At 33.1% G+C, this 559,805-nt stretch overlaps 19 protein-coding genes and 7 non-coding genes across 37 annotated transcripts; 13 read left to right on the top strand and 13 right to left on the bottom strand.

Annotated features, from left to right (window-relative positions):
* Nucleotides 1-2,780: 2,780 nt before the first annotated feature.
* LOC113395409 (cytoplasmic dynein 1 light intermediate chain 2) lies at nucleotides 2,781-21,779 on the bottom strand. Its single transcript, XM_026633009.2, has 9 exons — nucleotides 21,601-21,779; nucleotides 21,182-21,372; nucleotides 19,851-20,054; nucleotides 9,273-9,484; nucleotides 8,489-8,718; nucleotides 7,685-7,796; nucleotides 5,646-5,786; nucleotides 4,910-5,147; nucleotides 2,781-4,565 (listed from the first exon to the last, which is right to left on the bottom strand). The coding sequence occupies exons 1-8, from the start codon at nucleotides 21,672-21,674 to the stop codon at nucleotides 4,917-4,919; spliced, it is 1,395 nt and encodes a 464-aa protein (XP_026488794.1). The 5' UTR covers nucleotides 21,675-21,779; the 3' UTR covers nucleotides 2,781-4,565; nucleotides 4,910-4,916.
* Nucleotides 21,780-22,146: 367 nt separating this feature from the next.
* On the top strand, nucleotides 22,147-34,981 carry L(2)gd1 (lethal (2) giant discs 1). Of its 2 annotated transcripts, none has more exons than XM_026632990.2 (14): nucleotides 22,147-22,541; nucleotides 23,092-23,299; nucleotides 23,878-24,094; nucleotides 24,447-24,775; nucleotides 25,033-25,254; nucleotides 27,196-27,287; nucleotides 27,574-27,741; nucleotides 28,050-28,239; nucleotides 28,602-28,740; nucleotides 29,373-29,603; nucleotides 30,029-30,206; nucleotides 30,932-31,083; nucleotides 34,079-34,199; nucleotides 34,842-34,981. In XM_026632990.2, exons 1-14 carry the CDS (start codon nucleotides 22,497-22,499, stop codon nucleotides 34,959-34,961), a joined length of 2,412 nt encoding a protein of 803 aa, XP_026488775.2. In that variant the 5' UTR covers nucleotides 22,147-22,496; the 3' UTR covers nucleotides 34,962-34,981. The 2 variants fall into 2 exon arrangements, with proteins under 2 accessions (XP_026488775.2, XP_026488777.2); XM_026632992.2 differs by having other exon boundaries at nucleotides 34,109-34,199; nucleotides 34,842-34,980.
* Nucleotides 34,982-37,904: 2,923 nt separating this feature from the next.
* Trnai-aau (transfer RNA isoleucine (anticodon AAU)) lies at nucleotides 37,905-37,978 on the bottom strand. The gene has a single exon. It is a non-coding gene; the product is annotated as a tRNA-Ile (tRNA).
* Nucleotides 37,979-58,133: 20,155 nt separating this feature from the next.
* Trnai-aau (transfer RNA isoleucine (anticodon AAU)) lies at nucleotides 58,134-58,207 on the bottom strand. The gene has a single exon. It is a non-coding gene; the product is annotated as a tRNA-Ile (tRNA).
* Nucleotides 58,208-94,607: 36,400 nt separating this feature from the next.
* On the bottom strand, nucleotides 94,608-96,118 carry LOC113395394 (Krueppel-like factor 16). Its single transcript, XM_026632988.2, has 2 exons — nucleotides 95,891-96,118; nucleotides 94,608-95,678 (listed from the first exon to the last, which is right to left on the bottom strand). Exons 1-2 carry the CDS (start codon nucleotides 95,957-95,959, stop codon nucleotides 94,767-94,769), a joined length of 981 nt encoding a protein of 326 aa, XP_026488773.1. The 5' UTR covers nucleotides 95,960-96,118; the 3' UTR covers nucleotides 94,608-94,766.
* Nucleotides 96,119-108,569: 12,451 nt separating this feature from the next.
* Nucleotides 108,570-332,454, top strand: LOC113396660 (zinc finger protein ush). Of its 4 annotated transcripts, none has more exons than XM_026634692.2 (3): nucleotides 108,570-108,738; nucleotides 327,883-329,777; nucleotides 329,976-332,454. In XM_026634692.2, the coding sequence occupies exons 1-3, from the start codon at nucleotides 108,699-108,701 to the stop codon at nucleotides 330,360-330,362; spliced, it is 2,322 nt and encodes a 773-aa protein (XP_026490477.1). In that variant the 5' UTR covers nucleotides 108,570-108,698; the 3' UTR covers nucleotides 330,363-332,454. The 4 variants fall into 4 exon arrangements, with proteins under 4 accessions (XP_026490477.1, XP_026490476.1, XP_026490479.1 ...); XM_026634691.2 differs by lacking the exon at nucleotides 108,570-108,738 and adding an exon at nucleotides 220,159-220,346; XM_026634694.2 differs by lacking the exon at nucleotides 108,570-108,738 and adding an exon at nucleotides 257,085-257,237.
* Trnai-aau (transfer RNA isoleucine (anticodon AAU)) lies at nucleotides 291,651-291,724 on the bottom strand. The gene has a single exon. It is a non-coding gene; the product is annotated as a tRNA-Ile (tRNA).
* Nucleotides 332,455-333,692: 1,238 nt separating the features above from the next.
* Nucleotides 333,693-336,297, bottom strand: LOC113396680 (probable RNA polymerase II nuclear localization protein SLC7A6OS). Its single transcript, XM_026634725.2, has 4 exons — nucleotides 336,054-336,297; nucleotides 335,639-335,928; nucleotides 334,445-334,629; nucleotides 333,693-334,029 (listed from the first exon to the last, which is right to left on the bottom strand). The coding sequence occupies exons 1-4, from the start codon at nucleotides 336,198-336,200 to the stop codon at nucleotides 333,743-333,745; spliced, it is 909 nt and encodes a 302-aa protein (XP_026490510.1). The 5' UTR covers nucleotides 336,201-336,297; the 3' UTR covers nucleotides 333,693-333,742.
* Nucleotides 336,298-336,573: 276 nt separating this feature from the next.
* On the top strand, nucleotides 336,574-342,134 carry LOC113396679 (mediator of RNA polymerase II transcription subunit 15). Of its 3 annotated transcripts, none has more exons than XM_026634724.2 (11): nucleotides 336,574-336,785; nucleotides 337,007-337,146; nucleotides 337,403-338,050; nucleotides 338,366-338,557; nucleotides 339,067-339,145; nucleotides 339,506-339,699; nucleotides 339,841-340,001; nucleotides 340,174-340,295; nucleotides 340,594-340,699; nucleotides 340,775-340,998; nucleotides 341,230-342,131. In XM_026634724.2, the coding sequence occupies exons 1-11, from the start codon at nucleotides 336,700-336,702 to the stop codon at nucleotides 341,342-341,344; spliced, it is 2,067 nt and encodes a 688-aa protein (XP_026490509.1). In that variant the 5' UTR covers nucleotides 336,574-336,699; the 3' UTR covers nucleotides 341,345-342,131. The 3 variants fall into 3 exon arrangements, with proteins under 3 accessions (XP_026490509.1, XP_064076710.1, XP_064076711.1); XM_064220640.1 differs by having other exon boundaries at nucleotides 339,019-339,145; XM_064220641.1 differs by lacking the exon at nucleotides 337,403-338,050 and having other exon boundaries at nucleotides 339,019-339,145; nucleotides 341,230-342,134.
* A 3,641-nt stretch (nucleotides 342,135-345,775) lies between these two features.
* Nucleotides 345,776-361,377, bottom strand: LOC113396673 (E3 ubiquitin-protein ligase TRIM45). Of its 2 annotated transcripts, none has more exons than XM_064220730.1 (12): nucleotides 361,152-361,377; nucleotides 358,975-359,306; nucleotides 351,473-351,603; nucleotides 350,324-350,494; nucleotides 348,825-348,998; nucleotides 348,386-348,562; nucleotides 348,104-348,301; nucleotides 347,476-347,689; nucleotides 347,241-347,332; nucleotides 346,713-346,865; nucleotides 346,426-346,561; nucleotides 345,776-345,903 (listed from the first exon to the last, which is right to left on the bottom strand). In XM_064220730.1, the coding sequence occupies exons 2-12, from the start codon at nucleotides 359,291-359,293 to the stop codon at nucleotides 345,776-345,778; spliced, it is 1,893 nt and encodes a 630-aa protein (XP_064076800.1). In that variant the 5' UTR covers nucleotides 359,294-359,306; nucleotides 361,152-361,377. The 2 variants fall into 2 exon arrangements, with proteins under 2 accessions (XP_064076800.1, XP_064076801.1); XM_064220731.1 differs by having other exon boundaries at nucleotides 358,975-359,258.
* A 1,496-nt stretch (nucleotides 361,378-362,873) lies between these two features.
* LOC113396678 (heparin sulfate O-sulfotransferase) lies at nucleotides 362,874-368,302 on the top strand. Its single transcript, XM_026634720.2, has 5 exons — nucleotides 362,874-363,186; nucleotides 363,262-363,565; nucleotides 364,610-364,748; nucleotides 365,088-365,185; nucleotides 365,936-368,302. The coding sequence occupies exons 1-5, from the start codon at nucleotides 363,075-363,077 to the stop codon at nucleotides 366,303-366,305; spliced, it is 1,023 nt and encodes a 340-aa protein (XP_026490505.1). The 5' UTR covers nucleotides 362,874-363,074; the 3' UTR covers nucleotides 366,306-368,302.
* Nucleotides 368,303-372,899: 4,597 nt separating this feature from the next.
* Nucleotides 372,900-404,475, top strand: LOC113396690 (uncharacterized). Its single transcript, XM_064220602.1, has 13 exons — nucleotides 372,900-373,281; nucleotides 373,749-373,898; nucleotides 374,233-374,343; nucleotides 377,635-377,777; nucleotides 382,745-382,927; nucleotides 400,104-400,218; nucleotides 400,363-400,598; nucleotides 400,718-400,848; nucleotides 401,426-401,645; nucleotides 402,658-402,822; nucleotides 402,935-403,082; nucleotides 403,549-403,697; nucleotides 404,299-404,475. The coding sequence occupies exons 1-13, from the start codon at nucleotides 373,260-373,262 to the stop codon at nucleotides 404,416-404,418; spliced, it is 1,893 nt and encodes a 630-aa protein (XP_064076672.1). The 5' UTR covers nucleotides 372,900-373,259; the 3' UTR covers nucleotides 404,419-404,475.
* Trnai-aau (transfer RNA isoleucine (anticodon AAU)) lies at nucleotides 384,332-384,405 on the top strand. Its single transcript has one exon. It is a non-coding gene; the product is annotated as a tRNA-Ile (tRNA).
* Nucleotides 385,199-385,272, top strand: Trnai-aau (transfer RNA isoleucine (anticodon AAU)). Its single transcript has one exon. It is a non-coding gene; the product is annotated as a tRNA-Ile (tRNA).
* Trnai-aau (transfer RNA isoleucine (anticodon AAU)) lies at nucleotides 385,853-385,926 on the bottom strand. The gene has a single exon. It is a non-coding gene; the product is annotated as a tRNA-Ile (tRNA).
* Trnai-aau (transfer RNA isoleucine (anticodon AAU)) lies at nucleotides 392,127-392,200 on the top strand. Its single transcript has one exon. It is a non-coding gene; the product is annotated as a tRNA-Ile (tRNA).
* Nucleotides 404,476-411,263: 6,788 nt separating the features above from the next.
* LOC113396684 (adenylate kinase isoenzyme 1) lies at nucleotides 411,264-422,514 on the top strand. 2 transcript variants are annotated; one of them, XM_026634729.2, is made up of 5 exons: nucleotides 411,264-411,411; nucleotides 420,436-420,625; nucleotides 421,127-421,275; nucleotides 421,699-421,869; nucleotides 422,342-422,514. In XM_026634729.2, exons 1-5 carry the CDS (start codon nucleotides 411,409-411,411, stop codon nucleotides 422,411-422,413), a joined length of 585 nt encoding a protein of 194 aa, XP_026490514.2. In that variant the 5' UTR covers nucleotides 411,264-411,408; the 3' UTR covers nucleotides 422,414-422,514. The 2 variants fall into 2 exon arrangements, with proteins under 2 accessions (XP_026490514.2, XP_026490513.2); XM_026634728.2 differs by lacking the exon at nucleotides 411,264-411,411 and adding an exon at nucleotides 415,481-415,607.
* A 2,355-nt stretch (nucleotides 422,515-424,869) lies between these two features.
* On the bottom strand, nucleotides 424,870-427,528 carry LOC113396683 (uncharacterized). Its single transcript, XM_064220559.1, has 5 exons — nucleotides 427,513-427,528; nucleotides 427,186-427,451; nucleotides 426,616-426,852; nucleotides 425,991-426,187; nucleotides 424,870-425,206 (listed from the first exon to the last, which is right to left on the bottom strand). Exons 1-5 carry the CDS (start codon nucleotides 427,526-427,528, stop codon nucleotides 425,044-425,046), a joined length of 879 nt encoding a protein of 292 aa, XP_064076629.1. The 3' UTR covers nucleotides 424,870-425,043.
* A 1,034-nt stretch (nucleotides 427,529-428,562) lies between these two features.
* Nucleotides 428,563-432,439, bottom strand: LOC113396672 (adenylate kinase isoenzyme 1-like). Its single transcript, XM_026634712.2, has 5 exons — nucleotides 432,317-432,439; nucleotides 431,912-432,133; nucleotides 430,108-430,266; nucleotides 429,346-429,486; nucleotides 428,563-428,821 (listed from the first exon to the last, which is right to left on the bottom strand). Exons 1-5 carry the CDS (start codon nucleotides 432,347-432,349, stop codon nucleotides 428,603-428,605), a joined length of 774 nt encoding a protein of 257 aa, XP_026490497.2. The 5' UTR covers nucleotides 432,350-432,439; the 3' UTR covers nucleotides 428,563-428,602.
* Nucleotides 432,440-433,371: 932 nt separating this feature from the next.
* On the top strand, nucleotides 433,372-435,612 carry LOC113396671 (uncharacterized). Its single transcript, XM_026634711.2, has 3 exons — nucleotides 433,372-433,723; nucleotides 433,809-434,039; nucleotides 435,350-435,612. Exons 1-3 carry the CDS (start codon nucleotides 433,372-433,374, stop codon nucleotides 435,610-435,612), a joined length of 846 nt encoding a protein of 281 aa, XP_026490496.2.
* Nucleotides 435,613-436,556: 944 nt separating this feature from the next.
* On the top strand, nucleotides 436,557-438,657 carry LOC113396687 (calcium and integrin-binding protein 1-like). Its single transcript, XM_026634735.2, has 5 exons — nucleotides 436,557-436,742; nucleotides 436,831-436,865; nucleotides 436,993-437,240; nucleotides 437,453-437,654; nucleotides 438,313-438,657. Exons 1-5 carry the CDS (start codon nucleotides 436,692-436,694, stop codon nucleotides 438,332-438,334), a joined length of 558 nt encoding a protein of 185 aa, XP_026490520.1. The 5' UTR covers nucleotides 436,557-436,691; the 3' UTR covers nucleotides 438,335-438,657.
* Nucleotides 438,658-439,350: 693 nt separating this feature from the next.
* On the bottom strand, nucleotides 439,351-440,034 carry LOC113396681 (oligosaccharyltransferase complex subunit ostc-A). Its single transcript, XM_026634726.2, has 2 exons — nucleotides 439,790-440,034; nucleotides 439,351-439,714 (listed from the first exon to the last, which is right to left on the bottom strand). Exons 1-2 carry the CDS (start codon nucleotides 439,926-439,928, stop codon nucleotides 439,404-439,406), a joined length of 450 nt encoding a protein of 149 aa, XP_026490511.1. The 5' UTR covers nucleotides 439,929-440,034; the 3' UTR covers nucleotides 439,351-439,403.
* A 423-nt stretch (nucleotides 440,035-440,457) lies between these two features.
* LOC113396641 (SUN domain-containing ossification factor) lies at nucleotides 440,458-517,280 on the top strand. Of its 4 annotated transcripts, none has more exons than XM_026634657.2 (4): nucleotides 440,458-440,765; nucleotides 440,838-441,083; nucleotides 513,673-515,740; nucleotides 515,957-517,280. In XM_026634657.2, the coding sequence occupies exons 1-4, from the start codon at nucleotides 440,707-440,709 to the stop codon at nucleotides 516,983-516,985; spliced, it is 3,402 nt and encodes a 1,133-aa protein (XP_026490442.2). In that variant the 5' UTR covers nucleotides 440,458-440,706; the 3' UTR covers nucleotides 516,986-517,280. The 4 variants fall into 4 exon arrangements, with proteins under 4 accessions (XP_026490442.2, XP_026490446.2, XP_026490443.2 ...); XM_026634661.2 differs by lacking the exons at nucleotides 440,458-440,765; nucleotides 440,838-441,083 and adding exons at nucleotides 494,424-494,597; nucleotides 507,139-507,429; XM_026634658.2 differs by lacking the exons at nucleotides 440,458-440,765; nucleotides 440,838-441,083 and adding exons at nucleotides 494,424-494,597; nucleotides 506,967-507,429.
* On the bottom strand, nucleotides 517,263-537,027 carry LOC113396643 (eEF1A lysine and N-terminal methyltransferase homolog). The gene is made up of 9 exons (XM_026634663.2): nucleotides 536,857-537,027; nucleotides 536,226-536,784; nucleotides 535,658-535,798; nucleotides 534,384-534,502; nucleotides 522,656-522,836; nucleotides 522,135-522,312; nucleotides 519,268-519,567; nucleotides 518,490-518,618; nucleotides 517,263-517,714 (listed from the first exon to the last, which is right to left on the bottom strand). Exons 1-9 carry the CDS (start codon nucleotides 536,946-536,948, stop codon nucleotides 517,440-517,442), a joined length of 1,974 nt encoding a protein of 657 aa, XP_026490448.2. The 5' UTR covers nucleotides 536,949-537,027; the 3' UTR covers nucleotides 517,263-517,439.
* Nucleotides 537,028-537,479: 452 nt separating this feature from the next.
* LOC113396644 (eukaryotic translation initiation factor 2-alpha kinase 1-like) lies at nucleotides 537,480-543,719 on the top strand. Its single transcript, XM_026634664.2, has 3 exons — nucleotides 537,480-537,770; nucleotides 540,785-542,115; nucleotides 542,956-543,719. Exons 1-3 carry the CDS (start codon nucleotides 537,710-537,712, stop codon nucleotides 543,286-543,288), a joined length of 1,725 nt encoding a protein of 574 aa, XP_026490449.1. The 5' UTR covers nucleotides 537,480-537,709; the 3' UTR covers nucleotides 543,289-543,719.
* A 54-nt stretch (nucleotides 543,720-543,773) lies between these two features.
* Nucleotides 543,774-559,187, bottom strand: LOC113396642 (uncharacterized protein). Its single transcript, XM_026634662.2, has 6 exons — nucleotides 558,897-559,187; nucleotides 545,673-548,000; nucleotides 545,262-545,459; nucleotides 544,986-545,127; nucleotides 544,544-544,756; nucleotides 543,774-544,205 (listed from the first exon to the last, which is right to left on the bottom strand). The coding sequence occupies exons 1-6, from the start codon at nucleotides 558,960-558,962 to the stop codon at nucleotides 544,117-544,119; spliced, it is 3,036 nt and encodes a 1,011-aa protein (XP_026490447.2). The 5' UTR covers nucleotides 558,963-559,187; the 3' UTR covers nucleotides 543,774-544,116.
* Between the last annotated feature and the right edge of the window lie 618 nt (nucleotides 559,188-559,805).

Raw genomic sequence — 559,805 nt, 5'->3', positions numbered from 1 at the left:
ATTATACTTTAAAAAAAATTATGATTCTACATTATATATAAGAAATTTCAATGTTATTAGAGATATATATTATTAAGGTAAATTTTAACATAATATAAAAATAAAATGTACGAAATTCGAACATAAGAAAACCGGTAACAATAAAAACACAGGATAAACAGATTTCGTGCTATTTTATTTATTTAAAATATTTATAATTATAACTTGTACAACAGCCGCCAGTAAGCTTAAATATACAGATTTTAAATACATAACACTTCGTCACCTCTGTACAAGTAAAATACAGAGTTGAGTGTACACAGAAGTCCTAAGCAACTGGTAAAAAAGACCCACAAGTTTTGGAGAAACATGATAGAAATGTTACCACACTACAGATCTTTTTGATTTAGTATTGTTTCATCAAAATTATAGGATTATTTAATTTATTGGTTTTAAGTTAAGCGGAAATATCTAATACAAAATGGAAGCAACATGGCGACGTATTGATTTCTATTACATTTAGTTTTCAATTTGCGTATTGCTATATATTTTTATACACTCAAACAATTTTATTTTTAGTATGAAGTCTTATTAATAGTAATATAATTGTATCCATTATAATTATAGAATAAACAACCAAAAGTGATGGCTATAAATATTATGACCTAAACAATTGAAAGTTGCGTCTCCACAAAAGAATCAACTACCTCATTGTAAACAGAAGTGTTAGTGACAAAAGATTCTATAATTACCTTTAGTTATGTTGACAACTTATAATTATCATATTGAGTAATTAGCTTGACTTCCTGTTGCAAACATAAATAACGCCAACTCTTTCAGTGGAAACGCATCATAATTACTATCGAATGAGAATCTAATAGTAAATCACTATGCCTTTGATTTATTAATAAATAATAATATAAAATAAAACAATTATGCCATTTTAATTTTATACGAGTGTTTGCAGCTATATGCTTCTAACGTTATAATGTTTAATTCTATAATGTTTATTTTATTTGCAAATACTGCTATGTGCAAACGTCAGACGAATTTATAATGCACTAATGTTCTAAGTATCAAATTTGAAATTGAAACTTATTTATATAAATTTATATATAAAAAAAAATATTTAATTTATTATTCATTTTAGCATATAATGATTTCGCTTCATGAGGATGTTACGTGGCTAATTAAATAGTGCTGATAAGAAATATTGTTCTAGATAAAATCATATCACAGAATATGGATGTTATAAAAATTAAACATCTACATATAATTGAACTGTTTTTTGACTAGTTCATAAAAGAAAGAATAATCTAAATGAGCAAAAAATAATATGCAGTTTACACTGTTTCGATATTTAGTGACGCGATAATCGATATTACAATACTGAATATGGCAAACATAAACAATTAATTTTTTTTAAAATTAAATTAAATGTCGCTAAAACAAACGATCATTTGTAAATAATCCAAATTAATAAAAAAAAATCTGTTAAAATACCTCCGCTGACATGCGTATCTCTTTTTATATTTTAACTTCAAATTAAATGTAAGTTAACAACAATGAAATGTGTTTTTATGTTGATATTTGTCTATTAGCTTTTATTTGGTACTCTGTAACAAAATGGACGCGTTTTCAACTTGTACTTATGGTTTTCATAAAGGCTTGCCATAAACAGTATTTAAAGTCTTAATATAACGATAGGATTGATGACGGTGTTTAGTATTACATACTTTGTAACTGAAACATAATATATTACTTATTATTAAGGAAAGAAAGCACACATTAGCGTTACTTTTTTCCATGTTAACTATGAGACAGAGAGAAAATATTCTATTATAATAAATAATTTTCGAGTCTCGACAACCGTTGTATTTAAAGAATAACTTACAATGAATAAATAGAATAATCTAAGTTGCTACTAAAGCACTATTTAAGCCATATTTATTCTAGATACATTTTACTTGAAATGTTATAATATAGTTTTTATCCATTTCATTACAATTTGTAGAAAATATAAACGAATGCAAAGTAATACTGAATATAAAAAGCCCCGAATAATTATTTTTTATCATATAACTGTCAAATAAACTTATCATTATTATTAAAAAATATATTGAAAGTTAATATTCCAAAACTATGAATGTAATTTGTTATGACATCGGTACTTGTTTATATTTTGTTAAATTTCTAATGAAATGGACGATATGCACTTTAGCCACCTAACATTAAGTCCTCTTTATAAAAATATACTTTTCTTATAAGGAATTTTAACCTCCCTGCCCAATCCTTACGTTTATACAATCCAAAGATTACATATTATTTTTAATTAATAATGATAATTTTTACTCTCTTGTCACAAAGAAATATCAAATAATTTATGTAACATAAAAGCTGCCCTCCAAATTATCTAATATCATAAATATGTAAAACATATTATTCTTTCAATTAAGCTTTTGTTAACCAAAGAAAGAAGATAATTATTCTATATTAAATTAAATTACACAGTTATTCATTAATGTGTAAGTTAATACTTAAAAAGGAATTATTGGAAACTAAAAAGCCACGCCTTATACATACATGTACATACTCAAATTTTGCTTGTTTTTTTTTTCATATATCGAAATTTAAGTACTATTGTAACGTTTATTTATATTTAAAGACTTTTAAGTGTTAGTTTCAGATAACGTATAGTACTTAAGTATAAATTCGAATGTTAATAGTGACCTTCGATGCTTAAATAAAACGACCAGTTACAAAAGAGAGCATTGGGCAAGAAAAGTAAATGAAACTCCAAATGTTATTCGATAATTTTACTATAATAATAAGCACCAAACCACGTTTGGAATGTTCTGTATTGCACCAAATGTGAACATACTCCAATATTAAAAAAAAAAAAACAAATTACAGGCTTCATATAAATAATATTACAAAAACCTCACGAGTCGATTACACCGAGTTTGTTGATTTATTTTAAACAAATAAATTTCATCACACAAAAGACACAGAAAGGTCACTATTACAATTCAATGATAGAGCTCGTTCCACTCAAATGCAACAGAAATAAATCATAAGCTAACTTTTTTTCAGTCACATTAAATATAAACGTATTCACTATGTTCGCAATAAGTACCTATAGGTTTTTTTGTTATATCGCCTATGAATTTGTGTTGCACGCAAGTGTACAGAACCCAGCGCTGTGTTAAATGAGTGTTAAAACATTTTGAAAATGAAATTATGAGAAAAATAATAAATACACACTGATCTGCGATTTACCTGCTACACTGTATATGCGTGTATATCAGTTTTAAATTAAAAGAAATGTGCAGACATATGAAAACTGTTTCCCCTAAGTCGTGAAGGAATTTTGACTGTCTGTAATTATATGCAAGGTACAAAATTTGCATGATTAAGACGTTTGTTCTATTTAGTTAGCAGGTAAAATCATGTAGTATGCAATAATAATTGAACTTCAAAATCTGTCACGGCAATTTGATTCCAAACATTTTGTAAATATGAGCGATATTCCATTGCAGAACAATGAAGTTTCCTGTCATTATTGCCACTACTCACGGATGATTTGTACAAATATCGACTTTATTGTGCATAACATACTCTCCTATGACTTCCAGTCTTCATAGAAGATCACAATTTGATACGAGTTCTTTATATAGAATCGAAATATCATAGATATAAATATTTCATTTTTCAAATAATTGCATGCTATTTGATTCTATATAAAGCGCTCGATAATCTCAAAACGATTGCTGACATTTACCAACTTATGACAAAAACGAACCGCCGCGGCGTCTATCGGAGACGTCTTCCGACAATTGACGCGGGCGATTTCCTTTATTCATATCAAAGTTCAAACATAAGCTAAATAAATACTTAATATCATAGAACAAATTACATGTAAAAAATTACTGAATAGGAAATTATTACAACTTTCGTTTCATTCACTGTAGCATATGGAAATGTATTATAAATCGTTTCTATTCGTTGTCGAGGCATTTTTAGCTTTCGAGGGCTGCCGGTATTGTCAATGAAACGACCACAGATTAAAGAGTAAACTGAAAATGGGTTCAAGTGATAAGCAATATTTTGCTGACATTCATTTTGCATACCGTGATAAAGCTTTATTTAGTCTTTTTTGTTTTTATGCCTGAAAGTTAATGAAATTAAACTACGACATTTCTACAGTACTCTTTGCTCTGAGTTTTTTTTTCCTTTGCACGTATAAAAATGCCTCGTAAACGTTACCTTAACATACAATACATTATACCTTTATAAAGTACATCACACTGCCGTTAGCCTTACCGTAAACATTTGACAATGCTGGAATATCTATAAAAAACGTCGGTCCCGAGTCGAACCGACCGATCACGATCCCGCTGCCGTGAGTGACGTCACGAAGGGGAGAATCTCGAAGGTTCCGCGAACCGAAAGCGAAGTATCACTCGGAATAAATAATACGGGGTCCGTCGCCGTCGGGGCGGCGCGTACAAGCCAGCGTGTGTAATGATAGAGGAGGTCGGAGCCGCGGGGCGCAAGCGTCGGGGACGCCCGCTAAACTAGTGTACCTGGAATCACAGATATTTGGTATTTTAAAGTATATTTCATATTTTACATATATAGTAAAAAGTAAATTTTGTCAGTTGCGGTTGCATTAACCGTAGTTTTTACTAAAATTAAAATAAAAAAAAATTAAATTCAAATTAACGCAAATGGTACATTAGTTACTGCTCAATGCAGATTTGAGCTGGTGGAACATAACCAAACGGGTTTTGAAAATGCTTTAGCGGGCACCGATAGTCAAATTATTGACCGTATCGCCGAGTTTAAGAAATGATTTTTATTTCTTATCTTGCTCTTATGTTAATGAGGTCAATTGTCATTTAAGAGCGTAGTAAGCGAGGCTCGCAACCTGCGCGCTAGCAGTCGGACGAGTTGAGGTCGAGCGGCGGCGGCGCGCGCTTGGCGCGCGTGAGGCGGTCGAGCTCGGCGGCGGCGTCGGAGCGCGCGGCGGCGGCGGCGGGCGACGCGTCGGGCGCGCGCGCGCCGGGCGAGCCCGTCTTCTTGTACAGCAGCGAGTTGAAGAAGTTGGCCAGCACGCCCTCGTTGCCCGGCGTGCCGGGGCCCATGCCGATCTTCGCGCCGTCCAGCTGGACACCACGACGGGTTACGTTTACGCTTTCATTGTGAAAATATACTATGGATACTTTTGTATATGTATAGTTTTTTAAATGTTAACGTCGAGTTCGAGAAAACCGTTTCATTTACTTGCCAGTTTTATCTTTAACGTCATAGACAGATTGAAATAGTTATTTTTTTGTTTTGTGTGCATCTCATAGAATAAACTATAGTATCGAATAAATATAGCAATATGTTCTCAAAGAAAAAAAATATAGTCTATCTAATTAGGAAGTTAATTTAAATGCAAATCTTACGACGGACAGCTTAATATTATCCATAGAGAGAAAGAGAGTACTCGTTCTTTGATAGTCACTATCGATGACTGGTGACAGGGGCTCGTGCAACATCATACGCCGAAATCGGATCACAAGTTATCAGTCGGCAATGAAACGAGGGAGCTTATTGAGTAGTATTCCCACGAAGACGAAACGGTCTCGTGTCGTAAGGTAGCGCGGTGCGCAGCCGACCTGCGCCGTGGTGCGCTGCGCGGTCCGCAGCGGGGAGTCGGCGCGCGGGGCGGGCGCGCCGGCCTGCAGCGCCGCCAGCTGCCGCTGCAGGAACGCCTGCTCGTCCTCCGCGGACACCTCCGCCTCCCGGTGGCCGCCGCTCTGGAATAGCGCGTGCGATTGTTAGTTGAGCGATAGTACCCACTGAGCATGTCATGGAAATATTAATTTAATTCTCCTTCATCGGTCTCCTGACGATGTAAAATAGCTAAATATAAAGATTCGGTCATTGTCGTACTGTCGTAGCCACTCCTACCAAAGCTTCAAGTTCAATCGGAGGGGTAAATAGGAATATTAGTAATTCCTTAAAATGAGACATTGCTATTTTTTTTTTTTTTTAAAGTGTAAATTGACTACAATTTATGCATTTTGACTGCAATATGGCAATGTTGTGATACAACTATAGGGATACTATACTTGATGTCATATTAACTCCCTCAATCCACACGACCAGGCTGGAACTAATAAGAAAACAAGAGCACGCTCTGAATTGGACATTAATTTTTCATTTTGGGCTCGGACAGTGAGGTAAATTGGCGCAACTTTTTTTTAAATCAATTTCACTTATGGATGCTAAATATATAGTAAATTTATATTTAATCATAAATCTTAATGAATAACTGTACAAAAGTTTTATTATTATACGTAGGTCACTAGGAAAGTTTTGAGATTCAATAACTAAACTTTATTTTTTTTTTCAAAATAATTTCCATCGGCTGCAATACACTTCTCCATACGACGAAACCAGTCTACAAAAATCTTCTTCCACGTTTCTTCAGACACTTCCTCACATGCCAAATCCCATGCTCGAATTAACTGCTCATCATTGGAATACCGGTGACCTTTCAATTTATCCTTGATCATTGGGAAGAGACCAAAGTCACAGGGTGCAGGGTCAGGGCTGTAGGTAGGGTGCTCTAATAGAATTAATCCAGACTGACTTAGAAAACCTCGAGTTAATTGAGCGCGATGTGCAGGTGCGTTATCGTGATGAAGCCACCAAGTGTCAGTGCGTGAGTTTGGCCGAAGATTTTTGAGAGATTCTATCAGTTGAGGCAAACAAATTTCTGTGTACCATTAAGCGGTAACAGTCTTCTGTTCATCAAGAGTTATTCGCTTGATTATACCCCTTTTGCCAAAGAAGACCACGACCATTTTATTTTTTACAGATCGAGACTGTTTGACAGTTGTCGGCTGTTCTTCGTCTTCAAAGACATATATTTTGTTTTTAGATTTAGATTTTACGTCGTAATAATACAGCCAAGATTCGTCACCTGTTACTATTGAATTCACGTTAGGTGATCTTCCACCATCAAACATAGTGAGCATTTTTGACACCATTTCTTGCGACATTCCATTTGGGCCGCTGTTAACAAATGGGGTACCCATAACGTGCAAAATTTTCTTACTTGAAGATGATCGTGTAAACTAGTATGAATTGATGGTGCACTAATCTTCAAGAGCTGCTCTATTTGTTTGTAAGTAATATGTCTATCTATCTCAAGTAGTTTTTCAACAGCAGCCACGTTTTCTGAGGTCACCGTTTCAACAGGCCGCCCAGATCGAGAATCGTCAGAAAAGTTAAAATCTCCTCTTTGGAACTGTTTGTACCACCAATATACTGAGCTACGGGATGGTGCTTTCTCATTCAATACAAATTTCAGTTCACTGACACAATCATCAACACTCAAACCTCGCTTGAAATTATAGAATATAATTGGTCGAAAATCGCGACGCGTTAAATCTTGTCACAATTAAAAATTCATAAAAAAATAACGGAGGAGGGTTGTTTTTTTTTTTTTAGTTGTTATCTATTACTATATAAGACGCGCTATCATTGGTAATAGTTTGACGTTTAAGAATTTGGTAGTTAAACGATATCTCAAAACTTTCCTAGTGACCTACGTATTTAGAATTCAAACAAAATCGAATACCATTTTTTTATATAAAACATTTTTAAGTAATGTCATTTTTATCTATGATAGTTGTCTATGACTAACCTTCCTCGTGGCCGGCTGCACGATAACGTCTCTGTAATAATCGTCCGGCTTACAAGTTTGCATATTTTCATACAATATACTAATTTTTTTCATACTATCCCATCCAGCAGGTCTGAAACAAACAGATACTTATTACTGGTGATATTTAATTACTTCATACACTGGCTGAAATGTTTTTTATGGAGATGGATCTCTGGTTTGTATTTACAGCTCTACTATAGGGTTGATTAGAAAAAATAAGGTCTAAGAAAGGCCATCTCTATTACAAAACTATTTATTTTACCAATTGAAGTTTGAATACAGCCTATGTTCAAAGCCTGGCTGCTTCGGTCAATGTTGCCATATAAATGGGATAAACTTACTCTGTTGTTTTGTTAGTTTATATATATTGTTTTTAATTTATTTAAAATGAAATCTTAAGGTGTATTTGTAAGTGATCGCCACGGTCCATAGACATCGACACTGTTAGAATTAATAACAATTCATTACATCGCCATCGAGCCAATGACCTTGGGAACTAAGATGATATGTCCCTTGTGTCTAAAACAATAATACTAGCATTGCTTTTGGCGGTAGAATATATGATGAGTGGGTAGTATAGTACCTATGCAGAGGAGCTTCCGCAAAGCCTTACCGTCAAGTAGGTAGTAATATATATTTTTTTATTATTATTAAGGTAATAAAGAGTTAACAAAATATCATCAAATACTATGAATCAATCATTCTTTAAAGCCGAACGTTGAGACACAAGTGTTGCTGTTTTGGGTGGTAGTGGTAGACCTACGCAGTGGAGTCGCAACTCACATCAAGACGGCGTCCTTCTCGACGATGAGCGCGGGCGTCCGGAAGGGCAGGCCGTATATCCGGTGCGTGAGGTACTTGTAGAGCAGATCGCAGTTCTTGTCCTCCTTAGCGCTCGTGTAGAACAGCGCGGCGCCGTACCGCAGGCAGAACCTTCGGATCCACTGCTGCATGAAGTCGAAGTGCTCGTCGCGGTAATCGTGTTCCTTCTCCAGAGTCGTCATGTAGTCAGTCTGTGGAGGTGAATATATAGTCTCATTCGAGATAAGAGCAATGGGAACGATTACTACGTGTAAGTACAGTTCAATGAAATTAGTGATATTGACAAATACTAGCACATTAGAAAATAAATGAAAAACTATGTGATTTTACGTATTTGTTCGGTAGGTACATTCTATTGTCAGCTTATAAGCACCATTTTCATTTGTGAATTTTGTGAAATTGTCATAGTATGGGGTAGCACAAGGAAAAACTTATTCAAAAATGTACATTTCGAACCATTGTTAATAATCATCAAAGCAAACGTTAGTATTCTAATGAGGACGCAATGTAATGTAATCTAAATAGCTATCGAGCTGAGCATAAGATATTGTAGAGCATAAATGGCAACCCTACACAATCGAGATCAGACACAAGACACAGTGTAACACTACCAACTCACAAGCTGCTCTTGAATTGTTCTTGACAGAAAGCTCAATAACTTACCTTGAACTTTGGGTTCTGCTATAAAAACCTGCCATTAGTGACTAGAGCTACGAGGCAGTGAGTATTCGTATCGTAATATAACCTTTGTAGCAACAACGACGATGTCCAGTCCGAGGTTGGTGGTGAGCACGGCCTCCGGCAGCGGGTTGTCCTCATCGTCACTCTCCAATTCGTCGGAGAGATTACGCGACGAACGTTTCATGGGCGACGAAGCGGTCGGTTCGAGTTCGTCGCCCGGTTCCGTATACCTCTGCCACTTTTGAACTTGCTGTTTTTTACTTTGTAAACTTTGTTCTGAAATAATAAATAACAATTGATTTGATTTGGTTAAGTCTTGGTACTGAAATATTATCTATGTACTATTTCATAAAGGATGTAATAGAGCTGTAATTAATATGTATAAAAAGAAAGTAACGCAGTCCTGCAGTCTCTATAGGATTAAATAAATATAACTAAACAATGACATTACATACAACATATATTTTTTTCTTAAACGTTGATATATAATTTATTGTGGACAAGTATTTTATCGAGTCCCCCTGCACGAAATTATTATTTGGAACGCACTTGACTGAACGCACCCGTAAACGTCAAACATGGCCGCCCGTTGAACTGTCATGTTATTGAATTTTATGAATTTACTATAGAAATATCTCGATTATACGAATTTTGTGGATATATGTTGCCAACTAAAAAAAAATATATATTTTTTTTACGATCTATAATTGTGGATAGGGTTTGATCGGGTCTATCGCAGACCTGCACAAAATTATTAATATAGATAATCAGAATAATTTAGATCCTTCCGCCTTCGCAAAGTTAATACAAGCTTCGTGGGGCAAGGTATTCGTTTCTATAATAAGATTCCACAGTTCTTATTTATATGGCCTATTAAAAAAATTTAAAAACTAAATTAAAAACACTGATAAATAAGGCATTGCTCAATACAGAAAACAGTAACTACTGAAATTCTTGTTGGTTCGTCTCAATATAACCAGTAGTCTTACTTTTAATTCATTACTGCAACATGACGATTCAAAAGTGCTTATATGAGCCTACTTGAATAAAGAACATTTTGGTTTTTTTTTTAAATGCAAACATCAGTAATTTCTTAAATACAAATTATTCAGTACAGTGTTCTTTACTAAACATGTTAAGCTCAATGTATTTGCGCTATTCCGTCTGGGTAGAAGGTACTACTCACTCATCACATAATCGAACGCGAAATACAACTTAGTACAGTATTGTTTGTTCCGGTTTTAAGAGTGAGTGAGCCAGTTACTATAGACACAAGGTAATTCACATCTTAGTGTCCAAAGATTTTGATGCCTTTACGATACAGTTACAAAGTTTATGGACGGTGGTGACCACATGCCACCAGGTAGTCTACCATAATATAAAATCTAATAAAATAAATAAAGCGGAGTATGAAGATATAGATCATGAGGAAACCGCTACATATATCATTGGCAGGAAGTTAAAAGAATCTAACTTAAGCAGATTTTGTTCATATAGCTCATAGTGATGAGTTTTAAAATTCTAACAAATAATAAGGTGCACATTTAAGATGGAACTCGCATTCATACAATTTTATATAAAATCAATATGCACGTCTCTGTGTAGACCCGTTGGCGTCCGACTTATGAGGTAAGATTTTCCGGGGTAATGAAATTTAACAGGCAAATTACCGACCAGAGAAGAGTTATTTACAAAGTGTTGTCGTGTCAAATTTCATAATTGTTAACGACCTACACTAATATTATAAATGCGAAAGTAACTCTGTCTGTCTGTCTATTGCTCTTTTACCAAGCCACTGAATTTGATGATATTTGGTATGAAGCAAGCTTGAATATCAAAGGACCTAGGCAACTTTTATGTCTAACACCTGACCACCAACCCTAAAAACACAGGAGACGACTAGTTTTCAATATAATAAAGAAAAAATCAGAAGGCGATCGTTTCTTTCCATCCAAGGCATGTTATTTCGGGGCACAATCATACCTTTACATTTAAAATAAAAATGCATCAGAGAGTTAGACCGTTTTTGGAGATCCTTTTGAAAAACGATTAAAATTGGTAATACTATGTTCCTTTGGTTTGGACTTTAGTATTAGTAGTTATCTGAAGTTATGGTAATGATTTTATTTATTTATTCATTTAACATGATACAAAATAGCAACAAATTATTATAGTACAGCATAAGTTTTATAAACTTTACCGTGTAATACAGTCACCGTAGATTCTTTATATAAAAAAAAAAATTTAAAAAAATTTGGGTAGGCAAAGAAAATTATACAACACAAATATATTACAAGTGACACACACTCTCATCATCCAATCATTATGACGCAATACGAAACCAATACGAACCGGTCGCCTCGCCTAATGCATTATACAGGCTGTAACAAACAATCCAAATTTACTTTACGATTGAAAGTTATACAAAATTAATATTGGCAGCGTTATTTCAATTACACTGCTTTAACGAAACATGCATCACGGTTAAGTAAACTTTGAAAATAACATGTAATCTAACAATACCATTCATACGATTTTAAAACTTAACGACGCTGAAAATATCGAATGGAAAAATCTATACTGCACGGGAAGCCCCGCCCCGCCTTTCATAGAACGCCTCCGCGAGAACTTTAATATATTTGCATCTATATAAATATTATAAACGCGATAGGTCTGTTTGTCTGTCCGTCTGCTATGCTTTCACAGCTATCACTGAACCGAATTTGATGAAATTCTGTACGAAGCAAGTTTGAACCACAAGGAAGGACAGGCTTAGTTTTTATACCTATAACGTATTGCCGCCTCCTAAAGGTAGGCCGGTGAAAAATAATTACACATAAATCTTCTGTACGTGTGTACGTAACCGAACTCGTCCTCTAAGAAAATCGGTTTAAATTAATTTTATTGTGTTTTTGTGTAGGTCTATGGATGATTTTGGATGGACTCGGCAGCGCCACAATGCGAACGGCAAGTAAATGATTTTATTATGTCACCCGGACGAAGTCAGAAAGGGCAGCTAGTATGTTTTATATTAGGAATCGTTCTGATCTATTTTTAATACATAGGGAAATTGATGGCAAATGGTCGTCTAGGTAGGTACAACCCACCCATCAGATATTCTACCACCAAACAGCTGTACCTACTCAGTATTGTTGTGTTCTGGTTTGAAGGGTGTGTAAGCCAGTGTAACTACGGGCACAAGGGACATAACATCTCAGTTTCCAAAGCTGATGGCGCATTGGCGATGTAAGGAATGGTGACTATTACAGTGGCATTGTCTATTGGCGGTGGTGACCACTTACCATCAGGTGGTCCATTTCGTCCGCCTACTTATATCGTGAAAGAGTTGGTTACCCTTAATATTGAAACAAAACCTAACTCGTAACGGAAAAAATTACTCGTCTAGATGTTGAGGAGGTAACCCGATTTTCAGGGGCAGTTTGTTAGTTATTCAAGTAAGGTAGAGATTCTGATAAAATTTATATATGTAAGTATGTATAATATTATTTATCAAGTATAAACATTCAATACTCTGATTTAAACAGATTACGATTAATTCAATTGGATTAATATGTAGCAGAATTTTATCTGAGAGGGGTAGTGGAGCTATCCAGTATATATTTCTAAATCAGCCAAGCGAAGCCAAGATGTTATCCAGTATATTTTACTAAAGGATATAACTTTTTCAATTGAATAGTTCTGAATAATTGCTAAAAATAATCACGTTGTTTACGCCAATTACACAAATTTACATAATAAATAATATAACTATTAAATACACTTGATTACACATAACAAATAGACTAATAACTTTTGCCATAACAATGTAAAGTCATTTATATACAAGATGTAATTATTTAACAACAAAAAAAAAAACGACTCATTCGCAAACTAGCTGTAAAGTTCTCTGAGAAAATTTGAAACAAAATTATGATAGCGCGAACTGAAATTGACACACTTTACAATTTTTAGAGATAGGTGTAAGAATTTTTACAGTCTACTGCACTTTCACGAATAAAATTACACGAATAGCATCGCGTGGTGTCATTGTGCGGTGCATAAAGAATTTACTTACCTATACATTTAAAATAAATAAGCTTGATGTGATCAAAATCTTTACAAATAGATGAGATCTACACAAATCTTCGAAAGTCAACTCTAATCCAAGGATTTGTTGATTGGAGATTTATTTTTTACAATTTGTATAGAATAATAAGTTTCGTGACTTGGGCTTATTTTGATAAAAGTCAATTCTAGGTTTTGGAAAGACACGGAGGTTAAATCATTAACGAATAAATCTATACTGATATTATAACTGCTAAAATAACGTTGTGGGTCTGTTACTACATATTCTTAAAGTCTCTTTTTATTAACTTTCCCACCACACACACGAATGCGCTGAATGAGCATCTTTATTTAGAACTGTCGCCTGCAGCTTTGGTTCCATTTTAGTGGTTGGTCGTCAGGGGCTAGGCATAACATATAGCCAAAAGTTAAAAGTCAAACAAACAAAAACAAAACAGACAGAGAGATACTTGATTTTTTGTTGTCTGTAGCCCTACTTTTTTATGGCTAACGTCTAATGACAAAGCTCTTAAACACGAATAAAGCCGCGAACGACAACTTGCAAATAATAAATGATAAATAATTTTGCAAGTAATTGATAGAGCGAATGTCTCGCCGCGACCAATGGATAAAAAGGAGCACACAGGCGATACAGCTTCCCCAAATACTACTAAATGAATAATGAAAACAAAAAAAGCAGTCAAAAACACAGTGACGCTTGCCTGGTCTTAAATCTACCTTTGATCCACATGGCATCTTGGATTTAAGGAACAAAGCTTTTAAATAGTTATATCTGATATTACTATATGTATTAGCAAGTTATAGAATAATCCAAAAAATAAAGACATACTTAAAAACATAATAAGTATACCGCAAATTTAGCACGTTTTTTGAGGAGAGGGTACGGCCAACAAGTTGAGATATGTAATCGAATTATCTTTAGAAGCCTTACAGTTAAGACGGCTTAATTTAACACAGAATTCAGATCGGCAAGTAATATGTTGGACTAATGATATCTATACGAATAATTATTCTATAAGAAAAATCTCGAAAATCAACGCAGAATACGAGCGCGAATACGATTTTGACTATAATAATTATAAATATACACATATCAAAATTCCATATCATCGTAACTCGGTTCTTAACATTTCACGAATGAGATACGAAGTGAATTCTTACAGAATCGCCGAATGAGGAAGTTTCATGATGTTGTTAATATTATATTCAACGTAATGGTATTAAAATATAGATCAAAACTAATCCATCACTGAAAGAATTTTTGAAATCCATCAATAAATGACTTAGAAATAGATTATTAAAGTTTACGTATTTTAGTACGGAACGTCTATAGTTTACGATTCGCCTGTGACGTCATTTGACCTGTTCGGTATCACCGCACCACGAAACGAATCATTCAAGTATTTTTCGTGTTTTTTAACGTAAAGTCGTTTTATTATTTTTTATTTATTAGTGTTTAGTTTTTATTTTACTATAATGGAAGAAGGTTTTGTCAAAGGACAAAGTGATAATTTGCCTAATATTGATATGACACTTGATATACACAGTGATGGACTTTTTTTCTTCAAATCCGTTTTATGTTAGTGCTGAAATAAAAGGAGTTAAACTTTTTAAGTAAGTACATCCTTTTAAGTTTATTTAACCAACCACATGGTATAACTTACAAATATGATTTATAAATAAAAAACCTAATTATAAGTAAAAAACTGATTCTAGTTTAGTACTGGTTGTTGGTTGTTTACTTGAACTCTTTTGTTTCTCTTTTTATTTGGATGATTCGAATCGATTGATTCTTGAAATGTAATGTTCTCTGGTAGCGGATCCTCTGTTTCATCTGACTCCATGGCATCACACTCAATAATTTCGAAACATTGAATAGAAGACGATTGACTTTAAGTCGACGGTGCTTCTTTTGTTAAGACTCTCATAAAATTCAATCCGACATCTTTTTTCATATGCTCCTCGTTCTTTTTGAGGTTTCACTGCCTTTTGACAGTCAAATTTATGAGAATATATTTCGGGTTTTAACTTTAATGTTCCCCCAACCAGTCGATGTTTTACTAAATTTTCTGTGTCATTTTCAACCTGTAAATAAATTATATTTTCACAGCACTTAAATAAATTTACATAAAATATATAAGTAGTTATTTTTACTGAATCAGTTATTCCAAACTTACTCACGACTCAAAAGATATGTTAATAGTTACTTACATCAAAATGATCTTCACACACATATTTGGTGCTTTTAGGGCCAATTAAATCACGCTTCATTACTTTGCACCATTTTTTCCTTATTGTTATATTATTTGGTACACGAAAAAATATTTTATTGGGATTTTTAAATGTTGTGCTTTGACACATAGGAACAATATAATATTTGTAAGCATTTTTTTTAACTTCTGCCATCGGGTAATAAACAAAATACGAATCGAATGGCGTGAGCAACTACACAACAATACATTCGTATTTCGTACGTACTCGGCGAACACCCGATGTGTCGTCTAGGTCAAATGACGTCACACGACCGAACGCCACGTATAACAAAATTATTCTTAAAACCCCAACTTCAAAGTCCCATAACTTTCTTATTTCTTAAGATATTTTATCGATTCTTTCACGTGTTTGTTTTATTTTATCTAAATTTTTATAATGTATCAAAAAAAAAATTATGTAAACTTCTTCATTCCACCGGAATATATTCAAAATATGGTATACAGTATACGGGTGGAATTAGTTTCAAGATATGAACTGCTCAGATGAACTTGATTTACGTTTGTTATGATATAAATTGGATACATTACACTACAGCATCATAACAATACGATTTACATCGACTGTATTGGTTATCTAAGTCTTGTTATACGAATTGCTCGTAATAAGTATCCATATCAAGTTAACTACTAATATTTTCTTTATTACCAGAATAGGTAAGAAACGGGGACGTTTGTTCGCAGATATTATCAAAGCGCTTCGTCCCGGAACACTTAAATTATCTAGTCCCTGTAATTACACTGGCTCACTGCGACTTCGTACCGGAACAGAAATATTGTCATTTGTCGGTAGCGTAAGCGATAAGCCCTGTATACAACATGTAGAAAAAAAAAACTAGACAAATTTTCCTATGCTCTCAAAAAAATACTTATATTACGTTTTTTAATTGTGATCTACAATAGTTTTAATTCGAAGTCAGCTGCTTTATTTCCCTAATTATAATTATGAAAATAATTTATCATTAGTTACTTATGGCTTGTCATAAGCCTATAAGTAAGATTTTCAAGTGCACTAATGATCAATATTTTAGTAGGATTATGTTTACACAATGCTGTATCCGTAAGATGATTCATAAATCGGAACATTTTAAACGTGTTATGAAGTAAGATCTCAGAAGAACCGGGTCCGGTCCGGTTTTTTATTATCATAATTACTGGTACTAAAGTAATTTTTTTTATTTATCATAGCATTACACTAACTTATAGAATACCAAAAAATATCACCCACCTACTCGAATGTGAATCTACAGAATTCTGAATTCCATTTTTGAAAATATTATCTCGACGGTTATAAAACGGTTCACAGATTTTATTCACGTTGGTTGCATACATAGTGTTTCTTTAACAAAACATATTCACACCAGTCCCCCGCGGCGTCGTTCGCGTTTTAGGGGTTGGTCCTCAGGTGTAAGGTATAAAAAATATACCATGTCCTTCCTTGGGATTCAAGTTTGCTTTATAGTAAATTTCATCAAATTCGAATCAGTGGTTTGACCGTCATAGCGTAACAAACAGACAGAGTTACTTTCGCATCCACTAGAACCTGACTGCATTCGTAAACTTCATTCACAATAAGCTAACATAATATATAAATTCTATTATATTCAATGGAACGTAATAAAAACATCAATACTCATTCAATTTGATCTCCGTTCGTCTCGAAGAAATTACTACAGCTATTGTTAGTGTGGTGAAACTCTTTTTATCTCATAAACAGCCTATTTATCACTTTTATATTTTTAATGAAAATAAATTATCATCAGATATTCTCGGAAATATTTTATACTAGTTGTCGCCCGCGGTTTCGTTCGCGTTTTAGGATTTAGCCGTCATTTGTTACGCATAAAAAGTATGTCTATGCCCTTCCTTTTTAGTTTAATTTTACTTCATATCAAATTTCATCAAATTCACTTCATTGATTTGGCCGTGAGAGAGCAATGGACAGATAGACAGACAGGCAGGCTTACTTTCGCATTTATAACATTAATAAAAATTATACACACACATATAATGTATTTCTGAGCGATTTCGACAACGCCGGCCAATCTCAAGACACACCAGTCGCACTACTAGTTTTGTACCGACGGGACCGCAAATAGCTGTTAGTGAAAATGTACCGACGGAAATCAATATATTTTTTCGCCCCGACCCTCTTAAACCCTTTCTAAACATATATTTATCCAATAGACCAACGAGGCACACATAGGTATATCAAAATAACATCGCGAGGACCACTACGAGAATTTAAAATAACACCTGTATCAAGACAGGTGCTGATTCTTATCATCCCCTCTCTTTCTTGCATCCTTGTTACAAAATTTAATAATCAGTGATGTTCTAAAGTTGATCACAGTGCTAGTAATATTATAATTTTCTTACTAATAATCCTGTAAGAATCACAGACTGCGTAAGCGTAAAATATACAGATTTTTTCATTAGCAGTAAACTGTTTAATCATTTTTACCTTAATGAAAATATTTATTTTGAAAAGATAATGATATTAATACCGTTGCCGATAAATTTATGTTGATCTCATCTGATGCCTGACATCGACACACAATTAATTTTATTATATCAACAATAATAATTGTCTCGTGCCTCACCTTCATTCATAAATTATCAAAACAAAAATTAGGAACGCGGTTATAACATTTATAAGAGAAATAAACTAACGGGGTCGTATAGTAAAACCAGTTACATTTGATCATCCGCATTGATTAAATATTACGCGACACTGACGTAACACGTGAGTCACGTCAAGAAATAAACACAACTTTGAACTTAAAATTCCGTACGTTATGTCAAAGCTTTACGCATTTGTTGTTTCAACACAGTGCATCTCAAATTAAAAAAAAAAGTTGAAAAGACTTTTACAGTATATTTATATAACGTTTTGTACGATTATTACCATAGTTTTTAATTTGATTATGGCAAATGCACAAACCCTAATAAACCCTAAAGTTAAAGAAAAAATTGACACGACTTTTTTTCTCCACAGTATCTTTTATATGTTTTAATAAACGTTTTGTATTTACGTTCATTATTACTGATTTTAATTTGATTTGAAACCAATTATGCGCAGTTTTTTTACGTAGATTTAAAATACGACCGGAATATTGGAATACATATTTTTTTGTAAAGTCATTGACCCAGATTTACTTTAATTTATATATCATCTGTTCTATTGAGATTTCAAATTCAAATTGATTTTTTTTTCGTATATGCCTGCAAGAAACTTCATATATACACTAGCTTGTATCATAAAAGTACAACAACTAGAATCCAATTAGAATTCATCGTTGACTCTTGTCGTGCATACACTATACAGGCAATGATAACACTGCCATATTATTAGAATATATATAAATGTAAGTTGTATTCAAGTATTTTTCAACATTTATCACACGCATTTTGTTTTAACAACACAAACTTATTGAATGGCTTTATGTTTATTTATTTGCTACGTATGCGTCACCTACACTAGCCAACACATTTAGTTGAAATTTTATACAGACCGTTTTTAAATTCGCGTGCAGATTTCAGGCATAGTACTATCTACGTAGGAAAATCGTACAGTGTTAATAAAAGCTAAAAAGGCATTGCAATGCATGCTGGGCTTATATTTTTTTATTTAACATTGAGAATTAAAATATCCTCAGCTTTCTTTAATAAGTTTTAATTAAAATGTCTTTGATAAATTTAAAATTAATATAATTGAAAGCCTCTTTTCAATTTAAATATAAAAGAAATGTTATGATTTTTTTTTTATACAGTACTAATATAATAGATTCCTCTTATTTTGTACGCGAAGTTTTTTCAGTGTCAGTTATGATAGTTTAAAGATAAAAATAAAATTAATACATTTTACAGAAAAGTAAAAAAAATTTTATTTTATTTTTAAGCTGAACTGAGTTACATAAAATGTTTGTTTGCTATGAGTAAAATTTTACCGTACCAACACTAGATTATCCACCAAGTTGAATAGAGCTTTTATCATTGATCTTATTGCATGATATTAACTGATGTAATACAATGAAACCAACAATTTCAAATAATTTAACTTAATTTGCAAATTAAAATAAATTTGCAATAAACCATGTTCCGACTTAATGGCATTCAATGAATAATAATAAATGCACATAAAAAAAAATTATACAGTAAATTTTATCATAAGACATTATTTGTATGTATTTCTCTTTAGAAAATGATTTAAATCTGTTATAAAAAACACAAGTTACTTATTTACAAAAGACAAAATTTTAAGTTTAAGTATCTGAATAACTTACCAGGTGTGAGATCCAATTTGTCTATATGATCACCGAGTACTGATGCCCAGCTTTGTAATTGGTCGAGGACACCCCATGGTGTTGTCATGGCCACTGTTAATAGGACCAGTGTGTGTGGGAATGTCTCCTCGTTCAAGGCGAATTTGAGGAGATTTGTATGTCCTGGATCCCCATCGAGTACCCATACACTGAGCCGTGTGTGGTCTGCAAGGAGATACTTTTACAATGGACAATACATTAGTTTAATCATTAAACATACTGTTAAAAATAAGATGATCAAAATGTATGTATTTCATATAAAAGTACTTTGACATCTTTATGCATAAATATATTTCATAATCTCAGTAAAATATAGAGAGAACTCAAAATTTTAAAAATTATGTTTATTGTAAATTAATAGCTCAAATCTAAAGGAGAACAATTCTATAGCAAATTCAAAAACATTGTATTTACATCAAAAAAATATAACATCAATTACATAAGTGATTTATATTTGGTATTTAATTAAGAGTGTGACTTAATTACTTTTTTATAAAGTTATCTATATTGTGATCTGATCTAGTTAGTTTTCTATATAATCATTTGAAATTAAATTGAAGATTCATGAATTGAATTTCAATTATTTAATAGATATTGCTATAAATTAAACTTTATATTACATAGTAAACATACTATTTGTATATGCACTACAGTATGTCACTATATATTTGGTTAATATAATAAGTGAGGATGAAAGTAAATGAGTAATACTTGAAAAATAGTTTTTTCACACTAAAATGATAATGCTAAGATGTATTAAATCTTAATGAAAAACATATAGAAGTTTCAGATTAATTTAGAGTTTCTTCTAGTTTCATATTTTTGTTAATGAACTTAAAATATTAAACAGGTAAAAGACACAGATATAAAAATAAAATATATAGTATATAGACTTAAATATATTATAACATAAAATGAGCTAGTATTAAAGGTATTAAACAAGAATGCCAATAAGATTATACTTAATCCGATTGGTTGATATTTTTATATTAAAGTTATAAACATTAAAAATTTTATAAATATGCATTTGAAAACATTTATTTATATACAAAATAAAATTATTCAAAGAATAGTGACTATGACTCATCAATAGATAAAAATCAATGATATAATTATCATAACTTAGTATATATTACAGCTTTAATTAATTATTCATTCTAGACTCAGAGAGCCAAATGTGATTGTTATCAAATAACTGAAGTTTGGTGCAAATTAAACACAGTTAAAGTAAATAATTGAGAAAAGTATATATTTGTCCTTAATATATCGAGCTTAGTGTCAATTTAACTTACCATCACGGTATTCATCTCTAACATCTATATAAGCATATTCGAGAGCTGATCCCTTCTTGGGATCCTCTACTCCTTGTAATTTAGCTATGAGTGTGGTTTTACCAGTCTCATTGTCGCCCAGAACTAGCACATTCTTGTTCGAGGGCAGCTTCGTGTTACCTTGGTTCTGAACTTCCTCTAATATAGCTGACCTGTAAACAGAATTCGTATGTGGCGAAATATCTCAGACATGGTCAAGTCTCTTGCATCGGCAAGTGAAATGAAGTTTCATTCTACTACTTTATCACAAACAAAGGCAAGACGTCGCAGCTAAGTCACATATTTCTCAGGTACAAGTCTTTGACATCACGTAGGTGTGACACATTGGATACCCTATATGGATGCTGTATGTAATCCGTAAATGAACAGTGAACAATTACCACAAGTTATCTTTCCCATCGCCGTTCTCTTTCTTTTTAGATTTAACCCCATTAGCCTGGCCGTTTGTCTCCATTCTTCAGAAACGATAGAAGATAACAACGGCACAAGAGGCTTTTCTTTCGTTTTCGTTTCGGCTGTTCATACGTCACTCTCACAGACAGAGCACAGACTGAGAAAACTCGTGTTCAATAATTGTTGTCATATGAAAATACAAATTAGAAAGTAAAATTTACACGTATGTATTTATAATTAATATATAACCAATTAAATGTTTTAGTATTTTATATGTATTTAACTTTTTATATTTGCGTTTTTGTATCTTTTAGATTAGCAACATAATGAATATTTGATTTCGTTGTAACCTGTAACCTATTTTTAATTATGTAATGTTTGATAGGTAATAAAACAATGAATTTAAAAGAAAAATAATAATACAATTTCTGTACATACACGTCAAATTGACAAAAAAATATATACAAATAAGTTTCCTCAATACTATACAGATTAGTAAGTACATAGTGAGTACAGACCAGACATTAGACAATCAGACATTGACATTTGACAATGGCAGTTCAACGGAATATTGTTATTTGTGAATAATTTTCCATTTTCCGTTAACTTTTCTGAAATGCGACATTACAATTTACAATATAATCTTGCAAATATAAGATTTTTTTATATACAACGTACATGAATATTATTTTTCTGTTATAATATTGGGGTTTATTCGTTATCTTAAACTCTTTGTTGTGAATACATTACCTAAAACAAACAAGTCACTTGTTTATGTCATTGGTTTTAATATTAAATCCAATATTAAGTATACAGACCTTCTTATTATCGGCTATAACGTTTAAAAACCTTATATTATTACGTATACGTCTTCGAACGAAAAATGTTTAAAAAACCAACTTCAGGCAAGCGAACCAATCTATCTCAGGTGAGTCATTGTGATTGTTGATTAGTAATGTTAGTTCAAAAGATTTCATCCGGTTTCATTTCATAATGGCCTATTTATAGAAGATGAGATGTTTAAATTAAAAATTACAGTATCAATGTTGTTATAAATATCAGATATTAAATTATGTGATAAGCTTAACAGCTGATTTGTATGTAAACAGAACCTGCTGAAACAGAACCTTAACATTTTTTTTGTGCACAAATTTAATTAAAAAAATATGGGTATATACAATAAACAAACAAAATTATTTAAAAAAATTAGCAGTATCTTAAATATTTAGAAAAGCATTTAAAAAAATAATGAATAATGATGCTTATTTTAATAATTTATATAAATGTCTAGATAGACTTTCAAAGCTGAGAATGTGTCAAAAAAAGTGGTCAACTGTTGGTCCCTAAGTACCTGGAAACTATAAAAGTTTTAGTTATTTTATAGAGTGACATTCTATCTAGATATGTAAATAAAAAAGGCTATTTACTATTTTTGGAGTTAAAATGATAGAATATCATGCTAAAGTGTTCCTTTTCAGTTTGGTCTCTTAGATATACCAGATGTGGATGATGCAGATGAACCAATGGATCTATCAGATGATGATGTAGATCTTGAAGCAGAATTGGCAGCTATCAGCGGTGGTAAAAAACCCCGACCCAGAAAACCTGCTCCTACAGCTCCTGCTGACCTAGATGCTATGATAGCAGCTAGTTTGAAAGACATCCCTTCTGATGAAGATGTTTCAGGTTTTCATCTTATTTCGTTATATCATATATAAATATAATTTTCCATTTCATCTTGATCTCCCCCATAGACTTAAAAATAGAGAAGAAAAAAGATTTTCATAAAACATGCTAACATGTTACATATTAAATGTTTAAAAATAATATTACTGTATGAAAAATATAAAATAGTGTTAGGTAATATATAACTAGAATACTAAGAGATTTTTTTTTAGGTTTTATAGAATTTATTTGAATTTGTTCTTTTTGTTCTTCATTCTTTTTTTTTTTTATAAAGGGACCTTTAAAAGTGAATGTTGCTTTAATGTACATATATTGTGTGTTTTTATGTCCTTTTTATTAGATGCAATTATTATGATGATAAACCATTATTACAAAATGGAGTCTTACACAAACTACAAAGTTTGTAATTACATAAAACATGTGATATATCTAATATTTAAAGAATTTTTATTAATTTTTGTGTTTTCTATCAATTTATTCAACAGTCAATATTTAACAGGTTCATTCTCATTAGTTACAACCAGTTTATATCAATTAAAGTAACTAATCTTAAATTATAACCATATTGCTATTTTTAGGTGACGAAGATGACCCAGACCTACTCAATGAATTGCAAGAACTAGCTATAGATGATGAAGAAACTCCTGTGGAGCATCCACGCACTATTCGCCCTGCACCTCCACCGCCTTCCGGCAGTGAGAACAGCACAGTAACACTGCTACAAGAAAGACTATCTAACTATACACTAGCTGAAAAAACGGCCAAGGCAAATGGGGAAAGCAGCCGAGCTAGAAGGTAACTTCCATTTTTATTTGTTTTGCACACTTAAGCACTTATACTAGGTTATAAGTTAAAGTTATTTTATATTGATGTGATTATGTTCATATAATATAATAAGAAACAATGCTACTTCACACAGAGTTCTTGTTTATCGTGTGACAAGTGTGTGATTAAAAGAGCATGCTCTATATTTAATTTCTGTTAAAAGTAAGATTATTAACAAATATTGTAGTTTCATAATTAGTTTCTCTATAAAACATTTTTCATTCGTGCATCTTCATATGGAGGTTTAGAAATAAGTGAGCGTGTGCTACTTACATAGCATGTGCATTTTATGCTTAAATTTGTGTCAAATTTTATTCCTCAGATTCAATCGAGGTATCAAAACTCTGAACGATCTTCTGAAGCAGGCAAAGGCCGGAAGAGCTATCAAGGACGAGGATATACCTCCTCCCGTCAGCATCGGCAAGTCCTCGGACTCTCAACCAGCACCCAGCGCGCCAGCCCCCGCGAGTGACCCCGACCCCGCGCCGCTGCCCCCCCCGCGCTCGTCGTCCGCGCGGCCCGCGCCCCCCGCGCCGCCCGCGCCCTCCGGGCGCGCCCCCTCGCCGCCCGAGCCCAGGGAGCCGCCGCCGCCCCCACCCGTGCTCGATGAGATGGATCCCGCGAAATCTGAAGGGTTACAATTCATTTTGAGTGAGTGTTTCGCCATTATTTGTATACTTGATTTGCTATACAATTATCAAAATAATTCAGATTATAGAGATCATTTGTAGTTAGGTTCTAACTGTGATTTTTATGAATGTCCTGAATTAGGTACCTAAAAATATAGACTACCGAATCTGGTGTACTTGTAAAAAAAAAACAAACAATAACAAAAAGTGTGGAAAACAACAAAATACAAAGACCTGCCTTCAGTTAGGTTATTAAATGATATCAATTTCTGTTTATAGAGCGGCAGGAAGAATTCAAAGCTGCCGCGCTGGCAAGTAAACACGCTGGCGAGAAAACGATGGCGTTAGAATACTTGAAGGTGGTGAAACAGTTCGACATCGTGATCGAGGCATACAAGTCCGGTCAAGATATGGATCTAAACGAACTGCCCACACCGGAGACCATCGCCTCAGCGTTCAGAGACCAGCAGAAGGAAGAGGACCAGACTCAACATTCTGCGGGTGAATAATTTAACTTGTTATAACTGATGGAGATGAAATTCTTAAGTTGTTTTGTTTAAATCTATAAACTAAAGTTTTATTTGTTATAAACATCACTAACAAAAAACGAATACATATATTTACATGATTACATACAATATATAGAAACTATTAATATATAAATATCGATAGGTGTTAATAATAATAATGTTCATCCTACTTTTACATTTAAAGCCTCGATCGATCGTGGTGAATATTCATAACAATTATAGAGCTTGTGAATATCACAGGCCTTTCATTTATCTAATACTAGATTCGCTAAATACGAAGACTACTGTCAATATAATTGCAGAGCATTTTAAACGGTCTTATTAATAAACTTAAGATGATACGATTATTATGTCATAATGACATAATAATAATTAATAATGTATTTGAATGTAACAGTTGAGTGATAGATTAACAAGTGCGAAGGTATTTTATTAAATTAAAAGATTATACAGATTATGTAAAAAAAAAATTCTATGGATTAAAATTGTCATTGAACTTTTTATAAAAATATAGATTATTTATTAAAATGACAATTCACAGGATTTAATAAAAATATATTTATTGACATAATATATGTTGAATTATAATCATATATGTATATATAGGTATGTTAGAGTTTATAAAATCCGTATCAAACGAATGAAAATTACAAGTGAATTATGACAAAATTAATAAATGTGACAACAAAAGAATTTACATGGCAACACATCTCAGTGAGTCATAAGTTTCACATAAATATAATTATTCCAAGATATTAAAGTTTACTTCTTTTACGACCACCTAAACACTATTTTTAAAATATACATTAAAGCGGCAACTTTCGAAGTTAGTATATTTTACTCCAAGTAAAAATTATAGATTGTTACAATCGAATGGTGTTGCCTGTAAATATAATGCTTATTTCAGTTTCGCAATATTAGTATACATTATTTGTCGGCTGATCTATGCCTATAGCCTATTTTTGGGACGCATGACTTTGGTGATTATATGTATTTTAAGTGGTATATAACTATATAATTACTTGTATGTATTTATAACTGTACTCTGAAATGTTTAAAGTATTATATTAGGTTTCAGTTATATTTATAAATAATAAAAAAGAGGGGGAAGAGGGAATATAGTACACAGTAAACAGTAGCACTTTTTAAGTTAAAACAATTTTGCAAGTAATAAAATATTTGTTGAAATACTATATGCTTATGTACTTGAACAGCATAGAATTATAATTACGAAATTATCGCAAGAACGCACGACTTACTGTTTTGCACAGAGAACCAATAGGCTTTGTGAAATCGATTCAATTATGCCAAATGCATTTTATACAAGCTGCTTAATTCGATTAAATTTTAAGATGAAAAATATCAAATCACGGACAACCGCAATCTGTTTGTCCTTATAGAAGAAAATTAATAGCGTAACTAAATATTGCACAATCCACTCACGAGATCCCTCCTACCTGGCCCTTCTCTATCCGATGCTGCAATGTATCTTCATTCGACCTTTTGTGTGACTTCACTTCCCCCCGGGGAACCCCCCCACCAATAGCAACAGTTCCTCTACACGATTCAACTATGTACTGTCATTCGTGTTTTTTTATTCGTGTGATGTTTTATGTAATTGGTGTGTTAAATAAATAAATAATAACAATTTGTGTTTTTTACTTTATACTAATTACATAAGTAAGTTGCTATCTGCTTATATGACTTTTTCAATCTATTATATCTATGTCAGTGCCTTATGGGACTTAAAAGAGACGTAACATTTTCTATTTGATTTATTGACAATGAAAGAAAAAGCTCACATTTTAAATTACTAAGCACTGCTTCAGGTGGCTCAATCCACCTGTCTTCTTGGTAAATAATTCTTTGTCAAATTTTGGTGATAAGAAAATCGTGGCTATATATATTACAGAACCAGCACCAGAGCCAGTCCCTGAACCAGCTGGATTGATAACGGCTTCCACTGTTGATGAGGCTCTGCGACAGAGGCTTGCATGTTTCCAGGTAGACAATTTTACATAGAATATTTGAATCTTTAATGAGTGAACGAATTTGATACTTAATAATAAATAATTATTACATTGAATACTTGTGTAGCAATGAAAAAAAAAGTACTTCAGGTACGTTTGACAAAACAAATTTTTAAATGACATATAAATGATTGGTTTTTTTTTTTTTTGAAATTTCAAACGAACGAGATTAGCAAAGGTAGTTAGTGAAAACACCAGGCTCATAATAAATATATAATCATAAACTGAGTTTGTTTAATACTCTCTCTTCTAAACGAAAGCAACAAGAATCGAAAGCGAAGGAAGACGGGAACACTTCAAAAGCTCGTCGAATGGGAAGAATCGTGAAGCAATACCAGGACGCTATCAAACTTCATAATGCAGGGAGACCCATACCCGTGGATGAACTCCCTACTCCCAATGGGTACGCACCCATACCGACGGAGGGGGTAAGTACTTATATTATCATAGCAGTCCATTATTCATGACTCACTGATACGTGTTGCCATCAGCGTTGCAGAACTATCGATAGTTTGACTATCGATAGTGTCGATAGTTTTGGACTATCGATATGCAACACTAGTTTCCATGTAAAATATGATTTTATTGACTACCAACTGGTATATATAATCTTAGACAATTATAAAAAAAAAACGTGTTTCAATTAATTCAAAATAAATAGACGTTGACTTAGGAGGCTGTTGGGTATATAAATAAAATAAATAATATATAATTTACAAGGTGTATATTATTACAGTCTCACGCATCGCCGAGTAAACCGGCACCGGCAGCTCCGGCTCCATCGCCAGCTCCGGCATCAGTGCCGGCGTCTCCGGCCGCCGAGGCTCGTCCGTCTGGGCAGTCGACCCGCTATCAGAAGCAGCTGGCCCTGTTGCTGCATCGACAGAAGCAATTCAAGGAGGCTGCTATAATGGCAAAGAAGGATGGTCAGTGATGAAGTTTTACTTCTTCGATGTAATTAAAAATAGATTTTAATTGTATACAAATAATTACAATGTATTAGCATTCACTGATAAATTAAACAATCACAATTTAAATTTGTAATAAAATATATATTATAAAATAAGTTAAGATCGTAATTGCCGGCTTAGCGAGCAACTTCATCATGTAATTTTCTTGTCATGTAATGTTTTCACGTCATGTGTGCGCGCATAGGTTTTTTTTTTCATAACCCGCCAAAAATCGCCAACAGGCAATATCATTCGTTTTACATACAGATAGAAGAAAAAATAACAATGAATATATTATTAAGACATCTTAAGAGATATTACATGGAATATGTCAACAGGCGACATAGAGCAGGCGAAGGAGTACTTGCGAACCGCGAAGGGCTTCGACTCCGTCATAGAGGCCGCTCGCGGAGGCCTCGCCGTGGACTTCAAGTCGCTGCCCTTGCCGCCCACCGACAAGAAACGGATCGAGGACACGTGAGTCAAATTCTACCTTCAATCCTATACAAGCTGATGGTGAGTTGTCTTTTCTAACCACGAAACTGACATTTTGGATGTACTTGCAAATATTTCATATATTGATCTTCGAAACTGCATCGGCATATTCGCAAACTATTTTAGAAGCAGTTCATAATAAGAAACCTAACTGAACATTACACTCATAATTTAAATTAAAAAAAAAAGAACATGAACAATGAGATAAAAGAACCTTAACTAATTTCATTCATTCAAAGCTCTTTGAGTTACCATTCCAATATTTATAGTATAATACTAGCTGTGCCCGCGACTTCGTGCGCGTTTGAATTTAATAAAAAAACGTGACTTTATTATTATTTTACATATAATTCTAAAATAAAAGTACCCTAAGTTACTCCTCATTACATCAGCTATCTGCCAGTGAAAGTCCCGTCAAAATCGGTCCAGCCGTTCCAGAGATGCCGGAACAAACAGACAGACAGACAAAAAATGTAAAAAATGTTATTTAGGTATATGTACCGTGTCTACATACATATGCATTTAGTAAAACGCGGTTATTTTAATATTACAAACAGACACACCAATTTTATTATGTGTATAGATATATTTAGTGAGATAATCAAAATTTCCAGCTTCGACGTGATATCAAACGAAGATTGCGGTCCACCAGACGACTCTGCCATCAGCTTCGACGATGAAGATGTAATGACTCGCCTCCACCAGCAGCTAACGAGCCAGCTAAAGCTCTGCCTGACCAACAGAGACCACTACAAGGCGATGGGAAATATCGCTGAGAGCAATCGCTTCGAGCATCTCGCTGTCACTGTCAAACAGGACTTAGACGTCGTGAAAGTGGCCAAGAGGTATGGGATAATCGACTCTATGGTTCTTGGGTTAAAATTTATTTTAACTTTTCTGTACCGTTGGATATATGTGTGTAAGAATGTGGCACTAAAATACTTTTAAATATATGCCCTATTCCCATCTAAGTAGGAGTCAAGATAAACAAACCTTATATTTACGTGTTCCATGTGATTTGCTAATAACTCATCAATGTTTGTGAACTACTAATAGTTCTTGATTAATATATCTTTATTTATAATCCAATATTTATTTATTTTAATTTATTTAGTTCCAAATTTCAAGGTTATTCAGGTTCTCGACCAAACATATCGCGGTAATTCGATGACCAGTGTTTCATATTTTGCCTTTGTGCTTTAATTGTTTAAATAGACTATAGATCATACTTTTAATTTTAATATAATAATTTGATATATCAATATTTCAGCCTAGGTGAAAACCCGCCGAAATTCCATTACGAGAACCGTAAGTTTTCGGTAATACAATGCAATACAGACCTTAACGAGAACGATTTAGAGCTGACAATCGTGCGCGGGATAGCGTACAACGTTCCCAACCCTAAAGAGGTGGACACATATGTGAAGTTCGAATTTCCATATCCGCAAGTAAGTTATATTCCAGTGGTTTTTCATGTACTTAATTTGTGTTTATAATTCATCTCGTGCTCGGCGGTGAAGCAAATCATCGTGAGGAAACCTGCATGTGTCTAATTTCAACGAAGTTCTGCCATATGTGTATCTACCAAACGTGGTGCGAGCAGAGTGGTGGAATATGTTCCAAACCTTCTCCTCAAAAGGAGAGGGGAGTCCTTAGCTCAGCAGTGGGAAATTTATAGGCTGTTAATGTTGTTAATTGACATGTGTTCGTATGGAAAAATGTGAAAAGATTATAAGATTGGTATGATAGGCAGACTGGCAAATGGGCCTCGTGATGGTAAGTTGTAACTACTGCCCATGGAGACTGACGCTATCAGAAATATTAAATATTAAAATAAATCTTGGGTAGTGACCCTTGCGCACGGGCATCGTGTACCTACAGAGGTACACTATCTCACTCGTCCTTTAAACCGGAACTGACAATACTTAATATTACCGTTTGACATTAGAATAATAATAGACGAGTGGATGGTGCCTACCTAAGCGAGCTTGAAACAATTACCGAAACTTAGGTACACAAGGCACTACGCTTAAGCTAGTAATTAGTACAAAGGGCTTGTTAATCGTCTGATGGTTCCTTGGCTTGGCTTAGTAAAAAAATACTAGTTGTAACTTTTTGTTACATCAAATTGGATTGTATGAATGTTACTCATAAAACGCCTAACAATTTCCAGGAAACTCCAGTATCGGATAGGACACAGCTGATCAAGGACACAAACAGCCCGCAGTACTCAGCTGTCTTCAATTTGGCCATACAGCGGAGTGCGAGGTCCTGCTTGAGGGTGTTCAAGCGACATGGCATTAAATTTGAAGTTTACTCCAGGGGGTAAGATAACTTCTAATTCATTTAAACTAGCACACACGGACCATGCTCAAAAGTATACACTCAAAATGTAAGTTAATTTTTAAATAAGTGTTTGGAATATATCATAGTAAAAAGTAAATTTTGTCTATGTCAAAATGTCATTGTTTTTCATTGGATAGTATTATGTATACTATACTGGCTATGCTAGAGTAGACTACGCCGGGAACTCTGTCACTAACAATCGGTATATAGTATAAAAAGTAACTAAACATGTGGATCATAAAAAAATAAGCCCCAGCGAATCGTCATATTACTGGAATGTGTAGAACCGGACAGAGAGTCAGTAGTTACTCTAGAATATATAATAATTTCGGTTAATGTTTTATTATGTTATTTAGTTATGATTTGACTGTTTTGTCATTTCTATTTATAATAAAAATACATATTATATACCTGTTACTGCGACCCTACATTCATGTACTGATAGAAAAATAAAAAAATACGGTAGTAAACGACGATTTCGAGATTTGACCTGATATTGCAGTCACGTTTTGAATTTTATGTTTACATAGAAAGATTAATATTTGTTTTACTAGCGCTTTAGGATCACTAATCATTGTTTATAAGAGCCTAAGAATTGTTGACGTGTTAACTTGAAAATAGTTTGTGTAAACAGTCATTTTTCTCATACATCAAATCTCTATGTTTTAATTGTACGTTGAAATGTTGTATAAATGTTTGAATGCTCTTCTAGGAAGGATGTCGTATTGATAGCTCATCGAATTCCAGTCTGAATATTTAAAGGGATAACTTTGAAATGTATAAAAATATATATTAATTATGTCTTTAGTTGTGCATCTTATGTATGAGTATTTATATAAATCTATCAAATATGTCTTTATGATGATGGGGATGTCGTCCGGCCGGTTTCGGTCACGGCGTCCAAACTCTAAGACCAGCCAGCTATGCAGGACATATTGTGCACGAGTGTATACGCAAACACAGGGACTCTCTGTTCCCTCACAGTCATGATCCGATGGGACGGCAAATCCGACACGACTGGAAAGAGTTCAGATGCAGATCTTCCTGAGGCACAGATATGAGGGAGTGTACATTCTTCCAATTTCCAGACCTCTGTTATTGAGAATTTTTCGATAGAAATACTCAATAACTTTCTATCGGCCCGACCTGGAGCTTAAATCCAGAACCTCGGGTTCTTCGGTCTTATAACAATTTACTAAACTAACGAGGTGGTCAACTATAAAATGTTTTGTCCAACCAAGTTGAGGGAATATCTTTTTGGAATTTGCAAGAGATTAATTTAATTCTGATTTCAAATTAACTGGTAAAAGTAAAAAAACAAAAGTTTTATAATTATGTCTAGACTACTATTTTTGTTGTAAAAATTCGTATCATTTATTCGAATCTACTATTTCTCTACTGCGGGATTAGGGTGACGAAAAAAACATAAAATATTCTACTAACTAATTGTATATAAGTCGACAATTTTAAGTTTTGGTTTGTACTAATTTGTACTATGATTTCAAAATTACATATTGTTGTAGATGTATAACGTTAGAGCATGAAACCTGGCATGGAATAATCACTCCCTTTTTAACTATATTTGTATAGACTATAAATGTTTCCGCTTAAAATTGTTTCTGAATTTTGTTGTTTTTTTATCTTTAGTAGAATTTAACTTGTAGAAGTCAACATATTTAAGTAATATAGAAGGAAAACATATTCTCTAGGCAGTTTCAACTTTGTGTTCTTAATGATATGGGTACATGATATGGGCCATATTACTCGCCTATGTAGCCCACACCAGATATTTAGAGAAGGCTAGATACCGCATGTTCTTTAGATAGTATAAAAACCGAGCGTGTCCTCTTTTATACGTACGGTGACGTCACCCCAGCGATACTTGAACATCGTTTAAAATCAATTACAGCTATTTGAGCAACAAAATTGCTTACCAATTGCAGGTAACTCGATTTACTAACTTAGAAGAGTTTTTACAGTTTATAACGGTACGAATACACGCACACATCTAGCTTATTCTAAATCTGTGAGACTACAGACCACAGGCCTGTGACGCCTAGGTTCTATGACAGATCTCTCGTCTGTTATGGTTAACTCTGATAAATTATTTATTCGTAATAAATCATTTTGTGGATTAAAATCTAGCGTTATACGACTAAATTGAAAATAGCTTGTCAAATATGGGCAAGCATAATCGTCTAAAGTCATCTCACGTTCGGTTGTGAAATATCTTCCATGTAATCGCTATTAAAAAGTGTTGTACAAACTCCATATTTTTTCTACTACTTTGGAACTCTCTGCGGAGCAGTTAAAAAAGTTCAAGTTATTCGTTGGTCTGCTTTTTGGTATAAATGTCTATGGATGTTATCATACAATGTTATCAACTGTATTTTTTCCAGTGTCTATGTATGTAATTTTTATTTAGTCTGTATTATAAATGTGCCGTGCATTAGATAGCCAGAGGGTAGAAATAAATACAAAATCTGTACATTTTATGCATATTTACAATGGAGATGCTTATGTGCTATCTGGAATGTTCGCAACTTTGTATATAACTTTAACGTCTAGTATCAGTCTAGTGTTATGGGATTCTCCGTTTTTTTAATTATATAATAAATGATATTATAATTGGATTGGTCATTTTACACCAAACAATTCGTTATCATTATAAAATTTATGAATTAAATATCATAAACATTTCTATTGTTATTAAATAATCTTGAGATTATTACAATTATGGCAAATATATAATAAGTGTCATATGGCCAATCCTTTTAAAAATCATACGTCGGCGCCACACATTCCAAGTCCAGCCCAGATAAAATTTTAAGAAATGTCTAGCGCCGGTCTATTTTTTCACATTACATTTCACTCACATTTCCTAGTACCTCATAGATCACGTAGCGCGTATGTTAATGCATGTGGCGTGTCGTATGTGGTATTTGTGGGTGGTAGCTTGGGTGGTGTGTGGCAGGTGTTGCAGCTCTAGCTCGTTGTGTTGCAGCGGATGGTTCAGCAAAGACACGCTGCTGGGGACCGTCACCGTCAAGTTGGCACCGCTGGAGACGCAGGTCACCATTCACGAGGCGTTCCCAGTGAGATGTTTTTTTAATTATATGTTATTAATTTTACCAAGATATTGCCTAATATTGTTGGAAATTAACAAGATGTCAAAAATGTGTTATAATTTAAGCAACATTAAAAGGTATAAAATTACAAATGGTAAGGGAAAACTAAATTATGTTTAAATGGTACTTACTTGGACTAAATCGGAATACTGTAGTACTGAGTATGTATATGTTCTGGAGCTCAGAATCCTATCCTGTCGATAGAAAAAGTATGCTTTCCTTCTCATATATTATACTTAAGAAGATAATACGTCTATGAACATAATTTTGTACTGCTTAATTATTTGCTTAGTTTTCTCCTCTCCAGTTAACACTTAGTATAACAAGATGGCGGAAGTCACTATACGGTTTTCATCGATAAACAGAGTGATTCGAGAGGAAAGTTAATATGTATTATACATGCGTATCATACAAGAGAAAAGTTTTAACTTTCCTAGTCAGAAAATCTTTTTTTGTATGGTAGTTCTTCGATCTAAAAGTCGGGCCCTTACTGGAGCCGCGCGAAGACGAAACGAATAGGTAGCACCATATAAATGTAGTTTAGTCATAGCTTAATACACAATTTTGGTCGAACGAAGAGCCTCTAAGCGTGTGTGCCCGCGCCCGCAGCTGATGGACGGGCGGCGCGCGGCGGGCGGCGCGCTGGAGCTGCGCCTGCGCGTGCGCGCGCCGCTGCTGCAGCAGCTCGTGCTGCACTCCGCCCACCGCTGGCTCGTCGTCGACGCCTGAGCCTCGCCGCCGCTGTCCTATATCTAGTATGGGTGTGTTCATTTATATTTGTCACTTGTAAATATGTATTTAAAATTATTAAAAAATGTATATATATAAAATTTGAAGCAATTGGTGATATGAAAAACATATTATTTTTATATTTGTAATGGATCTGTGTATGTATAAATACCCTTATAATTAAGTTTTTTTTTTTAAATAATTTGATAATTGTTTTTAAGTCTAATATTTTTATTGCATTTCTTCAAATTATAGTAACTTAATATATAAGTTAGAGACAGCTATGTAAAAATTAGGATCAACATGTTTTTAATTTAAATTATAAAAAGATAAAAATAATTCGGTGGCCCCGTTCTATAAGAATTAAAGGACAATTTTGAGTACAATGCAAACCTAATTTTGAAATTTGCTAAATCATTTAAAAAATAATAGCTCTATTTACGCTAAAACGGCATTAGTAGTGAATCTAATCTCGCATTAAAATTGCGTAGTTTTCTTTATAAAATATGAAATATAACAAGGAAATTAATAAATATATATTATTAAATATATTTTCTCGAATCGCAAGCACGACGCGACGCTGGATCCCCCATTTTCGGAATTAGTTTCCCTAGTATAAGCTTAACATTACTATTAATAATAATATTACATATAAAGATGCATATGTTATATGTTCATTTAGTATGTTGTTTTTATTGTGATTACCAAAGTATTTATTGATATAGGCCCTTTTAACACTAGGCCACTAAATTGAGCTTGAGTTATCTTTGTAAAATATGCAGTTTCATTTAAAATATGAGATACATATACATATTATAATATATTTAACATAACATGGGTATGGTTATGTTTGATTAAATAACAATTTAAATCAAATTAAATTTCATTTCACGAATATTGTGTTATGAAACTTTTAAAAATAAGAATTACAAAAAGTGATTTAGAGTTTATATATTAAGAGAGTAATGGTTTATGGAGTAAAAAAAACGCAGATTCGATTCTGACCCCCTGGGTTATTGTCCCCTAGAACAAACTTTAAGCTTAGTCATTATGCCCCCCCCCCCTCGCACAAGCTTTAAGCTTAATTCATTAATGTGAGGTGTTGCTACTAATTTAAAAAATGCCCAGTCATATTTCTTTTATATGTTAGTATTTTATAACTCATAAGTTTGAATAATTAGGTAGAATTAATTACAGATTGAATAAATGAAGATGCAAATTATAACGGATTTTTCGTTTTAATTCAAATTCTCATAATTTTTAATTGCAAAATATCCACACTGTTTGTAAATCATTATAATAATAGTTTATTAGCTTAAAGTGCCTATTTGCTTATGTTGTGGTTGTAGATATTGTTAATTTAATTACCAAATATAAAATATATGTATGTTGAGAATGAAAAGTTGAAGTTTTATTACATCCCTCTCTATCTATTGTATTAAAAGACGAAATAATAACATCAGTCTCTCTCTTTCTTGCTTTATCTCTCGTATATATATACTTTAATTAAATACAAAAAAATATTTATTATAAACTAAAAATCATTAATAGAAATTGACAAGAGTTTACAGTTCGTGCAAAATAATTTAAAATTGATTCTTAAAAGTATGTATTGATATTAGCTTGGATTATCCCTTTCATTAGAAGGTTTGAAGCATATTCCATCACGCTGCTCCAATGTGGGTTGGTGGAATACACATGTGGCAGAATTTCGTTGAAATTAGACAAATGCAGGTTTCCTCACGATGTTTTCCTTCAGCACCGAGCACGAGAGGAATTATAAACACAAATTAAGCTCATGAAAATTCAGTGGTGCTTGCCTGGGTTTGAACCCGAAATCATCGGTTAAGATGTACGCAATCTAACCACTGGGCCCTCTCGGATCAATAAACAATATTTGATTGGCATATTGTATTTTTCAATCAATCGTTACCATCGGCTTGAATGCATTTTACTTTATCCTATTGATAAGACCTAGCACTATATATTGTACGTTAAAAAAAAAAAAAGTTTAATTCTTTACCCTGGGTTGTGTCAATGATATATGTGAAGGCACATTTTAATTTATTTATAAATGAAGAAAATATATATAATTTTAGATCAAAGATTTTACAGAACATAAACATGAAAATAAAAATCATGTCATTAATAGTTATCTGTGAACTAAATTTAATCTGTATGTCCTTTTTTCCAGTAGGAACTTATATAACAAGCGACAGCAAATTTGACTTTGGTTGGAAATATAAATTCTACTAAGTATAACCAAAGCTAATTAATACATACACTAAAGTTTAAAAGGTAAATTAATAATAACACAATCAGTCTAATGTTTGTCTAACGTGTCGCGCTGATAACAATAAACAATTATTTATCTGCCTAATTCATTTCTATCGTGTCACCTATGCTAGAGGTGCTGTCCTTCAAAGAGTTAATATATATATTTTTTTTAAACGTGCGTGAGCAAAGGCGTTACTCACCAAGCGTTAATTAAAAAAGATTGGTAAATTAATGTTGATACACAAAAATGTAGCTAAAAAATATTTTCATGAGGTCATTGGTTCATAGTAACGAATTAATATAATACATACAGAACAAGTTTCATTTAAAAACTTATTAAGTTCGCCTTGACATTGACACATTACCGGTAGTTATTTTAATGAGGAAATTAATTTGAATTTTGATAATTTAGAGGCCAATGGCGCGAAAAACAGTTAGTGTCGTGACATTTTATAGATTTTTTCTTATTATGACGTTGAATTATTATATTTTAATATTGTGATAAATAATATCAAAAATATTGATCAAAATTATGAGATCGTCTTTGATTTCACAAATTACTGTATTTCGTTTTCCGTTCTACAAAATTAATATAAGTTTTTAAAATATATTGTACGAAGCAAAAAAAAAATTGAAATTACATTAAAAAAATCGAAAAAAGCAGCGTGGCCCATGAGGGGATCGAACCCGCGACCTTCGCGTTATTAGCACGACGCTCTAACCAACTGAGCTAATGGGCCATTGGAAAAGTTTTCGAAAATGTCAATCGTGTGTATCTTAATAATGAAAACCTCATTTAATTTTATTTATCTTGTAACCCTATAATTTATATTTGTTAATTGTCGTGAGCTGTAAAGATGTACAAGAAAATAGATTCCTTAATTTTAAATAAGTTGTCATTGCATAATTATAGGTACATTTTTATTGGCGAAAAACTTGTGTCTGTTATTTTATAACTGATAAATACCAGCTACATATATAGTCTAGTTAATGTAAGTATGGGAACAAAGGAGGTGTTATGTCTTATTCACCAAACCATTGGAGCATCGCGATGGAGTAAGTTCTTACATTGCCTTCAAAAGTAAGAAGGGCCTTAAGCTTTGCAGTGGGATACTTACAGGTGTTACTTAAATTTTCACGGCTTATTTTATTCTAAATACGAAGCATTAACTATATTACTTTTTAAAATTGACGTAATTGAAAAATAATACCTTAATAAGGTTTTATGAAAATTCCAAAAATACTGGCATGTAACATTCACGCAAAAAATAAACGTATTTTTTTATGTTACTAGATAAATATGTTTATACTAAGTACTTCAAAAACTTAAAAAAAAAATGATCAATAAAAATTTTGTTTTGTGAAATGAGTAATTTAATAAAATAAGATTTTTCAAAATATGTTGCATATCCGCCATTGCTAAAATATTTCATTTTTGATGTAGTTTGTAATAATGAAATTTGTAGACGATAAAAACAACTACAACGACTGGGTATTTGACTAAAATTTTATTATCTACAGTCCAAACCCAATAAGTACCTAACTGTATATATTTATTATTACAAAATCTTTTCTAAATCCATCTTACATCAACATCTCCAACGAGGTACTTTACACAAGCGAAATAGCTTGAGATACCAAGTGATTACGATGAATTGTTTGAAATTAATTCAGATGTTGACGTCAGAGTCACGCGACGACACCGACACGGGACGACTGCCTGTGGCACGTCGCACGTGGGCTTCGCGAAATATAATATTATGCATTATCCAACTAATATTACGAGAAGGTATTTTTCTTTTGTTGGTTTGCTTAAATTCTTATAAAAACTTTGTACTTTATAACAATACAAGTTGTTACCCGCGGCTTTGCCCGCGTATAATATGAATATATATATTTACTAAAAAAATAAACTTAAAATGTTACGTTAATGAAATACTTTTTTGTATCCCACATTAGTGTGTATTTCAACCCTTAGGGTAGAATATCCAGAAATGCTTAAATACGTATCAAATCATTTTTAATCGGTAGCCCATAAACAAAATTTCATGCTTCTAACTTCAAAATGACGGGATGAGAAAAAAATGTTTATTGTGGGTTATCTTTAAGAGATAGACACATACCAACGCGGACTTTTTTGTAGACATTTTTGAGGTGCACAATTCTGTAGTACATTAGAAATTTTTAAAATTATCAGTGTTACTTAACTATATTGTCTATGTTTTATATACAAAAACCTTCCTCCCGAATCACTCTATCTATTAAAAAAAAACCGCATCAAAATCCGTTGCGTAGTTTTAAAAGATTTAAGCGTACAAAGGGACATAGGGACAGAGAAAGCGACTCTGTTTTATACTATGTAAAGACTAACATATTTTTCAAATTTTATTATTTTAGATCAGAAGTACTGTACTTTTTTCGTATTAAATATTATATATGTTTTATGTAAAGTTTTGACGTCATGGAAGTCACGCGACGAGACGGATGCGAGACGACTGCTAGTGACGGGCTACACATGCGTGCGACATTCGCTATAATCGAACATGTGAAGCTTACACATTTTCGATTACATACTTCGTTTATAGATATGTAGATACCTATATTATATTATAACAGTTATGTATTCGTGCTACGATTAAGATTATATTTAAATTATAACGAGTTTTAAATACGTCTAAAATTTTTTTTTTTTTTTCATTTTGTTTATTTTTAAACACTTAACATCAAGTTGTCCACCTAAATATACTGTAATAACAAGTCTCATTTATGTAGAAACTCAGTCGAAGACTTTACACTCGTCATTAGCAGGGTGTCTAAGATTTTGTGAACCTTCAGATTACACTGACGTAATCACCCTTCTAACTGAAGATCTACAAAGTAGGTATTGATATTTAGCGGCCGTATAACTGATAAGTAGTAGGCATCCTTCTACCATCGGTAAACATTACATTTTGTAAGTATGCGGACACTCATTGTTAAACATTATCTGGTCAATTTTGGAAGCAATTTTTCAACAAACGACGGACGAGCATATGTGCCACCTGATGATAAGTGGTCACCACCGCCCAGAGACATTAGCGCTATAAGAAATATTAACCACACCTTACATAGTAATCTGCTACCAACCTTACGAGCTAAGATGTTATGTCCCTTGTGTCTGTAGTTACATTATCTCAATCACCCTTCAAATCAGAACACAATAATACTAAGTATTGCTGTTTAGCGATAGAATATTTATGATGAGTGGTTGGTACCTACCCAGATTTGCAAAAAGCAATACCTTCAAATTTAGATTATGTTCTTCGTGTTATAGTTGTTTTGACTAAATGTAAGGCATTTTTAGACATTTATTTTATCTCTACGGTACAAAGATTAGACAGTACACATGGATATAGAATTTTCTGGCGCCACCCAAAACAGTAGCGGACAAAGTCCAGATCGAAATAGATGTTAATATTGTCTGCCAAGAACACGTCTAATTTAATCTGCTACGTTTATAAAAATAAACAAACATTTTTGTCTAGAAATCTTGTGACAACATTTAAATGATGTCACATATTACTCTTTGCCTGTGTCATTTAGGAAGAAGTGTGACGTATTCAGTGGTAGTGCAAAGGTAATTTTGCTTCGTAAATATGTGACAGATTCAAGCAAGGTTACACAGAAGGTTATTAAATAACCTTATTGAATTTAAAGATTCACGTGCGATATTCGATACAATTATTAAAATTTCAATTCCAGCTTTGTTATAATGGAATACTATCGAGCGTAGTATTTTATTAATTTGTAAAGATAAAGTAATTAACCAAGGCGTTACATAAAATATTAAATTTAATCAAAGTATTTTTGAACACAAAAATACTACCTATCCATTGAAATTAATTTATATTATCTAATATAGGAGAGTATAATCATAAGACTTGTGACTACCTTAAAGGTAAGAAAAAAATGCAGATGAATATTCCATTAAATATAAAGTTAAAGTAACAATATTTCAAAGCTAAGCACATAACGCTACAAATCATTGTTGCCATAATAGAAACACTGCGGCATGACGCCTTAAAAAGTAGTCGTTATGACGTATCAAGGGTTAAGGAACTTGGAACAACGTGTTCAACGATACTAAAGAAATATACTAATGCAAATATATTATTTTACATATATTGTGCATGTAGAACCGGCGGAAACCGGTTTCGTTGGCGCGTCGCCGACCCCGCCTTACTCGAGGATTTAGCAATGTTTTGAATTCGTATATTACGAAAATTATGCCAAGTTTTTATACGTTGCCTAAATGGTTGTTGTAATCATTTAATAAAAATGTATTTGATTGTAGTGATACTTTGTGTTATTTTTGAATGTGTTTTTTGTTAAATAATTTGTATGTTAAACATGTAGTCGTTATTTTATTAGGTTGTTTTATTTTAAGCTTGGCGAGTTTTTAATAACTCCCATTGATAGTCTCGGGACCCATCTGACTTTTCCCGAATGCGACGAAGAAAAAAAATTAAGTAAACAAATAGACTTAAGAGATTACTGAACTTTTTTGTTTACAGAAAAAAAACATCCCTCTTATATTAGACACTATTCGGTCAATAATTTTCAATTTTTTTTTCATAACCTACTCTATAGCACAAAACAAATACATTTCTAGCCATTCGATGTAGGCTGTGTGTTGCCATATTAGAATTTAATTAATTACTCAATAAAAATTTAAATATTACAAATTTATATTTACACTATTGTTACATTATATATGAACTAAGTACTTACAATATACTATGATAAATCAATTAAAAAAATCAAGTTTTAGGTATTGCCATACCTAAATCTTTTTGTGTCTGTCTGGGTTATGATAGATAGAATCACACTGAAACTGAACAAAAAAAAGTTTAGAATATATATAGTTGAAAGTTAACGCAGGTTCAATTAACAAAACAAAGGTGTCACATTTATTTTTATCAACGATCTAGGGTCCAGGAATGAGGGTCTTTCATTGGCTAATATTCCAGACGCGAAGCGACCGACTGACGTCACAGGAGCCGAGGTCAAAGTCGAGAAAGGTTATTAGGGATATAAAGTGTACTAGAAAACTATACATTTAGTGGTAAAAAAAGATTACTATATGTAAAATATTTTATTTATAATAGGATTATTGGCGAGTTTGTAGATACTAAAGTAATAATAGTATAGAATATATAGCATAGTGTATGACGACCAATGCTATATATTATATTGCGTCTGTGGCCCCGCAGTGGACTTATAATATAACAGTTTACTTTTTGTAATAAAATATATAGGAATATAGGACAGAATGACAATTGTCAAGGAATATACTAATATTTGCCCTTCCGGATAGAGCTTTTGTTCGGAGCGCAGACGACAATAGTAGAAAGGGTGAGAATCAAACCGGCACTCGCACTGCTAAGCCCATATACCGTTGAACTAGTGACACTTGAAATTAATTACAAGTATAGATACATTGTATAATTTCAAATGTGTTTATATTTTAGCCCTCTTGTGTAAATGCCACCCACCCATTCATCATAAATTCTACTGCACAGCAGCATTACGGATTAAGGGGTGAGTGAGCCCATGTGACTACAGGCAAAAGGGACATAACATTTTAGTTTCCAAAGTTGAAAGTTTAATATTTCATAATGTGTGTTAACCGCTTATCATTGGCCTCTAAGCCCGTCCGCCTACCTATGTAATAAAAAAAATTAAAAATAATAATGACGTCACCATATTCGACCGATCGATCAGTGGCGCATTGGCGAATGATTATTATTTACTCTGTCTATGGGCGGTGATGACTACTTACCATCAGGTGACCTATTTGCCCTAACCTAACCATATTATAAAAAAAAAACTTAAAGGACATGTTTATAAGTAGAAGAGCTCATGATCCAGCTGTGGGTATTTATGGCGGTAACTACCTTTCTGTGTTACAAATGTGTGGAAATTGTAAAATTTACAGTATGCACGCCATACGTTTTATTTTTATTAACATTCATACAAAAGTCATAAAAACTAAACATAATCTTCATATATATTAATAGCGTAGGTCGAATTTTGTTTTGACGATAACTGCACTTAAAAAATCGGTTATGGTCTCATTTTGAACAGCTCTAGCCGTAGTTGTGCAGAAATTTAAAGAGGATACTTGATTGAAATTTACTAAATTCTTACAATTTAACAAATAATTAATTTTAGATAACGGAAAAAAGTTACTGGCCAGTTAGAGAGTACCACGGCTGTATAAAAAAAAATGGAAAACGTAAATATAATTAAAATAAATTGTTTTCGACAAACTCCAATTCTAACGGAACTGATGTATAATATTCGACATTAAAAAAATCATTTAAAAAATTTCATAATTTTGGCGCCAAATGTGATTTGCAGTTTACAATGAAAGGAAATCTAAATAAAAACTGTCATAGGTTTTGTAATTTATAAAAAATCTTTTAAATTAATCGCGTTAATTAATTAATTTATTTATTTAGTTTCGTGGAAGACCCACTAGTGTAAATAAACATCGCTACAGGCATTTTAAAAAAAGAGCAACGTACCATACGTTACTATTAAATTGTAAAGAAAGATAAAAATATTTTTTAATTATATTTTTTACAATTTATAATTTAAATCGTATTTAATAACAATATACTTCTTTGACAGTATGTGAAGTAAGCTCGCCCGCTGAAGGCGTTGACGTCACGGGTCGACGAATAGAGGCAAAGGTCGGAAAAGGTCACGGTAGGGGTTACTACATGCTACGTTTGAACTCTCAGTTAAAGTTAACTATTACCTTGTGTTTTTTAATGTAAATACTATAAACTCAGTTAAAATTTAAACATGTTATTAATATTTTCTATGAAACGTCTAAGAATCGCATCGACATTAAAACATACAATATCCTTTGTTTGCATTTCATAAATATTTTCCAATCATCATGATAATTGTGTTCGTTCATTATCAATGTATCAACGGTTTAGGTACTGAATTCTACGAAAGTAATCTGAAAAATAAACTCAAAAATAATTTACTACTACTGCTACTACAACTACAACAACAACAACAACAACTACTACTACTACTACTACTAAAATCTAGGTAGTATGTATCTTCTATATCAATATCAAAGCTGCAAGAAAGTAGTTTTAAAAAGGCATTTTTAGGCTTTAGTTTTTACGTCAAGGAATTTCAGTAAAAATTAAACGTAAGAGTAATTATCTACTGAGTTTAAACAATAATAAAAATTCAAAATACTCCGGTCAATTTAAATTGTCACTGTCCTTTATTTTTTATAATTCTCAGTATTCCTTCAATATTAATTATCTGTTGTAATGCCAAAGTATACTGAAACAATATAAATTTAGATTAGGCGAATCCAAATAAAATTTTATTTATTATCCTCAAAATATTGTCATGAAATAAAAAAGTGGGAGGAGGCGACCCAATTCTCTTGTCACAAGACGTGGGTGTTGAAGAAAATACCATTTAAAAAGTCGCGGATGAGGAGACGTGTAAAAGACACTTAAATTTGTCCTTTACAATTTTATTTAAATACAAAATATCTATATAATTTATATATAACTATCATACACATCAATTAGTGAAATTGCCTAAATAATGGTGAAAACCGCATCAAAATCCATAGTATTGTTTAGAAGAAGTTAGCGAACAAACTGATAGACGTGAAAGCGACTTCACGTTATAATATTTGCATATTGAAGTTGAATCACAATTAGTAATCAAGGTAGAAGATGCTCTTATACTGACAAATTTGACTGGATTTTATATACATTGGTTGGGTTATATGCGTTGGGATTTTTTTCTGAGAAGCGGTTGGCTCTACAAGAAAATTGTATTGAACTTCTCAAGGACTACAGTTTCTGTAGGAAATAATTCCTTTAAGATCAGTATTTGTTACAATAAACTTGAGAAACATAAAATATTTGTTTTCAGATTTGACATTAAAAATGAAATTTACGCGGATTCGAAATTTCAAGGAAAAATGCCGTATATGGCCTTTTCTGAATTACAGCTACTACAATAATATTAATTCGCCTTACAGAAAGCGGCATTGCGATTAGCTGTGAACCCCTTCAAGGCCGTGAACTCTATTCAACCTGAAAAATACAAAAAAGTATTATTTTAAGTTTTGGAAAGGGAACACTACTGATCTTCGTTTGTTTGTCTCGTATGTGTCGAGTTTAAGATCTTTCGGTCCAAAAATACCTTTATCGTTTATTGATTTACCTAGTCATTATTACGGTTATGCTATAAATTTAAACAGCATCAATTATAAACGATTTGAAATATCATTATGTGTATCAAGTCCAGTGATAAAATCTGTATCAATTGGATCTCGACAATGTTCCATTCAAGCTCTAGCTCACTGTAAACACGGCGAGGAGCGATCAATACGAACGAATGTCAAGTTGAATGACGTCAGACGCCTACGCGGGCATACGAGGGGTGGGGGTAGGGGTGATATGCGGGTCGGTCAGCGAAATGAGAGGATATGCGAGTGAAAAGAATTTTCGCTATTTGTTGAAGGGAAAGATGAAATGAAAAGTTCTAGGTGTGTGTATTTTAAGTTCGAATTTCATTGGAACATTAATATAACGTTTTAAAACGAAACATTCCTGAAGAAAGTAGAGTTGCAGCGCTTTTTTTAAAATGACAAGAACTAGATAAAGTTCGAAATTACTGGGTCAGCGCGGAGGAGTTTAGTTTTAGTTGAATTGTTTTAAAAATAAATAATTTAATTAAATGTAGCATAAAAATTATTTAAGATAAAACAACATGTTTTTGTAATATTGTGTTATTTTAGAAAATAATATTAAATATCTATTAAGATGGAATGTTTCTTTGAACTTGGCTTTATTTGTACAATTTTGATTAGAGACAAAGAAATTGTATATTCATCTTTTTCGACACAGATATTGTCTTAGTTGATCGCTTATGTACCCAGTCTTGTTGCCTTTCCTTTCTGTTGCAATTTTTCTTTGTCTCCATTTTTATGGAGACTTATCTTATATAGATATTTATCATTTTTGAGATTATTTTGTGATTGTAAAAATTGGGCTGAATACAAAATACTACAAAAATGTCACGCTGAATGTACGAAATATATGAAATATTGAAAATGAATTAATGATTTATATTTAAATAATAATCAATGATTTTGTTTTTTTGTTATTTCATTTTACCAAAAAATTTATAACATATAAATATTTAAATCTTTTTTGACGAATATTAAAACATCGATATGACAAGACGTTTCAAATCAATCAAAAGATCTTTATTTTGTGTGAAAAGCAATTTCACGTTTGTGTGAAAAGTCAAAAATAGCGAAAATCATTTTTGATCACTTTTTTTTTCGTGTCTAAGCAAATCCCTCCTCAGCATTGGTACTTCACACTTTGTGCTCATATAGTGGCCCAAGTTCGAAGCGAAGTCCATATTTCTTAATTTCGAGAGAGATTCGTTTTTTTGAATTTTATTGTTTGTAAGCTTAATTATTATTTTAGACATATATAGTTTATGCTTACTTCGTATATATAGGCAATCACATATATAAGACTGATTCAAAATCTTAACTTATCAAACATTGAAACTGTATTTCAATGTTTGATAAGTTAAGATAAGTTTAGTATTTGAGCTGAAAATAACATACTCCAGAATAAATCAGGGAATAAAAATATATTCAAAATAATAATCTTTATTGAATATAGATGTGTCATACTTTTTTATTGATCGTAAATAATCTACCACCGGCTCACAAAGGAATACTTCAGACCTGAGAAGAAGCATTATTTTACATTAAGTTAAATAGCATGTCTTCTAAATATTCCGTTTTTTAATTATATATCGATGGTTTTACTATTTATAGCTTGATTGTAAATATATAGTGGGTGTGAAAGACGCTAGATTCCCGTAACATGATCGCTCGACATTGAACGAGGACGCGGGCCTGTGGGGGCGAAGGCGCGGTATCGAGCGCGCGGGACCCATGAATGGCTGACGTCATAGGACGGCGCGCGCATCACCCTTGAACTTGGATCGATCCCCTGATCTTGCACTTGAATCTACTGCGTTTCATGGAACCGGCTCGGCTTTGTTGTTATTTGTACGTAGTAAATGCTATTTTAATTGGTCAATGGTATCATGTTTTCAGGGTATTTTAGCCTATTTTAAACATTTTTGTTTTCTTTTTAACTATAACAGTGCCAGTTTAAAATCTTATTAGTAGTACTAAGAACGCATTGTACACATGTGCCGTGTTTATCTCTGTATTGTTATAATATGTTTAATCTACTGTTACGAAGCTATCGGTATGTATGTGTAGGTAAAAATAAATACAACTACCAACCTGATTTAACTCAAATGCTGCCGAGAAGAAATCGTTAGTAAGCGAGACGAGATGATGTAGTCCTTTGTGTTGCTCATATATTTTTTTTTGGCTTATTTTAAGACTATTTTACCACCAAGGAGTACACAATGAGGACAAGAACAAGACAAGACATTTTGTCGTTCGATTTCAATATTATAAACATTTTTTGTTTTACTGAAAATTGAGCATGGAATGATTGACAAAAAAAAAGCAAACTGCCTAAACGATACTCCATTTCATTAGTGACATAATGTTCGGTTTTATATAAAGATTTTCTTTGACTAGGAAAAAACGGTTATCCAAATTAAATGAAACAAATAGTTTTCATTAAGATTGATTAGACCATTATTTATATTAAGTACATTATATTGTGTTTGAAGGATAAAGTCAGAAATTAGTTAATCCGAAGAAGAACCGCTGTTACCGACATAGCTTGCATTACTTCAGTCTTCAGTCACATATGTCGAATAACCGATGACCCTTTGAGCAGACGAGTCCTAGGGTGGCCACGGGAAACTGCGAGAAACGTAGTGTAGGACGCCCCCAGCCAAGTGACCCGACCAGACTGCCGGGATATTTGGCGCACTCTAGGAGATATCTATGTCCAGCAGTTGATGTTTTTGGTTAGAGATGATGATTAAAATAAAGCATGCATGCCAATGCATTACGCTGACTTAAAATTACTTTGCAGTTATTATATATTTTTAAGAATTACGTTTAACATGAGACCCTATCCTAGCCAAAAAATTTAGATATGAGATTGTGACATGTAATTTTTTTTAAGGCAATGAGTCAAAATTATTTAGCCAATATAATATATTTTGAAATAAATCATACACGTTTAATAATACGTGTTATTCTGTCGGTACTTATTAATTCTTACATTATTTGTTTACTTTAAAAAAATAGAATATTATTTAATCTTATTTGTATTACAATTAAAAATTAATGATCTGAGTTATTTACACAGTTTACAGCAGAATAGATATGTGTTATCACTAACGTAAATACCTAATGGAGTTACCATGTTCGTTAAAATTTTACAGTTTTATTTCTAACGTCGCTGAGATAACAGTGCGCATACTATTTGATGAGGGATGGTTCAGAGGACACATCCTTAAGACATGCGTATCAATCAGGGGGATAATTCGACTAATTTATAACTTTATTGATGTTGTTTACACCTTTAATGACGTATCAGTTTGAATGTTACCCACATATATTAATTTTAAATGCTTAGTGATAATTTGATGGTGTAACTTTTTCAATAAATGAATAAAATAAATATTGACGCGCCCTATTCTATCCCTATAGAACTTCGACTGTTCTTTACAATAATTAACCTCAGCTTAGGACCAATTTTACTTATTTATATCGTTTACGATACGATCCCGACTATATAAAGATCACATTTTAACCGAACCTCAACAAAATCGTTGCGTTTGTAGAATAGGAATACGGCTCAACAGCAACGATTATGTTTCGATTCGAATACGAAAAACTGTCAATTTGTTATTAGGATTGGGGCCCAGCTAGTTCTTAGGACAAATAAGTGAATTAAGTTTTGATACTCGCTCTCTAAATACCGTAATACGTACAAAAGCTGTGAGACCAAAAAATTAATAACAGTCATGATTGTTATTATTTAAAAAAAATATATACTTATATTAAGAGTATCTTTGAAAAATTGCTTATGTTATTCAGACATGCACACTATGGAATACGCCCAATCGGAGGTCATCGATATGACCGGAGAGAGATTGGGCGCAGGCACACCTGTACGTGATACTTGATGTGATGTTGGTGGTCGGTCGGGTGGTCGGTGGTGAGCACTTACCATCAGTTGATATACCATAAAAAAGTGCTGTCCGAAACACATAATGTGTGAAAAGAAGGAGCGAAACTATTTACAATTTTAAGTCCTTGTTAATAAGATTAGGTTTTTGTGTCTATCCATTGCGACATAGTTAAGTACGTTAATGTGTTTAAGTAATTAGTAATTCGTTTGTTTTTACGTATGTAACCAAAATCTATGGCCCAGTGGCCATAATACTTAAAGACGATGGTTGAGCTCAGGAAAAGCTACCACTAAGCTCACCAAGTTAAAGTCTATTCGAAAACGACGTTTTCATCCCGGTGTCCCGGAACTAAAGCATACTTTTCAACGTGATAGGTGTTTCAACATATATTAAAGTATAATATGCCAAAATTATTTATCTAAGCAAACCGTACCTCTCATAGTAACAAGTGGCCTTTCATAGTTATAAAAGCAATCTTGTAAAAGTGTTTCGTATCTTAAACATTACACGATCATAACACTGTGACGTTATGTCGACGTTATTGTGATGTTATGAATTGTGATAAGATATAATTGATAAGATTGTTAGGAATGAAAACGATTGTTGATGGAAATTAATATTAAATCAAATGCGTACATTCTGTTCAAATTCGAGATGACAATACAGTTTTTAACTTGTAACTAACTTCAGGTTGTGGAATGAAATCAATACCATATGTTTTATTCAAGAAGGTGTTTTTTTCTAATGTTATCTATAGGTGGACGAGCAAATGTGCCACCTGTTGGTAAGTAGTCACCACCGCCCACAGACGCTGGGGGAGAGCGCTGTAAGAAATATTAACTATTCCTTGCATCACCAATGCGCCAAAACCTTGGGGACTAAGATGTTATGTCCCTTGTGCCTGTAGTTACACTGGCGCAATCACCCTTCAAACCGGAACACAACAATACTGAGTACTGCTGTTTGGCTGTAGACTACCTGATGAGTGGGTGGTACTTATCCAGAAGGGCTTGCACAAAGCCCTGCCACCAAGTAAAAACAAAAAATAACATTGCAAGATTACTTTGTATAGCTACGACCGGTTCGAAATGTAGATTCTGCCGAGAACTCATTTGTTACTCTTTTCCCCAATTAACATAGCTACGTTAATTCACTACATTGAAATTATTTCTTGTTTTGTATGAACGCATACTAACTGCACGCTTCTTTATTATTTACAATCTACAGAATTCGGTTCAACGTAATTGATTAACGGTTAACACGCATTATAATTAACATACATAAAGGTATTGTGGAGACATCATACCATTTAATTGAAACTAAAGAAACGAAATGAATAAAAAATTACTTTTTTTCAAATGTATTGTTCTCTAGAGATTAGAGACATAACTTATAAAGCGTTGGCGTTTGGCCAAGACAAGTAGAGTTAGAGAGTCAACAGAATCGGTTTTTGCACCCAAAAATGAGATTCTGACCCAATTCTACGCTATGAATTGGTTGATGTCATTGAGACGCTGGTTGAAAAGCCCGTTTAGAACTTTGTCTTTTTTGTTTTTTGTTATTGTTACCGGTACCGAAGGGCTAATGATCGCACCGCGTACGTGACATGCGCAACGTCCGCACTTATTTATTATCTCAACGGTTATCCCGCGAGAATCCCGCGGCCTTTGATAAAAACAACTGAAACAAACACTGAAGACACAGAAAACTCGGGTCTAAATAAATCCGTTTAAAATAAATGACATCATCGCTTGTACTACATGCATACTAATTACATAATAATTAGATCTATCTTGTACTATTTTTCAAGTAGTGTACGACAAAATTTAAATCAACTAAAAAAAAAAAAAACTCAGATTTTGTTACTCTAGTCGTAGGACTTGAAAAAAGCAAATGAAAACTCCTTGATGGCAATTAATATAATACGGCACTAGATTATGTCGTACAGAGTCCCTTAGACAATGCATCCTTTTTAGATAGGTTAGTAGATAAAATATTTTTATTTTGGTGCTAATCATGTAGCCTTAATAAAATAAACACAAGAGAAAAGACTTAATTATTTATTTTAATTTTCTCTTCGAGGATCGTAGCGTCTACTCGTACTTGGCTCATACGTGACGTCAGCTATCGTTGCTAATATAAGCAACGTAAGCTATATCCATATGGATAATCCAGGATTGTATCGTGATAAAAAAATTATTTACTCTGTATTTCACAATCTTTGTAATACTAAAAATGAATAACACAAAGCAATGTTGTTTGAAATGCTTGTAATAAGCTAGTCGTGTCGAGTTCTATTTCAGCCCTACGTCAAGAAATATTTAATTTGTCCTTGAAATACAATATTGTAATGCTTTGAGTGCCTGCAATATCACGAAAGGTTACAGAAGAGCTCTATTCATACGAGATAAGATTAACTTAAGCTCTTAGAACACGATATGATATATATTGTATTTGAGTTGCGAGAAAAATAACACAAGATAGCTTGTTATGCAACGCACTCGTGAAATAACATAATATTTATGAATAATTTCAGTTAAACACTCCCCCGAAACTATGATTGACAATCGGTTAATTCGAAATTGCGTTTGTTTTGTCGTCTGTTTTTGTACAGAGACATAAATAATTACTCGATTCACTTAATACTATATTCGTTACTAGACTTGTCTGATCTTATATGTTATTGTCTGCACGATATGGAAACGTTGATCCAGTCATCGGGCTGACGACAAAAGCGGACTAACAATTACAGATAGATAATAACAACTAGATAAACATCGATTGCGAGTTTCTTTGTCTTCGAATATCAGTTATAAATAAATATTATTTAAAAAAAATAAACGAATACATCCTACACGACGTTAAGCGAAACTTATATAATCGTTAGCCCGTACTAAGTTTAATAAGTCCAGAAACCAGATTATTATTTACTGTCCGGCTCGGAATATAGATTTTTCTGACAAGAATCTTAACAATTACATCTTGAATTAATCTTAAGAATTAACAATTAAACTTATATATCCCATGTGGGAACTATCAAATACTAACTCTGAGCTTTTTTATAACCATGCCTGCATTCGTCTTTATACAAGATACTCCATAAGATAATTCTACAACCGATTCCTAATGCAGATTACATAGAAAAGAACCGGCAAGTAATTCTAGTACGAGTATAACGTAAACGTTACAACATTCACGAAACATAAAGTTTGTGACAAACTTCGGTAAAATCTCATCAAAAATTCAGTCTTAATAAGATATCTTCTACTTTTTTTATTATAGAGGTAGGCGGACGGACAAATGGGCCACCTCATGGTAAGTAATCACCGGCCATAGACATTGGCGCTGTTAGATATTGTAATATGTAATATTGACCGTTACTTAAGTCGCCAATGCGCCAACCTTGGGCACAAAGATGTTATGTCCCTTGTGCCTTTAATTACACTGGCTCTCTCACTCTGTAAATCGAAACACACCAACTCTAAGTATTGCTGTTTTGCGGTAGTATATCTAACGAGTGTGTGGTACAGAAGCGTAACATGCCTTGGCGGGGCCTCGTATAAAAAATTGTTTGGGCGCCCTTAGAAAGGGTAAAGATATCTCACAAAAGAAAAAGAAATGCGTAAAATTAAAAGAAATACTTATTCATCATAATTATCAATCACTTTTTCCAAAATTTTGGGCACTTTTAAGAAATTCCTTTTTTTTTTAATTTTGTCATTTGTGAGATAAAAAAAAATGGGATGTTTTTATTAATGTTTGCCTACGCACGTTGGGCGCCCCGTATAATTGATACGGCTTTCGCCGGCGGTTTTTCCGAATGAATACGTCTTGGGAACGTTCAAGAAAAGAGCTCCTTCCTTAAAGGCGGGCAACGCACCTGCAAGCCCCCCGGTGTTGCGGATGTCCGTGGGTGGTGGTGGTCACTTTCCATTAATTGTGTATTGTGTAATTGTAAATTAGTTGTTCAGGATAGGTTTTGTCAGTGAGTCAAAAGTTGCATTAAATAGTCTTGAAATGTATCGTGTATGCTTCTAGATAGTATTCAATATCCATGCGATTATTATTTAAAAGTATTCCATCATGCGTGTCAGTCGTGACTCGTGTTAGCTTGATTATTTAGTGACTGCTATCACATGCGATAATTCAGATAATGTTGTTATTAATATTGATTGCGTCCTCGATAACGTTCACACCTGTAACATAAAATAAATTATTATAACAATGCCCTTATATTGCCTTGAATTTAATCATTGTTTACCTTTTAATATGTAGCCGTTTTGACTCAGTGGTTCGAACGCGTAATTCGAAAATTCAAACCCAGATAAGTACTGTTTTTTCATGTGCTTAAGTTGTGTTTATAATTTGTTTCATGCTCACCTTTAAAATTGGCATGTGTCGGATGAAAATCTGCGACATGAATCATTTCAGAAAGATCTTTGGTTATTAAAGATATACTTAATGATTATAAATATTGTAAATATCGGACAACATCACATACATTACTCTAATCCCAATGTAAGTAGCTAAAGCACTTGTGTTATGAAAATCAGAAGTAACGACGGTACCACAAACACCCAGACCCAAGACAACATAGAAAAATAATGAACTTTTTCTACATCGACTCGGCCGGGAATCGAACCCGGGACCTCGGAGTGGCGTACCCATGGAAACCGGTGTACACACTACTCGACTACGGAGGTCGTCAGATAATTGTTTATTAATTACATTTAATTGTCATACATATATATTATTATACATAGAAACCATTATAAACCAAAGATTAACATTATTTTATATAGTATCGAGTAAAAAAATACGAATTATCGTGGGTTCATTTTGGTGTTTGTGGTTTTTGCGTAACCTAACATGACAAGTTGCTATTGAATTCTTTTAAAGTTGTAGTTCCTAGTTAATATGTATTTCTGTGTTCCGGTTTAACGAGTGAGTGTGTGAGAAGTGTCCTGTTATTACAGGACGTTATATATTTCTATACTGGATTAAATTAAATTATTAATATTTTTACATGGCTTTTGGGCATTGCCTATGATCGTGACCGTTAATATCTTATGCGGAGCTATTCTGTAACAAATTCGACACTCACCGCAGAATACCGTGAAGTGTCACAAACGTATGTTTCATGTTAACTACAATAATTATTATGTAAAGGACACACGTATCAAAATAGTATATCACTTTAAGTCCATGACTAACATTTCATGAGTGAATTACAGATTACCGCTGCAGATCGGAGCGTTTATCTGTATTCTTTAATAATAAAAAGTGTGTGTTTACTCGGTGGTAGGGCTTTGTGCATGCCCGTCTGGGTAGGTACCACCCACTCATCAGATATTCTACCGCCAAACAGCAGTACTCAGTATTGTTGTGTTCCGGTCTGAAGGGTGAGTGAGCCAGTGTAACTACAGGCACAAGGGCCATACCATCTTAGTTCCCAAGGATGGTGGCATATTGGTGATGTAAGGAATGGTTAATATTCCTTATAACGCCATTGTCTATGAGCGGTGGAGACCACTTACCATCAGGTGGCTCATTTGTTCGTCCACCTACCGATATCATAGAATCCAAATTTTAATAAATTGTTGTTGATTATTTTACACGTTTTCGGTTATTTTATACTTAAAATAATATTATCACATATGTCCAAATTTTACATAAGCTATCCAAATATAGCTGTTATTATGTAAGCAAATAAGTTCATTTACTACATTCGTGATCGTGAGTTGTGTGGCAGTAGTAACAGTCTGTAAATGTCCTACTGCTGGGTTAAGGCCTGCTCTCTCTCCGAGGAGAAGGCTCTTCCTCACGATGTATCCCTTCACAGCCGCGCACGAGATGAATTATAAACACAAATTATGCACGTGAAAATTTAGCAGTGCTTGCCCTAGGTTTGAACGGTTAAGATGCACGCGTCCTAAGCACTGGGCCATCTCGGTTCTGAGTTTTGTCACTATTTTTTTAATAAAATTTTGGTTTATGTGAATACTATTCAACTTCAGGTAACACTTTATCTTCGCTAAGCTTTAACGGAGATAAATAATAATGTTATCTGTGTTGCCCTAGGTATGTCTGTTTATTTAAGACATTTAAGATTATTTATGCTGAGATATTATATACTGAGACTAGATAGTGTCAGAGACCTCATAATGCACGTGCGCTTTAGGTATTTATGTAAATGAAATCGGTGATATATTTACGCTTAGGGCCTCACGGGCGGCAAAACTTGGCTGGTGAGCTTTATTAGTAGTCGCGCTTCTATCAACAACTACTCAAAAAATAAATGACTTAATATGATTCTTAAATCTCATACATCCTTCAAATGTTCATGCTTTACATGGAGTAGTAAGCGGGAAAGGCCTATGGAAGACCTAGTGCAGAAGACCTAATCCGCCACCGAATGAAGTTAATACTAGTTTAATATGTCGTTTGTTTGTTGTTAGGATTTTTCAAAAAAATGTCTTCGACTTCTGTTTAAAATTCTTTGAAGCACTTGGAAGGCTTGGGTAAGCCCGTCTCGGTAGATACCATCCAATCTTCATATATTCAACCACTAAGCAGCAATATTTTGTATTGCTGTATTTGTGTTTCCAGTTTGAAAAAGCCAGAGTAACTACGGGCACCATGTTGGTGGCGCATTGGAAATGTAAGATATTATTAAAATTTCTTACGGCGCGAATGTCTATAGGCGGTGGTCACCACTTACCGTCAAGTGGCCCATATGCTCGTCCGCCTACCTATTTCATAAAAATGCAGTTTTTAAAAGGGCCGTCAGAGATGCCTATTAAAAACAATCTTCAATACACAAGATATACCTAAATATTAGGTTTTTTGGATTTTAGTGTATAATAAAGTTAACTGATATAAATTAGATAGGATTCATACCGTACGACCATTGTCGTGGTAATAATATTCAGTTGAGAAGTATTGTTATGGCCAAAACTATTTGTTTTTTATTCAGATTTAATCAAGTCGAGTTAGATAAACTGCCTTATGGTTAGTACATTTGCAATATTATCTGGTTATGAGAGGACCTGTTCGACCTCTGCGTGATTATCACAACGATGACAGTTCGCGTGACATTTTATTATTTATTTGGTCCTGTAACAATGTGTATAGGTAGCTGGAATTATGTTACACAAATGTATAATCAAATAACGCGCTTCCCTAGCTTCACGTTACGCACTTCCGTTCTTTTTTTTTAAAGAGAAGATTTTAATTAATCTGCATACATATAATAATATTGGAGTGTCTGTTTGTAATATTAAAATAACAATTTTTTTTCAATTTTTGTCTGTCTGTCTGTCTGTTTGTTCCGGCCAATCTCTGGAACGGCTGGACCGATTTTGGCGGGACTTTCTACAGATAGCTAATGTAATAAGGAGTAACATAGACTACAACAATAACGTTTTTGTTAAATTCAAACGCGCACGAAGTCGCGTGCCCAGCTGGTTATATTATATATGACATACATTCTCAACCAAACAATAGCTAACGTCGTACTTGATACTACATCTTAATGATAGTACGGTTTAGGTACAAGTATGTTGTCTAATGTCTTATCAAAAGTTTTAAGGTTATTATTTTTATATTCTTAATAATTAATGATCTTAATTCAATTGATTTCCTTCCAATTATAGCTTGCTCGCTTATAAAATTTGGCAATTGGCTTGGGGTACCGAAATGTTAAAGACAGTTACGGAAATATAATTTAGTCGGCATCTTACAGAGGTATCACAGGTTTACATATAAAAAATCAGGCTAAGGGCAGTTGCCATAGGATAACGCCAATAGGGAACAAAGGGTCACTAGGCTATGGAGTGCTGAAGACAGGTAATTATTTGATGAGATCGCTTTGTATCGCACAAGTGAACCCTTAATAGAGATCATATTCGGACAATCTCCTCTCGTCACCCGGTAAATTTCATGTGATCCACTTTTTTTAATTATTTCATCAATATAATAGTCATAGGCACAATTTATTACACATCAATCTTATCAACGACCACTTATGGCGTGCAGTGGGCGGAGAGCACAGGTCACGACATCTGACACCAGATAACTAACTGGTTTAAACTGGTTTCTTGTACTGTAAGCACTAAAGTTACAACATGTTATATTTTACACTTACTTGTTGTAAGTATGTTTTGTTATAAACTTTTCATCGTAAGGATGATTATGTTATGTTATGTTATCACATTTTAACTAATAAATAATGATAATGTTTGTATTCATCAATATTGTGTAAATAATTTGAAATATGTTATCAAAGACAGTTTTATTTGTTGAGTGGAAATGTTGCTAGCGTCGTTGCAATTATTCCACGCGGTCATGGTTTCTACAGCAGCTATTTTGATTGGTACATACTTATTTATATCGTGAATGTAAATTGTTATTTAGATAAATGTTTTATAATATCAGATTACAGTATATCAGTCTATATAACATTTTATCTTTTACCAGTTCAGTTTGGTTTTTAATAGGATGTAGAATTATCACCAGTTTGATAAAAAGCGATGTTATCAAATCAATTTCTTTTATCCGATAATAGTCAATTGAAAACAACGTAAAATCTTGTCTTGTTTCCATGGAAAAAATAGATTCTATTATTTATACAAATACTGTATTTTATTGAACCTCGTTTTTTATGTTGTAAAAATAAAAAACAATAAAATAAATATGTGGCCCATGAGGGGATCGAACCCGCGACCTTCGCGTTATTAGCACGACGCTCTAACCAACTGAGCTAATGGGCCGTTGTAAAATATGTTGAAAATAATAATCTCTTTCTAAATACGATACGTAATACTGTTAATGATGTAGTAAATTAAGTATTATTTCACAACTATTCTGTTTATTGCTACTTCAAGTTTCTTTAAGTAATTTTATCAACAATTGCGTTTTGCTTTACCGACACAATTATTCGATAAAAAGTTAATGTTAATTCATGTTTGTGATCCACTTCTTATTAACTCAGTTAAATGTGTTAAAATTATTTTGATAAGTAGTGTAGCTTGCGTTTTAGTTCGTATTATATAAACAAATTAATCTTGTTTTTTTAAAGCTTGATCATATAAAAAAATCACATTCAATACTTTCAGGGTTTAACTGTTCGATTGATATTTTACGTGTAAAAATAATTTCAAATCCTTTTTAAACGAATAAAGTTTTGATCCTTCGTAATATCACTCGAGGGCGATTTACTGAATATGTTTATTTTCATCATGTTATAGAGGGTATTTTTATCTTTTATTTATTAGGTTTCTAATTGCAATATATCTAAAAATACTTGAAATAATATCTACTAAATTTATTTTATTACACAAAACGGTACCAAAACAGTTTGGTTATCAATCACTTTAGGCAGTTAGGCTTTCCAAGTTTCCAATAGATATGTATGTTGTATTTAAAATAAAAAACCGCTGTGAATATTGCTATAAAATGACAATATTATCGTCATATTCCAGCACTCATTATAGGCAGCCCAACTGAGAGTTGGAATTCGGAAATGTCAATAAAAACCTTATTTTTTTTTTGCGTTTTTACTTTTTGAAAAGGCAAAGGTATATTAAGTTTCAGTTTTTAAATGTGTTTGTTTATGTTTTACTTTTTTCAAAGACTAATTCTTGTTTAGTATTTTATTAAGCTTAGTTTATTTTTAATCTGATTAAATTGTAATTATTTTCAATTTTTCTGATCTATTTTAATACTCCTCTCTTCCCTTGGAAAAGGCAGAGGTATTTATGGCAATGACAGTGTTGTTGTCAAAAGGAGAACGTAGAAATTTAACTCTAACCTTACATGCGTGAGGTTTGAGTTAATTTGTTAATTTAATTTAATAAGAATTTAATAAGTAAAACCCATAAGTGTAATTATTCTATTTAATACTTAAAATCTATGCTGTAAAAAAGACACCAATACACGAGATATATCTTTTTATTATTTGTATTTTAATAGCTTTAAAATTTCGGAGTCGAATATCATTTTCACAAAAATTTAATTTTACAATAGTTTGGTGACATTAACTCAACGTCTGATAGGCCTTATTTAAGCGCGGGAAAATATTTTCCCTCGATCCCCAACAACGTTCTAAAATCGATTATATTTTATTAAATCTGATACAATATATATTTTTTTAAATATATTAATTTTAGATAAATTAACAAGTATTTCCGAATTGATCGTAGTGTTTTCTGTAACTCGCAATTAATATTCATAGGTATGTTCTGGAATTGAACCTAAGCACAGATAAGATTGGCAACATTGTTTGCATTGCATAAAATTTTAATGTTTGTTAAATCACTTACATATATTATGTTACTAAGTTTGTAAGGACTTTTTAAAATATTTACTATAGAATATTGTTTTGATGCCTTTTATGTAGAGAATAAAATGTATTTTTTTTTTTTTGAGTTTTATTATTATTGTCTAACTAAAATAAGTATTCCTGATAGTATTATAAAAAAAAATATAAGATTGAAAGGTAAAAAAATGCATCGAAGTTAGAGATTAAAAAAAAAAGGAAAATACATTTAAATCTGTGCATTTCGTATAATAAACATGTACCTAACATTCATACGTCACAATGTAGGTAATCTTTAGTTTTGCGCAGTTAATAAATACTATCTAAGTATTTATACCTCGTTATCGCTTTTAAGGGACATGGAGTTAATTTTTTATGTTTATTCAAATATATAATTATTATTAAGTATAAAAAAAACTTCAGTCCTTAGAAATATACCACAAACAAAATAAAGCAAATATTTGATTAACGATTGAATATACATTTAAACGTTTAAATAATTTCAATTTGAATGTTATAATTTAAGAAACATCAAACTTAACACTATTTTTAAGTAATATAATTATTATAAAATCAACATTTCTAAAAAAATAAATATATTTTTTGATACAATAGTACAATTGCAGATTATATAATTAAAATGTTAACAAGGTTAACATAATTTTCTTTGGATGCGTGTGTTGTTTTTCTCTGAGCAATTAAAAAAAACGTAGCACGAAAATATAATTATTTACATTTACCGAATGAGTACCAAACAAACAGTGGCCTGACCCTTGTTTCAATATAGACACGTTATCTCATGTTGACATTCGCCAATCTCTATGCCATAAGGCATTTGCGTAAGCGCATGTCTAATCTATCACCACCTAGCGATGATCGCTCTACTTCTATGAAACGACTCCGCTAATATCACAGCTGTACTGGGTGGGAAGAATGTGGGAGGTCAATGCGACTGGTCGGTGTTATCATCGTAGTAGTCGTCGTGGGAGCTTGGTAGTACTCTAGGCCTCAGTCGGCGGTGGATCGTCGTCGGCTCAACACCTTACAGGAGGGTTTCGCACATTTATTTAAAGAAAATTCAATAAATTAGTCCTAATTAATTGAAAAAAAATATATACATATAATACACATGAAACTTTACCCGAATCATTAAAAAACACAGGTATATAAAGCATAATTATTTATAAAGTTCTGTTGGGATTAATATATGTATCTGTAAACGAAATTAAATAAATACTATAAAATCTTGATAATATCAAATTAAAATAAGTTAGTTTTAAATAAACGAAAGGCACATTATGTATATCATTAACAACAAAAATATACTTAGTTTATTTTTTTATCGCTATCGCCGAGCACAAGTTCAATTAATGTATCTATCAGACTTACTCTAATTAACGTAAGTATTTATTAATGATAAAATGACTCTCGTCACAACACTTAGTTACAGGACAGATAATGTAAGAGTACGACGAAATTGTTCACGACGCATGCGTGTGAGACTGTTATCCAACATGGCGTCTGAGCAAAACAAAGCCACGCGAGGCGCGCGTGGACGCGGCACGGTTTAAAAATAGAACGCACTGCGCTAAAAGTAAACGACCAGATTAACAAAAACTACCACTCCCGTCTTGTTTTGTAAAAAAAAATTATCGAAGCGGAGGACAAGTATGAGTCCATGGGGGTCAAGGCTGGTTGGTTGATTTTCGCGCCTCGACAAAGGACCACGCCCTACTGTTTTCAATGCGTCCGGCGTTCCATATACAAAATAGTTGGCAGTGTTTTGATCGTGAATATTTTTTAAACAGTTGCTGCGCAATTAATAACGATAATTGGTTTAGTTTAACAGATACATATTTATTAAAAAGTTTTTTTTTTTAAATTCGTTTCTATTACCTGTGTTATTACCTGTTCTATTATCAGTGTGTAGCAAAGTCAAAGGAAAAAAAAGCGACGAAAATGTTTGAACATGACTATGTTTATTCTGCCTAATTTGAGATAAATGTTTAAACAGGAAGTTATAAAGTTAAATCTGATACAATTTTCAAATTTTATTACATTATATTTAGACTCTTTGTTGCATCACGTTGTGTTTGTTTACCATTAAGGGTTACATGCCTAATAGTAACAAACATTATGTTTACAAGTTACTTGTATACATTGCGTATTTACTAACTGTAAAACAAGAATAATAATAAAAAAAACATTTATAGTATTTTAGAAGCTTAAGGGTGTTGTAGGACTTAAAAGCAAATGTTTTTGATCATCCAAATCCTTATATGTCTTCTTTCAAAGTTGAGTTCACCACTGATTGTCATCAAGCCAATGCTGTATCTGACCTACTAAAGTGACGACTGCTTAGCACAGGGGTCAATTTAATTGGTTGCTCTCTCGACCATTAATACCAAATATATGTAGGTGATCTGCGAGTTTCCGGCCCCCTAACAGAGATTTCCTAGTAGGCCATAGAGGCCGTCGAATATATTTACAAAACACAATTACCTAAATATCCAATAGTAATTCTTAAAAAAGGAAACCTTACAATGTTTTTCTTTTCGTCAAAAAATTCAACAGTATTCGACCTATCATGACAGAATCATCACACAACCAATCACTCATTAAAATCCAACTTCTGTTCTTTGGACCATCTAAGTTATAATTTTATACTTACGTATTTATTAACAAAAGAAATATTGATATCAAGGATGAATCAAAAATACACACTGATCAAAATTAAAAATATCTGATGTACAAGTAATGAGCTTATCTTTCCAGGTGGTGAGTCTAACATTATTAGCATCTCTTCTAAATCCCAATAATCGTCTTGGTCATAAATTAGATCGTTAACAATTTATACGCCGATTCATATCTTATGTTCTGTCAGTTAAAAGTATTACTCAAATGTTTATATTATTCGTCCGTAGCACGTGAATGATAAGTTTATTTTTTTAATAATAAATACTGAGTTGTATTTGAACTGGGGTCACGCTGGTCGAACTCATATCACGTTAACTGTCACCCGGATATCACGACCATCTTATTAAAATGAGAGTGGGATCACGACGGGGGGGAGGTTTAGCGATGAGCGAATTACTGTCTCGATAGATAAATGACATCGTCTTTGATATGATTGAATTATTCATTCATTTATTTTGTCATCAAATTTTTTATTTAAGTCAACTAGGTAGGTACCACATATCAGTAATTCCATCGCCAAACAGCGATACATAGTATTATTGTATTGCGGCTTGAAGAGTGAGTGCGCCAGTGTGCCACTTGTACATTTACCAGTCCCATTAACTATTTTTTATGCACAGTGAAATCTAGTGTCGATGACCCAGTGCTTAAAGTCCGTGACTGTCATCCGAATATTGCGTGAATGAGACCCCTCTGAAATTTTAGCTGTACCGAATCTTCATTTTAATACCAATAGGAATTTCAAGAACGATTAAATAAAAAGTTTTAATTTAATTAACTGCCATTATCGATAATTCATGCTCACTCTTTGACGAAAAATATGCGCATTAAATTTTTATTTTTTATCATATGAGAATAAAATGTAGATATAATATTACAGTTCTGTTCAACACTGAAATACAAAGGGCCACAGTTATTGAATTATTTAAAGCAGATGACTCAACAGTTAAATATAACCGATCGAGATTCAATGATACGTTCCCCGTGGCTGAAAGTTGCATTATACGCAGTATTCTTATCGCCCTAATATTATTAACTTATATTATATTATATAATGTAATTATAGTTTTGATTTTAAATTAAAAATTTTAAAGTTAATGGAATATTTCGATAGCCTATTCAAATATATTGTAAAGATAAACAAATCTAAAATTAACGTATTCCATGCGATTTGTTAATAGCTACGCTATATTGCGAACTACAAGCGGTCCTTAATTTTACTTGAAAAACATACAAAACGCAATATTTTGCGTGTCCACAATGAATATCATAGATTATTCAAGCCTTCGATTGATGATAAACCGTTAATTCAATATCAATTGGTGTTTATTTGTCTTTACTCATCTTGTGGTAGTAAACTATAAATAAAAGTAGGGGACGTTTCACTTAATATAGTTTGTTAAATGACTGAATAATGAAATGATTCAAAAGTGCTTCTCGAAGCCTACTTGAATAAAGTATATTTTTCTGGCTGGACTTACAAAATATTTGATAGTAATTTTACTTAAATCTTTCTAATCTGCATTTAAGTAAGATATTTTTTCTGCATTTTATTTCCTTTTCCCATTTTTACCACTCGTCAGTGGATATCAAGAAAAAAATGAGAGGTGTACCGAATTATGTCTCCGTCTATTTATCATACAAAATAAACAAATGGTTTGTATAGTTTTGTAGTACGTCTGTGTTGAGTTTGAAGCTCGGTAAATTAGTATTTTTCTAGTAGTTTTCAGCGATGAAAAACATAGGAGGAGGCTTGAGTTGAAGCTAGTTCTGACTCCTATTTATCAAGTATCGAGCAGAGTTGTAAGCCTCATTAACAAGAGGGCTTTGCCCAACACTGGGCAGCTATTCAATTAAATATTTTAATATTAATTCCTTTCCTTTTACGTAATAATAATCAGTTTAGGATATATTAAGTAATTTTAAGAATTTTAACCCAGCTTTGACCAATAGTCTTTGAGATCGTTCCTTTGTCTATTCTCCCTGAAAAGCCTTTGTTCATGGTCTAGATTAAATTAGCCGAGGTATGTATGTTATAGCTGAAAATTCTAAGTAAAAATATATTAATTTTTCTAAGGAATATGTGATAGAATATATATAATAAATATAAATATTTATTATAATTTCGGTGAATAGAGAACATTAATATTTAAAAAAAAAATCTCTTTTCTATTATTAATGATGTGTTTTTATATTATGCCAAAGTGTTCATTATTTATTAGAAGACCTTTTTTATTTAAAAATAATTCGAAAATTGGGTTGAAATTCTTAATCACGTCAATTCAAATTAACTGACAGTTCCATTATTAAACAGAAATAAATATTTCAATTTGTTAAATAAAAACAAAATAACAATATTTATACAAACATGATCGTTTGTATGTTTAACTGTAAATGTGTGTGTATGAATAGTATTTTGATTAGCAGAACTGAAACGGGTGTTACTCGTTTAACAAAATACATATGTACTGGTAAATAACAGCGCGAAGACGTCTCATTTGTTTAGGCTTCCTCTCTGGAGAAGGTAGAGCTTATCGATCACGCTACTGTAATGCGGTTGGTGGGTACATATAATATGGCAGAATTTCATCCGATCCATTGTAACATTGTTAAGAACATTATTATAAGAATAAGAAATCTTTATTTGTAAAACTCAGCCTTGTGAAATTCATTGGACTCCTAAAAAATCCTTTGATCCTTAAACTAGAAAAGCCTGTTTCTGATGGGCCAGTGCCGTCCCGAACTTTGTTTCATTATATTGGAGCTCTTATAGAACTTTAAAAGTAAGTTTGCTGTTAAAAGTGAGTTTTTAGTAAGTGAGTTCATCTGTACACATATAATTTAAAAAGTTAAGAAGCGACGACATTGACGACCTCCGTGTTCGAGTACACCGAGTTTCATAGGTACGCCACTCCGAGGTCCCGGGTTCGATGTAGAAAAAAGTTCATTAGTTTTCTATGTTGTCTTGGGTCTGGGTGGTTGTGGTACCGTCGTTACTTCTGATTTTCCATAACACAAGTGCTTTAGCTACTTACATTGGGATCAGAGTAATGTATGTGATGTTGTCCAATATTTATTATTTATTTATTATTATTAAAAAAAAAGAAGCTGACTTGATTATCAGAGCCGTCTCGGTCCAGGTGTAAAATCCCGGGCGTCGCGCACCGGAAGGCTCGCGTTTTTGTCAAGTCTTGGACCATCAATGGCGCCTCAGAAAGATTCTTAATTTATTTTCTGAGGAGGGGGAGATCGTCAAAACACTGAGTGCATCCCGGCACTTGTTGTCCTTAAGACGAGGCTGCTGATGCGGGTGCTGATTCTTATTATATTTTATAATTTAAATTGTGAAAATATTCAATTTGTGACTGAGTATAAAAGATAATAGTAATTTTATCATTAATAAGTAGAGTATTATTATTTTTTAGAACAATTATTTGCATGCAACTAATACGAAGAAGTAGAACTTCTCACGTGCGTAAATAAGAACACGAACGTTGTTTTTATAACATATCTTTGTGTGTTTCTGATTTTCCTGGATGACGCTCACGGTCTGCGACTGTTATGAGTTAAGCCTCGATTATAGGTAGGAAGAGATTGTTAATATATTGTTTACACATTGCGGAGGTCAAATGGAAGCTGACTTTTTTAAATTGTAATGAGTAAAATAAAAACTCGAGGAATTTACTTTTGGCGTAAAACGTTAAACGCAATTAAATAATTTTTTTGATGTGACGCAATCAAATATTTGGAAAGAGCTAATGATTTACATTCAATCCGATTTTGATTCAGTTACACGGTCTAGTGCTCTTTCTAAGGTCTGTAAAAAATCTACTATCATATGAAGGTCTGTGTTGAAGGTCTGAGTTCTTTGAAGCTGTTTACTTGCTACAGCTTGCTTCACTAAAACCATGGATTGAGAGAACACCTGTTATCTTCTATCTAACGAATATGATATAGTAGAATTCATGAAAATTAAAAGTGTAAAAAAATTACCCAGAAATTTAACCAGACGAAATTCCAAGCATCGACCATAACATCTTTTAATGATCTAAAGATGAGGAGTATGCTGTTTTTTTAAATATCGTAAACATCTCGTCCGTCCAACGGTAGCGGTATGATGTATAAACACACCAACTCTCCAAACAAATTACATAGTTACTAAGAAGTGAGCGGATGTATGAATAACACGAAGCGGTGGGCGCGTCAGCCGATCACGCCGTGCCCGCGTGTAGCCTGACGTCACCAGACGTCACCGCCATCGGCCAAGCTAATAAAAACCTTAATCTGACACAATAGGACCATCGCTTCTTCCTCGTTGTGCAATGTTCACCGTACTTTTCCATTCACTTTGCGTAAGTGCAACGGTGTTTCACATCTCGCACGACGACACGAATTCGAATTTCGAATTGCACGTGCTAGGTGAATGACATTCACCTCATTGTCACTCGTTGCATCTTGCGTCAAACGTGAACCAATTAAAGGAAGTTATAATTTGCGCGAACGATAATTCGATCGATTGACAGTGAGTTTGTTTTAAAATTAGAAGCCATGCTTTGTTTATCTGCTTGTACAGGAACGTATGCCGAGTGCAAATGTCGGGCCATTATCATAAAGTAAATATATCATGCTGTGAGTCCGACCGAGGCTATATAAGAGAACGGAACGCGGCGTCCGCGCCCAGTGCGGATCGCACGGGCACACTAAAAACAACTGATAAAAACAAACAAACGACTACTGACTAGTATAAATACTGGTCTGTATTTCTTATCCATTAACCGAACAGACAATTAAATTAACTTCTCGTGTTGTAACTTTACGTTAATGACGTCGAAATGAATCATTATAACATATTTAAAAGCAATTACAGTTCAAGTAGCAATTACCATTACCTCACCTTTCAATTGAGTACCTAAATCATATTATCGTTGATAGTTAAAGCCGTCGACCTAAGAATGAATCATCTAAGTGAGGGAACGCCCTCAAGAATGCAATGATAAATTAAAAGAACCTTAGTAACAGATAAGAAAGTAAATAAATAATAAATTGCATAATATGAAGTTAATTATTTCCGTAAGAATCATTCATGTAACCTAACCTTGAAATGGTGATGACCACGTTTGAAATCGAAGGACACAATATTTGTATATCAACATTTAAAAGATAATAATAGATAGAGAACAGGTAGTTCTACCGTGTAGGTCATGGATGAATAATCGACGTAAATTTGTAAAGTTAACCTTCTAGCCTTTATCTATTTAAATAAAAAGGCAAAAAGGTATCAGATAGGACCATGGCACCTCATCAACCAAGCAAAATTCTGGTTTGATTTTTCAATTAAAACAAAGATCAATAAAACATTTACCACACCTGGTTAAAAAATCTTTTTTTCCTCGTTTCCGCCATTCTGTATTTGTAAGTTTTGGGGGTGTATTTCAAAACTTATTATCTGATTTCAATAATTATATCACCAGTATTAAGAATGAACCCTCACACATCGACGTATGCTATGATGAATAGACTTCAATCGATATTATTATTCGATACAAGATTATTTTTATTTTATTTTATTATAGGATAGATGATAAAAAAGCGTGGAGTTAATGCTCGTTGACTTCCAGGCAGGAGACATAACATACATATATAATTGTATTTAATATGACTGTATTTTTAGATGTTGAAAAGGAGTAACTACTGAGTTTCTTGCCGGTTCTTCTCGGTAGAATCTACACTCCGAACCGGTGGTAGCTTTACTTAAAATAGTTTGTTAAATGACGATTCAAAAGTGCTTGTAAAATACCTACTTGAATAGTAAAAAAAAAACAATAATGATATTTATTTATATAATTGAATAATTTTAATGAAGCGGGTATTTCGTGGAGACCAATTGCAATTTTGCAACGTCAATGAAAAAAACGATCAAGTGAATGCAATACAAATGTTGCCTCAATGTTATGTTTTCCATAGAAACGTTGTTGCAGTCGCCCGCGGCTTCGCTCGCGGTTTAGGGTTGGTTGTCATATGTTAGGCAAAAAAGTAGCCAATGTCCATCCTCGGAGTTAAAGTTTGCTTCATACCAAATTTCGTTGGTTGGTTGGTTGGTTGGTTGGTTGGTTTGGCCGTGAAAGAGCGAAAGACAGACAGACAGACAGAGTTACTTTTAAATTTATATTGGTATAGATTAAAAATCAATTTAAATATATTTTTAGTAGGACCATATCGGTTTCGCTAAAAATGTCTGTCACGAAAGGTTTAGTTAAACTTACGTCTCGTTATACGAATTGAATTACAATGAACGTTTAATTAAACAAAAAGACTATTGTTTTGAAACACGATAAGTTATTAAACGGATACTTTATATAAAGTTAAAATATACCTATTATCACCGAAGCCGACGCGACGGTGTCTCACGTGATATTCACGTGATGTCATTATGATCAAACGAGTTTCTCTCCACTGAGATAATATGTATATATCTATTGTATTGTTTAAATAAAACTGAAATCGATCGTTTGCTTTCATCGAGCAAAAACTACTGTAATGTTCGTTATATTGAAAAGTGAGTGAATTGCTTTTTCAAGTATAGTCCTTTATTAACGAAGGTCAGCATAAACTGACTAATGATCTAAATTAAATCACATAGTCATGAATTTATACCAAATGTATGGAAATGACATTTGTGTTCACCTGGTTCGAAATCACTTCGACAAATGTCGAACGCACTTTGATGAGACTCCCTGTTATTTATACTAATATTATAAACGTGAAAGTAACTCTGTCTGTCTGTTTGTATGTTGCTCTTTAACGGTCAAACATTTGAACCGAATCAATTGAAATTTGGTACGAAGCAAGGTTGAACACCAAGGAAGGACACATGTATTTTTTGCCTAACGTCTCATGACCAACCTTTAAAACGCGAGCGAACTCTATTCTCTACTGGATAGTTATATTTGAAAAACAACTAGTTTTAATTTTAAATCTGATCATCTGGTGGCGTTAATCGGGGCGTGTCCACAGTGAAAATTGAAACGTGAATCTGGCAACTGTAATGGCAGTATGTGACTCCTACTATTCAGTTTTTATCTTTAATCCATTAAGGCATATGATATCCTGGTCGTCGTTTAAGGAATTTGTCGCTACCAAGGCCCAATGTCGTATTACATCACTGACTCTCATCTTATAGTCAACGATTAAGTGAGATTCCTGTTTTCTATTACAAAATGTTAAATATTATAAGTACTATTATTGGCGCAGTGAAAACTTACCACGGCCCGTATAACTCAGGAAAGGACCAGCTGGCAACTAAAAACAAAACTCTTCGATTTGCCTAAACAATGTAAAAGAGATTCAATGTTTACAGCAATACGGCTTAAGTTCGGTTGAAGTAATTTAACTGGTATTCGATGTCTTTCCAACAAACGTCACACTGTAAGCAATAATGTTCCCTATATATTGAACGTAAGGTGTAATTTTACATGAGAAGGCGATTGTAATTTTAAAGCGGTGTGTTCATTTGTGTGTCAATGTTGCAGTACGGGCGCGGCGATGACGTCACGCGCACGCAGCCAGCGCGTGGTACACACCCACCGGCGCTCGCGCAACCGCAACGTTTGTGTATCGATGCCAAAGTATGTGAATTAGCGAAACATGTATTGAGTACGGACTAAAGGTTGATCTTGCGTATTCAAATACAATAGTTTACATCGATTTGATATGAAATTTCACAATTATCTGGTTTATACAGGTTGTCGTACCTACAAATAATTTTGAAATACACAACACGACACGTAAAGTACATAGTAAAAAAACTATTACAAACAAGTTTTTCACGATAAAGTAACAAAACCATTGGCTTGTGGTGGAATACCTTGAATAATAATTTACAAATAAATAAATATTTATGTCTCTAACCCTAAGTAGACAGTAAAAATTACATTAAGAAACAATTCAATTCAATTCCACGTGGTCACGGGTTGTACAGTAGCTACTTTTTTTTTTGTATATATTTAAGTTTTCACACACTGAATTTTATGCAGTAGGTCTTCGTAGGTCTTCATTGGGTCAGTGATTCATTTGCCGAGCAATATACCGTTCACGGCAGAATCACAAAAAATGTCCAAAATTACACCGTTGTTAAAAAAAATCAGATATTTGTGTGCTAACCGTTATTTTTGATACTTTTGATTGAGTGAGTTTATGACATTATAGTAAATGAGAGCACACCTTGGAAGTGAAACGGATCTTAAGGTCTTTCGCTAGTTCTTTTTAGAACTTGTTGTAATATTTAGCAGATCAAAAATTCTTTTATATAAAATAGGTTGGCGGGGATATTAATTGGGCACATTTGCTCCTTAAAAAACGTTAATCATTCCTTACGACACCAAGGCCCCATCAATCTTGGGAACTAAGATGTTATGTCTCTTGTGCCTATAAGGACACCGGATACGCCTTTAAAACCGAAACACAACAGTAATGAGTATTGATATTTGGCGGCAAAATATGTGTTCAGGGGATTCGAATTACCCAGACAGGTTGACACAGTGGCCATACATTACTTAGGCTGTGGGTAATACAAATATTTTGTTGCAAAAGTAAAATATTATTAATGAATTCTGTAACCGTATTTTCCCGGTTTTAACAAAAACAGGTTATGCCTGACGCATCGAAGTACGAATGCTTTTTGTAGCACGCGCGCGACGTGTGATATTCAAGGTTTGAATCTCTAGAAGACAGTTCCATTATTTGTTATGATCAGAAAATATGTTGGCCTGGTTATTTTTATGCGTATTGTGTAAACATAATGTATTTATTTAATTAAATTGATTAATCATTTAATGAAGTTGTTTTATTGAGCCATTGAGATAGGCACAAGGGATGATAATATCTTAGTGCCCAAGGTTGGTGGCGTATTGGCAATGTAGGGAATGACTAATATTTCTTAAAGTGCCAATGTCTATGGCCACTTCCCATCCGGTGGTCCACTTACCCGTCCGTCTACCTATGTCATAAAAAAGTAGTACCAACTCTAATTCAAAAGTGTTTACAAAGTCTCGAATTAAGAATATTTTGGTTTTGAGTAACGACAAATGCTCCCCACAGCTGGACAAAAGCCTTCCCTCTTTTTGGGAGGAAGGTTTAGAGTGTGTTCCACACGCTCCCATGTGAGTTACAATACGAAACGACTAAATTTGTTTTAATGTTTTTTGTTATATGGGTTAAGACTAGTTTTATATATATATATATATATAAAAGCTAAATATCATCTACTGATAAATCACGAAATCTCAGAAACAATACCACCTAGACACTTGAAATTTGGCAGGTAGGTTCATTATAAGGTAGACATATGCTAAGAATGGATTTTACGAGAACTCCACCCATAACGGGGTAAAACGGGTGTTGAAAGTTTGTGGTCGACAGACATTTTATGTGAGTTTCGTATAACTCACATATAAAAAGATATAAATCAGAATGTCTATCGACTGTCGTTGTATGATTTTTTCACAAAGGTTTGATACCTACTATCCGTTTTAACTTTGTTGTAACTTTGCTGTTAAATGTCACTGTAGCACGTCTTCTATACCGTTCAACCGATCGCCATGACATTTGGTACGTAAATGTTAAATTCATTGTAACGATCGTTAGCTTATAATAAATCGGATCAAATTAACTATCGAAAAATTATGAAAACAAACACTATGAGAGCCCCAAAGGATCGCTTGCCATGAATCTTACCTCCCAGGAAGGGTGACCAGTCTAGACAAATTTGTTGTTTATAAGCCAAACCAAGGCGTGCGTACTAATGGTACTATTACGTACGCCTTAGGTTAGCGAGCTACGGCCATTATGTAGCCGGCTGTAGGTATCAACTTACAAACATAAGAATTTCAATTGTCACGACTTGTACATACTGAACAACATCGCTTTGAGATTGAGACATTGAGTAATTGTTTAAACTCTTGAATTTATTAAAAAAAAAATGTATTCTGCTTCAAGATCGTAAATGTTCGACCAAAATTAGGGTTTCAGATTTTCTACAAAAGTCTTATAATTATTAAAAATGAAAACAGTAACTTATCTTTAGTTTTATATGTAATATTTTTTTACGCGACACGAGAATTTTTAAAGTCGATTTGTCTTGGATCACAACAACCTTAATGACGATACGTTTGATAAAAAATATGACATTGACGTCCTTGCGTAATATCTTAGGGTATTTTCCTTTTACGAATCGGTAGTATATATTGAAAAAACTATATAATTAATGATTGGCATCCTTAGTAATTGAATTACTATTGTTTGTTTGGGGATCTAAAAAACCTCATGTAATATGTTAGATTAAATTTTATCGGAGTTCAAAAATGTAATACTGTTTATTAGAAAAATCGATTTGTTTCGAAGATCTGGCACACGGTTACAATTATTTTAAAAAACTCATTTGTATGTTTGAATATGTTACCATCGGACTGATTTTGATGAAATTGTTTTGTTGTGGTATGTATTTCGCTGCACTGATATTTGAACATAGATTTCTACGTATTTCTGTTCTTCGAGGCTGTTTATGCGGCATTGTCAGTTTCTGTTTCACGGATATTGACGACGTCGGTGGAGGCAGCAGCTAGGCAATGAAGAAATATCTGTCCTGTACTCGATGGAGCATATCCCTCAAAATTACAGCAGCTTATCATCACGCGGCTGAAGTTCAGCTAACTAATCATCATTTTTGCAAGCATTTATGTCCTATCGCAAATTAGGTGCTTTCAAATTAGTTAACTCTCAAATCTTCGTCTATTTACAGCAGACTATGTATTAAGATAGAACCTTGGTAGAACGTGAGTATGGTTCATTAAAATATAACGTCGTAAATACTTGCGTCATGGTTCAAGATCATTTTGAAAAACGTTTTTTACTTAAGAATTTCCTCAATAATAACAATTTCTCAGAAATCATAACTAACAAGAATATAAAGATAAAATATAATTAGTAGATTATAATTTAATTTGTCAATTTACAAGTAAAAACTTATGCCAATGTTTCATATATATATATGTTTAATGTGAGTGTGTGTTTTTTTTAAATGCTATGTCTTCTTCTTTTGAACGACAAAAGAAGTAGGACAGAAAGAGAAAAAGTATTCAACTAAAGATGTACTATATGCTGAATAATGTTTTCGATACAATTTCGTTTAAATAAAACTAAAGAAATGGCCCATAAATGTACCACTTTTGGGCAAAGGGCTCATAATTTCTCTTATCATTGTCATCTTAGTTGATATTTATGTTTACTTCTACGCTCGCTAGGGTAGGTTGAAGTTTTAAAGCACCTTCGTGTAACCTTCCTCTAACAAATACCTATAAACACAAATTAGGCAAATGAACGTTCTGTACCTAGCACTCATCTCGATTTGAACTTTCGATCTTCGGTTAGGCTCTGGGTTTATCAATGAGACCATCGCGGCTCTATTTTGTTAGGTGTATCTGTAATAAATTTGCGTTATATTGTAATGAGTTTGTGAATTGTCGCTTATGTTCAATGTAATTTTTAATACAGCTTATTCGCTATACTTAAATATAAACATAGACCCCGAGGAAGCTCTTGCTGATCGATATGTTTTGAAGATACGATGGTGTTGCTGGTGTGACCGATGACTATAGATGATATACGACATTGGCTGTAAAACATCAAACCAACGTCTATAATATATAACTTTAGGCTATAGCCCTAAAAAAAGATGCAGTAACCGTGAACGTAACTGTAGAGCTACTGTTGTAAGAACAATCTCGAAACTTACCAAAGAATGATAATTACAACATTTAAAGGATAAACGTATAAAATGGTGTAATAATAAGTTAATTTGCTATATATTCTTCGGATGACGGCTTTTGAGAAGTGTATTCAGGTAGGAGATTTTATCTCTACCAATTACGGGACAAGCAGGCATTAAAAACTCAGAGCTGTTATTTCAAGTCTCTGTCCTATAATTTAATACATCGACATCTGCAGTTTAGCCAAGAAGGCGTTTTAAAGCTTATGATCAAATAATCTACGTTAAAATTGTGTACATTTAAGTTTTTTACTATACGTTCAAGTCGGATCACAATGTAATCAAAGGTCTTTCAACGAACGAACACGAACTTCGAGAATGTTAACATGTTGCGTCGTTGATTTACAAATGAGCTGTGAAATAAAATTAATCGTAGCGTTGAATTACATTCGTTTGTTTAACAGAAACGTCTTCGTGTTTTTATTTTTAAATGTGATTATAATGAAACGATACTGTACTGGTCATCCAGCACCAAGACTGCTTTGCGGAAAATTATCTTGTGTTATCCATTCTGTTCATCATTTTGCGGAATTAGTAAACGGAGCGTTCATTTACTACGAAATTTCCCAAGATTTTCCGGACGATTTTTTTTAAGAAAAATATAGTGATATTCTTGTCGATTGTTCTTGGTATAATCTAGATTCGGAAATGGTGGTAAATTAACATTAAATATAAAATTGTAACATGCTTGCAGGAATTTTTTGAAAAAAGAAATACTTTTTATGTTTGGACTTGAAGTTGCCACTGTATAAAATATTAACCATCCCTTACATCGCCAATGTTACCTTAAGAACCCATTGTTATGTCCCCAGTGTATGTAATGATACTAGCTCATTCAACCCTTCAAACCAGTACCAGTAAATTCATTCTTGGCGCTTAGGATTAGATTTAGGTGTCAGCCCAGTTCTTAGTCGGGCAAGTTTGGCCATAAACAAAACTTCGGCTATAAATATGTGTAATTTAATAGTTTATTATGTCATTTGGCATCGATACAAGTTTTGTCTTCGATAATTAATCTTTAATCTCTTTCTTGATGCTAATTGTAACTAACTGTTCAGTTATATTTACTGCGAATATTCAAGGTATGTTTTATCTATAGTTTTTAGAGCGATAGATATATTGTTATGTAATGTATACAATATACTTAAAACATATGGTTTGTTTATATGGATATTATTCCAAAAAAAACACTCTCAACAATTATGGAGACACTCCACCACGCTGCTCCTCCATTGACTTATATGGAAATGGGAGAAAGCGATCAAGAAATTTTCCAATTTTTTTTTAAGTATTTAATTGTATTATTTATTAAGAAGTAGATATTATGTTTTATTAACTTCATTATCAATTTTAATATGATATAAAATTATTCTAAAAATATTATACCTTTAAAAAAATAGGTATTTGAATTGTTAGATAGAATATAATTTTACAGGAATCAGCCGACTTTTAAAAAGAGTGGCGTTATCACTTTCGTTTTCTTTGTGATATGAAAATAACTATTATTATAATATCATTAGTATATCTGTGGCGACGTTACGATACAAAGTTACCTCTGACTAATGTTAATAGTCTATAATGACTCTTTGATATTTACATTTGCGTAGCAGGTCTTTTTATCTATCGAAGTAATTTGTCTACGTGACGCGAGTCTGGTCTATCATAAAATATTATTTTTAAAATTTTCAAAAATAGAATTCTGTTATTTAGGTTACATTTGTTATTTAGACCTACGCTTGAAGATCAACATCTGAAGTTATTTTTTTAGGTTTATATGAGTACAGATTTTTTTTTATAATCAATCATCAATCAATAACAATCATATACTTCTTAATTTGGTCAATCGTGGTCGACTACTGCATGACATGGGCCCGTCCCACGGTGTACCTCGCACAAAGATTTACCGCCATCTTTTACTTACTGATAGGGCTTTGTGCTCATCAAATATTGTATCGCCAAACAGCAATGCTTTGTATTGTTGTGTTCCGGTTTGAAGGGTGAATCAGTCAGTGCAACTTACAGGCACAAGCGACACTCAGCTCCCAAGGTTGGTGGCGTATTGGCGATGTATGCAATAGTATATATTTGTTTCTTACAGCGCCAACATGTATGGGCAACTAAGAGCTGGCCCATTTGCTCACCCGCCTACCAATATTATATTTAAAAAACCTAACTAGTATGTAAGCTACGATCGCTGATCTGCGGTGTCCTTTGGGACTCGACTGCTCCAACGGCCATGGGTCCAGTGAAAGCATCTTAGCTTTAATCTCGTCTCGGCTTTCAATTAATAAGTTCCTTATTCGTAAAGGTGATCGAATTGACATTTAAAATTTTGTGGATTAATGATAATATATAAATTATGTATTGTATATACATATCAATATAAAGTTAACAAGTTTTTAATTATATTGAGAACTAAAAAACTGTAGTATTTGAAAAAAATTGGTCAAACGAGAAATTTTGGGTGTTTTTCTAAAAAATCTATGATCAATAATGAGATCAATTCGTATTGTGGAAATAATATTCTCAAAGTTGCATACAATTTTTGCAGTCAGCGATCATTATCTCTGGAGAAATAATTCATTCAATCCACGGACATGGTCACGACCCTCGGCGATGAGGAACACGAGGCGAGACGGAAATTGTCTATAAATAACGAAAGTTTAACAGGAGGGCCATATCTGTACACGGTATATATTTTAAATAGAATTAGTTGCTACAAGATATAAAGGTATGTATTTCCATTATTGAAGGTATTAATATTGATTAGTATTAATTTTTCCATCGTGAGGAAACCTGCATGTGTCTAATTTCAACGAAATTCTGCCACATGTGGATTCCACCAACCCGCATTGGTGCAGCGTGGTGGAATATGCTCCAAAACTTCTCCTCAAAAGGAGAGGAGGCCTTAACCCAGCTGTGGGAAATTTACAGGCTGCTAATGTAGTATTAATTTTTTATTAGAACTACAGTCGAACGTCTCTTGTTCCTTCTCGAACGTTCGCGCGTGCTTGAGTGTGTGTGTATATCTCTGGACAGGTGCATGACTATGTGTGTAGGTTCGCAGATTTCTATGGCCCCACGGTCCAGGAATGAGGTAGCAATAAATTGCCTAGCGTGTTTACCATCTTCGTTCATAATTATTATAATATATTTATCTAAAATTAAAAATATGTAATTATACACAGATTTTATTAAGTTTAAAAACACAGCCCGGAGAAACCCGCCATGAATCGATGCGCTAGCGCATGTACGTGTATCGAGAATAACTGGTGACGTCATTCGCACGCATCCTGCGCGTGCGATTGACGCTGCGTGGAGACTACCTGGACCTGTTTACATGTGAGTAAGCGAGTTCATTTATGCATGGACTAATAGCTCATTAAAATATTACAAGTAAAACTATAATTTAGAAAAATTACTTATCTGTCGCTCTGAATTGAAATTGTACATTTTGCGAGCTTTGAAAACAATATTGCCAAGCACCAATATCTAGTATTGTTGTATCCTGGTTTGAAGGGTGAGGAAGCCAGTGTAATAGGCACAAGGGAAATAATATCTCAAATACCAAGATTGGTGGCGCATTGATGATGGATGGTTAATATTTCGTACAACGCCAATATTTATTCGTGATGGTGACCACTAACCATTAGGTGGCCCATTTGCCAGCGTGTCTACCTATTTTTAACTGAAAAAAATAATAATAGAAAATTTTCATTAATAAAATAATGTACTTAGCTGAAATCTGTCTGTGATGGGTGGAATCTGCGGAAGCCAGTTAAATACGCATCACATAATATGGCGCACACGTGTAAATGCAAACACGTGTAGCAAAATGACATCGGGCACAATAAAATCAAAGCGCAAACTACCTACTACCTACCCAGGCGAAGTTCGAATTCAGTTCCGTACTTTCCGAAGCAGGGGTGTACAGCATAGACAACTTCTCAAGTGCGCTGCTTCTTACGATTTCTGGACATAGAAAATCAATTATATTGATATAATTATCGTCAAGATTTTAAATAACCATGGTTATTTTTATTACTTATGTATTTGAAACGGGATATTCGCCGAGTTGAACATCTACCCTCAAACTCTCTCGTGAACAAGATATTCGTAGATAAAAAAATATAAAAAACATGGTAAATATCCCGTTTCAAATACTTAAAATAATTATCGTCGAATCAATCAATAAATGAATGTAACAATATGATGATTATTTAACTCGCTAATGTTTATAACGCGTTATTAAATCACTTGGTATAAAACCTAGCTGATACGATATCGACATAACTCGTTAGGCGTTCATGATATAATGATAATGATGATGATGATGATGTTCTCCTAACTAATTCCTAAGGGATAGTCAGCTACGCAGGACATATAATAAATAGTGCATAAGTATGTGCACAAGAACAGATGCACTCTCCATTCCCTCGCTCTGACAATGAAATAGGCCGGCAAATTCGACACGACCGGACTTCAGATGCAGGACCAAGACTCCAGAATTTTCGATAGAAAAACTTGATAACTATTTGTCGGCCGGACTTGCAGCCTTAATATAGCCAATAGACCAACGATGCAGTTGATGGTACAAGATGAAACCTTCACGCCGGTACTAATAACAGAATTACAAAGTTTCATCTCAATGATTCGCGACCGTAATATGTACATTATCTAGCATTACTTTTTATATAACGAACTGTAAAGTGTAATACAATGTAAAACTTAATATTAAGATAATTTATATGAATATTTTTAGAATATTTTGTAAAAATGAAGACTTCTAAATCTGGTAGTATTATAAAAATGTTTAGTATAATACTATCAGATTTAGAAGTCGTAGAAGTAGACGAACAGATTTTAGTCACACAAAACAAAATCCCAATAAGTGTTGTCGATACCTTTAAATTTTCGTATAATATATATTTATATCTTTAATGGGAACAAAACTTGCTTTACCAACGTGTTAATTGTGAAGAAAAAATATTTGTGTAAATGAATACAAAAATAGACGGTTATAAAAGTATGCAAAACACATTGTGTGTATAATTTTATGAGTGAAGTGTATAACTGTTGTTTCTCTATTCAACCTTTATTAAAACGACGTGTTAAAAATGTTTTTGTTTCAAGATCCGAAAAACATCTGGTTTTGTGAGAATAGATCACGAATATCCGGGAAAACCGTAATTCTATCAACATTCTATGTTTAAAATGTTGATTGACTGTTTGTTTATGTAATTATATTATTTTTTATGTGACTGATATGGTTTATTTTCTATACCACCGTTTTTTTTTAATTAATTTAATCGTGGATTTATAGACTTGTATCGGTGCCTTGTAAGTTTTTTTACGGAATGACGTGTACTTTGATTTTCTATTCTAAGTTTGAATTTTATTTAATATCTATTAAATTTAATGAACTCATATATAACTTTTTATTAAGTAGGCCTTGATTTGAATTATATTATTGTTTAATAGCAAGGGTCGTGTAAGCCACTTTTCTTAAGGAGAAGATTCCACCACACGTGGTTTCAATCTTACCTTACGTGGGATATACTCGCATTATAATATCCAACTGTGTGCGCAAAAACAGATTCACTTTATACAATCATTATGATCATACAGCACTAATAATATAAACTTTTTGCCTAAAAGTCAAAATAACCAATTCTTAATTCTTAAACTTCAAAGTATTAAATATCTAGGTCAAAAATCCTGTCGAATATGTATGTATGAACTATGAAGGTTAATTAATGATTAGTCGCGTCACAGAACGCTGGCCTTTGTAGAGCTGTGATTAGTTTAATTGTCTCCCACAGGACTAATTCTGGACACCCACGTTAGACTTGCTTACTCATTTGGTATCTTTTAATTAAAAGTCTTTTAAACACCGATTACTGAGAGCGTCAAGTTTACCATATTTTTTCTTGATGTTAAAAATCCTTAATTGCAATAAATACTCGAATTTGCACGCAATATTTTGTAAAGAATTATGTCCTATTAACCGTTTTTGGTGAAGATGGCTCTCTACGGAGGCTAGCAAACAACAACGCCGAATATAGATAGGCAGGCTAGCTTTCATTCTCATAAACAGAGGACGGCGATCCCACTCGACAAATAGTTGCACGTGCTGTTCAAGGCACGTCAGGACGAGTGTCAATGATGACAATATTGAGACTTCCAACTGCTGCTGAGAATTTATTTACAGAGAAACTTAATTACTTTTTGGGTGCTGATCCAGGCTAAGACGCCAGCACTTCGCACCTAGAAGCTGCTACCAGTCAGTCGTGTCAGACAAAACGTCTACATGTTGCAATTATAAAATATATAAATAAATATAATATCACAATCAAACCAAGCGATCTATGTAGCTGATTAACATAAATTGACAACTTAGTACGACAACAAAAAAAAGTACCGAATAACGTAAGACAATTTGTACGCGACGCGCGATTATGAATGAAGTAAGAGTGACGTTTGTTTTAAAGAATTATCAGAAAACGTTTGTCCTGTTTAGACTAAGTCACTGTTTTCGGGTTAAGCCAACGAATAAGTCCGTAAATGTTGCTGTATCATGTAAAAGTTTCGGGGAAACCCTCGCTAAAACATCGACGGTATAAAAATAAAGCTGTGGGCGTGACGCTGGACTTCGTACCGAGTTATTTCTGAATAATTGTACGAACGTCTATAAAGGTTCCGCGTTATATTACGTTGTACGCTTTGGAAAGTTTGTAGAATTGCCTCATCGTCATGTGTTTTGAACGTGAAATATTAGAAATAATGTTAGCACTAAAGTGGAATGAAAATATACTCAGATCATTTACCCGTGTCGTGGTCGGACTTTGTGCAAGTCTTTCTACGTATACCGACCTATGTTACCTCATTAGTTATGCTACCGTACGCACGAATATATGTTCTGGCTTAAGGATTTTCAGACCTGGTGAACCAAGGAACATCATAGATACTGTGGTTGTCGGTGTATTGACGGCTTATGCTTCTTTTGCCATACACCATTATTCGAGAAATTTAAATGTACATTATGAGTAAATATATTTTTTTAATATTATTTGTGTATCTCCATAGACGTGTCTGTGTCGTTGTTTTATCTTATTTATGTTATTTTAATTTTATTTTATTATGATTTTTTATTTTGATTTGTGTTTGTAAATACTTATATAAACGTATATGTAGTCTCCAATATAAATGCACTATTATACGCTTAAATACGTTAAATTACACGAATACCAGTAAGTGTATAAGGTTCGCCTTGACCGACATTTATTGCAGGCTTTATTCGAATATAACTTCATGTATATACGACTTTATACACGCAGACTTTTGTACCTATAGCGTTAGTTAGCCTTTGTTTTTGTTTACGTCAACGAAATAGTTGTTTATGAAAGGGAAATTTAGACTGAGGCCGCACTGCAGACACATCGTGCGGTCTTTATTTTTGGGATTTAAATACGCACCGACACAATTCATCAAGAGTATTAGGCTACAGATTTTAATTGTCCACAGTATGGAATAACCCTTAATTTTCACTACGGCGGAATGTCCTGTCCGTTCATATAAAAAAATATTAACGTAATAGTTAAAGATTCAACCTCACCCTTAACGATAAATAATTTTATTAAAATGTACAGAAAGGCTTATTAATTCTTTAAGGTAGCCGCTATACAATACAGACAGGTACATTTGATATTATTATAGTACATATCGAGCCCTGGGAAGAGGGATTAGATACATTATTAGGTTTAAATACCACAGCCAAAAACCAGATCAGCGTAAATAACGTCAGGATGTTTATTTCGGTAAAATATTCTAAGGTGACTCCTCCACATAGTTGTGATACGCTGCTTAACATTAAAATTATAACCAATTGAATTTATAAGAGCGGAAAAATGGATGCGTTTTCGATTTTATTCCGATTCAACTTTGATTATTCCTCACAAAAACAAACCTCAGCTTAATCGTAACTAAGGACTGATTCTTTTTGTTTATATCAGTTGCGATACGATCCCCGATTATAATGAGTTCGACTGAACCGCAACTGGATTGTTGTTAGAAGAATAGGACATGGACTGAATGGCAACGATTACGATACAATAAAGTGAGAATTTGTTTCTAGAATTAGCGCCCAGGTCCAACTACAGTTTGCAATGAATCAATCTGGCCCTTGTTGTATTAGTATACAAAATAATAATAGATTTAAAATTATTTATATTAATACTAGCCAATCGGAAAAATATTCTTTAATTCTTAGTAACCAGTCAACGACTTCGGACCTCTTTTGTTTTCCCAACTCTTTCCGTTGCTATGGTTACCATGGCAGTCATCTGTCAGTGTGATCCATGTGTGATCTGTAAATGTTTGTTATCACTTAGCTAATTTAAATCTTTCGTGTGTTGATACAATGTAATTAAATTAGTAAAATTATGATAAAGTATTATTGGAACGAAGTTCGTATACGCAGATTACAGTGGAGAGAATAGACAGAAATCGTCACGTAAGGAAAGTGTTATGCTCTCTCTAGACGATCTTTCAATCTCTTTCTCGCTTTTTTGTTTCTTTTGTCTATGGTTTTATATAAAAAAAAATTCTTATTGTTTGTATTTTTAATACCAATTTGGTCTTTGTCAAAAATTTATATTGTTAATATATATTTATTGTTTCTGTCATTTAATATGCATAGTGAAAACAACTTCGTTTGAACTCTCTGTTTCAACGACCTCTCGGTTTTTAATTGATATTTCACTTCAGCCCTAACAACATAATGTTGTTATAAATCCGAGATATAATCTTTGCTAATTTCTTTATAATCTTTTCTAATCTTTGAGTTCCGGGGAAGGACATAGGCTACTTTTTTCATCCCTGGAAACGGTGAAATGGCCGTGATGGTTCGTGTGCTACTGGTAAAGTTTTATAAATTTCAAGAGGGAAAGCTCCAAGTTCAGCTAGTATTGTTATGAATTGATATGCGTATGAATACTTCTTATTCTATTTATGAAATGTTAATATTTTTTATTTAAACTAAATTCTAACCAAACTCGCCAACAACTTTCATTGTTGTAAGAAATTTGACTAAAATAAGATCGCTTATACTGAAATGTATAAATTTATTATTATTAATTTATTTTAAGTTAATTACCAGTTAATTTAAGGTAATCCAGTATTTATTATAAATATTGGTTATGTATGCTGAGTGATCATTAAACGAGATCGTTGGTTGAAGGTTTGGCTAAATATATTTTGGCTCAAATATTTAACGTCGATGTCATTTCACATTGTATAAAATAATAATCAATGTAGACCTTTTAATTCTTGTCTCTCTTGTGTCAGAATTTTAAGAATTTCTCATAGCAATATCACGATATATCTATGGTAAACGATGTACGCATATATCATGACTCTATGTTACACAATTTCTAATTAAAAAATACTATTTATATTGAACATGTTAATTATACAAAATAAACATTTACTCTCACGTAAATAATACTTTAAAAGAACAATGACAGTTAATATTTTTTAATGAAAATATAATTCATATACTGTGTGGTAGGTCTTTTTGCAAGCTCGTCGGGTAGGTACCACCCACTCATCAGATATTCTACCGCCAAACAGCAGTACCCAGTATTGTGTATGTTTCGGTTTTAAGGATGAGTGAGCCAGTTTAAGTGCAAGCACAAAGGACATAACATCTCAGTTCCCAAGGTTGGTGGTACATTGGCGATGTAAGGCATGGTTAATATTTCTTCCAGCGCCATTGTCTATGGGCGGTGATGATCACTTACCATAAGGTAAGTGTATGCCTACTTATATAATAAAAAAATAACATTCTGCCACTTGAAGAAAAAAGTTAAGTAAAGTTTTTTTTATTTCTACGACATAACATTGCGATACAACAATTTAACTCATGTATAAGCACAGGTCACTTACTACTACAGGTTAATGGGATTTAAAAAAAAACGCAACAAACGCCCATAAAGCTCCGTGTATTTTTAGCAATGAGTTATCCAAAAGGTGACTGAAAACAAGAATAATCTAGATATATTTAACATATTCGTTTATTTAATCACGATATCAAACAGATGAAGCCAGACATAAGTGGATCAATCGTCAGATCGTGATCACTCCTATTAGGCAACAAGTTAACACATTTATCAGATTCAACATACCAGACCATATTTGCATTTGTAATCTACACTAATATTATAAATGCCAAAGTAACTTCTGTCTGTCTGTCTGCCTGTTGCTCTTTGATGTCAAGTGAAGGTCAACCGACTTTGATGAAATTTGGTTTGAACGCTTGAACTCCAAGGAAGGACATATTCATAGGACATTTTATACGTAACACGTGTCAAAAAAATCCTATAACCTGAATGATGTCGCGGACCGCAACTAACTTAAAATATATGTACTAATAATGGAGCTGTCTGTAAATGTACTGTTGGGCTATCTTTCCTTTTAAGGAAATAGTTCTCTGTGTATTCCAGGGCAATGTTGCTTCGCGGTCGATACACGTGTGGCGAAATTATCCACACATGCATTCCTACGAAGCTTTCCACCACCAAGACGAGATTATTATTAAACGCAAATTAAGCATATGTTAATTCAGTGATTCTTGTAACTTGATACCGCAAATTCGGTTTGATATGATTTGTATCCTTATAGTAAGGTAAATTCTTGATATTTTTTAAGTGAGTTTGATTTCAAAGGCTTTTTCGTCCGGTTTACACGCTCATGCGTTGCTCTATCGTAGATTAGTATATATATAAACCTGCTGATCATAAGTATAGAGGGTAGAAATACCATTAGACGAATGATTTATACAAATTTAGAATATGAAGTATAATATGATTAAATTTTATTTGTTAAAGTATTACGTCTGCGTTTCTGTTTATTGAATTCCATGCTCACACGACGTGTCGGAATATTTAGATATTCTAATGTATCTGTCACTCTAATTACTATATAATATGTTGTGTACATATGTTTGTATATACCTTTATTAGGTAATAATATTTAGTTGTTAATTTTGACTTCAATGTAAAAAAATAACGAAAATCATATATATTTTTTTAATATTATTATTAATGTAAGAATTTATAATCTTAACTAATCTGGTTTCATTTACGTTATTTTTATATAATTTTGTAAATATTCTTTAAACAAAAAGTTTTTATTAACTCTTTTTTAAATTTAATAAAATAGTTAATTAGAAAATAATTCGAGTTTAAAAAAAAATCGAACATAAATAGGTAAATTTTTGGTTTTGAAAGCATTATTTCAACCAATGATTGAAATCGTTGAGTATCTTCCCCAGCACGGAAATAACTTTGATCCCCAGCTGTTAGGAATGCGTGACGGGTTTCGGAAAGACTGATGCCACGATCATTATGGAGCGGACGCGTCTTTATCACGTCAGTGACTTAAAACTGAAAATATTTAAAATACTTTATAAACATTCCTTAAATATGCTAGGCAAATGCCTCTCAAGGAAAAGTTTTGGCGTTCATCCATCACCTCGTTGCAGTGAGTCACTTCCACATTCATGTGTCGCATTTTCATGCAGGTTACCTTACGATGTTTTCCTTAACTGCCAAGCACGAATTTACCATAAAAACATGTAAGCTCATCGTCGTGGTGGTGTCTGGATTAAAACTGTTATCTTAGAACAAGTACTGACCACTTCGGCTCTTTATATTGTTTAAAAACTTCAGAGGTTGATTGAGAACACCACGGCATTGAGGATGTTTTTATATGTCTTATAAATCTATGAATGTGATGTTCAATATGATGAAAGATCATGAAATCTTGGTTTCGATATTTAGGCAAAGCAAATTGGATTTTGTCGTCAAAAAATTCACAGTAACTACTACTAGTAAGACTATGAGAGTTCAAGAAGTTTTGACACTGACTTGACGTTGACAATGACTGCTGTGATCGAGTTCTCGTGAGGTGTGGTGATGCATATTAAAATGCTTCTTAAGGCAGTCGATCACAATGCTCTATTAAATATTTAGACGGGCCGAACCGATTTCAACAAAAACTCGAAACCAGAAATTTTTAATCTGTTCATATAGTTGATTTTTTTAATTTATATTATCAAATTTCAACAGATATGTACAAATTTTTCTCTATTCCAAGCAACGCCAAAAATTTAGTTTAATTTAGATTTGGAAGTTGATCTGTTTAAATTTTTCAAGATACCCTCGATAACGTTTTAATCTAATTCATGACATATATAATTACAAGATTTACAAACAAATATTAAAGATAAAGGTAGAGATATAGATAACGTATCAGGTTGTTGTTTTGTTTAAATAGTAATTACTCTTTATACTAATTATAATTACAGAGTCCTCTGGCATATACCCTACTCACGCATAGACTGCTTGTGTACTGTCAAATATTATAGATACTCAAGTCTCACCTAATCAAAGACAATAAAATTTAGACATAGACAATTTCACTACTTTTACTAAATTGACATATATTATATGTAAGTAAATACTTATCTGGTTTTAAAATAACAATCAAATATAGCAAAAAAAAATTTAAATGAATAATAATTAATAATAAAAACCAATTAAAATGGCAAATTTTCTATGACTCAGATATAGTACGACCGAAACATCCAAACTTCGCGCCAAAAATTAACAATGCCGATAGCGCGCTCTCTTTTTTTAAATGTATTCCGCTACAAGGTATTGATGCATTCGGCTGTAAGAATATATTAAATTGTAACATATGTGAGTTAAGAAATGGGAGAATATCGAAATAAAAAAACAACAACTCATGTTTAGACATTTATAAGCTTGTGTGCGTATACCCTTGAATGTGTGTATTTGTAATTAATTTAGCATTAGCAATCGATATAAAATATTTATTATTCGATGATATTTAAATAAAAATAATAATATACTGGATCTAAATATTTACCCACAGGTGAATAATAAACTGTTTGATATTAGAATACAAAAAAAAGTTAAAATAAAATAGTAAGTACAATAAAAATTTACTATGGCTCAGAGACATTAAGTTTTAGGTACTTACGATTTTTGGCAAATCTAATTTTTGTAGTAAGTTTTGAGTTTTTTTTTCTAAATGCATGCATCATTTTATTCATTCTAATTAAATTTTTGAAAGTTATTCACTTTGTGAATTCAGCCTTAATATCAAATATGACTTTATTCAAATGAAAACGGGAAATATCATTGAATATGGAAAAAAAGATGTGTTAATAATATTCCGCAGATTATCATAGCGATAAAATTTCAATACAATTCAATTGTGTAAATATTATTTTCGCAAGACGTTACCAGTTCGCATCGCTAAATTTAAGCGTAAATTTAATATGGTATTTTATATACCTATATATTATAAACATGAACATTACGAAAAAATTATAATGTTCACTCGGTGGTAGGACTTTGTGCTAGCCCGTCTCAGTAAATAGTGTTACTTAGTTTGTTGTGTTCCGGTTTGAAGGTTGAGTGACTTTGTGTAACTACATGTACAAGGGATATAACATCTCAAATTCCAAGGTTGGTGGCGCATTGGCGATGTTCAAAAATGTTCAAAATTTCTTATCCATCGCCAATGTCTGCTGGACGTATATAATTTCGGGTACATAATATATATATACTCTTATTGACCAATGGAATTGCAATCCAAGATAGGCAGAAAGTCCAGGCGTCGGTGTTACGTACTCTTTGAGGCACGGGAATGCGAAATTCCTTACTCCGATTTGCTATTAATGACATGATTTGAAAAATATAACTCTTCTGACTCGAAACTGAAATTGAACCGGTCCGAGGTTTTTCAGTTATTAAATTAACAATAACAAAAAAATTGTTAAAATAAAATCGCATTTAAAAGAAAGAGACAGAGATCACATGAAAGAAAGGGATAGTTCGTCCAGAGGGCACAACGCTTTTTCCTTCAAGACGATTTCTGCTACTTACTCGTAACTCTACTGTCAGCCGCGCAAAAGAACTTCGTTCCAATAACAAAGATCGACATACAAAACCATTCACCTATCTATAAGCACTTATTATAATGTTAAATGTGAGGCCAAATGTGGTACAACATTAAAATATTAATTCCAAATACGATACCGAAGCAATAAAAACCTTGCGAATTGTTTTCGAATCGAGCTTAAAAATTAATTCGATCTAGAACGCCTTCGTACGACTACATTTTTAATTACGACCTTTAATTTCAATAACATCCAAATATATCGATTTTATTGAATTATTTAAGAATGGGGTTCGAGCGCTTTAAAGATGTAATAATATTAGGGATGCACCCGATACCGATACCGATTCCGATATCGATATATCGGCGATATTTTTCTGGCCGATACAACGATACTGTTCAAATTACATGTTTTAAAAAAGTAATGTAAACGCGCCTCTTGTTTTGTCATTTTTGTTGCCAACGAGATAATACTTTGTTTTTTGAACAAAAATTTGATTAATGTTTTTTTTCATTACTAACTCTTATTAATGAACCTTAATTACTGAGCTTAATTACCAATATTTACATTCCAAGTCTGTAACGTTTTATTTTAGTATTATTTTTTTTTAAATAAAAACAATCAATCAACATGTCTACTTACATTTATTTTAACTTTATTTAAATTGGATAAATGCATCGGTATCGGTATCGCGGATACTTCTCTAAGAGTATCGGTAGCGGTATCGTGTCGGCAAAAAGGCGTATCGATGCATCCCTGAATAATATAATATAAAAAGTTTTTTTTTTTTTTAATAAACGTTAAGACCTCTTTGTAATTAATTAGCTAATTGAAAAAACTACTTAACTAATGTAAAAGTAATACCAGAAGCAGGCTTACAAGGGTTGATTGTATTATGATACTAGCTAAGCCCGCGGCTTCAACCGAGTGGAAATAAAATTGTTAAAAAAAGCCTATGTCCTTCGGGTTTAAGCTTATTTCGTACTAAAATTCATTAAAATCGTGGTTTGTGGACAGATAGAATCACTTTTGCATTCACATGACATGTTTTTTTTCTCTTTTTTCGTTGACGTTCTAGTAAAATGGTTATCTGATGGTACGTGGTCACCACTGTCAATAATAATTGGTACTGATGAAATACTGATCATTTCTCATATTAACAATGCACCAACCATGGGAACTAAGACGTTACGTCCGTTTGCCTGTAGTTACGCTGGCTCACTTACTCTTCAAAGCGAAACACAATAATACCAAGGATTGCTTTTTAAGGATTTTCATGTTTTTCGCAAATAGCGTTTGCCATCAGCGGTACTATTCTGTAGGAACTCTAGAACTGTTCTAAACCAACTTAAGGTGTACGTGGACGTTATATGAATACGTATTTCTTTTAAATATTATAAGTATTATGCTAAATATCGCTCATTATCACATTCTGTCGTGTTCTGCGGTGAGTTTCGAATTTATTTTACAGAATAGAGTCTACATACTATGCCGGATTTCCTCATCTACGAATGCAAGAACAATGACAAACATTGTAATAGTAATTATTGCATTAAAAATAAGTATTGATCATTATAACACGCAATGATATCTATGCGTCAGATATATATATTGCATCACGTTTGTGCTGTTAAAATATTACGTCCCTTTGTGTTCTGCAATTACATTGACTCACTTAAGTATAATTCAATGAAATACAACGAGAATGAGTGATCTGGTAACACAGGTATATGAATACCTTCTGTAAGCAAAATGTAATGGTAAACAACTGTTCCAATCGGTTTTGTGACACATTTAACGTAGCTCCACCGTTTCTTTACAATACGGTAAGCCAATATAGTTTACAGATACTAAAGATTTTCTACAGCCTATTTCAATCGATACAGATTATCAAATGTTATATTTACGTATTCTTGATTCGTATACCTTTATTTATAATACAACACTATTACTTTACTTATATACACTTTAATTTTGTTTCCAAATTTCTGGTAACAGCTTTGTCGATATTCAAAACGCCACCTTTTGCGAATACATCACAGATTTTTCGTCAATTCGATGTGAAATTATGTTGATTTGTATTTATTCCTGTAGTGGTTGAAAAGTATATGTATATGTTAATTAAAATAATATATTCGTTTTATATATATGTATATTTCGTCTCCATACGATTATCTGACTATTAGCTTCATTATTCGTAGCGTTGTAACCGTTACACCAAGCCATTGTTAGTTTCTGAAAAACGTCTCGTCGACAATTCAAGTATTCGTAAACGAAACAAATCATTTTTTTAATATAAACCGAACATTAGTCTATAAGTGCATAAAATTGCTTCTTTGTCTGTACCGTTACATGTATAAAAATAACCTTTCATAAACTTGATACAGCTGTAAGACTGCCTCTTAAAAACACCAACCTTTTTACTTGGTGGCAAGGCTCTGTATAAGAAAGCAAGCCCGTATAGTTACCACCCAATGTTAATACTAATAAATAAAAAATAATTCTTAGTATTGTTGTGTTCCGGTTTGAAGGATGAGTAAGCTAGTGTAGGTACTGGCACAAAGGACACAACATTTTAGCTCCCAAGGTTGGTGGCGCATGGGATATAAGAAATGTTTAATATTTCTTACCAGGCAATGGTGACCACTTCTCGAATGAAGTCCCAGCTAATGGACATCAATGGTTTGTTAAAATAATCATTAGATTACACTACGTCAGTGGAAAGGAAGAAACAGTAAAGCGCCATAAAATTAATAATGTAATTTTGAACAATGAGGTCTAAATTTAAAGTCAGTAAACCTCATCTCATAAAAGTACACGCTTTACCGATTCGTCCTTTCCACCTAAGACACGCATATGCACATACTAGCTACTCTGCGCGTTTGGACACACACAAAACGTTCCTGTTCCAGGTTGTGGTTTTTTATTTTATTTTATGAAGATTTGGCCAACGTTGACGCTCGCTTTATATCAGCTCCCATAGACATCTTTAACATCGGGAACAGCAGGTGCGTTGCCAGCCTTTACGGAATGAGGATGCTCTTTTTTTTAAGTTTACGACTTGGGAACTTCGGGTTCGAAAACCCCGCTGGCGAAAGTTTGTTGCACAGAGTCGTTGTGCGAGGGTGACAATGCCTTAAAATAAAAATCTTGTTGTTGTGCATTTTCGGACATGGTGTGGATGAAACTTTGAATAGATTGTTATTTGGGCTTTGATTTTAATTAGGCTATTAAATGCAAAAAACAAAAAATCCGACCTGATCGGATGTTTTTACGTTATATTGACCTTTTATTGAGGAAAGTTATATAATATATAACATCATACAACGACCCACTGAGGTGGAGTAGTAACGGCAAATCTTGATGAACTTAAGCAGGCAGTTATTAATACATTTTAAAATTCGAATGTCTTCATAAACAAATGTATCCTATTTTCTTGTCTACTTTTATCTATGAATAAATCATATTAAAATATACGTGTTGAATATAATTTAAGTACGATATCTGAAGTAAATCAAAGTTAGGATAATATAGCTTTGAAGTTTGCAATGTTGCAAAAACAAACGCTATCTATGGCACCGCCTTACTGCTATCAGAGTAATTTTCATTATGACGTCGTTGTCACGCCTCCTTCTAGTGGCCTGCGCGTGGGCAGTCCGTGTTACAATTTTGTGCTAACAAGAGACAATAATATTTTGATCATAATTTCGAAGGATTTTTTAGTATTTATTTAGTTGATAAAAACATTATTAATCGCACAAAGTGACGCTGTGTGATTTGTACAGACCGCGTCGCAGTCACCATTAAAGATTATCGTTTTTTTTTTTTTAATAATGATTGTTAATTGACTTCAACGCATAACATCAAAAATATTTATGTTATATCTATTTCTTTATTTCTCGCGCATATTTATTTTATGTTGAGATGATCTATATATGTATTTACGGGTTAGTTTTTAGCTAATACCTAATATACATAGGCACTATTCGTAGTACATTATTAAATATAATAATATATAGTACTAATATATATATTTATAGTTTGAGATAATAATCGTCAGCTTGAGGTGTTATATTTATAAATCATACAACACAGTTCAATTGAATATATATAATTGGCGGATTTGTATTAATACTTATTTATCAAGGAATGTCCGACATGTACTTCCATAGTCAAGGAAAAGACGCGTCAAAAATATTATCACCCAATTTAAAAGCTAAAAGTATTCGCAAATAATATCGCACATACCTTGAAAATTAACTTCATAAAAACTGTACCCTCCCCAGACCATTTAAAACCAATATTATGATAATTCACAACTGATTCAACAGACAAATCGTATTTTAGTATTTTGTAATTGTTAATTATTATAATATATTTTATCGGCTCATATCTAAATGAGTCCTTTGAGTATGTAAATATGTTATACAAATATACTTTTTAAACAAACAGCTATATAAAAAAACACTGCAATGGAAACTGGAATGGTTATGAAAAATATATTTATATAAGTTGAAATCTGAAAATTAAAAAAATTGCACCTTTGATGATATATTATGTCCGTCGTAGAGATTGGCACTTTAAGAAAAAAAAAAGTTACATCGCCAATGCGCCACTAAACTTGGGTCTTAAGAAGTTATGTCCCTTGTGCCTGTAATTAAACTGGTTCACTCACCCTTGAAACCAGAACATAACAATAATTTTCTACTACTATAGTATTAGTGTAGGATTAAGCGATGACCTTGCACTAAACTCTACCACCAAGTAAACATTATTGATAAGTAACATTTGATTGTATGATTGTAGGTTACACACTAGTTTACTCGGTGGTAGGGCTTTGTGCAAGCCCGTCTGGGTAGGTACCACCCACTCATCAGATATTCTACCGCCAAACAGCAGTACTCAGTATTGTTGTGTTCCGGTTTGAAGGTTAAGTGAGTCAGTGTAACTACAGGCACAGGGGACATAACATCATAGTTCCCAAGGTTGGTGGCGCATTGGTGATGTAAGGAATGGTTAACATTTTTTATGTGACCACTTACCATCAGATGGCCCATTTGCTCGTCCGCCTACCGATATCATAAAAAAGTGTGCATAAGAGGACTTACGAATTAATAAAAAAAATCAATGTTACGTAAAAGAGATTACATTTGTTCTGTGTAATGTCAAACAATTATACCGATATACGGATAAATCTAATAAGGTTTTTGCTACATCGTTCTGAATAGAATATAAAATAAAGTGTATATTTCATTATATGAATAAAAATAAATAAATTCGCTTTTTAATCTTCTGAACACTTCATTCAAAATCGCTGCAACAGTCTACTGCAAAACAAAATAATTTATAAATAAAAGGGAATAGGTATACTGAGTATCTAGTTGAATGTTCGATTGGAACGTTATTACTGACATAGTAATCCTACGGAACCATATTTTGGCGTGACGCGTTATCGCCGTCACGTGACCCGGTGGTGGCGGTGACACTCGGGAAACGAGTGATCGGAATACTAGTTGAATTCTTTGTTCGTGGCTGATCATACATTTCTATAAAAAAACTACACATTCGCGTTAAGTGTGGATTATTTGATTTTGAGTATTATTGTGCAATATTCGAATATATTCGAGAACATTTGAGAAAGATAATTTTTAAGTGTTCATTCGGACGTTTTTTGTTATACTACTTATAATTATTTGATAAAAATTGCCAAAGATTTGATTTGAATTGATTCGATTTGAAATTGGTATTGAGTCCAATAACTGTTTTTTATGTATTAATTCCGTTCTAGAAATGTTCCGCAAATAGATAAAAGATTATTGATCGACTTGTTAGGCTGAATTTGTGATTTAAATTCAAAATTATATATTTTTATAAGACTTTAGCAATGATTATAATTAAGCACATTGCGAAAATTGAAATAAGTAGGTAATTAGTTCAGAATTTCAAATCGATCTGTTTAACTAAATATATATTGCAAAACCATTTTTTTTATCATTTTTAGTAGGATATTGGAATTAGTTGTAGTATGTGAAATGAGATTTTTTTTTTTAAACTTTGATAAGCGTTTGGTATTTTCTTGATATTTAATTGTGAGATATCGCCATGCGATAAGAAAAGTCACAAGTCGTTATCAGTTTGCGCCGCGGAGTCGAGTGCGGTTCGACGCCAGTCGCCCGCCGGCCTCCTTTGCTGGGCTTTCGTGGTCGAACTGTTACCGACCGACCACGGCGCTCTTGGATTTTGGAAACCAGATTTTACTACGATATACTACAATAGGCTTGTAAGTGAATCTGTGTATCGTGATCGTGAGTGTTGTGTAAGTGAAGTGAGAAAGGAAACGACATATTTTATAAATCAATCTTTTATATTCTTTGAAGCTTACCATCATCTAAATAATAACATAGACTTAAAACTAGCAACTACTTAAGTAGTCAGATAGGACAGTCTTAATTGAGTACTAAAACTAGGTAACGATCATGAGATCTGAATCACAGTCGGTAGCGCTCACTGCACTACGGTGGGGTTGTGGACCGGAATAGCGAGGGGAGGCGAGGGCAGGAGTCGGAGTACGGGCGCGGGAGGGGCTCGCTCTTTCGCGTGCCTCTTGACGTGCTTCGCGAGGTGGTCGGAGCGCATAAAACGGCGGTTACAAACTCTGCAGCCAAACTTCTTCTCGCCAGTATGGGTCCGCTTATGCCGAGAGAGCTCGTCAGAGCGGGAGAATCGTCGCTCACAGCCCGGCCAAGTGCATTTGAAGGGACGCTCGCCTGTGTGTGTGCGGGCGTGCGCTTTAAGATGTGACGATTTGAAGTAATTTTTCCCGCAACCGGGGTAAGTGCACTCGTATAGGCGACGTCTTGCGGCCGGCGCGGGCGCGACCAACCACAGTGCTGTAGTCGGAAGGAGGGCACCCGGCACTATCACAGCTGGAGCCGGTCTGGGAGCGAGCGGAACCCACCCAGGTGTCGAGGCTACTTGAGGCACTCTGTGTTCGTCTTGTTTGGGCTGACATTCTGGGTGAGGTGACGGGACTCGCGCCTCTTCCACTTTAGCTTTAGGACTGGGCGGGGCTGGCGGCGGAGTCTGCGCCTGGCTAGCGATGTATTTGGCTTGTGAGTAGCTGTGGCCTCGGTTCATTTTGAATTTTAAGGTCTTCAGGATGTTCATATTTGACGGTGGCATCGGGAGAGGCTCAGGACTGCAGGTGCCGTCTTTGTGTGCTCGCATGATGACGGAAGGCCGAGGGCAGGGCTCGGGCGGGGGCGTGGTGAGTAAGAGCCTCGCAAGCTCATACCGAGATCGCTTGCTGAATTCATCCTCGCCTTCAGAGTCCGAGGGCTGGGGTGTGACCAGCCCAGTCGGAGGTGATGATTCTCGTGCACGCTTTACTGCAGCTTTCTTTAGAGGTAACTCGACCTGTGAGACAAAGACAGACATACATTAATGATTGCTCACTAGCCCGGAGCACGCGCACGCTGCGTGATCGCGCGCTGCACTCCTGCCATACTTTCGATTGCACTAGATACGGTTTTATTCTACAAGGTTTCAATAATTTATTTTTTTATTTAAACAAAAAAAAAAAACAAAACAAAAGTTTCGGTTAACAACAAAACAATGTCAACACTCACTTTTATGTCCATCAACGGCGGCGTTGAAGGCGGGGAGAGGGGTCCGCAAACATCTAGTATAGTGGACATTCTGACTAAGATATCATTCAACGGTGAGAAACTTTCTTTTTAATTCACAGAATTCGCGGGCTTGTACCGCTAGTACTTCCAAGAGAGCCGTGTATTTTCGTCGGCGATCCGCAGACGAATAAACCGCTTCGCGAGCGCTCGAGGTACGAGGCACGAACCGACGCGGGGAGCGGGCGGCGGGCGACCAATAGGAAAGGACGGCGCGGCACGGTCGGCCAATGGGAGCGAAGTGATCACGCAGCCAGCGCGTGCCGGCTCGTGGTGTTCACGTGCACGTCGAGTGACGGGTAGCGAGGTCGTGGTGTGACGTCACCGGCGCGCCCCCGCATGACGTCGTGCGAGGGGCGCGGGCGCGACAAGGTCGCCCCAGCTATACACAGTGCAGCGCGTCGTAGTCGACGCCTGCGGCCGCGCGGCCGGACCGTCATAAGTCTACGGCTTGCACCTCTTCTGCAATTTTGACAAGTGTCAACGACCTCCGCTTCGTTTCCGAGAGAAAATGTAGCACGGTATTGAAGAAAGCAAACAAAACGTTTCGTAGTAGTTGTAATAAGCACGTTATCATTATTCGGAACGTAAATGGGAATATTCTAGATAGTAAACACACGACTATCAGGGACATTGTAATCAGATATGCACGGTGCGTTTCTCAGTTGTTTGGATTCGCGCTGGTTCTGTCGAGATATCAATGAGCGTTGTTTACTTTTGTTTTTAGTTACAAGTAAATATAATTATAAATTAAAAAATATATATAAATGTATGTTAAAGTGATAAAACTATCGCCAGTAAATTTTTGAATTGCGATATTGAGTCTTAGTAGCTAAAACATAAAGGAGTATATATGTATAATTTATTATTCCCACGATCTATCTAATCAGGAGGTCGGCAACTTGATAACATATTAAAGATGAAGCGTGTGTTCAGATTGTGGTAAAAAATACTCGTATTTACAAAATTTTCAACGTCCCTAGCTCAGACGAAACAGTAAAAATATAAATTAATGTAAAACAATTTAAAAACCCGATGAAATTCTTTATTATACCTTACTTCCTAAACTTTACGATACAATAATGTTTGAATATAGACAAGTTGTCTATTGTTGTGTTTGTCACGGATTTTCCTCAATGTTGACTTACGAGACCAGCGATGTGACGTCACGCGCCGCGTCGTGAAAGTAGCATGCGGCCAACGAGTGATCGGGTGGAGTAAGTTATGACCGCATACATTTTTTTCATGTATTTCTATGACTATTATTATGTGTGGTTAAATATTGGCGACCGACCGAGATGAGTGGCGTCACGTTCCGAGTCACAACGGAAAAGTGTTACACGAGGTCATTGCGTGATCGTTAAAAGGCAGGAGCGATTCGTTTTTTTTTTTTTTGATAATATGTATTACAAATTTAAAAAATATTCACCACTATACTTTATTTCAATCGTCCAGTAGCGTGTACACCGGTTTTCATGGGTATGCCACTCATGGGGATGGGTCAGGTCTGGGTGTTCTGTCTGATTTTCCATAACACAAGTGCTTTAGCTACTTACATTGGGATCAGAGTAATGTATGTGATGTTGTCCAATATTTATTTATTTATTCCTATCCCCGTTTTACCTCCTTAGGGGGGAGTTTCGTAAAATCCGTGCTTAGCGGATGTCTATATCTATATATATATATGTCAAATTTCAATTTATATGTGTTATAGTTTCAGAGATTTCGCGATTAATCAAGGAGCGGTATTCGCTTCGGTATTATATAGATATATGTACATAGAGATTAAATGATTATGTACAAATGTTTATTTTATGACTTTTTTTTACGATATATGTATGTTATAGGTTGAAGAATATATACAACCTTGATATTACATTACTAATCTAAAGTGGAATATTTTTAGTATTATAAAGATATTGATCAAGAACTGATTGTAGGGTATGTTATATGTAAATCCAAGGTCGGTTAACTGTCTGTCATTTAAGTATGCTATTATTATTCGCCATTATCTTTTAAACGTTTAGAATATATTTAAAGATCTGAAGTGCTACATGAGTCAATGCATCACATCACATAACGCATATTTATAACAAAAACGTTGCTTCGAAGATCACTTAAGCGATCACGTTTCTCGTTGCAAAAACAATACACATTCGTATAAAAATATAATACATGCAAAGTCTATATATAAAAAAAATACTATTTTATAAAATTCCTGATACAACGTAACAACACTTTAATGTTTAGTTTTTTTTTTTTTTTAAATATATTTTAATTAAAGCAAACGCCTATCACTTAGACCACACGCCGGCCAGTGCACGCGTGTGTGTAATCGTGTTTTGTTTTGATTGTAATTGTGACGCGTCAGACCGTCAGCGATTGGTGAATCACCAGCGCGCTACGTTGTACTTGTTTTCTGATGAAATTGTCAAATCCTTGTATAATCCGATGCCTCTGGCCTGGTTAGAAAATAAAATCTCATGAAGTAACAATAACATCGTTCAACAATAACAAGCAAGAGAGAACTAATTTTGACATGTCTACAATCTACATACGATTTGGTAAGTAGCTCAGATTATTTTTATATATAAATAATAAATAAATATTGGACAACATCACATACATTACTCTGATCCCAATGTAAGTAGCTAAAGCACTTGTGTTATGTAAAATCAGAAGTAACGACGGTACCAAAAAAACCCAGACCGAAAACAACATAGAAAACTAATGAATTTTTTCTACATCGACTCGGCCGGGGATCGATCCCCGAGACCTCGGAGTGGCGTACCCGTGACAACCGGTGTACACACTACTCGAACACGGAGGTCGTCATAGAGTGTCGCACTACAAAAGAACTAAAACAAACGAGCCAACTTTATTATCTTGGTGTGCGTGACAGCTACGCTTGACTCTGTATACTTAGTAGCCAACCGTTGGCTACTATTTTTTATCTACGCTTTCTCAGCTATGACACGTTATATAGACATATCAAAAATAAATGGTAACTAAAGTCTTCATATTTTTTATCTACGTTTATTTTCCAGGTGAACTTATTGACAGAGAACCAGGTGTATAATTTTGTTATACTACGTTATTGTACATACCTTATTATTAGTGTAACATGTAACTACATATGTAGGTATATTGATTTAATTTCGATCATAGAACAATCATTTTTGAGATGAGAATTTAGAAATTAATCTCACGAAAACCATGCCAAACACAAATAGCCATAAACGGAAACCCTCTGAAATACACAAAAATCCATATATATTTAGGAAATACCATAAGTTTTGATTAAACATAATAATAATAAATAGACAGAAGAGTGCAGTTAACATGGAATAAGCACGGGTTTAAAATAAATATTTAAAAGTCTCTTACATGACAATGCAAGTAATGAAATGGCGAGGCCCACAAGGGAAAAGGTGACCGGGAAGACCGCGAACTAGATGGGAAGATGAAATAATCAGGACCGCCGGTTCCAACTGGAGCCAAGTAGCACATGACCAAGATAAATGGTCATCTTTGGAGGAGGCCTCCACCCAAATCGGGGTTATTGCAGAAGAAACGCCCAATGAATATATATAAAACTTAGAATTATTAACTATTAATAAATTTATAAGTACACTTATTAACTAACATAGTTTTATAGTTTTATAAACATGTAAAATGTAAGAAATAAATAAAGGATTTGTTATTATTATTCCTAGGTAGGATGAAATCAATGACGTTCTAGTAAATACTTCTACTACTACTAGTTTATTAGAATATCATTGGATGAAATAGAATAATATTATTTAATTTATAGGTTAAATCGGGTAAGTAAATAATCAGAAAACAATTGATGTAATTACAGATTGTAATTAATTAAATTTTATCTGAAATATGAACATATCATCATCCTCCTGCCCTTATCCCAATTTTACTCGGGGTCGGCGCAGCATGTCTTCTTCCATACTTCTCTGTCGGACGTCATCTCACTAGTAGCATTCTTTCTAACCATATTGTCTTTCACACAATCCATCCATCGTTTCTTGGGTCGTCCCCTACTGCTATATCCATCCACATCCATTTTCAAAACCTTTCTCACAACATGGTCCTCATTCCTCCGCATAACATGCCCATACCAAGACAGCCGGTTTCCAGATAGCTTCTCGGTTACCGGTGCCACTTTCAAACTTCCTCTTATGTACTCATTCCTTGCTCTATCCATTCGCGTAACACCACACATTCCTCTCAGCATTCTCATCTCCGCCACATGCAATTGTGTTTTAGTCATCCCTTTTATAGTCCAACACTCTGATCCATATAGAACAGCAGGTCTGACCATGGTCTTATAGATCTTCCCCTTAAGTTTAAGGGGAATACGGGGATCACAAATTATAAACAAATTACAAATATGAACATATATTAGGATGTATTACTTTGTGTTTACTATTGTTAGTTCATACTTAAAGTAAATTGACGTTACAACATAGCTACCTGTTCATGGTTACTTCTTTTTTGTAAATTGGCTTCGTGATGGTAAATGAGCACCATTTACCGTCGCTAGATATTGTTACTGGAAAATATTAAACAACCTTGCATCGCCAATCCAACACCAACCTTAAACTAAGTGTCAGCATTCAAACCGGAACACAACGGATATACAAGGCCCTAATACCAAAGGAAAATTAAAGTATGTATCAATGTTTATTGAACAATACAGAATATGACTTAACTCTGGTACTTCTTAAGTTGTTAAAAGTACCATAGTTAAGTCATATTCTAATTATAGAACTAGTTGATTGTGTTTGACTTCGTTTTTTTTGTGTTTAGGCAGCGTACGCAAAATAAGTAACTTTTCTGGTTGATTTTTTACACCTTGTGTCCGAAAAACCCAAATATCTTACGGAACCCTATTGTTTCCAAAATAAAATTTAGCCTATGTTACTCGTGGGTAATGTAGCTTTCGAATAGTGAAAGATTTTTTTAAGTAGGTCCAGTAGTTTTTGAGCCAATTCATTACAAACAAACAAAGTTTTCCTCTTTATAATATTAGTATAGATGGACAGGGGACAAACTACAATAACTGTACCCTTTAATAAGAAACGTTATATTGGTATAGTAGCGACATCTATTATAATTGTTTTAAAACAGGTACTGGAGAGGGCGCTATTGAACATTACAAAACGTTTTGAAAAGTTTTTATTGAAAAATATTTTTAGTTTACTTTAAATAATTAAAAAAATATATAAATTTAATTTTCAATTAATTATTCTTGTATACAATATTAATAAAATAATATTACAATATTTTGGTGCAATTAAAGAGTGACAACGCCATCTAGTTGTGATAAGTTAAACTACGTTGTTTCTGTAAGGAATCAAAATGACATTACATTGACAAGTAAGTTGATCAATGTTCTGTATAGATGGCGATAAGATATACTCTTTTTCACATGCAATTGAATTAAACTATAAATCCTATGGTTGATTTCAGTTTCTGAAGCTTTTATGACACTTCTTTTATTAAAATCCTAAATTTTATCAGAAAATAGAGGATATGTCAAGATTTATCATTATATAATATTTATTTACAATTTATAATAATTTCATAGTTATGGTATTGTAAGTTTTAAAATATTTTACAATACGCAAGTAAGATTTCTTCAAGGTTTATATTTTAACGCTAGTACCATTTCTGGAATACTGACATCTTTTGCTCCATAAATATAGATGGCGTTAGTAGTTTTTTAATATTTAAATGAGGCAGATAGCTTTACATTATACGATAAATTATGTACAACTATTTGCCGTTCGCGGCTTTGCTCGCGTTTTAGAGATTGGTTGACAGGTTTTAGGCATAAAAAGGCGTAAATGCAAAGTTCCTCGGGACTTGTTACCAAATTTAAACATATTCGGATCAGTGATATGATTACCGGAACATCAAGTATTGCTGCTTGACTGCAGAATATCTGATGAGTTGGTGGTAACTACCCAGATGGGCTCATACAAAGCCCTACCACCAAGAAGGACTTCAAAAACAACGAAATTTCATTCAAACTATTTCTTCCCTATTTTACCCCCAAATGGGATATATATTTTAAACAACTGTGACGTTAACTGAAACTGAGAAACTGTAAGGAGTCCAAATACCATTGTCAATATTTGTTACATCAGAAATTAGGAAATTACAAATTTTCGTCTAATATTAAACCCTCTTTGGTGATGAATTTTGAAAAATCCTTTCTTAATGGTCACTACGTTATAAAGCTATAAAAGCTGTACTTTGTATGTTAGTTAGCCTCTTTAAAATGTTATTCAGTAAATACTTATTATTAATTATTTAAATTTATATTTATGTAAAATTTTATGATACTTAAGTTTATTTTAAAATATACGTCGTCACAATCACAAGCCCCCTGGAATTTACTCCTGGCTAGTTTTGTGTGAAGTGGTCGGTAGCTATTTAGTTAGGTATATATTTGACAGTCATATTGCACAATCACAAGCTTAATTAATCAGCGAATGAGTTTGCTATGGTTCACGTTTGAGGCGTTAACGCATATATACACTGATTACGTAATCTCAGAAACTGTAACACCAACAAACTTAAAATTTTGGCGGTAGGTTCCTTATAGGGTGTAAACATCCGCTATATGAACATATTTTACGAAATTTCACCTCTAATGGGGTTAAACGGGTAAAAGTTTGTGTTTTATATATTTCGCGCGGTCAAAGCCGCAGTTTCAGCTAGTATTTATATAAGTATGTCGAATCATCAGAAGGGCCTTTAAATGTTCTTGGCTGTTATCCTCCATGGTGTGCGTGATAATGGCGGAATATCAGAAATAAAGGTGCGTTGTAATTGTTCAGTACACTATTGTTTAATTTCCCAATTTGTGTATTTGTAATACACAAAATATAATACGGTTAGGTTGATTAACTTAGATTGAGAGTCAATAGGTTAGCACGTGTCTGCTTCGTGCGACGGCGACAAGTCGAATGAATCAGCTCGTTTTATGACACCCTACCCTATTCGGGACTATCCGCTCTAAACATAAATATTCGATTACAAATAAACAGTTTGTTATCACAAAAATCAAGGCGCCGTCATGTTTTTTCTTCTACATTTATATCTTGGTGAACTTCTCCTGAACGACTCGACTAATTTTGACGACCTCCGTGGTCGAGTGATGTGTACACCGGTTTTCATGGGTACGCCACTCCGAGGTCCCGGGTTCGATTCCCGGCCGAGTCGATGTAGAAAAAGTTCATTAGTTTTCTATGTCGTCTCGGGTCTGGGTATTTGTGGTACCGTCGTTACTTCTGATTTTCCATAACACAAGTGCTTTAGCTACTTACATTGGGATCAGAGTAATGTATGTGATGTTGTCCAATATTAATTAATTAATATTAATTTTGTGCGTAATAGAATTGATGGCTTAGTTTGGACCCGGTATTCTAGGATATTTACCTGTAAGAAATCAGGATGGGCCGGTAATGCATATATGGACTGTGTTTTGATGTTGATAATGATTTTTTAATGGCATCGGTAGGTGGACTTGTAGATAAGCCATCTGGTCATAAGGGATCATCACTGTCCATTGACGTATGAAATTTTAATCACTTCTCTCATGACCAAAGCACCAGTAATTTTGGGAATTAAGACATTACATCCTTTGTCCCAATAGTAAAACTGGCTCACATGTATGCAGGTTTCAGACGATGTCTCAGTGTAAATTATATCACAGATTTTTTAGGAATTGTCTTTGTATTTAAAAATTTGGTCGGTATTCTCATTCGTCATCTCCTCCAGATAGATCTATTTCAACAGCATATGTGGTTTGAAAAGTTTGACAACTAATGGACTTGATACTCTTTGATCGCAATCGAATCGAAATGTAATCGTTGCCCTTCAGCCGTTTTCCTATTCTACTAATGCAACGATCCAGTTCCGTTTCGATCAAAGTTAGATTGAAATAAAATCGGCATCGTATCTTGCTCGTCGGTTAAGGAAAAGATCGTGACGAAACCTGTATATGTCTAATTTGAATGAAATTCTGCCATATGTGCTTCCTCCAGCTCTCATTGAAGCAGCGTGGTACTGATGGAATAAGCTCCACGTCCCCGAAGGAAAAGCGATGCTTCAGTCCTCCTCTCTCATTTACAGGCTGTTAATTTCCTTTTTTGTGAGAATTGAGCTGAGGTTAATTTTGGTTAGGAATAGTCAAAGTTGGATCGAAATAGAACCGAGAAGATGCCGTTACCGTTGTAAATTAGTAGAATTGGTTATTTCCTACCCAATATGTTCTGGTTATTTTCTTAATAATTATAATGTGTACTTTGAGGTAACGTATCAAGCATAAAATCGGTATTTATTCTTAAAGAAAGAGCTTTTCAGACTATTTGTAATCTCATTACTAGTGATTCTATTCGGGATGTTTTTTTGTCAAAGTAAAATTGTAACACGTCACGACGTGTTTACGAAAATACATCATTTTTTGGATCATTTCTGTTGTGTGAAGTTAAGATAAATTCTAACACCAGTATCAATTAAAAAGCTTAAAGCTAAATTTATTAATTGGTTATTGAAAAGCAATCTATCAAGCAGGCAGTAGACAGTCAGTAGAGTCACTTTTTAGGCCTTTCATTCTAATTTATCCAGTTGACTGCGACATATGTATGGTAAAAATGTGTGGTCAGTATTCGTTGATTTTTAAGCAAGAAATATATTTCAAATTATGGTGAAACATGGTCGACGCGAACATGTAATTTGATAAAAGTTGATTAATAAATATGTACTTGGTTGTAGGCTTTTGAGCAAGGCTGTCTGGGTAGTTACAACCGACTCATTGTGTTCCGGTTTGAAGGTTGAGTTAGTCAGTGTAACTACAGGCACAAGGGACATAACATCTTAGTTTCTGATGATATGAGAAATGATTAATATTTGTTATAGTACCATAGTAATGTCTATGGGCACTAATGCTTACTATCGGTGGGCCCATTTGCCAGTTCACGTAATAACTGTGCTATAATTTAAGAACATGTTTTCATTTTGAGCAGCAATGCGATACTGTAAGAATTGATTTCCGACAAAACGGTTGAAATGTTGATTTCCGACAAAACGGTGACGCGTCATTTTGAAACGTGTAACTTATAAATGTTTAAATTATGTTATTCTTACATATCTGTGGTAAGTTTCGAGTTTCTTCTTACGGACTACATCCAAAGGTTCCTCTTTAGATTCTAGTTGATTCTTTTGCTTATTGCTTGCAAGCCTCTTTAAAAAAGGTTCATATTTTATAGCTGTAGGTGGTAATCGATCGAAATGTCCAACTGAGCCAATATCCACCTAAGGTGAGTTGCTTGTGTTTGCACCTTGGTGTTTCAAAACTCCCTTATTATAGGGCATCGGGAAATCCTCACAGGGCAGATCTTTCCACCATCTGCACGTGCGTGGGAAGAATGATCTTGACGCACGCACGTTGGCGAGATGCCCAGCATTGACGTGGTATGGATAACATTCGCTCAGCGGCGAAGGGATCTAGTTAAATATTTCGCCTCTAATATGTCAATAAAATATGTAAATATTTTTTGCTACATAACTAATCTATAACATGAAAATGAATCAATGAATGTGTTGCTGAGCGCAAATCTCGAGGGCAGCTGCACCGATTTCGCTAATTCTTTTTTTAGAATATTCCTTAAAGTACGAGGCTTATAAAAAGTCTAAAAACAAAACTTTTCTATACTTCCATACAAACGATTTGTAATAATACTTTGCTACTATTTCAATTAGTAAGTCACACACAAACTTTAATAACATATCATAAAGTTCAAGTGTTAGTGGAGAGGTTCCAGGAAGGCAAAACAATTGTTTGACATTGGTATCGTATGAATATTGACATTAGACAAACACAAATTGTCTGTGGTAAAATGTCACTTGAAATGTAAACGTCTCCTTGATGTGCATCTATAATATTGCTAAATCTAAAAGCCAGAAAATTAAAAAAGTATTGTGTGTTTGTGACTCATTTATACTCGACATGACCCCTCCCCCCCTATTTTTTATTATAATGATGACAGAATAACAAATTAATTTATTTAGTAGGTGATATAGTAGGTAACATAACATCTTATAAACCAATATTTCAATCACCTGTAATGGGATTAACATCTTGATTGAGAAATCGTAGCCATCTTCGCCTTGCCATAATATAATGAGATATAATTTGTATATAACATTTTAAATTTTCATGTTACTTTGACTTTATGCGCCAGGTAATCAGACAAAAAATATCGTGTACCATAAAGTACTAGAATATAAATAAAACTTAATTTAGAATAAGTAAAAATAAAATGAAGTATAATAAGTAGGTAACATAATAAAAAATTTAAAATTGTGATTTTGTATAGACTATTAAAATAATTTTGGGTGTTTTATAATATTTATTTTTTGACAGAATGTAATTGTTAGCTTATTAACTTTATTTTTTCTTTTTTTATCTTACTAACCGACCCGGCGTCCCGATAAGCATATTAATATTTAATACTTTAAAAAATTAAAGAATCGACTGTTCTTCTAATCTGAATCGTAGACCTTTTAAAAGTGTAAAAGTGTTATTTACATTGTTTGGGTGTCTTACAATATTTTTAATACAGTTGTAAGAACTTTAATTTATAAAGTCACCGATACCGGCAATTGGGCATGAACCTCGAGAGGACGGTTCTTTGTAGGAATTTAATTTGCAATGGATTCCTATAATTCTAGTTCAAAATCGGTTATCAGAGATTTTTTATAAAAATTAAAGCGATTTAAAGAAAAGATGGAAGTTGTTAATTCGTAATATTTCTTTATGTTTGCGATATCAGACCTTAGATATTCGACGTTTATGAAATATGCTATATTCCAGACTCTGTCATACAGGGTTTTGGTCATAACGTAATGATATAGCTTTCCTCGATAAATGGATTATGTTTTTTTTCAAATCGGATCAGTACTTCCTGAGACTGGCGCGTACAACCAAACGAACGAACCAACTCCCCTACTTCATAATATCAGTATAGGTGTGGAAGATTGTTATTTTTAACTATGAGGTTATAATTCTCGCTTTGTCTTATTCAAATTTGGAATAAAAATTACACTACTGAGGTTAAAAAAATACGGAACGAAATTTATAATATCGAATTATAAATAATTAATTTTCTCATCTGAAGTAGTTTTCTTGTTATCTTTTTTATTATCTTAGATGAGTCGAAAACTGTAAACAAATATATGATTAAATTATTGCTAAATCGCATCAGGCAAGCAATTAACGCAATTAATAAGTAAGGCATTCTTGAATGACTCGAATTTTCGGAATATGCCTCTCCGATCGTTTCAGTACTGGTTAAAGCGGTGTAGGTTGGTCAGGTCGTGTGCTGATTACTGAGTGACTGTTATTAAACAATCACTTGTAGAAATTACCGTCTTTACCATAACACGGGGCACGTGCCCAGGGCCCCCATCCTGAAGGGGGCCCGAAGAAACAACAATTTCTCTCACACGTTTGTGTACACGTTGACAGCTATGTATATTTTCGAAATTGCCATATTTGTAAGAAATCTTTATTAAAAGTTGAAAGCTATAGACGTGCTCTTCATGATAGAAATAGATATGCTATGGCTATAAGATTTATACAATCTTCCCATCAGATTCTTAAGAATTTACGAAAATTACAGCACCGTTTATTTGAAACTTAACTTAAAACTATTAGGCAAATTATTTCTACACGGTAGACGATTTCAAAATTTATTTTTTATAATAATTTCATTTTTATTTTGTTAGATGTTTAATTTTAGTAAATATCTAGCAGACGGGCCCCACATTCATGTGTGCCCAAGGGCCCCAGCACAGCTCGAGACAGCTCTGCTTGTAGAATAATATTCACTTCCAACGATAAATATATATATTTTTATATAGTTAGGCAAACTTGTAAATATGTCATCTGATGCTTAGGTCACCACTGACCATAGTCATTGGCCTTGTCCGATATATTAATCATCCCTTATGTAGCGCATCGAGCTACCAATCCTGGGAACTCAGATGTTATGTCTCGTGTTCCTGTAGCCACAATGGCTCACTCTTCAAGCTCGAGCACAACAATACGAGTTGATTGGCGGTAGAATCTGCAACAACTTAATACATATGAATGGGTAGTTCCCACCCAGACTGGCCTGACCAAAAACTCCTGTTACCAATGCAAATAAAGCCAAATGTTTGTTTGCTATTTTTTTTTAATTTCTCAATTATTACTAAGCTTTGTTGGAAAAATCTAAGTCAATATAAATTCACCTTTTCAAATATTTCACACTACCAACTTTGAGAAACTTATTCCCTGGCCACATATCGTACAGAACTGTACAAAATGCTTTAAAAATGTCCGTTCGTTATTGAGCCTCTGTTACATAATTTTTAATACAGATTGAAAAATTTTTTTGTTTTGTAAAACCCTTTTTTCTAAAACCTAAGTCTACGACGCTACGCCTCTACGCGCTACGAGAGGGGCGGAGGGGGGTCCAAAGTGGGCGGAGCCAGACCCAGCCCTCATCTGCTTCACGAATTGGTACCGCAGAGGAAAATACGCCTCTAGACGCCAGTGTCGCTCCGACCGCCGAACGAGTCGGGTGTGTGTAACCTTAGTGCTAAGTTTACAAGGATTTTTATCGTGTTTAGTGCTGTGTGTGACATGTTGGGAGGGACGGGTGCACCGTGCTAGGACATGTCGCGAAGGAAACAGAGCAATCCCAAGCCTTTAAAACGTAAGCAAACTTCTATTCAAACGTTTAAAAAAAGTAGAGTTAGTAACTATTCATAGAAATGCCGTTCAGAAATATTTTTAAAACTAAGTTTTTAAACTTACAAAAGTACGCTAAATTACTAAGAATTGCTCATAAATAACCATATTGAATGATGAATTGACATAATTAAAATGAAACATATGTTCGGTTTAACTTTGCCGGTAAAGTTTTCCAGTCGACTACACATTATCTTAAATTGCGGTTTGAATTAATGATACATTCATGTTGATCAATAAGCAATTATACAAATATAATACGTATTACAATAGCAATATGGTATAAATTGAAATATTTGGATGACGATCAGAAAAAATAATATTATACAATATTTGCGTAATTTTAATGTATAACGCACTACTCGTACAGTTCATATAGGGATCAATAATGACAAGAATACATTATATATACATTTAACTATGCATATATATATATACTTTGCTATATAATAATAATATATTTTTTTTATTAATAATTTATTAGACACAATGTGAATGTGTTGTATTGTTGTGCTTGCGTCGTTTATATATTTCGTGAATTTCTGTTCGATGGCTGCGCAGGAGATATTACAGAGATCAAGCATGCGCACAAACACGTCCACTCTACGCTCTCTCATAATAATTCTGCTATAGAAATTAGTGTTATTACTAACTGAGACAGCCTTATTTTAAATAGTCTCGATATTCAAACTAACGATTTGAACTCGGGACCACGGAATCGCAGCCTTATAAATCTAAGCCTACGAGGTAATAAGCGAATAAAATGAGCTATAGCGCTCAAATTATATCAATCCAGTGTCCACACTAATGATGCTGTTACTATTTGATCGCCTTTATATAAAGTATTTTATATGTAAAGTATTGTATGACTTGCTTGATAATCTGTCATTTTCACCTGAACGGAACATGTTAAATTTTGACATACGTCAAAAATGTCGTCACTCTTAAAAAAAAATTTAAAAGGCAAGAGAATATGGTCATACATGCTTAACCGTTCCAATTATATATGATTAATTTATTAGTTTGTTAGTACTCATATCTCACACAAATTATTATTTTACACATAACGATAAGACATTATTAAATAAATAAGTTTTCTTATATATTAAAACACTAATACAATACTGGCAAGTGTACCAGTGTGTGATTTTTCAACTACATTTAATAATTAACATAAAAGGTAAATTTTAATATTTTGTGTAGTAGTTCAAAATTGAATGAATCTTTGAGTTTTGTTTTGATAAATTTCAAAAGTCAATATGCTTTTTGCATTTGATCATTGAGGGTTCCGTACTAATGGACATTGTTTATTGTTATTATCATTTATATGATAGCAGTCATGGTTACAAGTATTATGTAAAAATAATAGACTAACTATTACGTGTCAAAAATATCGAATGTCAGACAGACGGCGATGGCTTAAGAATAGGGTTCCATAGTTTTTTACACATAGAATTTGGAATAAGGAGTAACTGTAATAAAGAACGGTACATGTCTCTCAATTGTATTGTTTATATATGTATATATATAAAACTAAATCATTAATTTACTAGACATTTAAGGGGTATTTATTATGGATTTATAGAGGGCTGATTTTAATTCTTAGTTGTTAGATTTCATAATTATTAGTCGCATGTTCGACTCTGACCTTGCTATCGTCCTGATTCCAAATCAATTTACCTAAAAAAAGTTCAAGAATTAAATACATTCAAGCATTACCCTTGAAATCGTATAATTGTAAAAATATATTAATACACAGATATTCTACCGCCAATAAGAGATACTTAGTATTATTATTGTGTTCCGGCTTGAGGGATGAGTGAGCCATTTTAACTAAAAACATATTAGTTCCCAAGGTTGGTGGTGCGTTGGCGACGTAAGGAATGGTTAATATGTCTGTAGACAATGATACCGTCCGTTTACCTACATCATAAAAAATACACGGTTTCAATCATGTCAAATAAAAATTGGATTTGATGAATTATAAACATAAGTTTAAGTATTATATATATTTATAGTTTGGTATTTGGCTCAGATTTAAACCTATAATCTCCTTACGGAATTCAATGAGCTATCTCGACTATGTCACCGGTGACGATGGAAAAATATATAATTAATATTGTTTATGTTAAAACTGGTTTTAATCGTTTTTTTTTCTAGAAATTTAGTTTGTGGTAGTGACTAATTATTTATTGTGAATACAATATAATAGTAGGTACAATTTTTGTTATCTTCTATACTAATAATATTATAAAAACGAAAGTGAGTCCGTCTGTTTGTAACTCTTTCACGGCCTAGCCAAATCAATTCAAATCAAATCAAAATATACTTTATTCATGTTTTACAAGCACTTTTGAATCGTCATTTAACAGACTTTATTAAGTGAAGCTACCAGCGGTTCGGAATGTACATTCTACCGAGAAGAAACGGCAAGAAACTCTTTTTCAACATCTAAAAATACAGTCATGTTATTTTAGTATGCAGCAAAGAGCCGGATTTGATTAAATTTTGGTATGAAGCAAGCTTGAATCCCAAGAAAGGACATGAGCTACTTTTTTATGCCTAACTCCTGACGACTAACATCGAAAACTCTAGCGAATCCGCAGGCATATCGTGGAGGTAGTGTATTGAAATGTTGAACACCAGTCATAAGTATTAAGATTTTTTTAACGTATATAATAAATTTCGTAACTACAGATTATTAATTAATTATTTGATAATTATAAAACAAACAAACACCCGATTACCTTTTTTTTTGAGAATTAGTAGCAACGATATTAATAGATAAAAAAATTGGTTCATGTTACGAAAACTATTTTGTGAATAGGTAAAAATGTTATAAATAAACATTTAAATATTTTATTTCAAATAATTCGTCTTTTATATTTTTGGCTTAATAGGTTAAAAATTAAGATAACAGGTCATTGCTCCTTCCTCAACATCTGTAGAACGATTTTTCCTTGAATACATGAGTCAAGGTATCGATAGATTCGGTTTTATAATGACTCGTACGAATTAATTGAATAACAAAAGTCCCCGATTCACGTATAATTCCTAAACGCATAAAATATAGGAAAACAAATTTAATGAACTTGTACGAAATTAGTTGTTTTCAGTTAAATGTATTTTTAATCTTTATATGTATTTGTAAGTCTTCCTTTTTTGTAGGATTGAATGTAAACACTAAACTCCTAAAAGGCTAGAGCGTTTTCGATTAGATGCAGTAGATGGCGCTACTGACGTACTTTCGGTGGTTTAAAAAAAAAAACTTATATTAAAACTAAATCGACACATCTTATATCGTAACGAAGTCGGGACTTGCAGTCTGTGTATGCTAAAATTTGTAAACTTAGAATATAAATTTGAATGACAAATATATAAAACTTCGTTTGTATGTTACATTAACCGTACCATATAGTAGAAATTTTGCACAGTCACATATAAATTCTTGGGTATCATGCACGAGGGATGCGCTTTCGAATCTCGCAATTTAAAATAATTAATTATTGATAATTATTTATCTCGTTCGTGTAAGCAAAATATAACTCGAATGTTGCTGCTATCAATATGTTATTAAAGAGAAAGTTCATAAGATAATGATTTCGTTGGTAACAACGTAATGTCAAGGTGACAAAGAATACAAGGTATATTCATACAAGTTGTACTCCCGACATCGGTCGTACTGACGTTATTTTTTAATCAAAGAATTATCGACACAACTAACTATACTTTAATACATGTAGTAACCAATGATGATCAAAATAATTAACTGCTCCTTTAATTACCTATCGGTAAGCCTAATATTTCAATATCAAAGATCAAAGATGTTCAATCAAATATATTTAATTTTTAGCTGCGTTTATGTACTTATATTATAAATTAAATTAATATTATAATAATATTTAATTAAAAAAAAGTATAACATTCCTTCAAATTAACTTCTAATTAAGTTTAAATGTTATAAGCATAAATTATAATTAATTGATGACTATATCAAAACTATTATTATATTAAGTTATATCAAAATCGGTAAAGTGTTAATTCAGTTCAATAGATGGTCAATTTTTCCGTTTACAAAATAAGGTCCGTTTACAAATAATGTTTTTTTTAAATGTCACATGGTACTTTTATTTATTCTCATGTAAGTATCCGAATGAACTGCGGGCCATATTTCGGTCATAGCTCTGCAAAAGTGTATACGCAAACACGCATGATACGATGGGGTCCTACATTCACGAAGACACATAATACCTAAACTATCGGTTTAAATACACGACTTCTTAACTCCGAACTATGAGCTATATAGATAAAAAAAAAACATTTATTATATAAGTCAAATCACATTTGAATTTAGAACTTTTGACAAGTTTGTCCGAATAAATATCAAATCAAGTAACTTGTTTTCGTACTAAAACAAACAAACGAATTATACAACTTAACACTATTAGTATGATTGATGTAGATATTTTTTTTTATTTATACGAACGATTCAAAGTGCGGGTTCAATACACGCTTATCTATCTATTCACGTATTCTTTGATTGTTTATTTATTAAGCTGTGGCGATAGCTCGGTTATTATATCGTGGAAAAGACCAGGGGGCGAATTCTACTAACAAATTTAGACTTTATCGCAATGGAATCGAAACGCAATCGTTGCAGTTTAAGCGAACTATTCTGAAAACGTAACGAAGGTCGAAGTTGAATCGGAAACGTATCGTTATTGTTATGGATAAATTAGCAGAATTAGTCCCCGATTAAGAATCAATTGAGGTTTATTTTTGTGAGAAATAGACGTTCAATCGAAATAGAATTTGGAATGTGTTATTTATGTATTTATTACTTATTTATTGAAAACGTTACACCGTCAACTTATTAATAAATACTTAAAATTAATATCTGTTGGTAACATTCAAAGTGATACGTCTTTAAAGGTATAAATAAGTAGAATTTCCCCCAGTTTTGAGACCAAGATTTCGATATTGTTTTTGTTATTGGATTTATAATTGATAATTGTTTGGTAATTTAACCTCAATGGCTCTTGTCGGGTAGTGTTGAATAAGTCGCAACTTCGTTTCTAGCTTCTGGCAATAGCATAATACCTACTCCTGGTAAGTTTTCTCGCATAACTGTTGGGCACAGAGAAATCAGGGATTAATAAGCTAGTGTTCCTTGAAAATATTTATTATCATTAGTTTGCGTGTGTATCGTAATTGGAAAGGAAGAAACGCTTAAGCGCCAAAACGGTGCTTTCGGGAAATGAGGTTTAAATTGATTACTTTAAATCCTATTTTCCATTGTAGATATGTATTTTATTTCTGTATTTGGATCAACAAAAGTTGTTTATAACATTTATTCAATTTGCACTGTCAATTACAGAAGAACGCATAATTATTGACTTTAATAAGGCAAAAATTTGCTTAAAATAATTAATTAATTTGTTAATCATTTGTAGGGACGCCTATAAGCAAAAATATATATAATAATTATTTGTACTATATAAAAATAGAATAAACGAAAATTCAATTTTTTAAAGTACATCATCACACAACCAATGTCCAGTGTGTGTTTGTTATTTTCTTATGGAGATGGTTTTTATTATCTGTGTTAAACCGTGAAAATTTATTAAATCTTTATACTGAAAATTTGTATGAAAGGCATGGTTCCTGAATCGCGCTAGCGTTTGGTTCGCCCCAATATATATATATAGGCTTCCGACAGTGAAACTATAATGTTGGCGTTATTCAAACTTTGAGTGTTATTGCCACTACCACGTGGTGATAACAATTGTCAACCGGAACTACAGGAATGGTTTTTTGGATTGTATGTGTTCAACTGTGTTAAATCTCACCGCTAGATGGCTCTGTAGCCGATTCATTTATTTCTAATTCTACTGATTGACTTAATAATTTATTACATACAGTACCCTGCAGGTCGGCATGATGGCATGCAGATCGAAGTCTGCTGGGTTCTGTAGTATAATGAACCGTATCCTAGATAATTTTAGTATTTGATTACTATGACATGAGTTCATAGATTAATAAATGAAATACTTATGTATATTAAATATTTTTTTATATCATATACACAGATCGTAAAAACTTGGTTCGCTTGGTAGGACTTTTTGTAAACCCGTCTGTGTACTGCTAAAAAATCTAGGTAATTAGTATTGTTGGTTACGGCTACGTTTGATTGAGCCAGAGTACTTTTAACAGTCGGTGGCGCATGACAGAGTGTTCAATACTTCTTACAGCGCCAATGTCTATGGACGGTGGGGACTAAGCCAGCCAGTTCGCTTACATATAACAGGTGTTTTGATTATGGTATAATAGTGACCTTACTATCAAGCTTCGATACAGTGGCCAATCTCAACAGAGTCGGAACTGTACTAGAAATATTATTGTTTAAAATGTGTACGCAAACATTATTGCAGCATGTAATCTGGACACTAGAAAGTGTTCCTTGATGTTTGAGTTAATCCAGATATGACGTCACGGAAGCAATATATATCTACAGATTTGAAGGTACCTTTCTCAGTAGTCTACCAGGGCAAAGGAACATCAAGTAGATTGACATAAATAAAATGTAATTGATCATTATATTTATTTTTCTTATAATCCCAATTATGTTTTGTGTGTTCATCCCTTAATATTCGACTTATTTTTGATTAAGTTCTATTAACGTTCTCTATTGTAGTCACTGTAATGATACTGTTTGTTTCCAAAATAAATTACTTCAACACGGATTCAAAGGTGATCAGCGTTCTGTGATAAATCGAGAAAAATAATATGGACTTGTCATTTAATTTAGACGATAAACGGACAAACACGCGGTATCAGCTAAGTTGATAGCCGGTCGCTTATCAAGTTTGCTTTCACTACGATTTAAAAATACGAATACTTAGCTGAGTGATAGCATCGGAAACTTATGACCGTTTCTTATCGGTGAATTCATATTTAATGGAATCATACGTTATTATTAAGCGTTTACAAGTTTAAATTTTACTTAATCAACTACTAGTACGATGGTTGTATACTTTGTATTTGGCTTAAAAATGGCTGCATGGTAGGATTCCTTTGCCAGTTTAAAATAAATTTAAAAAAAACAAATGTCAAAATGAAATTAACATTCACCTTTAAAATATGGCGACTCACAGTCGTGTTAAAAGTAATTGTATATCTAAACCCGACAACGTTAAAATCGCGCTGGGACAAGTTATAAAATATTCTTGTCGGAGGTCTTATGTAGCAACAATTCTATTATTTACCATTTAATAGGTAGACGATATATATATATATATATATATATTTTTTTTTTTTTAATTTAACATTTGATATAGTGTTGTAAAGAGGATGGCTGTGTTCGTGGTCGTGGTCACGTGCCCTCATTAAAAATAGGTGATATTTAACACGATGACGTGTGGCCCAGTGATTAGCAGACTTGAATATTCTTCTTCTTACCTCTGAGTTCAAACTTGGAGCAAACACAACTGAATTAATTTGTCTTTATTATTAATCTCGGGCTGAGCTGGGAAGGGTCATCTTGAGGAAATCTGCACGTGGTGTATGAGAATATTCCATGTGTCCAACCCACATTTGAGCGGCGTAGTGGAGTAAGCTCCAAACAAAAGGGAGGAGGAGACTCATAGGATATTTACATGAAGTTACTTTTTTACGCTACATGTATGTTTTTGACTATTATGTATGTAACAGACTAACTACGACTCGGCTGTTTTCTCAAAATCATTTAGAAAACAGTTTCAGTTAGTTCCTTGATGTTATTAGCCACATTGTTAATATCAACAAAAAATAAGGAATGTATTCAAAAAATCGTAGTTTTTATTTCAATAAAGTCTCTATTTGACCATTTGCGTCAAAAATCACAAATAAAATGTCTATCAAAGTTTCGTTATGTTGGGTCAAATTTTTGGATAAAATTATAAATTTGATCTAAACCTGGCTTTCACTTCGAATTGAGATAGAACTAATATAAAAACTCACCAAACCACATTACGAATAACTTGCTTGTGTATAGATAACTAACAAAATAAGACTGCAACGAAAACAATGATTTGAAGTGCTTATAAATCTCGTAAAGTACATTCTGAATTAGAATTTGGTTGAATTTAACAAGCGATTGAAAACGAAAACAAACCTTGAAGACGTTAAGAGGCCGATAACATGATGTAATGGTTGCTATAACAGATTTCGTTCAATTCAGATAGTGCGTACACTCGGCCGTAATGGAGCTCAGATAACGCGATTCCCATGCGCGCGCACTATACAGTATTTTATTGACTCATCAATAGCTTGTCAGAGATTAATTGGATTTTTAACATTTTTTTTTTTAATGCGGTCTGGCAAATATGTAACCTCATGGTAAGCGATCTCCACCGCTCATAAAGCGCTATTTGCGCTGTAAAGATATTAACTACTCCTTATGTCGGCAATGTGCCGCTAATCTTGGAAGCTAAGATGATGCTAACCCCTCCAATGTCAACACAACAAAATAAGTATTGCTGTTTGATAGAATATTTGATGAGTGTGTGGTACCTACGCAGACGGGCCTGTAGAAAGCTCTACCACCATCTGAATACCACATATTAACACGTGTATATGCCTTTATAAACGAGTGCGAAAATACATAACTTTTTCTAACCTCTTAAATGCCAAATACTTTGTCAACGAGATATTCTTACAAAAAAAAAAACGGTTCAGTTTTTCTGTTTTAGTTACACAAAGGTAAATAAAAATGATTATTGCAGTGGCTGTTGTAAACATTCAATAAATAATGATGTTTTCCGTGCCTAATCGTATATCCGTTGCCCCTCAAAGAAGTTTCGCGAGCCTGGACATCCTGCGTAAATCTCGACACCTGGTGACACAGCCGAGGTATCTGCTTATTGAGTAAAAGCGGCGACATCAAAGGGGTATTGTGCGCGTACGCAAATAACGACGACGGCTGCACTATTGTGCCACAAAATTATGCTTTCCATGGAAGATTGTGCGTTTCCTGGTCATTTTGTTTCTGTATATCCTTAAAGAGGATTAATTATTGAAACGGTGAGCCTTTGCGGGTTTGTTTATGAACTGATGATCGTTACTATCTTTGGACATTCGTGTCTCGTGTAATTGAACACCGTATTGTAGGGATTCAATGAATTGCTGGGTGGTTTATGATTTAAACCAATGGAATATAGATGTTGAAACTATTGTCAGGCTATGGAATGTGAGTATTTTTAAATTGTTAGTGTATTAACTAATAATATAGACGAGATGTGAATCTTAAGCAAAGATTCGGAGTTCAAACCTGGGCATGCAATATTGAATTTCCATCTGCTTATGATTTATCTTGTGCTCGGCGTTGAAGAAAAATTTTCTGATATATATGCATATTGATAATAGTTTTTTGGATTAAAGGTGTGGTCATAGACCAGAGATGCGAATACGAATATTGCATATGAAATAACCTAAAAAGTCGTTTATGACTTTTACTGTTACACATCCGTAACGTCTTGCAAAGCCAATTTCAGGCCGGTCAATATATATTGTAGCCTTCAAAACAGTCTTAAGTACAACAAACATACCGATGCTTTCCGAAACGGTTGTAGTATTTTAATATTGACGATCCAAAAACGCTTCGTTGTGAAGTTTACTTGAACAAAATTGATTTGATTTGATTTGATGCAAGCAGGGTTCTGGCAAGCCTCCCAGAAAATATTTTTAACAGACCTGCTATGGTGTCTAACTGGTGGTCTTGACCATATCGGAGAGTGGTGACCGGGTTTTTTGAAGCCCTTGCTTGGCTTAAGACGAGTCCGGTTTAAAATATAATACAATTAAAATGTAAGTCTGATAACGTACTAATGCTGAACAAAGGTTTTTTAAGTGCCAGTATTACCACAGAAGCTTTCTTCTTTCTGATTGAGTAAATCATGTTCTAAATTAAAAAAAAAAAACACAAGAAATATATCTAGAGTATTTAGAAATAATTGATAAGAAGTTGTAATGAGGCAGATAAGCTATTTTGCAATAATTTTAAGAACACACTGTAATGATGTGTAACAACGATTGCTTATCGTTATCAGATGTTACAAGTGATGTACCGTCTATCGATATGTTTAACACACAATTTTATTATAAAAATGAATTTCGATAATAGTTATGATAAAACACAATTTATGTCATTCATTGAATCGTTTTATTGGTATTTATTTAAACATTACATAATGACCTCGTTGATCTAGTGGTTGCGGAACCCGAAGTCCTGGTTTTAATCCCCAGGTCACTAAAAAGTTATTATATTGTTTTACCGGAGTCTTGAAAGTTTACTCCCAAGATTTTAATCTATTCTAATATTATAAATGAGAAAGTAACTCTGTCTGTCTGTCGATCTTTCGAGACCATGTTCGGATCGAATTTTATATAAGGCAAGCTTGAACTCCAGGCCACAGGCATCTGTTTGGCTAATACCTAACGACGAAACCCTAAAACGCAATGCCGCGGCGACAAATAGTAAGATACTTAAACTTGTGAGAAATTTCGCTTAAAGTCTATTAAAGATTTTTTTTTTGGAATTGGAGATGCACGCCTCCGACACACGAGCACTTTTATTTGTTTAATTACTCTTTTATGTATTTTTTATCTCGTTTTAAGTGAATTATAAAATTCCTACGAGAAATAAAGCTCTTAACCTATAACATACCCGAAGCAAGTGATCGTAAAACAACTTCATCTTTAAACCTGTTACGATATCTGTGCAAGCCTTACGAAGCTACGAACTAGTCGCTAAATATATGATTGTATCACTAACGCTTAGCATGGTCACGCAGGTGGGTCTGAAGCTTAACGATACGACACCGTTGCGCATGTGTGACCGTCCATTAAGCTGAATCAAGTTTGAACGCACAGATGTGATCTTAGCTTAAAAAGTATGTTTTTCTGTTGGACGCGTGGATGTGTTAATTTCTAATACTTAAATGCAATATTGGAAGCACGCGACCGTGGGAATGAGGGTGTCACTAAAGGAGGGTTGACACCCCACGACAATACGGTTGAAATGACCCGTTACGCGTTGAGACTTGGAATTTACAAGTTATAAGTGTTAAAATGGATTTAAGTCTATGAGTAATATTTTATATGTTTTATTTTTCATTATATTATTTAAATAAAAGCATACAGATTATTCTTATGATTTAGGTAACTTGTATTTTATTTTATTCTTAGACGAGTTACTTCGACCAACCAACTTCGACCCAGAGTTAAACAAGTGGCGTCATTTTGAGATCTGTCTGAAATCTGAAAGGGTTTTCAGCGACTATTTCTTCTTTTTTCGAAAATAGAATGTAGGGGAAAAGTCGAAACGTCGAAACGTAATTTAATTAAATATATTTACTATCCCAAATATGTGAGGCAATTGTAAAGCTATTTATTATCCTTTGTAATCTAGGGAAAGGAGGAGAAAATAAATTGTATGACTACTTCATTGTTTTCTCCTCCAAAATAGTCTTGAAAAGTTTTATACGTTTTCAATCATTTCCACAGGCGACTCTAAACCGCTGATCTGTTCAGACTCGGTATATCTTTATATGTATGTGGATGAAGCTTTATTTCTGTATAAATTATCTCGTGACCATAGATCATTTGGCTGATTCTATAACTCATTCATTCCTGATGCAAGGAAACGTTGTATCAGATCGAATTCAGTCTCACATATATGAAGCACTAAGGGGGATTGGTGGAATAACCTCCAAACCGTATCTGTAATAGGAAACATTAGCCCAGTGATTAATTTATAAAAACTACTAATATTTGGTTTTTAAGGTAACAGTAAGTTAATTTTCCACCAAAAGTATATACACTTTTCGAAATTTAAATAGTATAATTTACGTGTATTATACGAATAAAGAACTCCTCTAGAATCTCTCTGTTTATTGACGAAAACCGCATTAAAATCCGTTGCGTAGTTTAAAAGATTCAAGCCTACAGACGGCGGGAAGCGACTTTGTTTTATGCTATGTAAAGATAATACATTAAAAATAAACTTTATACAATTTAAACTTATTGAACCTTGTTACTCATTGATTTCTCGATAAAATAATTACTCATAATTTAGTCAGACTAAAATATGTAGTTGACAAAGGATTTTGCAGACTAATTACCGCTAAATAATATATAACCGTCTCTATTATTTAAAATTATTTGAGAGAGACAGATATAACATTTTTTTTTGTTTTTGTCAAACGTGTGTGTCATAATCAATGTTTTCTAAATGTAACAGCATAACAGTAACAGCCTGTAATTGTCCCACTACTGGGCTAAGTCAATTCCACTATGCTCTTCCAATGCAGCTTGGGTATCTCACGATGTTGTTTTTCACTGCCGATCACGATATGAATTATCAACACAAATTAATCACATGAAAATTCAGTAGTGCCTGGGTTTGAAACCGCAATCATCGGTTAATATTCACGCGTTCTAACCACTCGGCCTTTACGGCTCGTATGGTCCTAATTCGACCATATTAGTAACTATTCATTGTAATTTCGATTTTGTGTCTAACTGTAAATTATCTGTGTGTTATTCCTTTCGGTGACTTTCCTTCATTTTTGTGTGTGCTGGGAGAAATCTCTTCAGGCATAAGCTGTGACTAGTTCTCTTAGACATGTATATGCTTTTATTTTTCTAGGACGTACAATAAAGTGTTAAATAAAAAAAATTAAATTGTAAGTTTGATCTCTGTTTCTCTCTTATTTCAAATTTATTTTTTATACCAAATACAAGCAATAAAACTGTCAAAGGTTTATTCATAGGTCAATCGCATGATGTTTAATTAGTGCCCAAAGCCAACTCTTGTATATTGAAACAGGACACGTTTTTATTAAAAACTTAATTACGAGTAACAAATTAAAATGCACGAATTTTGTATATTTAATAAATATTTGAACAATTAAAATCTAGACGATCAAGGCCTCGATTAATTCGATATTCGACGTATACCACAAATAAATACATTCAAATCTGACCCTTATCGTCTGCTTAATACGAGTGACAATACGTTGATATGTATTGACATCTATGAAACAGATATCGCGATGTATTCCCATCTAGATAAAAGTTTTAGCGAATAGATAACATTTATCGGGTGGATTAAAATCGTTCGGATATCCAACTGATTATGATCTAGATAACCTAACGTTGATAGTCAAAGCCCGATTTAAAACACTAAATAGTACAGGCGCAGGTGGTGATTATTTAATTATATTTGTGCTCGTTTCTAGGTGATCACTCATTTATACCAATTATTCTGCCATTCAACAGCAATACTTTGTAGTTTCTTATGGTTTCGGTTCAATATGCAAGCCCTACCCAGGTAGGTACTACCCACTCATTAGATATTGTACCGCCAAACAGCAGTACTCAGTAATGTTGTGTTGCGGTTTGAAAGGTGAGTGAGCCAGTGTAACTACAGGCACAAGGGACATAACGTCTTAGTTTCCAAAGTTTGTGTCGCATCGCGTAAGGAATGAATAACATTTCTTAAAGCATTATTGTCTTTGGGCGGTAGTGACCACCTTCAGGTCGCCCATTTGATCGTCCGCTTATTTATATTATATATTTGGTTACAAATGTGTGAAATCGAGTGAGCCAGTGTAATTATAGTTACCACACAGCATCTTGTTCGCGTGGGCGGTGCATCGATGATGTTAAAAGTAACAATGAGATACTTCTTGTATACTAATAATTTGCAAATCTAATATAAAAAAATAGGGTTGTCTATCATACTCTGCTCTGTCAGATTTTTTAAGGCTTTTAATACAGTCGACCATCGTTCTTTACTACGAATTTTGTTCTCTTATATTTTATTTCTAAATTGTTTTTACATTTGATATGACAGTAAGTCATACTAGCCATATAAGCATAGATGTTTAGACTTCGAATCGGTTGCTGTTTGCTGGCGTTTTCCAAGGAGGTATTATATCTCCATTTTTATTCTTACTCTTTTTTATATTTATAAATGTCACTAATTCAATCTGAATCAATATAAACACCTGTTTGCAGACGATATTCATCTGTATGCTCAGGCTGAGCTAAATGGATTAGGAGAAACAATTGCTGAGCTGAAAAATGTTTTATGTCTCAGGACTAGACTGATCTAATAGATTTGGTGTTCCTATCACCTCAGTCGATCATCATCATGAATATTAGAATTGTAATATGTATACGAAGACAATTAATTCGCCTGTAGGTGTACGTAATTTAATCTTAGAAAAACACGCCACAGGCTTGTAATTTGATCAATATCCACTCCTAAAATTGCGCCAGAAGGGATTTTGTGATAGCGTCCGTGATCGATGCTTTCACATATCTACATATGTAGATAACAAACTTTATCTTTGAAAAGATTACGTTTTCGCTAACGACGTTTAAAAACCGAACCAACGGATTTGTGTTACGTCCTTGAGTGATCCATTCCTAAATATACCTAGATAAAATTGGATAACTCAAATATTTTTGGATTAGATTTTTGATAAATAGAATTAGTTTAATTATTGAAGAAACGATAACACCGTCCCTATATAGCAAAGTGATAGTTATCAATACACGGAACCTGTAAAGGTACGACAACAACTGCGATCTTTACAAATACAACAAAAAACTTTCACTCTTAAGGTCGCAGAGATGTGGCATTAACCCTGAGCTATAAAACCTCTTCGAACGATTAAAATGAACTGGTGAGTTAAAAAGAACGATTTTTTAATGGATTTTTAGTTAACAGTATTCTAAGGAATATCAAAAAGAAATCTCAGGGTGTTTTAAAATTTCCTTATAATAAAGACGTTATCCTTCAAGCTTAGATATACATTGGTGTATATAGATGGATAGATCTTGGTCTCTTAGAATTCTTGCATATTCTTGAAAGATTCTAGAATCTTGATCTAAATCCGTATGTCAAATACGGACAAGCTCCACTTGCAGGTGTTTTTTTCCTTTATATTTCATCGCCTTCTCAGCGGTGAGCAAAATGAAATTTTACCACAGTGTTGGTGGTATAAGTTGTGGAGGAGAGGACGTTAGCCCAGCAGTGGGATATTCACACTCTGTTACTTTATTTACACAAATAAATATCGTCAATTGAAACGAAGAAGAGCTAAAACGCCAAATGGTGCTATAGGAATATGAGGTTTAAAGATTTTACTTTAAATCTTACAACCCTAAATCATAATTTTGGCGCTTTTGCTCTTCTTCCTTTCCACTGACGTAATGTATAAAGGCATAGCGTTTGTTTTAATGTATATTTTTTAAATTCGAAATCGTTAGCGACAATGATCATGCAATCCCAATTAGAATATCGTGATTTGACCGCGATACACTTGATTTATTTGTGCTGACTGATAAACGTTTGATGCTATCGGGAAGGGCGGATTTATGTACCGTCTGGATGGAGATGTTCGTGTACCTTTCGAGGTTTTGGATCACGAGATTGATCTGTTTAAAGATAAAGTAATTTTACTTTTCAGTGAATTAAGCTTACCTACAGTTTTAAATAAAATACAAATTCATTAAAAATATATTGCAATTTTGTTGTTTTTTTTTGTTCGTAGTAAGTATTTTACATACATAGTTGACAAGTTTCATATGATTGGCGTTCGAGTAACGAATGAGTTCTGAATGAGTCTGCAACATACATGGTACCCTCGACGTACATATATAGTCGAAAACAAAGACAATAAATCAGCAGAATGGAACCTTAGTCATGAACCGAAGTCAGAATCTATTTTGCGAGCATTGTTGAATCTTTTTACATAATTTGATAAACTCTTAATTAGTGTCTTACTACGAATTATAAATATAAATAACATTTACGTTAGAAATATTTTCTAAAAATGTTCTTGAAGTGTTTCTTTGAGGGCGAGGATAAGTTCTAAGGTTTTTTATCAATAAAGGATATATATATACTTTTTTAAATGAATTTTTTATCGAGATACAAACTGATAAAAAAAAACATGTAATTATTTGTTCGATACGCGGCTATGATCTTTATCGGTATTACTTGCTACCGTTCTCTTGATAAAATGCTTACAATTTACACGATTGATAACCGTATCAAATTATCAATATTGAATTGTTGGAGAGAGTTGTCTTTGAAAAATATATCGATGTTTTTTTTTTTTACGATCTGCGAAAATATTCTATAATGCCAAAAGAAATAAGGAAGATATTGAACTGTTGTTTTTTTGTTGAGTTTGATTAATTTATATTTGGTACGTAGATTCAAACACGGAGAGTTCGGCAAAAACATCAGTAGTACTTTTTCCAACAATTAATATTAATACTATATCGAAACACCAAAATACTCTCTCGAGAATTCGAATTCGCGTGGTGCAATTAGCTCCAAACCTTTTTCTCAAAAGGGAGAAGAGGCCTTTGCCCAGTAGTCGGACGTTAACTGGCTGTTACTGTTACTTTTATCAAACTTCAAACAAAAAGCGTCAAATCAAATTGTATACCAAATAATAAAAAAAAATTTCGTTACTTGAATAAGATTTTTTTTAAGAAAATTCGTTATAAATGTACAGTTGTCTTATATAAGCAGGCCCGTGTTAACCCAGGGCGAAATCTTGGACCATCGGTAAGGCGCCTCACGTTTTCTAATAACCTCATTTTTGGGGATCGGAGCGTTTGTAGTCCTTAAGATGGGGCTGGGTCTTATGTAAATAAATAAGTAAATTATTTTTTTTATTCAATAGTAGAAGTATCTAATTATTTATTGGTATATATTATATATGTCAGACGAGTGTAATCATTTGTTGATCAAAGACGACCTCCGTGGTCGAGTAGTGTGTACACCGGTTTTCATGGGTACGCCACTCCGAGGTTCCGGGTTCGATTCCCGGCCGAGTCGATGTAGAAAAATTTCATTAGTTTTCTATGTTGTCTAGGGTCTGGGTGTTTGTGGTACCGTCATTACTTCTGATTTTCCATAATACAAGTGCTTTAGCTACTTACATTGGGATCAGAGTAATGTATGTGATGTTGTCCAATATTTATATATTTATATTTGGTAGCCATAACTTGTATTCCACGTAACTATCACGTCTTTGCACATTTTTATTTACGTTTTTTTTTAATGACATATCTTGTGTAACGGGCAATATGGACCACCTGATACGTAACACACCACTGCCCCTAGACATTAAAGCCGTAGGAATTTTTAACCATTTTTTTACAAACTTAAATATTGTGCAACCTTGACAACTGATATGTTAAGTCATGGTGCCGGTAGTTACACTGGCTTACTCACCTTTCAAACCGGAACACGACAATACTAAGTATTGCTGCTATAAATTAATTAATTTTATTTAATACTTATTTTATTTGTTTAATTAAATCTAAGGTAAAATAATTTATAGGTGATCAAAGGTCTACTACCGGTTGAGGATATATTTAATTTTATAGTACAGCATATTTACCTGGAGGATATTTTTTTTCAATTTTAATAAATCATTATATTCTCTTGACTATGTAAATTTATGGAAAGAGTACCTACTGAGTATTACTGAGGATTACAGGTTATAGTCGATAGTATTTATCGAGACTAGGTGGCAGTTTTACATTTAATTCAATGTTGTCAGCGTACTCGAATGATTTAAATTTTTGATATTATATTGGCTAAAGGTGGTCGTAACATTACAACATCATTAACAGCCCTTTGAGGAGAAGGTTTGGAGCATATTCCACCACGCTGCTCCAATGCTGGTTAGTGGAATACATATGTAGCAGAATTTCGTTGAAATGCATGCCGATTTCCTCACGATGTTTTCCTTCACCCCCGAGCACGAGATGAATTATAAACACAAATTAAGCACATGAAAATTCAGTGGTGTTTTCCTGGGTTTGAACCCGAAATCATCGGTTAAGATGCACGCGTTCTAACCACTGGTCCATTACGGCTCAGTGGTCGTAACGTCGAAGTACATTTCTATGAAGCTATTGCTTTGATTGTCGCTGTAATTAATCATAAATAGAGTCGAAATAATACAAATTCTTATTATCAGCTTACAAACGGAGTCTGCACAATTATCGACAATCATTGTGTTGATAACACCATGCGCCCATCACGCTATCCCCATCTCCCTCCCTAGTATCGCAAATAAATCTTCTATCTCTTTCACACGGATAGTTACCAGTAAAAATATATATATAAAAAAAAATACTAATGAATATATCGGTATCGCGCATGCGTATCGCGCAGCATCCGCTAACTTATCACACGAGATAACAGGCCATCTGTCAACGGTCGATTTGAAGTACGTTAGATTAATTAGAGTTTTGAGAATTGCTATCATTTTTTTTTTTTTCGCATTCAATGCTGTAAACGTCAATAGTGCATGCCGTGCTAGTTCAAATGTTAAGATCAACAAATTCTTCTGTGACGTTCTTCTATAGGAACCTGGGCAACTGGGCCACCTCAAGGTATTGACGCTGTCAGAATAGGCTATTAGACTGGTTTTTAAAATCCATTTTATATTATTTAGTAGAGGTTAAGGAAACCAGTAAGTTGTTTTTTTAATTCTAGTACATATTTGCTGAAAAATATCAAATTAAAATTTCCATATTTAAACAGCGCGCGAAAACGCTACTTTGACAATATGGCGCAGCAATGGGGTCGGTGACGTCACTTGCCTGTATTGTAATCTGTGGCACATATAATCCACATTCAGTAGGCAAACGAGGTTAACAAGCAAGTGACGTCATCATAAACCCGACAACTCGGGAGCGTTTTGTGTCACGTGACAAACGTTTAAAATAATGCATTTTAATTTATAGTTTTTTGAATGAATTAATGATTATGTTCAACTTTCATTAGTAAATAACCATTTTTAAACTGATTACAATAATTGACACTTTATTTTTCGCATTGTCAAATAACCTATTATTAACTACTAGGAGCTTAGATGTTATCTCCTTTGCTTCAGTAGATACATTAGCTCACTCAAAATTCAAACCGGAACTAAAAAATACTAACTATTGCTGTTTGGCGGTACCCAGGTTTGAACTCGGAAACGTCCGTTAAGATTCACGTCTTCTAACAATCACAGCTCGCATAAATTATGTTATAATAATTATAAAACTATTCGTAATTACAAACATATAATTAGAACGGTCACAAAAAGAGTACGTGTCTTATCGCCCCTCCAGACAAAGACGACTGGTAATACTTATCTTGAAATTATCGTTAAAATATTACATTAAATAGTTTGTGAGTTATATTGTAATCGGTTAGTCAAGAATATTGTAATAATGTTTCGTATATAAATTTGGTTATATCTATGATTTCTACTTGTATTAATAAGTGTTTTGTTTCTGAATTGATTTGTGAAGAATTCGTAAGAGGTTATAAATTGGTTCGAAGACGGGGCTCAGAGTTTTTTAGCACAGGCAAATAATATATTACATGTAATAAGTTTTCTTATAAAATATAAGGACTTACATATGTATGAATCCAAATTTATAATATTTACTGTTCATACCAAAGAAGCTTTTCGGATTGAATCGTAAATACCGATGTTCTTAGATTAAAAATGCCAAATTTCAACCAATGGAGGCCGAGACTGCATGCTTTGTGATTAGAAATGATTTCGTAATACCTAAATAACGTCAACTTGAATCTCTTTAAAGAGTCTTATTCTCGCAGATAACGTATCAATATAAATTATTAAATTCATGTGTATACATCTCACTTCTATCTAAAGTCTGTCTGGTTATCAGATTATCAGTCGAAGTGTTATCAAAGTGTAAAGGTTATCAAAAATACTCGCGGTATCGAGAAAATTTCGTTACAGTACACATCACTGTGTAGAAAAAGATTCCAATTATAATCTGTATTTTTCTATCTTATATAATTTTCGAATGTTCATATTTCGAAATATCTATCATCATCCATCCAGCCTTCACTTTGTCTGTTTGTATGTAGAAAAGTCCAGAACAAGTAATTTTAAATTCGAAAAATATTAAGAGGGTATTAACATCATATAAATTTCGAGCCGAGATGGCCCAGTTGTTAGAACGCGTGCATCTTAACCGATGATTTCGGATTCAAACCCAGGCAGGCATCACTTAATTTTCATGTGCTTAATTTGTGTTTATAATTCATCTCGTGCTCGGTGGTGAAGAAAAACATCGTGAGGAAACCTAAAAGGCATGTGTCTAATTTCAATGAAATTCTGCCACATGTGTATTCTACCAACCCGCATTGGAGCAGCGTGGTGGAATATGCTCCAAACCTTCTCCTCAAAGGGAGAGGAGGCCTTAGCCCAGCAGTGGGAAATTCACAGGCTGTTAATGTAAAAAAAAAAAAATTTCGAACGTGCGAAGTTCGCTAGAGTCTCAAATATATCTATAATTATAATTGACCTCCTTTTATAGGAGATATATTTTTTAATTTAGTTTCAAATTTTGTTGTTTAATTAAGTAATAACGTCTTATATATCACACAGTAAACATTAACTAATTATTATTCTTGTCTGATGTAAATAAATTGCAATCTGAGTAAACATGGACCAATAAATTTATTTGATTATGATTTAATTCATTAATCAATAAATAATACTACTTACCTTATTGGGGATTTGAAGTATTTAAAAGAGCATACGTGAAGATCAGGCGTATCTGGTTGAGTTGACTCTCTTGAGGCAAAGATAAAAGATGTTTAATTTACTGGGCTAAGTGTTTCGCTGTCAGAACTCGTCATTTTTTTTATTAACTAATTAAAAAAATAAAAAATAAAAATAAAAATTAAATAAAAATATTTGTCTAAAGTAGTTTGGAGTATACTTTACCATGCTGTTCCAATGCGGTTTCCGGTTGTTTCCTTCATCGCCGAACCCGCAATGAATTTTAAACACAAATTGAGCACATGATAATTCTGTGATAAAGATTCACGTGTGCTAACCGCTGGGGCATCACAAAAATAATTCTGGGCTTTTAATATAGTTATATATAAAGAGAATGTTACTTATAAATAAAGACAGAACTTTTACAAAAACTAGATCTCAAGTAGATAATTCCTTAGTAAAGTTAGATAAATATTATCCGAATATTGGGGAGAGTTGCCTCCCATCAAGAAGAATATAAAGCATTTATTCCACCACGCGCCTCCAATACGAGTTGGAAGACTTTTATACGACATGCAGGACTTACTCATCGAGATAACAGAAGATTGCAGAGCAAATCACAGTCATCGGATATAGAATCATTATTAATTAAATTCGTCAATAGATGGCGTTGTGTTCTATGTAAAGATTTAAACGTAATCTAAAAAAAAATCTATTCTTCTCTTTCCATTACAATATACTAGTTAGAAAAGGATAGAAGATATACACTTCATAGTAAATTTGTTGTATCTGTATCGGATCGCGTCTATTATAACTATAACATTTTCTGATAACTGATAACAATTCCGTGTACAACATCCATTATATATTGTAAATTCAATTAATGTTCAAAATGTCTGGCTTCGCTTAGACTAAGATTGATTTGTATAGAATAAGATAATACAATAAAATGCTTGTTTGTATGACGCGATATGGTACGCGAGTTGCTCCCTTGTTCGTGCAATAAAGGTCAAAATCGATTGAATTGTATTCTATTCAAATCGTACGTTCTGTTGTTCTATCTCATATAAATATTTTTAGATATACTTCGTCATTATCATTAGCTGGACTCTCATTTGCTTGTACGAGTGATTTATGTATTTACGTGCTAGAAAAAGGCGCTAAACAAAAATAATCCTCAGTGATCTCTTAATAGTATTTATTAATCCTTTTTGCTGTTATTTTTGTTTATAAAATGATGAGCAGTGGGATTCTATAAGAATTCACTTCGTTTTTCAGTCGTAAAATATTGACTGGATTTGGGTGTTACGCCATTTTGATGTATCGTCGCATATCACATTTTGACATTACACGCTCGTGTTCTGCGGTGAGATTCGAGTTTCTTCTTACTATATTAGTAAACATGCTTATATTTAATTATATTCAGTATTTTCTTTTACTCTCTGTGCTAATGGGACGACCCTGTGTAACCGCCAACTGTTTTCTATTGCACAGTGTGCAATAGAAAACAAAAAAAAAAAAAAAAATAAATCATTTATCATGTGATTTTTTAGTCAATCCCAAGGATGCTCCACTTTACTAATGTTTTACTAATAAAACTATTAGGTGCCACTGGTAACCATATTTATTCGAAAAATTCCCAAATGCTATATGCAAACAATTAGCGAATCTTGCCATCGCGATTTAGAAATATCTACAATTTGACATAACGCCATCTAGTATTTATAAGTTGAAATATGTACATTAATTACGTATACATACATCGCCCCCCAAGGGCAAAGTGCAACTTTGTCCTTTAACATAACATATATTAATAATAATATTTAATAATAAAACAAACAGAACTAATAAAAATGATAATGTTAGAATTTTAGTTCTTTGTTACAGGCAAGAAACACAACTTAGATATTGGTCTTTTTAATATTCCATTTTTAGTTTTAAGCCTAACTACTCTGACAATATTGTCTGCACCAGAATGAGTAGCTATGACTCTACCATAGAGCCAGCGACATGGAGGTAAATTATCCTCCTTTATTATAACGATGTCCCCGATATTAGTTTGAGGATTGTTATTAACAGCCCATTTATAGCGTTGTAAGAACCGATTTAAATACTCTTTTGACCACTTTCGCCAAAAGGTTTGCAACATTCTTTGAGTGTGTTGCCATCTTCTCAGACTGCTTATAGATAGTTCTTCGAAATTGTAATCCGGTGCAGTCAATAAAGGTTCTCCGATTAGGAAATGTCCAGGTGTTAGCACTTCAAAATCATTAACATCGTCGCTGATACTTGACATTGGTCGAGAATTAAGACACGCCTCCACTTGTGTTAACACTGTTATCATTTCTTCAAAAGTTAATGTTGAGTTCCCAATAACTCGTTTTAGGTGATATTTTACCGATTTAATACCGGCCTCCCACAGTCCTCCAAAGTTAGGTGAGTGAGGCGGTATAAAATGCCATTCGCAGTTATTGTGTGCTAATGATTCAGCGACTTCTCCCATATGTTTTTTCTCAAATATGCCACATTTCTTTAACTCGATTGACGCTCCAGTAAAGTTCGTTCCGTTATCACTCCATAGATGCGTACACTGGCCACGTCTTGCCACGAATCTCTTGAATGCTTGTAGAAACGCTTCGGATGTAAGATCACTTACTAACTCTAAATGTATAGCCCGTGTTGCCATACAAACGAATAAACAAATATATCCTTTGCGCGATTTATGACCTCTACCCTTGTTCGTTCTTATTAGGATCGGACCTGCGTAATCTACGCCGCAATTTTTGAAAGGTCGAGTTGGTGTTACTCGCGCTGCTGGTACCTGACCCATTAAAGGCTGTTTGGTAACGGCTGAGTTTTTAACACATATTACACATTTGCGATAATACGATTTTACAAGCTGTTTGACTCCTAATATCCAGTATTTTGACTGTATATAACTTAATGTTATTTGTGGCCCACCATGCAGCGTCTGTCTATGAGCGTCTGCTATTATAAGTTGCGCCAAATGAGACTCCTTTTGAATTAAGATAGGGTGTTTCCTGTCGAAAGTTAACGACGAAAATTTCAGCCTTCCTCCCACTCTTAATATGCCCTCGTTGTCCAGAAATGGGTTCAACATTCGGATTTTGCAGTTCTTAGGTAAGTTCTTTTTCTCTCTTATAATGCTTATTTCTTTATTAAAATTGCTGATTTGACATGTTATAATGCATATTTTTAAAGCTTCTTTTAGTTCTTTAGCTGTCAGATACGACGTATTTAATTTATAATTTGATGCCTTGGAGTTATTTATAAATCGCCTACAATAAGCGACTACTCTGATTGTTCTGGTAAGGGACGAAAACTTAGTCCAGCCCAAGTTCTCTTCAGTAGCATGATGCACTTTTACAGTTTCTAATTCAGTTTCAAAATCTTTTGGTTTATGATAAATAATGGGTTCACAAGAAATGAATTTCGGCCCATGAAACCATAACTCATTATTCACCAGATCAGATGGTTTAATTCCTCGAGATGCATAATCAGCTGGATTTTCCTTCGAAGTCACATGACACCACGTCTGCGGATCTAAGCTACTTAATATTTCCGACACTCGATTTGCTACAAAAACATTCCATCTGCTTGGGTGACTATTTAGCCACGCAAGTACAATTGTGGAGTCAGTCCACGCATGAAGATTGTGGTTTTCAATTTTCATGACTCTTGCAACTTCGATTATCAATCTTGTAAGCAAAACAGCTCCACATAATTCTAAACGAGGTATTGAGACCTGCTTTACTGGTGCCACCTTTGTTTTAGCAGTAACCAAAGACGTGTTGACCTTTCCTTCAGAGTCAATTACACGGATATACACTGCTGCTGCATATGCTGTTTTGGATGCGTCGCAAAATCCGTGTAATTCAACTAGATTATCATTTGACTTTATCCCCACCCATCTTGGTAAGCGAATATTGCCTAATAAAATCTGTTCTTCACGGTAAGTTAACCATTCTTGTAATAAATTTTCTGGAATTTCCTCATCCCAATCCAATCCTGCCAACCACAGCTTTTGTATCATTACCTTTGCTATGATAATGCTTGGCCCTACCCACCCAAGTGGATCGTAGAGTCGTGAAATATCAGATATAATTTTTCTTTTCGTTACAGGTTGCTGCAAATGAGGAAGGCTTACTGCGTAGCGGAAGATGTCATCACTGCGGTTCCAAGTAAGTCCCAAAATTTTTGTTATTTCATTTTCTTTTATTTTTATTTCTTCCTTTATATCCTTTTCCCTATTTTCCTTTTGATTCATCTCCATTACTAGGCTATCATCATTGCTATTCCACTTTTGTAATGAAAACCCTGCTTTTCCCAATAGTTCGTTCATTTCCAAAAATACTTGTTTACCTTCTTCGCAGGTTTGAACTCCTGTCATAAAATCATCTACATAAAAATCGTTGAACACTCTTTCAACTGCCAATGGATAATCAGTACTATGATCACGAGCAACTTATTGAAGAGCCTTTACTGCTAGATATGGAGCAGAAGATGTGCCAAAAGTAACTCGAGTATGCCTATAATATTTTATAGGCTCGTTTTTATTATTTCTCCACAGTATTCTCTGACAATCTGCATCTTGCCTTTCCACTTTAACCTGCCGATACATCTTTACGATGTCAGCTGACATACAAATTGGTGAACACCTCCACTGCATGATTATATGCCGCAACTCTGGCTGCAAGGTAGGTCCAACCAACAACTGATCATTGAGTGATAGGTTGTTTTTGCCTTTGCAGGATGCATCATAAACAATTCTGACCTTCGTAGTTTCTTTATCATTTCTGATAACGGCGTGATGTGGTAAGTATATAGCCTTAGGATTATTTATATCTTCTGGTGGTACTTCTTCCATGTGATCCAGCTTAAGATATTCACTTATTACCTCCTGATATTTTGTTTTCAGAATCGGGTCCTTGCTGAACTTGACTTCTAGCGATTTAAGACGTTTTTCGGCTATGTCTCTAGATCCTGTGACTTCGGGATATCCATTTTTGAAAGGCAGCCGAACTATATACCGCCCATTGGGATCTCTTTTGGTGGTCTGAGTGAAAAGTTCTTCGCAAAGCCTTTCTTCCTCTGTAAACATGCTGGATTTTTGTTTCGGAACATCTGATTCAAGTTCCCAAAATTTCTTCAATAAATCCTCACTTTCGCAGCAATGCATTACGCTTATACGAGATGAGGGCTTGATGTTGCAGCTTACAGTACCGGACAGAATCCAGCCGAGACTGGTTGCTTGTGCTATCAGCGTTCCTTCTGGATTTTTCTTCATACCCTCCTGCAGAATTGTTCCATATACGTCCGCACCCAAGAGAAGATCGATATGATTTGAATTAAAGTACTCCGGATCAGCTAGCATTAAACCTTCAAGTTCCTGCCATTCTTTGGCTTCCACTCTTCTAGTTGACAAGAGAGAGGTTATATTCTTTAACACGTGTGCTTTTATTAAAATTTTAAAATCTGGTTTGTACCGAGACTTTATTTCCATTGTGACCATAGTCTTAGAAACTATTGCCTTATTTCCTCCCAGCCCTGCTATCTGACTGGTGAAAACAGTTTTCTTTAAACCCAAATATTGTACCGTAGATTCGGTTACAAATGAAGCCTGCGACCCCTGGTCTAGGAGCGCCCGAATGCTGTACTCATTACCATTCCTACAAATAGCCTTGACTAAAGCCGTGGCAAGTAGCACTTGTTGTTGTTTCTTACCGGCTGCAACACAAGACACCATAAAGGATGATGGAGAGGCATTCGAAGATGAGGTTGTGGTACCTTCTGAAGAATTAACAACACACTCAGTCTTGTTTAACTCAGATGAATTAGCACCCTTAGGATGCAATAGCGAATGATGAGTCCGCTTGCAAATACTACACCTAACAGGTGTCCGACACTCCTTGGCAGAGTGATTGCTTCCCAAACAATTGAAGCAAACATTATTGTCATAAACAAATTTTCGACGAGATTCAACAGTTTCTTTATGGAACATTTTACATTTACTTAATTTATGACCTTCCGAACAGAACGGACATGTTACAGAATTTGCAACATGAAGTGTTTTTACTTTACAATTATTTTGAAATTTGTTTTCTGGTTTTGAAACCGGGCCCAAAAACTCGATAGCGCGAAATCTATTTGTTAAAAATTCTTTAAATTGGGTATAAGTGGGAAGTTCGTCTGACGAAATATTTGATGATACACTAAACTCCCACTGACGTCGAGACTCTGGGTCCAATTTCAAAGTAAGGATATGAATTATTAAAACATCCCAGCTATTTACATTTATGCCCAGATTTTTGAGAGTAACTAGGCAATCATTAGTGGTGTTAACTAAATCTTTTAATGCATTCGCCGACTCGAATGACAAATTCTTTTGGCTAAAGAGTCGTTTCAAAACATGGTGGCAGATGTATTTTTTATTGTTATACCTTTCCTCTAGTAACTGCCAGCACCTTTCAAAATTAGACTCTTGAATTGGCATATGCCTCAAGAGTTGCTCCGCTTCACCCGCAAGATGTCCCTTCAAATAATGTAACTTTTGTACATTATCTAAGGATACATTTTGAGTTATTAATGATTTGAAAAGATCTTTAAAAGAGGCCCATTCTGAGTAAACTCCTGAAAAGGTAGGAATATTAATTTTGGGTAATTTCACCTGAGCAGCTCTTGTGCTTACATTGTCAGCTCCACTTCCACATTGTGTCATATTAAACTCCACCAACTTAGACTTTAATTCACATTTGTATTCCAAATAAATTTCCTCAGTTTCATTATATTTATCAGACGTTACATAATTTGAAGAATTTAAAATTTTAGGTTCGTAATTTCTCATTAAATCCTTATGACCACATAAGAATTCAAGCCACAATTGATCAATAGCCTCTAACTTTCCTTCTATATAAGCCTTTGTTAACCGGTCTTTAGGGCTTTTCTTAAAATTCAACCTTGATTTACACATACGCGAACATAAATCATATTGAAAGTTGATTAGAGATTCCATTTTAATAAACTAAAAATAAATTATTTCTAAGTGTTTTAGTATTACAATATCTCAAACTGAAATCGAACATGGATTCCTAGTACTATATATTTTTGTAAAATTATTCTAAGTAAAATATACAATTTTTTCTAAATTTATTAAATACTAAGAATACTAAGTAAATTCATAAAATATTTCTGAGTTTATATCTTCTTTTTTCAAATTAATGTAATTTTAAATGTACTCACAGTTTCACTTTTTATATTTACTTCACTCATCCACAATATATTGGTGTGAATTCCAAACTTCCTGCTTCCCTTTGGAGTAGTAGGGCTCCGATGACCACCACTCACTCCCGGTAGCTCGTAGCGCGTTGACTTCACTGGGTCTCAGTAAGGTCCTGGGCAACTACGTCGATGTATTCTTGACAGTACCGCTCCTAGGTACTCGCCAGCAGCAGCAAAGGTTCAGCCGTCACACTTGCGGTTGTAGCGGCGATCCACCTTGCTCCGTAACCGAAGACTTGCACTTTCCTCCTGGTTAGGTCTGATGAGACACTATCCGGCTCGAAGGACCATGAACATCTAGCTCAGTCAATCCCAAGGATGCTCCACTTTACTAATGTTTTACTAATAAAACTATTAGGTGCCACTGGTAACCATATTTATTCGAAAAATTCCCAAATGCTATATGCAAACAATTAGCGAATCTTGCCATCGCGATTTAGAAATATCTACAATTTGACATAACGCCATCTAGTATTTATAAGTTGAAATATGTACATTAATTACGTATACAGTTTTCGAAGGCAAGACTCCCATTATTTAGTATTAAGAAGTATTTGTATATGCAAATGCAAAATGCACTTAGTTCTAAAATATTAAAAACATAAATGGTATTCCTTTCTAACAGATTTCGTTATGGGTAGCCATTCTCTATTGATAACAGACCAACTGCATGGAAGATAATACAATTCTCAAGTGTGTGCACACACACAGCTGCACTCTCTACACCCTGTCATGGGATGGTCTCTACACAATGTCACTGTCTCGGACGGGAGAACAACCCGACACGACTGGGGAGTTCAGTCGAATGTCAAATGATTTTTCCTGGTTTCTACGGGACGAGAGTGTTTTGCATTCGGTTAAAACATATGTTAACATTCGGGATGCTACTGTGATATGTTTGCTATAAAAAGCTAATAACTTCAATGGTGATAAAGAACCACTACCCAATAGAACAACAGCGTAAGTTATAAAATAGGAGCACGTGGTTGCAACATTATCATAATATTTCAGACGGTCGTGATGAATTTCAAACATTCGACCCACGTGTAACTTGAATTTATTTATGCAAGCGTTACTGATCCGCTTCTGAGTATTGCTTTGCTGTGTCAGAAATTCGTAAATTATTGAGATAACATTACGATACTTATTAGATACTCAGATGATATACATTTTAATCTAAATAAATTTAAGGTAATTTTAGTTACCTTTTGAACTTTGAAAATAATTAATTTATCTTGTTATGTTATATAAATATTATAGATTATTGACTGTTACAACTCCTTGTAGAGGTGACCCCCCATGATAGAATAAACTATTGTGTATCCTATGCCAATTGAAGAAGGAATAAATATAAACAAACCATAGATTTGCCTAGCTGTACTCTATTTAAAAAAATATATTTCAATGTTCCGATAGCTGCTACGTTGACATTCAGAACGCAATTTTGGCGAATCCATATTGAATAACTTACATTATTCAAGTTTTCGACCAATAGTTTAGCGTCAATTCGAATGTTGTTTATTTGTGTGTCTCTAGTGTCAGTGAAAACAAACTTGAATTTACCAGAATTTACACAGTAAAAACGGTTAGCATAGTCGAAAGTAGTTTATGACATTATTAGAATTAAAAATAACCTAATCTATGGCCAGACAAAATAAGTTTTGACGTGAACAGAACTCTGACTGTAACACAAACAATTTATGAAATCTGTATATGTAGTTATCTCTTGGCTGCTTTATAATCTGATAGAACATTTTTAATAACATGTAGAACTATTTCAAATATATACTATATAACAGTCTCGTTATATTCAGCGAACGCCGTCAAGATAAAAGTCTATCGCTTAAAACAAAAGACGGTAAACGGGAAAATATACACAGAACGTCATTAAAATAATGATTTTTTAAATAAATACAGTAAGTTTTCGTACGTCATTCGTTCCAAATGGCGGAACGATACACTGTCTCGCTCATCTCGCAGTGATAAAACGTGATAAGGCGAGATAGCACGCCTAATGGAGACCGTTTTAAGAGATAAGATAAAGCTAATGAATCTCTGTTTTAAAATTATCCGACTATTGATAAATAGATCTGGTTTCGTTCGAGAGAAACATTGGATGTTTGTGTTCAAATTTTGTTGTTTGCAATCAATATTGTTACAGAATAAAGAAGGTGGGGAACACTTGTAATTATATACCTTTAATGAATTCACATTATTAATTTTAATCTAGTTAATATTATAATATGTATAAAAGCGGTTGCCTAGACTGACCATGAAACGGTGAAATTCGAAATATACAGTCAAAATCTGCTATAACGACATTGAAGGGACTACTCATATTTAGTCGTAAAAACCGATAGTCGTAACCACCGGTGATGCTTATTTTTTTTTTAAGTGTTATTATTGAATGTGTAGGTCATAGGTATTAATAGGCAAAATATATTAATGTATGAAATTAAATTATATTTCGTTTATTTCAATCGAAACGTATGCATATTAAGAAAGAACAATGTCGTTTTCCTGTATGCATAAAATCTGTAATTTTAGTTCGTTTGGAACACTTCTGTCTTGTATACACATTTTGTAATTCACTTTGGAGTTTAATCAGCGTATCGTTATAATGCATGTGAAACTGTTCATTAAAAAGAACAATCTTGCGTAATACACTAACAGTATTGAGACCATCATTCAAAGTTGTCACTGTAAATTGTTCATCAGTTCGTCATTTTCTTCTTGAACTTCTTGAACTTCTCGTACAATATCATCTTTGGTAGCCGGTGCACAAATCGCAATAGACCTATCTACATCAATGCACTCGTCTGCTTCAGTAGTAATTGTTTACAATACGGCTCGGCTGGTTGTTCTACAGATATAATTCTCCAAAAACAATAGCCTAATGTGGTCGTTTAATGCGGTATTTCGTAGTAAGCAATGTCGTACAAAGAAATATTTTTGATAAGACAGTTATATAGCATTCAGCCGGGACCTTTGATTTTGGTCAATATAACCGATATTTTGTTCTAAACGATGTCGTCATAAACGGTTTTGACTGTATGTTTATTTCATAACGTAAGAATCTATCCACTAAGAAATGAAGGCGTGAAGAAATAAAGGCGTGCTGTCAAATGATAATTTTATGTAAGATTTTTACCAGAAAGAAGATGTTTTTAGCATTACACTTATTTTTTTTTATGGCATTGGTTGGCGGACGAGCATATGGGCCACCTGATGGTAAGTGGTCACCACCGCCCATATACAAAGGCGCTGTTTAATATTTCTTATTAACCATTCCTTACATCACCTATGCGCCACCAACCTTGGGAACTAAGATGTTATGTCCCTTGTGCCTGTGATTACACTGGCTCACCCAAAATTTATTGATAGTCGATGAAAAACTACCACCGGTCTTACAGTAAGAACGGCTCAAGACAAGACAAGTTAAGGCAAGACTCCATCACTTTTGGGCACTTGCTTAAGAATATCAAGCCTAATGAGTAAGCCTTGCCTTAAACTAATGAGTAAATAAATGTTTTACTGCATTGCATTGAAAAATCGAAATAAAATATAACGACGAAGTGTTGTTCATAAAAATTAAATAAATAATTACTAAGTGAATTTTAGTCTAATAAAAAAATTAAATAGTACTAACACTTACACTTCACGGAATTTGTAATGTAAATTGCTACACAAGCAACGAAATATTAGCCGTTAGATGCAGCCGCAGATAGTATCAAGACTATTAGCGGCCGTGATTAAACAATGGGGCTGTAATCGAAAAAATAATGCCCATACTATATCTGGTTACGGTCGACTTCTGTACAGTCGGCTACAGAAAATATTTATGGTCCTTTTTTATTTATCCTGCAAGAAACAAAATAGCTTTACAGTAATAGCGAGACGAAAATAGCTTGTGATGAGTATGAGTTTATATTAATACATAGATTTATTTGTCATTTTTTTTTTTTAATTTACTCTATTTGGAAGATGCAAAGGTCAGTGATTATACATCCTAGTATATTTGTGTTAAGTAAAGGTAATTTAATTATTATACAATAAAATTATTAAACTTAAATTTGTTCACATAAATGGTTTAATAGCGATTATATTATAGCCATCTATCGTTGTGTAAGAATCTTTTTTGTTTCGTTTTACGTAAATATAACAGGTGTTTTGTTAAACTTTAAATCACTGTAAGCTATGAAGTTTGAAAAATAAATGTCAAGACGGATTCGAGTTTTCATGATATTTTGTATAAATTCAGACATTATAAATAAATAATATATAATTTGCAATAAATTATATTTATTGTTGGCATAACAAACATCAGCCTTTGTGCTCGCAAATCTAGCACAAAAGAAAAAACACAAATTTCATCTATGGCTGTTTATCTCATTACTATTCATATGCGTTATAATTTGTTAACTTAAGTTATCTCCGTCTTACTGTACAATCAATTTGTCTATAAGATTGAAGTTTGTTAATTGCGCGTCTAAAGTAATTAGGGTTATTTGTTTTATTTGTTATCGAGGTCCCACATCGCCTTAACAATGGGGAGAGGCGAGTTTTGGTAATGATTCGATTAAGACGCGGCACTAGATTTATTCGTTAGTTTTTATTAAATACTAGTTGTCGCCCGCGGTTTCGCGTTTTAATAGTTGATCGTCAGCTGCTACATTTCATTCCATCTTCATGCTTCCTTCATAGCAAATTTCATCAATTTCGGTTCAGTGTTTTCGCCGTGAAAGAGCAACAGATCGACAGATAGACAGAGTTACTTTTACTTAGAGTTTCATTGATAATATTAGTATAGATAAAACTCTTAACTATAATATATCAATTGTAATATACTTAATTTTTGATCAAATCGGACTCGCAAAGTTATTAGAGACAATTTTATAAACTTTAAGGAGATTCTGAATTTGAATTCTGCATTTTCTGCTTGAATGTTAAATTATTAGATTTGCCAGAAAAATATATTGCTCCCTTTTTTGATTGCGTTCGCCTAACCATTTAATGGCGTATCCAGTCATTCTCTTTTGTAGGGTTATTGTTATACAAGTGGACCAACTATAACAGAGCCAATTTTTATTCCAAATCTCGGTACTAAATAGTATTCATAGTAAATTATAATTCAGTAGATTCAGAGAGCCGAGATGAATCAGCGGTTAGGAGCATCTTAACGGAAGATTGCGGGTTCAAACCCAGGCTAGCACCAATGAAATTTTATATACATAATTTATGTTTATAATTCATCTCGCGATCAGTGGTGAAGGAAAATGTTGTGAGGCTACCTTGTATTCTCCAACAAGCATTGGAGCGTGGTGGAATGAGATTCAAACCTTCTCTTCAAGTGGAGAGGAGAGCTTAGCCTAGCAGTGCTACTTTACTTTTTTCTACCTGTTATATATATATATATATATAATATTTCTGTGCTCTCTATAACTGTAACTAATTCGAATGCACTCTCAGTATATATCGCGTTACTAAGTTAATGTTGATGGCCCACCGGCGTGCTACTGGGAATTGGAACGAAGGTGAGATAAACAGGAATGACTGACCAGTGAGCACACGTGTCATTTTTATAATACTTTCAAGGCTGTGTGATTTATATATAAATAACGTATTCATTTTTTATCACTAGCACTTGTTTTCAAACGTCATTCATTGTTATAGGTTATATAACGAAATAAGTTGTTCTTAATTTGAATTAGTTACTATTCGTTGTTTTATTATTTTTTACATGGCTTGTAGTTGTAATCTGTGCCTCAATAAAAGCGTTAGTCTGTCTTAAAACACTTTTGAATTGAGTTCGAGTTAGAATATTTTTTTAAGCTATGGATTATGAGACATTATGTAACTTTCAATCAGTGAAATCTTCGTATTTGTCATAGAAGTCATTAAAGAACAGGCGCAAGACCTCACGACCTTTCAGAGGCACAGGAGTGTGAGCACTATTACAGGCAGACAAGGTGCTACTGGGAGCGTCTCAGCAGAAAAACTAAACTATTCTTTATCGGACATCCGTAAATGTAAACTAGCCACTACACTAACGAGCTAGGTCATAATATGATTTTTATTGAACGCTTAAATTCCCTTTTTTTTAGCTCCTTACATAGTTGAATATGTGAGTTAAAGATTAATGGTATTATATATACAAGTCAATGTCAAAGTGTTTGAGAGAAAATGAATAAGATCTCGTTCCTTTTTTAAATTAGAATTAATTAAGTTTTTTTTTTAATACTTTGGACAAAGCAAAGACTCGCATCTGTGGTCCCACAGAAAAGTTGAATAATCGAATAATATTGAGGGGTAGCTTCAGACGCTACTGGCGAGAGTCTGTGTTTGTTTCCACAAAAGAACAGTATTACTATAATTCGGTATTATATGTTAATGCAATTCAGAACTTAGGTTCTATGATTGACAGCGTATCCTCAATATAAAGAATGTATGAAATGCAATCGTACCATAAACGCAATGGTTCACTTCCCTTCTATTTATCAATTTAAAAAAGACTTACAATGATTTTATTGTAAGATTTATTTGTAAATTAACTTTTAACAATTTATCAGCAATAAAATATATTTGAAATAAAGCACGAAGAAATAATTTATTTGTTCAGTGTGTAAGAAATAATTCACACCTCTAACGCACATAAAATACATTGCTCCACGACTATTATCTAAACGAATATCGTTCTAAAGAGACTCTACAATGTACATCGAACTTTGTTAATGTACACTTTTGATTTAATGCAGTACAACCCCTGTCTAAGGTACGATGTACGTAACCCAATCACCTGTCCCATCTCGTTCAGCGCATTGTGAGTAGTCGTTAAATAAATTTCAACCCTAACTTCTTCGTGAAAGAGTCAAAAATCCAATAAAGTGACATTTCGTCTCGACCTACGGCCTCGCGATCCATTTCATCTCAAACATAAACTACAGAACAGGCGTCAATTGTTAACAAGTTTAACAACTCTCGATTCTCGTGAATCGATACAATCGATTTCGTTTATTTTCTCGCACTAAACTCGATTGTTCCACTCGATACATTACGCTCGCGGCGCGTATGGTGTGTCAAATTCAAACAGACATTGCATTCGAATTTATTCTCTAATTGTCGATGGTTTGAGATCAGTTTCGTGGTTTTGATTTTGACACTTCAATTGATTCATCTATGATATCCAGTTTAATCGATTCTGCACTTTATTTATTCGATAATATGAATTATTTTTGATTGCACATGTAAGAAATATGTTATTTTTTGTATGGGTATTGTGTTGGGACAGTCATTTGTTTTGACAGACTGTGTATGGCCACGGTGACTAAGATCGTGCGATTGTAGAGCGTTTTAGATCGGGAGATAATGGGAACTGACACACGGACATACGGACGCGAGTTTTCGGGAGCCGGTATCCTAATTTATTTTATTTGTTGATAGAAAGTTGACACATTTATTTTTTAATTTTAAAATAAGAACGAAGAACTATAACGACACCATTGCACTTAAACGAAAGCTTCTAGATCATTCTTACATATTCATCTACTACAAAATAAAATAAAACGAATATTAATGGTTATAAAATGACAGCTGACTTCGCTCTTTTCGAAATAAGAACTGACTGACTTCGCTCTTTAAGAACGCTTAATAATATCAATTCACTACTTTCATTCATATAAAAAAAAATGTATATGATTTTTATTACTTAACTTGGCTAGTATTTCAGTTAGAATATGAAGTTAAATGTTTCCAGAACGAAACAACCGTGTGTCAATAGATTTACATAACGTTGTTTTATTTGGATTATAATGTATGTTTGTGTGTTTTTTGTGAGCTACGTTAATGGTCCGATGGAAAGATAAGATACTTGCTACAAGCTGTTTCAGTTTAATTATACGTATGTGTAATACACACTTTCTACTTGAAGCATCTAACTGTAATAGTTGTTATAATGACTGATTATATTCTTTTAATAATATAGTAAATTAAAATAATTATATGTAGTCTGTATTGATTATAAAATTGTTGGAGAAAGTTCAAAAAGGTGCCATTGATTTTTTTTTTGTCTACGTCTTACCTCTTTGGAAAGGCAACGGTATTGCACTATACAGCCACTATGTATTAGCCATAAATACTTTTTTGTAAATTAAAAAAATACATTGTATGAAAGTTATAAGTTACGAAGTTATCTATGTGTGGAATTTAAACCAAAACTAACCTTAACCCAAAATTAACTTTAAAAGCAAAATTCCATATTCATAGCCCTATATTAAAAAAATATGACTGAATTTCAAAAACAATCGAATATGCTTGAAAAAATACATAATTAATAACAATCAAAATTAAAAACACGGCCTTTTTCTCTTTTACCAAATTTTAAGCCTATCTAGAAAACGCATTCCCTAACAAGATACGTTTAAGCTCCTACGCACTATTGTTTAAAGCGTGCTCATTTTGTATGCTAGATAGAATCGCTTGTAACAAAAAGCAGTAGGACTATATAAGGTCTACACAGTTCTTGCTGATACGACACAGTTTAACATTAGTGAAATATGGCGTGGCTGTTTATTATCTTAGAAATTCGTGTGCCAATTGTTAACGATACAAATATGAGCGTACAATTACATATGGAACCTGCTTCGTTATAAGTTTTTTTTTTTTTTAATTATCTTTATTAGACAATTAACTACCCCGATAGGAACTTGGAGAAAACTATCAAAAGTGATATTATATCATAAATACTGAGGAAATTTATAATAAACGATTTCCGTTATTAGTCTTTGATTGTTATATTGAATCAAGTGTTGCACTATAAAAGAACTAAAACACACGTGCCAATTTTATTATCTTGGTGTGCGTGACAGCTAAGGTTGATACTCGCCTCATGTCATACTACATTACTAGTGTGTGTGTACTTACTGGCCATCATTTTCGACGCGTTCTCAGCCTTGACAGTCTATCTAGACATATAAATATTCAAAGCCTTTAATAATATGTTCCCAAGAATATTATTAATACACAGAAATAACCGAAAACAAGGTGTAAATATTAACATCATTTCTATTTTTAATCTATGTCATTTTTTATCTGTTAAAAACGTGTCAAGTACTTTACTATACATCGATTCAAACGTTAATAGCTCATTTATTAACTTATCCTTTCCATCAAAACTCCATCATAATGTTTTTAGTCACATTTCGAAACCCATCATGTGTTTATAAACGACTTGTGTTGTCAAAAATGATATTATCTAGGAAAATTATCGAGTAATCGACGTTACGGTGCGCGCGCGCCGGATGTCAAACTAATGTTCCAATTTTGTAAACGATTGTTTTATAATGTACTCTATAGTCTATGTTTTAAGGTACATTTTTTGTTAATTATTGTTTTAAATGCATGATGGTAACATTGTGTATTTAAAATAACAGTAGCCTGTTACAGTGTCACAGTTTTAGGGATCCTTTGTTGGATATAAAAACTTTTAACTGTCTTAGGTTTCTGTGTTTCGGTATTTAAGTGTCATGCTATAAATTAAAAAAAAAAACACAGTGATTCAGTTTGAAGTTATCATAAGAAATTCTGAGATGCAGGTATATGCACTCTCAGTAGTAGAGCAAACTTCGTGGTAGATTACACTTCTCACTCTTTTCTATCGTAGACCGTGGAACTTTTACCTCCATATCATAATATGATTTTATTTATATACTCACATCTTATATAAACATATATATAATTAACAATTATTTTATTCGCCAATTAAAACCTACATTAAGAGTTACCACTGCAAATCCGAACACACTAAATATTTCTCTTAGGCGATGAAATATCTCATGACTTGGTGGTAACTTAGTCGGCTACATACGGAACACTTAAAATTATGAACGCATCACATAGTTACGTTTCCGATAGATTTCAGAGATCAGAACGACCGTCCAAATGGATGTCCGATGTTACACGAGATAGGAAGATTTATGTTATTTTAATAACATATTATTTTTTTCTCAACAAACGGACAGGCGAGAATTTTTACGTTATCTCATTTTAATATCTATGTCGTTAGTGCTTTTATCTACATCTAGTGGACAATTAAATATGAAATTCTTAATAGCTTATGTCGATATGGAAACGTTTTGGAACTATGTTACATTCAGTTCTATTATGAAATTCCATGTATCATTAACAAGCAGACCAAGCATTGCTGTGCCGACGTTATACGTTGAATTATTATATATATTTAGCCAAATAACTTCTTCGAAACATAAAATATCCAGCGGTTATTGAGTTATGAACGTTAAAAAAAAATTACTTTTTATAAATATATTCGTATTCTAAAAGTTTATACACGATAAATGCGGCTACTGTAATTCTGGTCATTTTTGAAGATTCACATACAGTAGATACCAGCAATCTATCAGAAAATTCATATGTAGGAATATGTCTGACAGATTGCGATAGGATGAACGGAATAGATAATTCCCTAGTGTCATCTAGCGGCGTAATACGAAGTTAATTGTATAAAAAAATTGTCTCTATAAAATAAATATAGTGTGCACATGCGTGTGGGTGTGTGCGTGCGTGCGTGTGCGCGTGTGTCTGTGTGGGTGTGTGTGTAATATTCACGGTAATGAGTCAAACGGTGTCGAACACCATTTGGTATCAACCACACGCATAACTACTAATTTACTTATTTTGAATAAAAAATTATGATTTTTATTGATTTTAGGCAGAATACTTTCGCCATAGTTTTAATGTTCGGACTTTTTAGTATTTTAATTTCAGTTAACTATGAAGTCTATAAATTTTATAAATAATAAAAAAAACATATAAAGTCTATAGTTTTGCTCGTATATAAACACGTAAAAATCCAACGAATAAAAGTCACGTCTTCCTGTCTTAATTCTCTCGGAAATTTAACGAGCATAAGTCGAATTAAACCAGAACAAACAAACAAACAAACTCGCTTTCACATTTGTAATATTAGGTGGGAAGTCGGGATCGTTCCGAGGTGATGGGAGTAACGTCTGAGTTATGTGATTGTTGAGCCCTCGATCAGTTTCCTATGATTTGCTAGCGAAAAGGTCGTGTCGATGCGCCCGCGCAGATAGACGCGCTCGTAATTAATTTTATTCTATTCTATAGCTGTTTGTTTTACAGTCGTGACCTGGCGTGTAAATACGATTAAATTTATTGGCTGTTTTGGTGGGTTTATGAGTGGAGTATTTTGGTCATGTTTCAGATATATCTTGTAATTTATTTATTGATTACAGGGTCGCAAATTATATTTAGCTTATTTTTTACGTTTTTTTATTTTCCTCACATTTCATTTTAAGTACCTGATGCTATCGTCACGTACTCCCTTCGGAAAAAAATGATCCCAGATCATTATTCGGCCATAAAACATAATTTGCCAAAATTTTTAATCTCTAAAGGGCTCCACGATCTTGCTCCGAAACCGTAAAACAAATAGGGATTGAAATGAGATTCCGAACGAAGACCGCGCCGACGCTTCACGCGAGTGTTGGAATTTCTGAACTGAACAAAATAAGACAATTACCTGTTGGCAAATGTTTCCGATACGGGCCGCCACAATCGCCTCACGGTCCGCAATCTCACCATCGGTAATTTGGTAATAAAATGAAAATACGCTCGCCTCTTATCTATAATCCTCTATATATCCTTTGCTATATAAACATGGCGGGTCCAGGACCATAAGGTTTCAAGTGCAAATAAATTTGCAAGCTAGTTATAACGAGATCACTGAACACTTCACTTCACAATCGTAACAGTGTTCGAAGCGTTAAGGATTAATTTCCCTTGATCGAAGCTCTCGGTGTTCTTCTGCATTCGCGGTTTCGTGTCGATTTCGCGTGGCTGCAAATTTAATTTTCTTTAATAAGCTGCTTGAGTTTTTGTTATTGGAATGTTGACTTTATTGCTTGAACGGTTCGATCGGAAGTCGCTTGTTGTATCGCAGTCTCGTTGGAGGCATGTATCTCGATAGGGAGCTTGTTTCATCGGGGGAGATGCAAGGCACGATTACAGCCCCGCCCATGCTTTTTTCGTGGCTCTCCTAAGTAACAATGGGTGATCTGTTAACTAAATAACGAGTCCGATATATCAGTGGGAACGTTGTCGATGCGAAGGTTTATTTTGAGCTGGTTCGCGTCGGAGTTTTGATGGAATGACTTCAGACGAAATCGTTACAATTTATGATGGTGATGTCTTCATGTTGTATGAAGACATTGTAAAATTTGAAGTTGTTAACGACACAATACAATGTTATTAAAAATACAACACGACAAGGCATTCGTATCTGATGTCGGCGCCTTAATATTTATTAGTGATTTATTTTATTGTAATTAATGTTTCTTCGCACTGCTCTAATTGTCATTGCTCTAATTAAGTATCAACCACAATCACAACCAATTGATAAACAGCATATCAATATCTCGACGTACCTCAAAGATTATTTGAACTTGTATATCATAATCTAATGTTAGCGAAATAAGCAATTAAATATTTATATGATATATGTTAAATGGTCGAATACATTATCACTGCAATTAATTAGCTTGTATTATCACGAGCTCGTGATAATGTTTATGATAATCACGACTTTTTTAATACTATAATAATAATAATGTTTCTATTATTAGCTCAAGAATCAAGGGTGTATTGAGGCCAACGTTCGACGTGGTCATTATTATTTTTATTTTTCTAATGTCATATTTAAATTTAGAATGATCAAGAGTGATACGATATGAATTGCCAAAAGGAAACTCTTTAGTCTTAACCGACGACTGCGACTTCAAATCCGGGTGGTCCGATTCTTAACCATAAACCAATACATCAATACTTTCGAACTGGCAACACAATTTTTTATGTATTATATGTTCCTAAACATACAAAAAGTAGAAGAAAGGTGGTCTAAGGCTATTCCAAACTTATGACTTTCCCTAGGTGTAATCCCTTATCTCACGTATGCGTGAGATAAGGGATTACGCCATCAAATTGCCAATACATGGCAGACTGGACCGTGATGGAAACGCTTGCTGGAACCGAGAGCAAATTCGAACAGTAAAGGTTCTTGAATAACGGTATTGCAGCGACATTGGCATTCTTCAAACGTTTTTGAAGATTGGCTAAATTATTAAGATTTTTTGTTAATGCTTGTTACATCCCTAAATTTAGGTATTTTTGTTTCTTTTTGAGGTTACTTACTTTTGTGTCCGTACAACACTGGAGTCTGTGGAGATTCTATAATATATAAAAATCTTTTAAAAAACATTTTTTTATTAAGCTATTTATTAAATCGTAGATAAGAGCACAATAACATCCAAGTTGTGTTAAGTTGATGTGAAGTACGTACCACCTAATCGCCGCATCATGAGACCACCTTCATTGTAACAAATTATTACATAACACCGAAGTTACATACATATATATTTCCAGCTCAATTTATTGGTAGGATATAGAGTAAAATTCATTTACATGATTCAAATTCTTACTAACAGATCTTAAATTACAACACAGACTAAAAATTTAAGTTGCTGTCACTTTAATTGTCAAATTCAAAAATAAATGTCGTTTCCCACTACCGGGAATTTGTATTCTCTTTGAATTTTGTATTCACTTTGGTTGCTTCGCTATAGTGTTTCACTCGCTCCATCTGCCTTATGTTTTTTGTTTTAAATCTTAGTAACAGATTTAACGAAAGTTTGTAAAAATAAGTAAGTTATTATAAATTAAGTTATAAATAATTTATGCTATATAAGTTATATATATTTGAAATTATTTTGATTTGTCTGTTTGATGTTTTCCTCAATATATCTGTTTCATTTAAATGATTTCAACATTACAATGATATCTAAATAACTCGTGTTTCCTTGTTACAAAACAATCGATATTATTTTAATTATAGTTCGTTGAAAGTTAGTTATTGGATCGCGTTTTCGTTTGTTTGTAAAATACACAGTTTTTATTTATATGTGTCTTGTAGGTATTTTATCATTACCTTTTTTTTCCAATATACATAACAATACGGCCAGAATTATATTTATTATTCATTTCATACTCTGCCAAAAGATGCTCAAGGCAATACATTAAATAAATATTAAGAAATTACGGCATCACATTCAGTTCTTAAAAGTAAATTTAAAATTGAAGTATATAAATATTTAAGTAATCGATCTTGTTCTTCAACTATGTTGACATACTATTATTTAAAAAAATAACCAACAATTATACATATAAACGATAGACAATCATAATCTTTAAAACGTAATCTTACAACGTGATTTTTAACGTATTCAAAACATCTGAAAAACTTGAAAATTGGTACACGTATCCGATCACAAAATTATTAGTGTTTGACTTATATAATAAAGTAAAGGAGAAAGCGTATACATCCAGGCCAGTACGACAAAAAAAAAAAATCTGTTATTATTGGTAACTTGCGTAATGCGTACCGTGTGCTCCTAATGTCGGTAATTGTTAATTTTTGCGTGTGTTTTTTTGATTTTTTAAACTATTATTTTGTTCTTAATGCTAATATATATATAATCATAATATTTCTTTATGATTAGTGTAATTATTCAGACAGCTTACTTGTGAATTCACTCAAACATATAAAACTTATAAAAGCTTTGCACATACAAACTAACTAACAACGTATATTAATATTAGTATAGATATAGATTATAATTTTCCGGATTTAGCCATTGTTTGCTTTAATTAAGTTTGTATTTTCCTCTTTTTATCGTCACTGCTTCGAGTTATTTGTGAAATACAGTTCGTTGTGGCTTTTTCGATTTCGAAATCATTTATAATTCTCGTTGAATAAATCAAAATTAAAATTTGATCCATCGAAATTGTTTTATCTTCATCCAGCATTGAGTGCTACTGCTCTCTAACAATGTCATTAGTCCTCACTACCATAAATATCAAAGACGTAAATTTAAAACGTACGTCCTAACCTAACCTCGCGAATTCCTCAAAACAGATTAAAAATTAAGTTGAATTTATACCAGTAATCTTGATTTTAAAATTAAACATGTATATTCGTATTTGTTAAATGAAAATTTATTTGCAATTTGTTTCTGTTGTTATGATGGCATAATCAAATTACACTTGTGCTCTTCAGTCTTGCTGAATAAAAAAAAAAAGAAAACGTTCACATACATTCCAAATTCTCATATTCTATATTTAAATAATGACTATTTGAACTTGTAATTATACATTTAAAAGGTAACACAAACTGTTTTGTTTTTTTAAACTATACACTTTATTTTAATATAACAGCAATTAATAAAAAAGGTAATTAACATTCAATGGACTTAGTGGATTCACATGTTACAATATGGTTGGAACTAGCCAAGCTTGTCTTCAGAACGAGTTGTCGACGTCATCGGAGGCGGACCGATCCGCCTCTCGCCTCTATAGACATTGACACTGTACAACTTAGCTCGATTATACAATTCAATATAAAATGTATATTTTTAGGTCTAGTGTATAATTTAAATTATAAGTATGACTAGAGTTCGTCCTTTGTTCGGAATTTGAATAAAATCATTCAATAATTATTGCTCTTAACTATTTTATAAGTCTAGTATATAAGTTTGTAATTATTGTATAATATTTTGGATATCAATTTATGGGTTAGTGTAATAAAAACTTGCGAGATAACTACAATGAATAGGCAATTTTATCTATCGAAATAACCTTAGCAAAAGTAATACTATTATCCTTGCCTATAATAAATAAATAAAAAAAATGTCAAAATATTTAAAATTGGAACATTATAATTTAATATTTTAAGAATTCACACGATTTTCGTTTCCATAGATACAACTACTTTGTGTACTTTTTGTTTTTCTTTTTTTTTTAAACATTACGAGGCTTGTTCAGCATATGAATAGCCGAAGTTGGATTGCAAAAGAACCCTAAGTAAACTTGTATCATTGACGTAGATATGACGTTTAGATACTCAATTGGGGTACAAAATTGTTATTAATAAAAAAAAACAAAAATTAAAATTTTCGCAAGAAAGTTTTATATCTTAAATAGTTTTAATCTGTGAACCTGCTTTATATTAATACTTGGGTGATGGATTTTTTTCTATACAGGACTTCGATTATAGATTTCTAGTACAAACAAATTATCCCCGTACCGACGGAAGCGCTATTAAGCAATAATGGTGTGCGGTGGAATAGGGCTGGCAAGCTTATATATAGGTACCTTAGCTACGTAATTTATTTAAAAAAAAAAACAAGAACCTATTTTTTAAAATCCGATTTTCAAAATCTTCTGGACTGCACGTAGTTGTTTTCTACAATTTGTATCGTCTCTTTGGTAACATTTTTTTTTTTTTCTATTGTATGAGTCATTTGTGTATCTCAATTTTCTATTTGAATATTTAAAAACTGAATTAAAATAGCATATTGTCAATTAGATTGTCAAATGTGAAGTTTATTTTTTATAACTTAAAAAGAAAAATTAGCGGGAATATTTTTTAGGACAACGAATAAAATAAAGTGATATTTTATGTCAATTATGTAAACTAGATTATTGGGTGTTTCTCGCTTTCGTGAGATTATATACTCGGTGATCTTTACCGATGGTCAGTGTAGAGGTAGCATTAAAATGATAACAAATAGCATCTCATAAATATGATGGAGTATTTTGTGGAAAATTGTATTCAACTAGTCTCCGAATGCAGCTTTCCAATTCTTGTCGTTAGATGCTCTGTATCCCTGATGACGTGAAAATTACATGATGATTAGTTCGATTATTAAGCGTAACAAATGAACAAACTCACATTGGCATCCGAAATATTAGGATATAATAGTGAGCATTTACTAGTGTCAGGTTTGAGTGTAAGTAAAGTAAACTTTAATTTTTACTATGACCCGTACTGGTGACATGAATGCTAGCATTATTTTCCCTTTAAATTAAATTCCGACTCTGTGGGGAAAAATTAAACTGTCAACAGTCAATGTAACGTCGAATTGGGAATTGCATTAAATTTATTCATTAGTGTGAGTGTAAAAATATACACACACATGTATATTTTGTCTTTTTTACGTCTTTAAGTTTTAATAATGATGCAATATAACACGCAATTATATTTGTTATAAGCACATAAGTACAATACTAAGTGAAATTAATACTGATAAATTAGCGTTAAATATTTTATTTTACCGATTCTGGAACATCACTAGTGTGATGACACTAATGATGTTCCAGAATCGGTTTATAGAAAGCAATTGCAAGGTTTTTTTTTAAAACTCAGTCTATATTATATAATGTTCAAATTGGCTCGCTACTTATCAATAAGGGAGATTCATTGTATAAACAAATTAACGCCGGGACGAGACGAACAAGGGTTGCTATTAAGAAATAAATTAGGTTCAAATCACTAGGGTTGTCACTATTTTATTAGATATTGTGACATTATAATAACGCAGAATATATATTAAATAAATTTAAATTATAAGTTTAATCTTGTAATTAAATCTTTTAAGCCTTACATATGTAGCATATAATAGAGTTTTATATACTTTGAGTTTCTTTTATTATTATTTACCGCTATATTATTTCGTTTAAATGGGCAATAAAATTGATTTACATAGTTATTCCAGTGACTCGATATTACCTGTAACTGTTTCAGTTGCACTCATGAAACTCGTTTTTTTTCTTTTTTTATAAAGTGTTTAGGCGGACGTGGAAATGACCCACCTGATGGTAAATAGTGACCATTGACCATTGACACTCGCTCCGTAATAAATTTTGGTCATTGTTTACATCTCCAATACGCCATGAACCTGGTGCCTGTAGGCATTCTGGCTCACTCACCGGAATACAACATTACAAAGTATTGCTTGGCGGTAGAATATCTAACAAGTGGGTACCTACCCAGGCTGGCTTGCATAAAGCCCTACTACCAAGTTTGCCGCTTTATTTTATATATAAAAAAGAAATATCGAAATTATTAGTGTATAGACAATTTTAATCATATCAAATTTTTTAAATTGATTTTCATTATATAATGTGTCAATTATCTACTATCATTTCCTTCCTAACAGAATTAAAAAAAATACAATTGAGGTACGTTTTTTTATCTAATGTCTTTTTATACGTCATAAAATTGACAACCCTGATCGAAGCGTGGGTTCAGCCCGCGGCAACGCATATAAATTACAGATTTACACATAATCTTTCATTTTTCACTCTTTTGCAGTCGAACCGATTGACGGCGTCGAAAATAATTGACAGATGATTTATATTACGATGGATATTGTGTGCGAAAATACCTTATATTTTTTTTTTAGAAGATTTAATAGATGTAGAACACAATAGTCGAAAAAAAAACAAAATAAAAAAATAAATTCAGTTATTCGGTAAGATGTGGTAAAAGAAAATGTGGTCAGATATTTGTTATCTGTAAATATGTCATAATTATTTTTCTTTATTAACATGTTATATATAATTATGTAAGATTTCGTAGTTATGTTATTATCTTTCTTATCGTATTATACTATATGTATTTACATAAATCATAATTATGAAAAATTTATTATGAAATAAGTATCATGTCTCAACGATATAATTATGATGAAATTTAAATGTAATTCTTGTAAATCAGACACACGTATCATTTGAAAAGTATAGCGGATTCACAACATCGCGACTTAAGATCTTTTTCGATTAAGTAGCGTAAAACAAACGTCTGTTTTTCATTAATTAAATAAATAAAATATATTTCATTTATCGCATAAATGAATTTATCCCCATTAGCTATTGTTATCCCCACCCCTAACACAAACTTAAGGAAGTAGTAATTCTTTATTATTTAAAAAATATATATTATGTTTATTGAAATCGTACAAATAAACCTCTTGAATCACTCTGTTTGTTGATGAAAAACGCATTTAAATCCTTTGCGTAGTATAAACGATCTAAGCGTACAGAGACGGCGGGAAGCGACTTTGTTTGGGACATAGTATACTATGTAGAGATGACATACATTAATACTATATGTATATAGTCTTTATTCGTATAAGTTTAATACTATTGGATAATTTTAAATAAATCACATTAAATAAACGAAACACATTTTCGTTTCATCATTTATTTATTTTGAAATCTCATCAAATAACTTGTTGTTTTCACATCGTATATAATCTCGGAGCCCTCCAGAAAGACGGGCATCGAATTTCCGCCGTGGCCTTACCGGAAGCGACGCCATGTTTACAAATCGCGCGGGAAACGTCACAGAGAATTTTAAGCAGCTGTGTTATGTTGACAGAAAAAGGCTTAAAGATGCGGATAATGTTTAATTGTAATCGAATTTAATTAAAAATAATCTTTATTTATTAATATATATGTTTTAAATATTATTAGAAATTGTGTATATATAAGTTTCCGTTCCGTTTTCGACGACCTCCGTGGTCGAGTAGCGTACACCTGTTTTCATGGGTACACCACTCCGAGGTCCCGGTTCGATTCCCGGCCGAGTCGATGTAGAAAAAGTTCATTGGTTTTCTATTTTGTCTTGGGTCTGGGTGTTCGTGGTACCGTCGTTACTTCTGATGTTCCATAACACAAGTGCTTTAGCTACTTACATTGGGATCAGAGTAATGTATGTGATGTTGTCCAATATTTATTTATTATTATTTATTAAGTTTTATATATGACTCCTATAGATTTTTGTATGAATGAAAGCGTGACATTCAAAAGTCGGAGATATCTCGTAAGTGAAATATAAACTATTTACACAGTATTTTTAATTTCTCTTCCAGTGTTCGTGTTATTATATATTGTAATACGGGAGTTATATTTATTCTATGGTTTCGAAATATGTTGATATTTTAACATATTTAGTACACTATCGACAATCCAATTTTTACATATAATATCTAAGACAATGATATAATATAAATATATACACCTTATAGTACTCAGGAATAATGTAGCTTTTTATGAGTGAAATTTTCGAATTGGATTATTAGTTCTGAAGATTACCCCTTACATACAAACATACAAAATTTAACTTTTTACAATATCAGTATATACATTAATAAATATTGTCATCACTGCTACGAACTCAACTCCGGCCTACTGATAATAATTGATCAACGGAAGAACCTAATAACTGTTTATTTTATGTCACAATCGGCCCTTTAATAACTAATCAGAGAGATTATTGTTATTATATATTTTTGAGATGGGCCTCGATGTATAATTTTTGAATCAAATGGATTTTAACCTCAGTGTAGAGTCAGGTATAAGCCGAGATGGCCCAGTATAAGCCGAGATGGCCCAGTGGTTAGAACGCGTGCATCTTAACCGATGATTTCGGGTTCAAACCCAGGCAGGCACCACTGCATTTTCATGTGCTTAATTTGTGTTTATAATTCATCTCGTGCTCGGCGGTGAAGGAAAACATCGTGAGGAAACCTGCATGTGTCTAATTTCAACGAAATTCTGCCACATGTGTATTCCACCAACCCGCATTGGAGCAGCGTGGTGGAATATGCTCCATACCTTCTCCTCAACGGGAGAGGAGGCCTTAGCCCAACAGTGGGAAATTTACAGGCTGATTATGTAGAGTCAGGTAAGACAGCAAACAGATTGAAAAGTATCATTACAAGTACAAATGCATGGATTCACTGAAACAGTCCCGAAAAATAAAAATTACCTCCATAAATATCAATAAGTGGGGCGAAGAGAAAAAATAACATTAAGTTAATTGAAAAAAATGTCACCCGAAGTAAAAATAATTCATTCCTTAATGGTTGTGCATTTTCGTTAATGTTTCGCGTAATTAAAGGTTAAATGTTGTAATTAGCATTTTTCTTTAAAATAACCGGTCTGATCTTGTAAGACGAAATTTGAAAAAAAAAACACGGTGTTTATATAAATTAAGTTTAAGTACTTCTAAATATATCGCTGGCCTAAGGCTTTCCTCTCTAAGGGCGTCTTGGTGGCATGCGAAAATAATCATATGGGGTGCGCCGAAAAGACGGAGATGTTACCGCTGGTTTTCTTAGGGGGTATTCCGGTGTACTGGGCACCGGCGAGTCTCACATACCCTCCACTTCAAGTAGGGGAAAACCGTAATGCGTTTTTAAAGCGACTTTCCTCTCTCGGAGATGGTTTAGAGATTATTCCACCACTCTGGAATGTCCAATGCAAATGTATCAGAATATTTTTCGGTTGAATTTTAATGAATACTTGAGCCATTTTTTTTAAAGTAAGTAATAAGCATGTTTTTCGCGAACATTAAATGCGTTCATATTTCTTAGAATATGACTATTAGTCGGAGGTGAGTTTGGTCGTCTTCTGAGCAAAAAAATAAACAAAAAACGATCAATTCATAAGAATATAATTTATCAAGATTTTTTGGTCTATATACGTTTACTTTTGTGATAGCTATGTGCAAGTCGGTTTGTGTACGTACCACCCACTCATCACATTTTCTGCCGACCAACAGCAACACTCTGTATTGTTTTGTTCCGCTTTGTGTGAGTGAGTGAGCCAGTGTAACTACAGGAACAAGGGACATAACATCTTAATTACCAAGTTGATGGCACATTGATGTTTTCAGGAATGGTAATATTTCTTACAGACCAATAGCTATGAGCCAAGGTGACGACTCACCATCGGGTGCCCCATTTGCCGGTCCATTTATATTTCATAACAAAACACCCAAATTTTAAATTTGTTAAGTTTAATCATCTATGTATATAAAATTAATAAATATATGCATTGATTTTATTAATATATATATATATATATTTACAGGTAAGTGCAGACTATAAATCAGAGCAGTGGTTACGTATAAATTGTGAGTTAAACAAAGAATTCGTTGTGCCTTTTTTATATGCTGACCTTTTTTCAATAATATATTACGAGTAAATAGAACAAATGTCGATTCGTCCTTGAACCGTCTACTTTGACTATTAATTAAAAATCTACGCAACGATAAAAGTTTTCCATAAACGACACGACATACGGCTCTATAAAAAATCCCCACAACTTTACTGAGCGCGCTGAAAGGTTGAGATAGCCCACTTGGCGCGTTTAAACGCTTAGTCATTGTTCGAATTCGAAACTCGCATAATGCGCCATTTCAATTGTCTGAATAGATTAAAAGTTGGTATATCCGTGTATGGCGCTCTTTAACGCTTATTGATTCACCACAGACAATACATAAATACAGAATGCAAATAGGTTAAAGGAGGTTTTGTTTTTTTTTTTTAATGTTCAAATATAGCTCGACTAAGAAATGCTTTGAATTATTTCATATTTAACTATGAAACCTTTTTTTAAGTTTGTATTTTTATTTTAACTTTATTCGTATTTGGTTTCTAGCGCTAAGCATGAGTTATTATTCGGATCGACTTGTATTTATACAAGGCTATTTTGCATTAGCTAATGTTTGTCGTAATTATATCGTGGAAAGGAAGAAAGACTGAAGCGCCAAATTTTATTTTTGGAAATTGAGTCTTAAAATAAAGCCAGTTAACTTCATAATAATTTGGAGCTTAGCATTTGTTCCTTTATATCGGTGATATATGTTTGTTTCATGTGTGTGTAGATCCGAATTAGTAAAGTCTGTTTACATCGATTAGGTGGTTGACATTTAATCTACATAATGAATATTTATTTAAGAGTACACCTTGATACTATTTAAAGTAAAAAAATATATATTTATAAGAGAACAAATTTAGCGTTGAATTTTTTTTTTCATATGTCATCTCGTATCTTGAACACGAAAATGTAACAAAAAGAGACAGCATCAGTTCCACGAAATCTTACCATTCGTTTACAATTGCGAACGGTACTCGATACCGTAATATAGAGCCACGTTAATTACATTCATGAATTTTTTTAATTAATATTTTTTACAATTACACGTGAACTCGCTTACATCTGCGTCTCATTTTATCAGTATCGCGATAAAAACATAAAATACATACGAACTTCCACGAACTATAATACGCTTTATATAAAATGTTTATTATTTAAACGAGCTGAGAAGTATTCAATATCAATGCGAATGTTCCTTTCAAGCTGTATTTTTAATTTACTACTGTTTAAAAAATATAAGTATTTACAGTTTATTTAAATTGTACATTACAGGAATAAGTGTCGTGGATTTTTAAGTGTTATTGTTATTTCAAGAGATGAAAGTGATGTGAACAGGTACACACACACACACACAGAACACTCGTGTGGCGTAGCTATATCGATATATCGATATCTGCAGTTTGACAAAATAGTCACGTCCTTGATCTGTTTAGCGGTTATTTATTTAAAAAACCGATTCCTTTTTCTGATAGCATCGATTTGCCTTTCGATAGATGAAGACAAATGTTAAAAATCATATTCATAATCATGATATTCTTTATTCAAATAGGTTCATAAAAGCACTTTTACCTTATCTGACAGTGTAAAGTTACCATCGGTTCAGAAAATAAGATTCTACCGAGAAGAACCGGCAGGAAACTCAGTGGTTACTCTTTGCCACCATTTTAATCATCGTATTGAGTAATATGCTTTATTGTCAATGTTGATTGGGCTTTAACTTTTTTAATAGGTCAAGTTAAAAATAACTGTGTAATGTTTAATTAATAAACGTCAATTTTATGTAAAGGCGTCAGTCTATTCGCATATGATAACGATACATACGTAATAAATTTTAAATCGAAATAATATGCCATCAAAATACAATAATATATATTTACAACTGACGTTATGTTATTTAAAGGTAACCACGCTAGCGCCATCTGTTAGCGAGGCGCACAAGCGTACCGGTGACGAGCCTATTTCGGAAATTAAAATCGCCACGTGACCCGCACAACGATATGAACTTTGTTTTTCCTCATTTTGTTTTATAATAACGTTGATATTTGTTGCAATTATTTATTTGTTCCATCGTTAGTCGTTTATTGAAGTTCTAGTACTTTTTACACGATGAAGTTACCCTAAGCCGCCAATTAAATGACAACCAGCTCGAAACATACAAGTTCACACCTTATATTATTTTACAAATTTAACTGTGGACGTTTAAATCGGTAGTGATGGAAAAATAAGTAGATATCAAATATATTATTATTATTTTAGTGTAAATAATAATTAGCATGAATTTGAATACTATTTTTAATTTCGCCGAAGAAGTAGAGAACGTTTCATGCGAGTATACACATATTTTTATTGTAAGTATTATTAGTATTTATATTAACTATCTTTTGATCGAAAATCAATGACCTATGACAATGTTAAATACTGGTCACCCAGTGGTTCTTCTTTTATAAATTATTGATCATTTTATAACAAACTTTACACTGTATGAATTTGTATTTTTTTAATAAAAAAATCATTTTCGAACGTTTTTTATTTCAAAAGAATTATCGAAGGCGGTTACTGAACTGTTTTATCCTTACACATTAGTATACATAGTTATCACGATTTCGCTCCGTTGTTGGGATCGTCAGGTGCTAGGCTTAAAAATCTGCCAAATTTCATCAAATTCGCTTGATTGCTTTTGTCGTAAAATAGCAAAAGACAGACATATATAGTTACTTTTGTTATTATAATTTAATTTTAAAATAAATCATTATTAAAAATATATTTAAGAACATTGTAATCGATATAGACTCAATAATTAATCGTAATTATAATTGAGTATTTCCGGATTTATTTTTATTTCGATAGATTTTAATAAATTTTACAATGTCAACTTATATTTTTCAAATCAAATAATTCAATGTAACTGGAGGCTCAAAAGACATAGAATCTTAGCTCAGGAGGTTGGTGGCGTAATGGTGTGACGTGACGTAAGGGATGGTTAATATTTCTTACAGCGCTAAAGTCTATTATGGTGGTGATCACTAAGCATCACGGAACCCACTTGCCATCCGAAAAATACTTGAAAAAATTATCTATATTTCCAGAGTCTTAGTCGATTAGATTATTGTATACGAAATAAGTCAGTCATTTTAATTCATCGAATATAGAAGCAATCAACATCAAGATAACGGCCGTCTAGATATTATAACACACGACCTTTGCACATAGTTTATTTCCAATAATTTATTTATAACTGCCACAGACATCGTTACATTCCGTTTATTGATAAAAATGTCTGTGCGTCTGATACATCCGTTACGGTGAAGTATTGTTCAATAGACCTAGATATTTAACAAATAAATTATTAATAATTGATTAATAATATAATCACTATAAGCGTACGACCCAGTATTCAAACTCAGACAACCGAATTTTCATGTCTCGTGGCTCGGCTGTGAAAATAAAATATCGCGAGGAAACTCATATGTGGACTAACTTGTCGGATAACCTGCTCTTCAAAAATAACATACAGTTTAGTCCAGTTTAGCAGTGGGATGTTAACAGTCTTTTACTTTAATGATCCGTAAATAACTTGTAAAATAACTACTGAATTATTTTTCAACAACATTAAAGCAGAAATTTATATTATCCATGTCTTAAACATATTGTAAGTTTTATGTAAATTGTCTATTATTAATAAAAAATCGGTTTTAATAATTTTTATATATTTTATACAAACAAGATTTTAGTAATATTATATAACTTTAGTACTATAATGTGTAAGAGCCGAGATGGTCCAATGGTTAGAACACGTGCATCTTAACCGATGATTTCGGGTTCAAACCCAGGCAGGCACCACTGAATTTTGATGTGCTTAATTTGTGTTTATAATTCATCTCGTGCTCGGCGGTGAACGAAAACATGGGTGTACATAGGATACCTGCATGTGTTTAATTTCGACGAAATTCTGCCACATGTGTATTCCACCAACCGGCATTGGAGCAGCGTGGTGGAGTATGCTCCAAACCTTCTCCTCAAAGGGAGAGGAGGCCTTAGTCCAGCAGTGGGAAATTTACAGGCTGTTTATGTATGTATGCTATAATGTCCGTCCAGCCATTCATGCGTGATTGTATTTTGTAACCATTGTGTCGCGTGAGTCTAACGAACACACGAACCAACGTGCGTATTCATAATATATAAGTTACACGAGTATATTATATTTCGTAAGACTAAATTGTAAAAAATATTATATAAAAATTAAATCGTAACACATCAAAAAAAAAAATGGCCAATTCAAAAAAATCATAAGACTTGTATATCGTAATGATGACATTTCGATAAACGCGTCGGTCGATTCACCCTCGGTACTAATTAACATATGGGTAAACAGTGATAGCTACTTTCTCCTTATCATTAAATAACAAGTTTATCAGGACAATGCACTATCGGCTATAGGTTGTATTGACTGCAGTCAGGGTTGTGTAAACTTAAAAGTTTCGCACGAAATAATTACATATTTATTCCAAGATTCGGTAGAATCCTGTCCATAATTTGTAATTAATTATTCAAAAAAGGAATTGACAACTATTTATTATCAAGCATACTTATTTAGCTCCTGAAACTGTATCCGAGGTATGTAACGTACATACACGTGTATATTGACTTTGTGGTTAGAACACTGTTTATCTAAGAGGACACGGCTTCAAGTTTCACCTCGAAAGAAGAGGATAACCTGAACTGGCCTCTTAAGCACAATAAGCGCGTATTGTTACAAATGGTGTTCTGGCGATATTTGACCCGCAAAAAAAATTTTTAAGTAACTTTCTGAAGCTCACCGGTTGTCCAAGACTTGACCATCATTGGCGAGGCGACTCCCAATGCGCAACGCCTGGATTTTTTGCACCTGCACCTTGAATTAAAACGAGCCTACATACTGTTTCATTACATTTTGTACAATACTTTGTCTATTTTTTTTGCGTTATAGGTATTCTGTAAGCGGAAAGTCGAAATTCACCGCGGAAAATGTTCGTGAAATATTAAAATGCAAGAATGTCACATGTGAAATTATAAAATTTATAGGATACACGTATTAAAATGAAGTATAATCATATATCGGTTGTCAACATTTCACGAGTGAGATACGAAATTAATTCTTACAGAGACGTGCTGCTTTAAGAAGTTCACAAATTATCTTAATTTTGTTTTTCTATATTTGAGTTCTTCATGTAGAATATTTAAATCATGTAGGTACTGAAATTAGTATCAAGACCAATTCTAGCTGTTTTTTTCTTTTTAAAATCAAAATTTCTTAATACATGGTAAATTCAATTATTCAAAGACATATATTTAATACACATATTTATTTACATATGAATTATTAACATTAAGTACCTTAAATATATGCAAATATGCAAATTTAATTCATTAATAGTCATACTTATTTTGTAAACTCATATATATGAATTATTTTTGTACTATTTACTTTTTGCACCAATAAATTAATTACGTACATTTAAGTATTATTTTATTTAAATCGTGTAACTTATATTTGGAGCAACTCTATTAGATGTAATTGTCAAAAAACATCATGATCCAATATGATTTTGTTTGTTGTGTTGAATGTGGCTTTAATATATTTTTGTACGTTTTTGATAACTTCAAGGGATTGTAAATCGATTTGAATTATTCTTCTATAATCAATACGACATTAAAAGAGGTTGGTAAACGTAGAAGAGTAGAACAGTTTATAAAAAAGAAACAATGTTTTTGAATGTTTACAAGTTATATTAATTTTGTTTCCACGCAGGAAAAATTGTATTAAAAAATTATATTAAACCTAAAGTTTATAAATATATTATACACAGTACTCCGCCCGCGGCTTCGCCTATGTGTTATAAGGGATGTTAAGATAGACAGATGTTAAGTATGCCTCAAAGCTAAATATTTAAAATTTCATCCAAATCTGTCCAGCTATTTTGTGCGATTGACGAATTTACAGAAAAAAAATGTCATATAACACTGATTGATATGTTCATTGTCATATTATAATATGTCTATATTATAATGAGTTATTCTATATATCTTTGAGTATACTATTAAATAGCATCTACGTATGTTTGTACAGTCACTAACCTGCGTGTGTATGCAAAGAAGCTAACACGTGCAGTTAGCTTAATTTTGTATTGAAACAAATAATTCACTAAAATCAACAACTGAGCTGAATTACACCAAGCGCAAAGTGTTATTCCGCCATCCGACTGCCTCGTCGGTCTGGTGGCTAGATAGAAACCACAGAACCCCAGATCTCTGTAAATGAAAAATTCTCAGTAACAGCCCGGAACTGTTACTGAGAAACTGAACTCTGGGTATTTGAACTGTGTACACATCCTTGCCTCGGCAAGCATGTAAGGCCGTTGTCATACGGCTGAACTCTTTCCAGTTGTTATGGGTTTGCCGTCCCATAGGATTATGAGTGGGAAAAGGGCATACAGCTTTATTTGCGCACAGACTTATGCTCTATATTATGTGGTGTCTGGTCTCTCTTGATATCGTCCGCCGTTCCCGAAGTTGGTCAGGACATCAGGACGTCAAATAAACGCCGCGGTGTGTTAATGCTTCTATCATTTGTGTACCTTCTTGAAATTGTTTTACACCTTAAACTATAATCGAATCGGTCTAACAAATACGTCATCAGTTTTAAATAGATATTTGTAGATGTACAATTTTATATTAAATTACCAAAAAAATTGTACGTTTATTTGTTCATTTTATTATTTAACACAATAAGGTTGACTGGGTAAGAATGGCGTTAGTATTATGTATAGGTATGTTATATAGGTACCTCTTCATAATATGCGCAATTAAAATTAATTAAATATTTATATAGGTAACGAGGTAACAACCCTACGTATCAAATGAAAGTGCATAACTCGATATCGAACAATGTGACACAGGCGATAGTGTAACGTGATCGCCGCGTTATCGCGACGACACCGTGACGACATCGCGACGACGCCGCGCCGCAACAGACGCTACTCCTTCTTTTGTTTTAGTTGAGACCAAGGAAATGGGACATTTAGTTATATACATAGTTTAGATGCGTAAACATTATACAGGGTTATTGCTAATTCGACCCGATAATTTTAACCCCCATATGCATGATGCAAAAGTGAACCATTTTTGAGTTATCGCGTTTTTTAGATTTTTTCAAAATAAGTCAAAAATGCAACTTCAGAAATTTATTTAAAAAAAATTATCGCAAATAGTCACCCCTATCACCTCCTAACGGGAATACGTCGAATTACCAATAACCCTGTATATCGCTGTTATTTTAGTAAATTGAAAAATTGAAATTCTGTTGTTTTTTGTTACACACTTCCTCCCAAACCACTAAAGTAAGTCGATTATTGGAATAACGAAAATACCTATTACGTTTCTTTATGTAAGTTCACTTGTTACTAGGTAAAGTCAAAACTTGCTACTAAAATTTAAACCTGTTCCCCTCAACCGCCTGACTTTATGTTCTGCAGCCCTTTTATTATAGGATACGAAAGACTGTAATTTGTTCAATATTGCCACGAAATAAAAATAAAATAAAACGTATACAAAAACGAAGCTGCTTTCGCCGTGTTAAATTAAATTACGAGGAATAAAAATGTTTTTAAAAATTTTTTTTTTTTTTACATAATCTTTACTAATATAATAAATCCGAAAGGAACTCCGTCTTTCTGTCTGTCTGTTTTACGACCGAACCGCTGAAACGATTTTGATGAAATTTGTTATAAAGTAAACTTGAATCCATATGGACATATATTACTCAGGTGTTAGGCATTTATATAGCTGACAAATAACCCATAAAGCGCGAGCAAAGCCGCGGGCGACAACTAGTGTGTAATAGAAAGAGACAGAGAATATGGAAAGAGAGGGAAAGGTGGCATAAAGCTTTCCTTACGTGTCGATTTCTGTCAGTTAACTCTGCACAATAGTTACCTACTTGGTATAGTTGTAAATATATTAAAATGTAGAGTCATCAAAACATATTTTTTTTATGGTTTCGGTTTGCGGACGAGGATATTGGCCACCTGATGGTAGCTGGTCATCACTGCCCATAGACAATGGCGCTGTAAGAAATATTAACCATTCCTTACATCGCCAATGCGCCACCAACATCAGGAACTAAGATGTTTTGACCCTTGTGCCTATAGTAATTCTGGCTCACTCACCCTTCAAACCGGATCAAAGAATACTGAGTACTGTTGTTTGGCGATACAATATTTGATGAGTGGGTGGTACCTACCCAGACGGGCTTGCACAAAACCCTACGACGGTAGCCTGGTAGGTAGGAAACGTTTAAGTACTATATAAAATAACTATCAATCGAACTACACATATAAAAAAATATAATACAGGTAAAATTTGTTTGTTTGTTTGTAGAGGGTTATCTCCGGAACTAATGATCGAATTAAAAAAAAAATCACATGTAGAAATCGACATTATTATTGAGTGCTACAGGGTATAAATTATATTAATATCAGATCATTTTCTTTATTATAAATTACACACGTGCGAAGCCGTTGCCAGTTATAATTAAAAAAAAAAAAAATTATCTGTCATCTAAAAGAATTAAGCCATTAAAACAGTGACGTTTCTAATTTTAATATATTATCTGTAAACAAGTAGTCTGTCTGTACGTCTGTGTCTGTAAGTACGTCTGAAAACTTTTAATACCCTCGAATAATAAAATCAGCGTTTATTACCGCTTAGGTTTCACGAGATTTAAAATTTTAATATCGTTTCGATCAGTTAAGGCTGGGTTTAAGTGTAATGGTGTATAAATCAAGCCGTATCAATGTTATACCGCCTCTGTCAATAGCTGTGAGGTAGGCTGCCCGTGAGGTGACAGAGGATACGCCGATTGAGCTAAATAATAATTTAATGATTTATATTTAACAATGAATAATATAACAATACTAAATTACTTGTGATTTTTTTAACTTAAAGTAGTTCGTTGGTTTAAAAAAACAGTTGTTTTTTCGTTGGTTGTTTTTAAGGAGACTTTGCCTTTGCATGCATACTAGTAAAGTAGTTAGACGTTTGTTAAGTGTCAAGTGTGTGGTAAGTGATCTCCACGAGATATAGACATCGGTACTGTGAGAGATATTAATCGTTCCTCATATTTATTCAATACCAAACTTTGGAACTAAGATGTTTTATAATATGTCCCTCGAGCCTATAGTTGCACTGCCTCACTCGCCCTCCAAAGTGGAATGCAGCAATACGAAATATTAATGTTTGAAGTCAGAATATTTGATGAGTGGATGGTACCTACCCGGGCTTGCCCAATGCCCTACCACTAAGTAAACTTTCAAGCTTCGGGTTTGCTCTGAGAATTTCTTGACAGAAAAACCAGATAACATTGTATTGATCCGACCCGGGACTTGCAGCCAGGACTTCCAAATCTGTAGCCTCACTAATGAACCACTAGACTAGCAAGACTAGTTATAAAATATTGAATAAAATAAAATAAGTCTTCTATGACATTCCATACTAATCTAACGTCCATATGAAGTCCATTATCGAGAGCTCGAGATGGGGTGGATAGCGACCATAATTTGCAATAAATATAAGGGCGGAGGTGTCAGATAGAGCCTTTGTTATCCGTTCGATTCCCGTTCGCGACAAATTTTGCGATAGCAAAATACGTTAAATGGAGAATACGTTCATTACTTGTAAAAAAATATGTCGTTGAAACGTTTGCAAATGTTTTTTTTTTATATCTATCTGGTCTATTGGATGCTTGGTCATAAAAAGAAATACAGACAGTATTTTAGTTAGATTACCGAAATATCCGTTAATATTTTGTACATATTATACGATCTTTATATATTGCAATACCTAGTATTTATGTGTTCCGGTTCGAAGTATGAGTGAGCACAGTATAGGCACAAGTGACATAATATCTTTGCTCCCAAGATTAGTGGCGTATTGGCGATGTAAGAAATAGTTAATAATTCTTACAGCGTCTATGTCTAAGGGCGATGGTGTCTACTAATCAGGTTGTCTATTTGCCCGTCCACTAATATTATAAAAAAGAAGTTTTTTTATATAGTATTTATAAGAAGTTAAAACTTTTTTTGTACGCACACAAGAAGTTTTACTTATTCGAAAATTTTATTAATAAAAGTAATATAAATAATTATCATGATAAACGTAATTACTTATTTTTCACTTGAAATTTAAATTTGTAATAAAGAAACATTGCAAAATAAGATAAGCTGTGAAGTCGGCTATTTCGAACTTCTTGATATTCAATTAGCAATTAAAAGAGCAACTTCATTACGTAGTTTTCGTATCACCCTGTGCGAGCGCATCACAGAATATCACACTCACCAATCTTTCAAAAAGCGCCAAAAGATGTACAGTCAAGAACAAAACAAGCCATAAATTAAGACACATCAGTCTATCGATTTCATAGATATCGGTAACGCATAAACAAACATGTTACGAACAACTGTAATACCCATTCGTATAAATAAATATTAATGTGATCCGTCTAGCATTTCCCGGTATGATATTAAAGTAAGTTTTTATCTGTCTCAATTCGACGTGTTTTTACGAGATGATATCTCTGAAATCTTAATCTCTGTATCGGATCGCAGACACATTTGATGTGAGTCATCTCCCATCCAGGGTTAACGGTCCACTATGGAAGATGATCTGGGTTAGACGCTGTATTTATTCACTTGAATTTATACTATGTTTATATTGTAAATAAAAATAGATAGAATAGCTATGTTTCTTTTGTCGGTTCTTCTCATATTGGTGTATTGGGTGTTAAGGACGTATGTTCATCCTGCGCCTGGATTCCTTCCGGACATGTCTGATTGCCGTTTTGATTCCGGACAAGTCAGCATTATATGGATCAAATTCTGACCCTTGTATATCCATATAGTCGAATGGGATTTCTTCGTTGAATAAACTAAATTAATCAATATCAATTAATATATTATTAATATATCGTTAGAGAGATGACGTCGACAACCGTACTTGAGTTAACACAGAGTCAAAGTTGACAGCGTCTTTCGCCCAGAATTATACTAAATAAACTCCCAAAGGAATTTCCCCTCAATCATAAAGCTATTTCCCGTAAGCTGTTTAAACTTCAATTTTATTTTCAGTAAAAATATTCAAAGTCAACGAGCATGAAGATAAAAATAATCATAATTCAATTCATTACAAACGAAATCATTAAACATATAAGAAATGGTAAAGCCATTACTAAGACCGAACATACCCACGACATCTTCACATTTAAATCTATTAAACGACTTTACAAATTGACGTGGTCGGCTTGAACCCGTGTTCATAGTGTACGGGATCATTTCGACACGATCGTTAGAGCCTCGCTATTTACCTGTTACTGGCGATAAGAACCGGTTACAACTTGATATAACTGGATATAACTCGATTTCTATCTAAGGGATTTTGAAGTGCAGATACATGGTGATTTGATGTAGGCTTTATTAACGGCGAGTTATTTTTATTAAATGGTAAATGGGATATTTTACAATGTGTTAATATCATTTTATTATTATTAATAATTTCGATTTTAGAGTATGTTTTTTTTTTGTATTTACTTGTACAATGTTGCGTGATATTTGTGGACTGGAATTTAAAAAAAATGAACGTTATATGAAAAATAGTGGTTGTAATTGTCTCTTTAAACATCGTGGTACCGCAATCTATCTTCTATTAGCATTACGTGTGTCTTGCGACTTGAAAAGTGAGTTAGCCAATTCAGGTACGAGATATATTAAATATTTACAACGTCCTTGGTATTATCGTTAAATGATATATCTTTCTGACTGTTGTAATATCTAAGTGCAAAATTAAACACTTACCACGAGGTGGTCCACAACATAAATTAAAAAAAAAACGAGTGAGCAAATCCAACACGACCGGAATGAGTTCAGGACCAACGCCTTTACTTGCTTTCTAACTTCCAGACTCCGGGCTATTTATGAGAGTTTTTCGATAGAAAGACCCAATAACTTTTAATCAGCCCGACCTGGGGTTAGAACCCAGGACCCTGGGATTTGCGACCGTATATCTAGCCAGTAGACCAACGAGTCACGTATGTGTTTATATATACGTTACACAATGTTAGTTGCGGGTAAACAGGTGTTAATACATCAGCAACAAAGTGTCGCTGATCGCAGCCGATGTTTGGATGATAGAGCACGTTTTATTGCTTCTAAATTGTTTAAACAAGATATATTTGTTATCGGTTACGCTATCGGTTGCACACTTGTGATAAAAATTAAGAAAGTCCGTCGTAATTTACAATATTGTTGCAAACAAATACAAACGTTAACGTATTTCCAATGTTAAATAAGAAATAATATTTATTGATAAATTACCTATTTCTGAGTGTTAAAGTGACGTAAAGGGTACGCTTAGTTGATATATGAATCTATGATAGAGTACACATTTATTTTTTTAAGGGATAGGCAAGTAAACGGGCCTATATAAGTGGTCGCCAAAGTTCATAGACCTTGACAGCTTAAAAGAAAATAGCATTCCTCATCTGGCCAATGCACCACCAACCTTGGCAACTGAGATGTTACTTGTACCTGTAGTTATACTGGCTCAGTCGCTCTTTAAACTGCAACACAACAATGCTAACTATTGCTGCTTGGCGTAGTAGAATCTTGGTGTAGTATTGCTGCAGTAGAATCTATATACGAAACGGTTGTAAGTTTACTTTAAAGATAATCTTCTAAAGCGACAAAAGTTAATGAGCTTTCAAGGGTATGTATTTTAATTTAAATGATTTAATTATTAAAAAGCGTGTTATTAAAATTATGATCATTGTCTTATATATTTATATATGTAATGTAAAATATCACCCTGTAAACTTCCTATCGCTGGGAAAACGGCTTATTGTTTAAAGTAGATTTGAAACTTAATTCCATTTCAACAAAGCTGCTCTACTGGGTTGGATGTGGCAGAGTCGTGTAAAATCGTCCTGCAGGTCTTAAATTTTGTAAACATAGAAATTATGTAGGCATTGTATTATTGTAAATCTATTATAATACCAATTATACCACATTGTCAAAATATTTTCACTTACATACATAATACATACATAATCAGCCTGTAAATTTCCCACTGCTGGGCTAAGGCCTCCTCTCCCGTCGAGGAGAAGGTATGGAGCATATTCCACCACGCTGCTCCAATGCGGGTTGGTGGAATACACATGTGGCAGAATTTCGTTGAAATTAGACACATGCAGGTTTCCTCACGATGTTTTCCTTCACCGCCGAGCACGAGATGAATTATAAACACAAATTAAGCACATGAAAATTCAGTGGTGCCTGCCTGGGTTTGAACCCGAAATCATCGGTTAAGATGCACGCGTTCTAACCACTGGGCCATCTGGGTCATTTTCACTTAGAGAGTTACTATTTATCGCGTCTTTGCTTGCGGGGTCGCTCGTAGCGGGGTTGCTTGCTTTGTAGGGGTTATACGTCAGCTACTAAGCATAAAAAGTAGCTTACTTCATACCAAGCTTCATCAAATGCATTTCAGTGATTTGACTGTGAAAGAACAACAAAAACACAGCAGAGCTACTTTCGTATTTATACTATTAACATAGATATTATTTTATAAAGAGAGGAGAATTAGAATTATGACAAGTAAAGAAAAATGTCGGATTGCTAATCGATTTCTTAATGAGTTGAGGAGATTTGGAACTTCTCCAATGTTGGTTGGCTAATATACATATGTCAGACTTTCATCCAATTCTCTCACGATGTTTCTCTTGACCGACGAGCAAAAGATGATGCTTTCAAAGGTGAGTGCCTGAACCGTATCTTTTAACGGTTGATTCACGTACTATAATCACTCCGGCCATCTGAAGCCATTATTAAGATATCATAAATTCTGAAACATCATCACAGCATCCTTCGTTATTTAAATCACACGCCTTTATTAATAACACGTTGATAGTACTTAGCGTGTTTTAAAACTTATGAATATTAATTGCACTATCTTACGCTATTAAATAACTCATATTTCATAATAAATAAATCAGTTTAATGAATGTATCGAGATATTGAAGCGATTAAATACGTGTACCTTAACCAAAGATTACGGCTTCAAGACCGGGTAAGAAAACGGAGTTTTCATGTGCTTAATTCGCGCTTAATACTTCTTGTTCGGTGATGAAGGAAAACTGAGATTAGGTGGCATGTGCATGCATCTCAAGAAAATAGAAGGCACTTTTATAGGAGAATGATATGTAAAGGATTTTATTTTATTTGAGAGAGTAAGTTCTGCCTCGCACAACCACTCTGTGGAACCAGCTTTCGCCGACGGTTTTTCCGAACCGATACGACTTGGGAACCTTCAAGAAAAGAGCGTACTCTTTCCTGAAAGGCCGGCAACGCACCTGCAAGCCCCCCGGTGTTGCAGATGTCCATGGGCGGTGGTAGTCACTTTCCATCAGGTGAGCCTCCTGCTCGTTTGCCATATATGACATAAAAAAAAAAAATTGGGGTTTTGTGTGAGCTTGTCTAGGTAGGTAGGCTCATTGTATACTCTACCGCCAAGCAGTTATATATAGTATTTTTGCGTTCGGGTTTTAAATGTGAGTGAGCAGAGCAGTGTAACTACAGACACAAAGGACATAACATCTAAGATCCCAAGGTTGGTGGCGCATTGGCGACGTTAGGAATCGTAAATATGTTACATTGCCAATGTCTATGGGAGATGTACACCGCTTGTCTTGTCCACATATGCTATAAAAAAGGCAAACAAAAAACGGTAACAAACTTCGGGCAAGTTGATTTCAATATTGATTTTAATCCTCAATAAAAAATCAATTCGATTTGTTAATTATATAATAAATAAAATGTTTTTATTTATGATATACACATATAAATATTTTATTGTTTTTGAAAACTACGGCTTTACCTATAAATATTATTAAGATGGTGAAAAGTTTTATAACGCTGTCTTCTTCTATGGAATGTCACAACAATGATGTCAGTAAGAGAAGTCAATGTTTAACCAACCTCTAAAATACGTTAACATTGTCCTGCCGCATATATAGAAATTGTATCTTTAATCGTTTACGTAAAATGGAACACAGAAAAAACAGTGTTACTTGTAAATTTAAAAAAAGAACATTCCCGCCACGAAGACCTTTCCGTAACTGACATTTAGCACTTCTTATAGCCGCGTTTATGTCAACTCACCTGTTTCAATTAGGTGTACTCTACATGGAGTGGCTGTATCGGGTTAATGGCGCGAGAACAGATAACGCACCTACCCCGCCACCTCCACCACCCTGCCACCCCGCCCGCTAGTATATCAGAAACTTGCAGATCGCATCGGGGTAATTGTGTGGTAATAGATAATACATTTTGTCTTCTTCGCGCTTTCTGATAACGCCTTGTGAATTATTTATCTTTACCGTTTTCATCATTTAATTTATTGTTAAATCTTAGTAGTTAGTTTCAATGTTTATTAAACTTTTTTTATAAAGAAATTAAATTATATTTCTTGACATAGTGATCCCATGATCGTTGAAGCATTTTTTTATTATGGGTAAAGGTATTATCAAAACAGCCTTAAAATAATTGAATATTAAATTAATTATACCAAATCTACATTTGATTTTTTTCTTGAATTAATTTAATTTATTTATAATAATAGCATTAAATAATAAGCTACCTTTAAAACTTTATTGTATACAAAAGAAACGCAAATTCTTTTTTCTAAGTGTAGCCGTTACTTACAATTTATGTAATGTTGTGTATCCGAACGGAATTAAGAAAAATAAAATCATCTATTGATGTAAAACTAAGCCCTTATATAATAACGTAATTAAATTCATCACATTTATCTATCCTTTTATTTAGTAAGCGGTCGTACACACCGCTACCGAATTTCGAAAAACGTCGGTGATCCATCAAGAGCTATCGGCAGTAGACGTTTAATGTATAACATTTTCATAATTGATTCACTGAGCACGCGTTTTGCTCTCCCTTCGTGTTGAGACTGTTTCCATTGTATTGTTTTTGATTAAAAAAAAAAAACCCTATATAGAAAGGCAAAGACCAAACACTAATATGCCTTTTTTCTTCTGTAGCCAAAATATATTATATTATTTTGTTTGGTGGATAAAGAAAATCGCAATTGATATAATTATGTTTTCATCAAATTTTCAAAATTCAATAACTTGTTTCATAGAACTGATTTGGTTAGTATAGTATTTTCTTTAGTTTTTGTGATTAATATACGTTATATACAACTGTTTTATTTGGGTTCTCCGTACACAATATTTAACTTAAATATATTAAATAGCATCGAGGATACCGTTCGACACCTAACAAAATGTTAAAAGGTTAGAGATCAATTAAAATTTGTACAGTAATTTACAGTTTCTCGATTTGTGTAAATTTGATGTGCCTACGTTTTCAGGAATTACAAAATAAGTTTTATATAACATAATATAATTGAAGTCTAGTGATTTGATTAATTGGCAAAAAAAAAATTAGAATCGATTAGTAATCCTTAATTTGAAATTGCCTTAATATTATGAACAAACCATAAATATCGATTTGTGTGCTATAATATAATTTTATTGTTTAATTTTATATCCGTCATTGGTTTATAAGACATTGGAAACGTTTGAAGGGTCATAGGGCTACGCTGTCGCTCTTTTGTTACGAGATGTGATATCTCACCGTACGCGGCTTATCCTAAATTATTAACAATCTTGATGCAGACCGTGTTACTGCAAATAAACTGACGCAAGTTAACACTACCACGTGATCTCGTGACGTCATATTGTAAAGAAAATGGCTGAGAGTGGTACCACGATATCAAGATAAGGAGTATGTCATTAATAATAAAATAATCAGGACGTATCAATGGATATCTATCTATAACTAAATTATGTCATGTTTCGTACAGTAACTATATTCGTACAGTCAATTATTGGATTTGTGAATAAATGGTTTTTATATATGTAGGGAAAATTGTACACCTGATGGTATGTCGTGGTGTCATTACAACAGCAATGCGTCACCAACTCTGGTTACTAAGATGTTATTTCTCTTGTGTCTGTAGTTACAATGGCTCGCTCACCCTTCAAACTAAAACTCAATAATACTGAGTATTATTGTTAGGCGATAATTAAATACCATATCAATGTTAATATGATACATCATTTATATTTGGTTCGACACTCTGGTGCGTGTTGCGTTCTCTAGTAACGAGGGGTTGATGTATTTAAATATTCCATAGTATATGTGTATATTTGAATTTTAATATATAGTTCTGTTGGAGTTTCTTATAATTAAATAAAAACTTTTATAAGTAGATATTATGCATAGTTTAAAATACATTTAAATTTACATTAATTATGTAATTGTTACGAGACAACATTTCCTTGCGACACATCGGACCAGACAATTTACGCAATATAATTACATAACATAGATTAAAAATAACTCTATCCCACGCCATCGTGAGGATTTATGGCGTCCCGCTATCTCCGTACCAGGTGAAATGCGAAATATTTTATATGAGATTAAAGTGAGAAGGGGCAGATTGATCATGTGGGCAGACGTTATCGGCTCTGATACTTGACGGGCGACGTTCGCCTATTCCTTACGAAACTTACACGTTCAATGAGAATTTTGATCAAACACCCGAATGTAGGAGATTGATGGAATCTATGTAGATTCAATGTTATTTTTTAAATATGTTTATCTACTTCGATTGTCATGAACCGAGTTCTGTTGATGTCTTGCGATTGGTCAAATTTAAGTTGGTTAGTAAATATTTTTTAGAATAATACGATGGGATTGGTCAATTTCAGGTTGGTCGGTTTTATAAAAGAAAACGGCAAAATCGAAATATACTCTTTACAATCTATTATTGGCGTTTGTAAATCGGAATATTAACAAGATTAAATTAAATTAACCGATTTACCGGTGATTTCGGTTGGTAATCACGTTACTAATTACAGCCGGGAAGTGTCTTAGTAGTTATAATATTAATTAATTACGTATTAGCACAAAGATTAAGTTCATAAAACAATGAATACAAAATTACACGCTTTTATATCGTCTATATAATCTTGCATGGTTTGTCTGTTACGAGTTTATACTTTTTATCTTTGTCATCAACTGTCGAACGAAATGCTTTCGCGTAAAAAACGTTTCTTCTGATCTCATTACCTTATTAACATAACTCAAGATTACTGAACTCCCACGCCATAATCTATAACACTTCATAACACAATCCGTCGTATCTGCGTAGATGTCGTTAGTTCGATCGCTCGAGCCAGGCCAAATTGCGCGTGACGATAACATTATCAGTCTCCTGAATGGGACATTTTTAAAATCGCCGGACTGGGTTTCAATGGTGTAGACGTTGGATTAAAGCTTTGTTCAGAATACACGCGGAAAGATTGGCACATCCACGTTCTAACTTTGTACGAGTATCATACGTCGTTTTATCGATATATTAGTGACATTATTTATAAATTCTTGTATCTAAAACTAGCTGCTACGAGCGTTTTCACACGCGTTAAACGTTTTCTTTCGCTTCCAAGGGACAAAACGTGATATTATATGGTTTTCTTATTAATAAACGCGCTAACTAACGGGCAACACTTATGATAATTACGAGTTTTTTTTGCGAATATTAAGTATATATTAGTTCAAAAGTAATTATAGTTCTAAGTGAAATTAAATTATTATGACTTGTATAATGGTGATCAAAAGAAGAAATGAAATACAATTAATTACACGAATCAGCTGTTCTACGAAAGACAAACAGTGATGTCAAGTAGTGTGTGCTTCGAAACTGCTGATAAGATAGTACGCCGTCAGCACTTGTATGGGTTCATACGAAATTTTAATATAAGTTCTTAATTATATTACGTAACATATTTTACCTTTTTATAGACAAATAGTCATTTAAATATTTTGTATCGTTTTGTATCTGAAATAGCTTTGTATTTCAAATATTGGCAAAGAGTAACTACTGAGTTTCTTGCCGATTTATGGGGCCATTGATTGAATCTTATAGTGTCAATTTAAATCATCAAGTCATCTGACCAGTTTATACGTATGTACTGTTTTTTCGATTTTGGTTTTCAATTCGTTTATTTCTTTGAACTCATATTGATTGTAATCCTTTGACATTAAAATAATTATAAAATCAATCAGCTTTTATAAACCAATATTTCCGAATAAAACTATTGTTGATTTTCATATATTAATGCGAATCAAATTGACCACAATAAAGCGGTCGTGATAGTTAACTCCCAATATGATACAGTGGTCAATGTAATACGCTTACGTGGTCAGTTTGGAATACTGGAACGGGTTTGGGGGGGATGGTTAATGGTTTAGCCGCGTTTGCATTGCACAATAGTGAGTATGCACAAACGGAATGAAATCTGGAATTATTTATTGTATAATGTTCTGTTTTTTTTTTGGTGTTAAAATATAAAAAAATAATACATTAAAAAGAATTACAAAAGATTACATTTCAATAAAAACTTTTTGTAGTCCCTTACAATAGAATTTATTATGTAAAATGCAGGTAATTTTTATGTCAATAAGTAAATAGTACACTATTCATTAATGTATATAAAAATGTAAATAAAAATTAACTTAATCTAGATTAGACTACGACTTGTGACACGTTGCCTCGACTAAAACATATAAATATCGTACCGATATAAATAATAATTATGATAAGTGCAAAATTGCCACCACATACAGTATGTTTTATTATTATATATTAAGTTTTATTGGTTATGGAAAACATTTCGAGATTCATACATCGGATGAAATTCTAGTGCATGTATACCGACCGACTCTGATAAGAGCAGTGGGTGGAATAATCTCAAAAGTCCCAAACTTTAGTGCCCAGCAATTGGACTACCGGCTGTATTAATGTAAATAGAAACACACTTATTTCTAATTTAATGCCTAATACTGATGAAATAATTACAATATTAATCGATGGTAATTATCTTTATGGCTTTATTTAAGTCATACATATTAAAGTGCGGGTAATCTTATCATTATTTTCTATAATCTATTAATTAATATTCAAGATCAATAATTAATTGTAATTATAACATTTTTTTTTAAAATCTAATTATACTATTTATTGGTTAAACAAAAATATCTCGCATTTACTGAATAGAAGTAACTAGATCGATTATGAACTTTATTCCGTTAGACTTAAAGTATCATATCACTTTACGGATATTTTATTTAAACACTCCACAGTCGATTATGTGTCTTATTTTATCTGTGTTAAGGTTTCAATTCAATAATTGTGTGTGGCTCGCCTGTTGCTCCGGATATTACCGCTCGAAGCGCCCTCTGTCGGGAATAGCTTGTAATTCGCCAAATTACACTCAGATCTTTGCGTAATTAAATCTTTTTGTACAAATAAAAGGTTTTTTTCTGTATTTTATTAACTGTTTTCGTTTAATTTTACAGTTACGTACAATTGTGTTATTCGTAAAGGATTATTTTTGTTAAATAACTGTTTTTTTAGTTTTTTTTTGTATAATTCGTATTATAAGTTTTAATTTAATATTTTTTATTATTGTTATTTTACAATCTGGATTCATTTGTGTTATTTATGGAGAAAAGCTTAATGAATACGAAGGCTACAGTTGCTTTTATCATGGGGCGGATTCTTCGAAGTCCCGTCGATAGCTAAATATACAATAACTATTTTTCGCCCTCGGCTTTGCCTGCGTGTTGTCAGGTGTCAGCAGGACCCCATGTCCATTTTTATACGCTTGACAACATGACAATCTCATGAAGATCAGCTGAGAGTTTAAAACGTGAAACCGTAACAGATTATCAATTGATCTTCATGAGAACTTCCACTGTTAAATGTATTAAATAAAATATTTAAAAAAATATACAAAAGTACTTTTACTTCCTGTATAATTAATACAAATTGAAATAATTATTTTGTGTAGGTATATAGGTAGGATATCTAGGAGGATTTTATAACGATTAAAAACCCCTTGAAATAAATACTTCTCGTCCGAAGAAATGCAAGTCGTTTCCGGTGAATTAAAAACGATCCGTATCATGTATGTGTTACCACAATTGCAGGTGGTGGGTTTTAAGTAGGTGCCAACCACTGATCAGTTATGCTACCCCGAAAGATAATACCTTATCTTAGTAGCGACCCATACTGAGTGGTGTATAATATTAGACAAAATTAACCTACGGGTGGGAGTGCTTCGTGCAGGCTTACTTCCTAACGTACACTAAGGTAGGAATAATAGATATAATCTGTGTTAATATATCTATTATATCTATTATAGAACGTAAAGCCGTTGATCCTGCATCTAAAATATTTCCGATCGTGTTGGATTTCAAGACCCATCGGATTATGAGTGTGCAGGAATACAAAGTGCACCCGCGGCTGCGTTTGCGCACAAATTTTTACACTATATATGTCCTGCGTAGTTGACTGGTCACCCTTATGATTGGAAGCCGTTACCGAAATCGATCATGACGCCATTTTGTGTTGATAATATGGACACGTCATTGAGTATCTAAAGCAAACTGTTTCAGATACGAAATCAGATTGAGAAACTAAAACACAAGTTAGTGGTAGATTTTAGGTTTCAAAAGAAAAGCTGGAAAATTTATTGTTCACCACGACTAGAGACTTATGAAAAAAAGAAATATTGTTTTATTTAAAGAGCAGACAAATGGATCAACAGATTGATGCTGTAAGAAGATTAATACATTGGTTAGTACATGGTACATATTATGTAATATGTAATGGACCTCAGTTCACCCTTTAAACCGGAACATGACCATACAGTTTATATAATGGTATATCTATACTAATGTCATAATATGAAAGTTACTCTGTCTGTCTATCTATTGGTCTTACACAGCCAAACTGAACCATTGGATGACATTAAAATGATGCAAGCATTAACTCCAAGGAAGGACATAAGCTACTTCTTATATCAAACCTGACGATCAACCACTGAAACGCGAAAAGCCGCTGGCGACAGCCATTTTGTTTATATTAATGAGATAATTAAATCAGTAATTAAGTATTTGGAAGCTGGACTAAACGTATGTAGGTTACACGGACAAATTACCTGTTAATTTATAAAATAAAATTTAATTACAGCGATGTATGTTCTATCGCGCGCTATCTCCGTTCCCAGGCGCGCCTTACTTGATACCAATCTATTTAATTAATTTCCACGTAAAAATACTGTCCTTCCCTCGTCACACACCCACGTCACGGTAATTAATAAACCTATATTAGTATACTAATATTGCCTTAAATGATTGCCTTCGGAACAGGTGTTGCCCGAAAATGGCGTTGAATTAAAATAAAGCTGAAAAGTATTTTGTGTGAGCGTGTCTAATACGTGTACCGTTATGGATGTGTGCGTGAGCATGTATTGCGATATAAAATAAAGTTGTCATTATTCTTTTTTCGAAATTTTTCCGCTACCTACGTACTGTCGTCGTATTTTTTTCATATTTATCTGTCTAGATGTACGTTTAGGTTCCTGTCTGATTTCCTTTATATACTTATCTATTTTCTTTGTTTTTTCCTATAATGTATTTTTTTTTGCTTAGATGTTTACTTTATAATTTTAATTAGGTTTATTTTTTGTTTTTGTAATTATTTTTTTCTTTAATAAGCACAGTCGTATTTTTTGTCTTACATGATGAGTTAGCCTGTAAGAGTGATGTAAATGTTAATATTTTTTAAGACTGGTCGTATATGTAGAATCAAACACTTTGTTTATCACGTTGGCTTCCCAAATAAATAAATAAATATATATATACGTTACGTACGTTATACGTTTGTTATACGTTTTATCAAATCCGACCTTCGCACCGTCTGTGTAACATTTCTGATGCAAAGTTTCACCCTTTTTTATACATGAATAAATACTTATATCGCACGGACAATACAATCTATACTAATATTATTAACGCGAATATAACTCTGTCTGTATGCGACGCTCTCACGACTCAACCACTGAACAGAATTTGTGAAACTTGCTATGAAGAAATGTTGAACCTTTTGGTAATTTTTATACCTAAAATCTATGAACCTCAACACGATAGCGAACCCGTCGCCGAAAACGAATATTACATCATTGTTTATACAAAAAAGGAAGTTGATAAATAACATTAATGAAGACCGTAATAAACAAATTGTACTTTTTGAAATGATTTAATGGAAAAAACTTTTCCTTTCCTTGCTATTGCTGGTCTAAGGCCTCCTCTCAGATCGAAGAGAAGGTTAGACTTTATGCTACCAAGCTGCTCCAATGCGGCTTGATGAATATATGTATATATTGCTGATTTAAATCCGTCACATGCAGATTTCTTCACGACGTTTTCCTTTACCGTGAGATGAATTTTAAACTCAAATTACATCCATGAAAATTCAAAAGTGTTTGCATGGGTAACTTCTGTTGAGATTCACGTGTTTTGAGCCATCGCTTCTTATCATCTGTTTTGATATAATTTCTATAATGTTAAACTTACTAAGCAAAATAGATTAGATTAGATCTACTTTTAACATAAAATGTTTCTCATAGTCGATACATTTATGTAACAGATTAAAAATATTGAAATTCAAAACCTAGAAAATGTTGTCAAAAAAAGAATTACTTCGGAATGGGATAAATTTTAAATTTTTAACGGTTTTATTCGAAAGCAATAACATGTTGAGATAAAACAATTATCATCAAGGAGCTTTAATAAGAAAAGGCAAAAACAACGTTAGTTCGATTTTAAAATTTTAAGACGATAAATTAATTCAGTTTAATAAGATTAAAAAAAAATAAACTTTAATCGTAGTTTAAAAAGCAATCACATAATCACGAGTACATAGACCGCAGCGAACTCATATGAAATGTATTCAATCTGCGCGCCCGAGATAAGGCCCCCTGTGAGGCGCTAAGCCGCACGATTTTTGACCCGAGCCTGCCTCTTGACTTCGCTGATTGTTTTATGTAATTTATTTCAACAAATAATATCAGAAAATTTTAAGTACATTCTTTTTTTTAATTTTGTTAAAGTAAAATCATATTTAAATATTAGAATCTTTGTTACAAATGTGACGTATCCTTTAGTTCTATCTTTAAATGACATTTTATCGCAAAACGATAGATTTTAATACTAGAAATTATATGATATAGTATCGATTTTTGAAATTACATCTCTTTAAGTATAATTTTATTCTTATTGTTTTAAATATGAAGTTTTCGATTCAATATTATAATGTAAAAACTATACCGCGTATATTATTCCCTAAGTAAACAAAATCGGGCGTCGTGAACCCTAGATCGCGATAATAAAATTATTATTATTCGTACTATCAGGGCTGCCACCCGGCGATCGTATCGCGCTATCTCGCCGCGCCAAGCGTCGCTTCACCCCCTTCGTGAGGTGCTAGGGCTGTGCCGTGTATCGATAATATTTGGCAGTTGCATTAAACACTAATTTATCTATATTTAATTTAAATCGTAACTATATAAGGTGAAATTATAACTATTTATCTCATATTTCTTCATATGATCTTCATTGTAAAGATTTGGTTGGTATGTTATTCAATAAAAATGCGTATTGTTACTCAGAAACAAGTTATTTTCAATTTGACTACTTCGAAAATAACCTTGTTAATAATAACCACACAAGAAGCCAAGAGTAACCAATAACTACATAGAATATGTCAGAGACAAGCTAGTTCTACATAAAAACTGGCTCGTTAAATAGCTCGTCAAGAGGTATAACTTATTGATAAATATTTAACCATAATTTATGCTCCTTCCATTCGACATTTACGATATCGACATTACTCTTACTCGGCGTTATCGTGAGTCTAATTATACAAACACCACATCACAAGTGTCAAGTCGCAGCGATTAGAACGCGTAAAGTCCGATGTGAAACAAATCGAACGGATCACATTTTCATCGATATCAGTGTCCCGTCACTAGGGGTGTAACCTGACTTACTCCGGATAAGAATAAATACAGTGGCGCTCGCCGGCGGAATGTTCTAATACATCCTTATCGTCGTCCGCACACACTCACACGCCATCACTACTCATTACACAGCGAATCTCCGGAGGTTCGCAAACATTTATCAAATGGATTTTTTAAGAATGGAACATCGTATTGAAATTTTATCTTTAAGTTCATTGGCTATGAATATTCTATCTTTAAATTTAATCGTATTATTTTTGACAAGCAACTTGTTATTGTTCTATATGACATTTAAATTTTATAGACACGTAAAACATTTTAAGCAAAGTGCAAACAACATACAGCCAAGATACAAGAACCTTTTTTTCAAATATTTATTATAGAATGACACATGGATACATCTCTATGTTGCTCTAATAAGGGTATCAGGCAAGGAAGTCGCCTGATACCCTTATTTCAACGATAATTAACCGACGATAACAAAGGCTACACGTGTCGTATCAATCTAAAGAGGCCTTGGTTACATGAATTAATTATTTTTTAAATGTTTAGTATCTTAATATATTCGCGTTTTTATCTAGACGTACGGTTTACTTTTAAACTGAGTGAGGGTTATGAAATTGCCTTTATTGTTGTACGACCTGTTATTAATATACTGGCAAAATGTATAATATATGTTTCTCGATAAGGCGCACGCCGTAACGATCTATTTTCTATCTGACTGTTTCATTTTGATAACACAGATGACTAGACGATGCATTATTAAACAATACAATTTGTAGTTTAGGATTGTTTATTTATTTTGCTTTAAATAAAATGACTAAAAAATATGTTACTATATTTATTAATTGTATAATTTTTATGTCTGGTAATTTCAATAAACTCTTAATTTCAATTATATCAATTTAAATAACGAATACTTGAGCTTAAGAACTATGACAAAAAAAAAAACAAAACCAGTAATATTCAACTGACTCTTACAAGCACTTTAGAGTTGTTATTTAACAATATTAAATAATGTAATTATATACTAAAAAAAAACTTTTCCACTTCTTCCCTTTTTTACAAAATAAGTCAGGATACGAGCGTATGGGCCAACTGATTGTAAATCGCGATCATCCTTACAACGCCACTGCACCATCAATCCCTTACGCCTGTAGTTACTCTTGGCTCACTCACCCTTCAAACCGGAACACAACAATACTATTTTTTGCTGTTTGGTAATACTATGATGATCTAGTTAAATGTGGTTATTACATTATAAATTAATAATTTAATTAAATACGAATAGTTCCATAGCACAGCATTGTAAGTGCTTAGCATGAGAGTTTATGGAGAAAATTATATAAGCTAGGAGCTGTCTATTCTCAACACGAAATATTTTTTCCCCCGTATGTTTGCGATTTTTTTAGAGGCTCAACGAAGTGACGTTTATGAGGCTTATAGATATGTGTATTAGTATTTGATGAACTTGGTTTGTTTATATATAATATTTTTACATATACAGTTATAAATATTTATTTAACTAAGAGTTGTTACTGTACAAATCATTGTATATTAGTCGTGTTAATGTAAAAAAATATATCCGTACAGACGAGATTATGAATTCAACGTTTATATCTTCTCGAGCCGAGATGGCCCAGTGGTTAGAACGCGTGCATCTTAACCGATGATTTCGGGTTCAAACCCAGGCAGGCACCACTGAATTTTCATGTGCTTAATTTGTGTTTATAATTCATCTCGTGCTCGGCGGTGAAGGAAAACATAGTTAGGAAACCTGCATGTGTCTAATTTCAACGAAACTGCCACGTGTGTATTCCACCAACCCGCATTGGAGCAGCGTGATGGAATATGCTCCAAGCCTTCTCCTCAAACGGAGAAGAGGCCTTTAGCCCAGCAGTGGGAAATTTACAGGCTGCTAATGTAATGTAATGTTTATATATCATATATATTAAGTACTTTTTTATTATTTTGTATACAATTCGTTCCAGGCTTTGCATGTGACTTCCTATAATATTATAGTTACAGTTAGTATTAAAAATTCAACTTTCACCGTTGCTGCAATGATCTTGATGTCATTTCTAATTAATATTTTCGCGTTATCTTATTCATCTAAGAACAGGCGGTCCGAATAATAATCAAATTGAATAATCGTGTAGCATTTCATCACTAGCTATAAACCCACGTAACTATGTATGTATGCCAATCAATTGTACTGTTCTATTTGTCATGACCTTTTGATTTCGTGAGTACTATCTCAAATATTTAACAAAAACGTCAAACGAACGAATGAATCGAGATCATTTAACTACATAGTTCGTTCACAAATCGAAATTCGAATGCATTTAAATTTGAATTATTAGTTTTAAAATAATGCAATTAGGTTATTACAACAGGTATATTTCGAGTAATTTTACATTAGTTCATTAAAAGTAAGGCGAAATCAAAATAAACTTTATTAACGTAGCTCTACAAGTTGTTTTGAATTTACGGGATTATATTGAATGAATGAATAGTTTACTATACCACGAAGAACTGGCAAGAAACTGAGTATTAACTTGTTCCGCCAATAAAATAGCATCAGTATATTGATACAGTGATAGGGCTTTGTGCAAGTCCGTCTAGATACGTCAATCAAACAGTATTAGTTGTATTTTTGTATATCCGTTTTAAGGGTTAGCCAGTGTAACTATACACATGGGATAGAACGTTCTAGTTCCTAAGGTTGGTGACGCGTTAGCGCTGTAAGGAATGGTTAATATGTCTACCGGACCACTTGACCACTTATCATCAGGTAGCGCATTTGCACGTTCGCCTATCTATAAAAAAAAAAAGTATTACTGTCTTTGATTTTGTACGTACTCGTTAAATTCTACTGTTACCTTATAAATTGATATATATATCTAATCTAATATTATTTTTGTTGTAACAATTTCAAAGAATTACTAAAACATGTAGATATTACTTAGATTAATATTAAATCCTCCTTATACTGTCAATGCGCCACTAACCGAATTAGATAGTTCCCTTGTGACTGTAATTACATTGACAGCAATACAAAATTACTGTTTGGTGTTAGAATAATAGGCGCGTGGTACTTATCGAGTAAAAGTGGCAGAACCCTTTTAGCACTACAGCAATCCGTTTTATGATAGAAGACATTAAATCTTGACGTATTTATAACGCCCACATAGAAATATTATAATTTTAATAGGAATCAATATTAATTAATAGATGTATATCTTATCTTCGAAATATGAACAAGCTGTCGCCGACTCAAATTCGAGCGGCGATTTTTTTTTCTCAGATTGTGATTGGCTGTCGCCTTTTTTGACATGTGTCAAGTTGACATATGCCAATTATTTTCTACGGAAATTTATTGTAATTTGTTTACATATTTATATATATATAAGATTACATATATAAGGTTGTGATAAAGTACCAGATTTATTAACTTACAAAATATATTTTTATAAAAATCAGTTTAAATATGCGCTTATACGCATATAACGAATCCAGATAAAAAATAACCTCAATACCTCATAATTTATTCATCTCGTAACAAAAAAAAAAAATACAGATAAAACATAATTTATTTCTAATTCGTTTTTTTTTAAAAGTTCTAGTTTAACAAACGAAGGTCAAAAGAAGGTTATGGCGAACAGAAGGCAGGTGTAGATAGCTATTATCGCCGGCTTCGAACCCGCTGTATCGGCTCATTAGCCGATAGTTATTCACTTTAACAATACCGTCTACCAGATAAGGCTAATGAGAGCCTATGGGTACCGCACTATATTTTGATAGCTGTATTATATACGTTGGTATCTGCGTGACACACTGTCGGAACAAATAAAAAAAGAATATAAAACATATTAAATATTTAATTTTAACTCGTAATCAATGGGTCTATGATGCTTTCATTAGTGCGAAGTTTGCCATTGAATTTATGATGTATACATTATTGGATTTCAGTACGTCTGCTACGTGTAGCGGACTACTTATCTAACGAATCGTGAGCCACTTTTTTTTTTTTTTATATCTTGTCCCATGCTATTTGACAACAATCCTCATCACCCTTTTTAAATTCTTCAAATAATTCAAGAACTCGTTATATAACTTAAGACTATTTACAAATAAATAAACTGATATATTAGTATGTCATATGAATCGCACGTGGAATTACATTTAATTCAACTATTTGATTGTGCACGCGCGTTTGCGACGTGAAATCATATGTAGCGTCGCGGCCACTTCACGTGCAGTTTCTTTGTTACATTTATCTCGTTTGACAAACAGATAGTCTGTTTTTCAAAGATTTTATTACAATTTTGATGATCTTAACTAAAATTATAGTAAAATAAAATTCGTTTACTTTATGTCGAAGCAACAAATACTTATTGATTGTCAAATTTAAAACTACAACAACCGGTTCGGACACGAAAATACGCTCACATGAGAAGAACTAACGAAAGGAACTCAGGGTTATTTTCATGCTAGGAAACCGTTCTTGAGAATAAGGTCAGATGCTTCTGGCAAACTGTTTCAATGTAAGTTTATGCAAAGTTTGCTGGATATATCTATGGCAGAAGTCGAGGCATTTGATATAGGTTGGCCCCACAATAATTTTCTTGATCGCTGAACACATGAAAAATAGTTCTAGCTCGGCTTTGAACCCGCGATTCGCAATTAGGATTTACGTGTTCTGGGCGGTTTCGGCACTCTCTCAAGGGCGTTAGTTGTTGAAATGGTAATAAGGTTAATTTTCTTGAACTTAAATTTTACCAATTTTTCCAGAATAGTATTTGTCGCTTTTAATTATGTTATTAGATCTCTTTGCCTAAGCTTATGGAAACCCCCATTAAGTTATATTGCTTAATGCACCCCCACGAACCAATAAAATACACCTCTCACTCCGAAACCATGGATTTTGATATTATATTTACCATTAAGATTATCGAGGCTGTATAAACTATTGGATTTAAGATAAAAATTCATTGTATATCATCTTTTAATGCTGAAATATACAGTTAGCAGTTAGTGAGGTATATTATCTTATCGTGGACATTAGCCATTTACAACGCTCAATAAACCCCGTATCAGAACATCACTGGCCGCCGTCCTATTCCGAACCTCTACCAAGAGTTTTACGGTCAAATTTATATATTTTTAGTTAATAATGTAATTATTATACAAGTAACTTGGAGGGGCTCGAGTGAAGGATAGAATTCGAAAGTTCGAAGTTCGAAAAAGAGATGGATGAGTAGATGTATGTGTGAGTGTGTGTCTGTGTGAGTATTTACGTTGTAGATTGTCCCTTGTATTATTAAGTAAACAATAAAGCTATTACGCTGACCTTAAATTAATATATAAATGTATGACATAATGAGTCCGTCTCAATGTATTGATTTGTAAGTACCGTCTAAATAAATCCAACGATCATGGTCATTTATTGTTACATTTCAACGCTAACTCATAATCATTAAAAAAAAGTCTATGGCAGGAGCTAAATAAAAAAACTGTTAATTTGAATCTTATAAATGCTTAGATATTTAAGGTTAATATTAAATTAATAATACTTATTTCACCATAGAAACAATTTACACGATCGTATAAATTATTTTTTTTTCGTATAAAACATATCAATTAGATATATATTTATAGTATATTGTTCGTGAGTCTGTGGTAGGCGCTACAGTGCGGCAGATCTGTGAAAAACGTGAAAAGTGATGTAGATAAGAGTTTTGGCGGCGATAGCCGGTGGCAAGCGGAACTAACGCCCTTTGTAGCGCGTCACTGCTATTTCTGATTTTCGAAACGTTTTCACAGACCGGGACCATTTGTAAAGAATTCCACTCTTTTATATCTATAAAGCTTATAAAATAAATGTTCACGTCTCGTCGCATATGAACACAATGATATAATAAGGTATACGGAAGTTAGGTGAACGTTTAATAGAATCACGTAAAGTCCAACTAATACGCTAGTGTTATGATTTTTGTATGAATGAAAATATACAAGTGCCCGAGGTAAAAGACGTCTACAGACTGCCATAGCCTATAACAGCCAGTGTATTGACTATAGACAAGTCAAAAAAAGCAACAAAGCCTTATCAAAACATTTTAGTATTGACCAAAGTAAACTAAAAATTAACGACCCGCTCGGCGCACGGTTTATCTTATTAATTAAGAAATTGTTATGATATAAATGTAACTTTCAAGTAGTAAACATTTTTTTAGAATTTGATCACTAGTTATGGAGATTATCCCTTACATACGAACAAATTTGACGACCTCCGTGGTCGAGTAGTGTGTACACCGGTTTTCATGGGTACGCTACTCTGAGGTCCCGAGTTCGATTACCGGCCGAGTCGATGTAGAAAAAGTTCATTAGTTTTCTACGTTGTCTTGGGTCTGGGTGTTTGTCGTCGTTACTTCTGATTTTCCATAACACAAGTGCTTTAGCTACTTACATCGGGATCAGAGTAACGTATGTGATGTCCAATATTTATTTATTCAATTTAACATTTTCATTGTATTAGTATAGATTTATACAAGTAATATGGTTACCGTGTATTGATTTATTTCAACACTACCCTTATACAATAATAATACATTTGCTAGAACATGCTACGGCGCGTGTGTCGGTCTCGATCAAGATAACATCTGATTTGCATATTACTGCAGATTTTTTCAAGAAATAATATATACATGCCTAATACTCTGACGCGCGTGTGGTGCAATCAGTGCGAGTAGCGTGTCAGAGAGGGTATTTTCGGCTTGAAGTTCGCGGTATACGGAATACTAAAGGCTCATTTCTTGGCAAAAAACACAAACAAAAATAACGTCTGTTATCAGAGACCTAGGAGTCATTTTGAATCTCGCGTTAAGTGTTAGGTTAGTACCATAATGATACACTTTAACAGGATAGTTATTGTAACTGTTCTTATCGGTGATCTATTAAGGGTGATATTAAATAATATTTTACAGTAGTCCCGTCCGTCTAATCGATCGTAAAATATAACCAATTTTTTTTTAAATTATTTTCAAAAATAGCACTAAATATGTACAGAATTAAGATTAAAATACAACTAAACCAACGCACTAAGACGCATGTCCACGAATAATAATGTTAAATAAAAAATATTTTTTTATAATGTAGGGTTGATGAGCCACCTGATATGTGCACATCGTCGCACATAGATATTGGAACTTTAATGGATAAAGATTCCTTAGATTGCCAATGCGCCGCCAACCTTGGGAACTCAGACGTTCGTAGTTACACTGGCTCACTCGCCCTTCAAATTGATACACAATAATACTAAATATTGCTGTTTGGCGGTAGAGAATATATGACGAGTGCAAATATATATTGCTGTTTTAATGGCCTTAATTTTTCTTTATAGTTCATCTCGTATTCGAAGCAAAGGAGAACATCGCGAGGTAACCTATGTCGAATGAACTCCTTCTACGTGTCAAAGTCAAAGTCAAAAATCTTTATTCAATATAGAAGTGTTTACACTTGCTTATTGATAGTCAAAAATCTACCACCGGTTCGGAATTTAACACCTCGGACCTAAGAAGAACCGGCGAAAGAAACTCAGCGGGATATTTTTTTTTTTGGCATTTTGCATGTACAATAATAATTATGTTTATATTTTAGCTATTTGAAACAGCCTGGAGGCGATCATTTTATTCCCAAGGTGTGCAGTCAACTAAAAAGTCATTAGTGTTGTAATATCCTTTAGCACACAAACGCTCTTTAACGATTCTTTTGAATTTTATAATTGAATAATTTTGAACGTTTTCTGGGATCCTGTTGTAAAAACGTATACATTGCCCCAAAAAAGAGTTACTAACCCTGTGTAATCGGGTACTTGGAATAACAAGTTTATTCTTGTTCCTAGTGTTAATAGAATGTACGTCACAATTTCTGGGAAAATCATTTATGTTTTTGCGTACATACATAACATTATCAAAAACGAATTGAGAAGCGACAGTCATTATTTTAATTTCGTTAAATTGACCTCTTAACGAATCTTTTGGTCCCAGGTTATAAATTGCACGAATAGCCATCTTCTGCAGTACAAAAATGGTATTAATGTCAGCTTCATTACCCCAGAGTTGTATTCAACAACCCGTATTAGAGCAACGTCCTGGACTTAGCCCCAAACCTCCAATATGTTCCTCCCTCTCGTTATTAATTGGGAAGGAATCTCCAATAGAGAACTTTGATACGTATTACTTTATATATTTTTTTTATTTAAGGAAATAAATAAATAAAAAACGCTTTCCGCTCGTGATTTGAAGGCGTCAATTTATAGGTCAATTGCAGTCATTCGAGGTCGTGACTCCTTGCGGGTAATGATATTTTAATGTTATTTAATTTCACCCTTTTTTTTTTCAGGTAAGTAGGTTATACTATCAGCGCTACGCTGTAAGCAGTTTCGGACCGAATTCGTTTGGTATGTTATGAAACTTTATATTATTACTCGTTATGTTATATACTTTTAAAATTAAATTAGTGTTAATTATGACTTTATAGTTGCAGATATGACACTATTTAGCGATAATCTCGTTTCTTATAAATATTTTTGTGTTCCTTTTTTAAATTTGATTTTCGTGTGCACTGGAAACAACAGTGTGTCCAGCCTCGTCTTGAGCACAACAAGCGCTAATCTAAAGAGTCATATGGCGAAATACCCTCAAAATAGATTTTTACGTGACTGTCTGAGTCACCGATGGTTCAAGACATAACCATTACAGCGTTCGTACCTGCACCTTGGTTTAAGTCCTGTGTCTGTTGAAAATGGACGCATTCATATAGTAATATTAGAAATTAATTTCATTATTAAATGAATATCATATACTATATATAATGAGTAATTCGTTTTAATTGTTTCGTTTGATACTAAAAGTACACAGATATACCAACGTTAAATATTTGTTATAATTATTTAAACAAAATAAGTATAATTTTGTAGCATATACATTTAGATGCGATGTAAGTCTTCAATTTATTTTGTAAAATGTCAATTCAACGATACTTGAGCTCATTTCAATATAATTTTGTTTTTGTCAATCATGCCGACTTTATTTCATATTAAACAAGCCACTTGCGCTAACGGCTTTCTAATTAAGCTGCGTGGGAGGTTAGAATGTAGTTCGGTAATTTTTTTATCTTTATCTTTTTTTTTTAAGGTTTTCGAACGAAGGTCTTTCACGATAAGTGTAAAGCGTTACGACAAATACAGGCGACTATTCTCTCTCTTCCTCTTTATTATATACGATTTGATATAACATTATCTTAGCAATTTATTGCTATTGATTTATTTCCCAAAGGATTCTTAATAAAAAAAATTTTATTCAAAAATAAAATAAAAATGGTAATTCTTGTTATTTAATTATTCTCAAACGTTTTTAATTTATTCCATTATATATGTTATTTAATATAAAATATATAACGAAAACAACTGATTTCTAACCGCGTGTCCCATGACACATCATCATTTCATCATCCTCCTGCCCTTATCCCAACTCTACTTGGGGTCGGCGCAGCATGTCTTCTTCCATACTTCTCTGTCGGACGTCATCTCACAAGTAGCATTCTTTCTAACCATATCGTCTTTCACACAATCCATCCATCGTTTCTTTGGTCGTCTCCTACCTATATATCTATCCACATCCATTCTCAAAACCTTTCTCACCACATGGTCCTCATTCCTCATCTGTTTTTTATTTTTATTTTTTTTGTTTATCTATAGTTTTGTAACATGTATAATGTCGTTTGAACTTAAGAAATATTTGTCGAATAGAAAATATTTCAAAGAAAACTTTGTAAGACACATTTAACGTCTAAATTGTTAGTGCTTGGTGGGTGACGTAACGGGGTGGTGGGGCGTGGGGGGTATACAAACAGCAAAAGTTCACGTCCTTATCTCATCTGTTTGACGGATTCCTACATCACCGCGTATTCATATTCGCCATAGAATAGTTTCGTTCAGAGGTTTACCGATACACATTTTAGTTAAAATATGTTTACATAAATACCGATAGAAGTTTAAATTTCGAATGTGAAACGACTTTTTTAGAAGACTGTACAGATTATATATATTCACACGAACAATATTCTTATAAGAATTATATACCAATAAAATCATTAAGATTAAAACTTAAACCTCAATAAGATTTTGTATACAGTTAAGTGATCAGATTCTGATGGCTTTTTAAAAGTATTGAATAGATAATGACAACATATTACATTAACTATATCTCTAATAGTGAGCGGAGGTACATCAAGCACCTCGTTGACTTATCAATATTTGAAAACGATTAGTTTATGTATACTAGCCGAACCTACGGCTTTACACGCGCGAAATTTATAACCAATAGCACCCATTCTACCCCTCGAATCTCTGACTATCTCCATACCAAATTTTATCGAAATCGATTCAGCTGTTTAAGCGTGAAGAGGTAACAGACAGACTTACTTTCGTATTAATAATTTTAAAATAGATACGATTCATAGGACATAGGTCGCACGTATCGCTCCATTCTGCGTAGGCTTTGACGGATTTTGATGAAGACTATACTTATATTGTTTCATGAGCCTGTACTATATATTATAGATATAAATAATCATGAGTGGGAGTTACCTTCCTACATGGACATTCATGAAGTTCATCACCAAGTGAACATACGTACTATCAATTTTTTAACTCTTGTAGTTAAATGGAATTACAATCCTACAAAATCGAAAAGAGATAAACTACCTTACTTTATAATGCTATTGATACTTTTTAAACAAAAAGAAAAGAGTTTTGAATCCAAGACCTCGGGATATTTTGATGTTAAAGCTAGCTACTAAACCAACGATTCAATTCATATACTGTATATAATTACGCTGAAGTATTTATATGTGCTTTAATTTCTACTCGAAAAGGAGATGGGCAGTCAACTCAGCGGTTATTATGTATACTATTTATATGAGAAATCTAAAAAAAAAAAAAAATTAAAATTACATAAAAATGAAAACTTTTAAATTCTTATCAACCCTGGCAAGATCCTCCGCTACAGTTGATAAGACGTCACCGTTATCAGATCGCGTCGGTGGGCGGGCGGTATCAACGCTTATCAGCCACCCAATCACCTTCGTGTTAGGAAAGTTTAAATCAGAATTTCTTTGTACATATTGATTTTTTCCAAACCAAGAAAAACTTCTTACCAACTTTAACTTAACGTCACGTGTAGTAAGTATTGCTAATACTATGCATTGAGGATTTAAAACAAGCATTCACTTCAAGGAACTAATGTTATCATTAATGCTCTAAAGCATTTGAATAGTAGTTTATCATTATTGTTGAAGTAGAATTCTCCTCGAGATCCTGGCGCAGTTATAAAACATATAATATTATAATCTTTCAATAAACAATTAACAACTTATCAATTGGTACGGTTGGTACCACACACTCATCAAAATATTGTACCAACAAATAGTAGCAAAAGTTATAATTGTTTTGTTACAGGCATATGTTCACATCTTAGTTCCAAAGGTTGGCGCATTGGCCATGTATGGAATGTGTAATATTTCTGAGAGCACCAATGTCTATGATGGTGATCACTTACCATCAGGTGTACCATCAGGAGGTTTACATACTGCATAAATATATAACTCAAAGAAAATTACAAACCGACTCTTAGTTCCTTATTCAAGTGCATTCAAACATACAGTCTCTCAATTGACTATGACAGCTGCATGAATGAAGTAAAGGGCTGTTAAAATGAAATATTATAAATAAAAATTACCTAAGTGTCTATGAATTCATTACCCTACACGCGACCCTCAGAGTTTTTGATAAAACACGCTATTTAATCAGACGGCATCTGAGGGCGGGCGGACTTTATCAGTATTTATCTCCGTCGGCCTTATCAGCTGTATATATTTCGTATCAGTTTAAAAATTTCATAAAAATGTATAAACGAAATGAAATATCGCTCGTTGTCAATTGATAACTTTGTACAACTTAATTTTTCGGGATTTTATTTACGTTGATTATATGCAATATTTTATTCAATTGGGATTAACGTACTTGTAACTATATCAAGATATTAAATATATGAGTTATATTTTTGTACGCATAAATCATTGAACCTTGTAGAAGTAGTGGGCAGCTAAGGGTGCATGTGTGCAATGTGTCGACATTTATTTTCCCAAGCCCAGTTTGATTAATTAAAAAAAAAGTAAAGTTGTTGGTTCTCCTTGTCGGTTTAATTCTTTTTAGATTCAAATAAAGTAGGTACTTTATTTTTGAATTAACTTATGATATTTTTAATAAATACCTATTATATAGCTTTGCTATGGGCTAATCTGCTATATTAATAATTTTAACTTGGTTACTTTTGTATAAAATATCTCCTGCGAACAAATACATTGGTTTTGACAAAGCAGGAATTACTACATTGATACGTCTGCTGTATATAAGTATGTATGTTCTACAGTCAAATATGAAATGACAAGACAATAATAACTGTATGTTTGTACGATCAAAACTCATAAATTATTTGGCTATTTTAATGGAATTTCATAATACGGTATTCTTTTACTTCTTAATAGTTTAAGCGTTGTGTTTTCAAACTTTTTTTATTAATTATTATTTATTCTCATAAGATTTAATACTTATGGGTATCATACAATATATAAACATTGCGCAACCTAATGTTCATTAATAATCTTACTAACATTATAGCAAAATTAATTTAATAAAAACGAATTTACAAAAAAATTACCTGCATCAAGTTACATATATTATATATTCGCTCTATCGATTCATTACTCTATACAAAAAGCCCCAGGGCCTGTGATAAGGCGCGGTATATATCAGATTGCATCTCAGGGCGGGCGGGCGTTATCAGAACTTATCGCCGACCCCCTTATCAACGTCGTATAAATTCCTCGATCGCAATCTGATCCGTCTGTTTTTATGTTCAGGCGACCCAGCCCGGCTTCACGTGGTTACTAACTAAATTATTATATTATAGCACTGCGATAATTTCTTAAAACTATTTGAGAAGTAAAAAACGAAAGTAGCAGCCTTTCCCACTGCTGGGCAAAGGAGTCGAATACTCATAATGAGATGGTTTCGGCTATTCCACCATGTTGCTCCATTGTGGACATTTGACAGAAATAAAATTCACCGCTGACAGCGAGATGAATTACAAACGCAATAGCATATGAATTTCGGTCACTTATATTTGAACTTGCAACCTTTGGCTTTCATCAACATGTATCAACAACTGAGCCATCTCGGCTTGAAAAGCTTAATCCCAAAACACATTACTTTAATACAACTCTATCCCGTTAACTAGTCTAGACCGGCGACATTTTCTAATGTAAACGGATCTATAAGATTCACTAATATGCACAAAATATTCATCCATTTGGTTTACACTAGATTTCCAAAATATCTATGAAAACGCAATGAAAATCGCCCCAGTCATTTCGGAGATTAGCACGTACATACACGCAAACAAACGTTGTCGAGTTTGATATATAATATACACATTTCTAGGTCAATATTTGTTTAGTTTTTGGTGTTACATTGCCTGTTCGCATGGCGTTGGAGTAATTAAATTGCGAAGGCTGCCTTCTATGTTTTTCTTTTGACAATTATGTTAAGTTTAAAATGTTATCGTTGATATTTAAATTGTACCTATAATTGTTATACATTTAGTGTATTGAATGATATACGTTATATATGTATGTAAATAATAAAAAATGGTGTTAATTTCTGCATACCAATCGTTTATACCAATTATTGATCAACCGCCGACACGAACTAAACATTTTATGATGAAACTCTTCGATATTGATAGTTTACATTCTAGCATTAAAGACAAATATTTAATTCTTGAACGATATTATAGTTATACAATCATATTGAGTAAGTGAGACAGGTAGTGGATTAAGAGGTATGTAAACACTTGGTGGGGGCTTTAAGCAAGTCCGTCTGGGTAGATACCCCCCCCTCGTCATATATTCTATCGCCAAAAAAGCAATACTTTGTATTGTTTGTTATGTTTTAACCTATACCATAAAAATATCATATTTTATAAGGAGTTTTGTAGATGGCATGGTTGATGGCACATTAGCGGTTGGAATATTTTAAATATATAACAATATCAATCTAAAAAAAATATATTATGATTATTAAAAAAATATCAGACTTCGACATATATGTTTATATGTTCGTGCGAAGTGATGAGAGTGGATAGAATACGATACGCGAACGTAAGTAAAAACGTAAACGTAACGTAACGTAACGTAAAAAAATAAGTCATAATTGGATTGATACAATTTCAGTGTTTCCATATTTAAAGTTTACGAATGAAGTTCGGGTGTAGAGCATATACGTAGCCGATATCTACCCTTCACTTATCTCCGTCGTATTTCAGCAGATGTTATCACGAACCGTGCGACTCAAGGCTCCGCGGCGATAAGACGTAATAGGGTAGATACGGAGCGCTACACAAAACGTAATGCTTTGTTTTTAAAAATATAATTATAATTTATAATTAGAACATACTCATTATAATGTAATTATATTTTAATATTATATTTGTGTCGGGATGGAACCGAGTTTAAAACATGTGGATTTGAATCGCAGTGAGTTCAAATTATTCAGTTGTATTTGTGTTTGATTCCGGAGTTGTTCATCTCGTGCGTGAAATAAAAAAAATGGTAAGGAAATCTGCGTACGTTGGATAAATATCAGCATCACGTGTATCCACACCTCCAACTAACATTCACCATGAACAGGCTCTAACCCACCAGTGGGACAGTTACAGGTTGTCATATTAAGTATTGTAATTAGAAAAGAAACGCTGATATTCTTGACGCATCTTTTTCATAGTAAACATATTAAAAGTTATTGTACCGTAATATTTATATAATAACTAACTGAACCTGTCGCTAAATTTATACAACCTTACCTAATGCCCACAAACCATCACCCTCAATTTTACCCTCTCAAGGTCCTTCACCGGGACTCAAACTAAACCATACCAAATATCATCTAAATCGGTTCAGCAGTTTAAGCATGAAGAGGTAACAGAGTTACTTTGGCATTTATCATATTAGTAGAGATTATCAACTTAGTAAGAGTCTAATTAAATATTATAATAAACAAATGAATCAGAACACGAGTGTTCCGTTACTGATGCAAAAACGCAAGTGAATCAGATATGTTTGTTTTCAGCCATCACTATCTTTAAGTTCCTCAGCTATAAAAGTCAATCTCGTTAGATACGGCATACGTTATCAATACTGCAGGGATCGGAATGAATATCGCTCGATTTACTTGAGAAATATTTCTTTGAGGAGACAAGCTTTTGTTTTTAGTATTTTAAACTGTTTATCTTAAAGCATGTTATATTATATAACATACATTTGGTTTATGAAGGTATTCGATTTGAAATTATTTGATTTGTTCTTCATATTATTACTTTTTTTATAATGGGAAGGTAAAGGTGCATTGGATTTAGTTTAATTATAGAAATTTACATTAAAAACGAAATATCTAAATATTGGTTCAGGAATCTCACGGAGCAACTTTGTGCTTCTAGGTGGTCGCTTAGATGCCAAACAGCAGTATAGTTGTTGAGTTTCGGTTTGGAGAGTGAGTAAGCCAGTGTAACTACAGGTAGGCACAATGGGCATCAATTAAGTATATTTATATATAGGGAAATATTAAGTTCTCATGGTTGGTAATGTATCGGCGATGTAAGGAATCGGTAACAATTATTTCGGTACCAATGTATATGGGCGCTGGTGACCATCAAGTGACCCCTTTGCTCATCGGCCCACCTATGTCATAAAAAGGGCTTAAACATAAAAGAGCGTAAGTCGTAGTGATATTCGTTAGTGCACTAAGAAGATGCAGTAACTACGCTAATCGTAAACCCGCTGCCAATCATACAATCTTGCATCCTTATCTCCCTTGTAATTGGACTCTCACGAGATAATTGCATTCAGTATAGCTGTTTGAAAAATTATCGAATAGAAATATCAAATATCAACCAACGTGATCTTAAAACCAGTAAAATCCGGATATTACTTGTTAATAATTTCGTTATTACAAAACAACAATTTCACGGACACACGCGCCAACGGTTCAGTGAGCTTCGTTAACACAAAATTAATTACATATATTATCGTCTTCCTGCGCCTGGCGTGAGATACGAGTGATTACATCGACCAGCTAATTAGGACTTATCGTAGACCAATTATTTATAAGCGAGCGTTATCGCTCTGCCATTGTTTTAAGTTAAGGGACACACGGCCGGTATGGATGGGGAAGTAGATACTGCGCCATAATACGAACTAATGGAACAAACATGGACCCTGGACGGTGTAATGGTTATGGTTGCTTAATTTTAAAAAGGTCATATGATGTACAAGGTTAAGTTATAGTCAAATCATAGCCGAACTCTTGTAAGCAATTATGGTTACTGGTAATCAATTTGCAATTAATTTACATAAAAAAAGAAATACATTAAACAAAAAGTGGTAGGCTAGTCCTATAAATATATTTCCTATTTATTATAAATATAATCATATATTTTATGTACATATGTTTACGTGATTGTAAAGTTTTCTGCAAGGAAATAATAGGAAATTAGCCAATATAAACTACAGGTACAAGGAAATCACGTCTCAGTTCCAAAATATATATAATATGTTGCTACCATTGAGAAGTCACACGATTTTATTTAATATTGATATACGAGTAATTTTCCTTTACAGTAATCAGTAATCATTATTGTAACGCACGACTCATTTGATGATATTTAGTTTAAATTTGTTCAGTACCAATATTTATGAACTTTTATGTTACAAATTAGTATCAATAGATGGCGTTAATAATAATTAATACAGCGATTTTATAATTTTTTAAAACAGTATAACATAAAACATAAACATAATCAGCCTGTAAATTTCCCACAGCTGGGCTAAGGCCTCCTCTCCCGTTAACCGTTGAGGAGAAGGTATGGAGCATATTCCACCACGCTGCTCCAATGCGGGTTGGTGGAATACACATGTAGCAGAATTTCGTTGAAATTACACATGCAGGTTTCCTCACGATGTTTTCCTTCACCGCCGAGCACGAGATGAATTATAAACAAATTAAGCACATGTAAATTCAGTGGTGCCTGCCTGGGTTTGAACCCGAAATCATCGGTTAAGATGCACGCGTTCTAACCACTGGGCCATCTCTCTAGTAAAACAGCAATGTAATGTTAATTCACATTCTGAGCAACATAACATCATGTGAGTGATTATCCTGTCGGCTGTTTCATTACACGAAGCTAAATATTGATGTTGTAAAGACGACTAATATAATGGTTTCTTGATTACAGTGATGAAATTCGAACTTAAAGGCTATAACGTTACAGCACTAACTCGTTACTGAAATACAACGTTACATAATCAAGTAATAGTTCGACCGAAAAATGCCAGTAATTACCCGTTTACTCCCACAAAGAATATAGATGCATTAAAAACGCATCGAAAACGAACATCAATTGTCCGAGACAGCATTCCGCCGAATATATAGCCCATAAAAATGTTAATACTCTAATGTAACTGCACATTGCTTATGCTATAATTTGCCACTTTTAAAAACGAAAAATGCGCTCCACTAGGGACACATTACAAAGGCTGTAGCGATTTTATTTAAAATTAATCATCGGAATATTTTATAATATTTTCTTTATAGAATTATAATATTTTAGTTCCTACCCGTAAACTTAAATGTAATAATATATTTGCATGTTTGAAAAAACGTATTTTTTGTTAATAAGTTTAAATTAATGTTAAATATAAAATATTTAGTGGGATTATTAAATGCGACTGTTTGGTTTATTTTCAAATATAAACTAAATTATACATTTTATTACATAAATCAATAATTTGTTGTAAATGTTTTGCTGTTTGTTTTACACTAGCAACACTAAAAAATAGTCATACTAAGCTCGGTCTTTCATCGTAAATCGCGTTTTATGAACTCTAACGCCGCTCCGTCTGTAACATGGAACGGTCCCTAATTCCAGGCTGCAGTATTCTTGAAAGCGGCCGTTTAGAAAATAGGACATGCAAATGAATACGTATGTCGAACGAATAAAAATACGCGAATAACACGATTACGATTCACTTAAAATTATGAAAATTATTAGCAATTTTTCGAAAAATTCTCATAGTGAGCAATTTACTTAGACCCTTTAGTTACCTTTATACATAACAAGCAATCCCCGGCTTTGAACGGGAACAATTAATAAAGAAATTGATATTATATAAATTAATACCCTTTAGTACTGTAATGTAGCTGTCAACCAGTGAAATATATATTTTTTAATTTGGATCATAAGTTTAATTATAATATTAGTATGGAATACTTACTATTCTTACAGACATGTTTACATTTGTAATTAAAATCTTATATTAGCAGCCTATCTTATAAACGTCATTGTTTACCCAGTCTCCCCTTTAAACAATAAAAGTAATCTATTTTTTGTTACATTCAAATCTTAGAGTCCACATTCTAAATTGGTGTTAGTTTCACGTTTATTTACCAAGAAAAGTAATTAGAAGAAGGTCTTCAGTCAGTATTTGATATTGTTGACATATAAATGACGTTTCTTTAAAAAAACGAATTTATCGTTTTGTAATTTTAGTTATCTGCTCCATTTTTTTATGAATCTATTTAAAACATATTATATTAAGTGTATTTGAATATATCAATGTAATTAAACGTAAAGTAAAACATTAATTCAACCATTTCTAATATACTATAACGTATATTATATATTTTTTTCATAATTTAAGCGTTTTTCTTGAATTCGAAAACAAACTTTCGTCTGAGCTCGTTTCTTCTTTTGTAACGTTACCAATAAACCATTCGTAGTTCAAAATTTTTTCGAAACAAAATTTCCTTTGAAACAGATTTAGGCGTATATTTTTCGGAACGCGCGCGTATTGTAAACTTGTCGTATCGAGCATCGCATCGCTTAAGTTACGTGTATCGGTGGTAGCTGCCAAAACGGATCGGGTCGTGCCAATTCTATGAAAACCTACCGTTGGCACGTTTCGGACTATTTATTTAGCGTCTCTTATAATACAATGTGTCTATCCGGTTGAATTTAAGAGATATATTATTGATATGTAAAAATTATCCTATAAGTACTTTCGTAGTCGTACAAGTTATGTTATATATCTTTAGTGTTGCCAGTTTTCACCATTACAGAGAATGGATCGCGATGTTAACATATAGAAATTGTATAATATAAAATTATTAAAAATAAATATTGGTAATTTAAAAAAAAATCTAATTAAAATATTGATTTATAATAATTTAATGTAATGCTATATTCACTTAAATGGGAAACAAAAAATATTACTATATTTCTTGGTATTAAAATATAATTTATAGTTTTGTAAAGGTCCAACGTGTATCTGAGAAAGGAACTTACTAATGTAACCATGACTTATGTTAAAATTATCAGGACCATAAAATAAAATAAAAAATTTAATAAAATGTAAATAATGCTTAATGCACTCGTATAGCTCTTTATTTAATGGAGGTCTTAAAACTAAAACAGGAATGCTGATAAGCGTGAATCGTTAAACAGATCGTTGAGATAAGATCCAGTTAATAGATGCCAAGGATAATATTATGTCATCGATAACTATTTGTAGTTTACTGTGTGTGTGTGTATGGTACGAGAAAAATAATGTTAGATCTAAAAATGTCAATAATTTTAAAAATATATATATAAGTATAAATTTGAGCGTATTTACATCTGTACATTTATGTATATGTATAAAATATATTAAAATTATATTGAAACGGAACGAAAAAAATAAAACAAATTCTCAAAAAACTATTACGGCTGCAAAAGTATTTTGAGATTCGATAATGAATAAAGGAAAACAATAATTTTATTAACTGACCGACTCGTTGCTTTGCTTGTAAAAAATAAAAAAAAAAATAAAGTGAATTAAGAACTCGACAACAATGTCATCTATTGCGATATACTTTTGAAATTTCTTTTTTGGCTCAACCTAACCAAATTGAACGACTGCAGTCATTGTTTTGACAGAAATAACATATTAACTCATAATGTGGTTTCAATCAGTCAAGTGGTTTAGGATCACACGATCACTACCAGACCACCAACGACCACAATTCTTCTCTAGCTATAACGAGTCTATGCAAAAGGTTATACAATTATATTGTAATACAGAAAGCTTATAGATACATCTAGAGATCGAAACTATCGCCTTGTGGTTTTTTTTAACATATTTAAATTGTATGCAGTTACAATTTTTATGTATAAAAAAATTCTGTTGACTTTGATTCGACAATTACAGACTTCGACTACCAGTATCTTTTACCAGATGTATTATATTATATTCAACACATATATTGTTTAAAAGATACGTCAAATGTCCTCATTTTAATAACATCAAACTTAGTCAACTAAGATAATAGTATACATACATAGTAGGTAGTATTACATTCTGATAAAAACCATAATTAAATATATGTACACGGTAAATGTCTTAATATGCACACATTATTCATTTTTATTTATACATACATAAAAAATAATAAAAAAAACCTTTGAAAAAGCAATCATCATCATCATCATTAAGAAAAATATTGTTAAAGAACTGATCACAACGTTTTCGCGAAATAACAATGACTTTTAATACGATAGAATCAAATAAAATGATTCTGCGAAATTATTTATGTGTACAAAAGATACAACATTAAAAAATCGTTACAATTACAAAAGTGACATGACATTCTTTACACGAACACCATACTTACATTTGTAAAAGGCATCTGATTCTAATCTCTTCGATACGAGAACAATATTATCGGTTGAAACAAAAAAAATATATAACAAAAACCTCCGACGGACTCACAATGGGTAAACAAATGGGTGTGACAGAGATAAAAAATGTAAAAAAGGAGCTCCCGATCTGTTACTGGCCACCTATGTTCTTTGATTACAATCTGTAACTATTATACATGGATGCGTTTGTTCATAGAACTATTTGTAAGCTCGTGTTGAACGAGCAATGGTTTGATATTTGTTTTATCGTCTCTGTTGTCAATTTGTGTCGGATTATAGTTTGAAATGTGTGTTTGTTTATTTTACATACCATTGTTTTAACATAACAGCAGTTTTAAAGTTGAACAACTGTTCGTTGATTCAAATCTTAACTAAACCGTTGTAGTCATAGTTTGCAATGGACAATCGATCTAAATTGAAAATTAGTTTTAAATTTAGCCAAAAATATATCAATAGGTATAATATGTAGAAAGTTTGGGCGTAAGCTACGTCATGTTTGTTGATTCATCTAAGAAACATAGCATTTTGAATTTGTCATGTAAAGATAGATATGGTAACCACACTTGATGTAATTGTATGGGATCATTTTAAAGTAATAATAAACGAAAAATATTCCTTAAATACTTACCACACCGCAGCAGAATTAAGTCTTGACCTCTGTAACAAATGTGTTAACCAGTTTAAACGTATAAACACTGCATTGTTCGCGATACAATCGTGGCACACAAAGGGCGTATCGTGGTAGCGGGTGCCCTTGACAAATGAGTCGCGCTGCCGCCCACCCAACGCGAGCCCTGTACTATGATACAAGTATCGCGTTACATTCGAAGATACTTTGAATATAACAAATGCGATTGGTATGCGGTTACATACGCCTTATACTCGTGATAATCCTTGATTTTTTTATACATTTGTTTTTTTATTTTATTTGATTAATGAATTTGGTCCATAGAAAATACTGTAACACGAAAGTTTATGTTTATATAAATAATTTTTATCTGTATTTTATTATATTATGAAATACTAACCTAATTATATATTTTAAATTGGTATATCGCACCGTTGACATAAGAGAAACGAGCTCAAATATTTTAATAGAATATATAATGTATAAAAGGCTCACTTCCCACTCTTTTTTAGGGTTCCGTAGCCAAATGGCAAAAAACGGAACCCTTATGTTTACAATGGTACCAATCAAAATAATTTTACATCTAATAATAATAATTTAAAAATAATAATATATTGTAGTTTTAAAAGTAACATAGAGATTGACGATTGAATATTGTCTTCGAATCAACAAACGCCTGGTCAAACTACACCGTCAAATTCCTTGCAAAGCAAAATAATATTAGGGTGACCATGACGAACTAACTTATCACGAATTCTCGAATGAAAAATCAAACATTAATTCGGTTTAATTTTGAATTTTTACAAAAGAACTTTTGACTGTCGTTGAACTTCCTAAATCTTTTAAACTTCGAATGGATTGTCCCTTGTGCCTGTAGTTACTAGCACACTCACCCTTCAAACCGGAACACAAAAATAAGTACTACTCCTTAGCGGTTATAGGTGGGTGGTACCCAAACGAACAAATCTTTACTATTAAGTCCTTTCACACAGAGATTACTTTAAAGTTAATAGTTTTTATGAGGATAATTCAAATAAAAAACGTATTTGTGGTTCGTGTTATTGCAAATTATAATCATTTGTAATAAATAACACTGCCACGTCACTGTATTATTAATTTCAAGTTAAGTATTTGTCTAATTGTAAATATTAATACGTTTAAACAAGGATACTAATATTTAAAAAAAATTGTACTTTTCTTGCACGCGGCTTTTACAAACACTTTAAAGCTAATTAATAAAATAAAAAAAACATATTTACAAGTTGTCATAGACATAGAGATAGAGTTATTTTTGCATTTGTAATGTTAGATACTCAATTTTACAAAGCAAATTCTATCATTGTAAATATATATGTTTGTATGTAGTTGATAAAGATATAAAATTTGTAGCCTCTCGCGCTTGGGAACAATGTAGATTTATACAAGTGTTTTTTTTTTAGAAATGCTCTGTACATACAAACAAATACCTCTTAATATTAGTGAATATTTAATCTTGTATTGATTATTGTGCCTATGATAAATATTTATTCGTTTATTGTTACTAACGTAGCCTCGTTTATAATATTTTCAACATTGTCATCAAACTAATTTACAGTTATATTCAACACATTTATAATTTATTAACGATAACAAATTATAAATAAATATTATAAATATTGGACAACATCACATACATTACTCTGATCCCAAAGTAAGTAGCTAAAGCACTTGTGTTATGGAAAATCAGAAGTAACGACGGTACCACAAACACCCAGACCCAAGACAACATAGAAAACTAATGAACTTTTTTCTACATCGACTTGGCCGGGAATCGAACCCGGGACCTCAGAGTCAATCTAATAAAATAATAATTAAAAAAAAAACAACAAACCTGCTTTTGCAATACAAGGTCTGTATTTTTTATAGGCTTCCGTTAGTTTGAAAGTATAATATTTTAAAACAATCGTTTTTGATATTGACTTTTGAATCGAAATACGTGTTTGGAATACTAAGAAGTAGGTAATTAATCAAAAACAAATACGATTATATGAAGGAAAACCACATAATAAACGGACAGTCACACAAGGAAACATGTTTTGTAATGTTGATAAAACATTTCAAAAGTTATGCTTCGTTTGTCTACTACCTTACTTGCTCAAGTTACTTGACCGCTGCTAACACAACGAAAACGTCTAAAGAGATAAAAAAAATCTGTTCTAATAAGTGAAGATTTTTATTTGTATCGGCAAACGGATAAAAATCTACTAGGACTACATAAAACTAATATCAGAATATGGCTCGCATTTCGGAGGTTTAAGTACATAATATTATTACATAATATATTATATACCCAAGTAGCTGTTCATCGTGACATGCGAGAATATCTGTAAATATTATAGTATAAATAAATACGTACGCCTTGTATAAATTAATCTGGGTGGGTCCGACCCACCTAGGTATAACTTATTCTTACGTGTTAATTGAGTTAGTGTTATTAGGCACAATAGTAACAGCATGTTTCACTGCTGTGCTAAGGCACAGGAGAGGTAAGCCTCTCTAAGGAGAAGGGTTGGAGTTTATTCCTCCATTCTAGCCCAATGCATACACGTGCCAGAATTTAATCGATATTATATCTGAAAATTACCTCTTACCTTTAAACAATTTGTAAATTTTGTTTAAAGCACCGCTCACACAAGGAAACAATACGGTCAAACTCGGTTTCACATTCTATGGCGCGGTCACCTTTGCGAAGAGGACGGTGCTGCGTTTACGCGCGTTCTTTTATATTTGTATATATATATATTATCTATGGTTAGATTTAAATGATAATTTTCATTTTAGTGGTGTATAAGGAAAATCCCCCTGGGTAGGTAGGTAAATTCCATTTATCAGTTATTCCCAGTAAACATCAATACATTGTATTCTAAAGTTTCAGATAGAAGGACGAGTGAGCCAGTGTAATTATAGCTATAATATAATATCTTACATTCAGCATTGACAGTGTAAGGAATGCTTTATATTTATATCAGTAGCACTAAAACAACTTTTGATTATTTATATATTTATGAAATATATTGAAGTGTCTGTTTGTAATGTCAAAGTAATCAAATGCATATGAAAGTCTATACGACTAACTGTTATGGCTTATCTCGAAAACGGACTGTGTGATTTTGACAGAACTTTCTCTGGCATACAGATGATGTCATGAGGAGTATCTTAGTCTGTTTTTATTTTAGAAAAATAAATAAAATAATTGTTAACAAAATCCGATTCAAGTTTCACGCAAAAAAATTCGCGCGTAACAAATAGTACCTACTTGTACTTGTAATAAAAAAGAACAAAAGTTACTTTTTACTATTCGTAATAATAAGGGTAAATTACTATTTTATCAATATTTATACGCAGAACGGAACACACACACACAACACAAGAATTTCAAATCTGAATAGAGCATGACTCAATTAATCTTTGCTGTAAAACTTTAAAAGCAATTGTATTTTACAACAAAAAAAAACATTTCACTTTAATCGATATCAATGTTTAATTATGTTTTTCAAAAAAAAAGTTTTTTTCTCCTAATTTAAACTATTGTAAAATACTTATCCTTGAAAAATTAACAACAATTTATATTAATAATAATAAATATTGGACAACATCACATACATTACTCTGATCCCAATGTAAGTAGCTAAAGCACTTGTGTTATGGAAAATCAGAAGTAACGACGGTACCACAAACACCCAGACCCAAGACAACATAGAAAACTAATGAACTCTTTCTACATCGACTCGGCCGGGAATCGAACCCGGGACCTCGGAGTGGCGTACCCATGAAAACCGGTGTACACACTACTCGACCACGGAGGTCGTCAATTTCCGAACTATCTGCATAAAACAAAGCGCTAATCTTCCGATCGTTATCACGTCACGATCCTAATAGTTTTATTAACGAGTAATAATTAATCTCTCGTCAATAAACGGCTTGTAAAAACTCGTAAACGGTTTAACATATCCAATATACTTAACACCTGCCGACAATTTACCTACATCAGATAAATTTGCCCATATTTTTTAAATTACTAACAGTTATCCGTCGCATCGGACCTGAGTTACGCGTTAACAGCTAAATTTAGAAAGGGTTTCTCGATAATACATTACTCGAGAAGTACGATTATTATATTAATGAAACGGTGAGAACGGAAAGTGAAACGTGAATGTGAATTGTTGCAAGTTAACGCGACAAATAACATGGATTTAAATTAAACATCAAGTCCTGATTTCCTAAAAATACACAGGCCTGTCTTAATCCTGAGTGCGTACAAAAAAACACGGGCGCCGCACGTTGGGCGTCTCGCTGATGATGATCAAGTCGTGACTCGGTGAGTCGCCCCAGGAAGTCTCTTGAAATATTTTTTAGGGGAGTGTAGATCGTCAGAACACTGGTTGCAACCGAGCGCTTGTTGTGCCTGATGGGGCTGGAACGATAGCGTTTATAAGGTTTTTTATATGAGTAAAGCTGGAGACAAGTGGAGATTCTAGTAAAATTAAATTAATATTATTGAAAATTATAAACTGGTAAGTTTTAAATATGGAATATATGTATTAACTGGAAAATTTTCAAATACAATACAATTTGTATTTATACCAACAATAAAATTTCATTAAAATAATTTTATTTCATTTGAGAAAATGAGTAACTACTAAGTTTCTAGCCCATCTACATTCCGAAATAGCGGTTTGTTTTAATTTCATTTAATCCGACAGCATAACAATTCACTGGTAGATAACAGCCAAATCGAATAAAGAATATTTTGATTAACACACAAATCATGACGTAATCAGCGAATGAAACTTGATGACGTCACTTTGAATTTCAAAATCAAATAGTTTTTAATGCGCATATATAAAATAAAATAGAATACAATTAAATTCAATGACTGAGTCGCAGATCATTGCGATTTAACAAATGAATTCTTTCTTAGCTTCGCCACAAACACAGGCTTGAGGTCAGTTGTCACAAATATTTACGAACATAACAAATGCTTGGTGGAGGTCTTTGTGTAAGCCCGTCTAGGCAGGCACACTCCTTACGTAAAGCCAGTGTAACAGGCACAAGGAACATGAAATTTTAGTTTCCGACGTTGCACGGGATGGTAAATATTTCTAACAGTGACATTTTCTATGGGCGCGGTGGATGACCTTCAGTCTGGCTACCTATATTAAATAAATAATATAATATATATATTCATGTAACATAATCATATTAAAAATTGTATTTAAAGGCGTAAGTGACTTTTGGTATGATCGCAGTAAAATATTGGCTTGTGCCACGATTCATAAAATACATAACAATCAATCTATGGCTGTTGCTATCTGTACTCTGTACTTCTTTAACGTTAGGGATTTCGTCATCGGGTAGAGTCAATCTCCCTTTGTTAGCAGTTCCAAGACTCAAACACAATCAGACAAGGTTCAGGGAATCTACTCGCGCTGTATAAGACTCGATCGGGACCAATTTCGCAAAAACTACACAACGCGATACGTTGTACTGATCGCTGATAGGCTTGGTGTACGGATAGCATAAAAAAATAAGTTTTAATTTCTATTCGAGGCTAGATTTTTTTGCTGATTTATAATGATTTTTGGGAAAAAAATTTACTTACTTTTCAATTGGATGTCGTGATATATCATTAGGATTAATAATATACTGAAATTTAGAGAAAAGTGCGGTTTGTCTAGTATCTGTTGTGTTTACGTACCCATATGTCATTCGGTAATTGTTTATATGCAAATATATACAAAAATGAAAAATATTTTTGACTGTTTATAAAATTTTAAATAACATTATTTTAATCGCCTTTCTTACCACTTCAAAAGGAATTTATATTTATTCAAATCATTATTTCGTACGTATACAATCTGTCTATACATTTTCCAACCACAGCAAAACAACAAGGACCTCAAATTTAATTTATAATATGCTTACACAGGCTAATCGGAGGCTTATAAGAAATTGTGTCGTATTGCCTCGATCGCTGTGAAAACGGTACGAAGATTTTTTTTGCCATCGGTACATCGCACACATGCCGTATCGTACCATCTAATATTATTCTGAGAACGACCTTAATAAGTCACTACAGAATGTTATCTATTTCATTTTATCGGGCCGAGATAAGCATCTCTATCCAATTAGCCCAACAATGCAATATGGACCGTCTCTGTTATGACGGAACGCGGAGGATTTTACGATTCGACTACACGATTTAGGATGTTTGTAAAGTGTTACGAATTGTGGGTCATAAACGTTTGATAATCGAGACTTAAACTTAAACGCAAAACAATTACATCGAGGTACTATATACGTTTACACTAAAACGCTTTCATTTGATGACTTGGTGATGACTGTTTGAATATAACTATAAAAAAGTTTAATCAATTATTAATGACTGAAAAAGCGATTCATTTTTATGCTGACGGTGGTTATAAAAAAAAAATTAACGTGCAATTTATAACAGTGCATTCGATTTTATAAATATTAATCCATATATATCTTTCAACTGATAAATAATCAAATAAAAAAAAAACAGTAACGGTATAAAATTAATAATAAAAAACAAATTAATTAGTTTTCACAACAAGGCTTTCAGACCGTATAAACGTTGTTTAGCGGGTGTTAAGTTAAATACAGTTTACTCTTTCTTTCATCATTAATTTGGCATTAAAAAGAAAAAGACAGCATTGACTAATGAACATTTTCTAATCAAATATACTTAACAAATATAATCTATTTTGTATTTTTATGCTGGCTTTACTCTTAATCGTCTCACGCACACTAAGGCATATTATAAATCCAAGCACTCACTCTAACTAATGCACGCCTGTAATAATTATCCCATCAAAAACATAAATGTAAAAATGAGAGCCAAGTCCAATATTATGATATATACCTTGGTTGTTGACTTCAAGAACAAAAGAAGTGAGATCTAAATGGGTGCCAAGTTCAATGGTCCTTCCTGAAATTTATTTATAACTACATAAAATATCATTTCTTCTTATAACTTAGGATAATATAGAGTAGCCTAAGGTCTGACTTGGCTAGTTCTCATATACGAATTATATTATAGCCTTCGCAAGTTCTAAGCCTGTTACAAATGAATTATAAACACAAATTAAGCACGCAAAAATTCAATGGTACTTGTCTGGATGTGAACTCGCAACATCTGGTTAAGATTCATGTTTTCTAGTGACTGGACCATCGCAGCTCTTAATGTTCGTTAATACTAACTAAGCAATACTGAGCTGTCCTCCATTCTTCTTAGATGAAATTATTCAGAGTTATAATTTATTATTATAAACACAAACTACAAAAGTTTATGAACATATAAGAACTAGCCAAGATAGACCTTATGTTTTTGATGGGATATCACTACTTTTTGTATATAAATTTATACGGTACGGTACTTATTAATAACAAAATTAATACCAAATGGTTTTTGTTAAACTATTCTATTTTCTTACGTTTATGGGGTATAATTGTCTTTTTGTGATACTTGCTATATTTTCTTGTACCTCTGAAATGGTCGAGTGAATTGCCAGTTTGGCCAAATCAGGGCGGTATAACTTGCGCAGACGGTTGTACTCTACAATAGAGCTCTCTTGTGCCTTGATTTGACTTGGACCTAAATTGATAAGATGTTCTCCATCTAAGGTTATAACTCTGGATAGGCCAACGTAAGGCTTATCTTTACTAAATATAGAGGAGCCTATGTCGAGAAGAGCACTGTCAAGGCGAAGGTCTTGTGATTTGTGGATAGTAGTAGAATATGCTAAGCAAATGGAGAATTGTTTCCTTTGAATATAAACATTACTTAATATCTGAAACTTGGTTTTGACTTTTAGTTCGCAAATTAAATTATGTTTAAATTGAATTGTTATTTTACGTGCGCTATTGCTGTTGTCGACGTCCCAATGTACCTTCTGTATTTTTCCATTGGACCCATTCACCAGTCCTTTGCTGATATCAACATGCTTGCTCGATACTGTTCTTCCAAGCAATAAGGATACCCGTTTGTAGCGCTAGAGTACTTACTTAAATCATCCCAGTTACGATATACATACTCTACTACAGTCTCACGAAACCTATTTTTTATTGTATACTAGTATACCCAAACAAAGAATATGCAATCGAATAGACTAGGCATCTTCCATCGGAAGGCATTGGAATAATTCTTATGAGCGCGGTTGCCACTCGCTCGGACACGTCCGCGTCAAGGTTTTATCGCAACGCTCCTATCCCGCTGCTCCGGCGTCGCTTCTGGCGCCGTGTACCGAAATGCCTATTATTATTATTTTTTAAAGTATAATGATTTTGCACCATTCATGTTCGCTAAATGCCAGTTAATAACGTAATGAATACGAAAGTCGACTATACTCACAAGTACTAAAACGGAAATATTCGGATTAAAAAAAATTAAGGGTGGTATTCAACTCGTTATTTATTCACGTGAAGACCTTAAAATCCACATTAAGACCGGCTGTCATAAGTTTTGATTGCTGGTTCTTACATAATTTTTTTTACAGTTATTACAGGAACTATAAGTATATAAGTGTTCCTAACAGACCCAATAAAATGAAAAATTATAAAATTATAAAAAATCACCAGTTTCAGATTTTTTCCTTTGTATTGGCCTAATTATCTACCTGCATGCCAAATTTGAACTTTCTAGGTCAACTGGAAGTAGGTTATAGTTTTGATCTATAGGTCAGTCAGTGATAAAAATGTCGATTTTTAGACGTTAATATCTAAATAACCGTTTCAGATGCGTTTATGAAATTTGGAACACATATGTATCTTGCGAGTCTCAATATATGAGCCAAATTTGACACGTTTATGTCAAATAGTTTTTGAGTTATGATGAGGTCAAAAGTGGCTCCAAATGGTTCGAGCTGCTCACCAGTTCTGTTACTTGAACTTGGCTGACACACTACGTATCTAGACACCGCGTGTCTAGATACGTAGGGGGACGCGTCTTCGTGATGTATCCAAGCTACTTACTTACATTATTGTTGTATATAAGAAGTAAAAAATAAGTATTATTTATTAAACGATTTCACTCCAACGTATAATAATTAATGATAATAAAAATAATGATTTAATAAGTAATTAACAATATTGTGAAATTAGATAAAAACAACTCTTATCATTCGATTCGATTTCTACGAATAAATCTCAGTGACAGTAAATTACTTTCGAATTAATCGATTCAAGTAATAAAGGAACATAGCCTTGCTGCTCGTGGAGTAGATTTGGAGTTTATTCCACCACGCTACTTTACTGCTTGATATGAGGCAAAGTATATTTATAATTTTTTATAGCTAAATACAAAGTAAATTATACAGACTATATCTCAGCGGTACTTACTTGGACTCAGCACTGAGGCCCTTGTTTAGTAGCCACGTGTAGCACTGGGCCATATCGTCTTAATGTAATTTCTTACAGTTTTTTTTTTATAATAAACGCGATCCCGTTATACATATATAATAGTTAAGTAAATATTTAAATAGTTTGTGTTTCGGTGTGAAGACTTAGTCTCTGTAATTACTGGAGCAAGGTACCGCGTATTTACAATTACAGTTTAATTATAATTATGCATAGATAACAGACGAATGTGGCAACCGTAGCCACCAACGACAAGCTACCATCGAAGAGAGCTAAGTTACTTGCAAAATTTGAAAGTTAAAATTTAGCCAGTTTGAAATTTTAATTCGATATATAATATCATAACATAAAGCGATTTAAAAGCGCTTACAATTAGACAGCGTTAACGCGTTTAATTGTTTGAAATCCCGGGAGCCGAAATAACTTCCCATACTTCAAATCTATAAGCGCTGATAGCGGTGGCGCCGACCACATCTCAGGAGATAACAGGACAGCATAAATCAAGAGCTACTCAACTGATAACACACACCCGTTGATAAAGAATTAATAAGATTTCGTCTCGTTCTAATGGACCCTAATGCATTTTTATTACAGTGTCCTTTTTAAACTTTAATTTTCGTGTTTTATGTATTTCGTATAATTATAGCTGTTAGTTTTATAGCTCTACGGTCAGTTCGGAACGGAAATTATCAAGATTTGCGTTCATGAAAAATTCAATGAATAAAGTTCACGTTGATTTGAAGCGCTGCACGTATGCTTGAATCTCGTGAAGGTTTATTGAACTCTCTCAGTGAAAACATGGCACATATTTTCGAGGCCACTATTCGCACTTAAAAATATTAATTCACTTGATAAAATGGTGACAGCTGAGTCTTTAACTTACAAAGATTGGAAATTTATATATCCATATTTCTGTTATGAAATTGAAGCGGAGTAATGCAAATAGTATTAGCTCGTCTTATGGCACACTGGAACATTCTACAAGACTGAAGATTATACATCTGATGGCTCTTACTGGAAGGCTAAGATTTTTCTGATCACTGGTTTCGAATGTAATGGGCGTTCTTGTTGATGGTTTTTCATTGTCAAGTGGTTGTCAAGTCGATGTCGCTGTGATCCAACGCGCCAGGTATTAAACAAACTTATACATTGTATATAGTCCAGTTCCGATCAGCCAGACTGAGACATAGAACATCTGTTCCACGTTATCTTTTGTTTCTGATTTTTGAGCTAAGGACGTGCTGAGCTGAGACTGCATACGTCAAAAGCAAGCTGACAACGTAGGTCCACATTTTGGACTTCAACGGTACGCTGGATTTGAATGATTATAATATTTATGAACAGTACGATGATCCTTGTTTAAATTCCTCGTGTCGGCTTCTTTTATGGATAAAACACGCAAAAAAGTCGTAGCACTGCAAAAGCGAAAATTTATACATGCATTAATTAACAATAAAAACTATATAAAAATTAATATACAATTATAAATATTAATAGGTTTTCAAAGAACAGTTTAACTGTTCATATAATGTAGTTTTTTTATGTAAAATCGATTAATTTATTTCATTCGAAGTTATGAAGAGCATGTTTACTTAATTTATTTAAATGCTTATTATATAACCGAGAGCCGCATTCCAGTAACTTGTACCGATGTTGCTTTGAAAGATAAAACTAATAAGTACATGTTAATGTCTTAAGTATTTTATCTTTTCCTACTTATTGTATTTTTTTATTAACCAGCGACTCGCCCCGACTTCGCACGCGTGCAGTTTATTAATAAGGAAAATGATCTTACATTAGCAGCCTGTAAATTTCCCACTATTGGGCTAAGGCCTCCTCTCCCTTTGAGGAGAAGGTTTGGAGAATATTCCACCACGCTGCAGATGCAGATTTTTTCCACATTGTGAGGAAATCTGCATGTGTCTTCACCGCCGAGCACGAGATTAAATATAAACACAAATTAAGCACATGAAAATTCAGTGGTGCCTGCCTGGTCTTTAACCCGAAATCATCAGTTAAGATGCACGCATTCTTACCACTGGGCCATCTCGGCTGAAAATGATCTTAAATAAATATAATTTGTACCATATTAAGCTTTCTACCAGGGAAACAATCGAACAAACTCATTTTGATGATTCATAATATTAGTATACAACAATATATAGATACAAGTTTTTAATTATAGTTAATATGTGCCTAAATAAATACATTACTTCAAACGTCCTGTATGTCATATTAGGCGCTGATGAATTATTCACAAAAAATAAATAATACATATAAATAAGGGCGTGTCTTGTTGTATATATTTAAGAAGGAAAATAACTAAGTGTTTGAATCAGCAGTTTATTTTCGGTTAAACATTTACAACTGGTAGTAACTATCCATTCAATTTAATCCTGTAACAGATTGATACTAAAGTTCTAAGAACATATTGTATAAAATAAAAGTCTCACGCAGCTTCGCTCGTACTTTAGGGGTTGTTTATCGGGTGTTAGGTATAAAATAAGTAGCCTACGGCATTCCTTGGGGTTAACCAGACAGGCACACTTACTTTTATCAAATCGCAAATGATTCGACACAAAATCGATAAAAAAAATCTTAAAGACATATTATCTTATTAATAGATAGAGTATTGTTAATTTTAAAAAGGTAGTATTGTACATTTGAACTTTAATAACTTCTGACCTTTCAGTCCAAACACACAATGAATATTTCGAAAATAATATTAGATATTAATTATTAACAAATTACTTGTATAAGTTAAATAAATCGAACGTGTACATTGACGTACTTTTATGGAAGTGACATTCGTAACAAACACTCATAATAACTGAATATAATTTTATAGATACAAATTATAATTATATATTAACTCCGATATCAGAATACATAGATTGATAAGTGATATCAGTAATCGGCCGTAAAACGGATCGTATCAGAATCATTCTACCATTAGGGGTCGCTACAATATTTTTGTTCGTTCAAATTATCTAACTAAATACGTTTAATAGCATAGATCATAAAAATTCTCGCAGATTGGTTTCACTAAGCGAATAGTCTAATGTCAATTATAAACTGAGTTCCAGGCTAGTACATCTAATTTATATAAGCTTAAGCTTTAGTATATATTCCGTGTTTATCGAAGCTATTTTATTTTCGGGTTTGGGATATGATAGCTTTACCAAGTGTACTAAGTATATACTTAAACAGTTTTGAATAACCTTTTTGTATATCAATGAACACAGTTCTTGTTATAAAATTTGGACGTTAGTCGTAAATATGTCTTGATAGTTAATTATATCATTTTAATGATGTAAATAATAAAACGCACGAAGAGAAGCCGCGGCTATTTTAGTTTTACAATCATTATATTCAGCAAGGAGCTCCGTTATTATAAAAGTTAAGGAAATAAGTCATTTGATTCTATTAGCAGCATTCTAGGGACAAGGCTGCGTTGGGGTCACAATGTCGATCCCTACTCCTGACATACGTATACACTAAATATATTCTTGGGGGTTAGTTGTAATTTTTTTCTTATTTCGATTAACATAGGTGTAATCTTAATACATCCCTATAACCGTAAACTATTTTGAATTTCGATTATACTATATTTCTACTGGACTCTGACTACCACTGAAAGAATAACATCTTTTTTTTTTAAGTAAGCAAATAATAAACTAAGAACAAAAATATTCGTTATAAAAATGAAATGAGTCTAGCGTGGAGCGATGCGCCGCGATAGACAATCGCACACCGCGGCCTCGCGCACCTGCCTCATATCAGGTAATCATAATGTTCCAACTTATCGTAACATCTCAAAACCAAATCTTACACTGTTATCACGCGAGAAACTTGCGTATAGTTTTTTCTGAGACTAAAGTTTGATTTTTACGAAATAAATTACAATTTTTTAAATTATAGTGCGACCCGACTTTACAATTAAGGCTTAACTTTCGAACAAGAAACGTATAGGTGCAACTAAATAATAATAAATATTACAAGCGATATTCACTCTTACAGTCAAGAATATAAAATCAATTATTCTTTAACACTTAAAAGTTTAAATTCAGGATTGAAACACATTTTCGCACACGTATTTACTGGCGGTTTCTACAACATTGTCAATATGTTTGAAGGTCATTGGTTGAAATCCTATCGTTTAAAACCAGAAATATTAATGATTTTTTCGATAAAAAATCCTTCAATATAATTTTAGCACAATGCATATCGAAGAACATGGCGTACTTAATGGATACTTGCAAAAGTGTGTTTTCAACACTCGTAGTTTGAACTGGGCTTATATTTGTCATAAGCTGAGACGTGATTAAAAGTCAATCATTGCAATCTTCGAGATAACGTGGTGAAGGTAATATGTTAAATTATCTAACATTCATTAAAATTGATACAATTCTGCAACAGTCGTATTCACCGGTCCACACTGAAGTTGCGTGACGGAATAAGTTCTAAGCGTTCTCGAAAATAGTATATATATTGTCTTATTAATAGATTGAATGCTTACAGATAAATATTATTTAATACTAGTTCGATAACTTTTTTGTTTCAATAAGAATTACAAGACCCTATGGCGTGTTTGTTTTGTTAAGATATAATTTGAAATAATTCACATCAACAAACATTTTCTATCCAACAATGCTTATCGTAATAATTAAAAGTGTTTTGATTATTCGTTTGATATAAGAATATGTTAACGAAAACTATTTTATCTCCAGATACGATCGATGTGAATTGCAGCTGTTGCATATACATAACCGTTACAAACCTAATTAGGCTGGTCATACAATGTATCTTATTTTTTAAATTTAATTTATTATACCGTAAAGACGCACATACACGCAGCGGATCGACATTAAAGTGAATTCAACATTGACAAAACGTATCGCGAAAATAAATGATCGAAGTGTCAAGAACAAAATCGATTAGATGCCGTTCGAATGATTGCGAGTTTCCCGCGGCTCAATCGATTCAGAATCGAGTATTTGTCGATCGTTTGCCGAGATAAATGCGGGATGGCTCGAAGTGTGCTAGATCTGTATCGGCGCAGGGTTTAATATAAAATTATCTTTATAGCGTTGTTTTATTGACAATAATGTACTTGTTTAGATAAATCACATTACAACTAGCGTAGTGACCGTAATCAACAGAGAAGAGAGTAATATTTTTGGTGCCGATTACCTTTATTCCATATTTAAAGTTCGAACTTATAAATTATTAATCGATATTCATAAAATACTCGATATGAAATTATAAATACGAGTTACAGATAATAAAATAAATTTATGAACGTTTTTCGCTTTGAATTCCGTTCCATATCAAAAGCATTACGCGAGCCACTATCGAAATATCGCCCACCGTAGATACGACTTTTATGGCGGGCAGCTTTTTTATTTGACATTTTATACAAGTTTATTCAAACACAGCGATAGGATCGCTGACGTTATCTTTCAATGCAACGTTACCGCGAGCTCCGAGGCGATAGGATCTCGGGCCATTGCTAGTTAAACCAACCTGATAAGGGATCGGGTGGGCTCGTGTGCGTACGTACGTAGACGCTCGCTTGTGTGCGGAGAGGGGCGCCGTACGCCAGCCAGCCAGTCACTAAAATTACGCGGCAAAAGAATGACGTCGCAAACGAAAACTTGTGCTCCCAGTTAAAAAGTAAAAAGTGTTTGACGTTTGTGATGTTATTGTGGTTGAGTTATTTGAAACAGCTGGAGCTAGCGTGCGCTGCCGCGGTGGGGCCGCCGCCAGGCGGCGCTGTCGACGTCAAAACAATGTGTACGATGAGTACATTTTATTCCCGTTTATAACTTTTTTTCTAACTAATAATTGTACTAAAAAATTGCTTGGTTTAATTATTATTATTTAAAACGATTTTATGAAATGTCAATGCGATAGCGAGATTTGTTTAACGATTTTTAAACTGGTAAACAAAACATTGTTATTGATGTTAACGAGTCGACATAAGGAATCGCGATAAGCGTAATGATTCAGTTTTTTTTTATCTTATTTGTCTTCCCAATAGCTCAAACAGTGGTTCGTGTAAACAACACTTCGGTTGCCTTATATTTTATTTTAAATGTTTTTATTGCCTCACAAAGTATTTAGATTTTTTGTCTGAAAACAATATCTTGTCTTTATTTAAAAACTAGTTGACTATCGCGGCTTCGCTCGCGTTTTAGGTGATTGATTGTCATGTGTTAAGCAAAAAAATAGCCTATGTCCTTTCTTGGAGTTCAAGTTTGCTTCATACCAAATTTCATCAAATTCGGTTCGTTGACTTGGCAGTGAAAGAGCGAGAGACAGACAGAGTTACTTTCACATTTATAATATTAGTATAGAAGGATATATTTATTTAAAGTCGTGAGGAATTATCAAAATTTTTTAATTGTCTTAAGGCTTATTTTAATTGTTTAATATCAATTAAATTGAGGAAATGTTTAAAACATACAAGATCATACCTAAAGGCAAAAAAGATGCTCGCCGTTAATAGTAAAATCATATCAATTGTAATCATTTTATACATTAAATGTTATGCCAATTTTATCTTAATTGAGATGTGTAAGAGTACACGAGAATGTGTATAAGTTTTCCTGTTTTGAACAATAATAATGGTACAAACAAAACTGATTTCTCAACTTTTCCGGTACAACCCTAAATCATAATGAAATAGTTATTTGCTTCCGCAAAAAAAAAACAATTGTCTAAAAATTAAAATTTCTTTAATTTAGCGACATCTCTTAATAATAGTATTATTATATCATTATAATTAATTTGGTTCATTTTTTATTTTATAAAATCACAGATAAAACAATATAATGACAAGAGTTGACAATTGCGAATTGCGGCACCGGCCTGAAATTCCCGCGCTGTGTGGCTCGTCGCCATTTTGATAGATGTCAATGTCAGACCTGTCTAGAAACTGAACTTCTGTTGAATATTTCGCAACTGATTCGTTACTTAGTACGGTCAGCAACGAATTACAATTGTAATTATTGTGTATATGTATTTTCAAATTGAGATATTTTATTGTGCGATGAGTTTTTAATAGCTTTATAATATATAGTTTACAATAAAGAGTTGCAATTCGGATTCCAATCATCAAAGTTTATCTGTGGATATTTTATTTATTTATTATCTATCTTCAGAATTAACTTATATTCATATATAGTTAAGTTAATTTTGTGTTGTGATTGCGTAATTTAGTCTTTAAGTGCGTTTATATTATTTGTAATATGTTTCATTAGTATTTCCAATTAAATTACTCAACTATTTCACTAATTTCATCAATCAGACATCTTATCATTAGTAGAAGCATTCTGTAATACTTTTTACATTAGATGTTGCCTAAACATTTACAAATCGTATTCGAATTCGAAAACAAAACATTTTGTTATGAAAACTGTTGTCTGTACGTGATAAAAAATGACGTGTGCGCTGTGAATGGGTCTCGAGATGGGCTGATAAGGCGGGTGGGGGAGAGAGGGGGTACGTTATCTCAGGCAGAGATTTCACGTTCATTATCAATGTTGTCACAGATCGAGGGTGTCCCATTGTTGTGTGGTGATCAAAACTTTAAGATGCGTTGCTGTATATTGGTGAAAATTCGTTTGTTGTTCGAGTGAATACTCTTTCTATGCGACGTACAGGGTGTTCTTACGTAATAATACTGAACAAAAAAAATCATATTTCTATAAAACATTTAAAGAATTATCTAAGTTATATTTAAAATTTTGCGTTAACAAGCTTATCCTTGTTCTTATGTTTATCACTGATTCTATCTAAACTATTATCATATACACAACATATTATATTGCAAATATAAAATCGATATCTAGACACTAAATAATTACATCGAAACAGTAATGCTCTATATTGTTTAAATGACAATATATTGTTCTAGATTGTATAGTATGATTTGTATAGTCTTGGAATGTACTGCCGTTAATACAAACCGATCAGCTGTGTAATTCCAGTATGGATACAAAATTCCTGTATTCCAACGCGATAATTCAACAAATTTTTCGCTTATCTGCCTTCATTGCGAGATAAGAAACGCCAAGGTTCAGTACTTTTGGTTAACTTTCCCTGTTTATTGTCAATTGTCGTGTTATTGGTTCTGTTCGAGCGGAATTCAATTGAAAACTGTTATTGATCAACTAGTAATGATGCCTCAAGTAAAGATGTACTAACACGAAAGTATTTTTTTTTTTCTAGTCTTTTATATTTTTTAAATCTTTCATTTGTAAAAGGAATCTTCTAAATTTAAACATTGATGTTTAGAAAATATTGATATTCGTATACGTAACTTTAATATATATATTTTTTTATTTAAATACTCGTTTTTTTAAATAATTTGTATCCGAGTCCGAGTTCTCCTCATACTGTCACTCAACATAAACTCATAGTTGGCGCTCTCTTTTCATTTCGTCTCATTATTTAATTTAATTGGACAAAATATATTAAAAAATATATATATATTATAAAGACAGTAACACTATGTCATAAAGAAATGGAATATTTCCACATAACGCGGTAAAATTCATCGCGTTCTCATTGATGAAACATCTCAAAAAAACCATCACATAACTCTAAGCCTTACCCATCGACAGGAAAAAAGGTATTTTCCCATTTGCCTTTACTTTATTAGTAATATCACTCTTATTTAAATAAATATTATTATGAGTTCCTTAAAACTCCTCAAGATAGATTATTCATAAATAATATAATATAATAATGTCGTCCGTCGTTGGCTGTATACACAAATCAACAAATTAATTCAGTAACGTTTGATCGTTGTGACATACTTTTTCAATTATCAAGATTATCTAATCATTTAATCAATAAAGTTACTGACCGTTGAAGTAACGCAACATTTTATGGAGTGTATTGTGTATGTATGTTTTGTTATTAGTTCATATAGTCATATCACTGAGATCCCAGAAAACGTTCAAAATACCTCTGTTGCCGAATTAAAGAAAAATGTTAAAGAACGCTTTTGTGCGAAAGATTTTAATAAAATTAGTGAGTTTATGCTCGACCTTAGGAATGAAACGATCGCCTCGTGGCTATTTCTTTTGATATTGAATGTTTGTAAATAATTAAATTGACAAAAAAAATATTTTATTTAATTAAATTGATAAAAAAAGTATTTTCTTTACCGAAACGGTGGTGTTTAATTTGACAATCAAAAAGTAAGTTTAATGCTTCTTTTATTGAATAAATGAATTAGATTTGACATAACTCAGACCAATCTGAAAAATACTTTTGGTTTAAATCTATACTGATATGATATGATTGTAACTCTGTCTGTCTTTGACGCTTTCACGGCCAAACCGCTTAAGTAAATTGAAATTTGTTGTGAAGCAAGTTTAAACCTTAAGGAAGAGTATAGGCTACCTTTTTATGACGACGGACAACTCCTAAAAGCCCAGAAATGACTAGTATCATAAATTAAAAAATGCTATATGTTATATACGGAAAATTGTAAATAACGTTATATCATAATCTATCTCGCGAGCTTGTAAACCGTGGAAAGCTTGTGAACGGCGATTCAAGTTACTATGAAACGTATAAAGTTTCTTTCGTATACGTTAGGTTAGATTTTTATAGTATACCTGATTTTTCCTGTGATAGATTGTGATCTAGCCAAAAATAATACATGCAATATGATTTTTTTACTTAATAATGAAAAAAATACTTCAAATATATTGCATTGTATTTCCAAGCCGATATTATATTAATTATAAATTAATTAATGTACATACTTGTTTATATGAACTCTTATATGTTATACTTATAGTATATAAAATGGAGATATAATAAAACTATAAGAGTTATGAGTCAATGGTCGAGGAGTTTTAAAATAAATCGCGAAAAGTAAAAATACCTTTCTATTTTAAAGTCGGTTAAAAATATGCACAGACTGCGGTGTAAGATATAAAAATACACCCTCCCCGTCAGTTTTAACGGTTCCACGGATTCTATTGTTCGTCTCGATGTAGAATTTTTCCCAAAACACGTGGTTATCTGCAGGAAAAATCGCGGCGGGAATCGAACACGCTATCGCTAGTTCGTATCACGAGCGCAATGCTTTAGTGTTATCAGTGACATCTTGTGTTTTTTATGCGGCGTAAAAGATGACTGACCATAGCCATTTTTTTTTAATTTAATTCAGGTAATGGCTGTTTTTAATGTTTTAAAGTTCGAAACGTGTGCTATTTAAAAAAGTTTAGTAATTATGAGTTTGTATATAATGTTTCAGTTAGCATTAGAAAAATGATGGTTTATTCGTATTGGGTAGCTTACCTTTAGGTAGAAAGGTCTTATGAAGATGGCATTATTATAATTCTTTTCATCACTTATCCCTGGGCCACAACTCTATTGACAAATTGACAGTTTAGGGAAATCGAATCGAAACATAATCCTGGCCGTCCAGCCGTGTTATATACTACACGCGCTGTCCAGCTCATCAAGTGACGCTTCGGTCATAGTTCGGAATAAAATTGATATCGTTTCTTAAACGATATAAATAAGTATGGTAAGTATTCTAAAAAAATGTATCTATCATGTTCACCTGGACTCTGGTTTCTCTGCATTTAGCGTTAATGACAAGAACGTGGTTTTTGGTCGTATTTAGTTTCATAATAGAAATAGACAGAGAGAAATAGGAAGATTATTCCAGCCAGTTCACTCTACTTTAAGGTTCGTTCCAAAAAAATATAGAAATATAGAAATTCATAGATATTTTATTCTCTAAATTTATAAAATAATTGTTAAGAAATAAATTATATGCCAATTTATAAAACTTAAGACATTAACAGCCTGTAAATTTCCCACTGCTGGGCTAAGGCCTCCTCTCCCTTTATGGAGAATGTTCGGAGCATATTCCATATCATATTAAAATTTAAGACGCAAGAGATATAATAGCAGGCTGTATTTATAATCTGTATTACAGATTATAAATGAAATAATTTTCAAGCTATAATGTTGTCTATAGGTTAATTGAAATCATTTCCTGGAAGTATCCATAACAGAGTGCTGCGTAGATGCTGATAAAAGATTCGTCATAATGATGACGAAACAGCATCACATGGTCCATACGACACATAACAGTGCACTTTTGCCGTTATAAAATAGATAACTATTTTTAAACATGGCTACAAAATATTTATTTAATTAATAATAAATTACATTGAGGATTCTATTTTATACCGATCGAAATAAAAAAAGATCTTTATTATAATACAGTAAATACCTACCTACGAATTTTGAAAGCAGATTTTCGCCGTCTTAAATATTTTTGTGTTTTTTACAATTAATGTATTAAATAATATTTATCAATAAGGACATTATTAATACAAGACATACATAAATATTAATAATAATCTTGTAATTATTACAGCATGATCATCAAAGGCATGTCTTTTTAGGTATTCTAGACCTGTTTCTGTGCATAACTGCCGTACTTAACATGTATTAGAAACACAGATTTTCTTAAAACACTTCACAGTCTTGAAGGCGTGTCCGTTTACCATTTAGAGCTACGCCCATGACCAAACTTAAATGGTTAAGGAATGCAAACAACATTACCTTGCTAATTGAGATTGCTACATTGCCGATTTCAAGTATATTAGTTAAAGTAGATAATAATCAATGATTTGTATACCTTATGACATCATCAACCCTTTTGCAGAGACAAATTTTGATACTCTATTTTGTCTCTTGTTGATACTGACGTACTGGTAACCTTTTGCTATAACCTGAACACTTTGAATATCAAATTAAATAAAGAGATTCTAGACAGCCAATCATATCCAACCATTCGTTTATTCTATTTTTGATTTTTTGAAATGAGGTCCGTATTTCGTAGCGGTTTTCTTCCTTGTTAACTCTTTGTTGCGTTTGGTTCATTATTTATCCAATAGCTTCCTCAAAATTATCTCAATTTAATGGATATTAAACATTGTTAAGTTTTGTATAATGCTATCAAATCAAATATATCATGTTATTTATTGTTAATACATCAAATTACGTACATCAGAGAGACCCTGTACCCCTTAACTTGGAGACCCCGTGTCGTAGGGGCCAGTGACTTATTAAGTTTATATTTAAATAATAATTAAGATGTTAGATCGCACCAATCTTTGTCAAACGTTTTCGCATCTCGTTGAGTTTAAAGTTATGCGGAGTGGGCTGGCCTGATCATGCTCTGCCTAATTGATTCGCGATCGAGGCGGGGCCGGAAAGGTCGCGAGTTCAATGTCTGTCGCCGGTACCGGTACCACGTGTTGCCATTCATTTCATATTAAAATCATATACGATATTAAAACATTTTATGTTAGTATTTTTAAATATTATAAATTTTCGAGGAATATTCGACGCGTTTCAAGAACACAGTGTCGTAATAGTGCAGTGAATGGAAATCACGTCTCAGACGTATTTATTGTAATTTCCTCGATAGATAAAGTAAGCGAATATGCAACATTTAACAATATCAATATTAAAAACTCTTACAAATGTATTTTATTTAGATAAAATACTATTATGTATTCAATAACGAAAATAAAACAAAGGAATTCAAAAGCTTACAAGTATTTAAGTACTTGATTATCGTCGTATCATATAGGACGAGATGAAATCACTTAAAATGTTCGCTATAACAATCCATAAAAGTACTACATAAATGAACACCCGTTTATTCTCGACTCGATACAAAAAGTAGTCTTCGAACTCACGTGACGCGCATCAGTAATAACATGCATACCACATCTTAAAAACTAAGATATTGTGATTATCTGCGACTGCACAGTAATGGCGGGAGACGTTCCCTTAGCGGGGATTGGTTGAAACATTTATTATATTATATATAAGTAGTAGGGTGTCCCTTAAATTTCAACTTCGATATGTTTTTACGCATACCTTCTTAAAACTTTAGTAATAATCCAATTTTGCCTACAAAAAAATATAAGACCGTTTTGTTAAAGATAGCCCGTGTCGACTTGCGATTTAAAATTCTCCATTCTAGTTCCGCGTGTATTTTATTTGTCATTTTTTACGTTATTTTTAAGATTATTATTGCGTTATTGTTTATTGAAATATATATTATAAATATGTCGATAGAATTACGAAGTGAAAAACACAATATTTTCTTTATTGGACCGCCTAGCCATCAAATAAGAGGTGCAAAATTATCATCTAATCGACAAGTTCACGCAGTCTTATTGTACAATATTCGCAAAGTTGAGCTGACTGTCAGTAAAGTGCAAATCTTGTGATTAGGGAGTGCTCTATATTTTGGGAAAATGCAAGAATTTTGACAAAGATATTTCAAAAGACTGGCTTGAAAATAAAATTGAAAGAGTTGGAAATAATATCATAATATATGAACTTGTCGCAGCTTTAGGTCTATGCCCGTTAAGCATAAGAGAGAAGTTTATATTCTTAGAAGCGCTTAGAAGCGCTTATTCTGAGCAAAACTTAACAAATTTAACGTTAAAAAAACACATTACTCCCTACAAGGTATTGATGATAAAGAAGACTAACTTAATATTTGATGATTTACAGGAAGGATGTATAAAATTTTAATTATACTTTATTGGCATAAACTGTACAATTAAAATGGTGGAAAAGACGAACTAGTGGTAGCATGACGATTAAAAAGTACTGCTATGAGGCTACTTAAATAAAGAATAAAATAGAAGAATAATTTTGGTTTGATTTGTAAAACCTTGACTCCAATGTACTGAGGCGACTAAAGCTCTTATCCAAGATTTTTGCTTCTTAAAGGCGCTAAAAGAGTACGAAAAAGTTGATGAAACAATTTCTAAAGTTTCTATAAATAAATTTAGCCATAATCCTTGGTATTTATGCGAAGAGACAGTCATTCTATCACTTTTTAATGATGAAGATAATACCAGATGAAAATGATTGCTAACTTAAACAGGGAGAAAAACGTAGATTTTGGCAAACGCTATGTTTCATCCAAAGAAGAACTGACCTAAAAATTTTTGATAAGCTAATTTTTCGTGAGTTTTTTTACATTTCTTGATTTATATATTTTTGTTATTTAACTTGATTTTTCTTTAAAATACTAGATGATTTTGTATCAGAAATACAAACTATTTCTTTGACGACTACAGATCGACAACAGTTCTCTTTTTGGAATGATATTTGCTATTTTTTTGGAAACTACAAGTAGAATAAGACGTTTGATCATTGGCAAAGGGTGGTCAACTTAATGCAAGATTTTAACGGTATTATTACAGTTGAAAAAGAGTAAAAACAATTCTTGTTGTACTGTGTCCAGGAACATAAAAGTTTGTATGCAGACTGGAAAACACTACATTAAAAATCAGTTACCCCTGGCTGATTATTATTATTTTATGTTTTTAAATAAAGAAAATTTAATAATGGTTATCTTATTTTATTTCAATTCTTATTCACTTCATTTGTTGCATTTATGTTAGCTTTATAACAGAGAAAACTATCAGGAAAATCGTCGATTTTTAATAAACTTGGTAGCTTAGTCGGCTCCGGTTGCGATCATGCTAAAAATATGAAATTTCATATTTGAGTATGTTTTAGCATTTATAAAAAAAATGGAGGGTATGCATTACGAAAATAAAAAAATATTTTTTTTAGGTCATATAAGGGACACCGTATTAAGTAGCCATTACATACAATAAAACAAACGAGTATGCTTTATATGTTAAATTGATTGCCATATAAAACTTAAAAGTTAAAAGTTTATAAAATACACATTTGTAATTTGACTTAAATTAAATTAAGTGCGAGATTATTGTTCGATTTAGTTTTTAATCTATATTCAACTAGCGTCTAGATTAGTTTAGCTCTGGGGACCAACGGCTCCATACCGCTTAGGCTGTAATTTCAAAGACTGATGATATTAAATTGGTCATAAGATTATAATGGTATTTCATTTCGGAATTAGAAGCATTAAAATATGTATTTATATATTAATTATTATAAAGTTTTCAATCAATTAATGTTTTTTTTTTTATAATTTTTAACTTTTAACCTTTAACCTTCGACCGTAAACGCTGTACTGTAAGAAATTTACCTTTTACAAGGGATCTCATATGCTATATCCCTTGTGTCTTAAATTCACGGTTCACTCACCATTTAACTAAGGAGACAGCAATTCAAATTAGTGAACGACGATTAGTGAACGGGTGGTATTCGCTCAGATCTGCACAAAACTAATACGATGACGTCAGATTACGATTCGAATTTTGAACTGAAGAACCGGTAGGTATCTTGCGTGTACTGTTTTATAACGATACATTAATTTATTTGATACAATTAAATGTATACATCCTGTATAAAATTCAACTCGTACTAATTTGACGCTTTTATCGTTAATATCATCTTCTTTGTTTATTTTTGTTGTTTATTATAATTTTGTGACAAATGTCGATACAACAAGCCTAGCCCACGTGGTCAATAGTCACTAGTCGTAAAGTGTTGATGTCGCTTTTGGCGAAATATCTTGTACGCAGCGTCTCAGCTCTAAAGACTGTTTTCAAATATTCATTTTCATCTGAATTACGTTATGTTTTATTGATTAACTAGTTACACGTCCCAGCTTCGCAGGGGTAAAAATGCAACATAAAAAGTTTATATTGAAAGATGACAACATAATAGACAGACAGTGTAATTATGGTATATATAGACCATATGTAATATCTCTATATATATCGTATCTAGAATGCAATGTATTATTATCTGTAGTAGTTTGTAATATGTTATTTATTTTTGGTTATTTCTTACAGCGTCAATATCTATAGGCTTAAACAGGAATTTAAAAAATCACAAGAAATCTAACAATATATTACATAATACGTATTAAACCGTTTTTGTAATGTTCGTTTGTATTTCGCTTGATGCCACTTCTAATACATTACAAGTTCTACAGTGATGACAGAAATGCTAATAAACACACTCAAAATTAGGTATAAATTAAAAAAGCGAACATTTTAATGAACCGATTTAACGTTAATGTGCTAAAAATATATAAAATAACATAAAATTAATGCAATATTAGCGGATATCATCTTTCGTATACTAATTTATATCGTTTAGTTGGCATTATAATTATTATTAAATCTCGGATAATCCTTCAAATCCTATAAATATAAACAATGTTCTTTGTTTGTGTGTGTTGTTTGTATAAAAGTTGTTTTTTTACATACACATATAAAAACATATTTTGGGCTATCTTGTGCTGAGACTTATAGTAGCTTGAAAAAGAAAATATTATTATTTTTGCATAGTTAGTATTTGAAAGTAATTTAAAAAAAAGTGAGCGTCACGGAACACGCGGCAGATTTGAGGCATCAGATCGATATAATTAATAATTAAAGGAACCCAATAAATTAATTTGGAGTGCAATATAATACAATACAAGGAGTTTTGTTAGAAATATATATATTTTCTTGTTATTACACGAGCTAAAAATAATAATTTGTATTACTGCCCAACCGCAGCGCCACCTGCACCTGCCGTGGCCAAGTCATAGAGTACAGTTTCGTCTTTCATGAAGAAAAAAATACTTAAAAAAAAAAAAAACAATTTAACTGAATTTCTTTCGTCCTTACGTCTGAGGTCTAAAAACGATGTTTCACATTAAGTATGTATTTAGTGGATTATTTCTAATATTTACATTGATTTTCACTGCTAGACGATATTATCATTTACTTATATGACGTCACAATAAATGTGCAGTACACAACTGATGACGTATTCAACACGTACATTCCTGTGTAAAATTTAGCATAAAACAAAAGATTTTTTGTAATATTCCCTATTCAAAGGCGGGTGAGGCGGTGGGGGAGGGTGAGGTGTATTTTTTATCGGCACCTCAATCGTAGTGCGATTCACCGGCCGATAGCAGATCCCGACGATTCGATAGGAAGCTTAGATAGGAATGCCTATACGTAATGGTTTGCTTCTAATCGTCGGTAGGATCTTTTTACTGTGATGGGGTTTTTAGATTATGATGGATTAAACATTTTTTTTTTTAAAGTCGTGAACGAAGTCTCCTTAATAGGTCTTTTTAATATTTTACTTAAAACCTGTTTTTAAATTTTATTTGAAAGAATAAACAAGTAACCAATGAAAACGTATTAAAAAAATATATGTTAGAAAGTATTTTTTTTAATATTTAGTAAAATCAAAGGAAAATAATAATGAGTTCAAAAATTATATTTTAAAATTAAACATAAACATCGATGTATAGGTAGCGACATTTTAAATATCGAAGCGATAAATTTAATGTATTTTTCAAATCGTCATATGATCCACAGATAAAAAACTCAATAAACAGCTAATAAATATTTCAATATCCGTATGTTAAACACTTTATTCCTCAAGTTACTGTCAAGTAGACTTACTTGAAGCATTAAATATGTTAATATCGAGATTTTAATGTTAATCACTTATAATACTTATCTTAATTTACAGCCTAATGGGTACGTATAAGATACGTACAAATATATTAAAGACGCAACACGAAATTAGCACAGATACAAATAAACGATGTTGTAAAATAGATAAAAAGTTTGAAAATAAATTTTGTGTCTGTCGATACATAAAAATTCAACTAACCTACATTATTGAATAACACATTTGTTAACAGTGCTCGATGCGGGCTCTATCGTCACGATAAGGTTTGTCTTTGCCCCCTATGCGATCGTATGAAAATTAAAAAAAAAAAGAATGCTATTATTACTTTCAGAAAGTAATAAATATTTCTAAAGGTATTCGGTTAAATTTCATAAGCAATAGCCCGTAATTGTGTTTATCATTTTTCCGTCACGTCATGTATTTAAATAATTATAAAATATTGTTACTTACCACGTTTTTCATCTGATACTAACGACTAAAAAAAAAGTTTTCGAATAAAATTTAATTGACATATCGTATGTATTATTTTGGGACGAATATCTTTTACACGTCATACAATAGAGTGAACTGGCAGAAAGCGTCACGTAAAGAAAATTCACGTTTATGACTTCTCCAGGCGAACATTCCCTCTCTTTCTCTTACTCTCTGTCTCTTTCTTTTATAAACTTTTTTATTTAAACAAAAATGTTATGAATTTATTATTTAATAAATATTATATAGCGAAAATTCGTACCAACCAGGTGTCCTAATATACCTCTCGTAATTTTTTTTAATTTTTTTTTAAATTCTGTATTATATAATATTGGTAAAATAGGCTTTCTAAACGATATCAATGTCACATTAAACAGACATGACAGATATAAATTGATGTTGATAAAATGGCGGTTCATATCAGAAAAAAGCTCGTTGATTTAAAACGAAAGAATAAATTGTAATGAATATAAAACACCCGAAATATATTATATATATTATTGACTGTTAATATTCAAATAAGTTTACACTTTGCAAATTATTCAAAGATATCAAATATCAAAGATTTGCTTTTAGATATCTTCTGATAACAGATTATGCTAAATGACCTATTAAATATAATATTAAAAAAAAAAACTATTCACGCTGCGATATTATTTAATAAATATACAATTAGACCATAAATATAATTAAACACGTAAAAGCACTCACGGATGCTAATACGTCCGTCTTTATTACAATCTATCTTTACCTGTATAAATACCAGAAACATAAAGATATAGTATTGAATTATTCATAATATAGATAAGATATAAAAATATACTTTATTTCTGCCTTAATATGTATCGAATAATAGTTAATCACCGCGAGACACGAGTCATTGAAATCTTGATATGAACACGTACACGTACGTTTGATTTATTCGTTATTATCTCAATATTAAACACAAAATATTATGACAGATAAATGCGAAGGATAGATAGATAGATAAGACACACGGATCGATGGGACTTCAGCCCGGACGATAACATGGGCAATTTTTCATCCCAAAAATTATACGGAACACAAATAAATATCCCAATATAGAAAGATAGTCGTAGTAGAGAATGGCGCTCTGTGTTTGTTACAATATAAACTGAAACATGTATTTATAAGTATTATAATAAAACTTTATATTTTATTCTTTCAAGACAGTCACTAAAATTACGAAGTATAAAAAAAAAAATTAACGAGTTCATTGACATCTCTTCTAGGTATCGTGGGCGTAATGGTACCATAGATAATATTAATTGCAATTTAGCATACATAATATAAACATATGCTATAAATGTAATCATTGATATCGCTACGGAAACTGACGTCGTCCGTGCTATCTGCTTCCTAACTGAATATTTAAAATCCTTCAAATATATTTGAAACGATTTATCGTCTGTCCCTTCGCATTGCTTCTTGTGAAACATATACACAACTAGAATTCCTTTACTTTACTTTGTGGCAGGGCTTTGGGTAGGTTAACCATTTATGATATATCCAAACAGCAATTCTTAGAACGGTTGTGTTCTGGTTTGAAAGATGAGTGATCGCGGTTCCCGAGGTTGATGGCTGATGTCTATGCTTTGGTGACCACATACTATCAGGTGGGTCATTTGCTCGTCCGCCTATGTATACAAAAAAAAAAAAAACAAAAAAACATCAGACATTTTAATTTACAAAAAAAAAATTACTGTTCATTGTTCATTACTCCGTCTGGCTATTAAATCTAATAAAGTCGACTATACGTCGAGTATACAAAATATAGTGCAACGCTATATATTAGCGTTGACAACAAGTTGATACTATATAAAACCTATATAGTTGATATATTATTAAATAGTAACTTTTAAGTGTTGCGATAAATAGAAGACATAGTATAAAACTGACGGTACAGTTTCCGTCGCATAAAAACTTATATAATGTTACGGTCGATTATAAAATATTAAGTAAAGGACCTTAACAATGTTCATCATTACATTTTAATTTATATTAAATAAAACAGCTCTTAAATAATTAATGTAAAAAATATAAAATAAGTATGTAGAGACTGCCCTCGACGTTCGCCGTGATTCATATTTCTTTATTTCCTTATGAAAAATATTAATAGGTATGTTTCATATTATTTTTTTTAGAGTAGATAGGTAACAAGCCTACCTTTTTATAACTTCCCGCTTAGGAAATGTCTATATAATATTAATCTTTTAAAACAGACAATCGCGTCTATTTCATTATACGTAGATTCAGATAGAATTAAATTTGTTTATAATTATAAAAAAAACAACAGAAAGTTTATGCACATAATTAAATATTTATGCAAATTAATTAAAATTTAAATATTTACGTGTTTTTCTTTTCTTAATAATTATTTTATTACCATATTATTTATATATCTGTATCGCGCTATAAATTTATTATTTATAATTTAAAAAAAAAACATTCATTTTAAAAATTAATAACATAATTTTTTTAAAATTACAATTTAGTCTATAATAAAATATGATCTAATATCATAATTATTGTTACATAATTTTTGTTTGACATTTTAAACAGATAATAAATACTAGTTTAAAAAAGCAACAAACTATAAAGTTGGCCCAACACGTGTCACTTAAGTTGAGTGATATATACGCTATCGTGACGTCTCTAACGAATGCATGAAATACTAAGCTGTAAGGATATAACTCGAATAAAACAGATTAAAACGTAACGCAATCAAATAGTACCTGTTGGTGAGACATTGTACGACTATAATGATTTACTCCGACCGTGGGCGTAGTCACGACCTGAGATGAGAGTAGGGCCGGGACAGATTTGCGCGACGATGAAACTTGGAACATTCAAATTGTAAATTTAAATTCTAAATATGAAATATCAATCCAAACAATCCTTATTGATATTATGTATTGACTTGATTAGTAATTGTGTACGAAATCCTGATTCGGTTGCCATTCATATAAAATATATAATTTTCATACGATTCTTATGTTAAGTACAGAAGTTGTTATTTGTTAAATTGAATGAACAAACGAAAAAGTACCGTAGAATGGATTTTTTTTGTATTCTTAAAATAATTTCTATGAACAATATACAAAGTACAGAATATAATATATATAATAATATGGCATAATATTAGTTAATTTAAATCGACTTATAGGCAATATGTCACGTGTGAAAATACCCTAAATCGAAGCGATCTCTCAAGCGTTAACAAGCAAAGCGGGGTGCAGACAAGCGCGTTGTCCCGATGCCATCGCTGCCAATTTGTAAGTGTGTCCGCGCGCGATTTATTAGCCACGCGAGGTGTATACGTGGAGAGGTGGCCTTACCGGAATGTTGGGTTACGGGTGGTGAATTATAAAAGTGTCATTAGATTTGTCCATTTCCTTTGTTTAGATATCGACTCATAAAATTATTAAATTAATCAATATTGGTGTCGCTATATATTTTTATATAGATATATAACCAGACACACGATTAATTAGTCATACTGTGTAGAAAAAAAAAAAACAAAAAGTCCAGTAATTTAAACTGGAAAGAGAACTTAATAAAAATATCTTATTATGCCATGTGTTAATTTTCATAAAAACGAAATCAATTTAAATTCGATTTTCAAAAATATTTTGGTTAAAAAAATATTTTCGATTATTAAAAAGAATGTACTTAACAATCTAGTTCCCTTTTGTTTATAACACATTTGTTTGAGCAATTTTATATCATAGCAACTTAATTCTAAAAGGATAGCATTTGACAGATATTGGCCGACTTTAATCATAGTGTTTTTTTTTTAAACTAAAATTTTTAAAAAGGTATTTCATCTTACAGCTCGATCATTTTTATATATTTATTTATATAATAATTATTAACATTAAGGTCTTAACTTTAAACAAATAAGAATAAAAAATAGATCAATAGAATCATTATATCATTTACCTTTGACATTTCGAGACCTGTTAGATTAAAAGATGTCACTGTCTAAATATGCTAAACAGTAAAGATATTTATAGTCTAGGTAGTAGTTGGTAGGCAGATAAAATTATTTATAACAACAGAGCAATATTAACGATTCATCTGTACGTATATTTTTAACTAAATAACTTAATATAAAACCTTTTTTTCGACTAGGAAACATGAAATTCTCGGTTTTACTGTACTTATGTATGTATTATACATATAAATAATACTCTTGTGTTTTGATGAGAACCCAATTAAAATACGTTGCGTAGTTTAAAAGACCAACAGTACATACGGCGGGAAGCGACTTTGTTTTATACTGTGTAGGTACAAAAAATTGAGCCTTTTGGTTACGCATTCGTATAAATTAAGTTTTTTTTCCCGTATTCCACATAGGATTATAAGCAGACATCTTTTACTTTAAGCTAACTATATCTTATCCAACATATACTTACGAGAAGAGTAAGTTTCCCACTATTGTATTTATTAAAGAATTTTCCCGCCATGTTTCTTTTAAAATATGACCACAGATTAGAAAATCCTTCATTATTTCTTACCCTCGCCAATTAAATCTCAGAGGTAACAAGCGCGAGCCCGTCTACTCTAGAATAAACTTTAAGAATATCAAGTTCTACAGTTCTCAACGCTATACGATAGCGCACGCCTGAGTTATGGCTAGGGATGTGCCTCGAACATCGATAGTTTCGATTTATGGCGCTTTAAAATAACAAGTTATATTACGGTGAATTATGGATAAAATTAATCACTGAGGTTGTTTTTTACGGTATAAAATATCTACATAAATATTCAACATTCAATAAGTATTTAAAAAAAATATTAACAATTTCGGAACTTAAAACATTATTTTGAAATGTATAAATCTATTAATCGAATAGATCATTAAAATAAATAAAATTAGCCTTATCACAAACGACAAACCTTCTAATTAGTCCTGTCGACATCAATTATACAAAGCCACGTCACTAAGAGAAAACTATCGTCAGGCGCAATCGAGCGTATATCATTACAGTATCCCTTCGTTCGAGATAAGGGCTTTAAATGTAAATGAGACGTGCGAAAAAGTATGCGATTATCTCACTATTAGGTATAAATTAAGGGTCTCGGAATGAGGCATGCGGTACAATTATATTGTCACGAAAGTGCCCGTCGCACCTGCGCAAGACAATCGCGGGACCGATCTGAGCGCACGCCAACTCCACAGAGCTGCCTTTTAATAATCGATATTACGTTAATCGATGTTTGAATTTTGAATATCGAATACTAATATTCGTTCTCGTAATTATTTTATCGGTATTTATTAAAATATATTCAATTATCATTATTATCTATGAATAATGTTAATTAAGAACAGTGATATTTATTATTATAAATAACACAAATATATATATCTCCACAAATATATATATATATATATATATGTATTTGTGTAGATTGTATAATATGTAAAATGCTTTGTCATTTTTAAACGTATTTCAATTTAATGATCGAACTTAGCACTTCACTAGCGTGTAATCGATACAGTGCTACGGACGGACAAACTCACATATTTTATTGTTTGCCAATTAAAATTATTCCTTCCTTATTGTGAGAATAAATCTGTTAACTTGCTTTCGAAGACAATTGATATATCATAAAAAGAGAGCGAGAATTTCTTATAAATATTTCCGTCATAAGTTCAATTCAATTGAATGATATCAAAATTATTTATTTTAATTAAATAATAACATTGACATAAACTAATTTAACTTGCGATTGCTGTTTCAACTAAACTAAGACACAATTGTAATTATAATTACTTCAATATGTTCAAATATTCTAAAATATAGACACGTGATCAGTCACAGGCTACGTTTAGTACTTATAAGGAATTATACTAACGTGGCACAATAAATTTGAGGCAATTAGAAGCAAGCGTCCACAACATGACTACCCCAGACAGAATAGTATTAAAAAGTAACAGCTGATATAATATTTGTCTATCACATCATATATTTAACCCCGTCATATACTAAATTGGACAGTTTTCTCGGTGGTAGTCAAAGTCAAAGTCAAAAATCTTTATTCAATATAGAAGTGTTTACACTTGCTTATTGATTGTTAAAAATCTACCACCGGTTCGGAATTTAGCACCTCGGACCTGAGAAGGACCGGCGAAAGAAACTCAGCGGGATATATTTTTTTTTTTTTAACCATTTTCCATGTACAATGATAATTATATTTTAGTTATTTGAAGCAGCCTGGAGGCTAGTGCTTTGTGTAAGCCCGTCTTCGCAAGACACCACCCACTTATCAGATTTTCCACCTCCAAACAGCAATATTTAGTAGTATAGTGTTCCGGCTTAAGGATGAGTAAGCCAGTGTAACTATCTTAGATCTTAATATTGGAGCATTAGAGTTTTAAGGAATTGTTAATATTTCTTACAGATTATGGAAAAAATAACCTTTGGGTGCCAAAATGTATTTGAGCGAATGAGAAGCAAGCGTCCAGCTTCCATGACATGGGCGTAAGAGGAAACAGCTGGAATACAACATACATACGCCATTTTCCGCTACCACAGTGCTAATGAAAACGATATGCGATAACACGCGATAACGAGCGATAACGAGCGATAGTGGTTGACAACAATGGGTTACTGTGATTCCAATCAATGGCTCATTGTTTCCATAACATTCAAATAACTGGATACATTTGATCCTTGTCGCAACCGTTCTTTTATATTTATTTACAGTTGGTAACATTGTTCTTTTTTCGGTAGGTTGGTGGACGGGCTATTAGGCCATCTGATTATTAATGATTACCATCACCTACATACATTAGCACATTACTTTCAACGCCAGTCCCGAGAAGCTAGGTTCAAATGTTGTTTTTGTGTCACTACACTGTAGACTCCTGGAACCTGAAAAGTATGTTACGTTTTTGTTTCTGCGCCTGAACTCTCTCCGGTCATGTCAAATTTACATCGGATTATGAGAGTCAGGTAGTAGAGAGAGCGTAAGGACCTACGTATTACAAATTGTACTTCACAAAAGTTTCCCAGTGTTTTAAGAACCGTGACTGAAATATTTAATGAAGACATTAGCAAAGTTTCTAGAAAATACGTCTGATTTTACACTGAGGAACGTTACGCTAGACTCAATAGCTTATTAACAGTAATGACATTTATAGGCGTTTAGTGACCCAGGAAATGTTAATTAACCATTGCTTTGCTATAAATCCCTACTCGTTTAATTTAATAATAATATCCCTGCAAATAATGCAATTCGAAAACTCAAACTTGTCTCAAATAATAATATTATTCGAATTTCGAATCATACTTCGAAAGGCCGACACGTACACCGTTCCGTTAGAGATCTGCCATCGCATCGATCAATCAATTACCTAGTCATATCACGAATGCAATGCCTTTTGCAATACCTAAGAATTGCATCATTATTCTGATATAACTTTCCATTAATTCAAATTAAATTACACCTTAAATATTATGTATAGAGCTCAAAACAGATTGACGGCAATCTCAGAAATACAAGTCACAAAAATGCATTCGATATGAATGTTTATTAGGTTGAATTTAGAATTGACTTTTATTTGAAATCTCAATAGAAATGAAATTAGGCTGTATGTCAAGCGATATAAAAATCAATTTGCTTTGGAACAGGCAACGTTGTTCTGTGTAAGTGTGCTTGATTTAGCGCGAAAGCAGACTGCGTGTGCGCAGATAGCCCTGAAAGGGTGGCTAGACGGTCTACAGACAATTGGAAAAATAATTCAAAAAGTATTCTTGTTTTATTCATTAACTTTTGTGATGTGAATGATGGTGATATTATTTGACTCTTATACGAATTATCTTGTCTCAGTATTTATGTGATTTTAATATCTCTGTCTTCATATATGAATATGAAATCTAGATTTTTCCACATTTAAATAAAATATACATATAAAAAAAATATTAAGTTTATATTAAAAATAATCACGACTTTTTTGCAGTATAAACTTATAACGTGAATAAATAAAAAAGTACTAAGTTACTATTTAAATCCGGCGGATTACAACGGTACCGGTAAATGCACACGGACTGCACACTATCGCAATATCTATCTATGTAGTTGTTATAGATTAGTTTCTTCTTATCCTGACCAAAAAACTTATTGACGCAAATATAAATCTAATTGTCGGTAATAAATTAAATATAACTTCCTTTTTATTCGATACGAACTAAACGAAAAATCAATTCCTCGTTTAATACAATATATCCTAATATTATAAATGCAAAAGTAACTCTGTCTGTCTGTCAGAATTAATCTGCATCTCAAGGAAGGAAATTGGCCTTTCCTAAAACTTGACGACCAACGTATTAAAAACGAACGAAGTCGCAGTTGTCAACTATTTAGACAATATACATAAAGTTAATATACAGAAAAATTAATTACATAAAAAATAGCACAGTCTCAAAGCCGAACTTATCATTAATAAAACGAGATAAGCAATTAAAACTTTATTTATAAAACAATAAAACGAAACGGATCGTAATAGAAGCGATTGCGTTAAATAATTAAGTGCTTGGAATATTTTAAAGCGGGCAGGTGACCAATTACAATTACTATTATGTGCTGTTGACTACGAAAACAGGAATTGTTAGTATGGGAAGTGTGACCTTATATATTTTTGTATATTTAAATTGATTTAATTAAAATGCTCATTAATTTATATTGAAACCTAGTTAAATTGTTTTGATCTGTAACGCTTGAGTAGATCGGTTCTCTCTCACGTGTTGATGCACGTGATTATTTTTATGTCAAATATATTTCAGTATAGCACTGTTATCTCTACCCAATGAAGACTCAGCCTATTTCCGGGAGGATATTTGGTTAATTTTTCAATTATAATGTTAATCAAACGTCAATTAGATTTTGGTTCCAATTTAATATATAGATGTATACGATTTTAAATAAACTAAACTATGTAATTATTCAATCATATATTATTTTATATAAATGTGACTATGACATAAAGGTTACATAACATCTTGGGGAATTTCGTCAAATGTATTTTGTTCATTGTTTTTCAAGTGTTCTAATAACATAGATATGTTATGTCGTTATCAACTTTAATTAAGATTCCACCTGATTTGTAACAGCCTTTATCTGTTTGTATTGTGTGAGAGTGGACTGATATGGAAATATGAACATTATCAAGGATCTAGAATTCAGATTCGATCCTGCTGATGATATTGCAATGAAAAGACAAGGCATGATGAGTACGGTATTTATGACCATTATTGATTTAATTATTCTAAGTAAAATGCATTTAAAATAAGTTACTAAATATATAGCCGAGATGGCCCAGTAGTTAGAGAGCCGAGATGGCCCAGTGGTTAGAACGAATGCATCTCAACCGATGATTTCCGGTTCAAACCTAGGCAGGTACCACTGACTTAATTTGTGTTTATAATTCATCTCGTACTCGGCGGTGAAGGAAAACATCGTGAGGAAACCTGCATGTGTCTAATTTCAACGAAATTCTGCCACATGTGTATTCCACCAACCCGCATTGGAGCAGCGTGGTGGAATATGCTCCAAACCTTCTCCTCGAAGGGAGAGGAGGCCTTAGGCCAGCAGTGGGAAATTTACAGGCTGCTAATGTAATGTAAAAAAACGAAATATAATAAAAAACACACACAAAAATAATACTCAGAAAATTAGCTATATAGCTAATAATTATATCAAAATGAACTGAAATAATAATGTAAAAAAAAACCTACAGCGGCGATACCGAGCCAAATCGTTCATTATCTTGACTCAGGGATGTCGTTACGGTATCGAAATATCTATTTATAATCCGGTCTTTTAGGAGATAAATAATACTAACAACATACCTCACAGAGAAATCTGTTAGACTTTATTTCATTAATAATAATATGATCTTAAGAACACTTTATGTCATCGCTAGACTTAGGTTTTTATTTCAATGAATTAAAGAAATTTAAATATCAAATGTTTTATTAAAATTTGTTAATTTTTTTAAAAAAATAACTTACAATAGTATATATATTTGCTTTGAATGTTAGAGCAAATATGGAAGTTTTCATTCAATTAGTTGTTTTTTTGGTGCTTGTAACATACAATTTAAATTACAAAATCATTTAAATTTTAGTAATTAAGTAGATAAAGAAAAAAATTATTTACTTTTCGACATTGAATATAAGAAATTCCAGAAGAGTGTAATGTTACATACAAAGCTTAAAAAAAATTAGAAATTATAATCCCATACTGATTGGAGTGCGGTTGATATAACTCTGATGCATGTGTGGGAAGAACGTATCTTGTCATCGATGAATCACACATTACGATTGATTCATGGTTTACATTTTTTAAATAACCTACACAAAGGTAAAATTTATCTGCCTAACAATGAATAAGACAATAGAAACAATAACTGATTATTGTAACGGCAGATTTTCAAATTTGGAATTGATACGAATTGTACTTTCACAAATATAGACACACATAACACCAATACATTCTTAAAAAAATAGAATCGAACACTGATCGAAGTTTATATTTTTAAAATATTCTATTTTTAAAAAATTTGGTAAATCTGTGACGTCACAATTAATTGGAATTCGAATACGAAGTTAGGGATACCAGTGTACTGATTGTTTATTAATTATTATAATAAAATTTTGAGGTTAATGTTCTGTGACACCGTTGGGATTAAATTTTTATACCATCCATTTTGTTTCAACTCGTTGCCGTGACGCTGCACATCAACTTTTACACCATACAATCGATCACCATATCAAATTGGCAGACTAAATAATCACCACGATTTAATTGGTTATACACAGGCAGGACACCTACCGGGCTTTGCTAGTATTGTGTAACGAAATTCTATCTAGCCGTACAAAACATTATTCTTGGATACACAAGATTTTAATATTCAGATAAGGAGTGGACGCGTCGGCCGATCTTGACGTATGCAGCGTCACGGTTACCAATATCCGATCTCAAATTGAAATATCTGACCTCATCCCTTACCGAAGCCGTAAATATATTCAAATATATATCAGAAATTTATATTTGTGCTTATCACATTGGAATACTTGTGTAGTAGAGAAATATACATCGCCTTTTTTAAACACGCTTCATTTGAACTGGGCCTATAAGTGACTAAATATATTATATTATACAATAACATCAATATATGTTGAAAAAATAGTAACTACTGAGTTTCTTGCCAGTTCTTCTCGGTAGAATCTACATTCCGAACCGGTGGTAGCTTTACTTTAAATAGTTTGTTAAATGACGATTCAAAAGTGCTTGTAAAAGCCTACTTGAATAAAGTATATTTTGATTTTGACAGCTGTGAGTTTAAGTAGTGTTAATAGCGCTCAGTAGATTAATAATTATTTAGTAAAATAAACGGAAATTCACCTAAGGCCAAATTCGCACTAATTAGTTCAGATATTGTCAATTCATCTTAAGAAGAAATATTAAGACAAGTTTAAACAACAACCAGCCCCGAGCTCCTTGAGCACTACAAGAGCCAGGATGCAAGCAGTATTATGGCGATGTTCCCTCCCCATAAAAAAGAATTGAGAGACCTTGTGGCTTCCTGATAGTCCACAACCATCATCGGTGAGGTCCACCTTGCGGTAAACGGGCATATGGCTCTGCATCCTGAATTAAGACAGGCCTGTCATCAATCCAACATACTTCCTATACCTATAATCCAATTTTAAATACTTCTTTTTTATTTATCAGTACAAAAACGAGATCATGATAATAAATCCATTAGTGAGTCATCGGCACTGAAGGCTGTATGTAACATGCCTTGTGCCTGTTACAGGTATGAATACTCAACCTCTAAACCGAAACACGACAATACACAGTATAGCTATTTGACTAAAAGTAGAATTAAGTTCCATTTTTTTTTAAATTAATCTTATTTTTTTATTGAATTTCTTTACAATCGATTCCCAACGACCATAACATTAAATCGTTACTTTTTACGCGTTTCAAACTTCCGTTCCATTAAAAAAAATCGTCCGTTTAAATAATTAAAATATTTGTTAATAGATATACACAACATAACGCTCACAAATAATCTATGTATATCCCGTGGATGTAATTGTACGTTTATTGCGCGACTTTTTCTTTCGTTACGTTAACTATTGTGTACATACATATGATTTCCTCATTATATTGTTCTACTAGCTGTTTGAATTTAAAAAAAAAGTTATCGTTGTAGCCTAAGTCACTTATTACATCAGCTATCTGCCGATAAAAGACCCGTCAAAATCGGTGCAGCCGTTCCAGAGATTAGCTGAAAAAAACAGACAGACAGACAAAAATTGAAAATTATTTTGGTACATTTACCGTGTACATACATATGCATTAAGGGAAAATGGGTTATTTTTATATTACAAACAGGCACTCCAATTTTATTATATGTATATAGAAGACAATGATTAGTATCAATCTATACTAATATCATAGTAAAGAGTTTGTTGGTATGTTTGTATGAGATAAACTCAGAATTTGAAGTTTGCATTAAATAAATATATAACACACTACCCACGGGGGTGCAGCAGTAGAGTTTAGCAAGGGTAAAACCGGGCGGACCTGATATATAAAGGATCTTATATGTACGCAGAGATAAACTGCATTTTTGTTCATATTATGCTTATGCTGAGATGATGAGGAGTTCTGTTTAGTAGCCAATCTGTATCAGCGGCGCGTAATGGCGTATAATTACAACAGGCCAACGAGAGCCAGTAACTACGCAAAGCGTTATAGCGTACTATCGGTTTTATGTGAGCGAAAAGTTAAATATATGTCGAACTAGTTAATTGCGTCAGTTGATCGTTCCAATAAAGTATAATTTATCAGTAAAAAGTTTTAAATCTACGCAGACAAAGTCGGATTCAGCTTTTTTGGTACGTATCTTCACAATCATATGGTTAGGCTATGTCTAAGATTTGGCGTGCTTGACTGGCAGATGCTAACAGATATTGACTGTTGTCATAAAGATCCCCGGATTACAATGACGGCAATTTTTGACTCGATGGTTTTCCAAAGTTGAGACTTTGGTTTCCAATATATGCTACAGATAGTAAGTAGGAATCAGCTGCAAATATGTTAATTACTTTTTTATAATCACATTAAATACGTACATTCATACATCGTTTATGTTCCTATATAACACTAAATCGATATAAATTTAATTCGATTATTTATAATTTATGCGTATGACAATTTATGATACATTAAAGTCGCTTTCCGACTACCGCTGCTAGAGCATAAATTAAAAAATATATATAAACAAAATTCAGAGTCGAAATATAAATTTTAATTTGACATTTATGGATCTAATTTAATTCATTCAAGAAACTTCGAAAAATAGTTTAATCATCTTTAGTTCCTTTTAGTGTGCAAATATAACTATTTTTTTCCATTTTTACATTCGTTATGGAAAGAAATCATATTCGATATTCAAATCGAAATGGATGTCGTAAAAAGCAATCAGCGAGATGTATCATGTATTCAATATCGCGGGACGGCGGGACGGTGAGATGGCGGGGCTTCGTAACGTGACAGTCCCGACCGCAATTTCCTATTGTGTCCGTCACGATGTCACGCCTCTGCGGGATATTTTTCACTTCGAAATATGTTATCAGCAAGATGTACGACCAGGAGATAAATAATTCTTCAATGGGGAACTAGTTTAGGGCAGTTTTTTGTGGATTTAACATAAATTTAAATGCAGTAAAGTGTATTACATACGATATAATAACTCCAATGAAATAGGTCCTTATTCTTACAATAAGGTTGAGTTAAGTTGTATGAGCTATTCGACCACCTTACTAATAATAGCAATTGATGAAAACTAGGTCAAATATGGGATCCCAGATACTATGTACCCAAGGACGCAAAACATAACAAAAACCTCTATAAAAGCCGTTAGAATATACTTTTTAAGCAGTTTATTAATGGGGTTTTCTAGACAAATATAACTATCAACCGTCAACACTCCGGAATAGCAAAAATTCTGAGACCAACCATCATCAATTACATCCTTAGGAAGGTTAATTCAATTGACAAATATATGCTTATCTGTTTATTGTCTCCGGATCGCCGTCTCTGGTGAGGTGTTTCTCTCCGAGCCTACCACCGGAGTAAAATTTTGGAAATCAATAAAAAAGTGCAGTGCTAAGTAATGATATTGTATTTAAAATTAAATTAGTAATTCTTCATCGACAGCACTAGCCGAACCTGCGGTTTTACCCGTTCGGATTAATCCCGGCTGCTGAATTTCACCTTCGGACATCTCGTCAAAATTCCAAATATCACCCGCACCACCTAGATGTCCGAAAATCCACAACAGCGCGATTTTTAAGACACTTTCTGCCTCGCACAACCACTCTGTGGAACCAGCTTTCGCCGGCGGTTTTTCCGAACCGATACGACTTAGGAACCTTCAAGAAAAGAGCGTACTCTTTCCTGAAAGGCCGGCAACGCACCTGCAAGCCCCCCGGTGTTGCAGATGTCCATGGGCGGTGGTAGTCACTTTCCATCAGGTGAGCCTCCTGCTCGTTTGCCACCTCTACTATAAAAAAAAAAAAAAAACCCGCGCGAAATTTATAAAACGTTACATATAGCACACAAATCTATTAAACCACAAATATTACCGTCGAGGGTTGAATTAAAAGATTACTATCATGTCTTATCCCGGGACTCCAACAATCTCTTTGCCATAATTCATCTAATTCGTTTCAGCGGTTTAAGCTTGAAGAGGTAACAGACGGAGTTCCTTTCGCATTTATAATATTAGTATAAATATCGCCATAAAATTGTCAGTAAATACCGTTAGATAATAATCTACTGCGCGAGATTCTAAACTGTTGATAGATTTTATTATTTTTCGTTACATTATAAATTATAAAAACTCTAACCTAACCTAAACGAATGATTATAAGCTATGGAAATTAAATTGTAAGATGAATAGCCGTTCACAATATTTTGACAGTTTACAATCTCACGAGTCAAAATTAAAAATACATTATTATTATTATTATAAATCATGACAGCGTCGAATGGTGGCAAGATTGTTTGCAGGAATTCCCTGAATTGATATTCGAATAAACAAACGAGACAAAGATATAATAATAATTATATAATATGGCAACATATGCACTAAGTACTTGTCACAGTATGGAGACGAAACGACGTAAACAAGAAAAGCATAAGGATTTAATTCTTAAACAGGAAATGATAATCGAAACAATCATACGAGAACAATCTATCAAATTTTCGCTTCAAGTAATACAGAGACAAAGGCGCATCATTCAAATGAATGGAACGAACGAACGAATGAATGAACGAATGAAATAGATGGGGTAAGCAATATCTTATTTTGCAATAATCCCGCTTAGGAAGCTCTGCTAATTTCCTGAAAGAGATCGGGTTGCCGTTACCGTTCGCCATTTTAAACTTTGCTTTCACAGCGTTATAAATATGGAAAAGGCTGTCTGTTATGTTTATTAAACGAGAAAAATATGTTTTATATATAACAAATATTTGAATCTTTGGCATGTTTCTAAGAAAATTAATCGTGGAGAATAAAACTTAAGACTTAGTTATTCATTATTGTTATGATTTAAATCAGAAATCACACGCAATACAAATGTATTATTTTAAAAGGTTATTTAGTTTTTTTTTAAATAATTTATTTGATTTATGGCAGCTCAACTTTTACCGTAAAAAGTGGAACCTGGCAGTGTTTTGTACTAGTATCAAAACTCTATATAGTAATGGATTCTTACATATATAAGTACCTTAAAATATATAAATAAAATAAGTTGATAAGTTCACTAACTTATATTCTGATACATGATTATTAAGAAGGCCGTCATCCATACATCGTTAGCTGTTTCAATACTACATTCACAACAAAATCACTTGGTTATATAAGATACAAAATTACTATTTTATTCAATTTACGACTGATTCTAAACACTTCATTCCATTCGAAATTTAATTTATTGATAAACGAAAACACAGGAAATGTTTCGTATTGAAAATTATTTAGAATATAAGAGACATATTTTAGGTAGCCATTGCGTTACAATGCCAATCCATACAGCAGTTTTTGCACACAAACTAACTTTTACATTTATTTTAATAATAATATTTATACATGAAAAGATTAAATATGACCGAACATTCTAAACGTCAATGGATAATTTTTTTTAACATTTCTCAACTTTTATTAGTAAATACGTGACATTAAGTTGTAAGACTTTAAAGGAAGTTGAGATTGGTTCTTCTTACTTTCGTTGAACTAACTTCAGTGTTGTCATTCACTTCTTATCCACAATATGGGTTATTAATTTTTTTTTTTAATGGGAACATTATAATGTGTCAAATTAACTACACCATATTCAAAACCATATTATTATCATTGTGCTAGCTTTTAAAAATAGAATGCAATGTCGTTTAGTAATTAGTTTTGTACAGTTTAAAGGAGGACTCCGATAATTCTCAAAAGAGTTTAGTTTTTCCAAAGTATTCAATAGGACACCTTGTACTCGAAAAGGTCATACGTTGATCATATGTTTAACAGAAAAGAAGATTTTTACACAGCAATGTATTATGGATTTTTAATTTATAGTTTCTACCGTTGTACACTATCTAAAACAAATTTGACACGTTTTTGTAACTGATTGGCGCACAAGGAGATTCTATAATATGTTATTATTATAATTACTATTTAATGATTTCAAATTAAATATCTTGTAAATGTGAACTGCTATATGAGTGGTATGAAGTTGCAGTCGCAGTTAATTTGTCAGCGCGTTAATAAAGTCGCAAGAAGGCGCGTATTGTCTGGCGGCGGATTTATCGCGCCTCCACCGGGCGCCGCTTCATTTCCTGTGCTTGCCTCTTGTCGAACTCTTTGAGTGGCGCGAGTCACGAACTGTTGTGGTTCGATGAATTTAAAAGCACAATATAACGATATAATCAACTATAATAGTGTTATCTAGATGCCCAAGAGATACTACAGGTCATAAGTTTAGGGAAACAAGTCTGACATTACCGGAGAGAGATCCGTCTTAGAACAAAAGGCCTTAAGTGCTTTTCGGAACTTAGGATAAGTAGGGGTAAGACTGGTAACCTAATTATGGGTCATTAATATAAAAGTTCTCGACAAAAAGTCTCATAATTTCATTATATTAGGAATTCTACCTTCGAGCTACCCAAGTATTTTATTAACATGCATAAAACATTATTAACTTATTCATATTTATTATTTAAAATTCAACGACCTCCGTGGTAGAGTAGTGTGTACACCGGTTTTCATGGGTACGCCACTCCGAGGTTCGATTCCCGGCCGAGTCGATTTAGAAAAAGTTAATTAGTTTTCTATGTTGTCTTGAGTCTGGGTGTATGTGGTACCGTCGTTACTTCTGATTTTCCATAACACAAATGCTTTAGCTACTTACATTGGGATCAGAGTAATGTATGTGATGTTGTCCAATATTTATTTATTATTTATTTTACTTATTATTAAAAAGCCTGTCAATGTAATAGTCGCCTTATATCATAGTAAAAACCGAAGAAAATTTCGGAATAGTTTCATATATATATAAAATAAATTAAATAGGCGATTTTAATAATTTTAATCTACATATGACAGAAAATATATTGTGTTGTCCAGTCCGCTACCCGCTACAGCTTATGGCTTGTACCGCTAGGGCAATAGCAGAATGCGAGAGGATAATCATATTGTTTTGTTTTTGATTCATTGCCGTTTCTATTCGCAAAGTTTGTATTTATAATATTTCTTGCTGGATCGAGTGTTCGCGTAAATATATTGTCGTTTACGGGTTCCGAACTTGGGTATAGCCCGAACGATTTTAATATACTCAAATTGACTCAGTTAATCAGCTATAAACCGACCGAGAAAAATTGATGTTATTTTATTCATTATTTATGTATATATGTAACGAACTTTTATTAGGCTTCTCTTATGTACACGTGTGTGGGTCAGATCTTGTAATTGTCCTTTTGAGTTAAATATTTGAACTTACTGTTGATGCTGGATATAATATTGGTATTGTCTGCCAAATCAAATCCGTGTTGTATTAAATTTGAGTCTATTTTTATTAAATTTTAGATATGGATAGCTTTGTATAATATTAATGATTCTTTTCTTTTCACAGGTAAGTACTGAGTCGAAGAGCGTAAAAATACATCCTTAAGAATTATGAAATAAAATTGTAAGTACATTTTATTATGAAATGTGATCATCGATAAAATATATTTTGTTTAGACTCCGTCATATATAGACCGGTCTCCTTTGGCAGACCACATGCTCACCTTATCTTTTACACACAACGTTAAGGCTTCGCGACCACCTAGAGGGTTGACCCACAGGTTGAAAAACACTAAAGCGATAACTCGGCAGAAAATATCCTGCAATGAGGTCATTGGGATTAATCCAGGCTCATGAAACGGTTAGTTTTATATAAAACTATATCATAGCTTTCACTAACAACAAATGAATCATAAACCTCGTTTAAACTCGACTCGAGCGATGTTAACACGTTCAGCACATAACGCAGGCACGCCCTCTAGTGATAAGCCACAAACTGTTCATATGCAATACTTTAGTTTTAATAAACAATTTACTTAAGGTAATTTTGTATAATAGTTTAATAACATAACAAGCTTGTTACACACAAGCCTGTATTTATTACATTTAAAAAAAAAAAGATTATTCCGTCTCAGATTATAAAACAAAAGGTAGATGGAGCGCGCGGAACATTATAGTGAAGTAACAAAAGCGAATACAAATTAAAAGTGAGTGTGTAATTTGTCATTACGTCAATAATTAATAATTAAAGTGATAGCATTGTGAAGTCTCAGGGAAAACACGCGTTGCTCTATCGTATTCGTATCTCTCACAATATATTTTTAATTAAGTTAAGCGTAAAGCGCTTCAATATTTGATTGATTGAATACTACTATATCCCAAAGGAACCTTCTAATTGTAAACATCAGGTTGTCTCTACCGTTCAACTATAGCGGCTTCTATAAGAGATTTACTACAAAAACAGTTTTATGCAATTCAATATAATGTATAGTCTGTCTGTCTGTCTGTCCATGTGTCGGACCGCACCTCAAAAAAGAATGCATTAACATCAATATCGTTTTCTTACAGATTTCCAATGAAACTAGTACATAATGGAGTACGCATAGTTATATCTTACGCTTTAAAGCGCTATCTCAGCAACATGAATCCGGAATTAATATTAATTCGCGTAAGATTTATGTATCGAGTTATTTTCAAAGGCCATAAATAATAAATATTTACACGTTACGACCGGTGCGGTGTAAAACGTGAGAATAATTTAGCATTTGTATCGTTCTGGTTACGCAAAGCGTTATCGAATAGAGAATCGATTCCGTACCGATTATTATATATGATTTCGAATAAGGAATCGCCACGTTACATTGTAAATAACTTTTCGCGTCTGTATATGTGTCATTACCTTTACATTTATTAGAATAATTTAAAGTTAATTGAATATGACAACACTTACTAATAAGTTAGAAAGATAAACTATTAAAAAACAAAACCCAAGAACACGCAGAAGATTTTAGCATGAGAGTTAAAAAAAAAAAAAAAAACCCTTATCACAATCGGAACACAGAACGTCCTCGCGTCGAGTGGGGCTCAAATGTCTCAGCATGACTGTCAGGATCGTCGGCTCTCAGCTTATAATGCAATCCGAATAATTGTCGAATAAGCTACGATCGGCCCGCGAAGGCAGATTAGCCGCGCTCGGCCTCTCCACGCTGATGGTACTTCATGCGATCGTATCGTTGCTCATTCTACGCCACGACTCGCCTTCACGAGTATCGATAGAGTGGAATAAATCTGCAAAAAATTGCTAATGTATCGATATTTGACTCGGCTTTTTAGTCTCGTGAAAATAAATACAATCTCTTTTTATCATTATGTGGTATTTATTTTATATCTGTAGTTATTGTTTTAAATTTGGAACTTTAATTTTATTCTAAAGAGAAATTCAGTTCGGTATAGAGAGAATATATAACACTAAATACAACGCTATAAATGTATGCGAGTAAATTATATCGTAACCGAAATAACATTAATTTTACGTAAGAACTCCCGCCTCGATTTCGAACTATCTTCCTTGGATGCTGCAATCTCCGTATTATCTATGCGACTGCAAGGCTACAACCAGTTGACAAAGTGCACTACGTGATATTGCAGCCATTACTCCCAGTGATTCATATCGGCTCCCCCAAGGCTTGGCCTCCCCCACGAGCCTTCTCACCCCCACCTTTCTCGCAGATAACGGTCCGCACGTTGTCCAGATATACCTATTAAGGATGCAACACTGAACGCCGAACATACATAAATAACCTAACTTGTAGACTCGAATGTTAGCACTCCGAACAATGAACTCGCGCAAATGATATCGACGCGAAAAAGAACCTTCCCGACGAAAAGACTAAATGTCAAGTCGACATGGCGGTTGGGAAAGTGCGCGAAACTAGCGCAGCGGACTGGAGCGATGAGTGAAAACAATCGACAAATTCAATTGAAAAAAAAATAAAATCGGACGTTTATTGTCCGCTATCACGGCGTTCCACCTCCGTTGTTTATAACAGAGACGCCCAATTTGCTCGGGAGACTTTTTATCTCGCGTTCTCTTTTTTTCTACACGACAAACAAAGAGTCGATATGACAGGTTGGTGCAGCCGGTATCTGTGGCGGGGCACGGTGAAAAACGAATATCGAGTAATCGAGCAATCGAGTAAAAACAAGAAGCGGCGGGCGGGAGCGCACCGGGCCGTGACAATTGCATCTGCGCTCAAATTGCAGACGCCATGTTGGATTATTGCGCCTCTATTTTCGATTAAGTCTCCGAACGACCTTGTTTGAATTTATTCACTGGAGTTATTTTTTTTTTCTCTTAGTTGCGAACAACAATTGTGCCACTGACGCGTTACAAATAAATTAAGTAAATAAAAGTACTAACGAACACTAAAAACGGTAATCTAAATCTATATAATAAGAATAAAATGAAATTATATTTATAAATAAAGAACATAAAACATGTGTACAAGTCTTAACACATTTCAAACAAAATATCAACTTACAAACTTTCTCGGAAGTCCACCGCACAATAGTGTTGCGCTCAAAATATTCTTATTTTAATCGAGTCGGTGTATCGAGAAGGCGAGTATCGAACGCGTTCGTGTGGAATAAAGATAGTGACGGACGTTGGTCTCGAACGATACGCGCCAACTCAAAAATTCATTCCTATTTTAAATATCTGCCAAACGCCTTCCCTTTTGAATGTCGTTTGAAGTTTAAGATTTAAATATGCATTAAAATATGTTAGAAAATATTATTCATATTTATATTGATTTCCATTTTTCAGTCACATTGTGAATTACTTCATCCATGTTAAACAGAAATAACACTGAGGTATCAATTTCCATTAATGTTTTCTAATTGAATTATTTTATCATAAAAAAAATGTTCCATCATAGCATAAGCTACGTTATTTAAAACAATTTTCTTCAATTCCAAGAAAGCTGTCTAGGGCTCAGTGCAAATATGATGGGTATAAAGAAATCAATCAACTTTCAATTTAACTCAGACGATCCTTCCGAAAACTCGCGTCAATCGCTAAACTTTGGCAGCTTAAAAAAATAAGAGGAGGAAGCAATCAGGTTACCGTTTTGACGTTTGCAACAAAAAGCGCGGGAAGCGACACGTCAAACGCGGGATAGATTCGAAAATTAAAATCCCGTTGGGTACGTTGGCAGATATGACGGCTGTCGCCATGCCGCAGTGTTGCCAGCTCGATTTCAGGCTTGTTCTAAATATGTCAACACTTCTTTGTTATCGACCGACGTGCGCGCGGAAATGAAAGCCCATCGACTAGACGTCATTATTATCAACGCATCGTATATTATTTTTACCGACACTTTTAAAAATCAGTAATTTGACAATTCAATTAATAATAACTACGTAAAAAAATATTTTGACATAAATTATATGATTTTCGTAAACGTAACATTTCGAGTAACAACTAGTCGTTTCTATCAAGTACTGTCCAAAATTACGGGTCAGTAAAAAAAAAAGAAACGCTATAAAATTGAGATAAATTCAAAAGCATATAATGAAAAATGAAATTACTTTTTGACAAAATGGCAACACTTATTCGAATGCGCGTGTAGCACGCAAGTGATTGACAAAAACAAAAATTCCATTTTCAACTCTTCGCGCGATATTTCTCAGAAAGAAAACTTATTCGAGTATGAGTGACGTATCATAAGCCAGCAGGCTCCGAGATATATACGTATGAATCACCTGACTGTCGCTCACTCGTCATCGGCTAAGCCGTTCTCGTTCTATGCCCTGCGTAGTTAAAAGTTTTCGACTGCGACGCGTGATAGCACCGCTATTTGAACTTCACTCGACGTTTATGCAGGAAAAACTGACATTATTCGTTTTCGAGATTTATGTTGGAGTGAAGCGTCTATTTGCATTCTACATTGCTCTATGGATTTTGCAATTCGCGTTTTGTTATCTGCATTTGAATTTAATTGAATAAAAAAATGTTCTATTTTTAAATTCTTATTCCATTCTTTGGATAGTATATTTTGTTTATGCGTGTGTAACGATAATCTGACAAGATATTATATACGTTACTCAAGCGAACTGACCAACGGCAAAACCAGTGGCAAGTTTTCAAAAAAGTTTCTTTTACAAATTTATTGTTGTGAATTATTAAAAAAATAGTACTTCCTAAAATTATTCAGAAATATAATTTACCTCGAGTGAAGTGAGTTAAAATTATATAATTTGATATAGCATTCAAAAATATTTTTTTTCTTGTTTTAGGCATACAATAAAGGTGTTACACGAACAAACTAATCAAATGTCGCATTCGTAAAATGATGTCATATTAATGCTATTAACAATATTATGAATTATGATATTATATGATATCGTAAGTTAATTCGTTTTGATAATTCCAGTTAGAGTGATACACAACCACGTGACCCAAAAAATCTATTTTGTTAAAAATGGAAAATTTTATAAATTAAATTTAAAAAAAATATATATATAATATAGATACTAATTCTGGAACGCAAACAAACACTAGTATAATATATATAGCTTCTTAAACAGTAAATAAAAAAAAAAAAACTATAGGTATATTTTATTTTATCTATATTACACAAACGAAAAGTACATCAAGAAGTACATTAAGGCAAAAAACTGTAGCATATTCCGAGGACCGAGGAGGAGGAGAGTAAAAACTATTAATAACATTGTGATCGTAGTAAATACGGTCATGATATTTTTCCCTGTATCGTCACGTCACCTGTCCGCGGGATCACGCGGGACGTCGACATTATGTTTGTTTAATCGTCGAAAATTCTTTTGTCCGCACAGATAAATTTCGCGCCATTGGCTGCTAGCGTTGCTCTAATCTCGTACATATCAATAATGTTTATATTATTTAAATATAACATAGACGACATACATAACATAACTAATTTAAAAAACATACGACAGAGTATGTATAAATCCAACGCAATTCATAAATGAATACACACACGTAATAAAATTCATATATACCTACATTAACGCACACATACAAAGCACAAAAAATATTAAGATCTTTGTGTTCATATGTATAAATATTATGGCTTACCGTTTTTATTGGCCGCCCGATATTGCCATAATATGCTTTATATTAGTTACCTAAATACTTGTTTAATTATTTTATAAGAATTTGAACAACTGATCTATCTATGTATTCATCCAATCGCAGTCCACTGCTGGACATAGGCCCTAAAGTCACCCAAAGCTACTTTTGCGTTTTAAATTCGGTTCCAGTCACCTTATTTTCGTCATCAGTCCACCTGTCTAGAGGAACCCTCAGCGAACCATTGTTTCTACTTGGACTATCTAATAAACAAAGAATAATATAAAATAGAGAATAAATCAAGATTGAGAAGTAAGAAGATATTGTATGCTATAATAAAAAAGATAAATGTTTAGTTTTTTATCTATCTCTAGCTATAAAAACATCTATTCGCCAATCTCTGTGCTGCAAATACAGTCAACCATCTTATTATAAGTAATATATTTAATCTCTATTTTGCGATTTCATTCATTCGTTCATTTCATTCTCTTGAATAATGACATGAAATGACAGTATTTAAAAATAAAAATGTTTTTTTTTTATTCTCAAAGAATAACTATGAATTACAATAACGGTTATTCAAGTATCATATTACATCGAAAACTTATCACAGACGATTTTATTATCAACTTCTAACTTCTGAAAAATCAGAAACGCTGTTCAGATAAAAATAAATAACTGTATTACAATAATATGTCGTATGTATGTACTGATTGTTATCGCTTGTAATCCGGCGTGTCGAATGATAAGGAATCGTAAAAAAAACGCCTGACTACACCATCTACACTATTATCAGTGTTATGTTAACACTGGCTGGACGCATGGATATCGTGATATGTGAAGTTTTTAGTGTTATTATTTAAAATTAAATCATTTGTGTATTTAAATTAAATACTTTGTGTTTTTATGTGAAGTTTTGTTCGATTTTTGTGAATGTGTTCTTAATTTGAAAATGAATCGATTATCGACTCGAATTTACGTATCGTGTATTTATAAATAGGTAAATATAACTCATAATTCTTAGACGCAATTCAGTGGTTCCATTATCAAAATTAATAAAATTTAAAAATAAATGAAATACAATTTTTTTTTTTATGTTTTCTGAGTAATTAATATTTTTATCCATTCTTATTTTTGGTTGTGGTCGAATATTTTATCTTTAAATATTCATAACAATATCCATTATCATTAGAAATACAACAAATATTTTCTTAGGTTATCGCATTTAAATTACACGAGCATTGTTATCAATTAAAATAAATTTTGATATAATTTGTGTTCGACTATTTTATTAGCTTGATTTTACGACTAAAATTCCAAAAAAGTTTCCATATTAATTATTAGTTTGCGGAAGTCGCGAGTAAAAAATAAATGACAAAGAATTTTCTAGAAAACGTACTATATATAGAGATTAATTTGACATTTTGCCTTTAAGTTACTTTAATTACCGAGACAACATTCTTAGCTACGTTTATTAACTAATTAAAATAATTTCTACGTGTCTGTACGTATCGTGTTTAATATTTTATTAAGAAACATATTTTATTATTTTGTGTTAATTTCAGACGTATGGCTGTAATCATTTAATTTATGTATAATACAATAAAATATAAATATATCACTTCTGGTACGTATTGATTTTGGAATCTAACAGAGAGAAAAATATTATTTTTTTTAAATATTATATAAAAAATAAATATATATTATATAATATAGGTATAACTTAAGTTATATGACTATAAAAATTCAAGTACAGTTAAGTGTTACAGCATTAAAATATTTACATAGGTATTTCTCTTCCATTTTAATTCTCATTTCTAAATAAACACCTGCGTCACAATTTCTTCAAACTAAGATATGAAATAAATAAATAATTAAAGACTTTACATAAAAAATAGCGTTCATTTGACACATAGATGTGTCATTATTTATCTGTTTATAACATGTCTTCGTATTTTTATAGCATCATTATTTATTACACTTCTTAATTTGTAACGTTAACCATGACATTTATATTTAGTAGTATAAAACGTAAATTAAAATGTATGGGCAGGTTAACGGACGCTATTAATAAATTATATCCAGATACGATCTTAGAATCATAAACGCGTCTGCGTTGTAATTAAAAGGTCATAAAATTATTTAAATTTTATTAAAAATAATAAAATATTATTAATAAATAAGCAAATGGGATGAATCCAATGTTAATTCACAACCTTAGGCTATACTTAATTACTTTTGAATTTAAAGAAAATCAAATCATTAGTTATAATTATATCTAGATCAATATTTATATCGACAAAGTGCCTTTAACCAATTACCTAATCTAAGATGTTATGTACATTGTGAGAGCCGAAATGGTCCAGTTTTTGGCTTGATTTTGATCGAAAGATTGTGGGTGCAAACTTGAGCACCACTTCGAACCATACCACATTGAAGCAGAGTGGTGGATTAAGCTCCATGCCTTCGCTTCTAAAGGGGGCCCTTATCCCAGCTAAAATTTCCGGGTACATGATGTTAGTTTACTTTTTGTCTACTGTCATAATTACACTGACTAACCTATACTTGTAATGGTAGAATACCGAAAATATTTGCCTAAGACCACTAGTGATTCAATAAATGTACCGTCATATAAAACACTATTTATACAGGAGAGATGAATGTCACAAGATTGTCTGGCATGAAAGGGGATGAACTTAACATGGATTGGAAGATTTTTGTCCTATTTAATTTAGTATTAAAATTAATCTATTGTCATATCCATATTATACATTTTTGTTAATAATGACTCGAACTCTGTAACATTTTGAAATATAGTTCCAGCGTTACTCAGTACAATGGATTGTCTAACAATTTTCTCAGCGATAAACATTTATAATCTTTTTCATTTCCATAAATCATTCGCTTGTGCATTTTCCGATTTTCGCTGGCGCTGATAAGGCCTTATCGTTTCTTATCGCCGCTACGGTCGGTTTTCGATCGTAACGATGCTATAACTATTATGCTTCCATTATTGTACCAACATAACACACACACACATAATATGTATCGGTTTACATTCGAAGCTATTTCCATTTTTATTTATTCTACTTAAATCATTCACTGACTAAATATATTTTGAAAAAATATCTTATTCTTGACCGGTGTCACTTTCGAGTTAAAATAATTCCAAGTTAAATAATCAGGGTATACATCAGTGCACAATTATTGTTTAGCTGTTTTACAAATCAAATCAAAATATACTTGAGAAGTGAAATCGTCATTTTTGAAGGTAAAATTACATTTAAAGTTGCAACTGAACAAAACAGGCAAGTTACTCAGTATTTACTCTTTTCCACCGATAACATAGATTACGAAATACTATTGAATTAATATTTATCCTCTATTGAAATCAACGAATATTATCTCCAATATTTTTATTATCTACGTATCTATGTATAATTCTGAGTAACACCATGGCAACCCAAGGTGATCGGAGAAGTGCAGAACCAGATTGTCCATGTTCCAAGTTCCTGGTTGATATTGAGAATTTATTGATGATAAAAACGCTGAAAAACTTTTTATTAGTCCTACCCGGGATCTGAACCCAGTATCAGTAGTCTAATAGCAATTCGACCAACGTAAAACCCTTACTCATGAAAACCGGTTCAAACTGGTAATAATAAAAAAACATTTACAATCTTTACTGATTACATAGTTCGAGATGTAAAGGCTCGGAGATATACGTTATACGATTGGCTGTTGACTTGCTTAAATTTTTAATCAAATCAAATAAAAATAAACTTTATTACAAAGATAAACCTATCAGCGATCCGGTATGTTGATAATAACTGTTAAGAAATTCGGTTTATTCGATGTTTATACAAATTTCAATAGATACGTGTTTTACATTAATAGAAACATATGTAAATCAATACATTTATGTTTACATGACATATACTTTTTTTTTGTAACACTAGTTTTAAGGCCGTGTACGTCTTACATGTTTTATTTGTACATTTTCAATATCAAATTATAAGAATTTGCATAAAGTATTGAAGTATTGAATTGTTATATAAATTCAACTTTAACTTTAGCCCCTCGGATGGATGAATTAAAAAGCCTATCCCTTCCTTAGAATTAAAACTTGATTGATGCCAAATTTCTTCATAATCGATTCTTGATCGACGCTTGCGTGACTAAATCATTGGATTTAGTCATGCAAGCGTAACAGACAGACAGAGTTACTTTCGCATTTATAATATTGAGAAAAGATAAGCATTTATATTTACGTACACTCTTGCTTATTAACCGTCTTACTTAAGAGTCAGTAATTATTTTTGAGGCCAAAGTATGCAATCACAATATTCCAGAAAACATCCGAAGTACCTCTGTTGCTAAATTATAAAGGCACGTTCGTGTGGATATGGTTATTGTATGACTTGTAATAAGTACCTATGTGCTGATAGAGCTTTAAGCAAGCCCGTCTGGGATAGTACCACCCACTCAACATATATACTACCACCAAGCAACAATACTATGTATTGTTGTGAGCCGGTTTGAAAAGTGAATGAGCCAGTGTAATCACAGACACAAGGGACATAACAACTTAGTTCCCAAGGTTGGTGGCGCATTGAAGATGTAAAAAATCTTTAAAATTTCATACGGCGCCCAGGTCTATGGGCGGTGGTGGTCCCGTCCGCCTATAGGAGTGTTGGCGCGCCTTGAGAGTGAAATTGTTCAAACAATTTTAGTTTTACCAAAATAAAACACTGATTTTCGCCTTCGATCAGATAATAAATCTCAATTCGTCGCACACTTCGCGGCTTCAATTACAAAATATACTTATTCCAAGAATTAAATGTAGAAACTGTATACTAATTTAAATTAATTCTATAATATGCCATGAGCTAATATTTAATATTATGCACAACCAGTTTTAACCCGTGGTTGGTGGATAGTCCGAGTAATTTTCCGGGATAAAAACTTATCTATATGCAAGAAATAGCGTATTAATCGTCCGTTACACCGTTGCTGTGCGAAAGAAGGACAAACCAATTAACACACTTTCCAATTTATAAATTAACAGGGATTTCTTAATAGTTTTTAAATTGTTTATATGTTAATCGTATGGTAACCAATGTAACCGAGCCCTTAGAATAGTTAGGTTAAATATATCTCTCTTTTTTTAAGTCAGTTGGAATTATTTATAATTAACGATAAGTCTATATTCTCTGTTTAAATACTATATATAATAATAATATTTTTATTTCAAGTATCATCGACTCATTTTGTTAGTAATGCAAAACTTAAATGTCTGTTAGTATTCCTATGGCACAAGCAAATTTGGCGCTTAATTTACTTTTGAATTTAGAAACTCCAAATCTCTTTTCTACCTAATTTTAAGTGATCAGTACACGCGGTACTGTATGTATGAACTATATGAATTTACTGTATGTATATCCCTTTGTCATTACTGATCTACTCATCCTCCAAACCGAAACACACAAATGCGGTCAAATTTCATTTTAGTCTTTGAACTATGTAGAATGTAAAGTGATATTTGTCAACGCCATGTTATTCAAATGTCATAGTAGAATAGAAGTAGACATAATGATCATTCGTAAAAAAAAAACAAAATTTCAAGTTCCAAATTCAATTTAATTACATTAAATTGAATACATTGCACGATTTGATCTGATTGTTCCGATTTTAAAATCACTCTTGTCAAAATATTTGATGATTTGAATTTAGAATGCATTTGGTGCATCTAATATTGTACCTCGAAGTAACATTATTAGTATTGTGTCTCGGTTTAAATGGTAAGTGAGCCACTGTAACAGGCACAAAGGACATCTCAATTCTCAAGGTTGTTTTTTAACCAATGTGGGTTATATGATGAATAATTATAGTATAAATTTGCTTGTTAGTGTAGTAGCAACGGTACAATATCTCAATTACGGTGAGAATGATATCTGCCCATCGCCATAAAAAAAAAGAATGTGTCAAAGATTTCCCAATCACAATCAAATAAATTTTAACTAATATATACAAATTAAGACGCTGACAGATATAATATTAATGACAATATTACGTTAATATAATAAATATTTAAATATATTTAATATAAAAGTTGTTAAATAAATTTTATTATTTGCTAAAAGCATATCATATAACTACAATCTTAAATTCTGTTAGGAATGTTACAAACGAAAAAAACATTGACTTCTAACGAAAACTGTTGTAGCTTAAAATAGTTTTTATATCTTTTAGATAAAGTTTAAAGTCATTTAATAATCTGTGGCAATTTTTATCTATATTATACATCGTGGATTTATCACAATGTCAAATATAACATCTATTATTTATCAATGTTCTCTACAATTTACTCGTTATCTACTGATAGAGAATTTGTAATAAAAATGTAATTAACAAGTCGCGATAATATGTTATTTCAAATTAATTATATAATTTAAGTCTGTTTTAAAGCGAGTTAACGTCGAGGTAATGTTATAAAAAGTATCATTAAATATGTTAAATTACCCAAAATATCAATTAACATCAGCTTTAATTAAGATTGTGTTTTATTTGAGATGTAATTTATGTCATTTAAAAAAAATTGCCATTGATAAAATATATAGTAGTTCGAAACTTTTTATTTATGACTAATTAAAAAAAAACACTCGAAAGTTTATATATGACCTCCTTTAAATTCCAATACATAACGGTCGAATATACCTACCTACGTATTAAAAAATCGTTCTTTTTTTAAAACAAAAATCGTAAACGTTTTAATTTTAATATCAAGTGAGTCTAGATAATATCTCCGACCTGTTTTCCGGTAAATTTTAAATAAAATAACGGATGTATTATATGATAAAAATGCATATCATCTCGAAAATCATCTTAATTTATTAAAGTGTGAATCTGAGATCAACGATAGAATGATTACGGAACCGTAAAAATAAGTAGATTTATCAGAATGATCAATGTGAAAAATATTAGTGCCGTTTCAAACAACCTCAAAACAAAACAAACTTGGGGAATTTAACTACTGCAAATATTGAAGTCAGTTTACTTAATTTCTTATACAAATAAACTAGTACGTCTTATAAATATTATTGCACAGATTAAAAAACAATTTATATAATACGTGTATATTTTATTTGTTACTAAGTTATTATTATTAAATATCACACGGAACCCTCATTTGGGAGCCCTAATCGGACCTGACTGATTTCTAATGAGGCGTGGCTTCGTGTCGTGAAATCTTTTAGCGCCTCCCGACATTTAATATCCAATTTACATGTTGTGTTAATTTTATCGATATTGTAACATATTGGATGTCGCTGATAACGATCTGATTTCTTGTTTTATTGAATTTAAACTGATAACGAATAATATTACACGATTCACTGTGTATAACATTACCTAATGATCTTTGTCGATTACAAATTTAATTATAATTTTATTTACTAACATATGTAATACCGTGACTTTTCACACTTTATATTAAACAAGATTAAAACAGGGCACAGCTTTATATATATTTATATAACTATTTCAAATAAAACGTTTCTTATACAAATAATTTTCTCATATAAATACTGTCTTCTATGTAAATGCTAGTTTAACCCAGGATAATCTAGTTCGACCTAGGCTAAACTAAACTTATATTGTTGCAAGTGATATAATAAAGACATTGGAACGGCTTAAATATTCTATATCTTGAAACACGTAGGATAAAATTTGGCATTAAATAGTTTGACCAGTCTCATAAATATTAGTAATAATTATTTGTACAATAAACTTATGTCATTTGGTTTTTTTTATCAATTGACAGGACCCCCGTGAAGTCACGTGTCCATCGTAAAAATACACATCATACGTATTTACTGTTTCAGTTCTTAAATAACGAAAAGACGATAACACGTGACAAATAAATGCATGTCTGTGTCAATATCAGTGTTTCTGGTTTTCCCTGCAATTGTACTTTATATTTAATAAGTTTACTTTTAAGTATAATGAAAACATTTAAGTATAGAATATGCCTTTTTCTATATAAGCATACTAAAGATGTATTGAATTTGAAAATTGTTATTCTATGATTTTGAAAATAGAATTTATATGTATCACCAAGAGAGAGAGCACAACTCACTCACGCACAGAGTTTTTGATAATTCATGTGTTAGGTCAAAATAGTATCCAACAGTTAGCTCCTACACGCACACTAGTAAATTAGTATGACATTTGGCGAGTGTCAAGCGTAGCTGTCACTCACACCAAGATAATAAAGTTTTCTCGTATGTTTTAGTTCTTTTGTAGTGCGACACTCTATACTAGATACGTATATAAATAAACTAAACCTAAATTTTGAATTTTCAATGTACAGATCTTATTTTCCGCGGCAAAAACCTCACAAGGAAATCAATTTATTTTTTGGTGCAAATTACAGATATATAATTTATGTGATATTATCCCCATAAATATATATATTAAAGCAGCGGCCATATTTCTGTTTTATTATAATAATTAAATAATGTATTACTACATAATGCCTTATCATTGTGTATTTACATTTTACGTAACGAATACTGAATTATAACATTCACTAAATATCTAATTAATTATAGATTAAATAACAATAAAGTAAGCATAACAAAAAATATACAATAGAATCATTTAATCAGATTTATAATCACAAGAATGCAGTAGGCATAGACATTTCTTAACCAATTCATGACAGCCATTTTGTCTTGCCGCCATTACGAGCCCATCCAAATAATTCAATCGCAATCGATATAAAAAATCGATATTTAGTCGATGGTTTATATTAGAATATTTCACTTATCCGATTAATCTACTCTCGTTCGTTTTAATCGTTATTAAAGCGGCCGACTTGATTTAGTGGAAATCGATAAATGATAATGAATTGTTTCGGTATATTCGTATCGTATTTGTAGCAATTCCACGGGAATCTAATTTTCGAATCTAATAATATATTACGTCACCGCTTTCTTTTGTTTTAGTGTCTATAGCTTTGAGAATGTTTATTATTGTATTAATTAATATATTATAACCTTTTTTTAATCGAATTGTACGTAGTAGGTAGGTATCTAAAATGTACTACATAAGTTGCCCCGATAAATTATTGTAAATGCAGCTTAGTTGCAGTTGTAGTCTGCGAGTTATATTTTGACTCAAAACATCTATACTAATCAATACCGATATAATGTATGTGAAAGTAACTATTTCTGTCTGTTGTTGAAGCACGCTTAAACTTCACCCATGGACATAGGCTACTTTTTTATGCATAATACCAAATCAAATCAAATCAAAATATATACGTAGTTTATTCAAGTAGACTTTTACAAGCACTTTTGAATCGTAATTTAACAAACTATATTAAGTGAAGCTACCACCGGTTCGGAATGTAGATTCAATCGAGAAGAACCGGCAAGAAACTCAGTAGTTACTCTTTTTCAACATCTAAAAATACTTAGTTAAATACAGTTATATATGTATATACGACGCAGGTGACAACAAATAATTAAATTAAACCATACTATAATACGAAATCCCAAAAATGTTGTACTTAGAGATTTATTATCTATAAAAATATATATAATTATATTAAGGTTTTCATTACACTTACTTTGCCAAAGTAAAAAGACTATTGTATAAATTATTGGAAACTGTGAAGCTCTATAATATAGATAAAGTATAAAATTATTTTTAATCTGTATTGTCGTTTTAGCGGGACTCGGGAGGGTGGTCTCTGAAGCAGGATGTTTGAAGAGGAGACGCGTGTGTCTATTAACACAAGTATCGTTATTAAACAACTTTTTTCCTGTTTTTTATTAAACCGTACCAGTGACACGTGACTTAAAAATTTTTTTATGGAGTAGTATTATCGCGAAATCTTCCGAAATGTGATTTTTTTTTTCTCATTTAATTAATGATTAAACTTATTTTAATTAAAAATGTATGATATATTACGTAATATGAACCCAATTGACGTTCCATTAGTAAAAGAATAGTGCAGTGTTGCTAGTTCTAAATATTCATATTATAAGGTATTATATGTAATTAGAATAACATATCATATTTTATGTACTTTAGAATTATTAACATTAAGACCTGAACCATATAGAAACGAAAAAGAAAATTAAAATTAAAAATTGCTTTATTGTAAAGTTTATTTGAATGAATTACATTTGATTTGATTTTGATTTATATACTCGTAGGTAAATTTATATAACTTTAAGATTTAAGATACTTGTGTGTGTTGTTTATTTTGAATTTATTAATTAACATTATAAATATAATATGTGATTTCTTAGTCAGTTCTTCTTTTTGGGCTCAATGCTATCGGACCTACGCACAGTTGAGTCCGGAACAGTGAAACGAATATTATAAATAATGTTATATGAAGTAATAATATCAGTAATAGTCACGGGCACAAGCTTGTGAAACTTTTGACTTATGAATGTGTAAAAATACATTCTACATACATTTTTCATGTTCTAATAAAATTCATTTCTTTCCAGGTAAGTGAACATACATCAAAGTTATCTAAGCGCGAAAATGTAAGTAATGTGTTACGCCATTAGAGCAATCGATGTCAAATACGATGAATTATTATGAACGCATTAGGAGTGAGCTTATTGTTGGGGGAGTTTAATAAATATGTTTAAAACTCTTTCAGAAGATGTATTTAATATGTGAAGTATAATTTACTAAAGATTTTTTTTAAAGTAAATATAAGTAAGCACGTCAAACGTCAAACAGACTACAAGACTATAAGCGTTTACTTAAAATGACATATTTATGATACTTATAGAAAATTTGTTACAAGTAGGTATTAAAGTAGGTATTAATCTAGGTAAGTCATGAGTTAAGAAAATATGCAAGTAATTGTATATTATATTATTTAAGTGCTAATCGAAAATAAATTTTATTTATAATAATAAAAGTTTAACATTGATTTATTTTAAAATTATTCAAGTAATTAATTATCGAACAAATTTTTGTTTTATAGAAACAAAATTGGCTTAATATGCATACATCAATATCAATTATTCAAAGCTAAGATTAAAAAAGATTCGAAATACAAAAAGTTTTGACACAGAAACTTTAAACTGATATCAGCCCGGAGCCACCGCGTAGAAACTCCGCTTAAACTCTAGTTAATGTATTAACCTCGTTTAGCAGTGACTTATCGCTCGACAATTTATCCTACCACTGTTACGGACTCACGAGAGTAAAAAAGTTTAATAAACTCATCTCGCCGCAAGACATACGCCCGTGTAGATTAGGGACACCTCTAACCTAGATATGATTTAACTTTTACGTTTATAATACAAAAAATGTTACAGATTATTTTAAAAATATGTTTCATTTATTCAACTGAAAATATTTAGTATATGCATATAATAATACATAATAGTTTTATACCATGTACTTTTAAAAAACGGCAAATAATATTGAAATAATAAAGTATTAGATGTATATTATTATGTAAATGAACCATAAGACGGTTTCTAATGGCTTAAATATAGTAATTTAATCCCGGCTATTTTAACCACCAACCTGTAGTACCATCGCCTTAATAAATGAATAGGTAATTTCGCTCTACAGTGAGACATTTAAGGGTTATTACTACATGCATTATTAATTCGGCACTGTGTTATGTATACCTCAAGATATTTGATACGGATTAACAAATCAGCGTTAAAAGCGTCCCAGCTATGATAGATCAAAAAGTCAACGATGTAAATTAAAAACACACGGTAAAATAGAACCAAATACGCACTGGTAACATATTTCAATATTCGCTTATCGCAAACAATATTAACTTGCCAAAAATCAACCGAGAGAGCAATTACCGAAGTTGTCGCATCACGCCGTGACAAATATCTAGTCAACTTTAACAAATACGGTCGCGATTTTTTCGCCCGTCGCTTTATCTCGCAGCCTCAGGGCAGCCGACCCTTGGTACACAATTTTTCAACGCGATATAACCAACTGTACCAACTTGAGTCTTTAAAAAGTTTATCGTTGAAGTTCGCACACCTCGACGTCGCAAATGATATATCGGACGGCATTCATCTTCGTTGTTAAACGTTAGTTTACGTGTCGTTTTCCTGTGACCTTTTTTATGCGATTAATTCTTGTTACCTACGAATATTTGCTGAGATTATTAATACATTGATTAATTACTACACTAACGAAAGCAAAGAAAAAATATATACAGCCAATTTTGTATTAATGTTTAAAATATACAAACGAAAAATATTAATCGATTGATGTCGCTACATTCCGTATATAACATATTTGTTAATATACTAATATAATAACTATTTTACAATTTTATTTTTTATTTAATAGTTAACAGGGGAGACCATTCGGCCGGGACGCACCGGCTATGATCCATCGATGATAAATATACAATATCCGATGATAAATTATAATTTCCGGTCCAACGAATGCTATCAGAAAATTCTAACAGATAACATTCTTTAATAAACATGAAAAAATAGCACAGATATAGTATGCGTTGTATGGATAGAATATCACAGCTATCCATACAACGCATAATATATTTCATAGCTATGCTAATCCGATAGGTGGCGCTTTAATCAAGCTTTTATTTTTCTACATATTTTTTTTGTTTTTATTTCTCTAAACCATGTCCAATCTCTTTTCTAAAATGATGTGGTTTTTAAAATTCGAACAGTCTACTGCTGCTTATATAATATAAAAAAATAGAATACTTAAAACTATTATTTACACGCATGGATATTTTAATTTTATTATCATAACAACAGATGAATGTCAAAGGTACACAGCGTAAGTCCAAGAAAAAAGAAATTAAAAAATTGTAGGCACAACGTCTGATTCTACCATTGCGTAGGTACCATTCGTACCACTAACCGGTGGTCATGGTGAATAAAATTTAAAATAAGTGGCGAATACGACACAAGGCATTGTATTCGTAATTTAAAGTTTTCCGTGTTTAAGCAGCAACAAGGGAAACCGGATCGCGCGTGCGTGTTGCCGAACAATTTAAAACTAATTTTATTTCATCGTAAATATAAATTTAATTATTAATTTATTAAAGAAATAAAACATAAAAGTATGTGAATGTCGGCACAGTTTCATTTTACTAAATATTATAATTAAGAACATGATCTGTCCTTTGTATTAGAAAGTTAAAATGTGTGTTTGTTCCACACTACTCGTACTAGGGTGTACCATGTCGATTTGGGAAAATCTTTTTACGTTAGATAGTCAATTTATTAAGAATGTTATTGACTATCATAACATCACGCTACGACCAACGAGTAGGGCTGCCAGCTTTTAAATCCAGGCAACCGGACAGACCAGTAAATTTAGCCGGACATTTGGGAAATCACGATAATTTTGTTCTCGTGTAAAATCAGACATTTATTGATTTAGCAAAAAATAAAGATTTATTTTTAATCAAAATTGAATTGAAAAAATCTTTACGTGATAAATTATTTAATTTAAATTCTACCACAAATATTTTCGCTACAGTTACTGATAAATATAAAATGTACGATTGACTGGACATATTCTAATTTGTGCGGTAACACGTACCTAAAAAGCTTAACTATCTTCGGCTTTATTCGGAGGCCTGGCAACCCCATCCACGATGGCAGAATAACACAGATGATACCAAGAATATACCACGCAGAGCACGAGAGCTAGTTAGTATTATAAAAACAAATTACATAATGACAGATAACTCATATGATACAAGAAGGTACTGACTAATATATAATTATAATTTATGAGAGCCGAGATGGCCCAGTGGTTAGAACGCGTGCATCTTACCGATGATTGCGGATTCAAACCCAGGTAAGCACCACTGTATTTTCAAGAGGATGCACTTCCCAAGCAGTTGGAAAACTTGCAGCCTGTTAATGTATGTATATATAGGTACTACTTATTATAATGCAGCTTCATGAAAAATCCGATGTCCTTTCTTGGAGTTCTAGCTGGCTTCATAACAAATTTTATCAAATTCTATTCGGTGGTTTGACCACGAAAGAGCAACAGACAGATGAACAGAGTTACTTTCGCATTTATAATATTAGTATAGATAGATTTTATTGTCGTCATTAGGCACGAGACGATATATGACAGAACCGTCTTAAATAAAGCGCCATAAATATAATTGTACATTTTTATTGAAGAAAGCCGAAAACCAGTGAAAGAAACAAATAAAACAAAACAACTCTCGCTTAGCTTACACCGTGACGTTAAACAAATTGCATTTCATTCATTCGAAAATGATTAACAATAGCCAAATCGAAGTATGTCTACGACTATCGTCTCGCTGATACAGACATACCCGCGGGCGACAAGTATCTTTCAAGTCAGCCTCATCCAATTTTGGCCGCGATAAGAATCACAGTTTTTATTTATTGCGTCTGGTTGATATCTAGCGACGTATAAATAACGCAAATCTATTGATACACTATCTCGAGATGTTACGATATGGGATTTATTAACATACACCCACGTCACGTATCGCATGCGATATTGTACCGTTAAAATATCGGGGCTATGCGATATTAGTCATCGATAAATTATGTTCTATCTTCAGCATGGCGTGGAAACTTGAATGAATTATTATGATCTGTGGCGGACTTGCGTTAACAAACTAGTCTAAATGTATGTTAAATCTTTGATATTATAAATGGTTACGTTTGTGTGCGTGTGCATTGCTTCTGATAGGTATTGTTTCTTTATATGATTGTAGGTCTAAATGTCTTGAGATCGGTGTCTTCGGATCAGGCGTCGACGCGTTTTTGTTTGTTTTGTTCGATGAAAAAAAAACACAAAAGTCAGTTGATCTGCACCTGATCTCTTTCCAGTCATGATAGATTAGTTCTTTTATTATCTGGACAAATAAAAAATCTAGATCTTCAGCTTTAATTACTTCTAACAACTAGACAGCTATGTGATTACAATGTTGATACATTCAAAAATGTCCTGTTTCCAATGATCAGTTGAAACATATTAATAAGTCATTTTATTTATTCTAATTGAAAGTAAAAAGTTACTTGAAAAAGTAAGAAATCTTTTATGTAACTTGCAACGTTTGCCTGTTTGGGTTACAGGGCTGAATGAAGATCACTTCCTCTTATACAGTGGAATTGGAATTTTCCATGTTAGTTCAATTTCAAAGACAATGCATTTTAATCATAAGCATGATCTGTTTCTACCCAGACTCCAGACGAAAGAACTCCTTAACGGTCAACAGCATGGACAAAAACCTTCTAAAAGATAGTTTTAAAAAAAAATTTGAAACGAACTTCTTTTAAGCGGCTTCCAGTAGAGTGAACTAGCAGAAATAAATAATAAGCAGAAAATATTTTCCTCCTTTTCTCGTTCTCTCTGTCTCTTTCTGTTATATACGGATTTATACAACATTGTTTAAACTTATTTTTTGTTATTGTTTTAATTCACATGGTATTCCATGTGAACTAAAACAATAACAAAAAATGGTATTAAATATTTTTATTAACAATTTTATTTTATCATTTGTTATGTAGTGAGCTGAGATGGCCCAGTGGTTAGAACACGTGCATCTTAACCGATGATTTCAGGTTCAAACCCAGGAAAGCACCACTTAATTTCATGTGCTTAATTTGTGTTTATAATTCATCTCGTGCTCAGCGGTGAAGGAAAACATCGTGAGGAAACCTGCATGTGTCTAATTTCAACGAAATTCTGCCACATGTGTATTCCACCAAACCGCATTGGAGCAGCGTGGTTGAATATGCTCCAAACCTTCTCCTCAAAGGGAGAGGAGGCCTTAGCCCAGCAGTGGGAAATTTACAGGTTGCTAATGTATGTAATTTAATATGTGTGTATATAATATGTATTTTTTTTTGTCTGGTATTTAATACACGAAAGTAATTTCGTTTCATCCGAGCGTCCCATACAAAATCTCTATTTTTAACTGTTATGTATGTGTCCAAACTCTTTCTTAATGTAAGCTTATGGAAGCGAAGTCGGTTACATGGAATAGTATGGAATAGTATAACATGGAATTAATTTATTAAATAACATTTAAGGATGCTAAGACGTATAATATAATTAAAATTTCAAACGTTATTTTTTGTCGTCTTAAGCTTATTCGACTGATCATAGTATCTTTGAAAAAGATTTTTCTGACTAATCTCGTATATCTAACATGTAGATTTTGATAAATTGATTGCAATTTATATTATTAGTGTGTTATACGAAGTTTTTTGTGTTTATTTCCTTTCGAGAACACATTCGTCTAACGTTACATTCGACGCTTTTAAATCAGGCAATATTATTCTATTATTATTATTAATCAGGTTTCAGTTTTATTCATTGGTCGATGAATTCTTGACATGTTTCGAGCTTCATTTTAATGCAATGACAATATGTCGAAAACTCGTGAATACATACACAAAAAAACAACTAACTTTTTTTTATATATGATATAATTACGTAGGCGGGCAACTTCACCACTTGATAACACAATTATCCATAAACATTGGCGCTGTAAGAAATATTAACCATTCCTTACATCGCCAATGCGCCGCTTGCCTTGAGAAGATGTTATGTCCTTTGTGCGTATAGTTACTCTGGCACGCTCTTCAAAACGGAACATGACTATACTAAGTATCTATTGCTGTTTGGCGATAGAAAATCTGATGAGTTGTACCTATCCAGACGGGCTTCCACGAAGCCTTACAATGAAGTTCTTTGTTATATATATATAGCACGTGGACAAATAATGATGGACCTGCCAGATATCTGCCACATATGTACATAAATCGCATCTAACATATATACGTTACGTTATCTATCTCGGTCACAAATCTGAGCAGCTATTTGGGTGTGTGAAATGCATTCTAACGTACAGATACTCGCATTTATAATATTAGCAATAGCAAAAGAAAATATTATTTCTCGGATGACCTACACCGCGGGTAATGATGTCTCCGCTATCTCGAATTCTTCTCCGAGGGACAAGAAAGTATCAAATATTAGCCGTCGAACACACCTGAAGGCAGACAGACCGGCATGTGTGCGAGAAGTCCCAACGTATAAGGAACAACATCCTAAACCGCACAAAAACACGCTTAGCAACATACCACTTTATTCCGAACGCGTAAGACTACAAATCGAATAATTTAAATTTAAAAAACTGCATAACTAAATTTGCAACGGTGTGCGAGATAAAATCATTCGTAAGTTAGCAAGAAACACATTTCAACAGAAACATGGTCGATGTTGGGTCCGAATCGAAACAAAGCGTTGTGACATCGAGATAAGAATCGATTGGCTCGCGAAACGTCGCACCAAAACGGGCCGAACAAATTATCGATTCATAAAAACATCGATTTTAAAATATTACCGAGCAGCTCCCGCGTCATTGTTGAATTTTTGATAGGGTGCCCAGTTATGTCCGAAAAAACCTTTTAAAGTCGTCCGAAGTGATGGCCCGAAGAATTCCTGACCGATCGTGAATAGATCCACACCAGCTCTTCGGGTTATGAAGGGACAGATATGTGGCATTTTTTTTTTATTTTATTCTTTATCTTGGATGACAGGAGGGGAATATTTTTGTCAGCGTTTAGAACTCGTTTAGCTTTAAGGATTATATGAAATAAAATAATTATATAGTTTTTTTTCATATATATTCTATAGACGTGTTACAATGAACAGTCGTTTAAATATACTCGATATTTATTTTATTTAAAATTGCAATTCGCTTGTAACACAAACAAATTCAATATGTTTTAGGACCATAGGAATTCGTCATTTGATTTACGGTCTGTTTTCAAGACTGTATTCATTTTGATGTCACTGTTAGGAGTTTACAACCGTCATGAAGTCAACCGTCAAGTAAAATCGTACCAACTCTGTGTAGCAATTTTGATTATCATAAATTTGTAAGTATATTCCAGACTGTATAACAACACGTTATCAAACTAAAAACTAAAGGCTTTAAATGTCCAATAATCTTACTTTTATGGTTCATCGTCCATGAAACCGTCAGTCAAATAACATTCTAACTGGTTATATGCCGCCTTCCAGGAACACAAAAAAGCGATTGAAAATTTAAATGTTAGATTCACGAGATTATTTTAGGAATATCTGCGTCAAGAGATATCATAGCTAATATTATTCAAAATAATAATTTGGCAATAGAACAATATTGATATCAAACCATATATACTTAAGAGATGTTCTGTAATTATAATTACAAATGTAAATACGATTATTGTTATCTGTGTTTTTATTAATCTGATGTATTGTTTTGAAGTAAAACTTCTTTGGTTACGACGAAAGCAGAATGTCCAGATAATGTGAGTGAACATTTACTTTGAGTGCAACATTTTGATTGATTATATACTGAATTGTACGTTTATTAAAATTATAGTAGTCTATAAATGTGCTGGTCAATGGCCTCCTCACCTCTCAAAAAGATGAGGAATGTCATCCGACAAATGAAGCTTGAAGCGATGCTTTACTGCACCAACGAGCAAGAAATCAAATATAAACACAAATTAAGCAAACGAAAACTCAGTAACATTAATCTGTATTTGAAATTGCAATCTTCGGCTAAGATTGTTTAAACTACTGAACCATATCAGCTCTAAATATCCATTATTTTAAACTAGAACATGTTTGTTGTTGTATAAAATAATGGAATTTTTAGAATAGTGTTATTGAACAGCGTGAGAAAACCGGCATGCCTCGCGTGTATACAGCAACCTGCTTTGGGACAGAATTTTACCCTAAAGCTTCTCCTTCCCCTCAAAGGAAGAGGAGACCTTAACTTCGTAGCAGTACATGTACAGGCTCTTCCTTATCGTTACGTGCTCTGCCCTTAGTCAAAGTCGGTTAAAACAGGACATTCTAAAATCATGGCCACCCTGTCGCGAAGAGAAGCTATCAAAGATAACTCATACATCATACGATATCGCGAGATCGCCGCGTCGTCGCACACAGCGAGATTTTGTCGCGATTCAAAAGGCATAGTAATTTATTTAACTCGTCTCGTATCATAATTGTCATGTATTTATATCAAGAGACATTCATCACTCTTGTCCCGTTCCGAGTTTACTTATTTTCGGTTATTCGATAAATTACTGGGATCGAGTCATATATAATATATTGTATGTCGATTTTGTATAGCTTGGGACTGTTTTTTTTATCATACGCTGAAACGACGCTAATATTTGTATTGAAATTAAATTATCTGTACTAATATTATAAATGCAAAAGTAACTGAGTCTGCTACGTCTTTATGTTTAAACCGCTGAGCCGATTTAGATTAATTTTGCTATGGGATAGTTTAAATACCGAGGAATCCCAACGTGACTGACGCAAAATTTCCTTATATCTGTATATACTTATATACAAATATACCCACATATATTTTTACGTACGAATCTGTTATTCTGTGCTATATAATAAAACAGTATCTAACGTAAGATTTACGCCAGGAAACATGCCGTTTGTAAAAGAAGATTGATACTAAGTTATATTGATCATTGATTGATCGATAATTGATAGATCGTCTTATATTACAGATTGTATATATATAAAATTATAATTAGAAATATACATAACATTACGTTTCGAAACATGAGCTGAGTACACATTTAAATGAGCTACAAATATAATTAAGAAAAACTAACTTCACTAAAGTAGTTTTTAGACGAAACATAAACTCAAAGGATGTGCACGAGACAGCCATTTTAAAGAGAAATCACACTTATCTCTAAGAGCTTAAGTTTTATTCTGTAATTGAAAAAAAAATGCGAGAATACCGTGTCAGCGATCACGATTCGCGCGGGGTGGTCATCGATGCACCGGCGTGATTGTGGCCGCGCGCGACATTCACAATGACACGTCATGACGTCACAGCGCACTGTGTCACGTTGCGAGCGCGGCGTGTAGCCGAGATGATTTATTTAACAAGAACATACGTAGTGTTTTTATTTGTCCCGTTATATCAGGACATGTAAATTTAATTGTGTTTAGTTGATTAAGTATTTCATTGGAAAAAAAGAGTATCTACTGACATTTTTGCTATACGAATGTCTTAATAAAATATTTAAGTACGAATATCCGAACAAAACGACTATTCGAAATGTTGATTAAATCATTATTTATTTCACAATAGATAATAAAAAAAAAACAAATAATTTAAATTAAATATAAAGTCAAACTTAGCTATTACGTAGCACGTAATATTAATTGCATCAGGAAGTCGATCAGAGACGCATCAAGCAACAAAGCGGCTGTTAGCGACATAAAGTGCACCCGAGTGCAATGATACCACATCCCATTAGACCAAGCTCACGCTAAACACAGGTGCTGGGAAAACTTGGTGCTTCACATGAAAAATATTTTAACGAATATTAGTTGAGAACTTGACATTCTAGTTTACGGAAACCCAGATATTCATGTTAGTTACTCCCTAATTGAATTAAATTCGTTACTAATTAAACTATAATTGAATATTATTAGGTATTTTAAGATCATGCTCTTATTATTATGGGTGGAACGGGTATTTTTTTTCTGTATATTGAATTATTACAGCTGATTAATTTAATGCTATAGAGAGATAAGTTATTTGGAGGGAAGGGGGTTGAGAGTAGACTCTTTGACCTTTTTCCTACTTTTTGATTTGATTCTATTCCAAATTACTTGCTTCTTGACTAACAAATACTAGAAACTAGTTGTATAGAATTATGATATATGAATATCTTACAATTAAACTCTGTCCAAAAACAATACCGCTACAAAATTAAAAAATCAATCATATTTTTTTTAAATATATAGATACTCATTTGATAATGATAGCGTATTCAATTTCATCGTAACATTGCATCTTTAAGAGGTCAGAGTTTAAAACGTAGACAGTGGCCAAACAGAGAAGGCGAGGGGTTAGTCAACAGAGCGTTATCACGGCGGGAGATAGAAGCGTGCGCGCTCCTGATAAGGCGACCCCACCTATCGTATACTTCACGCCGCAAGCTCGCTTGCCTTGAGTTATAGGCGATAGAGAACTTTATACGACCTAGGATTATAAACTGTTAAACTGACGGGTTATTTCCTAGCGCTGTCTTTACTTTACGCTGTTTAATAATAATAGTCTTGACTTAAAAATATACGGAACGGTAGTCAACGCCTAAACGGTATTATGAAATGACTAGCCACGGTAGTAATGGCCCAATTACTGTCAATCAATGGATTTAAGTTTCTCTTGGAAATACTCATACACTCACCCTTCATACCAGTAATACTAAAAACATGAAACTCAATTTATAATACTAACGACCTGCGCCGACTTTGCACGGTTGCAATTTATTAAAAAGGAAAATGTCATGATATAAAATATTTTATACGCTACAGCACTCAGGAGTAATGTATTTTTCTACTACTGATTTTTTTTTAGAATCAGATCATTAGTTCCCGAGATTAGCTCCTACATACAAACGAACAAACTTTACTTTATTTATAATATCTATTAGTATAGATTATTAAAGTATTACTAGATTTGTGTTGTTGTTTATATTAAAAAAAAATGATAATCGTAATTCCTTATTTTAGCTATTATTTACTATAAGTGAAACGGGCAATTAAATTGATATATTTTGATACATTTAGTTCTAAACTTGACATGAGATACCACACCAATCAAATACCACGTATAATTTGGTTCGTTCAACAACGTTCATCAATTCACTGCTGAGCTTATATTTTGGACCAATACGCGTTTGAAGACTAATAAAACGATTTAATATCCACTTTCGAACTGTATCGTGCATAACTCGTAAAGATTGTGCTTAGAAATATCGTAAAATATTAATAATTAAAAATTTTGTATGTCAGTGGTGGGTTTGATGGTAAGTGCAATGAGAAATTGCATGGGGTTAGTGAAGAAGTTAAGACGAGAAGAATTAATAAATAGCTGTTTATCGTCTTCTGAGAGACCTTGACAGTGTCAAGATAATTAATAATTTTGCAAGATTTGGCAATTTTTATTTTGACCTTGACGACAACGACACATTTTATATTTCGGGGCGTTCATTGAATTTGTGTCGCCACTGTTAGTTTTAAACTTGAAATTACGAAACATAAAACTTTAAATTAATTGGAAGTTAAATCTGTCGCTTTCGCAGTTTTCTTCCTTCTTCATCCTTTCAGTAAACATTATAATTATGAGAAAATGTAAATTGGGCATATATCTTATTAAGGGGATGTTTTGGAGCTCATCCTGCTACGCTGCTCAAATGCGGGTTGATGAAAACGCGGGCAGTACCTCTTTAATCCGTCACATACAGGTCTCTTCACTAAGATTTCCTATACGAGATAATTTGTAAACAAAAAATAGATCATAAATAACCATTTGCCGAATACTATCGTTGAACGATTGGTTTTTTAAAAATTAATTTAAATTATCAATGTTTTTTTTTTCATATTCAAGGGGGCTTATAAAACATTGTTAAGCTAACTAACTATAACCGATTATTTTGAAGTAGAATCTAAATCACAAATCTTTGTTAGTTTTAAATTATATTTTATATTGTTTTCTGACGTTTTAAATATACTTAAACAAATAATATATTGTTTTTGATATTTTTATATCTAGATGCTAACCATCCACGCATCTCGTTTCATTTTGTAGTCGTTCTATCAGAGTAATGCCAGTGGTGCCTTATCATGCCGCGGCACTCGCGTATCAGCCCGGCGCCAGGCTGCGGGCTTTCAACAAATATAGTGTCGATATTAGCTTCATAAACACTTAGTGTTTCAAACTCGCCTTTACATTTGATATATTACCTTAAATATAAATTTATAGCTAGTCGTTATCGTGGATTATTTATTTACACCGTTTTAAAATGTACCCGGAAAACATTTGGGTGTAAAAATGATGCGTGTATATTATTATAATACGGCTTGACGAAGTTGCCTTTGCACACATACAACAATGAATTATATTAAAAATCCTATGTGAATTATAATAATAACAAATAAGTTCAAATTTCATATAGAACCTTATATAATAGAAATAGACTGAGATAAAGAGGGATAGGTCACCTGGAGGGAGCATAACGCTTGTTAAACTGTTTGTTAAATGACGATTCAAAAGTGCTTGTAAAAGCCTATTTGAATAAAGTATATTTTGATTTGATTTGATTTGATTTGACCATCGGCATCTAATGTAAGCCGCGTAAAACAACTTAGTTCCAAGAACTATACAAAATTTTAATATAAATTTATGAAATACTAGTTGTCGCCCGCGGATTCGTTCGGCGCGCGTTTTAGGGGGTTGGTTGTCATGTGTTAGGCAAGAAAGTAGCCTATGTCCTTCCTTGGAGTTCAAGTTTGCTTCACACCAAATTTCATCAAATTCGGTTCATTGGTTTGGTAGTAAAAGAGCGACAGACAGACAGACAGACAGACAGACAGACATAGTTACTTTCACATTTATAATATTATAAGTATAGAAGTATAGATTAGCTTTTTTCGAGACTTAATAAATATAATATTTCTTATATCCGTCAGTCCTTTAATTCGTATACCTATGCAACCATGTCAAACCTCATTATGATCGATTCATTCGCTTTGTCACGATGAAGTAACAAACAGACAGTCACTATAGTATTTATAATATTAGTATGTGTCTCTAAATACGATTCGATAAAGATATTTAAAATAACTTCAATATGACACATTTAATATTGTGTATAAAGAAGAATTAACACATTTATAAATTTTTAAAAACTTATCGTAAAACACGGACAGTAATAAATATTATAAATTTACAATGTAATCGTTAGAATTTGTAAAACGCTGTGTTTACACGCGGCCCGTGCGCTACGTAGGTATGCCGCTTAAGCGACGTTCATAGCGCGGTATCGCTCGCTCGGCGCCCACACATTGTTTCTTTGTAGTATCGCTGCACCGAGTTTTGTTTCAGCGTTGTTGCTAAAATATCTCTTTTTACCCTGCAATCCGCTTTGTGTACGTATCTGTTCAATCTTGTTGCTTTTTGATATTTAAAACGCTGTCTGCTTTAAAAATCGCGTCGAGGTGTTTGAATATTATATCCTTATGTAAGTAATATGCTTTTTTATATATTGTTGGAAAACTAAAATGTAATAGTCTGCCGAGCAAACGTCACCTCGTGAGCTGCAGATTCACATAACTATACACAGAGCCACAATTTCCTGCAACAGATTAATATATATATATACATTAAACACATGAAAATGTCAAAAATCAGCGGTGATTGCTCGGCATTCAAACAGCAACCTTCGGTCAAGCTTCATTTGTTCTAGTCTGGTGCACGGATTATTAAAAAATGTAAATGTAATGCGTTTTTAGTAAAATAATATCATAATCACAAGTTAATTTTCTATACACTTTAGTCATAGATAAGCTAATGAAAGTTCGGTCGCTAACTCGATAAAAATATATTACCTTTTATGAAGATGGGACCTATTCATTATTTAAAACTAAATTAAAACCTTGATACCATAGGAAAGAACACCATTTATAAACTGAACGATCATTCAGTTTATAATCAAACATCCCCTTAGTTAAGATATTCGTTAAATAGATTTTAATCAAAACATCCCCGTATCTTTTACGAACATCCATCTGAAATACAAAATTGAAGTCCCCAGACTACAGCGAGTTTGCAACACGTTGCTCCAAGTCGGTGATGTAAAGACGCTTATCGAGTCGAAGCGCCCGGGAGATTCGGCGCGGGGAGATAGGCGAGTGTTCGCGCGCGATAAGGTCCCGTCGCTGCAGCGCCGGTATCACGCCCGCCCAGCTATCACGCTAGCCACTATCACGCCCGCCCAGTGTCATATCACGCCTCTATCACACCCGGAATGTGATTTATGCATTTTTCACTCGAGTTCTACGTTCTTTTAAACGTATCTGTTGTTTGAAACCGCTTTCTGTGTTTTTAACGAGTGAAGTTTTATTTAAAATACGTTTTAAGATTAAATAATACTTCCTCACTAAAACGCCTACACCACCCAGCCAGTGAATGTTAAACTAAAACCGGACTTAGATCGTCGATGGACCGGAGTCATGAAATGCTTATTATGGCTGCTCCAAGAATCTACGCTTACATCTCAATTGTAAAACAATGTTATCTGTCCGAATGAAACTTACTTTTCAATTGTTTATTCAAAAATCAACTTTACTTGAACTATATTAGGCTTAAGATCACATGTTCTCATTTTTGCATCGTACCCACACAGAGCGCTCAAAAAATCACAATCGCAACAATTTGCGCAATTAATTTTCAACTTTATTTCTTTCGATATACAATTGAAGATCGTTTAGTATAGTTTGAAAGGTTATTTATTAGGTTAAGGGTGGTATAACGCCTCCACAGGCCCGTAGGTCTGAACGCTGGGAGATAGTATCGATACGAAGCTAACTAAATACGTGCAAACTTGCCTTCGGGTACTGGCATTGTGTGGCCGAACTTCTCACTAAAATCGCTTGATCGATGAGCCTTATAAAGTCTACAAAAACTGTATAGAGCAAAACATGCAAGATCATTGGACGGTCGATAAATTGACAGATAAGTATTATTATCATAGACTTTTACAGTAATTCGATTTAGATAAAGTTACAATATTGTTTTCTTTTTAAATTAATATTTGTAAGTTGTTTGCTAGCTTGTGTCAAATGTCAAAAACTAGTATATTTATTTACATTTTATACGCTTAAACAATAATTAAAAGTGTTTGTTTTTAAAATAGATTTTATATATTTAAATCGAATGTGTATACATCATAAATAAACGCTAAAAATAATTTATCGAAAAAAAGTTCTTACGTATAAGTACGTCGAAAACTCCCTTGCTGTTTTCAGTCGTAGTCATTTAACAACATAATGACGCAATACATTTTATGATTTTTAATCTGTATTATTTTGCTTTAGACGAAACAAAAGCAGAACAAAGGCCCGTGCCACTATTTCCTTGATCTTACGAAAGGCAAGTAAAGTATCGCATCCCGCGGGTGCATTGATGTTGAATATTGTCACAATTGCCGGCGCAGATAAGAAAACTAGCGACATTACACTTGATAATGGAAATCGTCGTTAGTTTCAAAATAATTCCAAAGTATTTTTGTTAGGGAAATGTTTTTTTAATCTACGTAGCGTCTTGTTATCGTATTCGTTTTAATTTTTATTAAATAACCTCCATTGCACTACTGTTCCACCTACGTGGGTCGTCACGTGATGTTAAATCTGTACTAATAAATATACCTTTTTTTGTAATGCCTTACAGAAAACTTCTACTAGAAGATGTAGCGCGTTTTCCAGAAGCTTCTGATACATAATGTTATGATACAATTAAAAAGCTGCGCTTCGCAATATTAGCCATAATAGAATTTTATATTTTTTCTAGTTTATAAACTATATAACTTTTATATATAAGAATACTGGTCTGAATATTGTCCTATATTTAGTACTTAGCCTACCAATAAAAAGGGGGATAGGACACAAAGAAATTAACTACTTGTAAATTAAATACTGAAGGTTAAAAATAGATAAGTTTATACAATATATAATTTTGTTTTTTTTTTATTTCAATATGAACAATTTGCCCGTATGTCGTATTTAAAAAAAAAACGCCTCTGGATTTCATGCTGTAATGTAAATAGTTGTACACACCTACAACCTCCAAGGAAATATTATATTGCGCTGCTATACCTCCAAGTAAACATCTTCTTCCCTTTGAGACCTAAAGACGTATAAACGATATTTAAACAAATCAGGATTCGGTCAAAGTCAAAGTCAACACTTGCTTATTGATAGTCAAAAATCTATCAACTGTTCGGAATTTAACATCTCGGACCTGAGAAGAACCGGCAAAAGAACCTCAGCGGGATACTTTTTTTTTTCACTTTTGCATGTACAATAATAATTATATTTTAGCTATTTGAAACAGCCTGGAGGCGATCATTTCATTCCCAAGGTGTGCAGTCAACTAAAAAGTCATTAGTGTTGTAATATCCTTTAGCACACAAACGCTCTTTAACGATTCTTTTGAATTTTATAATTGAATAATTTTGAACGTTTTCTGGGATCCTGTTGTAAAAACGTCTACATTGCCCCAAAAAAGAGTTACTAACCCTGTGTAATCGGGTACTTGGAGTAACAAGTTTATTCTTGTTCCTAGTGTTAATAGAATGTACGTCACAATTTCTGGGAAAATCGTTTATGTTTTTGCGTACATACATAACATTATCAAAAACAAATTGAGAAGCGACAGTCATTATTTTAATTTCTTTAAATTTACATTTATTTTTTTATTACATCATTTAAAGACATTATACTGTGGAAATAACTGAAGTACACAAAGCGAGTCGTATCCACATCAGTCAAAAGTCTAATTTTTTTTACCGCATAGGCTGCAGAGCTAAGTCTATTCGCCAATTTATTTATATTTAGAGTCTATTGTACAAGGAACGCTGTTGATTCTAAAACATCTAATGCTTCTTCTAAAAATTCGAATGCGTTTAAAAGTACACTCGTTTTGACACATTTTACATTGGGAGTAGTGAATTTAATACATTTTGTCTTTTACTATTTAACATTAAATTATTAACACTAAACCAATTTACTATTTCAGAGAGAGCATTATTCACGTCGTCATGTATTGAAAGACGTCTTTTTATTTTAAAAATTAAAGAAGTATCATCAGCAAACAATACTATCTCGAGTTTATCACCTAGGAGATGTGGCAGGTCAGGAAGAGAAATGGTCCAAGAATTGATCCTTTAGGGACCCCTACAGTAACTGGAGACCCGGGAGATCTCTTTCCATTTACATCAACCCTCAGAATCCGATTGCTCAGATACGAAATCAGAAGACAATGCAGTATCCCTAATTCCATAATGACGTAGCTTCCTAACCAAAATTTCGTGTTGCACACAATCAAAGGCCTTAGATAAATCACAAAATATCCCTAAGGCATCCTGTGATTCCTCCTAAGCCTTGTAAATATTTTTAACGAGCTCAACTCCAGCGTCACTTGTAACTCCAAATTGTTTCTTGTGTAGCAACTTGTTATTGCTAAAATGTACTAGCATTTGATTTAGTAATAACTTTTCAAAGATCTTCCTAAGAGTTGGTAGTACAGAGATGGGCCTATAGTTGTTGGGGTCTGATGTACTACCGACTTAAATATTGGTAATACTCTACTATGTTTCATGAGGTCAGGAAACACGCCACTAAGGACACAATTATTAAATATAGTGACAAGGTAGGGTGCGATTACATCAATTATTGAATTGACTACCTTAACAGAGATCCCCCACAGATCGGCCGTTTTTTTAATATCTAGTGATCTGAAGGAACATATTACATAATTTACACTTACTGTATTCAATTTAAAACTAATATTACATTCTTCCACATTGTTTTTTAATAATGATTCAGCAACGGTAGGAGAGGAATTTAATGAGTTAGTAGTCGAATGTTATTTTGTTATAATGTTATTTTTGACTCTTCCAGTTTCGCAATTAATAATTTTCCATGTCATTTTAATTTTATCAGGTGCGTCAATTTTTTTTTTTATATGCAATGATTTAGCTGTTCACAGTTTGAATCGGAATTCGTATTATCGCCTTGCTTTATTTAGACCGATAACAAATGACAGTCAGCTGAGAAGATCGATAAAATCAAGACTCACCCATAGACGAGAACAATATCCATATTTAAATTCGGTTGAAAATGGAATTTAACTTTTCTGAAAGCGCTGTTTACTATATTTTATGCGCTCACATCACTTTAACTGCTCGTTTATCACAAACGCTTTGTTCTCTTATCACGTTTGTTACATACTACCATTTAGTACCGCGAAAATAACTAATAATTCTTTGTATTAGTTTGTTTGGTCGACACGGGTTTAGGGAACGTGGATGTTTTTAATTCACTAGAAATGGCTTTCATTCGTCATATATATAATACGGAAACAAGGACTTCGAATTTGATATTGTGCAATATAGAATGTTATGTTTTATCATAAGTTGAGTGAGTTTTTTTAAGTGAGACATCTTACTGTTTAAAATACACCGTTGCTATATCTACCTTTTCTCTTGCTATTTTTTTATGTCTTTAAACTCTAACTATTCATTTTAATCCCTTAAAATAAAATTAGTCGATTACAAATAAAATAAAAAGCAATCCAGATTTACATGTTGAAAATTCCAAGTAAAACAACGAGCAAACGCTACTCCGGCGTGTAATACAAGTATCAAAAAACACGCACTTGAAGCACATCCAGTTGCGTTACATCTATGCGTTTACGTGCCGTATCTCGCGGTGCCCTCACGCGGCGCTAACGATTTATTTAGCGACTGTGTAACGACGTTTGCACGGCCAACGCCACACGTCAACGTGTTAGTTCCGTTTTTATCGCGTTGATAACTTAGATTTGGTGATATTTTGTTACGAATATGGTATTCTGTCGTATTCGTAATATATTAAAGTATGCAATGATCCTGGTTGATCGAGTTGCCAGCTTATAACGTCGCAGATCCCGATGTCCTGAATCCAAACTTCACGTCTAACAGCTGGCTTTAGTTTGTGGTTATGACTTATATCCCGTTTTACGGTGAAGGTGAAAATCTATAAAATATGTAGAAACCACCTCTGTATAGACTTGGCTATATATTAGAGCAGCGGTGTGCAATAAGCTTCAAATCCACAAATAGGAGGAGCACTTGACCCAAGTCTGGGACATTTGCAAGCTTATAAATATAAAACCGAAATACTACTCATTGATTAATCCCGAAAACCCAGAAACTATAACATCTACAAACTTGAAATTTGGCAGGTAGGTTCCTTATAGGGCGTAGACATCTGGTAAGAACTTAGAAGGATTTTACGAAAATCTACCCCTAAGGGAATAAAACGTGGGTTGGAAGTTTGCGTTTCATAAATTTCGCGCGGGTAAAGCTGCAGGTTCAGATAGAATACTATATTTTAACCCTTAATAAGAGAGCCCGTGTGACATTTCGGATTCAAATACAAAAATTGAAACGATTTTGTTTTGTTCCACTTAAGTGGTTTTAATGTATCCTTCGAAGTGATTAAGTAATAATATTTAGTTTCTTAGACTCGTAAAACTAAAACGACTGCTTTATAGGCGTTGTTTTATAACCCCCATATAAGTTAAATACTTAGCTTAATATCGTATTTAAATAACCTTTTTCTATTATTAATTTTAAAAGGTTATTGTTTATTGTTTGAAAGCAAGGCATGGCATCATCTACACGCAAAGATTTTGGCATTGTAAGATACTATATTATTCCTTGCACCAAAATTGCGCGTTTTAATTGCGTCGATGAAGTTTCTTAGTGGTAGGTCTTTGTGCAAGCCCGCCTGGGTAGGTACCTCCCACTCATCAGATATTCTACCGTCAAACAGCAGTACTCAGTATTGTTGTGTTCCGGTTTGAAGGGTGAGTGAGCCAGTGTAACTACAGGCACAAGGGCCGTAACATCTTAGTCCCCAAGGTTGGTGGCGCATTGGTGATTTAAGGAATGGTTAAAAGGAATGGTGAAGTAAGGACCACTTACCATCAGGTGGCCCATTTGCTCGTCCGCCTACCGATATCATATAAAAAATGTCCATTGATTTTTTTTCCATCTGTAATCACAATGAAAAGTATCATTAAAATTCATTACCTCCTGTGTTTGTGCACACACCTGTGCAGCATAATATGACATAAGTAGTATTTTAATAAAAATTAATAATAATATATATTTTCAAATATTTGATTTCGATAACAAATTAACCAGCCTTATAAATAAGAAATCACCCTTTAAACGGAACGAACAAAGCATTTAACACTCCGGCCAACTATCGCCCCGATAGTATCAACCCCTAATTAAATACAGGGTAGTATCGACGGTAGACGCCCGCTAATGGACTACAGTAACGCTTTCCTTTACTTAACTAAATCGTTTAACCTCATAAAATTTGTCTCAAGTAATGAATTCTGAAGTTGAATAATTTAACTTAATAATTAAATTATTTTTCAATTACTTTATTTATATTGAGTTCATTTAAATATTTATAAGTTATAATAGATAATAACAGTACACTGTTCTATAAAAAGTATTGTAAAAGTTTAATAAAATATAAGTCCGAAAATATTAAATTGAAATGAGTTAATCGTCAATAAATATTATAGAAAAATATATAATTTGTTTTAACTTTCAACAATAAAGTGTAATCTATTAAATTAAATCTGAAAACCCTTACCCGATACCCAATAAATGAACAACAGATTTACGATCTACCGGCGATCTAAGCTATCACAATGTCGGGGAAGCGGCCGCCTCTAACGGCGTCGTTACGGCCGCTAACGCCGGCTAACGGCTGTTAACGCCGGCTATCAGCGATAGAGGGCGGGCGGAAGGCCACCTGCGGCTAACGTCCCGCCCGCCTTAATGCATCCGCACTTATTTATTCCCGAGTTACGGCCTGATATGTTTCCTGATGGTTATCTGAAGGGACATATTCAAACGAAAAACAGGACATCGACTTCCGCCGTTTTATTGAACGGATCGGCGTTTTAACGTCCTAAATGGTTATTAAAAGCGTTCACTTTCATACTTAAAAAAAATAATATGTCCAATTGCTAAAGCATACTTAACATGAAAATAAATAAAATATAATATATCTACTTAATTACTTGGTCGGGACTTGAGCAGGCCGGTCTGTTTAGATGCCACTCACCGATCACCTATTCTACCGCCAAAGAGCAATCTATGGGCAATGGTGACTTACCATTAGGTGGGCCATTTGTCCGTCTTACCTGCTTGAAATTATAACATATATATATTAGGCCTTTAACAAACTATATAACTCTAATAATAAAATATGTTGATATGACGAAATATCAATAAGCTTCAAAAAAATCCCAATAGTGTAATCACTTTTTCTGTTATATAATATTTTATTAATGTATCGTCTAGCCTGTTCGATTTTGCAAAACTCATTTGAGTCTAGATTCAGAAATGATAAACAGAGCAGTAATTGCTTTTTGTGTATCCATTTTTATTGAGAAACACAACGTTGAAGTACTTTACAGACGTACGATAAAATGTCTTATGAACTATCATATTTTTATCATATCTTATCTTTATTAACTAAAATAGACTTGCATTAAATTTCATGAAATTATGAAAATGGAATTTACTTCCAAAAAATATCGTAGACGTTAAATACGCTAGTTTCGATTAACATAGGCATATCCGTTTGAATTAGTTGCTTTTCGTAGATATAAAGCAAGATATTCCGTTGTCTGTGTGTGGAGACCTTTAACGTCGGACAACGTGAAACAAATTGCCACAACAAATCATCGTAATGGATATTTGTGGGCGAATTTTGCTGTGGAAGGTTGCGATTTTGGAGATTATATCAATTTTTACTAGTTATTGTCTAGCAATTATTATTTATAACATATTTCGAGAGTAATCTTAATGCAATCTGTGTTCTTGAATTAAGTAACAGCCTATTTCCTGGGTAGATGCTCGTTAAGTAGAAAGATTACCAGCAATATCCTTTCGTTCGAGTACTGAAAGCCTTAATTTAAAAGTGGTTGTCAATCGCGACTTCACTCGCATTTGATGGGTTCGTCGTTTGTAATAAAAAAGTATCCTTGGGGTTCAAGCTTCCTTCAGACCAAATAACATTAAATTCACTGCAGTGGTTGTGGTTATGGAACAGACAGAGCTACTTCCGCATTTATAATACTAGTATAGAAATGATGAAGAAAAAACTAAAAATGAAATGAGAAAACCAAGATATCGGGGCTGATCTGATTGAATCTAAATTGAACATATAAGAGAATGTAAGTTAAGCACTGGATTCCAAGTATTTATAACCATAAAGTTACATCCCAACGGCAGAGATTATATCCCATTTTTGGGCATGCTGTTTGGGCAAAGCTCTCCTCTCCTGTCCATTCAAGAAAAACGTTTAAAGCTTTTTCGACTACGTTGCTGCAACTCGGATACAGATGTGTCAGTATTGCGCCCGCAGGTTCCTTTATTGCCAAGTCGAATTAAACAGATGTCTGAACCCACAATCTTCGGTTTATTTTTCATCTTCGACTAGTATTAAAAGAAATTGACACAAGGCTACGTCTATTATAAGAACACAGTTTGAAGAGATGTTTTAGCGCTAGAAACAAGATGGTTCTCAAGGTGTGATGCCTAGAAGCACTAGGTCAGTAATGTTGGTGTTTTGAAAAGGCCTATTTTAGTACTTAAAAAAGGTTAATATTAAAAACAGTATTAATTCGTCGACTTTGACCTGGTATGAGAATTAAATCATTATTAATTTCTCAAACAATTATTTTACTATCAAGATCAATAGAAATTGAAATATCACGATCAAAACTTGACACGTCAGATAAACTGTATTGCCCTGGCCCTTAATCATTCTGTGGTACAAAGTAATTTTAACAATAAATACTTCGTTAATTACAATGCCCAATTGCATAAAATTAAATATACATACATAAAAAATATGACGCTGTTTATAATCGAGAAAACTTCAAATTATTGACTAAGGAGGTTGAAGCGACTGCTGGTCCAAATTCAATTGTTTCTCTCGGGACCTGCCCATGTAACCATTTAACAATTATTGTACCCTTAAGCAATATATTGTATGGGGTAATTCAGTATTGATCACAATCACTACTGAGCTACTGATTTGTTAATGGACCAAGAGGTACCAACATACATAGATCCTTAAGTATTGCAGACCAAGCTGCTGAATATAAGTTTCTAAGGGTAGTTTTGATAAAGGAATCTTATTTTAAATAATTTTCCGATTTACTATTTACAATCGATAAATATTTGTCTCGTTCGTGCACCAGTTAACTTCCTCGCGTTATCTTCAACAAAAATACTCGCTAGCAGTTTATAGTTGGTTTTAGTTTAAAATTTCACCAGCGCGATACGGTCGTATCTCGCGAAGTTTTACTTTGTGCCCGCTTCCGAAGATACGCCGTGATATATTCGGAGGAGATAGTTCAGAAGTTAGTGCTATCCACCCGATTGTTTGAGACGTTTTAAATAAATATATTCTACTACATACTGGCCACTGCATAGAAAAAACGCTATGATTGACATTCTTGTAAAATTTACGTCATTACTTAAAAAAATAATTCTTTAATATTGATGTATTCCGAGTTGTGAGAGCCATTTTCTAATTACTTTGCAAGTAAACATTGTAGGTATCATATTTGCACCGCTGTGGTTGTTTCTGGAGTGGTTACTTTCGGTGCCAGTAGTTTATGGGCATATTTAATAATAAATGATAATCAGCTAGTTTTAAAAATAATTAAAGTAAATTCTCGGAGTCCTATAACGTGAAGATCTAGCAGCTCCTTCTTTTGTAATACTAAAATGTACATATTCTAACCCCATTAACAGCTTAGCTACTTAGTAACCCAATAACAAAAAAATAAATGTGTTTTTTTCCTACATCGACTAACCCATACATATTTGCCTTTAAATCGTCTGTTTGTCAATTGATTTATTTTTATGTTTAGTAGATGTTGACGAGGTTCTATATTAGTATAAAGTCTTCCACCGCATACGCATAGTTCGTTAATCAAGAAAAAAAAATGGTTCCTCAAAATATTTCTTTCTTAAATTTTCAATAGTGGTTATGGTAGGAAATAGACGATTGACTTCGCAAAGATCACAGTCAATGAACGAACCCATATGACGTTCACCTAATACAGTACAATAAACAGCAATACTTGCTCAAGTACTGAGCAAGTACGTGCTTTAAGACAGCAATGATACGTGACGATACAAGTTTGGACCTCCAATACAATACTAACCGAACTCATTCCTGCGTTTGGTACAAGGATTGGAAATAAACACCACCTCAAGGATGCATTAAGATGCTTTCGATATTGATTATTTTAATACAGACAGATATTTTTTTCTAAATACCATCCCCAACTATATCTAACCAAAAGTTTCCGACACAATTTAAAAACTGACAAATTTAAAAAGTTATTATATAAGGCATATTATTATATAGAAGATATGTTATAGTATGTAATATTTCATTAAGGATATATTATGTTTTAAAAATATATACTATATGCAGATAAGGACGAATTGGAACCTTATTATTTTTGTTGTTAAAGTTTTTCTAGTTAAAATCTATATTAAAATCGTATTAGTTATACATACTTTAAAGTATTTGAAAGAACCTTAAACATAGTGTATTTCGTTTCAATTTTATCAATAAGGGTGTAGCAACAATTACTTTTGTTTATTAATTAAAGTGTAAAACAAAACGTAAAATTTTCAAGTGGCCCATGAGGGGATCGAACCCGCGACCTTCGCGTTATTAGCACGACGCTCTAACCAACTGAGCTAATGGGCCAGATATCCAAATACCAAAAACAACAACCGTACTTTAAAAATCTTACACTATTAAATTCAGTCATAGATTATGATATTTTTTTATATTTTGAATATATAAACAACTACATAACATGCTTACGACAACCTGTATAAATCACATCCATCATATAATTTCTAAATAAAAACCATAAATATGTATATAAAGCTTTTTCTGACAATCAAACGTACAAAATACTTTCAACAAATTTCGTTTACAAAAAATATTATAATGCAAAATTGACACTAACCGCCGTCACTAATAAATTAAGGCACGTTCCAAACATTGCAACTAATACGCTTTAGATGTTCTTCTAATTAAACTGTTATGTTAGTTGCACATCTAATGTCGCGCCAATGTCGCGCGAATGTTGCACGAATGTTGCAATGTTCACGATAAGATTGCACTTCGGAATTTGTGCATACATGAATACTTGAATGTTCTTAATGTTTTTGATAACGGCGTTTTGAAATATGAATACTTGGATTTTGTTAACAAACACACTGCAAGCTCTTTGGTTATAAATTCTGTTGTTGCGTTTTAAATATAGAACAATTACACCGAAGTAATTCGAGTGCATATAGGTCTTACAATCATATAAATAAAACAATATGAAACCTAGTCAATAAATATTGACCGTGTATATTAAAATTATTCGAATATAACATATAGCTCAACGCTTTTATGCTATATTAACTTTTATGTAAATACAAATAAAGATGTAAACTGCTTGCTTGCAACTTTACCTTCGGCTATCACTATTATAAGTATGTATATTTATTATTAATTATCAACATTACGACATTCTCGTATAGCACCTAATGGTATCTGTTATCTGACGATTGCCGGTAACAGTGGAACATTCATTCCAGACTCCATCGCTATCGCGGGATAAGCTTAAAACATTCGGATAGCCGTGAGACAAATGAATCACTTTGCCATTATGGTATAAGGGTGAGTATTCACGGAGGAGGTTTATCGGTGTGGGCGATATGCCATATTAATACTGTGATCTATCGAAGGTGATAGTAGAGAATAGTATTAAATAATTAACGAACTTACTACAAATGTATGCAGACAGTGAAAACGTGTGTCCTTTTATTTATATAAATGCTATTTTACATATCCATTTGAAATTAAATTAAATCAAAACATAATTCATTCGAATGATTTCAAAACGACAGTTCGTTTTTAAAAATAAAATACGTCAGAAATTCAATAGATATTCTTGGTAACGGATTCAAATTCTGCATATCCTGCATAAATATAGTCTTATCAAACAATAATACAACAATTGATTTATTTATTTTTTTACATCGCACACAATAACGTATAATAATGAAACAGCGATTAGCACATTAGAAGTTATTGACATCGGGTCGCGCCGTATGCGGGCGGCCTTACCGCAAAGATTACGTCCTAACTGATAGAGGGGAGTGCTTTCAGAGATAAGGCGGAGACAAAATCGGCGTATGATTCAAATTGCACGCGCTGTTTATATCTCGTTAGCCATGTTTAAAGAAAATTAAACTGCATATCAACTACGATTCCAAGTTAATAATTTGTGGATTATTATGTTTTCGTTTCATTTGAAGTGGGAAGGTTTTAAGTGGTCTGCAGTTTGTTTAATGTTTGAAAGATTGCTTTTAAATTGGTTTGATAATATAAATATATCACGATGCGATGTTTAATCGTGGACGAGATACGTTAGGGTTAAGTTGCTTTTTAAAACACCGAGTACTTTAACAGTATATTATATTCTATGAATCGTTGGATGTGAAATTTTGAGACTTATAATTTACCTACCACTTATCAAAGCTTGTAACAATATCAACAATCTCTCTAGCTGTATCCCGGTGAGGCAGTGAGGCGGTGAGGCAGTGTCAATGCAGCCCGCGCGTATTATGTATTTTACTTTTCAGAGTAATTAATATTAAATGAAATTTATAATAAAATATAAACAGCAATCCCGCTGTAACGTCACTTGCATTAAATAAATGAACAATCCAAGCAACAAAGTCGAAAAAAAAAGTCAACAATTGAACATCGCCGAATCAAATCAATTCGCTATATTGCGGTGAAAAAGTGCGCCCTTTTCAATTTATCACACAAACGCAGGCCTCGTGTATCCGTTTTTCACCTCTCGTCTCTGAACTTCACACGCGTCTACGTTTTGGCCTGTCGTGTATTAAATACAATTAAGTACTTTTCGATTGTGAATTTTTTTAAGGTTTCTGACTGATTATAAACCATAGAAAGTATCCGAACGAATGTTGGATAACAAAGGCAGTATCACAGAACTAATCTCTATCGCATCGACACTTACAATGCGTTTATTTTGTTTATAACTTATGTGACACAAACAACTGGTATGATTTGCTTTTTTTTATTTCTTTTTTAGTATTTGAAATTAGAACGTTTAAATATTTCTATAAACGATTAAAAATAAAACTGAAATGTACTAAATTCAATTACAACTACGGTTCAAAGTTATCGTATTCGTTTTTAAGTATCTACTAAGTCTTCAAAAATATTTTAATAGCCCGTCATGGCTCTCAATAGTGGTATTAGTTACCGATATGTGAAACTAATGTTGGTTAAATATAAATTACATATATTAGGTGTAATTAACGTAAGCTATCTGTCAAATAGTCTGGTAAAAGTTCACCACTGCCTATAGACTATATCACTGTAAGAAATATTGATCATCTCTTATGTCGTCTAAGCTCCAGCAACATTAGTAACTAAAATGTTATGTCCTTTCTGCCTGTTATTACATTCGCTCGGTTACCGTTCACGTAACATACGATGAGTGAGTTACCCAAACGGACGTGCACAAAGCCCTAACCACCAACTAAATAAACATTCACTGAAATATTCGTTTTCTATTTTATTTTAGACCAATAAAACTAGTTTGACATAACTCATAATTCGAATTTAAAACAAAAGTAACATATAAATAACACGCAATGTTATGCAACTTGTTACTTGTGACTAAAATGTTGAGTGACACATGATTTTTGGTTGTTTAAGGCAAAGGTGGTATCGTCGCGTTGTGTCCATCAGACCGGCACTATCGCTCGTGCACGACTCTCAATTTTATTTCAATAGTTTATACCTCGTATTATGTACAAGTTCAATAGAAATAAACCGAACGTTATGACGGGTTGTACATGTTTGTAGCGCAAGTGAATCTTTGAAAAAATTTTAAACAGTGTTGTATATTGGTGAGAGCGTGGAGGTTATAACCCCGGGTTAATCCAGGCGCAGTTGTTTTACGAGTTCCTATTACATACTTAATTATTTCGTGGTGTAAACTCAGTGATGGATGCTATTTTACTCTGGAACAATGTCTAAAAAATAAATCTTATCATAAACTTTAACCTTTCATCCCAGCAACGCTTAAGGGCTGTTTTTCATTTTACATTATTTAAGATTGTACATATGTGACCTATATATGTACGAGCGCGTGGTGCAGCTTGCTATTGAAGCTGTTGAAATTACTCAGCACTTTAATACCACGGGCATAAACATAGTTTTATTAAGTAATTCAAACAATACATTTTGAATATTTCCCTTTTACATAAGAAAAAATAATAATGTTCGGAACATAAATTGTAACTAAAACCTTATTGTGCAAAAACTTTTTACTTAATCATTGAATTGAGTCACCCAAAGGAGTTTCACTTTAAAACCTTCAAATATAACGTCAGTTTCGATGTAATATTTGACGTATAAAACAGTAAAATGTTAAAGCATCGTACGTAGTTGAATCCAGTACTGTTTACCTTTTGGTCGTGTAAGTCAAAGGCGTTATCGGCGCGGCGCATCCATCAGCCTGGCTATCTCCGCCGCACACCGCACTGCGCGTTTTATTTCACATGTATAAACCCAGCTTTAGCGCTTAGTGCACGATGAAGCATGGTTGCCGCTATTTATATAGAATTTATGACTGTTCTAATATTATTTTTAAAAGAGATTTTTTAATTTATGTTCGCTTTAAGCCAAAGTAGAAACTTTTTCAATCTTTTTCTGTATAATATTTAAATATTTAGACATAGGTATATACAAGTTAACTATTTACATTTCTTATGCGAAAAGATCTTCCGTACATAATAGATATATATATTCAAAATTAATCTATACTATTTGATATTACCTACAGAAACTCAGTTGCTTAATAGTTGCAGTTTCAGCTTTCCATATCTGGTGTGAAATTCAGAAGACAAACTCACGTGGGAAAATCGTGAAAAAAAATTAAAGTAATAAAAACATGAGCCGATATTGGGATTCTGGTCAAAAAATCTCATTCCAATGTCACCAGAATCGAGTTTGCATTGTCTAAAAAAAAGTTCGCTTCGTTTCGTTTAACTCGCCATACAAAATGTAAAATAAAATTTTCTCATATCGATATTTCATAAAAGTCGAGTCATTTGTATCGGCCGCTATTAGCGGTAACTCGAATTTTATCTCGAGCAATAAAGGATCGACTACGTTTATAAATAATAAATTGCTAACAATAAGGTCCGGTAATTAGGATATAAATTCTTGAAGACGATATGAAAGATATGAGGACGAACCTGATTTGCTTACGAGTGCCGTCAGTGTTCGTTTCCATTTTACTTACAGATAAAATATAACATCAGTAAGCTAATCGTCGAATGCACTCACGATAATCCTTCGGCTGGGAGCCATATTGGTTTCCCAATGACGTCATATCATATGACACTCTAACCACTTCTTTGATAACGATAAACAAATTTTCGATTATGTACAAAGCTATTGAAACCTACATCGCGAACGCGCCAACAATTATAATCTTTGTTTGTTAAACTGAAAACGATCCTGATTGTGGCCTACGAAACAATGGAATTGTGTCACGCTTTTTTTTAAAAAAACATAATTTCAAAATTTAACATGTGTTCTATTTTTAAATAAAAAAAAGTAAATATTATAAAATAATTAAGATTGAAAACCGTTCCGTAAGCAAGATACTTATCGATATATTAGTAAAAAAAAAATAATCTAGAAATACGTCAAAAAGTGTATATGCCAGAACTTTTCGTAAACGACATTTATCTAACTGACATTACAAACATATTCATACCTTATATCGTCAATACATTTAAAGGCACTCTTAGGATGGTCGTCATATTATTATATCACCCACATCAATAAACACACAGATAAAAAAAACTATCGGTTCTGACGTCTATAAAAAAAAAAAAAAAAATTAAAATCGAAGTAATCAAAACAATGCAATCACGCTCATAACGATAAGATGCTTTCAATTTTATATTTACTCTCGATAACGTCTGGCAAATAGATTAGGTTCACATTAGCGATACAGTCCGTCTGTTTATATCTATAAGTGGCCCGACGTATACATGTCTGTTTATCAATGCTTTGATGTGAATCAAGAAATATACCTCGTTAGATGCGTGTGGTATACTTAGTCACGGCCCTCCAGATTATTATTATACGTTATTATGAAATAGACACAAAGTTCTATCTACCGCACTCGCAGCGGGATTAGGATGTCTGGATGCTCCTAATTTAATTATTATATTACAAATTAATTTGAACAATTTCATTTCTATCAGTAAAATTTGTCAATAATTATTATTTATTCTGTGTATTCGTGTCTTTTAAAACAGTAATTAGTAATATTATTATAGTTTGACTATATCCAGATATCTAAACATATATTACATAAAAATTGTTAACTCGTTGCCCCCTATTGCCCTCCCCTAAATCAGGCCCTGATCAAATCAAAATGCATCCAGCATGGCAGTCTACTTGAAGAAATAGAGAATGAATGAATGAATACCTAGTTTCTTCGAGAACGGTAAAGTGATGAATCTGAAAAATTGTTCCGTCTATCATAAAGTTTCGCAGTTAATATCTAAACAATCGTAATTTATATCATTCTTTTGATCTTGAGTGACACGTCCATACGTGTTATAAATGTTGCTACTTAAAATATTGTTGAAAATGTTAATTGTTTAACGTGCGTTGAAAACATTATTTATATAATATATTTTTTAACAAATATAGTGGCCATAAAAATAATCACCGAATGAAATACGCGTCTCATGATTTCAAATTTTGACCTCAAGTGTCACTTCGGCTTCCATCACACAGCCCTATAAATGAGACAATTCATAAGATATTCAAAACTTTACCTTATACCATATATATAAAACATTTAAATAACATATGTAACCTTATTTTATCTCCAGTTTATTTATGTATAAATTATGAAATTTATGAAATCAAATAATTAAATGCCAGTTCTAATCTTTCAATCGCAATTCATTAGCTATGCACATCACTATTGCGTAACCATGCATTGAACGTAACGTCCCAACCCTATCCTAGACATTACGACATTACATACACATATTCGATTTGCTATTGAACTTTTGACTCGAACCTTTCAAACATCAAGATAAACAACAATAATTATAAATCCTCCCACACACGATACGGTGAAGCGTATAGAAATCGCACGAGTGTCGTGGGTTTCATTTCATATTTAACTTATTAATAATCTTTAATAAACCTTTTTTTTTTTAAATCGTTACTAGGTAGACGAGCGGACAGGTCCGCTGAACTGATTTATGGTCACATTCGAACTTAAATATCTCGTCTATATGTTGAAAGATTTTTTGTAATTATACCCGTAAGTCCACTGGCTCACACACGTTTCCAAATTTTAGACAATATGGAAAATTGCTGCTGAGCTGTACAATAAACTTTTAGTAGATGTTATCGAAACCTGTTTTAAGGAATTAAATGCTCTGTAGGTAAATCAATAAGTATACATTATATAAATATACCTTTTTTTTTTTATTTAACGACGAGGAATAGCTTTTACGCATGCCGCCCGGTCGGGGGACCGGGACGGGTATGTGGGATTCAACCGGGATCTAATGCCAACGAGGCCACTCACATGGTCCGCCCTGACGCCGATCAGGGACGTACCAGGAGCATCCCCGCGGCATCCCTCCCGCCAGTCTTAGCCGTGGCCGACGAGCAAGCTCAAGCCGGCCCCGTTGCCCAGGGTACACCACGAGGAGGTGACTGACATGTACCCCAAGGAAGCCTAACCCAACCTAACCTGACAACCAAACCCTATAAAGCGAGCGAAGACGGGGTGACTGCTAGTAGCATTGTACAAAATAATTACCTCATACCTTATTAATCTAAATCATGGTCAACATTGATATGTTAAGATGATTCATCATATCATAGTGTGTTTATTTATTTTATTTATTGAAATTCAGTGCATGTTTATAGAACCGCAAGAAAAATGTTGCGCGTCTGAAGCTGACCCTTATTGGTACTTTTACTGATGTGTCGGTTGCGCGCCGTTATATAGGCAGAGGTGCTTGCGTGTTCGATTGATGGATGCGCTCAACGAAAATTTCCTCGGGTAGCTCTTACTACAACGGGTTACAAATCTTAACTAATATAAAAAATACCAGAGTATACTAGTATTATATAATAAAGTAGCTCAAATCAAAATAAAAGATTTGATTGATGTTCTACTTGCATCTAGATTTCATATAAAATATACTCCACAAAAATATCTTTATAATATTTTGATAAGTATTCAAAATATGTCGTACAAGCCTGTCTCCATGTTGACCCTGGGACCTTTCAGTCATACGTAGGCATTGTCGCCCACCCAACAGATAATTCTACGGATATCTTGGGCCTATAAGAGATCAGTGGATAGACCCACGCATACTTGTGTATTCCATTTATATTTCTTATGCTTTAATGCATATCATAAAAATATACAAAGCACAAGGCATTATTTCTTTTGCATACATTAATAAAAAATAAAAAAAAAACAGTTTACCGCCATTTTTAACCATACGGTTATGACTTGAGGACGTAACCAAGCGATATTTCTACAATTAAATATTAAAATTTCGTTTCGTTTCAAAAACAAAAACTTATATAACAACGAAATCCCACAAAAAAATTATCCAACCTTTATCTTTGATGTATCTAAAAAAAAAAACTATTCTTTATTTTTAATCTGTTACTAAAATGTCTTGAAATCATAAAATTGATAAGCAAGTGTCCAGCTCATGGATGCTTTTAGAATGGAACGCAAAATAAACAATAGATACGTTTCAAACTGTTTTTTCCTTCTTAATATCGTTGACCGAATCACTATACAAATTAGCCTTAACGACCAAGTAATTTTTTTATAAGTAATTTTTGTTTAGATCCCAGTAATTATTAAAGTCGTTATTAGGATAAAAATGTTATCATACTTTGATTGATATTACTGTTATTTTTTTTCGATTATCGAACAATTTTTTTGGTTAAGTTTGTTCGTGAATTCGAATATTCAGCATGGAAGTATAACCAAATTGAAAGCCTTGTTTTTCGCTGATATTAAGCTAACTTTAACAACAAAAACATATCTTAAAGAAAGATATATATTTATATATAAAAACGGGTGGAATTTAAATAACAACAAGTATGTAGATTTCAATTCTGATCTAAGATTTACTTAGACATACTAATAGGATAAGTTTAAAAAACTAACAACACTAAACATGGCATATGCCAATAGTTTTGCATCAAAAATGTTTGACGTTTCATAACAGCGTTTCTATAAATTCCACTTTTAAATTTAATTCTTCGTAAAAGAAATTTTCCCTTTAAAAATAAAAAAAAATCAAGCAACCTCATTGTACGTGACTGTAGTCTCATTGCTTTAAAGAAGTTACATATAAAGCGTTTTACTCAAATCAAACCAAAAGAAATTTCACTTTAATAAACAGAAAGAAAGAGAAACACTTTTGAAAAACTATATTTTGCAGTTTATATGTATCTTTGCGTCCACAGTCACACAGTCACGGTTGCCGTCAAATTGTTTCATTTGATAATATATGCAAATTTGTTAAAAGCTTTTATCTCATACAATGGACGACGATATTCATACTCGTGAAGGAAAGATATAAAATTAACATAATATATTTGTTTTAAGTTTTGCGAAACATAAAGGGCAATGCCGTGGCATTTATTTGTTTCTTTTAATTTGCAATTGCAACAAAATCTTTTATCTTATGGAACTCTGTCAGGCTCCTTCCGGCTGTTTCTGATCAATGATTCCATAGTCAAACATCGATAATATTACATATGGATCTGTTCCGGCTTAAAGGGTGAGTGAGTAAGCCCAAGTCGTAATATTCTGTATTAAAGTAGACTTCGAATCCTCATGTTACCGGATTAAATAGCATATAAAGCTACTACCAGTTCTGTAATATCTCTTGTTATATTTGCATGGCAATAAAAATGTAGGCACTTCCGTATGTCAAACGGCTAGCAGTACAATGGACAAGATACTTACCAAAGATAGACTATAGACAGAATTTAGAACTAAGATTTTTTTTTTCGTATATATATTTTTGTCTCCACAGACACGTTATCCGTGCCTTATCTTAATTTTTTATTTATTATTTTAGTGTCTGCTTGTTTTTATTAGTAGTCAAAGTCACAATTTATATTTTAGGTTTTTTTAAGTACGAAATGTGGTACTCATATTAATATGCTCTTTTTTTTCGTAGATTCGAAGTTAACAGCTCTGTTACAATGTAAGGAATGGTTAATAATTCTTACAATATCAATAAACATAGATTACCTCTAACGTGACCTCTATGACACATAGCATGTCGCCTTATATAAATAGAAACGAAATCCAGTAAGTAAATAAATAATTATTATACACTAAGTTTCGAGATTGTTGTCGATTAAGTAATCATTTATTCTTGATCGTATTTAACTCATTATCCCTATTGATTCTTACGTCATTTTCGCTGGCCTAAGTCATCCTATCTTTTTGAGGAAAAGGCTTGTAGCTAACTTCTGGATACACTTTTCATACAGGCGACATACATTTCAGGCGACAAATGCAGGTTTCCTCAGATCCTTCACCACCGAGCACGCAATGAACTATAAACACAAAGTAGGATCAAGAGACTTAGGTGAAGCTTGATCGACTTTGAACCCGCAACTTTAAGTTAAATTACATTACAAGTTATGGTGTACGTCTATTAAATGTAGCAATAATCACTATCGCCACATCTGGTTACGCGTGTTGCGATAACAAACTTTACAACTATCTACTAATAAATTTTCCGCGCTCCGTACGCAAGTGCAGACCGTACTCTTGAAAAATTATCTCGATACGTAATTCGGAAAGTAATCGAAATGTATACTTTTTTTAAATTTCAAAGCATTACTTTACTTTTCCATTGGGAGTAATAAGAAAAGTACTGAGTCTACTTAGTAGTGCCTTACTTAATCTACTCAGTAGACTTAGTAGTCTTCCCCAGGTGCTTCTTATAAAGTTTCATCAAATACAGTTCAGTGGTTTGGCCGTGAAAGAGCATCAGGCAGACAGACACAGTTACTTTAGTATTTTTAATATCAGCATAGTTATTAATTGTATAGGTTTTTGCATTCATACGTTTTGGAAGAAGCAAATAAATTTGAAGTGTTTTAAATAACCATGCAGTAGAATAATGAAGTAACCAGTCCATGTGATATATTTAAATTTGCATTACAATAACGTACAGTGGTAGGTATCACACATTTCCTAAGGTGATGGAAGTTATCGTTAATATTTCTTAAGGCGCCGATGTTTACGAGCGGTGGTGACAATTTACCACTTACAAGCGCACGTGCCCAACCGACTACGTTTATTTAAAAAAAAATGCTATTGAAATTTATAACAAAAAAAAATTTATATTTTAGACGAAGACATAGGTTTTCCAGTCGATTAAAAATAAAACGTTAACATATTTTACGTCTTAATTTATATATATAAGACCAAGATTGCTGTCAGAACTCGTTCAGCCATAACATAACATAAACATAACATAATCAGCCTGTAAATTTCCCACTGCTGGGCTAAGGCCTCCTCTCCCGTTGAGGAGAAGGTATGGAGCATATTCCACCACGCTGCTCCAATGCGGGTTGGTGGAATACACATGTCGCAGAATTTCGTTGAAATTAGACACATGCAGGTTTCCTCACGATGTTTTCCTTCACCGCCGAGCACGAGATGAATTATAAACACAAATTAAGCACATGAAAACTCAGTGGTGCCTGCCTGGGTTTGAACCCGAAATCATCGGTTAAGATGCACGCGTTCTAACCACTGGGCCAAGTAGAAAAAAAAAGAGAAATTTAATAGAAAAAAAAATGAATAAACTATTCGTATGATTTAAATCGTGTAACTTCACCCTTAGCAGTAAATTAAGACGCGCACAGATAACGATACATAAATCCTCTATCGTTCAATAGCCGATCGCATCGAGTCTACTCTATATCCCGATAGAGTTTGTATTACATCTAATCGGGACAAAGGAAACGTAACAGACACAGGTGCATATAACTTATATGCTTCTTTCTATTTATATTTTTTTAGTTCTGCTTTACTATTATAATTTGTATTTGTTTTTATATCGAACTAAATTAATGAATAACAATCTTATGGCTTAGGTGTGAAATTAGGAGAAAAGGGAGGTTTATTTTTCATATATTTTATTGCTAAGAAGTTATCTGTATTGTATTGACATTATATTGTGAGCAATCGCTGATAATAGTGTTGAATTTGCCGCGCTTTTTTTATTTCAAAATGGCGGTCGAGTAAATGTCAACAATTTTAATTCACATTTCGCAGTTGCATGGATTTAGCTGCATTTAAATTTGAAAAAAATAAATATTGTAAGTCCAAAAAGAAATCGAGACGAGTCCGAAAGTCTAAAATAAATAATAATAATAATCTTTATTTTATATAGGTTTTGTAATCGTAGTACTTAATTAAGTATCATTTAATACTATTTTTAATTAATAAACTCCACTCCGACGTTTACGTCAAGACAGTTATATGATAATATATGTATTTACCGATGTGAGCCGAGATGGCCCAGTGGTTAGAACGCGTGCATCTTAACCGATGATTTCGAGTTCAAACCCAGGCAGGCACCACTGAATTTTCATGTGCTTAATTTGTGTTTATAATTCATCTCGTGCTCGGCGGTGAAGGAAAACATCGTGAGGAAACCTGCATGTGTCTAATTTCAACGAAATTCTGCCACATGTGTATTCCACCAACCCGCATTGGAGCAGCGTGGTGGAATATGCTCCATACCTTCTCCTCAAACGGGAGAGGAGGCCTTAGCCCAGCAGTGAGAAATTTACAGGCTGATTATGTTATGTTTTTATGTTATATGTATTTACATTATTTACTTGATAAATATTTAACAAACTGTTTCTTCTATTAAACGTTGGCTACATTTGACAGGAACATCCGTAGAAAATTTAAACTTAAAAGTTTTATTAAAAAATCTTAGTTCATAACGATTTTAATGAAGAATAACATAATTAGAGTACGTAGATTCCGAGAAGTGTCAAAGATTATAGAGTAATAACAAATTGGACATGACGGCTCGTACTCGTATTGGAAAATTTGGTCGGTACTAGTGCCTTCGATTGAACAATGAAATAATAGGAATTATATTAGGTATTTATTAGAAATATATCGGCAAGGATTACTTGTATATATAAAACTAAATATTTTATTTGTTTTAAAATTATTTCTAAATAAAATATATATACCATTCTTCTTATACAAATCACGTCGCTAGTAAGTTGGTAACATTTGAATGGATAAGAAAAATCATTAAAGTATTTAGGTATATAAACGAAAATAATATATTGTACCCGAGATATATAAATATAATTATGTATAGTTAGATTTTTAAAATCGTTTAAAATTGTATCAGATTTATCGATCTCACTACTGGCAGACAATTAAAAAGTAATGCTTTCAAAATAACAATTCGAATAAATAATATGACAACATTTAATGTAATTTTAAATTTGGAACATATAATGAGACATTAAATACAAGAAAAGAGTTCATTTTAAAAAACACGAGATTTTTTTTAAACTTGTTCATTTTAAATAAACAATAAATTACTAAAATCTTTACAAAGATTTTTAATTTCGATCATTCGTCGAACAAAATGGCTTTAGAATTTTTAAAAACAAATGGATATCCCGAGATGCAAGATCGATGGTTCACAATAAATCCTGACACGACAAGCAACAAGGTACAAGGTTCGATACCGGATTCTATTAACTGAATACGAAGGACCTAGGCACGTTGACAATGCCTAGATCACTATCAACGGCACCCACGTCGTTACTGACTTTAGTTGAATATATTAAAATCTCTTTTGTAATAGATATTTCGTTTGTCTATGGTCACTAGAGTTTCCTCATAGCATTGATTACAGCTATAAGGGGCATAATATAAATTACATGAAGTGATCTTCGTGAAATGCTCGTATTGGTTACCCACGGACTATTTATTCTACCCCCAAAGAGCAATACTTTGTATTACGTTTATGTCTGATGAGTGAGATGTTGTAATGACACGCACAAAGAACTCAACATCTTCGATCTCATGCAATACCGCGCGTGGCTTGTACTTCTGAAGGAACTAGTCCCTTTTGCCGAAGGTGTTTTTTTTAAATTGATTTAGTTAGACAAACGACGCAATACTATCAAATGCAAAGTGGTTGTCTGATTAAACCATATTTAAAAATAAATGATCTCTATGGTCACTTATCATCAGACCATTGATAATATACATATTTTCATAATATATAGAGACTCTTTGCAACACAATTTCAAGCCACAGCCTTTATTTTATTTGCAATACAATGTATAAATTCTAAGGTCAACATTAATATCATAATTCGTCTATTTTTCTGTTATGAAATAAAAATTATATCGTAACATCAAAACACGCTATAATTTATGTATCTCATAAAGCGTTATGTTTGTAATTAAGAGTGCAATCATTACACACGACATATCTAGGCGGGGCTGCGTGTGTGTTACGGCACTGTCCGAAACATTTCAATGAAAAAATCCAAGTCATTCTGTAACGAAACCTTGAAAAAAAAAAAAACAATTTAGTTTGAAACATTCGTACAATTCTTGATACTTCTTAACGAATACTAATTTCACGCATACTTATTAAAAAAAAAAAAAAACTTTCTGTTATTAGAAGAGACACTAACGTAGGATGTTAAATCTACAACGTAACTGAGTTTAGACGTCAGTAGTTTACACTACTTCTAATATAAGCTATTAACGACTAAACTATTTTAATCTAAAGACTGACTTAACGTTGTTATTCTAAATCCTACTTGTATTTATTTCTCAATAACTAATTTAAAATAAACTTGTTACTTCGAAGAACTTTCTACAATGACTCTATTATGGTTATAGGACCAGGAGTCGGCAAATAACAATAAGCTGTTTACGATTCTGCTGAAGATGAGTATTTTTCGGTGTTATACAAACAATGAAACCTAATAAATGATCTCTTTTATTGCTTGTAACTTGCAAGTGGCCAAATACTTTTGAGCGGTCGTGTATATGTCAAAATTATAAATGTCACATTATTAGTATAAAAATTTGTAAAAACTTAAGACCGATTTTATCATAAATAATATGTTTACAAACTTAACTTAAAGGGGAAGACATATCTCTCATACTATATTTAGTCACCTCTGTTTTTCCCTCTTCTGTAAGAAGTCTCACTTTGTATCTCACTAGTGAAATGTCGCAAACCGACTTACGGTATTTACTAATTTAATGCGTTTGTTTGAATGTTAATAAATGTTATAATGAATATTATAGTCAATGTCGCTTATTACTATTTAACAATAATTTACAATCGTGTTCTTCGGTGAGTATCACGGATATGACTGACATTAATATTTTCGTCTGTCAGACTAATCGACAAAAACATACGAATATAACTAATAAACGGATACAAATATCTTATAAAGTGAATCAAGGTAATGAAATGTCATTATACATCAGGCTTACATGTTATGATGTCTTCCTATTGACCTTTAGGTTGTAAAGGACTAATAAATATCAGTAGCTATGCGACAGAACCAGGTAACTGGCTTAAATTAATTGTATCGATAATATTATCACGAGTCTGACACGATGCCTTCAAAAACACGATTAGTTCGACAAAGTTATGATAAAATATGACATTACAAAACTTCATCATAAAATAACCAAGATTTAATATACTTATATTTTATTTAATCTATATTTTCATAAAAGACAGCTTACGTCAAATTAGCGTGACAGTGGGCTTTCCTTTATCTCTTATCAGTGGCTGTCACGCTACGCGTAGCGTGTTCATACGCACTTTTTAAGGCGCCTTTGACTAACACATATATAACAAAATCTACCGACTTACCCTCTTGTGAAATTCGAAATACTAATAGACTCGGCCCTGTATATTATAATTATTAAAAAAATCCACTAAGAGTCCATAAACATCTTACTACTGGGTTAAAGTCATTTCTTCTTGTACGGAGAAGGTTTTAAGCTTACTTCATAACAATTTTAATGAAATTCAGTTCAATAGTTTAGCCGTGAAACTGACTGACAAATAGACAGACTGATACTTTTTTAATAAATATATTTATTTATTTCAGGCTATATAAATTCTGTAACAATATTTCTTACAATGTTATGTAAGTAGTTTATAACTTTTAGATATTTGCTCAATTCAGGTATCTCCTTTAGACACTGGGGCACAGGGCTCAAAGACATGTGTATGTCCCCGTTGCTTCAGTGTAGGGCAGGCACATTTCTCACTAATCGTCATAATAATAATAGTATAGATATTTCATACAATCAAACAAATTAAGGATGTAAACTTAGTAGTGTTTTCTACAAGTTTGAACACACGACCTTTTCTAAAAAACTAGCGTTTTACCCGTTGGACCATTTCGGCTCTTAATACTGCAAAGATTTCTTTAGATATTAATAATATACATACAGACAAAAGTCGGTTCTTCTTTATACAAAGATTGTTTTTGTCATACCAACTTATGTATTTGTTCAGTAAGTCAAATACAATATTTTAATGTCAAAATATGACATACAATGAGGAAATGAATCCAAGATATTGCGTGATAAACTTGAGGCATGTGGTGTATTACCATAGACCTGGTTCGAGGCGAGTCATTTGTAACTTTTGGAAATGTGATGATATTTGATAAAGATTTTGGTAATTTTTATACTTATATGAATTTACTTGGTGGCTTTGGGCAAGCAAGTCTGGGTACGTACCACCCACCACACCACAGATATTCTGTCGCCCAACGATAATACTTAGTATTGTTGTGTTCCGTTTCCAAGAGTGTGGATCACGGGAAATAACATCTCAGCTTCCAAAGTTGGTGCCGTGTTGGTGAAGTAGGGAATTGTTAAGATTTATCACAGCGCCAATGTCAATGAGCTTTGGTTATCACTTACTATTAAGTGGCCTCAACGTTGGCTGAACGGATCTGAATGAAATTTGGCACAGAGATAGATTATAAGCTGGAAAAGCACAAATAATCCGAAACAAAATTACTTAACACTTGATCTCTCCCCACTCCGCACACGCATATCAAATCGAGAAGGCCGGAAACGAGTAGTTTATAAGTAAAGTCGTTAATGATTTAAAAATGGAAGAATTATTTTAATTAATGACTTAAATAAATATATGCAAATCTAAATTAAAAACAATTTCTTTACAAACTTGATCAATTGGAATGATGGCAAGAATGCTAGCAGCATTTCATCCTGACCTGGTGGTAACTCTATATTCAATTTCATCCTTCAACATGACAGTTCAAAATACTTTAGACAGCGTATTAAATATAGTATACCTTGATTTTGATTAGATATAGATATCAAAAATTCATATTCGTAGGCCGGGCGTTGACAAGCGCGTAGCAGAAGGGCGTGGTGTGCGTGACACAAAAGATATAAATCTGACACACACATGTAACAATGAAACAGTATCTCTTATGTCGTTTGTAATAAGGACTATAATCTAAGCGATATGAATTCGTAATCATGCATACAAAATACGGTTACGAGCCAAAATTGTGTCACCTGCGTGCGTCTTGCTGTCGAACTAATTTTGAATATATTTTTGTTGATGCTGTATATTTCCGAACGATTGCCGACATCATACAATTTTAATGCAATTGTAAAACTTGCAATATAAATATTATAAACTTCACATCTGATAACAATAAAAATAAAAATTTGAAGTATAGAGTGAATCATTTGATAATATTTATAAAATATTCGTATTTCGAGATGAATTGTTTTGTTTTTAAATTCATAAATAGAGATGACTTAACACTTTCGGATTACTTCTACTTACGTCATTTTTATTTGCATCATAAATAAATTTAATTTTCTTTTCAGGTAAGTCCAGTCATGAATCGAAGCACTTCTCATCTAGCAAAGTACCACAGGTATATTTAATGCAAAGCGCCAACTCCGCAAACGTCCGGAACACACATCCTTAACGACCCGAGAACGCGTTTTAAATTCTCAATAGCCTTTGAGAATGCACCATTAATCGACAAAGCAAAGCCGGCGACGCGATATTAAGCATAATACAGAAAATGCGCATAAAAACACGTTTACAAGACAACCGAAATAAATATCGATTCATAACACAATACAATCTATAATCGAGTAAAAAGTAAGGGTGACCACACATCGGTATCAGCGGCGACATCGGTGGCCTGTCCGGTTATTGTCATTCGCGGCGTATCGCGGGACCGATCGCGAATTCGCGACTCGCGAATCGAAAGCGAAGACAGTTCGAGTACTACAGTAATGCCATCTGTCACATTTATCTACGCCCGTACAAGGATGATGTGTGTTCCTTTTACAAACTAACGTTTTTTTTTTAATTTTTTCAATAAGCTCTGGACGTTGATTTAGGTCGTGTTGTGTGATTCGAATATATTATCGTATATAATTTTTCGAGTGACTGATTTATATATTATTTCTTCGTTTGTTAGAAAACTTTGTATGTTGACAAATATATAATTATTTTACAAATACTGCGACCACTCGCAGGTCATATATCATATGTTATCTTAAATTGTCAACGTGTATCTAAATGACAGATTAATAATTTTATAGTTAATTGTAAATCTAAGATTACTACATGATTCAATCTTTAACACGACGTCTCGTATCCATTGTCACTTATCCGACATTTTAAACTCGCAATTTTTTCATTAAACTTTCATTTTTTCATGTAATTTCACTAACAAATAAAAATTCGATTATGGAATTTAAATTTTCAAAAAGTAACAATACGACAAAACATATCTAAAAATTTATTTATTTATTTATTTTGCCTTGTCTTCGTATACAAACATTTGATTGTTAAAATCTCCAGTTATTATCTATTATCACCGTAGAATTACTACCAAACGCCCAATAATATTACTAACTTAAATATTAACCTTTTGAAAATAACCAATGGGTTGACATTATTCAACTTTTGACTATTTTAAAGCACCAATGATCGGAACAGTATCAGACCGACAGAAACCACAGAAAGAAATAAATATCTCATTTTCAGCTAAGGTATTTCAGCTAACATTCACGTATACAGCTTGCATCACGAAGCTTTTAGTAACGTCGGTGGTCAATAATAATTCATTAGTCATATGAAACAAATCGTATCGTTATAACGTGAACGATTCCCGAGTGCGTCGTAACGTTGAATCTATTTACTAACAATCGCCGCTCCGACGCGTGCTAAAGCCGTGTACACGAATGCCCAGCCGAGCTGATTTGTAGCCATTTGTAGACGCTCCCTTTACAGGTTTACTGCGATGGATTTAACTGACAAGTTACTTAGGTTTACCTTTATCGCAGCTTCGAACAGGTTCAACAATTATAGGAGTATGTTTCGTGTGTTCACGTTATGTCGAAGTCATTCGCTGTCCAGTTATTATCGGGTTTTTAAGGTTTCAGTTTTAGTAAGGAGTAACATATTTTTGGCCTAACTTACGTTAAATTAACGTTTTTTAGTATGTACCGTAAGGAAAGATCCTTAATATCTCCGATCATAAAAGTCAAATAACCATCTAATTTTTCGGACAAAAAAATCGTAAAACAAATGCAAAGAAATTAATTTAATTCATTCTTCAATCGCCAAATTAGTTCTATAGGAAGCAAATGATGGTCGAATTAAATGTAAAATTTTTCAAAAAGACATACGATGACTACTTACGATACTTCTATCCTTAAAAAAATATTGTTTATAGATTCAAATAGTTCACGATCGAGTTCTACGTTGAGTTTGTTCTTAGACATATTTGTTATCTCTCTTTTGCATATAATCCACTGCCTAACTCATATTTTAGTACGAAAACCAGTATCCTTGTTTGATACTAACATAATAATCATTTATAATATTTATATTCCTAATATCAATACAAAAAGCAGTTCTTTCTAACGAAACTAAATTTTGCCGCACAAATTGATCGAACAAAACTACAATCTAGGGGCAGTTTAAAGCATTTCTCGTCCACACAAGCCTCGATTGATTTATCTGTTCACAAATAGAAATAAATTCTATTAGTGTTAATTTGTATCGCTCGAGTGCCAATGCGTCTGAGTCAGTCCACTCGGGCCAGGGTCGACGGTGTGATAAAACTGGCAGTATCGTTGATGCAGTTCACATTTAGATTGTATTTGAAAATAATATTCGATGTTTATACAATTATTCTCTTCATATATTTTATATATGTTGTTTTTTTTATTTATTAGTATACAACGGACGGACAAATGGACCACCTGATGGTAAGTGGTCACAAGCGCCCGTAGATACCTATTGGTGTTGTAAAAAATATCCGATCTCACTTTGCCGATGCGCCACTTTGGGAGCTAAAATGTTATGTCTCTTATAGCCGATTTACTGGCTTCACGCTTCAAACCGAAACACAACATGTATGATTGGCTGGTACCTACCCAGACGAGCTGACACAAAGCCCTACCACCAAGATAATAATAATATGATGTCGAGACGCGATGAGTTCAATATTATAGAATTTGAGGTAGATTTTTGACAATCATTATTGCTAATATAATAATTATATTAAAATATTCAATCAATTGATATGTTAAGACCTTTTGCAAATATGCATAAGTGGCATTAGTACAAGAATCACAAGAATATACACAGTTGTTTCCAAGAAAATCCCGTCTACACTGTGCTTACATAGTTAATTAATTTCTGTCCAGCAGTGATTCCCAAGGGAGGCTAGCCAATTGCGCAGAACAAATAATCGTGCACAAGTTTCTGCGCAAAGAGAAGTGCACTTGTTTTCTTCCTTCGCTTTCAAATCCAAGACACAATTTAGAATTCAAACGCAAGATTAACGACTTAACGTGTTTTTCGAGACACGGAAGAGTAAACGCTGTCACCATTAAAACTCTGGACGGCTACTTAAAATATCCATCAGAAAAACCTACTTACACACAATTTGTAACTGCGCCTACCCGGGGATTGGATCCGATCTACAGATCTGAAGCTTTATAATCTAACCACTAAACCAAAATGCGGCAGTTTCATAAGTATATTGTCAATGTGATACCTATATATTTTTTCCAAATAGCATTAAAAATTATCTGTAACAAAATTGGAGTGTCTGATTGCAATTTTAAAATAACTGCTTTGTAATAAATGCATATGTATGTATACACGATAAATATACCAAAATATATATTTTTACAATTTTTGGGTGTCTGTCTGTCTGTCTGTCTGTTTGTTCCGGCTAATCTCTGGAATGGCTGGACCGATTTTGACGGGACTTTCACTGGCAGATAGCTGTTGTAATAAGGAGTAACTTAATCTACTTTTATCTTAGAATTATAATTATATATTAAATAATAATAAAGTCACACAGCAATATCCAAATACTGTCCAGTACGGCGCGCAGCCCTCGCGCGCACCACTCCGCCGTCACGTCGGGTGCCTCTTACTAACGTCTTAATACCACAAAAGCTGCCTAATACATAATTAATAAATTATAGTAAACTCTGCGAACTGAACAAAAACTTTTTTGTTAAATTCAAACGCGCACGAAGTCCCGGGCACAGCTAGTTATCTAATAAAAATAGCGGCTTGTTTAAAACATAAATTGATACGACCTAATATAATATATTTGATAAACAATGATTATATTGAGAAAATTAATAATAATTTAACCGTTTAATAAAATGCAGTTTTATCATGAGATATTAATGCGTCGTAAGAACAACGTTTCGTTGCACGATTCCTTTGTGCTTCCTTTAAACAAACAGCCAATTACGTGGGAACAGCATAGGCCATGAGTTTATCGATTACAAATTATTCGGATCTATCGATTCTCACAAAATTGTGCAATCGAATACTATCTAAAATCTGATAGTCGTAAAGGTTGCGTACACACTCGGAAGTCTATATGTTTTTAGGATGTTAATTAAAAAACGTATCAATATTTTTGTAGTAATGTTGCCAGATTTAGGACCTATATAATTGTAAAGTTGAATGTAAATATTTAATTAAAAAAAAATATCGGAACCTCAAGCACTTTCTTATATGTGTGTAGGTATAATCTGTGACCGCAGGGACGACCCAGACGGCATTTAACAGACCCTTCAACCACTATATTTGCATCAAAATAAACTTGACTTAATTCTAGAGTACTTATAATTAATCTAGTGCTCAGCAGAGAAGGGAAACTCTAACGCACACAGCGAATGGCATTGGAACAGCGTAGTGGAATACGGTCGAAACCTCAATAAGGGAGGAAGGTTTAAAGGGAGCAGTATGCCGGCTGTTACTATGAAATATACTACGCAATTCAATTAATATTTATTATATTTTGACGTTTCATATGAAAATAGGCTTAATATAATTCGCAACATAACATAACCTAAAAATATTTAAATATATTCTATGATATCACAAATCTATATGTAGTTAAAAAAAAATCTTCTCGCTGGAGGCTGCTTTCCGAAACGGTGGTAGTTTTTTAATATCGACGATTCAAAAACGCTTCGTTGTGAAGTTTACTTGAATAAAATTGATTTGATTTGACATGCCGAGAAAATGCAAATTCATGTTCTAAATTGTTCAAAAATATTTATGCTCGAATTTCGCCGGCCATGGGAACGCTTTGAAATTGTAAAGTTACACATGGTTTAGCAAATCCGGAAAAAACCGGTTCGTACTCTAGTACGTGAAAATGTCAGTAGTTAATCTGTATATTCGATAGTACGTAGTATTCTCGTGTGATAATACTCCGTTCTGAGAATGTAGTTAATGAGAGCGCGGATACAACTACCATTGTTTACAGATGCGATCAACATTATCTCCTTATTTTTGCTCCGTGTACTCACTTATCTGTATCCGAATACGGGCAATTGTTTCGGTTTTCGTCATCGCCTTGTTATTGTTTGTACGATCGATGCGATGTCGGATCCGATCGAGATGCAATCGTGAACGATTGTTTTCGAACGGTATTGTTCGATTAATTTCACTTTTAAACAATCACCCTATTACGTCTGTTTAAAGCGATTTTATATTGTGTATTTAATTAGCTGTGGATCTTATCATTGTTATTTTAGACTAGCTTATATAAGTGGGTTCACTTAGTATAATACCATTTTGACTCACTCATTCTTCTGGTTAAATGGACTCGTTGGTCTAGTGGCCGAAATACAAACCGCGGTTCTTCTCGTTAAAAGTTACCGCATTTTTCTGTCAAAGAATTTTCAATAGCAACCCGGAATTTCGAAGTAGTATTTATACATAAATTCCGTACGTAGAAACAGCAAGAAATATATCAGTTAGTCTGAATATTAGGCACCTGTTTATATTAATCATTGAAAATACCTGCACGTCTTCAGACGTCAGACTTCGTCTTGCTACAATTTTACTGCATATATAGGTTTACCGAGAAATCGGAAATTCATCGCAATCTTTTGTCATTGATTTGATAAAAAGTTGCATTTAAAACAATGACTCGAACGGATTGACATTCACGTCAACGCATCCGGACGTCAATCGAAATGCTTCGTAATGATTTGAATCACATTTTAATACTTCGACTTCGTTTGAACACGTGGGAAGTCGTGTCAGCTGGAATTGTATTGTACTAAAGTTGTCTTATATTGCGAAATTATACATATTCGACTAACTCCTAGAAACCTACGTTTAAGTAATGTGAAATCTGACATTTAACCGTTGCAAATATAATATTCTAATTTGGAAATAAGTACAAAAAATGTATTTACAAATATTAGACATATAACTGAAAGGATGACGTAGAATAAAATGTTACTCCCACTTTTAAACGGATTTTTTTAAATATTTAACGTAAAAAATACATATTTGTCCTCTTGTCTCTAATAAAAGAAGCTTTCAATATTTTTAAGACATTCCCGTTATTTAAATGTCTTGTGTTTTTTTAAGTAGGAGATGAGATGTGATCTAGCGTCATCTGCGTCAGCGCAGCGCGTCCGAGCGTCACTATAACGAAGTGCATTGTATGCAAAGTGCTCACGGCCCGCATGTGATCACTTTTAAATTCAACCATAAGCGGGATGAGTGGAGTGTGTTCCTTATATGATCACTGTAAAATGTTAACTATTCTTAGACTCAACCAAATTCTTAGAATGCGAAATACAAACACATAATTTTTTATAAAATTTTTAGTAAATTTAATTTGAGAAGCTTAATCCTAATAGACTTAGGATTAGATTCAATGAAATATTAAAAAAAACAAACATACAGAAACGTGTACTAGATAACGACTGTAGTAAAAATCAGTAATTGTCCAACAGCTAAACGCTTCTCTTCTAAAAGTGGCGTCACGGCACGCCGCAGTGCACAGTGAGTTACATGAGGCAGAACTTCATGAGTAAGGCATGATATTCAAATAATAATTAGCGCTATCCCTGACTCGACACCACAGTCTTCGGTTAAATTATCATCTATTCATTTTGACCATATCTACTAAAGAACTAAATACATATATCATAATTATACGGAAGCCCGTTTAATTAACGGACCTTGTTTCATATATTGTATAACGTCACTAACTGATTTGCGTGTGTCATACGATTTTTTGTCGCAAATTTCCACGATCGCCTATTATAAGTTCCATTGTAATCCGCGATAGCCTGCACTGGCGCAGACTGATCCTTTCCTTAACATTCCCCAGCTGTGCAATGAGTTTCCAACCTTATCTTCAAAACAACTATGTTCATAATCGGATACACGTAGAAAAGTTATATGACATTCAGTCATGGCTGTACCATACTAGTTAAAGTTTAAACGCCACCAGGTTTATAAAGGATATGGTGTCGTATTGTTGGTAGCTAAAGCTGGATTTTGTTTGGGAGCACGTGAAGTTAAGCCTTTTCGTCGTGTAAAGGCGGTGGCGCTATCGGAATCACCTTAATGATGCCTCGATGGCGGATAGCCATTGTGTTGGATGTAAATTTGTAGCCGTCGGCGCGGGTAATGATGTGAGAACAAGCCGAGATGCCGATAGCTGGAATCGGCCCACTGTGCGCCGATGTTCGGCTCGCCTCGTCTGATCTCGGCTGACTCCTTTTTTTGATGTTCCTACACACATTGTCTTTTCATTCGTGTCATAAGCCTTCGTCGATTGTGTAGTCTTATTTTTTTAATATCAAGTTTTTTTTTTTTTCACCAAAACTGTCTCAATTTGTAATCTGTATTGTGTGTACTTTTCACGACCACCATCACCGTAGGTAATGTAACTACATCATTTTCTGTTACCTTTCATTTTCACTATAAATCGTTGCAAGTCTCTAAGGTTTAATTTCGTGAATCACACTCATATTATACGATAATGCCCAAAAACAACAAAAAACAACTTAATCTGTTACCTAGTTATAAAGCAGAACCTTTGTTCAAACGATACAAAAACTTCGGTTAGCCATTGGATACATTAACTGCCAGAAACCCCTACCCCGTGACATTACACGTCGCAAACAAAACGTTACACTTTCAAAATGGCCTAAACAAAATGGTGACTATGATCATTAGCGGCAGTTATCACACAATTTTGCCGAATAGACAAAATTTTCAGTCTTTCAGTGTCAACATAATGAACACGTTATAAAGGAAATTTTGAGGGAAACATGATAAATAAAGCTACCAAACGAGGTTGATGAAAAACGACGTACGATGCGGGCTCTTAATTTTGGCGGGAAATTAGACCGCTATTTCGCCATATCACGTACGACTGTTTAGAAATAACATTACTAAAGAACAATTACTCAGACCAAATATTATGAAAGACAAACGTTCAACTTATAAAACGTATCACAGTATTAACAACTATTTTAGTAATAAATTAATAATATACACTCTTCAGATCAAAGCTTATCACAGAGGGTACATTACATAGGAATTCACAATTAAGACACTTAACTGCGACAGCGTGGCATGACATCATTATCGCGGAGAATCGATTCTTTTTCTTTTATATCGAGAGAGCAATCGGAATCGAGCGTGGCGCCGGCCGATCTGTTTTATCGTTGCGTTATCGAGGACTAATGCACTCGCGCAGATAACGCGCCATAAGAGCGGGGGCAGATAAACTCAGTGTGGCCATGTTAAAAATAGTTTACACGCATAGTTTATTGTCTATGTAGGGCTGCTCATGAACATATTTATTTAAATGTATGAGTCAATGTGTGAGGGTAGCTTTACATTGTATGGCGATAAAAACACACCGAGAAAGAAGATATGCTTCGTCTGGTTTTGTCTTTGGAAAAAGTTTTAATCGTGTGATTGATATTAAAAATTACATTGAACGTAAACAAATATCCAACAAAATCGTGATGATTGAATATAAATATATTGGCTATCTTTATTTGAGTAAAGTCTTATCGTAAAAGCATTCGTCTTGATATCGTTACGAAATTAAAATACCTTAATTTTAATTTGTTTCGAATAAGTAATTAACATATTAAATAAATCTATTTTTAATACATGGAGGCAGACTCATGTCATTAACATTATCATATAATATTTATGGCTCCGGTCGAAATGTGCAGTACAATTTAAATTTATGTATAAAAGATTATTGTGTCATAGGAAAATAAGTAGAACCTATATAAGATACTCGAATGTTGTCCGACAGAGATAACAGAAACTAATAAAGAATAAAGTTCTAAAGATTACCGTTATAATTTTTTAAATAACTAATGATCATGTTCTCTAGAAAAAAAAAACACCATAATATAAAATCTCTTTCGAGTACCTACTAATTACATCAAAAAGTATCAAACACGATCATCCTGATAATTTTGCCATTTATCCAGATAATTTATAGTGAACCGATAAATTACAAACACAGCCCTATTCCGTTTTTTAAAAATCGAATTCCAACCACAAATTCTTTCAAACTTATCGACAGCCGAAAGGAATACATCTTCCTTATTTAAATCGTCATTACGAACTCTTTCACCGGCGGTTATCGTCCGCGGCCGGCTCCAGAGAGATGGCAATAATAAAAATTATCTATACAAATGGGTTCGGATTACTCGACGACATAAATTCGGCTCTCATCCAATGAGCGAGCTGCCATTGAAGATAAAGGGTCAACGATTTTTAGAGCTCCAAGATTTTTTTGCTATTTTTGATTGGACTCAAGTCAATTACGTGTGTTGATAGCATTATCTATGATGTCGAATCTCAGACGATGTGAGTATTAGGTAGGAGTGAAGTTGCGCTCAGATCAAGCGCTTACATTTAAATTATAATCTGTTGTTTTTGTTTCCTGTAAAATAAATAAAGTGAACCAAAACATGTTCATAGTAGTCAGAGTATCCGAACGTTTGAAATGTAATTAGTGAAATGCAATGGTAATGGTTAACAATAAAATTAAAAGCTAATATTTCAGTGTTCTTTTTCCGAACACTAAAAGACTTTGGCAGCGGATAGAGAAATATTTTAAAGTCCAATCCGTTTAAAAAACGGTGAAAAAAACGGGCCCGGCTGCCCCGGTATCGGGCGCTTACCGAGACACCGCCGCAGAGTTATACGACAAAAATGCTAATTTTCAAATCTCGAACTTTGCTCGCTACAATCGGTACTCGACAACTTTTTTACGATTCGATGTTTATCCTTCAGTCGCATCACTATGTTTTCAAATTCTAAATAAGTTTATTCATTCTTTTTATAACACATAACACCATATACATATTATAAAACGACTAAAATTTCCTTTTAAGCATTTTATGGCACTGGCAATGGACACAAAAAAAAACTATTTTTTATTAATTGTTATTTATATATAATATTTCTTAATGTATCATTCCAATTTCATTAATTACATGTAATAAAATACTATCGTCAAATTAAGTTTTTATGTCGTCTACCGGTGAAATTCCAAGCTTCAATCTCCCGCTGCGTTATTAATTTTTACCGTCAAAATTAATGCACGTATCGCCTCATCTCGATTAAATCGTGTCCGATTTCGATCGCAATCCGAGCGATTTTCTTTAATTATACAAATTACATTGTGAAGCCGATCATGCTATCAGCTCCATCTCTCGACCAGCGCTAGCAATTTTCGCGATAGCGTCCAGCCGGCGATTAAATTCGAATTTATTAAAAATAAATACCTACATCGATTGCAAAAAACTCAATGTCGATAAATGTCAGGCAACTTAGTGATTTATTCATGGTTTCGAGAGTTCTTTTACTCTCGATATCAGCTGGATCTGTTATTGTCGTCCGATGTGGAGTTCGCAATAAGCTCCGTCGTGTTATGAAGGGTGTCGAGTAATAAAGTTGGATAAAAACTATTCGTATTAATGTATCGATGTTAACCATCGACCCATACAAGTCAAACTGGATTTCGTTTTGACCACATATACAAATAACATAAAATTTAACGACACAATTTCCGCGTGAATAATTACAATTTTATAGCTCATCGGCGGGAATTAGTGCAAAAAAAATAAAATACAAAACGAATTGAATAAATAAGTATCCAGTAAAACAATGCGTCGGTTTAAGGCCATCGTATTAGATTGAAGTCCGATCCATCAAAGCCTCGTTAACACGTTCACATGATTTGTTCTTTTTTTCAGTCGGGAATCAGTCGGGAATAGTGTTGGGCCGTTTTTTTTCTTAGTCGATCGATTGTCGGTAGTAATTGGTATGGGAGTAGCCGATGTCGAACACGATGTTTGACGGTGAGCCGAGTTAATTATTTTCGTGTCGTAGGCGTGCACTCAAGATGCTATCCTTTATCGAGATAGTGTTGTAACAAAGGAGATCGTTTGACGTGACCGTTCTGTTCTTGCTGATGTAGCGTTTTATAAATCACTATAGCAGTCTCACAGCTTTACACGCTTAATTTGAAATTCTTTATCTATTAAATGATTTCGATAATTGATAAAAGATATGAATTATGAGCAAACCGAGTAGTGTAATCATTATTAATTTAACATCCCATTCTCCCAATTCCTATTTACATAGTATGAATACAAACCATTTAATAGGTAAAAAAACTAGTATCCAAAATATTGTTTCTTTTTAATTTTTATTTTATCCATCCAAACTAAAAATAACTAATTTACAAAAATTATTACCCTTTTTTCAATTTTCGCCACGAAGTATGCTCTACACATTAACTAACTAAATATTCAGTAGATTTTTTTAAAAGGTTCGCGTCATTTAGAAAGTCATATGTAACATAAACTTATTATTTACCACATCTTGTAATCATTTCTAAGGAGGTAAATAAAACTCAAATAGCACATGCACGATTTTACATTTATTTCAAATAATTCTCTATAATTTCCTTCGAACTGAATCTTTGCCTGAAGTTATCCCGAGCCATCGAGTGTCGCTTGTTACTAGTGACGTTCAAAATGAAGAACGAAAAACACAATAAAAAAGTGTGCAGCTATAGTAACAGAAAGTTCGGTTCGAATAGGTAATGTCTTGTTTCATTTTTCCCAGTTAACTATCTGCGATCTTTTGCGGAACGTTATCTCCGATCACGTTCGCGGAATGTCGCGTCCGACGAATTACGCATTTAACGCACGCGAATTTCGTACGAACGAATCAAAGACGCACGCTATCGCCGCGCTCGCCATCAAAATATTAATATTCGATAGACCCGACTCGATGTTCCCGATTCGTATAATTAAAATCGAGATCCGATTCGATTGGGCGCGGATTCCGTCACGTCGTACGTCATAAGCCCCGCCCACTTTTGACGCCTCCAGCGTTGCGTGTACGCAACTTTTACCGTTTATCGCGATCATATCAAAATCGTTGTATCTTTAATTTTATTTTATTGTCGAATTTGTTGCGATTAAAAAGTATCACGTCGGTAGCTTGTGAATTTTGTGTTATTAATCAAACGTCGCCACATGTAATAATGAAATCGCATGTGTTTTTTAAGTGCGGGGGCTCGTGAGCGGCGCGGGCGTATCGTCGCGTTTTGCATAGATTAAAAAAGTCGATAGATATGCAAATGGCCGACTGCCGTGTTTGCTTGTTTCTGAGTTACGGCGCGCCTCGGTAATAGAGCCTCGCCTATCGGAGTACACTTTTAGAGAATATGAGGGTTTTGTGATTGTGTGATCGCTGATCGCATGACCGCTGTGTGGACTTTCAGGAAATTTATTTTGCATACAAATTGTGCACTGCTTGGATATTATTTTTCTTAAATTATTTGCTTTACGTGGGTAACATGTTCTGCACGGTTATTCAAGTTATTATTATAATTTAAAATCATATTTAGTTTTCATAAGCGGAAAGGTTATGATAGGACTTATCTAATTTAATAATCTGTTAATTCAACATGAATGTTATGTCAAAATAAAATATTCTCTATTTAATTAGGCCCTCACTGCAGTTTTGAATCGATGTGATGTAGATAAATCAACCCTAGGTATACATTTTCACAATTATTTTTCTATACAAACTAACAATATGAATATGTCATGGCAGCTCAAAAATATCAAATAAAAATTAGTAATACGCACACCTATTTATTATTTTATATATATAAAATCCACAGTCCGACAATAAACGACCGATGAAACATATTCTCTTGATGAATAAATTATTCATACTGAAGTGTTTTCAAATTAAATGGTCTTGATGAAACGGGTAACTTAATTTTTTTTCACGAAATATTTTCAAATAAAATATTACATTACCAACGCATATCTTGGGAAAAATAACGTAAAAAAATTGTATAATTTATTACAGCCACGGATAAGAATCCATTAGGAAAAACTTTTAACCATTCTTATCGTAAATCTCACATGTGCCTAAGGATTTTTGTTTTTTAATTACAACGCAATGGTAATAGAAAACGGAACGTTGAAAACTTATTTTGAACTCGGATATGGCGTTATTTGCTAATATTTGTATAATATTTAATAGTTTTCACAATTACAGACTGATAAAACACTAACAGAAAATATCTACCTGCGTTACATTAGAATTGACACTTTTGACTAATATTTAATGTTTTTTTAAATCTTAATATTCATTAAAGAAACTAAAATCTTATATGCCACTTAAAATTAAATTCTTAATATAATCAATAGTAATAATATTAAATAACAACATTTATTTTACAAAAACATGAAATGTATTCGACGTGTTACAAAAACGAATTACAAAAACATTTTTTTCGCACATCCACAAAAATTACATGTGGCAACACTTTATGAATATTAACATGCATTACATCAATCATACTCTGTAGATTTTATGCGCGATTGCTAACACTCGTTAAGAAAAGGGCTAGTTTCAACGTTTCAGCTCAAACGTATATGGGTTATTACTGTTGCCATTTCAAAAAATAAAATAAAAATTATTAAAATAGAATATTAGACTCGATAAATAATACTAGGCTTACTACACCATAAGACCGGAATATGGGCGATGGAATAATAATACATAATTATTATTGTCTATGACAGTGTGATTTATAAAAAGTTAAACGTCACAAGGAATTAGGTCAGTTAAAGAAAACTTGAATACATTTACAACCTTATTCGTTTTTATAATGTATGTATAAATAATTGTGGCTTAAAACAACCTTCGTTGTGAAAATAATAATTGCTTTTAGTATTTATTTAATTCATTTCAATTATTATGTAAGACTGTAAGTATAAGAATTCGTCTTGCACGAACGCTTAGAGGTTTGTCAAGTTATTCATCGAAGGTATAAGTTTATTATTTGATTATAATTATTCTATAATTACGATGTCTTAATAACTTAGATGGTGTTACGCAACTCAAACCGAACGGCTCTAGTAAAATAAGACATTGAAGTCGATTTTTTTTCTATAAATAGGAGACATTTAATCACTTAAAAAATGACCATTCTAAATCTAGTTTTCTTAGAAAACTAATTAATAAAATTTTTTTTAATTAATTTATAAAAATAAAAAAATAACTCCCAAAGTTTTAAATTCTACCGAAGTATAATATTATCGTTAAAATCGCTAATCCTATCATCTATTAAACAAATAATTTCCTATATTTCTGAGGAAGTACACTGTGCAGAATACCTACTATTTAAATAACTGAAGCATCTTTATTCCAGTCAGTTGACTATTAAGTTATCCGGTTTCGGATTTTCGGATTCTTTATCGAGAAAAGTCCGCACCGTGATTGCAACACGTCCGGTCCATGACGATAGGAACTGTTATAGTCCCGAAAGATATAGATCATTGGTCTATCAATAACATAGTTGAAACCGGATTGGCTAATAGCAACAATATTAAAAACAGTAACGGTTAATTTAAACAGTGTTTACGAAGAGATATTAGTTGATCAACTGATAAATCTAAAGCGATTATAATTGACTTTCAATTTAGATATTGGTGATTGAAGAATTACAGATTTAACGCAAAGAATAATAATAATACGCAAACGTAATTTGTCTACCGCAAGTTGAATATGAAACATATTATGACTCAGTTCCTCCTACTTATTCAATCTGCTTTGGAATAAGTTCCTAACTTTTTTCCTAATTATCCGTGTAGAACAAAATCCTATCACGTCCCTCTTACAATATTATTATATTTCGTCTAAATAAATTAATTTAATGGAAAATAGCTATAACAGTATACCGTTGAAGACATCTAGATTTATAGAGCTGTGGAAATGTTTATCTACCTTCGTGAGCCAATGTTTTTGCGAGTTGCCACGTCTGCGCCTTTCTTGTTCTTATGCTGACTGATAAGACATTGCCAACCTACTATTATCCACAGCACTATCAAAGTACTTACAAGACTAGTAATTAGAAGTTTATTTCAATGATAACAATTTCGAAAGTGCAAGATTTTTTATGATCCTATATATGAGTTAAATTTAATCAAAATATAGTACCAGGACCGTTGTTGATTTGAGTGTTTCATTGTACGAATAATATTGTCAAGGGTAACACTTTCGTAGTCGAGACTCGTAATCGTATTAGTAATAAAAATAATTAAAAATTTTTTAAACATATTTTAGAAGGATTTTTCATAAATTTTATTTTTAATGTACCGTTTCGTTTATAGGCAAAATTATTTTAGTTTCTGAAAAAATACTGCAAATAACACAATGTTATTCTCGGTAGTTTCTGAATGTAGGTACTATAATATAATTTTTTAAAATCTTAGTTTAATTAGTGATTATAAAAGCGAAAATAAAAAAAATCGAAGGTTTATTGCTCTCAATCACATACATTTTGAAAGCAGAATGTTCCCATCGTATAAAGTATAATTTAAGCAAAATAATACAATTTTAACATCAAACTACCACACTAAAAAGCATTCGATCGTAACTTCGAAGCCAAACCATTAAAATACAGCTTACAAATAGCGTAACTCGATAGTGGAATCGAACCTGCGATATGCAAATACCCGTCCGATCGTGACGCACGACGTCCGTCCCGCAGACACTTGCAGAGATCACTGTGGATGATAGACAAGTTTTTATCAGAATACGTGGTGACATTCAGCTGAAGTAATGTTTTATACACCTACTTATTTCTCAGTAACTTCAGAGATAACGAGTAAAAACTTTTTAAATGTAAGCCTCTTTAATATTTTGATTCACGGCTAAAGGGTTGTCGACTTCGCTTATAAAACAGTTTAGTTTGTAACCTAATGATTCTAATTTTAAATATATTATTACAAAAGTTTTTTTTTGACGCGGAGAACTTTAAATCGAAATAGAGTACGGATTTTTCGAACCTGACTTTTTTCATTAATGTTTAGGTATATATGAATTCGGGCTATTGGCCGCCGTGCGTTGAGCGTACATGGCATAATTTGTAGTTCCTATTATCACGAAAAAATTAAAAACGCTTTAGGCGACATGGTATACGAACAAGACCAAATGGTCTGCATTATAAGCTAGCTGTTATAGTAGATCGCTACGCAGTCAACAAGTGTACAATTCAACCATTAATGTACTATCAAAGTAAGCTTTATCGTGAAACAAGGAGCGGAGATCATCCATGTTTATCACTTGTAGATACATTACTTTTTGAAAGAAATAAATTAAATACAATTTTCTACATTTTATCTTCAATAGACTATATATTATGTACCTCATAACAACCTTATTTACATAAGTAAATGATTCATAATATTTCATTTTCGACCCACACGTGATGTCTTAACGGATAAAATGTTAACTGTCTCTATGATAAATGGAACGTTATCTGTTTAAAATCGATGTTGCCAAACCCAAATCATTGACAGTTATTTATTTTTATGATCTACGAAATCAAATAAAATACAACTTTGTAAATTAAAAAAAAATACTTTATATCTACTATTAATGCATGTTTTTGTTTGTAAAGTAATTATTTAATTTTTTATTTTTTTGAACAAGTGTATCAAGTTTCAAGACCAGCAACAATTTAATTATTACCGTGTTTATTATTAATTAAAATAATTTCCATTACAATAAAACTTAAAGACCTAGACGTCTTTAAGTTTTATTTGAGTTCTTTATTTTTTAATTTATTACTTGGTAAATCGGTAAAATTAAAAATATATCTCAACATTTTAAATTTTTAAATTACCTATGTAGTGATTTTCAGTACAATTATAACTTTTTTTTATTGCATTTTTGTGTTACAGCAACGATCCCACATCTTAAAATTTAAAAATAAATATAATGAAAACAAACGTGTATAATATAGAACGATTTAAGTTAATAAATTAGCAACACGGAGTAACATTAACACAATCTGTTTAGCTCGTGTGTATCGGAGATCGATGCTGGCATTAAAAGCCATTACTATCGGTTTACGCGATCAATTTGCTGTACCTTTAAAATTGTACAAGCTTTCGACGCTGCCTTTTTGCAGGACGCGGATTTAAATGTTGCCTCTTAAGGCTAATAGTTTTGAATCGTTATCAATAAAACGTAGTATCTATAAGTTTAGATATTTCTTTGATTTAAATATTATTTTGAAGCGATTAAATATTTAGAAAAAGCCGTTTTTAATTTTGATACAAAATTTATTGCCATTTATAAAAATGAACGGTCGATGATTTAATTTCAATTCATTTTTTTTAATCACAGGTAGTGATATCAGATAACGTATTCTAGGTGATCGGTCACCGGCGTCACAGTAAAAGATCCGTATCGCGTCGATTGTGACTGCCTCGATGCACGACTATTTTAATTGGACCCTGATCTCCGATCTGATAAATGTAAGGACAAGATGGCGGCTTTTGTTTTTTTTTTTTATAAACATGTAGGCACGTGTTCGATGTTTGTACCAGTTATAAAATTTTGAATGGTCGTTTAATGGTGCTTGTAAACGCATTTGATGTGTGAGATTTTTTTGAATGGAACAAAATTGTTTTTGTGTCTTGTTTCATTTTCATCTCATTATTATTTTGTATTTCTCTCTTATACTGAATCCGAAACAAACACATCGACAATTATTTTATGTCTTCTACCGTTGGCGTTTGTTATTCAAACACTGTAAACCGATATCGCTTTAGCCTCTAGTCTCTGCTTTATTAAAAGCAATGCGGGTACTTGACGCTTCAAACAAAATAGTTATGCGAATTGCATGCCTGTCTCTGATATAAAAGCCATTTTAACCACATTATTTGACGTGTTTATAAAGACAAAAGGATGCTGATGAATATCATTTAACGAATCGACATTCGGTTTTGCGGAGTTGTTTAAACGACACCAAGTCACGCCATCTATCTGATTGAACATTCAACCTTTCTCAACAATCAGAAGTTATAACTTACTTAAGGAAAAACGGGAGCTTGAACGCAACTAACGAACTGCGATAGCTCGCATTCGGTATGACGCCGACATTAAGCTGCCAGATAAACCGAGTACAAACCAAACCAATCGCGCGTCACTGCAGAATCGTAACAGCCAATCGAATTGCGTTGTGACTAGGATAGCGTGACCCGAACGCAATCCGATTCAAGTTGCATTCGTTACCGCGAGATGGCGGTCGGTGTGCGCGCCAATCGTCGCGTCCATCTCACTGTCGTGCCCATATAATGATCTTCACAGGGGCAGGAGAATGAAGTTGAGCCTCTCATTAATTGGCGTTTTGAGTTGAGATCGCTGCGCGAAAGATAGGTTAATTCCTCGCCCGGTCGAGATCGTTGTCGCTCAAAAAGGAAGGTGAGCGAGCGTTTTCTGGAAATCAGATCCAATTACAACAAGGTCCGTTAACTTTTTGTTCTGTTTGTTCGATGGTCGAAAGCATACTCACGCGCAATGTTGACGGACGAGGGTCGTGCGACCGGTTCCCACTGACGGATCGAAGATTTTATTTCCTTAATGCACGGAAATGTTTGTAAAACATTGCATTGCTCACATAATTCAATACCCTATACCCCACCCACTCGGAACATTTACATACCGCGAGCACGTCTCAATTAGGAGCACTAATGTATGCCTCGACCAAAGTCCTGATCTGTCTGACGTCGACAGATAGCGAGTGAAACGTGACGAGTGACGACTATCGCGAGAAAACCGCTGCCAACTTAGCATCGCTCCACTATTAACAACACTAATAGGAACCGATATTGTCGATTTCTTTTATTTAAACGAACTATTCTGAATCCCATTTGCGCTTTGATAATTAATTATAGAATGAACATAAAACATTAACTTTATTTTACAGGTGAGGACGAGGAATGGGGAAACGAGAGCGAGGCAATGCCAGGAGAACCTCGCACGCCGAGCTCGGGTGGAGAGCGAGCTGCTTCGAGTGGTGGAGCTTCACCTACTTCCGAGGGATCCGCAACCGCGTCTCCACCACGCCTTCGCCTTAACGCAAGTCTAGCTACTGATCCAGCCCTTGCACCTCAAGCAACGTCCCTAAAGCATGAGCCACCCTCGCCGTCACCACCGCCGGCTCCAGCACAACAAGCGAGAGATTATGGCTTAGCTCTTACGGCGGCTAACTTTCCGGCGCTGTTTCCTGCAGCAACCGTGACTCCTCCCGGCTACATGTGCAAGCCTTGTGGAATACGATATTCTTCACTGAGTACACTCCAAGCACATCAAGAACACTATTGTTCAAAACGTAGAACGAAACCCGATGGTACTGAAACACCGATAGATGCAGCGGGCGATGAGTCAAGCGGTGACTCAAAAACGCCGCGACCACTCGGCAAGCAATATGCGTGCACATTTTGTTCATATAGCGCTGATAAAAAAGTGAGTTTAAATCGCCATATGAGAATGCATTCCTCGTCACCGGTAAACAGTGGCACTCCTGTACCAACTCCTACATCAAATGGCGAAACCGCTGAAGGTCCACCAGCTCAAGATCGATATTGTGTAGATTGTGATATTCATTTTAGCTCAGTTAAAACATACCGAGCTCATAAAGCTCATTACTGTAATACGAGACAAGTTGTCAAACAAGCATTAGCAGCGGCTAGGGCAGGATCTGCAACATCGGGTTCCGCGCCACCATCACCTGGGGCGACTCCGCCCGCTCAAAACCAATATGCATTAGCTTTGCCAACGAACCCGATTCTCATAGTTCCATATTCTATTTTAAGAAGTGCTAGCACACTTCCAGGTACTACATTACCAGATCCAGATACGCCTTGCTTTTTATTACCAAATGGAACATTTCAACCTATCAGTCGAGCGTTGCCAAATATGAATCCAGAAGTGAAAGAACCTGAGGTTTTGAAATCGGCTAATAGACCACGAGAACCATCTCGAGATGGGGCTACACCTTTAGATCTGAGCGTTCGTCGATCTCCAGAATCTGTTACAACAGATGAACATGAGAAGGAGAACCGAATGCGTTCTACGACCCCGGAACAAATAGTTTGTGCTCCATCGCTGCCGGGATCTCCTGGTACTCCATCTCCTTCTAGAAGATCTTCTTCGCCAAGTGGAGAAAATTCACCTAAGAGACGCCGCCGTAATTCAAGAGGACCCACTCCTAAACCACCAAGTGTGCCTTCTCCTCCAGAAGAAAAATTTACACCGGTCGTCCCACCTCCGATTTTACCGCCTGCCTTGGCTCTACGACTAGCGACAGAATTGCCCGTGACGTCACCTCAAGTATTGGTTAAACAAGGAGTTTCCAAATGTAAAGAGTGCAATATAGTATTCTGCAAATTTGAAAACTATCGTATACATAAACGTCACTACTGCTCTGCTGGCGGAGGAGAAGAAAGAGCTAGTCCAGCGCCACCGGAGCCTGGTCCACCACCACAGTACCGCCAACTTATCTGCTTGGCGTGTGGAATACACTTTAGTTCCCTAGACAATTTGACCACTCACCAATCATATTACTGTACAAAAAGAGAGACTCGATCGCCTCGAAGCATTCCTGAAGTGCCACGACCTGCTTCAGGGTCAGATGGTGGACGAAAATGTCCATGTTGTGAAGTAGTCTCTCCCACGACTGCAGCAGCGCAGCGCCATTTAGAATCACATGCCGGGGTCAAAGCGTTCCGCTGCACGATCTGCCGATACAGAGGAAACACGCTACGTGGCATGCGCACTCATATACGTATGCATTTCCGCGAGAAGCCGGCTGACCTCCACGTGAGTATTTAAGCCTTACAATACATTATATAAAATAAATAATATATCATTAAATTTTATCTACACATTGATTATGTAATAAAAGTGCCGCTATATATAATGTTTATTATATTTTAAATTTAACTTTCATTAGTATGTTAATAGCTACTTTGCTAAATCCACAAATATTATAACAATTATTTTCTATATCAATTTCAGGAGGAGAACTACATATCTTGTATACAGGAAGAAGATAATCGGGAAACCACTTCGCCGAACCCAGCGGTGGGCGAGCGAGTCTACCGATGCGGCTCCTGTGCCTATACGTCGTCGTACCGTGGCAACCTGGTGCGACACGCACGTCTCGTTCACGCCACCGAAGACCCCGAACCGGAAGAACAAACATCTCCCATTCCTCCCGTTGATATTAAAAAAGAACCAGAAACAGAAGAAGATACTCCTAACTTCTGCAAATCCTGCAACATATCATTCAAGTACGTAAATACGTACAAAGCGCATAAACAATTCTATTGCACCGCTGCTAATCAAGACGCCGCTGCCAATAATAACGTCCCAGCGAGGGTCAACGATGCGCCTGTTGTATGAAATGGTTAAAATATATTCCAGCGGTCATAATAAAGAGCTCGCGGAATGCGGGTTTTTTTAAACTCAACATGGCCGCTGTTCAAACAAGCCAACTACATTTTTTCTAAATATCCTTCCTTGGCTTACTTTGCTTCCAATTGTTATTAATAAAAGTGTATATCCACTCGTTTCCTGAATTATATAAAAAAAAAACTATGTGCAATAATTAAAATATAAAATTTAATTCGATATAAGCCACTCGTATTGCATATCAAAGCCAAATTAATGTTTTGACATTTAATTATTTTCATTGAGTGAATGAATGAATGAAATCTCGGCTAATGTACATAGAGCCCACGTTTAGGTTTATTATAATTATCTTGTTATGTAAATTCATTACTAGTTAAAAGGTTAACCTCTTCGTCATTGTATTAGTATACGTTAAAATACCAAATTGTAAATATTTGTAAAGATATTATCGCATTGTAACTAAATTTTATTACCATTTGTTCTAAGTGATTGTTCTTTCTTTGTTGTTAATTTTGTTTATTATTAATAGAATCTTAGATGAACTTTATCCAATCTTTGCTTAATAAGCAATAGAATGCTCATTCCATTTGTATAAACAGGTCGTTTTTACTTTAATTTCACTAAATAATGACACTACATATGTACAAGCTTATATTACCATTCTTAAAATATTTAAGTACATTCCAAAAAATGTAATGTGTTTTAATGTCAAACTTACGGAACTCTATATTTAGAATAATTGAAAAGAAAATTATCAATAGTACATTATTATTATGTAGTGTCATTAAGTATAAAAAAAACTAATAATAAAAGTCTCCCTCGACCACAAATAATATATTTAAAATATGACTATGATTCACCTCTTTTATGTATATATATACAAACTCTTTACTAATTACACTTTACTGAAGCATAACAAAATAACATTGTTATATCGGTTAGTCAATAAAAAAATTAAACAATATATTATTGTTATAGATATTCGGAGTTATTGTGCAAATTTTTCAATATTAACTGTCCAAATAAAATTAAAGTGGTAAAAACCATCCCACAAAGTGTCGATATTGTTAAAATTCTTCACTGCGTATAATATTGTCATTAAAGAGGTGAATTACAGTATTTATTGTGAGATTGTTGTCATTATGTCAATACTGCAACTTTTCTTCTAGTTTGTACAACACTGGCTAGTAATATAAAGTAAATATTTAAATGGAAGAAACATATTGCAACACTATAAACGTCATTCTAATAGATAGGTAATATTGTAAAGAGATTTCCTCTCTTTTAGTAAGAAGTTCACGCAAAATACCATGTTTTGTCAATGCCAAAGCATCGCTAGATTATTGTAATTTGCATTTATAGGTATCTCACTAATTATAGTAATAGGATTAAGTAAATAAAAGACTTATTCCGTAGATATACATATAAAATTTGTGTATTCATATTGTGTTTGTCTTTAAATTGGAATAAGTCTCGATTTTTCCAACTTTCGGGTATATGGCCGTATTGTTGATCTTCGGACGTAACCAATCAGTTCGTTCGTGACGTAATTATTTGTTGTTAAGTCGCTGACAAAACTGCACAGATGGACTAGAGATATTATAATATTTATTTTACTTTTTATTTTTAATGTATTTTATATTTTCCTTTTACCACTCAAACTTTATATAAAAAAAAAAAACTTTTTTTCTTTAAAGAATATACTTTGTCTACGACTTAATCGGTACTACGTAAACGTATCATGACATTATACCAATAAAGCAACATAGCATCTGATGTGTCGTGCCATAATCAGTGTTTTAAAAAAATAGTTTTAAATGTATGATATTCTCGAATAATATTACGGCTAAAGTTATCAGAAATCATGTCAATAAACTAATCGTTAATCAAATTACATTTCAATACATTTTTAATGTCGATACGCCTAGTAACATCGGCCAAATATTAATGTTGAAATAATATGCCACGATAATGTATCCATAATATGATGTTATTAAAATGATAATACATAGTTACGCGATACACGCGTACATTGATATTGTAAAATACGCCAGACAATAAATTATTATTTATCACATATTAAGACTGTGTTTATTTATTCCCTAGTTCCCCATGTCATGTCATGTCAAAAAAAAAAAAGAAATCTTCACATAATATATAGGCATACCTAACCCAATATAATTCAGCAAAATTATAAACAATATTTCTAGAAATATATTTAGTTAAAAATTTTGTATAAAAGATCAATTATTATTACGCTCCTCACGACATACAATGAACAGATATGTCTTTTATTTAGTTATTCGTAAGTAAAGTTAACCAAAAGCTATGTAATTGATTACGCGTCGTGTGGACTCCCTAGTTGCGCTGTCGACACAAAACAGGTATGTAGGTAGGTATATTTAGTTATCGCGCGGTAGTTTACCTACGTCCAAACGCCGCCACGGGTTAACAGGGTAGCAGACTTCCTTTGTTAAACAAGCATGATCCAGTCCCCCTTCATACTTTAATCCTCGCTTAGGACAGGCAAAAATACCAAGAAATTTCACTCGTTTAAACAACAAATTTGTTGACTAGGTAAATGATGTGAACTTGGGACAAAAAATAATAAGAACTGTTTGCCTATCATGGAATCATACTTATTTACAACGTTTGACAAACTTTAAACTACCTATAAATTTAGCTTTTTTTTTTTGTTTTACGAGGAGGAAATGCATTTACGCATGCACGCAAGCGCGCCTAGAGCGCGCCTTCCCCTTCATCCTCCACGTGGGAATGTGGTGAACTCCCCCGAGTCCGCCACTGGAGGCTGGGCGTCAACGAAGCTGACGCTGATATGTCCACACTTCACTTATTTAAATGGATTTTTTTTGGATATTTGGTCAAAAATTAAGTACTTATTTTTTTACACAATTCCAATGAGAATCATGTACCAAGTATTCTCCTTAATTATTGAGTAATTCAATAATCACCTGTTTAACCAGTAAAAAATACTGTTACTGTTGTAAGATCGTCTCACATTAAACAATTTTAATGGCTACCCTAGCTTAGTATAATATATGAACCTACTAAAATTTAACTCCTTATAATACAAATCTTATTGTAATTTGAAAGCATCTGGGACAACGATCATCTATTAAAAAGCTTAGCTGATTTGTTCTTTGGGGCTGTAATTAATCCCTTATCTAAACCGATACTAAAACATAATGAGGAATACTAACTCCTTAACAAGGAATATACTGCCTCGTCTAGTCACTAGAGGCATACAGACCGAGGTCCTTAGTTCAAATCCGGGAGTATTTGTGAATAAATAGATCTATCATATATAAAAAATTTAATCTTATAAATCAGTAATAAGTTTAATTTCAATCTTAGTCTGGGTCTGATGAATCATCTGCATATTGTTCCCTGAACTGTTCAGAGTCTTCTTCTTGACCGTAATAGAATCCTTCATCGCTGTCATCTTTATATCCTGGTGTCTCCTCCATGAGAGTACTGTGTACAAAATTCTTACTATCAGACAGACCTGACTGTTCTGCTAGAACTTTTGCCTTATATTTGGCATAGGCAGCACCATAACGTTTAACATCTTCATTAAATAAATCCGGTGGTTCTTCATATATCTTGTCCTCACCTGTGTCGCTTGACAGTTCATCCTCTGTAATAATAATTATGGAACAATTACAATATATATGTTTTCTAATAACTGTAGTAAAGAGGAATAAGCGACTGTGATATTAAATTGTCACCACAATATCAGTTGAGGTATTTTAAATAAAGATTTATTATTCAAGAAATGTTTGTAACACATAATGATATAGCAGTACTATTATCAAATTGGATAACTAATTTAAATTTTAGGTCAACATATGCTGGTAGAGATTTTATCCCAGAAAATGTTCAAAACATTCAAAAAAGGCAATCATTTATATTTTTTCAGAGCCAATGTCTAAGGGCAGTCGTGTCCATTTACCATTAGGTGGTCCTCATCCACCTAAAAAAAATAAGAACAAAGAAGCAGTTTTGAATCGTCATTTGACAAACTACTATTACAATTGTAGAGTTCAATTTACCTATGTTACAATTTTGTACAGCTTTAATCATATCCTCCTCGTCAAGACTGCTGGGTTCGGAATCCGGATAATCATTTCGCCAGTCATTTTCCGCATTCGAATCCTCACTGTCATCCTCATCTGATTCTGCTAAGCCATTATCTCTATATGACCCAAATATCAAATTGGTCTCATAATCTTCAATACTGAAATTTAAAAAAAGTAAATAAATGTTTTAATTTTTAAATATTTTCTAAGCATTATTTATTGTTACAAACAAAAATTAGAATGCAATAAATTAATGTATGTTTCGTATACATATATTTATATTATGAACTTTAAGGCACAACATTGATAATAATTCATTATAGTTGGAATTAATTATTCCTTATTTTACTTAAATTTTAAAAGGTTAAGAATTATATTTTAGAATAACATACAAAACATTATAATTGGATCAAACAGTGCATTGGACAAAAAACATCAAATATTTTGTTTGGACTTTAAAAGCTATATTAATTTATAATTAATTAATTGTAATGTATATTAACAGTATCTTGCATGTATTTCTATATATCTTATACCAATATGTCAAATGGCTTAATGTCATCTAAGCTATATATATATAGTTCCTTAATTTCTTAATATATGTTTGATTTAATTGTGTTCCATATATTCAAATAGAGATATATTCGGACACAATTTGCAAATAAGTAATAACATGTTAACAGTATTTTAAAAACACATTAACTGTTAAAACACTCAATTCCTTAAAATTAGGATTTTTATAATGCTGTCATGGGCCTATGAATGTAACATAAATTCATAATAATCCATCATGTTCCTCCACTAAGGCTTGAACAACTTAGTAAAATAAAAACAACAACAATATAAATATTTGGAATTTTTTAACACAAGGCAATTGTAAATTGTTAAAAAGATACAAATGCCATTTTCTAAAAATGATAGGCATATTAATATATTATTGCTTAAATGTGTCCATTTATCAATTATTATTTTTTATACAAATAATATAAAATTAACTTAGAAGAATTTATTAGATTTTTAAGATAATTCATTTCTGCAATATTTAACTATTGACTTAGGTTAATTTGGATTGTGATCATTTAAAAAAAAAAAAAAAAATTAATTAGTGGTAACATAGTCCCATACCAATTTATAACCTTAGTATTATTATTAGGAAAGTAATCTTACCTGACTAGATTATCCAACATCGAAATATCAAAATCTTCTTTAGCCGGCGTGTAAAGATCATACATGTATTTCTCATTCTCTTGTACATTCTTTTTTTGTAAATCAACTAAATCGTAATTATCGTCGTCAGTCTCGTCTTTTAATCCTCTGCTGCAATTGACAACTTCATACCGATTCTCTGCAGCTACATCTTTTCTCTCTTTACGTATTTTCTTAATTATATCACTAACATTACTGGATGTTTTGAATGTTATATTATTTGGGACAATATTCTTTACGTGTGTAGGTTCCTATAAAAACACACATTCTGTCAATGTAAGTCCATGTGGTTTCTATAATGAAGCATAAGTACTTTAGATTATTTGAAGAATATATTTGGAAGACTGTTTTGAAAATAAATAATATAGCGACATACCTGATTTTCCACACTACCTCTGAATACGAATAAAGAAGGAGCAATCTCCTCGGTATTTATTTTCTTTCTTTTACACAAAAGCACTAAGGCATCTTGCGGATTATCTTCGAGTCGACGTTTTACCCGCAAAACGGTGGAGGTAGACATATTTTAAAAATACTATTTTAAAGAGTTAATGTGAAAGACACCTCGCAAATCAAATTAGATACCTATTATCTTGGCTCAATCGTTTCAAATTTACCTATTTAAGTACTTAAATTGTTTTGTTGTTGATCAGGTTGAACTTGAGCCTGACATTTACTATAATGCTGCCAATGTACATATATTTTAGATTTCTTTATACCAACCATAACGGCGTACCGAGAAAAATATATTTACAACGCATAAAATATTACAAATACCTGAAATATTTTTGTCTAAATAAGATACTTTTTCATAGGTGCGGCAAATAGAAATTGAAAATATGCTTAAATGGTTTCATCCTAGATACGGGTAACACTGTTGACAAGTTCATATGACATTGACAAATTAATTATCCAATATTGTGCGTCGCTTTCGTGATTGTCGCGTTATTATAAAAATATTACCAATTTCTTCTTTGATAAGTATTGTAATTTATTTGTGAGAAACAAGGTTCCTTACCATCATGGATAACTTAAAATTTAGCGCAATGGGTTCGGATGACAATAACTGGAGGACTCAAAGCGTTAGACAAACTGTTGTATCAAAGATGTAAGTTGTATTTTACTATTTAGTCTTATTCACTCGAGAAACTTTTACCCCTATTCCTTACACTATGATAAATTATGTACTAGGATATATATGCTCACAATGTCGCATTGTAAATTTTGTGACTTACCATAGATGCATCTATTGTCTGACTTCTTTACCAAATTCTAATGTTATGTTGATAAACAAAGCTTGATTATAATTAATTTTGCTTCTAATCGCAGTGAAGAGGTTATTCAGAGGTCAGGAATGCAGGTAGCAAGGAATAGTAATGAAATGGAAAATCACGTTTTTATGAAGGCTAAGAACCGTGAGGAGTATATGAATATGGTTGCAAAACTCATCCTGCACGTGAGGGAGATGTGTGAGTATTGCCTTTTTTGTCATTTATATCATCGGAAGTAAAATTTTAAGCATTCATTAATTAATTAACAAAATGAAAATCCCAAATTCCTTCCTGATCCCTTTAGAAGTTTAGATCTTGTCATCCCCATTGCTAATGATCTATAAAATAGTATTAATAATGTTTTATATTTTTAAATTAAGTAAATGAATAATTTTTTAGTATGAGTAGAATATCTAAAGCCAAAAATATTGTTAATTTTATATTTTACTCTTAGCTCAAACAAAACCAAATCAAGGAGCCCCAAACATGCAAGGTCCTAACCAAAATCAGCCAGGTGCCAGTAACCAAGTACAAAATCAGCAAGGTCAACAGCAACAAGGTCCTAATAGCCAGCCTGGAATGGCCACAGACCCAATAAATGCATTACAAAATATGGCCTCCCAGGGGACAAGAAATCAAATGATGACTATGGGTCAAGGACAGATGCAACAGGGAGTTTTAGGCCCAAACCCAGGCATGGCAGGAATGCAAGGCCAGATGAACCAACAAGGCCCCATTGTATCTCAGGGTCCACAAGCTCAAACAGCTACAAACTTACTACAAACATTAAATCAGAGACCACAAATCAATATGCAACTGCAAAATAAACTAGGAATGGTCACTAATCAAGGACAAATGGGTGGTAATATGGTGGGAGGAATGGGCATGGGTAATACCTTGGGAAGTCAGCTACAGAATCAGTTGAATGCCTCAGGAATGCAGGGCCAGATGATACCAAACATGTCCATGTCAAACACCATGCAAGTTCCAATGCCAGGGGTTAATACAATGGTGGGGCAGATGCAATGCAATCAAGTTGTTGGTGGAATGGGTGCACAAATGGCCCCTAATCAAATGCAAGGTCAAATACCTAACCAAATGGGTAAGTATTGAAGTTTCTGGGCTACTTTATTTTTATTTCTATAGTAAATAATAAACAATAACTGTTACATCAATGTAAAAATTACCCCACATTGAAACATCTTGTTTGGATAGGTCATGTATGTGAGTATTTCTCATTGAATGAGTGAATAGTTCTGTTGTTAAATACTCGATTAACAATTTCATAATAATTCTCTCCGAGGACATCTCCTATTTTTATATATTTTTTCCTAATTATATCATAAGATGTATTGAATTTAACTTTATTTCTGTATTTTTAATAGTGTTATAAATTTTACTTGAAATACCATTGCAGTGGGTGGCATGGGTAACAATCAACTAGTAAACATCAACATGCTGCAACAGATGCATCGTGGGCAGGGTAAGGAGGTGGTGATGGGAGCTGGATATGCTCCTCGGGCACCACCTCATAACCAGTTCTTGAGACAAAGCCCATCGCCCTCTGCTTCATCACCTAATATGCCAGGTCCAAGCCCTGTATCGATGGGTGAGTGGGTATAATAGTCCTTTTTTTAATCAAAACAGGAACAGTTTCTTTATATGATTATATAGTAGAGGTTCGTAAACATACTTTTATGAAAATTTCAAACTAATAAACGTAAACCTTACATTGTCGGTGTACTGCCAGCGCGTCTACGTTGTTATCTTGCATAGCACTGACTTACTCACCATTAAAACTGGGTAGATGGAATTATTGATGTGTGGGTAGTACCCACCTATAGCAGACAGCTTTACCACAGGTAATAGGTATATTATAGTACTAAGTACTTTAAGGCTAATATGTTTGTAAGAAACTACTTTAATACTACGAGGAGATAAAAGAAATAGTACATTTTTTTTCATTCTATGGTAGTTAAAAAAATCAACGATTGTCAATCCTATCCGATTGTATGACATAATTATATATGTTATGATAATTATCAGTAACAATATATAAATTGTGTATAGGAGGAGGAGTATTAAGCGGCGCATTATCGTCCCCCCTATCTGGTCTAGGTGGTCTGGGTGCTTGCAGCGGTGGCAGCCCATCGCCCTCCGCCAGTCATCATCTTGGACACCACCAGCCGCAACAGCGGTAAGAAAGTTTATATGCATATTTCATCTTAATTTTAATAAATATCTTGAGCATCTAACCTTAATATTTGTATGAATAAATTATCAGAATATATATAATATGTAGGCCAACCCTCATTCCAACATGAATATGGTTCGGTTCTTCTGCTGCCTTCCTTCTCGTTAAAAGGAAAGAAGTTAAATGCCCTGTAGTAAGTAGTAGTATATTTCCAGGTTGTTAATTTACTTTTGACTATAACCTACTCCATCATCTCTTGAACTTAACTTCACATAAAATGACGGCAAAGCTGCTGCTACTTAATAGAATGTTTCAATGTGACCTCATCAATTTCTATAGAACGGTCGTTTCATACACTTGCAGTGTAAACATGGGCATGGTGGCGTCGCCGTCGCCGTCGTCGTCTCTGAACACGCCGGCGGGCGCGGGCGCGGGGGGCGCGGGCGTGGCGTCGCCGGGGGGGGAGGACGCCGCCTACCGCGAGAAGGTGCGCCAGCTGTCTAAGTACATCGAGCCGCTGCGCCGGATGGTCATGCGCATGGTCAGCGAGGGCGAGAGTGAGTTTCGTAAACTGTTCATGTTCATGTTCAATAAGTTGCCGTGTGGTTTCGACAGATTTAAATAGACACTCCATCTATTTGTGTCATTTAAACTTGGGCACAGTCAAGTCAAGTAAGCATCTATCATACTTCTTACAGATGTAGAGAAGTTGACAAAAATGAAGAACCTTTTGGACATTTTGTCGAATCCGAATAAGAGAATGCCTCTGGAGACATTGATCAAATGCGAAGTGGTACTGGAGAAGCTGGATTTCAAGCGAAGCGAGGGTGTCGGCCTGGGACTGCCGTCCGCTGGGAAGGTATGTCGGAAAAAATCGTTCGATACGATTATTCACTTAAAACTAATGATAAAAGCCTTTATGAAAGATAGTTATATATATATTTTAAGGATTTCTTAGTGATGTATAATATTTAAAGTTATCATTCAAAAAATGTTTATTATAAATCCATTAATCACAAAATTATTTCCAGGAACAAATCTTTAACCCGCTACTAGAGGTTGTGAACAATTGTCTTCAGTCTCCGCTGGCCAATCACACCCTGAAACGTACTTTCGGTTCCACGCTTGACGCACTCAATGGGCCTGAGATCAAGTAACATATTATATATAGACATGTCTATAATTATTTATTCTATCTTTATTCTATACATATTTTATTGATAAGAATAAATTTAAGTATGTAAAAGTGGCCTTACGGTGGCCTTACAGTGGTCTCATAGAGTAATAATGGTAACAAAAATAAAACGATTTGCTTGGAAACTTGAATTATCTACGAAAAGTACATCAAAAGCGTTCTAATCAAAATCTGTTTCTAACTTAAGTTTCGAAGTTAAATCTTTATTACTATTGTGAAAAGTAGATTTTTCTTAAAAGTGTCATATTTATCGCAGGAATCTTCCACCACCACCTCAAAAAATGCCAAAAATGGACGAACCTACCCTCGAAATTCCAGACGTTCTGCAGGGTGAAATCGCAAGATTAGATTCGAGGTTCAAGGTAACTAAACGACTCAACGTTTCCGGTTCCCTTTCGCATCGAAACGAGCGCAGTCACTCAGTCCGGTCGCCGCAGGTGTCGCTGGAGACGATGCAGCTGTCGGGCGGCGGCGGCGCCATCTCGCTGATCGCGCAGCTGGACGACGTGCGCCTGCCGTGCGTGCCCGCCGTGCACGTGGCCGTGCCGCGCGACTACCCGGCCGCCGCGCCGGCGCGCCTGCGCGTGCGCAGCGCCGCGCCCGCCGCCGCCGACTGCTTCCTCGCGCGCGTCGAGCGCGCCATGGACGCGCGCTGCGCCAGGTACGCTTGCCGGCTGCTTGGGTGGCCGGTGAATTGCGGCATTTGCTCTCATTTCAAAACGAGATATTTTAGAATAAAATAACATATCTTTTAGAATAATTTATTCACTATCGCTCCTACGATCTGACCGAGTAATCGAATGAATGAAATTGTTTTTAAACAAAAATAATAAAAAGTAATAGTTTAATCGTCCAATAGTTCCAATATTTTAGATCTCCCTTTCTCGTTTAGACTACCGAAGAGTTGCTCGGTGGGCCAGCTGCTGGACGCGTGGGAGATGAGCGTGCGGCAGGCGTGCGCGCCGAGCCCCGTGTCCTACGCGCCCGTGCCCGCGCTCGGCCTCTAGGGCGCCGGCGGGCGGCGTGGGGTGGCGAGTCTTTTCCTTATCTTGCATCTGTGGAGCTGTTTTGTGCGAAACTCGAAACGAGCCGTTGAAATCTCGTAAAATGTCAGATACTTATGCATAAAACGTCAAGCTGATATGTCTGTTTTCGACATTATACGAGTTACGAGTGCGAGGATCAAATCGAATACAGAATAGCTTTGCTGTGCCTCCTAGATGCATATCGACTGTGTCTCGATTACGTGGACCTCGATGTTGAGTCTCAATCCGTGTACTCGTGGATCTGAAGTCCCAAAGGACGCCATTTGTTTCCTAATCATGACCTCTTGATATCGAATGAAGCGACTCATTGATAGTAAGTAAGTATAGTTATATAGATTCTATTGCATTTGATTTTATTGTCTATTATCGAGTGAAACGCCAAAAAGCTTCGCATTTTCGGACAAATGAGCATTTAAATGTCTAAATTATTATTCAATATAATATAATTGCAGTAACAAAATATAACAATTTGAAAACAGTTGCCAGCCCTAGGCTGAGGCTTGTTACGCATGTATAAAGACGAATTGTGAAGTTTCGGTTGCAAGTAACAATTTAGACTTTATGATTAAACGATCACGGTTGAAAATAGTGTGTCGCTAGATACTCATAATGTATTCTCTACGATGTTTCAATGAAATGAGTAAAGATTAACAAACTTTAGGTTTACTTATTCCATGCGATTTACTAATTGCTCTGCTGTGCACAGTTCTTGATTAATACATATTTATCATACAACACACCGTTATTTTATCAATGATATCATAGCAATTTATCACTTCTGTCGGTCGTCCCGAGACGCACACGTAAAAAAAATTGGATGGATGGGGAGCGTATACTTAGAAGTACCAATCATAACTGACACATAAATTGATGCACTCAGTCAGAGCAGTCGTGTTTTTTATGTTTTTAGGTAAACATTAGTTTATTTTCATTTACTGCTATTGGAATCGGATATACGTAATGAAACATTATCAATTTCAAAAAATATTAAAAGTATACATCTATAAGTATCTTTATATTTAAATGTACAAGAGAATTGTATGTTGTGCTGAGTAAGTTGTAAAGGGCTAAGAATTTATGATATTTAAAACGTTTCTGCTACAACAAAAGCAATAAATAATGATAGTGTGTAGTTTAAGAATTAAATATACGATTTATTTTATAGTCTGTTGTATTTCCATCTTAATGTCTTCCTTTGTCTACAACATTCATTGTTGCATTGTTTTTATTTTTATTGTATGTGTTGCCTAATGAAAATATCTTTAAATATATGTAAAATAATTATGAAAACTCTTCCTATTTATATCCAACGATCTTAATGTAAATGAAATATAATAATAGTTTGTTCTTGTAGAATAAAGGTTTAAGTTTCGAATTACGTTTATTTTTTAAGTTTATAACTTTTTTATTACTTTAATATATTTAAAATATCTAATTGACATTACAATTATTTAAAGTCGATTATTTAAATTAAGTTAGCAATAAGTTGTCTGCGTGTATTTTGTTAAGTATAATGCTTGATCCACACAAACGTTAAACTACCGAACTAGATATGAACCTTCGAATTTCCTCATATATTTTTTTAACCGGATTCATTTTAAACAGATTTGATTTACGAAACATGAACATTAACGTTGCAACATATATGAGCGTTATATTTTTTACGTATTACAATATTGTATATGTGTTCCATCAATACGAACTTAATTTATTTAAATTTCAGCCACACCAAAACTCGTCATCGTGGTTTTAAAACATACTCCTACCACACACGTAGAGATGTGTTAGGTACGTTAGACCACATTGTGACATGTTTACACACAGGCAGTATAGTTATCGGTTCGAAGTAAAACGATTGTATGAATCTAGCTTAATATGACCATTTTTATGAGTTTCTATTACATTTAAATAGATTTTGTACAAATAATAATTAAAACATATAAATTTCTTTTGTCGACATTTAGATTTCATAAATAATGAGTATTTAGAACGATAAAACAGGCATGAAAATATATTTTTAGAACATTTTGACTGTTCGTATTTATAGTTTTATTTGTACAAACTCTATGGAAATATTTAGCATAAAATATAAATAAATAAATTTAGGGGTGGACGACGATTACAATTATTTTATAGCAGACACCCCTAATTATTTGGAATAGTTGTAAATAATCGATGATATTTTTTATTATTTATAAGGAAATTTACCTCTAGGTACAATAGACTGGAAAATTCAAAATGATCAAATTTAGGATAGTTAAAAACAACTGTTTTTAAATATAGAATTTTTCTCCCCATATTTAATATGTATTGATTTGGTGTAGTGTGTCCAATTAAGAAAAAAAAAAGTTTCATTTTATAAATACAAGTAAGTATTAAAAAATAATTTTCTTTGCTGGTGTGATATTTGTCTGTGATAATTTAGTAAAATTTCGACAAACAAAATAACCATATGTAAGCTATGAATCTGTGTTTATTATCAATATATTAGTTATTTTAAAATGTTGACACACGTGGAATACACAAATTATAAATATCAAAATTTACTAGTTTTGTTATTTTTGTAATATATCGGCCATGTTTGTTAGAGTCCGCCTATATGTAACATTCAAAATCTATCAATTAGGTAGTACTACTCATTTGAAAGCAAGTTGGTTGTAAAAATGTCACGATATTAATTATGCTTAAGCTAGCAAAATGTAGTTATTTTTATTGCATTTGACGCTTAAGGTCGCCGGTCGATACACGCTAATAAATAATATATATAAAAAAATGACACATGTGCGTTATATAATTATTTTCGTGTGATATACAAATACAGAAACAACGAAAAAATTAGTGTCGTAGGCCGTAACGAAATGCATAAATTATATTTTTCAAAATAATATATGATTGTTACTTTAACGCACTCAACTTTTATTTGAATTTACACAATAAATAAGACAAAAAAAATGTTAACCTGAGATGTTTTAAAGTGAGTTCCTTGAGTAATATTAAGAGATTTGTAATTTGTGTATTCGGTGACATTTCCTCGTCACTGGTGTGTTAACAAACTAACAGATGAATGTTACATAATATTTATTGTAAATTAAGAATTTTATTTATTAAATTAATGTTTATTAAGTAATTTAATGATGTAACCACGTTTTCTCGTCTCAATATTTTAATGATAAGTAGTGAAGTAATTTTGAATTCATGTAAAGAGTTGTTATTGTATACTGAAAAAGATCTGTTCTTTTTTTTTAAATTTTGTAATGTAAGGCCTCTTGTATTATAAAAAATTAACGAAAAATGTCTTTCCGATATTGTTATTATTATTGTAAATAAATATATATTCAAGGAAAATAAAAGACGGAACATGTATGTCGTATTAGAATTTAACGTTCTGTATGAATATTTTCAATAAATATTTCATGATGTACTATATATAAATGGATTAAGTTACACGTAATATCGCTAATTTTAAAGAATTAGGTAGTCATTACAACGGAAACAATCATGTCGACAGATAAGGTAAGAGTCAAATTCGATTGTCAGCCATTTTGTATATTTTTAAAAAGATTTATGAAAATTATGTTTCTAATAAAATTATCTATGTGTATAGAGGTGTTCTTATTTCAAACCATGAATGATGGATGACAAATGATTATTAAAATATTGCAGTTTCATATATAAAAAAAAAATTGAACGTTTTTTTTCAACAATAAGTATGCTGCACTTCCTATTTTAATAGAAATTCGTTAATATTTAGAGGCTCTGGGGGCGGGAACTGGTTGACTCCTTGAAGCAGATTATCACCGTCTTGCTGAATTGAAAATTTTCCTATGTAAAAATGTTCCAAAATGGCTTATAGTTTTCAAACTTCTGTAATTTTGACAATGTTCAATCTGTTGTTCAAATTTTTCAATGTTATGGGTTGTGTGAGAGACATTGGTCCATTATTTTTGACACTAGTAATTGATGTGCTAGGTCTCAAGAAGTTATAATGAAAAATGCCGACAGAGGTCCGTCATACGCACACAATAAGCTTATTTTGGCATTGGATAATTTGCTTTCCCTGTGTGTAACCAGTGTGACGAATGTTTTCTTGTTGTCAAATGAACAAAAATAATGAACGATCTTCAAACTCTTATTAATATACAATATTCAATACACAATCTTCCCGGGCTACTTATACCCGACAAGTTTACAGCTCTAAGGTATTTACCGCGGCGGATCCTCCGCGACCATACGGAGCGTGTATGATCGCGCTCAGAAATGAAATAGCAAATAGCAAATGATCTAGACTGCACGTCGTCCTATCATCTATTACAAGGGTAACTCAGAAGAGGGTTCAAGAGTGAAATGAAAGAGCAGGCTCGGTGCGATGCATATATTGGGGGCGGCGGCGCGTCAGAGCGAGAACTGGTAGAGCGCGTGCGGGCGCGGCGCGCGCGCGGGGCAGGGCGGCGCGCGCGCCGTGCGGCCGCAGCACGACCAGTGCGGCGCGCCCGGCCAGCCCGCGTGCCCGTGCCCGCAGCCTGCGCGACGCCTGCGTTACTGACGCGCGCTCTCTGTCGCCGCGGACTCTACTTTTTGACGTGTAACATCTTTCTTCCCGCTCTTGCAGTAAGCCTAGCGTGCGCTTTTTAAATTGATCAATGAGTGAGTGACCAGACGGGACCGACTTGTTTTCCGAGAGGATATTATGGTAACGTTGCTTGTTACCGTTGAGTCAGACGTCGGATGTTACACATCAAATGGGCTCGTTGTATCGAGTACTTGTAAACTACTAAGAAGTAAATCACACAGCATTCTCAGTATGACGAAGAATAAAAATAAATCTGAGGGATTTTATAAAATAAGATGAATAGTATGCTAAGTCAGAACTAGATGATTGAAATCCATTCGATAGAGTTGAAATGACTCACCCAATCTCTATCTATACTACGTCTATTATAACGAGAGAGGTAACTGCCTGATCTTTTCTCTACAGTTCTTCCAAAATAATCAAGATTGAAAGAAAGAAAGAATCGGTAGTGAGCCCAAGAGGAGCCACTCACCCTTGTACCCGGCGCCCATGGAGGACCCGCAGGCGCACACGGCGTCCCGGCGCCCCCCCGACGAGCAGAAGGCGCAGCAGTGGAACTGCCCCGTGTGCGCCGCGCACGCACGCGCGCTGCACGAGAACGGACTGCCCTGCGGACACCACGGGCCGGTGGAGGTGTTAGGGCAATATAATTGTGAAACTACTAACAATTCCTGTCTACAAAACATTGTCTAAATTCAGAACAATAGTTGTCACTCTCCCTCTAGGATGTGTACGTATCTTTGAGTGTATATATTAGACCTTGATGGGCGCGCTGTCGACGGTGACGGCGAGCAGGTAGTGCCCGGGCGCGGGCGCGGCCAGCTGCAGCGCGCAGGCGCCGTCGGGGCGCGCGCGCACGCGCACGCCGGCCGGCCGCGCGCTCGAGTCGCGGCGCCGGAAGTAGCCCGCCACCTGCGCCCGCGCCGCGTTAGCGGACGCCGAGAGCCACGCCACGCCCGCGGGGCCGCGAGGCTGGTTCGGCTCATTTATTTATTATGAATACCGTTATTATGCTATCGAGTTACTGTGCCTTTTGAATAGTACTTTTAATATACGATCTGCTTAGCGACAGACACTGTAAACATAATTTAATATTTGAGGTCAGTGGTTTGTTAAGTTTTCTCCGTGTCTGCCGTGCATGGTCGACTGCCACATGAAAATTTTCTTTGATCACCCGCATGATAACTCAGTCGTGCTTGATCGAGATCGGTCCCATTTGCGCAACTCAGTTCGTCTTCATTATTACCAGTGTTTTATATAAGATAAATATGCAAATAAGGTTCTTACGTTCTCGCCGCTGTACCATATTTTTTCTCCGCTTCTATCCTGAAGGTGTAATATCACCGTGTGCTGGACGTTCACTTGAAGATCTTGTAATCCTGTGAACATAACCAAAAATAAATAGCTTTTGTTTCGGAAAACCCAAAAATTTTAATCAGACCACAATCGCTTACTTCTTTTACTGGATGAGATCCTAAAAGATAACATACTATAAAGCGCGTTACATGATTTGACACAATACCGTCCGTTTCCAGCACGCATCGATCGGGATCTGCGGCCAGCGTAAACAGTCGGCCCACGAGCGTGGGCTGGTCGGTGGCGGGGGCCGCGGGAGCGAAGCGCAGCTCGCAACGCGGGGGCTCCGACAGCGGTTGCAGCTCCGTCAGGCGCTCCAGTCGCCGCAGGACCGGCCCGCTGAGCGAGAGCAGCTCGTCTTCCTTGCCTTCGGAGAGGAGCTGGAAATGCGTAATATTTGTCGTATATGGCGACTTCTTATACTAAAATTACAATTTTTTAATTATACTTCGAGAGATTCCAAGATCCTAGGAGGGCAACCTGAGCAACTGCCCCGGGCATCCACAAGAGATATTCCGAGTTAACAATTTTAATGCAATCTGTGTTTAGATATCTAGATATAGTCAAATTTTAATAATATTACTAAATACCTACTGTTCTAAAAGTTACTCATAAAAAGGAATAGAAGGATAGAAAAGAAAATGATCAAATTAATTTGTAAAATAATAATAATAAGGGGCCTCCACTTCTCTGTGGATCCAGGATTGTGGCTTGGGGCATTCGGGACTTTAAATCCGGCCCTACACGTGAGAGCAAGACGTTTACTCTCGAAGTGACATTCGGCACCGACGCACCTCCTCGGCGAAGCGCACGGCGTGTCGCGCGTGCGCGGCGCGCAGGTGCAGCAGCGCGGCCTGGTGGCGCGCGCGGCGGCGGTGCTGCGCGCGCGCGCGCACGGCGGCGGCGCCCAGCGCGCGCGCGTGCGCCTCCACCGCGCGCCGGTACTCCTCCGACCACGCGCGGATCTCGTTCTCTACTCGCGACGCCTGTTCCTATAGACCACGCGGACATAGTGTTGGAACACGATACAAGTATATCTGTCCGTATTATGAATGAACTCAATAGGACGGCCTTACGTCGACGTCCGCGGCCTGCACGTCCAGGATCCTGTTGGCGCGCTCCACGTTCCCCGGCACGTGGCGCGCGCGCTCGCACGCGTCCCGCAGCGCACGCGCGCGCTCGGCGGCGGCGCGGGCCGCGCTCGCCACGGCGTGCCCGCTGTGCGACACCAGGCAGCAGTCCCTGCAAATTACCTGGAATCGGACGGCACTTTACGACTTAAACTAATATTTTTTTATTTCATTTTTATTAGTTTACCTCGCAACACTATATAGGTCTAGGAATAAAAGTTGGACATTCAAACTGTGCCGACCTTAAGAAAACGTAATGAACGTTAATCATGATGATCTTTCAAAGTATACTTTTATATTTAAATACAATACAAGTTATTATATAGGAACAAAAATTATTATTAATACACACATATAGAAACATTTTCTGTTACTTTGTAATCACCTGTTGGCAAGTAGCGCAGTATACGCTCAACTCGGCCTTGGGATGTTGGCCGCAGAACCTCAGGATCGGTCCAAGTGGTTGCAGGAAATGGTTCGCGTTTCCCTTCTGTTTCGTGTGCCTGTCTCCACACGACATACAGACACTCACTAGACAATGAGTACAACGATTCTCTGCCTGTTAAAATTAAACATATAGTAAATACTAACGAAATTATTCAATATTTATTTAAAAGCTTTGCGATATAGTTCGCCGTTCTTAAATTATTAATATTAAACACAATAAAGGCAACTGTGTCTTATGTTGGTAGTTGGTATCTTGATAACTGAGATTTATTCTCAATGTAAACGAGTTTCAAATTAGTCAAAAGATATTATGTTATGTATAGATATTCAATCAGTTTCATAATTTCGTCTCATTAAAACAACACTCGACCGAAGTATTTGAGCACCAACAGCTTCGAGTGCTTTACGTGACAGGAGTGTAACACCTACTTAATATATTACTCCTGACGAAACAACTTATTACTCAGTGCTTGAATAAGTTTTTCATTTAATTGGAAGGCAAAATCGTATTGTTATCAAAAGCAAATGGGTGCTAGTATTCTTACAAAAGAACTTAAACAAACGGGTGAACTTTATTATCTAAGTGTGCGTGAAACCCGCATTGGAGCAGCGTGGTGGAATATGCTCCATACCTTCTCCTCAACGGGAGAGGAGGCCTTAGCCCAGCAGTGGGAAATTTACAGGCTGATTATGTTATGTTATGTTTATGCGTGAAAGCAACGCTTGACGCACTAGTGTGCGTGTATTTAGTGTTCTCAGCTTTGACAGTCTATCTAGACATATAAATCACCTAGGTTTTATATTAATAACATAATATGGTATTTTAACGATTGATATAAGGTCTAACACCAGTAATCGAAATTGACAGATACATAATCTCAATGAAAATGAACAAGACGAAATAGATTTTTCGTAAAATGAAATTACAAATAGATCAAATGGAGCTGCCAATGTGGCGTAACATAGTTAACGGCATTTTTCTGAAATCGTTCGTGGTTCGGAAAGTAACGCTGCGCATGAGTTCCTTGCACGTGCGCTCCGGTATTTCTAGCTTCCAATGTTTGTCAGTTGTCACGTTTTTTTGTTTATAAATAGATGAGAAAAAAATATGACAATGGAATGCAATTCTAATTCCTTACATACATTCTGTCGTTAGTGAATTCAAAAAAAAAAAAAAAAACGTGAAACCGAAACGTGTTGTATTACCGTCCTGAATATTTATGACGTCTCTTTTAATATACATGAAGGCTAATTGTTTATATATAAATCCATACTTAAGCACGAAAAAACTTATGCCGTTTAATAGTTTTGGAAGTAAAAAAAAGGACCAACGAAAATAGTTTACGTACATAATTTATGTTCTAAGGATTATGTAAACAATAAAAATATGAAATTGTGGTTTCGCAAAATATATGTAACACTTTAAGTTGAACGTACCTTATTATCCGTGCAGCAGAGATCACACAATACTGAGTTCCCACTCTCTTGGTTCGCCATCTTCCTCAGCAGCACATAGTTGAGCGGCAGAGCGGACACCCCGCCCAGAGGCAGTTGAGTTTCAAATCCACATATCGGACACAGAACGAAATGACAACTTCTTCCTGATATCTAAAAATTGGATAAATATTTGAATGTTATTTTTAGATGGCAAGAATATTTTCTGACGTTTAGATACAGGTTCAAATCCAGATATTCTCTATTGAATTATTAAGAACCAAATTCAGTTTTATATTATTATAACTATTTAATTGTTTGTCTTTTTTAACTAATTATTTACTATATAACAAAGTTATCTACATAGCTCTAGGCATAGTGTGTTTTGAGGGCTCGAGTCCGTTTTCTTTTCGTTAAGTTCAAATTTTTTGTCAAGTTCAAGTTTCTTTGATGTTTTGAAAAGATGAATCCGTTCATAAGTCTAGTCACTAGATTTTAGTGGCAACAAAACAGTATAAGATAGGAAAGTAAGATGTAACCTTTACATGGATAAATAATTGTGAAATTGCGAAAAATAAAAATAAAAGATTTTGTAAGTTTCAGATATTCATAAATAATACTTTCGAAGTTACTTAAAAAAAAATTTTAATAACATATTTCGGAAACAAACTAATATTACAAATATATTTTTCTAAGAACTTTCATCAAAAAAATTCATTTCTCCATTTGTACAAAATTCACTGGAATCCTCAAAAATAAAGGTGATTTTTCACGGCGCGGATGGGAAAATTCGTAACTATGACAAAATAGCAAAAGTACTCAATGAAGTACTTTTGTCCTGTATTATTGCACCGTTCGGCAATGTGTCTTAATATGGGCATATAAATATTTATTGTATATTCCTAATTTGTGAAGTATAATGGTCAGGAGAGCCATATATTTCGTTTAAACATATTCAAAACCCTCCTGAACACGATCGCAAAATGGCAGAAGGATATTGTTATATTGCATATAGTTGCATAGACTTTAATAAGTATAAATGTTGCGCGATTGCTGAAGTTTTTTTTGTGTTTCACTTTGCAAGAACGTCGTCAATGCACCAGAGTTGAGCTAGAAGTCATCGGTCAACTTACTAGCGCGTAAGTCACTTACCTTTCTAGTAATTATTCCATACTTTCGTATTTTTTCAAGGCTCGTTTCTGAATCGGAGTGGTGAAAATCACTTTCGTAACCTGAACCGGCTGACCCACCACCTGAACCGCCGGGATCATGGTGAATAGACCCTGGAAAAATATGTTAACGAGAATAAAATAATATATCTATAATTTTTTTTCTCCCAACGAAACGGTTTTTCCCAGCCGAATTCTTTGATCAGAGAAAATTACTTAAAATGTCATGAACACGCATTTGTTTGAAGGAAGCTATCCTTGCGAAAAAAGCATATTATAATCGTTTCGAAAACATTTGTTCTTGCGTTATAATTATATATTTATATAGAATTATAACTTAGTATCCCTACTTGCTTTAATATCTACGTAGTATAAAACGAAGTCGATTCCCGCCGACATTTTACGACGATCTTTTAAACTACGGATTTAAATGCGGTTTTAATCAATAAATAGAGATTAATTCAAGAGGAACGTTTATATTACGGATGTTATAGATATGACATTTTTGATTTGGATATGTATACGTATATATGAATAATATTTTACCGGTTTCAGATACGGTTACGGATACGAAATTATTTCGAATTATCCGATTGTTTCGAATATTTCAGTTGCGGCTATTCGATTATTTAGAAATAGTAAAAGGAAATATTAATTTGACTTTATTTTCGGGTTATTATTTAGTATTAAGTATAATCACAGAAAACTCTCTTTAAGTATAACACCATGCAAAAGCAAAATTATTATAAATATTTTTTATCGGTTTCGGTTACGGTTACGGAGCTTCGTAACACCCCTGGTTTATATGTTTAAATACATGCATATTATAGTAAAGCCGAAAATATCTACATTCCCAACCGGAATACAAATCTTTATATAATTATTCTTCAATCTAAAAGTTGTATATAGACCCTTGTACCCGTGTGAAGCCAGATCGATAGTTAGTCTATATTATATAAAAAAGTAGATTATTTAAAAAAAAAATTACAGTATTCGCTATTTGAATTCCCAAAATGATCCAAACTTAATAAAATAATCAATTGTATATACCTGTATTAACACTTAATATAAACGTAGCGTTTACTATTTAGCTAACGGAAATGTAGTGTTACTTACTCATTACATCCGATGAGTCTTTAAATAAAACGACCTCGTAAGGTTGACTCACGGAACACAATTAGAAAATAATATTAACAGCTGTGCTTTAGTTGTTTAAGCTATTGCAATTATAAGCAATATAATGTCACAATTTAAACTATAAATATACTTTTTTTTAATTTTAAAATAAATTGTAACAGTTTTTACGAAATTGAGTTAAATATTATTAGAGATTAAAAATCTTCGGATAAAATCTTTATGGTACTTTTACGAAATCGTAACGGGCAGCTATAATTTTTAATACTGCAGTAGTTATCCTGAACTGATTTCAGTCGCATCAGGTTTGATGTCCCATTTAATAATAAGGGTAACGGAAGAGGGCCCTTTTCTTTGCATACATGTTGTGCAGTTTATGTCCTGCACAGTTGTCTAACCTCTCTTGAGAATGATAGCTGTCATAAAATCGGCCAGGACTACAACACTAGCATTGTATAGTCTATTCCAACCACAAGAGGACAAAAAACAAAGAGAGTTTAAATAAAATCTATGATTATCATTTTGGATTTGCGAGAAAATGGCGTTTTGAATGTCGACGAAACTGTTTCGGAACTTTGGAAGTAAAATTAAAGTGCATTTAAGTAGTTCAATGGAATAGTGTTGTATTATAATTAAAGAAATATTTATCGATAACTGTTTGTAGAACACATGATAGTTGAGTTACAAACAAATCGTATGGAATACGTAAGTCTAAGGTTTGTTTATTGTCCTTCTTCGATTTGAATAGTATAGTTTGTAAGTGAATAGATGTGATCTATATAGCCACGATAAGTTTCAGGACGGAATACGAACTAACTATACTATATGTAATGTAGACATTTGTACATTATCATAGACAACGATTACAGCTATGACTTACTCTAATCATTGTATATCAACAATTTTGAGAAATAACAAATTATACAGATCGTGATATTTGAAGTATTATAGTTTTTGTTATAGATTTGTATTATTTTATTCATTATTACAGCACCACGAATCTCATATTCTATTGGCTATCCTACACCGTTGGTTACCTGGAAGAGATCGCTGCTAGATATGTAACAAAGTCGCCAAAAGTGCTTCTTTTATTTAGGCTGTATACGTGTTTCGTATATTTATTTTCTCTTAGTGGTGTACAATGAAGTGTAAAGTATTATATTGAGGATTACTCAGACCATTGCTTAAATTCATTTAAAGAACTTGACGTTGAGTTAAACATGACTTATGTTTACAATAAGCTACTTATCTTTCAGTTTTCGGATAAAGCGTTCGCTCATCAAACCTTTTAAAAATAAACACCTCACAGAAATTCTCTTAACCAAACAACGTTGATCTTTGAATCAATCAAATCTTCTTTGAACGTATATTGTGTTTCTTAGAATTAAATAAACATAAGTTTCTGTTCTACATCATAAAGGTTGTTATTGTTAATTTTTATATTCCTACCTCGAAATGATAACCAGCATTTGGCTGATTTAATAAACATTACTAAAATGTAAATTGTAATGAATGTAGTTTTTAAATCAGTATTTTATTCTTAATTGATTTGACAAGAATGAATTGTTTTAAAAATGGTATGTTACTTAAAATATTTTGAAAATATTTATTTATATTTTTGTTTGAAATTAATAATTTCATTGTTATATTTTATTTCACGCTTACGTGTCAGTGAATAAAAAACGTGAATTTTATTTGAAAGTCGCAAACTGTACCCCTATCCAAGAGGCTTTCACAAAGGCCTACAATCAAGTAATATAAGTTAGCTAGTTTAATAACAAAATTTATCCATGAAAATTATATCTAAAGAAAAATAAATCAAAAACAAAACATTGATCATAGACAATAGAAAATAATTTCGCTTTGTATAGTATTCGAAGGTGATTGCTCGTATTTTTAATCTCATTGATGCCCGGAACACGTTTAATGTATTCTAAATATAATCGCGCCACCCGGGTCGCCCCGTTTACATTAGATCGTTACTGAGGTGACAGTCGTTTTTAACGTTATTTTTTTTAACAAAACGCTGTTTGACTTAAATTTCAACATATTTGGGAGATAAAATTTTATTTAATTAAATAAACTATATTGATGTTGGGGGCCGGAGTATTTTATTGTCAATATATATAAAATATTATATCCAACCCACCTTAGAGCATTGTGGTGGAATAAGGTCCCAAGACTTATTGTTTACACTTGTGGGGCATTTATTGGCTGTTATATTTACTTTTATATCATACATTTAAAATAGAAGCATAATAGATCTTTTGATGTTAAATCGTCATGCATATCTTTCTGACATTCCGTTATGTATAATTCTCGCAAATGAGTTCTTAGTCTTGTTTAGTTATAATTTTCGCTATTTACTGATTAGTAAAGTAATGAATTACCGCTAGCTAAATAATAAAAATTCCTTCGGCATAGTCTTCTGAAGCACTGTTAAATATTATAGATACTCAAGTCTCAACAAATCAAAGACATTTTACTACTTTTTACTAATATTTAATATTCCTAACACGTTATTAAATAGTAACTAAAGTTAATAAATCGTTATGTTTGTTTGAGTAAAATTATTTCTTCAAATACTAAATCTTGCACAATTTTGATTTCTTTCTGTTACCAAGTAGTCCAAATGCATGATTACGTCATAAAAAAGCTATATTATCTATAATTTTATGATATATGTGGGCCCATAGACATTGTTTGTCTATAAAGTTCTAAATTCAAATAAAAAAATCGCATTTAGGATCACCCTGACCGATTTAACAGTCGTAACAATTGTGTTAAACGGGTCTGAAATAATCTCATTACAGAGAGGTCACAGACTTGCTCCTATGGGGTTTCTTTATATATCTCGCTAATAGATTTTTTTTTATTGTTGAATGTACTTAATTGTTTTCATTTGTGTGCTGTTAATGAAGATCAGTGATACTAAACAGCTTACAATCATATAATTGGTAACTAGTCCGGAAAGTCCGATTGTGGTACGTAAAGCCGCACATCAGCAAAACATTGTCCCTAAAACATGAGATATAATTATCTTAATAAATAAAAAGCAATGTTTATATCGTCTATTCCATTAAATTTAAGCATTCCATGCTATTTGCTAATATCTCAGCTGTATTGAACGGTAATAAGAATTATTGATGAATATATCTTTGTTGAGATACGAGATGGCCCAGTGGTTAGAACGCGTGCATCTTAACCGATGATTTCGGGTTCAAACCCAGGCAGGCACCACTGAATTTTCATGTGCTTAATTTGTGTTTATAATTCATCTCGTGCTCGGCGGTGAAGGAAAACATCGTGAGGAAACCTGCATGTGTCTAATTTCAACGAAATTCTGCCACATGTGTATTCCACCAACCCGCATTGGAGCAGTGTGGTGGAATATGCTCCATACCTTCTCCTCAAAGGGAGAGGAGGCCTTAGCCCAGCAGTGGGAAATTTACAGGCTGTTTATGTTATGTTATGTTATGTATCTTTGTTTATAATACAACACTATTTCACTTAACTGCTTATAATCACTTTAATTTTATTTCCAAAATTCTGATAACAGCTTCGTTGGCGTCCAAAACGCCACTTTTTTTTGCTAATCTTACGTATTAATAGCCTGAGCCCATTTTTGTCCCAGTGACTATGGGACGATAGTTGCACATAAAAAATCGATTATGGTCTCATTTTAAAGAACTCTAGCCTTAGATGCGCAGAAAATTAAAGAGGATTCTTGGAGTATTTAACAAATAATTAATTTTTGAGAGCGGAAAAAAGCTACTGGCTGGTTCTCCAAGCGGAATACGGCTGTATACCACGCAACTTTAGATGCATCTCTCTGATCAAGGTCCCCCGCAATTTGAACAATTATAAAGGAAATTATTATCGACAAACTCCAATTAAATATTACATTACTGTATACTATTTGACATTAAATATAGCAATTAAAAAAGGTTTCATCATTTTTGCGCCAAATGTAGATGGGTTACATGCAGTTGAATGAAATCAAAAACAAAAACTGTCTTAGGTTCGAAATTCCTAAAGAATTTATTAATAAATTATTTATAAACTCGAAGTTTCAGGGGCGACTCGCTAGTCCATTATAAATATTTTGATTGTTTAAGCTCCCGACCTCTCTCGAGCTCTCCCGGCTCTCGATATTTTTGCGTCAGTTCGATGTCAAATTTTGTTTATTTGGCTTTTGTGTAATGAAATTTATCTTCGTTTCACAGCCATTTTATGTTCTCATAAGATATAAAATAGTCGATAAAGAAATACGTAATAGTAAGACTTCAGCGACTTGAACACTCAGATCAAGTGCTAAATACTGCTACAAAACTGGATTTTACACCGTTTCAAAATTCCGAAACAATATTTTAAACAATCAAAGTTTTCATAATAGCCAACGTTACCACACATTGTAATTGACCTATTAACGGATACTTAACTTTTTATAACGTTGCCAGATGCTGAAGGAACAGACAAGTCACTTTAGTATTTATTGACGTGATATAAATTTTATTTTATAGCCATTTTATGATCTGTTGTTTAAAATTCTATCAAATACTCATATAATATTTATGCTTTCTTTAAATAGTTCTGTTTTGATTTTCCTTTTCGAGTAATCATATCACCACAGAGGCATTGTCCATGACTTTGTTGTAACTTTGTTTAAATTTTGGTTTTACCAATATATTAGCTTGGCGGTAGGACTTTGTGCAAGCCCTCCTGGGTAGGTAACACCAACTCATCATATATCCAACCGAAATACAGCAATACTTAGCATAATTGTGTTCCGGTTTCTTTGAACCAGTAGCTGCAGGAATAAGGGCCATAATATCATATAACTTCTCAGTTTCCAAGGTTGGTGGAACACTGGCGATGTAAGTAGTGATTAATATTTCCTAGCGTCAAGTAGATCTAGACCCTCAAAACTAACAAGCTGTTTTATATAAGACTTAGATTTAATTGTAGCCCTTAGATCATATTTATAAAATATCTTATAACACTTAAGTGTTTCTTACCATACTGTACCCGTATTACAATATAAGGACTAAGCTTTTTGCGTAAAATAGTTTAATGAGGACTATTATAACTACAACCCAAAATAACTGATAAGTAACCATAAACGTTAATCAATATGACAAATTGTATGAGGTATAATGTACTTATACTTTTAATTTAACACGTGTAAGCTGAGAGCTACCGCTATTGTATATACTAGAGACACTGTTTGATTTCCTAATGAACAATAATTGTTTATCATAAGTTTTCATTATTATTTATGAGCTAATTTGGTTATTTACAATTTAGGAAGCAGTCTTCCTGTGGCTTTGTTTGTTTTCTTGAGATCATCCTCCTGCCCTTATCCCAATTTTACTTGGGGTCGGCGCAGCATGTCTTCTTCATCCATACTTCTCTATTGGACATTATCTCACAAGTAACATTCTTTCTAACCATATCGTCTTTCACACAATCCATCCATCGTTTCTATGGTCGTCCCCTACCTCTGTATCTATCCACATCCATCCTCAAAACCTTTCTCACAACATGGTCCTCTTTCCTCCGCATAACATGCCCATCTCCTGACAGCCAACATAAGAAAATTTGTAAATGTGACTATCATTATACTCTGTCTATCCTAGTTTGGCGTCCAGAGTAATTTAAATTAAAAATTGTAACCTTTTTAACAAATAATGAAATTTTTTATCATATAAAAAGAGGCATATGTACATGAATTTATATTTTACAATAATAGCAATGGGAAATAAAATAAAATATTGACAATTAATAATTACAAGTAACTACTTCCGATAAAGTAATTATTTTACAAAAATAATTATTGGGCTTCTAAAATTTTATTAGTTATGTAAATATTTTAAATAGCCGTATATTTATGGCCAATAAATACATTATACATATATTTTAATTGCATTTAAGAAAAGTTTATATTATATTATGTAATTTAAATATGTTATCAATGTAATATTTACTGAACCTAATCAATTACTTATAGAGCAGGTGTTGATATCATTGGAATTATCAGTTTCTCTTGACATACGTTGCCAAATAGCGACTCGAATAAAAAAAGAATCACAATCGGTAGGTACCCGATGAACGAAGGTAGGTATCGAGTAACTAATAAATCAAATTTCTAAAGTTTCCATTTTTACATTACATGTAGGTTTCCAAATTTTCCAAATTTTATGGCTTCTTTTAACATTTTTTCTGTACAGTAAATTTTTTTCATTGAATTAAAATAACATAACAAAACTACCCTTGACGCCAATTCAATAAGGAAGTAATCATTAAAATCGTCCAAAACATTTAATAACACTCAAGTAAATTGATATTTACCTCCATCGATATCTTCCCAGACTTGATTTTCGCCTTCATGGTGTAAACCTTGGAGACATCTGGTGCAGAAGCTATGAAGACATCCCAGAAGTCTTGGCTCCACTAACTCCCGTTTGCATATTCCACATTCCCAATCCTTAATCTTCTCGTAAGCTGATGTTCTGGCCGCAATTGAAACATTTTGGCTTGTAGGTCTTGAGCCTTTACATTTGAGTGGACTATTACCAGCACTTATTGAGGTAGGCTCCGAAGATTTCCTTCTCTCCTGTCTCTTCCGCGAAAAGCTTCCGAAAATATAAAGGATACGGTCGACTTCCATTTTTTATTTTACGCTTGTGACCAATTGAATCGAGTGGAAAATATGAGGTTTAGAAATAACGAACTTTAAAATATATATTTTTTTATAAAAGAAAATGAACGTTTTTTATCGGTGTAAATTTTCACATTTAATTTTGTAAACTATCGCTCTAAATTTTTGTTTACATTACAAACTTGCGTTAATAGACAAGTCTGAAAAGATTTAAAAATAACCGTGGTATCGTAACGGCTGCCTGAGGTCGACTGATCCACCGACTCCACCGATTCCGACCATTCATTTCATTTGCATGTGGTAAGTTGGACGGGGTAGATAATGGACGGATAGACAGATGACTTTCAGTGAACACGATTAGTTTAAAATTAAAGATTAGTTTTTTTTTTTATAGTTGTGTACAAATACTTCGCTAAGGCTGCTTAAAAATGATTTTATTATGACTGGTTTTTGAAAGGGCAATTTTTTATCTTTTTTGGTGTTTGTTATAATTTGAACGAAGCCACGTTTGCACTTTATATAACGTAACTTAAAATTGTTTATAAAAAAATACCGAACCAGAAATTACAAAATTCACTCTTACATACTTAATTTTTAAAAGTAACATAAATTTTAAAGGTAGATCAACATCAGAAATTTCAAAATAAGGAGCGTTAGAAAAAAAAAAAACTTTGTGTTATCAAAAATGCTTTTGTCTTCGACAATATGAATAATTAAAAATATATATACAATAAATCTGCTATGAATGAGTTATTTTATTTATTTTAAAATCGTGTATTAGTTTGTACTTTATGCAAAATTTCGATAACACGGCGCCATTTTTACAAGAGCCTATGGGCGGCGCTTATAACGTTGATTATATGATAATATTGATATTAATACTGTCTGTCGTAAGAGTAAATTATTTAGAACTTTTACCCGACAGGTTCTTAACCATAAGTTCTGTTTGGGTCTCGAAGTTTTTTTTTTTTTTTTTGTTAAGCAATGTATGTACTGGCAGTTTTATTGTATAAAACATTTTTTAAGGTTTTCAACATTTCTAAATGTACTTAGACTGTAGAGTAAACTTCAAAAATAATAATATTTAAATGAAAAAAAAAATGTATTTTGAAAAACGCAATTCTTTTCTTGCTTGATATGTTCAAACAAATGGCATTCGACAGAGTCACGATCAATTTACCGACATTGAGGGATGGTAGAATGAATGATTATGAAGCTCTATTTTGGTCCTGTCGTTTCTCATATCCCTTAAACAAGGGTGACACTACTTGAAGTACACATGTTATCGTTGCCTTCCGGTCTCGTATTAACCAGATATTTCTACATCTTTGTATTATAAACATAACTATTGTAAAAAATATTTATTAATAAAACATGAATTTGATCGCTAATATGTTCGAGTATATTTCTGTTGATATAATTATTTTTTTAAACGATATTTCAAATTGATAGGATTGTGTTTTTTAAATATTAATTTAAATTTAGAACGGGATCGAATTAGAATGCATATTAATATGTCGCTGGAACATTGAATGCGATTTGTATTTAAGCGTTTAACGACCGGAAGCAGGATACGAACGTTAAGACTTATAGGGACGTTTTGCTACATATCAGAAGTACTAAAGTCTTGACTTTGTAGAAAATCAACAAATTCATACCACAAATATTTATGAATTTTTTTTTGTAGTTTAGATGTATATTGGATTTTTTTAACTAAAACATTTTATATACGAAGTCTTAAAGAGCTACAATACTACTACTTAAATATATATATACTTTACAATACCAGTAGGTATTGTAAATGTAAGTTATGTAAAATAAAAAATGGAAGCAGCGATTATTTTAATATAATAAACTTTGTAAATACCAAATTAATGACATCACGTATTACTTCACTCCGAATTAAGTCGATAAATATTAAAACTTTTTATTTCCGTAATTAAATAGGGCGCGTAGTGACCCACATTTTGGCGCGAAAATTAATGTCAGTGCCCAGTGGCCGATCCCACAGATTATATAGACTGATGCTATTTTTTGCGCGAGCGGTGTTCACGCGGTCTCGATGAAGACACGTCGAAAACTAAATGTTATTACATTTTGTCGAGTAGGTAATGGAATTACCTTGGGATTTAAAACAGTTTCATTCAATGTTTAGATAGTAATGATTCAATCAAGGGTGATCCCGATGAATAAGCAAGATTTTTATAAACTGTTTTAGTGTTTTTGGACACGGTCAATCGATTTTTTTTTTTAGTTTTGTGTCGAGATATATTTTATTTTACTTTATTTTGAAATACCCGACTTTTATATAATAATCACATAAAAGTATCTATTATTGATTAAATTAAAATAAATTTACTAAGTTACTCGCCTAAATACATACTTTAAATAAATTACTTTTGCACTGAAACGATAGCAATAAATCACACATTCTTTAACAAAAAAAATTAAAGATCTATTACCATTAATAAACAGTAAAATAATTTGAACAAGTAAAATTAATTTTATTAAATCATACTGTAGCAATAAATTTGTAATGCCTAAATCTAATTAAAGCGCCCACCGTCTCGTATTGATTATTTTGAAGCGTGAACTGCTATTATTTATTTATTTGCTCGGAACTTCGGTTTACTTCATTCTTTATAATCAGATTCGGTATATATAATATGTGATATGTTTATTTATGGGAAGAAATGTAATTAATAATAACTATAAATAGTTTAAGCTCTGCAATAATAAATAAGCCACACTCATTTAAACTGTGAACTAAAAAATACATTTATAAACAGGTAATGACAATATTAAGCAAAAATCACTTAAAATTTAATATTGAAATCTTTCTCCGAATATTATAATGTCAGGTGTGATGCATTCAATGTAAATTAATTCCTGCATTTTTTCTTAATATTTAATTATGTGATTATATGCGTGTTTAATATAATTAAATAAGGAGTTAAAAAAAAGAAAATTTTTTGAAGAAGTAATCATTACATCAATGATAACTTTAATTTCAATCATTAGAATGTACCTACTTATTTCGTAAATCATATATTATAGTTAACTTTAATATTACTATTTCCCAAATTTTAATAGAAATAGTGTCAAGTTCACGCGTATTAAATAATTTTCTATGCGAATGGTTTTAAATAAGTTAGATAACAAATTATTGTTTCTATATTGCGCGCCATTTATTTAGAGAGAATGAGAAAGTGAGAATTTTTATATTTGAAATTACAGAAATGAAGTGGAATTCGCGTTAGAAATAAGTAAGTAGGTAATAAATAAATTAAATCATTGTAGGATTCTAACATACACAATGAAATTATGCAATAAACGAAATAAAAACTCAAATTATGACTGTTTCAAATTTCAATAGGTTAAAACTGCTGCAACCTGCTTCGGTAGTTTAGAAAAGAATAGCTATTTCCTTGTAATAAAAAACGAGCAATTAAATGGCAAGTGGTATGTTTACGATAGTTAATCATAAAGTTTAGTTTCTTTCTCGAATAGTTTTATTACAGCTTTATTCTTTCAAAATATGAATTCAGAAGATACCGAACGCAAACAATGACAGTGACAGTAAATAAAATTTGACGTTGTCAACAAACATGGTCATGGCGATTGACTCGAACTGATTTCACTACAAAACTACTACAATATTTTCTAGTGTGGGTGTCCCAAGTAGTGGGAATGTTTATATTTATAATGAACTCATATTTAAATTATGTCAGTACTACTATTATCAGTGTAGAGTAGACAGTGTTGTAGTACCGTATGTTTTTGTGACGATATGTTGAATGTTCATAAATTATGGCTATTTTCAAGTCTCTGTGTCATTGTTATTGTAGTTCTATATTTTCAGTCGGAAATAGCACGCTTAGAGGAAGCTTATCGCAAACTAGGTCAGTATAAAAAGATAATTAATCCTGTCATGTTATAGAGAAATCGGCGTCTATAAAATCTTATTTTATTCGCAGAGTACAAACTAGTGCAATCACATACAGAATCACGTCAATTCTTTCCGAGAGACGCACCAAAAGATGACGATGATTTAGTTGTAATATACAATAGAGTGCCTAAAACGGGATCTACCAGTTTCGTTGGTGTAGCATATGATTTGTGTAAGAAGAATCATTTTAAAGTACTGCATATTAATATAACAGCAAACATGCACGTGATGTCCCTTAGCAATCAGTACAAGTTTGCTCAGAATGTGACAAAGTGGCAAGAGATGAAGCCGGCTCTGTACCACGGACATATGGCATTCCTTAATTTTGAGAGGTGAGTCTCTATAATTAGAACTGTCGATCCCTATCTATCACAACTCTGAGACATTTCTGAAATTCCAACAAATTCAAGGACTTTTTCATAATTAGTTTTTAAAAATATACAATGGCCAATTATTCAATAATTAATTAACTATGAATCAGTTAGTTACTGTATAATTATTTTAACTGAATTATTTATAACATTGTAATGCATATTAATAAAGTTTCGTACCTATATCTTTGAAAATATAACATTTCCAAGCATAAAACAATCTCTTTAAATATTACATTATTCTAAGATTTTTATGTTCCTACTTTGGTTACCTTGTTTGTGGACAGTAGAATCCCGATTACCTGAACATTGGATTATATGGACTCTTATGTACAGCAGCAATTGCTGATTTTAAAATATTTTGGTTACACCGAGACACATCACAACAAGTTTTATCCTGCTTCTGATTGTGCACTTATCTGTGTAGAAAGTATATTATTTTGCTGTATAGTGGTCAACTGATATAAAAATAATAGTTGAATAAAATATTAATATTGTTTAATCGGTTTATTGATTATATGGTATTCCATATAATATTGTATAATATACTGGGGGTATTCCCACAGTTTTATTTGATCTGATTAATAGAGATTCTATGAGATATTTATACCATAAATGGAAATCACTACTCAATTATACTTATTCATATGTTTTCAATGTATGTCAGTATATTATTATTCAACTAGCTATCCATACCGGTTCTATATTTAAAATTTATAGGTTCTATATTTATATAAAAAAAATATTAATGTATTTTTTTCTGGCTAGGAAAGTTGAAATTGGGCCTTTTCTCTACTATGATATCCATGTTTTATACATACATGTTAATTTTCCTCTAGAATCACTCTGTCTATTGATATAAACTAAGCCTGGTTTCTAATCTTTGTGTCTCTATGTATTTACCTTAGCTTAGCTATGCACATGAAACATAGTAGTATTTATGAAAATTATGGGCTGTTAATATTTTTTTTTTTTTTTTTAAATAATTCTTTCACCTTGTTACAGATTGGGTACATCTTCAAAACCAATATTTATTAATCTAATAAGAAAACCATTAGATAGACTAGTTTCATATTACTATTTTCTAAGGCACGGGGATAATTTTCGTCCTCATCTCGTACGGAAGAAACATGGTGACAAAATGGTATGTATTAAACCTAGTGGTACATTATGTTCATAAATATCCTTTTTCTTAAATCCACAGATATTATTTTTAAAATATGTTTTTTTTTTTTATATTTACATTTATGACAATGTATTAAACATTCAGCCTCCACAAATGTCTGATAGACACAATGGCACTATAATTACAGACAAGAGCATTGTCAATCTCTATCGTGTCTTCTCCATCGCACGTGACATTGGCGAAATAATCTGTGCCCTCTTGTCATAAATAAAAGCCAAAACAAAAATATATATATATTTAACTTAATGAAAATTAGTTTAATTTATAAAACATATAATATATATTTTTTATTTGCAGACGTTTGACGAGTGTGTGGAAAAAGATCAACCGGACTGTGACCCCAATAACATGTGGCTTCAAGTACCTTTCTTTTGTGGGCATGCAGCCGACTGCTGGTAATGTGCCAATTTGTTTTAACTCCTATTTAATTTAGTTTTAAGTTGTTGATGGTATCGGGAAAAATCAAGCAGATGAGCATCTAGCCATATTGGCCTGCGCCGAGTAAACCGATAGAATTTTATGTGTTACTCGCCCGACAGTGAAGTTGAAGACTGGTCAATACAACACTGTCCTAAGTATAATTTTGTAAGAATTAAGTGAGCCATTAATTAAGCAATATCGTCAAATTCACTTTCATACTGTTGTAAGTTAAGTTAACTTAGCATATAATACATAGCATATTATATGTTAAGTATTAAAGTGGAGAGTTACATGTAATACATAACATTGACTTGCTTTTGTATATTTTGGGTAATGTTGTATCGCTTAAAATCGCTACGTAAAAAGTAAAGGACAAAAAACGGTTTGTGTGGGTTATCCCTAAGAGAGACATATACCATCGCGGAGTTTTAGTAGACGTTTTTAATTTGTACTATACTGTAGAACATTATTTGGATCTATCTCGTAGGGTTCAGTCAGCGTTTGCAGTGTAAGCTCAAAAAATGTGTTTATTTACGACATTACATTAGAAATCTCTTAAAATATCATTATGTCTCTACTACATTATGCACGTATTGTACATATAAACCCACCCCTTGAATCACTCAATCTATTAAAAAAAAAACCGCATCAAAATCGGTTGCATAATTTTAAAGATCTAAGCATACATACAGGACCAAACAAAAATTGTGATTTAATTGTTTCAGGAAACCCGGTAATTTATGGGCGTTACAGCAAGCGAAACATAACCTCGTTAACCACTACCTCGTAGTGGGAGTCACCGAGGAAATGCTGGACTTCATATCTGTCCTCGAAGCGAGCTTGCCGCGTTTATTCAAAGGGGCTACGGAACACTATCTCAATAGTAACAAGTCACATTTAAGGCAGACGAGCTCAAAAATCGACCCATCGCAAAGGACTATAGAGAAAATACAACAGTCTACGATATGGAAAATGGAAAACGAACTGTACGAGTTCGCGTTGGAACATTTTAAATTTGTCAAGAAGAAGATATTACTCAGAGAAACGAACAGCGTCGCGCAAATTTTCTTCTACGAGAAGATACGACCAAAATGATACATTATCACTAGGTAATACAGTTGATTTTACATTGTGCGGTAATTGGTAGTTGTGTTAGAATTTGTATGTGGTAGCTAAACATTCCATTTTGAGTCTAAGAGTCTTATTTATTAACTAGATATTTAGTTAACTTTTGTTAAAGAACCAAATGTTTTTTTTTTTTTGTATATTTTGATTATAAACAGGGATGTTAAAAGACATATTATGTGGGGTTATATTTGATGTGAAGACGAGCGACGTGTTTAACAAGACATTTGAAATTGCATAGTGAATTCGTTTAATAAATAAGAAGCGTTAATGTTGAAAGGTAATATATAATATAATTATAAATATAAAATGCAATTCTATTTATGTGCGTAATAACGTTGGTTTTTAAATGACTTAAAAAAATATTCACAACTTTGGTTAACCGTTTTATACAAACATGTTAAGTTATCATTCTTATATATTATAGTAATATATAGTTTACATATATTACTAATATCTCGTCGAATTGAATGATAAAAGGAACAATTTTTATTTATGTAAAGCTAATACTATTGTATATTAATTTGCTTTATATACTAAATTACATTAAAATCACATTGCGAGTAGAACGAAATAATAAATTTTAAATGAGACGTTAGCTTATTGTTAGTTATTAAACTTAGTAGAACTAAACCTTAGTCATTTTATTATTAAAAAAAAAAACAAAACTGAAAATTGTTTCAATTCTTATTTTAAAAATGTTAATTCGTTCGAAGTAAATGTGCGTAAAATAACCGTATGTGTTCATAATATTATTGTTATTAAATGTCCAATTTAATTTTAGTTATTTATCGAGGAATGCTCGATATGTTTCGTCTACGTTTCCCGTCATCATGAATTGGACATGTCGACATTCGTTCCTAGCGAAACATTTAATAATAATAATAATATATAGAACTCTTTGTTCTTCGGATAAAATGTATGTGTTATTTTTTTTACATATTGGATTTTTTAGATGTTCGGCCTATATTTATTAATTTTTAATTTGTGTTTATAATCAGTGCATCTCTTTCTTCTTCTTTCTAGCTATTGTTCTCTCTTTCCTTTGTCATATAAACGAGTCGCAATATTAATACTTTACGTATAATAATACATTTTTCTTCTCTGAAAATATTGTCGTTGACAATTCTTAGGTCACCAACTCATGTTTCTGTTTGCCCAAACACAATGGATAGATTACTAACCGAGTAAGTACATAGACCAACACGAGTATTTCCTCGTATTCCTTTGATGTTTGCCGCCTATAACTTTGAATACGATTTAGGAGAACAATTTGTATTGAGTTAAGCTTAGGTCATTGCAGAAACGTATCTCGCTAATAGTGCTATGTACACATACATAATATATAAAAGACGCATAAGTTACTATAGATACAAAAGGTGCTAACTCTCATTTTTGGAAAATTTGGCTTTAGAGAGAGATGCGTTGATATTATATTATTGGTTATCATTACGCAACAAAAAATAAAAATGAATTGTAACGTATCTTGTTATCGTCACGATTAGTAATTGTTATATTATACTTAGTCATAAGTAGTTAATTGTATATTTTGATTTGTATATTATTGCATTTATTAGACTAATGAATGATCTTCCATTATATATATTTTCATTATATTTTGTATATTATGTTTTAATATTTCTGTTTACGACATACGACTAGACTGTTTAATATTTGTTTACAATATGGTAATAAATAAAAAAAAATACATTAACATCACAATATACATGTACATCATATCACGTATTTCGTTATAATTCATTGTATAAATAAATACAATTCATATTGACCATCTATAATAATTATTAATATTAAAAAAACAGTGATTGAATATAGAATAAAAAAAATTACAGCGCGCGAAATTTGAAACTTATTATGTCAGAATTTATTTATTCACGTTACACTTAAATTCGACCTTGAAGTTCTTTTCGCGCGGAAAAGCGTGTTCGCGCAAAAAATTCTTAACTGTTCGGTTTCGGCGGAATTTAAATCAACTTTAATTTTAATAAAGTATGCAAAACAGCGACGCGAATTATCTTATGTTTTATAATATAATAGGCAAATATGTTGTTGATTTAATATAGTAAAAAAAATAAATAAACTATTACAATATATAATTTTAGATAAACTTTGATTGTTTCAATGCTAGGCTTATTTTTAAATGTATCTGTTTATTCATTCCATGGTTCCATGGCCTAGGTTTCTAGATAAGCAAGTTATCCTTTGTTTACGCTTTACATTAGAAAGGGATGGCAACATTAACGTTGGACCATAGATTAACGGAGATAAACTTAGACAATGTAGACTTAACAATAAAACATCCACAATATATAGTTACATACATATATGTATACTTGTACATGAATAAAAGTCATGTACAAGTAACAAAGTAAACGGCCTAAATATTTATTTTGAAAGTAAAATAGTATAACGGATAAAAGTGACGTTAAACATATATTCATCTTGCTCACACACCGATAACTCTCTCTTTCATTGTCATGTGTAACATTCGAATTTCAAATTTATTTTTTAAATTCGTCTCATGATCTTAAATAATTATCTGGACGCGTCATACTCGTATAATTTATATATTTTATCTTAAATTAATTTTAAAACATTTGACATTGAATTGTTTATTGTTTATGGTCAATTTAACTTACAATGAAAACACTACTACTTATATGACACTGTTTTATTAAATATAAGTAATTAATAATTATGTACTTATTTGTTAAATGTTTCTTAGTTTTATGTATAATAGAATCTCCGCACTATCAGTTATATTGCGATCGAAGTTAATAAATAATCAGTTTATATACATAATGGATTTTATTCAGTCCTTCGACGGTACATAAATGTATATTTTTGACTTCGCATTTGAAAGTTCGACTACGATATATAAGTCATATATATTTCGCGATTATTATATTGTGATGTTTCATTTTGTATATTTTTTTGTCCCATTTGCTGTTAAAACACCTGGTCTTATTGCCTCCACTCGTGACAGGAGGGCTGGTTCGTTTTTTGCACAGAGGATCGGAATTGCCATTCCGAAGCTAGCGAGCTTTATACAGTAACTATTATTAATTCATATTTGTATATTTTTAAGGATTTAATGCTAACAATTCTTATGTAAATAAAATCATTATTTTTTCTTTAATAGAAACACAGAGCTTAATGTACACTACTGCTCAGACACGAACAATTACCCGCCAGTTTCTTTTATAAATACCCACAGTTACAAAACTACTACACTATTTCTAAAAAGTACACAATATATATTTTATAATGTAGTTAGGCGAGTTAGCAAATGGACCACCTGATTGTATATAGTCAACCACCGTCAAAACACATTGGCGCTGTAAAAAATAACCATTCCTTACATCCCCAATGCGCCACCAAACTTGGGAACTAAGATGTTATGTCTGTAGTTACACTGGCTCACTTACCCTTCCAACCAGGACACAACAATACAAACAATTGCTACTTGGCGGTAGAATATATTATGTCGAGTGGCTGGTGTCTACTCAGAAGCACTTGCACAAGGCCCTACCGCTAATTTAATGATTGGTTGAATGGCTAAATCCGTCTCTTAAAGGATATCACCGAATATCATTCGTTCATTGCACAGGCGAAATAGGATCTCTAGTAAAATATGCAACATGAATGGTTCGTTCATTCCTTGTGCTAAATAACGAAAGGGTATGTGAAATTTCAACAAATTCAGCAGCATTTAATTTATTTCAGTATTAATACATACTCGAGAGGATGAGAGGCATTGTCATCTGTTTTCACAAGACATTTAATACAGGCCTAAAAAACACAACTAATAGAAACTTAACAAATACATTAATCGCATTACCGATATACAAATTATTGAAACAATACAAATAATGTACTAAGGAAATTAAACTCAAAAAATACAGTTCAAATTCAATACGGAAATAATAAAAAAAGATTAACGAAAATAAAATACACTTAAGAACTATTAAGGGCGTGACCGTGGAACGCGATTAGAGTCCCATTTCGGTCTATTTACAATAATGTTGCTTCTAAAACTTATCGGCCATTTGAAATAATATCAACTTTACACGTTAGAAGTCATGTTGACGTTTACTTTATACTTAAACTTAATATAAAACTAAATACCAATTAAATCACTATTGAGTTATTTTACAACTAATTAAATTATACACTAATTTTATGTATAATTTGATTAGTGGTATACTCATGTATAGCCTTCTGGACTTCTGGTAATTGCAATAGATAGTACAACTAATCAAAGATTTAGACATAGAAAAACTACTAATTTGATATATTCCCAACGAATTTAGCTGTGTTTCTTTAAATGTAATAGCTGTTTATACTGCAAATGTCGCAGTCCCATTGGCACGAACGGGTAAAACGGTTTTTTTTTAAAAATAGGGTTATATTGGTGATTAGTTTCTGGGCTAACACCCCGGTTGGGCCGATAAAACTTTATAGGGTTTTTCTGTCGATAAATTCTCAATAACAGCCCGATGTCTGGAAGTTGGATGTGTGAACACTCCCGTGCCTCGGGGAGCACGTAAAGCCGTTGGTCCTGCGCCTGATTTCTTTCCGGTCGTGTCGGATTTGCCGTCCCATCGGATTATGAAAATGTCGGAATAGAGAGTGCACTTGTTTTGCACACACTTGTGCACTATAAAATGTCCTGCTCGGATTGTCTTCCGTGAGATTGGTCATCGGGATAAGTCATTTCTTTAGCAAAGAATCGAAATATTTTGAACAAAATCATTTCCATTTTATCCATTCTTTTAAATAGGCTTAAGTATGCTTTGACATTTTACAAGATATAAGTAAATCACCGGTTCACAGTAAAGATTATTAAAAAAAAAACATTTGTCAAAAATACATTGGTAAAGAAGGCATATTATTTAATACAAGATTATACAGATGATAAAAAGCGTGGAGCTAATACTTGTTAACTTCCAGGCAGGATGTGTTATATACATACGTAATTGTATTTAACTAACATAATTTAGTATTTTTAAATGTTAAAAAAGAGTAACTACTGAGTTTCTTGCCGGTTCTTCTCGGTAGAATCTGCATTCCGAACCAGTGGTAACTGTGGTAGCTTCACTTAATATAGTTTGGTAAATGACGATTCAAAAGTGCTTTTAAAAGGTTACTTGAATAAAGTATATTTTAATTTTGATTCATAATTATTATAAATTATCAATAATTTTTATAAATTGTTTAAGCTAAAAATCTATTATAGAAACGAACACCCAGCCCAGATAGTACTTATTTTCTTCGAAGTCGGAATCTTGGTTCGTCATAAAGAAATGCTGTAAATGCCTTTGTTGAGTTAGTAACTTATAAATTATTCGTTGCAGGAACGAGCAACGAAAAATTACAAGAAAACTATCGGGTACTAATGTGTACATTAGTCGTTATTGTAATAACAATTCGTTAGATGTAGGAAACAAGTAATAAATAATAAACACAGTTGTTATTTACTTCTATAATTTCTTTTGCCTTCCTAATCCCACCAAAGTACAGTTTAACACAGCCACATTCCCAGTTGTGATGTACACGCCTCTTGATTTAGCGTAGCTCTCTTTAGGGGGTGACAGAAGATCTCGCCGCTCCGCACTCCTCGTTGGTGGCCATATGAACCTGGTTACGCGAAGCCCCCCACCTCTCGCGTCCACGGCCATAGGACCACGCCCTATGTTTTAAGCTTCGGACTTCGGGACTGTGGGAGGGCCGCGATGACGCCGTCGTTGTCTGTCGCTCTAGCATATCCTTCTGATCACGACGATTTCCAAGAAGAAAGATACGGTCCTCTATACAATTCCGAAGTCTCGTCAGACTTCATGCAGCAAGATCTTAACTCTCCGCGTCCTAAGTGTGTCCCCTTCGACCTTCCGGTGCGTGCCATGGTGTACCCTATCCGGACGCTTCACCCCGCTGCTGATCAGTGGATATACACATAAATCGCAAATTTTCAACTAATATTGCATATGTTTTCCTCGAGATTATTTCCATCACCGTAGCAATGCACAATAATATAATCAGTAACATTGTCTGATATAAGTCAATGTGCATGTTGGAAAGTCTAACGTAAATATTAAAACTTAAATTTTCAAGTCATACTGTAATTATATCGTAAAATATTACTAAAACTGTAAGTATAGGTCTATAATAATTACACGACTCGATATGAGGTGATGTGCTTCTAAGAACTTAGTAAAGTTCTTTAAACATATCAATTATCGTAAGTGTAACGTTTGAATAAATGATAAACGCCCTGTGTCTTGCTGAAAAATGTAGTAAGTGACCTTAATCGTCTTATGACTTAACCCAAAGCAAATATCCCATTAGTCATTTTCTTGCAAGGGCCTTGCATTTTTACTGTAATTGTACACGCATTCATTCAGGGAGGCGTCGATTTAATAATTCAATGTCTCCGCTGTCTCTTTTTAACGGGCCCGTTTGATTAAGTGTAAGAGAGACAGGTATAACAGAAGGTGTTAAACACGAAGAAGCTAGTAGAAGTTGTTTAGTCGCGCGGTAAAATTGTACCAGAGCGGTCGGCCCGCGATGCCCTCCCAATTCAAATCGCCGGCAAAAATGCTCTCCCGCAGACACAACTTTCGAATAACTAAACAGAATTTTATCAGTTAAAAAAAACGAAGATGATAACGCGTCATTTATTTTGTTTTATTTTGAAATAAAGATTTTTATGTTTAGTTGTTTTTGATGGCCGATACGAAGGTCGCGTCCTTCAATCGATGAACAATTAAATACGTGTGACCACTGTCCACATACTGAACTGTTTTTGATACATTATTATCATAAAGTGCCAACATAAGGTTAAGCTTTACAAAGACTCTTAATATTTTAAGAGAATTTTTAAAATATTTATCTTAATGGAATATGGGCATCTGTTTAGACACTGGTAAGTCTTATCCCACACTGGGCGCCACATTTGTTTTGTTTTTTTATTTATCGCACATAATTTGAAAAAAACAGACATTGGTCAAAATTTATACATACTTTTGAAATGAGAACACAAAATATAAATAGCTAAATATAATGAAACCCAAATGGATAAATATTTTTTGAATATTGTGTCCATATCATAAAATTATTAATTTACTATAAAGGAGCCAAATTGACGTCGTAGATGTAGAAATGTGTCTTTTAAATGAAGTAGTAGTATTCTGCCTTGTATTTGCTTAGGGTTTCTTCATTTTCTTAACATTAATAAACCATATATTAACAAGATTGTTGCACAATTTGCTATTTCATTTCTGCAAATGATATTTCATCGAGATCCCAGATTGAATATTTTCTTTAAGCTATACACGGACGATTGTTTGTGAGTTTATAAAAACTGTAATTAGTTTGTAAATAATTATGTAGAACAAAATAATGAAGATTACGAGACGGGAGCCGAGCGCAGTCGCCGTGAGAGTGCGTGGCCGTCAACACCGTCCGGCGTTCCCTTCCCGATGCAAAACTCCAGCCACGTCAAGTTCGAGCCGCCCAGTGTTCCTGTTATATTTGTCTTGGGTAACTTTCTTACAATGATGCAAAGGATTTCAAATGAGAGGATAAAGAATCCTACCATTTTAATTTATTAAAAAGTGTTGCCAGGTATATCCTAGTTAGATTAGTTAAAATACTTATTTGTTGGAATTCCGAATAAGTAGGCCTTAAGATGTTCGTTACATTACAATAAACTAACTTCTATAACGGTTTTCTGTATTTTATGTCTTGTCAATTAGCATGCAGTACAAAAATATATCAACGCGTAAAATCACCAGGGTAGTCTTCTGTTTAATTTCCATAATCTTTGTTGATAAGAGCAGTATTAATATGTTTATCAAACCAGGTATGTTTGCAGGAGGGCCGGGAAGTGGCAAGGTGACTCACTGTGACAACCTGATGCAGGAGCGCCGTGGCATGGTGCACATAAACATGACAGACTTGCTCCAGCAATATGCAATTGGCAATGGTAAGTCACATACTAATTAATTATACCATTAAAGAATGCATGTGTTTATTTTCCATTAGTGACAAATGTTCTTAATGACGTTTACTTCTGTGCTACTTAAAATACTTTTTATTCGAATTATTTCACACTTAGAGCATATACTTGAAGTTGTATGTTTGGGATTAGACTAATAGGACTGAAGCGTCTGTTTATATATAAAATGCAATGTCCTCAGTAACTCATCTAGCATATAGATTTCAAATTTGGAAAAGATCCGCATTTCCTAATATCTTCTATGAATAAAGAAAGGCATTTTCTTGGACTTATTTGTCCATTCCATTGAATTTTATTGATACGCCAAGATCAATAAATAACCCTATAAATATGAGGAGACAAACGCGTGGCGATAAAAATGTACCAATTTTTTCGTTTAACTTTAAAGACGCATCGGATATGGTTAGTTTGTTTGATTAAGAACGAAATTATCGACTTCAATTTGTGTTTATATTTTATCTCATGAATAAAAATTGATATTTGCAAAAGAACATTAACCTTCATACGTACAACAACCTGGTTTTGAAACGGCAGTCTTCGGTTACGATTCAACTGCCCCAACTACTGTTCCATCTACGATTAAGTATAACTGACTTGATTCAGTGCAAAAATATAATTTCAGCGGAGACCTGGATTATATCGTGATCAGCTCTATTCCCTAATAACTCACTTCGTATCTCATTCATGAAATGTTGAAAGCAGACCAATGAAACTTTTTAATTTACCTAGAGGTTTAATTTACGTTTAGCGAAGTGAGTAACAGATAGTTATTCTCACATTATTGACGTCGACTCATACGTACTATTAGATATCTGAATAATCCAATGATTCGATCGCAACTGTTGCGACATTGATATTGAATCAGACGTTATACCATAACCTTCTCGACATGATTCCCATAATGCGTAAAAGTTGATAAAATTATCAAGTGCAAAGGGATTGTTCTTCAAATCTTAAAAAAAAGTAAAAGTCAATATTTTTTTTCGATTTTTCGATTAAAATTTGGTGTGTAGTTATGCGTGCGCCAATCACATGACATGGTTTTTGACATAGTACCATTAACATATAATACGGTACAATATTTTGCGAAGGTAATTTTATACGAAAAGAAATCAAAATAAATTGCGAGAAACTACAAGAAGAAGGGAGGGTTTTTATATAAAAGTAACAGATAACCCATGAATTTCTTTTAGCTGATCAAATAACGCCTTGCGAAAGCGAATGGCGAAGGTTTGGAGCTTATGCCTCTACTACGAATTAGTGGATAAACATTTCATCTAGCACAAATTTTCGCTCACGCTAGAACACCTTGGTGTTAACTGGATTGGAACTCGTGATTTGGTAAAGAACCACGTTTTGTATTCATTGGACAATTTGCATATTATATCCGACGAAAAAATTAAAAGGTCTTTCAGCCCTTGCTTTGTAAATTTCTTATTTGATCCACAATATTAGTTTCCCGTTTAAGAACAACATCTGAATTAAGGGGTTTGCTTTACGCTGAGGTTCCGCCGCAGGACTGATCAAGAACTTATTTATTTAGTCGGATGAATATGCTAATTCCGATGTATATAGCTCCAAGCCTTTGCAAGGCGAGTCTTAGCTCAGCCGCGGGACCATTACAGAATGAATAGTGTTTGTTATATTTGTAAATATATAAAATATTCTGTTAAATAAAGCGTATACGTTAAGATAATCAAAACGCCGCCTTAAAACGTATACAGTTTTGTATTGAAGCAACGTTGATATTAAAAAAAGTAATAAATTCAAAATTGACTTAATTTAATCAAAATTTAAATATAATTATTGATCGTTACTATTAAACGATTACTCATCATCCTTGACTTTATTAGTACATGATACTATAAAAAAAAACAAAAAATATTAATAATACGACAGGATTTTCAATAATTTATGTAATTGTAAACGCGCGTAGCGTCTCGTCCGTGTGAACCGGCATGTGTCTCTTACAATTGTCTATTTTCTGTCTTTGTTCTATTATTTATTAAAATTATTTAAGTGTCATTTGACTTATTTTCTTTAAAGGACGTCGTAATCATTTTACGTTTGAATTCATTCTCCTCTTTGGGAGACTGGCTGATACTATACATTTATATTTAAAGGGAAACTTCTTCGTGCGTAACTAGGGTTAATTCTCTAAGCCAAATTGGCCACCTGATGGTATGTGGTCACTACCGCCCATAGACAATGGTGCTGTAAGAAATATTAACCATTCCTTACATCGCCAATGCGCCACCAACCTTAGTAACTAGGATGTTACGTCCCTTGTGCCTGTACACTGGCTCACTCAGCCTTCAAACCGGAACACAACAATACTGAGTACCACTATTTAGCGGTAGAATCTGATGAGTGGGTGGTACCTACCCAGACCGGCTTGCACAAAGCCCTACCACCGAGTAAGTTTAAATATTTTAAAAAAGAACCTATTAAAAAAAACAATTACCATAAGATTTAGTTTATACACTAATTTAAAAAATCAAGTAAGTTGTCTGGAAATTAGCTGAAATGGTTCAAAGGTACTGTAACAAAACCTTATAAAATTAATATATCCTCAAACTTAAATTGTGATGTTGCCAGGTAATAAAAACACACAGGCACACTAAAATAAAATAAAAATACAAATTAAAGCTACACCAAAGTCATGAGAATGTTTGTGAAGATTACAAATTTAACAATAAAAAAAAATCCGAATATAAATTACAATAGCAATTCATATATTTCTTTTGTTTTTTGGTCTCATCGACCAATAACATTGAGGATATAAACCACTTGTGTTGGACACATGTGTACACTGTAATCATATTTCCTGTGCAGTCGTTTAGTCTGCCTTTTAATATGCCATTTGGCGGAAATTAAACAGCAATACATACTATCGTAATACGAAGTAAAGACTAAATTCGACCTATATAGCATATAGGGTTGAATGTTTATATAAAAGAATTATATAAATGTATCCGCCTGTAAATATTCCACTGCTCGCCTTCTCCCTTTGAGGAGAAGATTTGAAACTTATTCTGCCACACCAATGCGGGTTAGAAAAATAAAATAGATAGATAGATAAAATAGAAGAATTCGTACGCCGTTGTATTTTATTGTAATAAAAGTTCTGACTTTCACAGATTAGTTGAAATACATTTTGTTTCGTTTGTAGTTTATGGAATAATTAAAAATATTTTTTTTAAAGAGTCCTTCAAATCAATGGATGAGTAAGTGATTTTCATACAGATATATTGACAGATATGCAAGATTTCGGGACGCTATCGAGTAAAACGGTGACCGAAGTACTAATGCTGGAGATGAAGATGGCGCCCACGGCCAAAACATATCTCGTATCCGGGTACCCAAGATCTATGAGGGACGTCGCCGAATATTCTGACAAGGTGAGACGTATTTTTTTTTATGCTACAGTTGGCAAACTGGCAGGAGACACACCAGAAAGTGCCCCCCATGGACATCCGCAATACCGGATCGCTTGCAGGTGTATTGCCGGCCTTTAAGCAATGTAAATGTGCTACAAATGGATTTTTATTTGAAAATTCTTCCTGTAATAGTCCCATAGCTGCGCTAAGACCTCTTCTCATTTATGAGCTAGGGTACAGATGTAACATACATCTTTCCTCACGATGTTTTCCTTTACCGCAGAGAACAGATGAAATATAAACGGACATTAAGCACATGGAAGTTCAGTAATGTTTGCCTGGAACCAATTTTCAGTTAAGATTCACGTTTCCAAAAAAAAAGATTTGGATACAATTTTTAAATGATTTTTTCGTTGTATTTAATTATTAGAAAATACTTAGTGACTATTGAGATTCTTGTCGATTTGTCGTAGTCAATATATAATATATTAAGGCCGGCAACGCACCTGCAAGCCCCCCGGTGTTGCAGATGTCCATGGGCGGTGGTCACTTTCCATCAGGTGAGCCTCCTGCTGGTTTGCCACCTATGACATAAAAAAAAATATATTTTAAATCATTGAATAAATTAGACGATTTGATTTTTGAAAATGAAACATTTTTAATTATAAATTAAATAATATTTTCAATTACAACTTAAAATATTCACAAATAAAGTTCGAATTAAAATAATATGGAAGCATAAATTATGGCTGTATAGAACAAAGTTATAAAACGTTTTTGAATTTGTTTTTAATTACGACCCTTTTCATCGAACACATTCAATTACCAGAGTTTACTGTTCGGGTACGAAAAACTCTTAATTATAGATGTGATTAAAGTAATTAATTGTTATCATGGATAACTTAAATAAAACTTATCCACTTGATTTCTAGTGATTTTGACTTTGACACAAAATTCAGAAGAGTATCTAAGGTTGAAATCGAGATTGATTTTTGTGTCAAATAATTCACACTCCGTGCTGATACCAGTGTGTACCGCAATGGTTACCTTTATGTGTATTACAAAAAAATTTTAAATTAAAAAAAAATGGACTTATGTTTTTTTGGGCCTAGTATTCCTCGTGCTTTTATACGAGGTATAACAATGTGATCAAACATAACGACCCTACATGAGTAATTGTCAATAAAGTGTCTAGATATGCACAGTCATATAAAAGTATCCAGTTGGTAATATGACTCAGTATATAGACACTACTTATATGATTTTGTATTTAAAGCACGATTAATTATGAACTACCATTTACCATACCATGTTGTATACCGAACATACGTATTTGAAAGTTATTCTAAAATATGTTCATTGTATACATCCACAATAGTAATATTAAGTTAATAATGACATACTGCAGCATATAAAACTGAGGGATTTCATTCAGAATAAGTATTCGCCGGTATCTATATTATTGGTGGCTAAAACATAAACTACATGCTTAGGAATGTTTTATAACAAATCCAATATCCATGCCTGCAACAATTATATGGCAATGGCTTAAAGGAATAATGCCCAAAAATATAATTTCGTATGAAAAAGTTTTAATGGTCTTAATAATTAGATTGATGTTAATAATAAGATTAAACTAATCCCAGCTCAAGCCGATGTCTCTCTAGCATTGCGGATCTTGACCTCTAAGAATAGTCCAATAAAACCGTTCTTTTAGTTTTATGAGTTTTTTGTTAAGATTAACATTGAGAAACTAGATTCGAGTAAAAAAAAAATTTTAATTCCAATTTCGCACCCCAAAAATCCAAAGAGATAAAAGTTCTGTTAACCTTTGTGGAGACGATTTAATTTTACTAGATATACTTTTTAGATCACGATCCGAATCTCGTGCATCAAAGAAGTTGATTTTATACTCATGACTTAAAAAAACCGACAGACCTTGCATAAAAAAAACAAACTTGAGTCAATAGATCCAGACAGGCGTATTTTCTTTGACCTATTCCCACGGTTTTCACATTATAACTTAATCGATTCGGGTTCATTTACGAAATTTTGTAGCTAGTGTGTCAAGGACGTTGAAAATCATCAATGTAACATATCCGTCTAGCTTTAAGGCAAATTACACCTTATTGATAGTATTAATCATTCATAGGTAAAATCGATTATCGAATATATTATTATTAGGTCGAATTTGCAAGTTTCCTTTAACAGTAAGTAATTATTATTAAAGTCAAGAAAGACTGCAAAAAAATAAGTATAAAATTTTGAGATATTAAATTACTATAATTGAGGAGTTATGGTTTATTTAATTATTCGAGTACAAAAACTAGGTAACATAAATCGTGCGGTCACAGAGTAAAATTATTTATCATAAATATAATACAATATAGTATTTGTTTTTATCAAAAATAGTAATTTTCATCAATAATAATATAAATTATAAAGTTGTAAGCTGATTTTTTTCTTCTATGTACGTGCTATTATTGGCAAAGCTGAACTTAAACTTGGCATTACAAGCTCTTTCTTAACGATTTAATTTTATTGTGAATATACATAACATTGGCGTAATATAAATATATTGTGAAAAACTGTAAGTATTCCTACTTTGTAAAAAACATACTGAAAGGTGTCTCTAGCTCCGAGATTATAAAATAGATGGAGCAGCTCTCTTTTGTAAGATGAAATCAGTTTGAGTATCTGTAGCGATACCCCAAAGTAATATGGCATCAGCATGAACAGCAACAATATTAGTTAGTTGTCTAAGTTTTCTAACCGCATATACTGCAGTGCCGATTCTTCCCGTTAGGGACGTTATATGAGGATCCCACAGAAGTTTCGATTCGAATGTTATTCCTAAAACCTCTGGCAACGGTTACATCAAGATCACGAATGTTTAATGCTATACATAATTTTCCTAACTTTACGTAGGGTAAAGATTATATTTTATTTTTTGTTAGCATTCAAATCTAAACCATTTCTTGTAAACCAGTCCTTAGTAAACCAGTACTTAGTTGTACAGCAGTATAGCCAGCATAGTATATTAGCGTATACTGTAACTGTGATAACGGCTTACATTGTCGTAGTTCGTTATCTTTCAGTGAACTTAAAAAATATGAAGTATCATCATCAAACAATACCATATTACAAATTTCTTTAACATGGCAAGGCATTTACATATCATAGAAATAAAAGAAGAACTAAAAATGTTCCTTTTGAACACCCATTTTTAGAACAGATCCAAAAGACTATTCCATTAAGGAAAACTTGTTGGACATTTACTTAAAAATTAAGCAATGAGATCACATGAATAATCTTAATTAAATATAATTTTTACATTTAATCAAAAAGAGTAACTAATTTAATTTGTTTTCGTTTCTTTTCTTGGTAAAATCTACATTCTGAACTTATAGTAACTTTAATTTAAATAAAAGCTGATTAAATTATTTAATCTATAAAAGGGCTGGTACGAACCTGCTCATATAAAGTATATTTTTAATTCTTATTGTAAAGAGTTGACTTATATACCTAAATGATCAATGTTTAATCTGTTTAACTCATTAAACATAAACGTTTTAAGCTATAATAGCTATAATACATGTGGTCTTCTAATGTAATTGTATAGGTACTGGCCCATTGGGACCATGAGTAATGGCATACCATAGCTACCAGTACCTATACCATATAACAGTGCCATAGTATATTAAACGATCTAATAAAGGTTATATTAACTGACTACGCTTCTGAAAATGATGGTATAACTTTGTATGTATATTTCATGTCAATATGAAATGCCTCTATTCAATATATAACTTATTTATTTATAGTTAAAGAAAAAACGACTATATTTACCTCTACTATTTTTGTGATTAAATACAATTTCCAATATAACAATAAAATTTCCAGAAGGCGTTTCGTTTCCAAGGTGTTCTGTCATTTATTAACTCACTCACTGTATAATTTTGTACATAGTTGTGTACCTTTCGTACACAATTCTAGTTTACAATTTTCTTCAATTTAGTTGCGCTGTTTCAGCGCTTTCTGGGGTCCTGTTAGAACACAGTATATTTACATTGCTCCACAAAATAATTACTGACTTTGCATCTAGTAATAGGAGCAATAAGTTTATGTGTGTTCTAGCATAGATCTTTTCACACAAGAAGGCGCGATTCCACGTTCAATTATCTGTGTGGATTAACCAATTTAATTTAATTTGTTTATTGCATTTTATTTATTCTTACATTAGTCATCTGACACAAGATGTGCTAGTGTGCACTAGCACATCTTGTAAGCACGAGCGCCACTCACAGTAATGTCAATATTTTTACGAACATACAAAGCTTTTTATGAACTGAGAAGTCGTCAGTTTCATGTATTGATACAGCAATGTACGATAAACATGTGCATTAGAGCCGCATATAAACAACCTTCATGACAAAACAAGTGCTTCCGTCACCGATAATATCTCGATCGCATTAGTAAATATATTAATTACACACGCGATCGAGTTAATACGCTAACTTGCATGTCATGCCTGTTTAATAGAGACGTAGGGTCACCTTTTGTTCTAGCTTCTCATATGTGAGACAGCAAATGACCTGAAGCGTCATATTGTTTGCGAGTGCAACTAAGTGTTATCAATTTATTTTGGGTAGGGTTAGGGTACTACAATAGTTTTGGGTAGTAAATTTACAAAAACATCTCTCCAAACAACCGTGTTTTGTGTCGCGGTATTCAAAACTGACTTACAGAAAACCATTTGAGTTACTTGCCTGCCTTATGTGGTCCAATTATTTTTACGCTTACAACATATGACAAAGATCATAGTTTACGATTCCAAAAAATATAAATATAAAAGCAGATAATTTTATTAATAGTTATAACATCCTTGCAATTAAATATTTGAAAATTTCTGTTACCATTGTAGCAAATGTAGTATGCGAGTTACGGATGTTTTTTTTTTCGATTGACACTGGTCATGACATCCTTAGATCCAGACAATAAGTGGTGTGGTGCTCGTGAGCTGGAGACAGCGGGTGCTGGAGCGGCAGATCGAGTACGGAGCGCGGCTGGGGCACGTCGTACTCAGTCTGGCGCGAATGGAACTAAGCAATTTCTACAAGAACGTAATGCCAGTTGCCGACTACTTCGACCAGAGCAACATGCTGATAGCGGTGAGTGAATAATTTAACTATATATTGTATATTATATATATATTTAGGTATACTTAGAATACCTATGGGTGAGTAATCTTCCTAGATACACTTCGTAACTTGTAACGACTTTGGCAAGGAACTTTAAAATTGACCTATTCCATAATCTTCGATACTGGATTCTGCTCGCGGTTTTATAAGGGGGCAGGTGTTAGGTACTCTTTGTCTTGCTCTTTTCCCTTGACAACATGCACGTGGAACGTAAGAAACAAAACATATTTGCTTAAACTTATTCGCATTTTTAATATAAATTTGGATTTTATGTCATATGAATTCAATGTTACGTACATTTGTTGTATATGTGTGTGTACTTTATAATACATATGATAAAAAAAATACTATTTATAATTTTACAAATGTTTATAAATAAAGTTCTTAATAAGAATCTTAACGTATAATTATCATAAGCCAAGTAGTTACGGTCGGTTAACTCTAATTACGAGGCGTTTCAGACATATTTTTTTATTAGAAGTATATTGTTGATTTATTATAGAATGGTCAATAAAACTTTTTCAATTTTAATGAAAATGATTCGTTGTTTTGTATACAAATTATAATTCCAGATAGAAATAAGTACAGATTTAGGAGCTGCCTGATTATTATTTAAGGTATTTATAAGGTATATATATAATGGCTAATAATTATGAATTACTAGTTTACTACCTTGGTGGTAGGGCTTTCTGCAAGCCCTTCTGGGTAGGTACCACCCACTCATCAGATATTCTACCGCCAAATAACAGTACTCTGTATTGTTGTGTTCCGGTTAGAGGGTGAGTGAGCCAGTGTAATCACAGGCACAAGGGACATAACATCTTAGTTCCCAAGGTTGGTGGCGCATAGGTGATGTAAGAATGGTTAATATTTCTTACAGCGCCTTTGTCTATGGGCGGTGGTGACCAATTACCATATGCTCGTCCGTCAAACAATCCCATAAAAAAAAAACGCCCGGGGCTTCTCCGAATGTGACGAGAGCTGTGGCGGGTGGAAGAGCGAGGCACATTTTTTCCTAACCTATGTGCGAACTCTGTGCCAAATTTTATCCGGATCCGTTCAGCCGTTCCGCCGTGATTGAGTAACATTCATCCACCTGCTTTCGCATTTCTAATATTTGTAAGATGTAATATAATTACATACAATAAGAATTGCCATAACTCAAAATATTTTTTATAATTATTTTTTTTTTAATAATTATTTAAAACGACGTAAATGTATGTTACGACGTGACTAATATGTATTTTAAAACATACGATCAAGATTTAGAGCCAAATGTTATTGTGTTTTATTAAAGTAAATACTCGATAGAGTTCTGATAATGACTTTGATGTATAAGATATATAGTTTTATTTTTCAACACTTCTTCCAACCGGCCCATTAGCTCAGTTGGTTAGAGCGTCGTGCTAATAACGCGAAGGTCGCGGGTTCGATCCCCTCATGGGCCAAGAAATCGCTTTTTGTTTGTTTTTGAGTACTGAATAGAGGAAGAGTACTTTTCGTTACTAATACTTATAGACTTCCATTGCTACGCGTAATATAATAAATAACCCAATTCAATAGTTAATAATAATAACTAGTACACTACATCGCGGTATAGTTAAAATATTTTTGTTGCTTTTATACATAAAATGAAATTTTAATTTTTATAAATGGCTAGGCAGTTATTTTTAATTAGGCTTGAATATGTGATATGAATGAATGAACGAATGAAGCATAGTCTTTAAATTTGACGACCCTATATTTTTATAACTACCTGGACTTCGCGCAATTGTGATTAATTTTAAACTAGAGTATATTATATATTAAAATATTGGTAGGCGAACGGACGCCCGATTGTAAGCGGCTATTAACTACCTTAAGAACTAAGATACAATATAGATATACTACGTCCCTTGTGTCTTTAATTACACAGGGTCACTCACCCTTAAAACTGGAACACACTAATATTAATCGACCGACTATGTACGCGTGTTAAGTATTAACAGATTTCAATCGGTGATCTATGTATAAGATCCACGTGTCGTATCTACCAAGATAAAAAAAACGTGTGTTTTTTTCTCAAATCTAAGCATGAAATATTTTTGCTAAAACTATCTATATTTGCAAATAGTATAATAATTGTATTATTTTAATTTAAAAAAAAAAAACAAGTTTTTTTTTTAGCAGATATGTAGAAATTACTAATATACTAATTTTTAAAATATTCAACTGGCCTTTATTTTAAACTTAATCGTCACAGGCCCATTAGCTCAGTTGGTTAGAGCGTCGTGCTAATAACGCGAAGGTCGCGGGTTCGATCCCCTCATGGGCCAATAATACTTTTTATACATATAAAAAAAAAAACATTGAAGTGTATAATGATATTATTTATGACTTAATTGGTTTTCATTTTATTTATTGTTAATCTATAATTATTAACAGTATTGCATAATTTGGTTTAAATAAACACTAATAGACACACCTTATATAAGAAGCGACCTACATTTTTTTTAAAACTTTCATAATGACTCATTTTATTTAAGTTGATTAACTTAACCTAATTAAGTAGTTACAATAAATAAATAAATAAATATAATTATTGCATCAATATTTCACGTTAAAACTACGTAGCAAGCTACAATCCTGCGTATCGTCAGTGGTACGATACCGTAGTGTCCGTAGCTGTTCCTCATAATAAAATTGATCTATTACGATTTTATGTGGAAAACTCTACTATATTTTTCATAGTTTAAAACAAACTAATATATATTTAAATATTAACCATTAAACGTATTTATTTTAATGTATGTAACATTAAACAACCAAAGTAAATCATTAGTATCATAATTATGCTAATTTTATGTTATGTTTATATTTCACTGTAAATTTTTCATGCATGTAAAAAAATGTATTTGGCCCATGAGGGGATCGAACCCGCGACCTTCGCGTTATTAGCACGACGCTCTAACCAACTGAGCTAATGGGCCGGTTGGATAATTCGTTGAAATATAAAACTATCATGTACAATAAATTCATAAAACTTATCTATCAGCATTCAATTACACAGGGTTATTGGTAATTCGACGTATTCCCGTTAGGAGGTGGTAGGGATGACTATTTGCGATAATTTTAACCCCCATATGCATAATGCAAAAGTGAACTTCAAAAATGTATTCAAAAAAATGTATCATTTAAAATCTATTTTTTTCTTCTGATTTATAAAAACGATTAAACACTGGATATTTTTCAATATTTAAACAATAATTATCGGTCCAAATTTAAAAATGCGAGACGGAAGACGATATTATTTCAATATTTTTTTTTATTTTTTTCCCTCAAATATGCCTGAAAAACAAAAAAAAACATTATGAAATTTGTTCTGCAGATTATTTTAAAAACATAATCGTTTACTTAGCTTTCCAAAAATGTATAAAAACTAGGAATTTATTCCAAAGCCACCGAAATAAAATGATCAGAAAGGATGCTGGTGGAAATTCGTATTCGAATATGACCGAATTCGTACTAAAGGTCGCTCTTTAAAATTCCCACAAAAATGATATAAAATAATATCAATGTAAAAAAACTTACTTATTTACTTAACTTTCTTACTTAATAACAATTATTATATTAGCTATTATAATAACCAGTAATCGTGATATGATAAAGATACAATATTAACCTTATTATAATTTACAAAATAAACTTATTTCATATAACTTGAAAAAGTTGTATTTGATTCGTTTAGTGCTTTGGATGTTGCTGGTTTGATAGTGCTGCGCGGTTAGTGTCTTTATCGATGCTGTTTCGATGATTGATATTAAATATGTATTTTCTGGTCTCTATATCCTATAACCAAGACAAGTAAATGTCGGAACATGTAGTTACTAATATGTGGTTATCGATACTATTGGCGCACTCACGACTCATTTTTAGACTAGTATTAATGTATTATCGTGAACATTGTTTGTTGAACCAAATAAACTATAAAAAAAACATTGAATCTTAGTATTGGTAATGTTCCTAATATGTTTGCTAAACGTCCGCTGCCTCCTAAAATTATTCTACTTTAGTCGATCATCTAGGTATCTCCGAGTGGGTACTGTTAGTCCTGTTTTTGTATGTTGTAACTTCTATGGGCTACAATAAAGTATATTATTAATAATCATATTGTACAAGGAAAACACTACTACATCCAAGAATGAGAAAATAAGGCTTTAACCCCGTAGTGGTACATTAATATACAGATACAATGTCTATACGCGTTGGCGACTGGCAACACTTACCATCAAGTCTTTCGTTTGTCTGTCTGTCTGTCTGCCCACCTATAAAAAAGAGTCTGCTATCCTTCGTCATTAAAAAAAATATGATTTGTTGTTATCAGTAATTTATAATAATAACAATAGTAATCAAACCGCTATAAATTATTTTATTAATACGTTAAATATTATCTGTTATTGATTTTTTATCTATGTTTATTTTTATAACAGTAATAAATTGTCATTTTATCTGAATACAAATACCTAAATATGTAATCCAGTCTTAATACACATATACGCTAATAATATAAATAATAATTTATTTCTTTTTTTTTTTAAATCCTAATATTAACAAATGGTATTATATTATTTTCGTTTAATGTAAATATCTTGTAAATATCCCGCCGCTGGGCTACGGCTTCCTGGCCTCTGAGGAGAAGATTTGGAGTTTATTCATCGCGCTGCTCTAATGCGGGTTGTTGGTTACACATGGAGCAGAATTTAAATGAAATTAGTCAAGCGTTCTTACCACTGGGACATCTCGGCTCTTTTTCGTTTGAATAAACTGTATAAAAATTACAGAAAATACACTAAATAGTGGAAAACAAGCCGATTGAGTTTATATTATAATCTATACTTCTATACTAATACTATAAATGTGAAAGTAACTCTGTCTGTCTGTCTGTCACTCTTTCACTGCCAAACCGATGAACCGAATTTGATGAAATTTGGTATGAAACAAACTTGAACTCCAAGGAAGGACATAGGGTACTCTTTTTGCCTAACACATGACAACCAACACTCTAAAACGCGAGCGTAGCCGCGAGCGACAACTGGCGTACTATATTTTACTTAGCACTCTTAAATAATTCGTTTAAATAATTTCACTAATTCAACTCACTTAAATATAAAAACATCGATATATTAACTTTGAAGTGCCTCTTTTACTATTTTCGGAGTAAGAGTTAATTTAAAAACAAACATTTATTTAGTCTAAACACAGGAGTGAGTGGGCTGAGTAAACAGTTTTCCCGAAATATAATCCATCAGTGCAGTTTCATTAAAGCAATATATTATCATTGGTTAAATTTATTTGATTGGAAAACATAAAACGGCTATGCGAATTGTAATTTAGAACTAAGTTAATTATTTAATAAATATATTTTTACCTACGTAAAATATTTAATTATAAATGTTGGTTAGCGACATTGATTGTTAAACAGTATTTCTCTTGTTCATTTATGCTTATATGATGAATAAGACTGATTCCCCCAATTGTGACGAATGCGATAAAATCAAAGATTTGTAACATATTGTAATATAATGTATCTGGAACGAACCTTTGCGTAATGAAATATTTATGTATCATGACGTATTAGAGCCGGGGGATTAAACTGCGGCCTGGCGTATACTTTGTCCGCGGGTGCCAGGGCTCTTTATAAACTTGTAAGACTGGGTTTGAGGGTAAGATGATCGAGATCATCATGTCTCGAGCTCAGTTTTCTGGTAAAAAGACGTATAGAGCGTCATAGTCATTTGTGTGACTAAGCTCTTTAAATAATAAATATATATATATACGCGCCGCCAAAGCGCAGTACTCAGTGTTGCTGTGCTCCGGTTTGAACGGTGAGTGAGCCAGTGTAAGTACAGGGGAGAACTTGTCTTAGTTCCCAAGATTGTTGGCGCATTGGCGATGTATAGAATGGTTAATATTTCTTATAGTCGGTGGTGACCATTTACCATCAGGTGGCTCATATCCCCATCCGTCTAGATATGTCATAAAAAATGAAGGGGTCCGCTAATAATCCTGCGGTTGCACGGTCGCGAGTCTATGTAGTGTAGAGCGAGCGCGTGCAACGAGTTCTCACAGTCGCGGCGTGTTTCTCTAAATATGTTGAGCGCCGCCGCGACGTCCCCAAGCCAAAGTTTTGCGCCTGGGCACCCGCTCCGTTCACGGCGAGTTTCAAACTCAATTTGTATCTCACTCGTGAAATGTTCAAAATCGTCTTACGGGTGATAATGAGTGTAGTGTGAGTGTATTGCATTTCACTTTCTGACATTTCACGTTCGAGTTCTGCGGCGAAATATGAATTTTATCTTACAGTATATTTCTATATTTCCACTAAAGAGAATGAGAAAAATTTATTCATTGACTATTTGTGTCGTATATAGCCGGTGATGTTGACTTGTTTCAAACAATAATATTGGATTGGGTGAGATCTTGCCGATAGAATTTCCGGCTGAATCGATACTATTTATATGTTGTTCTCGAGTCAATAAAAATACTTTTATTAGCATGAATTGCTTGGAGAACAAAATCAACAAAAAGGTGCTCGAAGCAGTCAGAAGTTCGATCGGTACTCTTATCCCAACTCCGACATGACTCATAAATGTGTTCAGATCCCAACAAAACACCCAGATAGGTCGATGATATCGTGTGACAGGTCATATAGGACGTTTATAAAAGAAATATATTACAAGTGACGCGAGCAACAACTAGTTATTATATAAAACAAACATTTAATCGTTATCTATTCCAGCGAGTGGTCATAATTCTAACAGCGGTAGGTGTATTAAAGAAAATGTCCGTCACTGGCAGTTACATTTGCATATTTTATACGAAAATGGCCGGTTCAGAAACTCGCGTTCATTACTTTTGTATGCTAAATTATTGTGTTCCTTTCAAATATAACAAAACAACGTGTAAACTTGCAATTGTTTATAAATTATTCAAACTTTAATATGGCGCTGCGAAACAGATTCTTAAATACCTCGGGAAAATTCTTACGGAAAATTAAAGAATGAGTTTTAAGTTTTTATATTTTCATTTTAATTTCATTTACTATTACGCAATACGAGCCGAGTCGGCTCAGAGGTTAAAATACTTCAATCTTAACCAAATATTGCCGGTTCAAAGCCGGGCAAGAATCATAGAGTTTTCGAGTGCATAATTTGTATTTTCATATCGTGCTCGTCGGTGAAGGAAATAATCGGAAGAGATTTGTCAGTGGAAAATGACACATGTATCCATTGGCAATTGTGAAATTACCTCCAGGGGAGGGGTGGCCTTTATGTAGCTGTTTTTTACGTAATTAACTTAATAAAATAAATAATTTTGTTGGTATAAATTTCTTAATTGAAATTCTTAAATGAAATGAACATGTTTAAAAGCGAACTTATCTCAATAAAGGACATCTTCCAGCCAACCTTTGCGATACTAAGAGTCGAATTAATTAAGATAAATGCGAAAATACAAACATGTTACTAATGATCTCTTTAGTAATATTTTTAAACCGACTAACATATGTAGCATCAAACGTCAACCATTTTTAGCCTATCATTTAACGTATATAAATGCACAAGAAAGAAATTTCAGAATTTTGTTCCATAAGGAGGTTACATATGGGATGACAGTTTCACTGGAACTTAGTTATTAGTAATCAGCTGCTTATAAGAAAAAATATAATTGTCAAAACGTTCTTTAGGTAAAAGGTTCCTTAGGAGTGTGATGTTGTGGATACGTATCCGTATGGAAGCACGTATTATAACAAAATATGTCGAGACAAAGTATGAGGCTGAGACTTATAGCCGTGACATCACAAATACGTATTGTGACAGATCAATAACCATCAATAAAACATAGTCACGTTTAGTATCGATCGCGATGTCATATTACGGTCAGGTACAATGTCAGTGTCTCGTAAACGACGATTACCGCCGTAATTTGCGTTTGTGAATTACATACTCGTACTCTTTGTTTGGATGAATAACATTGAACCGGTCGTGGTTTGTTTATCTGTGGTCGTAATAAAATTATTGTCAACTTTACACGTGAAAATTGTCAATTTGTCAAATTGTCAATTGTAAGATGGAATGCTTTTGTCTTTACCGATTTAAAAAAAAAAACATTAAAGATTTTATTGTTACAAATATTTATTATCTTTTTTTAAACTTTAATATTATATCAGAATATACACGTAGCATAAAACTATTACTAGACCTTCATTATATATTAAATGAATTCGATACACGAACACTTTTAACTTTCTTCTTTTAACATCAATTTATATTTATATATATTTATGAACTGATGACGATGATGACGTCGTCCTGACTGATTTCGGTCACGGCGGCTAATCCCAAGGGAAACCAGGCAACTACACAGGACCTATAGTGTGAACATAAAGTCAATTGCATAGTCACTCTCATAATCCGATGAGACGAAAAATCCGAGACGACCAGACCAGACATAAATCTGGCGCACGAACAACGGTTTACGTGCTTTCTGAGGCATGACTGTAAACACATAACCAACTTTCAAACTCCGTGCTGTGTTTGAGAATTCTGCAACAGAAAATCCAAGAACATTTTATCTCTGGCCTTATCAAGACGCTAGACGAACGCAACGGACGGAACTAGATATATTAACGGACAATCGCACGTAATTTTATAAGAGTTAAAAAATGTATTACAAAATTTAATTTCCAGTAACAACAAAAATACTTGGTAATAACCCTGTCAACCGTGTGATCTAAGACGGTATGTGTTCTTTATGTCTGTTATTACACTGTCTCACTCACCTTCGAACTGGACCGTGATATAACGTATTTAATACGCCATGGAAACGTTAAAGATACATAACATTAGCAGAATATTCAGAACATTGGCAGTAGAGCGATCGTATGTTTTAGATACATGAGTAAGAAAATGCTAAATTTAAGTGCGTAATTAAAAGTTAGGCGAAGATCTGTGTTGAAATTTAGCATATGTCGATCAATTTAAATTTCGGTAATTTAACGTGGAGGAGCGTGCCTTCGTGAGTGAATAAATGAAAACATTGTCATTAAAAACAAATATAATTGAACGTCGATAAATGAGTTTTATGAATTTATTGTACATCATAGATTTATTTTTCAACGAATTATCCAACCGGCCCATTAGCTCAGTTGGTTAGAGCGTCGTGCTAATAACGCGAAGGTCGCGGGTTCGATCCCCTCATGGGCCAAATAACCTTTTTTTGTTTCATTAGTTATTTTATATATACTTATCTATTAAGTTCTTTTGAAAAGTCCTTATTAAATTTCTTAGTTTATTTTATTATTTAAGCAACCAATCATGTTCTATATTTGGTTTCTTTAAGAGATTTCTCCAGCCACCCAAAAGTGTGATTTAATATGAGTACGTAAATTTTTCAATTAAGACATATATTTTACGATTTATACAGTCAAAATAATACATTATTATACTTATAAGTATAATAATATATTATTTTGCCTGTATAAATGTTTATATGATTTTTAAGGAATCGTTAATCACAATGAAATTTCATTTTGTACCCGAAAACCAAATCTTTCGATATATTTCGCAATATTATTGACGAATTAATGTTTATACTAAACCGCAACTCAAAAGGTAACTTTAAATGGTTCATTAAGTCCAGAAATTTGGTAATATCTAGGCTTCAAAATGTAGATCTGAGATGGCCCAGTGGTTAGAACACGTGCATCTTAACCGATGATTTCGGGTTCAAATCCAAGCATGCACCACTGAATTTTCATGTGCTTAATTTGTGTTTATAATTCATGTCGTTCTCGGCGGTGAAGGAAAACATCGTGAGGAAACCTGCATGTGTCTAATTTCAACGAAATTCTGTAACATGTGTATTCCACCAACCCTCATTGGAGCAGCGTGGTGGAATATGCTCCAAACCTTCTCCTCTAAGGGAGAGGAGGCCTTAGCCCAGCAGTGGGAAATTTACAGGCTGCTAATTTTAAAAAAATGTAGATCCAGAGAACACAGTTCAATAGAGAAATGTTTTTAACAATTCAATGTAAATTATGATGTTATGATTACTGGGAACTTTATCACAAGAATCTAATTTCGATAATGAGCATTAATAACCGAATGCTCATAAACATTCGGAATGCTGAATATCGAGTAAATCTCTTATCCAATATGTTACTAAGAATTAATGGTCATACCACACGCAAGGGAACATGCGCGCCGGTTTTCCTTTTGCTATGTAAACAGGTACATACGACACTTTGTAAAAAAGGTAATTACTAGGCTAAGGCTACCCTTCCGTGGAGGTCAGCTTAGTTAAGAGCCACACTCTATCAATGAAGATTGGAGACAGGTGACTTTTCATCCTACATACTCAGGTTTCTAAGGTTTTCAGGCACATGAAAATTCAGTGGGGTTGTCCGGATTTAAGCTAGAATCTTCGGTTAAAATTTAGGTATTTTAAACACTATCAATAAACAACTAACCCTTAATTTGTGCTTTGTACGATTTAATTTGTAGTTAATTATATCTACGTGTAAAATGTTTTATTATGAATTACAATGAACTGTAATTATTTATGAATATGTTAATAACAAAACAAAAATAATTTGAATAAATTTATTGTAAGTATATTTTAGTTGATAGCGAAGTAGTTTTATGAATTTCTGGTTAACGAATATTATTACGAAACAGAACAGTGATACGCTTGATCGTATTTCGGCCAAAACTGAATACTTTTATAAATGACAGCTAGACAGTAATGACGTTCGGAAGGTTAGTCTAATTCTCCATATAATATCCAAAAATTACAGTATATCCCAAGGTGGAAATAACTTATATACAAACAACATATTCATAACTGCATAACCCTGACTGATATCAGAAGTCGATACTTTTATTTAATAATTTATTATACCTACGAGTAGTAGAAGAATAAAATGAACATTTATCCCTTAAAGTGCTAACACCAGTTTATTTTACTAGATCTTCTCAAACCTATCATTTTTTCGAAATATTTTTTCCTAATAACAAAATACTCATAATATTTTTTTAATTATTATTAATATTTAAAAAAAAACTCAAGGTAACGGGGTGAGTTTTCAAACATATTTCAATAATGATAGCATTTTATACAAATTTCGAAAATTATAGTCCAAATCGCATCAATTACCGTCCAAATATCGACAATTACCAGACCGCCCCCCTGCCTCGTACATAATTGACTAAGCAAATACTTGCTTTCAGAACTTTGCTCAGAAAATATCGATGTTTCGATGTCAAGTTCGTCTTGAGTCAAGGATAACTCATGTATGTACATATATTTATTATATACGTCGCGATCGAATGCGTCCAATATACCAAAGTTGGTTCATGTTTGAACCAATAATTTTATTTAATTCTAAGTGCTTTTACTGTTTATAAATTAACTTTAATATTGGTGGTTTTTAATTACCTTTCATAAAATTTATAATCTCATAAATATGAGCACCGATAAATTTGTTCCCCTTTCAGATTTTTTATATTAATACAATTCCTTGTCTGAGCAGTGTGTCACTCACGTTATTTATCAACAAATTCTAGACTTACGAAATGGTTTCGGAAAGATCAAAGTTTCCATGTTAATGCGGGCGGTGCCTCGAAACAGTGGATGACATTATTCGATAGAAACTGTTCATTTAGTAAAACTTATATTTCTTTAACACCTTTGTTTTCGTGAGTGCAATAATTCCTATTCTTACGCTACACGCATACCATCAACCTTAGGAACAAAGATACTAAGTATTACTGTTTAGCGGTAGAATATCTGATGAGTGGGTGATACCTACCCAGAAAGTCTTACACAAACACTTATCACCAAGGAGATTTGCTTTAACCCAAATTGAACAACAGTTTTTGCCCCAATGTGAAAGAGTTACATAAGAATTTTAATGCGAAGGGAAATGGTGAATATAATATAAGGAAAAATAATTTTATTATAAAACAATAAAAACTTCTAACAGCCCTTCTTAATTTAAAATCTATAAAATGACCCATATTGGTTAAATTCATCCAAGTATTGGTAAGTATTGGTCACCAATGCTATGGCCGTAAACTTTGACGATAGAATTTCAGAAAGCAATTTATTGCTTGATCGTACGCCGTAGGCAATGAAACCACCTGTGGACTCCCATGCAACTTCACCATTACGAGGTAGTTGTTGAGTTCATGAATAATTATTAAAATACAATTAGATCCTTACGTAAACCACTAGTATTATTTAGAAGTCTGAATTATTTGTATTTTATAAATAATTGCGTCGTACAGATTGCTATGGACATTAACTGACTTGTAATGTTGATTTGATGGCGATTTTTTGGCAAGGTTACGTCTTCTTCGTTCAAACACCAAATCAATTATGCCAGAAGGAGAGAAAAAACTTTTATAAGACACGTCGTAAATGCTTAATAATAAAAACATAACATTACAACATTAACAGCCTGTAAATTTTCCTAATTCTGGGCTAAGGCCTCCTCTCCCTTTGAGGAGAAGAATTGGAGCATATTCCACCACGCTGCTCCAATACGTGTTGGTGGAATACACATGTGACAGAATTTCGTTGAAATTACATGCAGGTTTCCTCACGATGTTTTCCTTCAGCACGAGATAAATTATAAACACAAATTAAGCACATGTAAATTTCAATAGTGCTTGCCTGAGGTTGAACCCGAAATCATCGGTTTAGATGCACGCGTTCTAATCACTGGGCCATCTCGGCTCTTATATAATAAAAATATAGCTGTCATTGAATATACTTTTGAAGTGATAACTTCTTATGGGAGGGTGAACCACTTTGTTACGTAACGCGTTACGGCGCCAGTCTGTCTGGCTTCTCTTACGCATACGGCAGCGGTAGGCTGGCTCCTCTTCTCTCACTCTAACCCACAGCGGATTGTTTAAGTTATCACTTCTGTTGGGCGTCCCGAGACGCGCACGTATTTTTTTAAATAAAGGTATAAACGACTTATATCGTTTATTAAATAGCGATGTTCCTTAGATCTGGAATATATTATATATTTTGCCAGACTATCACTCGCATATGATAATTATCAGGAAATGCTCGGCATATGTTTTAAGGACTACATGCGGAATATTCAATATAAAAATATGATCTATGAACACATGCAATTTATTTTGCAGTAATGTTATGAAGAAAATTCTAAGCATGAGAAATATATATTTTACCTACGGCACCACAGAATAATATTTTGTATTGTCGTTTAAAGGTTGGAACAGAGTGAGCAAATATACTACATCTTAGATATTACGATTGACAGCGAAATGACGGTGTAAGAAATAACTTTTCTTAAGGTGCTATTATCTGCAGGCGAAGGTTACCTACGTACAAAGGTATCTTAACCTTAATTTATTTAAAAAAAATCCTACGTAAGTGCATATAAAATATCAGATTATTAAACAAAAGACAAATGGGGCGCGCGGGACGTTATAGTAAAGCCCAAAAATTACTGGTACCCTTTAATTATTAATTATTATTGACGTGTTGACGAAAAGGCGCGTCGTTTCGCACTACCGGGGCTTATTCTATCTTATACTGTATTCGTTTTAGCTGCGTTCAAAATACAAGTCGATAAAATTACTTAAAATCGATTAACAATACTGAATTATATAATAATAATACAAAGTTATAATTATGTATTTGTTGATATACAAAACAATTGATTTTAATTCGATTGAACATTGAGAAAAAAAAACAAGTAGTGCCACATGTATAAACAATAGATCATTAATGTTGTGTGTGTAAATACGCACACATTATTATGATCAGTATTTGTAATATGTTGAGAATGTGTTGGCTATACGACGTGTGGTTGTATGCCCGTGCGAAACCGCGGCCGAAAATTAGTTTGATAATAAAATAACTTCTGAGATCGTATGTCGATAAAGTTTTATTCGTAGAATAAAATATGTACACAACGCTCGATGATTCAGTAAAATCGATACTTTCATGTTAAAACTATTCAATAGTTTGTTTTTTAATATGACCAACTTATGAGTGGCACAATTATGTTAAAGCTAAGTTCGTTTAAAATGTTTTTTACAATCATGGTATTTACAACTAAATAAATTATTTAAACTGGAATGTTTTCATTGAATCGTTGTGATAGAATGAATAATTTACTCTTTAAAAAAATTATAGTTGTCAACATCGTGCCATGAAATTCAGAAATACTATCCGTTTGAGTAACCAAATAGATTTTCTTATGATTAAGAATTTATACGTCATTGATTACTGGACATATAAAACGTAAAATGACCTACAAAAGTGATTATTGTACACTAGTAAATAGGTACTTTTTACCCGCATTGCTTTGGTGTAGCCAGGGTTATAATATGGGGTCTATCGGAGAACCCAGGCTTTTATATAATCTGAGTTTGAATAAAAATATGGTTTACTAGTCTTAGGAATGCACCCAGTTTAGTTGTAGAGTCCACCGAAGTCATGACGTGTAAGATTTAATACCGTGCTACGCCAATGTAATATTTCTAGAAAATAGCTGTAAATTCTTCTTTATCGGAGGAGAATACATCTTTGCCAAAAGTGGTATCGTCACAGGCAGTTAATATTTCTTTTGCTTTAGAAAATGAGTCGTTGAAGATTTCCTCTCATTGATTTGGTTTTCATTGGAAAGAAAATATGTTACAAACATTAATTCATATTGGAATAACACTGCAAATTGTGTTAAACAAGATTAGTAAGACGCTTGTCAGTGTAAATGAACTAAACCGTCAGCTGAGAGAAGACGCGAACTTATATAATAATATTATATGCTTAAATCTTCTCCGAAACAAGCTGGATTTTCCGGTATAAGTTCTATATTTTATATATTAGCGAGGTGTTACAAAAAAACTCCTAATTTAAAAGTAAACATAGATTAGCAATAACACGTTACAACATAAGCCAGCAAGTTTTCCGAGGACGTGCGACTATGCAGGTGTCCGGAGTTAGCGACAGTGAAAATTTAATAACAGTAACTAATATCGTGTTTAGTTCTGTAATAAATGAGTTTGTTCCTTTACACGTGCCAGTAGGCGCGGCCAGAGACCTACACTAGAAGTTCTAATGAAAACTTTATCATTTCATCAAGGAGAAACTATGTGTTATGCTATACGTATACCGTAACAGGGCTTTGTCTGTACTTAAGCTTGTATTTTGTTTTATACTTTGGCAGATTGACAAATGGACAATCTGGTGATAAGTGGTCACCGCCCATAGACATTGACGCTGTGAGAATTACTAACTACCCTTTACATCACCAAAATCTCACCAATTTTGGGAACTAAGATGTTATATCCCTTGTGCCTATCGTTACACTGGGTCAGTCAACCTTCAAACCGGAACATCGCAAAATTAAGTATTTCTGCTTAGCATACCCTAAGCCCTACCATCAAGTAAAGGCTGTCATATGTTAATCCCAAAACCTATATACCCATGTTGAATAAAGTCCGAGCCTTCTCATCGTTATAGCATTCAAAGTTGTCATATAATATGACTGTGTCTGTACACGGCTACCGGGTTACCTCAACGTTAAATTTATATACATATATAAGGAATTATTTTCTCATTAAAGTATAATATTTCATTTAAAAAAAAATACATTTTATATAGTCACCGTTCGCTTTGTACTAGTAAATAATCCCAGAGAAGAATACTAAAAATGGATATATATGAGCTTTACCCAGTTAACTTTATTTATAGAAATATAGTTAAGATGCGTGTAAGATCGTACCGATCGATTTTCCATCCGTTTCGGCCGCTTTACATATGTTGTCCAGTCAATAAAGGCAGTTTTATTAGTTTATATCGCCTAGAGAACTAGGAAAATAATGATGCTCGAGTCAGGCGAAAATTCAATCGGTATGATTTTTTGAAAAAAATAGTTTCGGAAAATAGCCTTTTTTATTCAATTTAATGTCTTTCAATAACAACATCAGAGCATTTATATATTTGGATCCATATATCCAATCTATAATCCTTTGAATCCTACCGGCTTCGTTGTCAAGCTCTTTTCAATGCTGCTTAGATTACAGGTAAAAAAAAACAAATATTTTTAATATATGCAGTAATCGAACTCATGATCATCAATCGTAAATGTTGTTGCTGTAATTAAACAATATTTATATATAAATATAAATATTACAGCATTCGTCGAAATTACTCCTGAACATATGACCCAATACTATTTTTCTAACTCGAACGTCAAGGAAGTTCACAGGCTACTTTTTTATGCCTAAAACCTAACCATGACGGCCAATCCTTAAAACGCGAGCAGAGTCGCGGGCGTCAACTAGCTTTATAATAAACCTCAAAAATTTATAAAAACATGCATCAAAACATCAGGCTGTTTAATCAGTAGTAATATTATATCTTTAAACATTTCATGAATAAAATATACTGTAAAAAATATAGAAAAATAAAAGCTATCACATAAATATCACGTTCATTTATTCCCCACAAAAGTTCGTTTAAAAAATACGTGGCCTCATTAATTACATCGACACCGTTTCTACGACTTTTGTTATTACGAAGAAAACGTTTCTCTGTCCCTTGAATTGGAAAATAGAACGAAAAATAAATTATTAGTATTTCGATCATCGGAACACAATATGATTAACTTCTGAATAATTCACTAATTACCCTTCGAAATGTTCTTATCAATTTGAATCTTAATCATTATAAATGCGAAAGTTTGGGTGGATGGATGTTTCTCACTCAATCACCCCAGAACAGCTGCACGGCATATTACTGTGCCAAATTTAAGATTCATCTGGAGTAGCACATAGGGTACTTTTTGTCCCTAACACCTGCTCTCCCCTCTTACTCTCACACGCAGGCGAATTATAAATTAATCGATGGCCTTAGTTGTATTGTCAAAACTTGGTTTGGTGTTGAATTAATAAGCTACATTGACGAGCGACTCCTCAAATGAGAAATTGTTAATGTTACTAATTGGCCTGTTAATGATTGCTCAGTATCTGAATTGAGCCATTTTTAGCCAGACTACAGTCAGGACGAATTAAATTGAGCGACGTAAATTGAGTCTATCCTAAAATGATAAATATTACAGGTCAACGGCGAAAGAAATCCTGAAGAGGTGTACAAGGATTTTCGAGCTGCAGTTCTACAGATTCTGGGTGCGGTGGAAGAGCAAGGCATGAATGGAGTCGGTGTTGGTGCTCGGGGTATGTCAAGCTATATCTATTTCAATTTTTTATTATATATTTTCGTAGTTTTCCTCCGCAGTTCCGACCGCGTTTTAGAGAGAGGAAGTAGAGATTTTTGAAGTCAATTTTTATATTATGTCTCTTTAAAACATTTATTTGCAGCTATACCAGGTGAAATCGTTGGCGTCGAGCCAGCACCGGCGAGAATTCATGAAGATGACCCACTAAAAGCCCAAGATGTAGACATTGAAGACGATTCCGTGGCAGTAACACAAATGCCAATAGTGCCTGCCGCTCCAGTGCCCGTGATGCCAATATCGGTCGCTCAATTACCTATCGCGTCTGTGCCTAAAGTTTTTCCAGTAAATGGCAATGTCGAAAGAATTCTTAGTCCTAAGGTATTTTTATAATTCTTTTTTATACAACCACATCGAAGACTTTTTTCATTTGAATAATTTCTTAGTTTTCTATAATGTTATGTATTTTTTTATATTATCAATTATATATTAAATCACAGGCCGAGGTGATAAGAGTTCACGGCGTAACAACAACGCCACCGACATTATGGGTGGTGGGTGGTCCCGGCAGTAACAAAGCTACGTTGTGCGAACGCGCTGTGACTCAACGGAACGGTTGGACGCATTTCAGGTGAACGAAACATCTTAACGGCCATTGGTCATCATACTAATCTATATCTACATATAAACGAAATACCACTCACTGATTAATCAAGAAATATTAGAAACTATAATAGCTACAAACTTGAAATTTGGCAGGTAGGTTCCTTATACGGTGTAGATTTTACAAAACTCTACCCCTTAAGGGGTAAAACGGTTTTTGGAAGTTTGTGTTTTATAAATGTCACACGGGTAAAGCCGCAGTTTCAGCAGTAAGAAATATTAGTACCGTTGAGACGGATAGATCGCTAAGCTCGATACTTATTGTACTATAATATTAATTTAAATAATATCACTATTCAAAATAATTGTATGAGGTAAAATATTCCTTTAATTCCTGTAAGCGATATGGATACCTTGTTATTTATAACTAGCTGTCTCCATCTCCTCCTTCAACACCCCTGTGAATTCAAGCTGTACGTCCACGAGGGTGTACCACGTTTAATTTATTCATTAAATAAAATTTTAATCTGAAAAATGTGGCCAGGATCAACTGAAATTAATGTACATTATCAAAATAATAAAGAACAACTGTGTCTCTCCAACAGCTTGGGGCAACGTCTCCGTGCGTTGGCTGAGGCTGGTGGCGGACCGGCATCGGATGGAGCTATCGTTCGCACGGCCGTCAGTGCAGGGGAATTAGTTCCACGAGACTTGATCACCAAAATGGTGACAGCGGCGGTCAGTGATGCTGCACGCAGCGGACACGGCATCGTACTGGATGGATATCCCCGAGACTTGGACCAGATGGAATCGTATGAGAGAGAGGTGCGAGACACCAAAGCCTATCAGCTCATAATTATCATTAAAGATCATCTGTGTGTCATCTTGGAATGTGGCAAGACTCAGAATCAAAGAAAGTTACTCTTAACTAATTTAAAAGCATGTTCGTTCGATGTTGGATTTGTTCATAGTATTGCATCAGATCCTTTATGAGAATCTGCTAGGATGCTCCTGGAATTATATTTAATTGTTATTAATATTATATGATATTTAAACGAAAGAAAGAAGGGACAATGAAACAAACAAACAAAATAAAATATTTAAAAAAAGATTAATCTGTATTAGGACATTTTGACATCTTCATCATCGAATTTCGTTAGTAACGTCAGCAGCGACAACATTAGTGACAATTCATGTATATAGTGACTTTTGGAAATATTAATTACAATAAACATATCCTTGTGCAACCTGAAGTAACTACAAAATCAACCTGACCTGTAACATCCCAATAATTACATTGTAAATCAAACGAAAAACAAAATAAACGAAAAATCGTTGCTAAAAAATAAACGATAGGTACAACTGAGTTTCTTCCGCCAGTTCTTCTCAGATCTGGGGTGTCGCTTTCGAAATGATGGTGGTAAATTTTTTTCTTGACAAGAACGTACAAACAGCGTAATGCTTCTATATTCAATAAAGATTTTTGACTTTTCGCGTACTCATTAATTGTATTGTTAGAATATGTCATTATGCTTATAAGCATGGCTTATAGGGGTCGATCGTCACGTGTTAGATCACCTTTATCCAATATTTAGGTACAAGTTTCATCAAATTCGGTTCAATGGTTAGGCTGTGAGAGAGGAAAAGACAGACAGACAGAGTTACTTTTGAATTTAGAATATTAATATAGATAAAGCGTGGACAAAGGGATAGACCTAGTGCTCTAAGAGCTCTGAGCTCTGCTTTAAATTATTATAAATATTGTTAAATGTGAAAGAAACTGTTTTTCAAGATATTACTTCACGGTTACTATCATGAATAAACGAAATTGTTTCAGTTCAAACTGACTCCCCGTATGGTGCTCTTGGATTGCTCGAAACTTCAACTCGGTCGGGGTCGACGGGACGACTCAGTAGCTGCCTTCAGAAGACGTCTCGAAGTATTCAGGGAACAGAGCTTACCGATGTTAAAGAATTTAGACCAACAGCATCGACTCGTGATCGTAAGTCACAAAATTTAATGAATCAAGGTCATTGATAAGTTGTAATTTGTGTCTCATCAATTATTAAAACCCTTTCGCTTTGATATTATTAATAAATAATATTGGATGCTAGGTGGATGGTGATACAGACTCATCGGACGTACAGCTTGAATTCACGAGGGTTTTGGAGGAGGAGATGGAGAAGGCTGAAGCCATCGCATCGATACCACAACAGAACGCCAACCCACAGACACACCTACCGCAGAATGGGAACGTCTCTGGTACGTGCGAAGTTTTATATTTTTATAATCATTACTAGTTGTAGTCGTGGTTTCCGTTACTAAGATTTTTGGGCTGCCATCAGCTCTCTCACCCCTCCTTATCAATTACGTGGTTCTAATAGACGTACGTGCGATTATGCGATGTAATATTGCTTATAATAATTTAATAATTATTAGATTGCTTATAATAATAAATAATTTTAGGGCAAACTAGTCACTCATCACGACATTCACCACCGAACAGCAATACTTTTAGCAATCCGTTTTGTGTCCTACGGTTGGAATGGTGAGTGAGCCAGTGTAATAAGACACAAGGGACATAACATCTCAAATACCAAGCCTTGTGGCGCATTGATTATATAAGGAATGGATTGACTATTACTTACAGCCTATGGTGGTCACCATTTGCCGTGGTGATCATAATAAAATAAAAATAAACTTATATTGATCATACATTTATTAACAGACGGAACGACGATACAACAATTCGCGCATACAGTGTCTCGGATCGGGGCAGGAATCGCCAACGGAGTCGCTCGGAACGGGTCGGTACATAACGGAACATTGCCAAACGGGACAGTCGGTAACGGGTTCATTGGCATGACTAATAATAAGGTTTGCATTATTCACAAGAAAATCATACGATATATTATTTTTAACAACTTAATGCCCATAAAACCCCTTTATTAAACTCATTAATTTACACGAGTATACGCCACATTAAGTATTAAAGCCGTCACACAGATATCGACTCGTTGATCCAGGGGCTGACTCGAAAGGTTGCAAACCCTGGATTAGAACGAGAAAAGTTATTGAGTTTTTTTGTAGACAAATGTAAGCATTTATAGTTTGCGTGACTCAGTAGTAACTCGTAAGTTTGTCAATTGACATTATTAATACGCCCTCACCTCAGAAAGAACGTAAAGCCAGAATTCCTTAAGTCCTACGCCCGAACTCTCTCTGGTTGCTCATGCTGTCCCATCGGATTATGAGAATGACGAGACCTGTGTGCCACTGTATGCTTTCCTTCCATAATATATCTTGCATCTCTTTTGTCTTTTGTCTGCTCCCTTAAAAATGATCGCCTTAGTCGAAATATATAATCTATGTAATGTAAAAAGTATAATATATTTTGCTCTCTATCCATAACTGTAAGGGGATATGAGTAACAGATAACACATCGATATTATAATTTTAGTTCTTAAACTCGTTTTAGGTAAAGCCAATGATCAACAACATCTCCAAGATACCCACAGTCTCGCAAATGACGCAGGACCAAGTGAGGCGACTTTACGAGCAGAGTTCTGGTGAAATCACAATGAACACCCATATATAGATTAAGGAACCGCAAATAAACGTCTCATAAGTTTGAAAAAAAAAATGTAAAAAAATTATCGTGTCTTATTCTGGACGAAAAATATTAAAGTGCCGAAGAGTTTGAAGTATTTTGGATGAAATAGTTCTTTAATTAATTCTTAGTTATTTATTAATCGAATATAACTTACTAATTAAATGTTATATATGCATTCATTGAAATTAGTAATGATATTATATTCACTATTATTAAGTAAATACGGTTTCCACGTAATTCATCTGAGTGTTGACACCGTCGCGTATTCCTGTCGATCGTATTCAGTAGAGCTTACACTCTCGCTGAATAGTTAACTGCAAAAATATATTTTATGGCAGAATTCCACTTTAATTTTTTTTTCATTTTGCAAATTTTACCAACAAAATTATATGAGACTAAAACATGATTTTATAAAAAAAAATGGAAACGTTCAAGGTTTATATTCCACTGCAATAAACAGATATTGTTTACAATACAAGAGATTCATCACACGAATTAGGTTACATTTAACGTCTAACAATAACCCAAACGAACTTAGCAACGCCAGGTTAACTTGAGTATAGTCTGTGAAAACGGATGTGTCTTGTTATAAATTGAACGCAAATAAAATAAAAAAGTAACAATAACTATACTTAAGAAAACTTTTTTATTAAAATTTAAATAGAATCAACTCCACAATTTTTGTGAAAATATATTACAGTGTAATTATAAAAAAAATATGTGTGTGTTTTTACCGTTATATCGTTTTATGAAAAAATTTAAAAAATAGTTAATACGTCATGACGATTTAATGTCTTTCAAAACCTTACTAGAAAAAAAATTACATAATATTATTATTTATCTGTTCTAAATCTGTCTGAAGTTCTGTGAAGTATTTATTTCTACATTAATTTAATTTTTGATTTAGAGTATTGTTAATTTTTTTTAAATTTGTAAATTCAACTCTCAAAATTTCTTACACTATAGATACACTACAACTTATTGCAATTTCGAAAGGTTCTATCCTAACCATATTTGAAACATATAACGCATAGACTAACAATAAAAATAGCATAAATAGAAACAAATAATGAGAACAGACAACAATTATAATTAATGAAGTTCCTGACAGATTATTTTCAATCATGTAAGCGTTACTTCTTTATTTGAATATATTTTTTTTTAATTTAACTTTGACTTGTGATGAGCTAGGCATAAACCGTTACAGAAGCTTAATAATTATCTGCAATAAATAAAGTTACTTAAGTAAAGAATTCATTATCTGTTAATTAATTTAATTCCTTGCTGTTCTTTTAATATTTAATGGCCAATTTAATGTTAATAAGATTTTGCACAACTGTCAATAAAAATAGAATAGAACTTCTAATGGAATTATATAGAAATACTAGTAATTATTTCATCTAGTAACTATTTCATAAAAAAAAATTGATTTCAAATTATAAGTAAGTACACAATTGGACGAATTTAAATTCATATAGATATTAAGTGTAAAATTAATATTTATTAGTAATTTTTTATTTAGATATTAAATAGAATAAATTACTTTTTAAATTATTATGAAACGATTAAAAGCGTTTAATTAAAAAAATCATGCACAATTTATAATTAATATAAAAAAATTCAAATGCTAAATTAAAAAAAAAATCGCACAGTTGTTTATGATAAATAAAATTGTAGTTTTAAAAGAGTATAATGTCAGTCACTAGACATTTAAGACCAAAACCGGCTGATGAGGACCATTTTAGTATATACAATATGTACATAATATTATTAACAATATGCATTTTAAATTTGTAGAAATTTAGATTTACGGATATTTATAATTAGTGTTCACGTAGAATAACACAAAACAGGGGCCAACTTAGTCTTAGATTTACTAGTCATTAGAAAACAATGCACGACCGTGTCAGTCCGCAAATCGACACATTTATTTTTAGAAACAAGCAAAATGTTCAATTTTATTGTTCTAAACAAGAACCACTTTCAAAATAGTATATCAATCATCATATTATTAAAAGTAGCGACTACTTATCTATTGTAAAGTTATCGATCAGTATTTTTAAGTAATTAACCTAAAATTTTGTTATACTATAATACAGCTCTATATTTATCTCGTTAATAATCTGTATTCATCAACATCTTGACACTGACATTTCTACGACATATTTTTATTCTATAACATTTTAAAGCACTAACTAAGTATAAACATATTGAAATTATACGTTTAGTGATATCTTCGACTTTAGTATTTTATCATTAGGTACGCTATACACATTTAAAATAACGACTTAGACAACACAGAACTAGAATAGCGCTCCACAATTATTCGTTCGTTCTGATTGCGTCATTCGATTAAAATTCACAACCCTTGTAGACGTCATTCAATAGATGCTATCCGCTGGGTATAACAGACATATATCATAGTAATGAGTATGAAAAATACAGTAAATATTTAAATTCAATTTTAATTCCCATATTTTATAATTAAATTGAATAATACATATTTATGAGGTAAAGGCTAATAAAAATTAGTGCCGATAGGGCACAGATTATTATTTAGAACTATTGACTTATATGTATACTACTAGAAAAGGGAAAGAAAGCAGGGGGGGGGGGGGAGCCGTGACGATCGCGCAGATGTGGCACAATACTTTTTATCTTTTTCCATTTGTCTCTGAGAGTATTTGTCTCAATTATGGTCATAGTTATAATGGGTATTAATTCGATTAGACAATAACATATAATCAACATAACTGATTTAGGTGAGAACTTTAAAGAAAACAGAAATCAATTTAATACTTACTTAAGAAAAAGTATGTCTACAAAGACAAAAAAAAACATTGGTAAATGTTTTTCGAGAGAATGTTGAATGTTGAATGAGAATGTTTTTACAGTATCGAAGAGTGAAATTCGGCATTTTTGTAAAAATAGTACTTAAGTAGTTTTTAATAATATTTGTTTCTGCTACAATATCAACATATCGGTTGTACTGCTCCCTCTTAGGTAAAACTAGTAAAGAGTAAGCGAAAGAGCACATCATGCATGTAATTTTCGTGAAATAATTTGTTTACAAGAAAATACGAATTAATTAAAAATACGAAGTCTGAATTTATTAAAAACACTCATAAATTGCTGCTTTTAACAGCTGTCAGCTCCTTTCGGTCGTTCGCATTCGACTAATTGAGTTGTGGTCAATTGACCCTAACTGACTGCGCAATATCTCAGTACCGGACAACGCGTCTAGTAGTATACACTTAAGTCAATGAAAAGAACATATTAATTTAATTGCCATTGTAAAATTGAAAGAGTAGGTAGATATTTTATCTGTTTTATGACGAAGATGCCCTTTACGATTTGTATTTATGAAATTTCAATCACTAATAGGGTTTAATTAAAACTAAGCGTAGGTATTTGTTTTGAAATTGTTAAACATCAATATTTAAATTTGATGTTATATTGATGGGATTTGATTGATGGGTTGAAAGTATGTTTTTGTTAAAATCTTTTAATCGCAGCCTCGGTGCGAGACCGTTACTTTTGCAAAAATTGAAAAAATTAGTTAAATGCATAAAATAAGTGTCCTGAAGCAACCCTTTACTTGGGGCTTACCTTACTTTCATAGTACACGTAGTTTCCGTAAGTATCATTTATGGTTTTGGCGCGAATCACGGCGACGCTTGGTGAACGTCAAAGTTTTAAATGCTTCTCCTGCAAAAATTGCATTTTCGCAAAAGAGACGCACTCGCACCGGGGGTGCGTAATGTTATTATTAAAAATATGGAAAAAAATTATATCGAAATCGGTGGCAAGAAACTATGTAGTCGTAATTAAAAAAATTATGTGTATTATAAGATTATAAATATGCAATTAAACTTTTACTTATAGTATGTAACGTTAATCTTGTATCTGTATAAAGGTGTCTATAAATACAATAAAATTAGCAAAATTTAAGTTCCTGTTATAATAATGTAACGTTTATTGGGAGCGTTCATAAACTCAAAGGAAGAAATAGAAAGCAAACTATGCAAAATTGATCTGGGGTGCCCGAGAGGAGGAAAGACGGGCTCATCGTAAATTTCTATAATTTAATTTTTTATATATTTTGTAAGCTATATATTAACACTGCCGTGCGTATGTATTTTGTGGTCACAATACTCGTTAGCTTGGGGCGTTTGAATAACTAGATTTAATAGAAGCAAACTACGTATCACTCAAGGATCAAACAAGTCATGTCCGACTATAAAATTTGTAAACTGAGACCTCGAGGCTTATGGACGCTCTCTACAGATAAAATATCATTGCAATCAAAGAACTTTCAGTGAGTTGCTTAATGTAACAATTTTTCAATTCACATGATAAGCTATGTAAGTGCCTTCTACTTAATATTGAAATTAATCTCTAGACTATGTATAAACAGAAGCAAAATAGTGAGTGACGTCACAAGTGTTGCAACTACTAAATTTTATTAATTGTATAATTTATCTTTATTTCATGAATAAAGCATTTTATGTTCAGTTAATTAACTATGATATCATTATTATACTTTACAATATCTAATAATTTTCAACTATTTGTATATTTAACGATAGACAGTTTGGAGATTTTTATTTTATTCCTTTAAAGTTAAATATCGAATACGATGTCACATCACGAGCATATTGCAAATGTATGGAACTTAGAAGGAAATACATAGTGTTTGTAGTTTGTAATATGTTTAGGAAAATTCAATAAATGCGCACTTTTTTATCGTTATAGTTTTGTTTCTGTTCACACAAAGCCCTCAGGCGATTAACGCCCGACACACCATCGCGGCCCCCGGAAAAGTAAAGCTACCATCGCACTTTCGTATCAGTGTTCAATCTAATAATGCCTCACACACGTCCACTGCCTAACCATACGGATCAGCAGCGTTTGCGTCGCCCGCGGTCCATGTCGTGAACCGCTGCATAATTCGCTACACCTAACTTTTATTTAATATACTAAAACAAATATATAAAATATAAAACAAAGGTCATACAGGAATACACTATCATCCGGACCAGAATCCAGATCGTAAATATAAATGGTGAGAGATCACCCAGGATTCAGTACATGTGGGGCTCCGTCCAAATAGATTTAAAAAAAAAACAATATATACTCTATTTCTGTCCAAAGTCGAGTGTTTGAATGCCTCTTTCTGATCAGTCTGATGAGAGGTGATTTGGACTCCATATGCTTAATTTATGTTTTTATATGGCAGCACCATCTACAAATTCACAATGTTTTGAGGAAAAGTGTCCAAGACCGATCTAGGTAACAATGACTAAATAAAATTGTAAGAACTGACAAATTTTTATCGTATAATTGTAATATTTATGTAACGTGTCTTTATAATTGCTTAAAAATTATGTGCACAATAAATTAATCAAATATAAGGTGAAGTTTTGAAAAATTGTTAATTTTGTAATTGTTATTTTTGTTGCCAAGATCCATGCGAATGTTATATCTATAATCCTGTAATTGAGTAACAATTTCTTCTCGTGAAAAAAATCTTATATAGCTCTACCACATTGGAGTAAACACTGGGGTACAAGTTGGGGTAACCCAATTCTACTTTGTGTTAGGGCTTTGTGCTAGCCCGTCTGGGTTGGTATCACCCACTCATCGTTAAACACCAATACTTAGTTTGATTGTATTCCGGTTTGGAGAGTGAGGAAGCCTGTGTCTGGAGCTACAGGCACAAAGCACACATCCTTTTAGCTGCCTATGCTGGTGGCCGATAAAATTAATGGTTGATATTTCTTACGGCTCAATGTCTAATCTAATGTGCTGGTGGGTGTAAACAGTGTGTTTTATCTTTCATTATTGGGTCTTAAAGATATTTAATTTCAAGTGAGTTGATTCTTATTCAATTTTACGTGGTATTTTAAAATCCACGAAACAAGGGTTATACTTCAAGAAAACACATCAATATATCGTACAAGCGATCAATTACCGCGATGCAAATTTATTTCTTACAGATGAGTCTGGAAATAATTTAGCTGTTAATTATATAAATCATATAAATGACACCGATCGAAACAATAAATAGTAAGCATCGTACACTTGCTACCATCTCCCATTATAGCGGTAACAATACCGATAGTCTGTACCAGGTACCATTCAATGTACGGAGAATCAATAAACTTAATCAACTTTGATCGTAAGTCTTTTAACCTTATAGGATATCTTGACATTTGGGACAAAGGGTTTTTTATTGTATTTGGGGTATTTCCTAATGTACGGACAGTAAATGTGTTGTTTTTATTACACGTATTTGTATATATTTTTAGCTCATAATTCTTTTATAACAAATTAAATAAGAAAAATTATTTCGAAAGCAGATATTTATAAGGGTTATATTATAAAAGTATATCACAGTAGGGCTAACTAATATTTTGAATCTATCTACCGATTAAAAATACGAGACAAGTATTTTCGACAAATAAAATTAAATTTATATTCATATTAGGCTTAAACAAAAATATATTTTGAGATAACAATCAAAGATCCGTCTCTAATACCTTTCAGTTGAATACCAAATCGCTGCCAATTGGCCTGAATAAAATATGACCTTTACGTAATTAAATTTTAAAAATATAAGGTAAATATATTGTCATATTTTTATTAAATAATTAGCATATCCATAAAGAAATTAATATAATCTTAAAATAATTATATACATATCTTAAACTATATATAAATATAATTATAAAATAATATCAGTTTTTATCTATGTATATCGATATGACTACCGAATCTGTAATGTAATAGATGTTACACTTCCCGCCATTTCGCCTGAAGCTTTCCCGCGCTGTCAGGTGGCTCTTAGGTTCTTTGGCACAGTTTTCATGGCCTTGACCGCTCAAATCAAACCGCAGTTGCCCCGCAGAGCTCGCGGTACACGGACGTAGTGATATTTTATTTTGGAACTGGGATCGCGGTATATTTTAAAAAATGGTAAGTGTTCATACATTTTATAACTTAAACTTATGTCTAATAAATACTATGACTCGTGTCATATTGAATAAAAAAAAATAACTAGCTGTGTAATATATATTCTGTGTGCCTGAAACAGGGAGGGAATATATTTCAGTCGGATTGTATAACGTTACGTCACTGGTGCGATAATAATAGAGTCCCCATATTATCTAAGGTTAAGCTGAAGCTTGTATTCTTTCGTGAAAGTTGCCAGTTCCTTAAAATAAATACCTGCATACGTTATCGATTTTAAGCAAATACCTCGCACTTCACGTTACAAATCGTCTAGGCAGTACAAACTTACTAAAGCTTAGGAAAATTGTTATATACTTTTGTTTTCATACCTTACTTTAAGAAAGTTTAACTTGTAGAGACGTTATAAATTTACATTTATTGCAAATATTTAAAAATACATTTCTAGAACAAAACCATATCATAATAAACATAAATAAATATCACAAATATTATATAAGTACAGTTATGTTAAAAAGTATTCTCGTTGCATTTATAAGGACGCGATTTCTTCAACTGAAAATAACGTCCAATGTTATAGCGGAAAAAATAAATAGAAATAAAATTAACTAGATTCAAACTCATATTAAAAGCGTAAATTAAATAAATTGACATTCAACTTGCTTAAAAATTCTATTAAAAACACAACATTCATAATTCGCATATAAAAAGATTAAAAAATCTTTGATTATTCTTCATCAGATTAATAGTCATATCGTCATACATACGTCATATCTACAAATGCATTCTGATAAGAATTATAATTCGCGATAAAAATCTACATGAAAAAATATTCCTGCTGTTTTTTATTGGAAAATTGTAAACTGAAAATTTTACAAAAAACTTTGTATACGGAAAACTGAGATAAGAACCAAATATCGTGGGTTCAATTCAGGTCAACCATACTGAGTTTTAGCTTTAGTCTCTTGTGTGCGCGTGACGTAATTTATATAAACATATTTTTTTAATTAAAAAAGGTTTTCTTTAATTAAAAAATCATTAAATAAACGTCAATTTCGATTGCATCTGGGCGTCCATAGTCGGTCACACTATTTATTTATTTATTGAAACATGTTATTCAATATATCATTGTTAAAATTCATACTTAACACTATTACACTACATAGAAAGCATATACAGGGTTATTTATTGGTAATTCGACGTATTCCCGTTAGGAGGTGTTAGGGGTGACTATTTGCGATAATTTTAACCCCCATATGCATGATGCAAAAGTGAACCATTTTTGAGTTATTACTTTTTTAGATTTTTTCAAAATAAGTCAATAATGCAACTACAAAAATTTATTTAAAAAAAAAAATCTATTAAAATCTACTTTTTTCTTCTGATTTATAAAAACGATTAAACACTGGATATTTTTCAATATTTAAACAATAATTAGCAGTCCAAATTAAAAAATGGGAGACGGAAAACGATATTATTTCAATATTTTTTTTATTTTTTTCCCTCAAATATGCCTGAATATTATTGTTTAAACATACTACGTTACTTTAATATGCTCTACATAGAGCTAACATCAATATGTAATAATGTTTATTTATGTAAAATTTCATCTTAGTATTTGAAAGTGCTGACTATCTTTCAATCAATGTCTTTACGTACAACAACATAATACTTACATGAGCTGATCTGCATGAAATTAGACATGCTCAAGCTAAGTCAGAATCTGCGCTGTTAATGTACATATATATATTTTATTTTATTATATACACCTTAAAGTAAGGAAACCTTCACATTGAAGTAAAGGCGTTAAAATATACTGCAATCTTTAATGAAGTTGTGGAATTTTCAAAAATACATTCGAATAAAAATACCATGAATTACTAGAATCGGTTCATAAATCGAAATATTTTACATAAATCGCTTTAAACAATTCATTAAAAAATAGGTCAAGAACCTTAAAAAGAACGTTCTTTCGTTTTATTCTTGGCTCTAAACGGATGAGAATGTACTGAACTTTATAAAGTCAATTTCGAGCGACTCGACGTCTTTAGTTTCGCTTCTATTTATTTTTACGGCGTTAGTTATTAGATTCAAAGATGTCAAAGTTAAAAGTCTGACTATACAAATACGTTTTAATTTTTTCTATCTCTTTCCTCGCTTACTCAGCAATAACTAAACTACATTAAATGGTTTTATAATATTGAAGTTAAGGAGTACATATATATGTAATAAACATTAATTAACATAAGAAAAATTTTTAGATAAATGAAAAAAATTAGTTTCTGCACAAATCATTAACACGTTGAATAGTGACAAGAATGCTAGCAGCATTTCTCATTTGAATTATAATACCTATATTCTAGGCGATAAAATAAATCAGTCCTCCTATCACCAGTGGAATACTCAATCCAATTTTAATTAATATTTATGTTTTTTTTTCTATTGTATCAGTCTACGTCTTCGAGTAGTTGAGCTGAAATTGTTCTGCCAATTTCACATATTAAAAAAAAGACACGTAGAAGGTAAACGAATTAATAAAACGTTTTTTATTGATGATCGGATATGATTAGAAATAAAAAATAATATTCCATGGCGTATACAATATTCTATTAACGTTACATATATATACTTCTACAATATATAATTAAATACGAATAAAAAGCGGCTTATAAATTCAGAAAAATCATCATGAAGTTTCTGTATTTAAAGAAGTAAAAAAGCATTACAAAATTTTTATTACTTGATAATTTTAGCCTCACCTTAAGTCCTAACCAAATCTTCGAATAAAACGTTTATATCTATCGTTTTTTTTATTTTATTTTGATCGTTTATTATTCTACGTCTTGAAAATAAACGAAGCGATTGACGCAAAATGCCTTGCATATATAAGCTCGGACTTTTCCAAAATAATCCAGTGTTGAACGGCACAAGCTTGCCAGCTGGCGTTGGACTTGCGAGCTTACACGTGTGTAAATTTAACATCAATGTGTTCTTTCGATGTGTTTTAACCTTTTTGTTTGTGTATTTTTAAAGTCCATCACGACGATGACGGTGTTATGAGTTCTATCGATTTCGTTACTTTAAATTCGTATGTATTATGTTTATGATTATTATTTTTTTTCGAGAATATTCTACGTTTTAATAAATTAGTGCAGTGAAGTGTTTACATTTGATATTACTTAAAATACTTACTGTATGTTTGTAATGCTTTGGAAATATTAGTAGAACAGTTGTTCCTAAAGTAAAAAGTCCTTCACTCTGAGCCTATTTTTTAGTCCCTTTTGTAAGTTCATAGGTCTGAGTTCTGACGTCTATCGTGTTCATATAGAAATACAGGCAACACCAATATTTATGTTATTATTATTATCTCGTGTGATCAACCACGTGTTATTTATTCCCTTGATCACATATAGATTTCGATAAAGCTTACAATATCGCTATACAAACCTAACTATTTTGTTCAGCTTCACTTTAATCATAATTTTAACCATTCAGGATTCCGGGACGTTCACAAACATTATATACAAATGTCACAATGTAATATACATTCATTTTCATTCTTCGTTCGATCTCATGGCGTTTACTAGTATGGCTTTGCCATCAGATGCCAACCATTCACCAGTCATTCAACTGCCAAATACCAGTATTATATTACAGTGCTCCGAATGTTTATGTATTAAAGTGTTTTGTATGCACTAGTCACGGTCGAGTGTGATGTTCGCAAGTACGTCAACATCTCACAAAAATCTCAATCAAGACAAAGTAATCCAGATGTCTTATCAACAGCTGAGTCAAATCAATACTAAAATTTAAAAGTGTATTAGAGATACTTTAATTTTTGATGTATCTCTAATATATCTATCTCTATCTAAAATAAGTAATTTGATATTGATGACAAAGACAAAGTATTGTATGATATACAACTTGATTCAACATAATACATACGAATGTTTACCAATTCATCTTATGCAAATAACTATCCGTATAAATTAGAAAGATATATATAACGAAACTCTGAAATACACACACAGACATAAAACTCAAACACGTGCGTTTAAGTAACAGTTTGTTTTAGTTAAATGAAAACCAGTACTATCGAAGAAAAAGTTATTAAATGTAAATATTTATACATACTTGTGCTTCTCGTCGCCACATGGCTGCAGATAGAGAACCATAGTTTGAAGACCAACATACATTTGAAGGTATATAAATAAATCTGTTTATTTCATCAACATTTCAATCATTAAAATCGCCAAGTTCGTACTGGTCATTACTGCCCATGTTACAGCGATAACGAGCTTAGTAATGAGTGTTAGAAAAAAGGCTTTCTATAAATAGCCAACGTAAGCAAGGACGTAATCTCTGAGTGTCTTTTGTGATTAAAAAACATACACTGTATACGGTATCCATATGGTATACACAGTAACCAAAGAGGTTATCTTAGAAAAGATCAAAAGCTTTATTTTATTGTCTCCATAAAATTACATTCGACTGAATTATTTCTACGTTTTGAATCACCAGTAACATTTAATTAAACTCATAAATTGATGATCGAAAGTCCTTGTAAAATTGATTTGAATATTTAAAAAAATGTAATACTTTTTTTTTAAAAAGATAAAGGCCACATTACATGACAACTTACGTAATAATAACTTGTATAGGTTACATTTTAAAAATTATATAAATCCATAGAGATTTAAAATAAAATAAAATTAATAAACATATTTTTTATATCTGTCGAGCGATCTCAACGCAAAAATCTTAGTTATATAGAGCGTGCGGACTTCGTGATGTGCCAATTAAAAATGTAAGGAAATATATAGTCGGCACTGCTGAATACTATTATACTAAAGTGTCACGGCTAAAAATTGAGGCTAATTGCTATTTTTTTTGTACTATTTAACTAAAAACTGTGGCATTAAAAATTATTAACGTTATTTTAAACTAAGTAACTTATGTACAAATAAGTTTAATAAACGTAATGAGTAACTATGTCGCCAATTAATGTCAAAATGTCAAAATGATTGACGTGACGAAAAATACTGAACACTGTCAATATTTATCTTTTTGTTGTCTATGACATTATAGTCGTCATGGTCATAAATTAATATCAAGAGCTTTGTATGTCCTTCTACAAAAACAAATAGCTTATTTTTTTAATTTATAAGTCACTAGTACTCGTCTTGGTTTAAATATACTTCTAGATAGTCCTTCAATTAATTTGGTATTAGAAATTTGTTAGTTCTTATTTGTAGCATAGGTTCTGTTTAACGTTAAGTATTTATATGTCAAGATAGACTGTCAAATCGTAAAACGCATCGAAATAATAGTGGTTGGCCACTAAGTACACGCACACTAGTAAAGTATGACATATGATATATATGATAAGGCAATCAAAATTTGCTCTTCTAAAACATGCTCAGATATATTCAAATTAAATTCAAAATACGCAAAATATCACATTTACGGATTGGGTTCTGGACTAGGTATAAAGAAAATTACATTAAAAAAAACACGCTCCGGCAAAGGAACTATGTACTATGAAAATCTTTTTTTGTCGACTTGTTCAAATTTCCATCATAAAACTCTCCAGGAAGTACCTACTATATAATTTTTTTTTAGTTTCTAGGTGTTTTTATTTGGCATGTACATATTTGTTTTGGAATCTGATCTTCTTCGAAGGACTGTTACTAGGCTGCACAGTCGCGTTTCCTTTGCCCGAAAAATACTAATAAAATTAATTCGAATGACTATTTATAAAAAGAAAATATGCAATTTTATTTATGGCTTTTTGAGATATGCCCTCGTATTTATTGAAGCCGTCTGCCAAACTCTACTAGTTGACGTGACTTTATAGTCATTAAAAAGAAAAAAGAACTAGATCATTATAATTTGAATCTACGCAGGGATTCGATAATAAACAATTCTCAATATTTTATTGAATACTTAATACATAAAATTAAATCGTTATTATTTTTCTTATAAACAAATAAGATAGAGAACAATATAAACGAGGAAAATTAATTTATTGTGACTTATTTTAGCTCAGACAGTATACAAATAACAATAATAAAATTGTTTTCAGTTAGAGATTTCAGACGGCGGCGGCGGTCACTGTCAATGACTAATCACCGAAATAGACAACCTCGATGTAATCGTAGAGGCGTTACTGACAGAAATTGTTCTAAACATACAATAGCAACGTAGTCAATGCTACAAAATATATTATTATAATAAATAGCTAGCTTCTCGCCCGCGATTGCTATGAAAAATTCTCGTAATCATTTTATTTTCGTGATGATTTTACCGGAACCTTAACCAAAAATTGCGGTTTCAAGCTGGCTACACAGTTTTATCTTAATTTGTTTAGTTTGTTTTTGTAATGCATCTGGTGATCCGCGGTACAGGAAAACATTATGAGAAAAAGTACATGAATCGGATAAGTCTATTGCATGTGAATTACCCTAATCGGAGCGCCGTGGTAGAAGAAACTGAATCCTCTTATTGATAGGAGATCTATAGCAGTAGAATATTTACAGTCAGTTACATTACTTTTAATTATTCTTTCCAGTACGTTTTTTATAATGAACGAAACTGTTTGTATACGTAATAGTTGATATATAGGTATGCCCATATACCTGGCAAATAGACAACCTGATTGTAAGTGGCTACCACTGCTCATAGACACTGGTATTGAAAAAACATTAATCATTGCTCAAATTACCAATGTATTACCCACCTTGGAAACTTAAATTGTATGTCCCTTGTACCTGTGGTTACTGGTCTCTATCCCTTCAATTCCGAACTAGAAAATGTGATGAGTGGATTTATTCCCAGACGGGCTTGCACATAGCCCTGCCACCGAGCAGCAGTAGTAAAAATTATAATACAGTACGTATTTTTGACTTAGTAGATACATACTGCTAAGCCAATGAATTAGCAAATTTCACATTCACTAAATGCAAACATTTCATTGAGAGTGATAATGTGATTTATTATTATGCATTTGAATAAGATCCAAATCGTATTCGAGTGCTCGTTTATTTCATGTAAACGATTGTGAATTTAGGACTTGAATAATTTATCGACTTAACCTTTTAGTTTTCATTAGACGACCTTTTCGTCGAAGGTCAGAATATTTGGACGAAAAGTTGGAACGATGTTTTTATATAAAATACTTACGCAAAATAGTTGTATAACCAGATTAAATAGTTAAATTTTGCAAGGTAACACCTAGCTACTTAACAAAACTTTGTAGTAAATGGTTTTTTTTATGTTTATAAAAACTTTAATGACCACGATAAAGTAGTTGGTATAAAAATTGACTTAACTACCACTTAACTCGACTCTGGTGTAGACTCTGGTAGACTCGATCACTCAATCTTTTTTCTCCTGCAAATAATCGTATCTTCACAGACGAGTTGTCCGAGCCTTATTTAAATCTTTTCTACAATTTATATTTGCGTTATTTGATTACGCCTGCATGTTTTTATTACTGAGCAACATCACAATCAGTAACATTCAATCTTAATAAATCAGAAATACACGTACGGCGGTAGACGGTACTAAAGCTTAAGATAATATTGAAATAAATAACACAAATAAGCTTAATATAAATGTTATCATAAGGGATGAATATATGCTGAAACAAAATATTTCATAATAAATGAGAATAAAATAAAATAAAATAAAATGTTGTATATAAGAGCGAGAAATAAAACTAAAAGGTTTCAATTGTGAGGTAAGTTAAACTGTCATGTATAACATTATATTGTAAGAGTCGACGTGTATAATTATTAAATATTATATCACTTTTAATTTATTTTTATAAATCCAATAAAATGTATAACATAATAATTAAATTAATATTATTAGTAGAATTAAAACTCTTTGAATTTAAAAGATTTATGTCAAGAGTATACGTGTCAAAATAAACCAAGTTTTTCTTAGTACGTACATATATATTATTTAGCAACTATAACCCCTTTTATGGGAATATTTATGACAATATTTTTTATACATTTAATCGCGTATTATTGTTAATATGGAAGACAAACCCTGTTTTCCGTGTGAACAGCAAGTCATAGAGAAATATCCAGCGTGTCCACTTCAATGTATGTCACCAAAATGCAAAGCATATCAACGGACGGTATAGTTTTTTCTTGCGAATTTAGATCATAAAAAAATATTAAATTCATTAGTTTATGAACATCTTCATATCATCCTCCAGTTATAAGACATATCAAGCATTGTTACCGAAATGTAAGTACGACGTCAAGATATTTGGCTTCAAAGCTGCCGCTTTACGTCGGAAAAGACAAATTGTGAAAAATTTACTAGATATCTAAAATTCAGAGGTTCTTTATTTTGGCACGTTATCGTTAAGTTCCGCATTACTTGCTCTGCTCTGCAAGATTTTCTGAACAGGAGACCTTTGTTGCCTAGCTTTGCCAATAAAATTATTATTTTTAAATGAAACGTGGAAACGGACGAAAATGCCATAAACATCATAATATTATATAACTGTGTGCTGATGTAGTCAAATAAGCCGGACAATTTAAAAAAAATATCATTTAAAATTTTACATGTTCGTTGGATATGCGCAAATCGATTTTAAATGTACGCAGTGCGATAAAACTTAATATAATAAAACTCGCAGCAATTTTTTTAACAAACGATCATAGTAGAATAGTTAATGTAGAAGACGAGGGCGTTGATCTAAAAATAAATCACAGATCACTCCTCGCAACTAGGATAAAATAATAGAGCACGTACAAATGTTTACTACATACAACACTTGATTTTTACACCTTCGTTTCATGGTAGGTATCAAGATAACTCCGGGCAATATCAAGTCGTTAATTTGCTTTTTGTAATCATAAAGCCTTACAAATGTTCTTATAATAATTATAATGTTGCATTTTACCGGGAATTTACTAAAACTTTGAGAGTAGTAGAGGTTAAATAATTGTTATAAATTCAATATTTTTGGCTTTAAGTAATTATAAATAATGAGTTGTTTCTTTCTAGGCACCAATTGACCCGAGCAAGACACCAATCGTTTGGATTCTGGGAGGTCCTGGATCAGGCAAGGGCACGCAATGCGAGAAAATAATCGCCAAGTATGGATTTACCCACCTCTCGACAGGCGATCTCCTCCGCGCCGAAGTGAAGAGCGGTTCCGAGAGAGCGAAGTGCCTCTCTGCCATCATGGAAAGGGGTAAGGCGAGCTACCATCATAAAATTCGCAATATTTATAATAATATCATCTTATAATCTTACGGTTCTAGTGATCCAATACTTGTACAATTATTTTATTTAGTTTATTTTTATTTAAGGCTACTATTTCCAAGATTCCCTGAGTTCAAGTCCCTGGTGGGTCGATAAAAAGTTACAGGGTTATTCTCTCAAAAAACTGGATTAGATTGGAAGTCTGATTAAGTACAAATTTATGTAGAACAAGGTCGATGTATGGCCGTACATCACTAATCAATTCTACGCGCCCTTTGAATTGTAAACAGTAATAATTACTCTTTGGTTGTAGAAATCTAATCGGTGGGTGTCAACGTCAACCCAGACTTGCAAAGATAGCATTGATTATTTAAATTATATTATATATTATATTATTATATTATAGAAACATCCGAAAAATATTTTTAGTAATATATTTTCTAAAATCTTTAATTAACTATAGTGAATAAATTGTTGGTGATGTTTCTAGGTGAGCTGGTCCCCAACGACCTCGTTCTGGACCTGCTGAAGGAAGCAATGTTGGCGAAAACAGACGAAGCCAAAGGTTTCTTAATCGATGGCTACCCGCGCGAGAAGTCACAAGGAATCGCCTTTGAGAAGACCATCGCGCCAGTTACTGTAAGTGTTTTACAAATGGAAATATTATCTAGAAAAGCCGAAATACTGCAGTGGTTAAAACATGTGATTCTCAACTAAAGATTGCGGGTTAAAACCCGGGCAAATATGACAGGTACATGTTAGCGCTTTTCGTAATACAAAAGTCGCCTAGATTGGTAGCAATTAAACAAATAACATTATTAGAAGTTAATCTTAATCTATCTGATGGTAAGTGGTCACCACTACCCATAGACATTGGTATCGAAAGAAATTAAGCATTCCCTACATCGACAATGCGCCTACGACCTTGGGAACTAGTGGCTGTAGTTAGTTATACATAAAGCCCAAGTGGCATCTCTCTAGTATTCTATATTTAACCAGTCTTGCTATTAAAACCGGTGGATATGTCTTGGAATATTGAAGAGCGGGTACGATATCTCGCAGGTGATAATCTACTTCGAAGCGTCGTCCGAGACGCTGACGAAGCGCCTGCTGGGCCGCGCCGCCAGCTCGGGGCGCGCCGACGACAACGAGGAGACCATCAAGCTGCGTCTCAAGACCTTCCTCGACAACAACGACCAGGTCCTGGCGCAGTACCCCGAAAAACTTAAAAGGGTAAGGCCGTCGCGGCATCTTTCAATCTTCAGTACAATTATAAACAGGAAGGTTTCAAAAACGTAAATTACATAAAAACGACTATGTAACTGACTTGTGGCTTGATTCTTTATTCCAACAAGTTTCCAAAAAAAAAGATTGGTCCAAAAAGCAGTGGAGAAGTGTGGTGAGTGCCACAGTCGATGTTGCCACCTACTTTGGTAACTAAGATGTTATGTCCCTTGTGACTGTAGTTACACTGGCTCACTCGTCGCTTAAACCGGAATATAACAATACATACTAAGTATTGCAGATCAGCGGTAGAACAGCTGACGAGTGGGTGGTACCTACCCAGACGTGCCTGCACAAAGCACTGTCACCTAGTAGAATAAAAAAAATTAAGTGGACACTAAATAAAATATTTAATTTAAAAATTCCTTGACGCGAAATCGAATATTTATATTATACGAATTATATTTGGACGATTTCCCAGATAAACGCGGAAGACAGCGTCGACGCAATCTTCAGCCAAGTCGTGCAGATCCTGGACCCGCTGGTCAAGTGATAGCTCTTAGATAAATTGTATATAATGAACTAATTAATTTTACGGCCTGTTGATCAATTATACTTTTATTTGGTTATTTATTAAATAATTTAATTTTTAAATTTTCTGGTTTTATTTTTTATTTTATGTAGATACTATTGTATGCTCACGCAATTGATTAAAAATGCTTTCAAATTAAATCAAATCACATACCCTCCGTAGAATATAATTTTATTAATTTCTATAGCATGGGTAGACGGACAGTCCGCGATGAGATTGGACGGTATTATAAGAAATAATAATATAATGATGCCTGATGTGAACAATATTCCACCAACCTTAGGAACTAGAATTTTATGTCCACCATGCCTGTAGTTACACTATATCACTCACCCTTCAAACCGAAACACAAATCTACTGCTTGGCAGTAGGACATATTTCAAAGGGTTTTTTTTTATGAATATGAATCTTTCTAAAAAACTGATGTAATTAAAACAAAATTTAATTTCAAAGTACGATTTAATCAACAAAGATCTTAGACTAAGAACTAGACTTAAATTATAGACACCTAGTCTTACTTCTAAAGAGACAACTTAAACATACTTAAATCTTCTAAATACTTAAAGAAATAAAAAATAAACTGAAGGTGAGGGAGTTGACGATGAAATCTCCGCGATACGATGCGCTGCTGTGACGAATGTTATTACTAAAACGTGTTATGAGAAAAAGGACCGCAACAACAACGTTTTCAATTGACCAACTAACCAGAGCTTTGCTCATGTCAATAGAAAATGAAAAAGGCAGACAGACATGAATCCATTACGCTTTGATTATTAAAGTTTTTTTTTCATTACAGATCTTAATTGTTTTATTTCTGGAAAAGTCTACAAAGTCCACAGGGATTATCCCAATTGTAGACTCCCTTATGAGAACGTACCATTATTTCAAGATATTCAATATACGTAAAATAAGTGTACTTCAGATATATTTTAGTTTGAGAATGTGCAAAGGTTAGTGCTACTTATTCCATTCATTAAAATGTATTAATTTCCTACTATTAATTAATTAAATAACTTTTCACAAACGAAAAAGAAAAAATAACAAATATTCTTTATGAGCCGAATAATTGCTTTTATTTTCTGTATTCGGTAGTTTTACGTGATTAAAAAAATTTATTACAAATGCTTTTTAACTCTTAACGCGTTATTTTATACAGTGATAATTATTCGCTTTATAAGACGGTCGGTTAAAGGGAGACTTAATTAATTTTGTGACAGTCGATCTAACAACGCTCTTAGACTTTCTAATCGAATCTTTGAATGTTTTCAGAATATAAAATGTATTGGTTAACTGACTTTGTCAGACAAATAATTGTTTTTTGGTTGTGTTAAAACGTAACGTTGTATTGGTTAACTGACTTTGTCAGACAAATAATTGTTTTTTGTTTTTGTTAAAACGTAACGTAATTAGCAAAATATATCATAGTAGGTACTACTATAACCAGTACATAACTAGAAACATTATATTATTATTAGTCAGTCCATTTACACTTACGTTATTTAAATTTCGACTACGTGATTTTGACGTCCACTTACTAGTACTGGTGATCGCAAAACAACCCAATCATATTTCAACGAGACATATTTTAAAGTGAAACAGCTAATAATATTATCAACTATAAATTACATATAAACTACAACGGTAGTATTTCTTCCTGCTCTTTTTCCCGCTGTCGGACGGCCACGGCCGTCTCCACCAACAAATACAGACACTTGAATTTATCCTCCCCCTCGTCACGCGGCACCACCTGAAGCCCATTTTACAGTATTGATAATTTACACAAGCCACGGTAAAACAGGCCTTTGCAAATATCAACGTAAGTATCGAACAGTTTTCCAAAATTTCCGTATATTTGACGACCAAAAGTCAATGGGCGTATAAAATATTTACAGTAACCGATTGCAGGTTGGTTCCAGGTGATGCCGGCGTTAAAACATTTAGCTACTCATAGAATAAAACGCGAAATATTTATCCAAAATATTTATTTTGAAAAAAAAAACTAAACATCATCCTTTTGGTAAATAACTAAAATTATCTTATTCGTAAACCATTTACAAATACTTAATTAGTCTTTACAACGGTTTCGACGTCTTATGCTTTAACACCGACGTCGCCTTTTAAACTGAAAGTTTAGTCCTATTTGTTTTTATAGTCCATTGTCATTTTGTCTTGACTCCAATTAAACAAAATAGTGCAGTTCTCATGATAAAAATGGCGAAGAATATAATAGAAAAAATTACTGATCTAAAAATTTAGTTTCTAAAAGGGCGTAAATTAGTGTCTGATCTTCTATGTACAGCCAACTTAAAGAGCATGTACCATTTAATTTTTTTAAGATTTAGGTTTATTATTAAATATGTGATATGTTCAACATTTGTCAATATGTAAAAACAATTTTTAAGTTTTGTAATTTAGTGAACTTTAAAGATTTGTCATTAAACAACGTTTTAGTGTAAAGAACACACGGAACATGGAATAGCAGTCACTGCAACTTAACTTGTAAAGCCAACAAAACAAACATGAACCTGCGCCCAAATACGATATTTACACAAAGGCATAAAACCCGACATATTCATAGCATTTACGACGTTCTAAGTGTGACACCACATATCGGTGGTGGCGACCTCCAATTCGACCGCGACGGGAGGTGGTGGGCTCACCTGCCGAGCTGTCAACTGAGCCATCTGCGGTTGCCAGGAATCAATATCTCCTGTCACCACTTCCCCACCGTCAGTACCCATGGTCACTACGGATCTGTTCAAATTAATCAGTCATGTAATTTAACATTTAAAACCATAACATTTTACATAACATTAGTAGCCTGTAAATTTCCCACTGCTGGCCAAAGGCCTCCTAAGCATATTCCACCACGCTGCTTCAATGCGGATTGGTGGAATACACATGTGGCAGAATTTCGTCGAAATTAGACACATGCAAGTTTCCTCACGATGTTTTTGTTCACCGCCGAGCACCAGATGAATTATAAACACAAATTAAGCACATCAAAATTCATTGGTGCTTGGCTGAGTTTGAACCCGAAATCATCGGTTAAGATGTGCGCGTTCTAACCACTGGGCCATCTCGGTTCTAACATTTAAAAGAATGAATTAAATTGAAATTAAATACTAAAAAATGTAAAAATAATCAAAAATCTTTATCTAACCAGGCTGAAAAACTGGCAACCACAACACACACATAATTATGAGCACAATATAAAGTATTCATTATACCTTACCTTCGAGTGTAAAGTTGCTTTACATAATGAAACTTTAGTTTTTAGGCTCATAACTCAATCAGTGATGTTCGATTTTGATTGCTGTCTGGCATAGAACGTTTGACTTCATAAAAATTTTATCAATAGCAAATCCCAGAAATAACATCTCCCGTATATATGGAAATCCCATGGTAGACAGCGCGGCGTATTTACGCAATTAACGGTGCTTTGACTGTAGTCAATGGAGGTGAAGCGACCATCACCATTCCATCTGATGAATCCTATTTGCTCGTCTGTTTTACAATAAAAATAATATATACTTACCCTCTGTTGTCTGTATGCATATCGTGGTCACCGGGACCGTAACGGATGACAGACTGCCAAACTGAGGGGTCGTATTTGACTTCCTCCTCACTGATTGCACTCGAGTAGCCTTCTTCCGCTTCACCGAGGTCGTCCCTCTCTTGATACACTAGCAAACCGTCCCCGTAATCGTGACCACGACTGTGATCGACTACATTCTGATGGAAAATGGATTTAAGTCACTTTTGTGCAATAAACAAATCGGTTTATTTGTATTATTTTAGACATTAAGCAAGTATGTTTTCTAAATGAAGCTCTTGTTGATACTGAAGTCAGCAAAATATTTAAATCTGAAACTATATTATTTGCTTGAAAATCATACTTTTATGTTATGTAAATAAATTTACATGTATAAGTATGATTCCAAGCAGAAAAGAATAAATTTAAGACATTTTAAAAAGTTAGCTAGAAATTCAATATCGATCTTCTATTTCATAATACAGATAAAGATATTAACTGTGCCAAGTGTGTATAGATCATGAATTCATAAGAGATCGGTGTAGTCGAGATAAGATATCGAACAACAAATGGAATAAAGGTAAATTATTATTTCTTAGTAAAACAAAATTTTCTCTTCATTGCGCACCTGTACCTCCACTCCCTCCCATCCAGCTACAGTCACGTTATTCGGTATCATGCCCATTCCCGATGTTGATGCTGATGCTAACCCAACCATTGGCCCAACCCCCATACCAACGCCCACACCGAGCCCTGGCTGTTTTCGACCACGACGTGATATTGTGTACTGAAGTGGATCATGACCTTCTCGTCGTATCATCTCCGGTAAAATCCGCCGCCGAGCGTTGATAAACCAATTGCAAACCTAACATTTTAGTGATGCGTTAACGTATAACGAAATATATTAATAGGCTACTCGATGGTGTAATTTAGTCAACTCTACTTAATCAACATATATTTCACTATAAATATATTGGCTAACAAACCTATTTGACTTTAATAGAGAAATCCAAAAAACTAATGTTTAGCGATAGGATATGTAATACTACCATACTAAGGTAAAGTGAGACTGAAACTCTGTCTAATATTATCAGTAAATTGAGCATCGAATAAGTGAAAAGGTAGAAAGAAAGGGACTTAAAGGATTTTTTTTTTGTTTCTCTAATTTGAACGTAAGCAAGAAAATACATGCCGTTACCTGTAAAACTGTCAGATTCGCTTCCTGACTCAACGCTAGTTTCTCAGCGTCACTCGGGTAAGCATTGTATCTGTGGTCGTAGAGCCACCTCTTGAGAATCCTCACAGAATTCTTGGGTAGGTTGCCGCGTCGCTTGCGCACGGAGCCAACGATTATAGCCTGCGGTGGAGGAAAGCGAGGCTGCATCATCGGCCGCACCTCGGGCTCCCAGTCATTGCCACTCTCGTTGTCTTCTGTTGAAGACGTTGATGGAAAACGGTCTCTCGCTATAAAGAGTTTTTATTTCTAGTATAATGTAGATAATTTCCATTTAATGTAACCGTTTACGCGACTTCTCCCACATTTACTTAATGTCTCTGCTACACTATGTAAATTTACCGTTACGAAATTTTAATCATGAATAGTAGCTTTATTTATAGTCTGTGGAAAAGTTTCAGTTAGTACATTGACTTCGTTCTAGAATACCTTATATAGAGTTACTAAGAATATTATATATGTATATTGTATTAGTAATTTCTAGTAAACATTAACTTTACAGTTACAAGCTGTTAAAAACGTAAAACATGTCAACTTCTTTTTATTTCTGGAATTATGAAACAAGATCATAATTTCACTTTTATTCGATAAATTATGTATAGACTAAAGTTTATTCAAGAAGTAAATATCAAACAAGCCTTTAAATTGTTCTTTATTATGGTAATAAGTACGATTGTATGTAACAATATCATATCATTGAAACATTTTAATGTCTTGCATGCAATTGTAAATACACCTATTAAATAAAAATTATAATTCATATAAAAATAATGTTATTTAATTGATTAAAATACTAACGCAATTTGATCTTCATTACTTTTATGACTGATTTACCCAGCGTGGCGATTTCTTTCAGGTCAATCGTAGAATCCGGAAATTCGACGTTGATGACCCGATTCCTGTGGCAGTTCAAAATGCACTAACCGCTTTTTTGTTTTGAAAATCGATGCGTTTTTGTGACAATTGACAACGACGTATGTCGCTTGTCACGGTGAGGTGTTTTTTGATTATTTGAAATTTGGAAAAAAAGGAATTCATTACAGCCAGTACGTTAATCCTTACGTCATAATAATCAGACAAAGGAGTTAAACAATTCAGCTGCAACCACATTATTATATCTTTTTTTTCTTTAATTGTGGAAAAAAATATTTTACCATAGTTGATTTTTCCTTCAAATAGTAACATTATTTTTATAGTTAAATGTTACCATTAATTTTTGAGAGGGTTAAATATTTATACTTTCGTGTAATCGTATTTTTACGATTACATTTTTATTATTAACTGATATATAAAGCCCCTAAGAAAAACAAATTCTACGAAAAAGTAACATTTATTATAAGAAAATTTAAAATACATCACAATTAACATTATACTAAAAAAATCATGTTGCTTCATCTGTGATTTCAGTTTGAAGAATTGGTGTATTCTCTATTGGTGAAGTGACTATTGGCGCCTTGGGTGTTGGGGACTTCGGGGCAACTGTAGGAGCTGACGCAGCACTCGGTAGTTGTGATTCTCGTTTTCTACACTTTTCAATTGTGTCCGATAATATCTCCTTTAAGGTGGAAGCCAGGATTTTGGGGTTTCCGCTGCTATCCAACTGTGAAGAATTCTTATTATAAGAACGTTACCTGAATGAAAAGAAACGCTTATGGCTGACACTTTGGGAACAACCATTCAACCAAAAAAAGTATTTATTTATTACAGGTAGTTCGTACAAGTTTAGACATGCAAAATATTTTTTTTTTGTTTATGGCATATTTATAGAAGAGGGGGTAAATATCATCACAGATTAACAACCATTTCTTAATACTATAAACAACCGACGCATTTCGCACCTTTTAACGTGGAAGAAACTATTATAAATTTTATCAGATCGAGAAAACAAACATTTCCTGGAAATGTTCAAGATTATTTAACTTTGTAGTCAATACACAAGCTAACGAAATTATCAAAAATACTAAAGTGAAATTTTAAATCTGGCAGGAATCATCAAATAAAATAAAGAAGGTCAATGAACCATTATACCATTCGTAAGAAATCAGACCACATAAAAAATATACTTCCATTTTCTTTGTAAGTTAATTAAGGGACGTTAATGACGAATTAAAAATTAATATATACCGTAACAACGTGCCCACCAAATCGCTTATGGACATTTTTTACTTTATGCGCAGCCTCCTTTACGATCTGTCTCGCTGAGTTGATCTCAGCCTCGGGCCGGCCGAGCTCTGATAGTTTGTTTTGTAACCTCGTTGCTGCCACCTGGTAAAGAAAAATACTGTCTTAAATAATTGATACTTACCATAATATATGAAATTTTAAAGTACGTTTTATATTTTTTAACATTACTATTAAGTTACACAATTGTATGACTGAAGAATAGATATACAAACGAAAGCACGCCCCTCCACGTTCAATTATTATCGGCGTACATTAGCCGAGTGAGTGGCGTTCGTGTTTACAAGATGTCTTAGTGTGCGTGACTTATATAAAGAAAGCAAGAAGAAATACAAATTTGTTAATAAATGCCGATAATTTAACGTTCAGGCGCGCCATTGTGAATGAACTGATCTGTAAGCTTAAACGTATTAGCCTATTAATATTTTCATCAAAAACGTAGGACAGTGTCATTGCTATATTATAACCACAGGATCAACTTAAGGAGTTTATTGAATCAAGCTAGTTCGAATTCAGATGGTGAAATTTCTGTCTGATTTCTGTTGCAATCAGAATGCTCTTAAGTAGCCCGAATTTACAACAAATGACGATACCAGACACGCTATTTCAATCTGGTCAGTATTTTCATGAGCAATTTCTCCAGTAAATTGAAAAAAAATCTTTATGACCACGATATTCGCAAAGAAAAGCTTAAAATCATAATACCTCATTGTCGACCTCCAGAGCAACGACCTTCTCAGGCCACTTTACTTGCCGATTGAATATGTTCGACATCCTGTGGTTCTTCGGGAAACCAACCAATATGAAACCTTTCGCATCTTGGTTCATTAGCATCGTTTCTTTGATTATGTCAACGGTTACTTGCTACAAAAATTAAAACATTACAAAACAGAGAGCTCGTGTTCATTATCAAATATATATAAACAAAAGGTAGAGTAGTTTATTTTATATTAATTTATAACTGACTAGCGACCCGCCACGACTTCGCACGGGTGCAATGCTCTAAGCTCAAAAAATGTGTTTATTTACGCCATCACTTTAGACACCTCTTAAATTATCAGTATTTCTCAACTATATAATGCATATGTCATACATATAAACCTTCTTCTTGATTCAATCTATCATTAAAAAAAACCGCATCAAAATCCGTTGCGTAGTTTTTAAAATCTAGGATAAGAGGAGGACAGACAGCAGGATGCGACTTTGTTTTATACTATGCAGTGATAAGCAGACCAGCAATATGGACCATCTAATAAGTGGTTACATAAAACTTAAACCAACCACGGGAAGTCAGATGTTATGTTTCTTCTGTCTAGAATATTGCAGTGTTGCTATACCGAGACAGGCCTGCATAGCGTAGGTGGTAATCCGACAAGTCAGTTTAAACTATATATCAAAATTTATATCTATTTTTAGTATTATATTAATGGTATTAATGATTGTAATAGAATTTAATAGATATGACTAGGGTCGGGTACTGGTTAACAAGTGAACTATCTACTTAGAGGTAGTAACACTGTCTATCGATATATTTAATAAGAATAAATTGTAATTGTAGATGTTGAAGTGATAACTTTTTATAGGAGGGTTAACTGTTTCGTTACGTAACGCGTTACGGCGCCAGTCAATTTTTGACAGATGGAACTACTGATTGCGGCAACGTAAAATTTCAATATTAAATAGTTCAACTTAGATTAGTTCAAGTTTAGACTTCGGCCGGACGTCAAGAGACGCAATATAGAATAAATTATTATTTTTATGTCATATAGGTAGGCAGACTGGCCAATGGGCCACCTGACGGTGTCATGGTCGCCTTAATACTTAAAGAATTATTAATCATTTCTCATATCACCAATTCGCCATCAACCTTGGGTTATAAGATGTTATGTACCTTGTGCCTGTAGTAACACAGGTTCACCCGCCTTACAAACCAGAACACAACAATACTAAGTATTACTGCTTGGCGGAATTTATTTATTTTTTGGAAAAGTTACACCATCAACATATCACTAAGCACTTAAAATTAATATCTGTTGGGTAACATACAAAATGATACGTCATTAAAGGTGTAAATAACATTGAATATATACTGAGTGGTTCGTACGTACCAGGTGTTGCCAGTGGTGGGCAAGTACCCAGTCGAACTTGTACAGAGCTCTACCGCCACGTAACAAGATATAAACTATAAACCTTTTATTATATGTCTGCAGTTTTTAGCGGACATTACGTACTAATTAATAATTACTATTTGAGTGTATTTTTTTATACATAAACTTCAAAAGTAGAGAAGGTTAAATTAAATTTTACTGAAAATTACGTTATAAATGTACCTATAATATATATTATATATGCCTTGTGATAAAATTTGATAACATGTCTCATAACCGTATACACTGATAAATCTATTGCACTACAATCTCATAGCAACATTGATTTTAATTTGTCTATTGTATACTTATATTTTATCTGTTACTTGCTACATTAATTCAATTAAATATTAGTTTCTCACCTCAGGAATATCTTCTTGAGCCTGTAACTTGTCCGCGATTAAGCGTCCCCTGGCAGTATCCTTCTCTGCTTCCATTCTCACTAATTCCCCTGGCCTTATCATCGTATAACCAGTTATGTTAGAAATAGTTTGTGCGACAGTCTGATTACCGGCACCGGGCACCCCATTTACGAAGATCACTGGTAAATGCCGTATCGGTGTCATATCGTATATGACATCTTCCTGCAAAACAAATATAGTTTGCTAAATGTAGTTAGGTACTCCAACATTCTCCCAAAAAAACGAGTTTTTTAACACTGCGCTTAGTTTGGTTTCGTTTTATAAGACTTTTTTTTTCTTTTAAATTCGCAGTCTGCTTTGCAATGGTCAGAAATGAGTTGGAAAATAATAAAAAAGTAATCTCACCTCGTCTATGCGTCTGGAGTAAAAACATCCCATTTTTTTATAAATATATACTAACTAAACTGTATATTTATGTAATAATTATTTTCACAAAGTTTCGGGAATAAAGTGACATTTCCAAATAATTGACAAATGTTTGAAAATTACCGTCTAGATTTTTGACGGTTTTCGAAATCATTTTCTAATAAGATTTGGTTCCAGTCAATGTTTTCTGATTTTTAAAAAAAGGCAGCATTTAATTAATTTGAACAATTTTACGTCAAGCAGCCACTAGATACTAATTAATTTATCAATTTTTTCATAATATAATAAGTATAAATCTTGATTTATTTACTTTCCTTGAAGTTTTCTATACTAATATTCCAAAGAGGTAAATCTTGTTTGTTTTTTGTAACCTCCGGAAGTAATGTTCCAATTTAAAAAAAAAACACTTTTAAAAAGCTACATTATTCTTCATGATAAATTATATTGATATCATATCATTTTCTTTATTAAAAAACTGCACCCGTGTAAAGCGGGGGCGGGACGCTAGTAGGCTATATATTAACAAAGATATTTTAACGTTTGTCAAATTATTTCAAAAAAAATCAACACCAATGAACTTCAATAGTTATTATTACAATATAACTCTTTTATTTCTGATACGTAGTCGACAGCTAAATAGGCTACATTCGGAAAATAATAACCAATCATCGTTAATTGTAACAATAACAACTACGACATTGTTAGGATTGCCTACACAGTGACATCTGACAGTCTGTTTCCATCATTGCATTAACTCGGAAATTGTACGATCATATTATTTCGACTTCTAATGAACGTTATTGGGTAGCTATTTTATCGAGAAATGCTCAGTAGAAGCCGCAGTTAGCTTAGTTGGCAGAACACTCATTCCTCGGACATCTAATAAAACAGTTTTGTGCCTGATCTCTCACCGATCAAACCGGATTGCTGTTCCGTCGGGCTATTTGAATATTAAAATAACTATTAGAGTAACAAGCATATTTTTGCACAACCGTGTATTATAAGATCACCTTTGCAGTGCTAGCTGCGTTGTAATGTACTATACCATCATAATCATTACATCCTTTTTTATCAAAGTATTTGCAATCAGGGAATGTTCCAAGGAATCATCGGCTGCTGTCCCAAAATATCATTTGATCGAGAAATGTCATCGGTCCAAGCTTGGTATTGCGGCCAAGGCAAACTTCACTTCACTCACAAGTTGTAAACGACTTGGCATTGAGAAGAGAGCCCTAGCTATTAACTTTAGCCCTCAAGATTACTTTGAAAGTGGTGAACTTTTGGAATATTCCTGTGAAGTACTGAAATGTGCTGAGGCGGCTGGCGGATTATCATTGAGCAATGACACAAGATATGACTATTATAGCATTTATGCGAAACCATTACGTGAGTATGATACTGACAGTTGAGATATAGTGTATTTTTAATAAGTTAAGTAGTTAAATGATTGAAAAAATATTATACTCTTTAGCCAATGCGATGTCAACCTGTGTGCCAGCAACAGGAATGTTCCAGCTTTTGCCAAAAAAGTTAAACTACACCCAAGCGCAGGCGCAGTGTCAGAATATAAGTGCGGTGCTCGCTGACGTGACCAGCGAACAGAGAACAGAGGTGCTTGCACAAGTGCTTGCTACTGCAAGTGTCGATTCTGCTTATGTTGGAATGGAAAGGGACACCGATGGTATATTTTACAAAATTAATGGTAAGAAAAAATATGAATGAAAAACACACAGCCAGATAAAAATGTTATTTTTGTATATGTACCGTGTATACATTTAGTAAAAAGCGGTTTAATACATTCGGTAATATTACAAACAGACACTCCAATTTTATTATATGTATATAGAAAATAGTATAATATAGAAGTATAGACTATCCCTTGCTTCGTTGAATAAGTATAAGGTTCCATATCCCAATATCCTCATTCAAACCATTTGAAGCTTTGAATTTCTTTTTGAAAATTGTCTGTGTTTGTACATCCGTACGTAAAACCGTTGGAGACTGAAGGAATACAGCGTACACATGTATTTGCGCACTCATTTGTACACTATGATAACATTTTGTTGGTCTAGGGGCTATATATAAAGCCGCAGATCCCAAGCTTCTGGGTTCCTACCTCAGGTTGGGTCGATAAAATTTTATTGGGTTTTTCTACCAATAAAATCTCAAGTTGTTAAGTCTTCTACAGTTGGAAGCGTGTACACTTCCGTGCTTCGAAAATCACGTAAAGCCTTGTCTTACGTAAAGTCTTGCGCCTGAACTCTTTCCGATAGTGTTGTATTTGCCGTCCCATTGGACTATGAGAGTGAACCTGAGTTGGCGCACACACTTGTGCACTATAACATGTCCTGCTGGTCTCTCTCCCGATAGGCCGACGTAGCCGAAGTCTATCAGGATAACATTATCATAATAGCGCTTGCACAGTTTCTGGCAACGATCAGCAGAACGTCGTTCTCAACATTAATATAGAGTGCTAAAAATGTTGGAAAAAACACCTAATATTATATATCGAATTAACATTGCTGCATGTACAGTTTTATTAATTTAACCTTGTAAATTGACGATTCAAAAGTGCTTGTAACTGCCTACTTGAATAAATTAGATATCAAAATAAATATTAATTTTTGAACTTATACTTGATTTGTCGGGTATAAAAAAGATGACAGTGTTTTTTTTATGATGCAGACGAATAGGGTGACATGATGAAGTTTCCCGCTATAACGCCAAACAAGTGTCAAGTCGGTCGATATAGACCACTTCACGCGCTATATTATTTTACAATGTTTATTTTTTATATTTTTCATCAACAGAAACAAAGCTGATACAATCTTAGGTGTTACTGTCCTATCAATATGTTTAAAAATCGTAAATAATCCGACAGCGACATGAAAGTTTGTGATGATTGTGACCTCGCAAAAATTAACTTTCCCAAATAAAGTTTTGGTCTTGCCCTGCTATTGATCTTACTTTATGTATAAATAAATATATAAAAATGTACTCATTTTAATACAGGTGATGCTCTAGAGTGTATTACATATCGCGCCTGGGCCCCAGGTCATCCTAAGAGAAAATCAAACATGACATGTGTTCTGCTGACGCGGAATCGAATGTGGAAAACTACAGCTTGCCAAGCCAAACATTCGGCTCTTTGTGAATTAATACCCGATGGACCGTACAAAAGAGGATCAATATTTGCTTCAAGAATACAAAATAGTATGTCACAAATATTCTATATAAAAACGACAGGCTTTGTATACAAATATCGATGTTTATAAACTGTTTTTTTTTTCAGATACTGACGAACTTACTTTTAATGGAGAAAACTAAATTTATTTAAAACAAAATATAGTAAATGAAAAACAGAACAACTTATGATCAATGTTTTTGTTCAGATGACAGATTGTGTTTTATTTATTTAGAAAATTTATGACCCATAAAATCGACCTTCTTATTTTGTCTACAACAAATTTTGTTCTGGCCCCGTTCTTGCTTTTAAAACCCATACAATATAAATATAATATTATTATATTTCTTATTCTGAATAAAATAATAATTATTATATCTATATACTCCAAGGCACATGCAGAATATAGATAATCATGTACTTTACATTTTGCTCTTTCACAATGAAGCATTGACACTCTTTAGACAGTTACCTGACTGACTAACTTATCTCCTGTGGGCACATGTTATAGTGTATGTGAATAAACTTTCCTGCTTGTTAAATTTCCGTATTCTATGAAGGCTTACCGATTATATATACCTGCAGTATTTTGCCACATATGCTTTGAAATACGACCATTAGTTCTTTATGTTTTTACCATAACAAAAACAAAAGAATTTGACGATCTAATACGAGAGGGAAAGACTTTTGTCGTTCGATTTTTTAGCTCAGAAACTGGAACTGAATAACTTTAATTTCAGCATAATAAAAAAAAGTAAAAAAAAAAATTGTGTACGAAATGTATACAACTTTACCTATTGGTAAAGTTGTATACATTTCGCGCGGGCAAAGCCGCATGTCCAGCAAGTAAATAATAAACTTTACAACGGTCAAAAGTTATATAAAAATCGAAAGTTTCTAGATTTAGTTCAAACCTAATCTTATATATGTATTTCCTTATTTAATTCAGATTTTGTAATGCTCGAATAAAAACCAATAGCTAGCCTAGAACGGAACATCAAATTGACAGTTACTGTCGACATATAATATTTGACACTTCGCATTGACATATCTAATATCATACCAAAATCAAACAAACGCGCTTCTAAGGTGTGTTTGTTTATGTCTAGAAATCAGATTGTTTAAGTTAAATTGTATAAGAATAACTATTAAAAAGTACACATATTGGATATGGGTCAAGGCAAAAGTCAATTCACTGAAGAAGAACTACAGGATTATGAAGTAAGTCAAACATTCGATTACTCTTATTATTCTATTTATTAGGTATAAACAATTACAAATGACTAATATTCTGTGAAATGTTTTTCAGGACCTGACATATTTCACCAAGAAAGAAGTGCTTTAGTAAGTAATTATCAATTAATTTATTAATTCATTACAGTTAAAATTAATTTTATTATTATTATATACTGGTATTACTTTACTCATTTTTCAAACCTATGAAAACTCTATAAAATATATTTATTTTTAGCGCCCATCAAAAGTTCAAAGCCTTGGCCCCAGAAAAAGTAGGGCACAACAAAAATGCTAAGCTGCCAATGGCAAAAATCTTACAATACCCAGAGTTAAGAGTGAATCCATTTAGAGACAGGATCTGCAAGGTCTTTAGCTCCAGCAATGATGGAGACTGTACATTTGAGGATTTTCTCGACATGATGTCTGTTTTCAGTGACAATGCACCAAAGGCTGTCAAAGCTGAACATGCCTTTAGAATATTTGGTAAGTGAATGACACAATACATGGATAGTCCTAAAAAAAAAACATTAAAAATATGATGTCTTAAATCAATTTGATTTCAATTAATAAATGAGTGAGTATATAGAAACATTACTCTACAGCATTTTCTACAATGTTTCATTTATGAAGACTGATCACTCGACTTTGATATGTATTACAAATGCTCTTTTACAAGCAATAATTTATCTTTTTAGATTTTGATGGTGATGATATGATAGGGGTCTCAGACCTTAGGGAAGTGATAGAACGCTTGTGTGGACCCGAACTGAAACTCAGTGATTCTGAGATACAACAGTTAGTACAAAATGTTCTAGAAGAAGCGGATCTTGATGATGATGGTGCATTGTCATTTGCAGAGTTTGAACATATCATTGATAAAAGCTCAGATTTTTGCCAGTAAGTAAAGAACAATAATTAATCTCATGATTTTACTTATTTATGATGATGATCTCATCCTTACAAATTTTGGCTATGGTATCCTATCTCAGAGGTAATTTACTATGCAAGATTTATTATTTGTTATAGTGCACCAATGTTTGTATAAACGTTGTACTTTATTCCCTCACTCATAATCTGATGAAATGGGCAATCCGACACAAGCAAGGCATTGTACACACTTCTATCTTCCAAGCTCAGAGTTGTTAGAATTTTTCGACAGAAATCTCAATACCTTTTCTAACACCTGACCTGGGGTTTGAAGCCAGGAATTTGGAATCACAGACCATTAGACCGAGGCAGTCTGACTAATGTATACTAATATTTTAAATGTCAATGTGTATGTTACTCATCACTATTAAACCACTGAACCAATCAGATTGAACTTTGACAGAGATTGTCTGGACCCTATATACACACTTAAGCATATACATTAAGTGATTTATATATTCTTAAATAATAGATTAATAAAAAAAAATGAAATCAACTAATATTTAATAGACCGGTGGATAGTTCTTATTTCCTGTAGACATGTATGTGTATAGAACATGCGAGTTTTTCATTATTTACAAGTTATTGTATGGTATAGTTTGTCTCTGATAAAAATGTATTTTTTCAGCTCTTTCAGGATAAGACTGTGAAGAAGCTCCAATAAATTTTGATATTATTGTATTTGATATTTAGTAGAAACATATATAATAATCAACACTGTATCTCTCACCTTCGAAAATTAGATTAAATTTATTCAAATATTTTAAAATTTAATGTTCTCAACATTGTGATGTCTTCCTTAGTTTAATTATTTTTCTTAGATAAATATATAAATGTTTATGATCTTCTCAATATTTGTGTTGTGATGTATTTAAAATTATTTATGAACTCGTACTTGATCAAAACTGCCAAATATTTAATAAGATTTTAATTTATTTAGTGTTTATGTAATCAATAAATTTTTAAAACAATATCTTGTACTTTTCATTCCAAAATTTATTAGAATTAATGTTTTGAATAAAATTATTCTGTATATTTTTTATACATAAATAGCAAATACCTACATCAACTGACATTCAGATATACAAAATGTTTGATTGATGATTTATTGATTTTGGTCAAAGAATCAAAAATCTGATATTGTGTTGATAAAGTACACATTGCCTGTTTACATCTCAATTGAATCGATAAACAGTTCTTATATTTACATATTATTCCATGTGATTGCTGGTGCTTATTGTTATATATATATAGACACCAAACATTCTTGTTCAAAACATTTTTAGATATAATACAAGACTATTCAACTTCACTCTTTATATTCAATTTAAATCTACTTACAAAGTTCCAAAAACATTCACTGATATTCAAAATGCCATATTTTATACATCCATGATAAATAATGGTATATAAATTCAAGATACCGACCAATAATATTGAACCAATTCATTAACTAAGGTGTATTTTTTGCTCTACTCCTCTTTTGGTTGGAATAAACTACAGGTATCCATCATCATTAAATTTTTTATAATTTTATATTAATAAAAAAATAGGTTGTAAGATATTATTTTCATTTAATTGTAATTTTAAAAAACATAATTTGAAAAACATTAGTAGTATTACTATTACTTACCAAGTATATTAAATGCATTAAATAAAACTTAGATCAGTGTAAAAATATATTTTAAACTTAGTCATAAACAAATATATTATAAAGGATTAGTTTTGCAAGTAGCCTGGTAGCTTCATTCTCATGAATATCCAGGTCGTAAAGAATGATACTAGTATGCACAAAAATGCTACAGATATTAACAAGATTCTATTTAATTTAGGTGTGGTAGGATTGTGCGTACGATCGAGTATGATGAAACCAAGTCCTCCCAATGAAAATAAGAAGCTAGAAGCCAGTCCTTCCATGATGTATTGGCCGTTTACTCTATTCGGCATAAAGGCGACTGGCCTACTGTGACCATGTTCATCGGTTGTAGACCCAACACTCGGTGGCTCAACAATAACATCATATATGATACCTATAGCAAAAAAAAAAGATTACTTATTGGATTCTACTTATAAATTCAGATAACTGACTATTAGAATCTACTAACCTCCAGTCACTAAGAAATATGAGAATAACACTAAAGAAAACGTTGTCATTGCTGAAGGAGGCTGCAACCATGATGGTTTTTTGATTTTGATGTTTGGTATTTCAAGAACAGTGAAAGGAATTGCATATAGTGCCTCCATTTTTTATGTTTTAATCTTCAATCGGTACAAAATTCACCAACTGACTGTTGATGTCGATGCGGCAACTAGCTGATAGCTTTGGCAGTTATAAATACAGATAAGAAAAAAAGAACTACCTCTACTGGTACTAAATGGTACTAAAGTCTGTACATGTACAACATAATTTATGATATTTTGATATTAGGTGACTTATCTGTTAGTTAGTTTTACATATTTTATTTAAATTATATGCATCTTTTGGTTCATTTAGTTCTATAACCTTGTTAATAATCGAGCGGTATGTAATGTAAATGTAAATTTTCAGAATAAACTATAGGATTACTAATTTCTTGAAAAATTAAAAAAAAACACCTGCGTGAATAGAAACGTTTTCCATCATTTGAAAAATAGCCAATGATAAAAAAGTTTTCGTGTTAAATGTTTTATTTCGATTGGTGAAAACAAAGTAATCGATTATTTTCGCTGATTTTACCCAATGACTGAATGCGAGACATTGATCATTCAACCGTAAAATACTTGGAATTTCGTAACTGTCAAATTTAATAGATTCAATGAAAATGTCCGTGGGCTCTTTTCTTGTCGCAAATTTTTAATGTCTCGAGTTTACAGCTGTTTTTTTTGCATTACAAATAAATTGATAAATATGAATTGGATGTGTACGTTATAAGAGTGGTTTTAGTTATTTGTGAATTTATAATACTCGTTTACAAACGCTGTGAATATGTTTTAATTTTACGCACAAAATGAACTGGACTGTGGATTTTTCACTAATATTACGATGAAGGGTGGGCTGTATATAATTTACACGTCTTTACTGACAATTTCAGTGCTTTCTAGGTAATTAAAGTAACACTTTTTTCTTATAACAGTTGTAGTTTTTTGATAATAATAGTATTGTTTCTATTCCAGTTGTGCTCTTTTCATATTGGTGGTATCTGAAGCTCTTCAAACTGAGGATGGTAATACTAACCACGACTTGTCTGGCCTCCACAATGTTTCTCAAAAATCTTCAAACATGGAAGAGGGAGAGTCAATTGAACCTCCTGATATCCCTCAGGATATCCAAGAAATACCAGAGAAGAAAGAGACAGAGGAACCCCATCACCAGATGACATTCCCCGAGGCTCTGTCTGTGAACTCAGTGACTACAGACGGGTGAGTAGACAGTGAAAGTTAGATTAAGAAAGGCTATTTAAATATAGTTTTATTTTAATTATCTAGACATGTACAATAGGCAATGAACATGTGCACAATATGTTATTAGTATTGCAACATTGTTTCAATCTCTTTTAACATCTGATTACAGATACTAATAATAGTAATCTTTGTTATGTATGTTGCTAATAAATTAGTTTGCAACAGAAGAAAGTTAAATTATAATTTAAATGAAACAAAGAGTAATAGGTCATAGATATAATAATATGATATTCTTGTAATTATCAAATTTAAATTTGGAATGTTTAGAATAAATTCAAATAAAGAAGTCATGAAATTAAATACAACATTGTAAAGTTTAAATAACATAATTCACCAGATCTTTGACCTCCAAAGGTCACTTAAAAAAGGCTAGGTTATCATCAAACTGTTTTGTTAAACATTTCAAAGTTTGTTTACAAAAGATACACATTAGGTTGATATTTAAAGAAAGTTATTAAATTATTTTTTCAAAATCGAATTTAATATATTGAGAGTATTTCTTTGTTGGAAGACTATTGAGTATATTACTAATGCTTATTGCATCTTTTCTACTTATGTTTTATTAATAGAAATAGTATAAGATTTTAAATATTTTTGTCTCGTGAACAAGACATTCGTAGATAATGTCGAAATATCGAGCTCCACCAAATAAAAATAAAAAACATGGTAAATATCCCGTTTTAGATACTGTTAGTAAGAAATAGTATAGTTATCTGTGGTCTTTTATCGACAAAAATGGAAATGTTTGTAGAATATAAGAGACCGCGGTCCTTTCTAGCTAATCAGAGATATATGGGAATGACAATATCCTATTACTTATTTATGTTACTAGTCTCGTATTCAACCATATCTGTTCAGAGGGATAAATAATGTCTCAATTTATTTATTGTTTTAGTATGATGAAGCTATTATTAACTGAAATTACATTAACATCCTGGCAACACCATCATAATTGCTTTACCGTGTTATCTGTCGTTATCGTTCGAAACTGTGTCATTGACAGATATCCCGTTATTTACGCCATGGCGCCACACGTCGTAGTTGCCACTGTGTGGTCATATTTTTTTAACTTTCGTCATCGACTAATTATAATATTACACACGTTTACACTCTATATTTTTTATTTATTTCGTTCTGAAATGAAAAAATACTATATAACTATTCTAATTATTTAGTTTTATTATAATTTTCTCATGTTATAAAAAAACAAAAATACAGATGGAGTTTGCGGAACATCATAGTTGAGTAACAAAAGCTAATATAAAATGAAAATCATGTTTTTCGTCTTTTTGTTAATACGTCAAAATTGTATAAACAAATTGTTTATGTTAATGATTGTGTAGTAAACACACGTCCCGCCACGATGATATCCCGCGTAGTCTGTCTACCTTTTATTTTATAATCTGAGATCATTGTGTTATTTTCTTTTCATTGAGTGACTATATTGGATGCTAAGATTACATCAAATCCACCAACTCTAACAGTCCAACCCGAATAAGCCCTAGCCCTTTCGTCTCTCAGTGGGAGATACACAATATATTCTGTTAAATTAGCTAAATATACTCTGTATTATTTTGTATAACATTGACATTTAATTTAATCCATTAAGATAACATATACGATCCGACTTAAATAAAAAAAAAGTTGCATCTAATTATGTACGCGCGTGAGAATTCTACTTCTCCGTCACAATAAAAAATATTTTTAAATTAATGCAAATAAGTTTAGTGAGTAACTTTATAATGTAGTTTTAATGTCGTCCTATGCGCGCGCATCATAAAAATTGAATGTCACATTTTTATTAACGCGCCAAATATTTAACTTTTGACAATTAAAGATCTCAGAACAAGTTAAAAGTCACAGGTCTCCTCGATACTATCGCATTTGAACAAACAAATAAAAACCAATAAAAAAGTGCTTACGCAAAGTTATTACATGCGCAATTAAATCGATTATGACTAATGTAATGGCACTTGGCACCTGCCTTCAACACGGTTAGTCGATGATCCGATAACCCTTAAAGGAAATTGAGAAGGATTATACACAAAAAGTCAAAAATCTTTCAAATTACTGAAAAACTAAAAACCTTAATAAATATGATGTGTTACATAACTGACACTATAAGATTATTTCTATTCAAACCACAAGGTTATGGTACACATGCAATGAATAAAATCGTTCAAACGAAAATAGTCAAAGATTGCAATCGCTTATGGATCAGGAAGGTCGCGCGCGTGTGGTGAGAGATAACAGTATCGCGTGGTATCCATTCATTACGACGCACATCACCGACGTTTAATATATGATTATATTAATAATAATCCTATATTTGTAATGCTTTAATTAATACTAATGATAAATCATTATTTGAAACATATCCGATCCACGTAATATACATATATTTTACGATAAACTAATGTCTTATTTAACACAGTGAAAGTAAAGCGTACTGTAAATCTTAAAATTACAAAGTATTCTTTATTTGAAAGTCATATAATATTAAAATTAATTGTTTCAACAGATAATTAAACAATAAATTATCTATCGAATTTTTTTAACAAAAAAAGGCGCGTAAATTATACTGTCAAAATACTTGACAGATTATATATATAAAAAAAATAAAAATAAAATTAGAAACAAATAACATTCTAGTTACATTTTTAATTTTTATTTTAATTGCAAAATAGTATATGATTGTTAAGTAGTTTTCACAAAGTTAACAATTTAAGTAATTACGAATAGAATCAACAAAAAGTGAGTGGCCTTAAAAGTAAAACTTAACTAATAGAAATCGAAAGCATGTCTAAATATAGCGGCACGGATAACTGCTATTTGTAATGTTGAATTTGAACACAACTGTACAGCGGCTGAAGTTTATTCAATGCGTCTTACATTAACTTAAGAACTCGATGTTTATCTTACTTCCCGCTTACAAAAATGAATTTACACAGATACAAAATGCGTGGACATGAAATGCAGAGAGATCAAGGTTTTTTTTTTTTGAGCAGTGGATATGGGTAGGCAAGAGGAAGAATGAAAAAGAAATGGTTGAACTGCGTGAGGAGCATCTGCAAGAAGAAATTATTTCAGGATGCAACTTGAGATAGAGGTGGATAAATAATAGTCTTGCCGGTTCTTCTCGATAGAAGCTACATTCCGAACCGGTGTTAGCTTTACTTTTAATGTAAACGTTACTTGGATGAAGTTTATTTAGATTTTTATATGTGTTGACCCCCAGTAAAGTTTTTTTAGTAACGGGTGTACAATGGTAGACAATGTATTCTTAAAAGTCGTTTACGATTTTCTTTTTAAGTAAGTTCCTGAAAATTAATCTTAATGTTTAAAACAAATATATATTTCAGTAATAGGATTAGTAAAAAACCCCTCAAATTCATTTATATTTATATCTCTAATTGTAATTAATGTTAAAAGTTTTACCAACATGTGAGGAATTATTCCGGTTTTGTCACGGTTTTATATCCACTATCAATAGTAATTCTTCTACGAAATTTACTAATAGTTATTTAGTAATTAAATTACTGAATCTTTGAAAACAATTTTTTTTTCGGTCTACTTATAATTTTAAAGTCTAATAATAGTTAATAGTATTAAATCTACTACTAATTTACAGTGTGTGTTTTAGTCATCAATCTGCTTATACGTCGACGAAATTAATAATTAAATTTTACTTTTGACGTATTCATAAAAAGACGAGTCCTTTCGCTCTTGCAGTCAATTTGCAGTCGCTTCTGATTTTGTATTCGCTTTCGTTGCTTCACTTTATTGTTGCGCGCTCTATCAGCCTTTTGTTTTATAATTTAAGTTTCATTTTACATGAGGGTTAACTATGAAACAATCACCGACCGGTTCCGGAGGTATCTCTTGTTTTCTCAAATACTAACAAACGAAAAAATGTAGGTATTTATTTTTTTGGATAATTGTAACTACAATTTTTTTTCTATAATTTGGATTAACTTTATTCTGATATACCTGCATGTTGTTGCAATTGCAATGCCACGTAACATTACAATTTAAAATGTAATATTATTGATGGCAACACAATATTCAAATACAAGTTTTCATTGGACCCTACGATGACATCTTCGTCGACTTGAAACGATGTGTGCCAGTTTTCTATGAATTATAAATAAAATGTTTTATTTTGTAAAACTAAGTATATTGTCGTGTAATGTTTTTATCTCATTGCGCTTCTTGTGGGTGGTAATGACATTGCGATCATTTGTCAAACGTGCCGATCGCCGCGAGACGGCCGTCAGATAAAATACTAATAATAAATCCATAGATAACCCAGAAGTATGGTATTGATGAAAAAAAATTTTTGAGTTTCAGTTCTATAATATAGTATGGGTAACCCCCAAAATTTATTGTTTTTTTTTTTCTATTTTCGTGCGGTTAACGGCATAACGCTTTTTCCTTGCGTGACTATTTCTGCCAGTTCACTTTACTTTAACCTGCGTTAAAGAACTTCGCCCCAAAAATAAGAACGCCATACTTAATAAAAATACGTACCAAGTTTATTTAAGTTTTATATATGTATGTATAAAAGTAAAGGTTAATACAATAATAAAATAGTTATTTAATGGTTTAAACGCGTTAAAATTAATTCGTTCAGCTCTTCATGTATATAGATGCTGATTTGATGTTATTGTAAAAGTTGCATGGGCATTTGTAATATTTTTATAATTAAACGTGATCGATAGTTTGCTAGAAATTGATGAGACTTATGAGTATCTATATTTGATTTATTAAATTATACACTCAGAACGACTGCCTACCGACTATACTATTAATAGTAAATAAGTTTTTATTCGTTATTATTTTTTAATTATAAAATCGCAGCTCGAAAATGTATCAAGTAAAAATATTGTTAGTTCTAGTAGGTTATGAATCGGCATTACATACTTTCTTCACATGTAAATGTCAGACTGATTGTCTTGAGGCGAGGGTCTCGAAGCTTATGTCAACATGAGGTACCATTGCTGGGCTAAGGCAGAGGAGGCCTTCCCTTTTTGAGGTGAAAGTTAGGAGCATATTCCATCACGCTGCTCCAATGAGGGTCGGTGGATTTACATGTGACAGAATTTCATTGAAATTCGACACATGCAGGTTTCCTCACGATGTTTTCCTTCACCGCTGAGCACGAGATGGATGAATTATAAACACAAATTAAGCACATGTAAATTCAGTGGTGCTAACCTGGGTTTGAACCCGCAATCATCAGTTAAGATGTACGCGTTCTAACCACTCTCGGCGGGTTCAATGCTGTGTGGTGGAAACACCGATGTTTGAACCCGCTACTCCAGCCGAGATTCGAGTATTCTAATCATCTCATCAATAACTGGGTCATCTCTCTTAAGCTATTAGGAGAAGGCTTAGTGTTGTTCCACCAAATCGCCCAGAACGGATTGATGGATATAGAAAAGCCATGTAGGTTTCCTCGTGATGTATTTCATTATCGTCTGTGATACGAGACGAATACACGATGAAACGAAAAAAGGGGAATTTAAATATAAAATATGATTTAAATTATCAGTCTTATAAGTACACTTTATAAGGTTTTGTTTAGATTTTATCCTTAATTTCACCATAATGGACAATAACATATAAATAATACTATATGACATATTCAAACAAGCAACAAACATAATCTATCCTAATATTATAAATGCGAAAGTAACTCTGTCTGTCTGTTGCGTTCTCAAACCAAACTTTCGGCCAAACAACCGAATTTGACGAGATTTGGATTTGAACTCCAAGATAGGAGGCTGCTTTGCTATACCTAACATTTCACGACCAATCCATCAACTAGTTTAATATTAATCCTATTATATAATAATGATATCGAAAAAACAATGTAACTGACAATTGAAGTAAATTGTATTTTCAAGGTTTTCTTTATTATGTGACGAATAAGGGAGCTCTGTATCGATGTTATTGTGTTTCCATGAACTGAAATATTTGGACTTTGTACTCTGCATACAAATTTGTATCATTTGAATTGTTTATCGAGTCGCCATCGCCGTGCCAATGTCGCGTTGAAAATTATGAGAAGAGACATTCGCGTGTATTTTGAATGCGAGAGTTGCGTGCTCGGTGTATTGCATCTGCTTTAATGTTGAATATTATTTGTTGTTAATGCTTGTCAATTCTAATTTAACTAATACTTATTATATCGCGTGCATCTTAACCGTTGATTGCGGGAAACTGAATAGTTCGGTGGTAATGGCAATTTGTATGGAAACCTGCAGTGTATGTATCTAATTTAAATGAATCTGCCACATGTGTATCCATCAACCTGCATTGGAACAGCGTGGTGGAATAAGTTCCAAACTTTCCCCTTATCCGAAGAGCCTTAGCCCAGCAGTAGGACGTATACGGGCTGTTAGTTTACTCGTATTATGAGAAACTATGTTTATTTAAAAAAAAAAGATACATCTGTCAGTCAAGCAATTCTGTTGTCTCTACAGATGTAAAACCTTTATTAAGTCTTTGAATCCACATATAGACACTTATAATTTTGGCTCATCATCGGTTCACTTTAAAAAAGTGTTCAAGTAAAAAGTTTACATATATGTATTAGCATTTTTTTCTTAATTATGCTATCTAAGATATGTATTAATTATTTTGTGCTTGTTTATATAATACTTAATTTCGTTTCATGGCAATAATGTGGATGCAATATTAAAACCTTATAAGAAAATAAAATATTCTTTATTCAAGTGGACTTTTACGAGCACTTGTGAATCGTTATTTTACATAACTATATTAATAAAAGTAAAGCTACCGTCTATTTGGAATGTAGATTCTACCGAAGTACCGACAAGAAAATACTAGTTACATTGTGTTAGTTTATTTATTTATTTATAATACAAAACTGTATACATATAATTACAGGACATGGTTGTCCTAATTGAACATCACAGCACAATAAATAAAAATAATAGGTTAGTTAAATACAACAATATATAATATATCCTGCCAAAGTCAATACGTATTAGATACTCGCTTTTTTAAAAATTGAACTCTAAATCACTCTTGGCTCACAATCGGCTTGGAGTACATCGGTGATTTTATTACCGGCTGCCAGAATTCTGTTATTAATTAAAAACCAACTGTAAATTTTTTTTTATACAAAATGTCAGTCCCGTTTTTCTCTTACAATTTACCTTATCTAGTACATTATAATTACAACTCATTTCTAGAAATTATATGATTATTAATTAGATCTTTAGAAGGCCGCATGTGTACCAGAACTATATCATAAATAGTTTAATTAAAAATCAATTGCATGAAAAAATTACTAATAATATAAGGCTTTAGAATTTGAAATTGCCTTATAAATTTAGAAGATTTATAAGGCAAAATAAATCTGTCATAATAAATTTCCGATATTTTCAAACAAATACTAACCCTTTATTGGATGACAGCTAATAAATTAATCTGAAACGATGCAAAATCACTTCCAACAAATACAACAAACGAATTAGATAATAAAATCTAATTGTAATAATTATTCCACTGCACTGATAAAATAAATATAATTTATTATAAATATTATTTATGATAAAATAAATATAATTTATTTTATTATTAAAAATTCAAAGAAAATGCCAAAATGATGTATTGAGCTAGCAACACCGATATATGGGAAGTGGGAAATGGGTTAACGGCACGGATTTTAGCGAATTGACACTTTTGTGACGTTTTATATAATTAAAAAAAAGTTAATATTATAAAAATATTTTTTAATGCAACAACCTGTTACTTACATCATCAACGCACCGCTAATTATGGGAACTAAGGTGGTTGCCTGCCGTGCCTTTATACTGGCTCTTCCCTCCAACCGAAACGGAGCAATAAATATTGGTGCTTAGCGTTAGAATTACGAATGATTAGGTATATATACAGTCAGTGGCCCAGTGGTTAGAACGCGTGCATCTTAACCGATGATTTCGGGTTCAAACCCAGGCAGGCACCACTGAATTTTCATGTGCTTAATTTGTGTTTATAATTCATCTCGTGCTCGGCGGTGAAGGAAAACATCGTGAGGAAACCTGCATGTGTCTAATTTCAACGAAATTCTGCCACATGTGTATTCCACCAACCCGCATTGGAGCAGCGCGGTGGAATATGCTCCATACCTTCTCCTCAACGGGAGAGGAGGCCTTAGCCCAGCAGTGGGAAATTTACAGGCTGATTATGTTTATGTTAGGTATATAGATAGTGCCTCGGTAGGTATATAATATGAAATAATTAATAAATTAACGAGGTTTAAATATGTATCCATAAAATCTATAAAATTAATTTAAATCGAAATAAGCTAAATTACAATAAGCCAGATTAAATTAAATTAAAATAAATAAAAGAATGACATGAGCGTAGTGTAGTGTACTCTTTGATACGTTCATAAATTTACTTTTATCCTTTTAGGTAATTTAGATACCTATTTTCAACTCACTTTAAGTGATAACAGTTGGAACGAAAAACAGACTCAATTTGCTAATCCTTAGAGTGTATAAATGTTTTATTAAATAACCAACGTGCATTCCACGACATCTCTTCTGTACGTATGTACCTATAATTTAATCACAATCAGTCAAGTCGCTCGAGCGTGACTAAATTACTAAAAAAGAAACGAAACTTTCCCATTCACAATAATAGAAACATTATAATTGATTAATCGTATCAATCAAAACAATTCAATAGAATTAAACAGTTCCAATGTTTGAATATTCGATTAATTCCTAAACACGTACAAAGTAAAAGTGAAAAGCGAATTAAATCGAAAATGCACGTATCTAGGAAAGTTAGCCGACCTGTATCTAGTCTGCGGAAGGCTTGCTTCGTTATACACAACAATTAAACCGTTCTCAGTCCCACCAGAGGTTATCATGGATCAACTGTGCCATAACGACGCCTGGAGGCTCGGCCCCGTGGAACAGAAGCGTGGGCACGGTTGTAAGTGCCTTTTATTAGGGTGACTGCACACTAATGCTTTATTTACGACAACCTGTTGCCCGTGATTGTGTACGTGGTCTTTAATTTGTTGAAATGATTTTGAAGACGCTCGACAGTTTTAAAATTAGACATACTAATTAGGAAACCTTTTAAGGGGTCAATTTATAATGGTAATGCTACATTCCCGATTCAACTTCGACTATTATTCAGAAAAATATTTCTCAACTGAATCGTAACTGGGAACTAAAGCTACCAGTTTATAATGGTAACGATATAATCCCGGTTCTATTCCGATCCAACTGTGACCACAACGTAGAATCGGAAAACGGCTAAAGGGCGACGATTATGTTTTGATTTTATTGCGATAAAATGTCATTTTGTTAGTAGAATTAGCCCCAGTATCAACAAAACCACGTAGTCTTGATATTCATATTTAATATATATGTAAAAAAAATAAACATTATGCAATACGTATAAAGATAGATGATCACGTGACTTGCGTTAACATTGATTATGACGATATAGTTTTATTTGACTCTTGAAAGGCCTCGCATTTCAAGTATATGTCGAATTACAGTAACATATCAGAATCAATCATCTTTGATTATTAAGTTATATTTTTTTAAGTAATTAACAAATAGTTTATTACCTACTGAGTACTTTTTCAGAGACTTTTCTTGTTCCGTCTTTGACAGTCTTGTAAACTTGATTAATCGTATAATCCCCGCTGTCCAGAGTCGTTATATAATAAATTGGTATATACGCAGAAAGCATATAACTAACACTTAGCATATAATACAACAATGCTTCTGAAATAAACTGTTTCCACGTTAATAATGTTGGAAATAGTCCTTAAATCGTTTGCAATAAAATAATAATCCAAACTTTTGGAATAAAATAATAATCCGCTTTGTGGCGCTGCTTTGTTCCGCTGCTCTATGCTCCTCACTCTAAAGCGCATCCGTCAGATAAAATATTAAGCTCTTTTTCTTAATCGTATGCAGGCAGTATGTAACATAATGAATACTATTATATTTTTTTTTATTTTAATTTTAATCTACAATACTTACTTTAAGTACCGATGTATATTTTTTGGGACAAACGGATCGATACTATATAATATTACTACATACTACATAATATTTATACAATAAGAAAAGTCAATTATTTTTCGTTGAGAATGTTGCATATAGAAACATTGAACTTAAATTTGACGTTGCAATTTAGTGTAAACTATCAAATACAAGAGTTTGATGAATAAATCCGTAAGATATCATAATCACATCTTAAGTAAATATAAGAAACTGTTTCCAAATTGTGTACACGAATGTCAGTCATTTATTTTCCTCATTATGAAAGTGTTGTCTCGCTGCGAAGGTATCGCTCGAGGTTGTTGCAATCGGTCGTTCACTGTCTGCTTCAGCTTTAGGTGTCAAACTCTACCATTGGAATGGTCGCGGAATTCACGATCGAGTACCGTTCGAATGTGTCATAGCTTTTACCGGCTACATAGTCTACACTGCTCGTAATTGAACTCTAATACTGTTCTTTTTTTTATGAAAACATTTCGGTGTCTAATATTTCGCCCTTTTTGTGTTATATAATATCGCATAACAATGTTTTTTTTAAAGTATTGAACAGGTTATACCTCAAGGGTAACGTCAATAGCGCAAAGGTTTACGAGCCGCCTGGTGATGTAAGATGTCGCAGGATCGATCCTGATCCCTTGGGCTGTCGTCCCCACTGTAGCGCAAGCTTTAAACCTAATTGGAGGGGTAAATAGGAATATTAGTAATTGTTTAATTATTTGAAGCATTCATTTTAATGCTATTTTTTTTAATTCTATTTAAGCTTGCAATAATTATATGTTCAGGAAAAATAAAAGGGGAAACTCAGGGGACGCGTCCCTAATGGTATGTTACTCATTAACTTCAATGGATGTCATTTTTATTCCAATTTAAATGATTGCCTTTTAATTGAATAATTATAATTAATTTGCATCACCCGAGCAATGCAAAGCAAATTTGTTTGATTTTAAATATAAATCATTTAGCGAATTATTAAATAATAAACACATATGTAAGGATATTGTTATGTAATTAATTGTACTTAAATATGCATTTCAAAAAAAAATTTGGTTGTTTTACAAGAGGATATAGCGACAATATTTTTTTAAATAATTAATCAAATAATTTTAAAATAAAATCAAGAATAAAGTTATGTAAAAATTTTAACAAAATAATAAATGTATGATTTCGAGAATACGCAGTAGCACTTCCTCTATAGAATAACTAGACCCAAGTCTTGTACACCTGGTGTCTTTAAATGGGAAAGTGGCAGTTCAACTACTGATATGATTTTTTGTTTTTAATTTCAAATAGATAGGTGGGCTGGCGATTTAACCACCTGATTTCAAGTCACCACAAAATCAAAATCAAAATATACTTTATTCAAGTAGGCTTTTACAAGCACTTTTGAATCGTCATTTAAATAAAGCTACTACCGGTTCGGAATGTAAATTCTACCGAGAAGAATCGGCAAGAAACTCAGTAGTTACTCTTTTTCAACATCTAAAATACAGTCACGTATTTAAAGTCATGTACTAAGATGTTAGGACCCTTGCACCTGTAATTACGTTGACACACTCATCATTCAAAAACAGACCGGAAAATAGCTTTACTATGTATTTGGTACCTTTAGCTTGCACAAAGTAATGTGCCACTAAGTAATCTCTAAACAAAGAGTTTCTTAAATTTTCAATACCAACCAGGGTTTTCGATGTTAGCGTACACACTACTTTGCCTCGAATGCCTTCCGTCAACTTCTTTCGGTCGGATTACTTGCCCATCGGATTACTTGCCCATCGGATTACTTGCCCATCGGATTACTTGCCCATCGGTTTATGAAATTGCACTCAATGCGTTTGTTCCTTAGTTGGGAATGGTGGTTCGATCTAAGTCGGTTCGGAGGACGTAATCCTCGATCCTATTAAGATATTTGTAGTGAAAATTAATATATTTTTGAAAGATTAACGACCTCATTGTAATAGTGAGCTATCACTTATGGTGCTGTTAAAATATTTCAGATGAACGCTTTGTGAATTGTTAATATATCATATAATACAGGATGTAGTAAATTATGTATACATAAAAGAGATTTAATATAATTTTGACAATAGATCAACACAATTGGACTTTATGAATGTCCGTCTAAATAGATTCCATCAATTCATCAGTTGAACTACCTCTGTAAACCAGTAGGGTTGGTTGTTGTGTTCCGGGTTAAAGTGTTTGTGAGTCTGTGTAGCTCAATATGTTTAAATCTTTGATTATTTATCAAATGATGACCACTAAGTACACGCATGCTAGTATACACGGACGATTCTGCGTTAGTTTTCACGGGATTAATACACTATTTTTTTTAAATTTATATTTGTGTATATATATTAATGACATGTTTGAATAGATAAGTGGGATGTTGGTATACCGTGAAATTACAAATAACATCTTAAGCCTACAGTTGACTGTGTATTGCATTGCAGGAAATGGTTATCAAATATTACGTATCATCATCAATAACTAAAAAAAACTTTTTAAAGGTTACATATATATTTTTTTAATATTGCACTGATAGTCAAGCAACATCCCGTCCCTCAGTTATTCTAAGGCGTCCCATATATTTTTTGAGAGAAGATTTTTTTCCACTGTTCTAATGCGTTGTAATGGATACACAAGACGCGCTAACTCGGGCCTTGCCTAACCACAGGGCCATACCAATTTAACTTAACTAATTATACAGGTACCATAAATGAGTGAAATTTTATAACAGTATTAATATTTATATGATTTTTATACGTTACCATTTAGAAATTAAGCTCACCGCTTTACTCGATATTATGCGTGTTATCTTACATCCAATGCCATCAACTGCACGAAATTTGAATTGACGAATATGTTTCCTTGCAATATATACTGTCGTACAAGACTGTCAGAGCTAAAGGTGAACTTACCGATTTCAAATACAAATCTCGAAGCGATAGTAAAATCTATGACTCTATATGGCGATATGTTAATGGTCGTTATTTATTATGGTGTCGCATGAATAAATCAAATGCACGACCGAATAATGTTGGTATATCGTGTAGTTTTATTGAAACGGTAGCTTTCTTGCTCGCTAAGATTGTTAGTTACTTATTATATTGTAATTTTGATAGACGGAGTTCCTTGTGTAGCCAATTGGACCCTAAATATACGAATGCAACGATAAATGTCAACCGTGAATAAATATTGGACTTTATTAACATCTTATATGATCTTTGCACAGATGTGGTATCGGTTCGGTTGACTGGCGCTGGAGTTGTATCGTCAATTCTTCTTATATTTAAATTGACTAAATGATTTTGTAAATTGAAGTGTGTATGTGATTTCGGAATGTTTGCTAGTTTACAAAATACTCGAATTTCAATGAGGTAATTTTCGAAATAAACGTTAAGTTAAACTTATGTTTTTTTGTTTTATTTTTATGTTGTTTTGTTACATCCTATGACGGTGTATCTTATATATAATAATATGATTACTCTTTATTGGATGTTGTATTTAAATAAAAAATATAGGAGAAGTAACAGCTTCTAAACGTTTCGCTAGTAAACAAATACCAGATCTTAAAGAGAAGGTTTGAAGCCTGTTCCACCACGCTTTGCAAGTTGGTGGATGCATAAGTGTCAGAATTCCATCTAAAAGGGAAGCAAGGTCTCTTTGTGTCATTATCCTTCACCGCGGAGTACAAGTTTAATTATAAGCACAACTTAAACACCTGTAACCAGATTCAAACCCGTAATTTTTAGTTAAGATCTTTGTATGAGTCACTCGCCCATCTTTCTTGACATAAATTATATATTTTTTCGAACTTTTATAATACTTTTCCTTTTGAAATATTTAGCTAAAGTTCGTATCAAATTTGAAACGTTGATCGACTTAACAGGTAAATATGATATTTTCCATTCAATAAATACAAGAAGCGTGTTTGAGAACGACGCTCACGTAACGAGGGATATGTATTTCACGTGAGCTTTCACACAATCGTACAATACGAAAGCCGAACAAAGTTAACACGGTTCCCGTTCATGCGTACCATTATGTTTAAGCCGTACCATTGTTAGTACGCTTTCATTTGTAAGACCAGAGACAGCTCGGTAGTCTTTTAAACTGACGTAAATGACTAGTGACTCCATTTATAGCTATCTGATAACATACGCGTTTGCACTCCTGTCCGCTATCTATCAGCGAAAGTTGATTTACCATATCCGTTGAGTCGATTATTACTAATGGTTTCTGCTCGTTATGAACGTTTGTCTGATCCAGGAAATGTATGTTTTGTTTTTCTAATATCTTTACGATATTTGTGCTTTAAAATGTATACGTGATTGGAGTGCCCTTAGCGTTACCAGTAAGTTATTCTAATTCTGGTTTTGTTGTTATTGTTTTTAAACTAGAGGAGCCCTCGGCTTTACTCCTCGACCACACGCACTACGCCATGGTATTATCATGCATCATTTTATTAATAAGTTACTATTTTGTTACCTTAAATCTCCTTCATAATAATCTATACTTATATTATAAATGCGAAAGTAATTCTACCTGTCTGTCTGTTACGGTTTCACGACTAAAATTGAAAAAAATTAAGCTCGGTATGAAGCGACCTTGAACCCCAAGGGAGGACATATGTTACTTTTATACCTAACACCTGCGACAAACTCCTTAAAGAGCTTAACAGACTGTAAAGAGTAATGATTACTAGAAAGGAGTGAAGTTCAAATAATACATACGATGGCTGGAGAATCAAGAAGCTATCTGGAAACCGGCTGTCTTGGTGTGGACATGTTCTGCGGAGGAATGAGGACCATGTTGTTTTGAGAAAGGTTTTGAGAATGGATGTGGATGGTTATATAGGTAGGGGACGACCATAGAAACGATGGATGGATTGTGTGAAAGACGATATGGTTAGAAAGAATGTTACTTGAGAGACGACGTCCGACAGAGAAGTATGGAAGAAGACATGCTGCGCCGACCCCAAGTAAAATTGGGGTAAGGGCAGGAGGATGATGATGATGATGATGATGATGGTTGGAGAATCAACGTGTGGAACTTCGTCCAATGGGAGCACTTTTCTTCACGACGTTTGCCTCCACCGCCGAGCATGGAATCACTACGACAAATAAAGCACTTAAACTCAGTGCGGCTTGCCCGTATTTGAACCTGCAATTTTAGGTTGAGTTCATGTATCCTATCCTAGGGCCATCTCGGCTCTCCCTAAATTCTTTATTGGGACATTTATTATTACTTAATATTATTATTAACTAGATGAAACCCGGCTTTGCTCGATTGAAATAAACAAAGCTAAACAAATATAAATATGCTAACTAACCGTACCCGTGCACGATATTATTCGAACGAACGTCAAACATGGCCGCCCGTTGAACTTCATGTCATTGAATTTCAAGGATTTAATATCGAAATATCTATATTACAGATTTTGATTTTAGATACGTTATCGCCTAAAGAATAATAATTTTTTAACGATATATAATTGTGGATAGGTTTCGGTCGGGTCTATCGTAGACGTGCACGAAATTATTAATATAGAAGATTAATTAAAAAAAAAATATATATATATATAGAACATTAATAAATTTTATGTTATTAAGTTTGTCTCGTTTTATAATCCTTTGTATAAATCAATGTGGAGTGATTCATAACGCGAGCGGAACGATTTTTAATTCGTTATACATATTAGTTATGCTATGATAATGGTACAATTGAATATTAAACAATACATTCGATCTGCTTTTAAATATATATATGAAATGGTATGTATGTAATGACTGTTACATAATTTGATATAAAATTGACTTTTCAAACATATCCAAACCTAGATCCTCGAATTCGTAACTCATATCAGAACACGATCGATATGTCACTTATTGATATGCGATATTGACCGTAATAATTATAACATTTAATGAATATTAGCATCAAAATAGCGTATCACCTTAAGTCCCATGTCCAGTTTTAACGAGTTGTATACGAAGTGAGTTCTTACAGGCTAACCCTGCTTGAGTGAGATCTGTTACACGAACCAGATAAATGGCAGTTAGACGTTTAGTATCAGATAATGTCTGTAGGTCAGATAGTTATCGGAACCTAAATAAATAACTTAAGTCGAATTCATCTCACATCAATGGGAAAATATCACTTAAGCATTACATAAATTCAAACACTTGGCTTTCTATAGATTTCGAGTCAATCACATTATCGCTATTCGTACAATTGTACTATTAAATCTTCGGGCGAGCCTATTAAAATTTTACAACCAATCTTAAATCTAAATACAGTGGCATAAACAATCCAAACAGTTATGTTATTTGAAATCTATAAGTTATTTACGAGTATCTTAGGGAAAGCCGGCCAATCTGCCTCGAGCCCCTACGACTGTCTCCCACACAATTTCTAGTATCCGACACGATTTTGAAAGTGAAATGATAAACTGAATCGCAATAATAAATCTAGTAACACGCGCCGTAGTTGGACTGGTTTATGGAATTGTCGACGGATTGACCATTGCATAGAGGTCGTAATCGTCTGTGCACGATGCGGCCGGATAGTTTAGAATAAGCAGGTGGCACTGAAAGTGCCATTGGTATGTATAGATATTTTTTATCGAGAATTAATTTAAATTTCTATTTATAGTGTCAGCTCTGTGTCAGAAATGGTCTTAAGTCTGAGCAGCTTTACCAATATTTGTCCAGTTGTAGAGATTTGTGCAGGCCCGTCTCGTTCAATACCAGCCAATCACAAATTGTAGATTTATATTGTTTCGTTCCCGTTTGGAAGGTGAATAAGCCAGTGTAATTAAAAAGTCAATAGGGGCTATAATATTCCAGACGCTGTCGTTGAGAGAGCATTGTCGTTCTCAAATCGGCTTATACTTCTTATTGCCAGTGATTTATTGTGACTTGATTATTTACCATTTAGTGCTCCGTTTTCTCGCCTACATTCCGCAAATGACTAATATACTTTACTTTGAACACTTTGGTTGAAAATTGACAAAGATTTCGATTATTCACCTAAGATATGTATATCTATCTCATTTATAGTGATAAGCTGTGTGTATATTTTATCGTTTATATATCATTTTATTCGATTCAAAATGTACGCGAAATCGCATCGACATAAAATCGAGTTGCCATAGTTGCAATAAAACGCGACTATCTGACATCAACTGCTTGTTAGGCAGTTTATGGATAACAATAATGTCCGTTTTATATTTAACTATACCTTTATTGTTTCCTTAACGATACTGATTGAGTCTTTACTAGTGTTGGGAAATGCGGATTATGGTTTCACGTTATCGATTCTTTACCACTGAAATAATTTTCTGTGACAGCTAGTAATTTTCGTATCGATAAGTTTAATCGTTATTTATTTTAGGTTTCTTGTATCGGTTTTAGCATTTGGTTTCTATACTGGTAGGTTTGTTTATTGTTTAACGGTTTATTTTTAGACGTTTCAAATAGTTGTAAACAGGAACACTAAATTAAAAAAAATACAAATTAAAAAGAAGAATCAACAAAGGCAAGGTCAACCTGTCTGTGATGATACAAAAAATAAAAAATAAATCAAAAAAATTGGTACAAAATTTTTTCGCCGTTTTTCCTCATGCTTAAGGTAAAATAACAACACCACCAGAGAGAGATGGAACACAATCTCACAGCTCTCCAAAGCCAACTACTAAACTCCAAGCGGTTACTGAGATTTCTTTAATTATGAGATAGAAAAATACAAATTTTATTAGTTCGACTTGGGGTGAGAATCTAAAGGTCCGTAGTTATTTATTTATTCAATATTAACACCAAAAAGACATACACAAATAAAAGTAGAATATCTGAATTATAGGAGTTACGCACATTTGAAAAATACACACACACACACACACAATGATAATTAAACTTGCGGAATTAAACAACTGATATAACACATTCATATTATAAAATCTATTGTTGATTACCTCTTCTTTATTTAATATTTGTACGTTTTAAATAATCGTAAACGATCATTGCGATGATATCGACATGATTGCGGGTTCAAACCCAGGCAAGCATCGCTGATTTTTCATGTGCTTAATTTGTGTTTATAATTCATCTCGTGCTCGGCGGTGAAGGAAAACATCGTGAGGAAACCTGCATGTGTCTAATTTCAACGAAATTCTGCCACATCTGTATCCAACAAACCGCATTGCAGCAGCGTGTGGAGTGGAGCCCTTAGCCCAACAGTGGGAAATTTACAGGCTGTTAATCTAATGTAATGATATTGTAGATTATATTCACTCCAGTCATCGAGATGTTCGACACAATCGTACAATAATAAATGCTAATTAATTAAACAACGTAACGCAGCGACGACCGGCGACGACGGGGTTAGGTTCGGTTAAGGCGAACTTTTTTTCGTCGTAAAGCGTACACAATTAAAATTTAATATCGCGTACCTACCAGCTAAAGGAATATAGGTAACGACAAGCTTAAATAATGCTTTATATTATGTAACATGATTGTACATCGTTTCGATTTTGACTTTTTTTTTTTAAATAATTTCTTCAAACTTACAATTCAGTTTTAATAATCTGCCATAAGTTTAATAAATAAAAAATATAACTTGAAAAGAACCTTTGAGACACTGGTTAGTATTTTTTGTGTTTTTTTTTTTTCATATATTTTACTTTAAATGATTTTAAGTAACTAATGACAGAGGCGATCGTTTCATTACTAAGATGTGTTATAAATTTTTTTAACTAATTCTTTACTCATAAATTAAACTACATCATTGTTCTAGTATGTCTGTCAAGAAATTTCCGTAAGTCTGTATGAAAATGCAAGTGTGCATTCTCGTGAAAGAACTTTAAACGCACTCCAGTCTTGTCGGATTACAGTCGCATCAGACAATGAAAATCACCTGTATTTGCGTTTCCACTCATGGTTTTTTATATATGGAATACCTTCTACTCATTTGGCTTGTTTTTTTTTCTATAAAATTGGTCTTTGTGGCCGAATTAATTTAACCTTTAACCATCAAAATACACTTTATTAAATAAGCTTTCAAAAATATTGAATTTTTATTTTATAGCGTTACTAGCTAAACCTGCGGCTTTAATTGTGCAAATTTATAAAAATTTACCTATGGCACACAAACCATTAACCCTCATTTTACGCCTTCGGGCGGTAAATTAAAAAAGTACCTAGTCTATGTCCTTCCCGGGGACTCAAAACTATCTCCATATCAAATTTCATCTAAATCAACTTAGTAATAGCATTTATAATATTTTGTAGCATTATATTGAATACATAGCTTGGAAATGTTGATTATTTTACATTTACATTAGCAACCTGTAAATTTCCCACTGCTGGGCTAAGGCCTCCTTTCCCGTTGGGAGAAGGTTTGGAGCATATTCCACCACACTGCTTCAATGCTGATTGGTGGATTACACATGTGGCAGAATTCACATGAAAATTCAGTGGTGCCTGCCTGGGTTTGAACCCGAAATCATTGGTTAAGATGCACGCGTCCTAACCACTGGGCCATCTCGGCTCCTGTAGATTATATGATACACTAAATATATCTACAGTATTCTATTATGAAAACGAATGCTTTAAAAAGGTTTTTGGATTGGGAATTTCGTTATTATAAGCTCGTATTTACTTGAAGAACGACAAATAAGTTAAAAATCGAACGTTACCATACAATTATTTTTAATCGCAATATTTATCGTTTAAATTTTTCTTGTGTTAGCATTGATAATATAGAGCTGCGATGTCTACCGTAATGACCACGTTAGGTTGATCATAAGTTTAACGACACACACACACACACACAAGTTTCCAAACACGAGTCAAATTAACACTCTCATGTTACGGAGCCAATTTTATGTTTTAAATTCAGCAAGTTCATTTGTATTTATGGACGTGTATTAATTATGGTAAGAAATAATAGAAATATGACTTTGGAATTGCACGAAGCAACGAGAGCCTTTGGCTATATTGCCGCCAGTAAAAACATATTGAACTTTCGTATTTGTACCGAGGTGTTCTGAGATATTAATTGTTTGTTCGATGCGAGAAGAAACAGCTGTTTTTAGGGTTCCGTGCTTCTAAAGTAAAGGAAGAAACCTTATAAGATCACTGCGTCGTCCGTCAAGACCCTTTTTCTCAGGATAGGGTAGAGGTATAAAGTTGATATTAATACCAACTATTGAGAAGGGCCTGCGGACCCTTGGAGCTATAAAAATCAAAATCGAATCCCTAAGTCTACATCAAAAGATACGGTCGTTTATGTCGCATTTCCGCAAAGGGATATAAAACCTATGGGGTAGGTTCTTTACTTGACCTAGAATCATTAAATATCAAGAAGCAATATCATGTAGAATTAGTTGGAACATCATTGTGTATTGAGTGATAAAATCAAATCCAAATATACTTTATTCAAGTAGGCTCTTACAAGTACTTTTGAATCTTCATTTTACAAACTATATTAAGTGAAGCTACCACCGGTTCGGAATGCAGACTCTACCGAGAACAACCGACAATAAACTCAGTAGTTATTCTTTTTCAACATTTAAAATACAATATGTTAGTTCAATACATAATAAATAATTAGATAAATATTATATGTACTTAATTATATAATAATATATCCTGCCTGGAAGTCAACAAGTATTCGCTCGAAGCTTTTTTATCATCTTTATAATTTTGCATTGAATAATATGCTTTTTTTATTAATATATTTTTTACAATTGATGATACAGAACCCTCAGTGCGTGTCCGATTCGCACTTGCCTGGTTTTATTATGTTCAATTATAAATTCGAGATAAGAAATATCTAGTGTTTGCTAATAATTACATTTTAAAATACTTTTAACGGTTGTCACTGGTTCTTTACGGTCGCGACCGGATAAAATATCTACAGTCGAGGGAGCGAGCAAGGCAATGAAAAATAAAATTATATAAGTTACTTTAAAAACTGAAAGGTTCGTTCAACTATTGAAATAGATATTGTCAAACTGTTACGTCATTAAGTCCGGCCTAATATAATGAAAAGTTAGATTTTTAATTTATGGACCTGGTAATCATACACGCGCTACTTCGTGTGGTGGCGTCGCGGATGAATCAGTTCGAAGTATCACACAATTTCTTGCTTTCTCAAAAGTCCGAGCGCGGATTTGAGAATGCATACTGAAGACCCAGCTTCAAGTAAATAGGAACGTCAAATAATTAACAATATTAAATATAGTTTACAATATTAATTTTTCCAGTTTTTGTTACAATCATGCATTATCTTCCGATTTTCAACCCAGATTAACAATTCCCATCAAATTCAAAAATATTCTTCCTCTACTTTTATTATAAAAATGTCAAACCAAAAAGTATTCATCACATTTATATAATTCTGTGATTGAATATAACTCCATAGCTAAAAGCTATACAACCTTAAATGATTATTTATAAATATTTTGAATAATTCAGTGGTGGATACACATGTGGCAAAATTTCATTGAAATTAGATAAGTGCAAGTTTTACTTCACGAAATGCTAAGCACGAGATGGATTGTAAAGAAAAATTAAGCACATGAAAATTTTACTGAACCCGTAAATGTCGATTAAAATGCATGCTTTCTAACCACTGACATCACGTTTACCATTTCGACGTTAAGCATAACAGCTTGGTGAGAACTAATTTTTTTGTTGTAAAAACTTTTTTTTTATAATAAACAAAAAACAAACCAGCTTAATATGTGCAATTTAATACTTAACTAAAGCATATAATTTGAATTTTGTATTCGTTTTTTTCGCTTCACTTTAATTTCAGGCACGATCCATATGACTTTTGTTTTATAGTCTAATGTCACACACGTCCATTACACCAGATGGTCGTATTTGAATTATAAATATATACACCACATAAAACTTATTATTAAATATATACAATTACAAATTAAAATAAATAATAACTACTATAAATAAATCCGAATTTAATAGTGACAAGAATATTAGCTATGCTAGCAACAATTTCCAGTTCGTGAACCGACTTCAAATAATACTAGGGGACAATAAATTACAAATCAAATACGAGCTCATAAAAAATATCCTTTCGTATTTTTTCTTTCAATTAAAATTAGACGTGAATTATTTTCCAAGTCGGTACATACTTGACGGATTTCTGAGACACCAACTATAAAACAAATGATAACCATTTTTGTTTCAAGTCAGGTAAAATGTTGATAGTGCTTACATTCGTGTATCTCCGAAAGTACGTAAAGCCTTTGGTCCTGAGTTTGAACTCTCCGGTTGTGTCGGAATGCCGTCCTATCGAATTATGAGATCAGTAAAATGCAGTTTTCCATTTTTTTTATGAGGTATGGTCGGTAAGCGGACGGGCAAACAGGCCACCATCGGCTATTCGCGCTGTAAAACATATTAAACATTCTTGGCAACAACCTTGGCAACTAAGACGTTACGTCACCTGTGCCTGTAATCACACTTGCTCACTCACCCTTTGGTATCGCTGTTCGGCGGATAAATATCTGATGGTACCCACCCACACGGACAGACACAAAGGCTCACCTCAACCACCAAATATATTTTTTTAATTATCATAACGTGGCAGTCTCAATTTTATTTATATACTTTATAAGATAATAACCGGGCAATTTCCAATGTTGAATCTCGAACAGACGACTGACTTTACATCGCCTTAGATAATTCTAGGAGTGTCAGTCTCAGCGATCGGTATATATTATTTTTACGATGGAAAAGTTTGTGTCCAACCCGAGGACAGATAAATGCAGCGGCCGTGAATAAACTTCCTGATATTTATTTATTGTGATAACTTTTGGTATATTTATTTATAATTTAATTAAAATTAATAATACACTTAACATCAAAGAAATAAATCAAGCAGAAATGTTTTAACACTAATTAAAATTAATATATTTTTTAAACTGAAACTGTACAGTAAATACAAAACGTAGATTTTAAACTAGTGTCGTGGTTAATGGAGGTCCCTTTGAGAAGAAGGTTTGGAGCATATTCCACAATGCTGCTCCAATGCGGGTTGGTGGAATACGCATGTGGCAGAATTTCGTTGAAATTAGACACATACAGATTTCCTCGCGATGTTTTCCTTCACCGCCGAGCACGAGATTAATTATAAACACAAATTAAGCACATGAAAATTCAGTGGTGCCTGCCTGAGTATGAACCCGAAATCATCGGTTAAGATGCACGCGCTCTAACCACTGGGCCATCTCGGCTCGGCTACTTACAAAGTATGTTAACCATCAATAGATATCAATCATCCGACACAACTTATTTAAAATTGAATTGCAAAAACAAAAAAAAAACGACAACACGACCAAATGACGGCTGATCAAAGAAAGCGCTATAAACTTTCACGGAGGAAGCTTTCAGGCCACCGTTTGCACTTGCCACTCGCCGACACTCGCCGACACTGGTCGACACCCAGATCATTACCGTCGGGAAAGTTTTGCGAACGCTTGTTTGTTTTAATTATACAATTCTCGAGTGTGTATTGTATTGTTGTGCTTATTATTTGTCAAAGTTAAGTTTATAATAAAGGTTATTCAAATTAGGCTCAACTCTGCAGTCGTTATCGTACATACCCTTTATGTAATAATTATATGTTTAAGAGGAGAGAACGGGAAAGTAAATTTCTCTCGTATTGTTTGAAGTGGTCTCAACCAATTTAATACTTACCACATATTATAGCTGTGATGTTTAATTAATGCTTTAATTTGGAATAAAATGCCACAATTTTATAATTATTACTTGACGTTTATGACGTTCTGGTCCCAAGAGTCGTAGATTGAAGTTATATCAAATTAAGGCAATATTATGGCATAGGTTCGCGACAAGTGGACACCACCGACCGTAGATAATGACACTGTAAGAAATATTAACCATTCCTTACATCGAAGATGTTATGTCCCTTGTGCCTGTTGTAAAACTGGTTCACTCACCCTTCAATCCGGAACACAATATATTATTTTGCGTAACTATTAATATCTTAAGATAAAATATAGTATCTTAAAATATCTAACACGTAAGATATAATAACATATGGCACCCATTCATTCTCTTCAAAATGGTTTAAAAGTTCGAAGTAACCGACCCGATAGTTGAACAACAAGCATATAACATATTCAGGACAGGGAAAGGGTTAATTATACATGTATCTTTGATATATTTTTTATATTTCTTAGTATATATAGTACGTATATATTGCATAGTATCGTAAGATATGTGAGTACTAAGATGAAAAACAAAAGATAGTCGGTAAGCAAAAGTGCCGTCACTTTGATTGTTTGTTAATGTTATTGACGTATTAACGAACTTTAATTATTAATTAATATTATTGATTTAAAATACGCGTCGTTTTGCACGGTATCATACGGTACGTATTGTTCACTTACGAAGGTGCGCTCTTCTAAGTTATATTACGATATAAATATTAATTGTATTATGTAATTTTTTTGCTGACCTTACTCTTATGGTAGTCACTCATACTAATGCACGCCATAAATAATTTAACGCGGTTGGGCGCGCCTTCGTGAGTGAATAATGTTATAGAGCAAAACGATGCGTCTTTTTGTTATAAATCAAAAAATATGATCTATTCAAGGACTCATAAAAGTACTTTTGGATCGTCATATTACAGACAAGAATTAAATGTAACGTTACCTCCGGTTCGGAAAGTAGATTCTACGAAAGGAACCGACAAGAAACTCTGCATCGACAATTTAAATTTATCTAGGAATTTGTATTCGCTTTCGTTGCTTCATTATTTTGTTCCGCGCGGTCCTCTCACACTCAGATTATAAAACGATGCCTTTTGTGTTATAATCGTGTGAGATTTAATGTATTATATTCAACGTGACTAATGTGGTATTTAATTGTATGGCGATTATCTTAAGATAAAATATTCGAATCTGATTATAGTGTTGTTTAGTTGAAACAGCTCAAATGTAGAAATGATTTATTATTACAAGTTTAATTAAAATCTATACTTACATGGGAACGCGGAGAGAAATCTTTGTACGGTAAATATGTATAGTATATTGCGAGCATGGTGAAGTGCGGTATTTGACATAGTTAACGTTTAAACGGAGACGGAGTGCGGAAAGCTAATATATTTATAATTATAAATATGTAATGAGTCATTAATATTTTCCAATCATTAGATTAAAATGTTGACTGAATAATTATGTTCATTATATATAAGCTTTCTCAGCAGGTTTGGTTGTGTCAATGAACACAGTGTAGTCGTGCTACTTGCCTTTACAGCGTCACCGAGTGTTGGGGTGAGTACTAGACTCAGCCTTGAAGTTTAAGCCCTTTCGGGTTCGAGAGTGACGTTCGTCCTGAGGGTGTCTCCTATGAGATCGCACCTCGACTCAGAACGTAGTCGGTGGGAGCACATATAGTGTATACTATATCTGTTATATATAGATCAGTTCAATAACGAAGGCGCTCTCCCCCCCCCCCACGTTAAATTTATTGGCGTGCATTAGTATGAGTGCGCTCGTGCTTACAAACTATCTTAGTGTGCGCGAGATTTAAGGATAACGACAGCAAAAAAGATACAAATTAGATTATATTTTTTGTGCACGCTGATAATTAAACTTGAAGCGCGCGCCCTTATTAATATATATATAGTTTACATACAATTGTACATACAAAAAGTAGATTATGTTCCTTGGAGTTTAAGAAAGCTTCATACAAAATTTTATCGAAGTGGTGTGGCCGAGAAAAGCCAACATGTAGACAGTGTTACTTTAACATTTATAATATTATTTAACGTAAAGTTTTCGAAATATTTAATTTAAAGAAACAGATTTTGCATGATTCGTTGTAGTCCATTATCAGTGTTTGCAATTTTTATTTTTTTTTATTTTAATATTATTTTACTTAAATGCCATAAGACACAATTTAAAATAATTCATTGCATCTAAAGTTACTGATTATGACAATAGTACGTGTTCCTAATGTAAATACAACAGATAAAACATCGATAAAAATTTCCGTTACAGTCGGACAAGCGATACAGTCGAATTGATAAAAGTCTCGCATAATAAATTTTATACACCCATAAGATTAGAAGAGATGAAAAGCTCTCTACGATTTTAATATATGGATACATTTTCCATATAAATGGACGAGGTAAACCGCAATCATCTTCGCCGTTAGGAATAAAGGCGGTGCCGCAGATACCTTCATTAATCTACGTCCGATGGGCGACGATGGCTTTCCCTCTCAGCCCACCCGAGATTGATGTCTGCCATCTGTTGCGATTATGTAATTGTCTCAGTCCTCCTGTATGAGGGCATTTAGCGAGTTTCTCTTTAAATGTTTAGTGTCCAAGGAACAACTGTCTGTACGTCTTCCATGATAATAAACGTGACGTTTTACAATCACTTAGTGAAAAATATACTAAACCAATATACATTAAACTATCACATATATCAGAAGGTGTGCTTTTAGGAGAAGGATATCTATTACCCATATTTATATAGAAAGTAATTCGGTCTGTCGGTCTGTTACGCTTTCACGGACTTTTTAAACCACTGAATCGATTTTGATGAAATTTGGAATTAACCAAGCTTGAACCCCTAGAAAAGACAGGTTATTTTTATATCTAAAACCGTACGTACGGCCAACCTAATCCGTTTAAATTTTAGATTATTGAAAATTTGACACTAACAAATTTCATGTCAACAAAATGAATAGGCCAAGATGTAAGATTTCAGTAATTTTTTATTTCGGTTTGTGAACAATTTTCCTACGAGTAAAAAATTAATTCATCTATGTTTTCCCTCCATTTTTCATTTGATTTTGAACCCGTCGTAAATATTACCTGAACTTAGGATATCTTAACAGATGAGAAGGTGTTTGCCCAGCTATGGGATATTCAGTGACTTGCATTGCACATCTCACGCTTCAAACATAAATATCATTGTATTTTATTATTTAATGTTCCGGTTTTGCTTAAAATCAAAACATTATTCCCGAAACCTTATAAATTACTATAATATCTAAGTACTTCAATCATCACGTTAAAGGACGAATTTAAAATGATTTAGTATTATTATTATTTACGTGTAGAAATTAACTTAAATATAAATACAGGATACATTATTAATATGTAAGTGATACATCCGGATCTGAAATGAGACAAAAGGTTAATAATACCATCAGAATTACTGTGTTGAATCGCAACTGTGATTCTTTGTGTGAAAACTACGTTTTTCTTTTTTTTTGCATTAACAGCCTGTAAATTTCCCACTGCTGGGCTAAGGCCTCCTCTCCCTTCGAGGAGAAGGTATGGAGCATATTCCACCACGCTGCTCCAATGCGGGTTGGTGGAATACACATGTGGCGGAATTTCGTTGAAATTAGACACATGCAGATTTCCTCACGATGTTTTCCTTCATCGCCGAGCACGAGATGAATTATAAACACAAATTTAGCACATGAAAGTTCAGTGGTGCTTGCCTGAGTTTGAACCCGAAATCATCGGTTGAGTTGCACGTGTTCTAACCACTGGGCCACTTCGGCTCAAAACTACGTTATCATTGTATAATCACAATATTTGTTTAAAATACTCGTTTACCGGAGTAAATTCTATACACACATGTATACGAAAAAAAACATTCACACATACGCAAACCACGTGGATACACAAGTACGCACGTCATGTACGTATGTACGTACGCATTTGCACTAATTACACTACAGATGTTTTTGTTCATTATCTATGTCTTGTATTGAATATTATCTTACAAGAGTGAGTTCATATTAACGGGTGTTTTATATACACTGTGTTACGAGGTTTCGGGAATTTACCTTAGAATGTTTGCCCCGGGTTGGGTCAGTAACGATTTATTGGGTTTTTCTGCCGATTTCGTGGGGATTATTTATTATATTATTATAGTATATATTAAAAGTGTCATCTTATATGTAGATATTATAAATGATAACTCTTTTAAAAATTGTTGTATTTGCTAATACAATACATAACAATTATTAGGCTAACTCATCATGCACGACTCTAGTCGTAAGAGTTAGAGAATTTAGAGAATATTTGTATATGCACACTCTCTTGTGCACGAAAAATATGCCGCGCAGTTGGGTATTCTTGAAATTGACCATTCGTCGCCAGAATCAGTACGGATGTCATCATCTTACTATTCGCGTTTTAATATGCCTTAAAATAGCGCGGAGCAACAATTATTAGATGATTAGTATTTACGTGAAATAGTTTAAATTCCAATACCAAGAATGTAACACGTATATACTAATTGGCTCGTTTAATATTCATGATAAATATCTGTGAAGGTACCTTTTCATTACATCCTATATATTTTAAACTAGTTGTTGCCCGTGGCTTCGCTCGCATTTCAGTGGCCGGTTGTCCTATATCCTTCCTCGGAGTTCAAGTTTGCTTCATACCAAATTTCGTCAAATTCGGTTCATTGGTTTGGTAGGGAAATACCGACAGATAGACAGACAGACAGACAGAGTTACTTCATATTTATAATTTTAGTATAGATTCTCGCTGTATAATAAATGGTTATCAAACGCTAGCACGTTTTGATCTCATTGAATGCATTTCGAATGCGATTAACCAAATGCCAGAGATATGATCGATGAATTGCGATGATTTATTATTTAACCCAGTTTACAATCGAAAATTAATATTAATAAATACCGTATAATTAAATTTATGACACCTAGTAACAACGTTGCGGGTAGAACTTCGTACAAGTTCGTCTTAAGTTCTCAAGCGACAACAATTATTATATTACATCAAAAAATATTGTAACGATGTGACTTATAAGAAATACTAATACCGTTTAAACTGTAAACACATAAAATCTAAAATATTTTTAACTTAGGCACAGATCTTTACACAAACAGCCAAGTCGGAATTTAATTTAATCCAATATCGTACATTTATTAAAGTTTTTCTACCAGAGAAATATATTCTGCTGTTACAGAATAAATAACAAAACTCCTTAGACCAACTGACCGTTGTGTTGACGGTGTTACGATCGGTTTCTAAAAGTATCAGTTCTTTGGGCAAAGGCACCATTTACCACTCCGTAGCCTATTTGCTCGCTTGCCTTATTGTAAATAATTAACAATAAAATACTTAGTTTTTCGTCATTCCTCCGCCTTTATCACACAAAAGATAATTATATGATTATATTTACGATGACATAAAATATTAAAATCTTATTTATTTCAAGTGCAGCTTAGATTAGAAGTAATTTACTTTATATCAAGTAGTTTTGGGGGTGATGACTTATGCTGTCTTCTTCTTGCGTATGTCAAATTAACGATGTCAGAAAGAGAGAAATAAGTGCTTACCTTACCATCCGTTAATCGATATATATTTAAACTAAGAATTGAATTGATTGACAATTGACTGACTCATCACGAGATCTCCGATACTGTAGGTCCTTTTTATGGGAAATGGGAACCGTAACTTTGTATGGAAATTAATCGTACAAAATCGGAATGGAAAGCTAGTCAACGTATATTAGTAAGACTGTTGTCAAGACATTTATAAGTTCGAATTCAGAGTTTCATACAGCAAACAAATTGTTCGTATGTTAGTCTATAACTTCTCCCTCATACTATTTATTTGAACTTACATCGCCGATATGCTACCTTGTCAACTAAGATATGTCCCTTATGCCAGTACACTTGCTAACTCGCTTATCAAACCGGAATAGAACAGTACTAAGTATCGCTGTTTCGCGGTAGAATATCCGAGTGGGTGTTACCTACCCAGATCCAGACGGCAAATTAAATTCTTCATAATTGATGGAGAGAAATACGCTTATCTCTATAATGGACGCTGTGGCAGACCTTTAATACGACTGTGTATTGGATGGAGTATTTCCAGAAAGTTCCACTTAATGTAAATATGTTTGGAGGCCCGTATCGCACATGTTAATACGACAGACGATAAAAGTTAAATTATATAAAATGGGTTGAGTCGTTATCATAAAATTAACCTAATTATTAATAAATTGAAAACACTTTTGTTATTTCTATTAAATATTGTTTCTTTTATAAGATAAACGTAATTAAAATTAATGAATTGTTATGGAAAAAAACGATCGTAATTACTCGGTACTCGTATGTTCTTGTTTGAACTTTCTTTTATTTATTAATAAATTTCGGGTTGAGTCGATTTTTAAATTGTGGATACTATTTTTATCTAAAATTTCTCGACATAACTCTACGTGATTAATAGGAATCATCATTATAATGATAAGATTGATAAGGTCTTATCATTGTGGTCGGTGCGATGTACATATTTGTAATTTTGAACACGTTTCGCGTTTGACGAATCGTTTCGCAAATAATCTCGGCGTTTATCATTTTATATCAAATGATATGGAAACGAATGGATGTCGCCGGCATTTTTCATGTCGGTGTAATATAAGAACGCCCAATTCGTATTTATATAGTACCTGTATTATATTTTGGAGTACATAAATATTTTTTAAATGGCATGGCCTTTAATTATATCCGTTTTCATTTTCGTTTATTAAATTAATAATAATCAATACAGTGGAGGTACTGTCGTAAATAACCCATTGCAGGGAAAAGGCTACCTAGATTTGGATCGTACTTCACTAAGTTGCTCCAATGGGGGTTGATCAAAACACCTGTCTTAGTTATTCAACCGATAGGTTTATGTTCCGCCGAGCACGAGATGAAATATAAACAAAGCAAAGCCCAGATTTGAACCCGCTCACCACGACACTTCGGTTAGAACGCGTGCTTCTTAACCGATGATTTCTGGTTCATACTCAGGCAGGCACCACTGAATTTTCATGTGCTTAATTTGTGTTTATAATTAGTCTCGTGCTCGGCGGTGAAGGAAAACATCGTGAGGAAATCTGCATGTGTCTAATTTCAACGAAATTCTGCCACATGCGTATTCCACCAACCCGCATTGGAGCAGCATGGTGGAATATGCTCCAAACCTTCTTCTCAAAGGGACCTCCATTAACCACGACACTAGTTTAAAATCTACGTTTTGTATTTACTGTACAGTTTCAGTTTAAAAAATATATTCATTTTAATTTGTGTTAAAACATTTTTGCTTGATTTATTTCTTTGATGTTAAGTGTATTAGTGTATTATTAATTTTAATTAAATTATAAATAAATATGCCAAAAGTTATCGTAATAAATAAATATCAGGAAGTTCATTCATGGCCGCTGCATTTATCTGTCCTCGGGTTTGACACAAACTTTTCCATCGTAAAAATAATATATACCGATCGCTGAGACTGACACTCCTAGAATTATCTAAGGCGATGTAAAGTCAGTCGTCTGTTGGAGATTTAACATTGGAAATTGCCCGGTTATTATCTTATAAAGTATACAAATAAAATTGAGACTGCCACTGGTCGGAGAAAGGTCTCGTCAACTTGTCCGGACGAGTTCTGTATATCACCGCTAGTATTATTATTAAACTAGATGATACTTGTTCATTTTGACATCTTGTTATTGGATTATTTTTTTGTAATTTCTTATAAAATCCATGATAAATTTCCCTTGTGATTGGGATATATTAACAATTAATTTTGGCTCAGATCCTTAGAACAAAGTAAAACTTAGTATTTACTCGTACTTGTTTATAATAGTAATACTTATTTTATGAGAGGTGCCGAAATGGTACAGTGGATAGGATAGGAAGATTTTAAACGTGGATCGCAGGTTCAATTCGATAGAGCACAGCAGATCGGCATATTTATGCTTAATTTATTAATCTGCTCGTGCTTAATATTGAAAGAGCACGTCAGATGAAAATCTGTCATATGTGACCATCAATCCGAAAGTGAGCTACGTGATGGTATAAACTCCAAGTCTTCTCCATGAGAGAAGGTGCTCAGCCGTGTGGCAGTCTTGGACTGTTACTTCATTCGTTCTAAAACATATTGTTTCCTGTCAACGAGTATGTTATTAGTATAGATTGACGACATTCAATGACTATGAGTTAGGAGTATCCATTCCTAGTAATCTGAACGCGTTATTAGACGATACAGTCGTGATAGCATCGTTAGAGAAAAGAAAGCCCTTCTTTATTGCCTTCCCATACTCTAAACAGAATTTAGGGGCAACGATATTACTCTCAGATACAGTAAGTATCCGACGCAAATAAGGAGTTAATAATGAAATAATTGGCTCATTAATAACATCATGCTGTCAGCTCGTGTTTGTGTAATTACGGTAAAAGTTGCCGTTGAGTATTTCGATCACGTTAATAAGACTGATGTAACGTATTAGTCTGCCTCGTATGTAATTAATGACTTATGATTTACATAACTTTATCGTCAATATCTGTAAGAATACTCCGTCGGGACAATCTCTTCCGGACCGTTTGGAGCTTATATAGTTTCATATAATACATGTATTTATTATACATACATACATACATATAATAAGGATGTACAACTGTACATACATAAATCATTACGACAAACATACTAAGAGAAAATGTCTTGTTTTTATGGGCTAGGAACACTATAGGACGTACGCAAAACAGAAAAGTTTCAGCACAATCAGTTGAATCGTTTATGTACTCGTAGAGGACAAATGTATATATTTTATTAAGGTTATGTATATTATCGTGCATTTTCTCTCTTCCACCTTGGTAGCCTGAAAGAGATAGCTGTCTTGTACATATTACTGGACTTCATTCCATGTATAAGTTTCATTGTTGTACAATGACTTTTTTGTGTAAGCTTAGGTAGGTACCACCCACTCATCATATATTCTACCGCCAAGCGGCAATACATAGTAATGTTATGTTACATAGTTGTTCCGATATGATGTACGTGTGAGCTACTGTAACTACAGACAGAAGAGAGACAACATCTTAGTTCTAAAGCAATAGTAACTCAGACAGAGTTAGTTCACGACCAAACCACCGAATCGTATTTGATGAAATTCAATATGAATCACACTCGAAGTCTAAAGAATTTATATAGCTTATATAGTAATATATATAGGCCATAGACTATTTCAATACCTGACAGATGAGTATCGACAACTAAAACGTGAGCAAAGTATTGTAAGGGTTTGGTTGTAGGTTTTAGGTATAAAAAGTCTAATACGGACGGTGTTCAGGTTCAAGTTTGTTGCAAATTTTATCAAGTTTAGTTCAGTGGTTTAGCCATCTAAGCACAGACAGACAGATTGTCTCGTTTGTAATATTAGTATAGATGGGAAGTTGATTATGTGTATCGCATCAACTAAATAACACCCTGTCTTGTGGAATAAGATTCAGCTAACTAGTTTTCCATCTTACTTTATAATCACCGATTTTCATTTCTGTAACTTTCCTCAACAAATTTAATGCAAATATCAAATCACAGTAGTTCAAGAGAATAGTGTGTTTAAATATACAAACAGGCCAGCTTTAAAGAATCAGTATACATAAGCCAATATACATTAAGCGTTCAATATAGTTTGACAACGGAAATCCCATCTACAAAAGGACGAAGAGACATCAACGTTTCGTCCGTCATTAAATGTTAAAAGTAGAACTTCCTTCCCGGAATGCGTCGTCTTAAATCTTAAAATAAATTAATTCTTATGGCATTATTATTAGACTGGTACTAAACACGGCCTGTAAATACGGGAATAAGTGTTATAAGACACCTTTTCTTATTTTATGATAATCGTAATTTATTCATCAATTTATTATTATTATCTAACAACATTTCACTTATTTATCGACTGCTCGACGTTTTATGGGACAGACAAAAGTCCCTATTAACACGATGACGTACGTAAAATGGCTTAAGTTAATACTCAAGACAATATTATGAACACTTAATATAATTAATTAAGAATAATTATCTTAGTGTCGTTATTTATGTCTCCATAACGACCACTTCCAGTATTATATAAATAAATCTGGTCGGACCAAGCCCATTGAGCGTTAAAAAAGCAATAACGACTTAACAACTTCAAGTGAAAGTAAATTTGATAAAATATAACATCGAATCTAATGGACGTTCAAATATAACTTAATAACTTTAGTTCATATAAAAAAACAATAAAAATCTACACAGGGGTATTCGATAACAATCTACTACATAGTTAATTTTAACGATATTGACGTTCTAAATTTAAAAATAATTAAAATGTATCTATTTTATAATCTGTGGCATTTACTATAGATAGTTTCAACAATTCTCTAAAACTGAATTTGACAGCAACGTGAATACATTTTAAATAGCATACCAGGGCAGGTGTCCAACGCACACGTGCACCTGAATATTTTCTTTCCTCACTGAGTGCGCAAGCGTCAAGGATGTTGTGCCAAGTACGATGGAGTTATAGTAAGAATTATTAATGTAAGAATTTTAAAACGGTCTTCATAATATAATAAGTATTTTTTCGTCTCGTAAATCTGCCTATCCGATATAGACAAAAGTATTTCACTATACAGCCACGTTTTTACTATTTTAAACAATCGAAAATAGAATATACATAATTTAAATTATATAATTGACATTTATATTTATGCCTCTATTCTTTCATTACATAGAATAAAAATATATTACGCTATTACTTTGTTGAACATTATGTGAACATTATGGTATAGACAATGGATTCGGTAATAAATACATTTTAAAAGTAGCGATTACATTTTTAGTTATATATCTGCGTCATGTTACTTGAAATTAAAGAATTTTAATTAAATATTTGTCACACAATCACGCCAAATCGCTGGTCGTGGTCGAATACGATTTGCTATATCGATATGGCATTTCGCCATAGATATTTCAATTATAATGAATTATGTCTAATATATCTAGTTGTTAATATGACATCCAATTACTTGTCGTTATTTAAGATATTTAATCACAAAATCAACGCTACGTATTCTAAAATACAGCGATAACAATGTAATAATATTTACTTTTATTACTAATTTCCGCCCGCAGCTTTGCTCACGTGTGACACGCAACACCCCCCTCCCCCCACGTCACTGACATGTCCTCTTCTGTATCCCAGCATTTATAATATTAGTTAGTTTTAATATTCATTGTTTTATCTATAATATTATACTAAGTATGTAGGGGGAATCCCGGAACTAACGATACCATTGCAAAATTATATTCGCTAGTACAAAGTTATAATAGCCGAGATGGCCCAATGGTTAGAACGCGTGCATCCTAACCGATGATTTCGGGCTCAAACCCAGGCAGGCACCACTGAATTTTGATGTGCTTAATTTGTGTTTATAATTCATCTCGTGCTCGGCGGTGAATGAAAACATCGTGAGGAAACCTGGATATGTCTAATTTCAACGAAATTCTGCCACATGTGTATTCCACCAGTCCGCATTGGAGCAGCATGGTGGAATATGCTCCTAACCTTCTCCTCAAAGGGAGAGGAGGCCTTAGCCCAGCAGTGGGAAATTTACAGGCTGCTAATGTAAAGTCATATTACTCCTGAGTGCAGAGCGAAGCCGGGCCGGTCGCTATTATTGTATATACGGATTAATAGTTATATTATATCTTTCACTTCATAATAATGTTAATAAATTGTCGTCTATCTAATTAGTAATCCGGAGATAAACGATCAATTATTATTTATGGCCTAATGGTAAGTGGAAGCCCTTGCGCGCATTATATTTACATAAACCACCGTCCTGCCGTAATCTGCAAACCGTGTACTTATCTATGTACCGTCATTATGGTAACTTGTGTCGACCGTCATACCGGAAAAGGCAATTTTATTATATTTATATATGAATTATTGTACATAACATAATCAGCCTGTAAATTTCCCACTGCTGGGCTAAGGCCTCTTCTCCCGTTGAGGAGAAGGTATGGAGCATATTCCACCACGCTGCTCCAATGCGGGTTGGTGGAATACACATGTGGCAGAATTTCGTTGAAATTAGACACATGCAGGTTTCCTCACGATGTTTTCCTTCACCGCCCAGCACGAGATGAATTATAAACAAATTAAGCACATGTAAATTCAGTGGTGCCTGCCTGGGTTTGAACCCGAAATCATCGGTTAAGATGCACGCGTTCTAACCACTGGGCCATCTCGGCTCTCATAATCATTGTTATTGTTAAATATTTTGTGGTCGACTACCTAATCCTACCGCCAGTAAATGACTATACAGCGCTCAATGAAAGTATGCGTCAATATTTATTGTTACCGTTGATTGACTGACTGCATTTGATAATACGTTATGCAACCATTCAAAAGGCTATAGTTGAAGAGTCAACAAACTGGATACGAGTTTAATACCACGGGCCTAGTCCATAAGGCTAATTTCAGATAGTCAAGTTTAAGTTACATTGGTGTGTATATTTGTAAAGAATTATGTGTGTTCTTGGACTGTAAGTCTATGAAAGCAGGTCAGTCAGAAAATGTCGCGACTTGATTGTACGACATGGATGATTCTCCGGTAATAATTACATTGGGCCCATAATGTTGAGTCTAAAGTGAGGGTTGTTGTAGAATCACCCTTATGTTATAATAAATAAAAGAAATCTAGGAATTGTAACCCTCTTACTGAAAACTATTCTAAATAATCTATTTGAGTTTCAGACGTCATGTTATTGTTGCCGATATAGTTTAAATTTTTTTTATCATAAAAAGCGTGGAGCAAATAGTTTTTGTATTTCAAATTTGAAATACGAGTAAATATTGAGTTTCATGCCGGTTCTTCTCGGTGGAATCTACATTCGGATCCGATGCTTGCTTTACCTTAAATACAATTTTGTAAAATGATAATTCAAAAGTGCTTGTACAGGGCTGCTTGAATAAAGTATATTTTGATAATGTACACATGGGGTAATGATCTTTCGTATTTAATTATGTATCTCAATTAGAGTGAGTCAATATTTGTCCAAAATACTTAAGCTACTACTAAAATATATTTAATAGAACTATGTGGAATCAATAAGATAGTTTTTTAAACCTTTATTTCTCTGAAATAGGTATGTTTTTCGATAATATCTTTATTTATTGTCTTAGTGATGTTTTATATAATATATATATTTATATCTAGTTTTAACAAAAATGCTTTTACATTTGAATGTGATTTTATTATCTGATGATACAACGTTTAAGCTTCGTTGCTTTTGTTATGAATCTTCAGAAAACATAACCATTGTTTAAATGAATGTCTTGTTAGATATACTAATTACTAGCAAAAAAATAAAAATATATTATTAAGTTCATCATATTTAGTAAAGCATAATTATCTTCTTTATTTTTTGAATCTTGTAAAAATTTTAAATGAAACTTAAAAATGGGACCCAGTGTACGAAGATTCCCCCGAATTATTCATACGCTCGAAATAGTTTTGGTACACTAACCCATATTAAATGTGCCGGTAGTGCATTGACCTACACGAGAGCAAATTCGGTTCGGAGATCGAAGTGGACGTCACTCTTTGTTCGCTAGTTCAAGACGAAACGGTATTGTTGGTAAAGAGATATTATTGTGTTCCGTTTCTTTAACTGAGTTAGAGGAGGAAAGATGGGTTTTCTTTAGACTTATTATCGATATCACGACCTCAATCATATTTAAGTCTAGTGGCTAAGGAATAATATAATATCCTCAGGTCTTGGATTCTTGTCTCGGATTGGACCAATCATAATTTATTGTGTTTTGCCATCGATAAATTCTTTAGACTTTCTTTTTGGCAGTCTAAATAACATGTAGTTTACATTGGTGTGTTGTAAGGAATGGTTCTTACAGCGCCGTCATCCATCGGCGGTGGTGACCACTTACCATTAGGTGGCCCTTTTGCATGTCCTAAGACAAAAAAGACAATTCTGAAGGTCAGAATTGAACAGAATAACAATAGAAACTTATTGCTAAGCTAGTGCGTGACGACCCTTATATCGTCCTAAATGAAACATGTAAATTTCAGACCAGCAAACGTACATTCAAGCAATATGTTAAACAATGAGTCATTAACTTTATATGATTATACGTTTTGATTTTCCTCGGATCAACAAAAGATGTATTTTAGAAACAAGTGACATTGTCCTGCACGGTGACTGGTTAAGTCAAAGTCCACTTTGAATCATTGTATAAGTTTGTACTAACTTACAGTCATGGAATATTTGGCGAGTTCTGGATTCGTGGACTGCTGACATAGTGATACTATGTCGATCAAGAATATAGTTTATATCTGCAAATATCCCACTGCTGGTTTGAGAACTCTCACTCTATGGAGAAGTTTAGAAGGTTATTGCTTCACGCTGATGAAATTTGACACAGGTTTCCTCACGATGTTTTCTTTGACCGCCGAGCTCGAGTCGAATTATTATAAACACAAATTAAGCTCAAGAGAATTCAGACTCGGAAACAACGTTTAAGATTAAAGTCTTCCGACCACTGGTTATCACGACTCACACGACTTACTGAAACGCTTCATCATTTGCTCTTTCTTGTCTTATGCTTTCGAATGACAAAAGAATATGTTTAACTAAACACCCGGTGCAGAATTCAACCTAAGCGCTATAAAAATTCCGTTCGATTATCGATATTTTGTGATAACTGCATAAAGTTTCGATACACGATTACGATTATTAAATACATATAATTACTCATTCATCAAATATTTTTTATGTTTTGTAATTATATTTTGGAAGAGAAGGAAAGCATTTTCGATAACGCAAAGATTTTTTTCTCAACCTCCTAATTTTTCCGCCCCTGAAAATATGCTTCCCTGGACATTAGCTAATCCAGCGCTGTAAAACACACGCGAAACGGCGTTTATAAGGCCGTTAATTTATATATTTTAATTGTTTAATGAATTATCTTTATAATAATTAAATAAACGTGATCACAGATTCAGTTTTCTCGTAATCATCATTACTAACGCAATTAGTAACTCAAACAACGCGGATTTATGTGTACATTTCCTGTGATGTTGATCTCTTTATCGTACACAATCATTTCGTAACCTATATCATTGTTATTTATTTTTCGTTTTACGTATTTTATATTAAGGCACAGGATGGCCTCCATCCAAATGTATGTTTATTTAAATTTATCTTTATATGAATTTATTGTACCAATGCGTGTAACATAAAATCGTTAAAGTATTCCTTTTCTGGAACAAAGTCTTATAATATTCCAGTAAAAGTTATGAACAAATATATTTAACCAGTCTTCTAATTATGTCGGTCTCGCACAAAGTATTTTGTATTGACACTTAATAAATAAAACAATGTTGTACAACAAAAACACTTTTGTGGCACTTATTAGGTAGACGGTCTAACATATGGACCACCTGATTGTAAGTTGTCACCGTCTATAGACATGGGTGCTTTAAAAAATATTAACGATTTCTTACATCCCTAATACGTTACCGATCTTGGGAACTAAGATGTTATATCGCTTGCGCCTGCAAACCGGAACACAACATCACTAATTATATGATGAGTGAGTGGTACATACCTGGTCCAAGTGTCTATACTGTACGTCTGTATTCTGTCCTATATCAGCACTTTGTGTTGCAGTTTAAAGGTTTAATGAACCGTTGTATTTACAAAATGTATTATAAAATCTTACTCACCCATTCTAGCACCACGCATTGATAATACAGGACACTAATTTCAGTCCCCAGTTAATGTCTAAGGCCAAATATACGTTTCCATATTATCCATACTAATATTATAAATGCGAAAGTAACTCTGTCTGTCTGTCTCGCTTTCACGCCTAAACTACTGGACCGATTTAAATGAAATTTAGTACACAAATAGTCTAGAGCGTGAGAAAGGACATAGGCTACTTTTTAATTAGAAAAAAGTGCTGTAAAGGGTTGAAAAGGGGGATGAAAGGTTGTAAGTTGTTGAAAGTATTGTAATTTTTAGAACTAGAAGCATAAAACTGATATTTTAGGCTGAACAGTTATAAACTAACATATCATGGCACACACTAAGGAGGGAATATTGGAAATTCTACCCCTAAAGGGGTGAAATAGGGGTTGAACGTTTGTGTGAAAGTCCGTAATTTTTTAAGGCCGAATCATAATTCTTTATTTTTATGATACTGATTAAAAATGAGTACATAAATATTTAAGCGTGTATATATTCTACGCGGGCAAAGCCGCGGGTAACAGCTAGTATGCCTATATGCCTATTATATTTGCGTATTTGCATTTTTGGTACTAAAAATACCTTAATATAAAAATTTACTAATTAAATTAAAAACATTTCCCGTTATCTGATATTAGTCTGATACACGAGAATGTAAATTGAATTGATTCATGTTTTTTTTATTATAATGTATCTTTATTGACAGCAATCAAGATATCACAAGATAATTATCAAATAAAATTACTATCAGTTTCAAACAAACGACGAAATGTAATGTTGACTTTTGATTTAACGTAATGTTTGTTTTGACATGCAAATAATATTTTACTTGTTATCGTAGAGCAAGGTTTGTGATGCTAAAAATACTAGATATTATTGGATATTGTTACCGTTTCTTATACGTTGGTTGGTTCGAAGTTTCATAATTCGTTTAACTGAGCCTACGTCGCTCTGTCTGTGTATATTTTCCTCCGAGGACTGTATTTTTATGACCGATATAGCTAGCCAGCCGAATTTCATACAATTCGTATAACTATGTCTGTCGTGACAAACAGAAATAGCAATAAAAAGTTCAAACCCAGAGCGGTGATCAATACTTTTAATTCAGGAGTCCGACACGCACTTGACCTGTTTTATTATACATAAATTCATAATACGTATTAGTGTATGTATACCAACAAGATTATATAGAAACGTAAAAACTATTCTAATTATAAATGCGAAAGTAACTCTGTCACCTCTTCACGCTTAAACTGCTGAACGGATTTAGATGAAATTTGGTATGGAGATAGTTTGAGTCCCGAGGACATGGGCTCTGTTTTACTTCCCCTGGAGAGGGTGAAATAGAGGGTGAAGGTTTGGGTGGATGTAGTTTTATAAATACGTGCGGGTAAAACCGCACGCTCAGCTAGTATAGGTACTATTACTGTGAAGCTATTAATTCAACATACGTTTACATAAAATACACGAAACGTACAATTCGTGATAATAACGCGTGTAAAGCAGCGGACCAGATCTAGTTTAAAGGCACAAAAGTTTTGTAACTGTATTATGTCTGGAAACACCTAGCCTAGATAGTCTCTGAGGCGCAAAGCGACGTCTCTTGTTCACATTTACCTAGCCCGCCGGAATGCGACATCAGTAAAGGTCATATCAATTAGTCCATCATTTGGGTGTTATATCTTCGTGAGATTCTGATTAGATGGTTGATTTTCGTTTACACGAGCATTCAATGCATTTACAAGTCTTATGTCTCTTTGTAATATACAATGACATTTATCTGTATTCAATAATTGTGATTGTATGTACGTTATAAACTTTTGAGGTTTTTTTTTTTTTGATAATTACAAAATAATTGATGTTTTACCGCCACTGTACTGACTGCTATGTCCGGTTCGAAGGTAGACATTTTATTCTTGAAATCTGTGTTATTTCTTGTTTATTATTGAATGTATGCATCTTTATTGAATAAATCTTTTTAAGTAGATTTTTAGTACAATTCTTGCAACTGACGGTGATGTGTTGTGCGATTTTTTGGTCTTTCGCTGGAGTTTTCCTAGCGATGATCGTTAAGGAAATGTCGTTCATGTACTTTACTGAGTCTGTCTTGTCATTAGAAAACTATCTTATTATGTAAAAAAACCGTGTTATTACTGGCCCTCTTCGCTGGAATAGAACACTCGAATTAACGGAATCGAAAAAATTTAAAGACATCTGCGGAAGATTCACTGTCGTTTAGTCGGTAACATACCGACACGTTCAGTAGTTTTTACGTGATCGACGTGAAGAAAAATGTTTCATTATATATGTAGAAGATATATACGAAGATTTCCATTTCACTTTACCTTTTATGTTCAAAATCCGGAGTACAACTCCAATTATTGTAATTAAATAATTTTATGAAAATGATGATTAATCAGGAAGGATATGAATATTACAATTAAAAACTGCCAAGTCGATAGTCGATACTTTGAATAGCTAAGCCTCATATTACTGCGGCGGCCGCAAGAAATATGTCATGGTCCGTATTGTGTGGGCAATAAAGCTCAGTTCGTCTGCGAGGTCTCGAGGTCGTGTGACCTCGCTTACATAAACCATTGTTTCAGCAACACGGACGTATCCAATCGACAGACAGACATTGACAGGGATTGAAATATGATACGGTTGTATGAAAATCTAGCAAAAATAAAAATCGGTACTAACATAAATATAGGTTTGTCTTTGTAATTTATACATGTATAAGTGACTCCCTATTTGGTGGCACAACCGTGCTGCGTTTAATTCTTATTATTATGAAGTACGATGGCAGTCTTGAGCTAATTATGAAATTGTAAGCGGTCACTCCCACAGACATTACCAATGTAAGAAATATTAGTAATTCCATCCGTCGCCAATGCGCCACCAGTCGTCCGACGGTTGCATCCCAACCAACTACACTCTCTCCCTCTTTGAACGTTGACGTTTGACTGACGTTGACGTATGACATCTACGTAACCACGTTTATCACGGTCTGTCTGTCTTATCTACATTTTATTACACAACCTGCTTGTAACGTTCTCTCGCACTATTCAAAATTCAAAATTTAAGGTTTCTTTTTAATTCACCAAATGGGGTTTTGCATTAATTGTATACTTTTTTTAATCTTAAATGCTTGTTGTTTATACAACATTAATTTAAAAAAATAATTTAATGTTGAACCTATTTTTGAAGTAAAATTATTTTCTTGTTCGTCTTAGTAGATTTGCCGATATAGCCTTAATAAATCCTAATTCACTATTCCTGTATCGGAGTTGCTCGTAATGTTCAAACATTAATGGGTACCCAGTGGCGTAAAGAGTACTCAAAAGAAACATTCTAGCAAAATAGGTAGTTTTATATTTCAACACTATAGTAATCACAATATTTTTTGTATTTATGTATTTGCTATATTTATTGAGTTGTATTCGTTATTATTTCATAATGTAAGTTTTTACTGCACCACCATATTGCCGTCTTCCATACACATTATTCTTCTAACCCAAAGGTTGTCTGGAAGAAATGGCTTATAAGCCATAAGACCGCCTTTTGCTTGGCCAATTTTGTTTTAAAGAAAATATACATTGTATCTTTATGTGCAATGTATTATTTGGTGTGCAATAAAGAGTTAAATAAATAAATAAATAATCACGAATTTTTACATCGATCAGCAATCTGTCCTTTTTTTTATGATATCGGTTGGCACACGAGCAAATAGGTCACCTGATGGTAAGTGATCACTACCGCCAATAGACAATGGCGCTGTAAGAAATATTAACCATTCCTTACATCACCAATGCGCCACCAACCTCGGGAACTAAGATGTTATGTCCCTCGTGCCTGTAGTTACACTGGCTCACTCACCCTTCAAATCGGAATACAACAATACTGAGTGCTGCTGTTTGGCGATAGAATATCTGATGAGTGGGTGGTACCTACTCGTACTCTCTGCGTATTCTATGCGTCAGACTACCTTGTTGGTGTAGTAGCTTGGATATAAATCAAAATTTAAAAATTCTTTATGCGGACGCAGTCGGACACAGTCGGACGCAGGTGAATTAGCAGTGATTTCTAATGATCGCAGTTTTCATGTTTTTTTTTTTTTTTTTAAAGTATATATTATATTTTTGTTGGTTAGTTTTAGTAAAAAGAAGGAGAGTTGAATTTGTATGAATATATGTGTATTTATTAGTTTGTATATTTGTTAATTTCTTTCGTCTCGCACCTCGTAAGCTCAAGTTATGGTAACGAACGACAGACAAAATTTTATCCTTTGTATTACTATTTGTAATTTTACAATGGATAAATAATGCTTTGCTAATAATGTTAATTAATTAAAATGTATAAGAGTTCATTTCATTAGCTTGGTGAAAAAGGTAACTACTGAGTTTGTTGGACGCGCATAATAGAATAACAGCAGGTACTTAATTAGTACCGTACTAATGCGGACTCATTGTTACTGTATATAATACATATCAACCCCCCTAACCTCATTGTTTTACATAACAAGTCCGAGATACTTGTACATTTATATTTTAATAGTTTCGCCCGCGGCTTTTATCGCGATTTAGCGGTTGGTAGTCAGATGTTAGGCATAAAAAAGACCATATTTAATCAGATTCTGTTCAGCGACTTGACCGTGAAACAACTGACAGACAATCGGACAGAGGTTGTATGCATTTATAATATTAGTATAGATTGACATTTATTGATATTCCGCACCTGACGTACATCATACCCAGCTATTAATACATACTTCTGTACTCTTTTGAGAAATAAATTTATAGATAAAACTTTTCGGGTAAAGTTTATTTTTTATTTGTTGCATTTCATTGCGTCCCCGGATAGTTTACAGATCCAAATGTTATCAGTTCCTATATCCGGAAACTAAATTTTCAATTTTAATTTTGACATTATAATGCCCTATAGTATAATTCACTAACACACGCATTCGTATAAATGCGAAGAGGTCAGATAAACTTCGCTAACGTAGCCCCGATCGGTCTCGCGACGAATCGAATGAGATTGCATATTTCCGGCATCGTGTGAACTGCGCCCGAGTGTGATGTAATACGAATTTAATATATTATTCGATTCATTCGAGTAATTGGTAATTGTTATTATTTTATTCGTTTCACTTTTGTATACATATACAGACGTTATTATTTTATTTTGTTTCAATTATTGTCATATTGATATGTTACAATTATAACGTTTTATGTTATTGATTTTAAAAATAATGACTGAAAAAAATGTATATTCTTGGTACACTTAATTCGTTAAAATCACTCATGGCATGCCAACTGTCCAACTCCGTGCAGCTGCTTGAAGGTTTAAAACTTTTATTTATATATATTAATAATTTAAAAAAAACTTTTTTTATGTCTTACAAATTAATTTAAACAAAAACGATGTATCTACTGTTTGTAATTGTTAAATTTTTGGTGTATGTGTAATTTAATAACTCGATTAAGTTTTTGTAAGTAGGTACTTATTTACTTTTCCTCTGGAACCCCTTTCAGGTCAAGACTTCTCCAAAGCTTTCCACTTCTCTCGGTCTTGGGCTATGTTTTACCATTGTGGGCATTTTCTTTTGATATCGTCTTTCCATTTAGTGAGCGGTCTTCATCTATAGCGCTTACTTACTTTATTTATAGCGACCATATTTTATTTATTTATTTATATATATATATATATATACATCCCGCTTCAAATGTGACTTCCTTTTACTTCAAATCATTGTGACGTCCATCACTTCTAGTTGCTTTAAGCGAGTTGTTTCAACGAATACTGGGTGATATGCTTTTGGGAATTTAGGGGCACAACTTATTTTTTTTTTTAAATCATCTATTTTGATATACAAATATATGAATATCACCATGCACATCGCTTTCAATTTACACTCCCCGCCAGGTTCTTACTCATCAGACTTCCCGTGTATACTAATTAAATCACATTTACTTTTCACACCATTCTACTTCCTTTGAAATGCGACGTTGCCAGTCTTACTGAGAATAGGTTAAATAAAATAATAATAGTACATCGTACTATAATATATGTACGTACTTGAGTTCGCACAGATGTATAACCTAGTATTAACCTCTAAATTGAGCCTACTATGAGACAGTTCCCAAAAATAAAAATGAATCAGAGTAACGAGATCAACAGTTATTTATTCAACATAATTATAGCATAATATTTGACACAAAGCAGCACATTAACTTTCTTAACAATATCCATTTATATGGAGGAATATCGAGACCCACACCAGTGGGTTTAAGCAACAATGACATATCATAAATATGGATAGTTAGAACAAATTATATTTTCTTTTCTTTAATTATATTTAATATAATCGGTTTTTGCTTATTTGGGCTAGTAAGTTAATATTAATTGATATTAAACACCCGTACATTCATAGAATATACGGACGTCTGATCTTTTACAATATGAATGGTTTATGTTCATTCGACGTCCTTAAATATATATTTTTTAAACGGCAATCAAATCAAACCATTTTTATAGAAGTGAGATTCATCCCAACGAATGTTACAACTATATATACGGACGTCCAATCTTAACCAATATGAATTTTATTTTGCTCAACTGACTACCGTATATAATGTTTATTTATTATTTTCTAAAACGAAAATTAACCCTATTTAGAATAATAATTGTAAATATTAGTAATTTTTAGCGTAATGTTTCATCCATAGTTATTTTGTACTTAGTACTTGAAAAATTTATAAAATACGGACGCCCAATTTTGTACAATTTGAATGGGAAATGGTAATTTGCCGTCCGTATATGTAGGTTTGTCCAATACTTAGGTATTTAATATTAAAATTAGAAATTGTTAACATGAGGATATACTTGGAAGTTTCAGTCTTTTCATTAGATAACATTCCTTACGAGCGGATTGTCCCTATCAGCTTTAGAAATGTATACGGACGCCCAATTTTATGAAATATAAATCGTTAATATCAATTAAACGTCTATGCAGTTTTATAAAAAAAATAATCGTAGTTATTTAAGTAAGTAGCTTAATCCTTAAACTACTTAAATAATATTTTTGGGAAGAATCAACTACACATAAATAGTACGCTTTATAATGGACAATATGTACCAGAGATTTCGAGTAGTCTAAAATCTTCATAAAAAATATATGTACGGACACCTGATTTTGTAGATAATGATTGTACAATATTAGGCATCCATATACCTACAGTTCCTAAGCGGCACGGTTCGTGTAGGTATCACAAGAACAAAAGATCGCAGTTACCTATATATGTACGTTAGTAGTACTTAAAATAGTCATAACAAACTCACATACATAGTTCTGGCGCTCTCTTCATAATGTTAGTTAAGATTAAGAACAATACTACTAACTGAAATTAGATCATTGTATAAAAATAAATATTCTCTTCTGCTATCTTATGTACAAATAAATTATCAAATCAGATTAGTAGTTCCTTAGATTCGCGCGTTCAAACAAACAAACAAAGTTTGTCTCTTTATAACATAGATTGCATTTATTATTAATCTAGTAATCAAAAGTAAGTGGTAGTACATCTACTTATTTACAAAATAAAATATTAATTATACCAATACAACTCGATACTACCTAACATACTACTATATGTTGTACCATAGTTCTATGGCTAAATTACCTAGATAAGGATTTTGGACCGACTAACGTAATAATAAAAAAATGTGCTTACTTTCCCATCCATCCATCCCATTTTTTGAATCTATATACGATTGGACGCTGAAACATATGCTGAGTATAATGACGTGCATATCACTAATACTCAAAAGACAAATTGTTGTAAATTTTAATATAAATGAAAAGGCGGCAACGTCGCATCACATCGCTGTCATAAATGGACGCACAATACGGCTTGATGTTAAAGTTACAAATGAAGCTGGTGGCGCCGCTGAGTTTGGTAGTTTTTTGCTGCGGAACTACGGAAACATTTAGTATAGTCAAATTGGAACTGAAATGACTTCCAATTTTTTTTTGCAATTTCAATATTTCTGTAACGAGGAGACAAAGGCGGAGGCAATAGACGCTGTCTTCCTTTTTGCGTCCGTATACCGGACGTTGTAAGCAGGTGGACGTCAAATTACATCGCAAAAAACCCATGTTGGACGTACAATAGGTTGCAGTATATATATATATATATATATATATATATATATATATACATAGACCAACCAAGCAACTCATTGCTTATACTTGTACAGTTTAAGTATAAACTATAACTTACTACAATGTTTGAGGAACTTTTTTAACCAGTAAATTATTGTACATGTGCTAATAGTAGTACTAATATTTTCATAACTTCGAAATACTTCAATAAATACAAGAATACTTCAACGAAAATGACAGTGCAACACTTGGCTTAGCGACAGAAACTCGACATTCCATAAATAGGCGTTTGACGTTTGATTATAATTTGCGTATCATTGCTATTTGCCACTACGTGTTTACCCGCCCACGGAAATCGCTACGGAACCACTGAACTGCTAAAATAACTCGTTCCACGTTAACCCGTCACGACGTGTGGTCGCGGACTTAGGGCTACCACTCTTTGTAATGTTGGCTACCTACATCTCGTGACTACGTCACTGTGAAACTAGCTCAGCTCTGTATTCAGGGATTAAATTTATTGTTATCATTTTTAATTCTTCTATTTATAAATAGGCAAAGACAAAACGGTTCAGTAACTTTTTTTCCTGTTTTTTTGACATTTTTTATAGTAACTATTAACGAGTTTTTAGTGTTATCAATAAAAATATGTCGAGAACAAGGGTAAAAGGAAAATGATCGTTACTTTGGAAATTCATATATTTTGATAACATTTTCAATAACGACCATACGACGAACACTAGTCATTGCTAAGATTAATGATTACGTTTATTAGTTATTCCTTAGTGCGTCTATACAAATTGTTACATAGTAAAATCTTAAATCTTATTTGATTGTTATTTATCGTTATGATGTCTGTCAAATACCGCTACAAGAATCTCAATAATTTCGAATGAGCTCGAAACTTCGTCACGAATGTTCCCTTGTGATCACGGAATGTAATATTTCAGTCAAATTAAGACGATTAATTATTTAAATTATTGCAATTTATTTATACAATCGTTGACAGATGAGATGAAGTGAGAATCTAAGATGATGCGGTTGGCAGTTGTGGTTTTCTGTGATCTAAATCGATAAATTCATTATTAATAATAATAACATTATTAATACAATACGTTTACTATTCTTTAGCCTATACCAATTAATGTTCTAAAAATGATTAAACGGTGGATTAAAATAAACATTTCTCTCAATTATTCTTCAATAATTGCTACAAAATCCCAAATTTGTAACATTATTGACAATTCGAAATTATCAATCGAAATATGAAAGACCATTGTTTGTTAAACAAACTTAAATAATTTCAAAATGAAATTAAAAATGATTTTTAATTAAGGTAATTTTGTCAGTAAAAATCGGAATACTATATATATTATTACGATTTTTTTATTGTCAAGGCAAGTGACAACCCTAGGTGTTACGTAAAATACAAGCCTCGGCCAGGCAGTGCTGTTGGTGTTACGGTTATAGGCGACGCGGGTTGTGCTGACCGACCGTAATGATAAATCATTTGCCGGCTTTCATAGCTGTAGGAAATGAAATATTGAGAGTTATATCGATTGTTTTTCAATAATATTTAGTCAACGATTTGTTAACCGACGACGGGCGCTTTCTTTTATATTTGATTTATTTATACGTTCGTGTATTGAACTAATTGTTTCTTGATTTGTAATGAATGCTCGCAAGCGATTTTTAAATAGTACATAAGGATTTTTTCAATTATGTTCTGAATTAATGAATTAGTTAACTAACTTTATTTTAATTTTATAACCTTAATAAATAATTAGGGATCAAAAACAAAAGTTTTAAATAAAAAATCTATTTCAATTTTGCGCGAGGCCTCTGCAAGAGCGAGGCCCCGCCACCCCCTAAAGCCGCCGCTGCTTATCACACAACGGACGCATTGAAATATTTACGCCGAAATATAATTAAATGTTGAACACATAAAGCTATTCCAGTCGTAAGCTTTATTTAAAACAGGCAGACTAGTAAACGCTGCCTGATGTGTTCACCATCTACAATGTCCCACCAGCTCTGGGAACTAAGTTCCTATGGGGCAGTAGTTATACTGGCTGACTCAATCTTAAAAACGGAACACAACAATATTAAATATCGCTACATGGCGGTAGGATCTTAATTAATTCCCAGACGGGCTCTCGAAAGGCCTACCAAGGTGTTTAAAATAATATTATTCATATAATTTTGGTAAAGTAATAATTCGTTTTTAACAATTACAATAATTATAGATGCGATAAAACTCTTGCACCTTTGTCAACTTTTATACATAGCCTGTCCACCTCATAACAGGGCTGTCACGGCATAACTTTTTCAACGATTAAAAACTATTGTTTTTATAGCGTTATTAAATACTATAAATTGTTTATTATAGTTTAAATTATTTTATTTATTCAATTTGTATAATCCAAATGCTGATTACATCTTGACGCGTGCGCAGGCACGGATAATATATTTATTAAATGAATAGTTTAAATATATTTTATTTTAATATTATTTATGTATGGATTCTAATGGATTCGATTTTTGAAATAATATTTCTTGGTATACATATAATTTTGGCCTCGTTGGTCTATTAGCTTGCATGCTGCAAAACACGAGGTTCAAATTTATATAGGCTCTAGTAAGGGATAGGTTTTTCTATATAGGAACCAATCTAGACTCAATCATCTCGTAGTTAAGAAGTTGTCGTTTTAACACTTGCGTCTGATATCTTCTTGGATTATAAACAATAATTGGACTGTGTTAAGTATATATATACATAACTATGTACAACTTAACGACATATGTTCGTAAGATTAAATATTTCGATAATTTATACATAACGTCGCGTAAACGTTTCATTTCTCTCACTCTCCGTTTCAATATTCTCTCCGTTCGAATAATGGCTTTAATCATTTTGAATTTCACACGATAGTTTCTAGTTTCATAAAGCACCGATTGTCATATAAAATGGCATATTATTTAAATCATCATAAGCATTGAATTATCCGCCTGACTATCCGTCATGGTGCATTGATTTTGCAATTATTCTATGTCCGTCCGGAGGCTTTGTTCGATTTATAAAAACTGTATATACAGACTATATCATTCGTGGATAGGATTTTACTTGGTATTGTTATGTTAAGTTCAGTGGAAATGACCTCTTGGTTGAGGTGAAAAGCATTTATGTGAAAGTTTCGTTTTAATTGTCTGGTTTATTATCTGTCGTCTATACCCGCAAAGGGAAATTATATTTTATTTTATATTCCAGAGTGTTCCAATGTTGGAACAGTGTGAGATTCGAAATTGTATTTGGGAATTTCGGTTAAATTCAATAAAGATCGGTTGAACAATTAATCTGTTGGTCGGAGAGTATGCGGTGCTCATATTATAATTTCTAATAGTGCTAGATACGATATAAAAATACATATATACCTCTGTTATGTTATGATGAGAAAGATTATATATAAGATAGACATTCCAAATGATCGTCTGGAATCTACGACTCTTGACAGACAGATATTTATATTTCTTATGAATACAATATATCGCAGTAAAAATTATAATGAATTATTAAACTTAAATTGTGATGTAGGCAATAATATAAATATAACACACAGAAATAAAAAAAAACTAAAGGCACGGCCAACATGTCTTTGGAAATACAAACAACAACAATAACTATTTAAAGTTATTTTAATTCACACGGCATTTTAATAACAATTTTATTTATATACTTGATCCAACCGTTAGGGTTCTAGAGTGTAGCTTAGACTTAAAATTGTATTATATTAATATAATTTATATTAGTTACTATATAAATAAAATATGTATTCATAAAATAATAATAACTTATTCATCAAAAATAAATGGGACCACGCGAGAAGTAGCCCAAAAAGAAATCCAATTCGATTCATATTTAAAACAGTTCTATAGTAACAGACGAAAATTATATAATTTATTTTATTTAATTGTCTATTTTAAAGTCGGTTAAAAATTGAACTACAGCAAGATGTTCGCCTGTTTATCTCTTATTGTGTCTGAGGTGCTCTGTCAATTAAACTATTCTACCGAATGTGCGCATTGTGTGTGATCGCAGCTGTTAGCGTAGAGATCGCGCCACACGCGGGAGATACTTAGGGGAAGGACACATGCAATCGTAACATATTTTCTTTCGCTCGACAAATTCGAAAGAAAGTTACTGTAACAGAGATAGCATTGTTTGTTTTTATAATAGGTATTTTATTATTTTTATCTACACTTAAATATATTATGGATATTCGAATTATATTGAATATGATTTGATTCAAATATTTAAAACTATTTTTATGAATTGTTAAATGATGAAATATACATTTTATAATATAGTTAGTTCGGCGGACGGTACGGTACCTGATGGTAAGTGTTTGTTACCGCCCATAGACATTGGCGCTTTAAGAAATTGAAAACAATCCTTGCATCGCTGATGCGCCACCCTAACAGCTGAGATGTTATCTGTTATCTCCCCTGTGTCTGTAGTTATACTGGCTCACTCACCCTTCAAACCGGCGCAGAAATATATGATGAGTCCTACAATCAAGTAGTTCATTTTTCTTCCAGAATCAGCCCTCGTTCCCAGCTCAGTCAGCGTTTGTACTGTAGCTATTATATAAACTCCTTTAAGTCTACCATGTAAATTAATATATAAGTTAAAAAACTTAAAAAAATATTCAAGCTAGATATAATCGGTGATCCAATGAATGTTGATCAAAGGTAATATAAAAATTAAGAAATAAAATATGATGGTTTTACTTTCATTTCTAAAAGTTGTTTGTTGATAACTTTTATCTAAGAACACTTGTGTTGTGTCTCGGATTTCTCGCGGTAACCTGTTTGCACGTTAAAAAATACCTTGACCCGGCGTTACAAGTTCAACTGTAATTGTACCGGAGGAAAGTTCAATTTTAACTGTTGCTAGACGTTCAGAAAATAATTTCGCTCTCAATCAGGGCTACTAACTTACTATTACAGCGGACAATAAATTATTTTAAAACTCATTTTTCTGAAATTACTTTTATTTAATTATAAAATTCAATTAATAATAATGGTTTTAAAATAACCTCAGAAGCTTCTGTAAGAATACTGTTATTCTACCTCTAAAATTACTCAATATTAACACTAGTAGCGAATATCAAAGGAAAATATATTAACATTGAATTTTCTATTTAATAATTTAAAAAAAGTTATATGTCCATCCCTGAATGCATTCAAAAGGCAACTTACCCATTTGTTATCAGAACGTTGCAGCCCTACGTTAGACGGTAATGCCGCGTTTGCAATACCAATAATTTAGTATGTCTCGTGAACGCGGACGAAGCGGACGTGTGTAGTTACCAGCGTCCGATATAAATTCAACACGGTCGAACTTAACACCGATTAGTTATCACAAAAAAAAACGTTTGAAATTTCTAAACTTGTGGCAGTTTAAAACAAAGTGTGTGTTTCGAAACGTGATTTTGTTTCGTTGCGGGAATAACTTAGTTGCAGTAGCACAATTTTTAGCTATGGTAACATACGACAAATATGGTATTCCCGTAACCATATTTGGTGTGTATTTTATTTACTAATTATAACGATATCTTCGTTTTCATAAATTCAATCTTCAAAAATATACTTACATCTAACAATATTAGAAGCAATTTCTCTTATACTTTGATTTTGCAAAGCAACCATGAATCTCGCTCCCGATATAACATTATTCAAGGCTTCAAATCATATCGGTAACTATCCTAAGCATAAATTACCGGTGCGACCGTAATCCCTTTGCAAATATATTAGAGAACTTAAAATCGAAATAGCAATATATATTAAGACTCTGATTTTATTTTTTAAGCACTATAAATAGTTTATCACATTTTATAATCGATTTCACCGCGAGTGTCGAACCGTAAATCGATTATAGAATAATTTTTACTTTTAATAATGAAAATAAACTATATAATCTAATGGTACGATAAATTTACATTCGTATCGTTGGGAGTTTTTCGTTCGTTTATTTTTGTAACAACAAAGCATTTGCGAACTGAATTGTTTAAATTTATATATGTTCGATGACCTTTCATCGTTACGTAAGTAATTAAATACTGTCCTGTACGATTTGAATAATATTAGCATAACATTCGGACCGTCTAGAACATTTCATATAAGGATTAAGATTATTATCAGAACAAGACGAAATAAATATTTAAAATGTATTCAAGAAATATTTTTTTCTTTAAAAAGAAACTAGTAACCAACGATTCTATTTTAAAGTCAAAGTGGTTACGTTTTAAATAAAAAATCCACTAAACTCAAAGTAGTGCTACTACAGCGTCCGAAAACAACAAAGTTTTTTAAAAACCTATAGTGGACTTTTTGGAAGTCTGCAGAATGTCAAGAAGTCATTTCTCATTAGCACAAACTGTGGACGCTACATCGCGATATAGGTCACTACCGCAATGATGACTGAGATAGTGGGCATTCTGAAAGTTTGTATCAAAGGATTTATAATGAAATACATATTTATAAATTTTTTAAAATTTTAAATTCAAGTACGTCTAAAAAAAAGTTAAATAAAAAAAATTAATGATTTCATAATTTATAGACTTTTAAAATTTTAGTAAATAAAAAGATCAATAGCACGAACAAGATATTATATAATAGATCTTGATGCAATAGGCCTTGACCTCGGGGCAATGTGGCAAAAAAAAAAAACATGTTCCATCATATTGCATCGTAACGGGGTTAATTCATATTTCGAATCGCAATTTCCTTTCAACGTACCGTTATAAAATGAATGTATTTTGGGAATAATTGTTATTTTTTTATAGTAAATTTTACGAGACTAGACTTATGACGTTATTGATATTTTATAAATTCAGTTTTTACGTTACTTTTGTATCTTACTAGAATCGTTACAAGTTAAATTGTTCGCACAATTATTCGGCTACACGTATGTACATTACATTATGAATATGACATTTATACATTTAATAAACAAATAATTATGATAGCACTTTGTAAATAATTGAAAAAACATATATGAGAAAAACATAAATCAATCAAGTTTTCACTTAAAACTAAGCCAAAGATGACAAATAAACATAAAAACGGAAGATAATTATATTTAGGTAGTTAAAGTGTAAATCTATTACGTAAACTGTTTTCGAGTTAAATATATCTAATTATTACTTACAATACTTGTTGTATTTTTTGTAAGCACGTAATTAAAAATACATTATATCCATAAACACTTACAAAGCGATACAAAAAAAAATGGTGATTGGTTTCTCGCCATCGATATTACAAAACAAAAATAAAACAATACATTCGAAAATCAATGTAAAAAAAAAAGATTAATTAATAAATGGATTATCATTATTCGACTAAGTACGTCCTGATTAAATAATGAGTTTAATTGGAATTATATATTATTTTATTGGATTTTATTTTTGATATCAACGGTTTTTTTTTATTATTATTGATGTAAATGAATGTGTAGTTTATTTCTGTTTTCACGTTTCAACGCTTGAACCGGTTTTATTCTAAGACATTGATTTTTTTTTAAGTTAAACTCGAGCGAGTATATTTTCAAGGTCAAATTTGAGGACTTTTTTTATATATTTCAAGTTCCTGACGTTCCACTTGTAACACATTTATTCAACCCTAGACAACGATATATCTATATATATATATATATATATCTTGTCGATTTTATTTGTAGTAAAGGTATATATGGAAGTCGGTTTAATAATAATGTCGAAAGCAATGGAATTGACGACCTCCGTGGTCGAGTAGTGTGTACACCGGTTTTCATGGGTACGCCACTTCGAGGTACCGGGTTCGATTCCCGGCCGAGTCGATGTAGAAAAAGTTCATTAGTTTTCTATGTTGTCTCGGGTCTGGGTGTATGTGGTACCGTCGTTACTTCTGATTTTCCATAACACAAGTGCTTTAGCTACTCACATTGGGATCGGAGTGATGTATGTGATGTTGTCCAATATTTATTTATTGTTCGTTCAACGTTCTTTAAAGGTACTGTTGACATTAATGTTAAATGATAAATATAAAACTATACTCATAAACCTAATTTTGTAATTACAATTTGTCATATTAACGTCACAAAAATAGAGGAGTTAGTGTTTATGATTATTACATGTACGTGTAGGTGCATGCAGTAAAGGCGTGAAAGATAATAATAATTTCTAGACGGTTCTTCTCAGTAGAATTGATGTTCCGAACCGGCGACCAACATGCATCTACAGCTTTATATTTCGAAATTGAAATGACTATTTAAAAGTGTTAATGTTTTGAGCCTATGAATAAAGTTTATATTATTATTTCATTGATTAAAAGTCGATGTTTGAAGATTTATCAGCAGTGCTTTAAATTGACCAATCACGAGTGCGATTTATTTGACTGTTTATTCCTGAGTCTGAGAAGCCGATGTCGTAAATATTTTTGCTTGGTAATTGTAGAATAAAGAGTACGTTGATTGATACGTGGACTGTTTGGCGCTTACGTCGTTTCGGTTTAGAAACATTTGTTATTATAATTATCTAGATAGTAGGATATCGAAATAATTTTAGATCATTATTATTGCGAGCGAGGATTTAGGCGAATGCTATTCAAATAGAATAGTTAGGTATAAGTAATTTTACTGATAGTAGGACTGATTTGTTCTTCATCGAATATAATTTATTTATTTAAATCTCCTAATTAATCTTTTCCTGTATTGAATGTGCTAGTGTATATGCTGGTGGTAGGTACCACCCACTCATCAGAAATTCGACCGCCAAAAAACAGTATTGTTGTGTTCTGGGTTGAAGGATGAGTGAGCCAGTGTAACTACAAGCACAAGGGACATAGCATCTTAACTCCCAAAGTTGGTCGCGCATTAATGATGTAAGGAATGGTTAATATTTCTTACACCCCATTGTATATGGGTGTTGGTGACCAAGTGGTAAGTACCATCAGGTGGCCCATAATATGCTCGTCCGCCAACCTATGCCAGAAAAAAAATAAAAACGGTGGTAGATTTTTGACTATCAATAAGCAACTGTAACATTTTCTATATTTAATAAATATGATTGACTTTATTTATAAAATTGGAAATTACTTGATATAATATAAATATGTATATCTTCTATTTACGAAATTCTTGTTTTATGTATATTCCAAATATGGACATACAGATCGTGAAACGTGATAAATACTTGGATCAGATTATCGCCACATTTATTAAATTGATTGATTTATTAAATCGAATGGTATCAATCATATTATTCAATTGACACAGGACAGCTATCTAGATAGTTCGAAATAATCGTTAATCATATTTATAAAAACAAATGTAATTGATAATTTGGTAAATATTTTTTATATTTGAGAACAAATGTATTTGAAACTAGATAGAAAACAAATATTCTAAAAAAAATATTATTGATTAGAACTTCTTAACTGACAATTACCTGACAGTTGACAATCAGACACGTGCGTGTTCCAATCCATATCGGAATAAGTTTCCATACCTACTCAATAGTAAAACAGGCTTTAGACAAGCAGTAGAACAATTACGGGCTATGTTACTAATCTACTGATACGTTTTAAAAAGTTACTAACATACGTATTTTTGCTACGCTATATATACAGTCGGGGTAAGAAAAGGTTCGTCACCTTAAGGTCTATTTTCGTGTGCTCAGTATGAGCGATAATCTGTTTTATCGACTGAGTATGACATATTTGAGTTAGAAAAGGTTCGTCACCTTAAGGTCTATTTTCGTGTGCTCAGTATGCGCGATAATCTGCTTTACCGATCGAGTATGACATATTGCGTCGCAATGTACACTATTTTGAACCTAGTTATCATACTATGTTAGTTTAATTTTATGTGCAGTTTTCTGTTTAATGCTTTAGTTTCAAAATGTACTAATATTTTACGACTTGATAAAGGAATGAATTTGAAAACTGACGAAGGTTTTCTTTCTCTGACTGTACATGAAAATATTTAGAACAAATACAAAGACCATATTTATATTTGTCATGATGAAATAAAAAAAGTTTAATTTTATGATAAGCAGGATACAGCTGATATGAGTTTACAGGAGATTAAACATAGATATAAAAAAGTTATGCATGCTTGTACGAGCGCGTAAATGTCCACTTCTTCGACGTAATAAAAATAGTATTTATTTGTATCTAAGTAATTTATAAAAGTAAAATTATAACAATATATTAATTAATAATAAAATAATTATTATTATTATTATGATAAATGTAATTTCTTCTTTTTTCACCAATGCGATAACACACTCACAAATTTTATACATAGTAAGTACCTACAATACATTAAGGTGTGAAATTGTCTATTTCGACCGACTTAACACTTAATTAGCGGTTTAGTGAGAACTTCATTGTGTAGTTTTAACGTCACCATATCGAGATACAAAGACAACAGGTGGACAATAAATGCTACAATGTGGAAAGGGCCCATCGGCAAAAGAAGGGTAGGGAGACCGAGTAGACGATGGGCAGACGACTTAACGGAATTAATAGGAAAGGACTGGATAAATATCGGCAAAGACAGAGATGAGTGGAATGGACTGGAGGAGGCCGTCACCCGAGGAGGGGTCCATAATCAATAACAAAAATTAACTTTTACTAACATTTAGACATAAGGAAAACACTAAAATTTAACTGTTTTTATTTAACAAACTTAAAAGTTAGTATTTGTTAGTAGTTTACTAAAAAATGCTAACATTAGAATGGAAAATTAAGGTTATGGAAATAAAGGCTTTATTATTATTATTATAATGTCACCATATGCGCGCGGCATAAATATTCACTATCATAATTTTTCATATCGCATCAAAAGAAAAATAACTTAAACAATAATATATATTTTGATGAACAATGCACGTATGTAGTATTATTTAAATCAATTATTTTAATTCAACTTTGGTTTCCTCTGTTTTGTAAATCTTAATACATGATATGATGATGAATAGCTCACAACGTTATGTTCTAAAAATCAACTTAAAAGTGGATCGTCTATATTGAGATGTGACATTTGACAACGAGATCAAAGTTTGCTCGATGCATCACGATCTTACAGCTCTCATCTCAGGTAGTAATTTTAGTACCGATAAAAAAGTACTAAACGAACACATCGTATGAATCGCCACACCTTACGATGAAAGTTTAAGAGATTATTCCATCACGCAGCTCCATACTAAGTTCGTAGATACACGCGGACATTGAGGTGTTTTATCTGAAACATGCATTTCCTTACAATGTTTCTCTCCATTGTCGAGCAAGAGATGAATTTATAATTTATTTAAAAATTAAGCACACGAATGCTATAGTCTATTAGCGTTAATATTCGTAACGGATATAATTTTATCTAGATATGTTTATTGTGCCTTCGGAAAATATAGTGAAACCTTTCACCTTAATAAATAAATAGTGAAACAGGCTTCACATCATTTCGCACACCTCGTTGGCACGCCATAAAGTTGTCGACGTTAGCGCATCGCAAACGATAAAGTCCATTGAAAACTCCAAAACGTACAATAATGGGTTTGGTTTCAGTTGCTTTCGCTAATTTCAATTTACCGTAACCCGTCGGTGTTGTCATTTAAACAATTTTAACAAGAACATAAATTCCACGCCCATGTCAATATTTAGGTCGGCCGAGTGCCTCGAAGGCCTAGCGAGTCCATTTGGAGCCTAGGTATCTATTTATAGCTGGTAGAGCGCGGCTGGTGCTATGCGAAATGCTTATTAACTTGAGATCTTTATAGCAAATTCCTTATTTGCAGCTTTGCCTGCTAGATATATATATTTTAGTGCTTAAAGTCCGGTTATCGTTGGTACGCTTGTTGACGAACTATCAGACTACGACTTAGATATTTGATATAAGCAGCGCCTGATATATAAAAATTTAATGATCTAGATGATTCTAAAGGATTAGAATTCAAAAGTCAATAAACTTATAAAATCTACTAAATACCCATACATATTGCATTGGTTTCTTAAATGCGAAATCCGATACAAGAATCGAAAACAGGTATAAGTTATTCAGGTCACTGACTTGTTGCTGCTTTTACAAATATTTGGATTTTTGCCGTATCTACGTATAACAATATAAAAAAAAATCTCGTAAAATAATCTTTTAATTTGTATTGTTTAGAGTTAGACCTTCTAAACCAACGTCAATCAATTGTACTGCGAATTACGTACATCATCTAGGTCAATGTTCCATACGTGTTTCTTTTGCTCGACGTCTTCGAACTGGGGCATATAAATGAAGATTTACGGCGTCGATTTGTTTACAAAACTAACAAATTAATCTAAAAAAATTCCAATAAAAAATATATTAATTATAATATTGTTGATAACATTATGATTTCATTTCGAAGCTATCGAAGTTACCCAATAAAGTTATATTAACCTATTCCTTATACATTTTATTTATGTTCTAGAAGAAGACATCACAATATGTCTTAAGTCAACTTTGATGAGCCCTTTGATCTTATAACTCTATTGAAGTTTCAATAGACATTTAACCCATTTAAGGAAACTTACATAAGTTTAGGCGGTATTTAGTTAAAATTTAAATTGTATAATAATCTTGCGGTATAAGTTCACGTATGAACGATGAAAAATAAAACAAATTGTCACTATAATGTAAGACTGGTAACTCAATCATAGACAACTCGTGGAAAAAATAATTCTAATCGGAAGTAAAAAAATATCAATCTCAAATCATTTTTCAAATACAGTGCAATTAGTAATAAATTGGCTACAATATGTTCTATAAACTACAACGTCAACAACTCAATTAAAGCAAATTTAAACGCGTTAGTAATGAATTGAAAGTTATACACAGACGTTTTTGGTTTTAGACAAAATGATCATAATAAAGTAAAAGGACTGAGATTAATAAGCATCGGGTTTCAAAGAAACCGCCACCCGCGGGCAACAGTTGCGACACTAGTGTAGCGAGACAATGGACAGTAAATATTAGATTATGCGCCTGTCTCCGCAATCCCGACTTCATTAAATCTCGCCCACGGCTGCCCTCTATCGGCTAAACCTGTAGGCGGCGTGGTTTCTAATTTGAAATGGCCAAACCTAACTTCGAATTTATCCATTTCTTCGATCAACTCCTGTCGTGTGATTTAAAATTTGAACGCTGTCATACACGACAACGACAAGATTTGCCCTTTCGGTGATATTAAAGTCGGATTAAACTTCCATTTAATATACAATATTATATTACATCATTTGTCACAGTGTAATTTATATTCTTAATAATTAGTTAGGCGTTCGATTGTTTCATATTTATTTAGAAAGTATTGCATAATTATTATAATGTTAATATGATCAGATTATCTTTCTCTGAAATCAAATTACGAAGCCTAATTATGACACGTGTAATTATTCTATCTGTTTTTATCAATTTCTTTACAGTATCTGTCATTAAATAGATTTAATTATATGAGATAACATTAAACTAGATAAGTTCCACGACATTTTTTTTATTTGTTTTGATTTCGTCATCGATATACTTCAGTATTAACAGACGAGATTACACCTGAAATACTTCATCTCTGATCCTAACTGTGTTAGTTATAAATAAATATTTCATATTCATGAAGGAGTTTGTCTATTTTTATACTATGAATAATGTTCCGATGATTGTGTTCATTCCGGTGTTACCGGTTAGTCTCGACAAGTAATATATTAGATGATTTGCTTTACAGTCGTCACAACAATTGAACTTGCTAATGAAGCTTACCAGACCGTAGGATTTAGACACCAGTTAAATCCGATTTGTCCGAAGTGGACGCCAATCTAGATCTTATCTTTATCGGATTAAATCATATGATCGTGTGTAGTTAAAAGTTCAGCTCACGAGTAGTGTCACCGGTTGCAAGGCATACAACCCGCCTACTTCGTACATTGCTCTATCGGGGAAAGCTGTTTTGACTTTTGCAATCTTGTTCTCACAAGTGTATTGTGGAGTCAGCAAGGACATACACTAGGCCCTAAATTATTCGATACGTATGAAAGTGACTTATAATCTCTACCTACTCACTGTTCAAACCAAATCAGAATTAATAATTAAACACGGTATTATCTCTTAAGTTATATATTAGTTAGAATATCTAAATATAACTCAAGGCCGAAGTCCGCTCACATGAATAGCACTGGCGCTAATGTCATTCGGAAAGAACCCGAAACTTTTGTTTGATTTATTTCGAGCATTACATTGTCGGTATTAATTCGATAAGAAATTAATCTGTTGTTTTCAACAATCTTTAATAATTTTTTTGAATATATTTTAATTTTAGAATTTTGTACAATTTTGTACATTCAGCGTGCAATAATTATTATGCATATCTAAAGTCCGCTATTTAGATCGTAAACAGTATTCACAGTTAATGTCAACAAACTCGCATATTCGAACCCGGGTCACGATTACACTCGCGGCCACTTCCTCTCGCCCCACTCGTGTATCCATGTTGTTAGGTCCTTACAATATAACTTCTCTATAGATAATAACGCATTAGAAAATTATGATTAAAATTTTCTCAGTTCAGCTCTTTCTTAATATTCGAAAAACAAACTACTGAATAATCAGAAATGACATTCGAAAATAGCTATATTTTGAACAAAATTCAACCGTTATAACTGCATTTGTAGTTGATCAATTTTATTATTTTTTACTTAATTAGCTTCTAGTTCAAAATATCGTTTGATCATAAATCGATATGTCACCTGAAGGAAGTTCACTGACCCCAAATATTTAATGAAATTGCAACAAACATCTATAATTTTTCAAGCAGCATCAATTATATTTCTACGTACGTCTTTATGAATCAGCTAATTACATCCCATCAGTAGAACAAGTTATAACTTCGATCTCACATTTTCTTCTTCATAATATTTCTCTTTCACTTATAATTTAACATCGAACTCTAAATTGCAAACATTTCTCATATATACGGAGTAAACGTAATTAAAATCGACTTCGATCAATATTATTCAAGAATATCAAGAATTCTCGCTCGATATGGAAGTGTACTTGTGTTTATATTTAGATCTGTCGTTGTGGTTGGAATGTTGCAATATTGGGGATAGGATTCGAACCGCAAACTATTGCGTAATCGAGGTCCAATCAATACTCTATTGTAACATTAAATTGTTGGAAACAACGTCTCGAATGACAATATTTAGTGGTGTTCGAGTGGGAAATGAAATCTTTGATAATATTACAATATTAACTTCGAGTCGAAGTTTTGTCCGTATCGAATTTGCTAATTTTCACAGGAGCTTACTTTACTGGTTCGTTGAACTATTATGTATGGATAAATTCCGAACTAGTCACTGAAATGTTAAATATATATATATAACCTCTATGCTAATACACCAATTAAGTAACCGTAAGCAAATGTATTTTTTAATCATTAAAATCCATTTTAAAGTTTTTGCGTGAAAGTGTCCATACATACGTCCATACATACAAACTTCCCCTTTATAATATTAGTTAGGATGTACCTTACATACAAATTATAAGAAATAAATAAAATATATAATGTCGTATCGACTATTAATTTAATTTAATAATTTAAGTTTCACTTACAACACTGATATCTAACTTTCAAGCGATAAAAATACATGTAGTACTTATTCTACTTAAAAACTAAACGTTAAACATAAGGAGAATGCATCAAGTTGAATTGAACAAACTAAAGAACAGCCTGGGAATAATTCTCATAACCATATATGTAGGTAACATTAAACGATAAATGACAGATGCATCCAGTTTGCATTTTCTCGTATAGAGATCTGTTACTCATTAACAAACTCAAATCGAAAAATATATATATGTATAATTGATGCAAAAAAAAAAAAGTTCCGTTTACATATAAGTGATCGAAATTTAAATATTTTTTTGCTGTCCTTCTTAGTCGTCTCACGCACACAAAGACATATTTTAAGCACGTCACTCATACCAATGCACGTCGATAATTTGGCAAAGAGGGGCGCGCCGTCGTTAGCGAATAGGTCTATACGTATTTTTCTGACGTTTCATTGATTGAAACGAGCTATTGACCCGACTCGAGTTTAATAGTCTCGTTATTGAAAGCTAATCGAAGTTACGTTTAATTCTCTTTAATTACGTTAATAAAGATATAAATGGTAATAACTTTGAACTATTATATTATATTATAATTATTATCGAATCAACACTGACTGTTTGGGTATATTTCTAATCTTCATTATAATGGTTAAGAGTTCAAGTATAATTCAGTCAGTTTAGATATATTTTATCATAGTGTGGAAAGCATATATTTTTCTGGAAATTGTTTTACTAAATATACAGTTATTTAATTCACGTGTTAATAATACATTCATTGGAAGTATAAAATGTTAAAGCACGAAAATTTTAAAACGTATATGCGGTTTCCATTTTCCAAATCATAATAAAAACCTGACCGGTGTCCGGTGAGTCCCACATACCCCCCCACTTCCACGTGGGGGAAAAGCGTAACGTGTTTTTCCAGCGAGAATAAAAAGGATTAAGTTGGCTTAAAACAATTTCCTGTCTTCACAAGCAACTAAAGTCGTGCAACGAATGAGTTAAATTAAAAATTAGGTGCAGATAATTACATAGATTGGCATCCGGTATCAAATGGATCCTCGGTATAATAAAACCCGAGGGCTAATACTTCGTGTTCAATTTCTCACGTAGCATAATTCTGCCGTTTTGTTAATTAATCGCAGGTTCCTTTTTTTAATACAATACAACGTTTATGCAATTTCTACGATAATGAGACCCGAAATGACCTGAATCATAATCGAATGCTGATATATCGGTCTTGGGGATTTTTCGCATTTATTCTAATGGTTGTATTCGTGTACCAATAAATGGAATGTAAACATTTTTTTTTATTCTCAAATTGATCTCATAGTTTTTGATGTAAACTTCAAACGAATAAAATTCGTTCTGTATCATATCATATACAATCTTGTTCCACAGACCGGTAATCAAATAAACTTGTGTTTAAAATGCATTTAAATTTATTTTAATTGCAACTAGTTTTGTGTAATGTAGGTGTATTAAGCAACAGCGTCGTATGCTAATTCCTTGGCTACACGTTATCTCAGCATCTCAGACGTAGCTATTGACCCATAGCTGTATCGAGATCGACCAATTAGTTTCTGTCGAGTGATATCTTTAAGTCGAGCAGTTTCAGTGGTTTCTTGTTCGACATAAATTTTATTTTATTTTTTCCAATTGGCAACATTATTGAATATCCGCATCGACATTCCGTTTTATGTTAAAATACGTAATAATTCAGGTAATATATAAACTGCTGTTCCGGAAATTCGTACGAATGTTTCTTGCAATTATTTGAAAAGAGTACGAATCGAAATTACTACTGTTAACGTTGTTGCCAGTCGTTATAACTAAAGACTACATTTACGTCGGTACCTATAATACAAATAACGTCAAGTAACGTAACTCTTTTTTTTTTTTCTTTTAATAAACACTATTAATTATACCCAATACTAATGACACATCTAACGTCGACGTATGCAATCAATTTATCGTTACAAACGTATCCGTCACTCGTAACTAGGTCCCGCAGTTGCCGCAGTGTAACATCGCTTGCAAGTTACTATTAAAGTCGATACATAAAAACGGACATAAGTTTAAATATAGTAGTTGCAGACTTCTTGTCGTGACGGGATGCACCGCATTCCGAACAGTTTCGTTATCGTCCTTGATAATGCAGCTAAATAAAATATTTTTTGTTTGTCATTACAAATATCTCGCAGTTCGTCAGTGGCTTTGTTGTTGCATAAACACAAACATCTCGTATCCAAACAAATATTACTAACGCAATCACCTTTTATCAACAGTCTGTCGATGCCTAACGCACGTCAAGATGTGACACGAGAGAGATATAAAGCGAGGTTCCGTATAACGTCGTTATTCTGGGATACTTACTAAGACAATGTAAGAATAGACAATAAAATAAAATGACGTTTCGAGACTGACGCAACGATTTCCCGCCAACGCTACCGCGTACAGAAACAGAAAGTGCAGTGTAATTTTGAATCGGACCATTTGGTGCGAACTTTAAAATTCGAACGTTAAATATTCAATTTAAAAAAAAAGATCGTTAAAAATAAAGTCGAGGTACGCGAGTGTTTTGGAGGGTGTGAAGGGAGTTTCGCGTGGCGTCGTGATAGGTGCGCACTCTCGCCAATGCGGCGGCGGCGTGAGCGCGATGTCGCCGCCGCGGGCGCTGCTGGCGGCTCTACTGCTCTGTCAACTGCTGTCGTACGGTGGCCACCAAGGACTCACCAAGATATTCTACACGTAAGCCTCATCACCAATATACATATACCTAGAATGCGTATATACATACTTCAGTGGACCTAATTATTGTGTTAAAAAACATGATATCTTCGTTCCCTACTGACTGTCAGAGTTATTTACTACTTTTAATTCCTATGACAGTATTGTAACAGGGTGTAAGAAATATGACGATGGTATCATAACTGTAGGTAGAATGATTTCATTTTTTTTTTGCCATGTCTCTTGTCGAACAGTGCATCAAATGTATGAATTGAAAGGCTTTTCTATAATATTCATTCAATCGAATATCATTCGTCTGACGTGATAAATAAATTGTAAATTTAATCTTTCTAATGTTGGCGCCATCTTGAAAACAAATTCGTCCATTGCCATCGAGTGAAGCCAAAATTAAATTCATTAATACAATCTTGACATTGATAAAACATGTTGTGACAGTTCCAAAACAACCAAACGGTTCAATCGACCTTCAATTTATACAATTATCGACGTTTCACCGGTGACATTTGTGTTATATTATAAGGATTATTGGAGTAGTATTCGTCGTATGGTCGGGATTCGGAAAACTAATACGAATTTCCTTGTCTTGAACTTTTTATTGATGACTTTTCAAAGCTCGTTAAGCTTCAAAGCTAGAAAATCGGTTGACATACATATGAGAAAAAAGTTTTGTCTTCGCCTGTGTATGATATTATAGGTGTATCTTCTATCGATCAGATTCACAGGCTCCACCTTTTTATTACCAGAATTTAAAACCTGCCAGTTGATTCTTGTCTATTGTACTTCGCTAAATTTCAGTGAAATATATTCCAGTGCTTTATTTAAGTGTTTAATAAGCCAGATGAACGTTATTTACCTATTTGTTTTGATATAATCCTTTAATTGTCTCTGAGATTATCCATAGAAGCTTCCATGAACCAGAGCACAACAATATTGAGTATTGTTGTTTGGCGATAGAATAGTTGATGAGGGAGTGGTACCTACCCAGGACCAGTATCAGGATATCTCTGCAGTTCTTCTTTCAGTCTTCGATGTGATAATTAATATCAATCGAGTTATTTATTTATGGAAGAAAGTGCTTTTAGTTTTAGTATCTTTGCATCTATAAATCTTCTGTGTATATGTGTATGTGTGTGTGTGTGTGAATGTAAATGGTTTAGTTTTAGTATCTTTGTATCTATAAATCTTCTGTGTGTGTGTGTGTAATTTGTGTTTTGTTAGGGCTGCGATCGGGAAGTAAATAAATATCTTATTTCACTCAGATGAAATCCCTACGGGCAACTAATATATAATATAAATTGTGTTTTTAGAACCATATATAATATATTCAATGATTAATGTAAATAAAATAAAAATATTTAAATGACTGAACAATTATTAAATTTATCAACATCAATTTCGGTCTTTGTGCTTCCTTTCTTGAGATATTTTTGCCAGTATCTCCGACAAATGACATCCCTTGATCTATCTTCTATGTTTGCCAACCATGAATACCACTGTGTTGTGAATGAAATCCAGCTGTCTGTCCTTTCTCATATGACAAGTCTATATAAACCAAAAGATATGGGCATCTATGTCTCATTTCCCATACATTCGCAAAGGAAATCAGATACTTCCTGTTGACCTAGGATCATAAAATTTGGCAAAAAGCAATATTTCGTAGCACAAGTATAGGAAAGAAACCGAAAATGACATGATTTTATTATTATATATATATTATTTTGTTCAATATTAAACTGGTCGTTGAAGTTCAAGGTCGTTCGTAATTATTTATCATGCTCAATATGTTCAAAGTCAAAGTCAAAGTCAATAATCTTTATTCAATATAGAAATGTTTACACTTGCTTATTGATAGTCAAAAATCTACCACCGGTTCGGAATTTAACACCTCGGACCTGAGAAGAACCGGCGAAAGAAATTCAGCGGGATTTTTTTTTTCTTTTCCATTTTGCATGTACAATAATAATTATATTTTAGCTATTTGACACAGCCTGGAGGCGATCATTTCATTCCCAAGGTCAACTAAGTTAATTAAGTCAACTAAGTCAACTAAAAAGTAATTAGTGTTGTAATATCCTTTAGCACACAAACGCTCTTTAACGATTCTTTTGAATTTTATAATTGAATAATTTTGAACGTTTTCTGGGATCCTGTTGTAAAAACGTATACATTGCCCCAAAAAAGAGTTACTAACTCTGTGTAATCGGGTACTTGGAGTAACAAATTTATTCTTGTTCCTAGTGTTAATAGAATGTACGTCACAATTTCTGGGAAAATCATTTATGTTTTTGCGTATATACATAACATTATCAAAAACAAATTGAGAAGCGACAGTCATTATTTTAATTTCTTTAAATTTACCTCTTAACGAATCTTTTGGGTCCAGGTTATAAATTGCACGAATAGCCATCTTCTGCAGTACAAAAATAGTATTAATGTCAGCTGCATTACCCCAGAGTAGGATGCCATACGACATTATACTGTGGAAATAACTGAAGTACACAAGGCGAGCCGTATCCACATCAGTCAAAAGTCTAAATTTTTTTTACCGCATAGGCTGCAGAGCTGAGTCCATTCGCCAATTTATTTATATGGGGGCCCCATTGGAGCTTAGAGTCTATTGTCATACCAAGGAACTCTGTTGATTCTAAAACATCTAATACTTCCCCGTTTAAAAGTACACTCGTTTTAACACATCTTACATTGGGAGTAGTGAATTTAATACATTTTGTCTTTTACTATTTAACATTAAATTATTAACACTAAACCAATTTACTATTTCAGAGAGAGCATTGTTCACATCGTCATATATTGACAGACGTCTTTTTATTTTAAAAATTAAAGAAGTATCATCAGCAAACAATACTATCTCGAGTTTATCATCTAGGAGATGTGGCAGGTCATTTATATAAACAAGGAAGAGAAATGGTCCAAGAATTGATCCTTGAGGGACCCCCACAGTAACTGGAGACCCGGGAGATCTCTTTCCATTTACATCAACCCTCTGAATCCGATTGCTCAGATACGAAATCAGAAGACTGAGTGCAGTATCCCTAGTTCCATAATGACGTAGCTTCCTGACCAAAGTTTCGTGTTGCACACAATCAAAGGCCTTAGATAAATCACAAAATATCCCTAAGGCGTCCTGTGATTCCTTCCAGGCCTTGTAAATATTTTTAACGAGCTCAACACCAGCGTCAGTTGTCGAGCGACCCCTTGTAAATCCAAATTGTTTCTTGTGTAGCAACTTGTTATTGTTATAATGTACTAGCATTTGATTTAGTAATAACTTTTCAAAATTCTTGCTAAGAGTTGGTAGTACAGAGATGGGCCTATAGTTGTTGGGGTCTGATGTGCTACCTTGTATGTATGATGTAGTACTACTAGAGCGTTTTCGATATAGCGATCGTTTTCAGATAAAGAACATCGTGCAACAGGGCGATATATTTTGTTGTTTCGGAGCCGGTTCTTAGAAAATGTGCTGTTAACATTTAAGATAATTACTTACAAAGTCTATTTATACATTAAGTAAAAGTTTAATGTATCGGCTCTGTATATAAAATACAAGTTACATTGTAAACCTAAAATACACATTTAATTTTGTTTATTTTGTACGTAATGAGGGTTTTATTTAACAGTTATTTTACCGTCTAACATCAATGTATTGTTGTGTTCTCGTTAAAAAAAAGTGATTGAACCATTACTATTGAAAAAACAAAGGGTATTTTGAAACCGAGATTGGTGGCGCATAGCACATAATGGTAAAAAAAGGTTACATTTCTTACATTGTCAATTTGGCATTATTGGCCGCACACACGCCATTGAATGGCAAATATGCGCGACCTGTCAATATCAAAGGAAATAAGCCAATTATTGTATAAAAATGTATATATACTGTAATATAAGTTAATAAGTTAAAGATCTAATCACTCACAAAGGCGCGCCCCTCCATATTAAATTCCTATCGTCGTGTATGAGTGAGTGGCGCTCGAGCTAACGAGATGTCTTAATGTGCGTGAGACGCTTTATATTTGTTAAATTTATTTTATTAAAAATTATTAATTTTTTTTAACATTTAATATTAAATTCGTGTCAAATTCTCGCCTTCTTGACTAGATCCTTACTTAACTTTCGAACACCTATATGTATGTAAACGGAACCTTAGGTATAATCAAAGATTGACAATCTTTATTAAATAATGAAACATTACACTTACCTATTGACTGTCACAAAATATACCAACGGTTCGGAAAGAAACACCTCGGACTTTTTTTTTCTTTAGATAATTATTTTATACTGTCGGTTGTTAGAATTTATAATTGTATTAAAAAAATACATTTCTATGTCAGTCCTTGAGAAATTTCTAGAATCATTCAGACGAAAAAGTAGAACAAACTCTTTATAAATGCGAATAATAGTAATAGTAATTAACATCTACTTATAATAAATTAGCAAGAAGTTTTATTCGATTATTTTTCATGATTATTTAAAAACAATTATCACACAATCATGAATCACTAAATTGTAGTCTATGTATCTAAATAAAAAAAGGTACGAGCCTATAAAAGCTTCTTAAGGAGAAGTTGTGGTGGATACACGAGTGGCAGAATTTCATTAAAATTAGACACATATAAGTTTGATCACGATTTTTTCTTTCGCCTCCGAGCACGAGTACATCTCGTACGCACAAATTAAACACATGAAAATTCAGTGGTTGCTTGCCTAGGATTGAACTGCGGGTTCAATCATCGGTTAAGATGCACGCCTTCTAACATTTCATAGGCCACCTCGGTTATTATATCTATCATCATGGTATATATATTTGAGAAAAACAGGTATTATTATATATACAAATATGTTTAATTATTTTTATAATTGTCAACAAAAATTGAGATTCAATAACTTAGTTACCAAGTCATAGTTAACAAGAAATATTTTCGTTTATTCGTAAAGCGGTTACGTCACTGAGAATTGGTTTTATGTCAGCGAATGCGGGTGAGCGTCGTAACGTTACCATCTAAGTACCATCTCAATTGTGGCACTGATTGTCTCAATTGGGCTCGCTTGAATTTTAGTTATTTCAACACTCGAATATTATACAAGTGATGTATAGATAGATGATCTAATGTGCGTGGAATTAGTGTACTTTTTGTTTTCATAGTGTTATGACCGCTTCGTTAATCTGGTGACTAGGTCATAATCTTGAGGTTCTCTATTAAAACCGGGATCAGGCTGATAAAACAAAAATGTATTTTTTAATCAATAATAACTTGAGTCTAAGTTAAAACTGACCGCCTAGTTAATCTAAGTCATAGTCTCGAGGTCCTGGAGATTCTGGTTTCTAAATCGTTGGAGGAGGAGGTGGTCGTTGGATTTTTTATCAGAAACTTCTTAGTAGCAGCTCAATGGTTCGAAGTTGAGTTAACGAAACTCGGACAAAACGTTAAACCGTTATTCGTATCAGGTCGCCGTCGCATCGGTAACTCACTCAAATTCACACTTCTCAGTTGAACTCTATGTTCTTTGTTCTGCATAAATAGTTCAACGTAAAAAAAAAAATTAGTAGTTATATCTCCAGCGCAGTTGACTATAGTCTTATCAGAATTGCCGCCGTCATCGAAACGTGTCAGGAGAACATCATCATCAATTAATAGTCCGCTTAAAACATAATAAAATCAATTTATAATCTACTAATATCTTGTTGATATTTAATCCGCATTCCAAAGCGCTGATAGTCTCTTGTTTTTTAATATATATTTTTTTAAATGATGGTTTGGATACTTCTTGAATGTGTTTTTATTTCATTAGTATTAATTATTTATATAAAATGATTTACGAAACAATGTTGCTTTGTTATTATTGGTTTGGTATAGATCTGTTCACTCACGAAGATCCTCCATGTTATAAGCGTGCATTAGTATGAGTGCTCTTCCTGCTTACAAGATGTTTTAGCGAGCGTGAGATGACTTATGTAAGAATAAAAAAAGCAAAAAAATACAAATTCTAATAATTATATTTGTTAATGCACGCCGATGATTACGTGGAGGTGGAGGAAAATTTAATAGTAAACTTGATCCACTGTTGAAATTTATTGCCAATATCCGGATTATTATTGATTTCTATTTGATTTCCATCGACACGGTTTTCCGGAAGTTGTGTCATTGTTATTTTTAGCGTTTCATACTTAGAACGTTACACAATTAGTAATGATTTTCCAATTATTTAATTAAATTTGTTTCCTTGCAGGTTACCTGACACGGGGCAGCCTCCAATTCTCATCTCATTGGTAGAAAACGCAAAATTGGATTTGAAAACTCCAGACGAACTATTGTTCGCAAATGACTCGGAACAGCACAATGAAACGACAAGTTTCGCTATTATTGATAGTGAAGTCGAGGATGAAAACGAAAGGACATCAACGGAAAACACAGAGAAAGAAAGCACGGAACCACGCCTTGTAGTCAAAGCGAGGCCCATGCACGAAACAAGGCAAACTGATGATGCATTTCAAAGCACCACTCCCACGCCAGAAGCGGAAACGACAACAGAATCTCACATTGAAGAAAAATACGAAGAAAACATTCCAACTAAACCAGAAACTCCGCAAGAAGATATACCCTCATTCTCAGAATGGGCGCAAAAGCAATTAGCAGAAGCTGAAAAGAAAGATACCGTGCTGAATCATTCGAGTCAACCTAGTCATAATCATTCAAATTTTAGCAGCAAAAGCACCAAATTACGGTCGAAAAATTACGCCTCACTTGCTTGCGGCGCTAAAGTCGTTGCCGTTAATCCTGAAGCAGGATCGGCAAGTTCGATTTTATCTCCAAACAGAGATGAGTATATGCTTAATACATGCAATAGTCGCATTTGGTTCGTGGTAGAGCTGTGTGAAGCTGTTCAAGCACAAAAAATAGAAATAGCCAATTTTGAGCTGTTTTCATCGACACCGAAGGACATCGCTGTGTATTTCAGCGATCGTTTCCCGACTCGGGACTGGGCCGATGTCGGTCAATTTACAGCGCAAGACATGAGAGATGTACAAAGTTTCGATTTATATCCACATTTATTCGGTAAATTTATTAAAGTCGAGTTGTTATCTCACCACGGCTCCGAGCATTATTGCCCAATTTCATTATTTAAAGTTTACGGCACTTCAGAATTTGAAGTTCTGGAAAAAGAAAGTTCTCAACATTCATCACATATAGATGATGACGAAGACGACGAGATAATAGATGTCCCCGACATACCCGCGGCCGAGACGGAACCATCGAAAAATCTTTTTGGTTCCGCGAGAGACGCAGTGATGTCTATCATGAAGAAGGCGGCTCAAGCATTAGTTAAAAGTGAAGTTCCTAAAAATGTTTCAAGTGAACGTAACGATACGTTAACAGATACAATGTACAAAAAGTGTTGTTCGCCCAGCCATATTATAGTGTGTGATAATTGTAGTGAAACACTTTACAACGATGTGTATGAACTGCTTAGTTGCAGTTCGGACAAATTAACGAGTTTAGTACGGCAAGTGTTCCTAAGAGACACTTTAAAGTGCACAAGTGTATGTCAAACATATGGTTTAGATTTTAAAAGTACAAAGACTATAGAGTTTGGCGAAGAACGTGTAGCGTATATTAACGCTTTATTCCCGCCTAAATATTTAGCGGCTTTGTGTAACATTCTCGCAATTAAAGAGAAAAAAGTAGTTTTAAACACAAGCTTTGAAACTGAAATGAACGTTACCTCTAACGTTACTGTGGATGAATCGCCACAAAAACTGAATAGTGAAACACATTCAGATCAAGATATCAAGTTAGTGCCGATTAAAAATGAAACGACCGATGATAAAATCAATGAGACGGCTCAATCTGATGACAAAACTGTTGTACCTGAACAAAAAGCTGAGAGCACACCAATAGAATTACCTAAAGATGAAAAAGAAAAATCGGACACGTGCAAAGAAGATCTTCAGATAATTCTTGAAGGAAAACAATCTTTAGTAGAATCCACGGACGAGCCTCCTAGTGAAGAGAAACAAGTAGAAGGCAATAATGAAAACGAAACTAAAGAAATTCCTTCAAAAACAGAGGTTAAAAACGGACGAGAAGTAGTTACAGAGAAACCAAAAGATATAAATAATGTAGGCGATGAAATAAGCGATCAGGTTTTAATCGATTCTGAAAATTTTATGCCAGAATTAGATCAAATCGCAATAGATCCCATACCCACAGGTAATCACGCCACACTTAATCAAAACCAAGCACAGGCAACTCTACAAAAAGAATCAGTATTTTTAAGGCTGTCAAACAGAGTAAAGGTGATTTTACATTACATTGTACGACTTTTGATTTTAATAATGTTGTTATACAAAAAAAAAGTAAACCTATATTATATAAAAAATATATCTTTTTTGATAATATCAACGACAAATAAAATAATGTAGAATTAATATTAAATAATGACTAATTTCATTTAAAACGTTTAGTAAGAAATGAAATTTATTGTATAATATTTATGATTACTTTTTTTACAGACACTAGAAAGAAATATGTCTCTCTCGGGACAATATCTTGAAGAGTTGAGCAGAAGATACAAGAAACAAGTAGAGGAAATGCAGAAGTCGTTTGAGAAGACGGTGGTGCAAATGACAGAAGAACGACGTAAGAGCAACGAACGTGAACAAAAGTACTTAGACCAGATGACACAATTACAAGATCAATTAGTTCAAATGACAATAGCCATGACGCTCCTTATGGAAGAAAGAGACAGTTGGTTTGGCAACATCACATTCTCGAAATTCATTATGTATCAATCAATTATAATCACGTTAATATTATATTACGTTTCAAAACGAAAAAAACCAGAAACTATAATGGTGGCGATCCCTAAAAAGATTATGAAGAAACAAAACAGGCTTAGAAGGAACTCAGTTGAAGGCGTGAGCGGACACGCCACTCCGTCGACGAAGAAAAGGAGGCCGAGCGAGGAAGCATTCCAAATTGCAAGGCAGTCGACGGAAGATATGGAAAGGGAACAAGAGTCTGGTGAATGGCAAATTTCTAAGAAAAATAGGAAGAGAAAAACTTCAATACTTCATAGGAGTTTAGAATCTGATATTAAGGAAACTTCTAATAACCAAGATGGTATCAGGGAACTTCAAGAAAATCCGAACATAACTCTAGATGAGGGAGTCTATTTCGCTCCAGTCTCGGAGCCCAAGGAATTTACGATAAATGAAACTAAAGAAAAAGAGTTACCAAAAAGTAATGGAGGATCGTTTTTCAATAACTTAAAAACGAAGACGATGAAGACGAGACGATTGTCGTCGCCGGCGTTTCTAAGAACTCTCAATCGTCAAAGCAGCAGAAGTACACCCAGTCCAGACGTGCGGACTTTAGAACCGATTTTCAATGGAAAATTGGGCAAGAAAGCCGCTTCCGAATCGCCAACTGGAAGCCTCTGGTCGGAATCTACCGATATATCTCAGAATGGACAACAAGAGAGCGAAAATGGCAGCAAAAAGAAGAAAAGTCTTAAAAACATACTTAAGAAAGTATTTTGAGAACTTTGAGTGTTTGTTTTACACGTGCTTAGTATAAATCGCTGTCTCGTTTATTAATGTGTATTTTATTGTTTAAATTATTGTATAAAATATTTGCGTCATTGTTAGACCTCTATGGGTGCCAATTGTGATAAATTAGGAAGCCTAATGCTATTTCAATTCTTTTTTTATTTCTGCAGTTATGTTTGCTAGAATGCCAGTATTTTATGAGTGACAATAAGGTAAATTGTGGATTGCGGACACTAGTCGAGCGAGTTCGGTAAACAAAGAAATGGCATTAAATGCATTAATTTTATTCCTGTATTTTTATTTATTATCTACATTATATGATAGCATTAATAATCTTAACGATCTATATGTTATTTTACAACAACATAAAACATATAAAACAGTAACGAGTTATATTATACAATTTTGTATTTTATACCTTAAATAAAAAGTATAAGATAGAATTCTATGAGATAATATTAATGGATTGTATGAAGTCTTTCAAGTCAACACATTTTAAATTCACTAGATTTTTCTGTCTCGCGGTTTGGTTGAGACTTTTCGCGGCTGCTTCCATGTTATCTAACGTGTAATCATTATCACTGTTCGTAGCGAAAACAATCTCATTGACTTCTTCGTACAGCTTCACCGTAACTAAATGTTTGAAATGTTGTTTAAGAGTCTCTATTATGCTCTCTTGTAGCTGAGTGTCCCGGCATACCAGATTCAGAATAAAGTGACCTGGAATAAGAAATATGAATATTTATTACTAATATTTTCTATAAAATCGCGTTCAGGTCAATATTGTTGTTATTTTTGAGATTCTATTTAGACTTACAATTATAAATCTATCTAAAGGTTAAACTTTGTGTATATATTTACTTGTTTATGAGAGAGGCATGTATATCGGCCTTGAGTGAAGCGCTAAAAAGTATATAACTACTTCTACAAAGTAGTACAGCTAGAATATATAATGATCTAAAATACATTTTTAAAATAAAGGACTGACTTAAAACACGTCTAAACTGGGGGGTCTAACAGGATGAAATTTTGCATACGAATTCCTAATGAAATAGCACTAAGAGATGATCTTTCTAAATTAATCTCCTAGAGGGTTACATGGGAGATGAAAGTTTGTATGCACATTAATCATTTCTCCTTTTAGAAATAACATATACTAATATTTAGATTTTTTGATAGTTCATCACTTAAGATGGTGAAACTTAGGAAGTAAGTTTCGATGAAAGTTTTTTATTTATGAAAGTTATAAATATAGAAAACGGTATTGAGGTTTTTGTTTATGAGTAAGAGACAGCTGTTAAAACGTTTCTGAAAAGTAAGAAAAATGTAAGAAAAAATTCATTATTTCTCAATCACATTTTTCATAAAGTATCATTTACATTTCAATAGAAAAGATCACTACAAATATAGGCAGTTGCGATATTTCTTAATGATTGCTACAAAATTATCCATGGTCAGACAGGCGAGAACATCTGAGGGGGGGGGGCTCAGTTACCGCGCGTGCGCAGCAGCGCGGCGACGTGCGCGAGCGGCGCGGCGCGCAGGAAGTGCGGCGGCGGACACGACAGGCCCAGCGAGCTGTCCTTGCTGTCCATGTCGAACATCACGGCGTCGTACGTGTGGCCTGCGGGCGCGGACATTAGCACAGCGACATTTTTATTTATGTAGACACTGTAAATAAAACCGAAACCATAGAAGAAGCAAATAATCTATCTGAGAAATAGTCTTGTAGTCTTTCTTATGAGAATTAATTTTATCAAAAAATTGCCTCATAATATTTAGGTCAAGTGTGAGTAGTTTATAAGAATAAATGAACTTGACTATTGTTTTTAATATTTAACTAAAACTTTCGATTATTTATATTATAATTTTGTTACAAAATAGATTATGCTAACTGTAAATTTTATTTGTTATTATCAATCCATGCCTGTAAGTTATCATGGCGCTATCTAATACATATGTATACATTTGATTAAATTGAAGCCTAATTTTTTTTACTATCGAAGCCCAGATAATGCATATAATAATTGTTATAGGAACTACTACCGAAATTATAATCAAGAGACATTTGGAAAATTAGTTAAAAATTTTAGATAAGAAAACCGTTTTAATCACCAACGCACATACATAGACCACACGAAATAGACGTATGTAATATAATACATTTACTTTAGGAGTTGCCGAGTATTTTTACTATTTTTGTAACTCTGGACCGAAACATAAATAAAATACAACCATATCTACTAAATATAAACTAAAATCCTCATAATCACCACTGTCGGCTTCGTCCTTTAAGAAATCAATTCCGTCTTTGATCTGGACCTCCAATCGGTCGTCCACCTCCAGACCGAAGTCGGCCTTCGCAACCTCCAACATGGCCGGGTCCAGGTCCACGGCTGTGATCTTTAGGTTGTCGAAGCATTTCTTCAGGAACATGCAGAGACTGCCACCGCCGAGGCCCAGGACGGCGACGCTCGTGCTGCGGCCGAGCGGCGCGGCCACGCACATGAACGAGTGGTAGAGCGACACGTAGCCGAAGTCGACGACCACTTTTGATTTATTCTTTCTTTTCACTGAAATGTATAAATTTCGCGTTAAATCTTGTGCCGTTCGCAGTTGAGACGCAGTTGAGACCTTCATGAAATAATTTTTATATTAAAGTAAAAAAAAATCGTTTGTAGAACTTATAAAACTGCCAGTCAGGCAAGATATAGTATATAAATGTAATTTATATAATGGTATTTCATATGTTGGAAAAGAGTAACTACTGAATTAGTTGCCGTTTCTTCTCGGGAGAATCTATCTTCCGAATCAACGCACCGGTTGTAAGCTACCACTGCGGGTATCAACGCGGTGGTAGCTTTACGTTAAATACAATTCTTTAAAAAATGCTTGTAACAATACATGAAACTATATTTTAATTTTTGGTAATATTCTGTACGTTTTCAGTTGACGAGACAATTTAATTTTTTTGGAACACGTTTACTAAGACGATGCCTTTTATTGATTAAATATAAAACGATAAAACATATTAGACATTTTTATGTTGATTGATTATTACAATTACGGCCCTATTTGCTCTAAAAACTAAGAATAAGTGTATTTAATAAGTATATGATGTTGAATTTATATGAAATTAATGAAAAAAAGTCTTATTTTAATAATTATCTGATAGTCTCTGGATACTTAGGCTAACGTTTGGTGTTAGTTTTTTATAATCTGCACATCGGTCTCTAGTTTATTGTTGTAGCTTTTATTTCGAATAAATTATAACATAACATTAATAAACAAAATGATAATTATGATTTATTAAAACTCACGTCAGCCGTACTGGGTGATTTAATAACTTAATACTAGTTTAAATATATACTTATGTAGGTAATTGCTGATATTTGATGCGCCAACAAACTCTGTGCGATATTACCTTTAGACTACATATCTTAACTATTTTTATAAATTCGAAAGTAACTCCATCTGTCTGTCTCTTACTCTCGTGACCAAATCACTGAACCGAATTTAATAAAATTTTATATGAGGCAAGCTTGACGAAGGACATAGGCTACTTTTTTACGTCTAGAACCTTACGAACAAACTCAAAATGCGAGTGAAGCTACAGGCGATAACTAATAGTATATTTACAATTTTTTTAGGACATCAAGTGTTACAGGCGGCTATTGTCGAATTTATGTTATGTAACAGATCAGCAGTTTCATATTTAAGTGACTAAGGCAATTTTCGACAGTCTTCAAGCACGTAGGATGTGCTTCTGTACACGGCATCTAGCGTAGAGTAGAATTTATAAATAAGATTGTAATATTTTTATTGGTAAATGTTAGTACAATGCCGTTGGTATATCATATATATAATTTTAATGTTCCTGCATATTATTGCCAGGCGGTATCTCTATATTTTTTTTTGCATTGAAAATTTATGTAAAAATTGATACCTGGATTGAAAATATTGCATAATTTAGAAAATTGTCTCGAAGACTTAATAAACAAAATGTTTTATTATTTATAATTGGAAGGAAATCTGTCAAATGGGCTATCGAACAGTGAGTGGTCAGCTCGAACGATAGACATTGAGAGAGTGAGAATCATAAGTCGCTACACACCACAACCGCCCAATCCAAGCTCGCCCACCGCGCAGCCACCAGAGAATCTCTTGTAGGTTATAACCCATGTCTGATTTTACGCTCCCCATTCCGGCATTCATTTGGCAGTTGGATAACTAGTGAGTTAAGAGCCAGTATAACGACAGGCACAAGACATATTAACATCTTAGATCTCAAGGTTGGTGGCGTATTGGGGATGTAAGGAATGGTTAATATTCCTTATTACACCAATGTCTAAGGGCAGTCGTGACCACTTACCAACGCCCGAGAGAACTATATTATATATTTAAAAAATTAGACTTATTAATTATATAAGTGTCTCAGGGATGTACCGCTGACAGAATTCCGCCATAGCGGCCTATCTTACGAGTACCAGTCAAATACTCAGTACAAGTTATTCCACGACTCCAAAAATCCGATAGGACCGCAAATCCGACCATAGTTGCCAATGGACTCTTCAAAATTAAATAAACACGCGTCTAAATTACCACTGTTTCACCTTATAATTCCCAAATTAATGATATCATTCATATATATTAAATATAACAAAGGCCCTAAAGTAGAGCCTTGAGGTATTTCACAGGTTATATTTTGTTGCTATGTTTTTAAAATTAGCAATATCAACTTGCTTGAATCTTATGTAAAGTATAGAGGGCAGGTCTCTATACTTTACATGAGATTCAAGCAATTTGAAAGCTGACCCATATATACCAATACTTGTTAATGGCAAAATGGAACGTGAAACAGGGTCTAAAGCTTCATAAACCAAATTTCATTATTATAAACCAAAAACTGTATTCTTTTGGTCAATGTTTTTTTTATTTTAGTTATCAAGGCGTTTGTGGCTTATAAGGTATTTGAACTTTTACAAAAACCATACTGCTTTTGATACAGAATTTTTCCGTAAGATATTTAGACGAAAATGAATATTTTTTTCAAACACCTTTGTAAAAAAGTCTATTCACTAGACTAACAAGTCGTGTATATGCATCGTCGTTGTATTTAGGTTTACGATGGTATTCTCACCGGTCTTGAGTCTGGCCTCCGACTGCACGAGGAACTGGTTGGCGAGGAACACGAGCCGGCGGTGCGCGGCGCCGTCCACGTCCACGTCCTCCACCACGAACTCGCCCGACACGGCCGAGCGCCCCGCGCGCACGCGCACGCGCCGCCCCACGTCGCTGCCCAGCGACAGGAACGGGATCTGGGGGTATTGTTTTGCTGGTCATAAAGCTGCAATTCTGTGTATAGCTCTATTTGCTTTTAGAGCGTGAGTGAGGTTGTGAAATTTCTTAAAACTATATCTAAAATATACGGTAGGGCTTTCTGCAGGTCCAGGCCATTTATTAGGCGGCCAATATTTCACTACCGAACAATTTTGAGTTGGCCTTTCTTTGATCCAGTTTGAAGGCTCCGTGGACCAGTGTAATTACAGATACAATGATCGCAACATCTTAGATCTCATGATTGGCGGCATTTCAATGGTCGATAATAATCACTTAGCATTAGGAACATTATTTACTAGTTTTCTTTCCTCAAATTCTAACCTGTCCACTGAAGCCATAAGGAGCGAGCATCTTGGCTGAGTGCGCTAACTCCTCTTTCACGGCGTCCAGACTCTGAAACACGTGACCTCTCCTCAATACGGCGACCACCAGTCTACCGAACCTGGCTGAGTCCTGCAGCTGACGTCTACCAGCGGGCGTGCCGAACAACCACTCACTCTCCCTGCAATTTTAATAAACAAAAATATATAAATAATTACGGCATTTTCAATTTTTAAGTATTTTTTGTTCTCCTTCCCATCTCTAAGTTTGCATATCTGTACTAATATTGTAAACGCTAAATAACTAAATCTCTGACTGTTAAGCTTTCACGGCTAAACTAGTGATTCGATTTGGATTAAATTTAGTACGAAACAAGCTTGAACCTAGGGGTTCAAGCTTGTTTCGTACTAAATTAAGGTTAACTACTTAGTTACTAAAGAAGGTTAACAATCTATGTCCGTCGTAGGCGACGGACATAGATTGTTAACCTTCTTTTCAACAAATTGAATTTCAAGCCGACGAAGCCGCGTCTTCCCCTAGTTTACTTTATATCTTTGTTTAATATTTTAATGAAGTGTTTATACCATCACTACTTACTTGGTGGTACTACAGGCACAGGGGACATAAGATCTTTGTTCCCAAGGTTGGTGACACATAGACGTAAGGAACGGTTAATATTAGCTGGTATCTATGGACGCTGGTGGCCATTTAAGATCAGATGGCCCATTTGATATTGTAAATGCGAAAGAAATGACTTCTGTCTGTTTCTTTCTCTATCAAGGCAAAATTACGGAACAGCTCGTAATGAAATGGCAAAAGATTATATGAACACTGATGATGCAGGAAATAACTTGTACGTCAATATTTCATTTATTTCATTCATATCTTCTCATCGAACAGATAAGTTCGAGGGAGCTATCGACTACGACCTATTCAAAAAAGCCAAATCAACAACTTTTAACATCGAATTGAAGAGATATAATTGGACGAGCGCTTGAATAATCCTTAATGTCCATTATGAATAGTTTTTTAATAAATATATTGGATCAAGAATTATTTGATTATGTATCGTACTTAATCCGAACAGCATATCTTTTATTTTTAAATATTTACCTAAAAAATGTTATCATCATATTAAGAGCGCAGATTATTATTTTATAATAAAAAAAAAATCAAAATATATTTTATTCAAGTAGGCAGTTTATTCAAGTTTTACAAGCACTTTTGAATCGTAATTTAACAAACTTTTAAGTAAAGCTACCACCGGTTCGGAATGTAGATTCTATCGAGAAGACCGGCAAGATACTCAGTAGTTACTCTTTTTCAACATCTAAAAATACAGTAATGTTAGTTAAATACATTTATATATGTATGTTACGTCTCCTGCCTAGAAGTCAACAAGCATTAACTCCACGCTTTTTTATCATCAATATAATCTTGTATCGAATAATACAGATAAAAAAGCAAAGTTAATTTATTTCATTTAGAATGCTAGCAATGTCGGTTATACTATCATTCCATATTTAAAAAAAACATTTATTCCTAAATAACTATCTAAAAGATTTTTTTTTTAAACTTTTAAACTATTCTAGCGGCAAGATACGATGGCCGTTTTGACACATTAAAAAAATGATGTGAAATGTAAATTTATTATCGATATAATATATTCAAATCTTTGTTTTTTTGCAAGTAATTTAATTGAAGTTTTTGTTGCAAGTAGTATCTGATTAAAAAGGTTTAATAAAAAAAATATAAAATAAGTTTAAGTAATATATTCGAACGATATCAATTTAAATCAAAAATTGGAATTAGAATGAATAACTTTATAAACACATTACATACAAGAAATAAATTGATACAAAAAAAGAAACCAAAAACATTTACTATCAAAATATAAAAAATAAAATATAAAATATTTACTGTCAACACAAATATAACACCGACTACGAGGTCGAGTATGAGAGTGTGACGTACACGTTTACGCAAAAAAATAAATAAAAAAGTTATCTTCGCGGTACCCTAATATTTGTAGTTTAGAAATCACGTTCGATAAATTTTATGACTAACTGCACGTCACTATTGACAATAAAGAACAACAATTTGCTCCTTTGATGTAATTATTTATTAAATACGAAACTTCATGAGCGGGCAAACGTCAAAACGGCCATCATAGCGTGCCGTTACTATAAAACCTTTTATAAATTTATTTCAACCGTCAAACAGTTGATAAATCGTTAGCGATGACAGTTGAAGCGAGGCGGAACAGATTCCGCGCCGAAAATAGTGTCAAGTGAAATTATTGACCGTTATGAATCAGTGTGATGCTGAAATAAACACGGATCTGCATTCAAGAATCCGACTTGCGAATGCGGCCGCTGCAATGGCAGCTGATATTTACGGCAAGAGCTAATTTTATTTCGTTGCCAAGCAAATCGTATCTCGTTTACCTCACATGCTGTTCAGACATAGCTTTTAGGACTGTATTTTGGAAAAAATGCCGATTTCAGCTACCGCGGCTAATCTCGAGGACGCCGAATTCGCGGGACACTTTACATTGCATAAATGTTTGCGCGAAAACAAGTGCACTTTTTTTTCATATGTCGATGGGACGGAAAAACAAATACGACTGGAAAGGCTTCAAGTGCAGGACCAACAGTTTTAACATGCTTTCAGAATATTTCTTGCCAGAGAATTACGTAATAAATCTCATGTTATAAAGCATGATTATAAAGGTGATAAAATGGAGTTAGTATTCGATGATTTCCATGAAGGATAAATGATAAATAATTAACGAATGATCTATGGAGTTTAATTATTGGATAAGAGTAACCACTGACTTTCTTATCAGTTCTTCTCGGAATAATCTAAATACCAAAACGACGGTAATTGATCAGTTCTCAAGAAAGAAACGTATATAACCTATCTCTTACGAGTTCCCAGTACATGTTGTAGCAAATTTAAATGAATAGTTTGTTACGACTTAGCTCAATAAGTTTATTAGTAAACTATCCATTTAACAACAAAAATATTATTATTCAATTATATACGTATACATTTTACTTATTACATAACTGGACAGTCTGGTTAATATGGATTTCTCATAACAGGCTGTCGTATTGAAATTGTTTAAATTTTCGCAATGAACATTATATACTCATAATACTCTATTCCAACCGTAAGAGGAAAAAAGCCAAATAAACAACATTTGACAGCAAATTGATGCGATATCATTGGTCGAAAACTTGATTAATCTATGATATTCACTATGGATTTGCGAAGTAATAGCGTTTTTAACGTCGGCCAAACTGTTATCGGAATTTTGGACGTAAAATTAAAGTGGAATTAAGTAGTTAAGTGTAATAGTGTTGTATTATAAATAAAGATATATTGATCATGAACACTTGGTAGTCAGTACACAATATATCTTAGTTATTAGCAAATCGCACGAAATACGTAAATCTAAAATTTGTTTATCTTTTTTCCTACTTCCATTGGAATAGGCTATATATTGTTTTATAACAAGTAACTGTGATAACTTTTCAAATATTATAAATGTGAAAGTTTTAAATGTCTTTCAATCCGAAGAGCCGACCGCTTTTAATGAATTTTGGCATGGACATCGATTATGTCGTGTATAAGTTCTAAATATATGTATTAAATAACAGTTGTTAGGTACACTTAATATATGATAAATTCAACACCATATCAGCCCTACCCTTTTAACAGACTTCAAAAAGGAGGAGGTTATCATTTCGTTTTTTTTTTGTTTATTTTAGTTTTTCCTTCGCTGACACCGACTCCAAAACTAACAATAATTGTAACTATATATAATATTATCGTAAATCGACTTTTAAGTAGTCTAATATTTTTCTTTTCATTTTACTTTGGAGAATTCTAAAAAAAATTTTGATCATTGTTTGTAATTCATAGAGATGTGTTGAGTTACATAGATTCAAAGTTGGTAGGTACCTACCTACCTTCTTGAGTGGTAAATTCATAGATCGTACCTACATATTGATGAGTAGAAAAAGTAAATCGATTATTACGTTGTTGAAGAATACACAATTATTTTTTTACTTTTTAGTGCATATTAATTTGTTTTGGAATAGTGTTTTTTTAAGCCGTTTTTTTTTGTTAAAATTTTTTGTTTATGAAATGATAATTTGAAACTTTTGGAAAACCTCGAATGACCGTCTAAAATAAAAGTAGAGCCGCGAAGATCGTTATTTTCGAATACATACTTTGAAAATAATCGTAAAAATAATATCTGCCAGAAACTGAACATTTGCACTGAAATTACTTGAAAAAAATGACTACTAGTTACTAAAACTTCTGAATATATGTAATTATAATAGTGTTACGTAAAACTACGCGAGGCGTTAACGTGTGGTACGTTGATCTAGTTTCTAGTGAACTAGTCTACGCCCGCGGGTTCGTCCGCCTATTAGCGGGGACGGACCTGCAGTCGCAGGTTTTATAAACATTACAGTAATGTAGATATCTTAAGAGCCTTAAAAAAACTATTAGTCATGAATATTCTTTTTTTTGTAATCTTTAAATTACTTTGATCATTTATTAATTATCTTATTAGATTTACTCCATATTTTAAAGTAACAGTGGAAACTTTATTCGCTTATTTAAGACTTTTTTGGTATCAAATGTACGTGTAGTAGTATACTATACCGTATGTTTCACGAAAATTAAAAAAAAAAGAAAAAAAGTCTCTTGTCCTTCCATGGGGTGAAAGCTTGCTTCACACCAAATTTCATTAAAATTCATTTCAGTGTTTTAGCCGCGCAAGAGAAACAGACAGTCAGAAAGACAGTTACTTTCGCATTTATAATATTTGTACAGAATACCGTAAGACTGACACGATGCCAAATGATTAAATTAATGCTTGTGTGACATTTAATAACGCTATATTTTATAATTATTTATATTTATTTATTAATTATTATATATTTCGTATGTGTTTTGTTTTAAACAACTTTTTTAGTTAAGCTAATATTGGACCGACGAGTTGAGGGTTACAGAGCAGGAGTTTGACCAAGCACTTGGTCGCTTGAGTGCCCGGAACACAGCGCCCGGTCCCGACGGGATTCCGGGACGGGCGTGGGTGTTGGCTTCGGCTTACCTGGGGGACAGGCTGAGGCGGCTGTTCGACAGCTGTCTCCGTAATGACACGTTCCCCACGGCCTGGAAGGAGGCAAGACGGCAGAGACACCGACTCTCCCTCTGCGTACCGTCCCATATGCCTGCTAGACGAGGCTGGCAAGCTCTTCGAGCGAATTGTCGCTTCTCGTCTCAGCGGGCATCTGTCGAGCGTCGGTCCCGACCTGTCCGAAAGCCAGTTCGGCTTCTGTCAGGGCCGTTCGACCGTTGACGCGATCATGTGCGTCCGGTCCCTGACGGAACAAGCGGTGGCACAGAGTGGCGTGGCGTTGGCGATAAGCCTGGATATTGTCAATGCCTTTAACGCCTTGCCCTGGGTGCGATGCACAGACTGCTGCCTAATCTCGGGGGACCAAGGGAGGAGGTTTGCCGCCTCTATGCTGGTGTCGTGCTATCGATGGCCCTCTACGGTGGGCCCGTTTGATCACACCGACTGATGTGCGCCCGTCGCTGCAAGACTAAGATCCTGAGTCTGCAGCGGAGAGTGGCCATCTGCATGATGCGGGGATATTGCAGAATATCCTTCGAGCGGCGACCCTTCTGGCTTGCTTTCCGCCGTTGGACATCCTGGCGGAGAGGGACGCGAGGGTCTACGACCGGACTCGCGCCCTTCGTCAAAGTGGCGGAAGTGCGTCCTACTCTTCCAGTGCTTTCGAAGCGCTCAGGCGGCAGGAGCAGCGAAGGGCTCTCACAACGTGGTGCGCCCGTCTCCGTGGAGATCGGTACGCGCATAAACGCGTCGTGAGTGCGATCCTGCCCACCTTCCGACTTACACAGATGCTGAGCGGTTACGGACGCGAGGCGACGGCAGCTTGTCACCACTGCGGGGCGGACCAAGACACTGCCCATCATACGCTGGAGGCGTGTTCCGCGTGGACCGTGGAGAGGCAGGTCTTGGTCCAGGAAATCGGGCGAAATCTCTCCCTGCGGGCAGTCGTGTCGGCGATGCTACGCAGGGAATCGGCGTGGTAGGCCGTAGTCTCTTTCTGTGAGACCGTCATGGTCCAGAAGGAGATTGCGGAGCGGTCTTGGGACAGGGCTGATCCCGCCCGGCGGAGACGACCCACGGATCGTCCTCCCAGCCTCCAAGCCCCATTGCCCGGGGCTGTATCAATAGGGCATTCCCACCGGCCGTGGGTGCGTGAGATGGAGGTCTCATGCATCCGTTTCATACGGCCGAGAGGAGTACGGCAGTCCGGTTATGGCCCTGGACTGCCGGTGTACGCACCAGCGAGGGGTGCGTGGAGGACGAGACCATTCATCGCCCTCCTGAGTCGTGCTCCGCTAGCCACGAGCGGAGCAACGCACGAGAGGGGCAGCGGACGTGCTGCGAAAGCGATCCCGCAGCCTCTCCGTTTCCGTACTGATGGCGGCCATCGCATGGGTTTTTAGTGAGTACAAATCTCACATAACCCGACATCCCCCCCAGGAGTAGGGTATGTATGAAGATTTACCCTGCGTCAACAAAAAAAAAAAAGGGCTGTAAATAGCGCGCCGCCAACTATCTACATATTATATTATTTATTCCGTAATAAAGTATTCCTATTTTAAACGGCCACGGGTAACTGCCGATTACGAAAATACGTTTAAAAAATAAACCATTTTTGTTACTATTTTTAACGTCTTTAAAATTAATTAATTATTCGTTGAAGAGATAATAATAATATTTGACATACGATTTATTTTTCAATTTACATAAAAATATTAAACCTTACGCATCAACCTACCTGAGAAATTAAAAAAAAAAAACAAAACAAAAATCCAATATACTGGCACACGCACACCTATGGATCAATTATTTTTCTAATACACAGATAATTAATTAACTTTTACCGAACAACTATCAGAGTTCTGTTCCAGTTGGAGTTTGAATTGAATATAAGCGTTGGAACGTCTTCGTTTACAGCAGAATAGGTAGGAGGCAACTGGCCTGTATATACATATACAAACTCTTCGCAATTTGAAGCGAACATCTATAAACATATCCTCTCGGTATCGTTATATAAATTTACACGTGTCCGATGTTCGAAAATATAAACTAGTGCACACAACATAACACGAGACAGGGCCGCAATTCTGCTAACTTAGATATTTGTAAGAGCCGAGATGGGCCAGTGGTTAGAACGCGTGTATCTTAACCGATGATTGCGAGTTCAAATCAGCACCACTAAATTTTCATGTGCTTAATCTGTGTTCATAATTCATCTCTGCTCGGTGGTGAAGGAAAACATCGTGAGGAAACCTGCATGTGTCTAATTTCAACGAAAAATTAATCTCAGCTTAATCGTAACTGAGGAGCAATTCTACTTATTTATATCGATTTCGATATGATGCCAATTACATTGCTGGACTGATTGCGTTGCGTTTGTAGAATAGGAAACTGCTATACGGCAACGAATATATTTCGATTCGTTTGCGATAAACTGTTTATTTTAATTATTAAACTAAAAACTATTTAATTAGTTATCTACAACAACTCTATCAATGACAACTCTTTGTATTTTTACATAATTTTAAAAACTTTAATTCTAAATAAATGAAATACATATCGTCAGTGGATAGGAAAAAGAGCTGAAGCGCCAAAATGGTGTTTATAGGAAAGAAGGTCTAAACTTTTTACTTAAAGTTTAAAATGTTTACTCCAGGTCGGGCCCATAAGAAAACATTGAATTTTTTTTAAAGTGTTCACTTCCAGTCAGTCAAAAATTCTCAGTATTCTCAGAAATTAGAATTTTTAAAAGAAAACCTATCCAGTCTACTCACGTACACTCCCGTGCAACGGGAAGCACGTAAAGCCGCCGGTCCTGAACTTGACCTCTTTTGGGTCATGTGTGTGATTTGCCGACACATCGGATTATGAGAGTGAGGAGATGGATGACCGCTATCGGCCACGACAGACAATCTCAAGGGAGACCAGCCAACGACGCAGGACAAATCATAGTTCACAAGGGTGTGCACAAAGAGTCCTATTCTCATAATATGTTGAGACGGCAATACCGACTCGACCTGAAAGAGTTCAGGAGCAGGACTTCACAACTTCTGGATTCCATGATGTCAGTGAAATTTTTATTATGGAAAAACAAAACCCAATAACCTTTATCGCTCGACCAGGGATTTTAATCCAGGACCTTAGGATCTGCGGCCTTATATCTAGCCTTTAGAGGCAGTCAATGGCATATTACTGATGATCCACTAGCTATACAAAGATTATTAGTAACGCCGTTTCGTATACTTTTGCTATCTACGTAATCTTCCAGCAAAAAAAAAAAAAACAATTTCCACGTAAAATTAAATTTACTCATAATTATTTTAAAAATATAACATGTCACGTCGACGCATTTACATTAATAAGGCGAAGGGAACAGAGGCGAGAATGCAAGAGCATGTCCCTGTGTGACCGCATCGGGCACACATCCAACCACCTCCACACTTGAATAACTGTTTTGTTGATGTTTCCTAAATAACGCAGATGTAAATAAAGTTCTTCGTTATTTTAATGTAAACAGACTATTTTTAACACAAAAGTGGGTGTGGTGATTTATCGTGAAAACAAATACCAAGAACGTCACGCTGTACTTGTTTTCATTTACAATTAATTTCCAAATTACATATGATCATCATCATCATAATCAGCCTGTATTAATCCGCTGCTGGACATAGGCCTCCCCCAAGGCGCTCCACTGAGCCCCATCTTCGGCCCTTCTCATCCACTTCCTACCAGCCACCTTCCGTACATCATCGCTCCACCGTGCCACAGGGCGTCCTACACTACGCTTGCCGATTCGCGGTCTCTACTCTAGGACCTTCTTGTCCCAAGAGCTATCGGTTATTCGACAGATGTGACCGGCCCACTACCACTTCAGTTCACGTCGCTATTATCCCAGTGTCTGAAGACGAAAGTCTACAATCAGTGCGTCGTACCGGTCATGACCTACGCAGCCGAGACGTGACCACTTACAGTGCGGCTGGTCCACAAAAATTACATATACTTTAAATCGAATCAAAATACTCTATTTAAGAAGGCTCCAGCAGAACTTTTTTTAGAGTGCTGAATTAAATGTAAAGCTACCGCCGGTTCCAAAAGTAGATTCTACCGAGAAGAAACGTCAAGAAACTCAGTAGTTACTCTTTTCGACCATTTTAATTACAGAGTATGTCATTATAGTACAATTCAATGTCCTATAAGTCAACAAATAATACAACAGAATCAGCCTGTAAATTTCCCACTGCTGGGCTAAGGCCTCCTCTCCCTTTGAGGAGAGTTTGGAGCATATTCCACCACGTTGCTCCAATGCGGGTTGGTGGATACACATGTGGCAGAATTTCGTTGAAATTAGACACATGCAGGTTTCTTCACGATGTTTTCCTTATAAACACAAATTAATTACAAGAAAATTTAGTGGTGCTTGCCTGGGTTTGAACCCGCAATCGTCGGTTAAGATGCACGCGTTCTAAACACTGGGCCATCTCGACTCGAAAAAATATTAAGTCTACACTTTTTACTAATTAATATAATCTATACATATTATGCCTCATTTATCGATGTATTTGGTACCATGAGATTTAATTTTTTCAACAGGACACATTAAAAAACTATCAATTCGAGTAACCTCTAATGAACACTTTTGAGTCGTCATTTTAATACCATCTAAGTGAACGTAATATTACCAAAGATTCAAAATCTTGATTACAAAATCAGAAGAACCGGAAACTAGAATGTTTACTACACCCTTCAAACCGGAACACAACAATACTAAGTACTCCTGTTTGGCGGTAGAATATCTGATGAGTGGGTGGTACCTACCCAGACTGGCTTGCACAAAGCCCTGCCACCAAGTGAATCCATCTTCCGGGTCCAATATATACCAGTCGCAAATACACTCAACACACTCAACAAAATTCATCGATGTAGGTCCAGCTGTTTACAGGAGTTCAGTGACATACAGACCTACGTAATAATCACATATACATATATATAAAGATAAATGTGTATCGGTCCTAGAAATGTCCATGTGGTCCAATAACTGGCTTTGCGACACAGGCTTCGCAATAGTTACTTAGTTCGTTATCTATAAAATGAATTGAATTTTATCCAGAGCCGAATTTGGGAGAGGGTAACACCGGGGCTTCCATAAGAAAGTTTAAAAAAAAATAGTTAAAGGTTAATACAATGTTATATGCAAAGTATGCTATGCGATATTTACACGTTTATTTATAAAGGTTTTAAAAATTACAGACAAGCAACGAAAAAAAGGAAAACGTAAAAGACTACTATTATAAATAAATTATTGAAAAACCCAACTGACGGAAAATAATAAAATTAGTCGAGGCCACTATTTTGTTACCTCACGGCAACCAGATCACTAAGTCCGTCACCGATTTTATCACAAAAACACGTGAGATATAAATATTTCAGTATAATATCAGTAAATTTATTTGTGTAGTAATTTTTGTGTACGGCGTAAAGATTCCGCTTGATACATTTAAATCACAGCCGAAATTAACTTTGAAGAAGCTATTCTACTACGTGTTTCTGCATATATATATATATTTTGAACAAACGTAATATAAATAATATTTTCGTCTGTGCTAGGAGAGCACAGAAATTTCTAGAATGATTTTAATATGTGCCCCCGGATATCTTTTTATACTGGGAAATGCTAAAGTTGTCAGAGGACGTTTAGAAAACATTTGAAAAATATGGATGACGAAGAGTTTATTGTTATATAGTATATTGTTCTTAATTATTTTCAAATTATCCTTTTTTAACATATATATGTATTAGATTTTGGAAATATTATTGATTAATAAATAATATATATTTAATTAAATTATTAAATAAGGTCAAGTGTATTAAAAGTTCTTTTTTTTTTTAATTGTATATATCCTTTTTAATAAAGTCACCATCGCCCAAACTTCTTGAAATATTAACCATTCTTTACATCGCCAATGCGCCACCAATCTTGCGAACTAAGAATATACCCTTGTGCCTGTTACACTGGCTCACAGACCCTTCAAACCGGAACACAACAATACTAAACATAAACACAACTGTTTAGCGGTAGAACAAATGATTATTGGGCTACACAAAGACGGGCTTGCACAAAGATCTATTCACTTAAAAAGGCGCACTTTAAATTATCGGTGTTTAAGTTTTTTTTAGTGAAAAATGTGTATGTCAACCGATTTTCATGTTTTTAGTTGTATGTATGTATGTAACGCTACGATCGGACTTTAGATTTATGGTTAAGAAAAAAAAAAAAAAAAACGTAACATTAATATTTAACCTGTACACAGTCGAGACGACTGGTATTGTTAATAAATATAGTTGAAGGAGTATTAAGTTTATCATCTACAGCTATAATTTAGATATAATCAGACACAAAGACACAAACACTTCAATTAAATTTTTAACATGACGATTCCAAAAAGTTTCAATTTGAGTGGGTTCTTGGTGGTGTAACTTTGACAATCTTATCTTTTAGAGAAGCGAAGTTAATTTTATAGTAATCATAGAAACGTCAAAATAATATAGCTTGTTCAAAAACATCCTTACCGTCCCTGCGGTACGATGAACACTGCATACTTGTTGATAGCCTGCGACCGCTTCTGATCCACTATGTACAATGTATAGCGAGGTACGTCTTCGCCGGGCTGCATTAAATCTAAAGTCACCTTAAAAACACAAAACTATTTACCAAGTATTTGAAACTACAGTCTATTCTAACCACATTTGCCATCGAATTGACGCAATATCATTGGTCGAGAGTTTGAATGATCTATGATGTTCATAATGGATTTTCGAAAAGATGGCGTTCCGGGCGTGGACGAAACTGTTATCAGAATTTTGGGAGTAACATTTAAGTGACTATATACTTATAGCCACTTAAATTTGAGTGGAATAGTGTTTTAATCGATAACTGTTGGTAGTGCGCAATATAGCTGAGCTATAGGAATATCGCGAGAAATATGTCAATCTAAGGTTCTCTTCATTCCTAAGGACATTCCTCTTCATAAGGATTTGAATGGACTATACATTTGACGCACGATATTTTGGCGCACTTTTGTGACATCAGTGATTGCAAATACGAGCATACCCGATTAAATTATATAGCATTTGAATAAATTATATTCGTTTTATTTTTTTTATTATTTCGAATGACAAATAATTATTAAAAATTCGTATAATGCAAGATTAATTTTAATCTACATTTCGAAAATAAATGAGTCTAGATACTCATCATTTCAAATTGGTTATATATCAATATCATTGGTATACGTAAAAAAAAATATATGCACTACAATAATTATGTTTTAGAGTAATATTTTACTGAGATCTATTTCAACATCCAGGTCAAGAATTGTGGAGATCAAATGTTAGAGATTAATTTGAAGTATGAAATGTGTGTGCCAAGTGACGCACAGATTTATGTAGCAGATTAAAAATCAAAATAATTTATATATAAATGCAAACATCAAAAAATTTTGTTTGATGTTTGCATGTGGCATTAAAATGATTAACCCTGTTTTTATGGAAGTTAAATGAAATGCCTCTAACATTGAAATAATTATCTGTGTATGTGATAATTGGACGTATATATATATTTATTAACTTTAAGGAATAAATTAGTTAATAGAGATACACCATAGTATTAGTTTTACCAAGTTACCGAGTACTGTATTACTTATTTTAAGCATTTCAACTCAACCAAGTATGTTATCCTTCTATGCATATATATATACATAGTGGGACTATAAAACCTGTTTTACATTACTGCTGTAATGTTAGTAAACATGTACTTAGTGCATCTAATTATAATATTGCTATACCTCATCATCCCCATCTAAAGTTGTTTTAGAGAGACCATTGGTGATGAAGGCTGTGTCTTGGACAGATTTCACACATGCTTTAAGATCCTCCGTTGTTTCCAACCTCTGCATCTTGTCTCCAGCCATACAGACTTCTAATATCTAAATGTGACATGAATTAATACTTTATTATAATTCGAAATATGCAATTCTATATTAGTAAGAATGTAGCTAACATTAAAAACAAAGGATATTTTTGAAAAACCTATTTGGGGGTAATCTTAACAAGTATAGAAAATAGGTTTAATGTCTGTCATGTATACTGAGTTGAAATCACTTTAATTTTAATTAAAGAATACACATTTTTAAGTAACTAAATAATACACCTCTTTTTGTAGTTAATTTATGAGATGAGGTGTGGGAGCAATAGGTATACCAGCAAAATCTCAGTATGACCTTATAAGAGACCTTGGTCTGTTGAGAAGTGTAGTTAGAATGAATATCTGAAGCTACTCTAAAAAGTTCTTACCAAATTTTGCTAGAAAGAGAGGGCAACACAACCAGTAAAGGTGAGTATTTTTTAACTTACTAATTTAGGCATTTCTTTAAATTTTGTTGCGATAACTACGAAAACAGGTAATGTCATCCCATCACCATTCTCAGCATTTTTCTCCTCAGCTTCGTGACATCTTACTACACGAAACATCCAGGTCTTATCACAGAAATATGTCAGCAACTTATCTGTTATATGGCTTTGTAATAATGATATACAAATGAAACGGCCACCTATTTTCAACACTCTTTTAATTTCATCGAAATATTTATCTATTCTTTCATTAGTTTCTTTCGAGTCATCCGGCATTAGCGCATCAAGTGTTCCTTTATCAAGAACTACATTGAATTCATCATTCCCAAATGTCGTGTTGAGCGCATCCATGTAAAGAAATTTCATTCTTGTTCTATGTGCATTAACAGCATTCATTTGCTTGATTACTACTTCTGATACGTCTATGTTCGTGATATTAGGATAGCCGACATCGTAGAGGTCTGCGCTGAGACTGGAGTTACCGCAACCTGGTATAAGTATTACGTCCGATTGTTTGATATACTTGTGTAAATGAGAACATAGTTCTAAATATTCGCCATACCTTAAAAAATATTCAGGTTATTGAATATTATACATATAAATATAAAAAAAAATAAAACATAAAAAACCTAACCATTCGAAAGCCTTTTTTCCACGTTTCTTAAAAAACTTATTCCAATAATCTTTCTCGCTAAATTCTTTGTGACTTTTCGGAAGAAGGTTCATTTTTAACCTGAATTTATAAAATACTCTTTTATAAACAATTCAGTAACACATGGTTCAATTTGTTTACTGACCATCTGTCAAAAATTGAACATGAATGAATCAATGAAGTTTTAGTATTTTAATTATTAGTAGTCTGTGATCAATGTGATAAAGTCCTACAAAATAGACAAAATCTAATAAACGGTTATTGTCTTTATATATTATTTTTAAATATGATTATAATTTTTAGACAATAAACTACATGAAAAAACTATAAATATATTTTCTTTATACAAAAGCATAGTATGTTAATTTGAAGGTTCAATATCCCATTCCACCATATACTACCATATTATGAACTATATAGTTCTTTAATACTTTTAATGTAATGTAGAAATATATACGATTAATTATTACGTATATAAAAAATTTCGACTAAAAATTTTATAATAGGTCTCTTAAATTTGAGTTATTAAAATGATAATAAATAAATAACTATGTTTTATCTGTTATGTCAATCTTTAGTCTATTGTGGTAATTGTCTGTGCTTTGTATAATAATATAAAATTTTATATAGTGTGCAATATTTGTGAAATGTGTATTTGTTTCTCTAACTTACTTGTTCATTTATCATTGTAATTTTTATGCCGTTTAAAATGTCTTCATATAAATACAATTCGCCGTACAGTATTACCCTGGCTTGATAATGATTATCAGAGACTTTAATGAAAGAAAATCGTGGATTCAACATCTAGGCCACTGAAGAAGTTACGTATATAGCAATGGATAGTAAGAAACATGATAAATGGGAAGCTTTGGCTACCGTTAAATCTTTCGATCAAGGTATTTACTTAACTTTATTGTAATTTAGAATTATAGTTATGAATAAATTTAGTAAAAAAAATACACAACAATGTTCATGAAAAAAGGTATTACACCAACTAAATTATAAAATAAGTTGTGTTCATTTAATTTGAATACACCTGGAGAGGGAGGGATAGTCATAAAACTAGACAAAACTATGTTTTCATCAATAATCATCATTCCAAATTGTAATGATTAAATGTTGTGAAAATACACAAATAGCTTTGAATAAATCAGTATCAATAAATAGTATTTGTATAAATCCAGATGTTATTTTAAATATATTAAATAATTAAAATAAATATGAAATATGACTAATATCTACTGTGATTTTAGAATGGCTCTCGTCTTTGTTTGAAATGACAGATATTTCAAATTTCAACCAGAACCAAATACCGAAAAATTGCTGACATAATATAAACTATTTATGTAATTTTTTGAGCTGCAATGGCTATTATCACCAATGTCAATCAACTTCTACTTGTGACAGTACATTAAGTATTACAATACAACCATTTCAATAACAACTAAAATACCACTATTTAATTTATCTACAATATGCTGGCCGCTGTTGGGAAGTTATAATATGTGGTTGATGCTGATGGTAGCGAACAAAAACTCTGTTGTTGATTATATTGACACAGATTGCCTAATTAGTGTTTGGCAAACTAGGCCAAATTGCATATTCTTGTATATAATAAATAACAACGAGGCGAGTATGCTGCCTCATAGTATGCCAGGATTACTTCTCGACTTGATTTATGAATATTTGATACATTTGGTACCTGCTATTTGTGATATAGCTTAATAATTTGATGCGGATAAGATTTGTATTAGTAACATTAGAAATAGTTAAAGAAATGTACAAAATTACCATGCCAAGCCTCACTACAAGTGTACATACAAATAATACAATCATTCGGTAAATCTGAAAGGTTAATTTTATTATTATTATTTATTTATAATTAAAAAGTATAACAATATAATATTGTAATATCACTTCTACCTTTTTCTTGTAAAATAATCACTTCTAAATCAAAATTGACATTGGCAATCCAGAAACATGCATGTATTCAGCAATGCATTAGTTGGCAAAGGACATGTGCATGCATGTTGCATCATGCCTGAACATGTGAAATGTCAAGAATTGCATAGTTGCATTGTTTTTATGATAAATCATTTATTCAGGAGCAAACATGGGTAATGCAGATTCAGGTGTGATATTATTATATCTTATCAATATGATTATTTAATTCAATTATTAATCAATTGCATAGGTTTGATATTTTGATTGAAGTGGTTTGAAGTAATACTTGTTTTATATTGCATTATTTGAAAACACACATTGTTCATTTTGTTTTGTGAAAAAAGCTGTAATTTTGATGAAATTTGTATGGTATGTATGTATGTATACATGTAGTCCAATCTATGAAAGAGTAAAGATAAATTAACCTCAGATTTATATGTTCAATGTTATTTGTCAAAGACTTTGCTATATAAATAGTGCATAATTAATAACATGTATAATTCAATGCTTATTTTACTTCTCATTTTCTGATATCAAATAGCCCTTTGCCAATGCTAATACTGTTTCTTTACAAATTCAAAAGAATCCATAGACTATTCATGATTTTACTTGGTGGTAGGGGCTTGTGGAAACCCAACTGGGTAGGTAACACCCACTTATCAGATATTCCACTGCCAAAAAACAATATTTAGTATTGTTGTGTTTGGTTTAACGGGTGAATCAGCCAGTGTTCAGTTTAGTCTTAGTTTTCAAGGTAGGTGGTATTATTTGGCGATGTAGGAAATGGTTGAGATTCTAACAGCACCAATATTTATAGGCGATGGCCCATTTGCCCGTCAAAGGCATATCATAAAAGAGATCTCACGCAATTATGTCAAAAGTTGTCTTTAATCCTCCTGTGGCAAAATTTGTTTTCAATTTCATTTTATTTGCTTGAACATTTCGAATGACACCCCAAGTATCGGCTTATCGGCTTAAACGTGAAGAGATAACATAAAGATTTACTTTCGCATTTATAATATTTGACAGACAGACAGCATCACAACATTTTAAGATGATTAGTATTTATGGAATTAAATCTTGTATTATTTTGTCGACTGTAGGTATGTGTTATTTTTGTATTTTTACAAATATATTGTGTTACACCTGGATTATTGTGACAGTTGTCTCCCTTAAAAGGAATTCATTAGTCTTAGAAAATTTGATTAAAACCAATTCAGTTTCGTCACAAAAGTCAGCTTCAATGCCACGAAATAAAATTAATAAATTTCGTAAATTATGTGATATCGTACATAGGTATATGAGGAAATGTTTCACCAATTTGATAACTATATGTAACTGCAAACTATTGACCACATTTTATATTCTAGAATTTTCTATGTTTCTGTGGAAGTTAAATATATATTTTTGTAATACTATTTTGTTTAATATTGTAGTATTGTATACAGAAAATGTGTTACGTGACTGGTGATGATAAACTATTTTTAAAATATCCTGAAAAAATCGTAATCTAACTAATTAAGTTATTTGAAACGTTTGTGTGTGCGTGTGTATATTAATTTTTGTATAATAATAATATGGTTTATTGCAATAATAATATTTGTTGTAAGTACGTATAATAATATTTTAATTTGTTAAATATTTTATAAAATATAAAAAGTGGATAAAAATTATTGAAATTAAGATGAATTAAAAGTAAGCTAACATGTATTATATTTTGTAAGTAAATAATATTAACCGTTCCTGACATGGCCAATGTAACCCGACCTTGAGAACTAAAATATACCTTTGTGCCTGTAGTTAGACTAACTCGCCCTTCAAACCGGAATACAACTAGTACCTATATCAGTTTGGCGGTAGAATTAATGATAAGGGCCCACAACTAAATGAAAATATTATTATTTTGGTATTATTTAAATAAAAAATTATAACACATAAAATATAGATGTTTTTTTTTTATTTCTAGGTATTGCTCGCAATAGTGACCATGAGTCCATCTTGCAACAGAGCATGCAACACATCGAAGTTATCAACTCCACAGCAACAACGCCCATTAGCTTACTCGTACAATCACTGGTTAAGCAGTTATGTTCACTTCTGGAAAAGGACCTCAACAGAGCCAACCAATTGTACAACACTATTTGTGAGAAACTTCACAGTATGAATTTAATTGATAATTCATATTCGATGGGAGAGTTCGAAGTGATGAGGAGTCAGTATCAGAGAGCTCTTTACCAACTCGTCACAGTCGCCAGTGGCTCAGAAATACCGATTCCTCTCCCAGTGTCTTGGCCCATCACTAGTTCAGCTCTGGAGTGGTCGCGATACCACAAGGAGTTTGAAGAATTATACTTTATAGCGGGTGGGGGGTTTGGTAGCGTGTTCAAAGCGCGACATAGGTTAGATGGCGTCGAATACGCTGTAAAAAAAGTTTTTATCAAATCATCTGACGTTAATTCCATAATGACGCATTTGGCTGAAGTGAAAACAATCGCCAGTTTAAATCACACGAACATAGTCAATTATAAGGCTGCATGGCTGGAACCAATGATAGAATCGAATGTTAAGAAGAAAAATAAATTTAAAATGGACACTGATCATGATGATTTTTCAATGGGATCTAACAAAGATTCTTCTGTTTATCCTGACATCATGAAATCTTTTAAAACGTACAATTCTAAAGAATTAACTAAGCACTATAGCCAATCTGACTTCATAATATCATTTGAGAGATCGAATACTTTGGACAATTCCGTAACTTCTGATGAAGAGTTGGAAGACGAGGAAGATTCGAGTTCAGCCGAGCGGAACGCTGTATGCAAACTTATGTCAGGCAAAGAATACGAAAACTGTTCTCGAGTTAACTTGAAATGGGCCACCCTGTATATACAGATGACTTACTGTCAACAAACCCTTAAGCAGTGGCTGGACGAGCGCAATAACCATATGAAACTCTCCAGGAAAAATTCCGAAGATCTAACCCTGCAACACAGTGACTCGACTGATTCCAATTGCTACGACTCTTCCTTCTCTGATTCCAACGTGGCGTGGACTCGTGTCTTGGTTGACATGTTCACTCAGCTCGTCCGAGGACTGCATTATATTCATTCGAAAGGGATAATTCATCACGACGTTAAGCCCAGTAATGTGTTCGTGGCTCAGAGTGAAAATGGGCTACTCGTTCAGCTGGGCGATTTTGGCTTGGCTTGTCCATTGCAGCAATCTCATAGCGGATTAGCCCTCGGTACGCATTTGTACGCTGCGCCAGAACAACTAGAAGGTCAATGCAATCCTAAGGTAAGATACATTAAAATATGTTTAAATTAACATTGTTTCTTAATAAAATTTTATTTACGATATTAAATATTAAGATTGAAGATTCATGAATACTGATGTGTCGCACGCGAAACTTCTCGTTTATTCAACAGATTTTTACAAATTACGAAACCTATGATAGGTTTTTTTTTATTTAATTGTAAACTGACGACGTCTTTTCGCACGATTTACCTATTTACCTTTTTTTTTTAAACAGTCATAGCGGCGCTCTACGTGGCCAGTATCTATTTTTCCACACTCTAAAATTAATTCTTTGTTAAATAATAACAATTTCATAAATTGCAATCAAGAATCCTCTTTATTTTTCTGCACACCTAAGGCTGGAGCTTTTCAAAATGACCACAACCGATTTTTTTATGTGCAGCTGTCGTCCCGTAATCACTGGGACAAAAATCGGCTTACGCTATGAATATATAAGATTTTGCCGAAAACTAAACTATAAAATTATTGTCATGCTTATAACTTGTTACGTGGAAAACTATTCACGCATGCTTTGCTTTATAGAAAAATAGTTTATTTGTGTTTTGGACAGACACAACTTATATGTTTTTGTATGAAATAATAATAATAATATTTATATTTACTTCTCTTTTCGTAATAATTTTTTAATAAATTATAAAAAAATGCATTATTCAGCAACAGTTTAATGTTTTTTTTAAGATTTTATTAACTACAACACAGACTGTCAAACAGTACGTCGATTTACAAATTAGAACGAAAATACATTTTGTATGATGGTTATTTTTATCTGATGAATGTATTCCATAATAGCTAATGAATCACTTGCTTTAACATTTCCAGAGTGACATGTATTCCCTCGGCATCATACTTCTAGAGATGGTGGAGCCGTTCGGCACTGACATGGAGCGTGTGAAAACAATAACGGGCCTTCGCAAGGGACAGATCCCAGCTAACCTCACCGCGAACTACCCAAAGATTGCTCACATCATCGGGAAGTTGATCCAAAGGCGACCGAACAAACGATTAGATACAACACAACTGCTCGAAGAACTTAGCACTCTCTCTGAAAACAAAGACGATACAATACGTTTGCTCAAAGAGGAGTTGGCTGCGAAGGACGACGAAATAGCCCATTTGAAGCTGATGCTCGCTAAATGTAACTTCCGTTCGTGATCAATTTAATGTGTTATCCAACTTAAATCGGGGATAGTGTTGCTAGTGCTGCCATTAAAGTCACAAATTAATGTTTTTTTTTAAATCTGTACAATTATTAACGTAGTTTGAACAATAATCTTTTACTCGAATTATTTTAAATTTTAATTAATTCCACTTGAAATTAATGATGTGTAATTTTTTACTGGATTATATTTTTTATTGTAAGACAAAGTTGGAGAATATCGATGGTTGTTTTATTACGGAATGTTTTTGCATATTGCTTTCGGTAAAATTTATTTTAACAATTTACTACGTTTAGACTCAGTATTTTTTTTAAATGGACATCTAGAGACATCTGGCCTACGATAACATGATGTTATAAAATTGTACTGATGCGAGTATGTGTGTGTGTGTAATAATTTAATTTAAATATAAGTATTTAATATTTATTTTTTTATTTTAAATTAAAATCCCATATAATGATAAAAAATTATTTACAAAAAAAAGTTAACTGCATAAATTAACACCTTATTCTAGTTTATATTTACAGTCTTAATTTTTAATCGTGGCTTTACAGCCGCTACACGGAAACAAGTCACAAAACTTAGACAGATATTGTTATTATATAAAATTAAAATATTGGATACATACTGTATATATTTGTCCCACTCGTGGGCAATCGATATACATATATAGAAAAGAGAAAAATAGCGACAATATTATTAATTTAGATTTCTCTTAACAATCTTGGAGCCTGTTCCTTGAATCATTAGGATGAAGATTTTTTGACTTTATTTAAATGTGTAGCTCCGTAATATTTTTTAGTCTAATTTGGCGGGACGTCGTCTAGAGCAGCGTGTCCACGGCGTGGATGACGCCGTTGGTCGCCGGGATGTTGTGTGTTATGACTTGGGCGTTGTTCACTTTGATGCGACCTGGGGGGATAAATTATTTATACAATTAAAATAGAGCAAATACATCAATTTAGTAATGTTTAGTTGTCGTCATAGTAATTGACATTAAATAAATACTTTATTAAAATAGAGAAAAATATGTCATACTAAAATTTTAGGTACATAGAGATTGTGTAACTACACGAATTGACCGGCTGTATTACGTGTATTGCGTCTTCGATAGTTAGATTGTGACGTAGTAAAATGAAATGTGAATTAGGATTTAGTGCTGCATAAAGATATAATAAAACGCTACTATCATAGTATGTGTCAGCACTTCGTGGGACGATGACATAAGTTTGTCCAGGAGAGCAGCTTACCGGAGCTCTTCTGCAGGGTCAGGGGCTTGGCGTCCTCCATGGAGTTCCGGAGCTGGTAGTAGCGCATGCCGGCGCTGTAGAGCGTGCCCGGCAGCACGTGGCGCGCCACGAGCGCGCGCGCGCCCGCGCCGTCCGCCGCGCGCGCCAGCTCGGCCGCCGGCAGCCGCGCGAACGCCGCGTCCGTCGGCGCGAACACCGTGTACGTTTTGCTCTCTGGAAAGTTCCTTCTGGTTTTAGCCAAGCTGATCCGCAAATTGCCCGTTGACGTTCGTCTTAGAGAACATACGACATTGTTTTCCAAATACTTGTATTATTATCACAATAAACGTACATCCTCCTCGTCCCTCGACTCCCAGCGTACAGTCCAAATGATAAGGTAATCCCATTGATATTCGGACTATTATTATTCTACAACCACGATTTCTTGATGCTCGATTCTTACCGGCTAAAGTTTCCGCGAAGCCGCTGGCGTATATAGCTTTTAGGAAAGTCGTAAAGCGTCGATCCCGGTCCGCTTGCAACGTCTGTACGAGATCTCCGACCGGCAGCGGGAACATCACCCGGTCCACTGCGTGGGCAATGCCCTGGAAAGGAACAATGCCATCAATAATATATGGGAATAAGTAATAATAATTATTATTATTTTTATTAGTTAAAAGCTATTGACATCATTTGATTTTTTTATATAAATTACGTTTTTACAAGTAGTATAGTTTACCTGTGGTATATGTATGTCCTTCTTATCGTCAAGGACTCGAGCCCCGTTGATAGTCGTCACTCGCACTTCGTTCCATTCGACGTCATGCATATCGTACTGATTCACCCGGAGTTGCGTGCCGGCAAGAGAGACGCCTGTCATTTCGTCTTGGAGCGAGCCGATGTCGAACGCGCCGGGGATAACGTGATGGAGTAGCAACTGATGAACATGGCAACATTTAATTTTCTCGTTAATTTTTTTATAACGAAAATGAACATGAGGGCTCGTTATTAAAAATGTATATTATGTTTGGGTTGCACAATAAAGAATATCAAATTCATTATCGTGGGACTTCGAAAATATTTTAATAGAACACAGGTAAAGATGAGAAAAATTATTGGGTGGTAGGGTGAAGAATTATTTTTTACTTACCCCACTCAATAGTCTAGGATTGTCACGGAACTTCTCTTCTGCCCTATCAGGCCCACCAAGTTGAACTAATAAAGTCCTAAAAGCTTTATCGGTGGGGGCGAAAATTGTGTAAGGTCCTGTTTCGTTTAGTATTGCATCCAAGCCAGATTGTTTCAAATATTTAGCTGTTGCGAACAAACCATTTTCTTTCAGAATATCCACGAGGTCAGGTGTATCACTCTTGTCATAGTTCAAGTTTACGGTAGACTCTTCGTAAGTTGGAGCGGTGCTCGATCCGATTACAACAATATCTTGAGGCGTCGTCCTATAAACCGGAGTTGTATTTATAGCAGTCGTACTGGGCACATGACTCCTCGTCGCTTGGTGATGGCTGTGTCTGTTTTTTATGTAATTTGGAGTCGAAGATTTGATAACATATCTTTCACTAGTTGTCGCTCGGGTGGTAGGCGCATATGTTTGAGTCACAGGAGTAGTTCTTGTCGATGATGCAATTGAGTTACGATAGGTGGGCGCTGGCGTTGTTTGTATTGGGTTAGTATGCCCTGAATTGCCGTAATTCGACGTTGTTACGAAACTGGTGTAGCTTGATGGATGATGCGATGATTCAGCTATATATTCGGTTGTTGCAATAGTAGGACTTTGCGTGCTAGAAGTATAAATATTGTTGCTAATTTTGGTTGGTCCCGGGAGTTGTATTTCACCCTTCTTGATCTTATTCAAAATATCTTCAACCTCAGGCCCTTCTTCGGTTTGTTGCCCGTTTGCCTTCACACCTTTCACTTTGAATGTGCCATCATCTTGTTCCTCCAGAAAAACGAAAGTAACTTTCTTTTTATTTTGAAGCGAATTTGGTATTTTAGAAACTTCTTCTAACTTACCGTTATCTGCTTGTTTTATAAGTTCGAAATTAGCCCCGGGCGGCAAGACACCTTTTGTTAAATCATCAAAAGAGATGCGACTCTCTTTTTGCGGCTCTTGGGTAGCTGTTATCAGCTTACCTAAGTCCGGACTGTCGGCGGCTATCGCGCCTTTTGGAATCAAATTCGGGTTAGTTGTTCTTATAACTTCAAACTTTTGACCGTTTAAAGAAATTTCCCGAGACGTGAAATTTTTTTCATTAAAATCTTCCGGATTTTCAGCTAAAACCACCTTAAGTTGTTTTAATATATCTGGTTTCTGAAGCAACGCTACGCTTTTAGCTCTCAAATTATCATCAAAACCTTTAGTATCACTTTCTTCGAGTAAATTTTTTATTTCATTATAAAGCTTTTGTTTGTTTCTGTCTTGAGGTGGAGCCCTGGTTCGGGTCGGTGATCGAGTTCTATATCTTGTAGTAGGTCGTGCTGTTGTTGTAGTTGTTGTAGTCGTAGTCGTAGATGTCGTTGTAGTTGGGTGCTCCTTTTCATATTGTTCAACAGCTTTCCTGAATAAATCTGTTTCATGGGGCAGTAAAGGTCTTCGTTTTTCTTGATTGCGTTTGAAGTAATCTTCATAATTCTCTGTGGTCGTATAGCTTGGTATTGATTTTGTGGCTTGTTTACTGACAAATTCTTCGTGTAATTTTTCAACTTTTTCTTGCTGCTTTTGCTGTTGTTTCTGAACAAACTCTTGATGTTTCTGAATAATTCTTTGTCTTTCTTGGAGTTCCTTTAATTTTTCTAGATTTTCTTTTGATTGTTGTTCATAATAATCCCTTAACTGTGATACAGATTGTCCATTATTATTATTATACAATGGCGATTGACTTATTGACTGGAAAGGAATTTGTTGATTGTTCAAATTTTGTGGTGCTAGATTTGGTGCGGCTTGAATAGTAATGGGACTGGGTGCACTAAAAGCTTGATTATTAGCAGCAGTTAGAGATGGTAAAAATGCAGCCTGCGTAGGCCTCTGCTGGGCGATTGAACTATGAATATTTTGATTCGGATTAAATGTTTGAGGAGCGGTTTGCGTCAACGGAAGACCGTTATTTTGAAATGCTGACAAAGTAGGTATCGGTTGTGGTATATTTTGATGCTGTTGAATTTGACCCAAATTGTTTATTGGATTTACATTTGAAGGTTGGTTATATTGAAATCCATTGTTGTTTTGTACGGCAGCATTGCTTGGAATGTTTTGAGCTGGTAGTAAATTGTTGAACTGCGGAACATACGGTTGTTGTTGAAAGATTGGCTGAGGGAATTGAATTGGGGGTGCTGGACTGCTCAATATATTAGGTTGCCCTTGGAAATTCTGTAATGAAGGTGATATCCCATATCTCGTTTGATGATCGTTGAAACCAGTAGGACCTAGCGGTGGCTGTCTGTTTCTGTCGAAGTCATTTTCTATCTGCAAATAAAATAAAAATATTAGTATAATTGTAACATTATATCAGGTTTTGCGGTGCAAAGCCTTTATTTTCTCAAATACAACCGAATCACATAAAGAACATACATGTAATAGAGATGAAGGTACATTCCATAAAATATTTAAAAAATTGTATTCTTAATAAAAACATCAAAGAAATTCTTTACAATAGGACGTTATTGCAACACTGTTTAGATATTCACAAATACTGACTGGCAATACTGGAACTGAGATGTTATTTCAAACCGAAACACAACCCTAAGTACTGCTGCTTGGCAGTAGAATTTATGATGAGTGGGTGGTACCTACCCATACGGGCTAGCACAAAACCTTACCAACAAGCTTTGTTAACATAACAAAAACAAATCAATTATGTATTTACAAATTTTGAGCATAAAATTAAATATTGGTATGTAATGTGTAAATACAATAAATTCCTTAGATTTATCTTAAGATTACTATCATATATTTGTTCTTGCTGGACTGTAACAGAATGTGAGATGACATAGCTATTTTCTCACAATTCACGGAGAACATTTGTCTGTCCGTGACGCATCAGTAGCACGAAAGTGCATTCTTTAGTATGCGCGGGCGCAGAGAGATGAGATCTAACATACTTTATTTTTATATTAACTGTGTCTGTGATTATCGAAGTAAAATCTTGTATTAGCGATGAACAACATTTTAACTGTATTTTTTTTTAATTAGCATGGTTATTGCTTTCTCAGTCATAATTAAAAATATTATTTTTAAAAAAAATCGTAGGACATTTAATGTTCGCCAAACGTTGTGCAGTTTCAAAAGAACATTATAATCTGTTTTGTTTCACTCCATCACAACTGAAAACAGTTCAATTGCAAAACCAACGGCTTTAGCCCACGCACAGGAGTGTAAACATGATGAAACTCCAACGGCCAAAATCCAGTAAACTTTTAATGCGATTTGAACCCGGGTCTCGAAACCTTCTGCCTTATAAGCGAGCCACTAGATCGCTAGTTTTTACTTTGATTTCTATAAATGAAAGCCATGTGTTAATAAGTTTACGTAACTGTCTATGGTAATTTGAGTACCGGTTAAAAAATTCACGTACAGGATGTGTTATGCGGTAGAATGCCGCCGATCTGTCTCATGGCGGCTCACTTTCACGACGCGCTCGCAAGTAGGCGTTCCGGACGCTTTTGATTTCGTTAGGACTTTACTTTTTGTTTTAAAGGTCATGTGATTTCGTAAGAGTGAAAGAGCTGCTTATGAATTATAAATTCTTGTTCAATATTGTAAATATTTGGGTATTCTTAGAGTTTATGTTTTCGAAATCAACTGAAACACAATTTATGTTTGCAAATATAAATTGTGTTTCAGTGTAAACTGCTATTTTAAAATGATATATGGTATATAATAATATGCCTTTGATATATTATTTTTTTCGAAAGACGATAAGATAATTAATTAGATAGGGAAATAATCTTAGCCCTTCTAATTAATTTCCTCTAATTCTAAGTAGTTATAACCCTAAATTATGGTTGATTCAGGTCAGTAGGGTCAAAAACGGTAATATAGAATCATACATCACGATACACATACAGACTACTATCTACTTAGTGATAGGGCTTTGTGCAAATCCTACTGGGTAGGTACCACACAATCATCAGATACGCTAACGCTAAACAGCAATATTTAATATGTTTGTGTTCCGACTTGAAGGATGAGCGAGCCAGTCTAACTACGGGCACGAGGGCCATAACATCCAAGTTTAATTTATGTGGCTCATTGGCGCTGTAAGCAATGGTTAATATTTCTTACAGCATGAATATCTAAGGGCGGTTGTGCATTAACCATCAGATGGCCCCTTAATTTCCCCATATATATACTAAAATAAAAGACTAATTATTATTTAATCATAAAAATAAGCAATGCTACGATTCTCGTATTAATATCTTCTACCGATTGGCATTACCATATAACACTAGAACCATACTCCCATGCAGGGCCGGACCGTAAGTTTAGGGGGCCCGGGGCTAACACTACTTTGGGACCACCTAAGACATATCTGAAGGTAGAATTGAATTAAATTAATTAAATGGGTTTAATTAATTGCAGGACTCGCAGGGCTGCAAATCATACGATCTGTTTAATTTAATAAAGTTATGGATTCTTTCGCATTATCGTCTATTTTTGACTTGACGTAGCTGGGGCCCCTTTAATCCACGGGGCCCTGGGCTGAAGCCCAAAAAGCCATATGGTAGATCTGGCTCTGCTCCCATGTGATATTTTCTGACCAAGTAATTACATTTATTAGCGTCCTATATTGATTCCAAATGAAATATATGCAAAACATTCCAAATCTAAAAGGGATATTATGTAACTGTACTGGATTCACATCGTATTGGTAATACTCAGTACAGTATGGGATCAATCTAGTTATCCAGAAAATCATTATTGATTATCAATGTATTCTTCGAATATAATCGTTTTGATAATTGATGTGAGAATATAGTTATACAGTCCAGAAAACAGACTAAGAGATAATCACTAACTTAGAAATAAATGTTTATAAAATAGATTGAGTAAATTTATGATCACACTGCTTTTAGCCTCGTTTGTGTATTCATACTCCAATCATCTTTAATTGTATAAAGTCGACATGCACCTTTAATAAATCTATATGTGAGGGCTAGACAAGATAACGCCATAGACAATAACTATTTTATGGATGATCTATTAATTAATTGGACTTAATCCTAACAGTTAATAACTCAAACGAAATTTGTCACATGATCTCACATGAAAGTAAATTCTAAACTGCTTCAAATGCAACAATGCAAGATTCAGTGTCGATTTTCTAATCGTTTGGAAACAAAGATGAGATGTACGCGAGTTGAATGAGAATAAGTCCGGTTTCCGTAAAACGATGAAAGTTTGCTTTCTCATTCATTATGTTAGGTTACGTTATGTTTACGAATCAGTGACAGTTTGAAATGAACAAGTTCTTTTAAAATAAACAGTAGCCTCAATAAGTGTGCGAGTTTCATTGATAGGTATTCAAAACTCATTTTACTGTCAACGTGCCAGTAAAAACTTTTTAAAGTAAAACTTTTTTGTCCTATGAATCTGGAGCTCGATTTCAAGGTTGATTTTGAGTGAATCTCCGTAACGTTTTAAAAAAGTTAATGACGAACAAATTGTGTTATCATGTATTGCTATTATTCAATTATATACTGATATAATTTTTATTTCATAGATTAATTCTCTCTTTTATTGAAGTCAGTTAAAGATTACACGATTTGCTTTGCCAAATGTTATTTGAAATCATATCACGATCGTGTAACAAGTATCGGATAGTCCCATGTGGGACGATTCTGTTAACATATCGTTAAGTAACAGCGCTTTCTTCTCACTGTTCTCATAACGATACTCTTCAATGACAATCATTTAATGCTCGTCTTAAAGAAATATAATGCTTTAAAAATATATCGTTTTTGACAAATGACTGCTTTAGTCAATTCCATGTTGGTGATAGATGGTTTTCTTATTTATGAGGCATTTTGTACATTGTTAGTATTTAGACGCACTATTAATATCGATATTAACCTCGAATCTTTTCCACATTTAAAAGGATTAAATTAAATAAAAAGCTAGTAACGGAATGTATTCAAACGGCTCTGAATCAAACTGGCAAGTACCTCAATCCTATACAATTAGATTTATCGCAAAAAAATCAATAAATACTCCATGCTTATTAATCATATCAGGATCGTATGTGGATTATTACTGGGACGAATGCCTCGCCTTGGAAATGATGTTTTGACTTTGTGGAGTCGGAAACAAAGTATCGATAGACTTAATTTGACGTCTCGTTTTTTATACAATTTATTGTCACTGATTCTATCAAAATAATCTATATGATCCATAATAATATTATCAAGAACAAAAATTAGTTTGTTTGTTTGTAAGAGGTAATCACCGGAACCAATGACCCTATTGTATTTTTTTTTACTAGTTGAATGCGACATTATTCTTGAGTGCCATAGGTTATTAATAATATTTATATCATAACATGTTCTTTATTAATAAATTGCAGCCGTGTGAGGCCGGTCGAGTCGTTAGTTTGAAATAAACCTACGCTTAACTTTTTTCCGTCCGTAATATCCGCGTAGAAAACATCATTGAAACTTTTACCTAACAAGTTTTGCCATAAAAATAGTACACGATTACGTAATTGACGAACGGTGTTCGGTTCCCCGGTTACGCAAACTTACGTGTCAACGAGTCCTGCGGTATTCGATACTTCCTTGATTATACCGTGACTGTGGTTTTATTAAGCCCTTTTGCGTTTTATTGCACGAATGACGTAATCAATTTAATTGCTATAAATAAATTACAAAATACAAACGCTCGCAGATATTTATTAAGAAATTATAGGCATTTTTATAAATTGTGTATTTTACATTTTTTTGTGTAACGTGCAACAGATAATAAAGAAAAAACTCGATTTTACCGGTTATCTGGTCTGAGGTTTTTCTTTCTTATAGATATATAAGCAAGTTAGTATTTATACAATTATGTCAATGAACCAGTGTAATGTTTTTAATATTGAATAAAGATTTTGGCTAAAATGTCCTCATAAACTGGTTTGTTAAGGGACACACTTAACTTAAGTGCCGTATTGTAGCCAAATCTAGCGAAACCTTCTTAAAGGAGAGTTTGTGTTAAGAAGGCTGCCGTAAGAATCTGATAAAATATTTTCATACATTGCTTGCATCCAACCCAAATAAATGGAACAAAACAATTATAAAACAACTAATGGCTATTAACACATATTCACAATAAACAACCTTTAATTATGAAAATGTGGAACTGTAAGATATTAATTAATCTTTATTGTTTTCATTCAGTTTGTTTAATTTCTTCGAATATAATAATAATAATAGTGATGAAGTGATGATACATTACTCTATTGTCAAAGATTTATTGCACTCGTTTTTACAATGTTCACAGACTTGACAAATAAATAATTTATAAAAACTTTCTAAAACATTTCGTATATATCTAATACATATATATACATACATATTACGTGTTACATACTTTTTATTATTAATTGTTTTAATAATAACCCGTGCTGTATTAAATTTACTTTTTAATAAAATGGCATTATTATATTTTACTTTAGCTCAATTAAAAGAAAAAAAAAACATTCTGGCGCGAAGACATAATAGATAATTTTAGATTGATTCAGTATGTACATAATCGTCTATCTATATATCTCTAATATTATAATAAAAGATTGCTTGTTTCTATGAGTAACATATCTTTTACTTTATAACAAAATGATCCAAAATAATAATACTTAAAATGTTGAAAGCAGTGAGAGTTCACGTATTCGTACTATCTTCTGCGTGCGTAATACAGAAACAGTTAGTAAGTGTAACTTTCGGTTCTCCAGCGAGTACTAGGTAAATTATTAATACAAATTATGCTTAAAATTAAATATTTACATTTGAACGCTTAAATTTTAACTAGTCTAATAAAAATAATGCACGAGTAATTAGTCACACAGCCAGTTATTCGTGTTGATATTTCTAAGATTGATCGGATCTACATGTTACAAAAAAAAGAGGTTACGCTTTCTTCAAAAAAAAAAAGTTAAACACTTCCAGATTCAAATAATCCAAGTTATTGTTATTAGAAAACAAAAACATCTTAATTTATTATGTCATAGCTAGAATACATTACCAATGATGACGTTGTTTTATATAAGTGTTCAAACGACACATTCTCTTCAGTCATTACAATCATCAACTCCATTTGATTTCCCTGAGCATATTTAAGATCGCAGTGAGTAAGCTGCGTAAAAAATTGATTGGGCTGAATTTTGATATGCTGCTGCCAATGTAAAACATCATTGAGAATGTTTAACAATTAGGGAGTTCTTGGATATAATAATTATCGTTATCTGGCTATTACGTTGTTATATTAAATATTTGTAAACAACTAGGAAATCACAAAAAAAAAATCGGTAATTTTGTTTCGTCGTATCATTTGTAGGTGATATTTCTTTTCCGAACCACTAGTAGTTTTCAATTTGACAATCAATAAGTGATGTGGTTTTTTTTTTATTTTACGACTGATTTAGGACCCTCACATGCGTGAATTTCTTTATACAGATATACACAAAGTACTCAATAAAATGCCTAAATATATTCTTACATAACCTATAAACTAAGATTGAATGACTGTGTTACACTCTCCCGGAACTACAGAGCATTATTCATTGAACCTAACAGCATTTGCTAAAAAAAAAATGCTTTAGGTGTTTTTCATTTAAAGACGTCTTTCTTCAATCTAGTTAAGTAACTACGCGTATAATGAATATCAATTAATACGATACATCGAGCAGCATCTCAAGGGTGAAAGTAGTAGGTGGCCAGTCGGTCGTGCGACTCGTGCAACATGTACATATTTACATTTATCATATGCGAGTGGGCATGTACAAATAAATATGTCTCTTCATAGCTAACAATATTATACCGAGGTCATTCACCTTGAAACTGAAAAGGCCTATTTGATTAATTAATTTTAAACATTATAATCAAGTCTCATATAACTATAAAATGTATAAATATTTGATTTTGGCCTGGTTTTCAACTTAACGGGGATGGGGGTGGATGGAGTATTTCCTAAGACTATGCAAAGATATGCAAGAATATTAATATATTATAATGGAATATATTTGTTTGTATGTAAGGGTATAATCTCCGGAACGAATGATCGGATTATAATAAATGTTTCACTGGTACAAAACAACATTACACCCGAGTACTAAAGTATTAATTACAAATGTACAAATCCACATCTTATGATTCTCTTTTTTAACAAATAGTGAAGTCGGAGCGGGACGCTAGATGGAATTATTTCATATATCAAATATTTCTTCTGTTTTGATGGATAGCAGACCTAAAACTTGCTAAGAAAGTTATTAACATATATATATATATATATATTTTAATATTAAAAATAATTAATTTAGTTTTTTTTAATAAGTTTGAATTACGCAATCTCCAATTAACATATAACTTTCACATCACAGCGTAACAGCTACAAATTAATAACTTCCAAATTATACTTAACTATAAATATTATATTTATATTATGTAAATATATTTTATAAGATATAGTTATTTACGAAAACGGATTCGACAAAGAACTGCCAAGTTTATTTTTAGTTATTGTTACGCAGCACTTAAAAACCTGTCTAAATAAATTCTAATGTTTTTAAATGTGTAAAAATAACTTTAAATGCAGGAAGACACACGAGAGCTGTGTAAGTCTTAGTAAGCATTCAGATGGGCCTGCTAAAGGCTTACCACAGATAGAGTTCTACCACGTCTATCCACTAACACAAAGCAATGTCGTGAAAAAGGAGGTGCTTTCCATGCAGTATTTATATTGACCGATAGGTGAAGTTTTCCGGCGGCTCGGTGGTCAGTTAGCCGATACCGCGTGTATCACGACACCGGCAATTTGTACGGAATAAAATTTAAATGTTTTATAATTAATTATTTATATGACAAGAACATAAAATTACGCTTATGACGTCAATCGTTTAAATTGAAGTGCAACGAAAAGTTGCTTATATAATAACATTATGTATTAATACCTTCTCCGAGACGCTCTGTATTTAATGTAAATGTTATGAATATCTTATTAGTAGATTTTTCAGTTACACATAACAAAAAAAACCTCAATATTTATTAAGCACTTAACAGATTTTTTTATACAAAAAAAAAAACTAAAAAATATATCAATTATTTTTGATTGTTAATATACATATACACGAGTGTAAAAGAAAATAGAGCTCTAGAGCTTTAGATATTATAATAAGAGATCTCTATCTATCTTTCGTGAGTTGCATAAGTTTTTTAGAGCGAAAGTTCGACCAATTATTTGCTAAATACATTATTATTATTATTATTATAAAGCAGCGTCGTGGAATAAAATCCAAACCTTCTCCTCAAAGGAAGAGGAGGCCTTAGCGCAGCAGTGGGAAATTTACAGGCTGTTAATGTATGTAAAATATATATATATATCGAATTATATATCTATAAGTGTGTACAAGTTGGTTATGGGTTAAAAATAAATTAAGTTTTATATGACTGTTCATGACTTTGTCAGTTATTAAAATACCTACCACTTCTAATAAGGATAATTTTATATGAGATAGCGATGTTAGTTAGTAGTTTTACACTGAGAACAGACGAAGAGCCACTTATACACGAACCAGACCAACGACAAAAAGCTTGAGAGCCTTTGGTTAATTAAATATGCGCTGTTTTATCTGTAATTTAATGTCTTCGGTTATAGGAACTGTATAATGCAGTTCGTGACAGTAGACAATAACTTTAATAATAATTGCAAGACGTACGCAGAACAATGCAAGTTTTACTCAGGCGTCTGTAATTATATAACTGTGTCTCAATTATTAATTTTCGTTGATTATAATTACGAGAAAGTATGGTAGAAATGGGAACTTCTTTTACACGAAGATTATTACTTTCTTATTCCTTGTGAATAACAATAAAATATAGTTATGTTTTGTACAAATTATAAAGGTAATGGTTATGGTAACTTAAAATTTTTGAAGTAAATTTTAACTATTGTTGGTGAGTTTAGTCACCACCGCCCATAGACACTCTAAGAAATATAAAAAAAAAATCTTACATTGCCTATGCGCCTTCAACCTTGGGAGTTAAGATGTTGTGTCTCGTGGCTGTAGTTACACTGCCTTATACTTTAAATCCAATCCAATTTTTTTTAATTAAGATGTATAATATAAATCATTGTTACGTATTAAAAAAAAGATGAATAGCGAAATAAAACGTGGATGAGATATTTTCATGCATTTTATATTAATTATATCAAGCCCAGTGTCGCATGAACACACTTTCGCGTTATAATTATTCATTGTCTTAGTTCAAGGCGACGACTCATTACCATACCATGGATCATAATACATTTAAAGTCTTTACAATAATTTTCTTTTCCCAGAATAAATTATCTATTCTTCCCCCTGGTAAATTCTGATACTGAAACACAATAATTCCAGAATCATAATTTCATCAATATTCATAACGTAGGTAGATAATAATCATACCTTATTACAAACCAAAACAATATAGTTCCAGTAGAAACAAATACCACAAAAAAACAAATGCTACCAAATATCTAATCACATTAAATTAATTATTTTTTAATAAAATGAAAACTATATTTGATAAGTTTTTTTATCTAATTTGTTTGTTTCTGCTGTCTTTACTCTTAGTCGTTTAAACATGTCTTAGTGTGCGTAAGACGTAAACACAAGTGACACTCACTCATTCAAATGCGCGCTGATAATAATTCAACGTGGAGGGGCGCGCCGTCATAAGTGAATAGATCGACAATATCAATGTTATGACTTGGAAATAGAAGACCGATAACATTTCCATAAAAAAAGTATGTGTTTAACTTTTTTTTTTATATTATTGAATTTATAGAACAGACTTTTTTTTAAAATAAAATTTAGACATATCAATCATACCACTTCCAGTATACTCTTACGCCCGAGAAAGCTTGGAGTCACGAAGTGTATATGTTATCGGTGATGACCTCACGCTTTTCTCTATCAGGTAAAGAAAGTTTTCGTCTGTTACGTCGACATGATTTAAGTTATTTAACAAACGAGTTATGTCGACGTTTGGTATTAAGACGACACTTTCAGTTACCGGAACGACAAACATATCTTCTTGTCTTCGGACATGTCTCGGGATAATTGCATTATTGTGATACTATTGATCTTTGTTTTAAATTTGTATCACTTGGTGGTAGAGCTTCTTGCGAGTCTATCTGGATCATCCACTCATCGCGTATTCTACCGCCAAACAGAAATATTACCATTGTTGTGTTCCGGTTTGAATTGCGAGTTAGCCAAGGTAGCGGCATAAGGAATATAACATCTTATTTATGTTGGTGCATTGACGATGTGAGATGGTTATTATTTTTTACAGTGCCAATGTTTATGGGTGCTGTTTTTAAGTAGGTAGTATGTGTTTTTTTAACACCAAAATGACTGCTGGCGGATAGGTAGGAATGTTTAAGCTGTTTTCCAGCCCTAGTCGCATATATCAATCAATGTTTAAAAAAATTACATTCTATTTTTGAATAAGTTCGCGTATTATTTATTGCCTACACACGTTTGGAGTGAAAGGTTAGATGTAAAATATGTAAAAAAAATGTGAACGAATGCTTCCGCCAGAGACATCATAGCAAATTTCGTTTCTAGATATTTTTCCTCCAAACAACTTTCTGTGTTTCGGCGACATTCTATTTGTTTAATGCATTTTTTTTTTTATTATATACCTTGGGCTACAGATCTGATTACTGGCATTTTAAGATATTGGTCTTATGTCAAATATTTTTTGAGATATAATAAATAATTAATTATGTTAATATGATTTATTAATAAATTGGAACAGCTTTTAAATATATTTGTAGTTGTCATTTTGTTGTATGCAAATTTTTTAGTAAGATCTTTGCTAATCATAAGCATTATTGTAATGGCTAAAATTAAAATATTTTTTTAAATATTCTTATTAAAATATATTAAACAAAAGATTGTATAAAACGGTTGTAGTTTTAATACCGTACACAGTAAATGATACATTTTTAGTGCAATGATATTTGAGTCCATCCCATATTATAATCAAATTATAACAATTTTCATTCGTTCAATCCAAGATGGCGTCGTATTTTTATAAAAACATATAAATGTATTTTTAAATTTAACACGTGCTTTTTACAAAATATAATGCAATTTGTAGTATGTTTTTCAAAAATACTTACTCTAGGTCCTGTGATAGCGGCGACAGTACGCGCCAATAGCAAGAACAAATAAACGCTACCCCTCATGCTGCACTCTCACACAGAGCGGCAGAGTACCATCACACACTACACTTTCCCACCACAGTCCTGCGCTCACTGAATCCCAATTACACTAACACTAGTAATTCAAAAATACCATAGACAAGTATAAAAAATATATTTCAAAATATGGCGCGGAACAGTGACAGCTAACTTTTTTTACGCGACAATGCTTGCACACGGCGAAAGACTCAACGACAGTACAGCCAGCAGTGAACGGCTCTTCGTTTTACCACCCCTACTCCGGTCGCCCCTACTCAAAGTTTCGAAAGGATCGTAAAGCGAGAATCGTTTTTAAATAACTATCATTGTCTCGTATTAATTGACTGTTGCATAAAACAATTAAGATGACACATTCAAAGCGAAATATTACACGCGTGTTATATTACGTCAAAGGTCAGTAAGAAAACAACAATCGACATTTTTGTAATTTTTTGTTAAAAAAAATATACTGTACTATGTACATATGTATATATTGTTTAGTTACAGAATACATAATATAAAATATAAAACAATATTTTATAGTAATTAAGAACAATAAATTGATATTCAGGATTCACCGACTAGAACTACGTTACGTCATAGGCTAAATTGATAGCTAGACGAATCAGATGGCGTTGATAAATACACCAGGTACTGAACCGTGGCGGGTATCGAATACCCTTACGCAAAATCCTTATGCAAGATCGACCTCATTCCAATTAATGGAAATCTTATGGTAAAATCATTAATCAGGTGAATTATCTCCGTTTTGAAACGTAACGAACAATGGACCAGGATGTTGGGCCACGGTGAAATGAATGAAGCACAAGATAGGATAACCATTTCTTG

The sequence above is a fragment of the Vanessa tameamea genome, chromosome 4 (genome assembly GCF_037043105.1).
Source record: "Vanessa tameamea isolate UH-Manoa-2023 chromosome 4, ilVanTame1 primary haplotype, whole genome shotgun sequence".
NCBI lineage: Eukaryota > Metazoa > Arthropoda > Insecta > Lepidoptera > Nymphalidae > Vanessa > Vanessa tameamea.
Note: the sequence above shows the minus strand (reverse complement) of the source record. Positions and strands in the feature narration are given on the sequence as shown.

Coding starts and splice junctions, on each gene's coding strand:
- LOC113396679 (XM_064220640.1), top strand. CDS start 336,700: ATGGATAACTTAAAATTTAGCGCAATGGGTTCGGATGACAATAACTGG. Junction 338,558..339,018: donor TCCAAGCCCTGTATCGATGG/GTGAGTGGGTAT, acceptor AATTGTGTATAG/GAGGAGGAGTATTAAGCGGC. Junction 340,999..341,229: donor ATGGACGCGCGCTGCGCCAG/GTACGCTTGCCG, acceptor TTTCTCGTTTAG/ACTACCGAAGAGTTGCTCGG.
- LOC113396673 (XM_064220730.1), bottom strand. CDS start 359,293: ATGGAAGTCGACCGTATCCTTTATATTTTCGGAAGCTTTTCGCGGAAG. Junction 347,690..348,103: donor CCGTGCGCTTCGCCGAGGAG/GTGCGTCGGTGC, acceptor ACGCATTTCCAG/CTCCTCTCCGAAGGCAAGGA. Junction 346,562..346,712: donor TCGACAGCGCGCCCATCAAG/GTCTAATATATA, acceptor TGGTGTCCGCAG/GGCAGTCCGTTCTCGTGCAG.
- LOC113396672 (XM_026634712.2), bottom strand. CDS start 432,349: ATGGGATGTTTTTACTCCAGACGCATAGACGAG. Junction 430,267..431,911: donor CTCAAGAAGATATTCCTGAG/GTGAGAAACTAA, acceptor TAATTTTTGTAG/CAAGTAACCGTTGACATAAT. Junction 428,822..429,345: donor TTGGTGGGCACGTTGTTACG/GTATATATTAAT, acceptor AATTCTTCACAG/TTGGATAGCAGCGGAAACCC.
- LOC113396678 (XM_026634720.2), top strand. CDS start 363,075: ATGTTGAATGTTCATAAATTATGGCTATTTTCAAGTCTCTGTGTCATT. Junction 364,749..365,087: donor AGAAACATGGTGACAAAATG/GTATGTATTAAA, acceptor TTTTATTTGCAG/ACGTTTGACGAGTGTGTGGA. Junction 365,186..365,935: donor GGGCATGCAGCCGACTGCTG/GTAATGTGCCAA, acceptor TAATTGTTTCAG/GAAACCCGGTAATTTATGGG.
- LOC113396641 (XM_026634657.2), top strand. CDS start 440,707: ATGAAGGGTGGGCTGTATATAATTTACACGTCTTTACTGACAATTTCA. Junction 440,766..440,837: donor ACAATTTCAGTGCTTTCTAG/GTAATTAAAGTA, acceptor TTTCTATTCCAG/TTGTGCTCTTTTCATATTGG. Junction 515,741..515,956: donor GGCTGTCAAACAGAGTAAAG/GTGATTTTACAT, acceptor CTTTTTTTACAG/ACACTAGAAAGAAATATGTC.
- LOC113396687 (XM_026634735.2), top strand. CDS start 436,692: ATGGGTCAAGGCAAAAGTCAATTCACTGAAGAAGAACTACAGGATTAT. Junction 436,866..436,992: donor ACCAAGAAAGAAGTGCTTTA/GTAAGTAATTAT, acceptor ATTTATTTTTAG/CGCCCATCAAAAGTTCAAAG. Junction 437,241..437,452: donor ACATGCCTTTAGAATATTTG/GTAAGTGAATGA, acceptor TTATCTTTTTAG/ATTTTGATGGTGATGATATG.
- LOC113396671 (XM_026634711.2), top strand. CDS start 433,372: ATGTACTATACCATCATAATCATTACATCCTTTTTTATCAAAGTATTT. Junction 433,724..433,808: donor CATTTATGCGAAACCATTAC/GTGAGTATGATA, acceptor TATACTCTTTAG/CCAATGCGATGTCAACCTGT. Junction 434,040..435,349: donor TATATTTTACAAAATTAATG/GTAAGAAAAAAT, acceptor ATTTTAATACAG/GTGATGCTCTAGAGTGTATT.
- LOC113396643 (XM_026634663.2), bottom strand. CDS start 536,948: ATGAACCTTCTTCCGAAAAGTCACAAAGAATTTAGCGAGAAAGATTAT. Junction 535,799..536,225: donor TTAAAGAAATGCCTAAATTA/GTAAGTTAAAAA, acceptor TGTCACATTTAG/ATATTAGAAGTCTGTATGGC. Junction 518,619..519,267: donor AAAGGACGAAGCCGACAGTG/GTGATTATGAGG, acceptor CCGCGCCCGCAG/GCCACACGTACGACGCCGTG.
- LOC113396683 (XM_064220559.1), bottom strand. Junction 426,853..427,185: donor CGAATCTGACAGTTTTACAG/GTAACGGCATGT, acceptor CTAAAATGTTAG/GTTTGCAATTGGTTTATCAA. Junction 425,207..425,990: donor ATGCATACAGACAACAGAGG/GTAAGTATATAT, acceptor TAATTTGAACAG/ATCCGTAGTGACCATGGGTA.
- LOC113395409 (XM_026633009.2), bottom strand. CDS start 21,674: ATGGAGACAAACGGCCAGGCTAATGGGGTTAAATCTAAAAAGAAAGAG. Junction 20,055..21,181: donor TAGAGATGAATACCGTGATG/GTAAGTTAAATT, acceptor ATCTCCTTGCAG/ACCACACACGGCTCAGTGTA. Junction 9,485..19,850: donor CAAATTGGATCTCACACCTG/GTAAGTTATTCA, acceptor TTATTATTTCAG/AACAAAGTTTACAAAGTAAA.
- LOC113396660 (XM_026634691.2), top strand. CDS start 220,250: ATGTTATTGTGGTTGAGTTATTTGAAACAGCTGGAGCTAGCGTGCGCT. Junction 220,347..327,882: donor TGTCGACGTCAAAACAATGT/GTACGATGAGTA, acceptor TTTATTTTACAG/GTGAGGACGAGGAATGGGGA. Junction 329,778..329,975: donor AGAAGCCGGCTGACCTCCAC/GTGAGTATTTAA, acceptor TATCAATTTCAG/GAGGAGAACTACATATCTTG.
- LOC113396644 (XM_026634664.2), top strand. CDS start 537,710: ATGGATAGTAAGAAACATGATAAATGGGAAGCTTTGGCTACCGTTAAA. Junction 537,771..540,784: donor CGTTAAATCTTTCGATCAAG/GTATTTACTTAA, acceptor TTTTATTTCTAG/GTATTGCTCGCAATAGTGAC. Junction 542,116..542,955: donor AAGGTCAATGCAATCCTAAG/GTAAGATACATT, acceptor TAACATTTCCAG/AGTGACATGTATTCCCTCGG.
- LOC113396684 (XM_026634728.2), top strand. CDS start 415,485: ATGAAAACCAGTACTATCGAAGAAAAAGTTATTAAATGTAAATATTTA. Junction 420,626..421,126: donor CTCTGCCATCATGGAAAGGG/GTAAGGCGAGCT, acceptor TGATGTTTCTAG/GTGAGCTGGTCCCCAACGAC. Junction 421,870..422,341: donor ACCCCGAAAAACTTAAAAGG/GTAAGGCCGTCG, acceptor ACGATTTCCCAG/ATAAACGCGGAAGACAGCGT.
- LOC113395394 (XM_026632988.2), bottom strand. CDS start 95,959: ATGTCCACTATACTAGATGTTTGCGGACCCCTCTCCCCGCCTTCAACG. Junction 95,679..95,890: donor CGCCGTTGATGGACATAAAA/GTGAGTGTTGAC, acceptor TTTGTCTCACAG/GTCGAGTTACCTCTAAAGAA.
- LOC113396642 (XM_026634662.2), bottom strand. CDS start 558,962: ATGAGGGGTAGCGTTTATTTGTTCTTGCTATTGGCGCGTACTGTCGCC. Junction 548,001..558,896: donor CCGCTATCACAGGACCTAGA/GTAAGTATTTTT, acceptor TTTTATTTGCAG/ATAGAAAATGACTTCGACAG. Junction 544,757..544,985: donor CTTCGCGGAAACTTTAGCCG/GTAAGAATCGAG, acceptor GGAACTTTCCAG/AGAGCAAAACGTACACGGTG.
- LOC113396690 (XM_064220602.1), top strand. CDS start 373,260: ATGGGCATCTGTTTAGACACTG. Junction 373,899..374,232: donor TCCTGTTATATTTGTCTTGG/GTAACTTTCTTA, acceptor GTATGTTTGCAG/GAGGGCCGGGAAGTGGCAAG. Junction 401,646..402,657: donor TGGAATCGTATGAGAGAGAG/GTGCGAGACACC, acceptor AAATTGTTTCAG/TTCAAACTGACTCCCCGTAT.
- LOC113396680 (XM_026634725.2), bottom strand. CDS start 336,200: ATGTCTACCTCCACCGTTTTGCGGGTAAAACGTCGACTCGAAGATAAT. Junction 335,929..336,053: donor GAGGTAGTGTGGAAAATCAG/GTATGTCGCTAT, acceptor GTGTTTTTATAG/GAACCTACACACGTAAAGAA. Junction 334,630..335,638: donor ATGTTGGATAATCTAGTCAG/GTAAGATTACTT, acceptor TTTAAATTTCAG/TATTGAAGATTATGAGACCA.
- LOC113396681 (XM_026634726.2), bottom strand. CDS start 439,928: ATGGAGGCACTATATGCAATTCCTTTCACTGTTCTTGAAATACCAAAC. Junction 439,715..439,789: donor ATATTTCTTAGTGACTGGAG/GTTAGTAGATTC, acceptor TTTTTGCTATAG/GTATCATATATGATGTTATT.